Source organism: Macrosteles quadrilineatus, unplaced genomic scaffold, assembly GCF_028750875.1.
Source record: "Macrosteles quadrilineatus isolate MER2022 unplaced genomic scaffold, UCM_ALF_1.0 Scaffold_8__2_contigs__length_117827958, whole genome shotgun sequence".
In the NCBI taxonomy this organism is placed as follows: domain Eukaryota; kingdom Metazoa; phylum Arthropoda; class Insecta; order Hemiptera; family Cicadellidae; genus Macrosteles; species Macrosteles quadrilineatus.
In genome coordinates, this window is record NW_026542601.1 from 93,083,005 (window position 1) to 93,659,720 (window position 576,716).

The following is a 576,716-nucleotide window of genomic DNA, read 5'->3' on the forward strand; positions in this document are numbered from 1 at the left end:
CGTCTCAAAGATTATGGAAATACTCAAGCTGTACATAGCAGATCGATATAATCAAAATTTCTTGTAAATATCTTATCATTTTTCCAAAGCTGATCTTGTTTTTTTTAGTGTTTTCTACAAATAGCCTTATTCATAGCTGCATTAGTTTGTCCATAATTACGATTATAAATTCTTTAACAGTCTTCACTCTTGTGTTTAATAACGTTTTCCTCACACTACCATATGTTTCACATACGGCATAATATGTCAGATTACCACGACGGACACATGAATGTCTTTATGTATGTATTAACATTCACTCATGTTCCACATTCAGCCTCTGTATGTTTGCAGAACATTTCAACCAGTCGGTCATCCATGGATTACACTCAAGCTAGATGGATTAGTCCATTGAAAGTTTGCTCAACTTAGATAACCCATCTAACTTGAATGTGCGGCCAGACATTGATAATGTTAGGCTTCGATCGGCTCAAGTCCCACCTTCTAGTCTAAAGCCCTTATGGACTTGGTTAAGTTTCAAACTGTGATTATGTATGGTGAAGTTTTAGAGGAAGGGTCCAAATTTACACTCCACGGAAACAATGGCCTGGCTTGTTGTACTCAGGGTGGCTATAATACATTCAAAGTGTATGACGTAATGCAATAAACCCTCATTAATTTATTAGTGGTCTAGTCGTCCAGATTAAATAAATAAACTAATATTGTGTTTTGATAAATACAACCAAAACGTAATATTAAGAAAATGTGGACTTTTCCGGAACCATTTCTGTTTTCCTTGTATTTTTATATTTTACATCAAACAAATTTAATGACGTGTTTTTAATTTGTATTGCAGTTAACTAAATAATCACTGTAAACTGTGAACAAAACTATGTAGTTTACAATGGCAAATTTATACCTTCTTGCAGTATATTTCATTGCAATAGCTTAAAAATGTCACGATGCGAGTTTGAGCATTTTGTAACTATATGAGGAAGTTACATAGTATTTTTTAGGCTGCTGCTCAGTGCACTTTAAGAATATATTTTTTAGAGATAAATTAAATTGTTTTTGTTGCTGAGTAGTGCTAGTAAACATGCACAACTCTTTTTCTAGTTATCTAATAACATTCGAAGGTTCTCTAAGAGTTCAAGAAAACAACATTGCAAATACTTCATTTGGACTATTCAGTAACTCTAAATAAATGCGTGTTGTTTGAAGTGCAATTTAAAAATTAACAGCTGTTTCATTAAAAAGGATTATCCACATGGCCAAAGTGTAAACAAATCTGTGGAGGGATCTTTTAAAGGCTTCTGGGGCAGAGCCGTAAGGGAATTTACTTGGTTTTTCTTTTGATAACTCATCTACAGACCAAGACCTTTCTTTGGACACCTCTACCAAATTTCTACACCCAGTCGTTCTCTCTAATTAGTGGAGACAAAGTTTCCAATAAAATATTTAGATTCACCCATGTTAATCTTATGGAAGAAAACCCAACTTTGATGGAAGATTCAGCCCGAACTAATTAAGATTTCAAAAAAATAAAAACACTTTGCAACTAAAAATGATGGAGTAGTTCTGTTCACAAAAATCGGCTTAGCGTATTATATATATATAGATAGATTACCGACAACATTTAAATACTGTATAAACTAACAACAGCGAAGAAACATTCTATTAACTTGCACCCGGAAAACATTTCCTTCTGTCAAAGCAATTTAATTTATGTCGAAGTCAACTCGGTCGCTCCCCTCCAGAATATTTTCACATTAGTATTGAATATGGGAGCTAATGATTTGGCAAGGAGTTCGCATTTACAAATGACTCCCTCCCCCCTCCCCCCACCAGTCTTCAATTGGGAGCAATTTTCATATTAAAAGCAACCCATTCCCCTTCGGTTGTCAAACTTCCGCAAGATTGAGCCTTCTTGACTTCTGAACTGCGCTTCTACGTAGCGGGGGAATTAATGCATTGGAGAAATGGAGGAATGGGAGGGGAATATTGTATATTTTATCCTAATGTTCATATTCAAAGAGCTATATGTGTTTTATACTGTTGTTGTGGTTTTAACTTGTTCGATCCTATTATGGTGTGAACTATCATGTTAAGTTACATTTCCTAACCTAACCTAACCCAACCTGCATATGCATATATATTATATAGGTAGTTTCTGCTTAAATGTGTTTTTTTTTATTTTCATTTTGAGTTCAATATTATTAAGAGATCATCAAATCCCTACTAATTTCTCAATGTGAAAGTTAGGTCAGTTTAGGTTAATTTATGAAAGTTGTTTTACAATAAAACTATATTTATTGTCAGTTTGATTAAAAATTTAGGTTGTCGATGTAGTTCTAAAGTAATGTAAACCCTCACTAAACCAGAGTAATTGGCATCCGTTTTGTCCAGATGAATGAAAGTTCCGATAGAATGTGGTAAACTAAATATGAATGATTTGAGTGATGTACCGTGGTCATTTGGGTATTATAGGTATACAATGAAACACCCTTTACAGAAAAAAAACGTGTATAATGTTCATCAAAACCCCTTACACTACTGAAGCACTTAAGCTGTGCAACAGAACGGCGTATTTTACACAGTCGCAATGCTAACTTAGTTTTGTGAAATATACAAATAGCTCTTAAATGACTACCCACATTAGGCAAAGACTGTATTAACGGGGCACGAGCTACCGAATGTTACTGTGTCTATAAATTGTATATAACTTCTCAGAGAGTTGTTATGGTTCTTTAAAATAAACTATAATACTAAACCTTTAAAGACCTTTGTGGTCAACTAGGCATCCAAGTAATAAAGTCGAAAATTTTCGAATCCATATTAATTTTAAATCCGTAATAAATGTACAACGACCTTCAATAAAATAACTACTTTAAGTCGTCGAGACATCGCAGAATCCCACGCAGTTTAAAGTAAATCGAACAAACTGAATTTGTCTTTGCATTAAAATAGCCGCTAAAGACAATCAGATTCTTTCGGAAGAATGCTATTGTTTGGAACGCATCGCGTAACTCGGACGTTCGTCAGTGGTCGGGACTGGTATATAAAGTGGGATAGAACCGCAGTACTGCAAATATGCGTCGTTCTCGGCCAATGCGTGTGGGAAATGGGGAAATAACACGGGAATTACGTAACAACCAAAATTAAGACGAAACACATGAGCAACAATTATCAATTATCAATTATCAATTATTTAAGATGGGGACGACACTATGTGCGTATTTTAACCCAAATATGAGTGAAGGATGAGTGTAGGATGAGTGGCGCGATCTTGTAGTCTTGTTAGTGACTAAGGCCGACATGTTCCTTAGACAGCTGTTAATTAATGGCCCATACATCTAATGGCAACTAAGGGACCTACAGTTTATAATGCAATCCGAACCACATTTTTTCCTTGTAATTTTACGAATTGGTCTAGTTATTGGGATAGTACTGCGGATAGAAGTACTCACTAGTGCGGACGTTAATCCACACCAGGTAGCATCGCATCCACAGTGCATCCCTATAAATATCCACAATTCGCGACCTCCGCCTAGTAGTCGGACAGGACAACGCCACCCGTCCCAGTCTAACATTACTAAGATTTTGAGAGTAAGAATAGTGAGGCAGAATATCACACGCACAATTCGTCAAACCAACGTAAAGAGGGAAATGACGCACGTGATTTTTATTACGAATGACTAATGAGGAAAATGAGACCAAAAACATTACATCTCATATAAATAATGAGATCGAAATTGCTTCGAAGGTTACATAATAAATAATGAGAATGATGTCCAACTTTTCGGCAGTCAATTATTATGAGGATGATGATACACGATCATTTCGTCCATCATTAAAAATGAGGACAAATGGAACGTTCAGATACGCCATGTATGAGGAGGAAATCTCACATGAATAATTTTGCCTTACTTGAATAATGGTGTAACATAAAACAAACGCCAAATTGACAATGAGTATAAGCTTTTACGTGAAATTTTTATAATGAAGATCTAGCTGTGTTGGTGACTAAAATCAGCTGTTTTTTTCTTAGCCAGGTTTCCAAATTTCCAATAGGCAATTTTTACTAATTTCAAACCATAAAAAACAAAGCCAAGTTTCTCAGAATTGAACTGGTAACCTTTCGAGTGCTGTGTGAGCTTTATAACCATCCAGTTTTTATGAATACCTCAAAATAATATTAATAAAAAATATGATTAAGAAAATCGCTTTAATGCTTGGTACTACATCAAAATGTTGTATAACTTGTAGGTCTGGGCGTTAAAGAAGCCACCAAGTGTTCAACAGGCCAGCGTGTGTGGAGGGGGAAGCGTGAAGAGATGCTAACAGGGTCTACAATGTGTAGACGGTAAACAGATTTGTCAGATGATGATATTGAGGGAGGGAGAAGATGAAATATGAACACGCAAGCGAGTCCTGGCAGTCGTGGTGGGGGCGCACTCCACACAGCAACAGGTGTAACAGTCGTGTCTGGGCTAGAGGAAGTCAAAATGCTGTACATTTGTGTACAAATTATATATATATTGGGAAAAAACTGTATACATTGTGTACCCATTGGGTATAGACTGTGTAACTTGTTGAAACAATTTTAGTTTGGCTTATTGTGAAATTTTTTAATGCAATTCTTTAATCAAACATTATGCAAAAAAAATTTAAAGACGGTGAGTGTGTACAAAATATTATACAGGTTGGTTTTCACCTGTCGCACTAGTCAGCATCTGGGCTAATTGGAGACTTCTGAGTAGACATAAATAAATTATATATATATACTATCGTGTATAGTATAAATAACTAGTATAAATAAACTGTACTGTACATTAAATACCCTGTGTAACGTTGTGAATATTTTAAGTATATATTATACTTATGGTGTATACGATGAGTTATATGTAGTTGTATCTGCAAGTAGTTCATTTGTGGGAATGAACACAAAACCCAAAGCTGTGGTTACACTAGGTAACCTAGCATGTCATTGTTTGGATGATCACCAGTTCAAATATTGAAATAAACGTATATGAAATATTGAAAAGTTTCGTTGAATGAGATTTGGCGAATTCTTTACAAGGTGGTTTTGCTCCATTAATGTTGTAAAAAAAATTAAATGGATAAAAATTTTGAACCAATTATGCTACTTATGTTCAAAATTGGTTGAAGTCCATCGCCAAAGGCAGTTTAAATACACTAGACTATAAGACTCTGAGTATGAAGATGGCATTCACTAACTGCGTTGGTATATCTATTGATTATCAGTTAAATCTATAAAATCTCCCACTTTTTTACGGCACCTTTCTATAAATGAATCAATTTTAAATGTGTTATGTTAGGTTATGCCAAAATAGTTTATATTTTTTTCAGTAACGACATCATAGCAATGTTTACACCGTTATTTTATCGTCATTCGACTTATAGAAAATTATAAATTGGGGCAATATTCTGATAGGTATTCCAAGAGGCTTTCACACAGCTCAATTAACTATATACTATTCTTTAGCCTATAACTAATGTGTATACCAAATGTATAGAGAAATGTTTCCTAACCCTTAAAACCTCTTTAAAGGTACATCAATCCTCTTATCGACGTCATCGCATAGACTAACTCTATGGCAGTCTACTGTAATGTCCACACAGCTGTTTCAGTGTCAGTTCCGGTCTGTTATTATTCTCAAAGGCAGGATTATGAAGTGAGAGCAGAAAGCCCCTTGGGCCCTTCAGAGATCAAATTTGGCCGAACTCAAAGCTTCTTCACTCTCCGCAAATTGTCGAAAGAATTCCAGATGAGCCCGGAACACTCACTTTGTGCAAGATATTGGTAGAATAAAAACGCAAACACTTAGCCATGGGTTCTACGTTTATTTGTGCTCCCTTTTATGTCTTAAATGAAGGTTTTTGTTTTTCATAACAAACACGTGATGTGATATATTTTTGTATATAACTTAAAAAATGTTACTTCAATATTTGGATTGTAATTAGTACGAAAACAGTAAACGTACTTCATACCACGAAAATAGATTTTATAACTACTGATTCTTAGAACTCCTAGTCAATTTGAAAAAGAATCTAGTTCGTATGACATAAAATAGGGTATAAAATAGGGGAATAGGTAAATTTTTAAGTGTGGTAAAAACCTAAACCTGTGAAGGATATAAATGTTTAGTGGTTTCGTAAAACAAATAATTCTTTTTCAGCAAAAAGACAATTTTGAAATGTATAGAAGTAATATAAAATCATTTAGACACATAAGAAATTGAATATTTTTGTTTACAATCTGTCTCTACTCGATGTTTTTTATTTGTTTCCCATGTAAAATTGTTGGCTCTGTTTTTCCCAAATATCTTTAAGAGGATAAAAACAGGCAGATAGATCAACATCGACTAAAACAGAGAAAGTGTCATGTCTTTTATATCGTTGCAACCAGTGTCTGGTAAAAATTTACCCATCAGGAATGCAATCAATCAAAATACGTCTTCTGTCCTTTTACGTTTCTATTGATATCAGAAAAATAAGGAAAAACACATTTTACTCTCAATAAGATGTGTTTATTTTTTTGAAATTTAATTCCACCATTTATAGTTTTCTTTATACAAGATGTTTAAAGGACTAGGACACACACATCATATGGTATAAACTAGAGGCTATACAGTGGCTGTGCATTGCTGTTACAGTATCATGGTATATATCTCAGCCACCTCGGTATATCCTGAGTTTGACAGGATATTTATAGACCAGAGATACAAAACACACATCATATGCCTAGGTATAGACTAGAGGCTGTGCATTGCTGTTACAGTATCATGGTATATATCTCAGCCACCTCGGTATATCCTGAGTTTGACAGGATATTTATAGACCAGAGATACAAAACACACATCATATGCCTAGGTATAGACTAGAGGCTGTGCATTGCTGTTACAGTATCATGGTATATATCTCAGCCACCTCGGTATATCCTGAGTTTGACAGGATATTTATAGACCAGAGATACAAAACACACATCATATGCCTAGGTATAGACTAGAGGCTGTGCATTGCTGTTACAGTATCATGGTATATATCTCAGCCACCTCGGTATATCCTGAGTTTGCCAGGATATTTATATACCTGGGATACACACACATCATATGCCTAGTTATAGACTAGAGGCCACACAGAGGCTGTGTGCATTGCTGTTACAGTATCATGGTATATATCTCAGCCACCTCGGTATATCCTGAGTTTGCCAGGATATTTATAGACCTTCGATACAAAACACATCATATGCCTAGGTATAGACTAGAGGCTATACAATGGCTGTGCATTGCTGTTACAGTATCATGGTATATATCTCAGCCACCTCGGTATATCCTGAGTTTGCCAGGATATTTATAGACCTGGGATACAAAACACATATCATATGCCTAGGTATAGACTAGAGGCTATACAATGGCTGTGCATTGCTGTTACAGTATCATGGTATATATCTCAGCCACCTCGGTATATCCTGAGTTTGACAGGATATTTATATACCTGGGATACACACACATCATATGCCTAGTTATAGACTAGAGGCCACACAGAGGCTGTGTGCATTGCTGTTACAGTATCATGGTATATATCTCAGCCACCTCGGTATATCCTGAGTTTGACAGGATATTTATAGACTTGTAATACAAACACATCATATGCCTAGGTATAGACTAGAGGCTATACAGTGGCTGTGCATTGCTGTTACAGTATCATGGTATATATCTCAGCCACCTCGGTATATCCTGAGTTTGCCAGGATATTTATAGACCTTCGATACAAAACACATCATATGCCTAGGTATAGACTAGAGGCTATACAATGGCTGTGCATTGCTGTTACAGTATCATGGTATATATCTCAGCCACCTCGGTATATCCTGAGTTTGCCAGGATATTTATAGACCTGGGATACAAAACACATATCATATGCCTAGGTATAGACTAGAGGCTATACAATGGCTGTGCATTGCTGTTACAGTATCATGGTATATATCTCAGCCACCTCGGTATATCCTGAGTTTGCCAGGATATTTATAGACCTGGGATACAAAACACATATCATATGCCTAGGTATAGACTAGAGGCTATACAATGGCTGTGCATTGCTGTTACAGTATCATGGTATATATCTCAGCCACCTCGGTATATCCTGAGTTTGACAGGATATTTATATACCTGGGATACACACACATCATATGCCTAGTTATAGACTAGAGGCCACACAGAGGCTGTGCATTGCTGTTACAGTATCATGGTATATATCTCAGCCACCTCGGTATATCCTGAGTTTGACAGGATATTTATAGACTTGTAATACAAACACATCATATGCCTAGGTATAGACTAGAGGCTATACAGTGGCTGTGCATTGCTGTTACAGTATCATGGTATATATCTCAGCCACCTCGGTATATCCTGAGTTTGCCAGGATATTTATAGACCTGGGATACAAAACACATCATATGCCTAGGTATAGACTAGAGGCTATACAGTGGCTGTGCATTGCTGTTACAGTATCATGGTATATATCTCAGCCACCTCGGTATATCCTGAGTTTGACAGGATATTTATAGACTTGTAATACAAACACATCATATGCCTAGGTATAGACTAGAGGCTATACAGTGGCTGTGCATTGCTGTTACAGTATCATGGTATATATCTCAGCCACCTCGGTATATCCTGAGTTTGACAGGATATTTATAGACCTGGGATACAAAACACACATCGGTATGATATTGACTGTTCCACTCCCTATCCGAACATCCCCTTCTGCATTACCCAATATAACACCACACATCACTCAAACCCTCCCCCCTCCCCCCCACATACCCTCAATATTTGTCTCGGTTTATTGCTTGTACAACGTAAACACAAATTTTACCAGCGGACTTGCGTTCGCGAGGGAATATCATGTTTTGATGTTTTGGTAGGATTTTATTGAAGGGGTTATATACAGAGCCGGATTTTTACCACAATGCCATTTTTATTTCGGTTTTCTTAACAATTTCGTTTATAGTTGGATTAAATATTAAAGTAACCGTATTTGTTATATCGCTGCTCATTTTAATCCTAACGATCTATAATGTGGGGGAATCTTATCCAACAGGTTTATTTTTTTGTTTTTAATTGTTGTTACCTAACTCTGTAGATTAGAACATTCACGATCATAGCTTGCAAGTCATTGTTCTGCATGCAACGGAGGTTCGGGTACGTCTTTAATATTCATAGTTACGTCGACAAAATGCGAAGCACTTTATTATAATCGACAGATTGGCTAATGTAACTTTAAAACATATTGCCTTTCATTAGAATAATAAATGTAACACCAGTAGAACTTTGGCGAGTGGTTTTATTTATGCTTTTAATTTTAACAAGAACCTATACAAAACAGATACCTAGTGGTTTATCTTATTTTCTAAATTGTCTGTCTCTTGTTAGAACATAATCCCTCTTTGAGCTAAGTCCTGATGGCTTTCATAGTTCGTATGTTAATTATAATGTTAAACGTTTTTGTAAAAAAAATATTACAAATACAATTTTGCTGTATAGGATTTAAAATGTAATCATTAAGAAAAAATACGAAAAAAACTTTTTGCTCATGAATGTGTAATATCTTATACGATAATTCCATTAACTTTGGACCTTGGCAACAAACCCACTAAATTGATTCATATGTAACTTACAATATACAATATACGTTAAGTGGTTATTTAACAAAATAAAAAAAGATTATAGTGGTGTGTTGGTGCTGCTTTAGATATAGGTTTTTTTGTCTTGAAATACGTTTTCCATCCATTTATTTGGAGTTTTTTAACCACCCGGATAAAAAAAAACACACTTCTAATGTATATATTTCCAATCCATAAAATGTCATAATATTCATAATCATATCAACTTAATTAAATACAAAATGCATGCATACGAATATTATACTTTTATTTTACACATTCTCCCCCTTTACACGTTTCCATCCCTTATAAATCTCGCGGATCTCGTCCACCAATCACAACGCTGCGTCGTAAATAAAATTTCGGCTCGAAATGATATCTCGGATGGGGCGTAAAATAATGAGCCAGCTCATCCGAGTTCACCCAAAAATGGATTTTTCATCCCGAGAAACAAATGGCCCTCTCCCCCGGGTACGATGCCAAGTTATGGCCAGTTGTAGAAGTGGTCAGTTCAACATCTCCCTCCGATTCAATCCGACCTGTTCAATCATTCACAGCTCTTATTCCAAACGAAGCTGTTTATTTTCCAAATGCAAACACACTGTAAACTTGGCACACAGAATGTTTGCTGACTCGTCTTCAAATATTCATCTGCAAACGGACTTATTTATGAGGGAATAATAACCCCCTGCGAGGGGATCCCGTCTTGTCCGGCCATTAGGACATCTGGGGCATCGATTTTGGGAGGCTTTTCGGATTTTTGGGAGGGCAGTAAGAATGTTGTTTTTTTGGGGATCCATTACTGCAGTAGCCTATGTATGTTACCATTGCTAAACGTTAGCATTTGTTGTATATTATACAGTCTGTAGGCCTACTAATATCAAAATTCATATTTATAAAAAAAATATACTTTTCGTCAATATGTACTCTTTAGTGAATTTCCCATGTAGGGAATAAGCTATAACTGGTCTGATGGTAAGACCTAGACCCGGGACCGATTTATGATCTGTAACCTCAAGCCAATAGAGTTTTTTTTCGTTGGTGCACATAAAATAGCAATCCAATTAGCTAGGCTTCAATTAATTCTATGAGTGGGTATTACTCTGTAACTAGAATTTTGATATTTGTTGGGACGAGTCGATTAACACGAATAACAATTTCTTAGACCCTAGTGAAAATGTTTTATTACGCCTTAAATGTCGTTAAAGCGCTGAATTTCTTAGTAGCGGGGATTTCGTTTTCAACATAGGCTACTTATTATTTTTCAATTTTCACCTTTAAGGATTTTGTGGACTTGTGCGCTTAAAACACCCGAGTTCACTCCAACTCCAAAACTGAACATTACTCCATTACTAGAATTCCAACATTCGGAGAGACAAGTTAATCAAAACAATAGACAGGGAGAGAGGGGGAGGCTTAGTGTTTATCGTAGCTAGCAGAGTCCTTTGGGATTAGAACCCTCCAACTAACACAAGATATAAAGCAAGTCTAATCCGTATATAACAACATTAAATACGGCAGCAATTTGCCGCCTTGTGGCCCGGCCTCAGGCTCAGATAACTTTAATTGGTTTGGTTAGACCTGTTCCGCATCTGTCCTAAAGTCGTTTGCTTGATGCGTCAAAATCCTGCTTTCAAGACGATCCGAATTAAACGACGCTGCAGTATCGTCTTTCCGCGGAATTGGTTTGGTGAAAGGAAAGGTTTAGATTCTTGGATATTATATTTAGAATTTACAGTAGTGTATTTATTTAATGTGGTGGGCAATAATATTTCAAGGTTTTGTTTGTTTTATTATGTGCACAAACATTAATTTTCATGATAAGGAAACGCAACTGAAACATATTCTAACACAAATACAAACCTGATTAGTTAGATGCATGTTCGTCACTGATTATTATTGGCTGTTTCTTTAGCGATTCAACCCCTGATAATCAAGGATTAACGTTTCGATCTAAAGTGAAAGATACGATAGTACCTGATTATATATTGCCCCTCAAATAATCTCACTTCAAACCCAATTACAGCTGGTGACCGGTTAAAGAGAAAAGACTGTCAAAATCTACCATGGCTCTCTTTGAAGTAAGAAAAGTATCAATATAATTATTATTTATTATTAGGAGTGCAAAATATAGTAAGATTCGTTATTGAGTTTTTTTACTGATTAAGATAAATCGTTTTTAACAAGGACCATCTAGTTGAGATATATATCCTCTAAGTTCGATCCTGAAAAAAGATGGTTCGATACTGGGCCCAGCTGTCCCTGATCATTGGGCTTTCAATAAATGGTCCTGGCGAATGAAACTGCTGATCTTAGTCAGAAACAAAGCTACAAGGCTAAATAAAAAATAAAAAAAACTACAACTTTTCACTCCATTCTACACTCATCCTTCACTCATATTTGGGGTAATACGAACATAGGTGACGCCCCCATCTCAATGATAATACTATTAAATTATATACATAGTCCCGTTTTGAACCACCTCGAGCTTCGAGCTTTTCATTTTAGATCGAAAGATAGAAAACTGTACATGCCAGTTTAGGATCCCCTAAGCCCACGGTGTTTTCTAATTATTTCACGAAAGAACAAATAGACCAAGCGTTTTGTAGGAGGTTATTTGGACACATCTGTAAAAGAACATGTTGAATTCAAAAACCAAACCGTCACTAAGGCTATAAGAACTGTGGGAAACTTCTAACAGTACAGTGCAAGACTCCGACCAGAATGCCCGAGGTTCAAATCCCGCCAGTCAACTCTTCTTGGCCATTACAAAACCTAGATGAATGTCAGATCCGGACATAATCACTTTCTCATGTTTATACTTCAAGACGTTATGGTTCATAGCCATCACATCAAGAACAGCCGGGGGCCGAGCAGGTTGAGTTTGAGATATTGTTCTAGGCTCTCTTATTGCACGTCATTAATAAACCCGAGCCATTAACAGCTGACGTGTACGCCCGTGGAATATCACATCTTAATCGAGGTGAAGCCCCTACTTGAGACGTGCAATATGTAAGATGTATGTTGAAGATACAAGTTTAATATCGATTAGTTTCGGAGATTCGCATAATTTTCCATTTCCAGTCCATCATACTGTTTCCCCCAAAGAAATTGACGTTACAATACAGTTAATAATTATTTTTAACAATTTTACAATGCATCTTAAGAAAGAGTGAAGCAATCAGAAATTCATAAGTAACTAGTGCACCTGTTGCTCGAATTCAAGCAATTGCAAAGTATTACAGGCGTTATTTCAAGACGAACAACAGTCATAATTTCCGATGACTTAAAGAGTCGACTAAAAGATAATGTCATAGATAAAACATAGTCATCAATCACTCCACTCCAGTTATCAAAACTGAAAACGAACTGTCTTGTGTGTATCATGTGTTTACTACGAACAGCTGTAATTAAGATAAATTATTCGTCTGTTTAAGTAAACAAAATCCTTTCTTCATAAGTAATACATTGGAATTTTGATGGCCTGTGGGGCAAAGCCCGAGGACTTTTATTACAGGAATTGTTGAAAGGGGGCGTCTATACAAAAAATACTTTATTTTGACACGTCGTTTGCAACAATCCGTTCATTATTAACGGAGGAGTAGTGTTTCGTAGAAATCGCCTTTACGTATTATATATAAGGATTTAAAATTATTGTTTCTTAAATGTTATTACAGCATCCTGACTTCTGACTGACAGCTGACTGACAGAAGAAGGTTCCAGATTCCAAAACGCTGTGAACTTCTGTTTTACTATTGACAAGGAATGTCAAAAATACTGCAATCCGTAAAATCAATCTTCAGCATTGCCCAATCATAGCGCCGTCAAAATCGTTTCCAAACAGATATAGACCAAATGGAATGTCTCCGCGGTATTTTCAAAGGTCGAAGCCGTTACATTAAAAACCCCGATATGCGATAAACGGCACTCAACCCGAGAGCTTACATATTTCGGTCAGATGCCGTCACATTTCGATGAAGGAGCGTCGCTATCCGTACGATCTCGGCGGAAACATTTTTGCCGCGAATTCTGAAAATTCAATTAGATGGATCGGATTAAGTTCCGATCCGGGATTTATTTGCGCGGGTAAACAAAAAGGCCCGCCAAAGGAGTGTAGCGGTATGATATGTCGCGGTAAAAACGGCGCGACACGAACACGGACACAACAGCCCAAATTATGATTAGGGCGTTCCGCAGCTCTAACACGCTTCTTGCGCTGAATAAAAATTACTTCTGTAACACCTTTTTGCGCGCCATTTCTGAGATAATGAAGGACGTACATCGGAACATGTGTTTCTCCTTGTACCGCCATATATCGTGCTGGTATGCTGTGTCGGCGACGCGCTGTCTCGCAGCCCGACCAAGTGTTGACGACTGGTCAGGATTCATAAAATAAAAACACTTTAAAATAAAAGTCATAAATTTTTCGATAAAATTTTATACATCACGATAAGGCATATACATCACTATGAAGCTGAAATTCTTTCGACTCGAGCACTATTTAAAGACTGAGACGAAGCCCAGAACATTGTGTATACAGTATTGAAATAATTGTGACATCATAATTAAGTTTGCAAATCTTAGAAAACACACACAAAAACTACATCCTAATTACTCCATCAATCAAATAATATTATTTGATAAACAAAATTATAAGTTTTTTTTTCAATAAGACTAATTTCTTTTGAGGTTATAATTCCTCTGCAAATGGCTGGAGTTATTGACTCAGTCGGTAAAGACAAGGAAGTGATGTATCAGGTTTGAATACACCAGGTAAAACAAATACCAATGCCTTTGACTAAAAAAAAATGATTGGTATTGTTTAATCTCGTACTGTATTGGATCACTCAATTACAGGAACCCTGGTACCCTGGCTGTTGATTTGATAGATAGACCTACGTTCCACGCACAGGCATGAGGTCCATGTGATTGTGCAAAGTCGTGTTTAATAGAGGCTACCCACTTCTTTGTTTGAGGGGGGGGCCGAATATTTCAGGTAAAGTAGATTACACTACTTGTGAATATTGCATTACCAAGCTATGCTTGAGTGACGTCAATTAAGGAAAAGTTGGAATTTTGAGGCTTTTAAATCTAGGATTAGTGTGATAATAAAGACTGGAGCTCGAAGTTCAAGATAATAATACATATATTTAGAAAACTCAGTTTTAAAGGATTTTCTTTAAAACATATTTAAAACTATAAATAAACTATAAAACACTTTTTTAACTTTTATTTCCCAAAATTCACCCTGCGTAATATCTAAAGACGTAACAAGAATATTTTCCCAACTCGTTTATACAAACCCATACCATTCATATACGAGCAAAAGCCAGTAACCCAATGGAAAAGCCAATGGAAATAAATCTTTATGGAAGAGATATCGCCGGCCAACAATACTGCTCCAATATCGATAAAGCTGCGTCATTTTTCACAAATAAAAGAAGACGTTACGGTTATTGGTAAGAGAGATTTTTATTTTTGTCTCGGAGAAACGTTTATTGAAAACAAGAGATTGGGTTATCTGGGTCATGGGGGGGGGGTTTATAGCAGTCATATTTTTGACCCGAGCTCTTTTATAAGTAGGGGCCGAACCCGGGAAGCCAAATGTCACATAAAATCAAATAATAAGAGGCCGAAACCGTTCGAGCGATGTAATAACTTTATGATTGTCGGCTCAAGAAACTATTAGGGCGGTCGAGCGAGGGCAAATAAAAAATCGGATCGTTGAGAAATGGGCCAGCTCCAGAGAATGGGCGACATAACTCAGCGACGATGTTCTGAAATCGTCTCATATGAAAAGTAAAGAGTTCGTGTCATTGTAGTGAAGGCTATTGTACAGTTACAATGGAAGGCTGTTTATATGCTAATTATATTGACGCTGATTTGTAAGGGAAATAAATTAACAGAAGATGTAGTTTGTGTTAGTGTTGCCTTTGACTTGATACACTAATCATCTAATGTTAAGTGCACATTCCATTCCCATAAGGTTGTAAGTAGATTAATTAAAAAATCTCTTGGTTCAATCGAGTCCCAGATGCAAAACAGCGGGCTTTTCATGTATACCAAATTTGTAAATTGTCTACAAACATAAATAGAACCTTTAAATATTGATAATATTCTTATTTCCTTATAAACGAAGTATCACTTTTTCCAACTAAAGTGAAACCTAAATAACTAACCCATTTATAGAAACATCTTTTAATGGGAATATAATCAATACCTTTCCACTGATTATGATAGCCTCAGAGAAGTAAGGTGCTTAGATTAATTACTTGAGTAACCTTACTTCTGTGAATGACGTTTTGTACTATGAGGCTAGGCACGAGCATCGATGTAGGCACGAGCCTGGGATTGTTTTTCACATTACTTCAGGCTAGACCTAGGGGTTGCGGCATTATCACTTAGATAAAATCCATTGATGATTTGGTGGGATTTGAACCAGGGACCTCTTGGACCGAAGTCCCGCGCTCTACTAGACCAGCTCGCTCCCCAAAAATGTCTGTGTATGATAGCACAAACCTAAATACTAATTCTTAATTTGTCAACTAATTTAATTTGAATTATACTTGAACTAACCTATAAATATTACGTACGATAAACACTAGTGGAAATGAAACACTAATTTAGGTCGACTTAACAAGTGTTTCTGATTCCGAGATAAACTGGTGACGATTCTTTATCCCAGTTCAATTTCAAGAATCGTTAACACAATAATCAGAGGAACGGAGAAATACAGTTCAAGATTTATCTGACATCTGTTTCTGCAATTAACCAAGCCACAATTTAATGTGCTATTATTGCTTTCGAAATTTTACCAAGTATAGTGGCTCAGTCTTCTCTCTAAGAAACTATTAAAACTTAAAATTGTTTTATATTTTCGTTTTTTTAGATTGTAAAATTTGTATGGAAATAGCTCAAGACATCATATGGGGTTTTATTCGTTAAATATTTTTTATGAAAGGACAGTTTTTAATGACGTATAACATCCATATATATATATATTATAACCCAGATTTAACAACAAAGGTTCGTTTGTCTCTTACAGTAAACAAATCTTCAATAAATCAGTTATTTTATGTTTTCAATGCATACATTTATGTGATTTTTATGAGTGAATCCATTAGTTATCTGGATTCAATTTATAAATAAAAACTACTAATCATGCTGTAGTGTATTGTAATTTTCTCCTAAACATTTATAATATACCTGAATTCAATTGTTAACTAGTTTAATTTGTTTTTCCCTCCCTATAAACTTGTGCACACTATAAATATTGTATGTATTTAACTGTAGGATATTTTTCAGTAGGGGGTTGGATTTGTGTACGTCCACTTTGTTTAATAAATTCTAATATTTTCTATTTATTATTTATTTTAAGTTGTATTGCAGTTTGTGTATATAAAAAATGATTTGTTTGATCCTTTCCATAACCTAGAACTTCTAAATTTTCTTTGGCGTTTTTCTTGAAATACATATAATTCAACCCGTATAATGTTTAAAATTAATATTATTTTCAAAGTTAGTTTGCATGTTATTATAACAACAATAATTTTAAAAAAAATTAATATCCAAGAAAAATTTACGATTTGGAAACCTGTTAGTGATTTAATGCATAGAAAACTTAATACTTTATAAACATGTTTCAATTAAGCACTAACCATGAGTTGAAAAGTCAGCCCTTATTGCTTGAGGGTAGCAGCAACACCGTAACATGATCTGTCAATTACTCTACGTATCGACCTCCAAAACTGGGTTAAGTGGAAAATCAATCGATGCTTCTTAGGGTCGCCTCTACCCCTCGTCAGTCTTACGACCAGGGAGGAAACCGCCCTAGGGATGCGATATTTCCAAAAAATGTCTCAGTGTTCAAGGAAAACCTTTTACCACGCTGAAAACGCGAGGAACCAGTAGCTACAGGTACCAATATCTTAAATAAGTTAGTTAAAAATTATTTCCACAATTTGTTACCTGTTGGCTGTTTTCCCCGCTTTTGTATATAGTATGTACATTTTCAGCACATTTAATATTTCTGTAGTTTGGTTGTACTGTAATTTCATAGTCTTTGATTTGTGTGTAAACCCCAGTATTCAATCAAGGAAAACTTGAAACAAAGACATTTTAATTGTATTCCTTTAGTTTTATCTCCTTCTAAACCCGTTCAAGCATACAAGTCATCTTTAGGAGGTACGAACGTTGACTAAAGATACGCTGGTTAATTGGACTTGTGATTCCATTGCTGTGTTAAATTTGTAGTCTGTCTCAAATCATGCAATATAGTTAAAAATTATCTAATAGGTTTACATCCTCAAGTTTAAAGACTTAACGACACCACCACGTTTTAAAATAATGTCACTTCAAACTCGAATATTATTAAAGGTGGTTGGTGTATTCCTATTGCACTACTTTCCGAAAGCAGATACAGCTACTGTAGGATATTGGAAACTTATATACGTCTGTCTCGAGCAAAGATGTGTTGATACAATGCATCAGATATATATTGGACCAACTCGTCACCACAACCGCTTGTCTGTCAAGACTTTATATTATCTCAGGGTGCACCTCTCAAGTGCGAATACTGTCACTCGGGTTTTTGAACTTCAAGGTTTTAACACTTTATTCGTAAATGGAAACAATTGAAACAAAATAAATTATATCACAAAAGTAAGCCTCCCTGGTTTAAAGTGTATATGATCAAGTTTAATTTCGCTTTACTTTCATTATTTATGCCCAATTTGACTATAAGCGGCCATTTAGAGACATATAGAGAGATATTTTGAATAAGTCTGAATCACGCGAACTTACCTCATTGCGATTTCTGGTACTTTCCTGTTAAAGGGAACATTCATTATTATCGATGATTTATTTTCGATATATCGATATTTTTGTTTTACTTAACGATTGGTATTCCTTCCGTTTTAATATCTTCAAACGCATTTACATTATAAATTAAGAACTAACCTTGTTTAGGCAAAAATAATAGCCTATATATTGGATTAGGACATGAAACTATTCTAAACTAACCTAACATAACTAACCAAACTTGCTGTATAGGCTAAGTTACCGTTTCAAAATTCCGTTATATAACAGAAAAGACATATGTGGAATAGGCTATCAAACGGAATTTTGAAATGTTACGGCAAGTTTGGTTGGTTTGGTTAGTTTAAAACAGTTTCATTTCAATATATTTTTTTTAATTGTTTGTTGATACTGAACAATATTTATTTACTGTATCCTTATCGTAGTTGTCAGCTGATATATTTCAATTTGTGACTATCAATATATCGGATGGAAAACAAAAATATCGATATATCGGAAAGAAATCATCGATAATAATGAATGTTCCCTTTAACAGGAAAGTACCCGATTTCTTATGATGTTTCCAAATCATCTGTATCAGCCATGAACAGTTATTGCGAAATCAACAATCAAAAACACTTGGGACCAGTCTCAAAATATCAAAACAGATTTTACCGTGATCGAACCACCGACTTTCATATCGTTTGGTGAGTACAATAAGTTACTTTAATGACACAGCGACCTATTCACTGTTACATTAGTTTTATTTCATTACAGTCCAGTTTTCTTTTCCTATCAAAACGGTTTCCACATATGACTGCACATACTCATCAGTAATTGTTTTTCGCTGTTTCCTCGCTTTCAAGCATATCCACCCACGAAAGCACTTCCTTTGTCACAAACCATACGGTATCCATTGTCCGCACTTTCGGCTATCGCGACCAACGCTCCCGTTTCTCCAGGAAACGGTTGAAATGATCGCGTTGATGTTCGCGCGAGTATTTTTTCTTGTCCAATTAGCGCACGTACAACACAAGTGCATTAGCGCAATATGCGGTATAACTGCGGAAGTTGCGACACAAAGACTTTATAAGCGGTTAATTTTTGTAATGTATGCGCGGCCGGAAATTGTGACCTGTACGCAACGATGGATTCATGGACGCCTATTTCCTGCGAGGCGTTGCCACCTGTGCGCCGTTATTGTTTACATGTGAACTATACGGTGATGTGAAGCTTGGGGAGCGAGCTGGTGTAGTGGTCAGAGCGCGGGACTTCACTCCCTGAGGTACCGGGTTCGATCCCCGCCAAGTCACCAATGGATTTGATCTAAGTGATAATGCCGCAACCCCTAGGTCTAGGTGAAAAACAATACCAGGCTCGTGCCTAGCGTCCTAGGACAAAAAAATCGGTGATGTGAAGCTGGTAGTTGGTACTCGTCTCAATCATATTTGGTTAATAATTGGGAATGTAAGGTAGTTGAATAGTGGATAGCTAAGTGAAGCTACATGGCACTGCGTGCACTTTGTGTACTTTTTAAGCTGAATATGTGGTGAAGGGTGGGTGTAGAACGGATTGAGATGAACGGCGGATCCATCTTATCGACTAAGATTCGTTGTAAAAAATGATACACATACTGTTAAGAAGAAGTTATTAGACTGTGACTTTTCTTTGAAAAAGTCATGGTTTTTACCCCTTTTCAATGGACCAAAAAGAAGAGAAAATTCTTTTGTATAAAACCATATTATTTTCTTCCGAGTCCTCACCCCGTTTAAACTATAGGTCAAACAGTTATCAAATGTATATATATATTTCCACCAATAGTCATTAATTTTTTTCAACACAGCATTATACAAGCATCTTACAAAGAAGGGACCTAATACGGTTTAATAAAAAAATAATAAGAACTCTATTTAAAAGATTATGAAGGTAAAAAATTGTATATTTCGTACATAGGACCGAAAATGAGGTTTTGCCGGCTCGAGATAGTTTTTAAGTTCGAAACGTTTTTATGCAAAAATTATAAATAGTTGCTAGGTGACAATAATACATTTCTATTGCAATGCTATGGATACGATTGTGTATTTAACATGCTTTCATCTTTTAAGAAAGTGAGCGGTCAGCTGATTTTGCGGCCCTAGGGATGTAAAAACCTGCTCGGTCCCCAAATGACGATGACAGCTGGCATGGCCAGCAAAATGTAACTTTCAGCCACCAATTAATGTATGTAAAACAACTAAAAACATCATAGTTTGGTGAAAAATACGTTATGTAATTCTTTCCTTTAAAAGCGGTGCAGTATGTCAAAAAATATGAAAATATTATGCTTGTTAACGAACATTTTTATTTTGTGGTCTATAAAGAGCCATGAAAGACTATGTCCTAAAATTTAGCACAATTGTGGCTGTACAGGACATGCACAAAGTAATTAGAAATGTGTTGTCATACATAGTATAATATATTTATTCCATCATACCGGCAAAAAATGTTTTAAACCCTCGCCCATTCCCTAACTAGGTCGTCAGACTTGAAATTGGGGCCGAAAGAGTTTCGACGAAATCGACTATATCACACAACCATAACAATTCCACAGCATCAATCGTGCAGGTGCCATTAACTGAACTATAACACCCGAGGCTCTACATGACTAATGTTCTCCGCCCAGCTCATAACACCTGGGGTTTCATCACCCTGTAATGTTTTAATTACACAGATGACGGACGATAATCGAGATTTATAATGGCCAGAGCCCCGGAAGTGGAGATGTCAAAAGAGAATAAACAGCTGATATTATCAGCTCCGCTCGTTGCCCACGGCACACTTCCGTTGTAATCGCGAGGCCTAATTTGTTGTGGGTTTATTGCACTAATGTTTGTTGTAATTGGAGATCGCTGTGTTATTCTCACGTGCAACATCTGGGGTCATGCCTGCTTGGGGAGGTTAATTGACTGAGTTATGGAAATTGTTGGGTTTCTTCCTGGAGTTTATCAAACCTACAAGGGATGTTTCAACTTCTACTTGACTTGATTTACTGTTGGGTGAGGGGATCATTAAAATTTTAGAAATGAGGTAGTAGGTTGCAATATTTCCTGGTTTTCCAAGACGGCCTTTCATACTATTGTCCACGTCCTGGTGATGTCAAGAGCTCGCAAAGCACGACTGTCTTGAACTTCGACTGTATGTGTGTACAGTCTTGAACTTCGATAACACATCTTACATAGCTTTGCTGTTCAAAACTGGACCCAGCTGTCAACTGTCCTTAATCATTGAGCTTACGCATGATCCACAATATAGAGGCAACTGGTCTAAAGTCAGTTCAAAATATACAAAAGTCGTCTAATCTAAAGTTACTCCATTCCACATTCATCCTAAACTCATATTTGGTTTTCATTACGCTTATTTGCACCATATCTTAATTGGTACAGTGGCATGGGCATAGAATATGTTTTAGAACTATTCAGTATAATAGAACTATTTTTGTAACTTTTAATTTTAAGTTTACAATATGAATAATCATTGCTTGACTTGTAAAACTGGTGTGACTTGGGAATTATTTGGAAAGGCGTTCCTGGACGACTCTCTGAAGTTAAAACTTTTAAAACTATTTAAGTTTGTACCATCCATTGTAAAGACAAATTTACAAATCTTATTTATATACAATTTTTTGTTGTGATAAGCCAAAATTGTCAATGGGGAGAGGACGGAACCAGAAGAATATAGAAGCAAAACGCTATTGTTGAAAAATGAGAAAAATCACAGCTCCCGGTTGATTATAGTCATGGGGATTCAAAGTTTTAAAGGAGTATCTTTGTATTCACTGTTCTGTAATGAGCAAGTGAATTCTATGATAAAAAATGCATACAGCTAATAAATATCCTCCAATGTTCCGAGTCTAAATAAAATATACAAATATAATCAGGAATAAAAAGTGCAATATTAATTGTTAAGCAAACAGTTCAGCCACATTATACAGTTATAGTCAAACAATAAGCAGATAAGCCTTTTACATCTGCCACAGCCAGGGGCGCGTAGCAGGTGTAGAGGACTAGTTGTCGAACACCCTTACATCCTGCATTTGCTTACCGATTATAATAGCACCGTTGGACACACATTTAATAAATACATAATTAAGGTAATAATTTTGGAGTTTATTTAAGGAAAACTTTTTTAAATTGACTTAGGCCAAACAAATCGCAAAGATTCTTTAACATGTTTTAATAAGAATTATCAACAATACACAACAGAGAAAACACTTAAAAAGTTCGATACTGTTTTACTAATTTATACAGAATAATTAAAATTAAAACGTTTAATGTTGGATCAAGTTCGTTATTTATTTTTTAATATAGAAAATGTGCGTGGTTGACTGACGTATTAATTTATAGCAAAGCTTCAAATAATATCCGTGTTCAGAACAACCTTATAATTTTCCTCAACGACGGAAAATATATCGTAGTAGAAGCAACTTCTTTAATGCGGACTAGGTTTACATATTTAGCAAATCATATCAAATTTACCAACAAAATGAAAACTGAACATTTAAAATCGGACATGAAAACCCGATTCGAGAGTTTTATGCGAAACTGTGAGTGTAAGTGCTACACGTTTAAACCTGTGTATTTGCATGCTATAGGCCCACCTCTCTAAGTGACCGGCTCTTTGAGTCAGAGTTCAGTAAATATTTGAAGATATAGACCATGCAGACAGCTTCCCCTCGGAGAGATCTCGCGATAAATTTCAATATTGCCCCAGTTTAGGGCTGGTTTTGGTTAAATAAACATAACCTCCCCCTTACCTTGGCCGCAGTCGATTCATTTGATGAAAATGTGAGTCTCGAGATCTTTCGAGGGTAAAAACTATAAAGTGAGTGAGAGTTGTGTGGGTGAACTGTTGGTTGAAGGTTTATGTGTGGTTATTTTAGCTTAGTAAATTGTGATAAGCGTCATTGTGCAGTGGTTGCTGTTATACAGGGTGAATTTTAAATGAGTTCCCCCCCTACTTTTTTCTACATTTCTTATGATATCATCTCCGGACCACGTCAGATCATTGTTGAGTAGTAAGTACTTCATTTTGACTAGATATACATTTTTGGCCGCCATCTTGGATCCGCCATATTGGATACAAAGTTTTTTTTTCAAATGTAAAGGTAGGGTTGTGACCCAATATTTCAAACTAGAATTTTACGCTGATTACAATGCCGCAATTAGTTTTTAAAAATCTTGATTCGTTCTAAAGTTATGGGGACTTTTTATAACTTTATTTTTAGCCCATTTTAACATTGTGTATTAACAAACTAAGACCATAATCTCAAAATAGTGCTAGATAAAGATAAGTATACACCACCATTCATTGTCGACATATTTTCACTTGATTATGACGGATGTAGTTTTTTCAGCCGCCATCTTGGAACCGCCATTTTGAAATGTGATCAATTAATTTAAATATGAAGGTGGTGTTGTGACCCATCATTTTTAACTACTTTTTTATACTGGACTCAATGCTGCAATCCGTTTTTGGTTATCAAGCTTTTTTGATGAAATATTAAATTACTCTTATTTAAAATTTCAATATTTCAAAATCCAAAGATGCAAATGAAAAACGGATTGCGGCATTGAGTTCAGCATAAAAAAGTAACTCAAAATGATGGGTCACAACACCACCTTCATATTTAAATTAATTGGTCACATTTCAAAATGGCGGATCCAAGATGGCGGCTGAAAAAACTACATCCGTCATAAACAAGTGAAAATATGTCGGCAATGAATGGTGGTGTATACTTATCTTTATCTAGCACTATTTTGAGATTATGGTCTTAGTTTGTAAATGCACAATGTTAAAATGGGCTAAAAATAAAGTTATAAAAAGTCCTTATAACTTTAGAACGAATCAAGATTTTTAAAAACTAATTGCGGCATTGTAATCAGCGTAAAATTCTAATTTTAAATAATGGGTCACAACCCTACCTTTACATTTGAAAAAAAAAACTTTGTATCCAATATGGCGGATCCAAGATGGCGGCCAAAAATGTATACCCAGTCAAAATGATGTACTTACTACTAAACAATGATCTGACGTGGTCCGGAGATGATATCTTGAGAAATGTAGAAAAAAGTAGGGGGGGAACTCATTTAAAATTCACCCTGTATACTGTTTACACTTTGAAGATCAGATTTAGGGTATATTAGACTATCAAGGATATACCGATATATATTTTAGAATAGAATTTAAAATCATTAGTACATCCTGGACTCAAATTTTGAGGACACGAAATATTGGATTGGCTGGCACCGCACTCCGTACACTCTCCTGGTCATTCACAATATTTTTGGGGAAGTACAGTAGTAAAACATTATTTTCTAAGCAGTTTTTTTTTAAGTACAATATTGTATGACATGGGGCAGTGTATCTAAGTCGAATTATTTTTGGTTCAGTTCCTTTTAGACTCATGCTTCTCGAAGCAATGTGACACACCACTCCTACCCTGTACATGAAAAATCACTGGTTTCATTGACGTGGTATCTGGAGGGTAATAATGCCAAAGTTTAGGTCCTTCATTATTCACTAATTTTTCACCTGAAGAGTAATTTCCGAGGCTATGAGTTATCGGAGTTACGCCACACTCTTGATAATCAAAAAAATCACCTCCCTGATATCTCAAAAGTTGTAATGCAGTTCTTCTGGTAATACTTGAAAGGTTCTGGTTTCGAAGTTACGGGGTGCCTGTGTAACGCTGATGATCAAAACTGATTTTGGGTTTAGGAAATATAGTTTTCGATTAAGGTATTGTCGCCATAGATAATACCAATGTTATGCCTTGGTGAGTTTCCTCCATGAGTAGATACAGTAATATCACCGTGATATTACTAATATGATGAGTTTTCTAATATCACCGTGCTACCAATGTTATCGACCTAGTAGCTGGTGAGTTAAGTGGTAAGTGGTGGACGCTTGTGGCGATGCACTAGTATCTGGCGAGTTTTCTAATATCAGAGTTAGTTTGTCTGAGTTACACCGTGCTACTGATCACCAATGTTATCGACCTAGTAGCTGGTGAGCTGGTGAGTTAAGTGGTAAGTGGTGGACGCTTGTGGCGATGCACTAGTATCTGGTGAGTTTTCTAATATCAGAGTTAGTTTGTCTGAGTTACACCGTGCTACTGATCACCGATGTTATCGACCTAGTAGCTGGTGAGCTGGTGAGTTAAGTGGTAAGTGGTGGACGCTTGTGGCGATGCACTAATCACAGAGTATCACTGTTAATGTGTTTATTGTGTATGTTGGCTAAGCCGAGACCTCCAATGGCAAGCACGACTCTCCTCCCTTCCCCCTCTCATCTCCAGCTTCATATTTCAAGTGGACAACTGTCAAGTCCCACCATCATACCAGGTATTCATTACAGTTGACATTTTGAGAAGCAAATATTGTCTAATATCTTGAAAAAGTTCGTATTCAGTTTACAACCAAATTAATTATGTGTCGAGTAACACTATACACTTTTGATCACCGACTAAGTTGAGTACAGTAATCACAATAAAGTTAATTATAGTTTTACACTTGGGATTTTCATTTTGCAAAATTATTTGTTGATTTTTTAATGGGACGATATACTCTAGGTTCAAGCACGTCAATAATGACATCATAGTTTCATTACTTCTTTGGACTGCATTCTAATTCCTTGGTACTCTTGAATGCTGTTATTGAATTTCGTTGTTGTCAACATTAAATTGTTATTTATTTTATAAGCTATTTTTGCTCAAATCGAAATTGTACTTTTAAAATAGAATAATGGGAAAATATTAGGACAAAAGATGTCAGTAAATAAAACGCATTAAAGATTAATCTCACCATTAGTAAACGTGATTTCGGCCATTAATCTGAAAAATGTCTAACCATTCTTATATACAATCTTTTTCTCAAACGCAACTTCCCCTTGCTTACAATATGGTGAACAAGAAACCTATTCTTGAAACAATATGATACGATAACTTCTAAATGTCATCGACTAATTTGCTTTGCATTAGAGCAATGGGAAGCCGTTCAATCGGGTTCAAACTGGCACAAAGTCATTACGATGTACTGAAGAAAAACAGCATGTTTAGCAAGAACGGCGGAATGGAATGGCTTCATGCACTTGACAGGCTTCATGATGAATAAATGTGGCATGATAGTATACACGCCGTAGTTGATATGTAGATTGCATTTGCCCATTGACTGTTGATAGTGTAAATTATTTTAAACAAAACCACGTATCAATTACGTCCACTCTCAAAGCATAATTAAATAAAAGATAACATTGAACATTTGACTATAGATGGACACTGTACTGTTTCCATGATCAAGTCGTGGCCAGTTTCAAATTAACAGGAAACTAAATAGCCAACCGCAGGCTAATGTAAAATAACAAGTTTTCCTTACCTACTGTTTTGTCAGGCCAAACTGAAGTGGAAAAATTCTGTAAACCAGAGCACAGTTTATGTCCTATATCTGGCATAGTGTGGAAAGCTAAAAGGAGAAAATACACCTTCTATACTAGCACTCTTAGCTAATGTTTAGAATAGGTTTATAAGTGCAATATGGTTTATTTGATACCTTTTGAATAGTCTCCAACTAATATAAAAAAAAAAACATCTCTGGATTTTCCTTCAAACTTTATACCGTTGTAAAACAGTGAAAGAAACATAATATTTGTTTGTAACTTAGAAAACTCTCGTGTGTGTTAACATCCTTTAAAATAATTTTTTCAAAATGTTTTTTAAGATTAATCTACAAATCATTATCACTTTTTCCTTAACCAAACAGTGCATCGCTAGTTCTACTAGGACGCATGAATCGGTTCACATTGTGGATGAGTGATGACAGACAACTGATGACCTGGAGGCATCATAGCATCACGATGGCCGACATCATCATCAGTCTGATGCTAACATCATCATCAGGGGTCGACGAGTCAACATATAACCGTAGCACGAGCGAGATAATCTACAGATATTAGCACTCCCATTTCTCACTCTGAAATGTGCGATATTTCATAACAAGCACACCAGGTTCATAGAGAGTGTGGAGAAGGAGTTAAATACAGCAGTCAAGGAGGATGTTTTTGAGATTGTAAGTAGGGAATTGTAGGCTATACAATTCAATAATGGTGAATTTGGTTACGATAGCAAATAATAGAAGTAGGATAATTATTATTTACTTACTCAACCACAACTGTTTCAACATACAATCTTACATCTCAGTTGTGTAGGATTTGGGCCGTTCCCAGTAATATTGACGATTCGGCGAATCAGAGCGATTATAAATTAATGTTTAATTCCCACTGGGACCAGAATTTTTCACAAACTTAAACCACCGTTGAGTAAGGATTGGACCGTTCCCACTGGCATTATTGATGTTGTGATATATGCTCATATCTAAGTCGTTGGGGCTGCACTTTACTTTAGGTCCTACACACTCATTCGAATGAAAATATCGATTATTCGATTGTTTCATTCGATATATCGTTTGGTTAGTTAGGTTAGGTTAACCTTACCTAACTAACCAAACTATATATCGAATGAAACAATCGATATATCGATCGATATTTTCAATCGAATGAGTGTAGGACCTAAAGTAAAGTGCAGCCGTCGTTGGCTTAAAGTGATACGTCAAATATATATTAATTTTTACCTCATCACTGATCCAACATCTCAAACATCAACTCTCCAACTGATCATACAATTTTTCGCTAAAGCCATGTAGGGTTTCGACCGTTCCCACTGAAGTTGTCGATGTTGTGATATATGCTGATATCCGAGACGTCAGTTTATAGTGCATACGTCACACCCTGATCCTCTCCCTTGTGTCTTCATAACATCGAACCTCCATCCCATCCTTTCCATATGTCGAGATATACACGGCGGATCATCCCCCCCCCCCTCACCCCTCACCCGACACCCTCGTCTCTCTGGCACGTCAGGACGACGAGGAAGTGAAAAGTGTTTGTTCTTATAATCCAAAGACTGTTTGAGGTATTATTATTGATATTTTTAACTGTAAAGCTTACATTACAATTACAATAGAGTAGTATAAAATGATATGTAATTTTCTAATATAACTTTTTTTAAACGAGAGTTAGCCTTTGGGTTATTGTAATTACAATATCTCACGTCCCAATTAACCATAAAGGTTTGAAAAGCTACAGGAAAATAGAGTTTAATTAGTGGCACATATTGTTAGAGACTTGTTTTACTGTGTTATTGTATAGATTATTGTGGACACATTCTATTATGATTGGTAAAACATATATTCTCCACTTTTCGATGTTTCTAATCTAATCTTGTCTTCAGGTTAGAAGTACCTAAAACTTTAGAACACAATCACATCCTATGCTATACTACTAAATTACATAAAGATTCAGCACTACCTAATACAATTACAACCTACGGTATGCGTAAAACTGCAGTAGTTTCATAATAATAAAACTATACCACTGAACTGTTTAGCACCACAATAATAGCAATAATAACAGCGTACTTAACATTACCTCCGCCAAGTCTAGGAGACTATTCTGCCTAATGTGGCGGAGATAAGCAGTATTAACGTGGATATCGCGGTAAGGCTGTGTAGAAGTCCGATTAATTTCATTTTACGGCGTTTAATCCCAGAATCTGCGAGTTGGGAGCCTAGAGTCATCAGAAGGTAAGTACCTAATGTGGCTTAATGTATCCTGGGCTTATGCACAGGGCTGTGTGAATAATAATTGTTGCTTTATGAACCGTGTGGTAAATCAAGTGCATGTGTGCTTCAAGACAGAGATGGGAAGTAACTTTGCAATATAGTCAGGGACGTTCCTTGGCTTTTCAGTAATAGCTGAAATAAAACTATTATTTATCTCACCTTTTACTTTCTTGTCATGGACGTTACAACCACCAAACAGAAAGGCAGGATCAGCGTGATTTTACTCACTCGGTTTAACAGCCAATATGATGTTACAAAAACTATCGTATTTTTAATAATGTATAACGAAGATCACTGATCAGGTGGTTTGAGTCCTCAGTGTGAATCATTCTAGAAAATTAATACTTTAATAATTTCAATGAAATGGCGACCATACAAAGTACGTATTTTAAGTCAAGTAAATAGGATACGTCTATTATGTGAGAAGAATTATGTCTCTGTAGAGTCCCTGGATTAAAAATCATTCACTGAATAAATTTATTCTTTCTGTGTCCCGAGTTTATCCAAAATCAGGTGCATATATTGTGTATAGCATATTTTGTATATTGTGCGTGGTTGCATATTGTAACTGTCATGGCACTCAACGTTTTCTAAATACAGTTTAAAATTATAAGTTGACACTTTCTTTCCAAGAACATTAATTTAGTTCCATAAATTTCACAGGTTGTTTTTAAGTTCAATGGGATTGCATATTATATCTTTTTATCTATGTTTAACTATACTTTTTTAACTACTTGCTATCTCTGTCCATGGTGGTATTTTATAGAAACTCTCCTGAGTACATTGGTACAATTTCACACTTTTTTATAAAGGTTTCGAATTTGTAACAAAATAAACAATTTGAAGAGGCTTTAAAGTATGTTTTTGGCTAGGTAATCTGTTGCATTGAGGCTTCTCTGAATTGAATTATTAAAAATTTTCCCCGAATATAATCCATAGTATTATCCAATCCTGATAATTTTATAAATAGTTTTTTATTAAGGTAAGTAACTCTTGCTATAGTTTTATCTAGGCTGCTTATCACAAGCTATATTTATCTAGGCTAAATACGTAATAACAATTGTTGCACTTAACATCGAAAGGTTCAGGTATAATATTCAGACTAATAATTGTTAAAAACGTACCTTGTCAGACAATCCTTGACATGTTTGTAGTGTCGAAAATAAACTTGCTACATGTTTCGGTGGTTATTAAATTCCACCATCGTCAGGCACACAAAAGGATCCACTTCTTGAGGTGTCGTCAGAGTTGTTACATACATTTAACACAATCACAAAACACGAAACATTATTTATTTTCGACACTACAAAACATGTCAAGGATTGTCTGACAAGGTACGTTTTTAACCATTATTAGTCATATTACGCAATCCTGGGGCTATAAAAATGAATTATAATAATATTCAGGCTATGGGATTTCAAAGTGATGCAACTCATTTACTACTTACTCTTCCCATAAGTTTTATCAAGATTCCTCTAAACACGTTAAAACAATCTCGCAACCTCCCCCTTTTCCATTTTAGACAGTTTCAGAACCCAATTAAAATCCAATCAACCCCAAAATGTATCAGTTTGCAAACCTCAAAGCGAGATCACATTAAGAAATCACTTACCTACGCTTGGCGAGCTGAGCCGCGCAAGATTGCCACGTGTACAAAGCTATTACTCATTGGTGAGCGTCGAGCTGTGAGTAAGTCGTCAATAATCTGCTGAGTAATAAAGCTAAAACATACGCGTGATGATCGAATGCAAACTAACTGCTGGATTCGTTCTCGACATGGATAATATGATAACCGTGTAATGCTGTACCCTGGGGAGGTGATATTTGCAGCTGGCTTCCCTTCCTCTGGGGGTGAAATATTTAGCGCTCAAGTTGTGTAATGTAAATATTACAATGAATAAAAAAGGTTTTCTAAATCTAAAGGTTAGTTTCAGGTATCTATGGTAGTAGAGGTGATAAAGATCTTTATTGGACTTTAGTACTGACAATACACAATCTTAATAAATTTTGATACAATGTAAGCCTACATATTTAGACATTAAAATTTTGAAATATTAATAATTGATATTTTGAAATATAAAAAGTTTGCAATTTTAACTGACTTTTAGTCTTAAATTGCGTTCTCTTTAAATTGTACTTTTTGGGATATAACTTTATTAAATTTAATTAATTATTGTTCAGACAGTCAGTTTGACTACTCAAGAATATATTACAGTCATTCTCATTAAATACGCTTTTTCAATCAATGTTTATCGCTTCATTAGAAGTGAGAACAATTTTTTATCGTCAATACGTTTTAATCATCGGTTTAGGTACTTAATTATTCCTGTAAAAATCTGTTAAAACACCTTCATGCAACTGATGGTTAAAAGTCAAAGTTTTTTCTTGTGAGATTAAAATTACTTCATTCTAGTTTTAGATTGAATATTATTTTTAAAGGATTTCCCACCGTTTACTTATTTATCCTTTTTATATTTTTGAAGTTGTACCATTATATATAGTGTTAAAATATCTTTGTTTCACATTTAAAATCGTGTAAAGTTTCACGTTCACCAAAAATATAAATACGACATTAAAAATTTAATACTCTAAAAAGAGAAACTCAGTATCTGAAAGAATAGTCTGAAGACACTATTTGAAATCCAATAGGTAACTCCAGCAAAATTATGATCCCAAGAAACAGAGGTCAAAATACTACAACATCGATATAATATAGAGCATGAGGGTAACGTGGGACAGAGGGGGAGTGGAGGTAGCGTATATAACAGTTATAATACCATTACTGTAGAGGGGAGGCAGCACCATAATGCCCTAACATTGTTGTCCACATTACCTATATACTGGCCATTACACCAGAATATGGGGATATGACGGGCTCTAACACAGATCTGCTGGCGTTATAGTGGTGAACCTACACTATGAACTGCGGCTCTATAGAACATTATGGTTAATATTTGTGCTAATTTGGAATGAATAGCAGCCAAGTGTTATTTAATTTTTTATGTTGTAATATGAGAATATGTATAACGTGATTGATAATACATATACAAATTGGTTAAGAATAAAGTGAGAATGTGATATAGGTTGTTTCATACAAACTAAGAACTCTGGTTGTTACATATGGTAATATGTATGCGTGATATACAGGGTGATTGATATAAGTGTGCCAGCCGTGTTATTCTAAAACTATAAGAGATATAAAAAAAAAGTCAAATGGTAAGTGCCTTGGATTTTTTATTTTAAAAATTTTAGTCCAGCCAAAAAAATTGTTTTAGCCGCCATTTTCCCATTATGGCCGCCAACTTTGAATTTTTCTTACTGAACACTCTGTATTTTATGATGTATTCCGGTAGACAATGTAACTTTAAAACGATTTTATTCTTGTGATTTTTTTCATAAACCTAACCGTTTCAAAGATAATAATGTTTATAAAGTTTTAAAAATTCGGCATAAGAAAGAGTTTCGATAAAGGCCTAGCAAGCATGCCCCAGCTGTTTTATTCAAAAACTATTCAAAATTTCACAGCTTTAACCATTGTTATCTTTGAAACGGTTAGGCTTATGAAAAAAATCACAAGAATAAAATCGTTTTAAAATTACATTGTCTACCGGAATACATCATGAAATACAGGGTGTTCCATAAGAAAAATCTAAGTTGGCGGCCATATTGGAAAAATGGCAGCTAAAATAATTTTTTCGACTTGACTATAATTTAAAAAAAAAAATCCAAAGCACTTACCATTTAACTTTTTTTTATATCTCTTATGGTTTTCGAATAAAACGGCTGGCACACTTATATCAATCACCCTGTATAATATACTGGATGTGTATGCTGTCTAATCGAAAAAAAACTAGTTTATGGTAAACTGATTAGTGACTACGTAATAATAAACTGACCCAAGAGTAGGCTATATGGTAAACCAAAATTGTACACTAATTAAATTGTTTCATGTGTTCAATTTATTTGTTATATATCATTTCATGTTACCGGTTGAAAACCACGTAAGCTAAATATGTATACAGTAGTGATGACACAAAGGAATGGAAGGTCAAACCACCAAAACCGATTATAATTACAAAGACGAACTCTATAAGATTTTAAACTACTTGAAAAAAGTAATAGGGATGTTTGACATGTACCAATTTCACATTTATCAAATTTTAATCAAATGAGTACCCGTACTATTGATAAGTGCGTACTTTATGCACATAATATTCATGATTGGCGGATTGGATAGGCAACTAAGACTTAGTCGACCTGAGCTTTGGTCTTTGATCTTACAGTGGTCATTGCAGCAGACTATGTGTTTATTGGCACTTGATTGGAACAGGATCTCTCTCTCTCCCCCCCTCTCTCTCTCGCTCATTAATGTTTTTTGTCAATTCATTAGGAACTCCGCTGTTACGTAGTAATATTTTAATCAAGAACGTCATCAACATGGTTTATATAATTACCAGACCTATTTCACAAAGTTTAAGAGAAGAAGCTTCAATGTGTCATTTGCAAGGTCCCCAGTTAGAGTCACTGTTATAAGCATATTAAGTTTCTTACTAGTGTACCTGTTGCTCGAATTCGAGCAATTGCTAAGTATTACAGGAGTTATTTTAAAACTAATAACAGTCATAATTTCTGATGACTTTAAAATATTTAACTAAAGATTATGGAAATACTCAATAGGTCAACAACAGGTCGATATTATCAAAATTTCTTGTAAATATCTTATCATTTTTCAAAAGCTGATCTCGTTTTTTAGTGTTTTCTAAAAAAAAGCCTTACTCATAGCCGCATTGGTTGTCCATAATAACGATTATAAATTAAAAAAAATAAAAATTTCTATTTCTTCTCCTTGGTGGTGTTCTATGACTTTACAATGTTTCCATAGTTCGCAAATCGGCTCTTTCAGTGATTACTATAAGAAATGCAGCACAGTGTTAATTCAGTTTTCTTTTTAGTATATCAAATTATCCAGGCTCTCTTGCTTTTTTTCCATTGTAATATTTACACCAACCCAAATTCAAATGGTAAATATTTAATTTCAACCAAGTCAGTAATGTGTGTAGCAAACTGTTTAATTAGCAAACTTATTGACTGTTTACAATCAACATATGTTCCTCTTCTTACTTTTAATTTTTGACAACAGCTGGAGTTTCATTACAAATTTTGTTTCCCTTGTTAATCTTATGGAGAAATACGAAACTTTAAAGGGCCCCAGGGCCTCACTCTCTAATTATTTTCCTAAAAAGAAAGTTTCCTGCACAACTTCACGTTACGCACTTTCCAATGACACCAAAAACATGTCAATCGGTTCAGTAGTTTCGGAGGAGTAATTGTCACAAAAATCCTGCTTGCGTATTAAATAAGTACTAGAGGTCGTCCAGGGGCCTATTGCATAAAACTACAATTTTACAATTTTACAAGTTTACAGGCAAATTTCTGAAGAATTCTTCAGAAATTGTAATTACAGGTGTTGCATGAACTACAAGTTACAGACTTGTAACAACTACTCAAAAACCCAAATTTACAGGCATTTTTTAACAATTTTACAGGTGTGTAGACTTGTATTTACAATAAAATTATTACAATTTTACATTTACCTGTAGAAATGTAAGATTTTTTTACCTAGCTTCTTTGGCCTGTAAACCTTTGTTGCTATTGTACAAGTTATTCTTTTTAAGACAAAGATGTGGAATAGTGATGATTCTTCTGATCCACAACCTTCAAACTGAAACTTAAAACTAAACAACTATAATATTTTCATAATGTTATAGTAAAGTGATGATGACATAGTCAAATAAGAACTATAGCATTTATGATCCCTAAACAAATTAGTTAACTATTGATTAACATTAATTTAATAGACTAAACACTAACTATAGTTAGTGTGTTTAGTGTGTGTGTGTTAGTGTTTTAGTGTGAGCTTGTATGTTTTATTTATAAATAACCCTGCCGATCTAGCGAATTTCTATTTGTATGAATTGATTTTCAATTAGCCTAAATCTATTTAAATAACAGGTTTAACGAGTACGTAGGTTTGCTGCTACAAGGCAACTAATAGTGTATTTTCAGTAAAATATTAATAGCTTAGTATAAAACAAATTAATTTTCCAAGTTTGATCAAAATATATCAATAAACAAGCAAACTACAACAACTTACAACATTCTCCATAAGAATTACATGTGAATTAAAAAAATTAAAGTTTTTTTTATTTTCTCCGTTACCAATAACCGTACAAAAATACTTTGATTGACTAAACTATTTTTTTTAGCTCTTTAAAATAGAGAGAAATTGGGAAATGTTTTGTTTTGAGGGTCAAAAATTAGAAAACCATTTTTCCCCATAAAACCCCGTTCCCATGGTCCGATCATGCTGGTTCGCGAACTCGTACGAATAAACGTAGGTTTACACCTTTGTATCAAATTTCATCAAAATCAAATAATTTTTGCTCGAGTTATCGCGCTAACGGACACACACACACAAATATATATGAATTTGGTCGGATGGTGTTTTTGGCCTCAAATCGAAAAAGTAAATCGTTCCCGGGTCTAGGTCTTACCATAAGACCTACGGTAATAGCTTATTCCCTATATGGGAAATTCGAATGACGTATGTGTAATTTTATTGTAAAATTGTAATCAGCTGTTTACAATTTTTGTACTTGTTCTTACAAGTATACAAATTATTCTAGCAACACCTGTAACTGTTAAATTGTAATTACAGGGACCTGTAAACTGTAAATTTGTAAACTTGTACTTGTAGTTTTATGCAATAGGCCCCAGGGGTCGAAACTCGACCAAAAATTTGTAATGTACAGACTTCTCTATTTTCACCCCACACTGTAAATAAAACATGTGATTGGAGTTTCTTCAATTTGTTTTGATTTTCTGTTTATATTTCGTTGTTATTTCGTCACCAGCATGGAAACCCATAAAGCCCATGTTAATTTTTTTTCAAATTTCAAATTCATTTTTTGTTCTGCACACCTACAGAAAAATATCTTTCTAACAGTGTGCGTAGATTTTTCCTGCGATGCACACGAGCTGAGAAAAAAGATTTCAAAGAAACATGCTTGCCTATTAATATATAGATATATTTACTACTTCTTTTTTTTTGTAATATTCGGTTGGATTTTAAAACTTAACCGTTTCGACCAGAGACAACAGGATAGGCCTACTACTGAAAAGAGCGAATACTCTGATCGCCAATGGATATGTAAAAATACAACTGTAAGGCCACCTAAATATAGGTAATACAATATATATATATCACAAACTAGTAGCACATCCCATACATTCAAAAAACTCCTTCTACTATAATCTACTTAAAAAGTATCATGGACCTCTAAACTCTTAATTGAACTTCCAATGAACGCAAGAAGCTTACAACGGTGGCATGACTGTACAGTTTATTTCCCGCTTTTTTCACCCCCATAAAGCCCAAGGGCGCTTGTATATTGACCCCGGTCACTCGACATGAAAATACCGCCCCTATATCACTTCTTCTTAGATTTCTTTGTTTATGGAGATTGCTTCGGGGATTTGTGAATGCCACATATGCTATAAAACCAGCGCACTCATCCCGCCGAACTTGTACCGCTGTGATGACGAAACAAATATGTCGATAATATTGTATAATTTAGTTTTAGAAAGATTTTGATGGGTTTTCGCAAATACTTTTTTTGAAAATACATTAGAGTCAAGAGGTGCGAACTTAAAACAATATTTTGTAGGCTACGTATGATTAATGATTTTGCAAAATAGCCTTAAAGATTATGTAAGCTTACTGGCTATTTATTGAAAAAGTTCGGTAATTTTTATTCATATCCGTAAAGATTTCAATTAAAATATTCGTAACACTATTATTCTATTACTTATTCTATTAAAGTACTGTGTTTTTCGCTAGGTACACTTATATGATGTAAAATGTATCACTTCTAAGACATTACAGTATTTTTACGTAGGCCTACAAGTTTTGTAAATATATTTTATCTGATGAAATGTTTTTTTGTTTAACCGAAACAACAATAACTTGTGCTCGTAGCTGCAAACCGACATTCTCATTATCCAAACTAACTGTGAATCTTGGAGTAAAATTCCTTTAATTTTATCCCTGTATTAATAAAACAATCAATGATGTAACTAAAAATGTCTCTGATACTACAGGTATACTGCAACGGGAATATTGTTTGTCATAAAAGTAATAACAGTACCTTACCTCTTGAAAAAGTTACATACTTATTACTTTTAATAGAATTAATTGCAAAAAAATCTATTTGATTCCATACAAGTATGATACATAACAGTACCTTTTATCCTTTGTACCTACCTAATCATGTTAGAAACCCCAATTCTTTACAATCACACCACACCAAAAATCTTAATGTATCAATCACCCAGCAATAACCGGATGGTAATTAAGCTTGCTAATTACCTCGGAGCGGATGTCCTTTGAAAGCAGTTGGAGGATGTAATTTAGTAGCAATAAACAGGTGGACTGTACCAGTGTATTAGCAGATCAAAGTGCAAGGCATCCAGTACCGGAATGGTATGTCTATGGATCGACGAATCTATCAGGTGCTTGTCATACGTTTGATTACAATTCCTATTTAGATCACCAAATAAATATTTAGTGTAAACATTAGTCAAAGTTGGCATCTAACATTATTTACAACATGTTTGGTACATCACAGTTCTAAGTTTATTATGTTGTTGTCTGTACAAAAAAAAATATTGTTTGGATTATTGTTGTTTTTGGATGAATATTTTGCCATCGAATATCGTTGGACTATATTTATGATTGTAGGCTAAAGATGTTACGGTTAGGACGTTAAAGGTAATAGTTTCATCTTTGTATATTACTGTTTATAGTCTCTGTGGATCCTCTCGCCTGCCCGGAGGTCTATGCGGGACTGGTCCGGGACCTAAACCGTTGTTAAGACACCAGGAATACGATCATTTTTTCAGGATAAATATTTGTTTATCTCTCGTTGGACTATTGACGTACCGTACTATGAATAATCATTTATAAAAAGACCTCAATAGATAATTCACAATAGACCTAAGTTTGCCAAAAGACAGTTTACTGATTAATAAAAATAAACAGTCATATGTTTCAATTGTTTTGTTAAAAAAAAATAGTTTGGAGTTTGTTGATCGACGATAGAAATAAATAATATGGTTTTTATTTATAACATTTAATTTAAGAAATCTTGAATCACGTAGGTCTAATATAGCTTCTACGGATGGATTATACGGGTTTTATCTTATGAACCTGAAGGGGCTTACTTACTATCTCAATGCATAATGTCGTTATATTAGAATGTAATACTATAATGTAAAATAGTATGCATAATTCATCAAACCATTCCTAACTTTAAATGTTTGTCGTTTGTTTTCGAACGGTTGTAACTTATAAAGACACTCAGAAATAATCAACGAGAATTTCAACCGATTAATTCCTGTAATTACCTTTCGTTCCTCAATTTAAGCGAGGCAAAGTTTCCAGAACTATTTTGATTAAGGGACGCAACAAGGGACTTTTATATTACCCTCTTTTATATAAATCTTGCAAAGTTCGCCTCCCGTTTTGAATCCTTGATGGCCAAGTAATTAAGCCGCCATTGAACGAGTGAGCATTGAAATTTGCCAAAGTCTTGATTGAGACTGTCAGAGTCTGACTGTTTCTGTTATAATGGACCAAGTTTGCAGCCAACTTCTGCTGGCTCCCTTATTAAATCATTGTACAGAATTGCTTCTCTTCGGAGAGGAATGGGTTTGCAACTGGAGTTTTAAGATAAAAATCGGTTTGTCGATTATTTTATAAGTGTTTTTTTATTGCTTACTTAATTCTTGGGTGCAAAGAAGAAGCATATTGTAATTGTGCTTTAATCATCACTAAATATCTCTGATAATATACAGTACCACTTAATTTAGCATGAAACCAAGTCATTTTGAATCTCTTGTGGTCTAGTTATTTCATCGCCCTACCAAATCATTGACAGTTTCAGTTTTATGATGATATTTGTACGTTTTCATAGTTCTTCTTGGAAAATAGAACTTTTTATGGCTTTTTTCAAGGAGAGGTTTTCTCAATGTCAAAGGTGCATAGCCTTTACTTACTACCTACTGCCACTCTACGTAATATATTGCAGAGAAACAAAACCTATCGTACCATTTAAAATATAAATCGTGTTTTCCCTTCAATAAATTATCGATAAGTATTACAGTATACTGTTTGTTTCTAGATGAGTAGGCCTAGACTCTGCAGCACGAGGTAGCTCAAAACTGATGTGGGATGAAATTCATTCATAGCGAAATACCATAGGTTATGGACGAAATGGGATCATGGACTCAATGTTAAAAGTACTCGAACCACGGTTGAAAGTAATAAAGGCCTCACGTTAATGTTTGTGTTAATACAGTATATACAAGAAATACTTCAAACCTCTAAGATATGCCAATATCTTCAGAAACTAGATATAAATTAGGCTAGGATTATACTAGGACGCTAAGCGACCTAGTATTATCCTAGCCTTTTAGGTTAATAACTGTTTACATAAAGGCTAGGACATATCAGAAAACAGGATTACTGATTCTAGGACTGCCTGTATTCATTACCTGAGCTTTATAAACGCTGATCCCTAATATGATTCAGTCTCATTAACACTAATCAATTAGGTTCACAGGCAATAAATACAGCGATCTCCGAACACGAAAAAGTAACCACAATCCATCTTTACACATCTCAGCGAGTTCTTCACAAGCGTTACTGTGACTGAATGATTCATCTGTGAGGAGCGTGAGAATATTATCAACTGTATATCTCATCAAACACTGCCTTATGAAGCCAGGTGTTGTATAGAATTATGATGACTGCGGTGGTTATGGTGCGGAGATATCATCTCTAGAGTTCATTGGGATGCCGCAACAGCGACTACAGACCCGGCGTTTGTCATCTTCAGAATGTCACCGGCAGCTCACAGTTCGCTGTGATCATATCACTGCATTGATTACACAACGGCCACCAGAGTCGCTGCTAGAGCTGACAACTATAGTGTTGGTAATATGATTTGTATGTCTTCAGAATGTCACCAGCAGCTCACAGTCGCTGTGATCATATCACAGCATTGATTACATAACGGTCACCAGAGTCACTGCTAGAGCTGAACACTGTAGTGTTGGTAATATGATTTGTATGTCTTCAGAATGTCACCGACAGCTCACAGTCACTGTGATCATATCACCGCATTTGATTACACAACGGCCACCAGAGTCGCTGCTAGAGCTGACAACTATAGTGTTGGTAATATGATTTGTATGTCTTCAGAATGTCACCAGCAGCTCACAGTCGCTGTGATCATATCACAGCATTGATTACACAACGGTCACCAGAGTCACTGCTAGAGCTGAACACTGTAGTGTTGGTAATATGATTTGTATGTCTTCAGAATGTCACCGACAGCTCACAGTCACTGTGATCATATCACCGCATTTGATTACACAACGGCCACCAGAGTCGCTGCTAGAGCTGACAACTGTAGTGTTGGTAATATGATTTGTATGTCTTCAGAATGTCACCGGCAGCTCACAGTCGCTGTGATCATATCACCGCATTTGATTACACCATGGCCACCAGAGTCGCTGCTAGAGCTGACAACTGTAGTGTTGGTAATATGATTTGTATGTCTTCAGAATGTCACCGTTAGCTCTCAGACGCTGTGATCATATCACTGCATTGATTACACAACGGCCACCAGAGTCGCTGCTAGAGCTGACAACTGTAGTGTTGGTAATATGATTTGTATGTCTTCAGAATGTCACCGGCAGCTCACAGTCGCTGTGATCATATCACTGCTTTGATTACACAACGGCCACCAGAGTCACTGCTAGAGCAGACAACTGTAGTGTTGGTAATATGATTTGTATGTCTTCAGAATGTCACCGTTAGCTCTCAGACGCTGTGATCATATCACTGCATTGATTACACAACGGTCACCTGAGTCACTGCTAGAGCAGACAACTATAGTGTTGGCAATATGATTTGTATGTCTTCAGAATGTCACCGGCAGCTCACAGTCGCTGTGATCATATCACTGCTTTGATTACACAACGGCCACCAGAGTCGCTGCTGGACCTTACAACTGTAGTGTTGGTAATATGATTTGCATGTCTTCAGAATGTCACCGGCAGCTCACAGTCGCTGTGATCATATCACTGCATTGATTACATTACAGCTTTGACTAGTCAATGATTACAGTCACTAGATTCACTGATGGCTGAGTATTAAGATGGTTATGAGAGGAAATTTTTTTTGTAGTAGAAGTTTTGGAGACATTATTATATAGGCTACAGTACTTAATAACCTAACGGAAGGTCAGCTATGAACTACAACATCGATGGAAACAGTTATATAAAATTATAGTTGCCATTTTTTTTTTACTAAAAATAACTAAAAATTATTTATTTAAAACAAAAAGAATAACACATAGGTATTTTAGTCACATTTTAAAAATCTTTAACATAATAAACGTTATATAATATCCCTATCGTTCTAAATATGTTTAAAGATTAAAAAATACTAAAGTATTGTAAGTACTTAAATGCAACGGGCAAAATAATAAGTAACACAACCAATAACCAAATAACAATGGTTTAATAATTAGTTAAAAATTTTATCCGAATTATTTTTGGAATAATTAAATTTTTTCCTGGTTAATCAATTAAATACCCAATGACTTAACACACGTCTATACCAGAGTTCAAAGCAGGAAGCAGTGAGCGGAATGGTATGGACTTTTATTAGAACTCGCAAGGGAATCGAATTTGATACAACACTCGTTCATATACGGTTAACTTGGTAGAATAATTTTAAACTGGACTTTTCCCTTTAGGCAATAACATATGTTTAATTGTTTAAAATTTAATTAACTTATCTCCTTTTTGTAAGGATTCTGCATTTTACGTATGCAATTAAGGTACGATGTTGGTCTGTAATATTGTTTTAATACACTTACGCCTTGTATCCATACTACTTCAAATAATACTTTTTTTCGTTAAAGATTATAATTGTTTGACTGCCTAAGATCAGCTGGCTCTTTCACCAGGACCTCAATGATCAAGGACAGCTGGGTCCAGTTTCAAATCACACGAAAACTATGACTATTCAGGATCGAACTGCCAAACTTCAGAACACTTCAGAACTTTGGTTGTGTTGCTAGCCTAGAGGTTAGCGTCTCGGACTTCGGTGCGGGACGGACGGGTTCAATCCCCGGCACATCCACTAAACATTTATCTCGTAACTCTCTCGTGAAATACCACTGGCGTTGAAAGAAAGAAAAAAAACACCAGTTGACTTTTGATAAAAATCAACGGCTGCCTGTTTTGAGCTTTCAACCGCCTATTAAATTTCGCAGAGTGCTCTTGACCCGCTCAATCACTCTTGGCCATAATATTGCGCTATAGTGAATCATAATAATCAGTACCCTAATTTATTGAACTATTCCACTATAAAATGTAGGTCCCTTAGTCGCCATTAGCTGTATGGGCTATTTACAGCTGTGTCTAAGGAATGTCGGCCTTAACAAGACTGCAAAATCGCGCCACTCATCCTACATTCATCTCAATCCTTACTTGGCTTAAAATACCTACTTTGTGTGGTCACCATTTAATAAGAAAGTAAAGAAAGAAATACTCATGATAAATTAAACAAGGACTTCCATTAAGCCTAAAATATCAAGGCATGCGATTAGTTTCTAGCAAACGCACTTATAGTCAACATAGCCGAGATCGGATCACCACTGTTCTCTGCCATTTCGGACAAAGGCTGAATATAATATTCTCGGTTTGCATGCTGAATATGTATGCAAATAAGGCTCGTATTTCGCAGACAACTAATGCTCCAGGACCAACAATGGATGGCCAATTAAGGTGGCTTAATATCTGCACGATATGTACATGCGCGCGGTGGAGGGGGGGCTGTAGCTAGATCAGTGCCTTGATTGACTCCAGACTTTGATTTGTTACTGGCATATTGCAGCTTATCGCAGTGGATTTATTCTTGACTGTATGCAAACCGTCCCATATCTAGCGGACGTTGTTAGTGGACCTAGGCATAAAGTGTATTGTGACAACGGTCTGGTCAGCGAACAGCTGTGGAGGGTTTAGAAACTTCATGTATAGGTAGAAACGTTCATATGCAACATAAATACAAGCATTGTGAAAATGTAGTGTAGTATCTTGGTAGTATCGACTCAAGAAAACATTGGCCTTTGAAAACTGAATGGGTTTTTGGTGTCACCGTGCTTTATCAACCCGGTTCAAGACATATTGCAAATATCAAACGAAGAAAGTGTGATCCATGTGGAATTTATATTTTAGTTTCATAACATTTTAAAACATATATATAAAAGGCAAAGCCCTCACTGACTGACTCACTCACTCACTCACTCATCACTAATTCTCCCACTTCCCATTTACCTAGGAGGCTGAAATTTGGTACACTGATTCTTAAGGGATTAAATAGGAAAACTAAGTTGTTTTTATTCTGATCGGACTCTCGGGCTCCACCCCAGTGGCTCTGGAGTTTCCCATATTATCCTTATGAGTACTCATATTTAAATGGAATTAATGAATCTTAACAGCTGTTTCAATTAAACAAGTTGGTTCTGTTCTATGATGTTCAATAGCATAAAAGTTACAAGGATTACCAACATGGTGCAGTACTATTATTTTTTTTTTATTTATAACAACAGCTAATTTGCAACCAAAAGGTGAGTGAGAGTAGCGAATGAACTTCAACCTGGAGGCGAGTTGGTGTAGCGAACGAGCTCCAACCTAAAGGTGAGTGAGCGTAGCGAACGAACTTCAACCAGGACGTGAATGAGCCATGCGAATACTTATGAAGTTAAACGGGGCAAAGCCCGCGGGTACAGCTTGTATGCAACATAAATACAAGCATTGTGAACATGTAGCGTAGCATTTTTGCGAACGGTTTTTATAATTTGGTATGACTCAAGAAAACATTGGCCTTTAAAAGGTCAATGGATTTTTGGTCTCACCATACTTTATCAACCCGGTTCAAGACGTACTGCAAATGTTAAATGAAGAAAGTGTGATCCATGTGGAATTTATATTTTAATTTCATAACATTTAATTAATAAATATAAGTGATACTTAACAGTTCTGCACTCTCTAGTTGAGAAAAAGTGACTTCAAACGACCCCAGAAAATTCAAGCTTCCTACATAGTTCCTCAGTAACCCGATATTATAAGAGACGCAAAAGAGAAAAAAATTAAAGGAGATATTCAAGACAAAAACAGCCGAGGGCTCGGGGGAAGGCGGACAATGTTTTTCACTGATAATTAAACGGTATTCGACCCTTTTGTCCTCCGGCTACAGTGTATATTACTAATTAGCGACTACGACAACAAGCCAATAAGATAATTTTCATTAAAGCAGGTCCCCGGGATATAATGAAAGATGTTGCAAATCGCTCGGAAGAAATTGATCTCCGGCAATTACCGTAATTAGTGTTTTGAATTCCCGACTCTGTATCAGGAGCGGGGCGAGGTGAGAATTTGGAAACTATTTTGATTAAGAAAGAAAAAGGGAAACTTTCTTCGGCATTCCTTTTATGAAAATCTTCCTGAGTTCATCTCTCAATTTGTGATTTGGAACATATTCTAAGTGCCTTTTAATTTGTTTTAGGGAATAAGTGTATATGTTTTGCAAAATTGTGTTCTTGGATCTTGTTATTTTGGATGATATGGACTTTGGAGTTAATACATTTTAATTTGCAATAAAGAGTAAAATTTACCAATATGAATGAAGTTTTTGGTAGTTTCATTGTATGTAAAAAGCACCAATCGGAAACAAAAATCTCTTTAAATCATTATAACTATATGAGATGGCAACTCAGAAAACTTTCTCTAGATCAGCTTTTCCTAAAAGCATTTTTAGAAAATCAACAGGCCCAAGAAATTGGTGATGGGTTTATTTTTGAACCATTTAAATGCTATTGATTTTCTCTGCATCCAATAGCAACATTCTAAATACAGTACCAGGACAGAAATTATAATAAATACTCTCAGTTACGTACTAAAAATCAACAGGAATTTTGTAAGTATGCCTGATATTATTGCGCATTAATTGTATGCAGTTATATTGAAGTTGGTATAAAGTACTTGTAACGTAATTTTATGGCTTAGTGAAAGTATATAGGAAACAAACTTGTTTATTTACAGCCTTGTATATAGACGTAGGAAAGATTATGGCAAAATCCTTAAATATTTCATTAAATCCACATACGTATTCAAATGTTCAAATGCAAATGTTCAGTTTCGCTCCGTTCCCAGGATGAGTTAGTGTACTCCCAGGGCAATCTCTATAAACAAAAGATGTCCGAAGTCTGTGGAGGAGAGTGTTTTATGAGAACTGGCCGACGCGGTGTGAGTTTTATTGTGGGGTGAAAACTTGGCTGAAGTACTAAAGGAGATTTCATGGACAAACTCATACGACTCCTGCTCGCAAGATTCAACTGAAACTATAACATTTTGACTGTCAAACTATTATGAGTATTGACACAATAAAAATGCTTAGTCCCTGCATGTATTTTTTGTTCAGACATGTGAAAATTAAGTTAATTATCTATGATTATTGGTTGAAGCAACTCAAACTGTAATACGCTCTTTCTGTTCGATTGCAGATGCAATGTGATGGTAGTAATTTTATTTCTGGCTTTTAAAAATCATTCAAGATAAATACACGTAAATATGTCATCTTAGTACTAGAGTAAACCATGTAAATACTTAATGATGATGTACTATTCGTTATTTTAGGTGCTTGGCTGTGTTAGTTATTAGAGAGAATGACTTCTAACTGGCAAACCGAGATCTAATCCTACTAAATCACCAATCACTTATGGTTTGGACTCTACCGGTAGTTCCAAATATCAGAAAAGAAGATATATTTTTATTCTTTAGAATGACTATATCTGAATTAGAACCCTCCACCTAAAAAGAGGCATTCAGTAATCAGTTAATTATTTTGTGTTATAGTAAGTTTTTGTCAAAAACGAAGGAGAAAATGTTTAAGGATTTAAAGGATAAGTTTTAAATAACGTAATTAATTTGGAAGAATATATAAAATAACTGGTAAGCTAGACGAAGCCAATCAAACCACAGAGCAAGTAATCCTAGTCAATAGCTCATCAGTAGTGTCAATATGACGACATGGTCTGACAGCATAATATAGTGGCTGGGGATTGTTGTATTGCCATTGCTACAGTAGCATACTGCAGATCACTGTAGCTCACTATAGCTCACTGTAGACCAGTGGAGGTATGCAATACACAAATGACATTCTCTAGCAAGTAATACTACAATAATGGCATTATTATTATCTGTATCGAATCATTTCATAATTTAAAATTTGAATGATTTTGAATCCTAACACAAAGTGACTCGTGCTTTGCGACAAAATAATGATTAGGAAGAGGATAATATAGCGCTTTAAAGTTGTTATAACAAAACATGTTTACCAATAATATTGATTAGAAACGAAACTCATTACATGGCGTTTAAAATTATTTTCTTTTGAACTAAAACACAAGAGTAAAAAAGTAGAAAAGTAAATATAAATCAATTTAACATTGCTTCTTAATTGTTAACATAGAAATTAATTAATAGTTACTTTAAATAGGTTCATTGCGAAACTAAAGACACACGCGGGACTCATCCTGAAAGATGTTAAGAACATAATCCACCCTTGTGTGAAATCTCCTAGTAAATTCACTAGTTTTTACTTTTACTTGGAACAAACACACTCAGACACCACCTCATTAAATTATAGATTTTCCCCGGCATGCAGTACAATATACATTTTTCAGAACATGCTGCATAACACAGATTTTCCAGGACGTTCTGTTTAACAAAGGATTTCCAGAACCTTTTGTATAATTTAAATTTCCCATTACTTTATTAATTTCTATGACCTTCTGTATAAAATTTATTTTATATGACACTTTGTAGCATATATTGTCTATTACCTCCTGTATAACATAGATTTTATATGACCTCCTGCAAAACATAGATTTTCTAAGACCTCCTGTATAACATAGCTTTTCTAAGACCTGAAGGATAACATAGATTTTCTATGACCTCCTGTATGACATAGATTTTCTATGACCTCCTGTATAACATATAGATTTTCTATGACCTCCTGTATGACATGGATTTTCTATGACCTCCTGTATAACATAGATTTTCTATGACCTCCTGTATGACATAGATTTTCTATGACCTCCTGTATAGCATATAGATTTTCTATGACCTCCTGTATAACATAGATTTTCTATGACCTCCTGTATGACATAGATTTTCTATGACCTCCTGTATGACATAGATTTTCTATGACCTCCTGTATAACATATAGATTTTCTATGACCTCCTGTATAACATCGATTTTCTATGACCTCCTGTATGACATAGATTTTCTATGACCTCCTGTATAACATGGATTTTCTAAGACCTCCTGTACAACATAGATTTTCTATGACCTCCTGTATACCATAGATTTTTTAAGACCTCCTGTACAACATGGATTTTCTATGAACTCCTGTATAACATAGATTTTCTAAGACCTCCTGTACAACATAGATTTTCTAAGACAATATAGATCTTCCAGGACCTTCTGTTTTAAGTGGATTTTCTTATGACCTTCGGTATAATATAGATCTTCCAGGACCTTCTGTTTTAAGTGGATTTTCTTATGACCTTCAGTATAGTATTGATTTTCCAGGACCTTCTGTTTTAAATGGATTTTCTTATGACCTTCAGTATAATATTGATTTTCCAGGACCTTCTGTTTTAAGGGGATTTTCTTATGACCTTCGGTATAATATAGATCTTCCAGGACCTTCTGTTTTAAGTGGATTTTCTTATGACCTTCAGTATAATATTGATTTTCCAGGACCTTCTGTTTTAAGTGGATTTTCTTATGACCTTCAGTATAATATTGATTTTCCAGGACCTTCTGTATAGTATATATTTTACAGGACCTTCAGTATAATCGATTGCTACTACCTAAAGGAACATGTCGGCCTTAGTCACTAACAAGACTACAAGATCGCGCCACTCATCCTACACTCATCCTTCACTCATATTTGGGTTAAAATACTCACAGAGTGGCGTTCCCATCATAAAAATAATTGATAATTGATACCTTCTGTTTAATATAGATCTTCCAGGACCTTCTGTTTTAAGTGGATTTTCTTAAGACCTTCAGTATAATATTGATTTTCCAGGACCTTCTGTTTTAAGTGGATTTTCTTATGACCTTCAGTACAATATTGATTTTCCAGGACCTTCTGTTTTAAGGGGATTTTCTTATGACCTTCGGTATAATATAGATCTTCCAGGACCTTCTGTTTTAAGTGGATTTTCTTATGACCTTCAGTATAATATTGATTTTCCAGGACCTTCTGTTTTAAGTGGATTTTCTTATGACCTTCAGTATAATATTGATTTTCCAGGACCTTCTGTATAGTATATATTTTACAGGACCTTCAGTATAATCGATTGCTACTACCTAAAGGAACATGTCGGCCTTAGTCACTAACAAGACTACAAGATCGCGCCACTCATCCTACACTCATCCTTCACTCATATTTGGGTTAAAATACTCACAGAGTGGCGTTCCCATCATAAAAATAATTGATAATTGATACCTTCTGTTTAATATAGATCTTCCAGGACCTTCTGTTTTAAGTGGATTTTCTTAAGACCTTCAGTATAATATTGATTTTCCAGGACCTTCTGTTTTAAGTGGATTTTCTTATGACCTTCAGTACAATATTGATTTTCCGGGACCTTCTGAATACAGATTTTCCAGGACATGCTGTATAATCGCACCAGTCACTCAGTGAAGGGGGCGCAGGATGCTCATTTTGCACTCGGAACATGGACCGCAATCCTGGAGGATAATCGTCGTGTATCCGGAGCCGGACAAAGGCTCGGTCGTCAAATTGAGCGAACGGCGCGGATGATTGCAGGAGTGATTGACAGATAAGACCGGGAATTAAAAAAACTGAGATATTACTGAGATAATCAACCCTTTGTACCTCCCCCTGTGTGTCAAAACAAGAATGTTGATCTTTTCATGTCCCCTACCCTTCACCCCAGCACCAGCATCAGGACCACGGCGAGATGGACACGATTGTAGCTGTATTAGCATACTGGGCTTGATTTTTGTTTCATGATGATTACCGGGGTCTAATTTAGAGAATTTTCTTAAGCGTTATTTAATTGGATTCTCATGCAATTAATAGTTGTAACATTTCTCATTTATTTTAAAATTAGTTTCTAGTTGCAATAATACCTCCAACTGTCAGTTTTTGCTCAAAAACCTCTTACTTTATTTTTGTCTGGGCGCAATTAAGATTATTTTCTCCATTATTGCCAGATATAAACGGTTTCCTAAGCAATTTATTGAAATTTTTTCCTTTACTATGGAACCTACTTTAAGTTGCAATATGAAAAGTTTTAAGTCGCTTTGTTGTTAAAAAATAATAGAATACGATCAACAGTAAAAACGTGTTAGATAAATTTTTCCTCAAAATCAATATTTTCATAAAATGAACATATTCGATATAAACAAATGATATAGTATCAATGCTGATGAGATCGAACTAAGTCAAAATTTGAACTCCATTTTTAATTTGACCTGTTATTACTTTCCCTTGTTATACTGTAGTTGTGTGGTCACTTAAAGAAAATCCCTAGTTTAATTGTCTCACTGGCAGAGTGCGTGGAATGGTTTCTTCAAACACGAATACGTATAATTGAAAGAACAACCTTTCATAGTTTAAAGCATTATCTGAGCCTTATATTGTAGTAATGAAACGATAAACTAATAATTAAATCAGATGGTCATCGAAAGACAGGAAAATGTAACGTAAATATGTCAAAGGCCCTCCTTACCATTCATTCCTGGCGTTATTGTTTGCCACTTTATGCCCCTTGTTAAGTAAAGGTCCTTGTCACCCTTATCAACTATGCGGGCTTTCTACATAAAACAAATGAGAGTTTGATACTTTTCATTAACTCAATGATATCCAAGCCCCCCCCCCCCCACGTACATAACGTTCACTCCACCGTAAAATGTGGGAAATCTATCACAGCTGTATAGCTTTTTGTTCTATGATATTTGTTTAGTTCGTGGTAAGGGTTGGAATGTAAATGATAAGCTATAAATTCGTATCACAGTGCAAATTTTTGAGAAAGAAGGATATTAATTGTAGGTGAAAGATTCAACAGGTTACACATTATTTATAATTCTTAAGGATTTTATTTAATTGAACCCTACTCAATCTTGGTCATAAAAACAATAACTATTTGTTAAATCTAGTTTGATTTAACCTCTGTAGGGCCATCGACAACTTTATATCAGTTATCAATTCTCAACCATTAAGATAGGACGCCATTCAGGTATGTATTTTAACCCAAAAATATGAGTGAAGGATGAGTGTAGAGTGGAGTGAGATTATCTGTGTAGCTTTGTTACTGACTACGATCAGCTGTTTCATTAGTCAGAATGAATTTATTTAAAGCCCAATGATCAGGAACAGCTGGGTCCAGTTTCGAAGCATCAAAAAGCTACTGATTTTTCTCAGGATAGAACCGGTGACATTTAGATTGTAAGGCAAGCACCATAACCACTAAGCTACCTACCTAGCAATATATACAAACCAATGTGTAATATCCGTTTTTTTTTACAAAATAATTAATTACGTCTTTCGACACTTTTATTTATAATTTCCACGAAGGCTAAACTGTAAAAACTTCACATATGGTAAATATGTATACAAAAACCATGCTAAAATGACATCGACTTTGACCAGAACCCTCGGATGTGATGAGTCCCAATCGGAGGCTCATCTTGATTAAATCAAAGATAGCTAGTTTAATTGTAGTTAATATTTTAGTTGCAATTAAGGAAACGAGTGCTACAAACATTTACCGACTTGGTTACAGTGAAATATTTAAAATTTTAATTTGGATTGGCGTAAATATTACAATTGAAAAAAGCGATAAATGCTGGAAAATTTGATATAATAAAAAGAAAACTGAATTAACACTGTACGCCGATTTTCAAACTAGAAAAACGTAGGAAAGTCATACAACATTACCAAGTAGAAGAAATAGAAATAATGTTTAGAATTTATAATCGTTATTATGGACAACCTAATACGGCTATGAGTGGGACAAATTTGTAGAAAACCCCCAAAACATGATTAGCTTTAAAAAAATAAGATATTTATAAGAAATTTTGATTATATCGAACTGTAATGTACATCGTGAGTATTTCCATAATCATCAGAAATCATATTTTAAATCATATTATTTCATTTCATCATAATTTTAAAGTCATCGGAAATTATCACTGTTATTCGTTTTAAAATAACGTCTGTAATACTTCGCAATTGCTCGAATTCGAGCAACAGGTACACTTGTATACCTTAATTTATGAATTAAGCCCATACCTTTTCCTATTTCCAAAGAGTCCCAGGTCCTCAGTTTCGCTCACGATACAAACGTAAAGCTATTGTTTTCGTCAAAGTTAATCTCGCCCAATAATCGGGTCAGATGTTCGGATGTTCGGATTAACCGTGGGCTGCCAACGTCAGATAACTGACAATGCTCAATGCTTCCCGGCCAGGATCAGAAAGTAATCAAAGCCAGTGTCTTTATTGGTTAGCTATAGAGATCCTCGGCACCACGAGTATCATATACACTCCATACAATATATTCTTGGCTGGTGTTAAGTGTTTAAAGATGGTACAACTGTTTTTTAAGCATGTTTTTGAACATTGAATTAAAATTGGTGTTTGAAAAGAAATAATTTTTGGGCAAATTGAAAACTTAATACATACTGTGTACTTCTCATGCGGTTGACAAAATATTACAATAATTTAGATGATAATTTATTTTGATATTTTTTACATTTTGTATCAATAATCAAAGGCTTAATCAATGAGCACATTTTACACATTTAGGATACGGATAACGGAATTTACAATTATTAACACAGAAACTCTGTAAGACATTCACGACCGTGCCGCACCGGTTATAAGTTGCAGTAATATGAAATAAGAATAGGCTTCATGTTACCAAATCATCAAACGAAAAAAATATATGCTTATTATATGACTTTTTCCCTTGGTGGAAAATAAACCTTCGCAGCAACAGGCAGCGTCGTTAAGGGGAACAGTCAATAGTTTACTTTTACAACGATGACTCAAAGATGTAATTTATGCCAATAAACAAATAAATGCTGATGAAAATAATTTGTGGTTATATAATAACTCTGGTATTTTTTCCATTTACCCAGTCTTGTTATATCTTTAAGTTTCTCTCTTTTTTAAGTAGGATAACCCGCGATTCCATTGCAGTCCTCGGGACGCCAAGTCCAGCGTCATATTAGGAGGCCGCGCGGCGACTTGGCGGCAAAAACGCGCGCTGATCGATGATTTACTGCAATTCCGCGCCAAAAAGTTTGTCTCAGGCCACACCAGTTTTTACAAATCGAGCGCGCGAACATTGAGACTGAACGTGTCTTGTTTTATACTGTTTCCTCTCTTGGCTGGCGATATTTTATACGCCTCGGTTCCCTTGTCGTGTACAGTAACAATACAGCATCTTAGAGCAAGAATTTTTCCAGAGGTTTGCATACATTTCTATCGATATATTTGATGAATTGAATAGAATTGTCAACAGTTAATCTGGCAAGAGTACGTCTTCTTGTAAATACTTTAGGCGTACAGGTAAAGCCAAAAACAATATAAATGGTTGATAAGGTGGCATTAATGTTTTCTGGCCCTCCCAACATTTAGTCCAATTTTTACAATAATTTAACCAGTTTCTTGTGTTCTACAGCCACTTAAATACGCTATTGATGATCGCTACAGTCTGGATACATAAGGAATTACGTTATTGACATATTTATTGATTCTATCTATCAAACAGTTGATATATAGTCACAAGACTCGATTTTGGGAACGTGGAATTTAGAACAAGATTATTTTTTAAATCTTTAAATTGTCAATTGTGGACGATGTTGTTTTGAAGTTGAACACTGGATTATTATTAAGAAATTTTCTAATATTAATTTCTAAAAGAGAAGTTTTGCAACTTTTTATTACCTGGAATCCGGCCCCATCTTCAAGTGCAAAGAAACCTAGAACACAACAAGATTAGTAAATACACAAACCATACATTGCCTGGAAATAAAAGTAAATTTAAAAAACACAAAACATTAAAGAAAATGTGCGTTTGCCACTAAACGCTCGACCACAAACAATCACGCAATACGGAGCTCAATCTATAGCATATTGATTTGTTTAACCTTTAAAGAAACAGTATCATAAAATAATTGTATCATATTATACTGTAATCCCATGTTGGGGATGTTCGCCCACCAACAACCGAGCATTTCCGTATCTGATGGAATCTTGTCTGTTCGCGAGGAGATCTACATAAGACTTAGCAAGAAGCAAACACGACCTGGACGTGACAGTGAAGAAGCTTCTCCAAACCGAGCGACCGAGATTGCATAGAATGGCTAGGCGATAGCAATATGAACCGTCCGTCCGGTAAAATATACTTTTCATTGAATGCCGATTGTATTTGGATTTATGGTCGCTAAACACGGTAAGAACAAAATGGTGCGAACACGTGTTACGTGTTGAGGTGACGACACGACGCTCACGACACGCTTACAAGTGTCTGGGAGAAATATCGCCTCAGAGGTGTGATGGTGTGACACGGCTTCACTCTGCACTCTACAGTATAGCTGGCCAGGTGTGATGGTGTGACACGGCTTCACTCACCACTCTACACTCTATAGCTGGCCAGGTGTGATGGTGTGACACGGCTTCACTCTGCACTCTACACTCTATAGCTGGCCAGGTGTGATGGTGTGACACGGCTTCACTCTGCACTCTACACTCTATAGCTGGCCAGGTGTGATGGTGTGACACGGCTTCACTCTGCACTCTACACTCTATAGCTGGCCAGGTGTGATGGTGTGACACGGCTTCACTCTGCACTCTACACTCTATAGCTGGCCAGGTGTGATGGTGTGACACGGCTTCACTTTGCACTCTACACTCTATAGCTGGCCAGGTGTGATGGTGTGACACGGCTTCACTCTGCACTCTACACTCTATAGCTGGCCAGGTGTGATGGTGTGACACGGCTTCACTCTGCACTCTACACTCTATAGCTGGCCAGGTGTGATGGTGTGACACGGCTTCACTTTGCACTCTACACTCTATAGCTGGCCAGGTGTGATGGTGTGACACGGCTTCACTCTGCACTCTACACTCTATAGCTGGCCAGGTGTGATGGTGTGACACTGCTTCACTCTGCACTCTACACTCTATAGCTGGCCAGGTTTGATGGTGTGACACGGCTTCACTCTACACTCTACACTCTATAGCTCGCCAGGTGTGATGTACAAGTGATGCATCGTATGTTGCAGGGTTATAGTAGTACGTTTTCTGTGGTTGCAGTAGTTTAGAGGATGACGAATTAGCACAGTGGTTTCGTACTAGCGGATTTACCTACCTGCCGAATAAGGATGCATAATTGTTTTATGCTAGTTTTCTAGTGACTGCGTTTCTCAAGGTGCAAGGCTTAGTAAAACAACTGTACCTGACTCTTAAGTGAAGATGCACTGCCAAAACACGCAGCCGAGTTTGTCAGCTAGGAAAACCCCACCCCTGAAGACCAGGAGGACATGGATGGAGACATGTCACTTGCTCTTCAAAGGCAATATTTGAATGAAGCTAAGTAAGTTTTTAGGTGAAGGGATGAAGATCATGGGTAGTGAAGAAGATCATCATGGGTACCTGATTGGTTATAGTGTCTATCCAACAAATAGGAGGTGGACTGATCAATCCTGGAACATTTCTGTATCTATGTATCGAAACTGGACAAGGACCTTATCACGTGGCTTTGAAAAAGTAAAAAAAAGAATAAACCGCCGTTCTTTTTCAATAATTGAAATTACCGTCAATTTAGTTTTTTAATTGATTTATTGAGTTGTAATGTTTCAATCATAATTGTTCTTCATCATTCGCGTCATATCAATCGTACAAAACAGATATTTATTTATCTTAAATAATATTTGGAAGAGAATATATAAAAAAATCGTGAAATCATTAATTACAGTTTGATGTGGAATAATGATATTTAAAATTAACATTCTATGACATTTTTAGTGATTAAAGCTATGTATTTCTCTAAATGAAGATTGAAAATAGCTCAATTTGGTGGTTCACTAACACCACCACTATAGGTTGCCACACTAGAACCACAGTATACCACGGTTGAAGCATCGCTGTGGTTTTGGTTCAGCGGGTTTTGCAAGTTGACGTTCTCCCTATTATTTCGTTTTCCTATGAACAATCACAAATTTCTTTCATTCAAAATTAAATACACCAAATCTTCATTTAAACACATCTTTCATCCATAATCAGCTTACACCAACTGAAAGTACGTCGACTGTCTTAGTGGAAAGATTCAGTCAAATCAGGTCAGGTAAGGTCTACAATATACATCTCACAAGGTCATTCTCGTGTTATCCAAAAGCCAGTCCACTTACTCTATCAGAAGCGTTGGTGGGCTAGACCCGCTACTCCTTGATGCAGGTCAGCTAAGACCGTTGTCGTCCCTGGCCGTCTGCCATCCCTGACTTGTAGTCACCACAAATGCTGAATCATTGAAACGTAAACGGTGCTTATCGTGACCAGGGAGTTCACGACGCTAGTATAACTTGTCATCTTTGACTCCCAGCGAAGCTTCCTGTAACTTCCATTACTTCACATGCCGCTGCCTTCGTGATCGCCGCGACCGCACTCATATCATGGGAATGCAGAGTCGTGTGCGATACCGGTGGCAGTGGCAGATGGTGTATGAAACTGCATGAGAAATTACGTTCTATTGTGAATACGCCATGAGAAAGAGGTAGAGGTTGAAACATAGTTTGGGTATGAAGAACTTAAATTTTAATACCTCACCATGGCTTACCTACAGATGAGGAACTGTCATCATAGCCCAGTCTGTTAATGATATAAGTGCAGAGGGACCGTGATTATTTCTAATTTGTCTGGTATTAGTTCTACATTTCGTCATCCAAAAAGTCTATATGGGTAATGTGTTTGAAACTATCTTACGACCGTACTGGCTGAAGAATTATATTGTTAGTATTGATGACGCCGTTGATTTAATATAGAAATATGTACAACATTTGCTGAACATGAGATTATTTCTAAAATTCTAAGTAGCCTATATGTACAGTTATGTATGCATTCCTTATAATATTAGGTCTCCTGTAGTTATCGGAATTATTTCAAAGCCATTCAGTTACGGTTGAAATTACAAGGAATGAAGGAATTGTACTGCAGCATGTATCGAACGATTTACCGCGTCCTCCGCCTTAAGCAACCTTCAACGGCTGCAAATATGTATGAAATTCAAATTAACATTTTGTGATGCAGCGAGGCTCGGTGGTGACGGTGAATTAGTGACAATACCCGATTTATTCGCGCCGGTTTCTTCTAATCCCGCCAATTTCGGCTGAGTGACGCTTGCTCGCTGCGGAATCCGTATTCAGATGTCTTATGCGCGCCATTCATATCGTTATTAACGGCGGGAGCGGGGACAATGCAGCCGCCAACAGATGTGTTAACTTATTTCCAACAGAAGGATAATATACGGCCGAAACTGGCGAGGCGACAGTCACATTCCCAGACCGGTTCCTCAGTAGTCAATAATTGCCCTACTAATTTATATCTATTGGCTCATTAATAGTCTGCGCCGCCGCTGTGCACTCACTGCACTGCGCAGCCAATAACTGTGCACTGCGCAGCCAATGACTGTGCACTGCGCATCCAACAACTGTGCACTGCGCAGCCAATAACTGTGCACTGCGCAGCCAATAACTGTGCACTACGCAACGTTTCTGTATATTGCGAAAATAGTAACTGAGCAGCGAGTCTTTGGGCTTTGCGAATTTGTAGCTGCATCCTGTAGATCTCGAAGGTGAACACTAGATACTGCGCATATGTATAGGTAAAATCGTGTAATCGTCTCTATGTATATTGCACTCTTCATTATCGTAGTTTACTTTAATTTGGCTATACAGTACTGCGTGTAACTATAGTCCACTCCTGTCTTGAGCTAATAGCTATTCATATTGCAAGCTTTGTAGACGTAGCATGCATTATGCAGCCTGTAGTTGATAATTGCACATTCTGTACAAGAACTTACGCATTTGACAAGTATTATGACCTTTATCATAATATCATAACTACCAAATTCCAAAAAAAATAGTTATGGACTATGTTGATTCAACAATCATTTTATTTTTTTAATTGAATTGTTTTTTTACAGTGAAAATTAAATAACCATCCATAGTTTAAAGCTTTGGGAGAGCTTACGTATTTCGACCCGGTATTATTCAAAACACATTTATTGTCTTATTTTCAAAGAGTGCAACTGTATTCGTTAAATTATTCAACTTTAATCGGGTTTCAGAGACCACAAGTTTCACAACCAATTCCTAACCACGAATTATATCAAATTTATAAACTTTGGTCACAGATTGTCCGTTACCTCAGTTCCCAATTTGTGGCATCATGAATATGGAACTAATCTCCATTTGGGTGTAATACCTGGGAATTGTGAGGGAAATGTATGCCGCCACTACACGGGTGGTTGGCAACACTGATGATATCCATGCTAATTCCGATCAAACCCGCTTCTATGAGCGACCGAAGCCCAATTAATTTCCGCAAAGGACGTTATACAGAACATTGGTTCAGTTTAACCATCGGAGGTCTTTACTGTTGTATTACCACATACGGTTTACACCAAAAACTCGACTAACTATAACCTGGATAAGGAATTGTTTAATATGCACTTGTATTATGCACTTATACACTCGTACATCAGTGGATTGCATTGGATAATAGGTCAATTTTGTGGTTTAAATTGAAAACTCAGAGTTGGTTTTTTTATGGAAGAGTGTTGTTGTTTATTATAAGGGTAGTTCCTGCAGTTAAAATAGCAATGACGATTGTAATGTTGAATGTGGTATCAGTAGGTGGTAGGTTGATTTTACAGGGGTGTATGGCGGAAGTTAGGTGAGTTTTCAGGGAGTAGCAAACAATTGTTTAAAATATACCAATTTTTGTGTGAGGATCGTGAATCCGTTCATGAGAGGTAGTTGGGAGGACACAACATTACCTAACCTAACCTAATTAACCTTCTAGCCTAACCTAATATTCTAACATATTAACGTACTAACGTAACAGAGGAGCAACCTAACGCAAACTACTAGCCTAAAAGGAGAGGGAAAGATTTTCCACTACAGGGACGATCGGAAATATTTAAAGAACACAGAAGAGCTGCAGCAGGGATGACAATCGTGATATGTTTTGCAGGATTATTGACGTGCTGCATGGTGTACGGTTTTGTCTTACGCGAGCTACAGTACTGTACTTTCTTGAGAGGCTCTCCTCCCAGGAAGAGGTCTCTCGTCGTAGAACCCGCCATGGAAATCTCCTGCTTCACTTTTCAAAATTAAGGCTTGAGTTTGGAAGGAGTTCCTCATTCGGTCTCAAGTTGTATAGCGACCTACACCTCTAGTTTCAAAACATATGCATGTTCATTTTAGATTACATTTGTTCAACTTCTACACACTAGGGTCATAGGGTACGAGTTTTAAAGAATAATATGAGAGAACAGAATAGTGTTGATTGGATGAAACTCTTGCTTTTTAGTGAACAGGTTAAGCTGTTTGGTAAAACTATTTATATACATCTGGGTCCATTTTTGGATTTACAAAAAAAACAACTAACCTTTCTCAGGGTTGAACCGGTGATATTTTGATTATTACCAGGCGAGCACTATAACCACACAACTATCCACATCTAGGTTCTTCCTTCAGGTGAAAAATACACAGAATAAAAAAACACAGAATGAAAAATACTCGCCTCCTTAGATAATGGCTAAGTAATGATTTGAATTGTGTTGTTTATTTATTTACTCATATGGCACCTAAGTTATTTGTTTTTTGTTTTGATTTTTGTACAAAAGAAAGAATTTTATGAACATCAGTTATGCACAAAGAAACGCTGACTAAAGGTCGATTCACAAACATCAGTTACGGAACGTCATAGTCCAGTCACTTCAGGCACGTCACAGTTAACAAAAATATTCTTTAATGGTTTTTCTATTGCGCTATCTACACTTATCCGTTGCAGTCCCGTCAGTCGCTCTACCGGCATCCGTCAGTTAATTTCAGATTTCTTTCCACCGATACTTTTGGATTGTTCGGACGACTGATGGACCGGTTTAAGGTTAGAAAATGGTGTTATTGTTGTTTAAATGGTTGTGTTTATATTTTGAGTACTGTTTGTAACAATCAACAAGATGGACAATGAAAACTTGATAGAATATGGGTTTATAATTTATAATTTTTGACTGTAAATTACTGTGAATTTTAGAGACGGAAGACTGACTGAAACAAACTGACGGACTATTGACTGAGAAATTGCGGATGCAACTGAGACTGAACTGTTACTGGATTGTAACAGAACTGTGACTGAACTGATATGTGTGAATCGACCTTAATAAAGGCATTATTAATTATTATTTTTGTTCATCACGATATCAGAAAACATCACAACTCAGTCGGATGCTCCCCGATTATACCTGAAGCGTTTAAAGGCTGAATATATCAATAGTAATGCGCCAGTATGTATGCTGCTCGTCCCGAATGTCATTCCAAACCTTTCCACGGCGCTTCTGTTCAAACAATAAAATCCCAATAAAAATCGGAACCCGTTAAACCGACGTGTCTCCGTCGCTGTCTGAGTTTGACAATTCTCACCTCACCGTTAGAGGCGGGTTTGGCTTATACTTATGTTACACTTAGAAATGTAACGTGAGTTTTTTTAGGAACAAACAACAGTTTGATTTTTACAAAATATTAGTGTGAGCGTTACTTGTATATGGTTAATTACAGTCTATATTAAATTATATAATTATCGAATTTTGATTTTCAGGATATTTTTATCGTGTATTCATCTGACGAAAATACTAAATGTCTTTCCTTGAAGTAAATATTGTTCTAGGGAAAAATTATTTTCCAACTTAAAACTTGAACGCTTCAAAATGTCTTTGTCGAAGTAACAAACCATTAGAGGAAGTCATTCCGGTTCTAAATTACATCAAAAAATATTTTTAAAGGGTTGACAAACTTGTTTAACCAGTACAAATTCATCATAATTTTGTGGATATAACAGGTATCCACACAGCGGACAATAGGCTAGCAACACTTCTACATCAAGGTTCAACTAGTGTTAACACTAGTATAATTTAAAAAATAAATATAGGATTTTTATTATACATCTTATGTTAAATCGATACTGATTTTAGTAGCAGTCCTAGTGGTCAGTATAGTAGCCAGATGAACTAAAGATTTTGTCCCAGGATGAAATCGGCCTCCTTGATATACACAACTCAGCTTTCTTAGAAAAATATCTGTATCTAATGTCAGCAGCTGGTAATCGTTCTGCTCTAGTAAAATTTTAAGTTTTCGTGTGTAGGAAAAATGGTAAAAATTGATTTTAATATGTTTTTTATAAATAACTGAGCAGTCTCCCTTACAATCAAAACAAGTGCGCTCCTTTTATCGTACGATGATAGAAAATTAAAAAAAAATTAAATTGTAGGATCATATTTTACTAATGTTGAAAAGCATAAGCGAGCATTATGACCTCTCATTTCCACAAACGTACTTCACACATATCCCATACAAACCCATAGCGCGCCGTGAGCATATTTCCTTGCCAATTAACCGTTTTAATGACTAATGTCGCTGCTCGACCACTCTTCGCTCGTAAAGCCCGTGGATCGTGGGTCGGTATCGAGTTGCAGCCCGTGTACCATCGCGCATTAATGAGCAAACAAAACAAAATGGCCGTCAACCATTTCCAAATTATGGCTATGGTAATAGGCGGCGTGGAGAAAAAATCGAATAAAACAGTTTTACGCGTTCCCCAATAACGTAGAAATCGTCGGCCTTTTATTTAAATCGTGAAAATAAAAAGAGTCGATCGGGATCGATTCCCGGTTGTTTATGATTTTGTCGTGTTCATTTCTGTCCGCCCCGAGTTGATTTACACCTCGCTCTCCAAGATGGCGGTCTTATTAATTATGGAGAGGTGATCGGCTCAGTGTGTGTGCGTGTGTGTGTGTGGTGTGCATGTATATAACTCGGCGACTTTACTGAGCCCTCATATCTCTTGCCACCCCGGGAGTATTCCCGAACGTTTTATGTAAATGCAAATTTACTCGGAGATTTATTAATAACGAATTCCCTGTACGCTTCGACTCAAAACTGCGAACACGCTCGTGGAGATTTAAACGGACGTTAATTAATTATCTCACGCGTAAACCACGCGCGTTTGCAAGATTAAAAGTTCTCCGGATTGAGTTATGTGCGAGATTAAATAGCAGATATACGACGTGTAAATATATGCAATAATGTTCGGCGACTTTCGTATTTCATTCCCCCTCGTCGTCCTCATCTCATTATTTAGTTTGACTTTATGTGGGTGTTAAACGGTGGATATGTTTATATAAGGACGCATATCAAACCCGCTGAGTTGTAAATTTAAAAGATTAATTATCTAAATAAACGCGTTCAGATATGATTTGAAAGAATGTACAGCGAAATAATGATCATAACATTTGCAAGGTTAAATAGAAACCTTTTAACAAGACTTCAATTAATGTATAAGACATTTTTAACTACAGTATAGTGTTCTGAACAGTTAGGAGATTTAGTTTCACATGAAATGCTTAAAAAATGATCATTATGTTTAGCCAAGTTTTAACATAAAATCCTGTTTCAATCGAGCATTAAGCAGTATCATAAAAGGAAACCTTTATAAAAGATTTCAAGTAACGTATAAGGCATTTTTTAACTATAGTTTTGAGAACAGTTAGGAGATTTAGTTTCACATAAAATGCTTAAGAGACTGAACATTATATTTAGTCACGTTTTATTATAAAATCTTACAAAAAACCCTGTTTCAATCAAGTACAAATCGTCTTCAAATCGTAGAACTCGGTTTATTGAGCAAGAAAATTACAAAATCAGTAACGTTCTCAGACCAGGGTTTGTTGTGCGTTAATGACTAAATGAGTGAGTGGAGAAGTTATGGAGTGATCGAGTGATCAAAAATGAACAGATTAGTAAAGCGATCAAGTGGTTAAGTGATAAAGCAACAAATGAAATAAATTAGTACAATAGTTATTGAAACCAATTTTTTTGCATTCCATTTCTTAAAAAATTATGCCACAAAGAAAACAATTCTTTTAGCTAGCAAACGCTTGTACCTGCAATATACTAGAGAAGACACAGAGCAGCTCCACTATACGCAGTGGCTGCTACAGTGGCGCAGTCTAGGAGAGCATTACCGTACATCAACATGGCAATTAAACACTACTCGCACACGCTAATTTAAATACTTATAATGAGTAATGCTGCTTGTAAGGGTCATCATTGGCCCATTAAATGCAAGGTAATTAACGTCTGTAACCCACCTCTCCATGCTGCAGCCTCCCTCATGCTCACGTTAATTGCCTAATGATTCTTCCAGCCTAAGTAGTTATAAGTACCAACTTGTATCCAGAGCTATTGGAGCTGTTGGGTAAATATATGTGCTCGCTCTCTCGGTAGCTTCTGTTCAGATTTATTCGGGTAGTTAATACCTGGAATTTTATCGTGTGATGTAACAGGTTTCCAAGATAACCTAAAAAAGTATAGTTTCAAAATTATTTTTCTCGAGATTTTACATTACTGATTAATGTAACATTCGTTTCATGACGTTTCGGGGTTAAATCTCATCACGTATTCAGGTGGGAAGAAACGCAGAAGATAAGATTAGTAGATCCTGCACACAAACTGGGAACCATTATGGTTAAAATGAAGAAAGGTATTGAGTGGTAAAAAAGTATTACTTGTTAACAAGTTGTATTAAAAATTTGTCTTCAACACTGTTCATTTAACACACAATCATTACCAAAGTGATATTTCAATGCGAAGAGATCTTCTTCGTGCACTTGATACGACCTCCAGGCTCTTTACCCAATTTGTAATCAATCCTGGGCAATATTCTTCATACCCTTCATACTATCCTCCGTACTTTACTCAATTTATAATCGATGCAGAGCAATATTCTTCATACCCTTCATATTATCCTTAGTTCTTTACTCAATTTATAATCGATGCAGAGCAATATTCTTCATACCCTTCATATTATCCCCAGTTCTTCACTCAACGTACAATAAATGCAGAGCAATATTCTTCATACCCTTCATAGTATCCTCAGTTCTTTACTCAATTTATAATCGATTCAGAGCAATATTCTTCATACCCTTCATACTGTCCTCCGTTCATTACTCAATAATAATCGATGCTGAGCAATATTCCTCATACCCTTCATATTATCCCCAGTTCCTTACTCAATAATAATCGATGCTGAGCAATATTCTTCATACCCTTCATACTATCCCCAGCTCTTTACTCAATGTATAATCGATGCAAAGCAATATTCTTCATACCCTTCATACTGTCCTCCGTTCATTACTCGATAATAATCGATGCTGAGCAATATTCCTCATACCCTTCATATTATCCCCAGTTCCTTACTCAATAATAATCGATGCAGAGCAATATTCTTCATACCCTTCATATTATCCCCAGTTCCTTACTCAATAATAATCGATACAGAGCAATATTCTTCATACCCTTCATAGTATCCCTAGTTCTTTACTCAATGTATAATCGATGATGCTCAGTTTAATTTATTCCTTCGGTAAGAACTCCAGTACTTTCCCCAATTTACTGTCGATATATTGATAGTGTATTACCTCTAGTTCTTAGCCGGATTTGTAATCGATGCAGATCGATCTAATCCAGACAATCTTTCCCATGACCTTGTTATGCCTTTAAGTCCATTACCCAATGTACTCGTATAGTCTATGCGAAGCTATCGTCTTAATCTTCTCTTCCTGGCCTCCAATTCTTTGCCAAATATCGTCTAGAGCGATCATCTTCACAGCGATCGTGTTCATGACCTTGACATGACCTCCAGTTCCAGCAACTCCTGGTATTCCCTGGCCAATGTCCAGTAGCCGACATTGGATACTCCACAGCACAGCGCACCACACTGGTTTGTCGATGTACAGTTTTATTGGCCTTTTAACAAACTCTAGCCCATTAATTTGCCGTAGAATGGCTTGATAAACAACGGTGTGTCTGATTTACACAGTAGCCTATGTGGGAAGCTCTTTACGAGCAAACGCAGGTTTGACGTGCTTACACCTTGCTCTGAGTTATCGAGTTATTGTTGGACGACTATTGTCAAGTGAAGCATCACTTGGACGTTCGCCAAACTGTTCTACTGTAGCTATTGACAGCTGCGTTTATGATGATGTGTGATTTGGTTCCAGGAAAATACTGGGAGTGCATTGGGAGAAAAGAAGATTTACTTTTACGTCTTATGAAACATGGTATACGTTTATTTATTTTCGTATACAAATTGTGTGGTAGCCGTTATTCGTTTTACATAATTTATCTTTGTATTCTCTCTTAAATCAATTATGTAGGCCTCAATGATGTTGTCGATTCTACGTTTTTATTTTGAAGTTTCTATCTAGAAATTGTATTTATTTGTTCCACACTTCGGAGTTTTCCTTTTGTGCTTTCATTCCAAATTTAACGTCAATTTCTAATTGTCAGGGAATTATTACATTACACAAAACATCTTTCTTGCCCTGCACTCATCTACCACTTGCATTCGGGTCAAGAAACACGCCTTAGGTCATCTCATCATAATGATATCATGTAATAACATAACATAACATCCTTAATTAACAAACGTAATTAAGTTTATCACTTTATCCAATCATTATCTATGCTACACTTGTTGTTCACTTTATCCTATGATCTGTCTTGACTTGGTTACCTCCCAGGATCATAATCTCTAGTTATCTGCATTGGTTTATGTAGAATTTACCTGGCATTGGACTCGCACAACTAACTCCCATCAAATATAATAAATTATGTTAGCTTCCATTACATATGCTACACTTGTTCTCATTTCGTCATATGATTTGTCTTGACATGGCCACCTCCTAGAACCATAACTGTCCTAGTCTTAAAGAAGACCAACTTCAACTTTAATAACCATAACTGCCCTAGGGTCTTCAGACTAACTTTACCTTGAATTTCCTCGATCGGTCTAGCACAACTAACCCCTGTCAGTTAAGTAATTAACAAATATAATAAATTACATTTTCCTCCATTACCTATGCTACACTTGTTGTTCACTTTATCCTATGATCTGACTTGACATGGTCACCTCCCAGGATCATATCTATCTAGAGACCGGACTCGTTATCCATACAAGGTCCTTCTGCCCCGTTTTTCCCGACAATCTATCGCACGTGCGCATGAATGATTCAGTCCACTCATATCGTTGTATTGCACTTTTAATTATAGTAGTTGACCAAACACAGCTGGCTGGTCCGTGACACTATGTGGTCCGATGTGGCTGCCTTATCCGCTGTAACTGTGTATTGTCCGGTTGGTTTGGGAAGACAACATTTTCACCTCCGAGAAGGATAAGCTATATTGTGGATAGTTTTAACATTTATCGAGTAGAGTGTTATTTGGTCTTGGCAAGTTGATGATGAGATGAAGATAGAAGTGAGATGCAAAATGTGTTAAGGCAGCCGAGAGGTTATAGTCGCCTTTCAAATCTGACGGTTTCTGATTATCTCTGTCGTGGGGTTCATTATTGACTTATACCATTTTGTAATTGCGTAATTGTAAACAATTCAATCCAACAAAAGGTCGACGTTACATAGCAACAATAATTATAAAATTATTTCTTCCCTTACAAAAATAAAGAAAACCCTAAATAATGCCATTGGCGTAAACCGCATTCAAAAGAAGTAGCTATTTAATGTGTATTAGTATGAAATATGTGTATTTGTGTAAAGAAAAGTAGTAAGTAGTTGCTGTTGTACGTCGTGATAGAAGTAGTTTATCTATTGAAATATTTTCCTAAATTACACGGAAGTTTTAAATATGGATGTGTAGTTTAATCGTGCAAAAGAAGACGTACTGAAAATGTATTGTTCCTCTTGTACCTTTTCTGTTAATTTACCGTTTAGGATAAGTAATCATTTGTAAATTTACACTAAGTGTTATGGTTTAAGCACGGATCACAAGAACGTACATGTCTATGAGATTTTAGCAAATATTAATGAATCCAGGGATTTTTTTTCAAACCCCTACACGAGACTTACGTAATACTTCCACAACAAAACTATTTAACAGCACAAAATAATTTTAATATCCCTCCCATTCTGGGTGACAGGTGGACGTATAGTGCTTATTAGCAGGGACAGGGTCGGGCTAGGCTATAAATACTGCGGCATGTTTGAATATGGCCTAAAAACCGAAGCTGACAAGGTCCATTCCTCACGCTAGCGACAATACCTCTTTATCAAACCATCATTAAAGCCAGCCCAAATATCTGGATGAGTTTTTATAGCGGAGTTATCAGCGATCAGTAATGGGGAATATGACTGTACCTTCGGTCAACGTGGGAAGTGAGTGACTTGACGGATTTATACTGTTTTGGAAATGTGACGGAAACTCGTTTTTTACGGTCCATGGACGGAAACGCTAATTAGGATTGGGAACTTTGGAAGATAACTTGTAGCTTGGAGTTCATCTTCCTCAGGGGCTTCAGAAACGCAGGAGCGTATATTAACCACTACAACAATTATTTAATTTATTTGACTGCCATCTCGATCTTGTTAAATTAACACTTATCATTCTCTTATATTGATGCCCTTAAATATCAATTTTGGTGCGTCGTCATCGGTGTCATATAATCCGATACTAGTTATTTATCCAATCTAGTTCAATTATATTACTTTATATTTTGATTATTCGGAGTGCGGGTATTAAATTTGTGTTTGGTACCTGTTTCGACCATGAATTTAAATCCATTTTATAGAGAGTTGTAGCCGGTATTAGACTAAGAATACTCTCAGTAGGACAAAGATTATCCGAATCAGCTGGGACCGTACCAAATTTGGTTGGTTTCAGTTCTGATCTGTTGGATTTGACCGAGATTCAGGGTACTGTACTGAAAAACACATATGAACCGAGTTTGTACTATTGCGATCGCACAAAGCGTCTGCGAAGATTTCGCGATGGAAAAACTCACATTGTTGCCGCGATCGCGGATGATGATTATATGATTTTCCGTGACCGCAGGAGACGATGACGATTATGTCTACACGGTCGCATGAAAGGTTATGGATTTTTCCGCGATCACGGCTTTTACTTTCATTAATAACAATCACCAAATTTAACTTTTAATTTTTTTCTATAAGCGATTTGGATCGTTGGAGTCCTACTGTAGTTGAAATGAGCCAACGAAAGTGCTGTGACTACAATTTACCACTCGCCTACCTAGACAATCAATACTCTCACTTACAATTGCTAAAAATCTTCGAACCCCATTAAATACAAAGTACTGAGGAACGCCGGTCAACTCTAAGGAGGTGATTCCCCCAAAAGGCGGAATTTTTTAACAATCGCTCCGGAAAAACTGACATCGGCAGGTGAGCCGCAATGTGGGCACCTCGTTAAAATCATAAATAGCCGCTTTATTGTTATTACATAGCGCGCATAACTGAAATGTAGCCGCGCAAAAAGCCGTCACTAATCGCCCGCCGGCTACACAATATATAAGCGCGGTTTTGCCGGTTTTTGCACTTTCAAGCGACCGGCGGCACCTCCGCCGTTGTATTTCAAAACCGTCTTTATTAAAACACCGAGACCGGCAGCAACTGGATGAGTTATCGCGAACACGGATCAAGCCCGTGGCGTGTTTATGATTTTTTGATACGATGATTTAATGCAAGGAGTGAACGGGTTATTTACGAGTGAATCGCGAAGGTTGAATTGTTTCTTAAATGGATTTAATGAAGATAGTACACGCGAAACGTTTAAGTTTACTCATCCATGATCAAACGTTTCCAAGGATTAAATTGTATACATGAATTTGGACATTCATGTTTTAATACAAGCAATTGTGAAGTTTTCTGTTGTGGAAAAAGTTTGCAGGACAATGTGAATGTTTGTAAAGTGTACTTTTTTATATCATTATGCTGAAAACCTAACATTCGAGTTCTTCTCAATGTTTAAATGGCCGTAGACCATTGTTTTTGTGCAGTAATGCGTGAGAACGTCTATAAAAAGTTAATATATTGTTCCATTTATTGGTTTAAAATTTCTTGTCTTTAATTACGTAAGTTAAATATTGAAAAAAATCTTGTCTGTGTTATGTTCAGTATAGGTTGTCACTGACAGCAGGCACGAAGCACTAAGTTCCATAAATGCAAATAAAACCCCATCGCCAAATCAAAAATCTGTTGTAGCTATTGCAACACGACGTAGTTGCCATATAACAATCAAAGATTCAAAAAACCCGCCCATCTACCAGCAACCTACGCAGATACCAGTCTTTTTCAGCCTTCCGAGAACTTTTGTTTCCCATTGCATAAATAAATAATTGCCTCGCTAATCCTCATCTCGGAGTCGCTCCGTGTTCTAAATAGATTTCGCCGTCGACGCCGTCTGAAAGTAAATCGTATCACGGCCATATCGCGACGAGAAGAATGCAGTAATTAAAAATATATGCGCGGCCTAATGGGCCAGCCTAGTGATGAAGACGTTATTAACACTGGGACGTGCGATATAGGCTATAGTCAACGACAATTGAATTTCATGACAAACGGACGTCCAGAGTGTTAAAGCGGTCGATTAATGCTACCTTGTAGACATTATGCATTTCTCGATCTCGGCTTGTTTTTCTAAAGGCCTTATATGACTCTGGAACACAGGTGGTCCAGTAAGTTCCACTTGATCGTCGTCTTTATGGTAGAAAATGAATGAATGACTTACATTTATAGAGGGGCCGGCTTAAAAACCGCTTCGAAACGGGAGTGAGACGGTTGTCATTTCGAACACTTGGCGGAATATAAACGCGATCATACAACCGGCATATCTGATGGCTCGTCCTTCTGTTTTTGGAAAACGCGTTCGAGGAAAACAAAAAGTGTAACAGTAACGCAAACGTGGTCGCCTTATGCGGCGTTCTCGGAGACGCACTGGATGTGGCTGGGTATATTGTATGTGGTAATGTGTAATGTGGAACGTGTAAGCGTAGTGAGGTTGGTTCACTATTAACATTCACCATTACAAGATTTGATGATCAGGGGACAATAATAGGTTTTAAGTAAACCTGGCCCAACTTTGGAGGATTTGGAAGTAACCGACGGATGATGCATGTCTGTAAAAACTCTTTTAAAATGAAACTTACAAGGTTCAAAAACAAATTCTGCAGTTTGTTTAAATAAGAGACATGTATTTTGAAAAATGTCTCAAGAATCAAGATCTTGTGTAAAACTAAACTACAAGGTGTCAAAAACAAAAAGGAAAAATTAATTTCGACAAAATTGTGTTAGGGATATTGCAAAAGGTAAATTTCAAGTTGACGAAAACAAAAACAGATTTCAACCCTCTTCTATTTCAAACCTTTATCATCAATGCTTTTCCACCAACCGTTTACAATCCACACTCTACTACCCCCCCTTTACCATATAGGTACTCTCTTCTACGAGCCCTTTTTCACCTACTTTCTTCTACGAACCCTTTATAATCTCATCTCCTCTACCGACCCATTACCATCTACTTTCTTCTACTAACCTTTTATGATCTACTATCTTCTAACAAACCAACCATGTACTATCTTCTAACAATCCAACCATGTACTCTCTTCTACGATACGAATCCTTTACCGTCTACTATCTTCTACGTTCTACGTGCCCTTTACGATCTACTACCTTTATAATCTTTCTACCAGCCCTTTGACTTTTATCATTTACCTACAATAGCCCCTACTCTCTTCTACTAAACGTGGACTGTTTATCAAGAATCAAGAATGTATGTGCGAAAATGAATTTATCATCATTAACAAACACCTTGAGTTCTTTTCTAAAATTGAGACGAATTTTGCCTCTATTCTCTACCAACCTCCTTCTACCATCGTGGACGTCCATTCCTATCCCTTGGTCGTCCTATCCCACCCTCTGGCAGCGTAGGACGACTACGGCGCCTAGAGTCATTACCTACGACACGGCCCGGTCGTGATCCGCCACCGGGAAGAATAATGAAGATCACATCCGGACATGTACGTCCACGACTGCATAAGATCAATTAAAATAATTGCGAAGACAAAACGGCGTAATTAATTAAACGTGTGTGGCCAAGCAATATGGCGTCGTCGCTATTGGCTCTATATACAGGGTGATCCAAAAAGTGTTTGTAATTGTAATATTTACCAAATGAGATGGGGACGTACCTGGGGATGATTTGAAGTATATTAAGTGAAGGATAAAGTGTGATGAACCGTGTAGTGTATATCTGTTACTGACTAAGGCCAGCTGTTTCTTCACCCAGGAACATTTATTAAACCCCCCAATGATCACAGAGAGCTTGCTTGGTCCAATTTCGAACAATAAAAACGTAAACATCTTGTCTAGGTGTTACAATTGAACACTTGAGTCCAGGTGACGATGTAATGGTAACTGAAATCTTCCATATTTTCAAATGAAATATATTTCCATACCTCACGTCAACAATCCTATTGTAGTCTCTGGCAACTAGTTTCGAAACAACTGTTTGATTTTGTTCTTTTTTTTCATTTTGAAGCCTTTTTTCGTCATACGTAAAATTATATAAAACACAATGTCATCAATATACAAAACGCTGGTACAATGTTATATCGCTCTCAGAACCATTGCGTGGTTTAAGAATGCCCTCCTAGGTCCTCTAAGTCATTCTGGTCAATCTGAAAATCATATTATAAGTTTATATCAGATTTTCTCAACTAAATCATTTGAAAGTTACCTAAGGCAACTCTTGAAGAGTATTTAGTCCGGTGCGTGATGATTTCTTGAAGCAATCTTATAAGAAGAAAAGGTTTAGAGGCCTTATTTTTTCTGTACTATGGATCGTGTTTATCTGACGCGGTGTAAAACATTCAGCTAAAATCCCTCTTCGCTTGGAAAAGATGGAGGAGACAGGAGACCAGTTCAGTATTATCCATTTTCCTAAATTCATTTTTTCTAGGCAAAACAAAGCTTAGATGCCTGACGTAAAAGTAATACACAAGACTTTTTAAAGACAATCTGTGAGACATGCTGTTGTTTTCTTGTTTGTAAGGTACATTGTTTGTTAAATTATTGTTTGGAGAATACTTGTACATAATCATTCATTGAAGCCATGACCTATTTATCCTAAATGAGGAATATAAAAGACATTTTTGCAAACAATTATATCAAATACATGCCTATAAAATAAATTCGAACCGTCTACAAGCTGGCAAGGTACAACGTCCAATTTTAATAGTCTGTGAATTGAACCATGGCCCTCTTGTTAATCGTACGACTATCGTTTCTCAGATATTTCGCGTCTCGCGCATTTAAATGTTGTGTATATACATTATTAATGAGAGAAAAGATGTGTTTGCCCATAGCCAACTCTCCTTTCCCATGGGATGTTTCCGGTTGTGAGAATTGTTTACTATTACCATGGATGTAACACGTTCCCTTTTAAATGTTAACATGACCAAAAACATCGGTAGAAGACAGTTGTAAGATCACTGTCTCCCTGTCTTTGGAGTGCAGTTTATAGTTTTTACTATTTGTTTATTATAATTTAATCGACTTAAAGCCTATCGTAATTACTGTAAAAATAATCATCATTAAAACAATTGCTTGCATTTTAATAAAATCAAAAATACCAAGGCAGAATATGTTTTTCCTACAGTTACCTAACAATGTACATGTTCTCTCACTGATTTGAGAAAGAAAAGTGGCCAATTCGCTCATCAGTGTGACAATGTTAACATTGTCTCACTCCAGATTTGCAACGTAAAGGCACGAAATAGTGAGCGCGTAACATGCAGACAAGGTCATATGCGCGCGAAATACGTTGGCAGCATTGGCTGTAAATCAGCTGGTCAGCTGTTGTACTGTTGTATAATTAAATGTCATATTAAAAGTTCATTTCTGTGTAAAAATATGTTACGTTTCTTTACCAATTTATTTGTTTTATGGTATCTGTAGGAAAAATATAATGTGCAACTCGAGTGCAAAGTGCAATTGCCTCACTCGAGAAACCATTCTAATAAGTAGTAAGTATTTCTCTCGAGTGAGTCAATTGCTCACTTTGCTCACTAGTTGCACAAATAACTATTATCAATCCTCAAATAAGATAAAAACATTAACATTAGCTACAATTAAACAAAACCGATGTAAAATACACATTTTTTACTGTCAGATTTGCCTTGTGTGTGGTCCTGTGTGCATCAAGCAAACCACGAGGCGAGCCAAAGCAGTATAAGAATGATGAATTACGTTTACTGATACATTTTTAGTGGCAGCCCCAAGATTCGAACCCACGACATAACTACCTTTGTTTTATAGTCTACTTATCGACTGAACCATCCACTCAACTATTATCAACAGTGACTTAATACTACCTAATAGTGCAGGACGTTTAAAACATAATGGTTCAAAACCAAACAGGTGGTTTTCTGTTTTGATAAAAACAGCTGTTATCACCAACAATGGATAGATCAATCATGTTTATTAGTGTGTTTTAATTTTATCATGTTTTGTTTTGGCTACTTGATTGATTGTGACTTAAAACTTTTATTTATTCTTCGAAAGTTTTGTACAACAGTCACAATGTTTGGTTGCATCATTATTGTTGCTGTCATGTCAAATTGAATTTATTTTTGTCTATTAATTTAATGTTTGCCAATTGCTATTTGTTGTTTGCTTGTATGTTTGTTGATGTATCAAATTTATTTATATTAGCCTACTTTTGCTAATTTGTTAGTTGTTATTTAGCTTGTAGGTTTGTTATTGTTATTGTTACACATGTAGGGCCTACTTATTGCACATCCATTCAAAACTGTTTTCTTTCTTTTTTTGTTCTTTGTTCTTGTTAAATGTTAACATTATTAGCCATCCTGAGTTTTGTATTGTTTGATTTGTATAGTTGTAAAATGCAGATGGTGATTGAAATGAATAAATTATTTATGAAACACCCGTATGTCGCTTTATAGAAGTGAAAATCAATAGAGTATTCGGTAGAGTTTTTTTTCCTTTATAAAACGCAAATCATTCCGTTCAGGGTTTTTTGACTCCTTTAAATGCAAGTATGGTCTTTTTAGGTTATGATATAAATAAATTTCGTACACATTTTGTATAGGATATATACCACTTCCGTCGGAAATGATGAAAAAAAAATAACCATCCTAACGTTTTTACTAACAACTTTTTCCTAAAGTACCGATTTGTTAACTCAACACAAATTACCATAAATATGAGCTCAGAGGCAGGGAATGATCTGTCGCACGCAGCCTGCAGGCGATGTTATAGACCGGTGTTATGCTAAGCTTGCATTATTATTAAAAGTTGCGCAACAATTCCGATTATTGCATGATACATGAGTCAGCTGATCAAGTAAATACTTTGTTTCCTCAATATCAGCTGTTTTGCTGATTACTGAAGAAACGTATTTTTTATATAATCAGTTTGAAAACTATACAGTAGTATGTTTCATCTCCCCCCTCGACATGAGCTCAACATACCGTGTTATATTTTCCAGGTATGTAAAGTTTATTATCTATCTAAGTATATAATCACCTTCGAGGAATACAGAAAAGGCTACTTGTAAAAAAGTATATAATGTATTCAAATTAAGGTCACAGCCTACATGATAGTATAGTGGGCTAAGGCTGACAACTAGCCTATATCAACAATTTAAACATATGACAGAACAGGCTTACTTAAACAATTAGGGAGTTGACTTAATACATCAGAATATTTTATTACCATTGAAAATTAAAGTTTCAGTTCAGTAAAAAGTGTTATTAAAGATTGAAATGATTAAGTGCATATCCGTAATCAAATTACTGTTGTCATAATGAAACGTACACATTTTTGTTTTGTTCGCTTATACTTTCTTAGACTTTTGTTGTAGCACAGACAGAACAATTTCTGTTTAGCGTTACATGTACTGATTAACTCATATCGTATTGAAACTAGTAGTTTTATTCAATAAACCATCGCATTCAAGAATCCGTTGGAGGAATGAAAAATTAATAAAGTTATCTTAGTTGTTCTTCAATTTACATTGATACAGCTTATTTAAATACACCACAACAAACCCCCAATTTTAAGGTTAAACATTTGTTTTGTACTTATTTATTCCTGCCTCGACAGATCCCTCCTCCAACACCCACAGCGACGAGTTACATGTTCCGTCGCATTCATAAACACATCGGTCCGATTATCGGGGAAATATAATGAGCACTGCCTATCATGAGCAGCTCGGTAAATAACGACGGACAAAAACCCAAACTTGTTCTCGGTGACAAGGTAGTATTTTTGGTCGTGACACCCCCCTTCCCCTCCTCCTTTTCCCATCCTCTCATGCAAGACTCTGGATCTTCGAGCAACACAAATATTTCCCATCTAATTGGTCGAATGGTTGCCGGTCGGTATAATATAGATTTATAATGTGGTGACAAAAGTGTCTGCGCTGATTTGTAGCCTGGGTAGCAGCCGCTTCTGTGCGCCCACGGGTTGGTTTTGGAACACTCAAGGTCGCAGGCGCATGCAAAACTGCGCGGTGCGGACAGCACTACGCATGCGTGATGAGAATTGCACTAGGCATCTGTTGTGGACACAGTACTACGCATGCGTGATGAGGAATGCACTACGCATCTGTTGAGGACACAGTACTACGCATGCGTGATGAGGATTGCACTACGCATCTTTTGTGGACACAGCACTACGCATGCGTGATGAGGATTGCACTACGCATCTATTGTGGACACAGCACTACGCATGCGTGATGAGAATTGCACTACGCATCTTTTGTGGACACAGCACTACGCATGCGTGATGAGGATTGCACTACGCATCTTTTGTGGACACAGCACTACGCATGCGTGATGAGGATTGCACTACGCATCTGTTTTTGACACAGCACTACGCATGCGTGGTGTGGATTGCGCTGATCATGCTCTGAGGAGACTGAACTACGCATGCGTGATGAGGATTGCACTACGCATCTTTTGTGGACAAAGCACTACGCATGCGTGGTGTGGATTGCGCTGATCATGCTCTGAGGAGACTGAACTACGCATGTGCGATGAGGATTGCACTACGCATCTTTTGTGGTCATAGCACTACGCATGCGTGGTGTGGTTTGCGCTGATCATGAAAGGTGTAGATTGTTCTACAAATGCGTAATAGAGTTTGTTGTACTTATGTGGTGTTGGTTGCTACATATAACTTTACTATTTCTATTCCCATTAATCGAGCAGGGATGAGTGTTAAATGGGGCTTATACGTTCAATTGCATCGTTACCGTTTTTATTGCATGTACGTAAAAAGTACTATTTATAGGATCGAAATAACGATATCCTCTTTGTCAACTTAGGCTTAATAAAAATAGCCATTTATTGAGTGCATTTCTTGGGTCAATTCGTGGAATATATTGTGTCTATCAGCAAGTGACTATCAGCGAGAAATGTACAAACATTAACATTCCTTCTGAGCAGGAAAGTGCCCAGTCCGGACCTCGACGGTAAGATGAGTTATCCCAAAATGATCCTCGCGGATAGAACGAACTATTACAGCCTCAACTTGGAGATTATGAAGAGCTATTGCAGTCTGGTCCAAGTGTGAAGTCCGAATCTCGGAACAGGTTTTGGCTTGTTTCACATCCATTCGTTAAGTGGACAAAAACAGCGAAGACCAGACAGAGCGTGTGACTCACACACACCTGTGAGATGGAGAATGTAACGCGATATACGACCGATCTTACGCACTGATACATACGCGCAGACATACGCGGTTATACGCTGTCATAAACACACATACGCTATTAGCCTAAGTAGCCCTGCATAGTAGTGGACACGACTAAAGACGCTCATGCTTCCGCTGTAGCTTACAAGCAAAAATAGTCTCGTGGGGGACATGCTTCAAATAACCGCCCATACTATTCATCTCTTTAAAGTGTTTTATATAAATTACGGTTTTTTACATTAAGACACAGTTCCAAGTTAATTTTGGACGTAATGCACTTTGAACGTGAACAGTGCATCACTTTTTTTACTCAATCTCTTCAAAAGCCTTCGAAATATTTCAATGATGGCCTTCACAAAATGTCCATCTATTATTTTATTGCAAATTCTGTCGGTTACGTAGCGTTCCCACCTACACTACACCTGGGCGATGCAGGTGTTCCTACATGAAGTGTTATGATGTTTAGGTGGTCAGTATATTAAGGGATATGAGGGCATCCTGTCACCTGGTCACCTAGGTGGCGGACTTTGACCTGTGCCAGGAAGCGACTATGACACCGCGATCATATCCTCAAACCTTTTTTACATTTTTTACCAAAACCTTTAATGTGTTATACAGGCTCATATTGTATTAACTTCTCCCTTAAAAATCCCAGGAATTGTCACGTATAGAAATAAATAAAAATTAATAATCCTTCAAATTGAATACATCTGAATTTAGCACGAAAGTCTTTAGTACGTTTTCTTCGTTTGAAATGTTTTTCCTCATTCAAACATACTATTTAAATCTGTAAACATTTTCGTGCCACAGATAAAAGCTCTTAAGGTGAAATATAAATATTTTACTAAAAGTACTAAATTAAATATTGTTGAATTTCAATTGTTAAATATTTCAAAAGTGTCATTCATATCAAATCTTTATTTTGATAAATTGTGAAAAAATAGTGGACTTTCGATAAAGTATTTGTTTACTTTGAGAGTGATTGATTTAATGATTTACTTTGTACCTTGCTTTGAAGACAGCTCAAGAGTGAGGTGCAGCAAGACTCTTAGCAGTTAAATGTGTACATTACATAGCTGGGAACTCCTTCCATCGAATCAGATGTGCACCTTATGTCCTTTCTCTAATGCTAATCGAATTCTCGTTTCTTTTCTAGTATGGATAATTATGTTTACAATTAGCTGTAAGTAAACCTTAACAAATAGCTGGATTGCTGAATGGCTAAGTGTTTGTCTCGTAACATGAGATAACACTTTCAATCCTTAGGGAAGTCTGAAGTTTTTTAACGGTAAAAAAATTACCTATATTTTCTTTTTAACGTAGTAAAACAAAATTCACAAGAAGTATCACTCATCATTCATATATTTTTGGGGTAACATACGCATTAAATGTAACCCAATCTCATAATGATGATGTCACAGTGATTTCATATTGTTTTAAAGAAAGTGTGTTATCAAGGTAACAAAACTCGGTTTAATTCAAACTTTCGTGCCTAAAATAGGTCTTTGAGATATTTTTACCAACTTTTGTATTGACGTAGGATAAAAAGATTTAAAATATTTAGGAAAATGAGCGGGTTAACTCAAAATATGTTGTAAAATAAAAGAATAATTACGATATTTCAAACAAGAATGGTCCTCTCCATAAACTTGCTAAAGTGAACAGTTACAGAGTTACAAAAGGTTAAAATTGATATTTTTCAACAAAACTTTTCAAAGCTCTGAAATTTGTGGCTTAATAACTATGGATATTATTAGCGAATTTCCCATATAGGGTATAAGCTATTACCGTAGGTCTCATGGTAAGACCTAGACCCGGGACCGATTTACTTTTTCGTTTTGGGGTCCCCAGAGGGCAAAAACACCATCCGTTCAAATTCATATATATATATATATATTTATTTATTTATTTATATATATTTATATATGTGTCCGTTAGCGCGATAACTCGAGCAAAATTGATCCGATTTTGATGAAATTTTGTACAAACGTGTAAACCTACGTTTATTCGAACGAGTTCGCGAACCAGCATAATCGGACCATGGGATCAGGGGTTTATGGGGGGTTTTATGGGGTAAAAATGGGTTTTTCTCATTTTTGACCCTAAAAACTTTAAATTTCTAAATTTCTCTATAGATTGAAGAGCTTAAAAAAACAAATAATTCAGTATATTGAAGTGTTTTTGAATGTTCATTGACTACGGAGAAAATTAAAAAAATTGTAAATTTAAAATTCCTATGTTATTCTTATGGAGAATAAATAAACTGTTCTAGTTTGCTTGTTTATGGATATATTTTAATCAAATTTGGCAATTTGGTTTATTTCATACTAAGCTATCAATATTTCAATTGAAAAAAACACACCTCAACATCTTCCCCGTAGCAGCAAACCTAACTACTCACTAAAATTAATGTTATTTAAACAGGAAATAAATCTGAAAATTTATAGGGAATATTTTAGTAGAAATCAAGCCGGGTAAATGGAAATTCGCTTAGTATGCAGGTTTGCTGCGACGGGGGTATTTTTGGTTTACACTATGCGTTACCTTTTAAAGAAAACTAAGCGTCCAAAAGTATACACTGAGTATGTGTTCTAAAAAGACATAATTAGCCCCATACATAATCTAACTTTTAACATAGTTGGTTTTCGATTTGCCTCAATAAGTATGAATTGCGATAGAAAGGGAGATAAAATTAAAATTATATTTTAATAAAAAAACTCCCGTCATTACTGCCTCATTTAATTTAAATTCAAGTTAGGTTAGGTTAGATTAGTGATTTAATTTGATTTATGTATTTTGATTTGACTAACTATATAAACTAGTGTCCCTGTTGCTCGAATTCGAGCAATTGCTAAGTAAATATTTGTAGCAAACTGTTATAATACTATATTAGCAAACTTATTGACTGTTTAGGATTAACCTATGCTCTTCTTCTCACTTTTGATTTCTGACAACGGCTGGAGTTTCATAACAATTTTTGTTTCCAATGTTAATCTTATGGAGAAATAAGAAACTTTAAAGGGCTCCAGGGCCTCACTCTCTCATTATTTCCCAAAAAAGAAAGTTTCCTGCACAACTTCATGCTACGCTCTTTCCAATGACACCAAAAACATGACAATCGGTTCAGTAGTTTCGGAGGAGTAATTGTCACAAAAATCCTGCTTGCGTATTAAATAAGTATAGATATACATTAAACTAACCTAACGTAGCATACTTTTATTAAACCTGACAGCAGCTAACGATTTAGGTTCGCATTTCCTACCTACATTACATTTCGTAATCATCTGGCAAATCAGACCACAAAACTGCCAAAACAAAATCAATATTTGCAATGATTCTTGTCACTTTCTTGCTTGTTATACCAAGTAAAAGGTACGAGCGTTGCTAAGATACCACAAACAACAACTGACAACTCGATTAGCCTGTTAATAAATGATAGTCCCCACCGTTAGCGTGGAGGGGGGGTGGGGCACGGGAGCTAAGCACAGCGGGGGCCACTGCGGGGGCTCCCTTATCTACACTGCATTAGACAATTTGGCGGCAACGTGTTTATCACAGTTATCAAATTATCGTGTTAGTTAGCTCCGCCCAGCGCGCTCCTGGTGTTACCAACAAGTACAAGATTTGTAAACCTTAGCCAACCGTGTATGTTTGGGAGTTTTTGCACCTCAAGTTCTCTAACCACATAGTGCAGAGTAACGATTTTATAGTTAATCACGGATAAGGTGTGTAAGTTTGTTTTATCAGCATATAATGGAGATAATCACAAATCTATGTTGTGTAGGATTATTTCATATGCGGTCACTGGAGATTATAACTGGTACGATGGTGTGAAGAATTCTTACATTGTAGAAACTGTAGATTTTCACAAATGTGATGCTGTGAAGGATTTGTTTCATTGAAGTGACTGAAGATTATCACACATTTGATGTTGTGTAAGGTTGTTTTACCAAATAATGGAGATGATCACATAAGTGATGTAAATAATTGCCTCCCTTTACGATTTCTTCATTGTGGAGACGACAAATGTTATGTAGTGAAAGTGAAGGATTTTTTTCACTATGTGTGTAGACTAGCGATTAACACTAGTATGATGTTGTAAATAATTTGCTTCATTGTTGAGATTATATATTAAGACAAATGTTATGTTGTGAAGGATTTGTTTAGTTTTATTGTGGAGACGGGAGAATGGAAGTTATCGTAAGTGTGGAGTTGTGTGGGATATTTTATATGCATCTGTAAAAGCTACATCAGATTGTATGTAGTTGGTACTTCTTCATACAGACATAAATACTTGATAAAATAAGACAAAGGAACAATTTCTATTTCAAAGAAAAAGGAGCGCCGAATTAATCTAATTATCATTCAAAAAGTTAATTGATATTCATAATTAATTACCTTTTGACGAATTGTTATAAAAAAAGATTCTAAAATCTTTGACTGTGATACTGCATGAATACCGCATAACCGTTGATCCGCCATAAAATGTACCCAATTAAATCTCCTACCCTAACAACCCATTTGGTTATCGAGTTTTATTTTGGACAATCTCCACGAAACCCTCATAAATCGACGATTGATAAAACGAGCACAATGCCACCGGGTACGCTCCTAATTAATTTTGAACAGTAACAAATAAATCAAAGTTTAATGGGCTGGGTAACTGAAAATCTCAATAATCTGATTCAAAACTGGTTATGCTAAGAGGTCCCACTCTTATAATTACGTTGATATTATTGGCTGAGAGTCCGGGCCGGATATCATTAGGGGTTTATGGCTGTCTTATGACGACCGCGTCACCCTTGTCGATTTGAAAACACGTTTTCCACGGATGAAGAATTTTGAGTGGTTTTATCTCAAGTTTGTGGTTATGTTTTTGGTAGGACTTTTTGCCCCTTTAGTTCTGAGCCAAATGAAACCGTTAAGGTTGACTTGTGTTGACATTTTTGGACGTGTTTAGAGTGTAACGACGTGATACAAGGTTTAGTTTTGTTAGGAAAAGTGTACTCTTGCCAGATTTATTGCGCACCTAGGAACAATTAAACTCTATTACAAATTCTTAACATATAGTAATATATTTAGGAAGATTCATCATTACCTACTTTGTTTTCAGGCTACTTTGTACTGTTTTACAAGTATAGCAAAATGTTATATTTAACACAATAATTAATACAATTCCTTACCCTTTCAAAAAATTTAAAACATGATTTTATGACTCATGATTCACAAAGTAAATCCCACAAATACATCCCTGGAGACGCTATATTTTACAACTACTTTAAACACACTTAAAAACTCAATAGGTAAGTTTAGTCTATGCAATATGCTTAAAATTATTTCAAATTGGTTTCTTGACCTGGCCAATAAATTGTACGCGATAAAACTATAAATTAAACACATAATAAATAAAAATGGGCCCCAAAGCAGTACCCTGATGGATACCAACAGAAACAAAATTTTTAATTTTTGTAATAAACAATATGTAGTTTAAATTGTGAAGATGGAAATTCAAATCCAGGGTACAGTTTGACCCAGAGATCGCACGCTTTGGCGGGAAGGCGGTGACAACGTCAGGCGCCAGAGACGACAGGACGCGACGTCTCCAAGAAAGGAAGACTTCTCAGTCGCCATTGCAAATCAATCCGAATAATGAGCGGATAATAATAATGGTCATATGAATAGCCAGAGTCTCAGTCAGCGGTGCACGCGCGAGCAGCGAGCATGACACACGAGTGAGCTGTCCACTGTCCAGACGAAGGTCTTTGTCCAGAGGATATCAAGGAGGCAATGGCTGCTAGAGGCGCTCCAGATCTGCATCATATTTGGAAATGGTTTACCATCGTAAATTTGGAGGTTTAATAGCAAGTCTTTTATGTGTCTGAGCATGTTACCTTTTCTATACTCCGTTCAAACAGCCGTGGCACCTGACGGATTAGGACACCCCATGGAAACCCTTGGGGCCTCCTAATCCCCCAGGTGCCACGGCTGTTTGAACGGAGTATAATGAACAAACTGAAACGCTCAACTGAAAAGTCAATCTGTTTTACGCCCTCAAATCTTTGTGGATATGCCGGAGTACACTCTTACAAATCTCGGAGTAAAGTCAGAGACCCTAAACCTTTGGGCTGGAAAATCAACCAAACCGACACTCTCCTCCCCCTCCGACTTAGGCATGTTGGAGCCCACCTTCTCATGGTAATTGGTCCAAAGAATAAACAATATTTATCACAAGTTTTAGCCTATTTTTAGGACTATTAGGTAAGGTTTGACAAAATGTTAAGAGGCATACAAAGTCTGTAACAGCAACAGCATACAACAGGGTTAGTGTAGAGTAGGCGTAACTCTTAGATTAGTTTACACGTTCCTTTTACCCTCTTCCTGCATTCATATTTGAATTCAAATACGCCAAATTTCGTCTCCCTGATTGGCTATGGGGTACTTTATACTTTTCTTCATCTCTAAACAACAAATAATGGCAATTTTCATGGCATTAAGTTTCGGGATTGTATTCACAGTGCGTCTTTCCGTGAGTGACTGTGTTCTAGGATGGTTCTATGACGTTTGTCTTCTTGTGTTTTTATCAGATCCATAAAGCATCGTTCATTGTCCATTTCTTACATTAAGAGTTCCTGCAAATTGCACCATTGGTTCCGTTCATGATCGTGACGTTTCAGTATATGATCCACTGTGGCTGTTCCAGGATTTTGGTCCTCTTCAGCCTCTGAGTCTCCTCATCTCCAGGACGATTGTCTCGATGGCCGCCCAGAAGCCAGTGGGGCGCCGCCCTCGCCACCTAGGAGACTATTAGCCGCCCAGTTTGACCCCCGGCTGCCCCCAGACACCTTGGTCGTGCTGCTGCGCTGTTTATGTCCTCACACAACAATACCACGCTCTCGCCAGCAACTAACACAACCCTGGTCCAACTTATCATCAGCTCAGCTCTCTCCGCGCCAACAATGCAAACACTCTGCACGACGTAATGTTCAGTAGGAATACGGTTTTATACTAGTCACAAGCATCTACACACTCTCTTGTAGATTCATCATTTTAAAAGATCACTTAATACGACTTTGATATGTTGTCTTTTAGGTGGTCCTGCAACACCATTTCTTAATGTTTTGCCGAGTTTAATAAGGTAGACAGTTTTGTTGGCGACAGATTTCTCAATACACTCTCAGGCTGAATCACCTGTTTAATTTAAACGATTTTAAAGTCAGATTATTAAAAGGTGGTTAGAAGGTACTCCGCTCTTCTTTTATAAAGAAACAATGAAAATTGTCATTTTTCTCTCAGTTTTGACCAGAGGACGTTTTCCTTTAAAGGTAAATGGGGTGAAACTATAATACAGTCAAACAATAAGTACAGCTTGTTGTAAAGTGTAGGATTTTTCATGCCACATAAAATAGCATTGTATTAACCCAGTGAAGAAAAAATCAAAGATAGTAGCACAACCTTTGAGAGGATCGTTCAATGTTCTGTGAATAAATATTTGCTGCAGTTGGCTAAAGAGAAGATATGTCTATTTCATTATTGAATTATTAATGGCGAAGGTGGCTTAAATGAAAAATTTAGTTGCATGGTTGGATTAGTTTATAATATTTTATCTAGTTTCTCGTTACAACCTGACATTTCCGAAATAGTTCAAATTTCTAATACGTCCAATTTAATTATATGACCTACGAAAAAGATGGGTAAATCTATAACATCAAGAATGCAGTAGTACCTACGTAAAGATGTAAGCAATACTTGGCATTGTTGCACTATACATATAGCTAGCTGAATGACGTCATATGATGAAATAAGAAGATGATTGCACTGATCAGCTGTCAATCTTTGCCGCCATTGTGGCGCGGTCGTGCATATGCAAACTAGCTGAGGTCTATAAATGGAGGGAATAGCTGAGCGAGTAGATTGTTATTGGAACCTGTTACAATTCTCCAGTATTGTAATTTGCATTTTTAATTTGTATCACAAATAAAACGATCAATCTCTTATTGGTTAGGTTGATGACCGTCTTACATATTGAATTTGTTTGCAAAAATATAAATTATATAAAAAACATAACCGTAATTATTCTGCTGTGAAGTTGAGTGAGATGCTTTGATTAGCTTTGTTACTAATCAAAACCAGCTGTTCTTTAGCCAGGGCCGTTTTCTAAAGGACCAATGACCAAGAACAGCTGGTCTAGAATCAAGGAGTTTTCTACGACGAAGTGGAGTGACATGCCTTGTGTAGCTTTGTTAGTAACCAAAATCAGCTGTTTCTTTAGCCAGGACCGTTTACTGAAAGACTAGGCCTAATGATCAAGCTCAGCCATATAGGTCCAGGTGGAGTCTTAGGAATAAAAGTGTAACACAATGTATTTTTTTGGTAGCAAAAATCCGAGTTTCTCAGGGTTTTTTAACTTTTCAAGTTAATTCTCTCCTAAACCGATTCACCAAAATTTCTCACGCGACGTTGGCAGAAGCTGCCAGGAACTGCGGCTGGATTCGCTCCATCGCCGCCACGACAGCTACGAGCATCATGTAATGTAGATAAACATGGACATTGAACACCTTACACCCTCAGCTATAGTGCCAGGTAACTGACCAGGCCGGAAAACGTTGTATTTTGCTGAGAAAACCATGGAAGGCTGTTGATTTTTTTTGTGGGAGAAAATTTTGTTTATTCTACAGTATTTTCGATGGTATTAGGCCCCAACCGAGAGAGGATGATCCAAGGTGTAATATATTGTTTATGAGTTTATTTAGAATTTTTTTGGTTATGTCAGGCTTTAAGATGCTACTATCCTGAAACATTAAAATGTATTGATATTCAAGATGTTTCGAATCAAATCTTCAACACGTCCTTTATACAAAAAATCTTCTAAACAGTAGTTGTGGTCACCAAATAGTTCATATTAATCAAACTTAATAAGAGAGAATTTAATTACTGACACCGTCCGTAGCTACCACAAGTTATTGTTCTAAATTTAGAAACTATCGCTAACATAATAGCTTGGGGTGTTAGGTTTTCTGGTCTTAAATAGTTTTAAATATATATATATACAGAATACCTACATTGTTTGGATTAAGCTGTTATAGGGGTTTATAATAAATAAAAGGGAGGATAACTAAAACCACAAACACATTTTGGATACTAAATTGCACATTATTTTACTATAACATTTACAAATAACCTGCGTTCTACCAATATATGTAATAGATGTTCTTCTTCACTTCCATAAGTGGAGAACAAACTGGATATTCGTGATGGCGGGGGCAGCGGTCTTAATAAACTTTTATTGTTTTAATACCATTTACCTAAACACAACATTAAGAAAACGTGAAATACTTTCCCGTACCAAACGACAAAGGATACTTGAATTTTTTTATCTTACGAAGACTGCGAGAAGTATTCGTAAATTCCGCTTGACATTCAAAAGTCACTTGAAACGCCACCGCCATCAGATCGGCAATGCTTCATAGTCAAAATACGCGATCTGCATACGTCAGCGACAAACAAAGAAACAGGACTGGCATCCATCACGAGACAAAGCTAAACGAATCAAGTTATGAATCAAATTTTAGTGAAAGCCGCGCGGGTCCGATCTGAATAATATTCCGGAGCTCAAGCAGACGTAAATCTCTGAGATTTCATCAGACAGGATAAATCAACGTTTGCATAGTGACAACAGCTGATTGACAACTGGTGTAGTCTGCAGACGTCTTTCTCACTGAAACATTGCTGTAGAATATAGATGTGAAACATAGAGCTGGGTAGTTGAGTATAGTGATAGTCTCGAAGCTGGTTCGATCATGAGAAAAGTCTGTAGCATCTGGATGGTTGGACCCAGTTGTTTTTGATCGGCGGGCTTTTGATTAATGGTTTTGGCTAAAGACTCAACAGTCAGTAGTGTCTGTAGATATTTTGTTCAGTATCAAAGCTACACAAGTCTCACTATATACTACACTAGAATTCGGCTAGTTACCAGTAGAGGCAATATGGCAAAGAGACATCACTTCCGGCATTTTTTGGCCCATTTTTAGAGGGTATGGAGACGTTTATAGGGGCACTGGAGACGTTTTAGAGGCTATATGTTGGCATTTTTGCATTTTTTTACGAGAAAAATTGAGGATCATTTTTTGGCCACTAAAACCAAAAATCCTGATCTTTGCCTAAATATCCCTATATAATTGTCAAACCTTATTTCTTACTTATTCCCCATAAATATATTCGATATTAAGCTAAAAAAGCTATTTCTTATATTTATTGACCCTTACAAGTGTAAATGTAGAGTAGTGGTGAACCCAGAATATGACCCCACTTTCGGCGTTTTAGAGGCACTTTTAGGGCACTTTTTATAGGGGAAAAATGAGAAAAAAATGGAAGAGCTTTTTTTGGCCACTTTTTTTAAAGATCCAGCTCTCGACCTATACACCCCTATATAAATTTTCTACTTTTGTTAATACTAAAAATCACGTCTGGAATATGGCTCATTTTTTGGCCACTTTTTTAAAGACCTGGATCTCGTCCAATACAAGCCTATATAAATGTTCAAACTCTATTAAAATTTCAAATCCACATCCATTCCCATGTATATTTTCAAAATCATGTGAGGTTTGTGCGTGAACTCGGGCATGCTTATGGCTATGCGTAAACTATGCCTGACTCAAATGAATGACTGTGAGTGTAACCTAATGACCCCAATCAAAACCAATTGTCAACATTCTCTGCCTGTCTGGTGCCAGTCTGTCTGGGGCAGGTTTAGACAATTGCCAAATATGTTTGATTGATTGACCTCAATTATTCAATTGTTCAATTTCAGTTTGTTCAATTTCCATTGTTAAGTTCTAAATTAATTTAGACAATTTTGTGGTATATAAGGGGGGCATTCTATGGAATCATCACTAACTCTTCCACCTGGATCTTCTTGTTATGGTAAGTCTTTGACATCTAAGCTAGACTAATGTAATATGTTGTCGCGTGTCGGGTCATGGGATCAATTGGTGATGTAATTGATGCTTGTAGGCTACTCATACTCTGTATTTCTTTTAACTTAGGAGTGTAGCTAATTTCCCGAGTCCATTTTTAAACACTTAGCCGAATTGAGTCACTAAGGAACTTATAAAAATGTATATAAATCTATTTTTAAACACTTAGAGTATTTTGAACAGTCACTAAGGAACTTAAAATGTATATAAGTCTATTTTAAAAAACTTAGCCAAATTCACTCATGAGGGGGACTTTGAGTCAAAAGTTTGCACAAGTTATTATTTAAAAACTTAGCCAAACTTCACGCACTGGGGAACTTTGAGTCAAAATGTGTACAAGTTATTATTAAAAAACTTAGCCGAATTATACTCACTATATAATTTTGTCAAGTCCCTTTTAACATAGGTAACATAGTCTTCTCTATAACTAACACTCACTCTGTATATATGTAGACTCAGTATTCTGAATTGCTAAAAAGTATTTTTATTTAAGATTTTGGATTTAGTTTTGATTTAGAAAATTACAATTGCCAAATCTTATTGTATTAAATTGTTTTGAATATTAAAATTTAAAATTTTGATTTAAATTATTATTTCCCATTAATTGAAATTGTCTAAAATGTAATTTCCACCATATAGAACATGCTAACTTAGTTTTTTTAGTTACATGTCAACTGTGTGCTGCTTCTCTATCCAAAAAAGTAACTTATTTTGTTATTACTATTTTTAAGTGAGTCAAAAATATATACAAGTTATTTTTTAAAACTTAGCCAAATTCACTCACGGGGGAACTTTGAGTCAAAAGTTTGTACACGTTATTTTTTTAAAACTTAGCCAAATTTACTCACGGGGGGAACTTTGAGTCAAAAGTGTGCACAAGTTATTATTTAAAAACTTAGCCAAACTCACTCACGGGGGGACTTTGAGTCAAAAGTGTGCACAAGTTATTATTTAAAAACATAGCCAAATTTTATGCACCGGGGGACTTTGAGTCTAAAGTGTGTACAAGTTATTATTTAAAAACTTAGCTGAATTATACTATATAATTTTGTCAAGTCCCCTTTAAAATAGGTAACACTCACTCTGTATATATGTAGACTCAGCAATCTGAATTGCTAAAAAGTATTTTTTATTTAAGATTTTGGATTTAGTTTTGATTTAGAAAATTACAATTGCCAAATCTTATTGTATGAAATTGTTTTGAATATTAAAATATAAAATTCTAATTCAAATTATTATTTCTCATTAATTGAAATTGTCAAAATGTAATTTCTACTATATAGAAGATGCCAACCTATTTTTTAATTACATATATAAAAATGAAGACTACATGTCAACATTGTTTTGCATCGCTCTCCAAAAAAAGCAACCTGATTCGCCACTACAAGGTAATACATAAAATGAAGGTGAAACTGTGCAAAGTTTGTGATATAATCTGTGATAATAACATGGCTCTAAAATCTCATATATTACAAACTCATAAGACTTGTAATTTCTGTAAAAGAAATGTTGTTGGTCATTTTAAAAGACACGTAAATTCTTGTAACAAATGTCCATATACAATGATTAAATTTGTTGGTGAATCGATTAAAACTGAACTTAAAAGTACTCTTCAGTCTTGTCCTCTACCAATAAAATGGACTTTAGTAAGGAGAATCAAATTTTTAAAATATACAATAGATCAAAATGGAAAATTAGTTAATGAGAAAGAATGTATTGCAGATTTTAGAAGCCTTACTACCTTAACCATTGAGAAGAGAGATTTAAAGCCTCAAATTGAAAATGCCCTTTTAAAGATTAACACTTCCATACACAAATATCAAGCCGAAGGCAGTGGATGGATTTATGACCATACTAAATATTGGCAGTTGCACGTTTACAAGTATAAGCCCCTAACTCCAAAGTCATATATCCCCACACCAAAAAGTATTAAATTGACAAAAGCAGTTTTAAATATAAAGAATGTTGATAATAAATGCTTCCTTTGGTCAATTTTAGCAGCTTTACATCCAAGGAATGCTAAACATGCTGAAAGGGTATCGAAATATGCACCCTACGTAGGTAAGTTGAACATGACAAATATAAAATATCCCGTAAAAATATCTGACATAGATCAATTTGAAAGAAAGAATAATATAAGTGTTAATGTATTTGGAGTTGAAGACCAAAAATTTATATATCCATTAAGAAGAACCAAACTGAATAGTAACACTCATATAGATCTATTATTATTACAACAAGGTCGTAAATCACATTACTGTTTAATTCGTGATTTTAATAGGTTAATGCTACGGTCAACAAAAGATAACAGTAAAAAGCATTTTTGCAAGTTTTGTTTACAACATTTTTACACCAAAGATAAATTGGAGTGTCATATAACATATTGTAAAAACTTTGATGTCCAACGAGTGGAAATGTCTAAACAAGATACATTACAATTTAAAAATTATAAATATCAACTTAAAGCCCCATTTGTAATTTATGCTGATTTTGAGTGCTTTATAAACTCTAACAACCATACTCCATCTGGATTTGCATTTGTCGTAGTAAAAGATTCTAAGATTATTTCTGAAGAGTTATATAGTGGTGCAAATGTTATGGATGTGTTTTTTGAAAGATTATTTGAGACTTATGATTTTATTAAAAGTCAAATGGCGATATATATTCCCCTTGTAATGACTCCTGAGCAAGAGGCATCTTTCCAAAACTCAACACATTGTCATATTTGTGAAAAGCCTCTATATTTTGATAGGGTACGGGAACATTGTCATTCAAATGGCCAATACCGTGGAGCTGCCCACAATGATTGCAATTTAAACTATAAAGTAACAAAGAAAATACCAGTATTCTTTCATAACTTAAAAAATTACGATGGACATTTAATTATGCAACACTTGGGAAAGTTTAATCGTAAATTAAATTGCATAGCCAAGGATATGGAAAAGTACATTTCATTTTCAGTTGATGATTTAGTATTTTTGGATTCCTATAACTTTCTGCCCCTTCCATTATACAAATTAGCTTCAAATTTAAATACATTTAGATTCATAGACAATCCACTACTACAACGTAAAGGCGTATTTCCCTATGAATACATGACGGGACCAGATAAGTTTGCAGAGTCTCTACCTCCAATTGAAAAATTTTACAGTACTCTAACTAAAGAACATATCTCTCCCATTGAATATGAACATGCTAAAAATGTCTGGACCCATTTTAATATACATAATTTACAAGAATATCATGATTTATATCTTAAAACAGATGTATTGCTACTGGCTGATGTGTTTGAGACATTTAGAGACCTGTGTTTAAAGGATTACAAAATTGACCCCGTACATATGTATTCACTTCCAGGACTAACATGGGAAGCTTGTCTTAGAATGACTGGTATAAAATTACAATTATTTCAAGATATTGACATGCATTTGTTCATAGAAAGTGCAATCAGAGGAGGAGTCAGTATGATTTCTACACGTTACGCTAAAGCCAATAATAGATATATGGGCAAACATTATGATCCCAATCAAGAAAGTGTGTATTTAATATATTTAGATTGTAACTCGCTATACTCCACAGCTATGTGTGAGACACTACCCGTGGATGGATTTCGTTGGACGAATGAGATAGACTACAAAAACAATCAAAATGATGAGTTTGGATACATTTTAGAAGTTGATTTAAAATATGATAAAAGCTTACATGATTTACATAATGACTATCCATTAGCACCTGAGAAAATGAATGGCAAATTAATACCTAATTTAAATGACAAAACTAAATATATTTTACATTATAAAGCATTACAAAAATATGAAGAATTGGGTTTGATTGTTACAAAATACCATAGAATTTTAAAATTTAGACAGTCTAAATGGCTTGCGCCCTATATTAATTTTAATATTGAAAAACGCAAATGTGCTAAAAATGATTTTGAAAAAGACTTTTACAAATTGTTAAATAATAGTCTCTTTGGTCGAACAATTATGAACCAACGCAAGTTTCGTGATATATATCTCAAGGATGAGTCACTATTAACTAAATATGTCACTAATCCAAGGTTCGACTGTAGCAAAAAGTTCGATAACAATTTACATGCTATACATTTAAATAAATTAGTTGTAAAGTTTAATAAGCCGATATATTTAGGAATGACCATTTTAGATATCAGTAAAGTAATAATGTATGATTTCCACTATAATTATATGTCAAAATTTAAGAACAAAAGATTTCTTATGACAGATACAGATTCTTTAATGTATTCTATAGTTACAGAGGACTTTTACAAGGAAATAGAATGTGACTTGCACTTTTTTGATACCTCTGGATATAGTAAAGACCATTTCTTATACTCTGATAAAAATAAAAAAGTCACTGGCAAGTTTAAAGACGAATTAGATGGTCATATTATGTATGAATATTGTGGTTTAAGACCAAAGTTATATTCTTATATTCCTCTAAAATGGTTATATGAAGAAGACAAGCAAGCTTTAGAGGTCAAAAAAGCTAAAGGAGCTGATGGTGCTACAGTTAAACATCTCCTCAGACATCAACATTATTTAAACTGTCTTGCAACTGGGCAAGATTATCATGAGAATGTGACAAGAATTAAATCTACAAATCATCATCTTCAAACCTTAACTATGAATAAGAAAGTACTATCGTTTGACGATGACAAGAGGTTTATTCTGGAAGATGGCATCAATACTCTTGCGCTTGGTCATTATAAAATTGATCAAACATAAATCTATATTTGCCATTATTCTTTGACCTTTCTTTGTCTATTACAAAAAAGCCATATTTAGTTTTATCCCAACATTGATGACAGAGATTTCTAAATTGGTTAAATGAAAAGTCATTACCAACATGATTGTTATATACATGTTTTAAATTTAAATCATCTTGTTTAAATAATATTAGGAAATTTACATTATCACGTAAATGTTTATGTACTTTGCTGTAAGATTGACACAAGTAAAAACAGTTAATATTTTTATGTCGACCCATTGAAAAAAATTGTGTAATATTTTGACTATTTATGTCATCAAATACAACAACTGACTGTGATTTTACATCATTTGGTGTGATTTCACAGTCAGTAAACGTGTGTAATTTCACTTCGTCACACAAACTAAATATTTCAATTATTTTTTTATATTTTTCTTGTTCTAAAGATTTAGATATTAAATATAAGTTTGTAAATTTTAATCCTTCCTTTTTCACAATTAAATTGTAAATTACAACCGTCTTCCCACTTCCACTTGGACCACAAATAACACATCGAATATTGGTAGGAAATAGACCCAACTTCTTTGGTATATTTTCCTTAGTATGTACTATTTTAAATTTATGTTTTTGTTGAATAAAAGACATTTTTTATATAATAAAAATGGTGAAAAATGATAATAAGAAAACATGTAAAAAAGGCAAAGGTTTATTCTTAAAGCCTTACAGGGGTCGAGGGCTATTGAATACTCTTATAAATAATCTTCCATTTCCACTTCACATACCATCATATCGGTACTGTGGACCTGGAACGAATATACGTCAAAATTTAGCCAAAAATGTACCTCCAAAAAATAAGCTAGACTCTTATTGTAAAGAGCATGACATATTCTACATGAATAATCCCGATACCGCTGCTCGGAACAAAGCAGACATGAGATTAGCAGACTTAGCTTGGACTAGAGTAACGGCAAATGACGCAAATCTTGCTGAAAGAGCTGCAGCTTATGCGGTGACAAATTTGATGAAGGCAAAAGCAAAAATGGGAATGGGATTAAAATTTAATAAAAAAGATGGACAACTACCAGCTGTTAGAGGCCGCAAAAGACGTGCCTCACTTCCGGGGGGTGTACCTAAAAAACGAGCTAAAAAATCTAACACCAAAAGTAAAAGAGTGCGGAATAGTTAATTTAGACAGTTCATCTGGCACACATTGGACAGCATATCGAAAAAATAAAGATATTGTAATTTATTTTGACCCATTTGGAATCCAACCTCCAAAAGAAGTAATTAAATATTTTGAGGGACATAAAATATTCTATACAACCGATCAAATACAAGATTTAAATAGTTCTATTTGTGGAATTTTATGTTTATCATTCATAAAAAATTTTTGTTTATAAAAATGGATTCATTTACTATAACATTTTCGGGTACAGAGCCAGAGCTAAAGTCAGTGTTCTTTCCTCCCATAGAATTAAATGATGATTATGTAATTGGATTAGTAGATTTTCAAAGTTATAATTCTATATTTAATGTAAAAAAACCACTTAATACTTTAACATATTACAAAGTAGAGAAAAAAACATTACCAAAGGGAGAGATCTTAGTTGATGATTTAAACCAGTTATTAGATGGTAAACTTAAAGTTATAATACATAAGAATGGAGAAGCATTAATTAATACTAAAGTCAAACTTTTATTCAAAGGGCTTATTCCAAAATTAAATCAACTTAAAGGCAACAAATTAACCATTGAAGAAGGTGATGATGTTTTCTATTATGACCACAAAGCTCCAGTTACAATAGAAATTTCTGAAGGAACATATGAGGTGGTTGAGCTTGCAAAGGAAATTCAAAAGCAAATCCCAGACTTTTTCCTTACAGCTAATAATAAAACTATGAAAGCGACATTACTTTCTAGCCACGTGTTTGATTTTACAAAACCATGTTTAGGGTCTGTTTTATTGGGATTTAAAGGTGTTTCTACTCCTGGTGTTCAGTTTGAATCTACAAATAAAATAAACATTAATAATGTAAATGTGATTAGAGTAAAATGTAATATTGCAAACGGGTCCTATTTAAACGGAAACAAATCACACACCATACATAGCTTTTATCCAGAAGCTCCTCCTGGCTACAAAATTATTGAAGTTCCAAGAAATATTATATATTTTCCTGTAAATAAGAGAAGTTTAGATGTTGTCAGTATTACATTTGCCGATCAGCATGACAAGGCAATTGACTTTAATGGAGAAGAAACTACAATTACTTGTCATATAAAAAAGATATGAGAATTTATAAGAATTTATCTATAAGTGTACAAAATGCTAGGTTCCTACGATCAATAGGACTAAAGTTAAAATTTTCTATTAATAAAAATGGAAGATTTTCTAGACGTTACAGGGAAATCCCAATTCGACGATAGTGTGGTTAAAATTACAAATCACTCCTATGTTCCCCACAACACTTTAGCAATAAATAATTCCGATGAAATTCGAATATGTATTAATAATCAAGATTTGCTAACTCTCCCGTGTAGGAGTTATCTGTATATTAAGGGAGAAATTGAAAATCATGATAAAGGTCATTTTATAAATAATGCATTTGCATTCTTATTTGATGAAATTAGATATGAAGTCGCAGGTAAAGAAATAGACATTGTAAGAAACCCAGGAATTTCTAGTCTTATGAAAATATTGAGCTCTTACAATAAAACTACTAAATTGTCAAATGTGGCATTTGATTCTGACACGAATTTAAAAGAGTTCCATAAAAGTGGCAAGTTTAGTACTTGTTTGCCATTAGAACTGTTAATGGGTGTATTTGAGGATTTTAATAAGGTATTAGTAAATGTCAAACAAGAATTGGTGTTAAAAAGATCCAAAAATGATTTGAATTGTATATTAACAACCACTAGTGCTCCAGCCAGTGGTACCGCTGATGCAATTCCCAAAATTACACTTAACTCAATTCAATGGGTGATGCCACATGTAATACCATCAGATGGGGAGAAGTTACAATTACAAAAGATGTTACTGCAAAATAAAAATTTGCAAATTGCATTTAGAAGCTTAGAGTTGCATGAACTTCCATCATATCCCAATACTACAAGACATACATGGTCAGTAAAGACATCTTCAAGTTTGGAGAAGCCTAGGTATATTATATTTGGTTTCCAAACAGCTAGGGATAATAGTGCACGAAAAAGAACTGATGAATTTGATCACTGTAAGTTAAAAAATCTCAAAGTATTTCTAAACTCTGAATATTATCCTTATAGTGATTTAAATCTCGACTTTGAAAATGGAGATGTCTCTAAAGCTTATGAGATGTTTATGAGGTTTAGAGAGACTTACTATAATACTATCCCAGATCCTATGATTAGTAGGGCTGAGTTTATGAAGAAATATCCACTAATTGTAATAGACTGTTCTAGACAGAACGAAACAGTGAAGGAAGGAATTGTTGATATTAAATTAGAGATTGAAACTGCAGAAAATGTGCCAGCAAATACATCTGCATATTGTTTGATAATACATGATAAAGTGTTTGAGTACAATCCTTTGTCAAATGAGATAAATAAAATGTAAATAAAAGATGAAAAACATTCAACAAGAATTGGTTGACTCTGCAAATCAAATACGAGAGAAATATAGAGCTTTAAAACGTGGCAAGTTTCTAGAGGCTGAAGAGAGGTTCCAAACATTCCAACCTTTAATAGAGCCATTACAAGAATTAAAAAAAATCGCCAAAACAGAGAGGCCTCGAATGGAGATTCTCCCAATGACTCCATCTAGAATACCAATAATACCAAGATTACAACCATTACAACAATCTACTCCACAGAAATTAGATTTTGGTCTTTTAGCATCAGACTATTTAGGAAATTACCTCAGTAAAAGTAGTATGACAGACACTACATATGGTATTAGACGAGAAGCAAATAAATTTTTTATTGGAAATAAGGAAGTCGATATTGCCAATGATGATGTTACAATTGCAAATAAAACCTACAAGGGGACAAAAGGTTTGTGGCAATTGTTAACTTTAAAAGAACCTGAGGATTATACTCCGGCTGATTTGCAAAATTATAAAGAAATTTTGGAAGCTACAAATGGACATTTAAAGAGTTACAAAGATGGTGCACCAATTTCAAGTAATAGACATACTAAATATCTTAATATAATTAAACCTCTTTTTAAATCTGTTGGTGAAGGTTTGAGACAAGTGACTGGTAAGAAAATAGACTATATTTATTGGGATGATCCTAATGAGCTTGTAGATAGGTTAAGACTTCTTTGGCTAAGTCGCCAAGCCGGTAACTCAGGAGTGGATAATGAAATAGATTCCATTATTGAGGAATTGAGAGAAAGTGGAATTATTTATTAAATAAAAATATGTTTATAGATAAATTTTATCGTTTATATAATCCATATAATAAGCCTGCAGAACCCAGGGCTAGTAGTGAACCTACTTTAAATTTACAAGACGATAGTTGGAATGGTTTAAACCGTAAACTTGGTAATGTTAAAGATGGGGAGTTTGTAGATGATGTATCAACTTTGGGACAGACATTAACTAGAAAAGGTGATGTCTTCTTACAAGGTAAAACTAAATATGAGTTTTTAGAATCCAAGAATAAAAATTGGAATGCTAAAAAACGGAAAATTACTAATGTGGAAAAGGGTGAAAGTTTAGATGATGTGCCCACTTTACAACAGACTTTAATACGAACAGCTGGTGGTACATTTGTACAAGACAATAATAATTATGAATTTTTAGAATCAGAGAATGGTATTTGGAATGCTAAGAAACGGAAAATTACTAATGTAGAAAAGGGTGAAAGTTTAGATGATGTGCCCACTTTACAACAGACTTTAATACGAAAAGAGGATGGTAAATTTGTACAAGACGATAATAATTATGAATTTTTAGAATCAGAGAATGGTGTTTGGAATGCTAAGAAACAAAAACTTAGCAATTTGATGGAAGGTACAGATAGTAAAGATGCTGTGAATGTTTCACAAGTTCCAAAAATGGAAGTAGGCTATTGGAATTTTAATAATAAAAGGTTAGTACGTGTTAAACCTGCCATTGATGACACTGACTGTGTTATAAAAGAACAGACTATAACTTTTGATAAAAAAGAAAAATGTTGGGATGCCAAAAAACAATTTATAAGGAATCTACCAGAGGGAGAACATTCGGATGATATTTGTCTAATGTCACAAGCTATGCATTACGATGGATCAAAATTTGTATATGGAGAAAAAAATTTTAATTTGATGGAATATAATCCTGATTTATTAGTTGCTGACCCCACATCTTTGAGTGGATTTAAGTATATAGATAATAGACCATATATACCAGAAAACTATGTATTTAAAAGAATGGAAGATAATCTATTGATTGGGGCTAATGGTGATGTATTTAGAGTTACAGGAAAGGATGATGTTATAAAAAATGAATGAAATTGCATACAAACTTCATAAGCCTGCAAGAAAGAATTTCATTAGAAGGTCTTTTAAAGTATTGGGTATAAACGAAACCATACAAATAGATTTAATTGATATGCAAAACTATGCTAGAGAGAATTCTGGCAATAAATATATTTTAACTTTAATAGATACATTTTCTAAAAAAGCTTATGCTGCTCCACTAAAGAATAAGACAGGGTTGGTGGTTACAGAAGCCATTAAAACTATTCTACCAAAGGGGGTTAAAAACATTCAATCCGACAATGGAAAAGAATTTTTTAATCAATATTTTAGCAAACTAATGAAAAACTTAAATATTAATCACTATCACACATTTTCTACAACTAAGGCTGCAATTGTGGAGAGGTTTCAGAGAACTTTAAAGAATTGGTTATATAGGGAATTTAGTGCTCAGGGGAGTTATAAATGGTTGGATTTACTTCCAAAGTTAATTCGAAAATATAATAATAAGGTGCATAGATCTATAGGAATGAAGCCTAACCAAGTGAATATTAAGAATAGTAAATATGTGCATGAGAGGTTGACTTCTAAAGTAGTGCAAGTTAAGAAGCCAAGATATAAGGTGGGTGATAGCGTGAGAATTTCCAAGTATAAACATGTTTTTAGTAAAGGTTATACCCCAAATTGGACAGGTGAGCTATTTACAATAGCAGAAGTTAAGAATACAAAGCCTGTGACTTATATCTTGAAAGATGAAAATGGCAATATAATCAGGGGAGGCTTCTATACAGAGGAGTTGTTAAAGACCAAATATAAAGACATGTATTTAATAGAAAAGGTAATTAGGAGGAAGGGTGATTTATTGTATGTCAAATGGCTTGGGTTCCCAAGTAGTCAGAATTCATGGATTTCCACTAAGGATGTCCAAGGGAGCGCGCCGTGAGCTGGGAGCATGCCCGAGTTCACGCACAAACCTCACATGATTTTGAGAATATACATGGGAATGGATGTGGATTTGAAATTTTAATAGAGTTTGAACATTTATATAGGCTTGTATTGGACGAGAGCCGGGTCTTAAAAAAAGTGGCCAAAAAATGAGCCATATTCCAGACGTGATTTTTAGTATTAACAAAAGTAGAAAATTTATATAGGGGTGTATAGGTCGAGAGCTGGATCTTTAAAAAAAGTGGCCAAAAAAAGCTCTTCCATTTTTTTCTCATTTTTCCCCTATAAAAAGTGCCCTAAAAGTGCCTCTAAAACGCCGAAAGTGGGGTCATATTGTCCTATTATATCTACTGTTACCCCAATTTTAATTGACGATTATGATAATATAGCTGCACAACACTTGTAAAAACTAAAGGGTTCTCCGAATAAAATCGTTATGTACTATTTCTTTACATTTTCTGTACGCTCATCAGTTAACGGTTGTGGAGTGTCAATAAAAATAAACTTCGTAGTCTTATTCACATAGTATTACCTTACGATATAAACAACTCATGTAGTTTTGTAAACCAGCTACTAAGAGATCACGAATTGTGGATATTTATAGGCATGCACTGTGGATGCGATGCTCCCTGGTGTGGATTAACGTCCGCACGGGTGAGTAGCACGACTCTCCGCAGTACTATTCTGATAATTAGGCCAATTCCTATAAAGGCAACAATGTGGTTTGGATTCCACTATAAAATGTAGGTCCCTTAGATGCCATTGGCTGTATGGGCTATTAATTAACAACTGTGTCTAAGGAATATGTCGGCCTTAGTCACTAATAAGACTACAAGATCGCGCCACTCATCCTACACTCATCCCCATTCATACTTGGCTTAAAATACCTACTTTGTATGGTCGCCATTTCATTGAAAAGTATTACAAGTATTAAAGTTTTTTTACATCCTTGTAATTACCTAACCAACACTAACCCAACTCACAAATCAACAAACCTAACATCATTATTATTTGATTAGTATGTAACATTATTTGATGCTCATTACGAAGCAGATATCCGATGGAAAATGTTATTTCTATGAACCCGTGTAAATAAAGATGACACAGATTTAAACAGCAAAAACATACCACGAACTATAAGTAATGCCCTTATTATTGAACATTACTTTTGTTCAAATCAAATGAAGTACACAAAGTCATGTTTAACAGTATTGGTGCACCAGTGTTGCGTTTATATTTAATAACAGTTAATAAATAACAGTGTGTCAATTTATTTTAACACCTCCCTCCCAAGCTGGTTCTAACCACTACTTAGATACACATTGTATATATTTCGCATTGACTTTAAAATAAAATAGCAACAGATCAGCAGCCTTCCTTACTTGACAGTAATGAAGGTAATTAACGAAAAAGGCTGTACTTTAAGATGTTGATTCGATGGAATTCTCTTTCCAACGCCGTAAAGGAACTTGCTTTACGCTCTGACCTGACTCTTAATTTGCTGGTTTGCCTTATTCGCCATGAGCAACTTTTTGAATATTTATGATTAGAAAGTACTCGTATTGTTCTTTTGAGGAAGAGCACAAGGAGCATAAAAAACCTAGACTTTAGAAAAAATAACAATTGTAGGCTACTGTAACTATTGTAGGTAATTGAAAGAATGCACGTAAACGAACAAATTAAATCACTGATGGAAAAATAACTATTACAAAATTATTACACATAAGAGGGAACTAAAGTAGTTTATCGTTAACATGAAGATAAACCTAATTACAAAAACTAAGCCTCTAGCAAATTTAAAAAAAACAGACAACGACTGCCAAAAATAAATTACCGGATTAAGTAATTATAAGAGCAACCGATATTTGTACCGTGTTAAAAGAAACGACAAACATAAAAGAGAATCAAACTCAAATTTACCATGTGAAACAAAAATGCATGAGTAAAATACTGTTTTCTCTAAACTGAATGGAGCCTATTCAGAGTAGGCCTAATATGGATAAACCATCCTGTACAATGTATCCTCAAATTCAAACAAGCACAACTCTAGTGGCCGCTGTGTGAACTACGTTTGACACTGTCCACTGACTTGAGCCCTGTGCCCGTCACACAAATAAATCCTCCGATTTCTGCAATATTGTAGGGTTCATTTACTTACAATTTTTTAGATCTATCTTTTGAAATAAAATATATTACTGTTCATCATTTTGTTCACAAGAATCAGGAGCATAAAAATATATAATAATAAGGGCACTAACCTGGTACTGGAGAACTTGCAGCATTGAAATCCAAAGTTTTTATAAATAATTTTCACTTATTGAAGTTTTCTTTGTCCCCACTTCAACACACTTCACCAAGAAAAAGTTTAAATATAGCCAAACTAAAGGAAATAAAATCTAGTTTTCAAACACACAATGTTTCTGGTCTATCACTAAAATATTTACACACAAAAACTTACGTTGATCACTGACACAAAACACAACTAACCTACATTGCTGGTCTGACAGCTGAGTACATTGCAAATCCAATGCCACCTAAAACGTAAAGACAATCGTCGCCAAACATACAAAGTGGTACAGTACTATAAGAAAGCTTATGAATTATATTTTCAAATAGTTGAAACATTGTGCTGAAATTATTGAAATTATGCAAACGGTGAGCGTTTAGATGAAAGCTTACTCAATACTTTAATACTTTTATACTTTGCTTTGAAATGGCAACCATACGACGTCGTATTTCCGACTTTGGCAGTTCTCAAATGACGTAACTGCGCCAGAAAACCGACGTGTGACAGAGAGAGGGCTGCTAGAGGAGTAAAGTTGACGAGTTATCTCTACAGTCACATTAAGTAGACTAACCTTCCTCAACCTACACTCTACACGTTAGGCCCAAAGTTAAACAAACACAACTGTAGTGGCTGCTGTGTGAACCACGTGTGAGACACTGTCCACTGACTAGAGTAGTAAAGTTGTCAAATTATCTCTACAGTCACATTATGTGGACTAACCTTCCTCACTCTACACTCTACACGTTATCCCCAAAGTAAAACCAACACAACTGTAGTGATCGCTGTGTTTACCACGTGTGAGACACTGTCCACTGACTAGAGGAGTAAAGTTGACGAGTTATCTCTACAGTCACATTAAGTAGACTAACCTTCCTCAACCTACACTCTACACGTTAGGCCCAAAGTTAAACAAACACAACTGTAGTGGCTGCTGTGTGAACTACGTGTGAGACACTGTCCACTGACTAGAGTAGTAAAGTTGTTGAGTTATCTCCACAGTTACATTATGTGGACTGACCTTCCTCAACCTACACTCTACACGTTAGCCCCAAAGTTAAACAAACACAACTGTAGCTGGTCATTGTGTGAACCACGTGTGAGACACTGTCCACTGACTAGAGGAGTAAAGTTGTCAAATTATCTCTACAGTCACATTATGTGGACTAACCTTCCTCACTCTACACTCTACACGTTAGCCTCAAAGTCAAACAAACACAACTGTAGTGGTCGCTGTGTTGACCACGTGTGAGACACTGTCCACTGACTAGAGGAGTAAAGTTGACGAGTTATCTCTACAGTCACATTAAGTAGACTAACCTTCCTCAACCTACACTCTACACGTTAGGCCCAAAGTTAAACAAACACAACTGTAGTGGCTGCTGTGTGAACTACGTGTGAGACACTGTCCACTGACTAGAGGAGTAAAGTTGTCGGGTTATCTCTACAGTCACATTAAGTAGACTAACCTTCCTCAACCTACACTCTACACGTTAGCCTCAAAGTCAAACAAACACAACTGTAGTGGTCGCTGTGTTGACCACGTGTGAGACACTGTCCACTGACTAGAGGAGTAAAGTTGACGAGTTATCTCTACAGTCACATTAAGTAGACTAACCTTCCTCAACCTACACTCTACACGTTAGGCCCAAAGTTAAACAAACACAACTGTAGTGGCTGCTGTGTGAACTACGTGTGAGACACTGTCCACTGACTAGAGTAGTAAAGTTGTCGAGTTATCTCCACAGTTACATTATGTGGACTGACCTTCCTCACTCTACACTCTACACGTTAGCCCCAAAGTTAAACAAACACAACTGTAGCTGGTCACTTTGTGAACCACGTGTGAGACACTGTCCACTGACTAGAGGAGTAAAGTTGTCAAATTATCTCTACAGTCACATTATGTGGACTAACCTTCCTCACTCTACACTCTACACGTTAGCCCCAAAGTAAAACAAACACAACTGTAGTGGTCGCTGTGTGAACCACGTGTGAGACACTGTCCACTGACTAGAGGAGTAAAGTTGTCGAGTTATCTCTACAGTCACATTATGTGGACTAACCTTCCTCACTCTACACTCTACACGTTATCCCCAAAGTAAAACAAACACAACTGTAGTGACCGCTGTGTGAACCACGTGAGAGACACTGTCCACTGACTAGAGGAGTAAAGTTGTCGAGTTATCTCTACAGTCACATTATGTGGACTAACCTTCCTCACTCTACACTCTACACTCTACACGTTATCCCCAAAGTAAAACCAACACAACTGTAGTGATCGCTGTGTGAACCACGTGAGAGACACTGTCCACTGACTAGAGGAGTAAAGTTGTCGAGTTATCTCTACAGTCACATTATGTAGACTAACCTTCCTCACTCTACACTCTACACGTTAGCCTCAAAGTCAAACAAACACAACTGTAGTGGGCGCTGTGTGAACTACGTGTGAGACACTGTCCACTGACTAGAGTAGTAAAGTTAACGAGTTATCTCTACAGTCACATTATGTAGACTAACCTTCCTCACTCTACACTCTACACGTTAGCCTCAAAGTCAAACAAACACAACTGTAGTGGGCGCTGTGTGAACTACGTGTGAGACACTGTCCACTGACTAGAGTAGTAAAGTTGTCGAGTTATCTCTACAGTCACATTATGTGGACTAACCTTCCTCACTCTACACTCTACACGTTAGCCTCAAAGTCAAACAAACACAACTGTAGTGGGCGCTGTGTGAACTACGTGTGAGACACTGTCCACTGACTAGAGTAGTAAAGTTAACAAGTTATCTCTACAGTCACATTATGTGGACTAACCTTCCTCACTCTACACTCTGCACGTTAGCCCCTAAGTCAAATAAATACAACTTTAAACGTAAAGGTGACTGTGTGATAATCAAATATAAACTGCCTAATATATATTTGCATTAGGCTTTCTAATACTTTTTCTTTCTTTTTTTCAAAAATATATGAATTTATACTGTTTGCTAATCCAAGAGAACTATTTGTTGCACTATTATTTGATTTTTAGGTGGTATACATACGGTTTTTGTGATGATTATAATTGTAATTAATACCACTTTTTATAGGTAGATACTACTTATAGTGTTTTCTATCATTGACTTTCGATACTGCAACTACTAGGATATTTAGGTGTTCATGTATGCTAAGGCGTATAAAAGACTCTTTTATACGTCTTGCATGTATCCTACAGCAAAATAGATTTTTTTGAACTGTGGTTCACGGATGGGTTACGGATCGAATGCCCTTATGCTGGAAATGCCTTTTTTATCTAGCCTGCACTTCACATTAACACATAAACATAGGTCCATACATTTCGATAAACTTAGTGTTCTAAAATCAATGAAATACCTGAACTAAGTTTCCTTAATCAATGGCAAGTGTGTAAATGCAAGAAAAAGAATGGACTATGAATAGAACTGGTGGAAAGAACTAGTTTGTATATAGTTCATTAATGTTTTGTAGTATGGAATTATAAATATAATAAATCGTATTGGTTTTACTATCCAATTTTTTAATCCTTCATGTTTTTTTAAAATCATATTAGTTTTGTTCGATGCGTTATAGCATAGATAAAACATACTCCCTTAGGTTATAGCCTAAGTAATTTATTTTTTTATTTTAAATTTCATATTTAATTTAAATAATGATATGTAGTCTACTTAAGATACAAATATGAATGTTTCCTTTATTATTTTATTGAAAATAATCCTAATAATTGTTATTATTTATACTATTATAAATATTACTTTTACGCGGTAAATTACTAATTTCCAACTTTTATATAGTATTATATATCATTCCATTAATATTTCGAAACACTATTGATAAGGCAAACAATATTGCTGAAGTTTAAATCAGCTGATGTTTATATCAGATAATGATTTATTGTGAGTGGAATATTTTTGAACTTTTAATATTGAAATCCAAAATTTTAAAAATAAAGGACAAATTTATAAGGAAAGAAGGAGGACGAAGGTGAATGAAGTATATGAAAATGTTATGCGAACATTTGGTAAGATTGCCTATACAATTTATAAAATAATTCATTATATCCAAAATGACAGTTTCTATTACCTGATTGGAATTCACAATCCTTGATCAAATGAAGTAGTACAGTTGATTTTTTCCTAAAACGTTTGGCGGGTGTGTAACTATTTTATGCAAAGAACAAATTCTTCTCTTTCAAGTTCTCTTCCATTTGCAAAGCACGAGTACAGCAGCTAGTCATAAATACAACTTGACTTTACGTAACCTGGCTGCACTTTACTTTAGGTCCTACACTCATTCGAATGAAAATATCGATTATTCGATTGTTTCATTCGATATATCGTTTGGTTAGTTAGGTTAGGTTAACCTTACCTAACTAACCAAACGATATATCGAATGAAACAATCGGTTAATCGATATATTTATCGATATTTTCATTCGAATGAGTGTAGGACCTAAAGTAAAGTGCAGCCCGTAACCTTGTTTGTAGATATACAATTTGTTATGTCTTACTTACCAATCACATTTGTATCCGAATCTCAAATCTCGGGAGTTCAAATACCACACGTTCCTTCACAATCCCCTTGAAACATAAAAGGCTATGTAAACATCCGGAGGTCGAAAGAAACCCTTTAATTACTCGAAAAGACTTTGAAAATCAAGACTTTTACAACCCGGGGGAAAATGAAAAGGGTGTTCTTTAATAGCCAGGGAGGCAGTAATCAATTGAACCTTCACCCCAGGATTAGGGGCTGCGATAATATTTTAAGCATCTGCCTTTCAATTGAATTTTGTGTCAAAGTTTTAAAATATAATCAACACGGGGGTGCGGCCGAAGGGGAAGTGGCCACAATAGTCCTGCATGGTCTGACGCTCATATCTCAGGGAAAATGACTACGGGCTATGTAACATCCCCTGTCGACAATTAGGGTGAGTTATCCCCTTTGTGAGGAACAGGAGATCTGGACCTGGGGAGCTAATAGGAAGTTACTTGGGGATGAGGGAAATGTGTGGAAAATCAAAATCGTTTCCGTCGAGGCGAGTGTGGAAAGATCTGTCAACATTTCAATTCTTGTTATGCCTGACATGGCCGAGTATGGAGTATATAGAGTAACTGGACATCAGGATTTATAGAAAGAAAACGAGAATTGCATACATGGTTTTAATTATTCACAAAATAAAGTATGGCCAATTACATTGCAATAAAAACTGAGTTACAAAAACTTAAGATTTGAATCTAAACAAGTGAACATCTCTAAAAGGATAGAAAGTTTACAAATCTCAAAATTGAACAAGTGAGAGAGTGTTCGGAGAGAGTACTACTTACTAGATCGAAGTATGATGTGAGATTCATTTAGGAGGGTCCGTGGAATATAAATTCACAACCGTGAAAAGATACGTTTAATTCCGCGTTCAATCCATCGAAATGATATCGCAAAACTTAAAAGTTCGCGGCCGGAATTTTACCCCCTGGTTTGTGACGGCACGTTCGCCCAGGGGGTAAAATTACAGGGGGATAAAAATCCGCTACCCCCAACATGTACACACTGTGTATTGTGAAAACTATATAAAGTACGTACACAGTAAACATTTAGTCACTAAACTTAATAAGGAGTACAAAACATTCCCTAATTAACGTCGTTGATAATTCATTAATTATTATATTGATTTCATTAGTTATGTTGAAGTAAGTCTATCGAGTTCACTAGGTTTAGTGACTGAATTTACCTATGTTTACTATATTTATATCCCCCCTACCATTTTTTATAACCACGCTATTCAACAATATTACTATTTATTTATTTATCATGTTTAAATATTGTTTTCACTCCAACAACAACCGTAATTTAAACTTTTGACTTACGTATTCAACATTTCACCTGTTCGTTACTGCAGTCGAAGTAACAGTTTGTAGTACTAGGCGAGGGAGATTGGCCAAGCACATTATGATGTCCATATACAGCGCATGTTACTTCTGTGCACCATCTTATCTAACTAACAAGCCCAACTGACCGTCCCGTCTCCATAAACACTGCCTACTGTAGTATGACTCGGCTCAGCCCTCGCCTCTCGATATACTGCAGTATTTTGTGCTTATAATGACCATAAACATGTGTTAAATTGTTAAATCTAGTTTGTGAGAGGTGTAAATGTGGTTATTTGTTAGTTACGGTGTCGAATTAATTTTTTGTGTTTTTTAATGAATTTAGGAAAATGAGTGACCAATTTTCCGGATTTAGGTAGACCAACTAAAAGTGAGTTAAACTCTTAATTCCTTAGTATTACCCCATGGAGGTAGCAGTATTTCTGTATCTACCTACGTGAAGGGAACGGTCCAAATCCTGGTCTTGCTACTGTCTACAACGTAATGTCAACCATGTGTTAGATAGTATCACTAATTGATAGCATTCTAAAAAAAAGGGGGAGGTTTGGGATTTCAGGAGCCAAATAGTTGGGTATTTTTGTCACCTTTTATAGTATTGATCGAAGCACGTTCTCCATTACAAGGATAGTTATCCTTATGTAGAAGATGTATCTCTTTGTTTCCAAAAGTGGACTTACAGCTTAACTTAACGTACAAAACTTAGCTAAAACCTGTGGTGATTGGTGGGATTTGAACCCCGTACTCTAGACCAGACACGCTGCGCTCTTATCACTCAACCAGTCACGCCCTAATCACATTAGATCAACTTTGTAGGACATTATTTGTTACATCTACGTACTTTGGAGGCATTGGACTGTTGATCTTAAAACTTGTTTATTACAACTTTTTTTTTAACTTAATTCGATTTAACAAGAACTTTTAATCAAACTACTTGTACAACTCAATTAAATAAATAATATAAGGGTCTTAAACAATCAAACAAGCATTTTTTTCAGTAACAATTGAATGATTTTTTTTACAACAACTATTGTCATTAATCTTGATAAACTATTTATACCAAAATAACTAGTCTATAAGACAATTTATGAAAAAAAAATTAAACTATCTTTAAAACAGAATTTCCAATAACACAATTAGACAGTTTATTTCTTACAATGCTTTGGGTTTACAAACCCATCCCATTTTCACAACTCTCTTACAACTTGATAACGCACTTCTATTAATATTTGTTCTATTAATAAATCTTCACAAATATTAGACGCCAACATGTTATTAGACGTTTCATGATAAGTCGTACCTATACATTTATCGTACTTTTTTTATAAGTCAATATTATTTTGTCTACTACAAACGTAGTTTGGAATATTTTTTTTTTTTTTGACTTTATCCCATGCTATGTTAGTCCAGCGGTTTGTTTTCAGTGGACTGTTTGCGTTTCTCATCTGAACTAAATTCATAGTTCTGTGGATGGGTGACTAGTATTGCGAATTCTTGGATTTCAGTTTATTTCCTTGTTGATAGTTCTTAGTCATATATATACTTATTGTTTACTCAAGTTTATTTGTTCGACAGAACCAAATCAATCTTTTTACAGGCCAAACCAACACTCTGAACTGAAGCATTGACTAATAGAATGCTAATAGTCAATGACTGAAGCAGCATTTTGGTTGAACTGAACCAGCAGTGTTGGTCAAAAATTATAATTAATCGTGTTCTTTTGGAAGAGAAGTTTTATACAGTAATAAGTGTTTTAATACTTCAGGTAATTTCGTTTTAATTAACAATACAGAATCATATTTAGTGTGGCAGATTCAGTTCAAATTGCAAATGTTTCGGTTTAAGGTTAACCCAAAAATCGGTAATTTTCGATTACCGATATCTGTATACAACCAGTGTTTCCACTTTACACAACCGACGATTGGACGTTTCCTCAACCATTGCAAATGAGTTCATAAGTTTCCCAATTTGGTAACAAGTGACGGCTATATGTAATAACTAGCTGTACCCGCGGGCTTTGCCCCGTTTAACTTCATAAGTATTCGCATGGCTCAACTCAATCACGTCCTGGTTGAAGTTCGTTCGCTACGCTCACTCACCTTTAATTACGTTTATAGTGTCTTCTACTGTAATTTGTTTTCGCGCTTCTATTTAGTTATGCACTTAGCTTGAAAATATTTATAATATTGCATGGTAGGTTCCAACCAAACCTTAGTCTTTCTCAAATCATTTTTTACTAATAAACCCAAAGAAAGTTTCTCTATACGTCAACCAAATTCTTATAGCAATAGCAGTTACCCAAATTATCAAACCACCCCCAAAGTCATATCTTACAACCCCACCTTCGAGCACTACAAACAAACACATAGTAAAATCAAAATCTACATTTCACAGGTGATAGGCGATCGAGGGAGTATTTAAATAGTATAATGTATTTAGCCGTATGAATGGACCCCCCGCCACCGCTCGCGAGGTCGCCTCTGATTGGTCGGAGGTTCAACAAGCTCCGCCCCCCACGGGGGAGACTCCTCGCTTGGATGTAACGCTCAGTCAGTCCCTTGCACTCGTCAGGGTCACATCGCAGCTTTATGAATATTAATTTTTAATATTTAATTTTCCGATTCCACTGTGTTCATTATATCTCCCTCAGCGCACCGGAGGACTTAGTTCTGGAGGATCGTCTGTCGGTCGCTCCCTCACTTGTGCCGTGGACGTGGTAGCCAGTGATGAGCTGAAGCAAGATGTCACGCCGCAAGCAGGCCAGACCCATCAGGGTGTTCGAGTCGGAGGACGGGCTGGAGACGGAAGCACCACAAAACGGTAAGTCCGCGAAGTGTTGTGTCATGTGAAGTGTTGTGTATATAAGTGGTTGTGTATGATAAGGTGGAATTCGACGATAAATATACGGAGGGTGTAAAAATAGTTAAGTAACGCAAGTATGGTTTTTTACACCACTAAGCTGCGGTGTAGGCCTACAATGTAAAGTAGCAACCAACAACAAAACCGCTGTAAAAATCTACCGGTACATGTACAAATTGATGTGAAAATATAATTATTTTCAACCCCTACAACAGTTTTGCACCTCTCTCTGTATTTAGATTACATGTCCTATTTTGTACAGTACGTTACTGACTGCATTATAATATTTAAAAAGGTTTTAAAGGCCGAAGTAGAATATTCTATAATATTTAACTAATCAAACTCAATGACGTTGGTTACATTAATAATTACACTAATAATCGTCCAAATATTGCAATTTTAGTTTACGATTTAAATTCATTGTTAAAATATTAACAGTTTATTGAAATTTTCTCTCATAATAGCGTCTAAACATAGTACAGTATCACAATATTTACAATCACTAAATTTGTAAACAACTAACAAATAAATAACAAATATATTCTAGTTGATATATGTTATTAGTGACTCATTTAAATAAAAAGTTCAAGACAGTTGTAAGCGTATATTAAATTTCCAATTATATTTTATGTTGAAATATAAAAAAGAGTTTACTGGTTAGCGCGCGGCAATGGCAACTTTTGCCGGGAATATTCGCGAGAAACCCGGCTGTTGCTGGCAACCCGAACCGATATAAGTTACACTCTCGATTTACAAACATTAAAAATAATCTTTGGTAAAATCATAATTCTCCCTTAAGAATTCAATAGCGAGACGATTCTTTCATTGTTTATATACAAATAATTTTATTAGACTTGGCACTTCAATCATAAACGCGTAAACAATATATTTTTGTCGTGTTTATATGTATTTTTTTATAAATAGTAGATAATGGATTAAAATTACCTTCTGCATTTAATTTTAAATTCATATTTCACGCACATAATCTTAATAGCGTTGATCTACTCATGTTTGACATATAAAAGATATAAGAGGTAAAATTATTTTATAAAAAAATATTTTTTCGTGTATTACTTTACAGCTTAATAATTTTTTACGGATAGATTTATGGAATTTAAAAATTTTACACGCATGCTATGAATAAAATTATACTCTTTACACGGACACCATTAGAGCAAAAATTTTAACACCCAAGGAAATGTGATGTACAGGTACGTTCTAAAACAAAAATATGATAGTTAAGCGACTAGTAACACCTAAAATCCATGAACTTACAATAATATTTTTGCAAATAGGTTCAAATTTTCTTTATGCCTTAAAATGTAAAATTAACTAATAACCGTTTAAATCTTTGCTGGCATCCAAGTTTTCTTTTGATTTTGCCTGATCAAATAATCATCTAAAATTGTTGATTTATTGTATTCCCCACAAAAAGAAAAGTTTAATTTCTGGTTTTAATAATCTAAAATACAGTTCATTTCAACGAGTTGCCGACATAGTACAACTATAGGACACTTGTCGATTTGTCTACTATCGTAATTTAAATTGAGTCTCGTTGAATTTATTTAATTTTCCCTCGGTTGCATTTGACCAGTATTCCATTCCAAAAATTCGAATATTATAAGTCATAAGTCATTTATTCAACTAGATTTGCATATGTATATTATGTATGTATATTACGGTACAACTAAGTTTTTTATTGCTTATATTTTTTTTTTCAAAACTGCCAGCATGTGTCAAGAAATAAGACTTAACATACGATTTAGTGATTGATAAGTATATTGTTGCTCACCTGTGCATAATAATTTCATCTGACGTCATGCTACGGGCTAAATGCCTCAGCCAAGAATCCCTAGCATTGCTATTTTCCGAGAAGTTCAACCCTCAAATTTGGACAATGCAGGGTTGTTTTCTCTAATCCCTCTAGAAATATTTTATCCCTTGGAATGAGGTATTTTCTTGGAAATCAACACGGTCGAAACATAAATATAGTTGGTATCTGTGTGCAATATTTCCAAGATAGCATTGTACCTAGAATTTCATATTGGCAAAAGTAAACTAGTGCAAGTAACAATCTGCCATTTATGTTAAGAATTTGGACTATTTTTGCATTGGGTACGGAAGAAATCATGAAATATTAGTTTGATTTCAACCCCCAAAAAACGGGAGCAGAATTAATCAATTTGGGTTTATGTGATCTGAATTTTGGTAAGAACATCCTTATAACGAGGTTAATTTATTGCTATAGTGGATAGATAGGGCAATTGTGTTTAATATTTAACGTTGGGAAGTTTCATTCTAATTCACACCTTCAAAGTAACTACGGGTTAATTAATTTGTCTACAAAGGCATTGCTGAAAAGCTAGCATATACCTACCTATACACTATACTATTGTACACAGTACCCGTAAGAGCAGATACCGTTTTTAGCATCGAATTAGACGTGATCGTGGAACGAAAAAATTGGTCAATTGGTGATATATTAAATTTAAAATTATTAAAGTATGCATATCAGCTTTACTATGGGCAATGGTTGAACAGGCTATCCAGACAAAACGTTTTGTATCGTCTCAATTGTCAATTTCTGCTCGCGATCGCTTCTGTATTTATAGATTTACTCTCCAAGACAAAAGAACTATAAATAAGGTACATTAACTATTTGTGTCGCTGATAATACGCCGACACAACACTGGTACGCTATCATCGAGACGTTGTGTTTTATAGAATAATTATAAGTCGGCTTTAAATTAATTATAATGGTGGTGATGTTGATTAGAAATGGCCCATTTGTAGTCTGGCTTGGGGCCAATGGCGGTGAACTATCTGTTACCTGGGACTACAGGTACACAGGACTAGACGGAACTAGTGCGGTTACATGTTGTAAAGTAGGCCTTTACAAATTAGAACCCAATCGCCGTTTTTTTATATATATATTTAGCTTGTTATTGTATTATTAGGGAAGAAACGTTGTCATATTTTCTTAATAGTATACCAAGACCATTATTTGTCTTAAAGTAATATTCTATTTAATGCGACTAAAGGTATGTAGGGAAATAAATTGCCATTACAGACCGATTGTAAATTGAGTAATCTTAATGAATGACAGTTGAAATACATTAAATGTTATTTTGTATGGATGAATTTAATCGATTTATAGGTTACGGGTGTGCTGTATGACCTGTCATAAATATAAGTATTGATGATTAACAAATAATTAGTACACTAAAATTAAAATAACCACGTATAAAATCTAAGTTGTGTGCACGCGTATCAAAAAGAAAATTTCTAAACTTCTTGAACCAAAACATTTATTTCTGAAATCGCAAAATGTAAATTTACCATGAATGTATGAGGATCGACAGGGTGTTTAAAAAAAAAAACATTTCCATTACACAGTATACAGTTTAGCAACGTCATAATTTCCATGCTAAACTGAAGGTAGATAAATTGTGTACTTCAATAAAATGTTACTTGGATAATTTAGTGCAGTGTTACCAATAGTTAAAACAAAATTTCCCTCCTCGCCTCAGGTTGGTGTTATTTTGTCGCTGGCTCTAGCCGTTATCTATACTTTGTCTCTGACCCCAACTGCCTTGTCGCTTGTAGTGGCTTGTACTTCGCCTATCTCAGACACTACAAGATCACGGCCAACCATCTCCAGGGCTTGTCTTTATAGTCATAGTCCTTCCAGTGTATTGTTGTGTTTTATTTATTTTCTAAATATAATAAAGCAGTAAGTACTGTATTGCAGAAACAGCTTAAACATACGAATTTTAATAAAATAATCAATGAGTAGGGCGAATTCAAAGTTTAATTTATCAACGAATTACGGATGAAGTCATACTGTATTGTAACTAATAAAGACATACTAATAAATAATTAAAAAATTAGTAAAAGTGTCTAGGCATTGCATTTGATGTTTCTTCATGTTATTATTTGCTTTTATGGCAGTTGTTCCCATTAAATTATCAAATAAAATAATACAGCGTCGTAAATTGTAAAGTGGCCAAAATAAAATTTTACAGAATGAATTAGGAATTAGGCTATTACATTTCAGTAATGATTGTAATAAACAACGATTTATAATGTTATAAATTGTTCTATAATAACCTTTAATGTTTTGTTAGAACTTTGGTAATTACAAACTATTCTGATATTCGACATTTAAGTATTTAACTAAATTATTACTAATTCTTTTGATGTACATAAAATAGTGTTGCTGTTGAATCAGATTAAATAATATTTTTTCAACAGGCCTATGTAAAAGAGGAATGTGATACACCAACTAAAATTCCTAGCGCTTTTTTATCCCAGTTAATATATCTAATATCGGGTATCATTATCAACAGCAAAATGTTTTGAATTACTTAGTCCATATTCTACTTACCGTTTTACTCTTTTATGAATTAAACTGCTACCCGCGGCAAACGTTTTAATAAGTAGTTTCTACTTGTTCTTTCATAGCCGTATTAAATCCTAACCTATAATAGATGTCCCTATTATATATTTAGTACTTGACAATGATTTCATATTGATTTATCATTAGTTTGTCACATTGTCATCACACATTCTAAATTCTAGTAATCAAGGTTTTATCTAAAACTAAAAAAAATCTCTCCCTGTTTTATGTAAAAACTGACAGAGTTTTTAATTATTCAAGCTGTTTCAAATCGGTTTTTAAAGCTTTCGCAAAACAATTTAATTTTTATACGGCAGAACCCAAATTGTTTCAAGCTCAATATATATTCAGTATTGTAGTATGTAAAATATTAAGGAATATATATATATATATGCACTGATACAGTATTTCCACATAGTACGCCAGAAGCCCGCGAGGATGCGCGATCTTGTGCGTGCGCGCACACATCTGCCCGTCAACCTTTTTGTCTCTCATTTAAACATAGCCTCACATTAATTAATTTAACCTCAGCTCTCCTTTTGCCCTTTTCTTGTCACTGTTTTTGTTGGCTCGCCCTCGTTTATACGAATTACGTCTCGCGGAAGCGAAGGTTTAGTGAAATTTACGAGCCGTTCAAGTATAATAAAATGCGTCTGAGTCATAGATATTTGCATGTTTGGAATAATCGCCGAATATCCGTGTTCAGTATTTATTAATATCTTGAGATGTAAAAGAGGTGTTCTCTGTGGATTTTAACTTTGGTGAGGATTTAATGAATAACAATTTTCTCCGATTAGCGTAAGCCTGACCGGTCGAAATCCACCGTAACTTGTTTATGCATAATTTACAACCTAAAAGAAAGAGTAGGTGTGGATCTACGATTTTAAGAAGTATTTTATAGTATCTTAAAGTATTTTTTTTTTTAATATCACATAAAATTTCTGCTTTTATATACGGTATAGAAACTTTGTACCTACGCATTGATGGGTCTAGTTTGATATGTATTGTGTCTGTTAGCAAAATTCGTTTCTTATGATAATTATGTTGTTTCTGTGCATTTTTATGCAATTTAAAATTAAATTATTTTACAGTCACATTCAAACGTCTCTCTGTGATGTATACGAGTAGGATCGTATGAATTTTTACACCTAAAGAAAAGTCTTTGGTAATCATCCAGTAGGCCTAAATAGGGATTTTCTCAACTGGGAAAAATCCTTTTCAGCATTTTCTTAGATTTTTATTGATATAGGCCTAGTTTAGCTAAATGAAAATTTACTCCGCACGGTCTTCAAAATTATCTTCAAAATTTTAGTTTAACAATCACTATAAAAACCTTTACATCCTTCAAACATACGATCATTATTCTCCCACTACAGAAATCGTTTAAAATTAATTGCATCCACGAAAACTAGTGTCTTTCCTACATCACTTTGAGCTATGTTCCAAAAAGTACAATAAGTACCAATAAGGTAAAATAATCGCACTATAGTGCAATGTCCTTGAAATGAACATCATTGTTGACCTAACCGAGAAAGGCATGGAAGGTCGTATGACTATGACAAAGTTGTCAAACAGCTATTGTGCTGCTACTGCGACTGCCTTCTGTATCTGATCATTATTGATAAGCTTCTGATCAAAGATAAGATGCGTAAGCAACGTATTGTTGTTTACCTTACTCGTGACTTCAAAAATGTTAATAAGTTGCAGTATTTGCAGTAGACGCGGGTTTTTATTATGTTTGGCGTGGAATTTTTCTCAACTAAAAGACAGTGAGTTTTTGTATACAGTATCTATTTGAAACCAGTTTGTATTTAAAATATGTATTTAAGTAAGTACCCAACGAAATATATCTTCAGGAAAAATGCTGATAAAATAAAATAAATCAAAATAAAAAGATAAGAATATTCAACCGTACATATTCATTTTCGTGAAGACTTTTCATACATTTTCATGTCCTCTTATTATTCATTTTGTATGGCGACTAAATCAGACGTATATTCCGTTGAATTCGCCAATTAATCGATGCATTAAGACAGCTACACACAATTACGTTTTTAAAATGATTATGAATGCATGATGAATATTAGAATGAAGTCGAGCATGAGTACTGATTATCAACAGTTTCTTTTGCTGGGACCATTTATTAAAAGTTTAATTGAGGAACTTGGTATAGTTATCATAAAGCCCAGTATGAGAACGCGTACAGTATAACAGTATAGTATAACAGGCCTAAACCGACGACATGTTATTTATTAGACCAGCACTATAACCACTCAACTACCTTCTAGGCCAAACCAAACCATAAACCATTCAGCAATGTGTTTGTTTCATAATCCTTGTCAGCTTTGTAATAGTTTATTCTCAGTCAGCCGGTCCGTCAACAGTATATTAGAATTACACAATCAGCAAAGTCGTCATAGCCTATAGACGACAGACCTCCACGACTCTAGAATATAAAGCTGTGTTTGTACTACCAGTCAACCATGTATGAATATTGATCAGAATATTTTATTGTGATATTTACAACGCGTTATTTTCCATTCAAGGTTGCATTGGATTGCAAATGTGTATAAAATAGGTGTTTAAATGGTTATATAAGTTATGGTGTAGGTTGACTTGAAACTTTTTTCTTTCCAGATTTCTGTGGTGTATTCTAAACATTTAGATGTTTTAATGCGTTTCTGATAAATTATGTTTAAAATGGAAATGTTATCTTTCAGGTATTTTTAACTTTCAAAAGACAAATCTATAGACAAAGCGTTGCAATTTAAACTCCGTACAATGTACTGCATTTGAAATTAAGTTCTATGAAAAATCCACAAGAACAAAAGAAACACCTTTTGTTATACAAAATCAGTAAGGATTTGTTACTCATTTGATAAAACCTATGATAGGCGTGATGTTTTTTGATCGATTTTCTATTTTTTACGTGAATGCTTTTTGCTTTTCCCATAACAATATTTTCCTACTAATAATCAGAGTATATATTTCTAGTTCCTTCCAGACTAACGTTCAAACTGGGACCGACGTTCTCATCGGCATCCTACCCATTTGCAAATAAAAGTTTTCAGACGGTTAAAAACCGGATCGGAATTCGAACGATGGCATAATAAATATGATTAAGAACTCAATTAAAAGTGGGGCTATTAATTTGGAAACAATGGACGGACCACCAGGCGCGGTTTTTTGCAGTTCCAGCCTGACAAATTGTCATCCAGAGTTTGGGCGCCACGGCCCATGTGACCGGCAACAATAACTGCGCGGGATTGTCTCGATATTAACTGTCTTGTGTAATTTAGAAGACGGTTAGAAACCGGGAGTTATTTTAATCGAGTGGAATCAAAATTATTAGTGGTCAAAATCCGGTAGCTGTTCTGAAATCTTTCACAACTTGGTTCGGGATAGGTTAGCATAATGGTTTTTGTTTTCCTAATTTCCCAAAACTATTTTATTTCCGGTTCAAAGTACAGTGAATTTACTATCATAAGCTTACCCAACCTCATTCAATTACAATTTGAATTAGTAGGAGGAAGACGACTGATTTTGACTATCGGAGACTTTGATGTGTATTGTCAATGATATTGTATGGATATTTTTTATACTAATTAGTCAAACTGTGTATGTGCAGGATTTTTGTAAAGTTCAACTTGTATTGGCAAAGTACACTGTAAACTGGTTTGGAAAATGTAGTTGATCGAATCCGAGGTGTATTCCTTGTTGCAATATTTCCTTTGATTTTTGATCGGACTCGGAATTATGTTTGGTTAACTTCAGATGTAGATTCTGCATCATCCCAAATATTTATGAGTTGACATTAAAGCAAGCTAGTAGGTTAGTGATTCGTCAGTTTGCTACTTTGGTATCAATGCATGTTCATGAAGCTGTTCAATGTCTCTCAGAACTAAAAATGTTTCATTTACTCGGTCCAATCCTGAAACCAAGTTATTTTCCGGACTGTTGCTAATTAGCTCGGCAGAATGCAGTCCGACGTCCGGATAATTGATGGATGGATTGATTTGTCGATAGCACGCGCTCACACACGCACACACGCACGCACACAGTCACAGAACTACATCGAGTCTTCCAGTCTTCAATTAGACCAGAACTAGGTCGAAGTTCTCCGCACATGGAGTCTTCGAAGTCATACACGGATAGTAGCCAGTGAGGTTTCTTCTATAACCATTTCTGATCGAATGTTATCCTTAAACGCCAACCCGGTCGCATCAGCCGAGCCTTAACTGCTGAGTCAACGGTTATTGCTGACGGATCTGCTTAATCGCCAGCCCGGGAGGTCTCTGCAAATTAATTAATTATTTTTTCACACAAATCTCAGAGCAACTTGAGAATTGCCTTTCGTGATCAGTTTTTGTCGGCGCTGCTTCAAATGTAAAAAGCGTTCAAGAGGTTCTCGGAATCAATGGATAGCACCATTGTTTTATTTATTTACACTTGCAATGTTCAAATAAGGATTAACTAAAGCAATGATTTCTATTGAGAGAGCATCGGCAAACAACAAAGAAGTACGAGGTCTGTTAAAATACATTAATTAAATAGTTGTTGTTGGTCTTTTTCAGCGGAAGTCGTAAAGCAGATTTACAAAAAAATTTAAGAAAAGTTCTTCTGGAAATAGTTTATATACATCTCTTTATTGACACTTACGACGTTTCAATAATGATCGAAAGTGGTTAATTAAGTGACTGAGACTGGATAAACTAAAAAATCATTTGAAATTTATTTTGGTAACAGGTACCACAAGTTCCATTACTAAAAAAAATTTGTTAACAATTCGTCTTGCCAACAATCTCGAAATTACAACCCTTCTATTTAATCACCGTGCACGAAATATCGGTACTGGAGGTACTGGAATCTGAACAATTCCTTGAGGGATGCGGAGGTCATAATAGATCCCGGAATCAATTGCCACCGGAAGAAACCGTGTTCGGATTAAATTGGAGGTAAATTTTTGTTTAATTGGGCTGGGAAGCAAATGAGGGGGTGAAGGCACGCATGAATGCCCCAACCCCCACCCCTGTTGAACTACCCTCGCTTTTTAAACTGTTTAAGTAGGATGAGTCGATGCTCCCACCCATTCCACTATAAACAGATACAACTTTAAACTTCACTTAACCTCGGAAGGGATTAATTGTACACACCGAGTTTTCTTCTGGGTTTTCATTGATATTAGTATGTTTTATACTAGTTAAATAGCAAGAAACACTTATTATCAACACGTTTGCTTATTAATAAGTTCGATATTGAATACGTTGTTAGTGTGCTGGGCCATTTTCCAAATCAGTAAGACATAAAATTATTATTAATTTGATAGATAAACTTTTCCTTGTTTCAGTAAAATAACAAAGAGTCTGTTCGAAAACGAGAAAAGTCAAACTATGTATAACTTAATTGCAATAAGAGTCCTTGAGAAAGGAAAGTAATATTTTATATTACCAAATACTTTGAAGGATACAAAATATTTGTAAATTCCCAGTAGGCTACTATGTGAAGGAGTTGATTATAGTGGTTCCCATAAGATCGTCCCCATTTACCCATTAAATCCAGAATTGACTATGAAATCTGTTCGAACACTGTCGGTGGTCTTGGGAAAATCGATTGGACCCGCTTCAGTTATTTCCTTGCTCAGGATAATCCTCTATGAAGTGTTTATTTTTCCTGTCATGTAAAAATACATTTAGATTTATGTGTTCGGAGTGTTATATTGTAATCGTTTTTTTTTTTCATTGGTTCTTCAACTTTAAGATAATATAATAAACTAGCATAAAAATTGAAACAAGAATCAAGATCAGAACACGGTGACATTAGCTAAATAAAATTATAGAATGTTTAAATATCTTCTTGATCAGCATTTTCCGTGTTATTAAATGTACGTGTTATTAACATTGTAGAATGTTGAAAGAAATAATAATTCAAATCCAGTGATTCCGTATTAAGTATACCACAAAGAATAAATTCATATTTCAAATTAATTGAAATACAAATCATAGTACAGTAATAGAATAATGTGGGTACATTTTTAAGAAACACTACAAGAGATTCTACAAATTCCACCTAATATATATTAAATAGTATGGAAGACTAGCCAAAAGTGATCAAATCAATGCAAAAACCCCAATAACTCAACTTCTAAATCAATATAACTAATTCAATAGAAAAATATGATCAACATTGTATTCCTTCTTTCCAATATAATGTTTCCACCAAGAAAAATTTTGGATGGATACAGAATCATTTTAACAAATTAATTTCCTTGCATTTTCGTATGCAACTAAACAGTCTTATAGTCACATGGGAACGTTCAGAAGGCAATAAATCTCATGTGAATAAATAATTCAAAACATAGCACGGAGACGTGCCCAAGGCATTAAGCATGATTTAAAGTTATGGAAACACAGGCATTAAAGGCATTATGAAGAGAACGTTAACAATAAATGGCAAGCTTAATCAAAGAATGCGATTGTGTAAAGTAAATATTGCTGACAATGTGATAGGTAGTTAACTTATACACTATAGTATGTTCATAGCAGGAAGAACTTTGATGAGTTCCATTGACTTTAAATACGCAAGTAGACTCGTCGTCCTTTGTAAAATCTAAAAATAAAATCTCGTTTTGATTAGTATTGTATTGGTAACGCATGAATATGTCAATGATTACGTTCACCCATTCAATTACAAAAAAAAACTTCATTAAATCGGAGTGTTTATTTGGGGGGTGAATGTCAAGAAACTATTTTTTTTTCACATATTAAATACACTAACTGGATATATTATCAGGATTCCTGAGTCAAAACTACTGAGACAAAGTTAGGCTTCATAGGTTGTAGAAGGAACCTCCAAGAATACATTTTGTTCTCATAAAAATCACAGTTTCCAATGTTTAAATAGCTAAAGGTGAACAAATTAATTGAGTTTATGGTTTTTAATAATTGTGGGATGGGCGTTGTATCGTAATTTCCCTTCATATCCAATGCATACTAATTAAATACAACTCAACATTTCAATATATATAAAAAATGTCTCCTTTACTCCCACTTAACTAAATCAGGGTTAGCTAGGATTAATCCTTCCCTAATTTATACTTTATTTAGCATGAAGCATGTCCTAGCTACAACTCCCAAAATTAAAACTTTTTCCCCTAATGTTCAAGATCATGTTAAAGATGGTTATGCACTAATGTTCAAGATCATCAGTGCACAAACCAAACCAATAATGACAACTTGAGAAACTTGCAATTGAGTATTTTTGAACGATGACAACACTGTGTTCTTTTCTCTGAGATGCAATATTAATATAATTAAAAGCCTCATAAACACAAACATCTCTTTGACCTTCCGCTAAGAAATAAATCATCACAACTCCACAACACATCTTAGAGTTAACATTTCGGCGAACGCTTTTTATTGGCCCACGTGTTCGCGCCAGATGGATTCCGAGCGTTTTATGTTCGTTTATTTTACCAAATTTATAATCATCACCATTTTAGCCGCTAATGTTATTTTAGTTGAAGAAATCCCGAGTTTACTGCCCGCGGTTGGATTCTTTAGTTGGAATCGTTTAGGTTTTGTATAGCTTGCTACTATAGCTACATAAAGAAGCTGTATAAACTTCCCCAAACAACAGTTTATGTAGTATGTATCGTTAATGCTTATGCTTATTTAGTATAACGTAAAAGCACCAATGCTTAAATCCTTACTATATAGCTAACTTATTTATTTCTTGTCATGCTTTGGGAGACTGGACACTATTATGCTTTGGACTATTGGATGATCTTCCTTCAATGCTTGAAAAAAATATTTTTGGTTTATCTGTATGCCAATTCGTACCAATTTAGTAAATTATTTCCACACATAGAACCACTGTATCGCCAAACTTGTTTAATGTCAGCACTTTTATAAATGTACGTACTACATGTTTAAAAAATGATTGTTTGGTGCGTGTGCTGAGTATATTTAGCACTATGTTTGCCTGAAGTAAGTTATACAAATAGTTGTGCGTTTCGTTTTCATACCTCGACAAACACATTAATCTTTTTTACACATTTTCCTCTGTGTCTTAGTACCCCAGTTTCCCTCCATTTTCAACACGTAATCAACTGATCAGTTGCATTGTGGCAGTCTCCTTCTCATTTTACCATAGACAAAAAATGAGTCTATGATTTTACTCACCACGAACTTCACTTCCACACATTTCCCTCCATTTTCATCAGCGACATTAAGTCAGTCTCCACCAATCTGTCGACACTGTCGTTTCTACTCGGTATGTGGCTGCACAAGCTAAACCATTTTTTTTAAATTTCCCCCCATTTTTACATACTTTGTTTCCCTCCATTTTAACCACCCCGATCAGCTGGATGACAGTCTCCACTCAGCTGTTGACACTGTCTCGGTCTGTGACTGTACAATATTTACTACCGTCCTCCACTATAAAGATACTACCTCGCTTTAATTGGTCCTGCCTCGTGGTCGTTAGGATTTATTGAGCCCTCGTTCTCCGTCTAGGAATGTTTAGTTAATCGTGACATATATTATTGATACCTGTTGGTCCTGAGTCCTGTGTTGAAAGGTAAGTGTTTCCAGGGTAATTCCGTGGCCCACGCACAAGATACATTGTGCATTCGTGTTGTTCTGTCCGTTACAACTGGAAACTGGTTGAACCAATCAGATATAATGTTTCCTTGATTTCTATTTACGGTAGTTCTAATAGAATAACTGTATATGTTAAGTTGTTTTTTATTACAATGTTTAATTGGTTCTGGAATTAGGCTACGTTAGTTTATACCAAAGTATTAGAAAAACTCAATAAATTAAACAATTAACTACAAATTTGGATTTTTTAAATCCTAAATCGGGGACAATAGTTTGAGTTACTTTTTTCTTATTAATAATTGGTCTTGATGCGATCTAACCATACCATTTATTACATGATTGTCCAATGTTTAATAACACATAGGTCCAGAAATGATCTACTTCACAGTTAAACAAGAAATGTATAACCACTCAATCTGATAATTATTCAAATTATTTAAGTTTTGTGTCAGAAACCCTCGAACTCAAAACTCATATTGTAGAACATTCACAAATATAAATTATTTATGTGAAAAGTAATACTGTACATCTGTCGAACACCTTATTGACATCGGATCACAAATGTACCAGAAACCCTCCAACTCCCCTTGCAAATATTTGCTCGCGAGGGCCAAAACCAGGTAATTTGTCTACCCGAAATCGGGAATGTCTTGATCCATTCGGGGCTGGTGATAAAGGCCCTATAACTGTCAGGTTTATGTATAGGGGTCGACATTATGGGGCCCCGGCTGTCATAAGTCACCGGGACTGTCATATTAGCAGGGGTCAGTTCGCGAGCGCGTGCCGGCCATATGGGCCCCGGTGGCTGGGGGCTCCGCCTCACTGGCGCTGACCATCACATGTCGGGAACGTGTCCTGGGGAAGTGACAGTAAATTTTGTATGGCTTTTAGCGAGGGAAGTTCCCCAAAACTGTAAATGTGTGTGGTTAAAATTTCTACTTGAGAAATTGGTTTTAATGTTCTGATAGTTTTAACACCAAGTTTAAGTTAGGCTCTATACCTTTTGGTAACAAAACTAGGTAGTGTTATCACAAAGTTTGGTGATTAGTGGGATTTGAACCGAGCTCCATACGACAACGGTGCTATGCTCTAACATTACACCAGTTGCCTCGGTAAAGCCTCGGTTTCCTAGTGTCACTCTGAATTGATAATACGTCTGAGTAACTTGAACGTAAATAAACAGGCCCTTCGAAAATAGTCAACGCTCTCATTGGATTGCAGGAACAACTTGACGAAATTGATTCGCGTATTGGGTAAAATATCAAACAGCAAAAGTAAAACTCGTCTCTAGGGACTACAAAGCAGGACTTCGAAACATAACTGAAATAGTATTATTTGTGTGGATTTTATGTAAATGAACAAATAACGCATTTTCTTTACTAATCGAATTAAATGAAAGCCTGTTAGAATTCCAATCAATACGTTTAAGAATACTTTCTTGGAAAAGAGTTTGAAAAAAATATTAATTAACGAAGTACTTTATGAAAGATTAAGTTACTTTCCACTTTGAACCTCGTAAGTCTACCGCAGTTAATCGCTGGGGATTCTCCAGGTCCATTAGACCATGTCGATACCCTTGTTTGTTTTCTATAAGCGACTCAAGGTGCATGGAGAGGGTGGGAATCCTCGCATCAACAGTTTCGGTTTTTTCCTCGCTCGGCGGCTCGTGATATAATAACCTCCATTGTGACGGGATATTGCTCACCCTGTAGATACACTTTGACACCCCTTCCTCGACCGACGCTTAATAACCTCAAGTGACTCAATGTGTCGTGGTGAGGAATATATTTGGAGGATTTCATCGCACACTGCCACTCAACAAGGTACAGCAGTCGTTTTGACCTCTAGCATGTGGTGCTTAGTGGTCAGAGTTTTGATTGCAAAATGGTTGGATTTGAACCTTGAAATGTCCTCAAACACTTATGGTTTGACTTTTGAGCCGCTTAAGGGCTGATGAAGGAGTAATTGTTATTTTAGTAAACAAAAGGGATATGTCCAATTTAATTTTATACGTAGAATTCTTTTATATTCTACCATAGAATGTTTATGGGGGTATATTTCCCTATTTCCACAAACAATGGCTGACTTGTTAGCAATCAAAATTTCTAACAGAATAAGGACAGAGGCTAGCTTTAATTTCATTTTTTGTCATCAACTTTAGTGTCTTGTGTTTCCATTTTTCATAATAAAAAAACTCGAAAAATGCATAACCAATCAGGGATTGTATCCGAATTTCCAATGGAATATAGAAAGTTAGATGATGTCTAATTGCGTCCGTATGAGACGGTCTTGCTTTTTCATTTTATTTAATGACAATACGAATTTGAAGCACAGTTTTCCATAAGAAACAACTAATGATTACTGATATCGCGTTGTGGATTTTTTGCCTTTCCAATAGTTATTTTTGATAAACCATCTGATACAGAGTGGTAAACACTTCTATTTGTTTTGTTTGTTCCTGAAGAAGGCTAATGCCGAAATATAGAACTGTTTTTGTGAAAAGTGTGTAAATAGTTTATTTTTTATAACAATAGTTATTTGAGTAAGACTATGTCAAAAACGTTCTACCTTAATCAGCAGTTAACTCAACCATCTCGCAATATCATGTGAAACACTACTGCCCTTTCCAAAGTGTCGATTTCCACTGTTCCAATATCTTTCATTCCTTGTCTACCTGCAAGTCGCTCTCTGCCAAATAGCCGCTGACGATGGACACTGCCTATTGTCACAGTTTGTTATGATTTCGCCATTTATATTGTTTACCACTCGCCTGACACTCGTCACGACGCTACAAACACTCTTCGCTTCCGACCGCTATTTCTGTGCTACTTATCTCTTTTGTTTGGTGATTTTTTTCTGATTCTGTAAGTGTCACCGTCAAGTTTGTGCCAAGTTTCCAAAAGAGAATTTCCATTTTTGTAACTGGTATAGTTGGTGTTAGGTTAATGTGTGATCGTTGCCAGTGTAGTATTGTGTTTTCTATCAAAATGGGGAACTTTGAGATCAGTAGCTTTTGAATTAGATATGTAATACATCCTACCAAAAATATCTGGTAAGTTGGTACAATATCAAAGTTAATGTTTTCTATTGTCATGGATATGTTTGGAAATATGAAGCTATAATATAAATAAGAAGCTATAATATTTTCTACCAACCACTTCTATAATTCATCCAAAAAGTCAACCTACCCTAGGTATCAGTTTTTACAACAAATTTAACTTACAAGACATATGTGTCTGCCTCGGGATTTCTTATTTACCTCTTTACCAGCAAAAACGACGTGCCAGGAAGTCCGGTTATTAATATGAGTATGGTGGGAAAGGGGATGGTAACAGGTGCCAAAGCGGCTGCTTTGTTCCGCAATCAATTCTTCACGCCGCACTATAGTGTATCAATGACCGACGCCGACACTACGTCCATTCAGCGCATTACTTGGTTTAACGACCAACGACCACCAACGGCTCATCTGCTAAACGGGCACTCGTCTGGGCAGAGGTACAGTAACCTAACATAACCAAACCTAACCTAACTCAACCTAACCTAACCAAACCTATCCTAACCTAAATCAACCTAACATAACCTAACATGACCAAACCTATCCTAACCTAACTTAATCAAGCCTAACCTAACCTAACCGATTATTCCGTTTTTTCGTCCTATCTCCGGTGTTTTTCGGATCCAAAAAATTCCATATTCTTAATCTACACAATATTCCGCATATTTTGAGTACCCACATGACGTATTTTGAGTAAAAAATATTTTCCCCGTTTTCCCTTTTTTCGGTAATTTCCGGTCTTTTCCGAAAAATAAAAACGTCATTTTCGGATTCAGCGTTAAATTTAGGTCATTATGAAAAAAAAATTCACTTTTGCGACTAGTCACTACGTCGGAATAATTACCGTATGGGACACTTTTGGTAGAGGAAGAGTGGCTATTTAAACAGATGGACATGGAACTGATGGAGAAGTCTTCGTAGATGTTCAAGGGAACGGGAGCTGTTTGTGCATGACTCGTCAGATGCTGAGGTTCATGAAGACAAGACTGTTTGGGAAGAAGCTTATGAGAAGTGATGGAATAGTCTGGGATCAGGTTCAAGATTTTGTATTATTGAAGAAGCATATGGAAAGCAATGGGTAGATGGGAGCGTCTGAGTAGATTTTCGATGTGAAGTCGCGCAACTAGGAATAGTCTTTGCAGCAGACTCAGACACGGGATTGGGTTATGACAGCCTTTGGATTTGGTATTATTTTCCTTACCGAAATGCATCTGGGAAAAAGAGTGTTCAATCCCTTCTCCATGGTTCTACATCTACGAAGTTCGTTCCCTTGCCTCATCGATCTTCCGTACCCTCATCGATTTCGTTTCCTATACCTTCATATAAGTCCATAACAAGAATGTTTCTAACTCTGGATTATTCTTTCTGTAGTACAGCTCTTAGAGACAGAATGGCAAGAGGAAATGTATCATAGCCTAATTCAAACTTTAATTTAGAGTCTAATCGTACGCAAATTTACTTCAACCTAGCCAACTCACATCCGAAGACATCAAAGGCTATCTTACACACCAAAACAAACCTTGAATCCTCAAACACGTATGAAACCCCTCCCAAACTTCACATTTGGACAAGGTTTTCCCATTCAAACAAATGTTGGTTTACACAACCTCTACAGCTTGTTTGCTCATCCACTATTGGCTATGATCGCCAATAAACGTGTAGATTATGACGGTCCACAAACACAAACTGATGTTTGATCATGTTTGTTGATCACCTGCGCTCAAGTCGGATCAAAGCCGTGTAAACATCGATCTCTTTTTGACATTTCAACATACAACATACAAACACCTCTCATATAATATGAGTGGTGCTATTCTCGGGATGGCGCCGAGCCGTCAACATCTGATCAACATTGCTGATCTGCAAATGTTGATTTGTTGGCGCTTTTGTTTTTATCCATAACTGTATGGGTTGCCTTTAATATTCAACATTGTTTAATACTTTGAATAGAGATCTGTAGAGATAATTTTTTGTCATAACTGTTAGTAATTTTGATTTGTTTGTAAAAAATATTACTTTTGAGCATTGCACGTTACTATCTTAATTTTGTAAATTGATACACATTTCTTTAATAATTTTCCAAACTTGAATATAAACAGCAAATTTTGCTAAAATGTCTAAGAATACAAATTATAATGTGAAAACCACATTAACACTCATGCTCAGTCGCCAAGCATGTCTCACACAACTCTATCCACTCTTCACTTATCCTTCTCTTTCAAATGACCGCCTCCAGGGTCATCAGGGAAATTACGCTTCTGGTCTATCTATATAATACCATTAACCGCGTTCAACACCGAAGCCAGTTCCCGCCACATTCGGATATGAAACTCCCGCGCTCGCGGTAAGTCCACTATCAGCTGTTAATTGGTCGCAGGCCACCGGAGAAGCTCCTCATTATAATCCCGCCAGATTTTCCCGCCAGACATAAATCTGATACACAATGACGTTTCGCCGTTTTTATCCCTTTTATTGATAAGGTATAAAAATAAATCCGTGAAAGACGAATGCTCCGAAGGAATATTAATGAGTGAAAAACTCGGAATGTTAATTTATTCCGATTTCATATTCAAAGCCCTGATCTTTTATGTGTAAGGGTTATGGCCGACTTCATTAGGTTTAATTGAGTGTCGGGGTTATTTTCTATCGGTTTTACGTTTTATCGCTTACAACCTAGATGTAATCGATTTTAACGCGATTTCTCTCATAAAGACACCTCTGCACAACCTCACTTGTTAATCCACCAGACAAAGCCGTGTGCTCCCGCTATCTCCGCGTTCCGCCACCTCCGAACCCAAATCTGTCCCGCCACCTCCGAATTCTTGAGTGACCCTTATAATCCCGTCACTGCCTGCGTTGGTAGCTGTCATTGCATGCACGGCTGCAAAGCCCCGTGGATGGAAGATTTAATGAAAATTTAACCCGTGGGTTAGGTTAGGTTAGGTTTGGTTAGGTTAGGTTAGGACGGAAAGTCTTAACGCATATAGTAACCGAGGATTATAGGAGTCACTCTGAAATTCGGAGGTGGCGGGACGCGGAGATATTTATGATTGTCAAAAGATAATAGCTATGAACGGATGAACAGACAGATACAATTAAACGGAAGATTTTAGTTAAACACTCCTTTGAAGTCCGGCAACGCTTCGTGAGCTTCTCTCCGAACCGAAGAACAAAATAAAATAGACCTCGTTATTGCAATCTCTGATTGTTACTGAACTTTGAATCATTTGAATTCAGTCAGGTATTATTTTCTAACGTGTTGTGTTTCTTAAACAAGCTGCTTATTTTATATTGTAATACAAATATATGGATTGTTATTTTAAACGTTCCTTCTTGTTCACAAAGTGCTTAAACCGATAAGGAGTAGAACTTGTTCTACACTTGCTATGAGTAGTGTTACCGGTGCACTATACCATACTGATATTATTGGCATATTTTAGGTTCAAAGAGTAAAAGAAGCTCCGGTTACTGTATAATTTTATGAAAAAACGTTACATGTAAAATTCCAAGCCAATATTGATATTAAATTTTAAATGGTTTGAGCGTAGCGAGTTCACAAATTCTGAAACCTCTGCTGCAAAAGACTTGTTAAGCTTAGGATTCACTTCGGGATCCATTTTATTAGTCTTACGTGATCGTCAGTATTTTGAATTGCATTTTATAAAAATCCCTAATGTATCAGTTTCTTCGCAAGAAATTGATAAGAATAATGTAATATTGTACGAATTCAGTCAGGGATCGCAATGCCCCTGGGATTTTTTGGCTTTAATCAAAACATAAACTATAACTATTAGCATAACTATTTTTCCAATGTTTCGGCTCCCATTCAGCAAATGGTTTCGTATAGTTAGCGGAAACCAGCCCGGAATGGAAATGTTCCTTCAGAGCTACTCTTAAAGTGCAAGAACCCGTCTAACGCACGAGCATTCTGAGTCAATCAGTGGGAGACGATAAATCGTTATTAAAGTGCAACGATTGGCGACACTTTGCATAAAAGTGGCTCAGTTCGCACTCTGGAGCTATTGGAGAGATCATAGATGCTTGGTTCATAGTCGTGGTGAACAGAGCAAATACAGGGTGTCCCGTAACTCTCTGGACATATGTATATAGCGTTATTCCTTAGGTCAAGACAAACACATTTCACCATAGGAACATGGGTCTGTGGGGTCTAGTTTACCGACTGTCGGTATTTATGTGTTTTTTACAAAAACATTAATAACTCCTAAACGGTTTAAGATACAGCTTTGATAGTTTGCAAAATGTTTATCTCATTAAGACCTTTTATTGTTAGAAATTATACTAAAAAATCATTAACCGTTTCAAAATGGTGGCCATTTAAAATATTTGATGCCAAATTTCACGAAAACCGTTAACTTTACAAAAAAAGTGCAAGAGACAACAAAGTTTGTAAATTTTATGTAGTTTTCAATGATACCTTATTTGTTAAGATTGAAAAATAATAACAGAGAAACTAGTTGTTTTCGTAATGTATGACCACCTTTTTCCATTTAAACAATGCTAAACAACGTAAAAGGAGTATTAGCATTGTTTAAATGGAGAAAAGTGGTCAGGCATTTGGAAAAGAAGACATTTCTCTGTTATTATTTATCCAATCTTAACAAATACTACATAAAATTAACAAACATTTTTGTCACTTGCACTTTTTTTGTAAAGTTAACGGTTTTCGTGAAATTTGGCATCAAATATTTTAAATGGCCGCCATTTTGAAACGGTTAATGATTTTTTAGTATAATTTCTAACGATAAAAGGTCTTAATAAGATAAACATTTTTGCAAAATATCAAAGCTGTATCTTAAACCGTTTAGGAGTTACTAATGTTTTTGTAAAAAAAAAACACATAAATACCGACAGTCGGTAAACTAGACACCACAGACCCATGTTCCTATGGTGAAATGTGTTTGTCTTGACCTAAGGAATAACGCTATATACGTATGTCCAGAGAGTTACGGGACACCCTGTATACAGTGCACTAGTCTATTCTCCGATGTACTTTTCATTAGTTCATTTTTTTCAGATAGATTTGAGGGAATAGCACAGTTATACGAGATATAAACTGAATAATGCATACAAAATTTATCAAAATGGTTTCAAATTTATCAATCCTCAGTCAATATTATGAGTCTATTTATGTCAACGACATCTACCAATTCGTCACCCATATTCGCTATCTCGCAAAATATTTGCTAAAGTTTTTATCTTTTGGTACGCTCTTCGAATCTTTTATTTGTTCAGCTGATAATCCGATGAAAAATTCTAAGAATCAAGTGAATACATATTTACCAACTATTTTCCATTGTAGTTGGCAATGTGCTAGGTTTACTTTATGTTTATGATATTTTCCACACCAAAACTCTTTGACGTGACTCACGTTTAAATCCTCAGCTAAATTTACTCAGAGATCTTTATAAACCAATCCAACATCAAGGGACGACCACGTAAAGAATTCTCTAAGGATAAAGTCAGAAGAAATCCATCCATTTGCAAAATTCCCTTCGCTTCTTTATAAGCAACGGATGAGTAGAGTGGTTGTATGTTATATCTGCAATCTCAGCCGATTTTAACTCATAACCGCTGCGTTTGAAAGGCATTTTGACCACACACTCCCCTTCAACTCTTTCAGGTATAAACATATCGCGAATATCAAAGGAAATCCTGATGAAGGGTTAAAAGAGCATTTTCCGCACAAACATTTTACCTTAGACGCGTTCAGCCTTTAAGGAGTTTTATTCATTATTGATGTTTTTTTATATCGTTCATTGCAAAATGTGCAACGTGAATTAAAAGTTACCAGCCTTTAGACTAAGGGAAGCGTAACAAATACAGCGTTAAATATAAACAAAAAAATCTGATGAGAACACTAAGAGTTTTCGTAAAAAATTACATTACTTGTAATTTATTCAGAACGAACAGAGACTCGACAATGTCAACTATTGACGCAGTTTCAACGTGAAAAACATAACAATAATTAAATCAAATTAAATTATCCCTATTGAGAAACGTTAATAACCAATCGGTAATTGTAAAATCCCATTCTATTGTCTGTCAATCGCTTATTTCATCATCAATTATTAATCAATACCGCCTATTAGTGTCACAATTAGCTTCACCGACATATTTCCAATTAGTTTATAATTGTTCGCGATAGAGGGTATTTGAAGCATCTGCTCGGATTAGATATATTATTTACAGTTGGCAAAACATTAGGAAAGTTGGATGGATTATGATGGCGACCGGGCAAATCCTTGCTGCATCTGCTGGTTTTTGAACGGAGGGTTTTTAATCATTATTTATGGTAACAAACCGCGGTATGAACTCCCCGTCGTGCTTTTGTCACTGACATCTCACTCTCTCTCTCTCTCTCTCTCTCTCTCTCTCCACAGGTCACGCCTGGGGTTCTCACAATGCTATCACTTTGTCCTCACTTTATTATGTGTTTATCACCGAGATATATTAGAATCAGACACAAAGACTCCGCGTTACTCCTATTCAAATTTTAGATTTCTCCTTTTAATCGTGTTTTAGATTCATTTGTGACCCATCGCTGAGGAAAATGAAGTTCATAGTATGTATATATCATTGTACAAAAGGTAATTTTTCTCTTGAAGGAATTTCTATGGACCAGTTTTATTTGTGCAGTAATTGACACATATAGTAAATTTTTGTTTGTTGACAAGATTTATATTGACATAGGATGGTCGCTATTTGAAAAATTGGCCTCGATGGAAAGTGCCGTTTTCAGGGCGGCTTGGCTTCCGCATAGTGAAGATTTTAGTAGCCTAGTTTTCAAGTAAATGTTGAAGATTAATTTCCCTGAAGATGGACTATATATCAATCCGAAATGTCAGATTATGTTTATAGTACTGTGACACCTGCTGAGGTCTACAACTATAATAATCATAGTAGTTTTCTCAAATAATTTTCCACTTTTTCGTATCAGCCAAACCATTTTAGGCTATCAAATACTGCAAGAATATCAGCAAATCACAAGTGTGTTCCGATTTAAGCATTTACAGCTCTATACACCTCAGTCGAGCTTTGAAATACTCTAATTAATACAGGTTCTTGTGCGACCAAAACCTAAATTTTTCACACAAAAAGTTATAAAAAACCCAAATTCACTGCGGCGTACAAATCTGGAACCGCCTGTCATAATAATTTTCGTATCGGGCTCGAGTTGAGCGGCGTTTATCAATGTAAAGCCGGACGACACTGACCTAATCTGTTAGTGACATTTCCAAGTATAATCTGTGATGGGGACGCAGCATGCCGCTACAGGAATCTGTTGCGTAACTGTGTTGTTCGTGACACATGTTGTCCACCATCTGCCACTGGTTACTTCCTTGATGTACTTTTAGATCGTATTGAAATATTACTCATTATTCGTGGGATTTCGGAAGGTCTAGTGGTTAGAAAGTGTTAGGTGATGTGTTCGTAGTTTTCTTCGCTAGTGGTTTCACCTCAAGTTGGTTAAGTTCAATTTTAGGACTTTGGGGGTGTTTGAATTTATATTTTAAACAATCAAGCTTCCAAAAAGCGTATACTTCCCTACGATATATTATTGAATATGTATTATTCTCCACATGTACAGTAATAATGACAATCATGTGTATCACTTTAAAGTGTTTCGTGCGTCCCAAAAACACTTATTCAACCGATTCTTTCATATCGAAATGTCAAACCGGCTGGGGTGTTTGCGAAGCCTCTATTCCCACTTGCAGATTATATCTGCCGATTTATTCGTCCAAACGCTGCAGCGCGGCTAACCGTTTGAATTATTCATACATACAGACAGACATACCTGGGGACAAAATGCAACACCTGCGCTGCTCCCCGAGTGGTCGTATTGATTAGAAAGTGACCCATTTGCATTTTCCAGGTTATAATTTCCAATAATTATTGAATAAGTCTCGTTAGAGTGTGACACTTAACCAGTTGATTAGTTTACCTGATTGGCGCTATTCCAGACCCAAAGTTTTAAGTGTTCCACTATAATGTTTGATATCGGATGGAGGTCCTTCCAGCCTTTGGCAGACGACCAGCTGAGTACTCGGCCGACGTTGATGTATGCCGAGGATAAATTACCTTGCGCTCTAAACGCTGATTATTGTTATTTCGGTGTTTTGTGTTTTTCACCAGTATGATTGCATTTGTTAACACATTTATTTTGATTTCAGGTAAGGATTGATCGAGTCATCACTTTGATGAAGGTAAAACACATCCATCATACATTTTGGGTATTTTCAAGATAAGTACTATTGAAATGTGCCCATGTAAATGCAGGTTAATAAAGGTTTGGTTAGGTTCTGTTAGGTTTAGAGGAAGGTGGATTCTAGGTCCAGACATGTTAACCACACAACCTATTAAAGGCTACATGATTGCCAAGGATGCACTTGCCAGGTTGGTTGTGTTCCCTTATAAAATGTAAGTAAAATGATTAATTTCTGCCTATAGATCCGAATGATCGCCCTATAGTGTTACAACTCCCCATGCAGGCAATAAACTATGCAGTTTCCAAAATACCCCGGCTAATCTACGTGAAAACGCTCCCTTCAACACCAAACATATTTCCATTATAATAGCCACAATAGCTGCAGGGGCTGGAACTAGTAGCTAGGATTTTGAGAGCCGCGCTATGAGAATATAAATAAACACGTAGGGTCCTATTAGCCAAGGGCCAGGGGCCAGGGGCTGGGGTACGAGGGAAGCCATGTAGGGGCATGTATGCAAACAAGCCCGGGCCCCGCCTCTTACCTGACATAATGTCTCTTTGTGAGACTAATTGATAGACTGATCTACAAACATCGCCGATTCCAGAGCTAATAGAATTTATTCGCTCCTTCTTCCCTAGAGGGATGTCGGACGCTTTGTCGATGGTTGGGCAATAGTGGCGTACTATAGTTGGATTTTGTAGACTTGGAAGATGTCTAGAGGGTTGTCGGACGCTTTGTCGATGGTTGGCCAACAGTGGCGTACTATAGTTGCATTTTGTAGACTTGGAAGATGTCTAGAGGGTTGTCGGACGCTTTGTCGATGGTTGGCCAATAGTGGCGTACTATAGTTGCATTTTGTAGACTTGGAAGATGTCTAGAGGGATGTCGGAGCGCTTTGTCGATGGTTGGGCAATGGTGGCGTACTATAGTTGCATTTTGTAGACTTGGAAGATGTCTAGAGGGATGTCGGAGCGCTTTGTCGATGGTTGGGCAATGGTGGCGTACTATAGTTGCATTTTGTAGACTTGTAAGATGTCTAGAGGGTTGTCGGAGCGCTTTGTCGATGGTTGGCCAATAGTGGCGTACTATAATTGCATTTTGTAGACTTGGAAGATGTCTAGAGGGTTGTCGGAGCGCTTTGTCGATGGTTGGCCAATAGTGGCGTACTATAGTTGCATTTTGTAGACTTGGAAGATGTCTAGAGGGTTGTCGGAGCGCTTTGTCGATGGTTAGCCAATAATGGCGTACTATAGTTGCATTTTGTAGACTTGTAAGATGTCTAGAGGGTTGTCGGAGCGCTTTGTCGATGGTTGGGCAATAGTGGCGTACTATAGTTGCATTTTGTAGACTTGGAAGATGTCTAGAGGGATGTCGGAGCACTTTGTCGATGGTTGGGCAATAGTGGCGTACTACAGTTGCATTTTGTAGACTTGGAAGATGTCCAGAGGGATGTCGGTGCTTTAACGTTGGTTGGGCAATACTGGAGCACTAAAGTTGCATTCTGTAGACTTGTCAGATATCTAGTGGTTTGTCAAAACACTTTGACGATGGTGAGGTTATTGGCGTACTATAGTCGCATTCTGTAGACTTGGCAGTTGACTAGCTAAAGGGATGTTGGAGATCCTATAGTTGTATTATTTTAACTTAGCACATGCCTCAACGGCTTTCGGGGGGTTTTGACGACAATTGGGCAGTAGTGGCACTCAATAATTGCATTCTATAAACTTGGTAGATACCTAGAGGGTTGGCATGACACTTTGACGATAGTTAGGCAATTGTATCTTACTATAGTTCAACTCTTTAGACGTGACACCTACTTCGAGCGTCGTTCAAGTACATTAACAATAGTTAAGTACATGGTCATGTACATCACCGAGGCAAGATCCTGTATTGTACTTTATTTTAACTCGTAACGTTCGTGGATCCTTTACACTAACCACACTACTGACTACGATCAGCTGGTTTCTACTACACATGTGGGAGGGGCGGCTTCTGTTCTTCCTCAGTCACAGCTGTTGAATATGATCTACAAGCAGCTAATTATGACAGATGCGGCTCATATCGCGGCATCGCGCCAATGCTCCACAATGTTACTCCGCGCGCTCGCCCATATCACTTAACTAGTCTGTCAATGCTACCAACCTGTTTGGACAAATTAATTGAGTGCCAAACTTTTTATATTTGATTTTTTTATGAAAAATTGTTAAGCAAAGAGGCGTGATTAAACAAAATAATGTAGGGTTGTAAAGATCCATCCAACTAATACGATTTCACTTGATTTTACTTGTTTATTTACTTGATATGTTGTTACCAGAGGCTGAAGATGGGTTTTGATGTAAACTCGTTTTTTGTAAATTGTGTATCATTTTAATTTAGTGATGAGCAGCCAAAAAACCAAGAATAACATGTAATAATATCTTGAATCTATAATAAATCTACAACAAATGTGTTTGAACGTTCAGTAATTTAAACAAGTATGCAGCATTCTAAAAGTAATGTCAGAAAAATCAAATAGGCCTACATACTTAACTGTTGTAAATAAATAGATAATGTATGCCTTTTAAATCACAAACGTATACTTTACTAACTAAAATCATGTTTACCGAACTAAAAAATAAACGGTCCAAATCAACGTAATCCTAACCCAAACTCAACCATAAACATTTACAGCAATATTTACAACAAACGTTAAAATTACGAAGCAGTGTAAACCAAGAGTCCATCAACAACGGTGTAAAATCGCCAATACTTGTTGAAAACGTGTTTATTATCAAATATCACAACAGCCTTTGCAATCATCGTTGTTGTTTACAAATATGATCCATCCGACTGTCAATAGATGAGTGTTTTCAGTGGTGTTTGGCGCCGATGAATTTGTTTACCGCCGAATCTGTTCAGAGCCCGCCAATTGACGGGATTTTTCATCTCATCACCAGCTGCTAAACAAGATTGTTATAGTGTTAGCCTTCTGTTCCGGTGTTCACGTTCAGGGTTAGAAGTAGAGCGTTATGTTCGAAAAATAAGTCGCAATATTGTCGAAAATATTTTGGACGTTATATATTTACTGGTTTGAACCGCAGTATAGTTAGTAATCTTTATGATTGAGTTTGTGAAATTTGTATTTTTTAATTGCATGATCTGGATAACAGAGAGGTTATTGTGCTCGCGTGATCACTGGTTCGATCCTGATGTAAACAGTATTCTGAGTAGATATAAAACCAGAATATGACCCCACTTTCGGCGTTTTCGGACTCAGGACTTTTAAATTTTTTGGCGAAAAAACACCCCAAATAGGTATAATATGATGGTTTTACCCCATTTTTGGCGTTTTAGAGGCTATATGGGGGCACTTTTTTGGTAAAAAAATGTTATTAATACTGAAAAACATGTCTGGAAATGAAGAGCTTTTTTTGACCACTTTTTTTAAAGACCCGGCTCTCGGCATGTGAACTCGGGCGCACTCCCGACCCATAGGCATACTTCTGATCCCCAGCGATGACAAACTAAAAGTCTTATGAAAAAAATGTTAGAAACAAAAATTGCGGAACATCTAATCATCTATACTTCTTCCACTGAAAGTTTTTCTCTGACCGAAAAATAAAAAAAATCCTCGCTTACTTACTTTTTCATGTTTGCTTTGAGTAACCTTTTTATATTTTCCATAATTAATAATTATACACTAGCACAAATTAAATTATATTTATATTGTATTAAACAGTAGTTCATGTAGAATTTTAATATATAAATTTCATGTTATAAATATTTTTATTAGAAGCTAGACAAACATGTAAGTGATAGGAGGCGCATCACTTTGAACATCGTCATGCCTCCGACAGTGCCGTGCTGGCAACACCTGGAGTTTGAAACCATTGCTATTGCTGAAATTATATTATAACACATTTACATACAAAAGAAACTGGTAAATGGTTTTAATTGTTTAAACTTTTTATGCTGTATTATTATGTAGAAGGTCATGTAGTATGTAGGCTGGAATTTTAGCCGTTTTGTTGTATATCAAGCCTTTTTGAGATATAAATAAACAATAAAGCAGACCTTTATTTACTAATGCTGATATTATATTACAATGCATTGGCATACAAATGAAAACGGTTTGATTTATTTGTACTCATATAAAATAATATAATTCTTTTGAGTTATAGGGACGTCTGGTGATAAAATCACAAATTTAGAACATTTATAATGGACTTTTAAAATAATGGAATTAAGTATAGACTTATAACATTTTCATGATAACTGTTTGATTTATTTGTACTCATTTAAAATAATGTTAAAATAGTATTTGATTTTTATTGTTTTTTATCAAAAGTTGAAACCAATGTAGTGTGCCTAAATGTTTATTTACTGTTTTTTCTGTATCTCAAGCAAATAGATAGAATAGGACAAAGAGGTGTTTTTGGTGTTTTACCTATGAGAATAACATGGGGAGATTTTAAGCCACTTTTTAAAAATTGTGCTTACTCTCTATACATTTCTATGCAAATGTCCATCTCCAAAAATATTTCCAATCCCCATTAATGTCTGTATCATGTGAGATTTGCACCAGTTGGTTTGAAATATTTATAAATATAACGTGTTGCTGGAATCGCCTTAAATGGCAAGAAACATGTAGTCTTGGGACCTCTGGTAAAATATTGGAGTTTTCCTAGTATGGACTAAATATTTTTGAAAATTGAAAAAAATATGTTTTTTACTCAACTATTTTAGTGTCTTGAAACATGTATTACCGAGGAATCAGGCAAATATTTCGTGCCGAAATTATATTTTACCTTACGTGAGAACTTGGAATCATTATTTAAACTCAGTCCTACTCCACAGTATTATTGCAGGCTTGCTTCTCGTCCCAAGTGGTGAATTGTGTACAGTTTATGTGTGGTGCAAAGACTAGTTTCTCTTTTTAGTTGTGACCAGCTCATTTCTAAGATGCTTAATGGTATCCACTTTGCCTCTGAACATAAGTAAATTGTAATCTTCAGTTTAGGACTTAAAGTTAATGTCGGATGCGATGCCTCTTTAATCGGAAGTTTGGGTTGTGATGAGCTCAACCTCTATCACCAATATCAGCATAGATCCATTGAACTATTATGTGTTATTGTACTTTGTGCTGATTAATATGTGTTTGGTAAATTAGCATGGCACAACACACAATCCCACATCTTGCTAATCGTAGTTGGTAGTTTAACTTAGCAACGATAATAACAAATTATTATGTCATTGCATTATTATGTCATGTCGGGGGTCTATTTGGTGGTCAAAGTAGAAGTAGGGAGCATTGACTTTCTACAATCATGATGAGATATCCAGCCAGAGCCTCAGACTGTAATAAAAAAATAGATGAAAATGCAAACTCTAAAGGCCCTGACCATGTTGTATACTTCCAGGCTGGAACAACCTTTACGTGGAATATTGTATATAAATTGTTTGTATACATAAGACTCTTGTAGTGAATGTACTCTTTGATGAAAATACAAAATAAAGATGAAAACTACTTTATGCAAAGAAGAGAACGTAATTGTGAAGGGTAGCTACAAACAATTGCATTTTAGTGAGCAATGAAAGTTGCTATAATTATTGGGATTGTTTTGGGTAAGTTTATAGATATGCATTGTGTTTACAGGAATTAATCATAGTGGGGATGCCATTTACATCGAGACATATTGATTTAGTTAAAGTGATAAAACGAAGACCATGATAGTGGTGGATAAAGATTTTATTTGTTGAGCAATCGATATGAGAAGGAGTTTCTTGTTAAACAATAACCTGGAAAACCAATACAACATAATGCACTGTCATCCCTCATTGGTATTGTAACTTACAAGCTCTGTTGTTCTTTACTCATTTTCAAAAACATATAAATTATAAAATAAGCCATTTTGTTGTTTATTTTACTGTTATGTATTGTAAGTGTATATATTGAAATAAATGGTTAAATAAATGTAAGTTGAAAAATGAGCCTTATTTTGTCACTAGTTTATTTACATTGATTTTAATCACATTTTTGAACTAACAGATGATTAAATTATTAATTGCATAACATTTGAAACATAGAGATACAACATTTACATTATTAACTGGAAACTATAGATCTATATTATTGTATGAACATAATTTCTGTATTTTATATATGTAAAAGCAATGAGACCATGCTAAATTACAGGATTCAATAACAAAGGAAGCTGATATTGTGCTATATACCTGAGGGTGTAAATATAGAGGTGGGCATTTCCATAGAGACCTAATGACGAATTAGAATGTAAAAGTTCTATGGTAGAAATATCAAGTATGCAAGAGTGATCATCAGAGGTAACATGGTCATCAGGCAATTCATAGAGGTCAGTCAGGTTGAACTAGTATATTGCAGTGATTCATCCAATATAGAAACAATAGTTACAAATAACCAGAACCAATTACTGAATATTGTAGTTACCAGTTTTCCTATCCTACTGTTAAAATATGAACCTCATTTTAATATGAGTTAGTGAGTTCATGCCCGGAAACATGAATGTAATAATGGTTCTAAATGTATTTATCTTATTTTATGCTAGATTTCACTATGTGTGCTTACTCTATGGTAAAATTCTTTGAGATCATTTAATATTTAACACACTTAGATTAGTGAATAAATCATCAAAGTGCGATATAAATATGCTGGGTGAAACGTATTAAAACTTGCTTCCAGTTTATCTATTAAAGGATTGTCAAACGTCTCGGTTTTGCTAACTATGACCTGGTGTCCCGAAAAGGGCTCTTAAGACCATAAGATGACAATACATAAAGTTTGGACTATTGACTGTGATGTGAATTTATGCATACTTTGTCATAAAAATTTTACACTATAGTATTTTTACGAGTTCTGACTGTGACTGTGATGTGAATTTGTGTGTATTTCATTACATAAATTTCACACTTTTTTCACTCATTTCACACCACTATTATGATGTGTTGTGCCTGCATGAGTGTGTTGAGCCATGAATATCATAGACTACCAAGCTATAAGGACGTATGCTAGAACTGATCTAACCTCTGCCAAACCCTGAATACGAGCCTGGATGCACAGACTTTGGACCAAGGATCAATAATTGTAAATAGACAAACCTGTGTGATAGGATATAGAACACTGAAAAATACAAATGTTAGAAACTTTAGTCTTTTACTTATTTACCCTTACCACCCTCTGTTTTGGAGGAAACTGCCTTACAACCAACATTATGAAGATTGCATTAATACTCATGATCTTGGTCATTATAAAATTTATCAAACATAAATCTGTATTTGCCATTATTCATAAACCTTTCCTTGTCTATTATGAAAAAGCTATCCAACACTGGTGGTAAAGACTTTTATATTGATGAAATGAAAAGTCATTATTAATATGATTGTTAAATATAAGGTTTAAAATTTATATTGCCTTGTTTGGATAATATTAGAAAATGTACGTTATCGCATAAATGTTTGCGTACTTTCTAAGTAAAAGCAGTTAATATTTTTATGTTGACCCATTGAGAGAAATTGTATACTATTTGTACTATAAAAAGTCTATTCATGCATATCAGTACAGTAAAAGTTCTGTTACAATCCAGTCATAGGTCAGTCTCAATTGCATCCATAGTTTCTCAGTCAACCTGTCAGTCATTTGGTTACAGTCTGTTTTCTAACTCTTCATTAACCAATATTACATAACATTTTTTATTTAAAACACAATATTCTATAAAATTGTCATTGGCCAGTTGTTGTTGATTGTTATAAACAGTACTTGATATACAAACACATACGTTGTCATCAGTCAGGCGTCCAAACAATTAAAAAATATCGTTGAGAAGAAATCGGTTGTTGTATTTAACAACATAAAGGTCGATTCACAAACGGTATGTAATAGTTTAATCACGTCACAGTGTATACAACAACTGACTGTGACTGTGATGTGAATTTGATTAGTTGTGTGAAATGTGTGAAAATAGTGTGAAATTTTTGAAATTGCTTCCAGTTTATATGTTGTCATTAAGCAAGCGTTTAAAAATCCAACAATATCGTTGAGAAGAAACCAGCTGTTGTATTTGACGACATAAAAATCAATTCACACATAACACGTCACAGTTCAATCACATCAGTTACGACACAGTGTATACACCAACTGACTGTGACTGTGATGTGAATTTGTGTGTACTTTGTCACACAAATTTACAACAACTGAGTGTGACTGTAATGTGAATTTGTGTGTACTTCGTCACACAAATTTTACACAAATTTCACACATATTGCACACATTTCACACAAATATCATAATATTTGTGTGAAATGTGTGAAAAATGTGTGAAATTTGTGTAAAATTTGTGTGACGAAGTACACACAAATTCACATTACAGTCACACTCAGTTGTTGTAAATTTGTGTGACAAAGTACACACAAATTCACATCACAGTCACAGTCAGTTGGTGTATACACTGTGTCGTAACTGATGTGATTGAACTGTGACGTGTTATGTGTGAATTGATTTTTATGTCGTCAAATACAACAGCTGGTTTCTTCTCAACGATATTGTTGGATTTTTAAACGCTTGCTTAATGACAACATATAAACTGGAAGCAATTTCAAAAATTTCACACTATTTTCACACATTTCACACAACTAATCAAATTCACATCACAGTCACAGTCAGTTGTTGTATACACTGTGACGTGATTAAACTATTACATACCGTTTGTGAATCGACCTTTATGTTGTTAAATACAACAACCGATTTCTTCTCAACGATATTTTTTAATTGTTTGGACGCCTGACTGATGACAACGTATGTGTTTGTATATCAAGTACTGTTTATAACAATCAACAACAACTGGCCAATGACAATTTTATAGAATATTGTGTTTTAAATAAAAAATGTTATGTAATATTGGTTAATGAAGAGTTAGAAAACAGACTGTAACCAAATGACTGACAGGTTGACTGAGAAACTATGGATGCAATTGAGACTGACCTATGACTGGATTGTAACAGAACTTTTACTGTACTGATATGCATGAATAGACTTTTTATAGTACAAATAGTATACAATTTCTCTCAATGGGTCAACATAAAAATATTAACTGCTTTTACTTAGAAAGTACGCAAACATTTATGCGATAACGTACATTTTCTAATATTATCCAAACAAGGCAATATAAATTTTAAACCTTATATTTAACAATCATATTAATAATGACTTTTCATTTCATCAATATAAAAGTCTTTACCACCAGTGTTGGATAGCTTTTTCATAATAGACAAGGAAAGGTTTATGAATAATGGCAAATACAGATTTATGTTTGATAAATTTTATAATGACCAAGATCATGAGTATTAATGCAATCTTCATAATGTTGGTTGTAAGGCAGTTTCCTCCAAAACAGAGGGTGGTAAGGGTAAATAAGTAAAAGACTAAAGTTTCTAACATTTGTATTTTTCAGTGTTCTATATCCTATCACACAGGTTTGTCTATTTACAATTATTGATCCTTGGTCCAAAGTCTGTGCATCCAGGCTCGTATTCAGGGTTTGGCAGAGGTTAGATCAGTTCTAGCATACGTCCTTATAGCTTGGTAGTCTATGATATTCATGGCTCAACACACTCATGCAGGCACAACACATCATAATAGTGGTGTGAAATGAGTGAAAAAAGTGTGAAATTTATGTAATGAAATACACACAAATTCACATCACAGTCACAGTCAGAACTCGTAAAAATACTATAGTGTAAAATTTTTATGACAAAGTATGCATAAATTCACATCACAGTCAATAGTCCAAACTTTATGTATTGTCATCTTATGGTCTTAAGAGCCCTTTTCGGGACACCAGGTCATAGTTAGCAAAACCGAGACGTTTGACAATCCTTTAATAGATAAACTGGAAGCAAGTTTTAATACGTTTCACCCAGCATATTTATATCGCACTTTGATGATTTATTCACTAATCTAAGTGTGTTAAATATTAAATGATCTCAAAGAATTTTACCATAGAGTAAGCACACATAGTGAAATCTAGCATAAAATAAGATAAATACATTTAGAACCATTATTACATTCATGTTTCCGGGCATGAACTCACTAACTCATATTAAAATGAGGTTCATATTTTAACAGTAGGATAGGAAAACTGGTAACTACAATATTCAGTAATTGGTTCTGGTTATTTGTAACTATTGTTTCTATATTGGATGAATCACTGCAATATACTAGTTCAACCTGACTGACCTCTATGAATTGCCTGATGACCATGTTACCTCTGATGATCACTCTTGCATACTTGATATTTCTACCATAGAACTTTTACATTCTAATTCGTCATTAGGTCTCTATGGAAATGCCCACCTCTATATTTACACCCTCAGGTATATAGCACAATATCAGCTTCCTTTGTTATTGAATCCTGTAATTTAGCATGGTCTCATTGCTTTTACATATATAAAATACAGAAATTATGTTCATACAATAATATAGATCTATAGTTTCCAGTTAATAATGTAAATGTTGTATCTCTATGTTTCAAATGTTATGCAATTAATAATTTAATCATCTGTTAGTTCAAAAATGTGATTAAAATCAATGTAAATAAACTAGTGACAAAATAAGGCTCATTTTTCAACTTACATTTATTTAACCATTTATTTCAATATATACACTTACAATACATAACAGTAAAATAAACAACAAAATGGCTTATTTTATAATTTATATGTTTTTGAAAATGAGTAAAGAACAACAGAGCTTGTAAGTTACAATACCAATGAGGGATGACAGTGCATTATGTTGTATTGGTTTTCCAGGTTATTGTTTAACAAGAAACTCCTTCTCATATCGATTGCTCAACAAATAAAATCTTTATCCACCACTATCATGGTCTTCGTTTTATCACTTTAACTAAATCAATATGTCTCGATGTAAATGGCATCCCCACTATGATTAATTCCTGTAAACACAATGCATATCTATAAACTTACCCAAAACAATCCCAATAATTATAGCAACTTTCATTGCTCACTAAAATGCAATTGTTTGTAGCTACCCTTCACAATTACGTTCTCTTCTTTGCATAAAGTAGTTTTCATCTTTATTTTGTATTTTCATCAAAGAGTACATTCACTACAAGAGTCTTATGTATACAAACAATTTATATACAATATTCCACGTAAAGGTTGTTCCAGCCTGGAAGTATACAACATGGTCAGGGCCTTTAGAGTTTGCATTTTCATCTATTTTTTTATTACAGTCTGAGGCTCTGGCTGGATATCTCATCATGATTGTAGAAAGTCAATGCTCCCTACTTCTACTTTGACCACCAAATAGACCCCCGACATGACATAATAATGCAATGACATAATAATTTGTTATTATCGTTGCTAAGTTAAACTACCAACTACGATTAGCAAGATGTGGGATTGTGTGTTGTGCCATGCTAATTTACCAAACACATATTAATCAGCACAAAGTACAATAACACATAATAGTTCAATGGATCTATGCTGATATTGGTGATAGAGGTTGAGCTCATCACAACCCAAACTTCCGATTAAAGAGGCATCGCATCCGACATTAACTTTAAGTCCTAAACTGAAGATTACAATTTACTTATGTTCAGAGGCAAAGTGGATACCATTAAGCATCTTAGAAATGAGCTGGTCACAACTAAAAAGAGAAACTAGTCTTTGCACCACACATAAACTGTACACAATTCACCACTTGGGACGAGAAGCAAGCCTGCAATAATACTGTGGAGTAGGACTGAGTTTAAATAATGATTCCAAGTTCTCACGTAAGGTAAAATATAATTTCGGCACGAAATATTTGCCTGATTCCTCGGTAATACATGTTTCAAGACACTAAAATAGTTGAGTAAAAAACATATTTTTTTCAATTTTCAAAAATATTTAGTCCATACTAGGAAAACTCCAATATTTTACCAGAGGTCCCAAGACTACATGTTTCTTGCCATTTAAGGCGATTCCAGCAACACGTTATATTTATAAATATTTCAAACCAACTGGTGCAAATCTCACATGATACAGACATTAATGGGGATTGGAAATATTTTTGGAGATGGACATTTGCATAGAAATGTATAGAGAGTAAGCACAATTTTTAAAAAGTGGCTTAAAATCTCCCCATGTTATTCTCATAGGTAAAACACCAAAAACACCTCTTTGTCCTATTCTATCTATTTGCTTGAGATACAGAAAAAACAGTAAATAAACATTTAGGCACACTACATTGGTTTCAACTTTTGATAAAAAACAATAAAAATCAAATACTATTTTAACATTATTTTAAATGAGTACAAATAAATCAAACAGTTATCATGAAAATGTTATAAGTCTATACTTAATTCCATTATTTTAAAAGTCCATTATAAATGTTCTAAATTTGTGATTTTATCACCAGACGTCCCTATAACTCAAAAGAATTATATTATTTTATATGAGTACAAATAAATCAAACCGTTTTCATTTGTATGCCAATGCATTGTAATATAATATCAGCATTAGTAAATAAAGGTCTGCTTTATTGTTTATTTATATCTCAAAAAGGCTTGATATACAACAAAACGGCTAAAATTCCAGCCTACATACTACATGACCTTCTACATAATAATACAGCATAAAAAGTTTAAACAATTAAAACCATTTACCAGTTTCTTTTGTATGTAAATGTGTTATAATATAATTTCAGCAATAGCAATGGTTTCAAACTCCAGGTGTTGCCAGCACGGCACTGTCGGAGGCATGACGATGTTCAAAGTGATGCGCCTCCTATCACTTACATGTTTGTCTAGCTTCTAATAAAAATATTTATAACATGAAATTTATATATTAAAATTCTACATGAACTACTGTTTAATACAATATAAATATAATTTAATTTGTGCTAGTGTATAATTATTAATTATGGAAAATATAAAAAGGTTACTCAAAGCAAACATGAAAAAGTAAGTAAGCGAGGATTTTTTTTATTTTTCGGTCAGAGAAAAACTTTCAGTGGAAGAAGTATAGATGATTAGATGTTCCGCAATTTTTGTTTCTAACATTTTTTTCATAAGACTTTTAGTTTGTCATCGCTGGGGATCAGAAGTATGCCTATGGGTCGGGAGTGCGCCCGAGTTCACATGCCGAGAGCCGGGTCTTTAAAAAAAGTGGTCAAAAAAAGCTCTTCATTTCCAGACATGTTTTTCAGTATTAATAACATTTTTTTACCAAAAAAGTGCCCCCATATAGCCTCTAAAACGCCAAAAATGGGGTAAAACCATCATATTATACCTATTTGGGGTGTTTTTTCGCCAAAAAATTTAAAAGTCCTGAGTCCGAAAACGCCGAAAGTGGGGTCATATTCTGGTTTTATATCTACTATTCTGCATTGGTCTGAAATTGAACCCACCTGTTTTTTTTGTTTTTTTGTTTTTTTTTTAACATCGGGTTTTAATAAATGGTCATAGCTTATCAAATCAGTAACTAAGCTATACAACCTCACACTTTCTACTGACATTCTTCATTTTTGTCTCATTTTTCGGTAAAAATGTGCCTAGTTGGGTCTCCAACTATATACGAAACATAGGTTTTCTTTTAAGAAGAATGTGTAAACATTAATATGTATCCTATTAATTGTAAAGTCATGTAATAATTGAGAATGTTTCTCTTCTAATTGTCACAGATAAACCGCTTGTTTTCCAATTTTAAGAAATACTTTCACATTTCGTAGGCCACATAAAATACCAACAGTTTCACACTTGTGTTTCAGAATTGTGTGTGTGTTTTAACTTCCCTCTTATTTAACGAAAACCACAAGTTAACTATCTTGTAGACATTTAAACCTTTTAAACGTCCATTTAACTCGCACGATGACAACCGACATTGCAACAAGCGAGGAACAATGTTATGAAAAGTGGTGTCACTCAGGGCTCCAGTCAGGAGTTGGAAGCGCGCCAGCCAACAAAACATAAATAGTTCGAATTACTTTTGTCCCATATATTTAGAGCGGTAATTCTATAGGTTTGTATTCGCAGGGCCGTTTCCCACATAACTCGTCTGAAGCAGTGTCGTTCTGTGTTGGGTCTCCAAGTGGTCGACGGTGACGAGCCGCACGTTGCCTCACTAAATATAGCTATAGCTTCAAAATTGTATTCGTTGTGTCTGGGAAAGTATAAATCGGTTATGATCGTGGTTGGCACCCCTGGCTGGTGCGGTGCCAACTGTAGACTATAGACTACCAACTATTGCCTACCAACTATCGACTACTAACTGCTAAATTAACCTACTGTAGTGTGTTACGACTGACATAGCCGTCTCTAGTATATTATATACTATATTTCAATATAGATACTAGAGATGGCTATGCTGATATCCATCATTTAACATGAGCTGAGTGATTAATACGGCGGAAGGACTCTCGTTGCATTGTTAACGATTCTAAAGGATCGTTGATTTAAAATTTTGTGTAAAACTAGACTAAGTTCATCGCACTAAAGCTGGAAGTGAAATTTGACTTCAAGATAGAATGTAAGTATCGTACCGGTATAGCATTTCTTCTATTAGGCTAAGAATCTTATCTCTTAAACTCAGCTAAACCTAAATATTTTGTTATTCAATTTTTAATGCAAATCGAAGACATTATATTGATGAGTGCGTTTATAACACCGTTTTCTATTTTAAACATTAAATATTTTCCCTTGGGATTTTATACATTTTATACGCGTACCTTTTGTTGGCCGTGGTTTAAAAGTTGTTGAATACGACATAAATAAAAGTTTGACTCCAGTTAAATTATTAGGAAATTGAAACTAATCAGATGATATATATGATAATATATATGATATATATGATCCTTTTACAAAACTACTAAAATCAACCGTCATACCGTGTAAAAGTCAGAAAAACAGCATTACCGACATGTTTACTGAACTATGTTACCGACATTTTCAATCACCACCCACGGCGGACCAGACCATCTGGCATCTTGTTATGATTTTTCCAACACCCGGTAATATATGCTAATCTCATTTATGCTAATGGTAATATGATATAGCCGCCATAGGTGCGACAGAGACGAAGCGTCGAAGAGAGATGGAGATAGCTACCGGAACTCGCCACTCTCGAGTCTCCAACTCGACTTACCAGATTTATTAATTTAGCCTTTTTAATCGTCGCCTCGCCAGATAGCATCTGAACGCCCACTTGGTCTTCGAGTACGTTAATATTAGCAATTTTAATGCCACGCCGTATACCTGTTCTCACGTTCATTTTGCTGTCGTTTTATTCATATGTCGAGAGGATATGTTGGACGGTGAAAATCGCTAGATTCATTTTCCTGTCTTGTTAATAGTTGCGTATATGTTAACGCTCTAAGAGTGGAATTGTGTTGTGGTCTTTTGTGTTATCTCATAGTATAGGTGTATTATATTATTTTGCCTTATTGTTTTGCATACTGTACACTGTGCGCAGATTTCTTATCCTATTGTTAAATTTGAGGCCTCTTTGATGTGAAATATTTGTTGTGCTATTTTATGTTACCATGTTATTTAATTCTTGGGTTGATTCCGTTTTTCATAAGTTTCTTTGGATAGTTTGATTGATGTATGCTTTATGCCAATTACGCTTAAGTGCACTGATGTCAACTTACGTTTCTCTAAATTTTAAGGTGGTTAACATACATATAGTATATAGTTCTATATATTTTTGATAGTGTTACATATGTTATTAAGATTCACAGATGTTCAGAATTATTTATTATTATGTTTGTTTAATTCAATGTTGTTGTTTAGTTCAAGCTAACATTATGAAATGATTAAATTGAGTTTTATACAGTTCTTGTTAATAATTGTATTTAATAATTGGATTTATTATTATGTTTGTTTAATTCAATGTTGTTGTTTAGTTCAAGCTAACATTATGAAATGATTAAATTGAGTTTTATACAGTTCTTGTTAATAATTGTATTTAATAGATAGCTCAAAGAACACTCATGTAAGAGTTGTATCTTCCATGAAGTAATCGCCCCCATTCTAATTCAATTGCAAAATTGTATACATTTGTATTGTTTGCAACACATCCAGCTACATGACGAGAGCCGAGATGCATTTTACTGTTTGCACTTTACTCTAGTTACAATACAACACATCATGTTTGCAGCATCCCACCAAATTTACCGGACCTAAAACACCTTAGAATCGTTTTACTTAAAATTTACCAAAAGACAATGATTCAAGTATGATCTATAACCTGTAAGGTAGCATGTTATTATCCCACGGCCTCGTTGACTTGTACCGCATCACCACAGTTTTGACAGTTGTTGTATGGTGTACAGAGTAGACGAGTGTTTGTTGGTGTTTACAGACTGTAGGACTGTACAGTGTGCTGTCATCAGTTACAGTGTTTCAGGGTTCTGGCGCCATCATCGTCCGTCCGTCCGTCGCTCACACAAAACTTAAACACCAAACAATTTGTGGCAACACTATAGTCAATAGAGACGCTGAACAATATTTAAATTATGTTTTTGAACCAAACTACTGTGTAATGATACACAACGAATAAAATTACATTATTGATAACCTCTATTCTAATCTCTATCTGGTAATGCAATAATAACTGTTACTCTGCGTCTATTTTAGTAAAGATAGCTCTCCGTACTAGAAGTGTCTCACCGAAGTACGTACGTTTTTCCAGTAAGAGCTCCAAACCATTACGGTATTATACGTGACTGTTAGGAGTTGAACCCGGGTTCCTTGTCTCTAAGGCTCTAACCAATTGACCAGTCACGCCCCTCTGAGTACTCTGAGTCACGAAATGATTGTTTAACAGGATTTGAACCCGTTATACCAAGACAAATGTGGCAGACCTACACTGTAAACTACTAACCTCACTTCATAGCAAATTAAATGGTACCAATGTACCTACAATGCAAACTTACTGCTTCTCAGTCGAGTAAGGCATAATTATGATATCAAAAAGAAGAAAACACTTTTTTTAGGAAGACTAACAGTATTTATCAAAATAGTGCAGTATCATTACCAAAATGAGCCATCAAGGACATACAGGTGTGAATGTTGAGGGGTGGAAGTGTTAATATCGGTGGTGGGTGGAGGGGTAGGGGTACCGAAGCCCCCCGCGGGAAACCCCAGATGTGCGCCGTTATTTAATATTTCCCAGATTGCGTGGTGTCAACAAATATTGGATTATTCTGATGATTTCTGCGCAGCCCGCATCCCCCCCCGTGTCAAATTCCTTCAATTAAACGACGTTCCTCCCCTTGTATTTACTCTGTCCACGTTTTTCTTTTACCCTTCGTAATCGATCGCCGTTTTACAAGCTCAAGTTTTTACTTGTCGTTTAAGCTCTCGAGGAATTTCAATAGTTTTATGATGAATTATTTTGGCCATTTTTGCATTATTCTATGTATACTGTATTTATATATGTGTATAGTAAATTTACTTTTACTAGGAAAAGTATATTAAGTTTTTACATTATCAATACATTAATCATTTAAGACTGCATTACACACTAGGGTTCGTTTTTGAATCCGAATTGGAATACAGGGTGAGCGGAGAATGGAGTTAGATCAGTGTAGATTTTTATCGGCTAAGAGCACCTGTTTATTTAGCCAAAACCATTTATTTTATTTATTTTTTATTTAGGCCTACCATTTATTTATTTATTTAGTCTAAAGATCAAGAACAGATGTTTCGACTATCAAAAAGCTACTGACTTCTCAGAACCAGCGAACTTCTAATTATCTGATACAATATTGTATACCAATAATCGAACGCAGCCTATTTGAGTCAATTCATAAGGATTTACTCACGCATTGCTATGGTATAACGTGCACACGACATAGTACAACTACGTACAAATCTCTAATATGTAATACAATACATAACATATTGACAGTACAGGTTTGACCTTACAGACAGGACAGACGTCGCTCATTTCCGATTTCAGTTTCGGAGCCGGACTTTCACAGAAACGCCAAATTCGTCCGTGAGAAAACAAACGCTACCGCCATATATCATAAGGCCGGGCTCCCATAAACACATAAATCATGCCATTCCCAGAACCGAACATCGCGGCAAGCTACAAAGTCAGCCCGGGAATGTCCCTGGTATTTTTTACATGAGCAATCCATATTCTAAGGTAATTTACACATAAAGGCAGGGTTGTAAAACTTTCTAATGTCACTGTGATATAGAGTGCCTTTGGCATAGTTTCCCTTGTCGGAAAAGTTCTAAAGTAGTATGGAGATTTTATAAAACCCACCTTATGCTAAGATGTTATCAATTACAGTATGTAGAACTTTGATCAAACCATGTTTTAGTTAAAAATATAATGAGAACCGTCATTTCCGAATTCACTTAATTTGTTTTTGAATAGTGATCAAAATGAATAACAGTTTTAGAGAGTAACACAGTGGATAACCCTTAGCTGCTTACTATAAATTAGCCTCTTCAGTTTATAGTAAAGTTTTCAAATGATTTCACAACCAAACTACCTCTTTTGGCAAAAAAACCTATCAAATAAAAAAAAAATCTCCTAGTAGTAAATACTCAACAAAAACACTTCACTAATCTTTCGGAATTGTGTTTTAATCAACAATTGAAGAGTGTGTTTACTGGCTAGCAGTTTGAGGACATCGGCATTCATCCCCGTATCCCACGGCCGCTGTTACTGCAGGAACTCCTGTCTTCTGTACAGGGACTCCCAGGAACGGTTCGCACCTCGGGAACGGGGTGATCCTACAGGAAGGTGACCCTCGGCACCTGGGGAGTCTACAGTCGTCCTGGAGACCGTTCCTCTTGATACACTCACATCCACTAGCTGTCATCTGACTCGCGATGATCTTGTAGTTGTCGTCGTTGCCAGACTGTCAAAAATATGGATTTAAATAATAAATACCCCCGCCGCAGCAAACCTGCAGACTAAGCGAATTTCCATTTGCCTGATTGGATTTACACTAAAATATCTCCTTAAAAATATCACATTTATTCCCTATTTAAATAGAATCAGTTTAACACATAGTTAGGTTTGCTGCAACAGGGAGGGTGAAAGTGTTTTTTTATGAAAAATGTTAATAGTTAGTAAGAAATAAAAACATTTTCCAAATTTGGGCAAAACATGTTAATAAACAAGCAAACTACAACAGTTTACTTATTCTCCATAAGAATAACATGAGAATTTTAAATTTACAATTTTTTGGAATTTTCTCCGTAACCATTAGGCGCATTATAACGCTTCAATATACTAAATTATTTGTTTTTTTAAGCTCTACAAAATTGTTTGGAAAGAAATTGCAAAATTTTATGTTTTTTGGGGCAAAAATGGGAAAAACCCATTTTTACCCCATAAAAGCCCCCATAAACCCCCGTTCCCATGGTCCAATCATGCTGGTTCGCGAACTCGTTCGAATAAACGTAGGTTCACAGGTTTGTACCAAATTTCATTAAAATCGGATCATTTTTGCTCGAGTTATCGCGCTAACGGACACATATATATATATATATATAAATATATATATAAATATATATAAATATATATATATATATATATATGAATTTGAACGGATGGTGTTTTTGGCCTCTAGGGACCTCAAAACAAAAAAAAAATCGGTCCCGGGTCCAGGTCTTACCATGAGTACTACGGTAATAGCTTATTCCCTATATGGGAAATTCGCTAAAACTGTACTTTTATGTTTTTTTTTGTTTTTAGGATTACTAGCTTACATCTTTTGTAGGGCACGTAATGATTCCTGCTTTAAAAAAAATAATCGCGTTTGTAAGACACTTTGCAGTAAATTTGTTTGAACAATATGTTTATGGTACTTTTCATCGTTTCTGCTGTTACGGGACGTTGCAATATTAGCGTTTGTGTTATAATAATATTTTCTGTCAACAGATCTGCGTTATATGGTTGGGACTGAATTAACTGCAACTTGATAATCGGCCACACACCCGAAAATTCAACGTTAGAATTTGTGTCATACATTACTTAATTCGAACCTAAATTGTACGGCTGTAATGTAACCCGAATAATAGTTACTATTGTATTGATCCTGCGGTACAGAATTACGTAATGTTGTGATTACAATAAGAATGATCAGCTATTACGAGTGACCCCAAAAGAAGTTTTAGGAGGAGGATTTTCTTTTCATCCCTATATCTAAAAAATCTGCAATTAAAAAACTATAGTAACGGTATGTCAATTTAGAAGTAACTCCTATAATACGTTTATTTGATTAACACTCAGTACTCCTTCTACTTGCAGGCTGTGTCTTAAGTAAAATTGCAACCAATCTAAAACTGAAAATCAAATATAAATGTGTTTAGAAAGTTTCTAATACATTTTTAACCCCTACCCTACTGAGACCTGTACACTAATGTGGATTAGGCTTTATCGTTGATTTTAGAATAAGTATATACACTCTCATAAACACCAAGATAAGCAGGTATTTAATGTCCAATTGGTGTAATAAACTGGACAGCTGCCCGGGATTAATATTAATGAGTTGAAATTGTCGGGATTCCTTGAAGGTGTTGGGAAGGGCAGATGCTATCGGCTTTCAGTGTAAATTACTATTAACACCTGCGACAAACTCTACACTGAATATCATTTAATATTGTTCATAAATTACATGTAATCTGTTAATTTCTCATTGTTTAGTGACAATTTATGTTCACTTTGATTTAGACATCCCTTATTATTTACAGTATTCACTTGTTAAAACTAGGCTTGTAACTTTCTGAAGTTGTTATGTGGACTTGACCAACTCTTAGTTGGTCGTGTGGTACATTTAATATGTTGTAGGTAGTACAATTAATTACCTTATAAACTCCAAACCTGTAGGGTCCAGGGGTGTTTTCACAAGTGGTCGATGTGTCCCATTCTGGACAAACTGGACTGAAAGTAAAATTACAAAATTTAAAACTTATCAAACCTGTTGTTTTACTAAACTGACGCTATTAAACATTGTTTAATAAAAGATACTCGCGAGATCTTGCATATAAACATTTGTAAATCTAAAGCCAGCTAAGAATCAATCCCTAGAATAATTAGAACGACTTAACTCGATTTTTTCCCTAATAATTGGCGTTTATCTTAGCTGAAACGAATACACTATTATTGCATAATACAAAGGTGAGGTGAATTAGAGATATTCCTCGTCTTAGATAGATTATTTAACTAAACGACATCCAACATTCTCCATCCCCAATCCTTGGACTTTACTTGTACAGTTCCACCCCTTTTCCTTTTGGTTTTGACAGACGTTTTTGATACATCATTTTCAGTTACCCTGAAATTTCCTAACAGTTTTCCTAAAAAAACATCCCATCCATCTGTTTAACGTCCTGTAATTTCTTTAAATTCAACAGTGTCCAAAACGATTAATTTTTACTATACATTTCAGGCAATGTTCCTGGGTTCCTTTTGCCTTTTGACACGATCTCCCAGTCTCTTTACCATTTCTAGTCCTGAAGTTTCCTTCAGTTTTCATTACAATATCCTACCTACTTGTTTAGAGTTCATTTTCCTACTGGATACTGAAGAATTATTAAGTATCCTACCTGTTTACATGCTCGTCCACCAGTTTCTTCATCATCTGCAGAACACACCGGCGTTTCTGTGACATCATATGACACGCATCTTCGTCATGACCTTTCGGTATCTTCTGACACCACTTGGTTCTGTCCAGCTGATTGCAAATCTTCATGTCCTTGATGCCCGAAGGTTTGCCCTTGGTTTTTGCCGCTGGACTTTTAACACCCCCATCTTTGTTCGTTGCCCACTTGCTGTCGTCACACATTATGAATTTTCTTGGAAGTGTTGGGTGTGAATGTTGTGTTCTTGAATTTTAGTGATTTCTAAATGTTTTTACGTTGCCATAGTGTTGCAAAGTATTTAAAATTATGAATGTAGTCAATAAATCGTATTTGTTTAATACATTCCAAGTACCCAAGGCAAGGCCCCTGGGTTCATCGCAGTATGTCCTGTAGTATATTGTTTCAACTCGTCACGGATCCATGGCTATTCAGGGTATTCATAGCTGATATGTTATTTGCTGGGCGTTTCGCATGGGCTGCAGCCTTGGATTCGTTTTGTTTCTGCTCTTCATCATTCGATCCCACAACTGGTGTTTGTGTTTTTACATTTTTTTGGGGAATTTTGTGAGAAGAACTTTGAGCTTCTCTAAAGGAACCTATTGATTCAATTCTATATGGTACGTCAATGTCTATAAACTTTTATTTTGGGTTTTGTTTTTGTTTATGATTCCTTTTAAATTAGTTGTTTCAGATTCTTCACCAAAATCGGGGAAACGAATAATTTTTCTCTACGTTACGTTAATTTGTAGTTAACTTATTCATGTGTTTTTGTGCTGTTGATTCTTCTAAAACAATCAGGCAGGCTTCAACCATTCTTCAACTTTCAGATTTAAACTAAAACATAGTCCCATTATTATCTCTGAAGTAGTAACCTGTATATTCATTTCCCTGCAAAGCAATATTGATGTTTATGCCTCCTTTACAGTGTTATTCAGCGAATTTATTGACATTATATTATCAAAGTTTCTTTTTACAACCGAAACCGTTTGGACTCGATTGATTAAATTAACTAATGTCTAGTGATTAGGCCTATATTCTTTCTCCCTAGACAATATCTAACATCCCTGTATAGCCTTATTTTTTGTAGTATGATGATTCATCTTCTATAAATCAATTTCAAAATTCCAAATTAAAAATTCAGTTTCTCCATCCGAACTGGCGGACTTCAGTCTTGAATATTCCACGAACCTATCGTTATTTACCCCCAACAAAAGTTGTAACTTTCCCTTCGTGAAAGGGTAACACTTGTCCATGTCTAACGCCCATTCAAGAAGACCACCTACCACCCCCCCCCCCCCCCCGCCAATAGCGCCCTAGGTGCATCGCGGGGCGCCCTAGGTGCAAAAGACGCAAGGTGCTGTCTTTCCGGGATCTGTTTTTGTCCGACATTTTCCCCGAACGGTCACTATACTTACAAGGCCGCTCCGTGATTTACTAGGGTCTGTCTCTACGCGTTTATCTCGTGTTATTTTAGTATTTCGAGTCATTGTTAGTTTTACGCGGCGCGTTTTTGTCAGCGTAAATCAAACCAGTCGAATAGTTGGGTTTATGTTCGAGTTATAGTTTTGTCTTCCGCTCCAGGGACATTTACTGTGACAAAGTCTGTTGGAGGTTTCAAACTATTCTTGATGTTCATGATCCTGATTCTTTTAGTAGATCGTAGGGGAAATAGCCTTGAAATGCACTGGATATTTTTACATAAAACCAGTATGGGTTCATTTTTTATCTGTATGGTTAGATTCTTAATTTTCAGAAAACTGTGATGTTTTACTCGTAGATACAACGAAACATATAATCGAATTTACATATAAATCCTTTTGAGGGACACAGACTTCTGTTTGTGTACCGGTAGATGTTTGGTTATGAATGAAACACAACTATAAAAAAATAATACTTTTATGTTTAATTCCTGAAGGAAAATGGTTAGTATTAGTTTACTGTTCAGTTCACACAGATATTCAAAATTCTACGTAAACATCTAAATACATAAACTACCAATCGAACTTATAACTGAAGGAAATTAACGTAATCCAAAACACTTAATACCAGTTAAAACGTTATGTTTACACCACCCCTTCAACCCCAAAAGAATCTCAGCCAAATTTCGACTCTGTACACATTATAGGATCCAACAGGCAATAAATCATTTTTAAAAGACTTGGCGCTGAGTAAACGTGTACACAGGCGAGCAGATGAATAGAGACTTTGTCAACAGATATTAATATTTGAGGCGTCAGACGGTAACTCATCTCCAACACGATACAAATTACTGTTAAGCGCCAGTATGACGAATGTGACAGCTGCGCGGCGCTTGGACTACAGCCAATCAAGCTTCGCGGCGCTTTAACTCTCATTGTTGGTTAAAGCAGCACTTTACGCTTTTGAGGGTTAACCTGGTAGGGAGGCAACTTGGGGCAACTTTATTACACTATAAATTATTTTTAGATACAAAGTACTTGAAATTGTACTTAGGTCGGAAAGATTGTATACCTTTCATCCACCACAAAACATATTACATTGACTTTTGGCTGAATAATTAATAATATTGTTAAAAGAGCCTTAGAAAAGAATACTTTTATTCAATTGTAATAGGTTTTGTGAATAATTTTATCAAATATTTTTTCTGATAAAGTAACGTATTATAAATTAATTTTTCGTTATTTGCGCCTCATATGCGTTCTACTGATCTGTTATCGTCACTTCTATACGGAATATACTTATTTCCCACCGCACTACTTGCAGTTCCAGATGGTATAGCCACTAAGCCATCATATTTACTTCACGATTGGCTATTGAAGCCCAACACGACTCTTGACATAGACACTGGTTCTTTCTGCAGTTTTTCCCCGGTGAAAGTTCGCATCCCGTATTGTCTGTAATGAAAAGTATAATGAAGGGAAGTTGAGTGATGTGAAATATACCTCTGTGACTGACGACTCTCTCGACTATAGACCCGCCTCAGGTCAACTTCTGGTTGACTATGAAGTCTATTTTCTTAGACTTGTAATGAATCGTATTCAATTTTGTGCTATTCTTACATGTTTGAGAAAATTATTTTCACTTGTTTACTGGTTTGAAAAGTCGAATTGTCTTTTAATATTGAACTGGAAAGTAAATGTATATTACATCAATCTTAGAAAGACAGGATGAAAAAACTGTAAGAGAGTTTTTTCTTTATTTGTTATAATAAAATAATAAATTATATTTTCCTTATTCCTCAGGACACCCATTCATTTGCTATAAAGATCGAATTACATTTCGTAGTAAAAGATTACTTTCATTCACATTTTTTTCAGTTTTATTTATCTTGTGACAGAATAACATATTTTTCTTGGTCATAGTCGACTTCCAATTGCATAGTTTCTTCCTAGTTTCATCTAACCATACTATTTTTGTTTATACATTACGTCATTCACGTTATTATAGTTCTAAAACGGTCCAAACCTTCCAAAGATGTTGAGCTAGCATTATAATCAATGACACTAGCAATGTTAAGAGTCACATATTCCTCCAACTCTTCTCAACCTCAGCCTCAGCCATGTTGCCGATGTGAGAATTAGCAACAACCGGTTTTGGTGTGTGTTGAATAAGTATTGTGCAGTAGTGTGAGAACGTTAGCGGTCTACCTTTTAATGTATAAATAAGATCGATTGTTTTAATTGTGTTCTGTTTTCTTCGCCCTATGTAAATTGCTGTATATTTTAAATTAAAATTGTCACTATATTGTACTAAAATTTAAAGTTATATCATGCAAATTTTGCGTTAAGCGTGTTTTACAATTACCAGTTAATTAGTTTCTTGTTGTATACGTTCTATACTAAACACAGCTAGGCCTACCCTCCTAACTGCATGTGAATATAAATATACTATATGAATAGTATAAAGTAAACATAAATAAATTAATGATAAATAAATAAAATACTCGTTTACCCAAACACGGAAACAAAACAACGAACTCAGAACTTCCCGTCGGTTCTAACGTACAGATCGGATGATGTTCCTCTCGCAGATAGTGTTGATTGTTGAACATGTGTTGAAGTTATCAGTAGAGGGTCAACGGGGTCAGGGGTTGAACCCTTTAATCAAAACCACCCCACACAACCCTCTATGTACCGAAGGGTGTCCTATGTCTTCACTAGCCCCCGATATGACATATGAACCTATTAATTTCCAATTTCACAGTTAAGTAATTGCTTGTTTAACAATCAGAAAATGAATGGGGATGTGCGGGAGGTATGGTGATTTAAAGGGGTGTAATGGTAGAATTTTAGTCATGGGTTATTTAGCAATTATGGTATGAGGAATTACATTATCTATTGTTTGGTCTAAAAATAGGACGTTATTCTTTAGAAACCCTGGTGGGAATCCAAAACAACCTTAGAAATATTGGTGATTTCATGAACATTACATTTACGAACATTAACGTGTTAATTTATGTTGTATTATTTTAATATGCATATTAAATGTTACCTCGTTACGTGTTATTTTTATTTAAGTTCCCTAATTAATAGTAGTGTATTCAAGTAAGATTATTTACGTGGCTTTGTTGAGGGACTAAGTTTAGCCGTTTTAGCCAGTACCATATCAAAGCCTAATGATCAAGGGACAGCTATTTCCAACGAACCAACAAAAAACTACGGTACTCGATGATTTGCTGATGATTCTTTTAACATGGTGATCGTAGTCAAAAACAAAACTTCCAAATGCGTTTCAGTACATTCTACACTCATCATTTACTCATAGTTATGTTAAAATACGCACCGTTGTGGCCTGTCCTTTCTCAATGTATTGGTAAACTATATTCAGATTGTTTACAGCACACCAAACTTTAAATTTAATTCTTCTAATCACTTTACATTATGTAGACTATTATTAGAATCATTACAGATCAGAACCTTTTCACCATGACTGTTCATTTCAAGCTTCGTTTCAGGTACCGGGGTCATGACTCCGCCCCTCCAATACAATACAATACCACGTTCATTTCCATCGATTATGACAACATCGAAAAAGTATTTGATAAACGCAAAATCATTCTACATTTAGACACCCCGACTTTCCGCATGCAGCGTATCTCTCGTCATCCGCTGAGGGTGGTCTAGGTGGGCTAATAATCTTAAATCTGTAGGGTCGCGAGTCAGACAGACAGACAGACAGACAGACATCGCGTCGCGAAACGCTCATAATTTGCCACCCCATTACCTCCAGTCTGGGGATGTAAAAGATAAGGCGGGGAAAAAACAAGATGAATTGCCAAAGAAATATGCGCCACAGCAAATATTGCTTTCTGTAATTTAATTAAAGACGAAACATGAAATATTTCCTCTTGGGGCATGTTTTATTTGCCTGAAGGTTTCAACCCCTGTGTATTTTCAGGGGTAATAAATAGTAAACGATGCGTACAATTAATATTTTAACTTTATTAAGTGAAATAAGTAGGTAAAATAAATTAGCTTTATCACAATAAATTTGATGTCAATAAGCAATTAAATTTTTTCACTAATGACGTAATAGAAGTAAAAAACTAAACATGAAACATATCATTTGATCCCGATCAATAATATGCTGATAACCAAATACATTTTTACACCGATTACGTTATGTAAGTGATAAAATGTGTTTTATACTATTCGGTCCCAATTAATTTGACTGATAATTAGCTATTACATTTTTCCACCGATGACGGTTATAAATGGATCCATTCGGAATGCAAATCATAATTAACTTTGTTATAATCGGAAACTAATTTCACTAAACTCGCATATTTATCGTTCTAGCGTCGACCGCAATTAGATCTATGTGAAATGATTCCGATCTCGTGTATTTTATGTTACTCAGGCACATAAAATACATATTGTGAAAAATAATTTATTCCTGTTGTTATACAATGGATGACTTAATAAGAGCTATAAAGTTTTACGATTATTAGTTTAAAAACTATTGAAAGTCATTATAAATTAATTTATAATGTAACCTTTTTCAAAACTAGACGAAGAGGTGGACTTTTAAAATTTGTTTAGCAATGGAAACATTTTAGTAAACATTGATATATCTTGAATTATACATTACATTTTGTACTATTAGGTTAGTATAATTTTTGTAATAACACAAACTAGTTTGATTTATTATATTGTATTTGTACTTGTTATTTGTATTGTATTTCCTGTTTTTTACAAGTGCCTATACGTGTGCTACGAGTACCTAATTAAGTGATATTATTTTTTTGGGGTTTCTTAATTTAATAACTGTTTCTCTCGTATTTTGTGATATCATACACAAATATCGTTGTTACGATAGGTATCCAGATACACAATGTGAATAGAAACTTGGGCTTCAGTTTACAAAAACAGAACTGTACTAGAATAAATTACCAGCAAACACCAAAAACTGCTGATAATGAAAAGCTCACTTTTTCCAACAGTAAGACCTACTATTCTATGAAAAGTATTGCACCTATGAGTGTACATTATACAATATTAAAATAAAAACAATTATTTTTCTTACTAAATATTTTTAAAAATTCACTATATTTTTATCATTTAATCTTCTTAAACGTCATATTCTCTGTTGCAGGTAAGCTGAGTTCAAACCGAGCCCGAATCCTTGTACAGTATCGATGTTTGGTGTTGAATTCTCCAGGTAGGGGTTTTTGGTATTTATAGACATATCGAGCCATATGGCCAAACAAACGCATATATCTGTTTATTCCCAGAAAACTTTGGATTCCACTCCGAAGCGCCTTTAATGTTTCCAAAACGCTCTTTCAAACACACTCGCTGTGAAAATCTACTAATAAAAGACGTATTTAGATTGAAAGTCGTAATCTGTATTGATAATTTAGTTGTGAATTGATGATAAAACAGGTGTTAGAATTGGATCGTAATAAGAGTATTATTTGCAACCAGCGATCGAAATGAGTAAAGTGTTATCTAATACGGGCTTGGTTTTTATCTTTCACATGTTGTATATTTGTAGCGCATTAATTTATTTTGTATTGAGTAGTCATACGTCACAACAGTATACATTTAAATATTGGACTAATTCTGGACTAGTATATTTCGTTCGTATTATATTTTGTTAAGTTTTCTGTTCAATATTTATTTAAATATTTTGTTTATAGCTGTGTTGATTCTTTTCTTTGTTGCTATTTCTATAGTTTTATAATTTGTTTTATTATTACTTTCCTTATTTTGTCGTTGTAATTTCTCTACAACGGAAAGATAAAGTCAACTAAACTACTGTAGATTGCTGAATGGATATACTGTTATAATATCTCCTATATATGTTATATCTCTTAACCAGTAGGTAGGCAATCCCATCTTGAGAAAAGTTATTTTGTTATGTTCCCCCATCCCATCATATCGTTCAATTCTACACTCATGTTCCGGTTGTTGTCTCTCTGTTTAAGCGTAGTGATAAAAACTGTATATTAAATAATTATGTTTGTTTTTCCAAATTTGTTTTAAATTTCACACGGAAAATCCTATTAAAAATATTTCTCAAAGTAGCTACATTTGCCATAAGTGTTTCAACTGGTATTTCCGATCCTGTACATGACTGCACTTTCCCCCATTACCTTCAAGTCTGTATTTCGCCGTTTCCACATCCAAAGACAAACACCTCACGACCCACGAAGGAGGCGGGGGAACGATAGCCCATCGCTTCTCAGAACTCCGCTTTCGATGCGCACGAACGATACGGATAAACTAATTTGTGTAAATTAGCTCAGTGAAGTCGGATACCGATCTGGTAAGTCCTATTTACGATTTGAACACTTTTGACACTTCCCGTATACACTATGCATATCAAGTTATAGTTAATCGAGGGAGAGCTCTCATTGGCCGGCTAATTGTGCAACAATGGCTAAGGAAATTAAATATTCCGTCCAATATGCAGCCACCCTTATCCACTGCTTCCGTTAGGCTTTGAGCCGATGTCGTGTTCGCGTTAGTCTTATCTTCGACGTTACAAATTATCACGAGATAACGTCGGGGTAAGTAAGTAATTAATATGGTCCCTAGTTTTGGCTATTTGCATTTTTAAGTGATCGCTGTGTTGGGCAAACAAACTGGCGTAATTTGAATGTTTTGCCTTGACAGTTGAGATTTAGATATCCTGTGTTTACAGTAGTTGATTATCCTGTAGTTTTAGCGGGAGTTCTCCTATGATGAGTAGGTTCTCGCCTCATTTTTGTGGTTATGGGAAGGTGGAGCAAAGACAAAGGTATCTTCATTATCATTTAGCTGAGTGAATGGTGGTTTTATGGATTTTAACCACTTTAACTATACTGACAGAGTACTTTGCTCGTATGTTTGCTGTATGACAATAGTTTCGTAATAAATTATGTTCATCACAGAAAATCTTTGTTTTTTAAACTGGCCAGTACTTAAAATATACTATCTAAATTTCGAACAACTTTGATTAAGTTAGTGTTATAAATTTGTACATTTGTACAATTTTTCTTGAAGGTTTTTCTCAATATTTTCGAGAATTCTGTTGACAGTTTCATTCTTCTTCAAAGACAATAATAAATTAATCAGCACTTATTTTTTGTGTCCTTGACTTCATTGTAAGCCACCAAAACGTGCACTTTGTTAAACATGTAAATAACCATGGGTTTACCAAACGTAGCCCAAACCTTCGAAGTTCAACAAACAGCTCTTTATTCACACCCTGCACTTCATTTGCAGTAGAAAGTTGTTCACAGAAGGGATCATTTCTCTCATTTCTCACCGTGACACGAGTCAAAACAGAAACAATATTTTCCAACTCTCGTCATGCTCAAATGCGACCCTCCGAGGGAGAATTCCTCGACGGGGAGTCAAGGAAATAAATAATAGCGGATACTTAGAACCATCAATCGTGGCGAAAGTGGGGTTCATTAGTCATTAGTTCTCGTCCGTCAACGAAATCATAGGCAGGGTAAACAAAGTGCGCGGGCATATCTATTGATTTTGCCCCCACACCTGCCCAGCGTGCCCACTGCTGCCCCTAAATCACAAGTTGCTCGCCACTATTGTCCAGGTGGCTTTTGTGTTTTAAGATGTATTGTATGTTTTTTAAGTTGTAACATGAAGTTTTTAGTGGAATTCGAGGATTGTTTTAATCTTTTGTGAGGGGGGTTTCAGTTGTTAGGATGTTGTTAAAATGATTACAGCGCTTAAAAATTTGACAAACCTTGGAGAGTAGTTTGTTCCTGTCTTGACTGGTTACAAAAATACCTGTCCCTTTAACTTATTTTCGTAGCGATAATGTTTCGAAACTTTGAATTCAGAAAAAAATCTTACTGTTCCTTTCGTCATCGACGTTCTAGACTTCTAAATTTCATATTACTGTATCTCAGTCGAACATTAACATCATTTACCCTAATAGTCAACTATTTAACATTTATTTCGTTACCATATACAAATATTGAATATTTTACATCTGAGATTTTACTGGATATCTATTGTCTTGCATATGTGTCTTGGATATGTGTGGTCTACTATTGTCTTGTATACAAAGTAAACATCATAATGATGAAAATCTTTGTCCAAAAGGAACATCATAACGAGCCAATCTGAAATTGTGCCAGTGCTTACAAGTATATTTTCTGCATTAAATTATTTTGTTATTACGATAGTTAATGTGAGATGTAACTTAAAATATGCTGGTCCATTCTGTTCTATCAGTTAGGTGTGTTTAAAAACTCGGTACATTCGACAGAAATTAGTAATTCGCCGTGCTCAATCATGTATCAAATTAACGTCGATTTTCAGTTCAAACCTACAACCTAACACGGATGCAATGTATAGTATCGTAGTCAACGATTCCACAACTGTTTATTTAACACCTATAGGTGGCCTACATGGTGAACTATGATATTGCCATTATACTTGCAGAACTGTACACAATGGTAGCAATGTGTTGGTGAAACACTTTGTATCTCAAGCGCCCCGATCATGTGAGTATATTAACATAAATACATATTGAGACCTCCTCACTCTGGTTTGCTTTATGCCTGCTTCTGCCCATTCGCATTCAACACCGTTCGTATAATTCTGCCTGATTTTCATTGTTGCGATTTTCAAAGAGTCGACAACACGTGTTTTGATTTACGCATTTCTATTTTTGCATTCGATTTGAAACTTTTCTTTGGGTCTTGGAATTTCTCACATGGTTCGTTTTGAATCGATAAACAAATTGTGCTTTGATTCAAGTAAATCTCACAGTAAACTAACGCCTTATACTACTTACTTAGATACACAAGTAGACTTATTATTCTAGTGTTAAATGTAGAAACTTATTTTGCCCATAAGCATAACAAATCTTTCTTTGAGTACATGTAGAATCTATGGCCATACATGTATGCCCAATAACAATAAAATAAAAAAAAACACATACCAAAACACACAACGAAATTATGAACGTTACATTCCCGACTTGGACTTGTTAAGTGTTCGCAATCAACTCAATATACAAACAATAACCATTGTTTATCTGCAATAACATCATGACCCAACATTCCGCGCCTCATACATTCAGCATTCAGCATTCCGCGAGTGAATGTTCGACAGTAAATTGCATTCTGCCGTAATGAAACTGATTCTATATTTCAGCAGAACGTTTATAACGCCGCTAAAATTATATTACGTATACAACCGACAAAACGACATTCCTGTAATTGTTCCTGATATTAGTTTGACTGTTATTAACCTCGGATGAAGTTTATGAAACGTATTCACGATATATTGTGATTTCAGTATGTGTTTGTTAAAAGGGGGTGGGGATTATTTCAAAAAGAATACATTTATCACATTTCTTTTGTCATTAAAATAGGATAACTATACCAAATGGTTTGGACCGTTATTTTAAAAAATCGTAAAAAAATGTGAAAAGCGTGGATCTTATACAAAAAATGTGGATACATAAAAATATTGGTCTTTTGCCCCGGTGAGTGGGGTATAAATCCATGTTTATCCATGTTGTTGTTGTGTAAGTGATAGTGACATGACCTAACTATGCAAAACCCATCAATATATTAATGTAAAAAAATATTTGAAAATAAATAAATTTGTGTAACTTACTAAAATATCCCAAACCATAACCTTTAATTGTCCGATTATTACTCCAAACAAACAAACAACAAGTCAAGGAAACAATTTAACCAACTAGTTGAGTAACTAAGTAGCAACATCCGGTGTAACAAATCTACCAGTATAATACAACGTCTAATCAGGGTGTGCAAAAAGCGTGAAATTTGTTTGAGCAATAAACCCATAAACAAGATGTAAGTTCCCTCCCAGAGGGAAGGGTGTCAAAACGGAAACGTCATAATGTGATCTGGCTACGATAGCGCCCCTGGTGTTATATTTAATAACCAGCACGCTCGTATAATGTCTTGCGTGCAACAAACATTGTTGAAAACACCTGTAATTGAGTGGGGAGTGGTTATGTTTTGTGTAATTGGTTGAGTTGGTTGTAGTGGAATACTTATGACTTAGTGGCAGACATCATTCAATAAACTTGTAGGAAACATATGTAATTGAGTGAGGAGTGGTTATGTTTTGTGTAATTGGTTGAGTTGGTTGTAGTGGAATACTTATGACTTAGTGGCAGACATCATTCAATAAACTTGTAGGAAACATATGTAATTGTGTGAGGAGTGGTTGTGTTTTGTGTAATGGTCGAGTTGTGGTTGTAGTGGAATACTTATGACTTAGTGGTTGACGTCATCCAATACTTGTAGGGTAATTGGTTAATAAACTTAAGATTATAGTTGAATACTTATTACTATTGAGTATTCTCAATAAACTTAAATATATCTTTTACTTAATTGGCTAAATAAAGGGGACCACCAGTTGGTTATATTTCAATACTTTTGACTTTTGGTTTATCATCTGACCTAATTATGAAGGACCAATAATCGATAGCCTATTATTGATTGGTTGACTTGAATGTCTTAGTAATATTCTTGTGTATGAATTGATCGATTAATCTTATAGGTAATGCCTAAAATTTAGGGAGGATAAGTAGTAATGTATTCATCAGTAATCGGTTAGTTAATTTGTGGGTTGTAGGTTGGGTTGTAGTAGAATACGTATAGGCTAGCTAAGAGGTTTTTTAATTTGTTAAATTATATTATGCGTACCAACTAAGCCGATTAAAACCATAACCTTTTGTTCAACAGAACAACAAAAATAACAACTTAACAGACTTAAAACGGTGTAAGCTTTATAAAGCAGTCATAACAATTAGTTATATAAATACTGCATTACTTTAAGATATGAAATACAATTTCACATTGTAATTTTAACCGTCAACAACTACTATACACAGATGTAGTTTCAATGTCTATGGTATCCTAATTCAACTGACCTCATATCAACGGTTAAACATTCATTAATGGAACAATGACTTATCAATAACTAGTCAGCTTATTAATAATTAATGACTTCCGGTTTAATAATTAATACACGACGTTCATTTGAATTTGACATTGTAGTTCTATCAGCTTCGTCTACCTCTGAAACTTTGCTTCTCAACACTTTTCCCGTATTGTATTTTCATTGCGAGTTAATTGTCAAATGTTGCGTACACGGTCACATCATTTATTCTATTTGCGGTGTTGTCTATTCTCCAAATGGTTTTATATAATTATTTCATAATTTTCCGAACCAGTAATTTCTTAAATTTTTAAGTTTTCTTAAGTTGTAAAGTATAGTAGAAAGTTTTCTAAACTAAGGTAGATGCATAACATAATACAAACCGAAAAGCACGCATTAAGCATTACCATTACATTTTAAGCAAAATTTCAATATCCAAGAAGTTGTCATTAAATTTTAGGCATTCAATAAACAAGGAACAAGAATTTAATACCTATGACCTATCCCATGTCAAAAGCAACTCTAATTATCAAATGTAGAAGTCAAACATGATGCAACCTTTGATAAAACATGTGGAATAGATTTTAGGAACATTCAGAAATTGTTGCATTGAAAAATAAGAGTCGAGATAACTAATCTATAAAGGTAGATTTCCAAAATTACAATGATATTAATCCATGACATCATTCTAGAAATGCATAACAAATAGCAATACACTGTTGTACAAAATAATGCAAATAGGTCATATTACAATGCAAATACACCTTTTCACTTAACATTTTCAAAATGCATTTACAAATGTACCACTACTGATGACAAATATATAATTCACAACCAGTAAAAGTCAAAAAGCTCCATTTTCGCGTATGTAAAACAGCGCTCGGCCAGTGTGTGAATTATTCAATACATTCGCAATACAGTATTGACGTGAGAATACATGATTGCGTTTCGACGCTTCATTATTCATTATTCATACGGACACGGGACTACGGTCATTTTTATTTTTCAAAAGCGACAAGCGCGCCGGTGTTAACGTATCAGCATCAGAAGGGTTGCCACCCCTCCATCGCGATAAACCAAATTAACAATTCCTGATTCATCGCGTATGAAAAAGCCGGCGTGAGTTAAGCAAGGGCGGTTTGAGGGTGTTAGAGGGGTTGGGTGGTAACCAAAATATTTAACACTGATACTGTGTTTCCAGTAGCTTCCAATAACAATACTGTAGTAGTTTATACACCCATTCACACTACTATTGTTGAAATTATCTACAGTGTATAGCTAAAAGGTTTTGCTATAATGTAGTTATTGTTGAAGTTGTTTACTATCCTTCATCGAGCGAGTACTGAAGAGATTCAGAATACGAGAAAGAAATACATTTATCTGAAGCGGGTATTTATATGTTTAATTTTGGTTAGGTTTGAATGTGTTATCGTCGAAAATATGTTTTCCTCCTATTGTGAGTAGATTTATAATTTGTGCGTCACCTTTTTGCCATAATAACGGTGGATGTAAATACTTTGCAATTATTTTATTTATTTGACTTAAATAGCATAAGAGAATACAAATCATAGTCAACGAAACAACCTCCACACATAAACCGGCTAAACCCTTTAAATTAATTTTCTTTAGCTGACGCTATTATTCTAAAGTTAGTTAAGAGAACAATAAACAAAATTATTGAGCAACATCACAATGTCTATTCAACCTGGACATAAATCTTTAAGTTGTTTCCAGCATTCTAGCTCATAAAAAATTATAGTACCCTTATTCCCAATTCGTTCAAAGCCTTCACAACATAGTCAGCATTTTGCTGATCAAACTTTGGACTGCGTACACAAAAGAACCCGTTGATAAATCCACGAAGTATCTTTAATCTATGCACCTACCAAACTGACAAAGATCCAAATTGATGGCGGTTCCCATAAACCATGACATTACGTGCTCTAGGTGTCCGGTCACGGCAGCGTTATCTAAATAATAAACCCGAGTAAGGAGGGGAAGGGGGGAGGTTTATGTATCATGTAACACAACTTGCATGTAAATCTGTAGAAAGCAGCGCAATTAACATAGACCACAATGGTGGGTTTGATAAACGCAACGGAGAGATCAAGATGGCATGAACCGGACGCTACTCCGACCGCACGCGATTTGGTAGTCAGAAAACGTCGGCTTGAATTATGTTTATGGTGTTTTGCCCTGGTGAAACTGGACATAGACATATTTGCTATTTTCTCCGTTGATTTTACTAATAGATCTATAAAAGCAACGTACATTTAAGTGTGTTAAGTTTGCAAAATGTGGTCATGTTTCGTAAAAAAGTTCTAGCTTGAGAATAGTGAATAGTTTTTGTAGTTTAAACCGTGACCCAGCTGTCCATTTTTCCCAACTGCCGCTTTTTCATGGTCCGAACTTTTATGCGAAGATGTGTGCATAGTTTTGTTTGGAAGTTTACATAACTGGATATACTGTAATATCCCCTGTAACTCTCCTCACAACCTTTCACGGTTCCTCCTCAAATCTTCCTTTCGTCCTTCTCAGATCCTTCTCAAAGTAGAAAATGTCAATATTAATTTACGTGATATCGTGTTTGCAACAAACTCGTTTCTATTCTGTTTTGACATTTTTTACTCTTAAAATGTCGTTATTCACGTAAAGTTTTTTATAAGTGCATGCTCACAGCTCTTATAATCTTATCAATAACCGTCAGTTTACGAAGTACGGAATTTTACATACAAAATATGATTCCTACATTACCTCTTACACACTGATCATTCTACGTAATTGCACTACCGAAATAACCAACAAACGTTTTTAACCAGGTCAGACATGCCGGGCTGGCGCAGTATTGCTTAGTGAGCATTCTTCGAGTAGCGAGCATCGTGAGCATGTCAGTGAGCAACGCCCACGTGACTGTATGTGGGTCGCGAGTTTGAGCTGTTGTTAACACTAAAATGAAGGATTTCGGGGGGAACAATAGACAAAGCCCAACTGGACTACTATTCTCGTATGTTTGGAGTTGGACCACCACGGCCGGGCTGGTATCAACAACGACGCGATGCGCAATGCTCGAGTGAGCTGGAGAGTGAGACCAACCGTAGACAAATTAATGTCACGTGACAACTATAATTTCTGAGAAAAAATGTGTATTTTATATAACTGGGTAGTTGTTAGCTAATTGCCTTGGAATAGATAGTACTCCACTCCATTTCAGAAAGGTTTGTGAATAAGATCGACTGTTAATTTAAATAAAGTACCATGATCGTTTGAGATAAGTTTTTTTTTTTCAGTAGGAAAATACAGCTCGGGTTTGCACACATCTCACCTTAGATCCTCCGATGCCCCTTAGTCTCTTCTGCATCATTCTCATATATTTGTCTAATCCTCCTTATATCCTCCTCAAACCATCCTCCTGTCCACGTCATATCCTCCTTTAATCCTCCTCAGATCATCATCTTATTCTTAGATTTTCTCTCATACTCGCCGAGTTTTGCCTTACATCCTCCTTATACACTTCTTATGTCTTCTTCTCGTTTCATTTCGCTCCTCCTTTGATGCTCTTTTCTCCTTTCTCAGGTTTTCCTCAGATTATCCCATATTGTCTACAAATTCTTTTACATTCTCTTTAAATCTTCTGTTCACCCTCCTTAGATCCTTCTTAAACCAGCATAACATTATTCTTGCTGCTTATCATCCGGAAATATTCACAATCATTCTCTTTTCACAGCATCATCACCTCCTCCGTTACTTACATTCTTCTTCAATCTTCACTACAACATCGTTAGATCTTCACATCTTTTCCTTACATTCTCCTCCCATTCCTATTCACGCTGTCACTACCTTCCCCTACACTCCCCCAACATCCAACTCCGGCGTTTTACCACTCATAACCTTACATTCTTGTACATCCCACAACCCGGGTTACAGCTTCTATACCGAGATCGTCATTACGCCGTAAGACGTGTTGACGACTCCAAGAGTGCCAGGACTTGTCACATTTCATGCCCCCATAACAGAAAATACTCAAACAGATTTACGGGTCGCGACCAAACACCATATACCACTTTGTATCGGTCTTTACTGCCCTTTTAATATCTCCGAGTGGGTTTCGAGTATTTAGATAAGATGGTTATGAGAAATCCTCGCCGTATTTCATGAGCGAGGTCAGGGTCGTTTATTTGCTTATAAACCGGATAAGTATGTAGTACTTTGTGGCTTTTTATCGCGACTGACGTATGATCTAGTTGTTAATGTCGGTAAATAATGTGAGCTTTCAAAAGAACGTGTTAAGTATCAAAAATGTGTATAAGTAAATTTACATTGAAAATGTTTGCATGACCTTTGCTCTAGAGGTCGATAGGCCTGTAGTTTTAACAAACATGAGTTTTACCATTGACTATTGTTTTACTTACCTCAAAATAAGGCTTCCTAACGTAATTAATCTCAAAGGATTACAAAATGTTTGGTTTTGTGTTTTCAGCCATTTTCAAACATATTTCTAGAACGGTTTTGGCACTTATTTCGCTATTTCATTTTTGAGTTTGGCAAAGAGACACCAACGGGATACATCTAATTGGTTACATTGACATTTTTTAATAAAGGTTTTATATTATGAAGCATTCTCCAGTAAACAAAGTAATTTCCAGAACCATAATACGTAAGTAATTTGTACACCGTCTACTCGCCCCTAATCCAAACAAATAGTTAAAATAATTACTCAAAACTCAGAGCAAGTACACACATTTAACATCACTTCACAACGTATATGTGAAGTTGCTGTTCATACCAATCAAACTACCGTCCCATTTCCAGCATACGTCCGTTTTCAAAATGCTATCCGTGACCATGTGCCTACGGACGTGCTCGGGATGTCTAGGATGAGGTAGCACTGACATACTGACATCTGACGAACTGACAGCTGTTAAATAAACATGCGCAGTGCAACGCGGGTTTGTCGAGTATAGATACACTAACACCTGTTCATTGTTGTCTCTTTAAATATGGACTACATTGTTTCATGGTGGACTTTGCATTCGCATTACGGGTTAGATATAATATAAAATATTGATTTTGAAGTAATAAATCTAATGTTTTCTGATTGGACAGAATTGATTGTGTATTGTGTGTTAACGTAGAAATAAATTAGCAATCATTGAACATTTAACTAAAGAAGTTTTATTTTGTAAACAGTCTCAAAAATATCTACACAATTTTAGGTTAACATTTATGAACTACTATCGAAGCTATATATGCTTTTGATATATCGATAGGTAAATGTTAAAAAACACTAGTAAGTAAATGTACCAGACTATTTCATCAGATTAATTTTATTTAAGTGTCATCAATATATAAAACTCAACAAAATTACTATTCAAGATATTACGACAACAAACTGTATTAAACAATTTTAAAACTATAAAATTTATCAAAAAAAAATATTTAAATTGCATAGAAATTGATTTTAAGGCAAGGATTTTATAATCAAAAAGTAAGTATATTACTGATTTCCCTTTTATTATTACTCCCCATTGTCGCATATTTAATTAAAACAATAACTTTTTAGCCTCAGTAAAATATTTACCTTCCAAAGAAATTATTACCTTAAAAGTCGAAAAGTTCCACATATCAAGAAAAAAACATATATAAATTACATCGGTCGGTCGTTTGGCGAGAACGACCTGCTGTAGATCTTGATCAAGTTTTGATGGCCCGGAGCATCACGGTCAGTTGAAAACACCCTTGGGGCCATCATACAGCCCTCTAACATTATTATTTATATCCTCGGGGGCTGATTTGGAAATATGTGTACTCTATGTGCTACTGACGCCTCTTATTTGTAGAAAGGGACTGCGGTGGAAATCATATTTTATGACCTCTTCAACGAAACGGATTTGGGTTGGTGTTGGAGTTGACGTTTTGTGGGGGCGAATTTATATTTTTATTCTATTTTATTCTACTTTTTGTTAGCGGTGATTGTTTAAGCACTCGCCTTCTTGAATAAATTATTTAATCTTTTAACCCTTTCATTGTATATTGTGTAGGGTATGTCCTAACCCCTGGTTTTAAAGGCCTTTGGTTTAATAGCCCCTTTTAATTAATTGTTGTTAGTATTCAGTACCTATTCTCTAGTGTGGTGAGTAAGAACTTATTTTTATCATTGGTGTTTTTACGCTTTCTTTCCAGCTTCTGTCAAACTTATTTTGTGACTGTTTTAGCTTATGTCAGGTTCCGAACCACTAAGGCAAGATCACATAGCTGAAGCTAAAAAGGTTCTTCAATATTGAGACATTTCTCACCTATGTGAAACCTGTCATTTTTTCTATAATTAATCTAGATTATGTTGATCTTCTACCTTTGACCTTTAAGTCAAGAAATAACTAAAGTTTAAACCCCTTCCTTTAACTACTAACACTTTAGCCATGCTCCTGTAACTGCGATTTAAATCCGTATTGCAAACTCGCTTCGAACCGAATAATTTAATAGTACTGAATAAAACTAGTGGAAAGTTACATTACATGTACCTACACAATTTCCGATCAGAACAAACGATGCAAATGCTGCTAACACGTCGTTGTGTGGGTCGTGCCTCTGTTTAAAGACTGTTTAAATTTCAAATCGCAGGACAAATCTGAGTCGTGACAATTTGTGGATGCCGCATGACAATGTGTTCGTGCTTCTCGTGACTCGGGGGCTCAAAAATGCAACTTTTTGCTCTCTGAGAAGTGCTAATTACTGCAAAAACGGCTGAGAAGCTGGCCAGAGCTGTACTGGTATTGTACGAGAAGCTCAGGCTTTGTAGTCTAGGAGAGTTGTAACACTTTTTTAAAAATAATTAGCGAATTTTAGCTATCAATAATTAGTTCAATTTTATTACTGTAGGGATTTAAATGGCATAATGTTTTCGTTCAAAGTATATACAGTACAGTATACATATGTAATACTCAAAATGTTTATATTTTCATATGCCTAATTATATGTAAACTGCAATTATACAGCATAATCAATAACATAACATAATTGGTTTTAAAGTAAAAAAATGCAGATAAAGAAATCAACAACTCGTTAAAAAGAATTCACTTGAAAAAACATAAAAATTAGACTACATTACAGACTTTCCTGGGAAAACTAGTTTAAGGCTGCAATAAAAAAGTAAAAAAATATCCGTTTACAAGTCATGTTTACTATAATTAAAAACCGATTAAATACAAATATGAAATATTACTAATTAAAAACAATCAGGTCAAATCGGTGACTTTAATTTGTCGTTTAAATAGTTTATGAATTGCTATCAAATGTTTCAAAATACGTTTGAAAAAAGAAATAACTGGTGGGACAGTGATTTGCTAGCAAAGAAAAACTAGAAACACTCTTTAAAATGTTTAAACAGCTTTATAGTTTTATATTTTAATCCACAGTCGATCTAAATTACAGGAAATATTTTTTTACATTATTATTACATTATAAAATGTTAAAACTAGAGCTAAATCAACTTATTTCATTTTTCTCTCACACTTTCTTCCACCAATATTTCAGAATCAACTAAGTAGCCCCGAACTACCCCCGCGTGTCAAACTTACCCCTACAAACTCTCCTTTTCATTTACCCTATCAAAGGTGGCGGGTTGTAAACCAGGTAAAATACGACCTTGGGTAGGGGAGGGGAGGCCGTTATCATTTCATAACTCGGTATCACGCGGTTGGAAGGGTGGGGGGATGATTAACTAATGTGATCAGCTGATCAGCTGATGGTTTCCCTCCCTTCTAGTTATGACCACGGAGCCTGATATAGGTGGATATTACCTGTAGTGTATGAGTTCATTTCATCTGACATAGTACTATTATTTTTGTTTGTGTAGTAACGTCATTGGCATTTCAAGATTTTTAAAGGGAACGGTTCAAACCATGATCTTGTTACGGTACTTTTTTAGGTGAACCTTTGTTTAATTGATATTACAAATCAATTGGCAACCAATGCAGGCTCCTTTTACTTGGTTTGTTTTTGTTGGGCAATATTAAAAATGTGCAATAGAAGTTTGCGAATTTTTTAGCAAAATATGTTGACTATGTTTTACTCGTTGGAATCAAAGATTTTCAACATTCGTCATTTATTTCCACACTTACAGACATTTTTACTGTCAGGAATTTTCAATAAATATTATTATATCATCTGTATTCAATATATACTAAATACGAGAGGAAACTCAGTAGTCGTGAAAACTTTTTGGTAAAAGGGCGAATAAGTAACGAATCCATGAAAATTTAGTTAAAAGACATGCGCAGTGTGGTTAAGTATAAAATATTCGTTTTCTTTCAATAAATCTTTATTGATGAGAAAGTAAGAGTGACAGTGGGTTTTATTGAACTTAATCTTTCGAAAACTATTTACTTTAAACAGATCTTTTTTCAATTAGTTACAATTGCGTATAGTTTTCTTAAAAATCCTTAATCTTACAAATCGTTGATGTCCAATTTAGATGAATGGTAAACACAATCTGCGTACATTTCAACTTCTATTTTGACGAAAAACCACTCATAAATAATTCAAAGTTATTTTACACCTGCATTCATTAGTGTATCACTATGAAAGTATACACGTAAACAATAATACCCAATCAATCTAATCTCATTTACAGTACCGTGTGTAATTAATTATATACTTAATTATTTATCCAACAGTTTGTTTGTGGTCACAATAAATCTCATTAATTGCTAGTTTTATGCGATCAGCTGATTGCCTCGTCCTATTAACACTCAAATAATAAAAGTGTACAGTTTATGTACAATTACTTGTTCTGTTTATCCGCATCAGATTACAACGGACAGTGTTAGTTTTGACAAAACGCACTATGGTTTTAGCTAATGACTCGCGAGTTCTATAATAAACATCGTTAACACAGGAACATAAATAACGATTCGATTGGATAAAATTAATCACCTTATCAATTAATCGCTATTGATTTTGTCGTTGATTGTGTTGTGTTGGGTGAATTCTGATTTGAAATAATACACTGTGTTTGTGGGACATGGAAGACTAAAATTTAACATTTACGCATTGGGAAAGATAGTAATATATTCCTGAAATATTATAGTTTTCAGGATTGGAACGAAATTTACATAAAAAAAACTGACTAAATGTTGACCAAAAGAATTTGCAAACAATAATTTCCTAAGTCTGTTGGATTCATGCATTGGCTTTTAGGCCCCCCATACACGTAACAATCGGCCGGCCGGCGAGGGCCGGAAGGCCAGACTGAACAGTTTGGCCTGTGAAAGGAGGGTCCCCATACACGCAACGATTCGCCTGCCGGCCGGACTGAAATTTCTCCGCCTAGTGGCAAGTGTGCAGTCAGTTTTCGTACGGCAAAAACGTTTTGGTTAACTTGCTATAAGCTGGATCTTTTAAGTCCCTGTTGTGGTATGCCTTTGTTTTGACCCTCCACCGACATTCATGCTCTCTGTATTCTTCTATAAAGGCTAGCACATGCTGATTAGTCCACGTAGCCATATTAGTACAAAGACTGAACAGAAAATAAAGTTAAGTTATAGCAATGACCGTATTTGACCTTAAAAATGAACGTAAATAAAAAATAATGCTACTACTGTACTGTCGGCCTTCCGGCGGCCTGCCGGCGACCCCATACACGTAACGATCGGCCTGAAGGCGGGGGTTGGCCGGACGACGACTGATGGGAATCCCATCAGTCGTCGTCCGGCCAATTTGGTCGTCCGGCGGCCGGACGACGACCCCATACACGTAACGATCGGCCGGCCGGCGTGGACTGTTCAGGCCGGGCCGGCCGGCCGATCGTTACGTGTATGGGGGGCCTTAGTAACGATTCCAAAAACGCATCCATACATTAGTTTTGTTCACTGATAATTATTTAGAAAAACACTTACATACATTATTGCCAAAACCATATACAGTAGTTTATGTAATTGTGGTGAATCGCCACACTAAACTAAAAGAATTGCATTTTATTTAACCGAATCTATAGACAAAATAAGTTCACTGTATTCTTATATTTTCTTCATTCACCCACTAATACTTTAGAAGTATTAGTAGGTGAATACTAATACTTCTATTAGTGGTGAAGTAGTGTTAACAGCATCCCAAAATCAAATACGTTTCATAGTATTGTATAGAATATCTTTCAGAAATCTCTGTAACTAATTACCAAATCAGAGAAATTTCTCTTTTACCCTACTCCGAACGCTCTCAAAAGACAAATAATTTTCCAAGTCACAGGATTACTTGTATCTTCCTTAATTGGTGAAGTGTTCGCGGCCGGTCATGGGCAGACACAACAAGTATACCAACCTCTGGACTACCGCGGCGAACAGACATGTTTATTACACTTGTTTTTCTGCCGCCGATGTTGGTACTAATGGTTCCGCCATAATTATGATTATGGCAACAATGGGTCTTGCTAACAGCAAAAACTGGATAAATCGAGGCGTCCGCCGTGCGCCATCTTGGAATCTGGTTATTTTGCTCTCATTTGGGAATTGTTAACGTGGTTTGAGTTAAATGTGGAAAATGTCCTTTTATGAATGTAAGATCGAGTTTGACGTTTTTTTTTATGAGAACGAAGAACATTTAATTTATTAGTAACGGTTGAAACATTTATCATTTGATTGTGCCAATATGTTGCATGGGCTCCTATAATTCTTATGCAATTATCAAGCCTAACCACTGCGCCAAAATTATAGAGAATAATGTATATTTAATTTTAGCTCCAAACACAAGATCATGTTATTTTAAAGATCCAATAACATAGTACAAAATCAACTAACCAATCGTATGAACTCAACATTAACAAACAAGTGACTGAAAGGAATAACAACATAATTATAATCTAGTTTTGTGATGAATCGTACCCAAAGACAATTGTTTAATTAATTCCAACAAACCTTCTCTATTTCGGCCGCAATTTAGAAAGTCCAACACAGAGCTCTTTCCCAGCGTATCTTGATCTCTTCGTTAGCTGTTCCCGCCGAAGCGCAGAATTTCCCGCCGTAAATATTAAAATGGTGGTCAGAGTGCTAATTAACTACAATTTAATCCTCATATAATTACCAGAAGATTTAATTAAGAGGAATTGTAGCAATTTGTAAATGTGTAAGTGAACAATGGGAGGTCAACAATGAAAACCTGCATCCGCTGTGACTTACACACATGGTATTGAGGGTATTGAGTTATTGTGCAACCAAAGACAATTGGTTAGTCAGCTGACCGTCCATGGTTTGTCTCGAGTATGGGAGGTTCCCAAAGTATTACGTAGGTTTATAAATGGTTTAAATTTAAAAAATTGTCCAAGTCCATTTGCCTATAAATCGTACAGTAATGCTTGTCAATGGTTTTGTATGGTTTTCAACATTATCGGGTACATTATTTAGATATTTTAAACTGTCTGTATGTTTCGCTTCGCTCGCTCAGACGAGGTAAGCGGTAAGACAACGGTCATGAGGCACCGTTACAGCTGTAGCAATGAATTACCAAATCAGCGAGACAAAATGGCGGCGACACAGCTGATTGGTCAGTCCTTGTAACTAGAACAAAGATGTGATCGTTGGAGACTGCTCGATATCTGTTAGATTAGACAAAGTACAACGCGATACAATACAATGGTAACATACGTTGCAATCAAACATAGTATGTTCAGGTATTTTGCTATAGACTACATCTCCATAATATGTAAAATAGTATATGACCTGTTATTGCGTTTTTCTAAATTATATTTTTTGTTGCAGGTAAGCTGACTATTCTGATTGGAAAGAATATCGTGAATCGCACAGAACCTCTATTTTGGTAGGAATATAATAATAATTTTGACACGTTTACACAACTTACTGGTCAATAATCCTAAAGTAGATATCTCCTTTTATAGGAACTATTATAGTTGTATCGGTTTTTCGAATCGTACAACAACAAAGTTGACTGAGCCATTTTCAGAATGTGAAATTTGTTTCTCTTTTGTAGTTTTCGATACTTTTAGATTATACCAATAATTCTGTAGTTCCCAATAAGTTGACCTTTTAGTTTGGCTCCGGTGCATAAAACATCAGTGAGTAATTGACAGTAGCAAAACCTGTTGATAACGCAGTCAATTCAATAATTTTTATTCCTATATTATCTTCAACCATAAAATAAACAAAAGAGACGAAGATACACATTTTCCGAAACATATTTTTTAGAGTAGAAAAATTCTATCGTCTTGTATTCAAATAATCGAATAATCAAGTAACCCGTCAAACAATTTTTCAACAGGCTTTGTGAGCGTTTCCCTTAATAATCCATTTGTATGCATTATTCAGAAGAAATTATCGGATCGAGCAAAACGGGGGAGAAATATAAAGAAAGTATAAATGTCTACGAGCAAGGCGACCCTTGTTTTCATCATTCGGCTCGCATTATGCAAATTCTCGTTAAAAATACAATCGTCAGTTAAAAAGGTATTTTTTGCGAGAGGAAACGGTTTGCGGAAATGTAGCCGGGGCGGGGGTAAAAAATGGGATTACCTTCTTGAGCTGAGCGGCAGGCGGCTATATTAAGTAAATGGAGGGTCTTTGTCGTACCTTCAAGTGGGAGTGACAAGGAGAAAAGACAGGAGGACAAAGAGGACCGAACGACAATGCAATATTATTTTTCTGTCATAGCCACTGGCAGAGATCCTTCCTTTTGTCTAGGAAACGCCGCCATCTTTAAATATCCTTGGGAACAGCCTGTCCTTGGTGATAATTATCCTTGATGAATGTGTAAGGTATAGCCTTGAGACGGGTATTCGATGGCAAAACGTGGAACGATGCAAAGTTTTAGATAAAACTTAACAAGGAAATTAGTTATAGGATCTTTGTTTTTATTGTTACTACAAAAACTCTAGACTCAAGTTTGTACATATCACTGGTGTCAATTCACACAATAAAAGAAACTAGTTGCCTCACAATTTAAACATGTATTTTACTCAAAAGGTATGAGGAGCCATTTAATATGTTCAGAGAAAAGAATTTGGTGAAAGGTAGAGGAAATTCTATGCTTACAGTTCGATAACAGATACACACTTAACATACATTTTGCATAAACCATAATCACAAGTCCTTGTACACCAAAATGTAGCTAGTCAATACAACACAATTCCTTTTCACTCCAAGTAGCATTTTTGTGAGAAACTTATGAATCATATTGTTTACGATACAACTTATAACATTAATGCACAATGTTCACAATCACGCAGCCAGGTAAGCGCACAATAGGTGTTACAACGGAGCGCATCAATAGACAATGGTACAATATCTTGGTAGGCCATCCGACTCTGGAGAAACCGCATTAACCTTTACAGACCCGCTATCCATGCATTTCACCCCATCACAGCATGCTGCTGCTGCGGATCCCCTGCAGGCTTGGACAGTTTTCAAATAGTTTCCTACTCGTCCTTCACAATGTGGTTAGTGACAAGGATCGTGAAAAAGTATTCCTTCTTGTCCTATGGATTGGAAGTTGAATTAGCCATGAAGAATGACGTAATTTTCGGCCGAAACGTTAGAAATATCTGACTATAAGGTGTTCTTAGTACAGCGGCGGTAGTTATCTCAGGAATTGTCCATTGTCGAATCATCATTGTTCAAAGTAATTCACGATGAATTCATGTAAATAGCCCTTAAGTCACTTCCACCCTCTACACATCATCTCCTGATTCAATTGGATTTTCCCTGAGGATATATTGTTCAACCAAAACAATTTGTAGTTTTGTCTTTATTTTCTGTTCTTGTAAAAATAATGCAAATCACTATACTGTATGGTGAAACAAGTGAATCGACCATTCTAAAATCTTCAACCCACTCTAACCTTGCTGCAGTAACTCATCTAAATAACTAACGCACCTTATCCATTACCCGCCATTTTCCGCGCCGATAATTTATTCCCGCCATAACGCAGAATACTGCAATTCAGTTTCACAATGGTGGCAGCCCTGTCCCCGTATACCAATAAGTCCATACATTACATTGCAGTACGTCGTGCATTTTAATTGCGCTACACGAGCGGCCCCGAGTTATGTGAATATCTCAGGCTAATTACAATACGATTTATGTACGCGTCTCCAATAAACTATCAGTCGTAGGTAGGCGTTGATGGGGGACTTGGAAGAAAGTATTTTTATGGCGTCTGGCGATACGATAATTTCTTCTACGTGGGAGAGGCTCGTGTCAGGTGCAGGTCTATGTTCTTCTTCTTCGTGATGTTCCAATCCAGAGAGCTGAAACCCTACTGGACTGAGGCTGTTTTAGGACTTGGTCCTCTTCGAGACCTACACACGCTTGTGGACGAGTTGAAAGACCTACGGATAAAATACAATTATTGAGAATGGTACTTCCCCTCTGTGTGCCTTTGCCCAATTAAAAAGTTGCAGATGCATTCAAATTGATCTATCCAGTAGATTTTACTGTCAAGTTTAATCAAATTTTCATCTTTTGGAGACCTACACAATTGTTGTAATCTCAAGACAATAATGCAGATAAACGATTAAAGCTTTTTGACTATAGTCAGCTCAAATAGAATAGGCAGTTGATTAATACCAGCTGGCATATTAAAAAAAAAACCTTTACCCGCCAGTTCTATTAGCGTTGAGTATAGTGACGGTGGAATTTATGAAGATGCAATAAGGATTGACCCAGGATTTCACTGTCCTTTTAAGACGGCCAAACTTGCCTCTTTGCTGATTTTGATTCACAGACTATCGTACTAGATATGCGCTATCACGGACTTGTCTTTTTTATCATTCCATGCTAGCCCAAAAGATTTAAAATAATGGCTAATTCTGTAAAATGCGATCGCGAAACTAGTTTCTAAGTAAACATAAACCATCCGAAGTGTGCCCAAAACTTTCTCAATCGTTAATTACTAATCTGTCCTTGTTATCAGAACATTATAACATTGACGGCCAATCTTATAAACTGTCATCGTCCAACTACAAAGAAAAAATAAAGCATTTGAAATTCCCAAGGAAATTCCAACACAGCTAACCACCACAAGATTCATCAAGGCGCTATTTCCAACTGAGGACTCGAAAATCATAAATAACGTCACGCCTGAAGCCGTTATCTGCGCGGCTATTTTCGAACGATCCCGTTGGATTATCACATTAACCCCCGCATGAAGGATGTTTACCCAAAAGGACATTTCCATATGAATGGAGTAATTACTGGGGGTGGAAGGACCATTATCTTAGGCAGATATTTCTGTCCGGATTTATGTCGTGCAGCTGACGAGCGGATAGATCGCGTATTCAGATCTTCTGGATATCGCTGGGTGGTCTTCCTCCCCCACTTTGATAACACTGTAAGCCTCATTTCAGCACCCTTAGTATACACGTTATTTTTAAAGCACTTTTTCATTATGGCAGTCGTAGAAATAGTGTATTTGTTTGTTTAGCACTTAGCAGGGTTTCTAAAGTGTCATTTGTAAACGTTTTGTCTAGATTATATAAAGTTTTATTTTAAACTTAATCTACTTCCAAATTGTCGTTGCTGTAGTTATCTTTGATGTCGAAATTTGATTTTTACGAAGCTGGTTTTGCATTTGAGTGACTTTTCTACGGTCCCAAACATTTAAATTCGCGATAGAACCACTAAATAAAAAATATTCCTCTCTTCAAAACAATTAGCTTTTAACAATTTCACAACACTTAGGGAAAACTGCAACGAATTGAAGTAAAATCGACCACTTCCACGGCCAACATCCCCATCCGTAACAGCCCTCTCAAAGTGTGTCCTTACAAAAGGCGATACAGAAGTTTTATGATCGGGTGGAAAGCAGGGGCGGAACGGGTCCTTTGAAAGGACGAGATGTCCAGAAATTGGCCAGGGGAGACACAATTAAAGGAGGCTTAGGCATTGTGAAGTGTGAACAGCTGGACGTGTATGTAGAGCGCGCGTGTGTATGTGGGTGGACAGCTGACGACCTGCCACGTGGTCGCTATCTAAGCTATTTCGTTGGTCCTACTGAGCCGGATAGTATAGTCCATGGTCCTACTGGGCCGGATAGCATAGTTCATGGTCCTACTGGGCCGGATAGTATAGTCCATAGTCCTACTGAGCCGGATAGTATAGTCCATGGTCCTACTGAACCGGATAGTATAGTCCATGGTCCTTCTGAGCCGGATAGTATAGTCCATGGTCCTACTGAGCCGCATAGTATAGTCCATGGTCCTACTGGGCCGGATAGTATAGTCCATGGTCCTACTGAGCCGGATAGAATAGTCCATGGTCCTACTGGGCCGGATAGTATAGTCCATGGTCCTACTGGGCCGGATAGTATAGTCCATGGTCCTACTGGGCCGGATAGTATAGTTCATGGTCCTACTGGGCCGGATAGTATAGTCCATGGTCCTACTGAGCCGGATAGTATAGTCCATGGTCCTACTGAGCCGGATAGTATAGTCCATGGTCCTACTGAGCCGGATAGTATAGTTCATGGTCCTACTTGGCCGGGTAGTATAGTCCATGGTCCTACTAAGCCGGATAGTATAGTCCATGGTCCTACTGAGCGGACTGAGCCGGATAGTATAGTCCATGGTCCTTCTGAGCCGGATAGTATAGTCCATGGTCCTACTGAGCCGGATAACGTAGTTCATGATTCAACCGGGCCGGATACACTAGTCTATGTTCGAAGATCTACGGTCTTTGGTTTCACCGAACCTATAGTCCGAATGAATTGGATAGTACAGTTCATGATTCTACCGGGCCGGATCATCAAGTCTACGGTCCAATATTTTACTGGCTTAGTTCACTTGTACCGTTAAGTCTTCGCTCGGTTAGATAACCTCAAATTGCATTTGCAGTTTACACTCAGGGTGGAGGCACTCAGAGTTTCGCAAGGTCTGCAAATAACACATCATAACCAATGAGAGGAGTTGGAAACCGGTTCCCGCCCAGTTTATTCGGTGACGGCCGCATAAAATCGAAGTGTACTATAAATATGGCGATATAATGGGGCCAAGCCGTATAAGGCGTTATCTATTGTCCCCGGCGAGCATTCATCAGCGGTTCGGCAGGTTTTTATTTATTCCGTGGACATTTCGGCCATGGCGGTGTCAATTAGAAGTACACACAAAGGTTGCGGGCCGGTCGGACGGGTTCTGCCATCTTGCTGCTGTCAGCTGACTGGCGTGTCGAGTCGGAATCATATGTTCTCACCTCAGCTGTCAATCAGGTGACAGGCTTCATCGCGACACCTACCTACAAACGAGTGCACATTCTTACATCGACTGACCACCGGCCTTGTTTTTTGTAGCCGTCTGTGTCCATATAGTGCGGACTTTCAATTCGATTTGTCGCACTTTTGTGAGCTAGCTAGCTCGTTCCAATTTGTTCGATTGCAGAATAAGTAGATTCAATGTAAGTAGAGATATAGTGTATAAAGGCTGCCTACTAATTATTTATTCCGTATATCATTGAATCCTTAGTAATTCCTGTGCGTCAAACTAACGTCCACATCCGAAGAACTCAATTGAGCTCATTCCGAGCGGAACAAACTTATGAAAATCCCGATTTCACCGTTGTCAAAAGCCAAATAATAACATGCAGCTGAAAGGGCACGCGGGCGGAACATAAAGAGGTAATTCACGGCGGGAAGAATAGAATTGGAAGCGTTTCGGTCATTTCGGCCAGTTTGTTATTCCGGGTCAGAATAGTGGCTAATAGAAGTGGACGTTGGTCATTTCAGAGGGCCGGTGGCTCCGGACAATACGAGAGGCAGCTGAAGTCAAGACTGCGGGGGAGTTATAATCGCCCCTCGCCATTTTGGACCCCAAAGTGTGCGGAGACGCCCGTTCCACAATAACAGAGCACGTGGCCTAAGCTATAACCCTAATGAGAACAGGAGTGACTTTATCACGGTAGTGTTATCCCGAGTAAATAGAGATTACCGTCGGAGGGTCATCATTACACCGATAGATCTGGAAATCTGCCGTTTTGAAGTGCTTTCACCTACTCTTGTTCAACCAGAGGTTTTTAACCGTTTAGATCTCGTTAAAAATACATTTCCTAACGAAGTGTGCATGATCTTGGTTGTCAAGTAGACACAAAAAACGTAGTCACAAGTTGTCTGTGCAGCACGGAGTCAGTTGTCTAGTCTAGATGGACGGACCTTCCAAAAACTAACCAAACATGTTTCTTGCCTCAGCAACAGCTGATGTTATTGATTGTTTGTGGGTGGGCTGCTGAAGATAGGCTTGTACACTCTCATCCGAACTTGAAATAATGCTGCGGTAATGGATTCGTCGTCGGTAACTGAAAGCAGTGTAGAGCACGGTATTTTCATGGCCGCAAGCATAGACTAAGGATCTCCTTAGTCTATGATGCAAGTGAGCAATCGGTCAGACAATGCTCCTTCAGTTGTTCAGTTCTCGATAAACCAAGCACAAAGTCAATGTAACCCAAGTGTAGAAGCCCACGATGAGACCTCCCTTGCATTGTACAGTCTGTTGACGAGCCAAGAGCAAAGTCAAGGTAACCCGTGTGTAGACTGGTGTAGACGATGTACTCGAGTTGTCCAGTTCGGCTCGGCCCCCGCGACTCTTGGTTTATGACTTCTGACCACCGATATCTGTGAACAGGACTTGGACACGTCATAAACTCGGCTATCTGCGCGTCGACAACCTCTCCTACAAGTCGACCATAAACCCTCGACTCCATGACTCATCCTTCGAGATTCTCAAAGGAGGATAGGTTGGCCAAGCTAGACTTGTACGTGAATTTACACGACTCCTAACTCCGAGCTTATAGAAATACGTCCGTGACGTATAATATACGTAATATAAACTACGTCTATAATATATGTAACATAAAATACGTCTATGACGAGTACGAGAATTCATTGTGGAGTGGTTTTGTTTAACAGTAAAAATGCATGATTCCTTGTTTCGAAGTGCTTACGAACTAAATTTACTAGGTGTTTATTTGGACAATGTTTTGAAACTTCAATCATCATTATCAAATTTATGAAACTATAAAGTTTATTCTTCCTATTTTTTTATTGACATAATTAATAAATGAGATTGACATAAAGAAAGATATTTAGTCTTTCTTTCAAGAACATGATTCATTGTTATGTGTTTGTTGGCCTATAGTGTTTTAAGTTGAAGTTATGTCCACAACGTAAATGCAGCCTAGGGACATACATAATGAAAAATGTTCGTCTTCGAAATTGTGATTTCAATATTACTGTACTGGGTTATTTTAGTACACCAAATTTACGTCGCTCACAATTTGTTGTGAAATTCATTTAGGATAAATTATTATTCACCTAAAATTCAAATCTAACCTAACCAAACCTAAAAATGGCAAACAATAAAATTATTCCATCAATAACAAACAGTATTCACTCTCAGAACAGAGCGCTAAACATAGCAGAACGCCGAGGCCAGCCGGCATTTTGTCTGAGATATGAGTCCCCTCTCCCAACGGGATATGAAAGATTATTACTGGAGGCGGGGCATATCTGTGGGCGGAGTCATATGACGGCGGCTCAGCCAATCACAGCCCTTGTCATAAACCATATCGCGGTAGAGGGGGAACTATAAACCCGCTACAGCACTTGGCTTCTCTACGTATGCTACACTATTTATGAGACTAGAGATGGGCTTCTGAGTTAACTGCTTTTGTTTTTGTTAGCCTACAACGCGCTCGTTTACATGTGTTCTCTTCCATCTCTAGTTTGTGGTTTTCAGTGTAGCTTTGTTTTGTGGAAGTTTATGTTTTTTGTTTCTTTCGACAACGGGTTGTTTTTGTAGTTTTAAACGTTGTGGAGATTTTTAAATTTTATTTTTATTGATTTTTAACCCTCAATATTTTAGCCGGATTTCTTAAAAAGAGAAACACATTTTTAGTTTCAACCTTTTTTTATAATTAGTTTATGTTGTTAGAGTGTTGCACTCTAGCTTTGATTTTTTACTTTTAATTTTTTATTTTGTCAGTTTTTTGTTATTTTTTCGTAACTACGTAGTAGAGACGTATACTGTTTTTGTTTGGACTGCCTGGGAAGTCATCATTGGAACCATAACGGAGAATCACAAACGCTTTTGAGGGAGAATGGACTTATCTACATAAATTATTTTTCAAATGCTGGGAATTGAGCCCATGATCATTGAGTTTTGAAATAATTTAACATTGAATAGATACTTAAGCTTGTTTACTATGTCAGGTGATAATCTCAGAATGTAACCAAAGAGTTTTGTCCCTCGCCCAGTTTACGGACAGTCCAGTCCAGTCCAGTGCGTGTTCTCGGTAGCCAATAAAATACATTTATTTTCCCGCCAGCGCGCTCTGTTCTGATCGATCTTACTATTTATTGCGCAGTTGCGTCTTGCGTCACCGTTTGCTTTGGTTACGTTAATTGCTTTCGCAACAGTGTTTGTTTCGCTTGAATAAATTGTTATAAAACTGCCTCGTAAAATCTCATTACAGTTCCATGAGTCGTTTTATACAGGGTGAATAAAAAGTCAAGACCCCCCTCTCTAATATCTTTCTAAGTAAATATACAGAGATATCCTTTTGGTGGTCGAGCAGTCTTAGCATGTAGTTTCATTTTATCATTTTGAAATTTTTGAGTGTCCCCCCAAAAAGGGGGATTTGGGGGGCAACTCAAATATTTTAAATGTAAACCCCCTTCAAGTGACACTTCATTTTGAAGTGTTTACAAAAACTTAAAGAATGGTGAAAACCAGAGCTCGCTATCTCTTCTCTATCCAAAATGGCAGCCAATATTAACAATTTTACCATTGATTTTCCACAACATTTGACGGGCTACCATTTTGGATCTACTGTGTAATCTAGCTCTAGAGGTTATAGCACTCGCCTTAAACCCTGAATATTGGTTCGGCCCAAAGCAGAGTCGATTCTGCTAGTTCCAGATGCTGTTAGAAATTAGGGTACTGTATCAATAATTATAGTTTCCAAAAAAATCAATATTGGTTAATATTATGCACTGAATTTGAGCCACCCCCTTAGTAAAACTTAAAAATTCCAACCTCGTCAAAACACACAAATTAAAATACGTCCAGTAAAAACCAAAGCCTGTACGGATTACCAGTATGTTGCCTATTCATTTTACACAACAACAATGCAACAGACCTTCTTTACCTAACACAGTAAGAGTAAAGCTCTGATCACTTAATTAATTATTGTAATCGATGTACAGTATTACTAATTTCATAAATAGCAACACAACCGATACCGACCCCGATGTTCGTTTACCGCCAAATAAGTTGACTAATTGAACCAGTTGCCACGCTAACAATCACTAATTGAAGTAATTCGCTGAGTGACAGACTTGACGGTGATCAACAATGAAGATACGGGCGGTTAGCGAACTGACAGGTTAATGCTTGACACACCTGTTATGACACGCGACACGTGACCAAGTGTCATATGTCACGGAGCACGCGCGTGTCATACCTCACAGCTGACTGCGGCTCGGCCGGAAGTGGCAAATATGGCTTAAGGGCTCTCCACCCTCCTGGAATATCTATATTTGGGGTGAAATGTGCGCGGAGCTGCTTTTGGGTCTAGTTTTAATATTTCGTTTTGTGCCTTTAGGAAAGTAAATAAGCCGTTACATTGGTTGGTGACAGCATTGACTTGGAAGTTCGACGACATAGATATACTGTAGTTGTGACGCACTTAGGTTGTACAGTAGGGTGATAAAGTAATTGTAACAGTGTAGATAGGGATCAACAAGTGACTATTGTGTTAAACTGAGAACTGCGACACAATCGGCAGCGCTACAAAGCTGTGGAAACTGCGTAGGTAAACATATAGTTTTACAGGTAGTAAAACAAAGTTTTTACTTTAAGAACCCTTTTTAACTAAATTATTTATCACTCTGAATAACTGATAGATTTTTATGAAAATTTGAGATTAAACGTGTAAAAAATCCTTATTATTCCTTAAACATGGCAATGCCATAGGATTAGTTCTTGTTCCAAAACATCTACAAGCACCTATAAAACAAAGCGTAAAAAACAAACACAATTAAGCAGCAAATTGAATACGCAAATATTGAACTCACAGCAGAGAGAAAAAAAGCCTACAGCAAATTGTATCTAAAAAATTAAACATACACAAAACAAATGCCCAAAAACGAATGATCAATGCAATCAAACGAGTTGTACCAAGTTTTTAAATACCTGAACTTGTTTGAATAATAGCTCAACAAAGCACCTCTTGAAACTACATTAGGTTCAAAAATCACCTTAACTAATAAAACTCAGGTCTTAAAAAACTAATAATACAAGTCAATGTCAGCACTAAACGTACACCAACGTCAACTGAATTGAGCTTTCCCATCCGTCGAACTAAAATGGAATGAATTCTTTCAAAAAGCGAGCGGGGAAGCTGGTCGAGTCCTTTCAATATATTCGTTGTGACAGCCATTATGAAACAGAAAGCATAAATTAAACAAATTAATGGGTCCAAGATTTATGAGGCCTAGCTGCTTTGTCTCTACATCAAAGAGACGCCCGTCTGTATCTTGTAGACCTTTCATTTACATGAAATGCTATTTTAATTATTGCCAAACCGTGAAATTTCATTAGTGACAATAATGTTCAGAACAGCACAGACGTTGTAACTCTTTACGAGTGGTTTAAACATTCAATTTGTCTTTTGGTCTGATTTGGCTGAATATTTACCTTTAAAATATGTTTTGGCATTTGGCACTGTCATGGTACATGATAATGTTTAGGAATTATTTAACAGGACCAGTATACGATTACGAAATATTTGTTAAAAAAAAATCGGTGTTCCAATTTTCTGTTCTAAAGCGTGCATCAGGGATTTTTGCAATACTTATAGATTACTCTTGGATTCCCAACACTCAACTCACACTGAAGTATAGTTTAGGTGACCAGGATTTTAATTAATTTATGGAATTATAGGACTTCTATTAAAAAAAAAATCAAGCATAACCATTTTATACAATAGATGTAAATGGATTAAGCTAATGGATTTTAAGAAGAGAAAGAAAATTTTAATAATACATTACTTCCAATTTGTATATAACAAATTTTATTCCCAATCTTCTACTCGAATCGTAAACTCGCACATTACAATCTATCAACTATTAGCGCCAATATTCAAAGTTCACTTGGCGCCACTTTGTGAAATACTCCTAAGATTACAATTCAACATCGCGTCGCAGAGGCTGTAAACTAGAGGCACAAAGCGCACCGACAAGCGCCATTTTATGGCTAATTGTATTTTAATTCGACTCCATTCCCGATCAAAACCGTTCGGAATATTAATTAGAAAGTGGCCATTAGGCTGACTGCTTTATACCTGGAAATATCACGAACTAGCGCACCAATTAACTGCAGGGCTTGCGGGGAATAGTAAATATTGGTTCGTATGGAAGTAGGGTTAACCATATGTTGGCAATGATAAGATTAGAGCCGAGGGTTTATGTAGAAGCCTATCCAAAAGTAACCGTGCCTTAAAACTCTCCCCACTCCCAAAAACGTCGTACATATCGTTACAAAAATGGTACGGAAATTTTAAAATATTAAATTTTTCAGGTGTGAAATGGGTAAAAATTGAATCTAGCCTATGCCATGGACAACCTGAGAATGGCATCAATAAGTGCCGAAACTAGTTGTTAAAATGTAATTCAAGTTGATTTACCCAATTCTCAACATGTTTCGGTAATGTGGGGACTATAATACATGAATACACTTTATTTAAAAATAAAAATTTAACACTGTATTTAAAAATAAAAATTTAACCAAACAAAAGTTAACTTGGAATTGAACAAAACCAATATTTAATTATCAATAAAACTTAGTTTTCTATTTTTTTTATTTCATTATGACGGAAGATCAATTGATGTGTTATGAACCTTAAGCTACCATATTCAGATACTAACAGGTTCGGGTAAGCTGCTATGAACAATTAATTGTAGAGGTATCCTATATGTCATCGTGAGCCTTAGTGACGATGAAACTAATTTATGTTGCACACTATCATGCTCCAGCATAACTAACCCACTCTACGATGGAAATTAGGTAAAAACTTCAACAATTCCCTAACTATTGTTTTTAAATCGCCAATACAGTTTAGGAGTGAAAGGTGGGGAATGTCGACGTCCCTTACTCGGCGGCCACACATTAAATGGGACCAATTATAATTCCTTGTGGGTGTTACAATTAGCTGCAATAATTGCTTACAAGCGTGTGTGTGCGTGTAACGCTTAGTACACGCGTGTAAATCAACACAATCTGTTGATGTTATCAACGCTCAACGTCTACTCAACGACCCGAGACGGCTGTATAATTATGACTAATTAAAATTGTACCTTTGGAATCAGATAATTACAGTTTTAATTACGACATTGTATCCTTTTTTGGAAGGGTTTAACCTAGTTTGCAAGGCTATAGGATTGTCTTGGAGTGATGAAAAAAATACTAGAACCGTTTAAGGGCGTGGATCTGATACAAACCATGCAAAACGCACGCTGTTACGATGTGTACAATTGTGTTATTGTTGTGATGTTGTAAACTATCCATGTGTTTGGATCAGGCATTGGCATCGATAACTGCATACATTAAGATTGTTTCATCTGGTTGCAACTGTAACGCATTTTGATGCGTGCTTCATGTTGGTTACGTTTCGAGAAACTTTGTGTTTATCCCTTACTTTCTGGTACATTTAAAACTGATCTTAACTCGTTTCGTTTACTATTTCGTGTGGACATGGAAATTTGTACTGATAGATAGTCGTATAATTTAAATAGTTGAACACTGTTTACAGTAGTTAACAATTAAAAAGACCTCTGCATAAGGCAGAACCATGGATGATGAATGTAAGAGAGTACGTTTACATTAGTTTACCTAACCTGCCATGTTAAACTTCCCTATCCCAAGCGTGATGTATACAACTTCTTTACTTTTATCGAGTGATGTTAAGTTGAAAAAAACTCACTCTGTGAGGTAATGAAACCCATTTAAATAACATTGAGTGCTTAACTTTAAAAATATACCTCTATGGAGCCAATGACGTTCAACGTTCAACATGGTTCAACGCTAGAAATCAGCTGTGCGCTTGAATGTTATTGTTATGCTTTAAAGTATTTTCCTAACCTAGCTTTTGTTTGTAAAAGAACGTTACTGTTAGAAGATGAGTGAAATGGATAATGAAAAATATTGTACGTAAACCCATGTATATTGTCGGGTCAGGTAAAATCTTGTACGTTATACGTTACGCAAGAGCGTGATGTAAAAACGCTCTTACTACACTTGTAATGTAAATAGCTATTACAATATTCTACGGTTGCTTACATTGTTGTATATCATTGCCATTATCGATCCCATCGCATGTAACAGTTAAGCTACCGTCACGGTGGACCGCTGTATCAAGTTGAAGGACTAGATCAAATCCCAGCGTTCCCGCCACGACCGCCATGGTTATTCTTCGCCCAATAAAAACTCTCAGACGGTGTGATGTATATGCATGAGCAAAGGTGGGCGAGAGTATTGATTTCTGGCCCTCCTATAAAACTTTGAACAGGTTTCTGAATGAACACGCCGTAAAGACAGGGCTCCACTTACGGGCCAATTTACGAGTCTCCTAGGCTGCGACATTAGCTGCTATTTATGTGTCTGTCCGTCCCACCCATTAACTAATATCGGTCCGTATTGGCTTCGACGATCTCTAATATAAATACCCGGGATGTTCCGGCGTTATCGCGGGATTTAAGGGCCTCTGCGAATGTCGAAGCTCATCCGGTTTTGTTTTTGTTGCCAGGGAAAGGTTACGATTTCGGTTTCGGCGATCTCCCATTGGTTTGTCGCGAGTTTGGGATCGGCAGGGTGGAAGCAGTTTAAAATATAACCATTTTATTCTTAGATAAGAGCTAGTAATTAAGTTAACTTTTGATCGGTGCTAAAAAGCTTCAATTTTGTAGATAATTATAGCTATCAATGATGATTTATAAATTCGTCTGTTGTCTAAAACAAGTCCTGGATGTATATGAGTTTTGAGCTTATTAAGGTCGATATGGTAATAATATTCCAAGATTTGACAAAGCAAAGTACACACATTCTTAATGGGTTTCCTCGATTTTTTATCGCGTAGAACGATATAATCTGTTATGTACCTGCTCTGAAATATACCGTCCAAAAGGCTAGCACAAATATAAAGATTTCTTACCTAATATATTTCTATAAATTAAAACCATAAACTTCACAAGTAACGAGATAGAGTACCACAAACTCCTAAATCTTTTGATTGATGCTTCTAATCAAGTGTGAAAATATTTTACGCTCAATTCAGGATTATCTGTGCCTCCCTGCAAGTGCGATGATTTCGTACTTATAATATTTGGGATTGTCCAAGTCTCCACTCAATATTATTCCAGAATCGCACTCACTGCTCTAGCCCAACACCGAACCGTTACACCAGTAGCTTGGCCAGGTTCGTCGTCATAGACACTATATTGCCCTGCAGGTTCACATGTCCATTAGCATACCTGCGACAGTTATTATACCGACTCCATATTTCCTAACCAGTTCCTTGCTGGTGGCCACAAACATCCCTTGTAAGGGGTTCTCGCCAATCAGGTCGCGATCTAAAGGGAGGATCTTTTCAAAACACATGTTGACAAATCCAACAAACCTGTACAAGGCTTTATATCTAGTCGTTTTGTGATGTAAAATAATTTCACAACTAGAATTTTTATTTCTCCCACCTCCTTAAGGCCTTTGTTGAAAAAACTCGTTGGAGATTAAATCGTTGCAATATTGTCGGTAGTGGTATTTTGGATGATATTTTGAGTTGTTTATACAGGACGTCGACCATATGAACAAACTTTGTCGCGTTGTTCAGCATGTCAAAAGTAACCAAAAATGTAATACAAAATTTGTCCTATCTCATTCCGTTTTCGGTATATCTGTATGTATGCAAGTTTTACAAATGCATCCATTACTACTTAACTGTTTGAGTTACAGCATTGAAATTCTGTAAAAATGTTTATCTTAAATGTGACAAAGCTTGTTCATATGGTTGCAAGACACCCTGTATAAAGCAACGGGATTTGCCGTGAGATTAAAAATGTGTAATGATATAACCACTAAACGTTTTACTTACCAACGGTGATCATAAAACCAAGAAAAGTATTTGTGCATAGTGATGTCATGAACCGGGATTAACATTGAAGAATTTTTGTTTATGTTGGATGAATTCAATTTGCTGTCTTGAAGTCTCAAGTTAAAAACTAGCCAATCACCAGTAATCTTTAGCTACTTTGTCACCGCGGTCCTTTTTCAAAGCTCAAAGTGAGCAAACCACAACACTCCCAGAATTTATAACATCAAATCCGAAAATTCCAAGTATATTTTACCACCAAAAGCCGAAAGCGTTCTTTACCGTCAGATATCAGAACAGATTATAAACCTCTTTGAGGTTCCGAAACCTCGTTAAACCTTAGAGTAACTCGAGGCCATTAAAAACATATATACGCTGTTAACGGGCCCATAATAATCGACAATTCGGCGATAAAATCGGAGGTGTGGGAAATCGAGGAGGCCGTGAATGAATCCGATATTTTATGTACTCTTTGGGAATCTGATAATCGGCGACAAAAAGAAGGGTTAGTATAAACAATAACGAACAGCTGGCAGGTATCGGTAGATCGAGGTATCGAGTCGTAACATATCGATACTCATTGCTCCGCGGCTGGTCCGGAAGCCTCCACAAGGGGCGCTGTTTTACATTCGACGGTTTTTGTCACTTTATTGACGGGTGGGAAAATCTCCCTTTTTGAATAACCGAACATCAGAAGGCTGATTGGTGCCCGCTGATTGTCGAACCGTACCTAATTGTAGAGGCGGCAGTTGTCGCTGATGAATAAAAAGTGTACTGAGATATTGTGTAGGGTTTAAACTTTGAGTATTTATAGAGTCATTCCACCCACATTTTAAAATTTGTAACTTGTTTTAGAAAAAAATAACGAACTTGAATTGCGCTTACGACATAGTAAGTTAACAATCTGATGAATTCTGTGGTGTACACAAACTTGTTGATAAAACTGAACTAAAATGACTTGTTACTAAAACATGTGTATAGCTAATCTACTATCATAGAGGTAGAGAAAAGCTACAGAACTTATTTTTATATTAGCACTGGAAAAGTAAACTTGTTATATGAATGGGATTTTTGCTTATATGTATTTAAGGTCAACTGTATGAAAAGATACCAACTTTTTATTTTGATATTTAGACATCTTTACTTGATAAAATATATACATTTGAACCCCCCCTTGGAATTCTTCAAATTGTATATACCTCTGAATCAAGCCAAACCCACAATATTCCTGTAGACTCCGCAGGTGACAGTTGGGATGAGTGAGGCTTGAGAGTAGTTTGGGACATTATTTGATAGCCGAGACATAAATACAGCTAAGATAATGGTTGAACCTTGTTCTGGAGTGGATGTGACAAATTTATGGGCCGAGGTGCGGCGCCGGGGGTAGATCTGATCGTTCCTTGTCCATTTGCAGAGTTATGCTCTCATTAGGGGTGGCCTGTCTCAGCGTCAGTGTCCAGCTGTGTTTATGACTACAGTCGCTTTGTCTCAAGTAATTTGTATCTTTGCAACAATGACTGACGAGAGAGTGACCGGAGTCAGCTGATTTAGTTGAGGTAGGAGCAAATTTGTGTTTGTACTGTAGGAGTAATTTTTACCGTGGATCTATCCAGTTCTTTCAGGACCTTATACAGTATAATCAACAGTTTAGCTACTAGCCACTCAGTCAAGATTATTACGTTGCTAAAAGTGATTCGGGTTTGGCTGGATTTGTACCCGAACTTTTAGATAGAAGTTCCGTTCTAACAATAAGAACAGGAGTTCTCCAATACAGATATGTGATAACTAAATTTATTTAATAAAACCGATCTATATAAATAAAATGATTCGACTTAATGTTACGTTTGTATCTGTATAAACGTTATTAAGATGAAGAAGATGCGACGATTAAATATGCTTGCCCTTCTGTCATAAGTATACACGTTACATTACAGGAACATTCGTTTGAATGCATTTTTGTTGTAGAATTAGCTTTCAGCTGCAACACATTCACCCACACAAAACCTTCAATAATAAACAAGCCGAAATCTGTACCGTAAAAGGTTTCGTTTGAACACAAATTATCGGATTTCGCCGCCCCGAGCATCGGTGACAACGATAATGCGCCAAAGCGGGAAATATCGCACCTGTGCGCGAATATTTAGAGATTTGATTCGCTGCATTATTTGTGGAATGCAAAAGCCATTGCAAGCGTTGAGTATGCGACACCACTCGGTTCTCAAGTGGTGAAATTATGTGAATGATGAAAAACCACAAGTTGTTTGTATGGATGATTTTGTATAGTTAATGTACAATTTAGAACATTTTAACAGGATTTGATTTTCTGAAAAAATAACTGAGACAACGCTCTCTAGTCGGTCAGCCTTTAACTGTTGGAATCATTTTGTTAATGATGAAAAACCATATGGTTGTTTAAATGTTAAGTTTAACAATTTAACAGCTGATTTGCCTGCAACTTTATAGTAGCATAACCTTGCGATATTTTATAGTTTACATGATGATTGATAAAGTTCTACTAATATAAGGCAAGAGGTTTGCAAAGGTAACATTTTCTAACAGAATCAGAATTTCTTCAAAATCGAGTTCTGACAAACAAAATAGTTCGTTTAAAAGTTCACACGAGAAAAAGACCGATAGACGTTAGTGGGAGACGAAACGTATTCACTACACTTTGGGTACTATCAAAAGTTCGTGGGTGGCATTAAGTGGCTCTTATGGCTCCTGTGGACCTACATCACACACGGAAGGCGCAGATAGCAGACAATACACACGATTACAGTAAAGTAAGGCAGGAATGTATTTGCATAAAACACGAAGAGCGCGTAACGAACCGCTATCAGAGACACTCTTATCCAATTTATAACAGAAAATTAAAAGAAAAAACCCCGAGATGCATTAAATGGTACATGAAACAAACTCATAAATATGCATTTGTTCTCGACTTTATCGAGAGCCTGGACTTATTTATTTGAGGTGCGCGACTCGGAGCGCATGAGCAGAACAAGTGTTGCCGGTTAATTAACAAAGAGTCGGTATCGCTCGCGAATCGAGCAAATGCTGAACAAATCGAGACTCGACCTGAGACTGTCGTGGACGTTAAATGTATTATACAGTACTGTAGAGATGTATAGCTAGTTACACGCCAGATTGTGTATTATACAATACTGTGGAGATGTATAGCTTAGTTAAAAGTCTGTTGATGTCTTAAGTACTGTGGAGATTTTGTTACAAAGATGTAGCGTGTGTTGGTGTATTATACAGTACTGTGGAGATGTATAACTTAGGTACACATAAGTTTGTGTACTAAACAGTACTGCAGAGATGTATAGCTTAGTCACATGTCTGTTGGTGTCTTATACAGTACTGTGGAGATTTTGTTACATAGATTTAGCGTATGTTGGTATATTATACAGTATTGTAGAGATTTACTACGAAACGATTTTATTGTGAACATATAGCAGAATAAAATATAAAAGTTGCACTGCAATTAAGTGTTAAGTGCAAAGGGAAGAAAACCTCATTTGGTTATAATTAGGGCGTTTGAAAACTTAGTAAAATACACCCTAGACAATCGAAAAAACTGCCAGGATAGATAATATCTTAAGCTATTTATTTTCTCTTACCCCTCAGCCCAGAAAATATCCTGAAGTAAAAGCAATACAGGGATGGGCGAGTTATGTAAATATAAAAACTTACAAAACGTACCATGTTTGTAGAGTTAAACAAAACACTAAAAAAATTACAAAATTAACCACGAAAACCCATGATGATAAAACTCTGTTGCCATTTAAAATTCTAAATTTCCCAACTTTAAACAGTCTAACATAGCACATTGTCAATTTTTTAAGTCGTTGAATAAAACGTGAGCGATGCAATATAATATAAAACACCCCATATTATCCTTTCACACAGCAGTGGCTCACAGCGTACAGCAGCGCACGCAACTCTAATGCGAGGGCAAAAACAGTTTGGTGTGATCAATCATTATTAAGCGATGTCATTAGTTTTTGTCGAGTTGTTTGATCAATTGCTTTGTGCTCGAAATGATAGCACTTGGACGACCACAGCTCCAGCTCGTGTCATTTCAATTATTTCTTTTTCAGGGAAACGTTTTAGAAATGGCCATACTTTGTGCAATTGACACGCCTTACAGTTATTACTGTTGGAAATATTGAAAGTGTTAAGTAGATTTGTTTGTAAGTGATCGTATGGATTTTAGCTATAGGGGTTCTCTAATTTGGAAAAAGTGCTCCTAACTTGGATTTTATTCTAGATTGGCATACCTGAAGCCAATGCTCCTAGCTACCCGGTCAAGATTATTGCATTGCTAAAAGTGATTCGGGTTTGGCTGGATTTGTACCCGACCTTCAAGACAGTCCTGTTCTAACCGTAAGACCAGGAGTTTCCCAATACAGATATGTGATAAAAAAAGTTATGAAATAAAATGCAAATAAATCGAAAAATATTTATTCATCTTATTTTGTACGTAATAGATGGTATGACATGAGTTTTTGCTAAGTTATGTTTCCTTGTTGCAGGTAAGCTGACCATTCCAGTCGGAAAACAGTTCTTGAAGGTTACACAACACCTCTTCTTAGGTAGGGACATAATTATATCGTGATCGGTTTACTTATTGCACATACCATTGACTTTTAGATACGGTAGACATCCCATCTATGTGGATAATATGTATCAGTTGTCCTTTTATTTCTTCAAGTTCTATCAGTGAGTCAATTAAATTATGTTCAACGTAACATGGAAGTGAATTTTAACATGTATGAACTCTCCATAGCCAGAGTTCATATTTTAAAAACATTATACAGTATCCCTAAAGTAATGGTAACAAATTTGGTGTGTACAAAAAAATCTGTATTTGGCCGTAGCACATTCTGTAGCTTGCTCAATAACTCAACTGTGTTCGTTTCATTTGAACTATTCAGCTTTATCATGAAGAGAGGGGTGTATATTGTTTAAGTTAGTCAAAACTAAGATACTTAAATTAAACTAACTCTTCAGTAGTTCTCATTGAACTAACTGAAGGTGTATCTTAATTTATGGGTGCTAAAACAATCTATTACTATAAAAAAATAAACTTTCTCGTCCAAGCGAAACGCAAACGACCAAAGTCAGTTACTCGCAACTAACTAGACTTATAAACCCGTGGGTTTAGAAGTGCTGGACGCAGATATGCATCTTATTGAATATGCATACACACCTAGGGCCTTGTTGGGAGGTGAAATTAATTGTGGATGGAACTTTTACAGCCCTGAGAAAACAGTGTTATGGGTGACAATAGTAATGGCAGGGCCTCACGCTCTGTGTGTGTGTGTGTGTGTGTGTGTGTGTGTGTGTGTGGTTGTAGCGCGTGATGTCGTGAAATAAAGACATTATTGAGAGCCAGTCTGTAAATTTAATTAACGAATACTTGTGTTAAGATTGAATCTGTGACGTATGCATGTCGGTTGCGTGAGATAGCTTGGCTCGCTATATGTGGACGTTAGAATAGGAAACAGTTGTAATGTGAACTCAGGTAAACAATATTTGTCGTTGCAATTGTTTGTGTATGGTTAACAGAGTCTATATATTTGAAAAGATTTTTTTCGAAAAAAAATCTCCATTACTTGTTAACACGACTGTCGAACATTATTTGCTTATAACTTTTTCTTACAATCTTCACTACGAAGATCAGCAGCAACGTCAAACCATGTTCATACTAAGGTCGGTACTTTCATGTATGTCCCCAACATACAGATAGTAAGTAAACTAAAGTGAAATCAGAACCCTAAGCGAATTCCTATGTTCCTTTACCTCTAACATATTTCTCATTAAACAAGTTAAAAAGCGGTAACTCAATTTAATTACTTTTTTCACTAAAAAACTAGAATGTGAAAATAAATGCGATGGGGTGTCGAATATGGTTGGATGACCTGTTTTAGCTTTGCTACTTACTAGCTGTTTCTTTGGTCATGATCATTTTATGATCATTGGACAGCTGGGTGTTGTTTCGTACTACCAAAATGTTGTAGCTTAAACAAACACACTTTTAATGCTCAAAACTTCAAATATTTCCACACTTCACACAACGACCGTAACATATCCAAGGACACTTTTTGCCAAATAGAGCAGGTATCCGAACAAAGCTCGAACTTTCTCTTCAAATTTATCGGTTGTCAAAAGGTCTAAAAAAATGTCGCGTCCTTTGAACAGGCTTTGTGGAGGACAATCGATGAAACTGTATAACCGGGGAGAGGCGGAAAACAAGGCAAATAATAGCCTTTCAAAACTCGGTGTACTCTTCCAGTTCGGCTGAGATGTCCCCTAATGAGTGTTTGTCTAGGGCGAAGGCTTATTCTGCCTGTCTGACCGCCTCAAGGTAGCTGGTAGCGGGTATTGCGGGGACGCAGCGGCCTGGAAACTGCCTAAGCTCCTCCGGTGACAATATTTTGATGAGGCGACGACAGCAGATGCGGAAATTCAGGGACAATGTGTGGAACCCGACAAAGAAACCGACAATAGTGTTTGCTGAAGATTTCGATCGCTACTGGTTCAGATGGGATCTCAATTATGAGGATACTTTTTGGAAAGTGAATGACGGTTGTTTTGGTTAGCTTTGTAAAGACATTTTTGGGGGTTTGGCGAATTCTGCCAAAATTCCTGTCAGCTGCTTCTACAATCAAAACCCAATATTCACAGATTTGGACAAACTAATATATTTTTTAATAGTGTTGTTATTGATGTTGTTATTTATTGAAACCCAAACGTTGTTTTACACATCAAACTACATTGAATAAAAAAATCTAAATGTACAGTACACATAAATATAATAAAATTTAACGATAACTCATGCATGAAACACGTCTATTCATATCGTGAATATTATTAGTCTAATTTTGAAAAATATTATTGCTCAAGCAATATGTTAACCAAGCTACTTCAAAATTTCAACGTAAACATTAACACCCCTCAAAGAACTTATCACATTTATCCCATGGTGTCAAAGCCCGTATTGAATTGTAAAATGAAAAACGGGGGAGGTAAAATTTATGATGTCAGATTGGCAATCCTGGAAGACAAGGATTGGGAGGAGTTGGTAGCCCTGATCTCGCCGCAAATTGCTGATCTTTGACAATAAACGTGACGCCCCCTGCAATAAGCCTGTCCCCCTCACCCCCCCCCCCCCCACGGTGTAAAAGTAGCAACCAAATCATCCCGGTTAGTGCTGACAAGTCAAGTGTCCAGCAGTCCAGCAGACAATTGATCCAAGCCTCACTCTCACTCGAGGCAATGTATCAGCTGATTTGATGTACAGCTGTTTTGTAATGCAACAATAAGGGTTGGTAGTCTTCAGCAGTAAATTGTCTAGCACCAAAAAAGTGTGTCCATCATATATTTAGTAAGCTTATTAGGTAATCATAATTTCAAACAGTAGAAAAAATTCACTAGTAATTTACAATTAAATCCAAACATACTCAGTTTATTTAGTTGGGCTGACAGCAGATATTTACTGTCCTATTTTAGTGGAGTCATAACTAATGACACTTCTAAATGGTGAAATAATTTAAATAGCAGACAATTTAACTGATTATTGAAAATTTAAATAGTCACATAAAGAATTACTGAGCACCAATTTTTTTTATAGTAAGTATTTGTATTTATTTCCTATCGAGCGCTCAAATTTTGACCATCTGGTGTAAAAGTGGACATCTGCCTCCCCCTCCCAGTTTCAACCCACCCCCACATAGTGTCCAAAGCCACTTCTTACAAAACTGGGTATTAGTTGACCAGTAATGTGAATCGATAACTATACTACCATTTCGATAGTAGTCATAATATATCGATGGTAATATGTTGGTTCTCATACTATCATAGTAGTTGACAGGAGTTGATGCAATATGAATACAGCACTCATATTGCCAACTAATACTTTGAAGGCGCACTCGCAAAAGCCTAAAAGCGCTGCTCTTTCGTTCCTAATTCAATGAGTGTTTTTAAAACTATTTCACCAGTGGTTGTATTCTGTATTCTGTTGTGTTCTGAGTTTATTTATTCTGATACAAGGTGTGGATATTGTTTGTGTAATTGATTCTCATTTTGAGATCGTTTATGTTTTGTTTTCGATTTGAAGTTACTTATTTTTTACAATATCGAGCAGTAAATAGAGAAATATGTTTAAATGCATTTAAGTGTGATACATTAGAGGAGCAGTAATATTATTGATGAATAATTTATACATCTTATACATTTTATCATGCATTGAAAAAAAGCTAAATTCAGAACTTCTTTGTAACTTAACTTTGTCCACGTTACAACCCCTATGCTACGCTATAAAAATCTGACACCGCAAAACACCAATTGTCCCTGTAACATTTTATACGACAACCTCGCCTTCAACACTTTATTAATGACACTCTCAAACAAGAGTTTATGACACCCATCAATAGTCGACATTTTGGCCACGTTTATGGCACTTTTATGGGAGATGCCCTAATTGGGGAGTGTTTTGTATTATAATTACCAATAAAGTTATTTACAAGCAGTTTTACTGCAGTGTTTATGATATAGAGAATGTTGACGAATGAGTTTTCTCTTTATGTCCCAGTGTTGGTTTATAGTGAGGTTTGATTCCTCTGTATTTTTGGTGCCCACTTATTGGTTGAGAAAGGTGGGTTGTTGAAGTTTATACTAAAGTGTTACTGGAGGACTGAGATTTTAAAACGATTTAAAGAGGTAGTCATTTTTTACTTTATAAGTTTTCACACATTTTAACTGCACTTTATTTTGCCTTAAAATAGGCACTCTACTGTGTAAGCGTGGCAAAAATCGAATATAATCTATTACTGGAGCTATCTTTGCTTACTAATTTAACATCTATTGATAATTTCTATGTCGTTTTCTTACTCTTTCTTCTTCTTCTTCTACTTTACCCGCCTGATTGAGAAACATTTATAGTGATTATCTAACAATCATAGGGTCGTCAGTTTGATTGTAAGAAAAGTCAGTAGCTTATCGATGATTCAAAAGACTCAGCTGTCTTTGAAATGATCAAGGCTTAAAAAATCGTTCTGGCTACAGAAACAGTTTGGGTCTGTATCAAAGCTACAGAGGTAATCTCACTAATCTAATAATCCTACATTCGTATTTGGGTTAAAATACGCCTTAATGCGTTAATATCTTATAATAGTAGTATCAACACGCTTAACTCATTACATACAAAATTATTTCCTTTTCAGTTTACCGAATCACCAAGGTAAAACCAAACTCCCCTAGAAGCTTCTTCCCGAAATAGTGTAAAAGGGACACGTGGGACGAAACAGTAGAACTGACAAAAACTGTGAAATCGCTTTGATTGCGATGGCATATGGAAGCCTTCAGTTTCCCCTTTCTCGGTAAAACTGATTTACTTGTAAAAACAGAAGCGCGTGCACGGAAGGGGGGTCAAAGTGCCCCAAATGACGAGTATAAAACCGGGGGAGTTGATCTAGAATTTGAGATGGGCTGCATGCAGCACAGCCCCGAAAATAGGCGAAAGTTAATGGGCTGAGTTTAGGGTGTCTTTGGGGAAACGTTATTCCATTTAGTCGGCAAACTACTCTAAATGTACATCTGTCGGGGTTTGGCTGTGGCTTGCTTAGGGATGTACAGTACTTTATTGTGACGAATATTCTGTAGAGTTTTAAAATGATTATTTATATGCATCAGAAGCTGGAAAATGTGGAAAATCAGCTAAATTATTAGGTGGGCTAGGGATGGTACAGTATGAGTCATCTGAGTAGGCCGGTTGTAAAGAAATAGTTGATATTAGTAACAAAACTGCACAGGGTATCTCACTACACGTTCACACAAGCACGCTGGCACATTATAAGGAAATAGAAGTATTTAAAAGAGTAGATTAATTACAAGACTGACAGGAAATATCAGCTGACAGCTTCATCGATTTGTTTGATTAATGTTCGTAAAAATCAGCTTGTTTTATGTCTGATTGTTGAACGTTCGGATACGTGTTATTAACTGAGGTTGTGAAGAATTCATTACGTTCATCGTGAATCTCTTTATCTGCAGAGTCAATTGACATCACTTCTTTTAGTACGTAAGAATGTAATGTGTAGGTAATGATTTGACAGTGGACTAAAATATAATGACACAAATATGACAATTTTGTGTTAGATAACACAATGATATTTTTACGTTTCTGTAAAACTTTTGTGTTACTTAGATCATTTTGAAGTTTTGTACCCTCTCATGTAGCTGTGTTTATTTTCCAAGACAACAAAACTGCTGCAATTAATACACAATACGTTTCCTACTCCTCGAATACAACACTCAATACCCCAGAGGCAGCATTACTCACAGGTTATTTTAGAAAGCGGGTAAACAAACGTGGTTAAACTATGCACTATTCACTCGAGAATAATACTTCATTACTTAGTAAGCGGAGATAAATGATCGGACACTAAACGCATGAGTCACTGAAGGTATGTCCCCTTCAAAGGCTGCCTTTCCCCTGTCGATGGATTTATACTACCGCCATCCACCTCTATGGAGACACACGTGTGTGTGTGTGTGTGAGTGTGTGACGTCATAGTAGAAGTAACGACTACAGTAGCTAGGTTACATTGGGTCGTAAATACGCCTTCACTCGGGTGATTGGCAACAGACGGGCGCGGTCCGAGGAGATAATGGTGAGCAGGGAAATCGTCGACCTATAATGTTCTTACTGGTTTTTACAAAAGTTGCAAAATCGAAAATATTGTTTGGTATTGAAAAGTGTCGTGGTTTATTTAACGAATTGTAGTTGTATAAAATGGATTTAAGGTATTCTGCTTGGTGATTGTTAGATGATATTGATAGTCTTTTGATACGTGCTACTACTGAGTTAATTACAGCAATAGTATATTATATGCGAGGAACGTTTATTTAATTAAAATGTATTATGAGTTAAAAGATATGTATTCATCCTACAAGGTACAATAGTGCTTAACTGTTCTCAGATTTTTGTACTTAATGGCTGGAGGTTATACAATAAAAAGTAGTTTTCACCACACTATGATGTTTTTGGCTGTATTACATACGTTGATTGGTGGCTGAAAGTTACGTTTTGCTGGCCATGCCAGCTGTCATCGTAATTTGGGGACCGAGCAGGTTTTTACAGGCCGGGGCCGCAAAATCAGCTGTCCGCTAACTTAAAACATGAACTCATTTTAAATACACAATCAAAATCTATAGCATTGCAATAGAATTGTGTTAATGCACCGTTGCCTAGCAACTATTTATTTTTATTTTTTCTGATTCCTCAAATTATTTCCTTCACATAACCTTAGAGTTGTAGTTGTGTTGACTATCAGTGTGCATTATTATAGTGGTGAATAGTGGTAATAGGGTATAGTGTGGTGAAAAATAGCGTTCGTACCACGGACCGAAATGGTTTTACAGCTCTCAATCGATTTAAGTTCTCGACTTCGTCTCGAACTTAAAAACTATCTCGAGCCGGCAAAACCTAATTTTCGGCCCTAGGTACGAAATATACTATTTCAACTTATTTATCATTCGACAAAAGGTCTGGATTCTATATCAATTATGTTCTTAGTAAGGTTACAGTAATAATACTGATATTTTTTTGTTTCGTTAGGCGTAGAAGTTTTGTATGTACATAGCAGGATAATTCAATACAGGTAAATGCTCTTGTAAAAATACAAAAAGTACTGCAATGTCATCCTATTTCGGAAGTTCCATAGACGGACTTACTGTTTCGAATCTAAAAAAAAACATAAGTTGACATACAATTTGTATGGTTCAAAAGCCTGAATGTTTTTGATCATCTTCAATTTTATCAATCATTTTGCGTGTACAGAGCATGCCAAAAATACCTATGTATAACGCGCTTACAAAGTACAGTCCTGTCAAAATAAATGTTATCTACATAGATAGTTTCGCATACATACTTGGGAACTTGAATCACCCTGTACAACTCATAAATCCTGGAAACCGTCTTAAAATTCCAGTCCGGCCACCTAGAGAAAATATTGACTTTGTGACATATTTGCCGATCGAAACCGATAAGAGAAGATTGTTGGGGCAGAAGTTGAAGTTTAGACAGATATATTGGCTGCCCGCAATAACATAGACCGAGAGCAAACATTTATACAGTCTGGAATCATAAAGGGGCGCCGAAATTGTTTGTTGCTTACAAAAATGTTTTACAACAAAACGTCGTTTGAACGATATGTTTTACTTGAGCAAACATATGTTATTTATGTCAAATTATGTTTGAAAGCGTGAAGACAATACAGATTTTATTAGTGATTACCAGTTCAGAAACGACACGATTTAATGTAAATAATTTTATAGTATCATGAGTATAAACTTAAAGTGTAAGAGTGCTCAAATATTCAGTTATTTGAAGAATTTTGTGCTTCGACAAGCTTAAGGATGCATAGTTTTAATTTTTTAACATGGCCGTTCTATTTAACTACAAATGTGACGGAAATATTGGACATTCTGGGAAATTTCAACCAATGACTATTCAAAATACATTGAAGATCATGTTAAAAATTGAACATCATTAAAGTTTTTCACAATAAATACTGTAAATTTTTTACATGAACTACTTGTATTTTACTACTCTTGTCCCCAATCCACCGAATGTACACCTTCATCATATTAGAGTCATAAGCTTCATAAAATTGCAATCCAGCAAAATATTAACTTAGAAAAAAATCAGCTGTTATTGATGAAATCTGGTCTATCTTTAAGTTTAGCTCAGTCGGCGAATTTGCTATCTTCAAACAGCTGTTCTGGAAGATGAATATGCAACAGAACCTCTGCATCCCTTGTCGCTGAGGGTATACAGGGGCGAATCCGCTATTAGCGCTCAGGGTTGAAAGGACGCACGCGACTATGATATAGAAGCGGCCACAACGGTTCCAAATTTCTACAATCCCACCCTCACCCCCAGAATCCTAAAACCAAGATCTCCTATCCGTCTTCCCCCCTCGCTCATAAATATGTCCAAATCTGCCGAGTTTCTTCGCTTTTTGTGCAACGCGTCGTCGCCCTGACAATTAGCCGGTTTTAATGGATTCTATTTTGGACTCTCTTTTTGGACTTTGAGGAATTGAGATGTCAATGTGACGGGTTTGAATTGGTGTGATTTGATTGATTGGTAAACTGGTTTGTAATATTAAACTAGTTTGTGATTACAATAAGATGTTAATTAGAGTATCATTCAAACTCATACTCAGTATATGACTTTATTTCGACGAAGTTGTTGCTTGAAAGTTAATCGATCTACTCGAAATACCTAAACATGTAACTATTTTATGCCTGTTTGAAATCAAATTTTAGAGAATACCTCTTTAGTTTGATATGAGTTGGTAAAATATCGGAGCCTTAATATTTCCAAGACTTACTAAAGGATTACTGTCTCATCAGTTTATTATCAATTAAAATAATGCCCAACCAATCTTAAATTCGTTTTCAACTGCTGTTATCAAATATTCTATCAACAAAATTAACATTATTTTGATAAAGTATTTCACAACCTATCGCATCAACAGAAAAACCTAAACACATTCTTGATAAAATATTGATAAAATAATATGATTACCTTATCCAAACACAGTTGTTGGTATGACGAATAGTTTCGTTCCTTAAAACTTCATCGGGTAATTTTGTATGCAACCACATCATCAATGCATTAAAACATTTTGGAAGGCTATGTCAATAGATTCCTTAAAAACTCCCACACTCACAATGGTATGAAACTTGTCATGTTTATAAAATAGTTAAAATGAAATAAAAATTGATAAAACTGATTAAAACTGTACAGGCTGTCAAACACTGTCTCATCACTGCCACTGACTAATGAAAACTGGCTGATCATGATGTTTCTTCTTCTCTCCAGTGCCACCTGTATTTCAGTCTATTATGATCTTATTTTATACTTCTTTGATTTGTACCTTTTCAAAATATGTATCAAATATAATATTTAACTGGAAAGAAGTCTGATCATTTAAAATGTTACATGGGTTGAGTTTTTTATCTTGTAGTTGGTAAACTCTTCTTTAACATTTAACTTTACTCTTTGGTTGTACTTAAACTATTTCCATGTTCTGAAAAGAAGAAGCGAAGATAATAAGAAAAGAAGAAACGTCATGATTCAGTCAGTTTTATTTAGTCAGTGGCCAGCCTGTGCACTTTTAATCAGTTTTATCAATTATTATTTCATTTCAACTATTTTATCAACTTGATAAGTTTCAATTATTGTGATTGTGAATCTATGCCACAATGTTTAAACACATTGATGATGTGGTTGCATACCAAATAACCTGACGAAGTTCTAAAGAACGAAACTATTCGTCATACCAACAACTGTGGTTGGCTAAGATAATCATTTTATTTCATCCATTATATATTCCAACCAAGGGTCACAATGAATATAACTAAACACTAGAAACTCCCTTTGAATCATGACATCAATTTATCGATTACTCGCCGGTTCGATATCAATTGTAATCATATCGAAACCTCATTACCGTAGTACAAACAAGGGTGTTTGCGCTGTTGGGAGGTTTCCCAATTTTATAGTTGCCTCGTGTTACAATGTTAATCATCATGAAGCCATACAGACCGGAAGTCCGCCCTCTTCACAATAATTACTATGTTTCCGTCACATAGCTGGTGCATTGTTGGACTCGTCCTATTGATCCTGTTAGTCACTGATATCAAGTAACTGTGAAGGTTGGGTTACGAGCGTTGAGCTAGAAACACAAAAAGTCGAAAATAATTAGTTTATTTTTATATTTATTGTATTGTGGCTACGAGGGGTTCTGTATGTCCTAATAAAATAAAATAGTATAACAAAAGAAAATTAAGCTTTGAGCACACTATGAGAATCTCATTAACCTGAATTCTGTTTAAGTAAAAAAATATCTCATTTTATCTATATTGAATGGATTTCTAGTGCATTATCGACATTTAATGCTTACCCTAGTCTTAACGTCTACCTTAGCTATTATAGTTTAGGTTTCATTTTATGGCCTTTGTAATGGAGAGATGTATGACTTTTCTTCTAACTAATAAAAACGGAAAATCCAGAACAAAATGATTGTCAGCAATGCTAGGGATTAAAACCACACTGATTCACACTACCTATATTCTAGAGTTGCCCTTAGATAACTCAGCTTTAAAACACTGAAGATACGACCAAAAAACAAAACCATTGGACCATTGTTGTTGTTTACACATGGCAAAACGGCGGATCAAAGATGCGGTTTTGGGATATTTAACATTTCAATAACGCGTCCAAAGAGCGTTGAAGAGAGAAATTTCCAATTTTCCAGGCCGAGGGGCGCCAAAGCCTGACCGCGCCCTTTGGCAGCGGTGCGGAAGTGATTATCCTACTGTCCCCTCGCGACGTGTCCTGCGCTCAAAGGACCAACAGATCCTTAGCAATAGGGAAATAGGCTGTCGTTGAGGAATTGAAGCTGCTTTAGAATACTGTAGTTGGATTATGCAATTCCATGAGTAGCAACAGAATTTGTATTTAGTTTTCCTGTTTGCTTAGGAGTTAACCACAAATTTGAATATTTTTGCACAAGAGCTACGTTCCCTCAACTTGCATAGGAACATACGATGTTTAACTGAAAAAAGAATTGATGTTGTTTCAGAATGTTTTGTTAGAATGCAATTTATGCATCTGCAATACAAGGAGTCAAAAAAATTCAATATAAATTTTCAATTTTAATAACGAGTAATACCTTGTTTATTATTCAATACGTGACAAGGAAGTGTTGAGAAATATATGACAAATGTTAAAAGTGCTAGGTTAAAATATGTGTCTATACTAACCACATCATCAGATAGCAATACTGCAGTTCCTCATATCATTGCAATGACTATTTGTAATCGAAAAAAGAGACATGCCAGTTTATATAACTGTGTTACGTCATAGCATACGTCACAACAATGATAGAAATAATTCATAATTTTTGGGGGATTTAATACATTTATAATATACAATCATCTTGGGATATATACTTACGTACCTTGCTCGTAGTACACCTAAATTCTTTAGTGAGGCCATGAATGGAAGTATTCTGTCTGGCGGGCGATGATAGGCAGATTTGGGAACAAAACATCACTTCACGGCGATGAAGAGTAAAAACATGCACATTCAGAACCACTGAAGTGTTGCCCTAGTCGGACAGACAACCGAATCAAGCTTACTAAACGTGTGATGTAGCTCTAAAACATTTATTAATGCTCCTAAAATAGTCAATTCAATTGAAAATCTTGTATAAGAATATGTGGCAAGATGGTGTGAATTGAATTGAGTGTTCCTCACACTACTCAAGTATCTTTAAACAGTAAAAATCGTTGTGAGAAGCGAACACAATATTCATAATTATCAGATTAGAATATAAACTCATCCTAATTCTCTGAAACGTCCACAGACTAATAAAAGAACGGACACAAAATAAAACGTTTATCCGAAAATCCTTTCAGCGATGAAACTGAGCAGATGGAAGAGCAGAGGCGATTTATTTTACAACGCAGGACAAAGCACTGTCACGCGTGTGGGCCTCAGGAAGACGAGGAAGATAGCGAAATAACCAGACAGATTTGCTTGGCGAGATCCAAATGCCAAAGAATAGAGAGGGTTGATGACGGGCGCTGGGTGACGCGCCAAAAAGCTAAAACTGTGACGCTTCTTTCGACCGCGGCGCACCATTCATACCCGGCACCTGGTCTGGACCGAGGTAATAGAGTGTCTCGTCGCTCAGGATTGTCATGTGTCGAAGGAGGAATTGGAGTGTTGAAATGTCTTGTGTAGCATTTTTATCGACCAAGAGCTGTTTAATTATAGATCATTAATTACAAACCCAATGGTCAAGGACAGCTGAGTCCAGTTTCAAACCATCTAAAAGCTACTAACTTTTTTCAAGAAGATAATATAATTTAAGAGAAGAAGTAGAGTTTAATTTTCTACACCTACTCTCTTTACTCAATACCATATGTACATCATACGATAGTGTCAGTTTCATAAAGCAGACTACAGTACAGACAAAAAGTATGTACAAAAATAAATACAGTATACATAGACACGAGCCAATTGGGTATCTATATATTAATAGGCATACGTTTAATTAGGTACTTTTCAAATTTGTTTATGACAATGGCATTTTTTTCATTATGTGGAAGCAAAAGTGCAACCTTCTTCCGGTACCGGTGGGATTTTTATAAAAAAGATAGTTTCGACCATTTTCTCTCAGGGCTCTTCCTCTCGTATGTACGGTGCTGCGGATAGTCCAGGATACTTTACATGGCAATGAGAACTGTCCTAAAATTGTTTGGGCAATGACAGTAAATATGTTTGGATTTTAAAATGATATTTTTCTCTTGTATCATGATTTTGCCCATTGTTCATAGTGGACTTTTCTTCAAAGCTATGACTCCAGTATTGCTGACAGTGATTCAAGAATCGGTTTAAAAATCGAAACCATTATTGTAGGCTGTGCAAGCAAAGTAAGCATTCTTCTGGTTCTCTCGCCGCTAACAACAGATCAATCAAGAGCTGCGTGCGGGTGTTGGTGGGGGTGGCGTCTCTCCCCCCCTCTCTTTCTCTCGCGGCGTCGCGACCTAAAGCACTAATCATAACACTCATAACCATCTCGCGGACATGCGCCGCTGCGCCTCCACGTCCACTAACACCTTCGATTTGCGTCATCCCCTCTCTCTCCCCGCTTCTGCGGTTTCCGAGTTATGTTTGTATTTTTAGCCCGTGTCTGCGCTAATAGCTCGCTCTCTTAGACAATTAGCGTTGTTTCTCCATCTCTCCATCTCCACAGTCTTCATGGGCCATTACGATTGTGGGCTACTCTAGGAGTTTGTGTGGAGTGTCTGTGAATGTCTAGTATCGTCCCATGTTTTGAATGTGAAAATCGTATAGTGATAAAACGATTCATATAGATCATTTTCGGACGTACCTTTTGATCCACCGCGCAGGCAGACCGTGACGTCACGCAGGGGCGTTGATCACCGATGACTCGGATTTTTCAAATTTGAAATCAACTGGAGGAATAGGACCGGAAGCCGAGATCCGATCCGGATATGCACCATTGCTGCCGCATATTTCACAGTTTAGCGCGATCAGCGCCGCACGGCGGGCGCGGCCGAGCGTGGTGGGTGCATAAAGACGCCGACAACTTCCGTCAAATCATCCATAAAAATAAATAGCTTTACGGTGACAGATGACGGATCACAATCGGCCATTTTGATTCCGAACCAGTGAGCCACGACTGGAGAATTGCCGTAATGATGGAGGCGGGGTAAGAGAGGAACAAAGCGACGGCGTCTTGCGAAACTGCGGACGAAGCTCTCACGATCCTCCTTGCGCAAGGCGGCGTCACGGCGTGGCAATGCGGGGGCGGGGGTTATACATGGTCTACACACGCGGGATGATACGAAACAATAAAAGAGTTTCCCAAATAATGCGTGAGAGAAGTTAAACAAAGTTGTCAACCCTACAACGGATTGTTAAAATTAAATTAATGTTTTGCCAGTTCAACACTCGTTTCTATAAATTGGCGTGCCAGTATCTCCTAAAATACTTTTTCTCCGTCTAGATACATTTGTTGGTTTGAAAACCTCAAAAGATTAATACGAACGCTCCTGTAAGATGAAATGACGTGTTTGTTTTCTCCTCAGTAACCACACATTTCTAAGGCAGTTTAAGAGTTTACAGGTTGTAAAATTGAGTAACGAGTGTTTGTGCGCTAAATACACGGACCATCTGTCCCTGTTATGGTTCCAGCTCTCGTCAACAGCACGGCTATAAATACTGAGTCTACAGAATGTCAGGGATATATCCGATACGGCACTAGCTACTAGCTTTGTCTCACTAGTCCATTATTTTTAAGTCTAAATTTAGCGTTATGAATACTCCAGCTGAGCATAACACAAACTATATTCCGAATAGTAGGAAATATCCCGCCCCATATGTCTGGGGGTTGGCTCGGCTATTTCTGTTATTATGTTTGGGGCGCGGCTATTTTTCTTCTGGAGGTCGTATATTACTTCTCAAATGTGGAATACGGAAGGGCTTCTAGCAGTGGAACTTGAGACGAGAATCTATTAGCGGCGTATTTAGTCCCAAAGCATATCTTTGAGGGCCTCTGCTCGTGACATGAGATATGAGCGACGAACGGAAGCATTATGTTCAACTTAAATCAAGATGTTTATTACAATAATTTAAATGCTATTCTGTAAACATCGCCACATTTATAGTTAATACTCGTGTACACAAGTCTTTTCGAGATGTATATTGTGAAAGATGTTTTATACGTTAGTCTAATAACTCTGTTTGTTTTTCAGGAGATGGGCCGATAACGGACTCTGAAGAGGAGGCGACAAGTCCGAGAGACGACAACGTCTGTGACAATTGCAACGCCGAGTTTTCGAATGCCCAGGAGGCCGAAGACCACAGAAAGGAGTGTATACCTCCCAAAGATGTCGAGGTCCTAGACAGTCCCGGCTCCGGAGAGAACGATGAAATGCCTCTCTCCGGAGACGAGGAAGACGAAGAGAGTAGTCTTCCGGAGGAGGGTAAAAGGCAAGAAGAAGTTCGAAGGCAGAAACAAGATGCCGAGAATAACAACAGCGTTGAAGATGGAGAAACTGAAGGTGAAGGAGAAGACTTGCCACTGGGGTTCCCGTTCCAACTGCCAGCGGCCGCAGCAGCGGGCCATGTGACTCTAGAGGCTCTCCAGAACACTAAGGTTGCTGTGGCACAGTTCGCGGCGACGGCGATGGCCAACAACACTGACAACGCCGCCGCACTGCAGGAGTTAGCAGTGCTGCAGTCTACACTGTACACATTACAAACTCAGCAGATGATGCAGCTAAACCTGATACAACAGTTGCAGCAGCAGTTGCAGATCACGCGGCCCAAGGACGGAAGTCCCACTCCTCCCCTTCCTCTCACCATCACACCTCGACCATCCCACAGCCCTCTGCCACCCTCACTGCCCAAGCCCAGCAGAACCCCGACCCCGGTCAAGCAGGAGATCCCCATGGCCATAACCACACCGACCACTCAGTCCGTCCCGGCCTCCGCCCCTCAGGCCACAACGCCAACTTCTGCCCCCAAGCCTGTCACGGCGTCCCCTCCAATACACACGCCCTCTCTACCCCCGTGTTCCATTTCATCTAGTTTTGCATCTTCTATAATTACGAATCTCGATCCACCTCCTTCTCCGAGCGAACCTAACACGCTCGAGATGTTGCAGCGTAGGGCACAAGAGGTCCTAGATAATGCCAGTCAGGGTTTACTTGCAAACAATTTAGCTGACGAGCTAGCATTTAGAAAGAACGGGGGTAAAAGTATGTCACCATATGATTCCAAGACGGGGGGCAGGAACGAGCCGTTCTTCAAGCACCGATGCAGATACTGCGGGAAGGTGTTCGGCAGTGACTCCGCCCTCCAGATCCATATCAGATCGCACACAGGTGAGCGCCCTTTTAAGTGCAATGTTTGCGGTTCCCGGTTCACCACTAAGGGCAACCTTAAAGTACATTTCCAAAGGCACACATCCAAGTTCCCGCACATCAAAATGAATCCTAATCCGGTACCCGAGCATTTAGACAAGTATCACCCGCCTCTGCTAGCGCAAATGGGAGCTCATCAGAGTTTACCCCCCGGAGTTCCTGCACATCATCCACACAATTCTCAGCCACCGCATCACCACCAATTCCCCGGCAGCCCTCCCTTCCCTCCCACAGGGCTGCCGATGTTCCGACCCCAGCACGATCTCGTCATCCAACCGCACCACCAATCCCTCATCAAACCCGTCCTTCCCATCCCACTGTTCGGGCCACGCCAAGACTTGCACCAAGAAGCCCCGGAGAACTTGAGCAAACCGGTGTTATCAACACATTCCACCTCGCCTCCACCGTCCGAAAGTAGTGACCATTTCAAAAAGGAGATGTCGGATGACGATGGGCCTATTCCATTGACGATGTGCACTACAGAGACGACTGAAGAACCGGTGAAGAGCGATGAACGACTCACTCCCAAAACAGAAGCCGAGGGAGAAATGGAGCAAGAACAAGAAAGGTACTCGCCCATGGGCTACGACGAGTGCAGCTCGGACAGCAAGTACAGCCACGAGGACATGCTTGGGACCAGGGAGAGTCCAGAGGAGAAGCACGACGACAGCCTGCAAGACCAGCCGGAAAACCTCTCCAACAAAAGTACGTCTGTCATAGGACATTTTAGTTTTTCAACCGACCAACGCTTTCCTTCCTTCTCTTTTCCTAGTCTTACTCATTCTCCTCCCAGTAGCACATCATCCGGCCTTCACACACCTCTAGGTTTTAACTCAAATCCTGTTGATATCGATCCGTCCAAAGATCCAGCCCTTTATACTAGTCTCCTTCCCCGTCCCGGCAGCAACGACAATTCCTGGGAAAGCCTAATAGAAGTAACCAAAACCTCTGAAACTTCCAAACTTCAGCAATTGGTCGATAATATAGAGCACAAGCTAACTGACCCTAACCAATGTATTATTTGTCACCGCGTTCTTTCTTGTAAAAGCGCTTTACAGATGCATTACAGGACCCACACGGGAGAAAGGCCCTTTAGGTGTAAAATATGTGGAAGAGCCTTTACGACCAAAGGGAATCTGAAAACTCACATGGGTGTTCATAGGATAAAGCCTCCTATGAGAGTCCTCCACCAGTGTCCCGTATGTCATAAAAAGTTCACCAACGGGCTCGTTCTCCAACAGCACATTCGCTTACACACGGGCGAGCCCACGGATCTGACACCCGAGCAGATCCAGGCGGCCGAGATCAGAGAGTACCTCCCACCGTCCATGTTACCTCTGGACTCCCAACCATTCCTACCCCTCCCTCATCCTCCTGACGATCGGCGCGTCTGTGGCCCTCCAGTCAAAGACGAACCCCCGTCAGAATTCTCGGAGAAGGTCCAAACCAGTAGTTCTAGTCCCTTATTAGGTTCGCCCTCTTTCTCCACCTCACTAGCTGCCCTCGAAAATCAAGTCCGAACCATTACCACAGTAGCTTCTCAGTATAGTCAATCGCATGTAAACCAAAATGAGGAATTGTGCAATAACACTTCGTTCACCCCTATTACAGTGAACGGTGAAAAGTCTCCGCCGGGTTCGAGTCCTAGTGGGTCCGAGGGGCAACTGACACCATCCCCCCAGACCCATCTCCACTCCCATCTCCTACCCCGTCCGACCCAGCGACCGCCCAGTCCCGCGGCCTCGGAGTCAGGCAGCCTGGGCGCTCTGGACCTCACACCGAGAACTTCCACCGGAGTGTTCTCGGGGTTCGGCCTACTGCCTACCTCGGCGCTGTCTTCTCTCACCTCCTCAGTGTTAACGTCCACGGCGTTCAGCCCCATGGGACTGGCTGTGGGACCCGCAGGTAACTTGTCCCTCGCCCCTTGTGTGTTCATGTTGTCTGTCGTCCGTATATTACTACCAAATGTTGATTATTTCACTCCCAGTGCATGTATTCAAACTTCTCAACACTCCCCTCAGTTCAAGCTATGATAAGTGTAATCAGTTTTAAATATTCTTTTCTAAGGAAGGGAGAATAATCTGATTCACTCCAATTTTCATTGATCCATAAAATGAGTCTCAGCTTAAACAACCTGCATGAACATTTAAACAATACGTTTTCCTTTTCCATTTTAGATGCAAAGGCATTAAAAAAAGCTAATGTGAGACATATTTGAGTTATTTTAACCAGAAACGCAATTTCAAGTGTAGGCTTACCGTTTGATATCCCCAACTCAAAGTTGAAAGTAGAAATAATTTAACAGTACGGGCGAGGTTGAAGCGCTCCGAGCGACTCGAGATTGGCAGGTGTTCAGCAATGTACGCACTCGCACTTCCAATCTAATGATAATGCATTGACATTTTAATGCGAAGGCTATAGATAGAGAGACCCGTAAATAAACGTTGAGCGATCCGCCGTCGGATGCCAATAGAGGTTAGACCTAGATGCTCGCTTATTTTATTTTTGATTGCGTTGGCAAAGGGCAATCGCTCTAGCGATCGATTTGTGGGTAATCATGTGGGAAGCTTGAAACGTATTTTGAACATAAATTTTTGGCACATCCTTAACGATATTATCAAGTGTTTATTGTTGTTGGATTGACTGTTTAGGTTGAATTATCCTACTGGCACAGACTTACCTTACCTCAGAAAACATCACCGTGATAGTTTAGTTTTAAATTTAAACTATTACTATTTATTTAGTTTATACTTTATTTTCTCCCGAGTCTAATTGTTCGATACACAAATGACGCCGATATACAACTTGTATTCTACCATCTTTCTGTTTGTACAGTGAGGGGTAACACCACTTGCAACATTTGCTTCAAGACGTTCGCCTGCAACTCTGCGCTGGAGATCCACTACCGCAGTCACACGAAAGAACGCCCCTTCAAATGTACCATCTGCGACAGAGGCTTCTCGACCAAGGTAGGGCACCAACTAGTTAGGCTAACTGGACAACTGGTTAAATAATCAAATAGTCTTTGACAGAAGTGACAGTTAATACATAAGAAGTTCTATTTGCCTATAAAATCTACGCAGTTTTAAATCTAAGATTGTTGACCTTCTTTATTGTCATAACCACACTACTATCCCTGGGTATTCACCGAAATCGTTACCGCAGTATTCTTTCAAGGGCGTTCAAATTCCGTTGGCTTTTGCTAACCTCTTTAAATTAAGTCTTTGACTTTGAATAGAAAATATGATGCATATTCAAAGTAATGAAAACGAAACCACAACCTAACCTAACCCAACTTGAATTTAAAGAGTTTTACAGACCCTCTTTCCTCTTTTCTTCGCCATCTCTGCCCGCGTCATACGCGAGATGGTAGGAGGGGCCAGATACAATGGTACTATTTGTTTGGATGACATATGCAATAAGTGGCTCTCTGAAATTAGCGCATAGTTTGGCCCAAACCCAAACTATGACTGACTGGTCGTCCCTCCGCCTCAACTATTATTTTCCCTCTGACGGGTTTATTTAGAGATGGCAGCCTTCTTTTGTCTTCTCGGCTAAGATCGCACTACCACTTTTAATTGGTCCCATTTAATAACATTCGTGTGTTTATCACCGGACGTTTCTCAACAAACGACTACTTTCAACTTGTAAAATGAATTACACTAAATTCCACTTTGCGAGCATTCGGAGTTTGTTGTGTTTGTCTTTGTTGAAAAGTGTTCATCTTTTTACACGTCTAATTGGTTCAGGCTGTACAGAAGAAGTTTTTTTTCTTAGTCAATCAATTGGTTAGTTTACTATACAGGGTGATTCAAAAAGGACTTTACAACTTTTAAAATTCATATAAATCTTATTAAACAAGGTACAGAGCTGGTTTTGGTGTTGTTTTAAAGGAAAACACTTAAAGTTTTTTTACCTTAAACTAAAGATGTTCTATGTGACTTCCGTTGGATTTGGGGAAAATAATTATTTAGATACGAAAAATAGTGAAAACCGTTAAAAATTTGAGAGAAATTTACAAAATTTTGAAAGTAGCGCGTTTTTTTACGGCGAAGGAGTGCGACAAAACGCATAAATAGTGTCTTGTAGGAAATTTAATTCCGAACCTACGGTTTTGCCTCAAATCTTTTATAGCTCCTACCGTTTTCAAGCTATAGCCGTTTGAAAAAAAAAGTGTTTTGTCGTTTTCAGAGGTACGCCATTTTGGATTTTTTTTTGGGGGGGGGGGGTTAAAATTTGAAAATGCGACTTTTTGGGATTTTATGGATGGTTTGGGACCAAGAACTACAAGTGTGCGAAATTTCAACTCCCTAGCACATCTATAAGTGATTGTATCGCACTCCTTCACCGTCAAAAAATACCCTACTTTCAAAATGTTGTAAATTTCTCTCACATTTTTAACGGTTAATCAATAATCACACACAAATTTATATCGCTATTATTTCTTGTATGTGCTCCATAAATTGGACTCATTTTAATACTGTGCAAAATATTTTTCCGCTTTACAAACAATACCATTTATTATACACTTGGTGTAGTATATAATCAATGATCGCAACACCTATTACGTCATTGTCATTTTTAGCAGGCATAGGCATTATACAAACCATACCCAGTTAATACTGTGTGAAATTCAATGAAAACAACATTAAATCTCTTTCCAGCTTCACTGTTGAGACTAAACCTATTACTCTATTTGTTAAAAAAACATTTACCCTGAAACAAATTCATTAGCCATATGGATTACCCTAATTGGAATACTGTGCATTAACTAGTGTTGTTTTACCTCCCTATGAATTTCAAATTGATGTTTTATTTGTTACTGATTGAATTGTGCAAAGCTAAACCTTTTTGCTGTGATCATTCCCAGCATCATTCACTCGTCAACAGTTGTATTTTTACAATGAGTAAAAAAAACCATAAATTAACATTTATAAGTTAAACTTGGTTAATTGATTTTCTTTACTATTATTAGCTTAGATATTAGTCCTAATTAAATATTACTTTTACATTCTGTTGTTAAAATACAGTATGATGACTTTCTCTTAATAATACAGGTTCCTGAGTGGGTATGGAAAAATATTCTAAGATAGACTAACATACTTAGATATCAGACATTTTACAATCTTTTTTGTTAACTTCATACATACTCTTCACTGAACTAATTAATATAAGAAAGTATGCAAATATTGGCCACTCTGAATTGCCCAAATGCAAAATTTGCTTCACACACATTGAAAATATTAATAACAGGATGTATGGTTTATTTACCTCCTTAATTTGGCAATCAAAACAAAAAAGCAAAACGGATGATTGTTTTCCAATGGGTAAATATTGACCTTGGCCCCTCCCAAAATATTATTTGCTTTGCCAATGATAAACCCAACTTGTTTACAAAAAGCAAAGAAAATTGACCAAATATTAGTCCGAAAAAAAATTTATATGTTTAAAAATGTAAATAGATATCATTTAGATTAGGTTGCTATATTTTAAAACTTTTTTTCCCCCACACAAACTCGTTTCAATTGAGCAATTAATCAGTTGGCTGCGTGTACGCAGGGGAATATGAAGCAACACATGCTAACACACAAGATACGAGACATGCCTTCACATCTCTTTGAGCAAAAGAGCCCTACGGACGACACCAGCAACGCTAGTTCCGAGAGTAGAGACATCGGCTCTGTCAGAGCTCTTGAGGCTCCGCAGACTCCTACGCAACCTCCTGTGGGTCCCCCGCTGACCCCCACTGGGCCACCACCTCCCAAGGAGCCTAACCTGCAGCAACAATTGCAGCTGTATCAGTCTCCGCAGCATCATCAACATCAACACCATCAACAACATCAACAGCATCAACACCAACATCATCAACCTCCACCACCGCCGCAGCCTGTGAAGAGATCACCAGAAGAATCCATCCTACCTCTGCCTAAGAGACAGCCTAGTAAGTTTTAATTCAATAGAAATCAATATGCAAAACTTGATTAAGTAGCATGTTTTATGGTTTCAAAAAATTTTTTTAACGTTTTTTAAATGGTTTTGTATATGCGAGTTATTCATACATAAATAATCAAGCATGCAATTTAAAAATATGTTTCAGTGTCACTATATTTTTTTAAAGTTTGTTTGCCAATTTTGAATATTGTATTAATAAAACTTAAATTTGTTTAAAATCTAACTTTTGAAATTCACTGAAAACTTCAGTAAATTTTATAACCTATGCAATTCGCACAACCTTTACTAAAAAAGTGTCTATAATGTTTAACAAATTAAAACACCACCACAATTTCTATATAAAAAAACAGTTGTGTAATTTTTTTATTTTTCAAACAACTAATATAAGAAACTTAAATCAAATGGAATACTGAATCCAAATATACTGACACTAAAACCTTACTCACAGTCACAGAACTTTTCTAGCATTATTTTAACCGTCAAACTAGAAAAGCAATGCTCGATGGTTCCAGTGATTTGGCAATCCTGAACCAACCTAACCCAAATGTACCAAACGCGCGTAGAGCGCTTTACATTAATGTGTGCAGCTTTTAACCGCACGTTGGTGCGCGCGTGTGTGTTTTAGGCTTGCCAAAACACTTGTGCCATGTTTGCAATAAGAACTTCTCGTCGTCTTCGGCTCTGCAGATCCACATGAGAACGCACACTGGAGACAAACCCTTCCGCTGCACAATATGCCACAAGGCATTCACCACCAAGGGTAACCTCAAGGTAAACTAACCTTAAAATTGAGGTTAAGGATGTAACATAGAGCACAAGAACCTATAGTCTGTATGAAGAAACCTGTCTGGAGAGTCCAGCACCTTCATCTACCTGGGGACTGGCCTGATGGGCGTTAAACCATTGGCAAGTCACAGCTAGATAAAGGGTTAGGAGACAGGTTACATCTTACAGAGTTCAGGTTTTAGAGATTTTTTTTAGATGGCTTACCTGAGTGCTGAAAAGAAAACGCTAAAAAGTGAAATATTCTAAATTGTGTGTTTAAATGTTGATTTTCTGTATTTCTTGTATCAGATTGGACTCCTCCCCATTCAGGCAAGCCTGCTGTCCTAATAAATAACCATACAATTTTAATCTTACATGTTTTTGACTATATATTGGTACCTCATAGTTATTGATCAATAGTTTAAATTCTGTTCTGAGTCATGGAATTTTGGGTGTATCATTTAATACTCACAATAAATATTTAAAACATTTACATTAAAAAGATTAAAGATTAGGCCTAAAGAGAAATTATTTTTGGAATTTTTGCTAAACCACCCCTAGAGACATGTATACCAGTTGATTATAGTTATATTGAGCTGCATTGAACGATTGAACCCATACTTTGAGATTTCGAGGTCAAATATTCTTTACTAACCTCACAACAAAATTGTGTTATGAGTACATCTTGAAAGTAAAAATATGATATCTTAAAACCATCTTTTTAACACATTTTAACCATTCAGGAGTAGGATTTAAAAAGGTTCCAAATTGGATCCATAATACAAACAATCCAAGGACCTATAATAATAAGTTATTACCTGATCACAAATTGAGAATATTTAGGAATAGTCCAATGTTTGGGACAAAGGTTGTATAGTTAAACAGAGTAGGTGCAAGAAAGTGTTACAAAAAAGGAGTACTTCTTTCTAAATCAAAATATACTGCAATTTAACGTAGTTACAAAGAATTAATGTGTTACTTCTCTAGTAACCCAAACTCCCTCTTTGCATTGGGAAATTTTAATTTCTTGGAAAATTCCTGCGGTTTTTACCAAAATATTTAGTGATCAATTTCCAAAAATAAATTACAAATATGTTTCTGTTTCTATACATTACTATGTCCCACTTCACATCCTAGGACTCTAGGTTCTAGCCTAGAACTGTTTTACACATTATACTTCAGTCTAGTCCTTGAGGGTGGTGACATTAATAAATCACATAGATAAAATCCATTGTACATAGTATAAATTGCCGAGATTTGAACCCATGACATTGGGCTCTGAAGCCCCGCTCTCTACCACTAGACCAGCTCGCTCCTCTTATGTTTCTATACTAGAGAAGTCATTCATATGATGAGGGAGGTTTAAGGTTCCTGGATAACTTATTCACTTCAAACTGTTGCTCAAAAACATAACATCCTAGCATAACCAGAATTTTTACCAACCTATTTAAAATCTCTTTTAGTTTATTGCTTATTTCTTTAACGTTATAAAACCTTAAGTACTGAAGTACCTTGTAACTTGTCCTTCCGCTTTCAAATTAAATATTCTGAATAAGCTATAAGAGTATCCGTGGCGGAATATATCAGCCATTTATCACTAAAATAAATTTATACTTTTGCTAGTTGCAGCGAGCTGGCGTAGTGGTTAGAGCGCGGGACTTCAGTCCCTGAGGTCCCGGGTTCGATCCCCGCCAAGTCACCAATGGATTTTAAGTTGTTCTTGTGTGTTGTTGTTGTTGTGTAAGTGGTTCTAAGTGATAATGCTGCAACCCCTAGGTCTAGCCTGAAGTAATGTGAAAAACAATCCCAGGCTCGTGCCTAGCGTCCTAGGACTAAAAAAAAATTATCATCTTATTTTTTGACAATTTAGTGACTTCACTATTACCTGTTCACAAATAAACAAGCTGGGGAAATCCCTAGGATGGATATATGGCCTAGTTGAATTTTCATGTTAATAACAAGTAGTCATCATAGATAGTACTTTCTCATAAGCTTGCAAACATGAGAACAGAGGAAACCAATCATTATGTCAGGCACCTAGAGGTTTAGTTTCCTGTATAAGAAAACAAAAATGCTAATGAAAACTAAACTAATGAAAATATCACATTATTTACTCTTGTAATTATGTATAGGCATAGTTGTACAATATACTTCATGATACCTGTAATCTAACACATGTTATTGATGTAGGTACACATGGGTACCCATATGTGGACCAACGGTGCTTCACGACGCGGCCGCCGCATGTCCCTAGATTTGCCACCGCTGCCAATCACACCCAAGGATTCCGACTTTCTCCACCGCAGGCCGGATCTTTTCTATCCATACCTTCCAGCACCGTTCCTTAACGGGATGCAGCAAAAGGTAAAGTAAAATATTACTACTCTTAACGTGTGATGATGTGGAGTAGCTAGTATGAGTGTAAATGAAGATACCTGGGCCCTATATATCTTCCTCCAACCACTACCAAATCACGCACATTTCCTGTCGTAACCCAACTCTATTGCAAGGAATTAATCTAACTCATCAAAGTGCACAATATTACCTTAGCTGCCTATCACAGCCAGCTTTTATGTTCTTTAATATATCTAATTATAATATAATGAACAGAGAAATATATACAGTATATATATATATGGACTTATTCTAATTCGTGAAAAAGGTAACTAGATTTAGCAAATGTGAATTCTAAATTTGTGATATTGATTGCCAGACCACGACCATTCGAGAACCTAATGAATTACATAATTTAATTACTATTTACCCTAACCTACACCCTTCCCCAACCCCTACGAAAACTATCTAGACATATTCTTAATTTAAGTACTTATCCAGACTAAGAAGTGCTGTTGGCGGAGACGGAGACACTACTACGACTCTGGTAGATCGCCGCGCGCGCTTGCCGGACCGACTGTGCGCGCATCGTCGTCACGTGACTTGCCCTATTGTAGCGATTCGCTACAAACGTTCAAGGGATACAATAGTTTTTAATCGATTTTTCTTATTGATTGTCTCATGATTTTCATTACCAGTGTTACCCAAAACAGACAAAACATATACGGTACCCAGGGATATTGTTCTTTAGCAGTAAACTAATGAAAAAACTTCAATAAGAAGACTAAGCTTGAAAATAAGAGGCCAACTTCTGTTCCAAAACAAAATTCATTCCAAAAAGTCCCGATCATTTCCAACTCCTAGCAGAGCTTTCCTGAACCAAATCAAATCAAAAGATCCAGAGGTTTATATTTTTGTAAATAGTGAAGGGTGCACCTGACTGAAGTACTGAGATTTATTTTCTCCTATATTACTTGAGTGCAATTGATTTGTCAGTTACACAATTGTCATTAAGTTTAAATAATCCCGTCCTCTTTCTAACAATCCTAACGAATTATACTTGTACTAAGATCAACACCACAGACTACCGTTGTGGCATCTGCGTACTACAAGTGATAGACGTACTACAGGTCGGGAAACACTGTTAGACTATGACCAAAGTAAATGCAATATCTGCAGTATCTTTTGTTAACAATCATTCTTGTTTTCAGCTAAACGAGATCTCAGTCATCCAGAACGTAGGAAGCAACATGTCCAATGGTCTGTTGGGGTTTGGAGGCTACAGAGCTCTGGAGATGAAACCAGGGTCGCCAGGGTCTGAGAAGCAGCCTCTCGGTTCACCGCAGCATCGCAGCACACCTCCGTTGTGGGACCTGCATTACGACCGCAAGCCTCCGACAGCCCCCGACTCTCCCCCGGCCCACGTACCTCCACCACGAGGGGAGGGATTGGCCGCATGACCCTTCTACCCGACTTAACCTGCCTCCGAAGGAACCCCAGTGCGGTTGCAATGTTCCTATTTTGAAACTAGTCTTTATAGATAACCGAGCTCGGAGGGACAATATTGAGTGTTAAGTGTCGGGCATTTTATCGGTTTTAGTTCCCCGTTCGTTCACCTGTGATAATTTCCCCTGATTAGTTTTCCATTCCGAGGGGTCGGACAGTGGATGTATTTATTTAGTGATATTATTTATGACTTATTTGTACTATGTGTGTATAAAGAGAGATTTAAACTAGCGTCCGTATGCCCTTATGAATATATCGATAGATTAATTTTGTAAATAACAAAAGACAGTCATTGTTGGCCGACATTTTATTTGTAGAATAAGTAACTGTTTTTTATTATGTGTGGAATGTGTGTCTGTAATTATATTTATAAATTCAGTGTTGATATTTATTCTGGACAGCTACTTTCCAATTGTTACCCCGTGTTTGTCACTATTACTTTACATCTTCCCTGTTTTGTTGTGTACATAGGATTTTGTGTACGGCTGTAGACTGTTGTGTATCTATATATTAAACTCGCCTTCGGTTTGTCCGACTACTCTACATATTTATTCAGAAAGCTTCGTTTGGAGGCTGTTTTTGACGACAGAGTTTTAGGATTATGATCTCAAGTATTAAAGCATATCATTTTAACGCTGTTGATTTTTAAGTGACTAATCAAAAATACTAAACAGTGTAGTTTTCAGAACTCAGGAATTCATTATTTTCCTAACTCTACTTTTTCCTTTGAGCATTGCATTTTTTGTTATTATCGAGCTTAAAATTACTGTTCTCAATTAATTGTATACATTTTGTGTTTGAATCTTGTTAAGTACCGATATTTAATATTGTTTAATAGCTGTTCTCATAAAATTGTTTGTATTTAAAGTTTTCTGTTGAATTTTAAGTATTTGTTACGGTATTGTAAACGTCTAATTAAACAATCAGTTTTCTCAACTAATATTAAGTATTTTTACAATGTTCGACTGAAGTAGCGGATCAATATATATTTTTGCATTTGAATTTAGAGAGGATTTTGATTGCTCAAAATAAACAGTATAATCTACCATCCGTTTTACATTTACTTTTCAAATCTATTGCATTTAACTTCATAAGTAGTCTAACTTAACATAAGTTTACAACTGACCATTATTGTTGGTGCAACATTGTTTACAGTTTATAGTTTTATCTTATACTATTGTTTAACTGTCAGAAGTAATAGTTACAACGTGTCAAAATCCTCTACAGATTTTGTTTTCTAAAAAATCAAAAGAAAAATATCATAAGACACAGATTGTTTGAGTATTGTAAATTTGTTTAGTTCACACCAAACTTGTATATTTAAGGTGCAGTTATTTGTTTATACTCGTATGTGACACTGTACATGTTAGCATTTGTTATGGACTTGGGACTGTCGGCTTACGCAATATGCAACACAACAGAGTAGTTTTGCACAAACAAAAAATCAAGAGTTTTTATCAAGTTATACATAAGAACCTTATATGAAAAACTATTAAATATTTAAGTTATCACACACCACAACTGTTTGTTTATAATTCCTTTTTTCCTGTCTGGTAGTCAAGTAATCTATATTGACTTTCACTTACAATTCAACAATTTTACTTTCTCGCTAGTCGCTATACATAGTATATGAAGAAAGTATTGTCTTTGTCAACATTTTTAGTTTGTGTTTTGGGTCGAAATATCTGTTTTGGGTCCCACCAAACCCAAAATGTAGTTCCCAAATTTGCTGATACTGTTTATTTTCATCAGTATTCAACCATTTTTATGGCCATTGACTTAAGTATACCGAAGTAGACGTTCCATCTGTATAGACCAGCTGTAGCAAATATTTTATTCAAACAAACCTAGTTGAGTGAGCTACTCTCAGCCTAAAATTGTTTTTCCTCTAGTTTTGTAACTGATAGATGTGATATAAATAATGCTATACCTCACACTATAGTTCGGCCGCTTAGAAAGCGACCTCCTCCAGCATTGGTTTAGCATTAGCGCGCAGGTCGTTTTCTAAGCGGCCTAACTATAATATGTCTAGTTTGGAGTATTCATATTCAATAGAAATTCAGTTGCAGATTTCAAGGAGGCATAAACAGGACTGAAAAGAGGGTTGCAAATACCGGGATACAATTTATAAGAATGATAGTTACCATAACAGGCTTTTAGTGGCCAGGACATTTACTCAGATCAAGAGATTGTAGCTCCTTTTGCACATCCGTTGACGAAACTTGAAGACCTGAGAGGAAGACGCAGTCACACTTGCATCAGAATGGATCTTAGGGAATTGTGCGAAGTAGTATAGGTTTCATCTCTGAAAGAAGGGTCTCTTAAAACCATGTGTCCAGCATTTGTCAATCTTGTCACAAATCTGAGCAAATTATATGACAATACAAACAAGAACACATATTATCTCGTGCAGTTTTGAGATCCTGGATTTTCATAAGCAAGTATTCAACTTGCCTTTCATTTGGTAACTGGACTATTACTAAATTAATAAAACTTCTAACTTTCTTAAACGTTTTCATCGAGATATTTCTGTAAAACCTTTGTTTTCAATTAAAGTTTATGTTAAACCGAATTTCTTAGATTTTTCAGTGATTTAATCTTACCTAATTTATAATATTTAAATCAAATCCAAATCGGGCATTTTGCCAATTTTTTGTGTCCTTACTGTGTGTGTGTCCACAAAAACATTCACGTTTATGTGTAAACCTACGTTATGACAATAGGAAATATTATAAGAAGAAGCACAAATAACTCAATGAAACACACGTGTGAATATAAGAGTGGGTTAAAGAAAACAATGATCTCAACATATTATATAAATATTTTAATTATGTCTCGCACAAGCAATACACTTGACAGTATTAAAAAAACTCTCATTGCAAACAAACTTATTTACACTCTTATCTTAAACCTTGTTAAAAGTGTTATACTGTAAACTCCAAAACTAATTTTTTATGTACTTTATGTCATTGAGAAAATTTGATAAAATTGCTTTATTTTTTCCTTATAAATTGTATAAATGTGAGGATGAATGTTGCAGTTTCAAGGGTGACACTGTTATCTAAAAACAATATAGTATAACTTTTCAGAGCATTAGTTTCATTTATCATTAGTTTGGCAGAAATATTAAGTAGATTAAGTATAATCATTTTTGGTTCAAGTGAGCATCAGAGAATTAGAGGGAAATAATATGCCAGTACATTTTTTACTTCTTGGAAGTGTTGGGTATTTCAATAATCTAATAACACCAACATTGAATTGTGATACCAATTATTTAATGTAAAAGATTTGAATTAGTAAACAGTGATTCAGTTTCACTAGGTTAAAAATGTAGACACTTGACAATCATAACAAAATTGAAAAAATCTCTGAAACATTAATTTATAAAAGATTTTAATTCGAGCTCAAGTCTTGTGGTTAAAACAAATAAATAACAATGATGATGAGACATTGGATAACAAGATCCTACCGATCAAGGTTTATGCCTTTAACCCAAATGTATTTACACTTGTCAAAAATCAAACCGATTGTATTTTAACAGCTAGCCTTATCTAATAATACAATATACAAAACAAACCCGAGTATACGGAGCAATCACAATTGCGAGGACTAGTTTCGTTGGTTCAGTTGAGAGGAAAATTCAATGACAGTAGTTACACTTGGGGTGGCATTTGACTCCGTTCACTCCACATTTACAACCTGCCGAAGTGTCACCTTTGCCCTGAATAACAAACAATACATTTGATTAATTTATTATTTACAAAAATTCTAAGTAAAAGACATATGGAGCGAAAATAGCAAGACTATTACTAAGTAGCTAATTAATATAGAGACACAACTAAGGGTAGTTGATTGCAAATATGAGTGAAGAATGAGTGTCGAATAGAGAGTGAGTCAACAGTATAAATGTAAATATATTATTACAAGTGATATTAGACGTACATCTTTTTGTTTTTCGGGTAATTCAATAACACGTACGATGCTAATCAAGAAGTTATTCATTTAGTTATATGTTTATTTAACTAATATTTCTTTTAACCTGACACTTTGAATTCCGTCACTCTCTCAATTCAAATACAGACTTTTGAGATTGAACCATAATGAGTTATCATAATAATAAAAATTGCTGAACTTACCCCAGGACCCCACCGAGGGCCTCGAGTTACCCAGCAAATCTCTGTCTTACACATGGAGCACCTCAGCCAATCACAGCCCCACTTCTTCATCAGCACCACATGACACGTAGGACATGGCAATGCCTCACCTCGCTGTACCATCTCCTGAGAACCACAGACTAAACTGTAGTCTCAGACACACAATCTATCATATCTAGTCTTACACGTGCAGCACCTCAGCCAATCACAGTCCCACTTCTTCATCAGCACCACATGACACGTAGGACATGGCAATGCCTCACCTCGCTGTACCATCTCCTGAGGACCACAGACTGAACTGTAGTCTCAGACATACAATCTATCATATCTAGTCTTACACATGTAGCACCTCAGCCAATCACAGCCCCACTTCTTCATCAGCACCACATGACACGTAGGACATGGCAATGCCTCACCTCGCTGTACCATCTCCTGAGGACCACAGACTAAACTGTAGTCTCAGACACACAATCTATCATATCTAGTCTTACACATGGAGCACCTCAGCCAATCACAGCCGCACTTCTTCATCAGCACCACATGACACGTAGGACATGGCAATGCCTCACCTCGCTGTACCATCTCCTGAGGACCACAGACTAAACTGTAGTCTCAGACACACAATCTATCATATCTAGTCTTACACATGGAACACCTCAGCCAATCACAGCCGCACAGCCCTATGCTGTGTTATTTTCATCTACGCTTCATTCCATAATGAACATAATATAATAATTTGTTTAATTCACAAGCGCTTTTGGAAACTAGGTTTCTATCGTCAGGCTGTGTTTAAAACTTAAATTTAAGACGATGGAGACCTAGTTTCCGAAAGCGCTTGTGAATTTAACAAATTATTATATATTGGCCTTTTTTAACATTTAAATTTATTTATACATTTCATTATTAATTACCAATATCTACCATATAAGTTAACATCATTCCATATTTACCATGCATTACGGAGCACCTAAAAGCCAGGCCATGTATTTCAAATTGGTGTTTTCAGCAACGTTACTAGTCCTAAACATATTTGGTCCCAAGATATGCTTCCCATTTTTACTCTTTTTCTTACCCTTTCTTACTGCTATACTAATTTACTGTGCCAGAGTCAAAATCTAAATCGTGTTAAAACACCAATACGTTAAATGCATAAAGACAAAGTAAGTCAAGTTTTTTTTAGTGCCTTCACCAGTAACGCGAGGACAGTTGGCACAATCATCAAGACAATAAAAATTATGTTTCCAGTATTGTTAACAGCTCAATAGCCTAAAGCTGTATTAGAAAATAACAAACACTTATAGAGCAGAAATTTATTACATAAAATTATTTTTTGTAATTATATAGCAAAACAAATATATCAGAGCAAACAAAATTAACACACAATTCCAGCTCAGAAGTCGGAACACAATTTGAATTTACTAAAAAACTGTTTTATGTTTAGACATTGTCTGACAACGACAACTAATAGTATCATCTAATAAATAAATCATCTAATCATAATAAATCATCTAGGTTTCTATCTCAACAGAATAATTTCAGATTACTGGGTGATAACTAAAAATGAAACTAAAGCAGCTAACTACAGGTTAAAATTCATAAGAAAACCAGACATTTCTGATTTATTGTGCCAAGTAGATCTCGCTTAGGGTAATGTTTCATAGGACAAGTAGAACTCGCTTGGTTGGTGTTTGGCTGATTCCTTTCTCTATTGTTATATACAGTACTAGGGTACTAGGAATACCTCGAGCATTTCTCTAGTGCGGCGAGCATCAGCGTTAGTTTCAGCTTCTAGTTGAGCCTTCTCTTGATGCTGCTTACAGTCCATACCAGGATGAATAGCCTGTTGAGAATACCACTACATTAGAGAACTACAGAATACAATATACAAATAAGATTAATTTTAATTTGACTATACATGTATAGTTTCCAAGAGCGGATTCGCTAACTTTGAATGAACATCTTTTAACTACAAAAATTAAAGAGCCCGTAGAAGTATAGTAAACGCCGAATATCGAATACAAGGCAAAAAATTATCAGAGGTAATTTAAAAAATCCAAGTTTGGAAGTATAACAAACTCAAATTAGGATAATAATATTTTGATGGAGTTAAAAGGGGAAAACACAAGATAACCTTCCATTAGACAGGAACAAGTAGACAAATATTACATATTCTTAGCAATACTGAATGTAAGCCAATTAAAAAAGTGTATTTACAACATTTAAATAAAAACAAACAATAAATTTAAACTAGCCTATCTGTTAAATTATTATTCTTAGCTAATTGTTTAGTTCAAGTTTTAAGATAATGAAAGAATATCTGAGTTTTCAGCAGAAGTCGGCAGATCAACAATTGAATTGGTCGTTGTCAGGCTGATAAGTTGGCGTTTAAAGCATTACAATTTTACTTTTTTTCTGTCATTCCTTGAACTTCATTGGTCCGTTACGAACACCATACCCCTACCAGCCTTTACCACACTAGCGCTGTCAAGTAAGTACCGTAAACAATGTGATAAAGTGGATCTTTTCAATCATAAAAATTTAATGAAAAGTCTAGTTTAAAAACCGATTGTAGGTAAAGAAATTTAACAATTAAATAAAACCAATGTTTCTTTTTACCATCAACAGGTTAAAACCAACAGAATACAATGCCCTGGAAGCTGTATGATTTTGAGTTTTCTTCATATTTTAATACTTAGTTACTATGCTGAATTAAAAAATGTTATTGTTATACTGTGCGAAAAATTAGATTGTTTAATAATCCTCACATAGATTTATCAGAATGTACATTATTTATTAATCTGATGACTAGAAGGCGTTGTTGACGTGTCATCAAATATGCACCAGACAGGACAATCGGGGGGACGAGCATTCACCAGTGAAAACGTTATCAACAAACCTACCAAGGGGAGCGAGCAGGTATAGTTGTACAGCGTGGGACTTCAGTTCCTCAAGTACTGGGTTCAAATCCCACCAATCACTAATGCATTTTATCTAAGTGATAATGCCGCAACTCTCTATGCCAAACCTGAAGTAATGGCAAAACAGTTCTGGGCTAAAAAACAAAAAAATCCCTACCTGACAAGTAAGACAGTTGACTTGGTTGCAGACTGGGCATTGGAAGGTGTTGACATTGTCCTCAAATATACACCAGCCAGGACAATCAGGGGACTTGCAGTGAAATGCATTTCCAATTTTATTCTCAGCCTGTGCAACAGACTTGGCCAGATGTTGCTCGTAAACCTCAGGTGTTACGAGCTGAAAAGATAGAGGATACCAATGTTTAGAATGTTTAAAAAAAGTTTGATATAATTGAATCATTCAAATTTGTTAAAAAGTATAAACCTATTGGGGTGAAAATTTGGGGGAAGTCATGATTCTTTTAAGTGTCTGCGCCAGTCAAAAAACAGTATAAAAACATTTTCAAGGGAAATTGCTGTAGCCCATCAAATGTTCAAATGTTCCAGTGTGGGAACATTCACCAAGGTTGAAGGAAAATACAGGTTGCTTACAACTATATAGGTAGGTTCTTTGAAAAAGCAGAGTGGGAACGCTGTTTCCACACGTTCCTGACCCACTACACCACCGCAGACACATTAATTTTGGGCGGTCAGTAAACAAAATTGGCTGACATTTCACAACAATCTACTGTATGTGTGTGCAAGCGGCTATTTGCTATTGTATGCAACTGCATACTTTGGTGTACACAGTATACTTCTACGGCACTGGTCAATGCAATGGCAGTTGCCAGTTGCTCACCAGCATCTTATTAGTGTTGATCAGAGCAGAGGTCAGCGTGTGTGCCAGGTTTTGTTCACTCTTGTGGTTCACTATTAGAATTTGGACAATGATAAACAATTAGCTACCTGAAATCAGTTTGTATGCAACTAGCTTTTTTCAGTTTCAACAAAAATACCTTTATCGATATTCAACTGTCAATTTTACATTTTGCCAACATAGCTGGGTAATCCTCAAGGCTTATGCAAAAATTAAAACTAAGAGAATAGGTACCTTACTGTAGGTCTATAATTTATAATGTTTTTCTTTGATGCTACAATAAAAAATATATAATTAAGTTTATTTGTACAGGTCACACTACTTGAAAAATTACTACGTTTAAATGTCTAAATGATATTAACAAATGTATGCTATGATTTTTTCCAAACAAATTAAAATTAATTTTTTACAGTGTTAATTTTTTGCAACATTCATTAGACAAGCAGATATAAAATGCAAGTTCAACCCATGTTGAAAAATAAAATGTCACTGAAATTGTTAAAAATTATCTGTCAAGGGCGTCAAGATTTACTTATAGACAATAGACAATAGACAATTAATCTTTATTTACACACTCATTAAGAATAGTAGTAGCGTCAACTTAAAGTAGCGACTTAAATGTCATGTCATTCAGATAACTTTATCGAACAAGTTCTCAATCAAATAGAAGTGAAAGCCGAGATTGTGTGAGTGACACATATTGATAAGATATTAATCCTAAATGGAGAAGTCAGTTTGATCAGTCAAATGTGTGAACACAGAACCGTGAACAATTTTTGTTAAGATGCTGCCTTTGGTTATTCTCTTGAGTTCTTTAGTGTCTTCATGTGTGGCAAATTTCAGACCAATAACAGGTCCGACTTTTCCTGTAAATGAAAATGAGATTTTAGAGGACCCTCTATTTCTGACACCGCTACTCAAGAAAGGTAAATACAAAAAAGCTCAACAGCTTTCAAGAGTGGATCCGGACATTGGCAACATAACAAGCTATTCTGGGTTTTTCACTGTTAATGAAAATTGTGATTCCAATCTATTCTTCTGGTTCTTCCCTGCCCAGAAAGACACATGGGAAGAAGTGCCTTTGGTGCTCTGGCTCCAGGGGGGTCCTGGGAGTACTTCTATGTACGGACTGTTTGAAGAATTGGGTCCTTTCGAGTCCTATAAAGAAGGGTTGAGAAAACGTAAATATTCTTGGAACGTGGAGAACAATCTTCTGTTCATAGACCAACCGGTTGGGGTAGGTTACAGTTTCACAGGGAAGCACTGTTACCCTCACAACGAAACGGCTGTAGGAGCAGATCTCTATGAGGCGGTTGTTCAGTTTCATCAACTGTTCCCAAACTTCCAGAAGAACAAGTTTTTCATCACTGGAGAATCTTATGCTGGACATTATATTCCGGCTCTTGGCCATGCTATCCACAAAAACAATCCAACTGCCAAAGTAAAGGTAAACTTAACAACCATGATGATAGGAGACGGCTGGGTCGATCCGATATCTCAAGTCGACTATGGAAGTTATCTTTATCAACTTGGATTTATTGATGATGCTGAGAAAGGTATCTACAAAAACTATCAAGAACAGTTTGTGAAACAAGTAACAGCTAAAAAATGGGAAAAGGCATCAACTACATGTGATGCTTTTACTGGAGACCTCTACAATCGTTTTGTTGGTGATGATGTGAGTGTGTACAATTTCCTTCCGCAACCTTCTACGGAACAACAAAACTGGCAAACATTTATTCAGTCAAGTCAGGTTCGCAACGCACTTCACGTAGGAAAGCTAAAATTTCAATGGGGAAATCAAGTTTATAAAAGTTTGAAATACGATATTGTTCAATCGGTAAAACCATGGGTAGAAGAACTACTCGAGGTTTATCCAATTGTGTTTTACAATGGGGAAGTTGATATTATCTGTGCGTATCCCATGACAATAAACCTTCTGCGAAATTTGACATGGAGCGGAGAAGATCAATATCTGAATGCTACCAGGACACAGTGGTGCGTAGATCAGGTATGTAAGAATTTAAGGAACATTTTTTGTTTATTATAATTTTATAAAAGCTATTATCAATTAACATTTTTGGTTCCAGTTTACGCAAAAATGTTAATTAAATCTACATTATAGTTATGTTTTATTACAAAAAAAAGAGTGAAATACAAGTTGACCAGGAGCAATGAGGGCTGCTAATGGACGTCTAGCTAGATTTCTCATCCTTATGGAACAGCTGAAGAAAATTTTATTGTTAGTTCTGTATGGTGTACTGCAGAGGTTGTGTTTTGTTTAACATTTTTTTCTTTTTATTTCAGTCATTTAACCTCTTTTAACCAAATAATAAATTCTAATCATAAACGATAACTCACCCCCTAGTTATATAACTAACTAAACGGTAAAGCACAAATGAAGAAATTAACCCTAAAATAATAGAATTTATATGTGATCGACACTAGAGCCCAGTGTCACTGTACATGAACTGGACAAAAAAAAACAAGCTTCAAAATTTACAATGGGATAAAAAGTCTACTTGTGTTGGTTATTCTATGGCCCTGCTTGATCAAAAATTGATGTTTGTCACTCACTCATCTAGGAGCATGAGCTACTATAGTTACTATAGTTCGGCCGCTTGGATAGCGACCTGCACGCTAATGCTAACCAATGCTAGAGGAGGTTGCTATCTAAGCAGCCGAACTGTACAAGGGCTGTCACCACCTGTATGTGTTGTTGGTGAGAGCTGCTGGACACATGGTACCAGCTGATCACAACTACTGGGCCTATGTCTTGGTCAACTATTGATGTTTGTCACTTATCACTCATGTTATTGTAGGAGCTAGCAGGCTACTACAAGGGCAGTCACCACCTGTACGATGTGTTGGTGAGGGCTGCTGGACACATGGTACCAGCTGATCACAACTACTGGGCCTATGTCTTGGTCAACTATTGATGTTTGTCACTTATCACTCATGTTACTGTAGGAGAGCTAGCAGGCTACTACAAGGGCAGTCACCACCTGTACGATGTGTTAGTGAGGGCTGCTGGACACATGGTACCAGCTGACCAGAGCTACTGGGCCTATGTCTTGGTCAACTATTGATGTTTGTCACTTATCACTCATGTTACTGTAGGAGAGCTAGCAGGCTACTACAAGGGCAGTCACCACCTGTACGATGTGTTGGTGAGGGCTGCTGGACACATGGTACCAGCTGATCACAACTACTGGGTCTATGTCTTGGTCAACTATTGATGTTTGTCACTTATCACTCATGTTACTGTAGGAGAGCTAGCAGGCTACTACAAGGGCAGTCACCACCTGTACGATGTGTTAGTGAGGGCTGCTGGACACATGGTACCAGCTGATCACAACTACTGGGCCTGTCTTGGTCAACTATTGATGTTTGTCACTTATCACTCATGTTATTGTAGGAGCTAGCAGGCTACTACAAGGGCAGTCACCACCTGTACGATGTGTTGGTGAGGGCTGCTGGACACATGGTACCAGCTGACCAGAGCTACTGGGCCTATGTCTTGGTCAACTATTGATGTTTGTCACTTATCACTCATGTTATTGTAGGAGCTAGCAGGCTACTACAAGGGCAGTCACCACCTGTACGATGTGTTAGTGAGGGCTGCTGGACACATGGTACCAGCTGACCAGAGCTACTGGGCCTATGTCTTGGTCAACTATTGATGTTTGTCACTTATCACTCATGTTATTGTAGGAGCTAGCAGGCTACTACAAGGGCAGTCACCACCTGTACGATGTGTTGGTGAGGGTTGCTGGACACATGGTACCAGCTGATCACAACTACTGGGCCTGTCTTGGTCAACTATTGATGTTTGTCACTTATCACTCATGTTATTGTAGGAGCTAGCAGGCTACTACAAGGGCAGTCACCACCTGTACGATGTGTTGGTGAGGGCTGCTGGACACATGGTACCAGCTGATCACAACTACTGGGCCTACGTCTTGGTCAACTATTGATGTTTGTCACTTATCACTCATGTTATTGTAGGAGCTAGCAGGCTACTACAAGGGCAGTCACCACCTGTACGATGTGTTAGTGAGGGCTGCTGGACACATGGTACCAGCTGACCAGAGCTACTGGGCCTATGTCTTGGTCAACTATTGATGTTTGTCACTTATCACTCATGTTATTGTAGGAGCTAGCAGGCTACTACAAGGGCAGTCACCACCTGTACGATGTGTTGGTGAGGGTTGCTAGACACATGGTACCAGCTGATCACAACTACTGGGCCTGTCTTGGTCAACTATTGATGTTTGTCACTTATCACTCATGTTATTGTAGGAGCTAGCAGGCTACTACAAGGGCAGTCACCACCTGTACGATGTGTTAGTGAGGGCTGCTGGACACATGGTACCAGCTGACCAGAGCTACTGGGCCTATGTCTTGGTCAACTATTGATGTTTGTCACTTATCACTCATGTTACTGTAGGAGAGCTAGCAGGCTACTACAAGGGCAGTCACCACCTGTACGATGTGTTGGTGAGGGTTGCTGGACACATGGTACCAGCTGATCAGAGCTACTGGGCCTATGTCTTGGTCAACTATTGATGTTTTGTCACTTATCACTCATGTTATTGTAGGAGCTAGCAGGCTACTACAAGGGCAGTCACCACCTGTACGATGTGTTAGTGAGGGCTGCTGGACACATGGTACCAGCTGATCAGAGCTACTGGGCCTACGTCTTGGTCAACTCTGTCACTTCAGGAACACAAGATGACCCTCTTTATGCTCTGGCCTCCTGCGATTCAGAGCTCTAGAGGCTTTAGACATCTTCAAAAGAATAAGTCATATTTCCTTTGCAAAACTGTTGATCCGTCAATTTCAATTGTTTAAGTTGATTGTGATTCCAGAGACACAATCAGAATAATTTTGTTTCTGCAAATAGGTTATAGAACGTGCAATCAACATTTATATATTTTTTTATCATTTTTAGGCAATATACTATTTGACATTTTGGAAATAACTACCGGTATTACCTATTTCTGTAGCTCTAAAGGCCTTAGCTGTCAAATTTAGCTACGTTTTTAGGCACAAAATTAATACACAGGGGCTGGGTCTAAGCATTTCCTTAACTGCCAAATTCCGTGACTGCTCCGATAGCAGTTAGTCCACACCCCATAGTATCATAGACCTGCAGGAAATCCAACACCTTGAGCAATGCTCGGTCACCTTGTACTTGTATTTTAATCAAACATTGTCACCATTTATTTACATTACTACAACAGAAACAAATGACTTAAAACTTGTCACTGTCAGAAAATTAATATCAACTAAGGACAATGTTTTGACACTTGAGATTATAATCACCAAACAAAAATTCCCCTTTCTGGGGGTGTTGTTATTGGCAGTCACTGCCCTTCCACGGTCCCACTGCATACCAAAGCAACTGGACTTTGACTTTCTCTCGCCCCCCCCCCCCCACGATAGCCATCACACAATTTATGACCAAAGTAAGACAACATGTTTTTCAAAATATCTTTTAATATCACAATGATTATTACAGTGGCAAAGCTAGTAAATGTGAACATTATCAATTAAATAGTACATAACAGTATAACACTAATCTAATATTAACTTTAATATTAAGTGAATTTATTTTTGTACAGTAACCATCTTTGATAAGTCTTTCTGTGCAATATAATTATTACAAGCAGTAGGTTTTGGGTGATGAACTTGAGCATGGCTTAATCAATGAGGATAACTTTTATCAGTACGATTATATAATCTTTTACATTAGAATAATAGAATATAAAAAAAAAAAAACTGTTTGAAATGTTAAATATAACTCAATTATAAATTTGGTTATATTCATTACTAATTGTGTTTACATTCATTAAATCTTTCTCAAATTTACCAAGTATCTTCTTTACCAGGTGTCCCATATAAATGTATAAGGCAGTGTTGTATTTGAGAATTTTAACACACACACAAAATGTTCTCTTTAATTTACTGTTAAATACCTTACCACCATAATTTCACAAACTTTTTTAAAAATACACCAAAAACTATCACTGCAATTGAATTTGATTATCTTCAACATGTCTTAAGAGCGGAAACTACATATAATGAAAATATGATTCTAAAAGTATTTCACATTGTATATCTAATCTACATTTATGTTAGAATAGAAAGGGCTTATTGCCTGAGAATTAAGGAGACAAATGATTGGATGAGCAGGCTTACCTTTAGAAATGTAGGCATCCTACTTCACTACACTTCTGTGTTACTGTAGTGAAGTAGGATGCCTACATTTCTCAAGGTAAGCCTGCTTAGTGCTTATCCTATCCTTTGTGCTTAATATACATTTATTTATGTAACTCGAAAACTCATCAAAACCAAACCGTAACCGTTATGAAAAAATCTTACAAATATGCCACTTTACAAACTGCAGTTTGAATTATATTATAACAGCAGTATACAACAACAAAAATAGTAAACAACATTTAAATATTTCCACTCTCAAAACAATTTTCATCAAATCAAAAATTGTCAGGAATTAAGACTTGACTAGCAGTGTGATTCTTGTACATGTCTATATTTTTTTTAGCTACTATTGTTTCTTCCCACAATGAATCTAAGTTTTTTAACAATCTTTTTTGTCATATTGCAGCAAAAACTGTATTTTTCAATAGAGAGGAACCCCTCATATCCGACCTCGGCATAACCGACTCCTTGAAACATCCGACCTTTGGTTTCATTATAAGCTATATCCATAGAGGTGTGCAAGCAGCTATAGTTTCGAGCCTCGTCTAAAAGCATGAGAGATTGAATGCTCAAACGGAAATTTTACTATTGAGATTGCAGGACTTGTATATTAACATTGTGTAATCAGAAAATTCATGCTTTCACCGCAATTACGAATGATGATGATAAAGTTTCAGTGATCGCGAGAGACTACGATGGTATTTCTGTAACCATTAGAGGAGATGTTCAGTATTTTTCAGAAAAAGGAGATGATAATGTCTAATTGACTGCAGTAGATGTTTAGGATTTTGCCAAGATCGTGGAAGGCGACGATGATAACTAAACGGACACAGGAGATTTTCATGGTTTTGTCACAAGTGCGGAAGACTGATTTTTCCATGACCACAGGAATTTGCCCAGGGTTTTGCCACAATCTTGGAAGAAAAAAAATCCTTGACATATCCTGTGGTCATGAAAAAATCATTATCAACTTCCAAGATCTTGGCCAAATACTGAACGGAGTCAGGTTGAATACGGCTGGTGTTTCTACAGATAGATGAGTAGGTAGCCGTCAGCCTTGCGTCTACACAGTGAGCACATGTGGTCCAGTTCTATCAGCCGCAGACAGCAAGTCTCACAGTAAGCTCGGTGACCACAAGGAGTGAGAGCACAACACCTTGGCTCTGCCATGCAGATGATGCATGAGTCATCCTCCTCTACATCCGCCACCTGCAACCACAAATACACACAGATATACAGGGTGTCTCTCAAAGAGGTTTAAATGTTAGATTTTATATGACTCGCCCATTTACAAACAGTCTCAAAAATTTACTAAATTTTTTAAATAATAATTAAAAATTAAAAAAAAGTATTCTATGCACACTTGATTTTTTGTTGAGATTAAAAAAGACACCCCTCCAACTTCAGTTTCAATTAAACTGCACTTGAGAAGATTAGATTATGTTTTTATGGCACTAGAATACCCATCAATCAAATAGATGTTTAACAATACTAATACTTATTGTTTAAAATTAAGTCATTCTCAATCTTTGGTTTTATTGAAACTGCACATGAGAAGGTTAGCCTAATCTTTTTATAGTTCAACCAATGTTCTTAAATCAAACTGTATTGTTGTTGTACAATAATCGTTAAAACTGCTACAAAGTAAACAAATCGGGTATTAACTAAGGAAAGTAATTTTTATAGGAAGCGAATTGGTAACAATTTTTAACTGCCTACATTTTGTTTCTACAAATGTTAGTGTTAAAAATTGTATTTCTAATACCTTCTGCCTGGCCATCTGGACATCAAATCATATGTTGTATTTATATGTTAATAATCTATTTAACATTTCTTTCTTTACATTTTATCGTAAGACATACTACAGTACTTGCATCAATTCAGCTCAAAATTCTGAATGGTGAATTTCAGAACACGTTTCGACACATCTGTGTCATCATCAGCTGAGCACTAGTGATTTATATTCCACAAAATGGCTTCGACATAGTTCTTGAGTACACAAACCCCGAACTCAAAACATAGACATTTAATTAAAAAATAATAATACTGTTGTTACAAAAGCCCATACGGACAATGACACAGGCCTGCTGGGACGAGCATGCAGTCGCACTGCGGGTCGGGGGACAGACTGACTGCTGTTTCCTTATCCAGGTTTATCAGTGTTATCACAGAGGCAGTGCACAGCTGTTTCAATGAATGAAAAAATGAGAAAATTAAATATTGAGTTGGAGCTGAAATTTTGTTTTTCATTTAGAACAAACCTCATTTGCATCTTTATTTTTGTGATCTCTGTATATTTCGTACTCTACCAATTTTCTCCCTTTGTCTCGTACGTGAAAAACTTCTGATGATGTAGCTTATGATGACACAGATGTGACGAAACATGTCCTGAAATTGACCATTTAGAGTTTTGAGCCGAATTGACGTAAGTAATATATCTTACAATAATTATCTCCAGCTCAGGGGTTCAACAATGAATTTTAAAACATTTGATCAGTTTGTTCTCAATCATATTCTTTAAAACATCTATTTTATCTTTTATTTAAGTGAAATCTAATCAATGATTAATCAATCATTACTTACAGTTAGGAAGCTGAAATTTTTTTAGCATATTTTTAAAACCTACTTCAAAAATAGTGTGTAGCTCAAAACCATCGGTTTATAAATAGGCAAGTTATATACCTAAAATAAAGTGTTTAAACTTCTTCGTGGGACACCCTGTATAATTGACTTTTGGATAGGTAGGCTACTGAAGTAGGGATGAGCATCGTTAACTGACGATTTTGTAACACCAACGTTTTTACTCTGAAAACGTGTTTTCGGACAATGTTATTGGTATACATCGATGGTAGATGCCAATGTTACATCACTGGTTGGGCCATCTATGCTCTTCTGTATACAGTACTGAAGTATACATGAAAAATATATGGACCAGCTGTAGTCAATACATTATTGACAAAGAAGACACAGTAAAACCTCTATCGTATTATCTGTATATATATATATATAAACTTCATTTAAACGAAATTACTTTTTCTGTAGAATTTAATGCTATTACAACCATATACAAAATAAAAAAATTATCATTTTCAAATATGCTTAATCTTAATCTATTATTAGTAAAGTTCCACACACTATCTTTAGATTAATGCTGTATTTTTCCAAACACTTTAACAGACTTCCGAAAATCCTTAAACAATGATTGGATGCTATTTAAAACTTTTTGGTGAACTGATATTACTGTGAGATACAGTTGAATCCAATGAGTTCATAACAAATCTATTTACTGTTATCATTGGAGTTAGTAAAGATTTTATTTGTTGGAAAAATACAGAAAAGCAATTTAAAAAAGGAAGAATTTACCTTTGATCTGAAGAAATCTCACCGAGTCAACTCAAGAAACTTGGAAGAAACTTGTCAACTTTGGAAACTTAGAGTTGGAGAAAAATATAAGTAATTTTGATGTTACAGAGTAATCTTGTAAAATATGTGGACCAAACCATCCTTAAAAAATGAAGTCACAAGCTTAAGTTTTGAAGTGGTTTAAAAATGGTATGTCAATAGCTCACAGATATCACATTCAACAAAAAGCATTACAGATCATCCAATTCAATGCTTATTCATTGTCAAATTTTTATAGAGCAAAAATGTATAGTAAACATTTAAACATTATTTAGATCACTTACAGCCAGAACTAATATAATTTTTCTCTTTTAATTCATAGTGAAAACACAAAAAGACACCATCACTATTCACCATACTCACCGACCTTATATTAATGGTTTCTGAATCCTTTGAAAAGAATTACTTAACAGGAAACTAAATTTACTATGAAAATAAGTAATTCTTTTAAAAAGTTCACATGGTCAAGCTGTTTAGTGTTTATACTTTCGACTTTGTCAACCATCTAATATTTGTAGGCTCTTTTTAACCCGTTCACTGCACATGACGAGTAATTTCGACACTGCTAGCGATTACCAGTGGCGCACTACGCGTATACTCGTCAAAGCGCCGTTAACAAACTATTGTTCCAATGCGAGGTTAGCCACTGCCGTGAGACGTTGTTTCCCTAGCCACTTATTGAGGCAGTGTTATACTTTAATCTGGTATAATTTGTTTTCTGATCCGACAATTTTATCGGTGGTAGGGACATTTACAAATTTATTGTGAGGTTTAGGCTTGGATCTGTTGACATGCAATAAAATAACGATAATGAATGTACTATAGCATTGTGGAAGGAACCTAACCTCAAAATTGTGCATGATTGCTTTTTGGTAGTATTTTTTCATGGTGTATCCGGGTAATTCACCCCTGCTTTTTCCCTCCATTTGACAAATACTGAGGGTCGGCTAGCAGTATTGTTTAGTGCTCCTATCTGTTGGTTTCTTGTAAAACTACGTCCACAATGACTGGGGCACAGTATGTGCCTCTCATTTGGATGAAACTAAATTAAACTTTTTCGCACACTTTTCCAGGCAGCACATTAATGTTTGCACTATCGAGCGCTGCTAGCCATCGGGCAGCCATATTGAACGTATTAAAAAGTTTTGAATGTTCTAACAATTTGACAATTAACAGTTTCAAACTTGCAAAAAAATACTGTAGGTTACACTTAGGATTTATTTGAAACTAGAAAAGATCATGTGGGATCTTCAGCTAAAACTGCACACTGTGAACATTCGGAATAATAGAAAATATTCTTCTCAATTCTCAAGACATACAAAATAAGCCACTGTTTACGTATAATGAATTTCACACAAATAACATCATGATACGCATAAACAAGAGTCCAAAAATGTAATAAGAGTAACAACACTTGTCTGTCTCAACTTGCTTGGTTAGAAAGATGTTTAACATTTGGTTGTCTAGCAACACAAATTGTATACAACATTTTAATTTTATAAATAGGATGAAAAGTTACTACTTATTTTGGGAATCATGTAAATGAATACTAAAAAAGCAGTGGATGTTGGATGATACAAACTAAAATACACAACCAAATCTTACAGAGAACTATGTGCTTGAATATATCTTTAGAAAGTTGTGATTTGGAGAGAGGTCTCTATATAACAAAAATCTTAACACGTCAGGTTGATGGACAGATTCGAGAGGTGCTGAAAATGGCCAACAGGTCGAAGTAGCCTGGGGTAGCTATGCTATAGCCCCATCATATAAAAAAAAAACTTAAAAAATTGCTGTACAGTATAACGATTGGGTTTGCATTTGGCAATAATTTTTAATGGGTGTAACTAGCCTACTGGTTGGTGAGTCAAACTTAGGCGTAAGAGGGACATGTTTGATAACCTCCATATCACAAAAATCTGGTTTATACAGTTTTCCCTGAAAGGGGTTTGTAAATCTTCAATTAAAATGCTACTGGCGTAGACACAAATAAAACCAATGTATAGTAAAATTAAGTTCAATAAACACAGCAACTCACCGCCTTAATCTCCCGCTCCTGCAGTGTGCTGTCGCAAGCGTATTGATGGTCTCTGAACGGACACTTGACCTCGGCGTCGTCCGTGAACTGCACGGTGTGCGCAAGACAAGCACGACAGAACGAGTGCAGACAGTCACGCAGCACCACACCGTCACCCGCTGCGCACTCAGTGAGACACACCGTGCACTCAAACGCTTCCGAGCTGGGGATCAAGTCTGCATTCTCCAACACCATCAACTCTTGATAGTTCTTCGTCTTCTCTTCACCGGCAGCCTGAACACATAACATAGGTCAGAACTCAAGACAATATTCATTTCCACAACAAATCAATTTAGGTAATACATTTTTTATAGAATAGGCCTAGGCTTATATTTTTATAGAAGTTTGAAGTAAGAAATATATTTTCTACTGCTTAAAGATTTCTCTTTGGCCTGAAAATTGTTTATCCATACTGAATGCTGTACACTCAAAAGAAAAGTGAAACATGAAGAAGGATCGCGTTCTATTAATAATTAACACCAAATAAGCAGTTAAGTTATAATTTATTATTAATTTTTTTTTCAAAGTGTACACAACAATATAATTAATGTTAGGCCTAAATCTTTTAATATTTTAGTTAGCTGATTGAATTCCAAGAAATAGAGTCCTATGTCATCAAAGACATCCACTGAAGAAACTATAAACATAGACACATTTTATAAATTGGTTTAATTTCTGTAGCCTATGTATTAAAGGCGTTACTTAAATATAATCAGACATTTTGTTGAAGTCCGATTGTCCAAAAATTTCATTATCTGAACACCCTTCTACCCTCTGCCTCAATTGTTTCTGATAATCAAGGCTATTCTGTATCAGTAGGCTGCAAACACCCAACTGGTTTCACTTATCCGACCCACTTCACCTGATGAGTGTTGGGTTCCTCTAGCAGCCTCTGTTGTTCAGCACCAGTGGCCTGGTAGTCAGCTGGTCTATCAGAGCCACAAGCCATACAACCTGGTCTTGTCAGAGTGTTGATCAGGGTACACGCAGTACACTTCCAGCCTTACAACATACAACACAACAATCAGTAGATTGGAACAACAACAATTGAGACCCTTCAAATCTGTCCAGTGTTAGTGAAGCCTTGGTACAACGATAGTTCACACACCTGGTAATGACAGTAAATAGTCATAATAGATAAAAATTTTGCTTTTTAAACTAACTTGAAACAGACCAGATAGTGCTCTTGCCATTCTGTTTGCCATTTTGTGTTTGTGAAAATGTTCAATTTCCAGTTAGTTGATTTATCTCTAGTTGTTCATATAACTCCACCACCTTGCTTTATCTTTATCTATAAATACACTACAGAGGACCACCTGTTTAGTTTTTCTTTGCTCCATTTTTTCAAAACATGTTATATGCTATAGGACGTCATAAAGAAGATCTGATGTCCAAGTGTTTTGAGCAAATGGAAAACTACTATACTTACTATGTTTTCAACTGACAACCTCTTACACTACTGAGTTTACAAAACTAGTTAGCCCGACCATTTGTGGTTTCAAATAAAAAAAATACAAAGCCCAACCTGTAGCCTGACAGTCAACAACAGTAGTTGGAGTTGGTAATGGGTCTGGTCCTGTAGCTCCGTTTGCTTCTACCCCTACATCTTCTACTGCTTCCTCAGGTTGATTCACAGGGAAGACTACGAGAGCTTCTTCCACTACGTCAGGTACTTGCTCTGGTGGAGATTCTACTCTAGGCTCTGGACTGCTGCCTTTGCTATAGTTACAAAAACCATTCATCATATATCTCTGTATACAGAAAGATGACTGATAGCTAAAAACTATAAAAGAGAAGTGTGGTCCTAAGGATAGTTAAAAGTACAACCAGTGTTTTTTTCCTTTACATAAAATCGTTTACATAAAACCTTTAAATGCCAACTTATTTTTTTTTACATACAGTACATATTAATTTACTGATTTATTTCTTTGTCTCACAAGTTTGTATTTTTATTTTCAAGTCTCATTGTTTATTTTTTTATAACTATTATAAAATTATACTATTACTAGCCCTTCACAAACAAGAACTTTTGTTACACGTTCAATTAAAATTGCTCTGTTGAGTGACGGTAAGGAGGTTAAATCAATATGACGAATGATTTAATCCATCACACCTCTGGTCCAGATCCTTCACACCTTCGGTCCAAATTCAAAAAAATCGCTCTAACGATTTTGATTGAAATTTAGTATATTTTAGTCTTTTTAACCCTGTTGATGACAAAATGACACAACCCCCAACTCTGTGAAAATTATTCAACGCTGTTCAAAAGTTATTAAAAATATTGTGATTTTCCTTGTAGCCTACAATATCATAAAAATGTACAAGTTTACATGTGGTCTAAATTTAATGAAATTAGGTATGTCAGTGCTAATGTCGAATAAAGTATGTGTCAGTTTGGTAAAACGTTTTTTTACCTGGAGTGTTCCGTGACTTCACTCTCACACAGGCTGTAGTGGTCCTCCTCATCATTATAGTACCAGCCTCTGCCATTAGGTTGTGTTGGCGTAGTTCCTGCTGCTATAGCTATGGCTTCCTCTGGCTCTCTCTCTGCGACTAATTCTGCCGTCTTTGTCGTTTCTGACTCTAAAGATGTTGGACAAAATCATACATCAAACATTTGTGTATAGTAATGATACAATAGTCTGTAAATTAAGGTTTCCATTAAGCTTCAGTACAGCTTACACTCAAGAGAGCTAGTTCAAATCTGAAACCTGCGATTCTTTAAATTACGGACTACTATACTAGCCAGTCCTGACCACTATGTGACGATTAGTCTCGTATTATTTTCCGAACACGGAACAAGAAAGCTCAAACTGAATTTCCTGCAATTAAATTTCAGGAACAAAGTTTAACCATGAAGTTGCTGGTTTTACCCCAAAAAAAGTCGGAAGCTTTTTAATGGATTGTAACTGGGCCTGGAATTGACCTAATCAAAGTATTGTAATCATATAGTTGTATTTAATCATTTAGTCACATGTCAAATATTGTATACACATCAGTTGTTCCATTTCTTTGTATTTATAACTGTTGGTTTACTTTTCCCTAAGTTAACCTCTTACCATATATTTTCTATTTTAAATTCCAATAGGCCTACAGTTAATAGATTTTTTATTCGGCCATACTGCTAATTACACATTCCATAAACGCAAACCATGTACGGATGAGGCAGATCTCCGCACTAAGGTTTATCCGGACACTTATCACTGTTTAAAGTTACTTGAACCTGATCATTTTAACTGGTGTTTTATTAATCAGTGTGGAAATGGACGTCACAATATTGACTTAAATAAGCAGTACAGTTGAGGTTGAGCTCTCTATAATCCATGGTGGGTGTGTTTTTTCAGTAGGTTTAAAGAACCTATTATTATTTTTTGTGTCCTCCCTCACCCCGTTGTGAAACACAGTTGGCACAAACAAAGCAACTATTTGGTAATACAGTAATAATAACAGGTTTATTACCTGGAGCCACTAAGTAGAGGAAGACAGGACAGTGTTGTTGAGTCACGTTGTGTTGTTGAAGAGTCGATCGATCGTCGGTTGCCAACTGTTTGCCGAGTATCCATCTCTGTACAGCCGCAGGGATCTCAAACTGAGCTTCCACTTTAGCCTGTAACGTTGACAAAGACAAATTATATTAGGATCATTCAACAATAGGTTCTACATGGGAAATACTTAAATTCACTAACAGGTGTCTTAGGAAAATCTTTGAACCAACAAATGAAAATGGGGAATGGAGAGTCAAGCTGATAACGAATTGATTGCACGAAGGATTGCACAGCTTTATGAGCTGTGTAAAATTCAACTGAAAGGGTACAAGTGATTTGTTTAAAGCATCAGATGTGGTTGGTAATATTAGTAAGATTAAGCTTTGTGTTGCACAGCATCAACGGCATTTCTGATTCCCATTACCAGGGCTGTATCTAGCATTTTGGCGCCCCTAGGCCCAAATAATTTTCCGCCCCCTAGTCTGGTCACAGTTAGGCCTACTTTCCTTCAAGCCTTTATTAAAAACTATATCATGCCCATAGGCCTAAGTTAATTGCTTGAATACCACTCCTCGTCGGAATTTTATCATTGCAAGTTTTTTGAAGAATTGACTTGTTTCTTAACAAAATGCCGTCTTAAACAACTTTAGCAATTTTATGCTTTAAGTAAATGCTCAAGTTTGTGGGACTGAAACAAAAAAACTCAACCGACCGAGCATTCCTGCAAAAAACATGGCCATTGATTCCAATTTCAGGTCCAAAAACATTAACTCCATACAGTACGTGATACCATAGATTAATCAAACTCTTTTAGTAGATTTGTGGATTTGTCATCATTATGGATTAGCTGAAAACAATTCTTGTTATTTAAACCTAGTTTATCCAAAATAAAATGATCTAATCATAAACAATAGATCGTCTCCTGGTTATATTACAAGAAATTAAAACACACATAACTAACCCTAAAATAATAGAAACAAAATTATGTCAAAACTCTCAAAACTAATGTCCAGTGTCACCAACATGAACTAGACATGAAAAAACTTTTGAATTAACAATGTGATAAGAAGTCTACTTGAGTTATATTTAATCTATGGTCGTACTGTATCTAGGTTAAATTTCCAAAGCAAAACAGAACAATATTCCGGCCAACCATACCGATCCTTAGGTCTGAGGTAAAGGACAGCATTAATGGTGCTTTGGAGGGTATTGATTTTTTCTAAAACCTATTGCAAACTGAGATTAATATTTTTTCGTTGATTTTAAAGATACATTCATGGTTTTTTTTAATATTCAACACATCGTATGATATATTTTAACTTGATACTGCAGATTGATGTTAACTAATCAAAAGATTAGTTAATTTTTTTGTGAGGTGAGGGTGGTAACAGTGTCTAGAATGCATGCGCCCCATACACTCCGATCAGTAGCGCAGAGCCAGCATAGTGGCAGTGCAGTAGCGATGCGTACCGTCACAGAAGTATGTTTTCTGTGGTACCGCTCGGGCACTCGTCAACCCTACATCCTACCCGTATAACCAATGTTCGTTACCAATGTTGTAATGAAATTGATGCATAATTCTGAAAAATAGTTTAAATTCTCTAACAATTATTTCTTCCTATGAACTTAAGAATCAGAATGATTTATTAGCCAGAGTTTTTATCAATTATTTACTTTTATTTTTAGATATTCAAAAAAATTTCCTCTCGGCCGTGCGCCCTTTGGGAGCTCGCGCCCATAGGCCCGGGCCTATTGGGAAATCCGGCCCTGCCCATTACAATGATTCATTAACTTATTTTGGCATTCAAATTGGTGGACTAGCCAAGAACTCCATAATCAATTTCAACAAAGTACTGGAACTATAAAATTAACAGCAGCGCGCTCTATAAAACTCAAGATCTAAGAAGCAAAGGCATTATGTATGTTGTAGGTAACATTTGTTTCCCTGCAATTCTGTCACTAGCAGTGTACTAGCCAAGAACAGGACAGGTGAATTTATTTACTAATCTCAAAAAGGACTCAAAAAGTGTTTATTGTTTGTCTAGTCCACATAAATCTGTAACAATTTGGTCATTTTGATTAATACAACTGCCTAAAGTCGTAAAACAAGGTGTTTCAATATGTAGCCGGGGGCCGTTGGGTGGGGGTGATTGATGGGGGTTAATGGTATGGTATGGAGGAGGGAATTTGGGTAATCAGGAGGGAATAAACAGGGTAATGCTAATAGGTTAGGAATAGGTGTGTCTGGACCAAACTTAATTTAAGCGTGCTGAATCTGCTACCAATAAAATTAGGAAGATTGCTGGGGACCAGAGGGACGGAGACCTTTTACCCAGATCAGAACACTTGCCTAGCCAGCTTTGATTTGCACTAATTGAACTAACTATTTAAGTATTTACCTATCCTTCCAACTATGAACTGAACTTGGATAATCACTTACTAATATTGATGAGTGAGGGAAATAATATGTAAATTGAATACTGAACGGTTAATATGCATGAATTTGATGGATAATTGCTAAGCCATATTCTGGGAACATGTGGTTTAATATTTCATGTTTAAGAACGTTGGGTGCAGAAGGCACCCAACCTACTAAGTTGTGATTTCCTACATTTCAATGGTCGGGTGAGCCAGAAAGGCTCCCCGTTTGTTTCCTGACTTAGCCAACCATAATTTTAACTTATTCCTACATATTAATTACAAATAAACTTATCCATTTATGACGAGAGAGACGGTCGGAGTTATTTCAGGTTGTTTTCCGTGTCGAGGTTGGTTTAGCAAACAAGAGGAGAGGAGTCGACGTAGGTGGGGAAGTGGGGAGAGACGTTGATGCAATCGCGGCAGGCAACAACGGGAACATGCAGCCCGGCTTCGCGAAATGCACACACTATAAAAAATATAGCGTGCCGCTATGCGTCACAAATACCCATAATTTTACCTTGAGCTGAGCGACAGTCATTGAAGGAGACACCTGTACTGGGTATGGACCCTGGTGGGTTAGTCTGTCTTCCACGTAAACATCCACACTAAAACAAATGATTAAATTAAATACAAGACTATCAGCTAAACTTGTACCTTAATTTATTAACTATAAACAATAAAACACGTGAAGAGTAAAGTAACTAAAAGCATACTGTGATATGCAGGAAACCCCCTCACACTTCACAGGTTATCTTGCATATACACATGGGAGCGTAGCTTTAGTAAAACCCGGATCTTTAACCTTATATGAATTTAGCTAGGAGTTGGATGGCTGTCAAATGAGAGGACCAGATTAAATTCAAAGTACTAAACCTTTTTATTATCTCAAAGTAATTAACTATTCTATACAACAATAAAACCATTATTAACAACAAACCCACTAATGAATGGCTAACTGGAAAGGTCCTGGAGACAGCTAAAACTCTGAATATAATATCCCCCAAAAAATCGATCTACTGCCATGTAATTTATAATCAATAGAATATCAAACCCAAAAGAGTTTCTCTCATCTAAACCACAAAACACACCACTCCCTATTGAACTCAAAATCCCCTTTAAATAAAACTTTACCTTTGCAAAACTCCCGGCTAAAGGGCCTAACCCTAAAATAGAGCAACCAGTACTCACCCAACTCTTCTGGGCACCCTGCCCTGGCCGACTGACCCCTTTCTCAACCTCAGGTTGCCTATTTATTGAACCTCAATAGCTACTGAGTGCAAAGCTCTCAGTGTTAAAAAAACACCTCCAGCACGCTTCCGAGGTAGCCTGACCATAGGTCATCAACCTAGCTTGCCTAGGCTACCCTTCATTACAATACAAGTGATTTAATTTACCCTTACAGTAGAAGTCCTCATATTAGGCCTTAGATTTTTCAGTTATTTTTCAACAGTTCGTATATTGGGTCTAAATATAAAATGCATTCCCGATGTGACTCACAACAGTGACATTCTTGACCATTTCTCACAACTCATCTTATTGTGCTGTATTGTAGAAAATGTACTCAAAGGCCATTAATAGTTATTCTTTGATAAACTGTTCACACTACTGTTTTATTTTAGACCAGTAGGTCTTCATACCAACTCTTATTTCCAAAAAAAATCAGCAAAACAAAAAGTAGCATTGATATTAGTTTCAAATAGTTCAAAAAAAAAAAAAAAAAAAAACTCAAACCAAGCCAATATCTACAGAAATACGATTAGCAATTGTTATATTAGCAACAGAACATGTTCCACAAACTCATGAACAATCCCTTTGACCTCTAGGATTTCCAGTGTCATTCTTATAGCTTAGCAAAGACCGCACAACATGCTGCTTTTACCAAATTTTATTGTCGATACTCACGTTATGTTGTCAGTCTGTTTGTGCCGTGTAACGCAGCAGTTGATCTTGTGCCTGGCCAGCTGTTTGGCCAGTGTGGCCGCTCGCATGTGCTGACCACCAGCGATGGCCGTTTCTAGCTGACGCAGTAGTCTGTTGACGGCCAGTGTGTTCATCTTGTTGCCGGCTCCATGCTCCATCACCGAAGCTGATAACCAAAATATAAATCATTCCATTTTGATTTTAAGTAAAATTTTAAGTACAATAAAGTTCTCTTAGTTTAAACTATTGACTTTTGGATACTATAGTAGACATCCCATCTATATGGACCACCTGTAGTTAGTTTTTTCATACAAAAAGAACATAGTCCAATAAGAGCGCACTGTTGTCAAAACTTGATTGTCTTGTTTGATTTTTGGTAGGCCAACCATCATGTTTAACATAACATAAAAGATGCTATAGTTTATAAGTTCCTTTCAATTTTACTTGGTTGAAAGTTTTGATATTAGACAGAAATCAGTAATTGACATCAGTAGCACACACTGTTGATAGTCAACTTTGTCCATTTTTACTTTCTCTCCCTATACCATAAGTATATTAAGTATCGTTTTGGTCAAAAGTTTGTGTTTGAGTCTTGAGTAGATATATCCGTTTTGGGTCCCCCTGAGCCCTGGGTTTTTTTTTTTTTTTTTTGTCTGTGTGTCTGTCTGTATGAGTGGATGTGTACACAACTACAGACCACACCTGTGGTCTAATTTTGATGAAAATTGGTATGTAGGTAATAACCAATGGTATCTCCAGGCGTTTTATGAAATTTAGATTTTTCATGATGATTTTCTCATAAAAACCCATAAAATAACAGAAAAACTGTTACTCAAAAATGGCATAAAAGATTTTGATAAAAATTATGTTGTAGTCTTTTAAATTCTGAATAAAATGGTACAACTCCCATTGCTGTACAAATTACGGTTTGAAAGTCATTGTAACTTATGTTGTTTTCCCATTTAAAAACCCATAAAATAAAATAAAATCAGATTTAAAAAAAGCCAGTTTTGACTAAAATTATTATGTTATGCTCCTTATAATTCTAAACAAAATCGTGCAAACACCATTGCCGTGTAAAAATTACGGTTCACAAGCTATTGCAAAATTTGCGATTTTCCCTATAACGTATCATAGTTACTCTCACCGCTTACTTATGAAGAGGTTGTTGACAAGCTAATGGGAGAAAGTATGTGTCAGATTGGTGATACCGTTTATTATGTCAAATATCGCTTCAGCTTTTACATCGTCTAGTGATGTATACTTCTATCAATGGTCAAAGTTCTAACCTTAATAAGTGGACATTTTAGAAATGTATTTTTTAAATGAGTCTACACAAATCCATCAAAGAAGAAAAAATAATCATCATTTTAAAATCCTTTAATTTAATAAGGATTCCTAATATCAGAAAAATTCAATTCTTAATTCAAACCTCATGAATGACAAGTCTAGATATTTAAAGAATGTATACTTTTGAGTTAGTTTACAAAGCTACATCAAAGGGATACCGTACAAATCTTTATATTTTTTTAAGGCACCCTTAAGTTTAATGAAATTACATTAAAGAAATTCTAATTCAGTTTAAACAGTTCAAAGTTTATAATAATATATTTTAGGGAGTTTATTAATTGCTCACAATGCCCATTACCTAAAATTACCTTTGAAATCAGCCAGCCCCTTAGGCTTGGTAAGTTCTGCCGACAGCTGTGTAACTTCTGGACTGTCACTGGACGAACTGGATGACGAATCATCATCTAGCGCCCTTGGAACATTCACATAGACATGAAGCGGCTTCGCTTCATCGCCGGTCTTGGTCGCTTTGATGTTTGCAAAGTCCCTTGGCCTTATAAGTTTAAACGCCCCAATACCCACTTTTTTGGTTTCTTGTGTAGCTGTTGTCTCAACGCCTCCGTCTTTTAAGATGTGTTCCTCCACTGTAACTGGAACTGTTATTTCTCGCCGTGTTGACTTTGGTGTCGGAGGTTTTGCAGAGATTGTTGCAGCTGACTTGTTACTCTCCACTTTCCGAACAACACCACTAGTTTGTACAGAAGTCGAGATTTTGGGTGATTTGTAGTCTTTCATTTTTAATTCTTCAATGATTGTTTCTGATTTTATGAAATATGCTTCTGCCACATGTTTTCTTTCAGTTGGGAGGCCTGTGGCTTTAGAAGACAGAAAGGATGTTTGAGCTTTTGATTTTTTTATGGCACCTAATCGTGCAGCCTCATCTGAGCTACTGGGCGAGTTTGAAGATGATGTATTTGGAATATTATCATCCTCGTTTAAGATTGTTTCTGCTTTAGATTTTACTTTACTGTGCCCTGCTTCAGATTTGCTCTCCTTAAATTTTTTTGGTAAGGAGTTTTTCATTTCTTTCAATATTTCTTTTACTTTTAACCTTTCTTCTTCATTTGTCGCTAAAGAACCTTTAGATGCTATAGAGAATAATGCATCAATTTTAGCCTGATTAATCGACGAGCCTTCAGCAGAGATCTCTTTATCAGTGTCACCTTTACTGTCTGAATGAGATTTTCCAAAAAATGCCAACCTCGCTTTCCTAACTTCTTCTACACCAGTTTCCGTTTGGGCTCCAGATGCAGAAATTGTATTAGAGCTTGATGATGCGGTATCCAAAGAATTGTTCACTTTCTCAAGAGCAGGTGAATTTGCAGAAACTGGTGTTGTATTTGGTTTCACTGTAATCTGCTGCTCTACCAGCTTTCTTTTGGTTTCTTTGGTTGAAGAAATTTCATTTCTTGTTTTGAGATCAGTGGAATTTTTATTTTCAGGAACATCAGATGTCTTTGGCATATAACAGCTTCCATTTAAAAGTCCACTGACAGTTATGGGTTTCGCGATTGGTTGTTTTGCGACAGCACCATCAATTGGACTCTTATCTGCTTTAGTTGCCGGCTGGGATTTAGATTCAACTGGTTTACTACTGTTGATTGAGCTGCTGTTGGGTTTTGCATCAACTGAATTCTCTGTCTGTGATGATAAGCCTTTGATTGCAGATGTATTTTTGGACTCACCTTTGACCAGGTTGACGCCTATTGTAGTTCCCATGTTGGCGTTGGTTAGTTTGTCAATCACGTCTCTCCTCACCGCAGGCCTCCACATGTCACAGGCCTCACAAGTCACCCTCCATCGGGGGTTTTCAAGGGTACACCGAGGACAAGACCAAATGCTGTAGTTCTTAGAAGGTGGTTTTGTGACAGGGTCAGCCCTTCGAACCTTTACAGAATCATCAGTAGTGACTCCTTTTGAAGCAGATTTATCAGAAATTCCCTCAGTCTTTCCAACAACTATCGGAGGTTCTGTAACTGTTGGGGTCGGAGTTACTGATGATCTCTCACTAGCATTTATTGTTGAACTGGCAGAAGCTGTAACAGAGCTGAAAGATTCAGACATCTCTGCAATAGTTGGAATACTTGGGCTAGGTGAGTGATGTTTTCTTATTTTATTAGCTTCGTATAAAGCTTGAGTTTTAGACTTTTCCAAATCATCTACTATTTCCTCAATTACTACTCTAGGAGATACAGTTTCTGAGCTCCCTGCCGATCCCAGCTCATCTGAATGTTGATGCTTTAAATGCTTTCGCCTTTTAATTCCTGGAGATTCTAAATAGCTTTCTTTTGTTTCTACAACAGTAATTTGCTCTTTATATCCATTACAGTTTATAATACTCTCTGTAGTTACACCTTCTGAGATTTTTATACCTTCTCCTGATGATGAAAACCGCTTTTCAATACCTTCTTTGGAAAATATACTGGGACCATCTTTGGAGAAGAAAGCAGAGTGCATTGTGACTTTGGTGACGTTGCCTATGGCATTAAACAACGATATTAATTCTCGAGCCCCGCTCTTCTTAGGTGAGTCAGGATTTTTCTGTGCTCTATCTTCTTCAGACATTATATCCAAGTCATGTAAATCATTATCATGGTTTTCAACACAATCAGCTGAAGATGTGTAATACTTTGCATCTTGAGCAGCCAACATTGCTCTTTCCTTCTCTTGCTCTCTTTGTACAATTTCGGCTGCTTCCCTATCTAGCTCACTAATATTAGCCAACATCGATATCTGAGATTTTCTCTTTTCTTCTGGTTTATCAAACCTTGAAAAAATACTTGACAGTCTGTAGCTATTTGAATGGCTATTACTACTACTACTGACGCTGCTGCTATTGTTATTTTCACTGTTTATAGCATTTCGCCTAACAATGGCAACTTCAGGCATCCAATCTACAGCACTAGTTTTTTCTTTTCTTTTTTCAAGGCTTTTTTCTTTGTTCCCGGCATTTCTTTTATACCAAGGTCTTGGAGATACTGGAGTTGGCGTGGTCGGAGTGGCAGGTTTTGCTTCAGCAGACTGGACCTCTGTTTTGTTCGCCTTCAAAACTCCCCTCTCTAACTTGAGAGAATCATTACAAACTGTATGAGTCACCTTGTCATTCATCATGGGAGAAGCGGGTGGAGTAGCTAATAGTAAGCTTTTACGGTCAGCATGTGCTTGCAGTTTGTTTATGTTTTCAATTAGTCTTTGTTTTTCTTCGGGGCTTAGTTTTCCCTGAGACCCTGAATTGATTTCATCCTCTTGTCTTCTGATTATCAATGGTGGTGGAGGAGCATGTCTCTTCTTCCTGCCCAAACTCTGGGTGCCTACTACCTCATTACCGGCAGATTTGACCTCTTTGCTGTTATTTTCAACTGGAGGAGGAGGAGCTTTCCTTTTACCTCTGACATGAACAAACGCTCCAGACCTCCTATCCTTAGCAGAGTCACTCACAGTTCTTCTGTGACGTCTAACTACAATATCATTCGTAGGGAACGAGTTAGTTTTAGAGTTGATGTCTACATTTTCCTTATTCTGGTCTAGAGGTGAAGGAGATATCACTGAATCAGCCTTTTCATCGAGCGATACAGGAGGGGGAGGGGCTTTTCTTTTCTTTCTGCCTAAAGTTGAATTTTTGCCAGCGGACTGAACATTATTTAATTTGAGAGAATCTAGGGATTTATTAAGAAACAAATGCCTACTGTTCACATCATCAACACTTCTGTGCAACGTACCACTACCAAAGAGGTGATATTTTTTCTTCAGGGTCAGATTTTTATCAAGCTCCCTTATTCTGTCCCTCTGTCTCAACCTGTTTCGGTAAGTCTCGGTGTCAGGGCCAGGATTAATACACTTCTCCGGCGGATTTGCAGCTCCAAAAGGTCGATAAAACGACGGGTGTATGAAAGCAAAACTGTTTGCAGTAGCCGTACTAAACAGAGTGTCAACACTGCCGCAGCTTGTGCTATGGCCTCTGATCAGCTGGGGGGAAGGGGGTGCCGAGGGAGCAAACTCCGGGTCAAACTCATCACTCCGACTCTCTCTTCGGAACCAACGGAAGATGGAGAATATCGCACTGGTACTCCGTTCCCGCCTTGAACCTGGTGAACTTGCTGAAGATATAAAAGCGTGGGCAGAATCACTGTGAGAACGACCATGTTGGGAAAACTGTTGACGCCTTTGAGCGTACAAAGAATCGATCACGACTTCCTCAAAGGCGCACTCATTGTAGCTCTTCATTCTTTGAAGCGCTCCATTATTCTCAGTAAAGAGGCGGAGTCTCTTCTTCAGAGAGTCCTCCTGATCCTTGTCCTCAACCCTCAGTGTGGTGTTGTCAGTCACCTCAGTTGCAACCCCCGGCCCGACGGGCTCATCACTGTCTGAGGAAGGAGGCGTCGGGATTCTTCGCTTTTGCCTCACAGATGGCTTCGGGAGGTTTATCACAGACTGAAACCAACAACAGCAGATTCCGTCAAGTATTTTGTTTGCTCTTTGCAGGTGTGTTAGTTCAAGTCTCACGCACGGGCATGCATAAGCATTCAAATGCTTGATGGTAATAACACACTTTTCTTTGCCAAATCGGTGAGATGGTAGAAGCCACAATTAATTAAAAAGCACACAAAAATGGTATTGTTCATCACACTTCTTTATGAAGGTCCAAATCAAGTGGTGATATTTGTTCTTAGTAACCAAGCTTTCACAATCCTTCAAAACACTACTTTGGTCTTTCAAATTCGGAAAAGTTACACATTCCTCATTTTTTATATTGAATAGGAAAATCAATGCAACATTGTTAAAAAACTATTTGAAAAATACAAGTTAGCTTAATCAATGTTTAACTAGACTAGTTAGTAGTTATACAATGTTGGTTAGAGCTGATTATCTCAAAAGTGACGTAACTTAATCTGAAGCAAGGCTGCTTTAGCAAGGAAGCAGAGGAAAATGCAATCCAGCTATGGAGAAGGACTCTCTAGAAGAGTTCTCAATGATACTTTATACAATGAAGCAAGAAATATTTACCAATTTTAAAAGAATTGTTTATAAGAAAAGAAGTACTATTTAACACAATCCAATTAGATTAAATTTGTCACAGAAAATTGTAACGAACATTCTATGTAATGAAAGCACAAGAGCTTCTACAGGTCATCATAAAAAAACCTCATGAATCTTTGAGATAAATTTTTAAGATAGGTAATGTCAGCTGAATTATTTTCTTTACTAGTTTGATCGATATTTTATATTCCTTACAATGGTACAAAACCAAAATCTGTATTATTAAAAATCTATACATTATATAATTTATAAAGTACTTTTTTGTCGGTACACCACAACTCTCTTAAAACTGCATAAATTTGCATAAATTAGGTATCATTTTAAAGTTTTTTTTTAGAAATAAATTATAATTTAGCGTTTTTTTACACAGAATATGGAGATTCCCAGGTCCAATTAACTACCTACATATTGTTAAGAGAAAGTACAATAAAAATAAAAATATAGCTTAATAAATTGATGTGCCTAACAATTTTCAACCCCCCCCCCCCCCCCCACAAAGGATAATTTACTCCTGTGTGGGGGAGAGAGAAATATTATAATTTTGAAGATTTTTGAACAGATGAAAAAAAGGATTTTCTGACAGGTTGAAAGTTGTGATGGGGGACTGAGTGATTAGTGGCTTCCAACTGGACAAACGGTAGACCCCTCCCCAAAATATACCAAACTTACGAATCAAGTCCAATGGTTTGGAGTTTGGATAAAGAGGAAATTATATTGACTTAAATTGTTTATCTAAAAGCTCATCTAGCTGTTGCTTTTGGTCAAAAGTAAAACAACCAATTACACAGACTGGTGCGTAAATTTGCTTATTGAAGCTATTAAATCAGTATGAACATATTTTAATTCAATCGACAAATTAATCATAAAAGCAAAGCATACCAATTTTAAGCATACTGGAAAGCATATCAAATTAAATAAAAGTACAGTATATGGTTCAAGAATAAAACATGCACTGTTAAACTAAAACTCATGTTGGCTTGTATGAATTTTCAATAACATTAATTCTTCAAGCATTATGTGTTAGAACTTAGGAATCAAAAGTAATTACAAAGTACATTATTTGATCAAACAAAGGTTCATAAATAAATGTATCACAAAACAGTAATTAAATGTTCCAAATTACACTCAACTCAAATTAAAATAATCTACGAGTCAAAGCAAACTTGGACCATAAAACAAAAAAATATACAATTTCAAATTGTGAATGTTTAATGTGGTAAAATAGCACTTTCACTGAATAAAATGTTTAAACAATTTTTAAAATCTTGAACATTTAGTACAGACTATCACTCTTTAGGATGCTTTTGGTTTCAAACTTTGAATGCTTCAGACTCCTAAATAGGTTTAAAAAGCTGCAGAGACTTGCCACTTTAGCGACAGCCACGTAAACAAACAGGTTTCAGCATGTTTGGCTAGTGATGTTTTCAATTAAACTGGTTTTATTGCAGCGTTACTTTAATGTTTACTATACTCTGTAAATCTAATTTTGCCAAACTAATGTATGGTCAAACACACAATGGTTTTAACTTGTTTTTTAAACAAGTTGAACTGGTGTCAAAACAAGACTGGAGACTTAAAAATTATTTTTTAGTACTTAGAAGTAAATAGTCCAATTAGTTTTATTACAGGAAACCTTTTATCTATTTTCAACTGTGACATTTTGTTATACTTAATTGCAAAAAAATCATTACCTCATTGGTTCCCCGACTGACGGCAATATCTCGACACTTAGTGGGCGGGTTGACAATGCTTTTCTTCGGTTCATTTTGGTCCTTCTCAAAACCTGCATTAAAAAACCGATTAATTTATCAAGTTTCCTGTTGAAAATTTTAGTTATTAGTAAACAAAGACCACAAATAACATTTACAATAGGTGTGCAAGTATCTAATAGAGCCAAATAACACTTCTACAATGTTTAAACTTTTAAATTATTGTTAAGTACAGTTCAAATTCAGACCTTTTATTTTACTTGTAATGTAAGATCAAAATTTGTACTTTATTATATATCTGTGAAAAGGCTTTCACAAAGTTGTGTAGCTGAGTGGTTATTGTGGTCGCTAAACAATCTGCAGGTTGCCTATTCGTTCTTGATAAAAAGTAGAAACTTTTCTAAGCTAGAAACTAAACCCAGATATCTTTGATTGTTGGGCTTTTAATTAATATGTTTTACGCCAAACTACGTTGTTTTAATAACTTTCCATACATGAATTTAGTTTGGAAAACAGCTGTTTGCCGCTTCCTTAATCGAATGGGGTTTCATTTTGTACTACTGTACAGTAATGAATCTTACTTGACACCAGCTGATTATTATAATTGGCATTGAGGGGTCATAAACAATAAATAATCTCTTAGAAGTTATGAATACCTAGTGATTGTTGATCAATCTGAAGAAATATACAGGGTGTCCCGGAACTCTCTACCAATATTTTAGGGCATTGTTCCTGGGTAAGAAACATATCTAAATATCATATTTAAATTGTCCGGAAGTCCTTATTTACTCAGATAGCCTTAGAATACTTAGGAAAGCCTTAGATAGAACTTAGATAGATTGTAAATTTTTTTTATCTGACTAACTAAGGACTTCCGGACAATTTAAATATGATATTTAGATATGTTTCTTACCCAGGAACAATGCCCTAAAATATTGGTAGAGAGTTCCGGGACACCCTGTATAACAGATTTGTACCGTTTTTTATTGTTAGGTTAGTTGTTAGTAAGTAGTAGCCTATGGGAAAAAAATAGTGTATGTCACTCTTCCAAAATATGTTTACCGTCCTCAAATAGAAATCCCACTCCCATACTCGTACGGTAAACACCTATTTTCCAGACTAGTAACGTAATATACTATTTTGCGCACAACATTGTTTTAATGGACTTTCCATGCGGAAAAAAGCAGTTGTAAAAATACTATTCCTGGCTAAACAGCTTTTTTTTAAATCAGTAACAAAGTTACATAAGGCATTTAACTTATTTTACACAAATTTTCTATTCATATTTAGGATAATACGACTATGTTGCATCCCTAACTTAGTGATTAATGAGCAACTAAGTAGCTATTACAATAATTGAAAGCCTGATTATTGTCAACCTTATCTTTGCAAATGTTGATTTCTTTATCCACTGTAAATAATTAAGTCGATGATTTCATTTCAAAATAATAAAAGCGCAATAAGGTTGATGCACTTGACGTCTTAATTGGACAAAGAGGGTGAGCAAGATGATTCAGAAACAATTGACACCGTGATTAACACTTCAGACACAATTACCTTCATCGAAATGGCCTTGACTTCTTTCCTGACCTAACCTATGCGGATCCTTAGCAATAACTCTTACAATCATAAACCAAGAAAAATGGGTTTTACTCATTGTATCTAGTTTTTCTTGCACAGGTACAGGGAATTTAAAAAAAATTGAATTGAACCCCTTTGCTAAGTACAAAGTACTTCTTCTGATAAAAATGGATAGATTACTTTTGACAGTCAAAATTAATATGGATTATCTACAATAATAAATCTAGATTTCTTGAAGAGACATTGACCAGTTTCAGCTAGTTATGCTAAGTTTTCATAGTGAATCCTACTAATATTATAAGTGGGAAAGTTTGTATGGATGGATAGATGTTTGTTACAAGTAAACAAGAAAAATACTAAGCTGATAGGGTTTAAATTTGGTATGACGATAGCACACATTCCTGATTAACATATAGACATATTCTTATCTCAAAAGTCCTTTCGGGCTCCACCCCAGTGGCTCTGGAGTTTCCCGTGTTAACTTTATGAGTACCGGTATTCATATTTAAAAGGAATTTATTAAAGAATTTTGTAAGCTGTTTCAACTGCAGAAGTTGGTTCTATGATATCAAATAGCATTAAAAAGTTTTAAGGTTTACCACCAGGATGCAGCACTATTATTTTATTGCATTTATGACAACAGCTAATTTGAACCAACTAGTAACAAAAAGCTGTGGTACACAATTAGAACTTTACTTTTTTTCTATGGTTTAGGTGCAGTGGTAGAGCATTATGGCTATTGGTAGATGTGCTATACTTTATATAGCCTATTATATAAATTAAAAGAACCAAATTTTCTTAAACCGTGTCCTCTCCCATAACTGCAATAAGCATTTTATACATATGCCAACGCTGTACAAAGGACGGGTACTCTGCTAGTAATTTATAAGTGAGAATCTTTCTGGGAGCATAAGGTTTAATTTAAGGTAAATTTTAATACAAAAAAGAACCAAAATTGTTTTTCAACAGAAATATAAAAAAAATGACAATATTATTTCAGAGGTAACGGATGCTAAATTTTTGGGTTTGATTGTGGATTGCAGTTTTAATTAGATGGAATAAACATATTAACAAAGTTAAAGGCAGAATGAAATGAGAAATTTTTGTCCTAAGAAGATTATCTAAATTATGTGATTTAGCCACTTAAAAAGTAATATATTTTAGATTGATTCACTCACATTTTGTACATACTAACATTTGTGTATACGGAACAAAAACAAACAAAAACTTTAGAAAAATATTGAAACTCAAAAAGAAATGTATAAGAATCATGCTAGGTTTGAAGAACAAGGCTCATGTAAAGTAAAAGTTTTGTGAACTAGGTATTTTGTCAGTATATAATTTATATGAAAGTGTTATTTATGTGAAACAAAACATGACTAATACCAGTTTTCTGGGCCACAATCATTATAACACAAGGCACAAAAATAATTTGAAATTAGAAACACATAAATTAGATTGAAAAAAAAAACACATATATGGGCGCCAAATTCTTTAATATACAGCCAGAAAGCTTAAAAAGTGAGACTAACATTAAGAAATGCATTAACAATTTAAAGGCATTCATGATTGAGAACATTTGTTATTCAATTTATGAATTTTTAAATATTATAAATGGCGTTGGTAAGATTTAGATGTATATATTGTAAATAGGTAAATTTGAATGTACTTATTTGTATTTTATACTTTTATAAATAAGAATTAATATCATTCAATGTACATAATTATGAATAAAGAATATTTTATTTGAGGTTTTAAGAACAAAAACAATAATATTATACAGTAAATATTATACAGTACTGATTAAATCATAAGTTACACATGACATAAAAATAAATTGACAAAAAAGAAATCAACCAAAAATTCATTATCAAAGGATCAATATTGATTTGTAACTGAAATAGTAAACACACATGAAAAAAATATCTAAAAGGTTTACTCTCAGCAACATTTGTTTTTAGGATGATTTGAGAGACAAATTTGAAACTAATATAATAGTATTGTGTCTCTGTTATGATTATTTGTCATGATTATTGTCACAAATGTCATGATTATTATGTGATAGTTGACTTAAAAAGATATTCGTATTTGTTGATGGTATGTAACGTATCATTATGATAAACAAAGACTTACTATTATTACTATTATTTTATTACTGTATTATTTAGTGACATTTGACACTAATTTAAGGACAAAACAATAAGTAACAGACGAGATCAAGCAAAATAAACAAACAACAGTAATACCTGTACCATTTTTTTTTAGATTATTTGATAAACAGCACACATCACCACATAAATTTGAACAACTCATAATACAACTTAGAAATGAAAGTTTTATAAGACAAAGACTTACAAAACAAATTAAGAAGACAACATAATCTGGGTGCACCAAGTTTTGCTGTTCTCTTACCTACATAATTACTACTTTCCCTACACATATTTTACATACAAATAGTTTACCTGCATACTTTATATACATTGTTAACATGAGCCGGCTAAACCAAGTGCCACACTTGATCTAAACACCCTACACTCCAAACTTTGAACAACATATAAATAAAAGCTAACCAAGAGACTTATAAGACAAAGACTTACAAAACAAATTAAGAAGACAGCAAAGCACAACACTAGCCGCACCAAGTATCGTTACAGACAGACAGAGGGACACAGACGACAACGAACTGGCAGTTTCTGACACAAAGCGAGTGACGCTAATTTTAGTGTGGTTGACAGCGACGGTGGACAGTGACGTCACCAGAAATGACAGCCAATGCTCACACCTACTGCACTCATGCCTCGCTAGAAAACTGTTCACAACTCTGAAGTAGTTAGAGCATTATATCTTGAATTGTCTCTATTTCATTTATGCAATACCAAAACTTTGGCGCCATAATACTTTGGGACATTATTTTGATATTTGCCTGATAATGTTTCTACTAGTTCTTTTAAGTTAATTTAATTTCTAAATATCTGAATTTAATAAAAAATAATCAAAAACTCATGGGTTCAACCTTGACTTTTAGTAGTATATGTAGATCTCTCATCCCAAGACAAAATCTGAAGCCTGTTTGTATGTGTGGTTCATGTTGGTGACATTGAGCGCTAATGTCAATGAAATGTTTTTAATGAGGAGAGTCTTCCCAATATATCATAGCAGCCTAAAGATGAGTCCAATGTTCCATCTCTAGCTGAGGTACCTAAGTTCAGAACCTCCCCTGGATGTAAATGGTAGAGGGAATAATATGCCCTTTACATGAATCGTATGGAACTAACTTTGAATTTGTCTTCAGCTAATCCATTAGGATGATTAACCACGTTTAATATATGGTTCCACAAACAATAATCGACAAATAATATGTAACAAAAGTAAAAACTACAAAAATTGAATTAATAGTTAGCCGCCACATTTTTTTGTGTTGAGGTACAATTACGATGCATAGGTATCAAAAAATATTTCCAACGGGGGTACCTATTTAATTTTTTTTAAATATTTAAACTTCAAACTAACAGTACCAAGTTGACTCATCCCTGGCAAAGCCATAACAAAGACTTAACAACCATTGGAAATATTAGCCAAATGATGATTTACTGAGAAGTCAGACACCATTGTTGGCTTCAAATCCATAACATTTACTGTAGTCATTCTGTTGCCATGATTATTTACCTCAATGTTTATCATAGTTTGGCCATGATACCCAGCGGATTAGGAACCTTCTCGGAACCCAACTCACTCTCTCGACTCGCTCGCCAAGCTGGCTGTTGATAAACAGTCACCTACTGTCACATTCCCACAGATCTGTAATTTTTTTTTTTTATTTTAGGTAAAAAGAATTATTTGTTCTTTATATATTTGAGTTCTACATGAAATTCCAAAAAAAATGAGCCCAAACACGACGTGGTTACTTAATATCTACGATCTGAAAGTAGTACAAAGCTGATGCCGGTATACTGTAGATTTTTATACTGTATAACGGATGATTTATATTTTTCTGTGACTCGACCTTTAATCTTAACTTAAGACAAAAAAAATTCCAATATTTTTCACCTTTCGAGGATTTGAAATCAAAACTAATTTTAATTGTTAGTAACTGTTTATCAATGAGTGTGAGCGGAGGGTGAGTTGAGTTCGAAGAAGGTTCCTAATCCGCTGGGTATCATAGCCAAATGAACGGACTATACCTTATAAAATGTGGGTTCTTAAAAATTAAAAACCATGGCATGAGATTAACTTGTGGTGATCATTATCGAACTTTACTTAATAAAAGAGCAATATTGGTAGTATTTAGAACATGTTATTGTTGACATTTAATAAAATATTAATTATTATGACACATTTTAGTTGTTTCTTGACACCACATTATACAGAATATCCCATAATTAAAGTGCCTGACTCCGGGAAGTGGTTCCATGGCTCAAAATAAAGAAAAGAGAAAGAATGAAAATAAAAACACTTTGTTTAAGATATCCAGTACCTAATTTGTATTTTTGACACAAAAACTTATGTCTAATTTTTTTCAACTGTATTTTATGAAAAATGGAATTGGCCTATATGCTAAAATATGTAATGTTATGTTGCTGTGGATATGATAACTAACTTAGACAAACCATTTTTAGAGTATCCCAATAAATAATTTAAACACCGAAACTTGTACATACACAAGAACTCATAACACATACAACCAAATATAAGCTCAGAAATAATAGTACAGTAGAGTCCCGCAAACTCGGCGTAATGTGGACTGGAAGGGTGCCGAGTCTGTGAAATGCCGGGTTATCGGGAACTAGGGTTAAAAACAAGAACAATACCATTTTTAAGCTTATTAACTACCTCTTTTATTTATATTTTTATTGCAAGTTAGTATCAAGTCATCAGATATAGTACAAAAAACCATTTGTACGAGCTGAGAATGATTTGACTTGAGCTGGCTTGAGTCCATGTTTAACTCAGACTCAAAAAATCACTAATTTTCTGAGCCCGGTGATGGCCGAGTTATCCAGACTGCCGGGTTATCGAGTGCCGAGTTTGCGGGACTCTACTGTAATATTTACAAATACTGGCGATATTGTCTTAAATGCTTATGAACTGCCAAAGTAATGAATTATAACTATAACTAATGATAAATTAATGTAACATAATCAACATACATTTCCATAAAGACCTGGCGAAGCTCATTTTAGTCTAGGAGAAACTGAACCAAGAACCAGCTTTGGTGACAGAATGTCTAAAATTACACTATTACAGATAGCTAATGTCATGAAACACTACATTGAACAAGACTTGCGACAAGCTATTTGGCAATCAAATGGGGAATAAAACAGCCATAATGAAAACTAAATTGATCTAATGATAGACAGGGTATACACAACAGTGTTAAGTTTAATAACTGAACAAATGTCAAAATTATATAGTAACAGACCGTTCCTTTCAAAAAACATAAAAAATGGCAATGTGGCGTAAGGCGTAAACAAACTTGGATAAAATCAAATAAAAATAAACCTAAATTCAAGATGCTAAGCCATTGATGTTCTGTTTCATACAAAACAATCCTGGCATTCCACAAGAGAGAGTCTTAAAAGGGCAATCACTGACTACGATTCATTTTCAAAGATTAAACTAGGCGACATCGACAAAAAAGGCTATAATATAAAATCACAAACTATATTCATTATTTGTTAATAACCAACGGCCACTTTTGTCAGAGGTCTTGATATCGAGGTTCCGCTGTACCACTTAACAAATGTTGACTAAACTGAAATGTCTCATTTAATACATATTTTAATAATAATTAGGGACATAAGTCCCTAAAAAGTTCAAAATGTAAAACAACTTATTTAAATATTCAAACAAACTAAGAATCAAATTATTTATTTGTTAAGATGGAAATGCATTTACACCATATCTTTGTCTAAAAAAGTCTCTCTGTTTTCTTTGGTTGTTATCTAAATAGCCTATATGAAATCCAATGTTAGTCTGTCGTATGTTGGTCCTTTATGCGTAACTAAACGACCATCCGATTGTGATGAAACTTTAGGGAAGTAAAATAAGTACTATACAAAATGAACAGTTTTATTAGCCACATTGAGTAATATTTTATGGTTTTAGGGTTTCATTTCCCAGTTGTCAAAGCCAATATTGACAGTTGACACGAAAATCTTTGGTTTGGTTTTTGGTTTTCAAAAACTCTTAATTATAGATAACGTTAACTGGCTAAAAAGTAAACCAACTGTGTGTATTGAATATTGGCTTGGAAATATAGCGTAATCAACTATATTAAAGTAAACAAAAATCAGCTGTGTATGCCTTTCAATGCTATTCTTATCGAGAACATTTTATGTTATATTTCAATTTCGGTTGGAATTTGGGGAATTTCTCGATTTTTCCCACCGTCACAGGAAAGAGAACTTTAATTTGAGCCCTCTCCTGTCGTTCTACGACATCCCAGTCGCCCACAACTTTGACGCAAAGAACGAAATTAATAAATAGATTTTATACTACAAACTAAATATTCTAAATTAAGATCACCAAATATTGTATGTTTAAATTTATAAACTTTGTTAGCACTGGTTGATTTTCTTGATTTTATTTTACAACCGATTCATAACACCATAGGCTAAGTCAATGGATTGACTCATTTAATTCTTAATTGAACATGAGTTTCCCTCAAGTAAATTTGTCAATTTGGCAAAATAAACAAGTTAATGATCCCCTTTCTTCAATCATCTTTCTAAGGACACATCACTGTACTGCAAGCTTTACCAATAAAAATACCTTATTTGCAGTTGCATATTCCTAATATGCAAAAAGTTACCGCCAACTAAGGATTTACCGGTAATTCACACATTACAATTTAACATTATTTCTCTAAAAAATCAAGTATGTGTACTTTCAAGTAAACAAAAACCAATATTAAAACACTTAACAAACAGGGAGTGTAGTTATACAAGTAGACATATTTGTTGGTGTTAGGCAGTAAACAGAGCTAAAACAGCCTCAAGATGGTCGAGTTTGTTTACCCCTCCCCCACCGCAACGTTATGTTTGTTTATCAGGCCAAGAAGAGGCTACTGCTTCTGCTGGCCTACACAATTTGCTATTTCTACGATTAAAAAAAATTCTTGACCTCTGAAGCATTTACGAAGCACTAGTAATCCTTATCCACTTATCGAAAAATTGTAATAGCCAACCTAAGTGCGATTTACTACAAGAGGATGCAGCTGTAAGCATTTTAACTTAAATATCAGTGATGAATGAGTGTTGAATGGAGTGAGATGTCTTGTGTAGCTCTAACTAACTAAGATCAGCTGGTTCTGTTGCTAGGACCATTTATCAAAAGCCTGCTGATCAAGGACAGCTGGGACCAAGATCACGAAAAAGCTACTGAATTTTTATTAGAATCAAATTAGTCACTTTTTGATTACTAGGCAAGTTTGCTTTACTTAACATTATTTAAAATCCAACAGAAATAAATACTTTAAAGCCTAAAAAGTTAGGCTTCTCAAAGTAAAATATACATAAACAGTAAAAAAAAACAAATAAATTAATTGATTCTTTGGAACTATTTTTATTATGATATATTTTACAAACTACCTTTGCTTTGTCTGTACACTTTAATTTTGAGAGTTGATTCATGTTGAAGGTAATAATAAAATACTGTAATAATTCTTATACTCATTTGTAAAAGTTATAATGACCATAATTGTCATTGGGGTAATAACTATTGATGGTGTCTTAAGTAGGGTGCGATCTTAGACATTAACATGATCAGTGTTTAGACGGTTCTCAAAATATTTAAAAAGTTGTAGGCCTAAGTTAAAATTTAAAAAAAAGACTGAAGCAACAACAAAATATATATTTTCTCAATCATCTCATAAGGATAACAATTTATTAAACTAATTTAACGGTTTATAAATATACAGGTTTTCATTAAAATTTATATCTGACTCACTTATAATTTATTTGTACATGTGCAGTTAATCTGTCATAAGTTACATTTCATAAGTTTCATAAGTGTACTGTGTTTGTGACATAAGTTAGTGTACTTTTTATAAGATATAAAATAGGATTAACATATTTGCTCAGAAATTAAAAGCCATACAAGCAAATTTATCACTTTTTCGAAAGAGGATAAAACACTGATAGGTGGCAGTGAAGTTTCCATGTTGAAGAATTGGTCTATTTGTGTCGGCAGACTGGAGTCTATACTTAGAATCTCTCCTGCTTCGTTTAAGTTCTCAAGTGAGTCTTAGGGGCATTTGACTTCCAGACTAAAAACCTTCACATGTGAAGGAGAACAAAAATTCTCAACAACAGGTTTTGAAACAAGTAAAGAAAATCTTACTTGGCACAAATTTGATTGTATGTGACAAAGCTGTGTAATAAGAAATTATCAAAATAAAATGTCAGGTTGTCTACCATCTTCTCTACAAATCTGTTAATTTTCAGTAACATTTTGCCAATTATAATTATATGTACATGTTTGGACAATCTGTCATAATTTATATGATAGGGATTACTAGAGTTTAAAAAAAACAAGTTGATACCCTAAACATCATTGTTGTGAGAGATTATACAATTTTATCTGTCATGCTAAATAATTAATTTGTAAAAATAAAACCTAGTACTTCTGATGTCAAATGATGAAGAAATTAAACAAACTGTTTTTGTTCACGTTGTTCATGTGGTCCTGACAAAACTCTGTAATTAGAATGTCTTCAAATTTATAACAGCAATTTTTCAATAATTTCTGTGACTCCTTATTAAAATGAGTGACTTTGGCGACGTCAGTGATCGATAGATACCCTGACATTTTATATTTGTTGAAGCCTACAATTTAATTGTTTTACTTTAAAAAAATTGTTTTCTGGCTTTGAAGGTGTCCATCAGAATTATACAAACAAGCTTTACTGATAATGAGGCATAACTAAGACCTTCTTACCCAAAAACTGAATAAGAGATTAGTGTAAGAAGCCTTGAGTAGTTTTGACTAGGGGTATCCAACCTTTTTTAATCAAGGGCCGCATTGTAAATTTTTGGAGAATATACCGGAGCGTTAATATTTAAGTGCAGAAAGGTAGCCCCCTTCCAAATACCCTACAACAGGGACGTTTTCTAATTAAGAGCTCATACATGATTTTTGAAAGTTTCTTGCTAGTTTATTTGTTGCTTATATATAACTTGTTGACTACTAAAATTCTTAGCTTTTTGTACGAATAATGCTGTGACAAAGCAAAACAATTGACCTAGCCTACCTCACATTATCTTTTATGGGTATAGAAATTGTGTTTGTCATAACAAAAAGTTGGCTCATAACATTCAAATTTTTAAGAAAGTTAATAAAAATTAATTGAACAGTTTATTTACTATGATATTATAATCTTTCTGTAATGGGAGTTTTAAATTAGGGCTATAATTAAAACACAAGATGACAAACATCACCAAATCTTAAACAAACTTGCTTAGTAGCGATAAGAAAACTTGGCAATGTGTTAACAAGGAGTGTGAAGCTAAAATGGACATTTTTAGAGTGAATTTTGTATTTGCCACTTCAAGGTAAGCCCAACCAGGTTTAAAAATTGTTATCCTGATCTGGAAACTGAGAATTGTACTTGAATGTAATAATAATAATAATAATAATAATAATAATAATAATAATAATAATAATAATAATAATAATAATAATATCACTTTATTGTCATAAAACATTTCACATTTCCAGCAAAGCTGGTTAAACAGATGACATTGTCATTTTTTCTTAGCTAACAAAAATTAAAATTAAAACTAAGGATTAAAATTAAACTAGTCACTTTTTAAAAAAACAGTCATTTAAATACTCTTCTATTGTATAATATTTCTTTTTTATAAGGAATGTTTTTAATTCTTTCTTAAACTTTACAATGCTATTGATATTTTTAAAATGAGCAGGTAGACCGTTGTAAAGCCTCAGACTCATGTAGTACGGCGATCTTTCATACAGGCATAGCCGATGTCTTGGATACTGCAAATTATTTTTTGAACGTGTTTGGTATTGATGAATAAATTGATTGTCTATAAATAATTGTGCATTACTCTTGAAGTATACCAGAATTTTATAAATGTAAAGTGAAGGCATTGTTAACATTCCATATGTTTCAAAAAGCGGTTTACATGACATTTTTTTCGTGTAAATGATAAGATTCTTAAAAACTTCTTTTGTATCTTAAAAATGGTTGAGGCATATGATGTTGAGCCCCATAACTCAATACCATATTGCATAATGGAAAAAAATATGGCATAATAAACTATGACCTTTGTTTTAGAATCTATTATGTTTCTTAAAACATACATCTGGAAACAAGCTGTATGTAATTTTTTAGCTAATATTTCAATGTGATGTTTCCAAGTCAAATTTTTATCAATATTTAAGCCTAAAAATTTGGTTTGTTCAACAAAAGCTAAAATATCATTTTCATATGGTAATTCAAAAATTATGTTTTGCTTATTTTGTAGTGTTTGGAATTGCATAATATTGTTTTAGAATTATTAAGTTTTAAACCATTCGCCGCAAACCAGCTAGTTAAATCTACAATGGAACGATCAAGCTCTAATCTAAGAGTATGTACATCATTTGCTTTTACTATAGCTGTAGTGTCATCAGCATATAATATTAGGTTTGATGATACATTGTTAGGAACATCATTTATGAATATTAAAAATAACAAGGGACCTAAAATTGATCCTTGGGGTACACCACAATTGATGGTTTGCCATTTTGAAATGAAATGTTTACCATTTTTCTTAATGACAGTTCTCTGTTGCCTGTTTTAAAGTGGTAAGTATAATGTACCAGAGGTTACAATGATGACCAATAGCCATAACTCAATTTATTGAATGATTATAGCTGTCCTAGCATCAACTGCAGAGATAAGTGAGGCACTATTTTCGGCAGTTGGAGTCAACAGTGGGAGGTTGAGATTTCTCTGAGTCAAAACACAAACTAGCCACGAGTCGAGTGACTCACACCATCGACCATGTTAAAACATGCAAAATAACATTACTGTAGCAATTAAAAACTGGCAGCATCAAAATTTTACTATTTTACTACTAAATTTTAATGTATTTTTTTTAATTAATTTTTATTAAGTAGAGATTATAGTTGAATAAATACACTTTGGAAAAATATACTCCCATTTTCTAGAGTTGAGAAAAATCATTGTTAGCATATAAAATATCTAAATAAAAAAAATACCCTCCCTTATTGACAAAAAAATATTGAAATGTTATGCAATTTTAGTTATAGCTAAGCCATATAGCTAAGCCATATGATATTTAAACTTAAATAATGCTTAAATCCTTACTTTAAAAAAGTAAATTTGTATCAACGAAACTAAGGTAGCTTTTTATGACTACAAACATTCAATCTTACATCTTCTTACTGGAGGAATATGCGTACTTCTAGCTTAAATAAATTACTAATCCTTTGATAATATTTGCTCAATTATTGTGTTAAATAATAATTTACTAATATCACTTTTCATTTATTTATTTATCCATTCATCTATTATTCGTTTATTCATTCTTTCATTTATGCGTGTATTAATTTATTCACTTCCGATGCATCTGATCTAAGACAAAATAAAATCTAAATCTAAATAAATTCTTAGAAATATTGTACAATTACAATGAGATTTCATGTAAAATTAATTTTAAACACAATCTAAAACAGCTTTTTTACCAGTGGTCAAGTCTTCACAAGCTTTACAATAAAATATATCTAACTAAAGTGTATTAACTAAGAAAATTTTTACATGACAATTTTTACCACAGATATAACACAAGGTTTAAAAATAGTTTTCAGTGACCAATCCAGTCTGCGTCTCATTGAAAAGACACCAACATTCATGGGTAAAAAGTAGTTACCAGTAGCAGTAGGTTTACAAAATATAGAAAGTACAATTAGATTTAAAAGGAATTTGTCAACATTTTCAATAGAAAAAAACTACCATATTAATGAATGTTTATTGTAAAATACTTCTAAAATAAGTCAGCATTTTATTTTTAATTATAAAATGTAAGATTTACCAACAATGTATTTATCAAAATTTATTTATTTAGGCTACTATAATTTGACAATGTCCACTGTTTTATAGCCATGCTATCTAGAAACGTTATTGTGACAATAAAGTTTGATTTGATTTAATTTACATAAATATGCTTTTCGAACAGTAAAATTATTGTTACCAATTCAAATTACTGTGTTTGTCAGACGGTGTTGACCGTTGTGATCACAGTCTGGCTTCATGGCACAGAGCCAAAGCCGGCCTGCAGTCTCTGTTAATTTAGAACCGACAACTCAGGAAGTCCAACGTAATATTTATAAATCTCACCAATCAACCAATCGTCTCAAGTTTATGTTTCTGTATTTTACATCTCAGTTGGTTTCTCATGTCAAATCTTTCTATCTTTCCGGTTATACAGTATACCTCAGCTGATTGAAATGTTTCAGGATTTTAAAAAAATAAGAGGAGTGAAGGACAGTTGATGTTTTTGAGTATAAAAGTAAAAATCCAATGGTCTAGTGAAGCTAAAAATAGTCGCTAAATTACTAACTTTATATGTATGTGTAAGAGTGATTGTCGGTTAACAATTTTTACTATATATACAATTTACAATATATTACTAAGAATAATTATATTTTAATTAAGCTAAACTAAGAATTGAAAAAGTTAAAAGTAGTTTAAATTTGTGATTAGTACTTATTCAACAACAAATTCAAACAATGTTGGGTTTTTTCAACTACGAAAAAATCCTGGTAAAATGTCTACCTAAGATTCTATAGTCTATTGAGAAATGTTTTAATAGTTTGAATGTTATTTAATTGTTATCCATTTAGTAGAACGTGCTATGTATCAAACAGGACCAACAGAAGCACTATCAAAAAGTCTATTTGTTGAGGTATGTAAATCGTTCATGCATTTCTGTGTATTCATCCGAACCACAGAACTTCTCATCAAAGTAATTACTGTTTAATTGTGACAGTATAAACACAAACTCAGAAATGATCAAACTTAAATTAATTAATGGGATCAAGGACCCTCGTGAAACAAACATACCGACCTCTATCTTTGCCTGAGTCAAGGGCCACACCAAAAAATTTCAGAGGGGGGGACTTGCCGAAAGGGTCTGCAGGTTGTCAAAATTTGTGGGTCAGGCTGGGTACCAAGACATCGGTTCAAGCCATAAATCACTTTCGGACCAAGCAGGTCAGATAACTTTTTCTCTTGAGACAGGCTTATATTCACTTGCCTTTGCAGTAAGCGTCTGCAAAAATTGCGCTGTTGAAAATAGTCAAATTCACTGCGATTGCAGCAGACAAGGATGGTTTCAAACATTCTCAATCAAAGGAGACGATCACTATTGCGTCGGAACCTCAGGAGACACTCAAGATTTTACGACGACCTTGGGAGGTGTTGGTGATTCCTCTGTTACTACAGAAGATATTCAGGATTTTTCTATGGATACAGAATATGTTCACGATTCTGCAGAGGTTGAAGGAGAAGATCAAGATTTTGCTGAAACCACAGACAAGGTTTATCGAAACATTTACGATTTGTGACCGCAGAAAAAGTTTATGATATTATTACGACCGTAGCAGACGTTCCCAATTCCTGTGCCTTAACAGAAGACTTTTTTTGTGATCGATGAAGACGATTGTCTTATCAACAAAAGAGACAATCACGATTTCACTGGTGGTGCTGAAGATGCTCACGTTTTTGCCTTGCCGCGGGAGACATTCAAGACTCATAAATAGGAATTTCTTATAAACGTAATATCAATGAGCTCACAAAGGAAGGTACTTCAAATCTATCACTAGTTCCTTGTTCTTGACTTCCTCCATCACTATTCTGGCCAGTTTCTACCTCTATGTTTACAGTATTAATAAAAGGGAAAATCGACGCTGTTGCCAAGTAAGAATTGTGTTATGTGATTAAACTTTGATTATTTGTGGTTGATACCTTGACTGGAAAACAGGGTTTTGAATTGGTGGGTAATTATCCACTTTGTGGGTACCTATTTCAGTCATTGTGGGTATTTTTGTGGGTATTATATTTTAGTGGCTAATGGCTTATGATAAAAGCTAAAGCAAGCTTGAATTGATAAGTTAAACCAATGAATACAATAGTTATTTGTGCAACTAGTGAGCAAAGTGAGCAATTGCCTCACTCGAGAGAAATCCTTACTGGGAATGGTTTCTCGAGTGAGGCAATTGCACTTTGCACTCGAGTTGCACATTATATTTTTCCTACAGTTCCCATAAAACAAAAAAATTGGTAAAGAAACGTAACATATTTTTACACAGAAGTGAACTTTTAATATGACATTTAATGTGATGACAAATACAACAGCTGACCAGCTGATTTACGGCCAGTGCTGCCAACGTATTTCGCGCGCGTACGAACTTGTCTGCATGTTACGCGCTCACTATTTCGTGCCTTCACGTTGCAAATCTGAAGTGAGACAATGTTTACATTGTCTGTTGTCTCACTAATGAGCGAATTGGCCACTTTGCTTTCTCAAATCAGTGAGAGGACATGTACATTGTTAGGTAACTGTAGGAAAAATCTATACTCATTGGTTAAACTAAACTAAACATATCTTAGCAATGCAATATTGAAATATATCGTCTGTTGACAGATGCAGATGATTGTAGAAATCTGTTTACACTGACGATGGATTTTTGTGCCATTTTAAAACCATTTTATAAAAAGCCTACTTTAATGCTTCTTAATCTACAAAAATGTGATTAAAGACCACGATTCATTCTGCATAGTGGTGTAGCCAAAATGGTAGAGGGGAAATAAAGAACACAGACATAGCATTAAGATTTTATCTAGCCTTACTAAATTGCGGAAAGACCTCGTTTGAGATCTTAATTTACGAACAAGCAATGGCTTGACTGTGAAATCTCATCACTGATCTAAATCAGTTGCAATAGCAAAAAAAAAAAAAAAAAAAAAACAAATAATTGTTGGAAACACATCATCTTGTTGCTAGCTTGGCGCTGACTTCTACTTAGCAGTTGAACTTTCCTGTAACTGCACTATATGCCTCGCCGTCTGACAAAGATACAATCCCCTGCCAATACATTACAACTAAGAGACATTGGGTTTTGGAAATGTTTAGGGTTCGCCACAACATATCCAAGAGTCTTGAGACTTAAATGTGGTGCAAAAAAAGACATGTGTAAATTAACAATAATAGATTCAGCCAATTTGAGTGATGAAGAGAAAGGCAATTAAATCAAGAGACATAATTAATTTTCCCATGTCAGATCAAAACCTAAAATTGTGTTTAACTACTCCTGGTAACCACTTAATCAAGCATTACCGTAATAACCTTAATGAGTTAACTAAACATCATGGTTTAAGCTGGCATAAAATTATTAGGTAAAAAGATGTCAAATCATGTTAAGAGATTGCCTATTTCATTCTTCAGTTCAACTAACTTATTTAATTGCTCTAATAGATACCTTGTATACATTTTAATTAGGGCAACATGGTGTACAGTTATGTTTTAAAAATTAAAAAAAAATCTGTTACAGAGTTTAAATTTCTCAAGATTAATTTTGAAATAATATTTAACGAGGGGCATCAACTCAAAACACAACTCTACTGAAATAAGTCAGCAATAACTATTTCATTTATTTGATTTAGATCCATTTAAAAAATGTGATATAGGGCCTAGTGATGAAACAAAGAATGCCCATTAGGCTATGTAACATATCATATTGATGTTTTTGGTCCATAATCACTTCTTGAATATTTAAATGGTAAATGGTAAAATGGTAACATAAATTTATGTTAATCCCCTGCCAGTGTGTTTCGTGTTTTATTTATTTAAGTGTTAATGTCTTTGTGTGTTCTTAAAAACTGACGATCTGGCAAGAGTGACAACAAGAGCCTGATGATGTTATAACCATGAAACCAGTTGCTCACTACAACAAATTTAGGATCACAGACGGAATCAGGTAATTTTATGCCATTTTAATATGTAACATAGCCTGGGCGTAATGTAATACAAATGATGTAGCTTACCAGAAATATTAGGTATATGCTTCAATTTTGAACCAGGAATGATATTAGAGATAGGAACAAGCAGCCCATGCTTTGGTTGGCAAACAAAGAGAACTCTGCCTTTCCATGATCCATCAATCCCTCCAAACGGTAAAGCTTCATCCTAGAACAAAAGGTACCATAACTCATAGGGTGCAGTACCATACACTAAGTATTTTAGGCCTCCAAAATACAACTTAACAAAAGAACCACTCACTAACAGTACAGTGTTGGCCTAGCTCAACCCTGACTCGCGGGAAATAAATGTATGTTTTCTCCTTCAGATGTTTACTTACATCGGTAGAGCACCACTTATAGTGAAAATCCAGGGAATTCGTAATTGGCCATCGTTCAAAGCAAAGCATGTCAATACGAGCAAGTTACAAAAATTACACTAAATCATATTAATGTGCCTTAGAGACTAAAAAACTGAAGTTTTCTCCCTGTTTTTAATATGTAGATAAAAATAAATCGTTGCTTGTCAACAGGACCGTAACTAGGAAATTGTGAGACAGGCACCCGCCAAGGTCGCCGCTACATTAAGGGTGGAAAGTTGATCATTAAATATAGCCTACTGTAAGTGTTTTAACGAGGAACGGATGAGTCCTAAAATTTTACGAAATTTTTGAGAGGACATAGCCTATTCTTCGAAACACACACATAGTCAAAACGGGTTTTTAAAATACAGGAAAATAAAATGTGCTAGTTGTTGTCCTCGAGTTTATGTAGGAAAAACGGGGTGTACTTTCAAAACAGCAGCATCCGAGCATCATCCTAACCCAAAAAACGACAAACAAAAATCAACGTTTGCTCAACACCTGATAGATGAAAATCACGTCCTAAATAACCTTGACACTGGCTTGGAAATCCTTCACACCTGTACAAGAGGCAACAAATTAGATACCCTGGAAGAATTTGAGGAACTGATTTCAAACAATAAAATACAATAATATATTGGTTCGTACCCTCTATGCAATCACATGGTGTCTACTAAACCTGGTTTGAAAAATTCAAGGAGTTTTCCAGGAGAATTCAAGACAAATTCCTGAATTTTAAGGAGCTACTATCGGAACCCGTTTAACTAATCGCAACCCGCTAATAAATGAAAATGATTATTATTAGGCTATTATTATTATTAATAATAATGATTATTATTATTTGAAACAAAACATTTCCAAAGAATAATATTTTATACAACATAATAAAACAATATAACTGGTAGGTAAGGCGACACCAGTTATCATCTCCCGCGATTGTGGGAATATCAGTGAGCATATCTTGCAGTATCTTCAACACCAGCGACAAAACGTCACACCGTCAACGATCACGGCAACACCCGTATGCATATTTTGCGGTTTGGGCGACACCGATAACCGTCTCTCGCGATTGCGGCAATACCCGTAGGCATATCTTGCGGTTTCGGCAACACCGATAATCGTCTACCGCGATCGCGGCAATAGCCGTGAGGAAATCTCGCGGGTTCGGCGACACCGATAATCGTCAACCCGTGATCGCGGCAACACCCGTGGGCATATCTCGCACTTTCGGCGACACCGATAATCATCTCTCGCGATCGCGGCAATACTTGTGAGCATATCTTGCGGTTTCGGCAATACCGATAATCGTCTCCCGCGATCGCGGCAATACCCGTGAGCATATCTTGCGGTTTTAGCAACACCGATAATCGTTTCCCGCGATCGCGGCAACACCCGTAGGCATCTCACGTGGTTTCGGCGACACCGATAATCGTCTCTCGCGATCGCGGCAATATCCGTGAGCATATCTTGCGGTTTTGGCGACACCGATAATCGTCTCCCGCGATCACGGCAACGCCCGTAGGCATCTCACGTGGTTTCGGCGACACTGATAATCGTCTCTCGCGATCGCGGCAATACCCGCGTGAGCATATCTTGCGGTTTCGGCAACACCGATAATCGTTTCCCGCGATCGCGGCAACACCCGTAGGCATCTCACGTGGTTTCGTCGACACCGATAATCGTCTCTCGCAATCGTGGCAATACTCGTGAGCATATCTTGTGGTTTTAGCAACACCGATAATCGTTTCCCGCGATCGCGGCAACTCCCGTAGGCATATCTCGCACTTTCGGCGACACCGATAATCATCTCTCGCGATCGCGGCAATACTTGTGAGCATATCTTGCGGTTTCGGCAATACCGATAATCGTCTCCCGCGATCGCGGCAATACCCGTGAGCATATCTTGCGGTTTTAGCAACACCGATAATCGTTTCCCGCGATCGCGGCAACACCCGTAGGAATCTCACGTGGTTTCGGCGACACCGATAATCGTCACTCGCGATCGCGGCAATACCCGTGAGCATATCTTGCGGTTTCGGCAACACCGATAATCGTTTCCCGCGATCGTGGCAACAAAAGCGGTAGTGTTTCGGTTAGGCGACGATTCCGATGACTGGGCTACGGATTCCCGGAGGTTTGGGTGGATTCCTGGAGTTTTCCAGGACATTTCAAGGTAAGATAAAATTCCCGGAGGTTTCCCGGTTTTCCCGAATTTCCCGGAGAGTAGACACCATGAATCAGGGGCTATACTACACTACGGCCGTTTCGGAGATAACTCAAACTTGGTATAATCAACTCCCACACAAATTCAGCAGCCAATCCAATTTTTGAGAAAATTATAGAAATCAAACAGAAAAGAAATAATTTGAGAAGATAGGTTGGTACTCCGTGTTATCAGCTGTTCCAGTCATCATTGTAACTCCTGCAGTGACCAGGATTGAACAGTCGGTCGTCAGTTTTTAGCTGTGCACGTGCTTTAAGTGTTTTAGTATATTCATGTATCCATCCTATTTTTATGTGTTTAATATTTATTCAACCCCTGATGCAATGCAAATGAAGACTTTTTGTATTAAGTGTAACAAGACCATAGTTTAGTGTACCACTACGCACCTGACGATGGAGTTATCTCCGAAACGGCCGTAGTGCAGTATAGCCCCTGATTGCGTGGATGGTAAGAACCAAATATATTATTTTATTTTCACGCAATCTGCGACACTCAAGAATCTTATCTTACTTCTTACTAACATTATAAATATGAAAGTTTGTGTGCTTGTTAGTTTGAAGTTCAATCACGCATTAACTACCGCTGAACGGATTGAGCTGAAATTTGGTATGATGATAGCTTACGTTCCCGATTGACATATAGACATACTCTATCCCATTGTGACATGTTTTTGATTTATAACTAATTTGTGATATTGTGCAAATATTTGGTAGTGTACTTTTTTCTGTTGTTTAGGTGCAGTTGTAGACCATTATTATGGCTGTGGTAGATGTGTTATACCATAAATTAAAAGAACCAAATTTTCTCAAACCGTGGCCTCCCTCATTTCAAAAAGACAAAGCATGAGTATAACTGCAATGAGCATCTATACTTATTTAATACGCAAGCAGGATTTTTGTGACAATTACTCCTCCGAAACTACTGAACCGATTGACATGTTTTTGGTGTCATTGGAAAGAGCGTAACGTGAAGTTGTGCAGGAAACTTTCTTTTTAGGGAAATAATTAGAGGGTGAGGCCCTGGGGCCCTTTAAAGTTTCATATTTCTCCATAAGATTAACATGGGAAACAAACATTGTTTTGAAACTCCAGCTGTTGTCAGAAATTAAATATTACATTTGCTTTGACATTTAAATGTATACAACCAGAACTGTCAAATGCCTGAAGAATAACACATGTTGTTAATTGTAAACAGTCAATGTGTAAATTATCTATGTTGTATTAAAAATGTGTATAGTTTAGGATGTTGGTTTGTGTTTAATGATATAAGTTATTAATCATTGCATTTTTATTTTAAGGATTTGGCATGTAAGTATGCCTATGATAAATAACTCCATTTCAGAGTTCTGCCAGTTTTTGCCTAACTCTGTTCTGTAGAGTTAAAAGTAGCCTACACCCTACACCTACAAATTGGCTACATAACTTAGGTACGGTACATTATAAAATCTGACAGCCTTTTTACTTTGAGTTAAATTGTAAGCTTACCTTTTCCCGTCCATGGACAGTTTGATAGTTAAACATTAACCCTTTAAACTGGAATAGGATTGTTATGTAAATTGTGAGTATTTTTATCAGTTAATAATATTTTAGTTGACTCTTTTAAAGTCATCGGAAATTATGACTGTTATTAGTAATTAAACAAGTCATTTGTTTATTTGTAACTCCTCGACTCATGTACTTATTTGAAATTGCTCGATTTCGAGCAACATGTACACTAGTTTTATACTAATATGCCAACCCCGTACGAAGGACGGGTACTCTGCTAGTATAAAATAAATTACAATTCAAATCACACTTCATTTTCAATAGTATTTTAAATCATAGGAGGGAACCAAGACCAAGGGGGCCAAGTACAGCTGATAACGCCACCTACGACACAACAATGCAAGGATGAATCTTCTAGTCAGCTACTTGCTCAAGTGCGGAAATGTACGTTCCTCAACAGGCCTGTTTTTTTTTTTTTTTTTTATTATTATTACCCTTTTTGACTAGCCTATGTGTGTGTTTTATGTGATATTTATGTTTTGTGTTATAACGACACCTTATGGCTGAACGTCTTATGATGGCACAGTGATGCAGAAACGACCGTAACATTTGTTACACTACAGAAGCTGGTTGACAAAGGTAATATTTTGATATAGTTATTAAACCAAGCTCAGGGCGTGAAATATGGATTGCAATTTTATTTCTTTAAATATTTACGCATTTTATAGATTTAACTTACCAGCTCCAGACCAACTGTCCAATCCGGTCCGATTTCTGGAAGCTGACCAATCCATCGGACAACTCCAGGTTTAGGAAGTCCACTACCACTTCCTAACCACAATGTTCGTTCACCGACCAAAACTGGTGGACCCTGCCAGCCACTCATGCTTTTACAAACTGAAAAAATTGAAAACGTATAAATTTAAATTTCAGTACCTACTGTAAGTTATTTTAGGCCTTTTAATGTGTGAATTAAGTAGATAAGTCATAATCATTTAATTAAGCCTGATAAATATTATGGAACCATTAAGCCAATAAATAATTGATTAGGCCGAGACATAGTATAGATTTACGTTGTTTTAATGTTCCAGACCTAACCAGGGGCGAACTTACCTATGGGCGGACGGGACGAGGGCCCCCCCCCCTGCACAGTAGGCCCTAGTTTTTCTAATTTTTTAAGTTCAAAAATTAGGCACTTACCTAATGGTCTTTCTTGTTTTGCGTAGTTGAAAATTACAATCGTGGGAAACTGTTACGAATAGGCCTACCGAAAGTTGCCGCAATCGCAAGAAATCATGACAGCCGTTGCCGCGATCACGGGAAACCATCACGAATTTTGCCGTGATTGAAATATGATCCTAGATAATGGCCGCGATCGCAAATAATTTTCACCAGTATTGAGATAATGGTGGATGTAGCCGCAATCGTGTAAGATACTTACAACGTTACTGCAACTCTGGCGTTGCCACGCTCACGGGGAATTGTCAGGGACTACTCCGAGATCCCAAAAAATAGTCAAAGGATTTGAACAAATCACTGGAGACGATCGCGACAAACCCTGGATGTGAAATCATCAAAGATGTTGTCCCTAACTTATTGCCTAGAAGTTTTTTTGCTTGCATTTTTGAAATTAGTAATTTGAAGTGTTTTTCTCAGGATTTTAATTTTTACCAAAACGGTCTGCCGGCGACATTTAAACTAACAAATCGATACATTATAACCTAAACTTTAACTTACCTAATCTAACCTACCTTCAAAGGACTTAATGCAGTCACCAATTCACATAAATCAAGACCTACCGCCCTTACATGCTTTTTCTGACATCAACAGGAGAGAGATCCTTACATTCTAGAGGTTTGGTTTGGTTAGATTATGTTAGAATAGCGCCATTTTATTATGTAATTTCCAAACGGCGAAATATAAATCATTAATAAGAATAAAATACTGGTAAAAATAATACATTTTTTTAAATGTGTTAACTATTGGTCTTAGAAAGTGAAAAGTGTAACTTAATCACGTGATTTCCATATTGCAGAATCAGTGTTAGCTAATAAAGTTGTCACTTCCTTTTGCTGATTTGCTTGGCTATGATTGAAAACAATCAGCGGTTGGCTTACTTAACCCATGGGCGTAGTTCATCCCACTTGTAAATGTCATCCATCCTACATTGTTTATTAAATTGTAAGTAGGCCTAATGTTGTATTTTATTACCGTAGGGCGATATCTTGAGAAATATTCATCAGCGGTGAAAAAAAATGGTATATTTAGATTCAGGAGGTAAAAAAACTAAGTATAAAGTAAGATATCAAAATTGAAAATTCGTTTGGAGGCACCTATAATACGGAATAAATAACTTACCGGCATGAAAAGCAAAATCTTTGACAAAAAGTAAAAGTTACCGATGGGATTCGAACCAGGGACCTCTTGCATAATGTATCAGCCAAGCACTCTATCCACTAGACCACAAACACCGATGGCTTTAAGTTTACATCGTATCGTTGTGGTAATGGCGTTCCGGGCCCCCACAACCCGGTGACGTCACTGCCGGACGCCTAATCCAAGTCCGGTTACCGGACGCGTATCCTCTGTGTAACTAATATATATAACTTACAAAAATAGATAAGGGAAAAGTTTAAATGTTTTTTTTTTTTTTTTGTCTTTTGAACCTAAATAACTTAGACCTATAAAATTGAGGTTTTGTAAGCAAATCAAATACTTAGGCCTAGCCTATTTAGGTCTAGACTTAAAACCGGTAACTTAAGTTAAATACCTAATCCACAGAAAGGATGTATTTTAAAATTATTTGGCCTGGCCTGATACCATAGATTAGAATGAGTGTAGAGCCTATTGATTCTGAAATTTCATGTAAAATGATTTAAACCTCAGGGAAAAGTGTACAACTTAAATAATAGTAACTATACCTACTAATCTAGATCCTGAATATTACTTGAGCTCCGAAGTTTATAGTCCCAAAATTGTAGAAGTTATTTTTAACTCATTGCAGTCTGATAAAAATTGTTTTACAATACTTACCGACTAAAATGTCAAATATACTTAGTTTTTAAAAATAATATAGCAATATTTAATGATAAGAGAATAACTCTAGCTTACCATGCAATTTAAAACATTATAAAACACTATAGTAATTAGTCACTTTTAGGTATTGTAGTAATTTTGTCTTTTGTCTTCTTCTTGTCTCACTTCACTTGCCAATTTTGCCCAGATTCAAAGAAACACGCACAGCTGAGAGCCAGGCGCGAACCAAGGTTGTTTGTACTTTTTTTTATTATAATGGTCACAGTTCACAGTAAATGTGGCCGTGTTGATACATGAGACGATGAGACTAAAATGGACCATTGGTTATAAACACTGTGAGTAGTCAATGGGTATATAGCACTATAAAGCTTTTATCTTGGGAATCGTAATCGTGGACATTACTCGCGTAGCTTTTTCTTTGACCGATGTCTTATGGTTTCCCATAACATATGATATAATTTATAATTTAATTACGTTGTAAAAAGTGTACTCAAAATTATTTTATAATAATATTTTGTTTAGTAGTACCATAGACTAACCAACGTATGTTTTATCTATGGTAGCACTTGTTGAGTTTGACTACTCCAGTTGTTTTGTAAGGTGGGTAAGGTACTACAGTAGTGTATTTATTTTATTTTATTTTATTTATAACTTAAGTTTATATTTACATAATTTAAAGCATCAATTCAACCAGATTCCCCCCCCTTTAAAAATTAAGCTAAATTTCTTCATACTTCCATCTCAGGTTATGTAAAAAAAAAATTAACTAAAGCAAATGGGGCTTCATTACGTACTAAATGGTACTACTGTACTGTAATGATTAACAAAATACCGTCTACCGTCCACCTTGCAACTTTGAAACTGCCAACTTGCACTTGCGCCACTTGCTATATTATGTGCTCGTTGCTTGCTTGTGTCCAGTAGCGTATCCATATCCTTTCTAAGAAGCTTTGAAGCTATTATAGTCCAGGAGCAAACTGCACATATCCAGCTTCCGTGGGATTTTTTGTGAAGGGAATGTGTGACTATGTGGAATCTCTTTATTATATGTCACATAATGGTGTAGTACCGGGTGTTTACCCTCAAATTGCGGGGTTTGGTTTTTATGACGTCTTAAATCCAAGATGGCCGCCATGTGTGACATCTATTCATTAAATTGATAATTACTCTTTCCAGAGTAAAATAATCGAATTTTAATTTATACCATTGAATTCAGCTCAAAAAATCAAACAATTTGGTGTTTTGAATCATTGCTCTATGACCATTGGTTACCGAGATATTGAAGGCGGAAAACACAGAACATTGTCCCCAAGCAAGACCCACTACCCCCATGTTATCCTTATGGGGAAAAAATAAAATTGTATATCTAGCTTATTACTCAGCATATCTTAATGATAATTGGCATATGGCTTCATTTAGTAGAGATCTACTTGATTATGGCCTAAAATCCCCCATTTTTACATTCCCGTTGCAGCAAACCTGCATACTCACTTCCCATGGTATTCTTAAGGTCAATATTTTTGCATACTTGTCCATGAACATACTTTGAGAAATGATGATGTGTGGCTCCATTTTAATTATTTATTGAAGCATTTGCAATTCGTTGAGTATACAGGTCTGCTGTTACGGGCGTATTGTAGCAATAAAAAAATCTCACAAATGATAGGTATAAAATAAAGTAAAATAGACTATAGTTCTGGGTCATATGTAATTTCTTGTGATTTTGTATTAAGCAATTGTATGATTGGTGGTGATAGATAGGTAATGACATATAGAATCGTGTACTACCGGGTGTTTTGTCTGAAAGTGTGGCCTAGCGGCCACGGCGGGCCAAAAACACTATTTTTGGCCCGCCGTCTTGGATCCACCATATTGGATATTAATACAAATTTTTAAATATAATGCTGGTGTTGTGACTCATTATTATAAACTAGATGTTTACGCTAATTTCAATTCCGAAAACCGTTTGTAAATATCGTTTTTCGTTTCGAAGATATATTGAAATGAAAACTCCCCCCATATATTTCTTACGGGCGTTTCGTACTTTGATTATTTTTCAGATTATTTTTCTCATATATCCAGTTCTTATTATCGCTTGTAATTCGTTCTAGTCTTGAAGTATTCTGTGATGTAAGAGCTTTTATTTAAGCTATCGATCATTAAAATTGGATGAGTGAGAGTTGAGCTATGAACCACAACACAATATTAAATTTAACTTTTTCCAAATCAGTTTTTATTAAAAGATTTACATATCGGGTTGCTAATACGTCAAAGGGTTCATTCTAGCCTCAAATTACTCAGTAAATGTTTGGTTAAAAATTTTATTAATCACTTAATGAAATCTGACTAATTGAAAATTAATCATTGACCTTTATTTAACATTAATGATTATATTTATTTTGAAATTTGTCTTTGGTTAAAGCAATTAAAGACATACAGGGCTGGTCATCAGGGTTACAACATTTGTTTGGTGTAAGTACAAAGTAAATTATGTGTGATGAGGCATATAAGACATATAAGGCATATAAGAGGTTCCACGTCTGAAAATTGTAACACTGATGACCTTACGAAACGTCCGTAAGAAATATATAAAGGAGAGTTTTTATTTGAATATCTCTTCCAAACGAAAAAAGATATTTAAAAACATACTTCAGCATTGAAATCAGCGTGAAAATCTAGTTCATAATGATGTGTCACAACACTTCTAGCATTGCATAAAAAAAGTTATTAATATCCAATATGGCGGATCCAAGATGGCGGCCGAAAACATCAGCTTGGCCACACTTTCAGACATGTCATTACCTATCTATTGCCAACAATCATACAATTGCTTAATTCAAAATCCTACAAAATTACATATGCCTAACAACTATAGTCTAAATTTATTTTATTTTCTACCTATTTTATACCTGTGATTTGTTTATAGATACAATACCCCCGTAGCAGCAGACCTGTATACTCAACGAATTGCAAGTGCTTTAATTAAAATGGGGCCACACATTAACATCTCTCAACACGAAAGGTTCATAAACAAGCATGCAAAAATTTTCCATAAGAATAAAATAACATGGGAAGTGAGTATGCAGGTTTGCTGCCACGCAAATGTAAAAATGGGGGATTTTAGGCCATAATAAAGTAGATCTCTTCTAAATGAAGCCACATACCAATTATTATTAAGATATGCTGAGTAATAAGTTAGATATACAATTTTATTTTTTCCCCATAAGGATAACATGGGGGTAGGGGGGTCTTGCTTGGGGACAATGTTCTGTGTTTTCCGCATTCAATATCTCGGTAACCAATGGTCATAGAGCAATGATTCAAAACACCAAATTGTTTGATTTTTTGAGCTGAATTCAATGGTATAAATTAAAATTCGATTTTCTTACTCTGGCAAGAGTTATTATTAATTTAATCAATAGATGTCACACATGGCGGCCATCTTGGATTTAAGACGTCATAAAAACCAAACCCCGCAATTTGAGGGTAAACACCCGGTACTACACCATTATGTGACATATAATAAAGAGATTCCACATAGTCACACATTCCCTTCACAAAAAATCCCACGGAATACAGTTTGCCCCCCGACTATTAACCAGAACCACTAAAATGGACAAGGAATGGAACTTGAAAGTGTGAACTCATGAAATCGTGACGTCGAGCATACGTCGTGGAACGTCCTTTGAGACTTGCGGGAACTCGACCCCGTTCGCGTCCGTCTTTCTCGTTTTCTCTCGTTCTTGTGTGGTGTCCCGGTGTCCGAGACGAGAAACGAGAGAAGGAGAAGAGAAGACTAACTGAAGTACTGTACAGAACAGAAGGAAGAACAAGATGGCCGGTAATTCTTTCAACTTCAACCAACGACTGTCGTCATCGTGTTGATCATTGAAAATAGCTTTAACAAATATTATGTTGACTCTTTAATTCATCTATTAGCCAATTAATTGAGGTATGATCATCGCTTTTATATAAATACAGAGGTTCAAGTAAGATTTAAGAGATATTTATCCATATTTTGTAGTTTTGTTTGGTTCTTGATGAGAACATCCGGGGTGGTGACTTGCGGCGTCCGATTATTTAACTGGTATTATTTCTGTTTACACAAGACAAACTTATGATGATGCTTGCATATATAATAAGTTATTCTATGTAGGTTTGTAGCATGATGTGGTAAGTAGAAACAAGGCCTAAGTTTTAAATACATTTTCTGTCCTAGGCCTTCAACATTTTCCAGACCTTGGGAGTAGGCCAGAATTGGATAAAGCCTTGGTTTCAGTTCATTGGGCAAATCGTCAAGGGGCACAAATATTTGTATTGACTTTTGATTTAGTATTTCTGAACTGGGTAGACTTCCTTTCATATCTTATCTGTTGTCAAAAACAACCGAATGAAAATAGGCTATTAAAGATTTTTTGTTCGATTGTTCCGTTCGATATATCGTTTGGTTAGGTTAACCCTGCAACACTCGTGCGGGTGACAGTTGTCGCTTTTGTTTAGGGCACAGCTCAGCCGCTGGGTGGGGGGGAGAGGCGTGACCTTCAGTAGCTTTTCGTTACAAACAAAAGATCCTACTAAGTTATGTGTGCGTGTGCGTTCGCGCGTCGAACCGGTTGGTGGCCCGTGTTATATCGCTCAATAGTCGACTGGGTAAAAAGTGTCCCCCGCGCGAGTGCAACCGTCATGAGTGTACCGAAGCGCCCGCGATTGTGCGATGACTCATTTATTTTGGACATGTTGATGAAAGATAGGCCTAGTTCTGATGAAGATATAGGCTAAGGTAAACATACCAAATACCGAACGGTTAAGGTTAGGTTATGAATTAATCTGTAAAATATATTTATAGGTATAAAGTAAGCTTTATTTGTTGTTATTAAAATGATTGCTTATATTTCCAGATTTAATTTTCAGCGTTTGAAGTCAATAATAATAATATTTATTACCAGAAATTGTGTTTTTTTCAACCAATACCAAAGATTTTGAAACTGCCTAATACCGAATTCGAATTTCCTAATACCGAATTTGTGCCGCCTAATACCGAACGGCAATTCCGCCGGCGCCCAGGAAGCCCAAAAACGTATTGAAAGCAATTTTTATTCTCATTTAATTCTTAAATTATATCTCATACAAGATTTAGCAAATAAAAAATAACAAGAGTTGAGTTAAAACATGGTTGTGAAGGGGATGATCTCATTACATCAGCTGGTATTGGTTAGACATTCTCTGGAATGTGAGTCATGTAAGTGGAGATGGGGTGAGTTGACCTCTGGTATGTTTTTTGCATATTTCAATATAAACAAGGACAGAATGATGTCATGGTTATATAATGTAGGAATGTAGAGGGGCTAATCATATGGCAGTTCAGATGGTATTTTGGGATTGGCATTCCCAAGAATCTGAGTCATAAGGGGTGATGAGGGTGTGTTGGCTCTGGTTTGTTATTTTGATAAATAACATTTAATAAGTAAGAAAGCTACTACGTTTTTGTTAATTTTGAAAATATATAGGCTAACTATTATGATTGTAATAATTTCCGATTTTACTTAGCTGTTTACAGTTACCCTAAGTTAATAATTTGTAAATATAACAGAAAAAAAACATAACATTCTCGGAAGTTTGGAACTGCTTCAGTAGGCCTAATACACTACTTTCTGATAAGAATAACATTCCAAAGTATTAAATATTTGCGAATTTTGAAAATAGATATAATTATAAAGGGTAATAATTACCGATTGTTAGCTGTTTACAGTTCATAATGTGTATATATAACACTAAAAACGTAAGGTTCGGCGGTTCGGAACTGCTTCAGTAGGCCTATGAAAACCATTTATCTCCTAATAAAATTGTTTCAAAGTATACATTTTCGTAATTTTTGGAAAATTTATAATTTTAACTTGTTATAATTATGTATTTTATAGCCATTTACAATTAGTTTATAACTAAAATTATCCTACGAAAAACGTAACAACGCTCGGTAGTTTAAAACTAGCCTACTTCAGTGGGCCTAAAAAGACCATTTTCTGCTAAAAATATTCTTTTAAAGTACTCTTCTTTTATAAAATTTGGCAAATATATGATTTTATTTATGACTTATATGGTTTATATAGGTATTTGCAATTAATAATAAGTCAAAATCAGTAAATATATCATGAAAAACGTAACGATCCGAAATTAGGAAGTACCGCTGCCTAATTCCGAACATGCGTTCGGAACTTAGGCTTAGTGTACATTTCGCCATCCTAATTCCGAACGGCTAGAAAATTAATTTTAAAATAGTTTCTGGGTCTTTATTATGGCTTAAAATGACAGAAAAATATTTAAATTTGCATATTAACAACTGTACTTTATTACAAATTGGCCGGTATAGTTATTTAAAGCCTAAGAATCTCAACCACTTTCCTAAGGAAACTGACAAGGGATTTTAGAAATTTGCAAAAACTGTGTACAGCATTACCAATCACGGCTTACTGGATCTAGTGGCCAATGACGATCTACAAACCCATTTGTCTGCAGACAGATTAAAAGCCAACGAATGCTTTAATCTTAAGTAGGTGTTGATCAGATGAAGCATATGCTTATTATTTGAGACAAAACCCGGCGCGTTCGGTATTTGGCAGGTGTTCGGTATTTGGTATGTTTACCTTAATTGAAAATGCCAATTAAGAGGACCAGATAGAGGTAAAAAACAATGTGTTGGACATTGAAGAACATTGTGGACAGACATTGTGGAGTGGACAATACATTCTCCTGTAATGTATATAGTTTAGCGTACGTTTTTTCCTATTTTTTTTATTTTGCTAACATTATTAAGTTAAGTTAAGTTTATACTGGACCAAAAAAAAAATGAATGTTATTCATAAATACGGTAATCTTAAGTAGGCTAGGTAGTCACTTAATAGGTTTTGAGACATTACTATAAAACAAATATTTTTACATCCCATATGGGGGACAACTGTCACCCGCGTGAGTATCCATGTTATGAGATATGGCGCGAGTAGTGCAGGGTTAACCTAACCTAACTAATAAAATGAAATAATCAATATATCAATCGATAACTTATTTACATTTGATTGTTTTGACAACAGATAAACTTAACTTATGGAAAACCCTTAATTTGTCTAGGTACCCTCTGACAGGGCCGGTTTAACCCATACGCCAACTAGGTACCGGTACGTGGTCGCATATTTTTTTTTTTTTCAGAAGACAAAATTGGAAACGACTTTACTGACAAGTTAACAACTTAATTTTTTTTTTTTTTTTTTCGATCAGAGTTCAAGTATCCAAAGCACCACACCAAAGGCATTTATTCTGTTTGTACCAACAGCACTTGCAAAATGTGTATACTTGTACAGCACATCAACTCAAGGACTCAAGGCATTGATTTGCAGTTTCGATTTGTAGTGAGCTGACGCTCGGTAGCGTACAGCGCGGCGCCTGAGTTTATAGTTCTATGGTTTCATTTCATGACTCATGCTCGAGATAAGTGCGCAGCGCCACTTTGTCACAATAAGAAACTTCCCCCTCCCTTCTTCCCCTGATCAACACTCCTAGAGCACAGCAGTACGTTGTATTGCTCTCTGAGTTGTATCCGTTACTGTTTTTCATTGTAATAGGCTTTGTAAAAACTTATATCGTAGGTATCCAAGTTATCCTGTAAAAATTGATTTTGCATTTATAAATTAATTATTATCTTAGGGTTTTGCTAAAGTGTGATGAGTAAAAGTGTAAAAATGTTAAATTTCTGTGAATAATAAAAAGTAGTTGACATTTTTCACCACACTTTACCCCACCTAACTTATACCACAGAAAACATACTACTGTATGGTTTTGTGCCTATACCCTATTACCACTATTCACCGCAATAATAATGCACACTGATACCTTTTACCTACCTTTTACCTTCGATGTCTTCACCACAATCCGTAGATCGGGGAATCGTCATAGTTCTTCCGTCTGGACGGGATTTTTCTGTATATTCACGAAGTGAGCTGGCGTATGTGTGTGTAAGAATGTTCCTCTATGTACTCGTTTATGTTGTAATATGGTCTATTGGTGAGGTATTTTTTTAAGTGTTGGACAAATGTTTTATTGTTGTGTAGATGTTTAAATTGTTGTGGTAGCAAGTTGTAGAATTTTGAGCCAGTGTATTGTGGTGTATTGCTGAATTTAGAGAGTCTATGTTGGGGTAGATCTATGTTTGCTTTGTGTCTTGTATTATGTGTATGGAGTTCTTGTCTGCGGACAGGTGTTAAGTTTATGGAATAAATGATGGTTTCAAGGATATACAGTGATGTGATGGTAAGGATGTTGAGTCGGATGAAGTGTGGTTTGCAGTGTTCATTTGGGTCCAACCTCAAGATTGTTCTTACGGTCTTTTTCTGTAGAATTAATATTCTTTCGAGGTTTTTGGCAGATGTAGAACCCCATGCGGCAATGCCATATCTCAAGTGTGAAGCGAAGATGGAGTGGTAGGCTATCATTGTAGTGTCCAGATCGGTGGTGTTGCAGATTCTACGGAGTACAAAGAGTGCAGTAGACAGTTTTTTACTAAGGTAATCTATATGGATCTGCCAGCTTAGGTTTTCGTCAATGTAGATACCCAGGAATTTAGTTGAGTCAACCGTGGGAATGCTCAGTCCGGACCAATCGTCTGTTCTTTTATTGTTATTGTTTATTCGGAAGTTGATGTGTACTGTTTTGTTCTTGTTGATAATGAGGTTTATATCTTCACAGGCTGTTGTTGCTTGATCCATTGTTGATTTTATTAAGTTAATGTTGGATGCTTGACGATTTGTTGGAACAACAATAGTGGTGTCATCGGCAAAAAGTATGCATTTTTGGTCGTTGTCAAAACTGGAGGGGAGGCTATTGATGTAAATGATGAAGAGGAGGGGACCCAATATGGAACCTTGGGGAATTCCTCTTGATGTATTTCTAAGTGATGATTTGGTGGTGTAAATGGTGTTATGGTGTTGACTTTCAATTTCTACATATTGGTATCTATCTGTCAGATAACTGTCGATCCATTCCAGTGCTTTGCCTTGGATATTCATGCTGATTAATTTGGTTCTGAGGATATCCCAATCAAGAGTGTCGAAGGCTTTCTGTAGATCAAGGAAGATTCCAGAGGCATTTTTTCTTTCTTCCCAAATATCGGTGATATGAGTGACTAGTTTTGAGATTGCGGTAGTGGTGCTGAGGTTCTTCCTGAAGCCATGTTGGCATACGGAGAGGAGGTTGTTGGAGTCCAGGTGTGTGATAATTTGATTATATATTGCTCTCTCTAGGAGTTTGGAGATAACGGGCAGGTTAGAAATGGGCCTGTAATTGTTTGGGTCTCTAGCTTCACCTTTCTTATATATCGGATGAATTTTAGCAATTTTGAGTTTTTTGGGAATTTTAGCCTGTAATATTGACTCATTTATTATGTATCTAATTGGATTCCTTAATTCTTCCTGGCAAAATTTCAACATTTTCCCTGTTATTGTGTCAAAGCCTGATGAGTTGTTTGCCTTTAGGCTCTTGAAGAGATTGTCTAGTTCTTTTTCAGTAATGGGTTGAAAGGAATGCAATGCTGGTATCTCGTTAGTTTGGTCCGGTATTTGAGTTATATCCGAGGTTCTATGCAGGTTTGGAGTGGAGAGGGCAAATTGTTTGTTAAAAATATTACAGATGTGGTAGTGATCGGAAATGGTTTCATTGTTTATATGTAGGGTAATGTTGCTTTTTCTTGCAGTTGTTTTATTTCGTTCTGAATTGATGATATTCCAGATTTCTTTGCTCTTATTATCAGCTTTACGTATTCTGTTTTGATTGTGCATTTTCCTGTTATTTATGATATCACGATCATATGCCGCCTTGTGCTGTAGAAATTTTATTTTATCCTGGATCAGACCAGTGAGTTGGTACCCATCCTGCGCCTCTTGTAGCTTGTCTCTTAGGTTGTAGGTGTGCTCATTCCAAAATACTGTAGGCCTATTTGTTGTTGACATCTTCTTTAGTGTCTTAGGCATGGTTTCATCAATAATGAGTTGAAAAGTTGATAAAAAGTTGTTGTAGATGTTGTCTATTGTTGTCTCTCCTGTCATACTGCTCCAATCAATCTTGTGCAACTTACTTTTTAGTCTATTTAAGTTTTGAGTTGAAAAACTTCGTATGGATTTATATGTAGCACCAGAATATTCCAGTTTACTATTGATTTCACAGGTTAGGAGGTGATGGTCTGATATCGGGTTGCTGTATGCGTTTACCTTGATGTCCGCTCTTTGGATGTTTGTGTAGCATCCGTCAATGCTAGTGACTGTAGTAGGCGTGACTCGTGTGGCTTCTAGGGGATAGGCATAGCATCCATGTTGAAGTAATAGGTCATTCAGTTCTTTTATGTGTGGGTCGTCAGCTCTCAGAATATTAAAATTTGTATCACCTAAGATGACAATTTTGCTTTTGGTTTTACTATAAGAATGCAGAAAATTTTCAAGTTTGCTGAGGAAGCTATCAGTGCTTGAGGCAGGGGATCTGTAAGTACCTAGTAGGATAATATTGTTCTTTTTTATTTTAATTTTGACTGCTATTGTTTCGAATTCCAATTCAGTTGGTCGGTGGAAACCCAGCTCGAATAAGTTTAAGTCTTCTATTTCAGTCTTCAGGTTATTCTTTCTGAATAGCGCTATACCCCCCCACATATATTGAGTTCGACAGAAGCTAGCACACAAAGTATATCCTCTAATATTTACAACAGTTATTTCTTCAGCTTTCAGCCCATGCTCCGATATAATTAGGAGATCAGGTGTATGCGTATGGAGCTCAACCAATAGACGGTCAATTTTGTTTAGGAGACCTCTTTGTATATTTAAATGCAATATTTTGATATTGTCTGTTTGTCTGAGTCTATTTTGGCTTTCTATTGTAGTAGGGTGATGGTGGGGTAGTGGACTATTAGTTTTATCTATTGATGTGGCTATGTTGGGTTCAGTTGAGGCGCTGCTACACCGTTTGGGTGGAGGTTTCGGTCTTGATGTTGGACAAGTATGTTAAGAATTTTTTCCGTTAATATTTTTGTGCCGTTTTTGTTCAGGTGACAGCCGTCCCAGTCCAAATGTGTTTTATCAATGGCTTTGGTATTATCCATGAATTTCCATCCATGAATTTCAATTTTTGATAGTCAACTCTAACTTTAAGGTTATGTGAAGAAATAATCTGAGGAATCGGCAAAAATAATAATAAATAGTTGAGGCAGTGGTGACAATAAAACAATTCTATTGCAATGCTATGGATACAGATTGAGTATTTAATATGCATTCGTGTTTTAAGAAAGTAAGCGGGCAGCTGATTTTGCGGCCCTAGGGATGTAAAAACCTGCTCGGTCCCCAAATATGACGATGACAGCTGGTGCTGGCATGACCAGCAAATCGTAACTTTCAGCCACCAATTAACGTATGTAAAAACAGCTAAAAACATCATAGTGTGTTGAAAAAGTATTTTATTGCGAGTATTCTTCTAACCTAAACTTATAAAAAAGTTCTTCCCAAAAATTTCACAAATAGGGTTAAGTTATGTTCCTATTGGGTGGGGTGGGGGGGAATTCTAGGTGGCGCTGATTCGGGTGTTCGCTTAACTCTGAAAAATTCCTAGAACCAGCCCTGCCCTCTGAACTTTCTGGATTTGTCTTTTGAGCCTTAATAAACCATTCCTACTATCTTAATAAACACTTTAACATGTTGACTGCGGCCTACTGCTATAGCAGTAGCGCGGCACTGGCACTGCGGCATATCAGTAGTGAGCTTGCCCGCCAAATATTGCGTCTGTCTGAGCCCAGCACTCGGCCGGCGACAATGTGATTGTTGCCAGGCTGTAGCTTAGAATACGAGCTTTATTTTAGTGTAGGTTGGTACTAAACATACCCGTAAAATCCCGTCTGGCAATGCTTTAGTCCCGTTTTGGGGATTTTCTCTATTCGAGCCATATTACAACGACTCTGGTTAGGTATTGATCTAGGCAGAGCTGCTCCCTTTGGGTGTTTCAGTGAACTACGTTCACTCTCGGGGTAACGCAGAACAATCACCACTTATCTTTTGTAATACATCTTCCTGAGATAGCCTATTTCAATGCTAATAGCGATCGCTGATTCTGTAGTGCGCTGGGGCTCCGCCCGCAGTTTAGGGAGCGCCAAAGTAAAGGTTTTCAGCAGTCAACATGTTAAATACCTTTAAACAATTTTTAAGATGTGAAGAACATCACACATTTAAGTTTACTTTTAAAACGTTCAGCCCGACGGAAATTAGTTGTCAGTTTTTGAACTTACCATAGCTTCGACATGCGCCACTGGTGGGGCACGGCCAACTTTCCAAAACTCCGACGTGTGCCACCGGTGGCACACTGTTTCCATTTGATTTGATGCTTTTTAGAAGTGCGTTCGGAGCTTTTCTGAGTTATATAAACTGTGTATTCGTAGTTTAGGTTTATAAAAACACATTGTGGCCACCTGTGGCGCACGTTTAATTTTTTTTTACCAAACCATACTTTGAAAAATAGTCCCGTTTTTTTAGAACTTTCATACACTTACATTTTTACCTTATATTATAGGCCCACCTAACTTAATGTTTAATAGGGTAAATAAATAACAAATTAATTTAATGAGAACACGAGAACAAGTTTTATTGAATACAAAAATGCTTCAGTATTGTCAAAATTGTGTAAAAATGTAAAATATTGTTTCCTAATGTAGACTAGTTATTATAAAAAGATTGCTTGTTTATTGTTATGAGTTACAATAAGAAAAGAAAAATGCCATGAATGTAACATCCCTAATAATTGATTTACATAATTTGGAACACGTTAAGTCCATGTCTTTAGTCCTTAGTGGTTTCTTATTAAAACATTCTATACACATAAATGGGTTTCCTTCGCATTCATTGCAGAAAGTTACTACTCTTTTTGCTAGCTTCCTAGCTGTTTCGGTACCTTTTTCTTTTGCCATGTCCTTATAGCAAAAAACGCATCTTTTCCTATTTTTTCTGATAGGTCCCTCCAGCTTGGTCAACTCGTGCTTACGTTTCCTAGAGTTTGCCCGTCCAGCTCCTGGTGTCCCCACGTCTGAAGTCGTTTCCTCTTCTTCAGCAGACTCAGGAGTCAGCAGTTGCTCAATGATCTTCTCTCTGAACCACAGCATGTCTTTTTTCTTGCTACCAAACTGGTTAGATCACAAAGGCATTAACAACACTTGTGCCAAGTAGTATCTCCAAGGCTACCTTTTTGTACCAAGCAAGGGATTTTCGTAAGGGAGTGTAGTAGGACGCCATCTGGTCTGAGAAGTCAACCCCCTTTTTTGCCTGATTGTAGGCTAAGACTGACGTTGGTTTCATGATAATCTCTCCTTTTTTATTTCGCTTAGTTGACTTGACAAGAGTGTCTGTATCTTCGGGTCTCGTGGAAATCATCATGACCACTCTCTTATCCCTCCACTCCAGAGGTGTTTTCTTTGGCAATCATTTCCCCTTTAGATAACTTCTCATTCACGACGACCTTGGGGTTTTCTTTTCGGTCCACACGGAGTGTGCCGCACAGGTAGGTTTTGTTCTGTAGCAGCAAACTGGCAAGTTTTACAGAATTGTAAAAATTATCGGCATACAAGGTACGGCCAGCTTTCAATTCATTTTCCATCAGTTTCATTACCACTTTATCAGCATGGCCCTCATTGGCAAGAATATCAGACTTTCCAGCATATACTTTAATTTTGAAGGTGTAACCGTTTGTCGAGCACAGTTTGTACAGCTTCACACCATACTTATGTGATTTTCCTGGCAAATATTGCCTGAATATGAGCCTTCCTCGCCACGGAACCATTGATTCGTCAATAACAAGATTTTCATCTGGTACGAGGAGTTCCCTGAACTTCATGTTCAGTAGGGTACAGTAACCAAGTTTTTTATTTTGGCTAGCCGAGGCTCACTTGAATCGGGCGCTTCGTTGTTGTGGAAGTGAAGGCATTTCATTAGACAATCAAACCGATCTCTGGTCATGGTTTTTTTTATAACCTGGTTTCCATACATAGGATTTTTAGACCAATACATTTTACGTTGCGGCATTGGACAAATGCCCATAATCATTAAAATACCAAGAAGTTTTTTGATTTCGTCTGTTGTGCAGTCCACCCATTTTTTCATAGGTGATCGCTTTTTGGGACGTTTTTTACTCAAATGCTGGTGAGCATACCTATTGGTTTCAGTAACAATGAGGTTCAATACTTCGTCATCAATGAACTGAGAAAATAGTTTGAAAGGTTCATCAGTTTGACAATCACGTGTTAACCCTGATTCTGCAGTGAATGGGTATTGCCTACAAGATTGTTTGAACTCAGTCCATTCAAGAAAATTTCGCACAAAATCACCGGTGGTACACTTCGGGCTGAACGTGCTAAGGAGCATTTTTTGCTTCATAGTGTAAACCCGGCTTAAGTTAGGCTATATACTATATCAAAATTCTTGCTGGGAACCTAAAATGAAGCATAATGGGGCATCTCAGAAATGTAAAATGTAATCCCAGAAAACTAAAAACTGCTTCCATTTTGTACTGTGTTGAGATTAGGGACTTCTGGTCTTCGCCAATATTTTTTTTTAACTAATGGCCTTCTTAATGAGGTGTCACTTGATGGGGCTTTATGTTAAAACTTTTGACCTGCCTTCAAATAACCCATTTTGGGAGCCCAGGAGAAATTGTCATACTACCAAAAAGTATATTTTAGTTTCTTTTACGGTAATACTGAGTTTAGTTTTCCTGGTAGAACCCATAGAAATGTTAATAGGAGATGTCGATGTATATTATTACATGGGGTCTCTCAGGGTAATGATAATTAAAATGGCTGCCATTCTGTAATGGGTTGAGATAGAGACCTCTAGTTTTCACCGATATATATTTTTTTTAAACTAATGATCTTTAAAATGAGGTGTCACTTGATCGGGCTTCACATTTAAAATTTTTGAGCTGACAAAAATAGGCCCAACCCGTTTTGTGGTTTCAGAGGAAATTAAGATACCAACAAAAAATTTCGCTTTTATGCTATATAGAGGTGTGCAGAGTTTGGTTTTCCTCTGGTGTAACCCATTATAAAGTTGATAGGGGGATCACCAGACTTTTTATTAACCCTGTATAAGAAGATAACAAAGCAATAACTTAGACCTATGTGGAAGGTACCAGGTCAAGTTCACATATTTTTTAAGTTTGCTTTAAGACAAAAAACTTCTAACTAGTCAACCTATAATAACTTAGCTAAACTAGGCCTACTTAGGCTTGTATTTACTTTTATTTTATAACCACTTGTTTTCCTTAGCTACATCATAACAATCATGAATGAGATGGACCCAGGATCCAATCTGAACGCAGACTTAGTGTCCAAAACTATCAATTTTCATGGCCAGTTACTGCAGAAAACGTGGGAAGCAGAACATGGCGAGGGTAATCTACAAAAGCTTGGCATCACCAATCTCGATTTTGCCATTTACTCTCAACGTCAAAAACATCTTAGGTTGGTATAAGTTTAGTCTGTGTCTTGTTTAGCTAGCTAGTTGGATTTTCTCTAATCAATTTTTTTATATTACTTAGTAAATCTTGTGCAAACCTGATACTGTAGGCCTGCCTATTTAGTTTAGACTTTTAATTGATCAAAGTTCATCGCAGCCTTCTACTTTCCTTAATCGCTCAGATGTTATTTTTATCAAAGTTCTTTGTTGAAACACCAAGAGATTATATTTTAATTTGTTTTAATTCTTGTCAAAAACATTTTTATAAAATGACTTAGCACTAAGATTAAGCTCATGAATGACAGGGACTAACCATGATAAATGTATAGTGAATTAATATTTCTTATAACTTTCCACAGTTTTCAAGATCGCGGCAAGCGTTTAAAGCTTCATCAGTTTATTTCAAAGCAAGCGAATGTTTTGTTTGACTCTTCGCTTGTGGAGAAGGAGGAGCCAAAATCCAAAACTGTGGAACCTGGTCTTTACGCTGTATTGCCACCGTTTGAAAACTTTCTCAACTTGGATAAAACGAGCAGAGCCCAGCACTTCTTACAAGTAGGTCATAAGGAGTTTGTGTGGATTTTAAATACATTTTTTGGTAGTGGATCACATCATTTAACCACGGCATCAGTTTATAGCAGTGGTATTAATTAGGATGATCAATGTAACTTAGTTTTATGAGAGTTATTGTGTCATTTATAAATTTTATTTTTATTTTTAAAGAAAGCAAAATCAATCAAAAGTTGGTTTTTTACTCTCTCCCCAGGCTACACTAACGGAAAAAGTATTGTTTTATCAAAATTTTCTAATTTGAGTTTTGGGTGGAATAACAGGCTGGACCCAAAAAAGTAGTTAAAAAGTAGATTAAAATGATTACATTGAGCCTCAACGATCCTTATGAGCCCAGTACCGTTACTATTAATAATAGTATACGCTTCAGTGATTTATGTGTGTGTGTTTCTATCTGTTTGTTTGTCTGTATGTGTGGATGTGTACTTACAAAGCTACAGACCACACCTGTTTGATGAAACAGATTTTTATGAAATTTGGTACGCGAGTACTAGCCTAATCCATAGTAACTTATCTCCAGGTGTTTTTCAATTTTTTAAAAATTTACATTTCAATGGTGATTTTCCTATAAAAACCCATAAAATAACACATGAAATTTTCTGTTTTTTGTTCTGAAATGTTCTTCCATTTCAAAGAGCTAAAATGACAAATAATTTAGTATAGCCTATGGAGTGCTTTTGTGCAGTTATTGCTTATGGAGAAAATCAAATAAATTTAAAATTCCCATGTTATTCTTATGGAGAATTTATTAAACTGTTAGGCGATAGTTTGCTTGTTTATGGATATATTTTGATTAAACTTGGCAAATTTAATTATTTCATACTAAACTATTTATTATATATATATATATAATAAATAGATATAATATATATATATAAGTAATATATATATTTCACTAAATACAATTTATTACCCTCCCTGTAGCAGCAAACCTAGGTAGTTGTTAAACCTAATGTTATTTAAATAGATTTAATTTAAAATCCAAAACTGGTAAATGGAAAATCGCCTAGTCTGCAGGTTTGCTATGGCAGGGGTATTTGTTTAGTAATAGTTAACTTGATAGTTGTTAGTGGAAGTAGTTTCTTGGATTATATCATCTTTAGACTTAAAAGGGTCAATGTAAATTTTAGGACTTATAGCTTACTAGTTGTGTTTTTGCAGTGTCTAGGTGTAGGAGAAGTAGTTATTGGTCAAATAACAAGCAAAACCAATGCCGGGCTGTTCCTTAAGATCCTGTGTCTTGATGGTGACAATGCACGAAACATCACTGAGCTTGGCATTAAGGTGAGAATTTGCAACAGAATGTTTATTAAATGTAGGCTAATATTATTTTAGTCATGATTTTCAGTAGAATAGCTCTGGAAGAGTTGGAAATCTTAATCACAACTAAATATGGACAGGCCTGACCTGGCATCGCAGGGTTTTATGGGATAAAAATTTTGTTTTCCCATTTTTAACCCCCGAAACATAAAATGTTGCAATTTCTTTTTGACCATTTTTGTAGAGCTTAAACAAACAAATAATTTAGTATATTGAAGCGTTGTTATGCGCTCATTGGTTAAGGAGAATATTCAAAAATACTGTAAGTTAAAATACTTATGTTATTTTTAAAGTATTTTTTATATTTAACTGCAGCTCACTTGTGTACTTTATAATACTTTTTATTTTGTATTCAAGAGGGGGTCGGACAGAGATTCTTGACTGCATAAAACATGGAGCGCATTTAATTTTGATTGAAACACGGATAGACCAGAAAACGAGGAATTATTCCTTTAACTCATTTCTAAAATTTCCCAAGGATAAGAAAAAAAAACATAAATAAATAATTCTTTACTGTCACATAACGTTTTGAATCATAGCATAGCTAAAAAACAGATGATATTGTCAAAATTAAAAACTAACCTAAAATATAAAATAACAAGCTGTTATACCCGTGCTTTGCAACGGGAAGAAAATGTGACATAGAGAGCTATTAAAGTGGTGCTGATGTGCGTTTAAAAATACAGCAACTATATGATTTAGTTTTTACTTTGCATAGTAAACAATCTTTTTGCGTAGTAAATTATGTAATGGTGGATATTTGCAGGTGATAAACACTTTTGTTGACACAAGGTAATGAAGTAGTCGGTTCTATATAATTCAGACCAGCTGGTTTTACAGCCTATGCATAAGGGAACATTCTTGGAATTATTTTTTTTAAATATGAAAAACTAATTTTTAATGTTAACATTTCATTGAAAGTTTGAAACCAGCTATTAGTTAAACCAAATTATATTGTACTGAAACAATATGGAGTGAGGTAATTTCAACAGTTATATTAAACGTAAACCTTAACCCTCTTTTAACTGTGCAGTATGAAAATTTAATAGTTGAGTTTTATGTTGATTAAGTTTTAGTCCATTAACTTCAAACCAGCTTGCCAATTAAAATAAAGTTTGATTAATTTGATGCTCCAATTAGGCTGTAACAAACTATACGTTGGTTTTCTTAGAGAATATTTAATGCAGATTCTAAAAAAAGCCTACGTGTTGAGAAAAATGAGATTTTATTAAGCAATATAAAGAAATCTGGGAAATCTAAAAACGGCTGTTGCTGGAAGTAGAAGTGGGATATAACTAACTAAATTGAGTATTTTTATTGTGCGCACAATAATTCTTAAAACCAAACACCCTGTATAGATAAGTAAACTGTTGTAGTTTGCTTGTTTATGAACATGTTTTAATCAAATTTGAGAAAGACCAAAGAACGTTCTTAATTTGAGTATTGTTTATTCAAACACTTAAGCTTTAAACTTCTCTCATTTCTTAGAACTATTCAATAGAAAAATTGGTTAATTGAAAACAAGGGTTTTAATGTATGACATTGATTCGAAGTCCAGCATAATTGTATCCTCAATTTTCTAGGTTGTCCTTAAACTAAATACACGTCCCTGTATTATCTTGACTAAAAATAGATTCTTCATTCACAAGAATTTATACAATTTTAATGTTTTACAGGGGTTTTGTCCAACATCCAATTTGATTTCGGCCGTGGACAAGAAAGGTGTGCCTCGTAGCTTCTTGATGAATGACCTTGTTGCTTGCGAGGTTTTGGAAGTGATTCCAGATATGGAGAAGATTGTGTGTGGCATGAAGGGAGTTCAAGTTACAGAAGAGCAAAAGGCTCGTCTCGGTCTTTTCCATTCTGACGATTTTCCCGAGGCTTACAAGTAAGCTCATATGAATAACCTTGACTTGTCTTAGGGCGCTTTGCATGCTCGGCAACACGTTTTACAGAACAACTTTAACCTGTTGTTTTTGATAAAATCACTTTTATTGTTCTTTGTGGAAATACCAAGTGGAAAGCAACCTTAGTGTTTATTTTCACACTTAAATATCATACCTTAGTGAATTTTCGTTTATTTAAATTTTATATCTTCTAAGTATACGGTATGTTATGTGCTACCAGCAAGCACTCTTTTACTTGACTAACACTTAAACTTTGGGTCATATTTCATTTCAGAATATTCTTTAAATCATACTAATCTGTATGAAAAATAGGAACAATGCATTTTTTAGCTATAAAATAGGCTTTAACCTTTTGGGGTTTTAGAACAATTCTTTAGCCAAATTAAAAGTGTTGTAGGCGAAAACCGGATTCAAACAAATGCAAAAACTCAAAGGCCTACACCTCACAAACATCTGAAATTCATGTTGTACATTTTATATGAAGCATGCTGAGGAAATAAATACAGATTGCTGAGTTTTTAGTACAGCTCGTGTGTGCTATACCAAGCTAAATTTCCACAGAAATGACTTGTGTTTATATGATCAATGAAAGCCTAACTATTTGATTGGTTTGATAACTATTTTTATCAGATAAATAGTGGTACCATTGCATCAATTAACTTCATTAGTGTAAATTATGGGTATCACATTAAAGAGCTTCACTATTGAAATTTGTCAACAATATCTACTGCTAATCATTCTTTTAAATTGTTACTTGTTTGAGAAATAAAAAATAAAATAAAATCTTAGTTTTTATAGGTCATAGAGGGTTTTATTTGACTAGTGTCAATTAAATCATTACTAGCTTAATAACTCTGTTTATGTTTACATTTCAACAATCCATTAGGCATACACCTTAACATTTATTGCATTTTAAAATGAAAACAATAATAATGTGATTCAAAAGGTCAAAAGGACTTAAAAGGCAATCTAGTACCCTGTGTGTTTTTTCTATGTGATGTCTCACTCACTTTGTAAGCACATTTTACTGTTACGTAAGCACACTTTGTTGTCGACAGGTAAGATTGTGTTTTTTAGGTTGTTGTGTGAAGCAAACAATTTTATTTGTACTTTCTTGTTTAGCCAATTCACCAAGTTAAAATGTATTACTGGAGACCATAGATTGATAACTGTGGATAATTTTAATGCGGAATGGTTCACGATAATGTTGCCGAGATGATTGTATGGTATTAAGAAAACGATATGTATTTGGAGTACTACCTAAGCATTGTTTGAAAATAAGGCGTACACGTAATGCCTTTTAGAAGAGCCGACTTTGTTTCACATGTTAGCTGGAACCGAGATATCAAGAAAGGTAATGTAGTTAGTAGGCTAACTATACTAAATTGCATTTTCAGCTAAACTATGGTGTGGTGGATTCTATTTCTGTCTGATGAGTTGTCATTGGTTTAAACAAGTTTGTCATTGATTGTTTGGATTTTTTAAATGCTGAATGTTTTTGCTGAACGCAACAAACAATCTCTGTACTGATATGTACTGTATACAAAGGAAGAAAAAGATGTGGTAAACGAGTTGGCAACTAATTGAAGTTGAATTGATGAGATAGATTCACTGAAGTCGAAGAATATGGCAATGAAAACTGTGGCACAAGTGTTTATAATAGTTGCAGATGTGTTGGAAAGCAAATAGATTGACACGAGCAATGATGAAAATGAACAATGTTATTACAGCTGATAGATAAAACTGAAATGAATAATGTAAGAAAAATTTAGCCAGCAAAAACATTCAGCATTTGAAGACAATTAATTTTTATATACCATTTTAAAATGTTGTTTACTGTTCAAATGAATTGTTTTGGTATTCTCTTTTAAGTGCCTTTTAAGTTTACAACAGATTTTTACTCTTACTTGAGTGTCAACTTTAAATTAACTCATAAATGCAGTGTTTAACCATGTTTGAGTTACCAGATGTTTGACGTCAACTATGTGTTCGGTAGTGTTTGGCGGCCTTTGCAAAGGTTTCATGTGTTTTGTTTAAAAATGACACATGAGTAAGGTAGAACTTCTTGACATGTGACAGTTATGTGCGCACGCGATAGTTTCTTCCCATAATTTTAGTGGGTAGGAGAAGAATCTTTAAACAATATTCCCAATTGTTGAGTTGATAGAAATATTTAATTTGCTGATTGCTAAATTTAAAAATTAAAATTCGTTTTATGATAATAATATCTAGGTCAGAGTATAACTGAGGTCAGAGTAAGCAGGGTGTACAGCTGTGACCTAGAAACCGGTAATCTTACATGATTTTTTATGACTAGAGAAAAGTCTGTGAATTGATTGTAAATTTCGTACATGAGGCTAGGAAATTTTAGATTTTGAGCAATTGTTTCAATCACCATTAAGATACGCCAACAATTGTCTCTATTCCTCCTTTTGCATTGTTTTGTCAAGTAGTAAAGGTAAAAACAAGAAATATCGAATCTCAAAATTGAAACACAAAACTTGTTTACTTGCCTTATTAAGATTACAAAAAATACTGGTAGTGAAACAATGTTTGTTAATTGTTATGCAATCAAAACTGAAATAAATTAGACTTCTGACTCTGATTTAATAACATGAATAATACATCTTTGGCAAATACACCTTAAATATAAAAAAAAAATTATATTATTTACTGGCATAAACTGAATATTTTATTGATCATCGCCGATCGAATCCTTAAACTGGAACTTTTTTTTAGTTTTGAACTGGAACTTTTTTCAGAGTTTTGGTGGTTTTGAGATTTGGGTTTGACATAATCACTAGAATCAAGAAAGAAAATTGTGATCACTGTATTACTGTGACTGGCACACAGAAGTCGCTGGGATCGTAAGAAATTATCACAGAAATTGTTTAATCGCAGTTTGTATCATAACGGATGTTGCCGCAATCGTGAGAGATCATCATTGATTTTGAATGGTCACTGGAGATAATTATGGATTTTGCCATGACCTCTGATCAAATGTTTTATGATGAATTTTGCTGCGATCGGGAGACGTGGAATGGTTCATAAGTTTTATATTTGTGGGACAATTGACACCCTGGTATGGGTGTATAGAACTAGGGACCAAACCAGTCAATATTCATGACATTTGGTACTAAGTAACTAGGCCTAACTTCATTTGCTTATTACAAATTTCTTTGAATGTCCCTTCATTTCACTGTTAAAATAACAGGATATCAAAACCTTAAAAAATTAAATGTATCTTTATTTTACAATGACAATTACTTTATTCGTCACATAACATTACAAACCTGAGAATAGCTTGTATAACAAATTACTCGTCAAATCAAGTTTAGTTAAAAAAAGGAAAAAATTCAATTTATGTACAAAATTATATTTCATCAAATCATCAGGCTGGTTCAAAAACGTCTTATCAAAAAGATCTGTTTTATTGATTTGGTTAATATCTGTTCAGCTTATCTTTCAATAATTATAAATAGTGCAAATTGATAAAGAAACATTTTTATCATACTTTAAAACCAAGTATTATAATTTGTAGGCTCTAAGAGAAATTTCAATAAAATGACAATTGCATGCAATATTTGTTCTGCTACAAATTTTGATTGGTTCTATTACTATTTTCATTTTTTTATTGCAGCAATTTTTTCAAGATAACCTCTGCAACTTTTTTATTTGACCTGACTACTAAATTATGATGAGATTCCATAGGAGTAAAATGCTATATTCGTTTGTGTTAGTTCAAATAAAACACAAGGTCAAGAAAAATAGCTTTCCTTTCTGTGGATAAATAAGCCAATTAATTTGTATTTTAATACCCGTAAGATAAATATTTCTCTAGTCGGTAGGTATGATTTAAGGTGAGACATGTGCGAGCTGTTAAAATCCCATTATACCAACAAGTTTAGACTACAAACAACTTAAAGAAATTCACAGTTAAATCTATATCTGGATGGATCCTATCTTTTTAAGTTTTAGATAAGCTATCTTATCAACATTAATTTCAGTTACATGACATTTTCTGCATTACAGTCTGTTGACAAAATTAAGGCGGTTTAAGGTGAAGGTGTCCTGGGTTCCCCCACTACTTTTTTAGCTTAATGTAAATTTTTCATTATGCCTCCAATAATTTCTAGCTGATCAGCTTTTGCCTGACTTTTTGAAAGGGTGAGGTGGCCTGATGGAATTGCTTTCCCTCAAACCGCCTAAATTTTGTAGACGGAATATAGTGCATACTGAAACATCTGAACATATGTTACAGTAGTACTAACTACCACACCGTATCTTTTATTTGGACTAAACATGTTAAAATATCAGTGCAATATACCAGTTATTAGTTAAACTCATACTGATTCTGAAGAGGTACATTGTCTGGACGTACTTTTGTTTTTATTATATTGTGTGTTTCATTTGGTCACACCACAAAGTGTAACATTTCTTACAGGTTTGGTGATAAGATTTTTGGTTAAAGTTTGTGGTTGTTAAATTAATTGTACTTTCAGGAGTTAGCTAAAACTTCATGTTTCCAACTATTAATTATTCCCTTGACACATTGATGGTTTTGATTATGAGGCAATAAAATGTGGGTTGAAAAAACTGTGATGGAAATAATTTTTAGGACTCCAAAGCCTAGACGAGATATTTGTTGGATAATGAAACATGGAAGAAGATGATTTTATTTCACTACAGAAAAAAATAATACACACAAGGATTTTTAGGATTCATAAAAGTTGTGTCTTAAGTCGGATTAAGTACATGATTCTTTAAGTGTCTATGAAGCAGAAGTTTTTTAAAAAACTTTATCGGAAGTTGAAAAAAAAATCAAAGAGAAGATATTGTACCTTATAAAACAAGTTTGAGACTAGTAAAGCCCAATTTTGGCTTTAAGGAAGATACTTGAGAAGGAATAAAGCTAACAACATCATATTTTGGATTTCTTTTAAATGCAGAATTCAAGAATGTTAATGAAATCATTTACCTCACAATGTTTAAAAGAAAACAGGAGATGTCCTAATTTGTGAGATGGATGTTAAAAAAAATTGCGAGAATCTTGAATATCATGGTAAATAATACTGAATTCCAACCAATAATATTCAGATTAGACTAGTAATATTTAAGGTACGCCAAAGGTATGTTTTTTTTTTTTTTTTTCAAAACTAATAAACGTTTCTTAATTCTAGATTAAACTGCTTCCTCTGAACTTGTAATTTTTAAGAGGTTAAATTGATCCAAACCATAAAATGTTTAGTGAATGAAACTTTATAATGCCTGTTAGGTGAACTGTTGTTTAGCATTTATTTGTGTTGTCAATTTAGGGACAGCAGATAAAATGATTTTGAATGTCATTGTTTAAAAAAAGTTTGGAAATAGTCTGTCTAAAGAGGAGAAAGCAGTTTATAGACAAGAGTATGTAAAAATGATTAATTTAGTTGTGGTGTTGTTTTGAGTAGGTGCTTAATTGATTTGGCTGTTCACTGTTCAGGTTACCTCAGGAAGGCAAGAGTGAGCCGTTTGAAGAGATGTTAGAGAAGACAGTTGGATTTCACAACCCCAGCAATGTCAGCTGTCTGGCCAGTGTTATGGGATTGGGGAATCTTCACCACACCAATATTCTAGCCCTCAAGTAAGTTTTTGCTCATTTTACGTTAAATGCACAAACAATATTTTTTTTTATTCCGTTACTTCTCCACGAGGTTAGGTTAGCTGGTAAGTCATTAAGGGACTAGGCTTGTATTGGTTGTGTGTTTAGTTTCCAAGCCACAATACTATTCTGTGGTTGTACAATCTCTGTTTGAAAGAAGAAAATATTGTCCTTAAATTCTGAACAAAACGGTCCAACTCCCATTGCTGTACAAGCAAATTACAGTACGGTTTAAAATTTATTGTAACTTTCCCCATATATACCCAAAAAATAACGGAAAATCGGATTTAAAAAAAATTATTTTGAATACAATTTTTTATGGTTCTTATTTTAAACAAAATAGTGCAACCTCCCATTGCTGTAAAAATTACGGTTCTAAAGTAATTTCAACCTTTGTGATTTTTCTTATAAAATATCATAGTTTGACAAGCTAATGGGAGAAAGTATGTGTTAGATTGCTGATACTGTTTATTTTTACTAATGGTGGCGGAAAATGTCTTCAATAACATGCTAGATTTAAAAAATCTTCTAATTTTTACACTAGTGAGGATTAATACATTTTTAGTTTTAACAAAAGCATGTTCTCAAAGTGTTCTAGTAAGAAGTGTACTTCCCTTTTTAATATATAGTAAAGTGTAATTTTTTAATATATGAGTAGTGATGTGGGTCGGGTAAATACCCAGTGGGTAGGTAAATATAAATTAGGTATTTACCCGGGTTTTTACCCCAGGCCCGGGTAAATACCCAAAAACTGGGTATTTATAATTTTTATTAAAGTTAGAGAAGATTTAGATGTTGTTTTGCAATTATTACCCTGTAAGGATAGTAAAATGATGATAAAATGTGTTAAACAAAATTTCATATGGTCACTACTAGCATTTTACTTATGGGTATAATCGCCATAAATACCCAGGTCTGAGCATAAAGCATTATCGGCATAATACCCTGGTCGCATGGTTGCACTAGTCCTGACTCCTTATGATTTTGTAATTTCTATGATAGATAAATGAATTTATTTTATTGGAAGTAAAGAAAAATAATTTGTAAAGTAATAATTATTATTTAGAAAGAATGACAGGAAGATTTAACCTAGTAGTGGCCTATGTGTAAACAACTTATGAAAATAATTAAAATTCAATCTGTAGGATATGGCAGGATTTAATAATATTTTTGTTCTAGATCTTTTGTTGGTATCAATGGTATCAAAATAAAAAAAAACTAATTTCATAAACTTGTGATACAAAACATTTGAATCTATAGCACAATAAATCTTTCAAAATTATATTAAGTTAGACCAAAAAACAGGAGTTACATTTTTTTAGTAGGTTTATCCAAATATATTTTTGTTTCCAACTAAGCGGTAACACAGAAAAGTTTAATTACTATTAGTATTCTGCCATTCTGCCTATGTCAATCAGGCTTAGGTCTGTCTAGCCTTCCAAGCCATTTATACAATAGAAATTTTAACTATCATAATTAAATAACAGTAAAAGTAGGTTTAGGTTCACTATTTCTCTGATGAGGTGTTGTCTTGATTTCATTTCATAGGGAGTGTTTAGTTTCTAGCATTCTCAATCAAAGGTAGCATCACAGGCTTGTTTTATTACTGCACACCTGCACACCCAGCCTGTTTATGTTATGGTTATAAATTTATAAAATGATAAAAATTGAAATAGCCACAGCCTTTTTTAATATCCTATTTTTTATTATGTTAAATTTAACTGATGTTACTCGATTTAAGACACGAAACCCCATGCTTATTAAGAAACTTTATGTATTATTTACAAAAAAAGTGTAAATCATTAAATAAAAGGTACTATCAAAGCTTCAAGTTACTGTAAAAGGTGTTATAGGCTATCCTAATTTATCATGTAGTGATAACAATAACATATTTAGGGGTAAATATAAACGAATTTAAATTGATTTCATAAATACCCAAAATACCCGGGTATTTATGGATTTTGGGTATTTACCCGGGTAAATACCCAGGGTATTTACCCCGAGTTTTAAATACCCAGGTATTTTACATCACTATATATGAGACTTATTATATTTGTCTTCACAGAGGACGTTTTCCCGAGACGGAGTATGCGACAGAGCTGCGTAACGTACAGGCAGCCAAGTGGGCGTTCCGTAGTGTCGCTGATGGCATAGAACACTTCAAGTCTGGTCGCATGACTGAGGCGTTCCAGTGTCTTAACAAGGCCTTGAGCATTGACGCCAACAACATAGAAGGCTTGGTCGCACGTGGAGCTTTGTAAGTGAATAGTGTTATCCTAGTTAGACATCCCATCTATATGGAGCAGATGCAGAAAATGTGATCAAAGTATGCTATTGTGTTTTTTCTTTTAGTTTTTATTACAGTAAAACCCCAATCAACCTAAATAAAGTTTGGAGGTCATTTCGGTTGCTTAATCAGTGGTTGGAATGCAAAGGCTAGTTTAGCAAGATCCACAAAGTTTACTTTTTATGTGCTTTTTTCATTACTGTCATCTTAAAATCTACAACTGTAAACAAAATGAAATAATCTTTTTTGAAAATAATCCTTTTTGTTGTTTTCTGAACCTTATTTCTATTATAGTATATCTATATCATTGTCTGCTCCATTACATTCTGTTGGAAATGCCGAACCAACGGTTAGTAATGGTGCGGGTAGCGCCACGTCAGACAATTCAAATTTCTTAGCTGATTTTCCAACTGTTTTGAATTTCATTATAATTTTGGGGTGACAGCGAGCGGTTTAAAGGAGTTTGAATGTACAGTAGATCCCCTCTTAACCATCCCTAACGGGACCCGATCTAGATTGGATAATTCAAAAGGTCAGTTAAAAGGGGCAATTCCTAAAAACTAAAAAAATAAGTGCTATTCATTTGGAATGATCTAATTACTATTCTTTCTTAAGTATTGTCAATTGAAAAGTCAGAAATAAACCCAAAGCACGTCAAAGTTATATTTTCAGTGAAATAAATTAAATAGTCGGAGGCAAGAGTCAGTAAAAATTATGTCTTTAATGCTACCTTTAGAAGGCTTTCCAAATCCATCGTAATACAGTACAGAACCTACTGTCGAACTAAGAGATTCAAGCAACCGTTTCTTTGCGAGACAGGATGTTTATTAATAGCCTGTAACATCCTGTAGAGTTTAGAGTATTGTTCCCATCTCCAAGCAAGGGAGCGGGAATGCCAAGTCAAAAAAACTCTCAAAACTAGGTCGGTTAAAAAAAACTGTAATATTTTTATCACTTAATTTCTTTATAGAGATTTCTAAAAAAAAAAAAAAAAAAAAAATACAATAGTGTTGTTGATACGAGCAAGGGCGGATAATCCAATTCAGTTAATGTGATGTCGGTTAAGAGGAGGTCATTATTGTACTTTGATGACACATGAAATATGCTGCAGTTCGCAGTAAGTTGTCCTTTCAGATGCTTAACAAGCCAGAAAATGCAGCGTTGCCTTAATATTCTTTGTGAATACATCCCTCTGACATGGTATCGTATATTATTTTTCCAGATATGCCAATGGTGGAAGTTTTAAGAAAGCAATCGACGATTTTGAGATTGCCTTGAAATTGAACCCTACTCACGTGAACGCAAGGAAATACATGGGAGAGACACTAGTGGCTTATGGAAGGAAGTAAGTACAAAAATAATCTAGGGATGTTTCGAATCCAAATCTCGAATCCACCGAATCCTAAGAAAAGATTCGGATTCAAGACTCAATTAACGAGATTCGAGAATATTTTTTTTTTATAGAATTATAAGTAGCATGTAAGCATGTACTGTGACGGTTCCTATTCCATTCTTGCTTTTTTAATCACCATAAGCACATTTTAGCGAATTTCCCTATAGGGAAGTAGCTATTACCGTAGGTGGCACGGTAAGACCTAGACCCGGGACCGATTTACTTTTTCATTTTGGTGTCCCCAGAGGCCAAAAACACCATTCGTTCAAATTTTTATATATGTATATATATATATATATAGACTTATATATATATATATATATATATATATACGTCCGTGAACGCGATAACTTGAGTAATTTTTGTCCGATTTTGATGAAATTTGGTTTAAAGGTGTAAAGCGGGATAAACTTGAATGAGTTCGCGAACCAGCACGATCGGACCATGGGAACGGGGCTTTACGGGGGGTTTTATGGGGTAAAAATTGGTTTTTCTCACTTTTGACCCTCAAAACACAAAATTTCCCGATTTCTCTTTAGACCTTTTTAAAGAGCTTAAAAAAACAAATAATTTAGTATATAAAAGTATTTTTGTTTGATTATTAGTAACGGAGAAAATTAAAAAAAATTGTAAATTTAAAATTCCCATGTTATTCTTATGGAGAATATTGTCAAATGTTGTAGTTTGCTTGTTTATGGATATATTTTGATCAAACTTGGCAAATTTATTTATTTTGTACTAAGCTCAAGAATCAAGAATCAAGATCTTTATTGTCATTGACCTTTTACAAGGAATAGACATAGTCAACAATAAATAAAAACTAAAGCTATAAAATACAGTGGGTTCTAAATTAAAAATTAATATTAACATCAGAAACTAAGTACTCTGTTATACAGTAAAATGGATTTTGGATGAGCCACTCAAACATTTTAGACTTAAACCTATTAAAAGGAACCTGTTTTGCTGTCAGACCTAATTTATTAAAAAACCGTATGCAATTTATTTTATGGCAGTTATCTGTTTTGGCCAATCTATGTGCAGGGATATCTAGATTGGATTTGCCTCTTGTATTGTAAGAGTGTATACTCTCTCTACAAGTGAATTGATGAAGATTGGCTTTAGTGTAGAGGAGTATGTGAAAAATATACAAATTTACAACGGTCATAATTTTAAGGTCTATAAAAAGAAGTCGACAGCTATCCACAGGGCCAGCCCCACAAATTGTTCGTATGACTTTTTTTTGTAATAAAAGAATTTCATGGGTGTGGGGGGAGTGTCCCCATAGTATAATCCCGTAAGAAATATGAGATTGAAAAAAACCAAAATAAGTAATCCGAAGGTATTCATTACTAACAAAATCTCTGAGTTTCCAAATTAGATAATTTACTCTGGAAATTTTTTTACAAGTGATTTCTATGTGCTCTTGCCAATTTAATTTTGAACCAATTTGGAAGCCTAATAATTTTACAGATTTTAATTCATTGTCAAGTGGGGATAGACTCAAAAGAATTTTCTGTGTTTTTTCTTGATTACATGTCAATTTATTTGAAGAAAACCAATTTAGTGCTGATGTTATTGATTCATTAGTAATTAAATCAAGCTCATGGATATCAAATAGCTAGCTCATAGCTATCAATATTTTACTCAAAAACACACTTTATTAGTTTCCTTGTAGCAGCAAACCTAGGTACTCGTTAAACCTAATGTTATTAAAATATATTTAACTGAAAATCAATTCAGACAAATGGAAATTCGCTTAGTCGGCAGGTTTGCTGCGGCGGGGGTATTTAATTATTTTTGGGACTCAAGATTTGATTTTTTTAGGATTCAGATTTGAGATTCGAAATTTGAAATTCCTGGATTCGGCCATCACTAAAATCTATATATTAATAGGAAAGCATGTTTCTTTAAAACCTTTTTTCTCAGCTCGTGTGCATCGCAGGGGAAATCTACGCATACTGTTGGAAAGATATTTTCCTGTAGATGTGCAGAATGCCTTTATAAGTTAAAATAGGCTCAAAAATAAGCACAGAAAATGAATTTAAAATTTTGAAAAAATTTACATGGATCTTATGGGTTGCCATGCTGGTAACGAAATAACAACAAAATATAAACAGAAAATAAAAACGAATGGAAGAAACACCAATAGCATGTTTTATTCAAAGTGTGGTGTAAAAATAGAGAAGTCTCTACATTGCATATTTTTGGTCGAGTTTCGACCACTGGACGGCCTCTAGTAATCATTAAAATAAAATATTTCACATGAAAGGCTTCTAGGTAAGGTTTTTCTGGCTCGAGATTATATTTCAATTTATCTATCTAAAATGTTTTTTTTTTTTTTTTTTACACTGTGATAACTAAACAAATTCTGCAATAATTGCATCTTTGATTTTAGCAGCATTTATTTGGAAATAATTTTTTAAATACTCGTAACATAGGATTTTATGGCCTATGTTTTAAACTAACTTTTCATTTATATTTTTGATTTTTTGGACGTTACACCTGGCCTTACTAGAGACTTAACTTTAGAAAACCAACCATTCGACCTCTTGTTACAGCAATCTGTCGAAACAATAGCAGGGTGTCCATCCAACTGGGAATTGTAGGGCCTATGTAAATTTTGATGACTGGGAAAAAAATCTTTGCATTGTACATGAATTTTACAAAGAACCAAGAAATTTAAATGTTTTAAATAATAGCCGATTTTTCTCGTTCCACGTAGTTTAAAATCACCATCGTGAGAAACTAACACGAATATCAGACGTTACCGCAATCACAAGAAATGATCATGGCCATTTCTGCGATCCCAGGAAATCATCACGGATTCTCTCGCAATTGAAAGATAATCCCAGATGTGGCTGAGATCACAAAAAATAGTCAATGGAATTGTCCTTGATTCAAATTTTGATGGAATGATAAACACTATGGGCAAGTTTTTTCCTGGAAATTTTGAACTTTTAACCTGGAAAAACTGGAATTGTCCTTGAATTTTATTTTGATGGGATGCTGAACACCCTGAATAGTAAAAATTGTCAAGGGGCAGAATAAATCAGTCTTTAGATTAATGTTTGCTACAATTAAACTTTTCACATAAAATTTATTTTTCATTAACAGAAAGTTTTAAATAATTTGCCAAATCTTAACTATAATACCTCAATTCTTCTATAATGTGCATGAAGATAGTTCTTTGACAACTTAAGAGAACAAGTGGGACACTTTGGGAAAAAAGGTGTTTAAGGAAAGTAAATATGGGCAATGGGAGAGACAACAGGGGAAATTTAAGACCTGCATGAAGCTCCAGACATCGTAGCTGAACATTGAGGACATTGATTGAACATTGATGTAATCAGAAGAACTTTTGGGGTTTTGAAAAAGCAAGTGAATGGTGAAAACCCAGAAGAAAAAGACCTCTCCCAAAAAAAAGATCAATATGAGAGTTAGTGAAGACATGGAGGCAAGATTGAGGCCAAATACACCTCTGGTATGAATAACCATAAGTAAGTAAATAATTCTTTGTCTGTCTTTTCACAGTTACGAAGACTCAGGTCAGACAGAGGAAGCTCTGAAGTTGTACGAGAGGTGTTTGGAGATTGTGCCTTACCACGAGGAAGCACAAAACTCCATTGAGTACATCCGAGTGAAGATGGCCAACGGTTCAACCTCGCTGACAGATGGACTCGTACCTTCATTGACCTCTAAGACTCAGGGGGTCAAGGACACCTTGAAACAGCTGCTGGGCAACGAGACTGCCACCAAGGAGGAAGGGACTAGCTCTGCTAAGAAGAAGAAGAAGGAGAAAAAGTATGTTAAAATTATCAGCAATAGAAAAGCCTACCAGAAAATGGGTCTAAACTTTTTTTAAAGTTAGTCCAACAAATGTACAACATGCAAGGCAACCGTTTAAAACAAAAATACTCACTGTTGAATGTGCTCTCAGAGTGTGCTACCGAAAAAATTATATTTTCTCCCTAAGCTTTTAATACTATCTTTTGGATTGGAACTAGACATCCCATTTAGTTTTTAAAATAAAAAGTAACATAGTTTAAATCAAAACCAGAACAAAAACTCTATAACTGAAAAGAAGTTGAAAGTTCCTACAAATTCTATGTTTCTTGTGTTTATATTTTTTTCTACTGTTTTTGTGAATAGGGTAAGCCGATTATTTAGGCAAGGTTAGTGAATGTTAAATAGTCTTTCTGAGTCAAGGTGCTTAAACCAAGTATAACTGTTCTGAACCTTCATGGTAGTTCATAATTTGTTATAGTTTTGAATAAAGTATGTTCGAAGAACCATTCATTAACTTTTTAATATTTTGAAGGCATCCAACAACTGAAATTCTAAGGTGTATGAATCACCCATCTACATGTTTGCAAACGTTAATATTTATTTTTAGATCAAAAAAACACAAACGCCACTCATCATCCAGTAGCAGTTCGTCTTCTGGAAGCTCAAGTTCCTCTTCTTCATCATCATCCTCCTCTGATACCAGTTCTGCATCTTCTAATGATTTCCACGGCAAGAAAAAGCATAAGAGGTAGTCAACAACATACTTATTAATAAAAGTTGTATCTTATTTATGTTTAAATGGGTGTACTAATTCGATAAGAGTTTTTCCTTACATATTTTCAGACTACTTTTTATCCAGTTTCAAAGAGTTGTTTAGCCTCCGGATTTCTGTATTGTAAATGGTTTACCATACCAGCATACAGTAATCCTTTGTTGCTGTTTTGGCAACTAGTTTCGGTTCTTCTGAACCATCATCAGGCCTCAATGTGTCAAGTAATCACTTCATTTGAAGGTTGTTCAATAAATATAACATTTTTGTGTCTCGTATATGTTTTATTTATCGACCTCTGTTAACAACCTTCAAAAGAAAGGATCACCTGACACCTTGAGGCCTGATGATGATTCAGAAGAACCCAAACTAGTTGCCAAAACAGAAGTTTAAAAAATGGCATTTTATTGTTTCAAACGTACTTGACCTTAAAAACAAAAAACCATTGACTGCAAAAAATGGTACGATGAGAACCATGTGTTGCCATACATAGATTAAACAGGTAGTACAATAGCTGCTATAGTTTTTACCAAACTTATACGTAATTAAATAGATTGTGTTGTTTGCTTTTTCTGACCTATGAAGAATTTTTGTAGTTGATAATTTCATTTCGCTCATCATGAGCAAAATTTTAAAAGCTTGAGTAGAAATTTAGCAAATGTATTCATGATTACAGCAGGAAGAGTGAGCCAAAGGAGAAATCACTGTCACCACTAAGCAAAAGGATGGCAATTATGGACTCTTCTGCTACATCCGAAACTGATGGTGAGATTATTTTCTACTTTTATTTCAAATATTGAGAGTATTTTTTTTAATGTACTAAGATCAAGTAAACACTTTACATGCAGCATGTTTGTTACTTTGACAGTTTTGGGTAGACAAAATACCGAAATACTGAGTGCTGGCTAAAAAAAGCTATGGCTAATAAAAATGGGTTTGGCTATTTCAAGAATCAATACCTGCACTTTATGTGGATTTCACTTATTATTTATTGGTGGTACGTTAAAAATCTGGCATTAAATCTTAATCACTTTAAGTTGTTTATTTAATCCACTTTGTATTTTCAGGACAAAGAGGATCTCATTACAACCCTCCTGCCTTGCCATATTCTTTCTCAGGTGAGTTGAATAATTGTTTGTCTTTCCGTTATTTTTATTTGCATTTGCAATGAACAATCTGTACTGGTGTTATCCCTTAAGACAGGCCTATATTAAAATTGATAAATCTGTGTAATCACTGCACAAATTTACCTTCAAAACACACAGCCTGAGAAATATTCCTGTCAGTTTTAAAAATATCTACATTAACTTACTTACTTGCACTTTTTCCAGGGTGTCCACCGACCTGGGAAAACAAGGATAGTCGGGAATAGTGTGTGAATTTTGTATTTTACCGGAAATGTTCAATTTGCTGTGATTGTTCATGAAGATGACGTTTCCGTGACCGCGGGAGACGATAATGATGTGAAAATGGCCGCTTGATTTGTTGTGATTTTTCCGCGATCGCGCATGACGACAATGGCGTTTCCGAGACAGCGGGAGATTACGATGACGTTTCTGTGATAGCGGGAGACGATGATGATGATGTCCATACTCCAAATGGCCATGGGATTTTTTAGTGGTTTTGCTGCGATCACGCATGTCAACGATGGCGTATCCGTGACCGCGGGAGACGATGATGAGGTTTATGTGACAACGGGAAACAATGACCGCAGGAAATAATTAGAATTAAGCTACGAACGAGGAAGATGATAACTTTTCTGTGATCGCGGGAGACAATTATAATGTTTCCGTTACCGCTGAACAATATCAAGATTTTGTCACGACCACGGAAGACATTGGTGATGTTTCCGTTACTGAGGGAGTTATTCAGGATTTTGCAGTTATCATGGGAAACGATGATGGTGTCTCACAAATATAACCTTGAGTTTGGGCTGGACCGAAAATTTCAAAATGGTACTCACTTCTAGAAAGTTTTATTTTATATTTTTTGTAATATCTTCACACTTACCTTTAACGTGGTATTAATATATCGTGATTAGAAGGGTTTAAAACTTCAATTGGCTATGTGAAATTTCTGCATCAATTATTTCTGTAGGCCACTTCAAAAACAACCCATAACTCCAAAATTACATACTTTTTGAAAGTAGGCTAAATAAAGACAGTAGTAATCCTTACAGAAACTAAGGTTCAATAAAAATTATCAGTATTAAGAATCTATTTTTCAGGTGTCCGTACGGAGATTCCATAAATTTTGTTATCGACATATCACAATTTTTAAGAAGTTATTGATAAATTGCAGGTTTAAGGATTTATTTTTAATTTTCGGATTACTTCACTAATATATAAAAATTGCATACTTGTGTCTGGCAATATTACAGTAATCATAAATTTTGTTTCTTTAACTAAGAATGCTTTTTCCTATAACTTGAATAGCGAACTGTGTTAGCGCTAAAACAGGATTGCGGGAGCTGGTGCAAAAACGCAAAAACCTCGCTAACGTTGGAAAGTTTAGTATAAAAAGTACGACCTGAACTACCTGGAAGTACTCATGAATTTTTTTCTGGTTGGTCTGGTGGACACCCTGTTATCTTTTTTAGTGCTCTCAACATTTTAAATAAAATAGCCATCTTTACCAGATTTTTTTTATTCTTGTAGTGCTATTGATTGTTATAGTATTAATCTGAGTTAAATTATGTATTCCTATTTTGTTGGACGGATTATAAAATAAAAGAAATACTGTTTTTATTAGCTGATCCAGCAGCTGCTGCTATGGTTTACGCCTCTTCTGGGAAGACGGACAAAGAGTCGGAATATGAACAACGAGTTTGTAAATTCCTGGAACAGACAAAAGGTGATTCTGACTACGAGGAGAAAGTACGCAAGTTCCTTGATGAAACTGCAAAATGGTGAGCTACTTATAAAATGTGGGTCTTGTGAGGGTTGTGCATCTTTGTTCAAAAATTCACCTACCCATCAAGTATAATCATTTTGTTAGATGGAGCATGATATTCCTAAGTAGTATTACAGTAGAACCTCTCTAAAAATGTAATATCTGTTCCTACTCTTGAGTATTGATCTATTTTTTTCTTAATAGGCCTAAACAATTAATGGTACATATAAAGACTAAAATATCTCAACTTGGGTTCGTGGTTTGTTTTCAGGAAAAAAGAACGCAAAGCCATAGAAGAAAAGGCTAAAAAGAAGCGCAAGAAAGAGAAGAAAGCAAGGAGCAAGAGTGAGTAATTTAGTCATGTCAATCTTATGGTTCAAGTAAGATCATTCTTTAAGTCAAACAAAAAAATACAAGTTTTGGGAATAAAACAAGTAGTCTACATTTAATAAAAGGTTATGACAGGAATTCACCCTTTATCCAGGAATACAATGCTAAAATTGATGATTATAATATATCCATATTATTTTTTCCAGTTGTTATGAACACTTTTCTAATTTTTGATTAACTGCATTCGAGTCTGATGGAGTACTAATAGAATTCACTGCCACCAAAACATTTTATTTTGCAAGATCTTCACCACACCGGTGTTTGGTCTCTGATTCTTCAAAACTACTGCTGTTACAACGCAGCAGAAAATGTGTTATCAGTTTCAGAATCACTTGATTTAATATATTAAAAAGGTTCAAATACCTGCTATCAAGCAATCCATTTAATTGCAGTTGCTGCTTGATAGCAGGTATTTAAACCTTTTTAATATTATTTGGCAATCCGGAGGCTACATCCACAATGATTTAATATAGTCGTGCAGTCTTGTAATCATGATTATAAGAAAAAATCTCTTCTGGAAAATAAGTGTATCCCTTATCCAAATCAACAATACTAATAACCCACTTGTTATTAGAATTAGGCTAGTTATAAGTAGCACTTTGGCACATTAAATTTACAACTCTTGAAATACTTAATTTCAGGCAAGAAGAAGAAGCGTGATGAACGTAAAAAGAAGAAAATGATGAAAGAAATAGAAGAGAAGAAATTACGTGATGCCTTGCGAAAACAAAGGCGAAGAAGCAACTTAGAAGATGATGATGAATTCCTGTATGGTGAAAAAGATTTAAGGTAATAACAACCACAAACTTTCTTTTATGAAAAAAGTTAAAATATTGTTACCCTTGGGCCTTCTTAAATGTTTTAAATTATTCAGTAACTAAGTTAAAATTTGAAAGGATTTAGTTGTTTAATATTTAAGATAGTCTGTTTGTCATTAACTGGAATTTGTTATTGTTTTAGGTTAAGTCTACCTGACTTGGAAGATTTACAAAGCAAGCTCAGTTATTACGTCAAAGTTGAGAAAGGAAATTCATCAAAAAAGTGAGTATCATAAATGTAGAAAAATTGATAAATATTATGAGCTTTCTCTTTCTCGTTGTGGCAAAATATTTACCTCAATTATTAACCCAATCGTAGGAAATAATTAGAGTTGACATGATCGTTGTAGATGATCACAGATATCCGTCATTGATGTTGCAACGATCACGGGAATCATCGCGGACTTTGTCGCGATCACGGCAATCATCACGTATGTTGCCATGATCGCAAGAAATCATCACAGGGTTGCCGCAATCGCTGAAAGTTATCACGGATATTGTCATGCAGGATATCAACACAAATTTTGCCTTGACCGAAAAATAAGATTATTGATTGATAAGATGATTGATATTGCTGTGATTGCAATAAATTATCTTGGAACTACACCAAAGGGGTTTTAAATGTACCTGCAGGGTGTAAATAAACAAAAGCTGTGCTTATTTGGGCGCCAAGTTTTGCCCTGGAAATTTTGAACCTGGAAACCCTGGAATTGTCCTTGAATTATATTTTGATGGAACGCTGGATACCCTGAAATAGCTATTATTAATTTAGCGGGAATACCGATAAAAAGAGTCGAAAGTGTTACCAACCGGATGTATCAGGCTAATTGTTCAAGTTGTCAGAATACTTATTCAATATTAAACAAACTTTTAGACCTATGCTCGTTTGGTGAGGTTTTACAGTAACAGAATGCGTGCATGCACCATAACTAGTGATGAGTCAGTTTATTATGTCAATTTCACCAGTTTTAGCAAAAATAAACTGAAACCGAAAATAAGTGGAAATAGTCAGTTTTTGTTTATCAGTTGCAAGCAATAATTCCACTGCGACAATAATGAAGTCTCTGTGATCACAGGAGGTGCTCTCAATTTCACCAAGATCAAGAGATTTCGGGATGATGTTTTCGAGATTGAGGGAGATGCTCTCGATTTTGTCACTTTTGTGGGTGTTAATTACGATAGTTCCATGATCATGCAGGTTTATTGTCTTGATGACATTAGACTATAATAAATGCACAATACACCAACTTTATGATTGCTAAAGGTAATACTGTTTTTCTACTGGAAAACCAAACTTAAAATATGTATTAAAACATTACATAGCTAACTGACATATCACTGGTCCTACTCCTAATAGCTTAACTTGAAGAGGAAACCACCATTATATGTCATTTAATTCACGAAATGTAGGCTACCATTGTTTCAATATCACTGTTCTCTCCCCAGGAAAGAGAAGAGCAGCAGTGTAGAGAAGCTAGTTGCAGCTGCTCAAGCTAAGAAAGCAGCTTCTCCCAAAGGGGTCCTACTATTGGAAGAGGAACTGAGGGAAGAGGCTAGGCAGAGGAAACTGGGTTAGAATCCTATCTAATTTACTTATTACAATCATTATAAAATAGTTGCTTAAGTTACCCAACTGCTCTCGAACACCAAACAAGGTGAAACCTGTTCAGAAACTATTTAAACAGGAAAATACTTATTTTTCCCAAATTATAGTATATTTTTTGTGTTTATAATTCACTATGAGCTAAGGTTGAGTTGGTACTATTTTGTCATGTTTTCCTATGTTTTCATCATAAACTCTTCAAATATGTATTTGTTGTAAAATTTAGGTAGAACTAGCTGTGTACCCGTTCTACGCACGGGGATCTTATAGTAATCAGTTGAAACCTTCTTATATAAAGAACAGCAGTTGGTTTGCATATTTTCAGATATGCTGGCCAAACTATTTATTATACATTTAACTTCATTTTATGTCGTTATAGTAATCAGTTGAAACCTTCTTATATAAAGAACAGCAGTTGGTTTGCATATTTTCAGATATGCTGGCCAAACTATTTATTATACATTTAACTTCATTTTATGTCGTTTGTTGTTGTTCCGGATCGGTATGACAATCAATAAAAGGATAAATTACCTGTGTCCGCTGGTCGATCCTAATGTATCCTATTACAGGAGATGCATTTCGGCGAAATTAAATCGCCATCATCAGTCCTAATATAAGGTCTTGAGCTTCCCCATTAGGTGCGTCTTGGAGTTTTTGAAACACATACACAAACTGTACACTTATACACATGACGAATAAAACATAAATACACAGTAGGCCTACTTTTATTTTTACTATGGACAAGTAGACGCGCGTCGGTCGTGTGCCGAGTCTCGACTGAAAACGCTCATTTAAAAAATGTAAGTTTCCCAGCAATATACAACACTGATTCAAGGTCTATTTCCCGGTTATCAAAACTCAAGAACAATTTTATACACAAATAATCTCTATTTTCATTTACTGTTACCCTACATATTATTGCACTTGCGATTAATTAAATCCGTTATGTAAGGAAAAACGTTTTTAATCTTAATTGGTTTGGATTTGCTTTCAAAACGTGATCGGAAATGGTTGCGGTATTTGTAAACAACATTCAATGTAAACATATCAGTGACAGCTAGAAGAAATAATCTTGATTTGAACAGCTGTTCATTATTTCATAGAAGAATATGTGCTAAACATTGGGAAAAACTTTACAAAAATCGCACAAAATTGGGTTTTTAAACGTCCGTCATGTTATTTACAAAGTGGTGACGCCATATTTTAATGGCTAAAGACAATCTCGCCAATCCAGTGAATACATTAAAATGATTTGGAACTTGATAGGTAATCTCGTTTTTCAGGAGTAGGCCGCGTAAAATGGCTCTTGGGTCGTAACAGACTGGAAGACAGACAGAAATTTAGATGAGACTTGTTTCGGTTTCTCTAATGTATAAAACGTAAAAATAACCTAAAAGTTTATGATTCTAAGCAATGTACAGACAAAACTCTAATTTTATTTATATAGACTACTCGATTATTTCTATTTGATGCTTCATTCTTAAGTTAGGGGACCAAGCCCAGGACTGAAATTAAAAACTCTTACAAATCATGGTATCAAATACACACTACAAGTCAAAAGCACTACAATATATAAACATCTGTTGGGCAGATCCATTTATTGTTAAATAACACTTCTCACCTATTCCTAACATTGCCAATCACCTAATTTTTACAATTTTACTCCATTTTATTGCACTGGCTATAAGTATTAAATTTTTTCCCAAGATTTTGATCTAGAATTATGTGATTAAAATGAAACCTAGTTATATAAAACTTCTTGTTTTAACAGAGAAGAAGAAACTTGACATATTTGAAGACTCCCCCCCTCAAATAAGACCTCCTGAAGCTAAAAATGTTCCGTTACCATCTGGGGCCCCTCCACCTTCGAGCAAGTTCAAGATGCAGATTGGCTCAGCTCAAAATCGGTAAGGTTCTATTACTTTGTCAAAAAATGTTTTTTTTTTGGCATGTGGCAAAGTTGGTCTTGGTAAACTAAGGGATAGCTCTAAACCTTGTCCGAATACAAAATTGATGGAATCTCTGTGTTTTCTTTATCTCTTTCTAGATGTACGTGAATTGAATAGTATAACTTGCAACACATATTTTAGTAAATATAGCATTTATAGGTAGACATTAGTTATGCCAACTGTCAACAGCCAACTGAGAAGAATTCAACCAGAAATTTGCTTAGTCTGAAGATATTCTTCAGTGGGGTTTAGGTCTAAAGAAACTATTTAAGGGCCTGTTGGGATTTTTTTATATAATTTATTATTTGAGCTTTTTAAAGTTTTTCTCAATTTTTTTATATTCTAGCCTATAAAAATAGTTTTCCCCAGAATAAAAATTATTTATCAACAGTTAAAAAAACAACTATTGTATCACATTTTTAGTCAGACCTGCGAAATAATTCCTTCCAGGGTTTTCACTTATAAAAGAACACAAACGAGAAAAACGAAACAAACTTTTTATAAACTCACTAATAAAAGCCCATCTCCTGCAAAGTCATTTAAAATAAAAGCACCCTCCTGCTAGCATAATGAAGTAATACATTTGCATTTTTAGGCTTACATGTTGAAATAGTTATGCTTCATCATTCATTTTGTCATTAACATTCACAAAACACACAAGTAGAAACATTAGTATGGTGTAAACATTAATTCCTAATCTTTACACTGAAGACTGAAGAAACGAGGCGATAAAACTGAGGAGAAAGATACTTGGGATGAAGTGGGAGAAAAGAGGTTCATTTACATGAGCGAGACAATCACACCAAGCAAAGAGAAAGAGACCAAAACACTTCCAGATAAGAAAAAAGAGGTTGAAGAACAGTTGGCTAAGGCTCCGATGATCCTGGATAAGTTGGGAGGGTAAGAAGTGTTTCTTGCATTTGCTACACTTTTATTTATGTTACGCTAAATTAATTTGATAGAATATGTTGACAAGAAATAAATAATCACGATATTACTGCCCCGATAACATTGTGATAAATACACATAACACCAAATTCATGATTACTTAATTTAATACTGTTTGTATCAATATAAACTAGGGATGGACGAGATTGGATTTTTAGTTCGAGACGAGACGAGATTTTTTATTTCTCATAAAATTTCGAGACGAGATTTCTCTTCTCATACACAACGGGAAATGCACGTTCAAAATTTTTACCTGATTTTGTAACATTGTTAGATGACTGTTTAAATACTAAAATAATGATAATAGGCAAGAATATTTACAATCTTTCATTAAATAACATCAGCATAACATTTTTTTATTAATCACGCCTAACTTATTAAAAATGCCTACGATTAGGAAACATGGTGATATCAGTTAGGATAGAGTTCAACTTATCCTAAAATAAAATAAATCATAAAATAAAAGCAATATTAATTTGTATAAAATAGTTACTTGTTTTGACTTTTTTATAGTAATAAAACATTCCTCACACTGCTTACACTTAACAAAACTTCTCAAATGTTATTAAAGTAATATTATTAAAATAATGAAAGTAATATTTACATTAAAAGAATTAAAGTAATATTTACATTAAAAGAATTAATTAAATAAGAACGCCTTCGAAAAGGAAACGCAACTACAACACGCTCCTGTATTGCGGGTATTGCATTGACTTTCTGCAGGCGTTTTTAATTTTTTTTTGTTTTTTTTTTAATTCTCGTCTCGATAAAAATCTCGGCCAAAAAGTAATCTCGTCTCGTGTAACGAGATTGAAAATTTCCCAAAATTTCGAGACTTGACCATCCCTAATATAAACATACAACATGAATGAACATTAAATTTCATTTAGAAAAGAAGATTTGATTTGTGACCAATTCATTTGTTACATTGTGGCATTACGTCAATATCGCATAAAAGCTCGGCTCTATAAAAAATCTCAGCCTCGCACACCTGTATCCTTTACTTAATGTGATAGAAAATGTTGGCAATAATCTGTCATATAGCCTGTATATTGATGAGTTTCACCTATACAAAAATTTCACGACTTTCTTTCTGATTGTCAACTGTTAAAATAACTAAATAGCTAAATTATGACAAGTTGTCAATGAAACTTAATATAAAAAGTTGATCCAATAAACTCAATTATTCAATTATCAATCTTTGAGATGGGGACGCCACCTAGTTAAATTTAAAGTTTCACAATTTTAGGGCCTGTCGACTGGCTTTACTACATGCAAGAAGAAAATAAATATTCTATGTTTCCAAGCAATATGTATCATTCATTCCCCGCCTCTTAAGTATAAAACCTCACACTTTAGCACTATTAGTTACATCATCATAAATACCTAAATCTATTATTGGAATTAGTACAGTTTAACATAAAAATTATATTTTATAAGGCCTATAATAGTAATTGGTGTATAGTAAAATAATTATATAATAGTGCTTCTTTTCTTTGAAAATAAATTGTTATTATTTTTTTGGCCGACCCAATCTTGGGCTGAAAGATTGGTGGACCCGCAGACCCCTAATTAGATTAGATTTTTACACTGTCAATACGCTACAGTGCCTTAATTATATCAATTAAGTATGATGTAAAATATTTCTAATGCCACAGATTCCGTATAAATCCATTGGCTGCTGAGAAAAAATTAGACGACATCACACCACAGAAACGTAAGCTGCGGCCCAGAGTAAGTGAAAGTGACTCTTCAGATTCAGAGGGAGCGGCCAAGAAGAAAGAAAGGGCTGCCAGGAGTCCGGGATCTTCAAGGTAGACTAAAAGTGAAAGGCTACTGTTTGCAATTTTAAGGCATTCTATGTTAAAAGTATCAAACCGTGAATTTTATTTTTTTTCCCACAAAAAGTTAAAGGCATAGTAAAAAAGCAATAGGCCTATTAGTTGTTTTGTAAATGATATATTGAGTCAAAGCAGAGATAAATTGTTCAGTGCATTTATATGATTCATAAAATAAGAAGTCATAAATTATTTATTTATGATAAATCATAAATAATGGTTATGATTAAGCTTAAAGGATTTTTGTGAGGTTAGCAGGCTTACATAAATTAAAATTAATCTTTTTTTCACAGAAAATTAACACTCTAAACCATAGGCAAAATTCTTAAGTTGAAAATGCTGAATAAATCTAATTGTTGTGTATAGTGCAACATTTAGTGTTTATTTTGCTAGAGTATATTACCACAGCAAAACATTACTGAAAAGTCATACTCATAGTTTTTCCTATTTTTAACTGCGGGTAAGATCTAACAACTAATCATAGTGTTACGGGAATGGGAACCATCTATTGTGGGATTGAATTATTAATAACTTAATTAAGTTTGTTCCTTAGATTTCCTTCTGCTTAACATTAATTGAATCCTGAAAACATCCAAATTAAAAAAAAGGAGATTTATCAAAGAAATGTTTATTACAATTAATCCAGCCAAATGATGATGTGGATTCAAGTGTAATCCAAACCCTAACACTAATATCATAACTTGATCAATTTAATCAATTTGACTTCCTCAGGTCTCGCAGCAGGTCTCGATCACACAAGAAGTACTCGAGTGATTCACCTCCGCCTAAGAAGTATTCAAGCAGTTCATCCCGCAGTCCCTCCTATCGCAAGGACCGCAGCCGCAGCAAGTCTGGGTCTTACCGCAGTGATCGTGAACGTCGTCGTTATCGCAGCAGTGAAAGCGGCTCGTATCGTAGCAGGTGAGTTGTTGACAAAAAAATGGTATTTAAAAGAGGTTAGCGGCCACTATTTTCTTGCATTTACCCGTTCACAAGGGGCACAGTGGCCAGTGTGTAGTATGTATCCAGCAAAGCAAGGGGTGAGCCGGTTATCTTGTACCAATTGTAGCCAGTAGGCCTACCAATTGTATTAGTGAAATTGATACATGGGAGAGTTATGACTGGCTACTCAACATCATATCATGTGCACATTGAACAAAACATGGGTTCGATCCAAATAAAGGGACATGGGACTTTGTGTTCAATGTGAACAGGTAAATACAAGGTTAAAACCTCTTTAGAATAGAAATACTAAAATAATTGGAGTACTAATGCAAAGCCTTTTTTGTGAGGGTTGTAAATTAAAGTTCCTATACGCCTTTGATTTGCTCTACGAAATTAGCTACACCACAAACTCTTGAAATATTCAAATTAGTGGCAACAATTTCAAAATTCAGTTGTGAAATTATTTAGTCTAAGAAAATAAATATAGGATGGAGAGGACACAGCTAACTCACCTGATGAAAGGTTGCAGATGAGTCAAAGAACACATAAAATCACACACATTAGGTGAGTTTCATCAGGTGAGTTAGCTGTGTCCTCTCCATCCTATATTTATTTATTTAATCCAAGCTAAATGCTTTTTCCTAAAAACATTAGTCTAAGAAAGTATTTGTCAGCCGTTATTCCAACCAAATAAATTATTTTTAGATCTTACTCCAGATCCCGCAGTCGTTCACGTTCCATGGACTATCATCGACGGTCACGCAGCCGCTCAGACGACCGTCACCGCTACCACAAGTATCCTGGTCGCTATCCTCGCAACCGAGGTACTTACTACAGACCTCGCTTCCAGACTGGTTTCAAGACTAGACCTGGAGGATTCTTCCCTCGGGGCAGGTGAATAGTGCTTTTGGAATTGTTTAGTGATGTTTATAGCAGACAAGGTTTTACAAGCTTTACTTAATCTTTTTGGGCAACAACTTGTGTCTTGGTATCAGTATTTTAAGCATCAATTTAAATTTGGGTGTAAACAAATTAGTTATTGTTTATCACCATCACTGTGTGTTTTTGGCTTTGTTGGTGTTCTTGTATCTTGTTTTCCACCAGGATTCTCATTATCGAAAAACCATAATTTACAAGTAGAAGCACTCAAATGTTAACAAGATGGGTTTAATCGCCTAAAATGCAATTATTTACAAACAAATTTATATTAACTCAACGGTATTGTCATTACCCTTATGCATTCACAATTAATTTACAATTACAATAAGTTATGGCCGATGGGGTTTTTGTTTTCATCATTGATTTATATGTTAATTTTGTAAGAAAACCGTGAGCAGAATCTTGTCATTAAAAGAACATGATCACTTTTCTAATCTTTGAGATATTATGTTCTAGTAATCAGTACAAAACACAGTACAAACTGCTGTAATGTCATGTCAGTTTTGTTCCCAGGGGCGGCCCGTGGAGACCTGGTGGTCGACCTTTCATCCCTCGGATGCGGGGTAGAGGACGACCGAGGTTTTTCCATAACAACTTCAAACCTCGTGACGATCGCTACCGTCGCTATGAGAGAGACATGTCACGGTCCGATGACGACGACGGCAGTCCGATGCGTAAAGTGGATGCTGCCAAGGAGCGGATTGATAGAATGTTGAGCGAAGACAAGCGCCACACAGGACCGTTGAGCGAAGGAGAGGAAAGGGACGATGATTACATCGACAGGAAGGATTATGATAGAGAGAGGCCAAGACAGTCGACAAGTCCGGATATGGATAGGAAGAAGGAAGGAATCAAGGAGGAAAGGAAGAGTGGGGGAAAACCGAACCCTTGGTGAAATAGAGACTACAGTACATTGACAGCTTCTCATTAGATAAGTTTATTTTGTTAATTCAGTCAAAATATTGTATATATTTTATATGCATGTGCTTCTTATGTTTTAATTGAAGATTGTGCTACACTAAGATGGTCAAATAGTGTAAATTTAGATTTGATTAGCGTTACCTGTGCTAGCTGTTTAGGACCACTGTTTATAAATAAATTCACTTTGGTGTAATCTTTGTTATTTGTGGTACCTGTAAATTTCTGTTGTGCTCCGATGTAGTCATAAAAATTTGATTGTTCTGCTGAGTTACGTTTGAAAACAGACTATTTATCTGCCCTACATCTATAATAGTCAAGACTGAGATACTCATTTGAAAAACTTAAACCCCGTGGCCACTGAAAATTAAGTTTTCTAGCTTCATCAATAATGCTCCTCCATTCTTCTCAATCACCTGCGTCGTAGACCCAGTCTGGCAATGTCTTTCATTAGCCTACTTTGACTTCTAAATGGTTGTCTATCAACTCAATTTCTATAAAATTATTTTTAAAACAAGTTTGTTTTTCTATAATACATAAATGAGAACAAGTTGAGTGCATTTGAAATGTTATGGAAACAAAGTAAGATATTTTTACAAATGGGCCGATTCTCAATACTTAACCGTGTGTTTAGAACTTTGGTTTTAATATCCAGCATAGTCCAAATTCAATAAACATTTCAATCACGTGTTCATTCTCAATTTCAATAACAACACCACATCTACTCACTCATTGTTGTAGTGGAAAAGAACTACAATAATTCAATTTTGGATTATGGATGTCATTAATGTGAAATTGCCAAATTTCTGTTGAATATAAACAACTGTTGATACTCAAATCTCTTCTTCTTTATTTGTCAATGACATACACATACATTTTACATTAAATAGCGTAAAAATGCTTAAGGCTACTTACAAATTATAATATACTGAACGATTGTTTATTTTGTGGAGAATGGCTGAGGCAATACCAGGTAAGGTTGGGTCCACAAGGTTTGGAATGGAATTGTGAAATGGAAGGCAAAGGAGACAATGATAGCAAGTGAGGGGAAACAGAATTGAGGATTCTACCAATATCAAACAATAAATCGACTCTGCCATAAACTCATAATCTTGAGAAATTTGATGTGTATATTGGTTGAATAATGTATTATAAGTTAAGTACATAAGGTCGTACTTCATGTGGGGAAGTACTTCATTAGATTAGAAGACAAGTGATGGAAACCTTTGCATGTTACCGCTTACTCGAGGTAGGCATAACGTTGAAAACACATATTTTCTCTCTAATTTTAGGTTAAATTCTTAAGAGTGCACTTTAATAGTATTAATTAGTATTAGTATAGTAGTTATAATAGTATAATAGTAGAGGAGAACCAGTAGGATGATAGTTATCCGTTTTTAGCGAATTTCCCTATAGGGAAGTAGCTATTACCGTAGGTGGCACGGTAAGACCTAGACCCGGGACCGATTTACTTTTTCATCTTGATGTCTCCAGAGGCCAAAAACACCATTCGTTCAAATTTTTATATATGTATATATATATATATATATATAGACTTATATATATATAGACTTATATATATATATATATATATAGACTTATATATATATATACGTCCGTGAACGCGATAACTTGAGTAATTTTTGTCCGATTTTGATGAACTTTGGTTTAAAGGTGTAAAGCGGAATAAACTTGAATGAGTTCGCGAACCAGCACGATCGGACCATGGGAACGGGGCTTTACGGGGGGGTTTTATGGGGTAAAAATTGGTTTATCTCACTTTTGACCCTCAAAACACAAAATTTCCCAATTTCTCTTTAGACCTTTTTAAAGAGCTTAAACAAACAATTAATTTAGTAGACCTATATAAAAGTATTTTTGTTCGGTTAATAGTAACGGAGAAAATTAAAAAAAAAATTTAATTTAAAATTCCCATGTTTTCTTATGGAGATTGTCAAATGTTGTAGTTTGCTTGTTTATGGATATATTTTGTATTTTGATCAAATTCATTTATTTTGTAGCCTACTAAGCTATCAATATTTTACAAAAAAAACACACTTTATTAGTTTTCTTGTAGCAGCAAACCTAGGTACTCGTTAAACCTAATGTTATTAAAATATATTTAATTGAAAATAAATTAAGACAAATGGAAATTCGCTTAGTTGGCAGGTTTGCTGCGGCGGGGGTATTTATATTATCAGCAAGTTTGGTTGGTTAGGTTAGGTTATGACAGTTTAATTTTATAATTAAAAATTTTTAAATTAATTTTATAGTTAAAAAGTTAATTTTTTAACTAAAATATTAAGAAATAAGATATTTATTTTCCCATTTTTTTAACATTAAATTGTTTACAACATCACTAATTACACTACTAGCCATGGCATGACCTATAATATACTAAGGATGAGAAACATACTTTAAAAAGAATAAATGATAAGCTATATAAAACAAAATTTGATTTTCAAGTTAATTACAGTAGCCATATATCTACATGTTCAAACTAAATTATATTAATTTTGGGAAAATTGCATGGCATGACCTATAATATACTAAGGATGAGAAACATACTTAAAAAAGAATAAATGATAAGCTATATAAAACAAAATTTGATTTTCAAGTTAATTACAGTAGCCATATATCTACATGTTCAAACTAAATTATATTAATTTTGGGAAAATATTATAAAATAAATTTAAGGATTTTCTTCAATCGACTTGAGGGGCTCTCCCACAATCCCCCACTCTTTCGCAGAAAAGGTTCTCATCAGTTTCTGGATGGGGAAAATGCGACGCCAGTAATAACTTAGTGTCAGTCAATTAATTAATGATACCATCCAAGAAAATGTCAACATTAGATAATATGTAATAAAAGTAAGACCAGGGTTGGGAATGCTCCCTTACCCTTACATAAAAAACTAAAATACCCAAAATTGAACCATCCAAGTATTGCTGCATTTTAATAAAAACCAAAAGTAGTCATGGGATTAATGCTCAAGAAGTATCAAGTGTGTCTTCCATTCCAAACAATGTTGTTTTAAAATACATTCATAACACAAACGTCTTCAACAAGTTAAAGAAAGGCAAACTCTAAAATTAATTCAAGGACATCAATAAACTTGTTTACTAACCTAATAACTAAATAACTCTTAATTTTAAATATATTATTTTCTAAAAAGTTTAAGAACAATTACATGAGATGAGAACTTAGTTTTTTTTTTCACTGGACCCACAGCATACCCTGGTAGTTAGCCTTTTATTTAATAAATAAGTGATCCTGATTAAGAAAAATCTGATCTTAGAAACAAATCTAAATAAAGCATCTAACTCCATTAATTACATTCAATCGCTTTTATCACTAATCTTTAACTTCCATTCAGATCAAAGTGCAGCATTTGTCCATGTCTCAATAATGATAATATTTTATGAGATAATATTATGATATTGAGTGTTTATTTAGGTACCAAAAACAAAACATTCTGTTTCCAGTTTCCACTATCATTCCCTTATCAATTTCCTGTTATGGAAAGATAAAGCTTGCTCCATGAAGATAACTATTGTACTTGAATGTATCCAGCAAAACTAGTTTCATTTTGATCTGTGGTAATAAACAAATTCATTGTTTGTCAACCTATATGTTCTGTTTCAAGTGCTGTTATCTATCTTAATTGCTTATATGATTAATGAGAGATAAATGAACACACCTAAGCAAACAATTGGGAGTGATGAGTGAGCACAGACGAGTCATGACCATGACAATGTTTTTATCACAGTGTACTGCAGATAGTTCCAGTGCTGCTTTTACTAACCTTAGAACTGCACCAACGCAGCAAGTGAGTAAATCTAAATAGTTAAAAAAATCCTCAATTCCATTTAACTAGAAGTTTATTTACCATACCATGGGCAATTCAGTCACTCATTGCTCATCGTGCAATACATCTGACAAAGAAGTAAAAATCAAATGCACTAACCACTTAAAAAATACATGCAACAAAGCATTTCATGAGAGGTGCATAACGAGCAAATTGGCACACCGCTCTTACCACAACTTCAGCAAGGAAAATTGGTTCAATCAGGGTTGGTTGTGTGACGAATGTTTGCTTAAACAATACAACATTGAAACAGATATACCAGGCCAGGCAAACGTTTTGGGACTTTCTATATCTAAGTTACTTAAGGACAATGGAGAAATAAAGCTTCAACTTGATATTCTCCAGTATACAGTGGATGAGTTAAAAGAAGCTATGAAACACAAGAATTAATTTAACACAGGTAGTGTTGTGTACAGTAATGGAACTGAACATGGATAGGTATTATGTACTAGAGCCGTCTGAGAAGCTGAATAGTCTGGACTTTGACTGTGTTACACTAACTTGAGGTTATTAATAATATTTTAATGTAAAATAAAGTTATAATTATAATTTTGAATTGCTTTTTATTTTCACTTCTTTAGTTAATTCTTCACAAATTCTAGGTTATTAAAAACCTAATTCTTGTGTTTTTCTAAAGTTAGTTTTTCTATAATTTCTAACAATTAACTAAGTTAATGGTTTTGGTTTACTTCTTTTTGGTTTTTGTTACAGAAAAGTACATACCCTGGCTTTGCTTTTAACTTTTAACTCAATAAAATAAATTTTGTGAACATCTAGGAAAAAGTGATATCACAGCTTATTGTTTTAGAAATTATAACAAAGTAAAAGAAAAGAACTTTACCATCTAACATAATGATATTCAAAACGAAATAAAATATATTAGGCTTACACAGGGTGGAAAAAAGTCCTGTGACGGTTAAATATTTCAAAAAGTACCTAATAAAGATAGAGCTTTAAAACTTGGTACACAGTTACTGGGCATTAGAATCATTATAACACATTATTAAGTTGATATGCACATCAAATTAAAGGCTTTTACTAGTAGAGTTCAATGCCGCAAATTTAAAATCAAACAAACTACCGAGTAAAAAATGGCAGTCGTTCAAACATTTCTTAAATCTGCCATTTTGAATCTTTGAACGAATGCAATTTTTTACTCAATTGTTATTTTGAGCTCAAATTTGAGGCAATGTATTCTACTAATCCCAATGCAATTCTACCAAACCCTTTAACTTGATGAGCTTATTAACCTATGCACACAGTTTTGATTTTCTTCCGACTTCCTATTAACATGTGTCCAACAATTGCCTAGGCATTTGACAGTGATCTAGAGTACTACTGGCAAAAGACAAGACAGCACTACTGGCCTACACAGTTTACACGGCGTCAATTGTTGTGACAACTGGGTTTCAAGGGGTGGGGGGCCTCGCTGGGCGCAGCTCTTGTCCTCAGTCTACTCACGGAGACAACTGAATTTCGGGGCAATTGTTACGGCAGTTGGCAAGGCAATTAGGCCAAAGTGTTTACACAAAGCCAATAATTTCATGCCAGTCAGTTGCCTTCCGACAATTGTCTCACCAAATAGCATCGTGTAATCCGGCTTAAGAGCTTGATAAGTTAATTCTCGACTTTATCTTTGAATTAATTTTGGTACATGGCATTAAAAGAGATGAAAATACATTTTACATTAAAGTCTTCCCCTTTTGTTTGGACAGCCATTATGGCATATGACACACATATTGTAATTTTGGCCAATGCTGCTTGAACAAACAAGCCATACACTTTTTATTTAGAGACGTTGGGTACAAACAGATACCAAAGCATCTTCTCTTACACTCCTTTCTCACTACATGATATTTTCTGTCCAGTTATAAGCCGTACAATTTGATTCCATGTCCAAAACAATTCTTTCTTTCACACTAAAAAGTTACGACACTGAAAATGGTGAACTGATACACATAGTCACAATACACATAAACAGTATATGATTGACAATTAAGGGCTGACGAGCTCACGTCCGAATAAACACCGAATAGTGTGCAAGGCCTCATGCCTCACTAACGCACGGCCTGGGTGCGACAACTGTCTGGTTCAAAGTCAGTAGACAGCTGCAAGACGGTACCGTTCTTCTCAGTCGCCAGAACCGTGTAGTGTGCAAGCTCTCGTCCCTACATGCCTCACTGATGCATGTAAGGTTAGATCAACCAAGGTTTAGGTTAACTAAATCAATGAATTATTATGTTAAATTAGGTGTAAAACTTTTTAACAAGTTACCATTGACTTTTTAGAAGATGCCTCCTCAGTAAGCATTTCATAATAGATTGTATGACTGGTTTGAATTGAATCCATTTTATACAACGGATGAATTTTGAAATTGACTCTTCAGACCTAGCTTAATTTTTTATTTCAAACATTCCATGATTTTTCTGTGATGTGTATCTAAATTAAAGGCTGCAAATTAATCCATGTAAATCATTAATTATGTTACGATGTCTATTGCAAATTTTGTAATTTTGCTGAATGACAAATAAGTGTCTTATTCTTATTAGTCCAGAAGACTTGAGTACAGCAGACTACCTCTGGATCAGATTTGATTGTCCACATATGGATTAGTTTCGGAGCAGTATTGTTTGGTTCTTAAAATTGTTAAGATCCAAAGCCCTCTCTCTAGTCATCAAATGATAAAGTGGATTGAGGATAACACATAAAATCTATATCTTTTTACAGAAAAGCAAAGGGGAAAATAACCGTCAGCTTCTATTTACAACGTTTATTTTAACAAATCATTACATTAAGCCTAAGACTATTCATACAATACAAAGCTTACAATTATTTCAAACGTTAATATACATTTTACAAATATCTTAGTTATTGTATAAGAAATAATAATTCACCTTAAATCCAGACTTCAATCAAAATATATTTTAAATTCCACATTTTAATCAAAATATATTTAAAAGTGTAAAGACGCAAGAAAATAGTTGTTGAGTCAAGCTATCACAGACGAGCCGAAGTCTTTGAAGCCTTATCTCAGACTACAACGACATTTTACGACCTTCAATTGATATTTCCACTGCTCGCCTAGCTTTGCTGAGTCTTTTAGTATCAATGAAGTTCTTCAAGTGTTTCTCAAACCTGTTAGCTTGTTTCTTTGAAGTCTGAAAAAACAATTAATATTTAATAAAAATACAATAGGCTAGTTAAATTGTAAATATTCTAATTTACAGTCCAGGAGTAATTATTTCCTTATGAGACGAAATTGGGTGGTGCATTTTTAATCTGCTGGCAATACCATCTCATTGAAATTTTAACCCATTGGGGAAGGAATTAATCCGCTACCTGCAGCACCCTCTGGCGGCAATTAATTTTACCGAATTTGTAGACTTTTACTCTAACTGCTATAGAAAGAAAACCTTAGGTAATAAATTAATAATTCTTTCACCATTTTGTTCACAGTAAAATTGTCTACAGAAAAGTGTTAATTGGATAGTCAAAGTTCTAAACTAAAAAAATATATATATATAAAGATTATAAAAATAAAAATTTTCAGAACAATATTTTGAAAGTAAACTTGATATACAAATTCCAAGATTAATCCAGACACCAAATAACACTACTATTATAAAGGTCGATCGATTCCCTACGTAGAAAAATCAAAAGTTGTGTACTTTTATAAGTAATAACATTTAAAAAAAATTGTTTGTTTACCTTACCGCAGCTGATTTTTGGTGATATGTGGTTTCCATGGCAACACAAAATTGTTTGTTATTCGCTAAAATAAATGAGTAAATACGCAAATCAAGAAGCAAGATATTTATAAACATTATAATAGTAAGAAGAAGCAAAAAGGGCGAAAAATAATAATAACTAAATAAAAAATGGCGCTGCCTAGCGGTGACACGAGCGGCTCTCGTAAGTCGGCCTCCGGGCCTGCAGCGGCCGTACGAGTAACGCTCGTAAGTCGGCGACAATGGGTTAACCTGTCATTTGAAATTCTCTGGTAATGTAATTTTTAAGTGTTCAAGCCAGAAAAATATTAATTTGTGTCATCTTCCAATTCCTTTAGATAAAAATCTGTGGCTTTCCAGCGACTTTAAGCCATAAAGAAATAGGTATCTGTAATGTGTCATATTACCTGCAAAACAGGAATAATTGCCTGAAACTACAAGTTGATCACTCAGTACATTATGAAAGTGTATGAACGCAATATATTTTCTTTCTATTGTTGATACTAATTTAGATAGATGTATACAAATAGACTAAAATATAGATTTAACTATTTACTTCAATTTACTTAAATATTGCCTTTGAACATTTACTATTGATAAAACTAGACGTTCCATCCCAAAGTTTTTACCAGTTTTTAAAATATCTAAATCTTCGCAGTTAATGTGAGCCACCAAAAGATTGTGCTGATCTAAAATACTAATATATACAGAATACAAGAACTTTTTCACCAAGTTAAACTGATGGAACGACTTATTGTAAGCTATAGCAACTGTATGACCCATCAACAATGTCAGCAACAAAAATAAGGTGGAAAATAGAATTGTAAGCACTAGCGCATTCTGTGACTGGCTCACACAACTATGTTCTTTTCTAGGGATGGACGGGATTGAATTTTTAGTTCGGGACGGGACGGGATTTTTATTTCCTTCCCGATTTTCGGGACGGGACGGGACGGGATTTTTTTCTGTACATAAAAAGAAAGTACTGTATTGCAGTTACCAAAAAAGACAAACGAAATCAATTTTTACCATTTGTGGCACTGATCTATAAAAACCAAAAAATGGGTAACAATTTTACAGGTACCTATAGAAACTTGTGACTCGCGGGTCACGGGGTTATCGTCGGTATGACTCCACGGTCACGGCGCGATCGTCAGCATGACTCGCGGTCACGGCTCGATCGTCAGCATGACTCCGCCATCACGGCATGATCGTCAGTATGACTCCGCGGTCACAGCGCGATCGTCGTTAGGACTCCGCGGTCACGGCGCGATCGTCGGTATGACTCGCGGTCACGGCGTGACCGTCGGTAGGACTCCGCGGTCACGTCGTGATCGTCGGTATGACTCGCCATCACGGCATGATCGTCAGTATGACTCCGCGGTAACGGCGCGATCGTCGGTAGGACTCCGCGGTCACGGCGCGATCGTCGGTATGACTCGCGGTCACGGCGTGATTGTCGGTATGACTCCGCGGTCACAGCCCGATCGTCGTTATGACTCGCGGTCACGGTGCGATCGTCGGTCCAATAATCGTGGCCACGGCGCGATCGTCGTTATGACTCCGCGGTCACGGCGTAATCGTCGAAATGACTTCGCCTCCTGCGTTCGCAGACCTATCGCTAGCAATAACGGCGTTATCGGCACTCGCGAAGCGGAAAAATTGCCGACGATCGGACCAAATCCCGTCCCGAAAAATTCCCGAGTCAAATGTAATCCCGTCCCGATAATCGGGAATATTTTTTTCCCGAAAAATTCCCGAAATTTTGGGACCCGTCCATCCCTACAATACAAAATTGGCAACAGCTGATCCATATAGATGGGATGTCTACTTCGGCATCCAATAGTCAATGCCAATTCCACAAAATTGTTGGCATGTGATCATTTTGAATATAGGCCTACTACTAAAAGAGAACCAAACATGCAGTCCGTTCTGTTACAGAACACATAGTTAGAAATGTAATTAGTTTGTCAGATCGCAAACCAACTCTTGTATTTAAGTTAAGTACACAACAACTGAGCAAGTTGCCCTCTATAGTTTACTTACTTTGCTCATGTCTACATCACTCTTCCACTTGGGCCTGACGACGTAATCCTTGTTGGAAGGGATTGGAACTCTGGCTCTTCCAACCCAACCTTTGTCTCCAGGGCGTAAAATACTGCAACAAAAATATGCATAAAACAAACTTGTTGTCTTTCAATTTACATTTTGATTACTTGTCAAAAAATTGAGATGAAAAGAACAGCATTGGTAGAACTCAACAACAAATTTAAAATATCTACTTTTATCTGAGTAGCCTACTTCATAACTTCTTGATTAGCATTTAAAATATATGTGGGTGCAAATTAACGGATTGAAATACATCTTCAACATAATTAATTTACACCTCTACTATAATTTACAAGATAGTAGGCCTATATAAATTATATGTTTAAGATCTTACATTGACTCTTGAATTTGACGAGTCATCACAGCCTTAAACTCAACTAACACTAACTGTTTTTCTTTTTTACTTAGAAACTCAAGTTAAATGTTTCATCCTCCCACTGACTAGTATGACTGGTTGAAATTGAATGTCAATGGAACAAATTGTGTGTATTCATGTTTTTTATTATAGTATAAGTGTAAGTACACCGAGTAGTGTTTAGAAGACATTTCTTTTGACCTACAAGGACATTCAAAAACCCCATTGAGTAAACAGCAGATAATACTCACGTTCCCTCGCCAGTGATGGCCTTGTTGAGGTCCTTCTTGGTGGGGGAAGGTTCGTCTACAGAGCCTCGTCGTTTCTCCGGCATCTGTTCCAGATCTCGCTGATGTCTCTCTTCTCTACTCATCGCTGCACAACATCATACAAGGTCACAAACAAGATAATACAGGGTGTTTACAAACACAAATAAACTGTTTTCTGGGGACTGCCGTGGACCTTCTGAGTCATTTCAGGGGATACTTTATGTGTAATGTGTAATAATAAAGGGTGCCGCAGGGCCACATGGATTTGATTTGAGTAGTATAAGTTGGTGGGAATGGAGTGTCAAAGTGAGGGATCTATTGTTTTGTAGGTTAGAACTAGTTTAAACTCTAACTAAACTAAACTTAAACTAGTGTGGAGCATTGCTTTTTTGCTGTTGAAAGAGATTGGGGATACTCGGGAAATGGAGACAACATGTCTAGGCTACTTCAGGCCAGATAAGGCTCATAGGCCTGTTGGAGGTAAGTTATGGTCTAATGATGGCAGCGCAATAGTGGTGAGTCAAAAACGAAAGTGACATATTGGAAAAGCGAGTTTAGCAGAAATAAACAACGTAACGATCACAACGAAATTGTAACGGTCTTCCGGGATCGCAGCAACACCCGCAATCACCCACTACAGTTAGTTGTGATTATTTACTTGATACAACAGCCATCTAAACGCCATTAATGAGTGGGAACCTCGATTGTAGGCTATTGGTGATGATGATTTAAAAATTTAAGTTTCCCAGTCTTTTACAACACTGATTTAAGGTATTTTTCCCGGTTACCAAAACTCAAGTAGATCACCCACTGCAGTTGTGATTATTTACTTGATTCCAAAAGTCATCGAAATGCCCTTTAAAGAGTGGAGTCCTCGATTAGGCTATTGGTGACGATGATTTAAAAATGTAAGCTTCCCAGTCTTATACAACACTGATTTAAGGTATTTTTCCCGGTAATCAAAACTCGAGTATGATTTAATAGCCATAGAATCTCCAGGTTCCTGACCTAGATGATGGTTATTTTAATTTACAGCTTTAAACATTATTGTACTTGGGATCAATTAAATCCATTATGTAAGTCAAAAAGTCAATTGAGGTATCTTTCTGGATTCAATGAATGGTTTTCGACCAGTCCGGATAACAGTTTTTCCAGTAAACCGACGTCCCCAAAAACTTGTTAAAACGGACCATTTAAATGCATACTGTATACAGTATTTGACTTAAATTTAGGAGAGCATTGTATTTACACGTAATCACTGGTTTCAAATCTTTCCCACGAGAACAGTCGTTTCAATACCACCCACTTCCTGCCGATCTAATCCGGTTATTCTGATGTGCTGATAAAAATTGTCCGGTTAAAGAGATGTCATTTCCATCAAGTGTAGTTCGGTTAAACCGATGTCCAGTTAAAAGGTGTCCGGATAAGAGGGAGTCTACTGTAATAGCCAACTACAAGCTAACAAACTACATTGTAGACATTGGTTTGCAATATGAAACTAATAACTTAAATCTGACAAAACAAAAATCTACATTTTGAGAAAGAAATTCTGTGAGGTAAAAATTCATTGAAAGTTTCAAGACAATTTATGAAACTCCAGGACAATTTAAGAAACTCCAGGGCATTCAAAATTCCGAGATACATGGAACTCTGAAGTAGCATTCTACTGCATAAACATTTTATACAAATCAGGTCCAACCAGCAATAAATTATAAATTAAAATTCACGAAATGTGAAATTTCTCCATGACCAATTCTAAATCTAGGCACCAAATCTCATAGGATGACATTGGAAAGAGGACAAAATAGTAACACATTAATTAGGCCTACCTTTAAAGTCTGTAGATAGGTTGAAGATAGGTCTGACCCATTCATTGATCAACCGTCCAGCCAAGTCTTTGTTCTCCTTAGTCTCTTTGGGGTGTTTGTACAGATACATTACAGCTTTACCAATCCCAGAGTGTTTCAACGTTGACTGGTCTACTCGTGGGAACTGGGAAATATACACAATTAGCAACAACAACCAATTTAAATAACAAAAGTTTTCGAAGAATTAGATTATTTATTTAAATGTAATAAAAACCTCATAATCACAGACTAAGAGGGAAAATATATAATTTGGTTCACTTTGCACTAAATTGGTCGGGCTCTCTAGCCTCGTCATTGTAGTAAACAATTTATTTCTGGCTTTCTCCAAACTGGGCGCATTTGGAAGAATGATAAGATGAGGCAGCTTACTTTGGTACTGAGAATTTGCTCCTGGAGAACACGAACATTAGGCTTACTTTACTGATAAAATAGTTAAAAGTACGTATGAAACACACACAGGAAAACACATTGAGCTTTGCGTTATTGGAAACTATTATAGTTGTAGGCCAGAAAAAATTGATTGCTATGTAACATGCTTTCAGCTAGTTTTTTCTCTATCAGTAAAGTAATCCTGTCGTTCATCCTACTCAACAAAAAATCCCAAAAATCTGGCCGAAAGCCATCTTTACTAAATAATTTCTTAGGCTCTAGGTCTTAGGTTTAATGTGTTAGCCTAGTTAAGTTTTTTCACCTGAGGACAAGATCAGATTCAAGATTCCGAAACGTTGTATATCGTTTATTTTACCACTGTGATGGAAAATGTCTGCAATAAACCTTTGAAAAATTCTTGGGTGTTGATTTGTTGATATAAAAATGATCAGAAGATAAGTCTACAGCCTAATAATGAAATAGGACCTAGCGTATATTTTTTAGAAAATTTAAAGTAGAGATAAAGAAGTAATCTGTCTTACACAAAGTTTTTGTTGATTTTGGGGAAGTTTCTAAATTTACTAAATGTATATTGTATAACTAATTTATGATACACAAAGTTTGAAAAACAGCTGTAAGAAATTTCTCTTTACACTGTTACAGACCCATATGATTGTTTCACTCAATGACTCAGCAGTCATTGTATATTTGAGTCACTGACTCACCTCCTTCAGCAATCGCAGAACACTATCCCTAATTCTCAGCGAAGGCAGACTCCTGTCTGGCATAGGAGCAAGCCAATCTGTCAGCACGCTCAGCACATTGTGCTCGATGAAGGCCAGCTGAAGATCGTGCTTCTTCAGTTGACTCATTACCTGTGGCAAGCCAAACATTAGGAAGACAAAATCTCTTCAACTCATACCTTCTATAATTGAAAATGCTGTTAGTGACAGTAAAAAATCTACAGGGTGGTAAAAAAGTCCCTGGACAGTTGAATATTTAAAAAAATAATGCAGATAGAGCTATAATACTTGGTACAAAGTTACAGGGCATAAAACTCTATTTTAACACATATTCAGTGATCCAATAACCCTTCAGGGGGACGGCCCACAAGGAGTCAGAAGAAAATCTTAAACGGAAGCATAGGTCAATATGCACATCAAATTAAAGGTCTTTTTTTGTAGAATACAATGCCGCAAACCGCACTTCAAAAGGTTGATCCTGCGCAAAATGGCAGATGTTCAAAGATTTCTTGAATCCGCCATTTTGAATCTTTGAACGACTGCCATTTTTTACTCAGGCATTCTTTTGAGCTTGAATTTACGGCATCGTAATCTACTAGTGAAGACCTTTAATTTGATGTGCATATCGACCTATGCTTACGTTAACAATTTTCTTCCGATTCTTAGGGCTGTGCCCCTGAGGAGTAAGCGTATAATAGCAATGTAAATTAAATGAATCTTTGAACAACTGTCATTTTGCGCAGGATCAACCTTTTGAAGTGCGGTTTGCGCCATTGTATTCTACAAAAAAAGACCTTTAATTTGATGTGCATATTGACCTATGCTTCCGTTTAAGATTTTCTTCCGACTCCTTGTGGGCCGTCCCCCTGAAGGGTTATTGGATCACTGAATATGTGTTAAAATAGAGTTTTATGCCCTGTAACTTTGTACCAAGTATTATAGCTCTATCTGCATTATTTTTTTAAATATTCAACTGTCCAGGGACTTTTTTACCACCCTGTATATTTGGGTATAGTATATGGTATGTGTTTCTGTGACCAAATTGGACCATTCAGGTAAGCCTGCTATCCTCACAGAAATCTAAGGTGAGGTTGTGGCAGACTGAGAAACTAATGCAGCAATATCATCGGTTTGTCCTTCCACTACAAATATATCAGTACACTTCATTGCTTAAAGTTGATTTTTGGTCATTTAAGAGGATATTGGTGACATTTTCTGTCTCGATTAGTAAAAGTGTTTACGGTACAGGATGTTTTGTAGTTTGAGGTTGATTTTGACTGCTAATTTGGGTTCTTTCTCACCTGAGGATGGGATCGGATCCGGAAGCATCATTAAAATTTGGTGTGATGTTTAAATTATCATTACAGTTAGTTCTTGCACTATATCGGTTCAACTTTGCTTCGATATTCTTTGCTTGATTGATTTGGCTCAATGTTTTCAAGTGGTTGATTCACCCAAAACATGATATTTTACATTTGTACAAGTGTGAGTATTAAAAATATAAATTTTCAAATTACTTAAAATGATCTCATAACATTTTAATATTCTTCTAAAAATAAGTATTAGGATACTATTATTATTTGGACGTTTCCAACGTTTCTTGTGTTTAAAACTACACAACGTTTCTGGAGGAATTCCACAAGAAAAGTTGGTAACGTCCAAATAATAATAGTTAGAACCAACGTCACAATGCATTTTAAACCCCTGCAAAAATAGCCTAAGTGTTACGGTCTAACAGATCTAGTGAGATAAGCCACTTACCTTGGGCAACATTGCGATTTTGTTGATTGCTGGCTTTCCTAATTGATTCAACTTGCGGTCCTCCTGTAATGCAAGCATTTGATTTAAAAAAAATTTACTAGCAAGTTTGAAAAAATATACTAGAGACCAAATTTAGTTTTAAAACCATTCTATAGTAATCATAAAATACAGGGAAAAAATTATCATCCACACACGGCTGACTTTCAAGGAATTAGAATGATACAATTAAATTCAAGTTGGGAGTCATTTAAATAAACATCAACATTGAAACACAACCTAAAAACAAAGACGGTTTACCTCAGCAGCATTTTTCATGTCCGATAATAATTGAGCGATGATGTCATCATTATCATTAATGAGGTCAATGTCTTTCCTTTTCCTGCGTTTTGAGCTTTCCTCCTTCTTCTTCAAAAGCATCAACTCAAAGTCAGAAGCGCCAGCGTCCCTACGAATAGAAGCAAAACTATGACAATGACAAACTTCACACACAACTTACCTCAAACACTGTTTGAGTAAATTAAACATTATAGATCATGGGATTAAACGGTAATGGACATTGTCACAAGTATTACTTATGTTTGGCTGTTGCACAATCATGTAAGTAAAAGAGATTCAATGGTATAAAGTAAAGAATGAAACTGTTTTCAAAATGTAGAATCTTTTCACAATATAAAGTCCTGGTAAAGTTTTGAATCATCGTGTTATTCAATTTTTTTACACGCCAAAAACCAACTAGGCCTATTTCAATTTTTATTCATATATATCATAGCAATTTGGACGTGGTTATTAAGTGAGCAACACCTTTTCAGTGTCCCGTTTAAAATATCCATCAATAAAAAGCCATGCAAGTCCAGCAAGCATAGCACCCAATTAACTGGCAGTCTTGATTCCTGTTTTACGTTTTATGTCCCCAGAAGCCAAAAATGCAATCTGTTCGTGATCCTTCTTCCTCAGAGGGGCAAGGAGTCAGAAGAAAATCTTAAATTTAAGCATATGTTGATATACACATAAAATTAAAGGTCTTTGTTCGTAAAATACAATGCCACAAACACAAACTCAAACCGACAACCGAGACAAAATTGACAGCTGTCCAAAGATTAATTTATTATTATTTTTCAATGCTATAATACGCTACCTCCTCAGGGGGGCGCTCGCAAGAAGTCAGTAGAAAATAATAAAACTAAGCATAGGTCGATATGCACATAAATTGTTTAGTCAGGATTGCTGCAGCAGGGGTGTTAACTATGACCATTCAACTTAAACATGTTTGACAGCCCAGACTAACCTGTTGCTAGGCCTGTCATTATCCGAGTCCTCGTCAGATATGTTAGGCAACACGGCTGCCTCTCTGCCTTCCCCGCCTTCTGCCCCTTCCCCTTCTTCTGGTGGCTTCTCTTCTCCCTCTTCTTCCTTCTCACTTCCTCTCCCCTCTTCCTGTACACCTTCGTCTTCTGAGTCCGATCCAATCTTTCGTTTCGCTTTCTGTAAAACAGTGATGATATAATGGCTGTTGAATGATATTATGAATAACATACGTCTTCAACACTTTTCCATATTTTAACTTGTTCTGTCAACATTTACAAATATGCATAAAAGATGTTACTAAATAAATATGCATAAAAGAAGTTACTAATATGAAGTTTGACCAATCACTCTGATCATCGTCAGGCCCTGATTGAAGACTCACGAGATTAAAATAATATTATTAAGTCACTTAAAAAATAACCAAGTATTACCACAGGTATATTTTAAATACTTTTACCCTGGTGTTTTTTTTTTACAAATTAAAAACGAGTTCAAAATGTTTTGTTTTAAAAAAGCTTACTTTGTTCTCTAGATTTGAAACACATAATATTTTCAAATAGACTACATAAGTTACGAGTAGAAAATCACAAGCTGATTCCAATAATCAGCCAACCTGCAAGATCTTTTGTATTTCCATAACTATGTTACTATACCAAACTACTGCACCTTTGGAGTATCCTCTTCACCCTCGGAGTCAGAAAGTACAGCTCGCTTTCTCTTCTCTCCTCCGTCGTCCTCATCTTCCGACTCAGACAATACGGCTGACTTCTTCTTCTTTCCTTTGGTAGCCACCCGAGCTTCGTCATCTGACTCGTCTTCCATACTTCTTTTGTTTGGCTTTCGATTCTCTATAGAAAGGATCATGAGAGATGTCAATGCTCTACACAAATGGAAAAAAGCACTTGGTACAGTAGATACTCGTTAATTTAGCATGTTGACGACAGTGCCAAATAATGTAAAATATTGGATTACATACGTCTTTTCTGTAACAGCAGTTATTGCGAGGATAGCAAAAATACAGCTAAAGTAGAACTAAAAATCCATCCAGATCAGGCTATATTTCCGACCCACTTCAACCGATTGCTTGCAATATTTTTTGAACAACCCCATCCCTGCCAAACTTGCCTGGAAAGGTTCCAAGCCTTTAAATACTCAGTATAAACAACTGAACTAGTTAATGTATGGTCGGATGCTTCCCTCCTTGCTTTCGAAAATAAGTGCATATTTTTAATGCCAGCAACTTTTGACATACAGCACAACACAAAAAGTGTCTGTTTTGAGAGAAATACTGCAGTGCATGTAAAGATACAAAAAAAATATGGAAATTGTAAATTACATCGGCCTATTGCGTTTTTTATATATATATATATTTTTTTAATACTTACGGTCTACTTTATTAGACAAATAGCAATGATGTACTGTTTATATTTCTTAAGAAGTGATATAGTATTCTTTTTAAAAGAGGAATAGGCTAGATGTTTTGTTTTAATACAGTAGATTTAGCATAAAATAAATGAAAAAAATTAATTACCTTTCAAATCATTCTTGTTTTCATCTTCTGATTCACTGTCTACAACTGATCGGCGTTCTTCAATTACCTCTGTTTGTACAAACAACACAAAAAGAACACATTAAGAATATGAAGAACAAGGTTATGATAGGTATAGAATGATTCCATCCTAAATACGGCAGATAAAATAGTGTTGTACAAAATACCTACAGTAAACCTCACTAACTCGATTGTCAAGCAATGCAGAACTTTGACATTTTTAATGGGTACATTTTAATAAATGTACATGGGAACATTTTTAATAAATAAAATACCAAAACGGACTAATTATTATTGCATATAAATTTATTACATAGCCTACATGAGTATTTTTAAATACTGAGTAAACGATTTCTGAAGAATGTTGGAATATTCAACAATTAAAACTTGAAAAGTCAAACACAATTATTTAGTAAGACAAAGCCAGCAAGATGTGTCAGCTGCTGACTGTCGAGAGTTGGCGAGGTTTTACTGTAGTTCCATCAATCCCAATGTTTAAACTCTACAAGCTGCAGTTTCACTAGTCTACCATATGGGCCTCAAAAACAATCATATATCAGGGTGTCTACCAGATTTCTCAAATGGAATTCCCGACTTTTTCCCGACTTTTCATTACCATTTTTATATAAATCCCGACCAAAAACTGGGTCCGTTCTCCATGTTACTACACCTTTTTCCGTCTCGCGATCACTCGCGACACAGCAAAATCACTGACGATCGAAACAAATCACATGCCGAGAAAATCCCGTATTAAATGTAGGGGTGTGTGAAGCAGCAAAACATTTCAATTCAAAGCAACTATTCGATTTAAAAAAATGTTGATGTAACTCGATTCGAAGCAACATGGAATTTTTCTATTCATACTTGTCAGTGGAGTACAATATCTGTTTTCAATCATACATTAGAAGAACCAGTATTTCTGGAAATATCAGTGAGCTTCTTGCCTATTTCATAATTTTTACTTGCAGCATCATGTTGTTAAGCATGTTACCTATTTTATTTTATTGATTATAAATAAAGATATGTTTGGGTGTAAACAAATTAAAACCTTTGTAAGATTTAAATACTGAATCTTTCAATTGGTTTACATTGATAAAATAAGAGGATAGAATCAGAACTACAAGGTATACATAACTTCTTGTATGGCAATAACCGGTATGGCGAAGCAATGTCTCAGTGTATGCCATGTACTTGGATGGCAATAACATGAATGGCGAAGCAATGTCTCAGTGTATGCCATGTACTTGGATGGCAATAACCTGTATGGCTAAGCAATGTCTCAGTGTATGCCATGTACGTGGATGGCAATAACCTGTATGACTAAGCAATGTCTCAGTGTATGCCATGTACTTGGATGGCAATAACCTGTATGGCTAAGCAATGTCTTCTCAGTGTATGAAATGTACGTGGATGGCAATAACCTGTATGGCTAAGCAATGTCTCAGTGTATGCCATGTACGTGGATGGCAATAACCTGTATGGCTAAGCAATGTCTCAGTGTATGCCATGTACTTGGATGGCAATAACCTGTATGGCTAAGCAATGTCTCAGTGTATGCCATGTACTTGGATGGCAATAACCTGTATGGCTAAGCAATGTCTCAGTGTATGCCATGTACGTGGATGGCAATAACCTGTATGACTAAGTAATGTCTCAGTGTATGCCATGTACTTGGATGGCAATAACCTGTATGGCTAAGCAATGTCTTCTCAGTGTATGAAATGTACGTGGATGGCAATAACCTGTATGGCTAAGCAATGTCTCAGTGTATGCCATGTACGTGGATGGCAATAACCTGTATGGCTAAGCAATGTCTCAGTGTATGCCATGTACTTGGATGGTAATAACTTGTATGGCTAAGCAATGTCTCAGTGTATGCCATGTACGTGGATGGCAATAACGTATGGCTAAGCAATGTCTCAGTGTATGCCATGTACGTGGATGGCAATAACTTGTATGGCTAAGCAATGTCTCAGTGTATGCCATGTACTTGGATGGTAATAACTTGTATGGCTAAGCAATGTCTCAGTGTATGCCATGTACGTGGATGGCAATAACTTGTATGGCTAAGCAATGTCTCAGTGTATGCCATGTACTTGGATGGTAATAACTTGTATGGCTAAGCAATGTTTCAGTGTATGCCATGTACTTGGAGGGTAATAACTTGTATGGCTAAGCAATGTCTCAGTGAATAACTTATATAATTAATGTCAATCATTTGAATAATGTCAATAAGTTATATGGATACTGATAGTCAAAGTAACACTATCAATGTAACAGTCAACTACGTATATGGATACTGATTCAATAACGTATGGACACTGATTCAAAAAGGTATTTGGATAATGATTCAATAACGTATATGGATACTGATTCAAAAACGTATTTGGATACTGATTCAATAACGTATATAGATACTGACTCAAAAATGTATGGATACTGATTCAAAAACGTATTTGGATACTGACTCAATAACACATGGATACTGATTCAAAAACGTATATTTATACTGAATCAAAAACGTATATGGATACTGATTCAATAAAGTATGGATACTGATTCAAAAACTTATTTGGATACTGATTCAATAACGTATATGGATACTGAATGCCCATGATTCAAATTGTTATTTTGATCATCACTGAATCAAATTGGAATTCCGATGCATTTTCGATTCATCCCACACCCCTTCAATGTAATCCCGTCCCAATGATCAGGAATATAAGATCCAGAATTTGTTTTAAAGTTTTGGGACCCGTTCATCCCTAATTTTGAAAGGTTAGATTATTCCCGACTTTCGGCCGAAATTCATGACTTTTTCACGACTTTTCCCGACCTTTCAAAATCCCCGACTTTTTCCCGAATTTCCCGGAATTCCCGACTGGTAGACACCCTGTATATATATTAAAACGTGACAGGGTTTGCTTTATTTCATGATTCTGAATCAACCACCTAACAGATTTTCATGATTTTTGTGTTGAAAAAAAGATAATTTTGAGAACTAGGGAATGTCGAAGCCATTATTTTAGTTTAGGGTTTCAGTTTTTCACAAATTAGGTTTTAATTTTTTTAAAGTTTAGCAGTCGACGCTAACATTCTACTCTAGCTTTTGTTATAAAACCATTTGCCTAGCGTAACAGCTGTATTGTAAACATTCAGCGTTTTCGACATAAATTCAGCATTTGGATGAAAATGAAATTACATACGCAGGGTTGACTTATTTATACTATGTGTAATGCTATAATCATTCATACGTTCATTTATTCGTTAAGAGGATGAGAGATTATTTAAATATAGGCTACATAATAAAATACTAGGCCTAGATGTTCTAATTTTTTTTTTTTTTTGCAGTCTTTAAAATCTTTAGGTTTTTTAGTGCAATATAATGTGTTTTAACTAACAGCTGGTTGAATATAAAAATATTCTATAACTATGAGGTTAGTTTATTTACTCTGTGATTTTGTCATTGATTATAGGAAATAAGTAAGATTCTATAACCATTGATGTATACGATTCACTTCAAAAGAAAGCTTATGGAAATTATTTTACTACTAAACTTTTTGAAAAAAGTTTGGGCAAATAACAATGACCACATGTTTTAATTCATGGACCACTCAATTCCCGTACGTCTAGGATGGGCAAACAGCTTGTGTTAATTAAAAAAAATAAGGATAGTAGGCTATAGCAATTTAAATCAATAGGGTTTAGCCTACTTCAAATTTTGAACTAACCAATCTCTGTACTGTTTTTGCTTACAAAATCTAAAAAAAATTTAAGTTTTCTTTTTACTAATCCCAGCTTGCAATTCAGTATTTTTAATTAAGTAAAAGTTAACTTACCTTCATCGCTTCTTGCTCGAGAATCTGAACGAGATCTACTACCAGATCTGGATCTTGATCGGGAACGGGATCTGGCTCTGGACACCGATCTTGATCTTGAACCTGACTTAGCTCTGGATCCAGATCTTGACCTTAATTTATCCCTTGATCCTGATCGTGATCTAGCTCTTGAACCGGAACGTGACCTGGAACCTGATTTAGCTCGTGATCCTGATCTTGATCGAGACTTAGCTCTTGATCCTGACCGTGATCTGGATCCAGATTTTGCTCGTGATCCTGATCTTGATCTTGAACCAGATTTTGCTCTTGGAGATCTTGATCTTGACCTGGATTTTACCCGTGAACCAGATCGTGATCTAGAACCAGATCTAGATCTAGAACCAGATTTTGCTCGTGAGCCTGATCTAGATCTAGAACCAGATTTTGCTCGTGAGCCTGATCGAGATCTTGAGCCAGATTTTGCTCGTGAGCCTGATCGAGATCTTGAACCTGATTTAGCTCGTGAACCTGAACGAGATCTTGAACCTGATTTTGCTCGAGAACCTGACCGAGATCTTGAACCTGATTTGACTCGTGAACCAGACCGAGATCTTGAACCTGATTTAGCTCTAGATGCCGATCTCAAGCCAGCAGGTGAACCTGATCTAGATCTTGAACCAGATTTTGCTCGTGAGCCTGATCGAGATCTTGAACCTGATTTAGCTCGTGAACCTGAACGAGATCTAGAACCTGATTTAGCTCTAGACCCAGATCGAGATCTTGAGTCTGATTTTGCGCGAGATACAGATCTAGATCGTGAACCAGACCTGGCTCTTGATTGTGGCCTTGATCTTGCTGGTGAAACGGATCGAGAACGAGATCCTGATTTAGCTCTGGATACAGATCGAGAACGTGATCTTGACTTTGAACGTTCTTTATCCTTTGAATTCCTCTTCACTGGAGATACAGATCTCTCTCTGGACTTTGAACGTGATTGACGAGACGTAACACTTGATGATCTTGAAGAGTGTCTTGAACCTGCGTTTGACTGTGAATGTGCTGGAGATGGGGATCTTGGACCAGAAGGAGAGCGAGACTTGGACTTCGATGCCTGGGAACCACCATATGACCCAGAATTCGACCTGGATCTATTTGCTGCTGGGGATGCGGAGCCTGATTTGTTTGAAGCACGAGATCTTCTGGACGATGTTGAAACCACAGACTGTCTATCATCATCACTTGCTTCTCCTTGATCTTCTTGTGTTGGACTCATCGGTGTATCTAAATCAGAAAAAAAAAACAAATCTAAAAAGTATGCCTAACTTATTGTTGAAATCAAATCTTTTAGAATATAACACTGACATCACACTTTTGGGCTAAATAAAAGTTACTTTGCATATAATTTTTCCATAAATCTTCGTATTATCTTGGTAGGTTAATCAAAGATAAAAAAAATATATTATACAACCATATGTGTGTGTGTAGCCTACCTGTTTGGATACAGAATTATTAGCCTATAGAGCATGTTTTTAGCACCATAGTAATGGTATTAATGTCCACCCATTTATTGCACAATTGTAGGGTTTCATTAAAATGTAACTTATCTTAGAAACTTAAAAAAACAATGTAAAGTATACTGTTTAATATATCATTTTGTTTGGGAAATTATGGGCTTCAATGTAATACCTATATAAAACATTACAAAAAAATGTTTCTACAATTTTACAAGTGTGGGGTTTAACATTTCTCAAAAATTATAAAATAAATGAAAAAAATTTATGTTTGCGCTCAATAAATGTTTATAATTTATAAGTCTACAAATATTTTAAAATAGGCTAGCCACTTTGTCCTAAATTTTACAAGGATTACGAAAATATAATAATGTAGGCCTAAGGAAGTAAATTTGCAAATAAACAAGTTATGGGTGGAAAACAGATTTCGTACCTACATTTAGCGTTGCCGGTACCTAGCTAAGAATGCATAGCCTAACCATAGCTAGGAGTCTGGCCGATGATTTACATCAATATCACTACCTGCTTCTTCAGGATCATCAACCAGCCCTTCAAAATCTTCTTATAATGCTACAATATTTTCGGAACTAAAATGAAAAGCGTCTAGAAACAGACATCAGGAGAAAGCTAAGAATCTGCCAAAATTAACGATACCAATCTCGATCCAGTTCAATCTGATTCAGTCAGACCCAGGGTCTTCGCCGTAAACGATGTTTGTGTATCGCAAAAGTGACGCATAACACCACGGCGGGTGTGTTGTGCGTTGATTACGCGACGCTTAACACTCGGAGCGTTAAGAAACTGTAAGTACCTGTTATTTGGATTAAGGTGGTAAAAATACTACCCAGGTACATGATATTGATACTGTGATGTCCGTTAGACAGGGTGTCTACTACATTCTGGATAAAAAATTCATGGACAATTCCCGTACATTTAAGGACACTTTGACGTAACCTTTGTCGGTGTCATTAGGCCTACCGAATAATTTTCCTGATTTGTCAAACTGTATTAATCTTGTTATTCACTGTAGTTGTACCAGAGAGAAAAGTAAATAATAATAGACAAGAGTTAAAAATTACAAAATAGAAATTTATTGAAAGTAAACAAACATAAGCCTACCTATACTTTAGGTAAAGCTTTTATAGTGTAACAGAGAAACGCAATCATTGACAAATATCTCCATCAGTCACGTAAAATTCATAACATAGCTTATCCGATCCAGGCCGATTAATTTGGCATGATTCGCCCTGGCACAACGTTAGGTTCTCGACTACTTTTGAAAAAAAAATCTTTAATGCATATTGTTACTCAATTCTTAGTACAAAATCAAGGAATGGTAAGCGGCTATTAATAAGCAATAAGCACAGAGTAGGATTATTGTATTTTCATTTTCAAAGTTAATATCGACACATAGCAATCATTAGTTGTTTATCTTAGGCTCAATTACATTTTCTTAATATATTTTACAGCTCTTTCAAGAATCAAAATACCCAGGCCTAGACCTAATTATTTAGGAGGGCCTATAAACTGAGTAACAAACAATGAGGTTATAATAGCAGCAAAGTCCCTATCATCATTCTAGTTCATAAGATTTAGATTGCTTAAAGCATACAACTTCAATAAATAAATAGGCTATATGGGAAACAAAAAACATTGAAACCTGAATAGCCAACAATATAAGACAAAGATACAGAAAATGCAATGACATAATTTGAAACCAAGCAGGCCTACATAGTGATAAAACATTAATGCAAACAACAATGCTTGTGGTTTTGTCAATTGAAAGATAAAATGTCCATAAAAAAGGGGTTAACTTACAAAATAAGACTGTAGATTATTTACATATTTAATATGAAACCATAAACAGTTTTATGGCACTAGGCACTGGCCGAGGCAAATTGAATCTTCAAGCCGAAAGTACAAGTAATAAGTGAAATTTAACAGCCATTATAAAGCTATTATTTTCACGATAAAATAGGTTTGGGATCTAATAATAATTACCCTAGTAATAAAAAAAGAAGTTGTAAAGGAATAAAAGTGATACAACTTTTATGAGCTAGCTGCTGAGTCAACAGTTCTTGGAAGTACTTGACTTTGATTGTCGAGATAAAATATTAATGAGTTTAAGATTGTTAATGGGATTTTTATTGCATAATTACTCTAGTAATAAATTATGAAAATGTAAACAAACATCTCATAAACCTTTTATGTGCTCCTAACCAACTAGCGATCAATAAAATTATGGCCCATTAAAAATTTAAGGACATGGTCTGGCATTTAAGGACAATTCCCGTACATTTCATGGCCAGTAAAAATTTAAGTACAATTCCCGGTTTTCCCGGATTTCCCGGTTGGTAGACACCCTGGTTAGAGAGTGTCCTCTGTTATCGGTAATGTGGTTCGCGGCCATATTTTTCTGGAAAACGGCCAGCAATGGATTTTTTAAGGCGCGCACACTACTAATTGCAGAGTTATTGCCAGGTTCACACAAGTTATAATGATGCACTGAGCCATTTATTAAGATAGGTGTATAATAAGTTACATGTATAATATATATATATGTATATTGTTACTAATCATTTGTTACTGTTCACTATTTTTGTTACTGTAACTATTTAGGCCTACATACTAGGCCTAGGCCTATTTATTTCTGTCATCTCAAGTTGTGAATGTTTTTTTTCCTTGTAAAGTGGCTAAGTTATGCTGTTGGAAAATAGGCTAGCCTAAATAACTTAAATAAGTAAGGGTTGGTAATCAAAATAAACCATTACTACTCGACATAATGTTACAATATGTTACTTTATCTGTGAACAAAAGGAAATTCTGACAGTAACCTAAAACTAGCCTTGACTACATTTTCTACATTGGTCCTACCTTCAATGGAATTCATTTTGCAGCTTCCGTAAATGTGATGGAATAATTAACTTTCAGGCAGGCTCTTAAAAGAAGATTCTTGGTGTTACAAGTGAATAACAATATCTACTGAAAATAGATACAGATCAAGTAATAAGTAATCTTGACTTGAGCCTTCGCCTAAGCTAAGCTAAAAGCTTTCAATTTCAACTTTCTTTGATTCAACAGTAGAACAGTCTCAAAGAGCAGAGAAAAGAAAACCCGAAAACGAAACACCGTGCCACGGCCACTGAGCTAACGGCCCACGGGCACCATTACCTACCATTGATTGGCTATTTGGCTGACTGACTGGCTGGGCTGACATGACCAGATAAAGCCGATTCCAATTAGGACTGGATTGGATTGGGATTGAGTACGGATTTTTTGAGCGGAGCGAGCGAAGCGAGCGAAGCTCTTATACGTCGACTCTTGTGCATTTCGTAATACGCAAACTCCTCCTAGACGGCTGAATCAATCGTTTTGAAATTTTGCATGGTGATAAAGACCATATTGGTGAGTGCCAACATCTATATGGCGTTAAAATAGTCTCTCAGGAATCCGCCCCACTGGGTCTCAAAGTTTCAATGTAATCCTTATGGAAGCAGTATTTGACACATAAACAAAGACATATGATCAGCTGTTGACTTTTGAATGCAGTAAATAAGGAAATAGCTGATAGCATTATTCCACAGATATTAGGACAAAACGGTATGGATAATACATATAATCAAATGACGACACTAGCTTGGGTCCGTGACGTAGGAAGTGGTGCAGGAAGTAGTAAAGGTAGCAGTATGGAGTGTGGAAACTGTTTATGACGATTAGATTAAGGTATCTGCAATCCTAAAATGCTATCATGGGAAGGGATGAAAACAGGTCCGTGACGTGGGAAGTGGTGAAGGAAGTAGTAAAGGCAAGCAGTCCGTACTGTGGGAACTGTTTGTGACGATTAGATTGAGACATCTGCAATCCTAAAATGCTTTTGGAATGGAAGGAAACAGGTCCGTGACGTGGGAAGTGGTGAAGGAAGTAGTAAAGGCGAGCTGTTCGGGACGTGGGAACTGTTTATGAACATAAGATTAAGGTATTTGCAATCCTATGATGCTATGGGAGGGGAGGGAAACAGGTACGTGACGTAGGAATTGGTGAAGTAAGTAGTCGAGGCGAGCTATCCGGAGTGTGGGAACTGTTTATGACGATTAGATTAAGGTATCTGCAATCCAAAAATTCTATGGGAAGGGAGAAAAGCAGGTCCGCGATGTAGGAAGTGGTGAAGGAAGTAGTCAAGGCGAGCTGTCCGCAGTTTGGGAACAGTTTATGACGATTAGATTAAGGTATCTGCAATCCTATGATGCTATGGGAAGGGAGGGAAACATGTCCGTGACGTAGGAAGTGGTGAAGGAAGTAGTCAAGGCAAGCAGTCCGGACTGTGGAAACTGTTTGTGACGATTAGATTACGGTATCTGCAATCCTAAAATGCTATGGGAAGGGAGGAAAACAGGTCTGCGACGTAGGAAGTGGTGAAGGAAGTAGTCAAGGCAAGCAGTCCGGACTGTGGGAACTGTTTATGACGATTAGATTAAGGTATCTGCAATCCTAAAATGCTATGGGAAGAGAGGGAAACAGGTTCACGACGTAGGAAGAGGTGAAGGAAGTAGTAAGGTGAGCAGTATGGAATGTGGGAACTGGAAACCATTTGTATCTGCAAAGCTGAAATGCCATGAGAAGGGATGGAAGCATGCCCACGACATAGGAAATGGAGAAAGAAGTAGTAAAGGGTAGCAGTGCGGAGTGTGGGGAATGTTTGTGGCAATTAGATTAACGTATCTAAAATACTAAAATGATATGGGAAGAGACTGTAGACTTTTTAGGTTAAAATGATTACGAAGCACGAATCGATACATATTTTAGATACATGCAATCGTTTACTATTCAAATTTACAACTGAGTTGACAACAGCTGATGTTTACTCCATAGAGGCTAAAAACTATTTTTACTCCCTAGAGAGTAAAAATGCTACTTTAGACCTGCAACGTATAGACGACTGTTTTTATTGCAGTATGACAAAAACAATATAACATGAACTCGCTCGACTCCGCTCAATTTTGTGGATGCCTCTGCGAACGCCACCTAGTATTTAATATTTATTGCAAACGGCGATACACCAATACAAAAGTAATTAAAAATACGATTGATCCAAACCAAACTACTGAAAAAAATTAGAACTGTGCTCATGGTGGAAGGAAAAAACATAGGTGTGCTATTGGGTTGGGGCCTTGGCTATTCCCACATATTCTCTGACGTCACTCGGATTGCAAACAATAAAAAGATCACCTGATTGTAACTGTCAAATTAGTATGTATTTGTTTTGATTTGATCGTTTTTGTTTTCATAAGAATAAATACCCCCGCCGCAGCAAACCTGCCGACTAAGCGAATTTCCATTTGTCTGAATTGATTTTCAGTTAAATATATTTTAATAACATTAGGTTTAACGAGTACCTAGGTTTGCTGCTACAGGGAAACGAATAAAGTGTGTTTTTGAGTAAAATATTGATAGCTTAGTACAAAATAAATAAATTTGCCAAGTTTCATCAAAATATATCCATAAACAAGCAAATTACAACATTTGACAATATTCTCCATAAGAATAACATGGGAATTTTAAATTTACAATTTTTTTAATTTTCTCCGTTACTAATAATCAAACAAAAATTCTTTTATATACTAAATTATTTGTTTTTTTAAGCTCTTTAAAAAGGTCCAAAGAGAAATCGGGAAATTTTGTGTTTTGAGGGTCAAAAGTGAGAAAAACCAATTTTTACCCCATAAAATCCCCTGTAAAGCCCCGTTCCCATTGTCCGATCGTGCTAGTTCGCGAACTCATTCAAGTTTATCCCGCTTTACACCTTTAAACCAAATTTCATCAAAATCGGACAAAAATTACTCAAGTTATCGCGTTCACGGACGTATATATATATATATAAGTCTATATATATATATATACATATATAAAAATTTGAACGAATGGTGTTTTTGGCCTCTGGGGACATCAAAATGAAAAAGTAAATTGGTCCCGAGTCTAGGTCTTACCATGCCACCTACGGTAATAGCTACTTCCCTATAGGGAAATTCGCTAAAACAAAAAAACAAATCAAAACAAATACATATACTAATTTGACAGTTACAATCAGGTGATCTTTTGTTTGCAATCCGTGTGACGACAGAATATATGGGAGCATAGATAAAACCATAGACTGATAAAACCATAGACTAACCTTTAACCTTTGGCAAGGCAAAACAACACAAGTAGACTTCTCATCCCATTGTAAATTTTGAAGCTCGTTTTTCATGTCTAATTCATGTACGCCACACTGGGCGCTAGTGTCGACGAAATTTTGTTTATATTATTTTAGGGTTAATTTCTTGATTTGTGCTTTACTGTTTGGTTAAATAACTAGGGGACAATTTATTGTTTATGATTAGATCGTATTATTTGGTTAAACGAGGTTTTAAATGACTGTATTAACGGGAAACAAATTGTAAACAAAACACGACCTCTAACATAAACCGTACAGAACTAACAATAAAATTGTCTTCAGCTGTTCCATTAGGATGAGAAATCTAATAACTCCCTGGTTAGTCTATCAATGGTGGGAGTTAAAGGCTACGGAGTTAAAGGCGGCCGTGGTACGGAATGGGCACACGGAAGGGACTAAGGCTAAAGGTGTAGTGACGTCATATCTCTAGTGGCTAATGTCTTCTCTTGAGGCAACACGATTACCGTAACGAAACGACGTGATTTCAGCGGCGTTCGTGGCTTAGTTGGTAGCGATTTGGGTTGGTGTTCAGGAGGTCCCGGGTTCGAAATCCGCTGGCAGCACTAACATTTTGTCAACAATTTTTTCATATCAGCAAGTTTGGTTGGTTAGGTTAGGTTATGACAGTTTAATTTTATAATACTAAATTTTAAAATTAATTATAAGTAATCATTAATTTATTATAATTTTATCTTATATAGTTTTTTTTAATATCAGCAAGTCTGGTTGGTTAGGTTATGTTATGACAGTTTTATTTTAAAATTAAAAATTTATTTTATAATTTTAAAACAATATTTTATAATTAAAAAGTTAATTTTATAACTAAAAATAAATAAATAATTTAAATTTTTTCAACTTAGCAGTTCTAGCGGCGAACGCTGAAACTACAAGTTATGTTAGCCTTAGTCCCTCCCGTGTGCCCCACCGGCCGTGGTACCGGTCTCTGATTCCGAATCCAGTACGAATCTAGTCTCTCAGCTCGGTCTCGGTCTCAGTCTCACTCTCACTCAAGTTTGTTGTTTGTTTGTTTGTTTTGTCGTTTTGTCTAGTCTGTCAAGTCAAAAACAAAACATAAGACGGACGACAAGAATGTAATAAGCATGTCCATTTATTTGTCTAGGGTTTACTAATTTAATTCAAGATATATAATTTACACTGGAAGAAATTTTTTTCATTAATATATTTTAGATTTAGTTTTTTATAGCCGATATTGATATTATCTTAGTTTAACTTACACCGGTAACTTAAATCTATATAACAATGAAGAGGTCATGTACTTCGGAAGGAGAAGAGAATGTTGAGAAAAAGTCAAAGGAGTAAGTATAAATACTTTATAAGCTATTTACAATGTACATAGACTTAGACTTAGTTGTTGTCAAAGGAGCCGAAGCCCCCAGACGGCCACCCGGTCTATTACATGACCCGGGACCCATGGTGCCAGCCGGAGCTTGCGCACCGACCTTGACAACACCATAGGTGGATGGCTTAAGGCCATCAGGCTCACTGGCTGCCAAAGCAACCCTTCGGAAAGAGGGTTGCCCCTCAATCCTAACCAGGGATACCGGTTACTTGGTCTCACGTACCCTCCAAATGGGTTCCCCCAGGGCTGAAACCCCGACGGACCATAATGGAGTCCATGGACGCAACACAGTGCAAGCGACACTCGGGACCAATCTAATCCCTGACAGGCCAAAACCCGCCATCAAAGCCAAGAGAAAGGGGACTCCCCTATTTCCACCACTACCCGATCGAGGCCATCCCATTCACTGGGAAACCAGGGGTAACCAGGGCGATAGATCCCCAGGTACCCCTAGCGGGCTTGATCCCAGCACCAGATCTACCTACTTCATTTGCCCATCTGACCCAACATCACTGCCGGGCCATCAGGGTTTCCCAAACGGAGGCAGGTATAGAAGTGGGACCCACCCGGATGAACCTATCCACCAAAGGTGGCGACACCTTTAACTCAATTGAGGTTCCATGGAGAACCCCCCACACTCTCGGGAACCATACTTACCCACCGGTCTCAGAGACAGGGGTAAGCTAATGGAGTGTGACCACCAACCGTTACCCTCACACAGCAGAAAGTTCTGTTCCCATAGAGTGTCCCCGTGAGATTACGGACCACTCGCCCATTTTCACCTTCCAGGAAAAGGTACTTCCAAAGTCGAGGATTTGCCACATACAATGTCGGTCGCATACAACAAACCGGTCGAAGCCCAAAGAACCACAGCCACAGGCAGATTAGAGATTGATGGCACACTACCACCTCTCTGAGAGCTGAACACCCCACCATCCTGGATGGAGGAATATCACTGGGTACTCTCCCCGTAGGGGCTGGCTTGTCCACGTTACAATGTACAGTAAGTTATCTGCATGTCAAAACAAATTGAAACTTATGAACATGGCTCTGAGTTAGGGATGAGCATCGATAGGTAACCATTGATGGCCATCTCGCTCATTAAATGATGGATTCTTTGAATGAGTTATATGTCCCTGTTTGGATGTACCGGCTGCCTAATGGAATATAACACAGTCTCACTGTCACTACTCCTTCCACGGCTTTACAATAAGTTTAAACTAGGCATAACCATTTTGACACCATGATAGGCACTACCCCGGCCTTGACTATTCAAATATCGTTAATTGTGTTAATTTAACTTAGTTTAGTAGAAAACTGTATTAAATGGAGAAACCGTTGGGATAAATAAATAAATATCTTGTAAAACGGGGAACTGCAAGTGCGCATAAGGATCATCTGTCTACTGGGCGGACGAGTGTGTTGACAACCTCTAGCTGGACATCTGGTGGTTTGATATCGATCAGCCGATAATCAAAAATAGTTAATAATGTCGTAAGTTTTAATATATTCACTATCAGATCAATGTAATTAAATATTAGAATAGGTAACTTACGGTATATATTAAAATACGTAGCTGCCTATTTTATGCTAGTGTTTTGTCTAACTTATTTGCATTGAATTAGTTAAAAATTCAATTAAATTTGTATGCTTTATGCATACAAAAACATATGTCAAGCACATTCGTTTCTTATCAGTAAGTGAATTGTGGATATAGTAAGTTATGTCCGTACCATCAACCGGGTATAGCCAACACCCTATTACGTGAAGGGAAAATGTCAAAACTGGCCACACTGTAAGTTAACTTACTACTCCAACTGTTGAGTGTCAAATATAAAAGCTGAAAATACGAGAAACATTTTGTTTAGGCCTACATTCATTTAGCTTAACAAAATATTTTTTATCTAGATTCTGAATTGAACATTTTTGTTTATTAACAGCATGTGCCCGTTCTATGTACCCTGAAAATACAATGATACCCTGAGTACTGGGAATCTTGATGTCAGTTGAAACCTTAAGTACTATAGTCTTCGCCACCCTAACTTGAGGCAGCCCAAACTGACCTGCAGGACAATTAACAGCTGGTCCTGCACCACTATTTTACAATCCTATTAGCGACGCTTCCGTGGACGCCCTGGTTCAATATTAATATTAATAAAATTATAATCTGATATAGTAATTTATTCATTTACATTAATAACATAGGCCTAAATTTAGCAATTATTTCTGTTTTCGTCCCATCTGAAACGGATAATTTTTATGGGTTTTGAGCTAGGCCTATTAAATAAAATACATACAACATTAGTATAAACCGTAAACATTGTCCAGTTTAGATAGAACAAATCAGAAATGTTTATTAGGTAAATCAACCTATTAGGAAACATCGGTACTTTGGTATTATCCAGACCACCCTTATTTATACAGCGCGCCGCGGTGGTTATGTTAGGTTGGGTTCTCATAAATGGGAAGAACATACTTTAATTGACTTATCCAAATTTGACATTATTACAATTAGCGGCCTTTGAGTTCTGCCTCCCAGAAGGCAGCGATGTTGGCGAGCATTAAGTTGAATGCGTCGCCGCCTCTACTGCCACACCAGTGACAGGTGATGCACGCGCTCCAGTCAAAACCTAACCTTGGCCTACTTGGAGGGGATTTGGCGAGCTTAAGGATGACTAATATGGAAGTGTTTGATTCATAATGAAACGAGAAAAGTCCTACAAACATATATTTATGATAACCCAAACTAACATAACCGCCGCAGTGCGCTGTATAGGCCTAAGGGTGGCCTTCGGATAATACCAAAGTACCAAAACATCTTAGAAGCATAGGGAGGTCACAGAGAGACCAATGTAGGTTCTGCAAAAACGAGGAGGAAACCTCTGAACACTTATGGTTGGACTGTCCGGAGGTGTCCCAAAAATGGGTGGAAATCTCTAGAACGGAACCTATAGGGATGAGGAAATTTGGCCTCTCACAGCTCCTAGGCTATGCTAAAAGCCTAGGACTGTCAGACTGAGTTAAGGGTTGCTACAATAGGTCAACAGGAAGGGGGAAATTATCCCAACCCCCACAAAAAAAAGTGCAGTCTTCTCAGTGGAAACTCTCAATACCGCCGCGGCAAAAAAAAGCAAGCCAATTTCGAAGCAAAATCAAAGTTATTGACTATTTTTTTTTCACTGTAATTGAGAAGTTTATCATGAGTATGCACCTGAGGGACAAAACATTGCTAAAGAGTACTACTTAGATGTTCTACGCCACATGCGCAATGCAGTGCGTCGCAAGCATCCCGATTTGTTGGCCACAAATTCTTGGTGGCTTCATCAGGACAATGCTCCAGTGCATTCTTCCATTTTTTTTTTACCAAAACTTGGCATTCCTGTGCTATGCCAGCACAGGAGCTGTGGTACTCACCGGATATGGCAACCTGTGACTTCTGGCTGTTCCCTACCTTAGAGTTCCAGGCTTGTTTCCAAAAGTGGCAGGATCGTTGGATTAAGTGTGTGAAGTCCCAAGGGGACTATTTTGAGAGGAGATCAGATTTTAAAATACATTGATCAATAAATTACCTATGCTTTACCTGAACAAGGTCGGATACTTTTTAATCAGACGCCAATGAAAACAAATCTTTTAACACTGTTGTAATAAGATTTACTTTACTACTTAGGCCTATTTATCGGGTCTGTAGACCCCTCACTTATTTTACTTTCTAATATTTCTCCTTTGTAGTCATACACAAAATATCCAGTGAACAGCTTCTTCTCAAGTACTAGAGGTAACCATATTCGGTCGCTGGCCCACATCTTTGTGTAAGGGATTTTTTCCAAATCAAACCACTGAGGGCGCATTTCTGAAACAAAATATGTTTGATACTAAGGTAATGATTTAATAGTTAACGCTTAGATATAATTAATATAGACAAGGCCATTACAGTAATACGACATACAGATAAAGAGAGAGAATACAGATTTTATGTGTCGAGAAAAGAGTTCAAATTGAAGCAAATACATCATCGAGTTTAAATCAAAATCAAGGATAGCCTATAAGTTTCTTCAAAAGAAGCAAGAATACCCAGCGCAATGTATCTATTGTATTATAAACCGTCCTATCCAAGAAGCACATGTCCAGCAAAAAATTCAATATGTAACTTATGCAAAAAGATTGGTCTCTCTTCGAAGGTCTGCAGATCTAAAGAAGCACACCTTGAGTGCTAGTTTGCTGCTCTAGGAACCACCTGCAGATTATATTTTTTTGAATAATTAATGGTGATTTTTACATTTGGGAACCTCAAGTCTAAACAAAAAGTACCGGGTTTAAGTATTGGTGTTTCCATGTTGTCTACGGCACCGTGATAATTTCTTCAATATTCGGGGAAATTTGCCAAAAAATCTGTGATCAAATTTTATGTGCACAGTATTAATCTAAACATGCGTTTAATTCTTAATTCATTTGCTTTTTCATTTTAAAAATTGTTGTGAATGGGACGAATATGGTGGTCCAAATAGGTTTGGCACCACAAAAGCACACAAATGAAAACCTCTGCTACATTTTTTCAACATCCATTATTCATGTTCACAGTACAACAACTAAACTAATTAACCAACACAAACAAAACCCCGTACATAAAGAATACGTAGTAAAAAGTGCTGAGTGGAACATCAAAAACTTGGTTCAAACCAAGCATACCATATCAATCATATCATATCATACCAAGCATATCATTTGATAGTTGCGCATGCCCCATTCGAGCCATTCCCGCTTACAGCAAACAATCAACTTGGCAATTCTGGCCGCTTGCAGCGTAGCTTACTGCTACTGCGCCGACTACCTGCTAGGCGCGACTGTGTACGTACCCATAACAACGCGTGTTTTAATTCTACATCACAGTAAGAGAGTAAGCAGCCTGCTAGGCAACCAGCTACCTGTTCTGCTCCACTGTGTATTTAACCTTACCATACTTTTTATTTACAATCCAAACATTTGATAATTATTGAGGATTAGAGAAAATAGTATTCTCCACCTTTTCCAAATTATTTTCATATGATAGTAGGCCACAATACTGTATTCTTTTTCATATTTAAACTTGACTTAATACTTAATTTTTGTTCAACACCATTACTAAAGGCGAACTTGTCTCCAAACAATTTGATTTAAAACCAAAAATCTAGGTTTTCAATTAGATCCTTGAACAGATTGGACAGTTCTTGCCTCCAAAATAATCATAAACTAAGTACAGTACCTATTGTTCTATGCTTTTAAAGCTTATTTTAGACCAATAAAATTTATGATTTTGCATCTCGTTTTACGCAAACAAACTGGTAGTTAATGAATTGATGAATTAAATAATAAAATGTTTATTTTCCACTGTATAATCTACAACATGAATAAAATACATACTTTTAATACATGAAAAATTACAAAATATAAACTACAACTAAAATAAAACAGAACCTCTCCGTATTACCTTATTTGATTTATTTTTAGAAAATCAGCAGACATAGGCAATTGCTGCCTGTGCGTCTGCTGGGTTGCTATTAAAAATTAAGTAAACCAAAATCATAATTGACTTATTTCAAAGTTAAAATAAACTGTTGCATAAAATATTAGTTTAGGGAAAATATTAGAAAATAAAATACTAATATATAATAAACCAAAAAAAATTTTAATCAGGTGGGGACTAAAATATTCCTGCTGGCTCAGGATGGAGGGGACTGGGTGGGGGTCAAACGTGCCAGTAGTCAGCTGCAATATTCATAATAACGTCGGCCGCATTCATACCAATCCTGAAGATAAATTCTTTTACTCTTAATTTGAAAACATTAAGAGAAGGTGATTCAAAAAGCTTATCATTACTAAAATGAGTAGCCTACATATTATTTCGATAGAGTATATTAGAAAAGAAAGTGTTAGTTTTAGAGAAAGTATAATTTATCTGAAGTTAAAAATGCCTACTCGTGAGGAGTAATGGTGAGTAATTCTTTGAAATAATTAGTATGATTTTTAAAGATGTTTATTAATAGGCGTTTAATGAATAGCTGTCGAATAGTGAGAATGGACGATTCCTAAAGCAGAGGCAGACAATACTAAAGCTAATTAACAGCAGTGGACCAGTGAAAAGGTCATATTGTTTTGTTGAATAGATTAATAATTCAGAAAACAAGCAAAATATAATATGTTTTAAAATTTATTTTAATCCAAATAGTTCAGAAGATTATACTTGATGTGTGAAATTTATACCAAATTGTTTATAGGTATATTTAAAATGTTCTCAATAAACACAATATCTTTCTTCATAGGCCTATGTCAATAAATAACATTCAGTAAGTTACCTTCGGTTTCTACAATATCACCAGTATAGTTTTCGCAAAGGAAGACATAATCTAGATGCATTTCCTTCTTTTCAAGCCAAGAAAAATCAAGGGTTGCAATACTATGTAGATCATTTTCTGTACACGTCAATCCACTTTCTTCTTTTAACTCCCTGTAAAATTAAGTTCCTGGTTATTGGTTTATACGTTTTGATGCCAGCTAGGTACATAATACACCTAAATACATTTCTTAAATAATAAGCCTATTGAAAAAAGAAAAATAGCTTACCTAATGGCAGCAGCTTTGATTCCCTCATGTTTTTCTATCTTCCCCCCAAAGCAGTTCCACTTCCCAGCACCTCTCCCTCTTTTTTTGTATCCCAACAAAACTTGAGACTGTGTTTTCACTACAACTAACGAGTGATTGATATAATAACCATCTTTCCTGTCCATTTTAACTAGTCGTTGAATAACCCTTTGTATTCGATCCTACTATAAAAAGTGAGCAATTTATTTAAAAAAAAATACCATTAATTGGAAATATTTTTGCCCAACTCAATACCGGTATTAAGTAAAACCAGAAAGTCTCATCTAGTTTTGTTACAAACATTAGATTTATCATGACATCTTATCACATTCTTATCAGTGTAAATGTAACCTACATTGAGTCGGAATATGTTGGTATAATTTGGAAGATGATAGTAGGTATGTTTTTCATTTATTTAATTATTGTCTTCATCTTTTTTGTAAACAAGTAAATTACCAACAATATTGTTTCAGGGAAGAAGAGATTTCAGAAGACCAATCTAGTTCATCATCTAACCAATTGAAAAGTAAGTATTGTAAATTTGATATGTCGTGTTTAGTATCTTGACTAGTTAAGTTATTATGCAGAGTTTCGCACATGTGAATCAATAGTAGTAAAGTCCTCAACCACAAAAAGCCGTATCGGTAGTCGTTAAATAAACTAAATAAAACTAACATTTCTTTTTACGTTCAACAAGTTTTGGCCTAGCTTACTCATCTTAAGAATATGTCATTTTATTTTATTTTAAACTTACATTTTAGCAGACTTTGGTTTTAAAGATAATATACGTTCAATCCCCGGTGTATATTCAAAAAAGATTAAAACTAAATAGATTTTTTTGATTAAAATTGTGATACATACTAGGTACCCCAAATATCTTGTTTGAAATATTATTCACAGTAAGATCTATTTATTGCTCTATTTATTGTCTAGTAATTATTTTGGGTCAAAATCCGTTACAAGCCCACCACTATATTTTCCCAATAAACACTTGAATAACGAATTGTTAGGAAGTTAAGAAGAGTTCAGAATTGTAGGTGTTAAATAATAAAGAAGACACACTTCAGAGTAGGGCTTTAATTACACACAATATAAATTAAAGGAAAAATCACACATAGTTGAAACTCATGTAATAATACCTATTGAAGTGGACAAAAAGCCGCAATGTCTGAGTATTTTTTCAAAAACATTACCTTCTTGAGGAAGCCGTTTCAGCCACATGAACTCACATAAATAGCTGTCTACCATTTTCGATGGTTTCTGAAACGACGACTAAAACTAACTGGACTTAGCTACGCCCCACATTCTCTTAACTGTGTTGCTATGTGCACCACTGTCCAGATCTATGAAGTTCTCGCTGTGGTTGATAGTTTAGTGGTTGTAATTTTTGTTTGCATTTCTAATTCCATTGTATGATCGCCATTGATTGGACACGACAAGTGTCCCAGGAGCAATGCTGTCTATTATGATCGGCATTAGTGAAGCAGCTGATATGTTCTCCACAGCGTACAGGAAACATTCCTTTGTTTTGCGGCAAATGTCGCCAAAGACCCACTGTTGTTTGGGAACCCTACCAACATTTTATTTACGCTTAGCAAATACTGATTTGTCTATTTCTACTGTTAGACCGGGACCTCCTATTACAATGGGATTGGCTAATAACTTTGCTGCACTTACCTCTCGCAAATAGTTGTTCCAATCGACCACAGTGTTGTGGTTGATGCCCAGTTCGCGTTCGAAAAAATCTTGAGTAGGTAGTGAGTTTGTGGCTCAAAACCCAACCATGAATTTTCAAACCAAGTGTTACATCGTAGTTGAACATCTTGTCGGCACACATTTTTTTCCACAACGCCACCTTTCACGACTGTCAGTTACACTAAGTGTCATTTCATGTCCGTTATCGCATTGTTTTTCTTTTATTGCAATATTAGCGTTTTGAAACAAAGAAACACACCTAAAATTACACTTACACAGTTCGTACAGTTTAAATATATTGCAGGGCAAATCTATCTTACAAACACAGAGCACTGTGGCATGATTAAGTAATACAAAGACAGTGATTCATTACCTCGGGCCGCTGCTGGCGACGCTAAAGCGAACTGTTCTCTCCCAGACAGATGAGATAAGATCGACAACAATGCCATCGTAAATACCTGGAAATGATTCCACTCTACTAAAAAAGTACTCTGTCATTGAAAAACAATGTATTAACAAGTTTTGGAGTTGTGAGCACGTAACAGATTTTGACCTTATTTTGATCTTTATAGATGTGTTGGATGGAGGAGGAGAAAATGTCGACTCCAAACCAAGCTCAAATGATGAGGAAGGTATGTTTCAATCTACATTTTAAAATATATTTTTGTCAGTAGTTAAATAAAATCTCAATTTAAATTTTTATTCTATTAGTACAGTACAGTAGACTCCCTCTTATCTGGACTCCTCGGGACCGAGGCCAGTCCGGATAACGGGTTTTCCGGTTAAGCCGACGTCCCCAAAACTCGTTAAAACGGACTGTTTACTGTGATATTCGACTTAAATTTACGAGAGCATTGTATTTAGACACGTGATTACTGATGGTCTCAAATCTTTCCCACGAGAACAGTTGTTTCAGTACTGCCCACTTCCTGCCGATCTAGTCCGGTTGAACCAATGTGCTGATACAAATTGTCCGGTTAAAGAGTTGTCATTTCCGCCGTGTGTAGTCCGGTTAAACCGATGTCCGGTTAAAAGGTGTCCGGATAAGAGGGAGTCTACTGTATTTAATTAACTATTTTTTGCCAAATGCAAATTTATTACATACATGTTAAAATCTTCTTTAACATGGACATATTTAAGGTCTATGTGACACAATATTACAGATCTTAAAACTTATTTTCCTACCTGACAAAGCGGGCTTCCAGCACTGATTACAGACGGTTTCTAATTGCTGCATTTACTTACTTTTGCCGCATTCCAGTATTCTAACCAAACAACACAAAACAGCGTGCTTTTATTATGCACGTAATCTGTGTACGCTTGGAAATAGGTTGGCAACACTTAAAGATAATACGACTACAATAAGCTGTTGCAGTGTTTCCCATTTCGTTCAACGCTTGAATTTATCCTAACCTAAAACGTGTTGTTTAGTGTTTGAAAGACTAATTATTTCTATGCCTTATAATGATTGTAGGAAGAATATAATCTATAACACGAGTAAAGATTGCCTTTGCTACACTCGAGAAACTTTCCACACTCGCCTATGGCTTATGCGTAAACATTTCTCTTGTGTGCAGCAAAGTGCCACTTCGCCCACTAGTTACACAAATAACTATTCCTAACAAATGTCTACACCTAACTAAATTGATTGTAATTTGCAATTACATTTTAACATGTGTTGGGAATGTATTTGCAACCATTCAAACAAACTTCTCTTTAAGATTTATTCCATTCAGTTGGCCTAGTATTGATATAAATGACTTGGTATATTTGACTCTCAATATTCCATTTTATATTGTAAAAGTTTAGTTCAATAGTTAGTGTTCATGTAAAAGTAATTTTCTTAGAACACTGTACTCAATAAGTTAATTTCTTTACATATTTGTCTGACAATACTTTTATCTCAGTCAGGTCTATGAAAATATTTCTTTTTTATATTTGGGATTGACTGTGTTTAGAAAAGACAAAGACTGATACAGCACCAACCAATGAAGGAATTTCTGAAGGAATTTCTGAAGACCAAGCCAAGCCTACCAGTTCTGAAAACACAACATCGACCACTGTCCCAGGTATGTATACCAACTGGGGTTTATTTATACATATATAGATTTTTTTCTTTTGTCCCACCTTCATATCCCAACATTCTAGGCTCTAGCCTGGGATCATTTTTCATATTATTTCAGTCTAGGCCTCCTAGACGTTGTGGGGCCACTTAGATAAAATCCATTGGTGATTGGCGGGATATGAACCCAGGACCTTGGTAAGTTAACATTCTGTGCTCTAACCACTAGAGCAGCTCTCTCCCCTAACTAACTGGATCGCGGAGTAGCTGAATGGATACAGTGGATCACCTCTTAATCAGAAAAGAGCCAGCTTAATCTCTTCACTTACTTTGATGTTTTAGTCTTCATCTTGGATAGACACTATTGGATATATTACATTAAGATGTCAAATACATTATTAAAACCAATATTTAAATGCAACTCTAACAAATTTGCTACATGGTGATTTGAGAATATGTAGTTATTGTCATTGTCAAGGCATAAAAAAACTTCAAGCAAGTATATTGGCTTTTTCATTTCGGCTTTGTAAAGGGATTTAATATTTCAGAGGAAGGGTTTAAAACTATGACACAAAAAGCCTGCAATGAAAGCCTAAATATTTACATTGTAAATGTGTTTTATTTCAGATAATACAACAAATGAAGAAGACTGTGTTGAAGTTAAGGAAGAAGAAAAATCAGGTAAGTAAAAATTAGTTAAAAATGCTAATGAACTGGCTGAATAGCTAAGTGGTTATAGTGCAAGTCAAACACTCAAAAGATTGCTAGATGAATCCTGAGAAAATTTAGTAGCTATTTGGTGGTTTCAACCTGAATCCACCCGTCCCTGACCATTGGACTTTACACAAATGATACTGGCTTACGAAGCAGCTGATCTTAGTCAGCTACACCGATCACCTATCTCTATTCTACACTCACCCTTCACTCATATTTGGGTTAAAATATGTTGTGACTTTGAATTAGAGTTCATAATAAGCACACATTTGAAGAAACTCTTTTATTGAAAATTGTTATGATTAACTATAATAAAGTAAAATGTAAACATTGAAAAACAATTATCATCTGTCTTGACCTTATTTGAATTATTAACTAAATCATATGAAGTCAAGATAGACTAAAAGATATGACAGTCTTCCCCACTAATTAAGAACAATCGTTTTCAATCAAATCTGGTAGTCTCTAAATCTTGAGGGCATGTGACGCTTACGCTGTGGTCTGGCGTTGGTATTATCAGCTTGCTCACGATGTGGTATGACATTCTCAGCTTGAGCTCTTTCTGCTGGAGATTGTTCTTCTGGTTGCCTTGGTTTTGGAGCTGCAACTGGATCTGGATTCCTATGTATTTCTGGTCGTCTTGGAATTCTGGGAACATCAAACAACTGCGTTGGTCCGAATGTAACATTTTTCGTTTTTGGACTCTGTACCAGCGTTGGGCGTAGTTGATTGATGTGCCTCTTCAGGATTCTATCAGATGAGTCGAGAACTACGAGATAGTGTCTTTTCCCAAGCCTCTTCTTTACTTGACCAAACTGCCATATGTTTTTATTATTGATGAAAAGTTTGACCTGTACCCTCTCTCCCACATATAGTGAACGTGCAGGTGAAGACTGTGTAGTTGAAGGTTGAGGTTTGTACGGGAAAATGGCATTTAGTCTTATCCTTATTTTTCTGTGCAGGTAGAGTTCCGCCGGGGACTGACCACAAGCTAGCGGTGTTGCTCTGTACCTTTGTAAAATATTTTGAATTTTGGTTTGGATTGGAGTTTGGTCAGTTGAGACTGCTTTCAGGCGATTCTTTAGAGTTTGGATTGATCTCTCGGCTAAACCGTTTGTTGCCGGATGCCCTGGAGCGATGAATTTCTGGAAAATACCATTTGTTTTGCAGTAATTTTGAAAAATATCACTTTTGAAAATGGTAGCATTATCTGAAACGAGTACCTGAGGATATCCATGACATGAGAAAATTCCTTCTAAAAGATTAATTGTGTTCGCACTAGTAGGTGAGTCTTTGATGATTTTCACCTCCGCCCATTTAGATTTTGCATCAACACACATGAGAAAATATGTATTATCAAGCGGTCCTGCATAGTCGATATGAACCCTTTCCCAATTCTCTTGTGGTGTATCCCAGGGATGTACTGGAACTTTGGGAGGGCTGTGACGTGTGAGAGCACATTTTTCACATCCTTTGACAATACGTTCTATTTCTTTGTCGATACTGGGCCAGTAGACGTAGCGGCGGGCCAGCTGTTTCATTTTTGTTGTACCTAGGTGGGTATAATGAAGTTCATTTAAGATTGATGGTCGTAAGCTTCTTGGAATAATTACACGATCTTGGCGAAATAAAATCCCGTCAACCAATGTATATTCTGTTTCATCAGACTTGTTTTTTAGATTTTTTACAATTCTTGATAAGTCTGGATCCTTTTCTGTTTCACTCCTTATTGTTGAAGCGGTTATGTGTTCATCTGACATCTCGAAAATCATTTGTTCGTATACTTGGTTGACTTCATTGGCAATGATTTCATCAACAGTCGAATTTACTTGCTGAAGTGGAGCTCTTGAGAGGCAGTCAACATTTTCATTTTCCTTGCCAGGTTTGAATTTTAATGTGTAGTTGAACCCGGATAAGTAAGATGCATATCGGAGTAAACGTCCTGATGTCATTTGAGGGAGTGCTTTGTTGTGCTGAAAAATCCGTGAAATTGGTGCATTGTCAGTTACTAGTGTGAAGTGAGTCCCAAAAAGGTAATAGTAGAAATGTGACACGCCAAAAATAATAGCGAGGCTTTCACGGTCTAATTGACTGTAATTTCTTTCAGAAACTGTAAGAGAACGAGAAGCATATGCAATGGGCTTTTCTTCTCCTTCTGTGACATGACTAAGCACGGCTGCAAGTCCTGTAGGGCTGGCGTCTGTAGTTAGTACTAGAGGGAGAGCCGGATCGAAAGGTACGAGAACTCGATCACTGCAGAGCTCTGATTTGATTTGTAAAAATGCTGCTTCACAGGATGAATTCCATTCCCATTTCATATTTTTCTGTAACAGACGTCGCAGAGGATATGTGATAGTTGAAGCATCAGGGATGAAACGTGAGTAGTACGACACAAGTCCGAGTAGACGTTTGACCTCTTCAGTATTGGACGGGCGAGGCATCTGTTGGACTGCTTGAATTTTCGTTGGAGATTTACTAATTTTGTTGAACTCTACGACTCGTCCTAAATACTCAATTTTTTCTTGAAAAAATGAGCATTTGTTTCTGTTGACATGTAAATTGTAATCAGAGAGTCTCTGTAGACAGGCTTGTAAATTTTCACTGCATTCTTCAATGGTCGAACCATGCACAATAATGTCATCAAAATATGCTTCTGTCTTACGTAACCCCTTTAAGATCTGAGAGAGTATGCGGTTGAATTCTGATGGTGCAGTTTTGATGCCAAAACTGAGTCTATGTACTCTATAAGTACCTCTGTGAGTCGTCATTGTCTGTATCATGCTAGATTCTTCATCCACCTGGAGATGTAAATAGGCTTTGTAGAGGTCAAGTTTGCAAAAGTATTTTGAATTGCGCAAACTGTCAATAACATCATCAATACGCCTTATAGGATGATTTGCTTGAATTAGACGCTCGTTGACACCGCATTTGTAATCGACGCAGAGGCGGACACCACCGTCTGGTTTAGGAATGACAACCAGTGGCGATCCCCAATCGCTGGCCTCCACGGGTGAAATGATCCCTTCATTTTCCAGTGTGTCCAATTCCTTGTTCACTCGGTCGGTTAAAGCATGTGGGACATTTCGTTCCTTAACAAAAATAGGTTTTGCACCATTTCGAAGCTGTAATGACACTTTGAAGTCTGGAACGCATCCAATTTTCTCTTCAAAAATGTTGGAAAAAGACTGAAAAATTTCTTCAGGAGACTGGATTCTTTTGATTTGGGAAATTTGAGTGCTTTGATTTGTGTCTTCATTCAATTTGTTCAGTTCGATTCCTAGGGCTCTTATCCATTGACGTCCCAAGAGTGCTTCGTGTCCTGTTGGAACAATGAATGAAATGAAATGAAATGAAAAAATATCTTTATTCATATGGTATACAGTCGCATACATTGAATGGCGTCACTAGGCTTAAAACTAAATAAAACTAATCTACAATTCATTGAAACCATAAAGTGTTTTATCAGTTAAGAAATGTTTAAGTTTTTTTTTAAATTTGGAAATATTATCAATATTCCTCACCTCAGCTGGGAGTTTGTCCAAAAACCTTTTCCCTGCACAGGTGGTTTTTTTGTTAAAGAGCTCCAAGTTATGGACACTGACAGCAATTTCGTTTCTGTTCCGGGTAAAATAATTATGATAATCACCAAGTTTAGGGACCAAATTAGCATTAGAAAGTTTTTTTGTGTGTAAAATTGTATGAAAAACATAAATACTATACACAGTCATTATTCCCAATTTTGAAAAATATTGACGAGCGGAAGTATCCCATTCTAAATTTAACATAATTCTGATTGCACTTTTTTGAAGAGTAAGAATTCTATCCAGGTTTTGCTTAGAGGTACAGCCATAAATACTTATGCCAAAAGATATTGATGAATCGATAAAAGCAAAATAAAGAATCTTTAAGGTTTCTATTGAGCAAAATTTTGACATTCTATTAATAGCATGGATACCAGAAGTAATTTTGTTGACTACCTGGTCAACATGCTTATTCCATGTAAGATTTTTGTCTACAATTAATCCTAAAAACCTTGTTGTGGTGATTTCTTCCAATTTATTATTTTGAAATTGAATTACAGGCTGTACAATTTGTTTTCTTTTTCCTGTTGTAAAAACCATAAAATTACTTTTGCTTAAATTTAACAAGAGCTGATGAGAATTTAAAAAAGTATTTAGCATATTTAAAGTATCAGAACAATGATTTTCTAAATTTGATAAAGATGAATTGCTGATTTTAAAAGTAACATCATCAGCATACAGGCAGATATTACTACTGTGTAAACTAGTTGAAAATGGAATTGACAGATCCCTAATATAAATGAGAAATAAGATCGGTCCCAAAATAGACCCTTGGGGTACCCCATGGTGAATCTCTGTAAGAGGAGAAGATCTTGAGATTAACCTGTTATTTGTCAAATTTTTAATTTCAACGTATTGATATCTGTTAGAAATATATGATCTAAACCATTCAAACGAAATGCCATCAATGCCCAAACTTCTGATTTTATCTAAAAGAATTGTATGTGACACACTGTCAAAAGCCTTACTTAAGTCTAAAAATATGCCAACTGTTGTTTCACCTTTGTCAAGAGAGTTTATTACTGATTCTATAAAATCTATTGCTGCAGTTGTAACTGATCTTCCTGATCTGAAGCCATGCTGATTATTATCATGTAAAGAATACGTTTCCAGATAGTTCGTCAGTTGTATGTAAACTGCTTTCTCATATATTTTTGAAATGGTAGGTGGAGTTCCTCTTTGACGCAACGTCCACAGTAAGTAACATTTATTTTCACTTTCCCTTCAGGTTTGATAATATTACCTGAGTAAGTTCTGAAAGCAATGTTAGTTGTTTCCAATGGAATGTCCAATTTGAGTTTGTCGAAATCATTTTTAGCTAGAAGTGAGAATTTTGCTCCTGTGTCTACTTCGAATTGTTGTGGTTTACCATTGAGATTAACTGTGATCATGTATTTGTCTGAATCGTTATTTACTTCAAACAGATCTAGTAACTTTGGGCTTGAATTGACATTAGTTACTTTATTTAGTCCGTAATCAGAAAATTTCGATGTAGACTCTGTAGGAGAACAGCACTGGATGTAGTTGGCTACACTGGGAGAATTGATTTTCTTCTGTTCTGCGATAAGGGTCGAAATGCACACTTTAGATATGTGTCCTTGCTTGTTACATTTGTTGCACTTGAGCTTAGATTTGTCGGTGCGGCACTCGGATGCTTGGTGATTGTCTTTTCCACACCTGAAGCAAAGATTACCAATTCCAAGAGATTTCAGATCTGGACGTTTTCGAGAGCGTGAGGAGTGACCCTGTTGCTGTCTGGAAGGTCGATTACCGGTTTGGAATTGAGATTTCCTTGCTTTATGTGAAACTTTATTCACATCGTCACATATATTGAAATTTGCATTACTTGAATGTGAACGTTTAGACAATTCCCTGGATTCAATTTTTGATGCTTCGAGGGCGATTGCTCTGGTAAGGATTCCTTCAAAAGTAGTTTCAGTTGACTGTAGAATTTGTTCTCGTAGCCAGTCATCTCGCAAACCTCGAATAAACTGGGCTCTCAGGAAAACTTCGGCAATTGAAACTGTCTGGTCACATGAACACTTGACAGAAAATTCACACTCAGCAATATCACGTTGTAGGGAAGCCACGAATTCTGTTATTGATTGGTGTTCTTTTTGAAATACATTTAGAAAATAGTGTTGAGATACTACAACGTTCTTCTTAGGAATCAATAACTGCTTGAATGCTGTGATAAGCTCATCATAGTTGAGACTTTTCAATTGTTTCTCGGGGCCTAGAAAAGAATTAAGATTGTTATAATGATCACTGCCGATAGAGATGCACAGTAGCTGTCCAATCTTAGTTGAGTCTGTTAGGCCTTTCATGGTGTAATAGTTTTCAAAACGTTCTAGGTAACATGTAAATTTTTCTTTCTTTGGATCATAGTTTTCAAAAGGAGCCACATTTGAGTAGTTGACCCGAGGTATCTCAGTCTGTTGATCATTCTGTTTTAAGACAGTTTCTAATACTTCTTTAATAAACTTGTTCTGGTTTTCTTGCTGTTGTCTTTGTTGTTCTTGAAAGATAGTAAGGAATTGATTGAACTGATCTGCATTCATTTTGAATACAAAATAATTTGAACACAAATTCTGAAAAATTTAGTAATCTTACATGTAATAATTCTGTTTTTCCTTCGTCGCCAAATAATTGTTGTGACTTTGAATTAGAGTTCATAATAAGCACACATTTGAAGAAACTCTTTTATTGAAAATTGTTATGATTAACTATAATAAAGTAAAATGTAAACATTGAAAAACAATTATCATCTGTCTTGACCTTATTTGAATTATTAACTAAATCATATGAAGTCAAGATAGACTAAAAGATATGACAAAATACGTCTCTGTCTTAAGTAATAATGATGAAATAATTGCATTTCAAATTACTTTAATTAGCATCAGTTTAAACGCCAGGGCTTGCAGTAACCTTTTGAGAGCAACATAATGTAAACCAAGCATATTGTAAATTCCTTGCACTCTCTGCAGCCACAAACTTTGTCGTTTAATAAGAATTTGAAAGTTCTTGTTAATTTTTCAACTGTTTTTGTGTAATAGGTGAGAAGACCTTGCCTCAGAGATGGCAGTTGGCTCCGACCACTACCAGACAGAGATTGAACTATCTTCTGACTACGTCCAAACTGAGTGACTGTGTGGTGCAGGTTGGCAAACCTGAGGCTCAACAGGTGAGTGCCACAATACATAGGCCTAATAGTAAAAGTTTAAATAAGCAGTTACAGTACAATATAAGTAGGCTAATTATCCAAACGCCAACTACCCGAATTGCTCATGGAAAGACTTTTAAGTAAACGGTATCATCAATCTGAAACGTACTTTCTCCCATTAGCTTGTATAAACCTTTATCATGGACAAGCGGTGGGAGTAACTATGATATTTTATGAAAAAATAATCACAAAAGTTGCAAATAGTAAACTTTTCATTGTAATTTTTACATCAATAAGGGCTGCACCCTTTTGTTTAGAGTAAACAGTAAAACTTACTAAATTTGAATAGAAATCGGTCAAACGGTTTTTTTATCTTTTTTCTTCTGTTATTTTATGGAGAAATCACATAAGCTGCAATAACTTTTTTACTATAATTTTTACAGCAATGGGGATTGTACTATTTTTTGGGGGTTATAAGGGCTATGAAATACTAATACGTAATAATTTATCTTAACTACTATTAAAAATATAATTTTCTTCCTTCCCAAACAAAGAAAAATGTGTGCAATGTCAACTGAAGTAAGAAAAGTTTGGCTAATTAGTGTGAAATGTTGGCCGATCCCATCAGTTTTGGGTCCACTGCTGTCCCTTACTCTGGATTTCAATTTCATACAAATTCACATTTCTTACCATAAAATGAAATTTTGTTCAGATATTCAACCAAATTTGTTTCAGGATTTTAAACTGCACTCAGTTATCCTTGCAATGTCCAGTCCAGAGTTTGAAGACCTCCTCAGTGAATCTCTAAACATCAGTCTACCAGATGTAGAGCCAGACGTATTCAGGCAAATTTTAGAGTAAGTCACTCAATCTCAAATGTAAAAGATTAAAAGTATTATCAATTTTAATATTTTAGCCTGCTCAAGTCATAACTATTTAACACTAATACCGGAACCCTACCTAGGCTGACGTTAACCGAAACCCCCGGTCTGTGAGACCCTATTTGAAAAATAATGGACCCCGCTTAGAAACACACAAACCGAAAACCTTGGCCTGTGAGACCCCGCTTTAAAATACACTAACGCTGGGCTTCTGATACGGAAATGTTATAAACAGACAACCTGTCAAGCTCACGGCACCCATGCTAAATGAACAAACAATATATTAATAGGCAGGAAAGGAAAAGGGGGGAAGGTATTAGGGGAATGGAATCTCCCAAGTAAACAGCGTTGCCAACATGGGTTTGTGAAAATTCCCTTGGGCCTGTCAGACCGGGGTTTCAGTATTAGTGTTAAAATGTATTGAAACTTGTTGCTATGATTTTTTAATTGCAATAGGCCTAAACATTGTGTCACGCTCAGATCATTAATTAGAGCGGGACTTGTCATACCGATAAGGTAAAAGTTTAGATTCCTATATTAATTGCTCAAAACTCAATAGTATATTTCATAACAAGAGTAGAAAGTGAGTCATTGAATATTCGAGACTATGTAAAATTCATTTGAATTCAAAGGGCATATCAGTAGGTACATCGTTAAAATATGTGGCAAGAGAACTTTTCCCTCAAATTTCCATTTAAAATTGTCGCATCTATCACATTTCTCATCAGTTTCTAAAGTTTCATCACAATCGGTTAGCCGGTTTGGTAACTCGTAATGAACAAACAAACGACAAACATAAATTGGATTTGATATATACCGGTATAGATACATTTATTGATGAACTGATAGATTTATACGTAGTGTATTGTATTGACACTATTCGTTTATTGTGTACAGATTGATTAAGGATAATGTTCATATCAGCTGATTGCCTCTTATTATTTTCTTACAAATTTTGTTTATTTTTATTGCAGCCTATTTTGGCTCCGTGGACGGTAGGCGTATACATCTGCCGATTATTACAACATCTATTGTTATAGTTTATTATATTTAATAATAATAATAATCTTTATTGTCATTCAGCAACATAAAATTACAATAGACAACGTCAGAAATCAGGACACAAATATGACATCATGCTTAAATCTATATCACCTTAAGAAGCATTGAACATTTTGTTGCATAAACTGTACATACAGGCCTAATATTTAAATTTAAAATTCTAAGATTGAATGCTCTAACACAAATTTATAAAAAACTTAAGTAAATAATGCTTCAAAACTAAACAATTTTGTAAATATTCAGAAAATTTGCAAAAAGATTTTTGGTCATGCAGGCTGCCTCCTAGTGGCCAATAGTGTTAAGAGGTCAGAGTAATTATTTGTGTTTAAAAAATCGTCTATAGAAAAAAAGGCTTTGCTAATTAGCCATCTTGATAATGTTGATTTGAAAAGGTTTATGTTATCAATTTCTCTAAATGGAATGGGCAGTTTATTGAAAAGTTGTAATTGTAAATATTTATGGCTTTTTGTGAATTTTGAAAGTCTAACTGGTGGGATGTACAGGTTGTTTGATTGTCTAGTTGAGTGGTTATGTATTGAGTGACATTTAGTAAAATTTGTAATGTTTTGTTTAACATAGACTAAATTATTAAAAATATAAATACTTGGAATTGTCATTATATTATTATTTATAAAGAAAGGTTTGCAGTTGACTTTATTTGGTATATCAAACATGATCCTCAGGGCTTTTCTTTGCCAAGTAAACACCCTGCTGGCCCCACAGCTATTTCCCCAGAGAATATTTCCATATAATAAGTGTGTATGAAATAAACTATGGTAAACAGAAAGAAGTGTGTGATTAGATACACAGTTTTTTAGTTTTTGCAATAAAAAACAAACTCGTGACAACTTAGATATTACATTGTTGGTATGTTCTTCCCATGTTAATTTTTTATCTAAGAAAATACCTAGCAATTTAACAAAATCTGGATTTTCAATTTGGTTTCTACGTAGTGTAAAACATATTTTCTCTGTCTTATCACTATTAATTTCAAGAAAATTACTCTTAAACCAATTATTACCAATATCGATCATGTTATCAATTCCACGGATTGCTGTGTTAAGATTGTCAGAAGGCCAAATAAACGATGTGTCGTCTGCATATAGAACTGTTTTACAAGGCATAGCATTTGGCAAATCATTAATATATAATATAAACAATACTGGCCCAAGTACTGACCCCTGTGGCACCCCAGCAAGAACCTCTTTAAAAGCTGATGTTTGTTTACCGGAAGCTACATATTGTTGTCTGCCACAAAGGTAGGTTTAAAAAAAAATTAGTTCCTGGTGTTTTATACCATAAAAATCCAATTTCTGCAAAAGTATGGTGTGCAGAACTGAGTCAAAGGCCCTGCTGAGATCCACAAAGGCCAGACTCAGATAGTTGCCAGATTCAAATGTATCCAGAATATCTGACACTATGGATTCAACGGCTAAAGTTGTGGAGTATCCGGGTCGAAAGCCAAATTGATTGCTATTCAGAATTTTGTTATTTGATAAAAAATCAAAAAGCTGTATTTTAACACAATTTTCAATTATTTTTGAAAAAACTGGAACCATTGAAATGGGACGATAATTGGAAACAGAAGATATATCTCCTTTCTTGAAAATTGGCACTGTTTTGCATATTTTCAGACAACTTGGAAATGTGGAATTTAATAAGGCAATATTAACTAAGTAAGTTAAGGGTTCTAGAATGTATGGAGCTATATATTTGACAATTTTGTTAGAAAAGCCATAAAAATCTTCAGAGTTAGAGGAACTAAGTGATCTTATAACTTTTAAAATTTCAATTGATGTTACCGGCTTCCAGGAAAAATTGGTATTAGAAACATTTTCCTTATCTAAAAAGTTGTAAAAATTTAACCCACTTCCCCCTCCATTAGAGAACTTGTCTAAAATTTGTTTTCCTACATCAATGTAATAGTCATTAAATTCGTCAGCTGTAATTGGTGGATCCGACTTTTCACTTTTAAAAAATAAACCACTTTCTGACTTAACAACTTTCCATGCAGCCTTACATTTGTTTTGTGAACTATTAATAAATTCCTCATTATATTCTATCTTAGCGGTTTTAATTCTAGTTTTATATTTGTTTTTGTAAGATGATAGACATTTTTTTAGGATGTCATTGTTTTGATAAGCTGGTATTTTAGTCAAATCCTTGAGGAGTAACAGAGTATCCTTCATTTTCTTAAGTGACTCATCAAACCACAGGTTATTTTTTGAACTAACTTTGTAGTCCCTTCTTACTCTCTTAGATAGTCTAGGACAGTGATAGTTGTAACAATTCTGAATACAGTCAATGAAACATTTAAAAGCAACATTAACATCAGCAATCTGAAAAACCGGCTCCCAATTGATGACACTTAAACTATACAAAAACATATTAATCCTTTCTTTTGTTAACAATCTAAAATAAACTTCTTTGACTATATCAGGCACATATAAACAAACTACTTGAAAATGCAAAATGTAAAATAGGGTGATCAGATATTTGTTCTTTCAAAACTTTACACTGAAATAAGTTTGGCTCAATGTTAGTTGCAATATTGTCAATACATTTGTTCCCTTTGGTTGGGTATTTAAAGATGTAATATAAATTGAACGATTTTAAGACATTGACAAGCATTTTTGTGGGATTATCATTCTTTAAAAAATCAACATTAAAATCTGCTCCTAAAATTAATTTACAAGATGGTTTTTTTTGTAAAACAAATGTTAAAAGGCTCTCTAATTGATTAAAAAATAAATTACAATCAGAATCGGGGGTTCTGTACAGAGATATCAAAGTTACATTGAAATCATTAATGTAAGTACGTGATGCTTCTAATGAGCCAGTGTGAACAAGGTGTGAAATATCTATCCTATCATATGAAATATTTGTACTTAAAATGATTGAAGAGCCTCCATGGGGATCACCCTCTCTGCAAAAGGAATCTGCGAGAGTATAACCTTGGGGAATATACAGCCTAATTTCATCTCTAAGAAGCCAATGTTCATTCAATAATGCAATGTTGCAATGGGATTCCTCTAATACTAAAGCCAATTCACTTAACTTATTCCTTAAAGATTGTACATTTACATGAATTAAATTTAAATTAAATTTATTGGAGCTACATCTGGGATTATTTGTGACAGGGCCTAATGCAGTGGAGGATCCCCTATTAGAGTATCTCCTAAAAAATGAGAGTTTACATTTTCTAAAACACTAGCACTGGTTTCACTTTCATTAACACTTTCGGTACACAGTGACACAGAAGGTTGTTGAGGGGCTGTTGATGATGAAGTATCGGCTGCCTCTGATTTGACAACATTAATCATCGTAAAAACGGTCTTTTAATCAATTATATCTTTAACCGCTGTACAGGAATGTTTTTCTAGAGAAGAATAAAAATAAAAATAAAGAAAAAAATAATATTTTGAACAAACGTTTTGCATATGTCAACTATTTAGAACATTTTATAAATTACAGATGTAAAAAAGACATATATTTTTTTATAATTTTGCTGTCTGTAGGCCTATACATATAGGCCGTCCGGGAAGGGTTAAAGTAATGAACATAAAAAATATGATCTTCCATTTAGAAACACCCTGTATAAATGTGAACCCATGACAGTTACACATTACAGATACATCTACCTGGACTATGTGAACCTGTGGAATGTAGAGAAGACACAAGCCTTGTACAGAGCCTCAGTCAAGTTCAAGCTACCTCACCTATGTGAGAAGGCTGTGGAGTATATGATGGCAAAGATGAGTCTAGATAGTATCTGGCCTATACTGGAGGCTGCCATAGCAACACAGGACCAGATACTGACGGATGAGTGTAACAAGGTAGGTCCCATCTTCACATCTCAGGACTGTTTTACAAATTACTTCAGGCTAGGGCTAGAGGGTTGTGGCATTATCACTGAGATAAAATTGCTGATTGGCAAGATTTGAACCCGGGACATCGAGTATTAAAGTTCGGCGACCTACCACTAGATCAGCTCTACCGTAGAGTCGCTTCTACTGTTGCTATTCCTTGAGTTGGTATTGAAGGAAAGAGTTCCCTAGCTTATGATTACATAAAGGAAGAAGGATTCACGTAGTTTCAGGAAGTTTAACCCACAATTAATGAAGTATTTGGCTGATAAGGCTATCTTCTGAAGTATTTTTGTATACATTCCTTCTTCCTTAATGTATTGCTTGGGTTTAAAAATCTCCTTCGATATTTGCTTATGATTTGAGACACTTTTAGCACATCTCAGCTCTATCACAATTTTTTTCCGTGTCAGCTCTACCGCTGAGGATACCTTATTGCAGTATGGGCAGAACGTCTGGTATTGTAAATTATATAAATAAATACCAATATGACGAGGCTCTCACCAGACAACCTAGACTGTAGCGATGACACTGGTCGGTTAAACCTACAAATGAAGATTATTTAGGCCTTTACTGTAAGTGAAATTTGTAAATAAGTTGATTTTTTATAAGAACCATGTGGCCCCATTAGTATATGGTCATATATAGTTACTGTTCTAATTCTAATCCAAGAATATTAATCACACGTCTTGTTTCAACAAACTCTTATTTCAAAACTAAACCAATGTTTACAAAAACATGTTTACAAAAATCATTTGACAACAAAACATGTTCAAACACCAATAAATCATGTCACAAAAAGAACAGACTTAATACAACATCCCGCCTCAAAATGCCTTAATACAACAGTTACCTATAAAACAAGAAATATGCCTATTACCACTTGTAATAATTATTTATTCACCCTTATACTGTTGACTCACAAGAATACATATAGGCCTAAAAGATGATAAGTGGTGATGGATTTTGATTGGACACACCAATCATCAATAGACCTAATAGGTGAATGACAAGATTCTCAAGGGTATCCCTACTTATGTACTTGTTTTTTAGGTAATTTAGTAAAACATATGATGCTGATCGTAAAGTTACCTACATATGGTTTCAATTGAAAGATGTATGATTAAATTAAATTAAAATAATTGTATATTCAAATAAAGCAATTAAGATGAAACCATGAAACCTAATAAATATTTGTTAAAATTAACTGAGTGATTATGCTATGCAAATACTTCGGCATTGTTTCAATTATCAACTTCTTTTTCAATGTTGTATTATGATGCAACAGATACTTCTTATTCCTGTGTATTTTTCCACAGTTTTTCAAGAAGAACATAACAAATCTGCTGAAGCACCCCAAGTTCCCCACTGTAGACAGTTCTGTGGTGTCTAGTCTGGTAGCAGACAACGGCCTGGGTGTAGAGGAGGCTGATCTAGTCTTGGGGGTGAGTCGCAGGGTCCACATGAAGTCCGGGAATGGCATTTTATTTTTTGAACCTATTTAAATTTATTTTTGTATCATGTAAATTTCTAGTTTATCCCTTATTGATCAGAAAGACTAATTTTGGATAATCTTAATCAGTTAGGTGACTAGATGTACTGCCTGCAGTGCAGTATCTTACAAAGATAAATTGTACATTATTTTTCCAGCGTAGAAACTCTACAGTAGGCTACCGTTGTTTGTACAGCAACACTAGTATAGTAGTAACTGTAGTGCATAACAGTAATAGTACTGGCCAAAAACTTATTTTTCACAAACAGTTTTGTTTATTTTGGTGGTGCATGGTGGTGATACCTTGTGAGTAGTTTCAAATCTGATATAATTCCAAACAGCAATGCTCCACCACATAGTCATCGTAAGCCTATATTTAAGAAATTGTCTGTGATGCCCTTAACCTGTATTTATATCTTTCAATGTCTGTTATATGTTAAAAACAACTGTGATATTTTACTTTGTAATAAGGATGTGCACAAGTATGCCACAAGGAATTGTAATAATTTAAGAATAGATCAGTGCCTTTATGCCACCACTCAAGGTAGCTTCAAATATACCGCTACCAAATTGTACAACAAGTTACCAGTTAAAGTTAAAAAGTTACCATTAAATGTTTTAAAGTAGCTATCAAGAAAATTCTACTAAAAAACTGTTTTTATAAAATAGAAGATTATTTTGCCTCAACCTTAGATTAGTTTTAAGTTGTACTATATTGTTGACGCAGCCTATACACTATTGTACTTTTCAATATACAATTTGTGTCTATGGAATAAAGATGATTTGATTCCAAGCTGTTGGGAAGTAGCTGCAATGGCCAACTTAATACACAGAGAAAGGCAGCCAGTTTCACTGGAGTCGTGAGTGTCAGAGACAGTTAATGTTTAAACAATTCCACGTTTTTAATGTCAATGACAAAACTTACTCACCAAAAGTTGAGGAAAAAACCTACACTGTCTAACGACTGTAGGTTTTTTTTCATGGTTTTATTTTTTATTCTGAATGAGTCTTTTGCACGAGTTTTTAAGATTCAATGGAATGCATATTTACGTACAAACCCAATCACCAAAACACAGTTAAAAGGTTTATGCAGCCCTTACCTATGAATTTTGATATTCATACTATTCTCAGAGGATGTATGATTTCTTTACCTTACACAGTTTGATACTTATAAACAATCGCCATAATTGTACTGATACTTTTGTAATTTAACTTTGTGTTCAAATGAGTTTAATATTGTTCTAGGTCTTGAGGTGGGCACACCAGAAGTGTTTAGATATGGAAGTGGTTCCTAATCAAGAGAATAAACGCAGCATGTTGTTGCCCGGAACTATCAGTAAACTGCGGTTCCTGTCTCTGTCAAAGGAATTTTTTGTGAGGTAATGTGAAAAATATTACGCTTTACAATTTAATCGATTATTTATATTTGATATACTTATTGAAATATATAGAGTAATATTTCATATTCAATTATTCATCAGTTATTTTACCAATTGGAATATGAACGTTACTGGCTTACTGACGTCATGCAAATATAAAAACGAAGGATGAGTGTAGAGTGGAGTGAGATGCCTTGTGTATCTGACTAAGACTAGCTAGCTGTATGTTTAGCCAAGACCACTATTCAGGAAACAGCCCTATGATCAAGGACATCTGGGTGCAGTTTTAAAAGTCACTTCCATTATTTACTTAGTGATCAACTCATGGTCTCTAAAATTGAAGGAGTTTTTTTTCTATTTTTATTCATGAACTAGAGTTATTTCATAACATGTTCAAGGCAAAAGCTCATTGAATAATCACTGATTTTTATATATTTTAAATGGTTATGACACCTTGTATATCTAGTTTCCATCTTTTGCAAACCACTACAACAAACCATGTTCATATTCAAGAACTGTAGGTAATTTAAAATATATAGGGTGATTACCGAGAAACGCATGTTTTTCAAATATCGAGTATTCAGGCAATTCAGAGAAAAAGTTATATTTACGAGTGTAAAAACAAGGTACACAACATGCAATTTTAAAATAAAATTACTTAAAATTTAGTGTTTAAAAATTAAATCTCTAAGATGGTCACCTTCTGCTTGGTATGGAATTCCTTCTTCGAACATTCCCTACAAGAGTTATCACACGTTTTGGTGATGTCACTTGGCCTTCTCGCTCACCGGATCCTGCAATTCCCGATTTCTTTCATTGGTTTTTTTATCTAGAGTTTACATAAGCAAACCACAAACAATACAGGAACTTAAAGAAGCTATTCGCCAGGAAATCAACGCCATTCATAGAGACATGTTAGCAAAATCCGTAGCACGTTTTAAGGAACACCTTCAACACTGTATCAAAGCAGAAGGCGAATGATTACCTTATATATGTAATTTTTAAACACTAAATTGTAAGTAATTTTATTCTTAAATTGCATATTGTGTACACTGTTTTTCCACTCATAAATATATTTTTTGCTTTGAATTGCCTGAATACTAGTTATTTAAAAAACATGCGTTTCTCGGTAATCACCCTATATAACAAACATCAACTGAACCATGCGTACAATTTACTAATTTTGTGGAAAAAACTTATATTACTTCATTCATTCATCCTTTGCAAACCATCTTTGTACCAATTATGCTGAACATTTAAACTAATTTTTGTAACAAGTTATCCAACCCTGTGATTCATCTGTTTTATATATTTTACAGTCAAGTAGCCTATAGCAAGTCCAAAGGAGATGAGAGTGTCTTGACCATGGACGAGAGTTATGCCATCCTCATGAACATGGTGGTCCCAGGCTCCTACCCGATGCCGGAGGGCTTCAGTATCTCTACCAAGCAGCGCACTATGGTGGAGTTGAAGCGGCTGATTCGCCGGTTGTTCAACCCTCTCGGTACATACCAGGCAGTTACACCTCAGAGTCCCAGGCTAGACAAACTAACTGTCCTGCCCGGTCCCGCACTAACTGCTCCCTTCGGCTGCAAAAACTTTGCCTTAGACCTCCTCGTCAGCAAGGATATAACTCTCTACGGTATCCAAGTTCCTACGTTTTTCCCTGGTATGATGGGGGCTGCACCCAAACTCTATGAAGAGACTTACATTGTTTCGATCCAAAATGCTTCGAAACCCAACAAACCTATGGTCGGTTCAATCAACTACAGTGGGAAAGTCGCCTACAACTCTTTTGTCGATCTGCATTTCAAGGAGTCAGTCAAGCTTGAGAAGAATAACACGTATACAGTGATTGTATACACAAACAACACCTACTATTTGAACCAGAAGATGTGTACGGTCGAGGAATCGTTCGGAATCAAGTTTTCACTGAAAGACAGCGTATCTTTATTTGGAAAGCCAGGCAAGCATGATTTTGCATTTATTTCACAACTCATTTATTCTGTGTAGACAATTTTTGTTTCCTATAGGCTGAATCGTGATGTTAAGATAAGTGTTGTTTTTGGCTAGTTTTCATTTTTATTTGTTATTATTTTCTTTAAGATATTTTTAGTTTTTATACAATGACTTGTGTCATTGAAGTATAATCAGTAGCAGTAAACTTTCTCTTTAGTACCGGTAATTAGTTTGATGCAACCACACCTTGTTTAAATTACCCTTAAGCTGGTATTTATTCCAAAGACTACTATCCTTAACATTATTCTTTGTGAGAGCAGATTTTTAGCGAATTTCGCTACAGGGAATTAGCTATTACGGTAGGTGGACCTAGGCCCGGGACCGATTGACTTTCTCATTTTGATGTCTCCAGAGGCCAAAAACACCATTCGTTCAAATTTATATATATATATATGCGCGTCCATGATAACTTGAGTCATTTTGATGAAATTTGGTTTAAAGGTGTAAGGCAGGATAAACTTGAATGAGTTCGCGAACCAGCATTGATCGGACCATGGGAACGGGGTTTAACGGGGGTTTTGTGGAGTAAAAATTGGTTTTTCTCATTTTTGACCCTCACAACACAAACTTGTCGAATATCTCTCTAGGCCTTTTTAAAGAGCTTAAAAATATAATATATGATTAATCTTTATTCACTATGTTTACTACTGTATCAATTAAACACTGCATTTAATTTTATAAAGAATTTTTTCACCTTTCCTGTAACAATTATGATCCATTTTAGCCATGTTTTAGCTATAGTTATGTTAAAACAACAATATGTTCTGTTTAATCAGAACTATTCAATAGTCCGAAATACCCCAGGTCCCGATTAGTTCGGATTAAAGAGGTTCTACCGTATTCCCTTTATGGGTAATTTGATAAAAAATGCATCAATTTGTCTCCTAAAGGCTCTAAACTTAGGTAATCTTTTGAGGAATTATTGCAACAATCCGTTTTCCACTATAACAATTTTAACCAGAATATTTAGTTTCAAGCTTGATTTGTAAGAATTCCCAATGATTTGCTAGATTGAACAATAATGATTGTATATAGGCCTAGAGCTATGTAATATGTTTAGATCCTAACATATCAGATTATGTATTCATGCTGTGTTGTTTTTTAGCATAAAAAGTAAAACCATTTTTGATCATTGTAGTTCTTTTTGCCCTCAGTAATGAACTTATATAATGTATTCTCTTAGATTTATATTATCATAGTTGTAAGTAATAATAAGTAAAAGATTAAAACAAACAAAAACTTAAGTAATTCCATTATTTTATCATTTCAGTACCTGGAGACCGAGCTTTGCTTGGATTGAATTAAGCATTAAATTTATTAGAATTTAGCTAAATTAAAGATATTTATTATAAACGGTAATCAATGTGAAAAAATTTTAGATGATACAAAGAAAACATTTTACACCTTAATAAATACATTGATTGCAATAAAAAATTACCTGTATCAGCTGTTTTTGTTATCTGCAGAACAAAAAGGTATTGATTATAACAACATGGGCACTTTCTCGAGGGCTGTGGAGTAGAAACTGGATCTTTCCCAGCTTTGAGCCCAACTCCAATCGATTTCTCGTAGCCCCTTACTAACACCCCTCACTAACAAAAATAAATCAATAAAAATTCTTGGACGAAAATAAAAGTTTGTTCCTACACACGCTTGTTTTAGAGTAGGACCATAGATAAAACATACTCCCTTAGTAGATTTCTCATCCTTATGGAACAGCTGAAGACAATTTATTGTTAGTTCATGTACGGTTTATGTAGAGGTCGTGTTTTGTTTACAATTTGTTTCCCATTATTACAGCCATTTAAAACCTCGTTTAACCAAATAATACGATCTAATCATAAACAATAACTTGTCCCCTAGTTATATAACCAAACAGTAAAGCAGAAATCAAGAAATTAACCCTAAAATAATTGAAACAAGGTTTCATCGACACTAGCGCCTTTGTGTCACGTACATGAACTAGACACGAAAAACGTGCTTCAAAATTTACAATGGGATGAGAAGTCTACTTGTGTTGGTTAGTCTATGGTAGGACCTATAGGATAGGATTCCCTTCCTAAGTAACAACTAATGTACTATGGTTTTTTTCACTTAACATATCAATACTAGTAGTTCTCCAAGTGTATTTTATCAACTAAATGTATCTTAAAATATCAAATATCTAGGAGCGAGCTGGTAAAGTGTGGGTTTCAGTCCCTCAGGCCCCAGGTACAAACTCCGCCAATCAACAATTTAACAACTGGTATGTGATAATACTGGAAACAATCCTAGCCAGATGTAACCCATTTAAAACAGTTCTAAGCTAGAGCCTAGCATCCTAGGAGTAGGGATGAGCATTGATAGAAACATCGATGTTTTTCTTTCAATGTTCAATGTCTTTAAATCGATGATAGATTACAGATTTTTTGTTACATCGATGTTACTGGCCAAGTATTGAAATATCGATGATTCTATGACAGATTAATTAGCTGTCGTAGTACAGAGAGCAGACGAAAAACTGCTAAAACATTGATTGACATTAAAAAAAGTAGATTCACCCTCCTAGTCTGTGTAGACTAAAATAGTAAACAACAAAATGCCTTAAACTATGATCTAGTAGAAATACAAACTGAGAAGAGAACTGGACTGGAGGAAGCAGTAGCACAGGCAAGCAACTCTGCCAGAAAATCGACACCCTGTAAAATAATGATATATTCTATATATAAGTTCAAAGGGGTACTCTCTTATAGCGGCTCGGTTTCCCTCTTTTCTCTTGAGGGAACACCATTACCGCAACGATACAAAGCGAAGCCATCGGTATTCGTGGCGTAGTGGTTAGCATTCTTGACTGATGTCCATGAGGTATCCCGCTGAAGACATTAACTTTTTGTCAAAGATTTTGCTTAGAATGCCATTACTTCTTAACTGTACATCTTTTGTTAGACTTTAAAGCATTAAAGCATTTATAATTTTATTTTATGATTAGAAAACCTTCTTTCGATTTTTATCTTGTATCTTTTTTGTATTACAGTATCAGCAAGTTTGGTTGGTTAGGTTTAATTCTTTACAATTTAAAAATTAATTTTTCTTAAATCAACGTGAGGGGCTCTCCCACAATCCCCCACTCCTTTGCAGAAGAGGATCTCATCGGTTCCTGACCAGGAAACTGAGACGCTAGTGTCACTCATGCATTGATGGTCCAATCGAAACTGGACCTAGCCCAACTGTTCCTGATCATTCTTTGCCTATTGGGTCTGATGATGATTGGAGTGTTCAATCGAAATCGATTAGTGGAGTAATACAGTAGGTAAGTAGCCTATATACCAATGCTTAATGTGAAAACTTTGCGTGCATTACTTCAATTTGAGACCTCAATCATGAAAATCGGTCAGGTATAAGAGCTAAACGATCTCGGCAAAGAGAAACCAAATTTAACTCCTATAAGAAATACATGGTGAGCAAATTTCGTTTACGTATAAGCCGAGTGGGACTATAGATAAATATATGCCGATACTTGATGGCAAATCTGTGCTTGCAGACCTTCAATTTGAGACCTCAATCATGAAAATCGGTCGGGTAAAGGTAGAAGAGCCAAACGAACTCCGAGTGAGACTATAGATATGCCGATGCTTGATGGCAAATCTGTGCGTGCATACCTTCAATTCGAGACCTCAAGTGCCTCAATCATGAAAATCGGTCGGAAGAGCCAAACGAACTCGGAAAAGAAAATCCAAATTTAACTCCCATTAGAAATACATGGGGAGCAAATTTCGTTTACGTATATGTCGAGTGGGATTATAGATACATTTATGCCGATGCTTGATGACAAATCTGTGCGTGCAGACTTTAATTTGAGACCTCAATCAAGAAAATTGGTTGGGTAGAAGAGCCAAACGAACTCGGAAAAGAAAAACCAATTTTTTTAAATATATAAGATTTGCTATAAGGTGTGTTGACCAGGAAGTCATATAACAAGGTTAATTCAAAATAGCATAACCTTATAGATTTATGAGTATGTTTATTGGTTTAATGTTTTATCTATGGTTTAATCTAAATACTCCCTTGGTATAACAGACCTGACCTAATATCTATTGGAGATGTCTGTGAAGAAAATCAAACAAGTATTTGGACGATAATCTGCTCATTATTCGTTTCATGGTAATTTTTTAAGAAATTAAAATGTTTAAGTACCATAATACACATGTTTAAGAGTACGTCAAAAGTCTAATCGTGGACTTCATTTTGTCCTGTTGGTAGCAGTGACTAAAGTTCCATTACTTGCCGACAGAGCTCAGCTCGGTAAGAAGCCATTTTGAAATACCGCCGTCGGCCGTAGTCGTAGTCGTAGTCGTCTTGGTTTGGTTCTTGGTTTCGTCGGTCGTGTTGTCGGGTTTGTTTATTGACGGTTGTGTCGGATTAAAATGCAAATCGCGTATATTGTCGGTGGTGCTGAATTAAAATTTGTGATTATTTCGTGTCTTGTAGTGAAATTTTGATATTTGTTAATATTTTGACCTGAGTGTCCAGTTTTTTGTGATGAAAATTGTGAAAAGGTTTTGTGTTTACAAGTCACATAACCTTCAGTGTTGTGCGTTGCTTTGAATCTAAAATTCTAAGTAGCGTAAATTTAAGTGACAAAGTGAAATTTATTAAGTTTTGCCATGGGATTTCATGCTGTACGCCACCTCCTATGCTTGACTGTTTTTGTCAGTGCATCACAAGGTTTATCATCGCAGCACAGTTCATCCAGAGTCTCGGATAGGGATAGTTTGCCTCATCATGGTAGATGTGAACCTATTACAATTCCTTTCTGTTTGGATATTAAGTACAATGAAACAATAATGCCTAACCTACTGAACCATCAAAAGCAAGAAGATGCTGGTCTAGAAGTTCATCAGTTTTTTCCTCTTGTCAAAGTTAAATGTAGTCATGATCTTCAGTTTTTCCTTTGTTCAATGTATGCTCCAGTCTGCACCATATTAGACAGAGCTATCCCTCCTTGTAGATCATTGTGTTTGTCTGCTAGAAATGGGTGTGAAGAGTTGATGAATAAGTTTGGATTTCCGTGGCCGGACGATCTTGATTGTGCTAAGTTTCCTGAAGCTGGAGGTCCTGACATTTGTGTCGGAGAAAATAACACTGCTGGAGCCAACAGTGGTAACACTAGGACCAGTATTGGGCAAACAGCTCATTCTGGAATGGGATTTCCAAGTTCAGGGTATGCCCGTCCTGGCTATGGTTCTAGAATGCCCAATGATCATAGTATAGGCTTACCAAACTACCCTCACATACCTGAAGGCGCAAGAGACTTCGGCTTTGCTTGTCCTGTTCAATTCAAAGTTCCTAAAGGCATGGATTATTCACTTAAAGTTGGAGACAAAATCGAAAAAGACTGTGGGGCACCTTGTGATGGTATGTTTTTTACTGAAGAACAAAGAAGATTTGCAAGGATATGGGTTGGAGTTTGGTCAGTTCTATGTTGTGCATCTTGTCTTTTCACTGTTTTAACATTTATGATTGATACAGATAGATTTCGTTATCCTGAGCGACCTATAATATTTTTGTCAGTGTGTTATCTCGCTGTTTCCATTGCTTACGTTATCGGTTTTGGTTCAGGAGATACGATAGCCTGTCAGAAACCTTTTCCCCCACCCGTTCATATACCTCATCTTCACATGGTTTCTTTAATAACTCAAGGAACAAAACACGAACTTTGCACAATTGTTTTTATGGTGTTGTACTTTTTTGGAATGGCATCTTCGATTTGGTGGGTAGTGTTGACTCTGACTTGGTTTTTGGCTGCTGGATTAAAATGGGGACATGAAGCTATTGAAGCCAACTCTCAGTACTTTCATCTTGCAGCATGGGCTGTTCCGGCTGTCAAAACTATAACCATCCTTGCAATGGGAAAAGTTGAAGGTAAGTTCCAGCAACAATTTTTTAGCCTATTTAAATAGTTAGCCTAAGCTAAATTAAAAGACTTATGGCAGGGGTGGGACTTCTTTAATTTCTTTTACTGATATATAGGCCTAGCTGTTGAACTTAAATATACCTTTAATAGGCCTAGTTTGTAACAGTTGGCCTAAAAGAAGATTTCCTATCATTTTGTCTTGGTTGAAAGGTTGGTGAATTCAACAGAATTTGTTAATTTACATCAGTAGACTCTGTTGGTGACTCAATTAAACGTCTAATTTAGGCATCCACTTTGATTCAAATACTGGCTAAACTTTTCCATTGAGGTGGGATGTCTGATTCATATTCTACCCGAAGGTACCTAGTTACTTAAAGGCCTAATTAATGTTTTTACCGTGGTGCCAAGCAGGTCCGCTTTAGTAAAGGGCACAAGAGGTTTTAGGTTTGTTACTTACTCCTTTCTTCATCTTTTACCCAAAATACAGGGGTAGATTGCGTCTCAACAGAAAATAAAAATTTACTTTTACACGCACAGAAGAATAAAATAGGACTTGCACAACGTGAACAAACAGTTCACAATATTATATATAGGCCTAGGCCCTACATATATACTTGGACGTTAGAAATTACATCCAGGGATGATAGGAAGATAGCTAGCTACCTACCGTATGTTTGCAATTTAATTGTCGGTCATGGACTCTGATGTGGTATAGTTGGCTTGTTGGAGCCGCAAGGAGAAATTTTCCGTAAGGAAGGGGCGAAGGGGGGTGGAAATATCTCTCCCTCTCAGGCCCATAAGTTAGCGCATCACATGCTAACAGTGGGTCTGGGTCCAAGTGAGTTTTTAAAAGTAGGCCTACTATGTTGGTAAAGTGAGCTTAGAGAGGCTATGTTCCGAATGAAACAGTTGTTATTCACCTGAGTTAACTACCTTGTATTTAATTCTAAACTAGGGCGTAAATACACACCAAAAAATCTTTCACGGCACCGGTACCACTAATGTGGTAATTTAGAATTTCTAAAAAAATAGTTGGTCGAGTACGATTTTAGTTTTATTTGTTGACTTTGAGAAGGGCTTCTTGGCATGTTAAAGACCTGGGTTTCTATTATCTTCATGCTCCACATAAAAATTATTGGTCTTTCATTTTTTACAGTGTTTGAGTTTCCAAAAAGAAATTGAAGTCTGGATGAGGCAAATGTATTTTTATTTCCCACCAATGAAATGTAGACCTATTTTTTTATTTTAAATGTATTAAATTATATTTATTTATTTTAGGGCAATTTGTAATAGAAAAGTGTACATTTTGTAAAAACATCTTAATATAACAATAATTAACAAGTTATTTGTATCGGACAATGTTTGGCACACATAAAGACTTGAACCGTGTTCAATGCCTATATGCCTAGCCTATCGCCATAGAGGTGTATAGTCAATGCTATCGCCTATCAATAGGTTGGCTTTCGGAAAGGACAGTCTACAGTTGAACAAACCCACAGACTAGTAGCATCTAGTAGACATCATTAAAAATTCATTTGAAACAAAAAAATACTGTTCTGCTGCATTTCTGGATGTACAACAGGCATTCGATAAAGTCTGGCACACTGGACTTCTGGATAAACTTAAATCCTTGCTCCCCATTCTTATTACAGTTTGTTAAAATCTTACTTAATTGCACGATTCTTCCAGATTAAATTTCAAGACATTTTAACCGACTTGAAGCCTATTCAATCTGAAGTACCCCAAGGCAGTGTCCTTGGACCTGTATTATATTTACTATATACCTCCGACATCCCTGTGGGCCAAAATATTACGGTTGCTACGTTTGCAGGTCATGATACTGCATTTCTCTCCATTCACAAAAATCCTCAAGATGCTTCAAATCAATTGCAAGTTAGACATTAAATGATTTTGAATTGTGGCTAAAAAAGTGGAGAATTAAAGTTAATGAAACAAAATCTTTACATATTACATTCACGCTGAGACAAGAAAACTGCCTTCCAGTTACTTTGAATAACATAGCGTTGACAGAAGTGGACAGCGTTAAGTATTTAGGATTCCACATGGACAAAAGATTAACCTGGAAAACACAAATTTGATGTAAAAGACGACAAATGGACTTGAACGTTCGTAAACTCAACTGGCTTCTAGGCAAAAAATCAAAGCTTTTGTTGGACAATAAACTCACACTTTACAAAGTTATGATCAAACCTATTTGGACGTACAGGATACAGCTTTGGGGAACGACAAGTAAATCCAACTTAGCAATTATTCTAAGATTTCAGTCAAAGGCGCTACGAAGAATAGTTGATGCCCCATGGTTTGTCTTGAATCAAACAATCCATGAAGATTTCAAAATACCTACAGTAATTGAAGAAATAACAAGAATTGGCAAGAAATATCAAGAAAAACTCGAAACCCACCCGAATAATATCTAGCCGTTAACTTGCTGGACAATAGTGATTTTCCAAACAGACTGAAAATTTTGAAAGTTCTTGAACTCCCTTACCGATTTGTATAGTTTTAGTTACATGAAATGACTACCTATTTAATTTTGCAAGATCTTTCACTGGAGAGATTCTTGGTCAAGTCACTTATTTATATTATCCCTTTTACTAATTGTTCACAGTACTGAACAGATTGTAAAATAAAATGAAGTTAAAAAAAAGTCTGGAGGTAAATGTATTTATTTCCCAACAATGAAATGTATTTACTGAAATGTATTAAATTATCTAGCCTATATAATTAATACGCTACATGAAACTTTGTCGGTTGAACTCCTCCGCCATTTCTTAACCGATTTTATCCATTGACATCTCATTGGAAAGGGCGTGTCGCGTAGATTTGCAAACTGGCCTTACATTTTTGAAAAAGCCCCTTGGGCTCTGCCCCAGTGGCTGTTAAAAGTTCCCATGTTATCCTTATGAAGAACACAATTGTTTACATTTTGATCAGCTGTATAATTTAATTGCTGTTTTATTTTTCAATTCAAAGTCTTTTAAACTCATCGGAAATTATGATGACTTTTATTTGTTTTTAAATAACTACTTTACTTCTTGGCAATTGCTCGATTTCGAGCAACGTGTTTCCTAGTATTTATTTATTTTAGGACAATTTGTAATAGAAAAGTGTACATTTTTCAAAAACATTAACATAACAATTTAACAAGTTATTTGTATTGGACAATTTTTGGAACACATAAAGACTTGAACCGCGTTCAATCCCTACCATATCCCTAAAGCCTCTATCGCCATTGACTATTGGATTGTCAAAGGAACAATCTGTTATTTGTTACAATAAAAAAACTGTAGGATTACATAAAGCTATTTCGAGTTTATTTACTCTTCGCTGTAATTTAATGCTAAAATCCTTTGTTGGTCCGATTTTTGGCCCCAAATAAAAAGTCAACGTGTTTCTCGATAACTTGTTCAATGCGGTAAAAATACTTAAATAGTAAAAATATGCCAGGTATATTTTATTACACCTTGCTACTAATAATTTTAGATGCGCTTACTTCTAATCCCAATCTAACAAGGCCTGTGTGGTTGTGTAATTTCATCCTAGACCCACCAATAATAACACGTCTGACCTGCTAGAACACCTGTCTGCTAGTTCTAGAACCTGTTTTGGTTTTTGTTCAGTTTTTCGGAGATCCTTCATCCCCCACTAAACCAAATAGGAACCCTTGTTAGTCAAACAATAGTTTGTTATCTGTGTTTTTCTGCTTCTCGAGGCTCCAATTTTGTGGCCTGCTTTGTTGTGTCTCTGAATCCATCAGAATCTAAATACAGTATAGAATAAATATAAACCGGTAATTAGGCATCTGCTGCGACCAAAAGCAGAGGTTTTGTTGTGAATATTACAACATTACCAATGAATACACAAACTATAGTTTGTGTATTCATTGACACTACTCAGGTAAAACTATTCAATTTTAAAATAAGACGTATCTTCGCCATCATTGAGTTTTATTAGAATGGGACGCAAGGAACCAAACAAATATGAATAGCATGAACGTGGTAAATAAGTGAGATACTAGTAGCTTTATAAAATGTATACTGTTTTAGCGAATTTCCCATATAGGGAATGAGCTTATTACCGTAGTACTCATGGTATGACCTGGACCCAGGACTGATTTACTTTTCTGTCCATAAAGTAACGGAAAGCACAATTTTCTCAAAAATGGCCCGAACGATTTTTATAAAAAATTAGTACTTATGTTGTAGCCCTTTAAATTCTGAACAAAATGGCACGACTCCCATTTTTGTTAAAAAATACGGTTCAAGAGTTATTGTAAACTATTATTTTCCCATAAAACCCCATATAATAAAAAAATTGGATTTTAGAAAAAAACCAGTTTTGATTTAGCCTAACTTAGAAGGCTATGTTATGGTCCAACAGTGTTGAGTTTTTTTTTCCTTAATGGAGATTTTCTCAAAAAACCCCCATAAAATAACGGAAAAATTGGATTTTCTCGAAAATGGCCCGAACTATTTTGATTAAAATTTAGTATGTTGTAGCCTTTTAAATTCCCTTTAAACAAAATGGTACTCCCATTTCTGTTAGAATTACGGTTTAAAAGTTATTGTAAGTTATGTTATTTTCCAATAAGAAAACCATAAAATAATAAAAACAATCGGATTTTTGGAGAAAAACTAGTTTGGATCGAAATTAATATGTGGTCCTTATAATTATAAAAAAATAAGTTAGTATAACATTGCTGTAACAATAAATTATGGCTCAAAAGTTGTTGCAACTTTTGTGATTTTTAACTATAAATATCATACTCTCGCCGCTTACCCATGATTGTTGACAAGCTTATGGGAGAAAGTATGTGTCAGAATGCTGATACCGTTTATTTTTTTAAGTTTAATGAATTTTTCACCTACTTACTTTTACTGTAACCTGCAACTTACGTTTTAATTTTGGGTTTGTATGGTTAGTTGTCATTTAGAGATTTGTGTGTTTGGAAGAAGAAAGATAAGGACGCAACCACTAGTTTTATACTGTAGGCCCTAGTTATAAAATAATTATTGGCTTGGTGATTGGTGTGCTAGCTTAAATAAGGGTCGACAATTAATTAAAAGAGGAAAACAAATTAAGTACACATTTTCGGTAGATGCCTAAGTTTTTATTTAAAAAAAGATTATGCAGTAAGGGCGGGATGTCCAATTCGAGCCTTATTAATGGTTATGTGTTTTTATCCTTCGTAATGGATTGGTTTCCCGTAGAGCGCCCCTGTTGCGCGGCCGATGGGGTATTGTAACCCTGAATATCAAGGCCACACTGAAACCAATATTTTAAAACTACAGGTTTGGCTTCAGTTTGAATCTCCCCTTCCTAAGAAACACGATCCTCTGGCGTACGCTCATAATTTGAAATCCGCGTTATTATCAATTTGAAAGCCTTTTAGATATGATATTTAAGTATTTTGTCTCCCCATTGTTGACATTTTTGTTTTAATGGACGGCTTTCTTACTTTAACAACTTTGTTCATTTAAAGTATGATCTTGTTTGTTGTAGGGTTTAACCCACGAATACTAGAAAAATACCGGTATGGATCATAAACATAAACAAATGACGTTTTTGGCCCTAAAATAAACATTATTTTAACATTGCTTAAATGGAACTGCCAAAACATATGTTCAATGCTATTAGTATAGGATTCGGGCCAACAACGTCATTTGTTTATGTTTATGATACATAACCGGCATTTTTCTAATAATCGTGGTTTAACCTATGTTTAACACGTAGTTTAACATGTAAAGTTGGCCTACGATATTTGATTACAACGTTTGTATCCAATGTCTAATGTTTCCGATAATTTCAATTAGTGTAAGTATCTTCGAAGCAGAGGTAGCTCTCCTTGCCCAGGAGGATATCCTTTCTTGTTTTGGATAAATACATCTACAGCTTGTGTCCACGTCTCAATGTCACGCTGTAAACGTAAAGATGAAACCCTTAGTGTGGAAATTATTGGCGTGTTGTGTGTTTTAGTATGTACAATATGATGGAATCTGTCTCCTGACTTCGTCTACCAGGGGCTAGTCAGGTCCAAATATTATTGGTAAGTCGGAGAGGCACCTCCTATAGAGTCCTCCTATTTGGTAGACGGAGATTTAGGATACGGGTTCCATCATACAGACTTTAGTTGGAACCTTTAGGGTTTCCGCGCGCAGACTAATTGACCGATAAAGATGTTTGTGACTTCATTTGGACGTTCAGTTTTGAAAATGTTCCGGAATGTCGCGCTGTCTAGCTAACGGCTGGGCCGTGGCTTGTTGAACGGCAGAGGCAGAGGAGACTGGAGGCAGGGAGGCAGAGCGGCTGGGCACACATGTTATCCAGGAATAGGCCGGGCTACAGCCATCTGCCCGCTGCCGCACTGTCATGGTGATTTACAAGGAGCCATTAGGCGGTCTATCTACCTGCCTCAGCCTCGCCGGCTAAATCATCTACTAAACGGCTCAACGCCGACATTTTTCTACTATGAGTGAGAATTTCCTGAATCCTGAGTTGAGACTTACAGTCTAAGCAAGTCGTGCAAGTTACTTTATTCTCTCGAGACGCTGTCTGATTTGTTTTGACTTTTGTAGGCAGAATTCTTTCTGCATACACCCCTTTATATGATGTAGGTGGTTTTGTACTTCCAGATATGTACAGCATCATGGGCAAAAAGAATTTTTTGTCTCGTATCAGTCTAGTGAGATGAAATAAAACATATTTTTTAAATCAGGCCCTTGGAAGAGCAGAATTTCCTGATTAGGCGACTCGAGCATTACATTTGCTCAGATAAATGATAATCTGCATAAAGATGTTTTACTGTTACAAAACAAAAATAGACGAAAATGGATATACCCTAACATTACACACGCATAAGCAATCTTAGAAAAAATTTAAGCCTTTTGTGGAGAAAAACCAATACAAACCTTTTAATCGTTGACTCGCCGAAAATGGCATGATAAACAGAAAATGTACCGACTACTTGTGTATTCATAATGGAAAGTAAAGTTATTCTGTTTTCAAACATTTTGTTACCAAGCTTTTTTAGTTTTAGCAATACGAATATTCGCCTAAGGTGTTTGGCTATTCTATGGCAATAAGTCGCACAGGAATAAGCATTTCCACATCACGTAAATGAAGCGTACCTCACAAAATCACCAGTGTAATGTAAATGAACATTTACAGAAGATAAAATTTCCCCAAGTAACAACCAGTTTGATATTTCATCCTAAATAGACTCCCCTTGTATATTTTCCTACTCGTTTCAGTAATCTCAATCTCACGGTATTCGTAACATCTCCATAGCGAGATGACTTTCATCCAGCGCCGGCTGCGAACCAGCAACCAACACGCCTTAACTGAAAATCGATGGGACGAGGGTGCTTAATTGGTAATGCGGGGACTGCGCTTCTCTGTTCTCTTACAGCCAACTTTTATGTGGCAATGAGCATCCTGTCGCGGGCCAAACACACTTGTGTCACCAGTTAGTAACACTGGACGAGCGCTAGCCAACTTGTGTGACAATTAGTACTGGATCCTAACAGTAGGCCTCTGCCATGGTTTCAACATCTACGGGACAAAGTAACCTAGGCCTACCACTGGACGTACTTCATATTTGTAGATAATTACTGATGATTATCACCAAATTGGGCATGCTTCTAAAACCATTCTAGTTTTTAGAGCCTAATCTACGTCGTCAACAACTAACTTTTAGTACACGTTGCAGTAGATTTTTTTACGGGGAAGTGAATTGTAGATGTCGTTGGGAATTTATACTCCGTTAAAACAGCCGTGGCACCTGAGGGATTAGGAGGCCCCAAGGGTTTCTATGGGTTCTCCTAATCCGTCAGGTGCCACGGCTGTTTGAACGGAGTATAGATTAAGTAGCAAGTTTCAGCCACACTGTTATCCAGATTTAAAACATAACCACCCTATCGCCCGAGACAACCCGATAACACATAAGAACGAGTAGGCCTATAAAGTTCCTTTACACAAATTTCACATTCTTCATAGAACGAGTCTAAAAAGAATGTATTAGATGATACTGCATGCTGTAATTTAGCTACTTCAATCTCATTGTAGTGCAATCTAGAGACGTTCCTGCGATAAGCACTAGAGATCTATACTTTACTCGTCTGTAGCGACAACCATACTATCTGCTGCTGCTCCTTATACGACGATTGCTTTATCAATTCCAAATCCAGACTTGTACCTTCTACTCTTGAATTATACTCCCACCGACTTCTATTTAGGCTAACCATAAAATAGTGAACTCCCAATCTTCTCCGCACCCAATCGTCTCGGCCGGTTTCTTATCCGAACTGCCAGCCTAATGAAGAGTGATTTAGCGTTGAGTTTGTAGCTGATATGGAACCGTTACTTCTTGTATCTGTGAAATGTTCAACTGTTACAAGGCTGTAACGAGTACACGAGTTCTGGCTGTGTGTAATTGTTACTAGACTTTTATTTTATTATCCCGTACGACCCCATAACATGTCAATAGTCATTTTTGTAATGGAGGAAGTATTTTTTCGTCAAAGAGTTTGAGTTTCGGGTGAAAATATTAGTTTTGGGTTTCCCTGAACTCCAAAAGTTTTTTTTCGAAGTGATATGTGTGTATGTGGATGTGTACAGAACGACAGGCTCACAGGCTTCACCTGCGGTCCGATTTTGATAGCATTTGGTAGTGGGTAGTGGGTACTAATACATCCGGTATCTCCAAAAATGTTTTCAATTTTTTATTTTTTATAATTTTTAATGGCGTTCTGCACAAAAACGGCTCTAACGATTTTAATTTAAGTTAAGTAGCCTATGCCATTCCTTTAAATCCTGAAAAAAATGACACAGCCTCCAACGCTGTAGAAATAATGGTTTAAAAGTTATTGCAGTATTTGTGATATTCTCAATAACAACTCGTAGTTACCCCCTACGCTTACACAATATATTTTTTTTGTCAAGCTAATGGGAAAAAGCATGTAAGTTTGCTGATACGTTTATTTAGCTTATGGATATTCTAAATTTACGAGAAAGGTTTATAGACTTTGGCAGATTGTGGAGGTTATTCAGCATTTAGTGGTGATTGAAAATTCCCAAATCACAGTACCCGTGTACCGCCTTCCGTCTAGTTACGCCATTTCAGGATGATTTCACTTATAATGAACGTCGGATTGCTGGACCTCCCTCGGGTAATGGGCAAGCTGTAGCGCTTCTGCCAATTCGGTGGCTAGTTTTGTCTGTAGGTCCAAACCGGTGATTTGCTCGACGAGTTTCATTTATTAGTTCCGAGCAGCCATTCTCGGTTTATTAGATCCTTAACTATATTTGATTTTGTAATGAGGTGCAAGCAATCCCTTGGTGTAATTTTGTGTTAGATACGAAGTTGTTGGAAGTGGTGAATATTTTGTATTTTTCATTCGGTGTTGACTGATTTGTTTTGTATGCCACTTGAATAAACGTAGATTGGCTAGAGACATCACCTTCATTACTGACTTGTTTGGTAATTTAAGTGTCTTATTTAACTCTGGATAGAGGAAGTCTCAGTAATGATAGCATATCTAGCATTTAAGTGATACAATCAAATTTTATGTAAATGGTTTTAAGGCCATTAACCAAATAAAATTATAGGCATATGCCACATCAAAATGAAGCTCAGAGTGTGTAAATTTGCCGAAAAGTATTGGTATGAACCCCAATACTCTTAGGGCTCTGCCCCAGATGCCGATTTCCAAAGGGCTACGCTTTATTCGATTAACTAAGCGAACAACAGCTGGTAAATGCCATAATTGACATTAGTTGTTTGTTTACATTTTTGTTTACTTAAATTATTATTTTATGCTCTTAAAAGAGGTGCGGTAAATGAACACTGTGCTATTTCTAGCTGTTTGATACAAGTGAGTGCTTAAGGGTATTTAAAAGACGATGCATATGAGATGAACAATACATGTGTGTTAGTCGTCCAAGAGGCTGTCACCGATCTGTAACAGGACTTCATGCAAGAGGGCGACAAGTTTAGGTCCAACCGTATGCGCCTAACTCGGGACACTTCAGGACGTAGGTATGATGGTCCCGCTGTTTTTAACGTTCCTTCTGTTGATAATTTCTCGAACTTGGGCCCTTTAAATGAAATATAAAATCAAAATGGATTTAATTAATGGTGGCTGCTATGTACACCCGTGAATGCGCGGGTAGAACATCTTGTGTTAAATTACCACCTTTCTTTAAAGGGTGTTTAGTTGTTGTCTAAGGTTGCAGTTAAAACCCCGGTTGCATTTATCAGAGGAAATGAAACAGAGATTGTTATTCAAACGCTTTTTGGGAAAGCGGTCCAAACCCATGTTTTGTTGATGTGCCCAGATCGACCACCCTGCTGTAGCATCGAAGTGCGATACGCTAACCTATAGGCTAGCAACACACCCTCTGCTTCTAGGCAACCTCAAAACACGTATTTATGATGCAAAAATTAGAAACTTGCAAATATTTGATTTGGAACAATTTAGGATCCGATTTCAAACGAACTGTGTTTTTTAGTGTTGATTGAGGAAATGTTTACCTGTAACCTTTATGATTTTAGTTTACCCTATTGAGAATTTCGAGACTTCCTTGACAAGGATGTCTCTATGAACAGAGGGAGGTAATCATTAAATTCCTATTTTATTTGTCCAAAATTTATCTCGCAGGCCTTTTCACACCGGCGTACTGGACGTACCGGTACTGTACGTTTGGTACGTTTTTTTTTTCAACAAATCCCTGCCCATGTTATCATATGAGCTCGTTCACACCGCGCGTACAGAACGTACACGATGGTTTTGTGTGAATCGCTCGGAGAGCGATTTTTCTAAAACGTACGTGGCGTACAGCTCGTGACATCTAAGCTGGCACTTGGCCTATCGCTACTAGAACCTATTCCAAAAACATTATGTCCCGTCATGCGGGTTGCATCAACTGTCCTCGCGACCTATATGAAGGCGCTCGAGTATAATGCAAGGGGAGTCCACCCCGTGAGGCAGCGGAAATGTTTGCAGTCCGGTCTTTTCCCTACCTCCACCCTCCTCCCGCCTACACTGCCCGCGCTAGGCCAAGTGCCAGCTTAGGTGTCACGAGCTGTACATGGGCTCGCATGCGCAGTGAACACTTCAAAACCACGTGCTCAGCCAGTGATACTTGTCTGACTGCAAACGAACAAGTGTACGTTTTGGAAGTTTCTGTGCGGTGTGAAAGGACCACGTACAAAACGTACTGTTCGTACTGTACGTACAGTACGCCCAGTACGCCGGTGTGAAAAGGCCTTAGTAGGCTATCCAGAATGTTTGGACACATAGCAATAGTCCATCGTTAAACCAAGCTAGACAATATTGCAGTAAAAAATCACCCATGAAAAACGACGCCACAGCAAAACAGTAAACCACCACAGTGGCTGCTAACGACAATAATATCCGCGGTCCACATTAGCGTGTAATGGACATTTTAATGATATACTGAGGCTGAAACGGCGAAACGCTCCACCAAATGCGTAATTAAGAGCTTAATTTGCTAATTTTATACGAGTGAATCCCGTCGGACGAGCGCTGGGGATCGTCCAGCAAATTAAATAAAACCGAATGACAAATGAAACGCTCCTTGTCCCACGCGTTTTTAACCCTTTATGAGATTTATACGACCCTTTTCATTCTTCGGCGTCCACTCATCTTGTTACGTGCTTGTAATTTGAGTTAATAGTTTTAATTATTGTCGAGGTTGGGTGTTAGTCAATTTTAATAAATTAAAAGGGTAATTTAATTACGTAGGAATGTGGTAATTGGTTGAAAAGGGTCTAAACTCGTTGTAATCATGTCGTAAAGTAATTAAAAGGGTAGTTAGAGGTTACACAAAAATGTAGTTTGTGGTTATGCAAATATTTATAGGTTGGGGTGAGTGAAACTCTATCTCAATGTTGGTTTAGTACTGAAGTCTTAAAATATCGTCTAAGTTGATTTTAGTTTGACTAGTAATAGAAATACGTGATATTTCAATCCCATGTTAACGTTTGCGTCAGAGAAGGTTGTAGCCTATTCTCCAATTAATTGTGCTGCTATCAATTAATTGCAGATTGATAAACTCACACTTTTGATATTTAAGTTTAATTAGGCCTAGTTGTTTGTAGTTAAAGTGTATTCTATTTAAATAAATAAATAGCTAAAACTAGTACGTTCACATGGGTTGTTTGACATGGAAAAAGTTGAAGTGCTAAAGTCAAGAATAGACTCCTTCGCGCCAACAACTCTGGTTGGAACGTAGAAAGGAAGTGTTTGTTCCCGTGACGGAACAGTGATTTTTCCGGAACAATTCTCAGGTGGAACTGGAACGTTTAACCGTGACCTGATTTGGATTAGCACAGTTGCTTAAGCCGTGACTATCTTGCAAATTTGTTACCCTTTAAAATGTAGACCGTTAATTAATCATAAATGGAGGACGATTTTCCGGATGGTGTGGGATAACGAGATCTTAACATGCGATGCGCCCGGATATAAAATAAATTAATGTGTGTTTGAGTTTCTCGCTGTGTGGGGTGGACTTTTTAATTAATTTTATACATCGCACTGTATTGCCATTTGTTATTGGCATCTTTTGCAATAAATCGATATTTTAAAAATACATTTTTAATTAATCCTAAAAAAAATGAGGTGGGAATTTTGAATTTACAGTATATCATGGTTTGGAATTAGGTAGGTTAGTGTTAATGCCATCATTTAGGCGTCAAGTTTATAAGGGTTTAAATGAAGTGGAATATCTTAATGACGCCATGTGGAATCAGAGGGATTTGTTTATGACGTTATGTGGGATGAAGTGAAGTTAGTTTGTTTCTGAAGAAATTTACACGGAACTAAGTAGGGCTTGTGTGTGACGTCGTGTGGGACTAAACTGAGTTTGTTTATGACGTTAAGTGGTTTATATGCACAGTGATCGTTAACGTCACGTTTCATGAAGCTGAGTTTATTCATGTCGCTATGTGGGATAAAGTGGTGTGGTTGTGACGTCATGTGGATCAACGTAGAGTTTATGACGTCATGTGGGATGACGCTACAGTACCACGTGGGACACGACACTGGAACTGGAGGTGTACAGCTGGACGATGTTACGAGTGAGACACAGACACTCCTTTGACAACAAAAACACGAGTCGGGTCCAGAATGTGGCGAGACCGGTCAGATAAAGTCATTCCCGCCAACGACCCGAGCCCGGGGAGTGTCGGTGTCGGGACGGACATAAAAATTGTGATTTATCAATCCTGTTGAGGACCTTTGATACGCATAGATGCTTGGCTCGAACCTCCCACCTTGGTGTGGCTTCGTGGCGGTAGATGAAACCATCAAAACTTTGTTTCTGAGCCAGTACTTCATACAATTATCTAATTGGTCAAAACACTTAAAGAATCTAACTCGGTGGTTAAGACAATTTACAATATAAAGCGGTGGAAAGTTCCCTCCGTCGTCACCTTCGACTATCGAGAAATTGATGAACTGTACGTGGATTTCAGTATTGCCACCCAAAGTTATCACAAGCCCTATAAAGAAATATCGGCAAGCAGTTATTTTTAAACCACAATGTTTCACACCCAAATTTGTAACTATACATCACTGGTCATGGGGTTTAGCCTAAGTAAAAAAAAGTGGAGTAGCCAGTCTAACATGTGGCTTTACCTATAGTCGTAATCATCGATGGTCGTAACTAGTTGTTTACAGTGCGATTTCGGTTGTACTGTAGCATTTTTGCCCTCTACAGTGTTATTTCTATAACAAGATGCAACTTTGTAATATTATTTATTTTGTTTCAGGTGTGTATTGGGGTTAACTCAGATCTGTGTCATTGGTTGTAAGTACAGTAAAAACCTAGTAGTAGCCTATTCAATAGTTTTTAAAACTTGTTCACTTTTACCAATGCCCTAGGGCCCTTACAGACTATCGAAAAGTCATTGTGATTAGGACGGACGAAAGATCAAATCGCAATCTTAATTACGTGACTTGTAACATAAATGCGCAGGGATGGAACAACGAGAAAGTTCCCCACTGTTATGAAGGTAAGGTCCCTGGAAACACTACCTTCCGGGCCTACGATCTTCGACCGAAAAGTTTACCCCATTCATGATAACTTGTGATGACTTGAGTTTTTGCACTACCTATACGGAATTATCGTGTTACACCCCATTTAATGCAACTAAGTCTACAAAACCGATGCTAAGAATCAGATAACTATTAAAAGTTTATAGAGAGCTTTGTGACAAATCACGCCGCAATATCTGATCCCGCGTTAAGACGATAGTCCGCTTAATTGGCGGGAACGCGGAAGGTGCGAGATAGCAAGGTATGCTAAACAGTTGCTAACGCAGGTATGCTAACTCGCGGTATGCCGGGGAACGTTGATTGCTGCAGCACTGTGAGGCTCATACAGCACTGCTGAGTGCTGCTGCTACGACTGCGCAGTGCGCGCCGTTAACGAAGGTTGTGTAAAAACAACGCAGGCGCAGACAGTTCTTGTCCCCGCAGCGCCGCTCTGCTAAGTGAAAAAGCTCAAATTAATGACGCTACCGTCCATCGCGAAATAATTGCAGGCTCAAGTTTGATTTAAATGGACGTTTTATAGTTGTAGTTGTTTCATTAAATGTCCACCGGGTTTAATAGTAAAGAAGACCAATTAGAGGAGTCTTATCCTCCAAGTTTGAGTGTTGAAGGTACTATCTATTCGAGGAAGTGTGCATTGGTCATCGAATACATTAACACTATTTTGATGGGAAAACAACTTTGAAATATTTTCATCTAAATATAACTAGGTGATTAGTGAGATGCCTTGTTAGCTTTGTTAATGATTCGACTGTTTCTTTAGCCAGGGTCATTAGCAAAAGTTAATCGTAATTGTAAATACGAACACTATAACCACTCGGCTATTATGTCAACGTGTGAAGAGTGTGTTGCCCAACAAGGCTTTATGGAGTCAGCGTTTATATTTCGCCTGAAATTCAATCCACCAAAGAGTCTTATGTTATTAACGCGCAGAGGCAACAAGTTTACATTTTTCCATGCTTATGAGGTCATAAATATTAAAATCACTTCTGTATTTCTAATGACTTTCCATTAGCAACTGTCAAGGGACTTGAAATGTTGTCGGGCGACTTCCTTTTAATCCCTACAATTTACAATGGAAGTTTTATTTGCATTATTAAAATATTTACATGGATACTACTGTTGTTACAAGTTTTGTGTAAAAATGGTTCGCTTATCTAAGACTGAAAGTTTATGAATGAATTACTAACGCTTTTCGTTGCTATAGAAAACTCCTTGGAAAGACCGGGTCACAATATATTGATTTGGCCGGATAAACCGATGTGCTCATAAATTCCATGTTAAAGTGTTCTGATCAACATCGAAAACTTAGTCACGAGTTATAAGTTGTGCCTTCTTTGGCTCAATCGACAGTTTAAACCATTATCTGCTTGAAATCCAGCCGGATTAAGACAGGCTACTGGAAGATTATCCACTTGCTTCATGCAGGCTAAACAATTGTAAGATTCGTCAATTTATTCGTGATATAAGCAGGTGATCAGTTGGCATAGGAGACCATACTGTTTGTGGGACAGCGCAGCTGCATGTCAGTGTCCAGACGTCGTGACCGTGCCTGCCTTGCCTGCGTCAGCTCATATAGTGCCCAGTTTACTACACATTGTGTGTAGATCCTGATAAACTGGACGTCCAAGACTACTTACACCTCCTTACACTGTATCTAGCCTTGCTGGCTACCGTGTGTGGCGACAAAGGTCGTGCCTACGTGCAGCTGGTTAATCTCAAAATGTCATCGGTTTGAAATGTGCGGTTTTCTCGTGATCCTGTGCCAACAGTGTAGGGTTAAGAAATACTGCTGAAAATTACTGCACTTGTTTTTCTTACATACCTAGAATCCTTTCTCTAGGTCACTCATATACAAGTTTTCTCGTCAAAAAACCCTCTTGTTCTTGCAGACTATTTTGCCGTGTCAAGATTTCCTCCATAACTACTTACGTCCTCCTTTAACATTAGTCTTCTTAAAGCGCACCTTAATTTATGAATAATATATTAACTAACTACCATGAACTTATAGATTTGCATCATACATCGAAACAGGCCACTTTCCTTAACTTGTGGTGTACATTAATTGAGTTATTGGGGATGGCAGCATAACGTTAAATTTCTTATTTAACGTAACCCTTATTTAACACTCCGTATTAAGCTATCTTCTAATCTTACAGAACTCCGTACATCAAGACGAGATACAATATTATGTAATGAACTTGTTAAATTTGAAGCTCCAAATAATAGATTAAGTTGGAACACTCCCCCACTTCTTCAGCTCAAAACCCAAACACCAGCGGGGGCTTACGAGTCTTTCACAAAACTTTCGGACAAAAATTTATAACCAGCTAACACTCAGTGTTTTGGGGCTTTGTGGGAATGATATACAACCTGGCCACGTCCAGTGTTTCATAGAAGGGTCGCCCAGTCCCTTGTCAGCTTTGACAGACAACCAATCTACTCTCGTCTTTCGTCTGTTCTCTTTCCGTTGACTGAACCAAACTAGCGAATCACTTTGTACAATATGAGGAAGAGCAAGCTTTGTTTTCTCAGCGAGTACCATTTAAATGCTATTTATTGTGTGTTTTCCTTCCTCGTTGTGTTCAAAGAATATGTTGGTTTATCATATAATCTATAGGCCTATTATAGATGTTTTATGGACATTATTTTCTGTTCCAAAGTCAAAAGAGATACTGTAACCTATTGTTGTTTAACCGATTTGTGGTTAAAAATATCAACGCATTTAAAACCATAAATAATATAGATATCTTTATTATCTGAAATCTACAGAAAAAGCCAAATGTCTACCGTTGCTTCTAAAATTTGTTCTCAAACAGGTTCTCAGTAAAATCAATTTAATCAATTCTAGGCCCAGTGTAAGTAACATTGGCTCGGTATACATTTTGGTTTTGTTCCAGCACGAACAATAGTCATTTTCCCTTTTTTATGGTGATTACAATGGAAAATTCAACATTTTACTAGGGTGTGAATCCATCTTTACTATCTGAAATCTACAGAAAAAGCCAAGTATCTATACTGTTGCTTCTAAAACTTGTTCTCAAACAGGTTCTCAGTAAAATCAATTTAATCAATTCTAGGCCCAGTGTAAGTAACATTGGCTCGGTATACATTTGGTTTTGTTCCAGCACGAACAATAGTCATTTTCCCTTTTTTATGGTGATTACAATGGAAAATTCAACATTTTATTAGGGTGTGAATCCATAAACAAGAATTCTAACGATTACTTTATCTTCGAGTAACAGGAGTGTAGCATAAACCATGTTCTGTTTAAGTAAATAGGAGGCCAATAGAAGTAAAATAATGATTGTATAGTCCTACAGTATGTTTTTTAATCGCAAGTATTTTTATGGTAATTCAAATAAAATCTCATTAAAGTTTTGCAGTACATATTGCATTTGTACACAAATACGCCGCCCTATGGTACCTAACACTGTGTTTTTATCGTACCTCCTTTGTCACCATGGTTGCCATATCCTTTTGAGTGTACGAGTATTTCCATATAGACAAAAGGAATGCAATTTAAATTTATCAGCTTATTCAATTCAATCAACATTATTTTTTCCAAAGCAGGCCACAGTCGGGCTAAATACGGATGTTCACTTTGTACATCCTTGTACAGATTTGATGCCACAAGAACACTCTGAGATTAACAGCGTTTAGTATGTACGACGTCGTAGCTGGACACAATGACCGTGTTTGTTCATTCCCGCCGTTCTGTCCGGTTTTGGAGGCAAACGCTAGATTCTCGGACCAGTAACAGAACTAGATCTACTCTCTGAAGCGACTGATTCTGTTATTGGACGTAGAGGATTCGCGGCATGTCGCGCAGTGGGTTAAGGTATAATAGAATTGGAACGATCGGGTTTACCGTTTGACACAACTGCGTTGACCTAGCTATACAACTTCCGTTTACAGCTTTAAGGCCCGTTTTGCCAGAAGCGTCTGGTGCGTCTGACGCTCAGCGATGATCGCTAGAGCGATAATCGCTCAGCGTCTATCGCACGGGCCTATTTTGCCAGAAGCGTCTGTTCCTTGCGATTATTTGATCAGTAAGTGGTTTACTTTTGTGAAAAAAAGGAGTGTTTTTGAAAATTTTGAAAACTGTAAAAAGCAAATAATAAAGTATTTGTTAGCTGAGGAATTAGACGATGATGAGATATTAGAAATGTTGTGCAAACCTAGGGAAGAAGTGCATACTATGTTTTTAAAGAGGCCTGAAGAGGGATATTTTAAAGTAATATTTGAAAATCAACTAACAACTGACTTAACAGTCGTGTGCTGAAATGGCTTCAATCAGTTTTTCATCTTCTTCACTATTGTATCCCCACTTTGTTTGTGACATGTCACTAAACTTGAAAACACAACTTATTTAGGAAACAAAAGTTAAGTCAACAACTAAACACGTGCTCATTCCAGTAATAATCGCTAGCGACTGCGTCTCCGTCTGCTCCAGGAGCAGTGGTCTGCGTCAGACGCTAGCGTCTCAGTTAAAGACGCTGGTGGCTGTAGCGATAGACGCTTCTGGCAAAATAGACTAAGGCGGGGCCACACTTGTCATACACTCTTCCGATCCTACTACGATCCGATTTGCGGGATTCCAGAAGGATCGGTGCGGGATCGGAGAGGGTGAACACACCTGTCATACACGCTTCCGACCCTTGCCCGATTTCCTCCACCGGTCGATTACTTGCCAGTATTTGTATTTTTAACTACGTGCAGCAGAAGGTGGTAAACATGTTAAAAAACTTTGGACTTCGGGATTCAGCCAAGATGGCGGTTTGTCTAGATGAAGAGGAAGAAAGTCAGACATCTCTGAAGGGCAGTGGAAAACGAAGAATTTGGGTTCATTCTGTATGGAAAGAAAGTTAGGTGGTTTACTTAAGTGCCCATCTTATATATTAAGCACATTGGATTTTCTCTCTCGAGTTCGTTTGGCTCTTCTACCCGTCCGATTTTCATGATCGAGGTCTCAAATTGAAGGTATGCGCGCACAGATTTCACATCAAACATCGGCATATATTTATCTTAAACCATTATTCTTAAATCTTAAGAATAAAGGTGATTTTTAAAAAACAACCCATCCTGCATCCGACAAACGAATAGACTGCAGTGTCGGTGCGTGATCGGAACCAAAATCGGAGTAGGATCGGAGTATGACATGACGCGTGTCGGAGAGGTGTGAACACCCGCGTTCAATGTTATGTACCATTCCCCTCTCCGACAGTCGTACCGCAGTATGATCGGAGTCGGATCGGAAGGGTGTATGACAAGTGTGTCCCCGCCTTTATCCTAAGGCCGGGGCCACACGACGCGGATCATCCGCGCGGACGGACCACGCGGATGATCCGCGTGGTCCGACAACACATTGAATCAAATGAGAGTGGCCACACGGGGCGATCCTAAGCCGCCTGGGCGGATTGTCCGCGCCATGTCGCGGATTGTCCGCGCGATCATAAGCCGCGTTGGAGGGGATGACACACGTAGTCTTATGAGAGTGGCCACACGATACGGATTGTCCGCGCGGTTGGAGCTCATTTTCAAGCTTTTATAGTGTTTTTTTTTTTGTTTTGTGCTTGTGCATTTCGGTTTATAGGTGTAAAATGTTCGATACAGACAAATCAATAGAACTTGTTAAAGATAATGTGGGATTTCTCATGTTGTACATTTCTCTTGAGTATATCTTCCTTAGTTATATGCGGTCAAAGCAATTGAAGTAGCTCGTCAAACGATGCTATCTACATGCGATAGTAACAAAAAAAAGACTCCGAACTATGGTTTCGCATGTGCTCGTAAAAGGTTTGGAACACAAATGGTTTATCGGTTATGAAATGATGGACCCAATGATTTTGGTTTGCCTTAGGCTCTAGCTCACCACACGCTTCTAATTCACAAACTAATATACGTGTTTCTTCCATCCTTCCATGACTACAACGAGAACGAGTGAATTAAACCATGTTAGAATCTCAGTACGTAGGCTGGGAAACCTCAACCGGAAGCGGTTCATCCGCTCCGTGTGGCCGGGACATCGTCGCGCGGCTTATGATCGTACGATCATAAGCCGCGCGGACGATCCGCTACGTGTGGCCCCGGCCTAAAACAATGCAAAGCAGTGGGCAGCGATAGACGCGGAGCGATAGACGCTGAGCGTCAGACGCACGAGACGCTTCTGGCAAAACGGGCCTTTAAAGTTGTAGACCAGACGTATTCCTTGTGACTATTGCATTTTACTCTCCTCTGGCGTTGTACCGTAGACAAACGCAGATGTTGAATTTTCTTTTGATTAACCACTGTACTGAGACAGCGACGTAGTTTGTATACGTGTTTTATCAGGATATGAATGGAGGATGAGTGTAGAATGGTGTAAGGTGACATGTGTGGCTTTGATTTTGATTAAGTCCAGCCGTGTCTTTAGTACGGATGATACTAAAAGCCCAATAATCTGGGACAGGCTGTGAGTCAGTTTTACACTACAAAAACTAGCCTACTGTTTTTCTCAGATTCAGCACCTTAGTTGGATGAGTACTAAATAAAACTACTTAGACGAATATAGTTCGTTATTTACATCCACAGGTTGTACGCTAAAGCAGCACATTATCATACTTTGTGCGTTTTTACGTCTAGTTAAACTTGAGATTAAAATACTCAACATTATAGTATAATTCGTGTTACTGATTGTGTTCCAACTAGAAAAACTTCTCATAGTAATACATTCTTTGCTTCAGAAGCGCACAAGTACATTTATTTGCATTTTCGTAAACTCAATTTTGAGAACAAGCGAACCCCGCAGAAGCAACAGTACAGCCAGGACTGTGGATTGCGTTACGCCCCGCAGCTCGGGTTATTTATTCATCCCATGGGCTCGGGGCTGGTGACAAAGGCCCAGTCAGCCTATTCATCCCGCCCTCTGTGGATGTTTTCTTGGCACCGAGTCTTTGTTGGGTTTCCTGCGCCGTGTGAAAGCGTGTCACTCTTTATGGGCTTGTCAAAAACCCCTCCTCCCCGAGCCCCAATACCATCTTTGTCCCGGGATAATGCCCGGAGGATCGCGGCCAATTAGTATTTTGTGTCAACGTTCGCAGGTTACGCGAAGAACGGCGGCGGTATCAAACAGATTACAGACCTATTGCGCTTTTATAGTGTTTTCAAAATTAGACATCTGTGTCTTTGTTCTGTTTGGTGTTGGTTCGGGTTTGTAAAGGAAGGGGCATAGTTTGAAGGGATTTCATGAGTCATGACTACAGTAGTTGTAAACGATCACAGTCTTAAGAACTACAATGGGATTTTCAGCCATTGAAATTTCATCATCGCTGGATTTTATGATGATTCGACTCTTTAAGTTGCAAATACCGTGAAAAGAACAACCAGTGCACCTATGATGTAGTTAAAAGTAGTTTTCGTTGTACTTAGTTTGTTCTGACAAATTATAAAGTATTCGCAATAACCCTCAGAAGGGTCTTTAAGACACGTAGTCTATTATTCACAGACTATTGAAGGACGATAAAAATCTTCAACAACGAGAACACCTATGCAGTTTTCCCACAAGCTCTCGCCTGATGTACGATTGAGTTTTCGTGCACTATGAATCATAAGGTTACAGCAGAGAGCACAGCTGGGCGGTGTCTGGAATGTAGACTACAAGACTACACTGCTTGTCACACGATCACGATATGTAGATGTGTCTGGCTACATGGTACAGCTACTCAGCTACATGGTACAGATGCTCTATGTAGAATATCGAACTGGAGACATTCATAGATTGTTGATTTGCTTACGTACGGTTATGAATCGACACAAGGATTGGGGTTGCAATTTTAACACTCTAGTTTTGTTAAAAACTGTTCTTTTTACGAGCACCCCTGAGTATTTTTTTCGTGGGACGTCCTTTACAACATATTTTAACCGAAAATTAATTTCTAAAAGAATCAAACATTCCTCGTCATGGTAATATGATACGATCAGGTGCTGGTCATTTTCAAGGGAATACACCAAATATGTTTTCACAGAGCCAAACACAGGAAACATGAGTCATCTACAGCACAGCAACCTGCAGATTTAATGCTGTTAACTTGCTACATTTTGAAGATTCTTTTTAGATAGGAAAGCACCTTGAAGATGTATGAAGCAAAGTTATAGATGTCCTCTGAAAATAAACACAGGAATCAGAATCATTCGATCCTATTTAGCGTTCGTTGTAAGGAAATTCCATATTAGTAAAGCGGCAATTCAACTATTCATGAAATTATTGTTATGCTGAAAATACTATATCCACCTAAATGATATATCCAAGGCCTCGGCGAGACAAAATTGGCAACGCCGCAGTTGGCAATTCTGAAAACAGCTGTTGCAAAAATTTCAAATGGAACATAATGTGAGCAATTTATGTTAACAAGTTTGTTATTCCTTGGTTATTACCATGGCAATAGCCATCCCGGTGCGACGTTGCTATCCAACGCCTTGTATCTGGTAGCTATGACAAAACTCAATACTTTTCTTCGCAGTACTTGTGTTATAAGAACAGAATCTTGGCTGTTTCTACGCTTGGAAGAGTCTCTTGGGTCCGAGTGGAGCGGCTTGGAGGAGCGAAGGAGCGCCACGCGCACAGATGCACATATGGCCGAAGGTCGACGGCGGCCATTTTGGGCGAGACAGAGCCGGGCAGCGCGCCGTGGTTACCGCTGATTTATGCACGAGAGTCTACACAATGCATTCCTACAGTATCCAGTCGATGGAACCAGAGAAGTAGCTCCGAGGGACGTCACTGAAATCGAAAGGAGCTTGAGATTCTGTTGTAGCGTTTTTATAATTTTCTATTGTCAAATATTCTTTTTTTAACTCTCAATATTTACATTTAATGCTTTGAAATAATAAGCCATACTCGTTATGATCCATTAATTGTCTTTATAAAGGCTGATATTATGAGTTTGGAAACAGCTGTTTTAATCTCCAGGTTTCAATTCAAGGTAGTTGCCAAACCAAACTATATGCTGGGTTCAGTGCGCGCTAATGGACTGTCTGCCATTATCCGGCCCGACGAACCATAACTGACCACATCCTATGTGTTGTTTGCCACTGGAGCCGCAAACTATTGTGTTGAAATTGTAGTTATAAGGATACCAAATGTGGTCTGCTCTGTATATGCGCTGATTGATCATAGGCTTTTATCCGGCCCGAATGACCATTAATGGTCTTATCCTATGTGCGCTGCTGTCTTGGAGCTGGTTAATTTACCATTTACCATTTACCAAACTTGGTAAATGGTCAGTGGATGCAAATTGTTCGTCTATCTTTTAACCAGCCTCGCCAAAGCCTATGATTGATAAGGTCCTATGATTTGTGTACTACTTTAACAAAACAGAATGGCTACAGTGTGTCTATAGTTGTGGTAGGTAGTTGGTGAAGAAAATTATATGTAATTTATGTGATTACTGCAATGCTGATTGTAGTTCGTAAGAGGCCACATTATGTGACGGTGTGCTCAATGTGGGTTATTGACCGTCTGCATATATATATTGTGGTCGTACAATACCTAACCAATTACTTCTCAAATTGTGTTATTCGCTACTTTAGTCGGAAAGTCATCTGGGTCTCTACTGTGTGATGATGTTAGTACAAGGTGTCATATGTGACGATGTGCTCAATGTGCGTCTGCCATTATCCTAAACTAGCCACATCCTGTGCTGTGTGCTACTGTGCTGATGCTGAGGTAGTTGTTACAGACTGGACCTGGACGTGATGTGGTCAACAGTGAGGAACACCTACGGTTGTGGTTACTGTAAATGGGACTATAGAAAACACCCTTGCTTGATCAGGCTCTTGTTTTTGCTTGGTAATTGTCTATTCATGGGGGATCCCGTAGTTTACTAAGTCTACGTTGTACATTATGTGGAAACTAATACAGACCAGGAACACATTAACAATGCGTATGAACGATTTCATATTCTACAGGGCACATGCAATTCAGACTTCTTTTTTGATTCGTTTCAGTCCAAGTTTACTAAACTACCTACTTAAAAGAAGCAACTTGCTACCAATGTGTACGTGTTAAAACGCCGTATTTTAAGTTAATTACCTATGTTCACTCGCTCTAGCTTAAATATAATCTGTAACTTCAAGTCTTTCTTTTATTCAACATTCAACAGTTTATCCAACTGCGCACAACCGGCTAGGGCTATTCTCACAAGTGACTCTCGGCATTAACGTCATTAACAGCGTCATCCATCACACGGTCCAGCCAGACGTTACCTCGGTTTACGACCCAAGTAACAGACAGTAAAACACTCTGGCTGGCGTTTTAATTGCCTCCGTTTGATTACAACGTCGCGAGAAAATGAACTTGTTGAGTTTTTCTCAGGTCGAGGAAATGTTGCTCTCAAAATGTTCCTCGTGATTTGGAAAATGCTTTTCAATGAAGTCATTGGAGGTTTTGATTTTTAATTAGGCCTATTTCCTCATTTGAATGATGTTTACAAAATTGATAGCGGTTTGGGTGACTTGACCTGTGACGTCACCGCAATGTCAAAATACAGTGCGAGCAATGCATCGAAATCCACCTTTCCTAAAAGAATGCGCCTCTATCATGTGCACGATCAGGAATTGCTCCTTACGCTGCAAAAATAATGCGACGCCAGGGCACTGCTACGAAAGAATGTGCACAGCTTAAATTTGCTTTGAGTTATGCCTTTAGGAGCAATGTCTGGATCTCGCCAAAACCGAGTAACTAGGGACAACAAGCCAACTTCAACACAGGTTAAGGTTGTCAATGGTTTGAGAGCAATGTCTGGATCTCGCCAAAACCGAGTAACTAGGGACAACAAGCCAACTTCAACACAGGTTAAGGTTGTCAGCGGTTTGACGGACCGGCTCGGCCTCGGGCGACGTCGTATTCAATCAACGACCAGTCGAGTAGCTTTTTTGCCATCGGCCGTGATCAGTCCGGCTGCATTCTAGATTCGGTTTCTAGACCACTCCGCCGTTGTGGAGCTCTAGTATATACAGGTGCCGAGCGACCTTGATATTGTATAGTTTGGTATATTCAGCGAGCAATCTTGATTTAGATCGCGGGACTTCGGTCCCCAGTTCAGGTCCTAAGTTCAAATCCCACCAATCACCAATGGATTTTCCAAGTGACAATGCCGCGACCACCTCTCGACCTAACCTGGAGTGATGTGGACAATTCCGGGCTAGAACCTACAGGATAAAATAAATCTTGATTCTATGCATGATTTCCTAATGTCTTGGCTCCTATGTTTTTTTTCTGTTGCATTCACAGTAGAAGCACTTATTTTACAACATATGCCAGATTGAGAATTAATCCGCCTGTATTCCCACCTGTATGCAATTTACACAGGGTGTTTTTTTTTTATGCAAGTAGAATTATAAGTACTAAGAGACACTCTTCATACGAGTTTCATGGACAAAACAAGTCCAAAATAATATGTTTTTTTACTTCATTGATATTTTAAACCTTTTTTCGAACCACCTTTTTTAATTGCCTATCTACTTATACAATTCAATTATTTGTTGGTCTAGAGTTGTTCTTCGGTTTAATCGGATATGAACTAACGTAGTTATGCCTCCCATATCAGAATTCGCGGAAAACAATCTTTCGACGACCGTTTGGCGTTCAATAATGTATAAACACTTTTTAGAAACGGCCATTAAATTATTTAAGATAACCCACTATTAAGGGCAAAGTCTAAATCGATTTCGTGGTAAACAATCTTTCTATATCTTTGCGTTCAATGTATACTAGAACACTTTTTTCGAGGGGCCAACAAACTCTTTCAGATACAATGGGGTCATTCGCGTTCAATTACTCGGAATATGACGTATATTTCACGATAAGTCTTTTTTAGCTATCAACAATAATGTGGCACACAATTAATGGTTGATTGATGTGTTTTGTAATTAACTGATTATGGATGTAATTAGCAATGCGATGGTCCCATTTGTAACTGGCTTGATAGCGAGTGAAAGTCGCCTCGTTACTAACCACCTTGTTATTGGTATTCTCAATAATTTCTCTTTCCAATTAATTGGTAGTAATTGAGCGGAGCGAGCGAAGCTCTTATACGTCGACTTTTATGCATTTCGTAATACGCAAACTCCTCCTAGACGGCTGAATCAATCGTTTTCAAATTTTGAATGGTGATAAAGATCATATCGGTGAGTGCCAACATCTATATGGCGTTAAAAATAACTCTCAGGAATCCGCCCCACTGGGTCTCAAAGTTTCAATGTAATCCTTATGGAAGCAGTATTTGACACATAAACAAAGACATATGATCAGCTGTTGACTTTTGAATGCAGTAGATAAAGAAATAGCTGATAGCATTATTCCACAGATATTAGAACAGAAACGGTATCCTATCCTATACTCTAATATGAGAAATGTTTGCTTGTATGTATGTATGCTTGCTTGCACAAAGATCTCGAAATCGGCTCCGACGATTTTCTTCAAATGTTGTAAATAGTTTATTTCTGGCCTAAAAACAAGTTTACTGCGGTTAGAACTGCCAACAAAAATCTAATTACGTAGAAAAATGAAACTGAAAATCACATTTTTTTAATATTAGTCTTATGGGTTGCTAGGTAACCATGTTGGCTGAATTAAATAACAAGAAAAAGTAAACAAAAGACTTGAAGTTGTAGCATGTGTTCATAATAAGCCAACTACCCACAGTATACTAGCAAATTACAAATACAGTACAAAAGGAAAAACATCCCTTGTTAATATTTAGCAAAGATTATACTGAAGATTACTCGATACATTGTAGTCAAGGGTAGCAGTGCGAAGTCTGGGATCTGTTGATGACGATTAGATTAAGGTATCTGCAATCCTAAAATGCTATGGGAAGGGAAGGAAACAGGTCCGTGACGTAGGAAGTGGTGAAGGAAGTAGTAAAGGCAATCATAAAATGCTATGGGAATAGAGGGAAACAGCTCCGTGACGTAGAAAGTGATGAAGGAAGTAGTAAAGGCGAGCAGTCCGGAGTGTGGGGACTGTTTATGACGATAAGATTAGGGTATCTGCAATCCTAAAATCCTATGGGAAGGGAGGGAAACAGGTCCGCGACGTAGGGAGTTGTGAAGGAAGCAGTCAAGGCGAGCTTTCCGGAGTGTGGGAACTGTTTATGACGATTAGATTAAGGGTATGGGCAATCCTAAAATACTATGGGAAGGGAGGGAAACAGGTCCGTGACGTAGGAAGTGGTGAAGGAAGTAGTCAAGGCGAGTAGTCCGGAGTGTGGGAACTGTTTATGACGATTAGATTAAGGTATCTGCAATCGTAAAATGCTATGGGAAGGAAGGAAAACAGGTCCGCGACGTAGGAAGTGGTGAAGGAAGCAGTCAAGGCGAGCTTTCCGGAGTGTGGGAACTGTTTATGACGATTAGAGTAAGGGTATGGGCAATCCTAAAATACTATGGGAAGGGAGGGAAACAGGTCCGTGACGTAGGAAGTGGTGAAGGAAGTAGTCAAGGCGAGCTGTCCGGAGTGTGGGAACTGTTTATGACGATTAGATAAGGGTATGGGCAATCCTAAAATGCCCTGGGAAGGGAGGGAAACAGGTCCGTGACGTAGGAAGTGGTGAAGGAAGTAGTCAAGGCGAGTAGTCTGGAGTGTGGGAACTGTTTATGACGATTAGATTAAGGTATCTGCAATCCTAAAATGCTATGGGAAGGGAGAAAAACAGGTCCGCGACGTAGGAAGTGGTAAAGGAAGTAGTCAAGACGAGCTGTCCTGAGTGTGGGAACTGTTTATGACGATTAGATTAAGGTATTTGCAATCCAAAAATAACTAATATAATGGTTTTAAATACTTTCAGTCACCAGTTCAAAATAGTCATCAGGCGGGCCAGTTTTGAGTGAAGGTGACTGAAGGTATTTAAAACCATTATATTAGTTATTATAACCAGTTCAGGGGCAATCCCACATCTTATGATGTCGAAATTAGAAAAAAAAAATTCATCTTAAAATGCTATGGGAAGGGAGGGAAACAGGTCCGCGACGTAGGAAGTGGTGAAGGAAGTAGTCAAGGCGAGTAGTCCGGAGTGTAGGAACTGTTTATGACAATTAGATTAAGGTATTTGCAATCCTAAAATGCTATGGGAAGGGAGGGAAACAGGTCCGCGACGTAGTAAGTGTTGAAGGAAGTAGTCAAGGCGAGTAGTCCGGAGTGTAGGAACTGTTTATGACGATTAGATTAAGGTATCTGCAATCTTTAAATGCAATGGGAAGGGAGGGAAACAGGTTTGCAACGTAGGAAGTGGTGAAGGAAGTAGTAAAGGCGAGTAGTATGGAGCGTGGGAACTGTTTATGACGATTAGATTAAGGTGTCTGCAATTCTGAAATGCTATGGGAACGGAGGGAAACAGGTCAATGACGTAGGAAATGGTGTAGGACGTAGTAAAGGCGAGCCGTGTGGAGTTTGGGAATGGATTTATGTATCTCCAATACTAAGACTGCTTTCAGAGTGAACTAATGATTTTCTCCGAGCAAAGCTCGGTCCCCAGGTACTTAATCATAATATAATCAAATGACGACACTAGCTTGAGGTCAGTGACGTAGGAAGTGCTAAAGTATTTACTAAAGGTGAGCAGTCTGGAGTGTGGAAAATGTTTATGACGATTAGATTTAGGTATCTGCATTCCAAAAATTATAAGGGAAGGAAGGAAAACGGGTCCGCGACGTAGGAAGTGATGAAGGAAGTAGTCAAGGCGAGCTGTCCGGAGTGTGGGAACTGCTTATGACCATTATATTAAGGTATTTGCAATCCTATGATGCTATGGGAAGGGAGGGAAACAGGTCCATGACGTAGGAAGTGGTGAAGGAAGTAGTAAAGGCGAGCAGTCCGGAGTGTGGGAACTGTTTATGACGATTAGATTAAGGTATCTGCAATCATGAAATGCTATGGGAAGGGAGGAAAACGGGTCTGCAACGTAGGAAGTGATGAAGGAAGTAGTAAAGGCGAGCAGTCCGGAGTGTGGGAACTGTTTATGACGATTAGATTAAGGTATCTGCAATCATAAAATGCTATGGAAAGGGAGGGAAACAGGTCCGTGGCGTAAGAAGTGGCGAAGCAAGTAGTAAAGGCGAGCAGTCTGGAGTGTGGGAACTGTTTATGACGATTATATTAAGGTATTTGCAATCCTATGATACTATAGGAAGGGAGGGAAACAGGTCCGCGACGTAGGAAGTGGTGAAGGAAAGGAAGTTGTAAAGGCGAGCAGTCCGGAGTGTGGGAACTGTTTATAACGGTTAGATTAAGGTATCTGCAATCATAAAATGCTATGGGAAGGGAGGAACACAGGTCCTCGACGTAGGAAGTTATGAAGGAAGTAGTAAAGGCGAGCAGTCCGGAGTGTGGAAACTGTTTATGACGATTAGATTAAGGTATGTGCAATCATAAAATGCTGTGGAAAGGGAGGAAAACAGGTCCACAATGTAGGAAGTGGTGAAGGAAGTAGTCAAGACAAGCTAACTGGAGTGTGGGAACTGTTTATGAAGATCAAGGTATCTGCAATCCTAAAATGCTATGGGAAGGGAGGTAAACAGGTCCGTGACGTAGGAAGTGATGAAGGAAGTAGTATAGGCGAGCTGTCCGGAGTGTGGGAACTGCTTATGACCATTATATTAAGGTATTTGTAATCCTATGATGCTATTGGAAGGGAGGGAAACAGGTCCGTGACGTAGAAAGTGGTGAAGGAAGTAGTAAAGGCGAGCAGTCCGGAGTGTGGGAACTGTTTATGACGATTAGATTAAGGTATCTACAATCATAAAATGCTATGGGAAGGGAGGTAAACATGTCCATGACGTAGGAAGTGGTGAAGGAAGTAGTAAATGCGATCAGTCTGGAGTTTGGGATCTGTTTATGACGATAAGATTAAGGGATCTACAATCCTAAAATGCTATGGGAAGGGTGAGATAAGGTCCGAGACGTATGAAGTGGTGAGGTGAAGGCAGTAGACAAGGTGAGCTGTCCGGAGTGTGGGATCTGTTTATGACGATTAGGTTAAGTTATCTACAATCTTAAAATTCTATGAGAAGAGAGGGAAACAGGTCCTCGACGTAAGAAGAGGTGAAGGAAGTAGTAAGGTGAGCAGTGTGGAGTGTGGGAACTGGAAACCGTTTGTAGCAGTTAGATTAATGTATCTGCAATGCTGAAATGCTATGAGAAGGGATGGAAGCATCCCCACGACATAGAAAATGGCGAAAGAAGTAGTATAGGCTAGCAGTGCGGAGTGTGGGGAATGTTTGTGGCAATTAGATTAACGTAAAATACTAAATTGCTATGGAAAGTGATGAAAACAGGTCCACGATGTAGGAAATGGCTTAGAAAGTAGTAAAGTATGAGCATAGTGTGAAAACCGTCTGTGGCAGTTAGATTGATGTATCTTTGATCCAAAAATGCTATGAGAAGGGAAGGAAACAAGTCTATGACGTAGGAAATGGTGAAGGAAGTAGTAAGGCTTGCAGTGCAGAGTGTGGGAACTGTCTTTGGCAATTACAAATATGTATCTGCAATCTTAAAATGCTATGGGAAGAGAGGGAAATAGGTCCACGACGTAGGGGGTGGTGAAGGAAGTAGTAAAGGTGAGCGTGTTGAGTGTGGGAATGGATTAATGTATCTGCAATGCTAAAACGCTATGGGAAGAGACTGTAGACTGTAGGGTAAAATGATTACGAAGCATGAATCGATACATATTTCGATACATGCAATCGTTTACAATAGAAATTTACAACTGAGTTGACAACAGGTGATTTTTACTCCATAGAGGATAAAAACTATTTTTACTTCCTAAAGAGTAAAAATGCACCTTAGACCCGCAACGCATGCATTAAAAACGACTGGTATTACTGCAGTATGACCAAAACAATATAATATAAACCCTTGATGACTCCGCTCAATTTTGTGGATGCCTCTACGAACGCCACCTAGTTATTTACCTGATTTAATTATGTTGGTGGTTTTCATTTGATGGATGTATATGCCTAACACTGAAGTGCAATTGATAACGTACCGGTATAGAAATTCTAGTATCTCATATAGACGTTTCATTTTGGCGTTGAATCTGTACGAACAATCGGCCACATACAGATTGGCCAATGGTTTAAGGGTCGTTTCTAACATAGGTACAGATTGACCAAAGGTCCTAATGAGTAGGGGCAAAAAATGGGGGCGGAGCTTACAGCATTGATGTCCCGTGGGGGAGGAGCTTGTCTATTCAAGTCAAGTGTTTGTTGACGTTTTCTAATCTTACCTGTCACAGAGGTGGCCAAGCTCAAGAGATGAATTTTACTTTTTAAAACACTAAGTTTTATGTAAACTGTTAAGTAAACAAATAAGGTTTTTAAATTCAACTTTTGCATAAACAACACAGTGCGGTATTCTAATACAAATAATAAGCTGTAAAATATAACTAATTGCTTATTAACTCACTATCAATTTCTTTTCAAGTACACAAAGTACATTTTTTGGGTAGGTCGAGTTGGTTACGAAATTGTTAGTTTGTTTTACCTAGTTATAGCAATAGGGATAATGTTATCATTTAAAAGTCCTGAAGTGGTTTTTAAGATTCAAAGCATAAGCATTCTCGTTTTTATGTGTATACCCGTTGTTTGAAAATTACCTTGAATATCTGTCTTAGTATTTCGCACACGATGTTCATTATTTTTAAGTTCACAAAATCAATCTAGCAATATTCATTATAGGAGTAGCATTTTAACAAAAGTTCAAAAAAAGAAAGAGATATTCTATTGGAAGTGAAATAACCTGAATAAAATGTTCTACTACCACAGAGTATAAAAATCTACTCACTTACCGTATTCAACATTTATGTAAACCAAAAATTAAAATTCTAAACTTCAAAATATTTTTAACATTTTGCCTTAAAATCCTGAAATAAATAACAATTTGTTATTAATATTCAGTCAGATACATTTTCAGTTGCCGCTAAAAGAAAATAATAAATCCAAATTGGAGGTACTGTATTATTCCGTTTGGATGATATCCCGTGAAAGCATACATATAACCTCGTCATATTAGCTTTTAAAACTGCATAGTTTGTGCTGAATTCTGTTGTCAATCGTCTGAACTTGTTCAAGTTTACAATGAAATTTTGTTTACATCAAAACATATGTCCATAGTACAATTTTGTTTACATCCATCCTAAAATTGGGTTATCTGTAAGTCGGTGATGTTTAAGTTAAATCAAGAAAATGTTGTATTATCTTTACTACAGTATTATATAAAAATCTAATGGTGTCTGTCTGTATGTGTGTTACTAATAGGTGCAAAAACTACTGAACCAACTGGGCTTAAATTTTACAAAATTATAGCTACCACAACAAGGAACATTATTGGACTATTCTAGTAGGCTTTTGCCCCTTTGGCTTTAAACGTTCTGAGGTGAACATTTTAAAAGGACAGTAAATATTGATTGGTCTCAATGGCTGCGATGAGAACACTAACAATGTTTGTTTACATTTGCTTTGACATTTAAATGTAAACAAGAAGAACTGCTAAACTGCATATTTCACAATTTCAGACAGCTGATACAAAGAAATTAAATATAATAGTTTCCATAATTATGAGGTAGGTTTATTTTAATCTAACCTTTTATAATGGATTATTTATTATAAAACTATGTCAATGATTATAGAAAAAAAAGATTCTATAACCGTTGCTGTATCAACTCCGGCTCTGCTTTGGATTTTTTAAAGCGTCTCAAGTTATGAAAATAATGTTGTTGATATGTTTTCATGGAAACAGTATGAAAATTACAATGTATAGATGTTTTGTATGATTTTGGAGGCAACGTTAAATAAATTCAAACTGCTTAACTTGTGTTAGATTAACTTAACATAACGTGCACATCACATTGTTTTTTATATGTATATTTAGGTAAATTAAGTTATTGTGTTTTGCTAAACCTATGCTTAAATTAAACTAAAGAATATTATCATCAATAACTAAATTGTACGTCGTTGATTTTTGTTCTAAAATCTGTTGTATATGTGTAACTATATTTAATTATCAAATGGTAATACAAAATACTCTTTTTTATCTTAACATAGCTTTCAGTTCACATTTACTTTATTTGATACATTTATTATTTGTGTTTTGCCACACCACTGATTAAATTAAACCAAGGAAAATATTATAAAACTAAGCATTACACAGTGTTCTTTTGTTTCTAAAATCAATGAAATATCTGTTACTATGTTAACTTAATGGTAAGTGTGAAAATGTAAAGGCAGTGGACGATGGAACTGATTGAAAGAACTGGTTTGTACTGTATATTAAGTTGTTTGTTGATATTTTTTATAGAGTAGAATCAGACATGCAATGAAACATATACTGTATTTGCTATTATATTTTTTAGTCCTTGATGCTTTGATAATCATATTAGTTTTGTCTGCTGTCTTTAATGCTGAATTATTTGTTTAAAATTTGTTATAGTACCTATAGATATAGTTTCTTTAATATTTCAAAAGACTGTATTGATAAGGCACAGCAATATTTCTTAAGTTTATAACAGCTGACTTAGTTTTGCTAATGATTTATTGTGAGTGAAGAAACAGAAGATGGATTTGTGATCTAAATATATAAAAGGCAAAGCCCTCTCTGACACACTCACTCACTCATCACTAATTCTCCCACTTCCCATTTACCTAGGGGGCTGAAATTTGGTACATTGATTCTTTAGGTATTAAATAGGAAAACTAAGCTGCTTTTATTCTGATCGGACTCTCGGGCTCCGCCCCAGTGGCTCTGGAGTTTCCCATGTTAACCTTATGAGTTCTCATATTTAAATGGAATTAATGAATCTTAACAGCTGGTGCAACTAAACAATTTGGTTCTGTTCTATGATGTTCAATAGCATTTAAGTTACAAGGATTACCAACAGAGCGCAGCACTATTATTTCTTTTACATTTATGACAACAGCTAATTTTCAACCAAAAGGTGAGTGAGCGTAGCGAACGAACTTCAACCTAGAGGCGAGTTAGCGTAGCGAACAAGCTAACCTGAAGTCAAGTGAGCGCAGCGAACGAGCTCCAACCCAAAATTGAGTGAGCGTAGCGAACGAACTTCAAGCAGAACGTGATTGAGCCATGGGAACGAGCTCACTTATAAAGTTAAATGGGGCAAAGCCCGCGGGTACAGCTAGTTTGATATAAAGAAGAGTGAAATTAAAAAAAAGTGTTAATTTAATTGAATAGGTAATTAGTATTTTTGCAACTTCAAAATTGATATTTAAAATGTCAATAGTAAATTAAAAGATATTTAATTAAGGGAGATGAAGGTAAATCATGCATGTCAAAGTTGTATTCAAAGATTTTGTCAGGTTTTCTCATATCAGCCTACACAAGATTTAAAATTAATCGAAAACAAAATGGTGCTATCCGCTACTTAGCAGTTTTAAAAGTTATAACTTTAACTTTTCTTTTAAGGCCATAAAAGTTGAACTTTGTCTCTAAAAGCGTTTGCGGATGTGTAACTATTATATACAACAGATGTAAAGATTAAAATTAAAATGTTTCTATTTTGTGTCCTCTTCCCGTTGCAAAGCACGGGTACAACAGATAGTTTTTTGTTATAAAATGTAAAGAAGAAAATGGTTTACGTTAGATTTTATCGTTTTCATTGTATGTGTCATTAGTATTATTAATCTTTCTGACGTTTTCTTGAAGAGATGGCGCACGCAATGAAAATAATAGAGATATGATGAGACATCATGTTTTTACCCTTAAAATCTACAATATATCGTAGTACTAATATTGTGAAATTTTGTGAGTTTGTTCGTTTGTTTGATATCCAATCACGCATTAACTACTGGTCGGATCGGGTTGAAATTTGGTATGAAGATAGCTCACATTCCCGGTTAAAATATCTAGACATATTGTTATCCCAAAAACCATTTCGGGCTTTGCCCCAATGGCTCAATAGTTTCCCATGTTAACCTTATGAGTATTTATATTTAAAATGAATTAAAAAGTTTTGTCAGCTTTTTCAACTACACAAGTTGGTTCTACGATATTCAATAGCATTAAAGAGACCACCTCTGTATATGGTAAGATTAGAAAACGTCAACAAACAGTTTACTTGAATAGACTAGCTCCTCCCCCACACACATCGCTGCTGTAAGCTCCGCCCCCATTTTTTGCCCCTGCTCATTAGGACCTTTGGTCAATCTGTATGTTAGAAACGACCCTTAAACCATTGGCCAATCTGTACGCGCGCAATCAATAAGCCTACCGATCAGATTAGTTACGATAGTTAGTTATGTTTTCATATTCGTTGGTTAGTTTCCTGATAGGTTTGTTGTGAAGTGTGTGAACTACCTGCGTTATGACCACGTTGTTGTCATGCGACTATGATATCGCTGTCATTCTTTGTATTATATCTTGCCCTGAGGAATAAATCTCACTTTGTTATAATCATGGGTCCACCGTAGATTTTGTTACCATTAATTTTATGTCAATAATACTGCGTATTACGCATAAATATTTATATAAAATTGCATTTTTAGCGTTATTTAAATTGTATGTAATTATTTAAATTTATTGCTATTACGAAAGAAATTTGTATTTATTTCCAAATTGCAAGACCAAGTAAGAGTATTGTACTAGGTGAATCCCGTCGAAATCGACGGTTACTCTTGAGGTTTTAGGTAAATTCAGCTAACCGTGATGGATAGAGTGAAGTTATTAAAATCTTAGGGAGAATAAACATAATTATGAGTAAGACGATAGTGGACCTTAAAAACGTGGTTGATGAATTCGTTGAATTCAATATTTTCTGTCCTTTCATCGGCTTTAGGTTGCCCAAAAGGCTTTTTAGGAGCCTTACAATTATTTCTTGTTCATGAATTTGGTTCATGTTAAGGCCTCTTTCACTATATGGGGAAAGGAGTTCATATAATTGGTCTGTCATATGACGGAAACAGTCAATATTACTAAAATCACTGGTTCTATCTGCTTTGGGAAAATCATTCAGATCGTGTTTTGATTGTATAAGGAATCAACATCTTTGGTCATAAAAATACAGAATTTTATCAGCTGGAGGCATATTACATCTTTTTTTCTTTTTTTTGTATTTGATAAAAATATCTGATTCTCCAGAAAGCAGTAACATTCTTACTTCGATCCAAGCAATTTTAATTCCTTCTCTTAACATTACCGAAATGGCGTTTCCACACTAACGGTATTTTGGGGTCCATTTGGAGGATTTGAACTCACGTTTCGCCAGTCCAGTTCATTGCCTCGCCATTAAGCTGCTCACTTTGGGTGATGCAAATGATAACCTCTGTGTAGAAGCGCCGGTCATGGCTGTAAAACTGTATGATGATTACCCTCTAGTGCTGAGGAGAGATAGCCCGGGAACATGGAGTCAGATTTTCGGACTAAGTCTTTATATTTTTTGAGTGGGTTGCCTTTTTCAAATTTTGCCGAAGTGTGGGTCGGTACAGTAGGGTGCAAGAAGAATGAACTGATATATTTTAAGTAGCGCCACCGGAGCACGAAAAAGAGTTTTTCCATCATCAATGTATTAATTGTACAGAACCAACTTTTAAAACTGTAGGCTATCCTTAAGTATGATAAATCGATTTGAAGAATGTTTAATCTATGATATAATTAATCGGTCGATAATCCTGTAGGTTCAACTGGGGTAGTTAGCATTAATGTCTGTTAGGTAAATGTATGTTAATGAATGATATTTTTGCAATGCACCACACTGTAGTCTGGTCTCTGGTCATGACCAGCACCTGTGTAGCGATTGATTTTACATTACATCCACACTGCGCCGCGCTGCTGTGATACCCTCATCTACATTTTATTGGGAAGATCTGCACTCATAGGAATATAATATAAAACTAGATTGTCTGTGGTACTTCGGAGATTAGTTTATGCGTTGTAATTCTTTGGTTAGGCATGAAATATATTTTTAGGGTTTACAATATTTAGAATTAGATACAGTGCCATTAGATTTGTTTACTTTATTAAAGGGTCTAAACCCTGGTAAGTTTTTTAACGTTGACATTTTCTTAGATATCATCATTTGATAGCCCAATGAAAAATAGTACCGGTATCTTCCAGAATCGTCCACGCTGGTAAACGAACCAGCTACCTCCAGATTTTGAGACGCGGACTATAAACCACACGATTACTCTCATTATTTTAATTTTGTGATATTTATTGTTGATTTTGCTTGTAAACGGAAAAAATCGGTTACACTCTAAATCAATCGAGAGTGGCCTATAACGACATCATTCTCGAACTTAATTTGCATTGTTTACTATACAGTAATACAATGTATGCTACACTGTTTTAATGTTTGAGGATTAATACGTTCCTGATAGTTTTATTTCTTATGTTACATCTATTAATGGTAGTTATTTGTTTTGATAACGTAGTGGTATAAATCCTTTATATTTTACATTCTTAGAAATTTGAAGGAGAGGATATTAAGTTAATTGATAGAAAGACTGATAGATAGTCAATTGCAGTATACCCACAACCATTGACTATTGGAGTTGCTGTAATAGTCAAAGCTACAACTTAGATGAATGTGTTAAAAAAAACAACAGATTCTGGAGTTAAAGATTAATTAACAAAAATTGTTATACAGGGCGTTTCTGTACATCGTAAAACTAATTATAATTAACAGTAGGGTAGAAATACTAGTAATTTTGAATAAATAGTTATTACCTTTATAACAGGTTTATATCATCACGTGTATCTTTTTTTTAAACATACACATTGCACTTGCCTGTATGTTCATAGTTTTGTTTTATGTTTACTATTTAACTGCAATGAAAACAGATCAATTCGATAAATTAGGAATTTTCGACAACAGCTGGTACTAATTTTCCTCAGTTGAAACTTTACAGCATGTTATTATCAAGGAGGGCATCACGTGTTGGTATTATGGCAGGCAGTTATATTGCCTGTTGTAAGGGATCCTTGTGTGAAGTGAGGCTGGAATAAAAACTTCCTTGTTATGCATTTAAAACGCCTGTTTTGGCCACCAACCCACACATACTAGGCTGTCCTCCTGCTAGAAGTGACGTAGGTAAATAAATAAATACATAAACGTGTTTAGGGTATCATAAGATATTAATATTTAAAGTATTTATATTATTGTCGAGGTTCATTTTGTCGTTAGCAATGGTCCTTTGATTATCTCGTATAATCACTGTGTTTGTTTGGATTCATACAAAAGTTTACAAGGTATAAACGTATGGAAGGATCCAAAATAACTGGAAACTACTTTCATGGTGTTATTCATTTTAGTTTTTACCATAAGTTATGGACGAATTCGTTGAGATGTTAACATTAACAACAGCTTCCGTTTTGATTTTATAATAAAGGTTACATGATTGCGAAAAACATGTAATTATCCCTATTAAATAAATGATTGTATGTTTTTATATGGTTTTAAATTTAGTCGATGATTATGATTCATTAACAATATCAATATGGTTCAGAGTTCAGGCACACAATAGAAAACTGCTTTGATTTGATTTGTATATCTAAAGTTACAACGTGCGACGGCCGACAATTGAACGAAATCTCCAAATAGAGGCTAACATTGAACACTTTATTCGTTTTGGTTTTATTTTGTATAACAGGACTGTTTGTTAATGTACTATCAAAGAATATATACTGTACATAATGATTCTAAACTATAACACATTTTGTAAAATCTACCAAACTACTGAATAATAAATCGTAACCTATGTGTGATAGGATTGTTGAAAAATCATAACGATAACTTAACTCATCGACGAAATCTTCATAGGTAGGTTTTTAACAGGACTTATTTTAAAGCACCGGTCGTATAAGAAAACAAATAATGTACAGTGTTTAAACTTCAGTAGTTCCTGTGTACAGCATGCAGCAATGTGGACCACAGTTTAATCTGCGACCCATGTAGAACATTAATTTACATCCCTGGTCAGAATTGGCCGGATAGCGCTGTGTTCTCATGAGTCCACAACCATTCCTGGCTTTTAAATACTTAAGTTATTTTTATAAATTATATTATTATGTTGCGGTATGCATACACCAAGTACAATTATTTGGTGCACGAATTCCTCTCATTAGAGACTACTTTGTTCTATTTTCAATCATTCGATTAAACTTGATTTGAATGCTTGTTGTGTATACGTAGATGATTTCATACTTCTTTGTTGAAAAATTGGAATTAAAACACTATAATAATAGTTATATCGTTTAACTTTTAATAACGGAGGGTGTTCTTCAAGACAGTGGAAGTTCCCGTTCCTCAACTTAAAACCCAGCCTTTGTAGTTTTATAGATATGTGAGGCGTAGAGGGTATTATAGGTTCAACCGATGCACGACATTCTCACAGTTAAAACAACCATTTACCATTTGCGATTAGCTGGACACGAACTCGGGCTTCTAGGACGAAAGGTCCTCAGTCTACCTACTACACTGGGTTATAGTTACACCACCAAATACATACCAAACATAGTTGATGGAGTTATGCAGCATAAACATGAAACAACACTGAAGCATGTTGCAATTTATGAAACAGCCGTTGTAATTTCTCTGAGAGAGTTAATTATAATGAAGCGTGTAAGGAATCCCGCCATGTGCCTTGGACATAACATAACACATTCCTTGTGTCCAGAACCTAGTGAGGGTGTAAAAACTACAGATTACTGCTCGAGATGGTAGTCAGATAGAAGTGGTGTGACGGCTTTGAGCAAAATAAGTTTAGAGAGAATTTTGATTATGGTTGAGCTTAGTTGGACTTTAAGGGTGGTAACCTTAGATAAACGGGTAGCTGAGTGGTCAGTACTCGCCTCAAATCTGAGGTTCGCTGGTTCGATTCCACGCGCGATCGTCTCTGGAATCGGAGGTCATTTGTGATTGGGCAACCAACTCATGATGCTATACTAAGAAAATGTCGATGATAGATTGTAACACAACCAGAGTCTGGAATATTACTGAAAAAAATGTAAAATATACCCATGGCATGGATAAACACCAAATAAAATACCCTCGTCGCAGCAAACCTGCAGACTAAGCGAATTTCCATTTACCTGGCTGGATTTCTACTAAACTACTCCCTAAGAATTGTCAGATCTATTTCCTATTGAATTAACATTAATTTTAGTGAGTACCTAGGTTTGCTGCTACAGGGATGATATTGAGATGTGTTTTTTATTGCAATGTCGATAGCTTAGTACAGTATTTAAAAACAAAATTTCCAAATTTGGTTCAAATATATCCCTAAACAAGCAAACTACAACAGTTTATTTGTTCTCCATAAGAATAACATGGGAATTTTAAATTCAATTTTTTTTTTATTATCTTCGTTACCGTTGGGCATAACAACGCTTCAATATACAAAATTATTTATTTTTTAAAGCTCTACAAAATGGTTTGGAGATCAATTATGAAATTTTGAGTTTTTAGGATCAAGAATGGGAAAAATCGATTTTTACCCCACAAAACTCCCCATACACCCCCGTTCCCATAGTCCAACCATGCTGGTTCGCGATTTCGTTCGAATAAACGTAGGTTTACACGTTTGAACAAAACTTCATAAAAATCGTATGAATTTGAGCGGATAGTGTTTTAGCCTCTGTGGACCTCAAAACGGAAAAGTAAATTGTTCCCGGGTCTAGGACTTATCACGAGACCTGCGGTAATAGCTTATTCCTATAAAGGAAATTCGCTAAAAGGAAGTGAAATTCTTGTTTTGTTTTCATTATTATTACTTTCATTACTTTGGGACAGAGACACAGTGCTGCATGTTTCACCTGGTATCAGCCTAGAATAGCGTGAGATAATCTTTTTGTACTATAGCTTTGTTGATCTCAAGTTTATCTGAAAACCCACGATAGGACGTTAATTTGTATCTCTAACCAAGTAGCATTAGTATTTTATAAGTCAAAATACTCAAAACATTCCTCAGAACTGTAACGTTTCCCCCTACTTTGGTGAGTTCTGAACCAATACGTTCGTAAGACCACATTAGGGTGTCCAAAAAAGGTGGATACATATTTTACCTAGTGATTCCTTGGGTCAACATAAAGAGAAAATCAAGAATAACATTTTTGCCAAAATCGCTTTGTTAACCAGATATCCACCATTTTGTATTTTTACATAAACATTTTTATCTTTTAATATTTTCAACCGATCTTTATGAAACTTGGTATGTATGTTGTAGAAAAGACCCGTGTTAAAAAAAGGTCATCTCGATTCAATCTAAAATTTCAAAATGGCGGCCATTTAAAAATATTTAAACTTAAATTACTCGAAAATGGCTGGTTTTATGAAAAAAAGTCAAGAACTTTTATTTAGCATTGAACACCCTGTATAAGACAGTTTCTTTTGGGATTACGACAGGAAAATATAGTAAGACACATCAACCTGTGTGTCTTTGCAACTTGCTAAGATCAGCTATTGTCTTTATGCAGGATTGTTTATAAAAATACCAAATGATCAAAGTACTGTATTTGTATTTAATACCAAGATAGTATGTGTATTTTACAGTGAGCGCTTATTTAACCATCTTTGACGGATGACAATTAATTTTACAAAACTTTGCGTCCACTGTCACAGAACCAACAGGAGTCGGACCGATGTCCCTATCGTTATCGATAAGAGTAGAATGAGTAACATTACCTGTAAGTGGGCTTTGTTTGACACTGACTACTGGTTCCTTAGCAAGGACTGTGTATGACTTAGTTGACCGTTTGTATTTGTATTTATTGAAAACTTCCGTTAGCGCACTGCTCATTTTCAATCAGGGTTCAATTTTTGAAACATCCTCTCCCATGTAAGCGATGAATCGTTCGCAAGATCGTATTGGTCCATAAGTCTACCGCACCGTGTTGTCAGCCACGTGATGACCGCGGTCACTGCCACGGCCAAGACCTCGACCGCACTTTTATCGGAATGTACCAAGAGTGGCTGGAATCCTCGACGTATCACGCCGCCAGATTGAGCTGTTCGCCGCCGTCTATCGGGACAAGCGCCCACGGAATGTCTTCCTATCTTAACTGCATTTCTGACTGCGTTGTCGTTTTTACCTCGGATTTCGTCTCCCGATTTTATTGGACTGTATTTTTTGTCCCAAGTTGTAAGATGTGCATTAACGTTTTTAGTGGGCGTGTTTTTGGACTGGAGGGGGTTGGAGCTACTGACAGTTCTTTCATTGATTTCAAGCATCGCAGTGTATAAAACTACACATCCTTCCTTGTATTGGAACATTGTACATGTGTCTTATTGCTAGTATATTTCCTTGAAGTAAAGTGTTGTATTAACTTAATAGTGCAATTGTGTATCTTGGGTGGGCCGGTACTTCTAGGTGACGAATGAGGCCTACTCATACCGTGAAATACATTCATGTACTTACCTACAAATGTTGCAATTACTTTATAACTAATTGGTTACGGTATGAAATATAAATGGTCAACATGACTCTTTATGAGTGGCCCTGGCTACGGTAGCTGCAGTTCTTAGTCAGTAACAAAGCTACAGGTACTTTATCTCATTTATTCTACACCCATCCTTCTCTCATATTTGGGTTAAAACACCGAACTAGGTAGCGTCCCCGTCTCAATTGGTAACACTGGTACGTAATGATCAGGAGAAATTTAAAGCATTACTAACAAGACACCATCCTACCACTACCATACATTTTATTTCATCACTCTACTACATTGTTTTCCTCTATACTGCATTGTTGATTAGCCTAGTTGATGAACGATGGACTGGACGTTTACACACTCGTTGCTCCAGTTTGCAGTACCGTTCTCAGTTGCCCGCTCACTTCAACCACAATCCCGGCCCACTTCACATCCCATCATACACAGTACAGTAATTGCAGAGTAGCTTTTGACTACAGATAGGAATCTCTCTCATGATAAACTGGACATTGGACAATCTGAAGCCTTTGAGAACTTTTCAGCGTAGAATAGCGTGACTGAACCTTCGCGTGACGTAAAACACGGGTTTTCAATGTAAAATCATTTAAATTGTAAATTTGATGGGAAAGTAACCACCAAGTTATACTTTTCTTAGAGTGTAAGTAAAAATGATTATGGAAGTTTCATGCTGTGAGCTGGAAAGAATATTCATTTAAAGGACACGATGGTATTGTGGGTATGGGAGCGTTTCATAAACTCCAAATTTCACAAACTCCAACGCTTAAAATATTAAATGAACAGCGCGTTTCATAATGTCCAAATTTCATAAGCTCCAAAACTATAACATTCAAATAATCTGTTTCACAATGTCCAAGTTTCACAAACTCCAACGTTTAAATATTAAATAAACAGAGCGGTTCATAACCTCCAAATTTCATAAGCTCCAAATCTATAACATTCAAATAATCACTGTTTCACAATGTCCAAGTTTCACAAACTCCAACGTTTAGATACCAAATAAACAGAGCGGTTCATAATGTCCAAATTTCATAACCTCCAACGGTACAGTCTGGGCCAGAAGTCTCTCTAGTGGTTGCCACAGTCAGATAGCAGGCACAACAATCAGGGTGTTTTTTTTAAAAACTTGCATCTTTATTTATGTAAAAACCGCAATAGATAGAAATATGCAGTTTGCGGGAATTATCTATTGACGTAGGGGGACCAATTGTTTTGAATTCAACGTTACATTCACATTCCCCCCCTTTCCCCCCTGCCACCAACTTATTTTTTTTAAATAGCAAGGTACCCCTTGTGACATATCAAATAAAAGAGCATAAAAAAAGAAAATGTTTGATGAAAAAAAATTGAAAATCGGTTCATAAATTTGTGAGATATTCCCCCCCTCACCCCCCCGGAACTTAATTTTTTTTAATAGCAAAGTACCCCTTGTGACATATCAAATGAAAGAGCATGAAAAAAGAAAAATTTTGGTGAAATTTATTTTCATATGATATGTCACAAGGGCGGGTACCTTGCTATTAAAAAACAAGTTATGGGTAGGGGAAAAGGGGGGTGATTATCTCACAAATGCATGAGCCGATTTTAAATTTTTTTTCACCAAAAATTTTCTTTTTTCATGCTCTTTCATTTGATATGTCACAAGGGGTACTTTGCTATTAAAAAAAATTAAGTTCCGGGGGGGTGAGGGGGGGAATATCTCACAAATTTATGAACCGATTTTCAATTTTTTTTCATCAAACATTTTCTTTTTTTATGCTCTTTTATTTTATATGTCACAAGGGGTACCTTGCTATTTAAAAAAAATAAGTTGGGGGCAGGGGGGAAAGGGGGGGAATGTGAATGTAACGTTGAATTCAAAACAATTGGTCCCCCTACGTCAATAGATGATTCCCGCAAACTGCATATTTCTATCTATTGCGGTTTTTACATAAATAAAGATGCAAGTTTTTAAAAAAACACCCTGTATAGTCGCGCCGCTACAACAGTAGAACGTGTTGTAGCGCCTACATACCGAACCACGGCAACCTCTGCAGCGACTTCTGGCAGAGGCTGTACCGTTGGAGCTTATGAAACTTGGAGATTATGAACCGCTCTGTTTATTTGATAATTAAACGTTGGAGTTTGTGAAATTTGGACATTGTGAATCGGTGATTATTTGAAAGTTATAGTTTTGTATTTAGCTTGTTGCTTTTGGGGGCTTTATACAAGATTTCTAAATTGGTATCTATTGAGGTGTAGATCTAACCCCCAAAAGCAACAAGCTAAATACAATATAACATTTCCATATATATATAACGCTACCAAAACTGACCCATCCCTCATACTAAATGACAAAAAAAAAACTTCGCCGCCAACATCATGTTTGATTCATTAATTAATATTATAAATAAATAATATAGTACAATATTATCAAACACCTGCTTACCAACAAATACATAACTCTATGGAGTGATAAGACCAGGCTGCTAGAACCAAAAGTCATCACATCCCAACCTCGGAGGTTATGTTTGATAAAGATCATGGCCATGCATCTACGTTGTTTTAATATATGTCTTTGTAAATATTTATATGTGTTCAATGTTTGTACAAATTATTGAGCGGAGCGAGCGAAGCTCTTATACGTAGACTCTTATGCATTTCGTAATACGCAAACTCCTCCTAGACGGCTGAATCAATAGTTTTCAAATTTTGCATGGTGATAAAGACCATATCGGTGAGTGCCAACATCTATATGGCGTTAAAAAAGTCTCTCAGGAATCCGCCCCACTGGGTCTCAAAGTTTCAATGTAATCCTTATGGAAGCAGTATTTGACACATAAACAAAGACATATGATCAGCTGTTGACATTTGAATGCAGTAGATAAAGAAATAGCTGATAGCATCATTCCACAGATATTAGAACAGAAACGGTATGGATCATAAATATAATAAAATGACGACACTAGCTTGAGATCCGTGACGTAGGAAGTGGTGAAGGAAGTAGTAAGGTGAGCAGTCTAAAGTGTGAAAACTGTTTATGACGATTAGATTTAGGTATCTGCATTCCTAAAATTCTATGGGAAGGGAGGAAAACGGGTCCGCGACGTAGGAAAAGGTGAAGAAAGTAGTCAAGGCGAGTTGTCTGGAGTGTGGGAACTGTTTATGACGATTAGATTAAGGTATCTGCATTCCTAAAATTCTATGGGAAGGGAGGAAAACGGGTCCGTGACGTAGGAAAAGGTGAAGAAAGTAGTCTAGGCGAGTTGTCCGGAGTGTGGGAACTGTTTATGACGATTAGATTAAGGTATCTGCAATCCTAAAATGCTATTGCAAGGGAAGGAAACAGGTCCGCGACGTAGGAAGTGACGAAGGAAGTAGTAAAGGCAAGCAGTCCGGACTGTGGGAACTGTTTGTGACGATTAGATTTAGGTATCTGCATTCCTAAAATTCTATGGGAAGGGAGGAAAACGGGTCAGCGACGTAGGAAAAGGTGAAGAAAGTAGTCAAGGCGAGCTGTCCGGAGTTTGGAAACGACGATTAGAATAAGGTATCTACAATCATTAAATGCTATGGGAAGGGAGGAAAACAGGTCCGCGATGTAGGAAGTGGTGAATGAAGTAGTCAAGGTGAGCTGTCCGGAGTGTGGGAACTGTTAATGACGATTAGATTAAGGGATCTGCATTCCTAAAATGCTATGGGAAGGGAGGGAAACAAGTCCGAGACGTAGGAAGTTGTGAAGGAAGTAGTAAGGTGAGCAGTGTGGAGTATGGGGAATGTTTGTGACAATTAGATTAACGTATATAAAATACTAAAATGCTATGGAAAGTTATGAAAACAGGTCCACGATGTAGGAAGTGGCTTAGGAAGTAGTTAAGTATGAGCATAGGGTGAGAACCGTCTGTGGCAGTTAGATTAATGTATCTTTAATCCTAAAATGCTATGAAAAGGGAAGGAAACAGGCCCCACGACGTAGGAAATGGTGAAGGAAGTAATAAAGGCTTGCAGTTCAGAGTGTGGGAACTGTCTTTGGCAATTACATTAATGTATCTGCAATCCTAAAATGCTATGGGAAGAGAGGGAGACAGGTCCACGACGTAGGGGGTGGTGAAGGAAGTAGTAAAGGTGAGCAGTTTTGAGTGTGGGAATGGATTAATGTATCTGCAATGCTAAAATGCTATGGGAAGAGACTGTAGACTGTAGGATAAAATGATAACGAAGCACGAATCGATACATATTTCTATTCATGCAATCGTTTAAAATATAAATTTACAACTGAGTTGACAACAGCTGATTTTTACTCCATAGAGGCTAAAAACGGTTTTTACTCCCTAAAGAGTAAAAATGCTACTTTAGACCCGCAACGCATGCATTAAAAACGACTGTTTTTACTGCAGTATGACGAAAACAATATAATATGAACCCTTGATGACTCCGCTCAATTTTGTGGATGCCTCTGCGAACGCCACCTAGTACTATATCGACAATGTCTCAAGTAAGAGATGGCAAACAAAAAGTTTAGCAAGCCTATGAGACAAAGGACTGACGATAACGTTTCGACGTAGAAACCTAGGTCTCCACTATAATAAAATTGGATCGTAAGGTAAGCCTTAGATTTAATCATAAGCTTTTATGAATGAGTGGTTTATTCAACTACTGTACTGTTTGGCCATTTCTAATGGAAATTTGTCTACGACTGATCCTTAATCAATGAGATGTCTACTTGGCTATCGTCTATGTAGGAACCAGAAGGTCCAGATATTCTCGGTGTCGGTCACTGTATTTATTCTGCAGTGCGAGTGAGAGCGTCAGAGTTCTGCAGCTTCACGCCATACATCACTATCAGTAGCGCTGTAGCCGTGTTTGCATACAGATTAGTAGATATGATAGGCGACGTGTTTGCCGTGTTCGTGTTGCCAGTTGACGCCGGCCTAGTGTTTATTGCACGGAGAAGTAATTGAAATGTGGTTTGATTGGTGTTGCTGTTCCAATAGGCTGGATAATGATCGCTTTCATAAAGGTGTGCGATGATTTAACACGATGATCATTAAGTTTATTTATTGTAACATATTAAGACTTGATTTAGTTTAGTTTCTCATTTTTAATTATGAACCAGTCTCGAATGTCCATTAGTAATTGTTACTTGGTATTGTTTAATATATAACCTTTTCCTTGTGCTATATAACACTCATGACTCGTAAAATGTAGAAGGAAACAATTTTCACATATTTTAATCCAATGAAAGCCCTTTTGAAGCATCGATTAATGTAGTTCTTGTTATTTCTAAAGCAAACATGAGTACTTTAGCTCGGGTCGAGTAGGCTAAATAAGCTATGTTGCCGACTTTATAAATATCGTCCACTGATATTGCGTTGGAAAGCAGTCCCGACAAAGTATCTTTGTATAGTCATACAAACTATATTTATTATATGTTTGTATGTTTATCATCGTGCTGAATTGTATATTTTAACATAGATTAAAGGATTAGTTGTCTACAACTTTAATCTATGATCCATCTATGGAATAAGGATCATATCCATCTAGTTCCTTTAAGTAACTACCATCCTTTACCACCTTAATCGATATTTAAAAAAAACATTTTGTATGTACAAATATTTTAGTACATTAGTTTAGGGGTTTTATTGTTGCGCTGGCGTAATAACACGCGTGCAAAATATCTCAAACAGCCGATAATTAGGACTAATTCAAGTAGCAGTACAGGGGGGGGGGGATTAATTTTTCAACTACTGTTCATAAAATTGTGTGGTATTATCACAAATACAAATCATCTCATTGGTCGAAACTTTTTTGACTCTAACATTTTGCTGGAACTCGTGTCGAAATGACTCTTTTATGCCTCAGTGATGGGACCCGCTGAAAAAAACATAAGTTAACTGTAATCGTCATAAACCTCGATAGATGATCAATATTCAACTTTATTCCCCTAAGGTTTCTCACTGTATAATCTATTCGCTCTCCTACATCACCTCTATCAGCTAGGCGCCGCGCTGTTGTAAAGGCGGTGCAGTATTAATGTTCCAATCTAGACACATAATTGAGTTTGTTCAGTTACCGACCGTGTTATAAATATTGAGAGACCATCAGAGGTCGAGGCACCGTAGTTCTAATCTGGTAATTGCATCTGCCAAAGTTACGGTCTATCTAGGCGAAACACCGTCATGTGTGTTTATGTTATGAGCTTCAAGTTCCATCGCTTAAATGAGTACGAAAATTTCTATTGTCATGAATATGTATTTTGAGAGGAATGAGTTAGTTTGTGCGTTAATGCAATTTATTGGAATATAGTTGTAAAAGGCCACTGGTTCGATTCTAAGATGTATTCTGGACAACAAACAATAGGGCGTTATAAGACAAGTGGTTTACGTTATATGTTAAATTCAGAAGATTGGACTGTTCCCTTCGAAAAACGCGTTTAATATGCTGAAAGCGTAGATAGATACTAGTAAGCATACATTAAATTATTTTTGACCATGAACTGCATGAATGTATTTCTTATAACATTTTGAATGTTGTTCATTTCTAGGAGTTTTAAGTCTCAATACAGTACACAAATATTTCAACTGTCCAGTGCTCAATCAAACCTTTTATCGCTGTTTATTCGGTTGGATTGTAGTTTATTACTGCATTGAGTAAAAAAGAGTGGAAAGTTAATAACTGTATTTTAAATCTTTTGTGTTTAAAGTACAACTACATCACCATTGTGAATAGTTGTAACTGTTGTGTAATTGCTGGGGTTCGAAAATTTCAGAGCCTTGGAGAATATCTGCTTTGAATAAGTAAGCTTAACCTATGATGTCAATAAACTTAATTCTATTTGACCTGGAATACCAGGTTTGCCAAATCATCTCAGACGGAGATAAATTATAATCGACATTACAGTATGCATGTAGCAATCAATTTATGATCTGAATTTAAAAAAAGTGGCTAAAAGTGGCCATACCTGATATCAAACATACATATTAATTACTTAGTTAATTACCCTAATAATGTATCATCAGGATGGGATGGTGGATGCGAAACGATACATCTGTAGTCGTATCGAGGTCGTAAGTATCGATAGCGTCTGTTTGATATATTAGACAAAGACTCCGCCCAATCATTATCGATAGTCGGAGAACAAGAGAAACAGAAGCTTGTATTGTAGTCACGTGTTCTCAATGTGCATGCATTCCTCAGCATCTACAAGCTATGTGCTATAAGACTGCCACTGGTCCATAAACAACAGTGGGGCATTCAAGTACTGATACCGATCTATGCATCGACTATATCGTTTACATTGTTTGATACCTCACCTAATTTCTCAACGAACATGTTAAAAATAGTGAGAAAATACGTTTTGTTGTCAGGAAATGTAGTGCAAAAGTTTTCAGGCTTAAGGTCGATTCACACACATCAGTTAGGCTGGTTTTATGCACCGCGACAGTCGCGAGTCGCGAGTCGTGCCACGTCTTGCGGCTGACCAAAATGTCACGCGACAGCGATACTTTTTTGTCGCGTTAACTCACATCCGGTGGTGGGGGAATTAAAGAAACCAGTCTGTTCTCAATCCAATGTTGTGTGTTGTGTTTGTGATGTGGAAGTGATTATTAAGTTGTTTAAATATACTGTAGACCCTGAAATGTTGTACACGTTAATGTCAAAACCCCAGTTATTTAAACAACACATACAATTTACAGTTAGAATTGGGTCAACCCTCTTAAAAATGTCATTACATAATATAATGATGTAATTTATATTACAAATAAAGAGTAAAGAACTTATTTATATGCTAATTATTAACGTTAATCAATATAAATATATGGAGAATATACCACGTGGAGTATGAAAAATACTACTGTCGCGCCGCGACTGTCGCGGTGCATAAACGTGCCCATTTGATCCAATAGAACTTGAACCGCGCGCGACACATTTTTTGAAGCTGCGATTCTAAAACCTGTCGCGGGTATTTAGAGATCTCCGAGTCGCTCGCGCGGCAGTTTGTCGCTGTCGCGGTGCATAAATGCTCCCTTAAAGGTCGATTCACACACATCAGTTACGGCACGTCACAGTAAAGTCACTTCAGGCACGTCACAGTTAACAAAAATATTCTTTAATGGATTTTCTATTGCGCTATCTACACTTATCCGTTGCAGTCCCGTCAGTCGCTCTACCGGCATCCGTCAGTCAATTTCAGATTTCTTTCCAACGATACTTTTTGATTGTTCGGACGCCTGACGGAACTGTTTGAGGTTAGAAAATAGTGTTATTGTTATTTAAATGGTTGCGTTTGTATTTTGAGTACTGTTTGTAACAATCAACAAGATGGACGATGATAATTTGATAGAATATAGGTTTATAAATTTAAAATTTGGACTATAAATTACTGTGAATTTTAGAGACGGAAGACTGACTGAAACCAACTGACGGACAATTGACTGAGAAATTGCGGATGCAACTGTGACTGGACTGTAACTGGACTGCAACTGGACTGTAACGGAACTGTGACAGGACTGATGTGTGTGAATCGACCTTTAAGGTACGTTTTGCCTGAAGCGACAGGTGCGACGGTCGCGCAGCGACCGTCGCTGAGCGGCAGTCGCGGGACACTGATCAAAGGGGTTTTGCATAGTCCTGTTTTGCTTGGAGCTACTGTCGCTAGAGCCGCGAGCTGCAGTCGCTGGGTACTGCTCCAAGACCAGTCAGGAGCGACAGTCGCTTAGCGACAGTTACATTTCTGATTGTTTTTATAGTCTACACCATTATGGCAAGTTCGGGAACCTTTTATTTTCGCTATATGGCGTCGGCCAACGGCTGTGATTAAGTTAAATTTTTAGTAGATTATTTAGATTGTCGACTTAAAAGACTCTAATTAAATTTTCGTTTAGGTGATTCAAACAAATATTGCTCTGTATAAATGGTTATCGATCAAATTGGTTTAAAAGTCAGGCGTGTCATATTTAAATATATAGAATGCCAATTATTAAAGTGATGTGGTTATTCAAATATTAATGGAGTATATCATGTAATTGGTATTTTATTCATTTACAATACAATCAATAAAATACAATTTTCACTCTGTGAGGAGGTTGTTTATAACACTGATTTCCAATTCAAGTTATGCTTGTGTACTGCAATTTACGGAGAAATTGAGTAATTTTATTACATTTTGGCTTGTGACATGGCAGTTTTGGAATGTTTCTTATAACAAATAACTAGGCCTACAAGGAATACTTCATTTGTTAAGTTTTACCTGTTTTACTAAGTGAATTTATCGATTTTATTTAGTGACTTTAAACTTAGTGCGCACTTTTGAGGTTAGGTGCACTGACGGTACCACGTCTCGTGACGCCAAAGAAGTTGTCGCTCCAAGCAAAACAGTCTACCACCCCGCGACTGCCGCTCGGCGACAGTCGCTTAGCGACCGTCGCACCTGTCGCTTCAGGCAAAACGTACCTTTAGGCTGGTTTTATGCACCGCGACAGTCGCGAGTCGCGAGTCGCGCCACGTCTTGCGGCTGACCAAAATGTCACGCGACAGCGACACTTTTTTGTCGCGTAAACTCACATCCGGTGGTGGGGGAATTAAAGAAATCAGTCTGTTTTCAATCCAATGTTGTGTGTTGTGTTTGTGATGTAGAAGTGATTATTAAGTTGTTTAAATATAGACCCTGTAGTGTTGTACACGATAATGACAAAACCCCAGTTATTTAAACAACACATACAATTTACAGTTGGAATTGGGTCAACCCTCTTAAAAATGTCATTCCATAATACAATGATGTAATTTATAGTACAAATAAAGGGTAAAGAACTCATTTATATATTAATTATTAACATTAATCAATATAAATATATAGAGAATAAACCACGTGGAGTATAAAAAATGCTACTGTCGCGCCGCGACTGTCGCGGTGCATAAACGTGCCCATTGGATCCAATAGAACTTGAACCGCGCGCGACACATTTTTTGAAGCTGCAATTCTAAAACCTGTCGCGGGTATTTAGAGTCGCTCCGCGGCAGTTTGTCGCTGTCGCGGTGCATAAATGCTCCCATTTAACTCAATAGAACTTGAGTCGCGCCGCGACACGCGACACGCGACTGTCGCGGTGCATAAAACCAGCCTTACGGCTTGTTGCAGTCCAGTCACTTCAGGCACGTCACAGTTAACAAAAATATTCTTTAATGAATTTTCTATAGCGCTATCTACACTTATCCGTTGTAGTCCCGTCAGTCACTCTGCTAGCATCCGTCAGTCAATTTCAGATTTCTTTTCAACGATATTTTTTAATTGTTCGGACGCCTGACGGAACTGTTTGAGGTTAGAAAAAAGTGTTATTGTTATTTAAATGGTTGTGTTTACATTTTGAGAACTGTTTGTAACAATCAACAAGATAGACAATGATAATTTGATAGAATATATGTTTATAACTTAACAATTTTCACTGTAAATTACTGTAAATTTTAGAGACGGAAGACTGACTGAAACTAACTGACGGACAATTGACTGAGAAATTGCAGATGCAACTGAGACTGGACTGTAACTGAGAAATTGCAGATGCAACTGAGACTGGACTGTAACTGGACTGTCGGAACTGTGCCTGAACTGATATGTGTGAATCGACCTTTAGTTTTCTAGTTCCGGATTGAACATTTAGAAAGTATATACTTTCCTTTTTTAATAATATGCATGCAGTTGTCAATAGTGTTTTATTAACTTTTTGCCAGGGAACAGTCTAAAACCCTGACTTACTGTTGAACTTTTTTTGCATTGATGGGAAATCTAATGAACTACGTGCAAAATTGACCGTTTTCAGAATCAAACCAGAAACCTTTGGCTTAAAAAGCACTAAACCAACCGGCTACATTGTCTGTCAATATACTATTGGAAAAATGTAAAATTTATAATTAGTACGAACTCTCGTAACGATGTTCTCGTGTCAACACTTTTTTCGTGAGCACTTTTCGTTTGAAATCCCTTTTCCCCAACAAATCGTGGTTCGATTCTCTCCTTGAAGACACAATACAACCAAGACCTTGCACCGCCCTTGTACAGATTACCCTATCCAATGACTGCGTGGGACGCGCCTAGTTATCTTCTCTCGTCTTCAAAAACGCCGAAATGCCTCCACGTCGTGCGTTGCCCGTGTGATTAGTTTTACACTCACTTTTTACCGATTGAGTATGCTTGGTTCAAGGGCTGTGAGTGATTTTTGATCGCCACACGCTTTCACTGGAACATCGAGATTATTGATTATAGATTGTTTGGGTGACTTGTAGCATTTGACGGTTTGTACTGTCGTGATTCAGCAGATTATTTTGTATTCGAGATGGTTGCAGATTTTAAATTTATTTTTAAATTGTCAAGAGTATTACAATAAAATCATTACAAACTTACGCAACACTATATCAAAAGCGGAGAAAGGTTGCGAAACTATTTTAGAGTATTATACCAGTAGATCATCAGACTTGAATCACAGACAATGGAATAAACATTAAAGTATTATATTGTCTGTGCTTGAATTACTTGCTTAGTGAAAAGATTTGTTCGTTCTCCTGCCTTTAACTCAAACGCTGTTAATGTATGAGAATGTAATTTTACTTTCCAATTTATAAACTTTAGCATTAACTTGAATTGCTCGCCTAACTTGAGATGACATCCTTATCAATGCTTTGTAACTTACTCCTGCTGTAACAACACATGTTTGATTGATGTGAGAAAAACAAAAATAAATAAACGTAAAAATGCTTATAATGATCTCACACAGTTGTCATTGTGCATCTTTTCCATTTTCGGAGTCCTTGTCGGTACCTTTATGCAGTTTCCCTCAGGCTTAACAGTTTTCACCCCTAACCGACGTAACTCAACCCCACACCCCCGCGCAATGTGACATCCCCACAGACACGTCTGCCGGAAGTGGCTGAGCTGAGACAACAGCTGACACGTCCATGTACCGGAAGTGGTCCAATCAGCTGTTTGGCAGTCACTCAGCTTCTCGCAGTGTTTGCTGTGAGAAGCCGCTGCTGTGATTGTATTTACACTTGCCCAGCCTAACACATAACACATGCTGGTGTGTTTGTAAACTGTAGCGTCGCTAATGGTGGATTGGGCAACTCGTTGCAACACTTCTTTGATTTGGCGCTTTAAATGTAACGGTGGGGTTGTTGATTTACAATAGGATTTTGTGAACGTTGAAATTATTTGGGTGGAAGCTTTGACTAGTGGTAGAAATGCTGCTCCATATACGGGTAGGGATGTCTACTTCAGTATCTTCAATAACAAACCATGTCCATGTCGACTATGGAAGTTTGGAGTTTTTATTGTAGTAGTATATGTTGGTGACCTAAGCTATATGGCATAGGCCTTTACTACGTAGCTAGGGCCTATATAGGCTATAGAGAGACTATATAGGTCTATTGCCTATACGTCTGTTGTAGATTACAGAACACTCAGAAGAAACAGGTGAAATTTCCTTAGACTCTGTTGCCGATTCTTTGATAGCAGCAATATCTGCTCTACTCCTTTTAGAGAGATTTGGGTTAGAATTGCCTGATTTTTAGAGCCATCAATTTATTAATTTTTAGAATAGGTCTTTACCACTTAGAGAAAGTAATGTAATAAAAAATCTATTATTTGTTCGAATTCAAAAGCTTTCACTACTACAACGTGTAACAAATTGTAAGTTGTTTTAAGGACTAAGTAAGTGATTTATTTTTGCAAATACGAAACTTCTATCTCTTATTTTAACAGAATTGAGGACATTATGTGCGATATACATTCTAGTTTCCATACACTGTGTTTGAAAGCCTATAAACTTTAACAATTCTTAAGATTCTTCCCATTTCATTAGGCCTACAACAGTTGCAGTCTCGTACTCCATCTTTTTTTACTCTATAATTACAAACTAAAAAGTATAAATTAGTTTCACATGACGCATCACCTTATATTTCATCAAATTACAAAGGTTTTGCACTTAAGTTTAATTTATGACAACAAATTTGAAATAGTAATTATTACCAACCAACTTCCTTTGTATCCGTCTGTATAATGCGTGTGATTTATTTCTCCAACACCTGATGCAGGCTACAAGGTGGTGGTGAAAGTGCGAAGGAGAAGGAAAGTCTGTGTTAATTATTGGCTGATCATGACACGAGTGTTGTAATAACACGTTTGACCTTATGATCACCGCACCAGCTGTACACGAACCAACACGCGGCGACACGTGACGTGTTCTCGTGCCACGCCCTCCGCGCACCGCGCACTGCCGGCAAATATGGTAATCAATGAATATTCCATATGAGTAAGTTAGGTCATTGTCACTAGACGTGAGTGTAGAATGAAGCGAGATGCCTTGTGTTGTGTAGCTTTGCTGACTAAAAAAACAGTTGTTTCATTAGCAAGGGTTGTTTATTAAAAAGCCCGTTCAAGGACAGTTTGGTCCGGTTTCGAACCATAAAAACTACTAACTTTTCTCACAATCTAACTGGCGTCCTGTTGATTATCAGGCTAGCACTTCAACCACTTAGATAAAGGATAGATAATTATATTGCAGAACTAGTGCTCAAAGTTTAAATACCGCTTATGATATTCAGACAGAATATAGATCGAGCTGGAATTATGGATGATATACAAACTAAACGTTTAACGAACCTCTTAATACTTACGGAAATATGTCAAGGGAAATAGGTTGTGCCACGAATGCAATATGTGAAACCGGCTAGGAACTTAACGCTTGGATGACTTCTTCCTGATGTTCACCAACTAATACATTATGCCTTACAACTACGGTGTAGTTTAATCAACGATTAAATACTGCCACGAGTCAGTTGTATTCACATTTGAATCAAATAACGGAATTCTTAATTCTTCACTATCGAAGGAGTAAAGTTACAATGTCTTTCTCGATTCATCCCGTAGAATCGCCAGCCGAGTCCCCCAACTCCTGCACATCTGCAGAAGAGATACTACCCTAGTCGTAGTGAGTGACATTACTGTAATTGCTGGACAGATCACTCTACACCCGCTGGTTTGTTGCTCTACTGCTGTTAAGATTAATGTTAAAGAACAGTTCAGCAGCGACCAACAGCTGGTTTACGACTGCAGTGTTGTGCCACTAGGTCGTGCTTTCTGAGAAATACCACTCTTGACACTGACCACTCGGAGCGCAGGATACTGGAGGACCATGTATGAATTTTCTTTGGGGAGTATTTTCATTAGTGGCATAGTTCCATCGGATACGCAACAATAAAATGAGAGCGTGGACTAACACATTTGGCATACATGTTAACGATCTTATTTCAGGAAACACCTACGAATAACATCACCATTGCGTGACACTAAAAGATAATAATGAAGAGGCGGAAGTGGTGATAAGAAAGGAAGCTGTTGCTGGGTCGTTAACTTTGATAACGAGTAAATGACAGCAAAGATATTGAATGTAACTCGCGATATCGTTAGCAGTTCCCCCGTCGTAAATCAATGCTACTGTGTTAAGAGGTAGAAGCTGATAAATTACTCTTCTCTAGTCATTCTCGCATTGCTGGTTTATTGGGCTACAATCTGCCAATGTTTTATATTGATTGTGACTCACAATCTGGGACTCTCGTGATATCGTTAGCAGTTCCCCCGTCGTAAATCAATGCTACTGTGTTAAGAGGTAGAAGCTGATAAATTACTCTTTAGTCATTCCCTCATTGCTGGATTATTGGGCTGCAATCTGCCAATGTTTTATATTGATTGTGACTCACAATCTGTGACTCTCGTGATATCGTTAGCAGTTCCCCCGTCGTAAATCAATGCTACTGTGTCTAAGAGGTAGAATCTGATAAATTACTCTTCTCTAGTCATTCCCACATTACTGTGTTCGTATATTGTGGAGAATATGTACGCAGAGTGAGTTTAGAATGTAGGGAATGACCTATGTTTTATCATATTCCTTGGGCATATGTTTGTTTCAATACAATGTTGTCACACTGGGTTTGTTGTCTTAACAGTGCACTATTCTAAAATGTGCTTTCTTGTAGTAATTACTTTATTTGTCACTCTCCAGCCTAACAACGTTTGTCCCATTACAGAACACGAGTCTCTACATAGTTTTCACGCTTCTGCAGTGGTTGTGATCTCTCAGTGGGATGTAGGTCAGATAGTCAGGGTAGTTGGGTAGTTCGTGAAATGTCTAACTCGACCACTGTTGATCGGATTACCTACTGCACGATGTACTCTTTACGTAACTTGACCACGGCATTATGGAACAATCCAGAGAACTATTTGTTCAACAAGATTTGGAAACTTTGTTTGGGCGAAATCCTGAATTTATTTAATGCATGGTTGACTTGTGGGTACGTGAGATAGCCATCATGCATGACTTTAACCTGTATATTGTTTAACATCTTAACACCCATACTGTAAACTTTGACTATTAAGTCATGTAAATTGTCACAACTGCGTTTCTCCATAGAAAATAAATTAGAGATTATTGTGTGCTGATTTTTACTTACATTAGGAAATCCAGTATAAAGTTCTAAATTTAAAGAATAGTGTAGGTATTCTGGCAACCGCTAGAGAAGTGGTTGAAGATGAAGAATCTCATGTATAAGGAAATATTTAATTGATTGTGGGAAACTATACCTTGTATCAAAAACAATTTTGCTTCAAAATGGTACAATGCACGATAATTTTAACATTTCCCTTAATTTCGTATACTTTCGATTGACTTTTTCTGCCTGGCACCTCTGCACACACCAGAGATGAAGTCATAATCCCCTGTAGGCGGGTGGAAGCAGTAAATTGGCTCGATAAGCAGCCCGGCTACAGCAACAGCCGGTAATGTATACAAGGGTATATTGCTCTCTCGACCACCGTAGTGTTTATATCTTGGCACACCTCCAAGACTGCAGTCCACAGCTCACAACACGGTGGCCGATACTGACACAGAGTACAGGGTGTCCCAGAAACTACTTTACAGCTTTGTCAGTTTGTAACTTAAATAGGCTCTCGTCTGACATTTGACTTTTGGAAACTGAAGTAGTGGACATCTATTTGGACCATCCCCAGCTGTAGGAATACCAAATTATATTTTCTCCACTATGATAGTTCATATGACATAAAAGATGCTATCGTTTAAAATAAGTCGTTCCCTTTCAGTTCGGCTTGGTAGAAAAGTTGGTGTGTACTAAAGAAACCACCGAAACCGTGGCCACCTTGAAGGGTTTTGTGATAGTTTATAGAAACATCAAATAGGCTACAGTGTCAACCTTAGAGTTTGGTTGTTATATTAACCTGTGGATACTAGAGTAAAGATCCCATCTATTTGGACCAGCTACGGTCACATTTTCGTTTAAATGTAACATTTTTAATAACCTCAATCACTTTCGATAGTGTGATACATTTTTGGGACGTAAAAGGTGCTATAGTTGAAAGCGAGTTTTTCCTTTCAGTTTAACGAGATTGAAAGGCTAACGCAGCCGAAATAGGCACTGTAATTGAAAGCAGACGCTCACCAACGTCGCTCATTTTCATTTGAATTCCTGCTTAAAATATTTAACTATGAATGTGTCTATTGATTCCCCTTCATTGTTATAATATTTAACATAGAATTGGGGATTTGACTTATTTTCTAACTATTGCATTCGTTATGTGTAGTCGTAATATATAGGCCTATTACCAAAGATATTGAATTTGTTTCAGGGATTTCAATTTTAACTAAGGATATGTATTTTCACCAAAAATCGCATAAACTACCAACACAACAGGCAGCGATCTAGCATTGTGCCAAACATTGACGACAATATTGTTAGTGACAAATACGATCGGTTTGGCGACCTTCCAAACTAGCCGAGGCTTGACAGTTGGCGAGCTAAAGCCAACAAACCCAACAAAGCACTGTCCACTTACACTTTACCTCTGCCACTCTGCAGTTCAAAGTCCGCACAGTTTTAGCTCAGTTTGCTAACTCTGCCATCTCGAGTGCTTTGAACAGACTGCCAAGAAGATAATTATTGGGGTTTATGTTACTATGTGTAATTCATTTGTTCTGGACGATTACTACCTGCCATGCGTCTCATGAGATCAAAAGATGAAAGTGGATTCGAGATCGTCCGAGTCTTAACATGTTGACCGTCTCATCATTTGTTGGGATGAAACAAAAAGTGTGTGTGGTTTGATACATTGTCGGTTTGGTATACAGTAAAGCACCGGTTATCCGAATTCTATGATTCAAGAGGTAAAAGGGCTTCCGAATGCGTTCGGCATACGTCCCGATTCGTGGAAAATCGGCTTATCACCACTTAAAAATTGCCTTGTAGCTAAAAACAGATCTGATAAATGTTTTGGTGGTATTTACACGCTATTCTTGCAATAACGGTCATAGTAATTCGGAATTTTTGTAATTTAGCAATGCCCAAAATGAGCTGTAATTTTACTATACCGTACTTTTAAACTGTCCTTGCACGCTGTTTAGTAGGCATTAAGATGTTAAATTTAATTATACTGTAGTTTAATGTTGATTCATATTTCTGTGTGTGTTTTTATGCCTGTGGTATTTTTAAAAGTTTTTAAAAGGTACAGTCCATAACCTCTACTATTTTACGCCGACCAGGTCGCCCATTTGTTAGACTGTTTCGTTAATTAATTATAACCCAATGATAATGACATCTGGACCCAGAAACCTGCTTGGGAGTATTTGGGGGGAAATACTAAGTAAACAAAATGAATTATTAACAACTAGGGTTCTACAGCTATTTTAAGTCATATTCATATAGTTTTAATCATGCATATTCATCATAGTTATGCAAAATATGCACAATGTCGTGACTAAAACGCTATTAGTTAAGAGCTGTATTTACTACAACATAAGCTTAAGCTATCCTGTTGACCGTCTTTAAGCACTGTGCAATTAGAGCAACTTAAAAGTTGCAGGTAAATCGGCTATTATGCAAACAACTCGACTCTGTTACACCACGTCCATGCAGCCGTCCACGTTAACCGTTTACGATTAACGTTAACGCCGGATTAATCCATTAACGGTTAATGGCTCCGGTCCTTGTACCTTGATACCCCGCTGCGGTGAAGTGTCCACCGGCCTGACGCGGCGTTTCGCTTAGTTTAATGAGCCAAATAATGGACTACAGCACGCGAACCTGGTTTGGAAATTTGGAACCTGCTTTTTACCGGATTTTTGGGCCGGCGTAAAAGTACCGTTTTGTAACGTTTTAAAAGTGGATGCTGTGAAGTCGAATAATTAGACCAGATGACTAAACTGTTTCTGGACTGGACGTTTGCAGTTGTTCATAGGATTACTTGGGGAATTATATTTGTGTTTTATACACAATCGGAATGTTTACTAAGAGAATGGTCCTTACCCCGGACTTGTTGGTCCATCTCGACATTTTAATTGGGTTGCATCATTAATTAGTAGCCTAGTGACAAATTATATTTTGGTCAAGAAATGATGACTGGGACGGGTGGCGTCGTCCTGTAATCCAGCTACTGGGAGGTCACGAATTGTGGATATTTATAGGCATGCACTGTGGATGCGATGCTCCCTGGTGAGGATTAACGTCCGCACTAGTGAGTACTACAACTATCCGCAGTACTATCCTGATAATTAGACCAATTCGTTAATTACAAGGAAAAATGTGGTTCGGATTCCACTATAAAACTGTAGGTCCCTTAGTTGCCATTAGCAGTATGGGCTATTAATTAACAGCTGTGTCTAAGGAATATGTCGGCCTTAATCACTAACAAGACTACAAGAGATCGCGCCACTCATCCTACACTCATCCTTCACTCATATTTGGGTTAAAATACGCACATAGTAGCGTCCCCATCTTAAATAATTGATTGATTGATTGATTGATCCCTCTCAGAATCGAATTACCGCCTTAAGATTTGAAGACTAGAAATATAACCAATCCTTGAGAATTTACAGTTTTCCATAACTTATTACGCAGAGTTTTATTTCTTAAAAAGCAGTTCCTTTCACCTTTTTTCAAGATTCCCGATGTTGTAAAAATTCAGTCTGACAGTTACGTAAAATACCTGCAATAATATTTTTAACAAAAAAACTCAACTTAGCAACAATGAACTTAATACAAACTGTAAAAAATAACACCTTGATGATGAGATAACTTCAACCATGAGATTAATTCTTGTGTAAAACACAAGGTTACATTTTATAGTTACAATGACCTTTTAGGTACGTAAAAATTGTAATAACGAATATCGTCGCGTGCCACACCACTTTACTGATCACGATTAAGCCAGATCTTTCATGTAGATAGTATTTTCAATAAAAAACACTAAATGGTAACACAATGATGTTAAGTTACTTTTACTCACCATGAAAGTTCGTAGGACCTGGAATAGATGCTTGTTGTTAATTTAATCATGCCATGGTATAAAATAGTTTTCACATTTACAAAGTTTTCGCTTGTTTAAGTGTAGGAATTTTGTACGGTTTAAAGTAAACAAAATAATTATGAATTATGTTTGTGAATCCTGCCACCATAGGGTGGGGTGGGGGCGGCTTTGGTCTTTAGAAAATGCAGACATTTTAAAAGTTAAGATTTTTTTCCTTAAACACGTCATCTATTAAACTTCTAAAATACTCATCCACGCTTGAGCAGCCATCCTGTGTTCATCAGACTTATTTTTAAGTACATCCCTCATTATTTGATTTTTGTATCTTCTTAAGACTGAACAGAATGACCTGTTTCTTGCTTAGAGTGCTGTACCTCGGTGAGGTTTTTATTTTGTGATTTTTCAGTTGTTGCTGGCTTTGTGTATCAATCTAATTATGTTTTTGACACTTTCTCACCTGAGGACCAGATTCTAGGAACGTTTTGAAAACTTTGTGCATAGAAAGTCCGCAATTATCCATCAAATAACATCTACTTCTGTTTGTTCCAACTACAGTATATTGACGTCTACATGTATTGTTGCAGGTGATATACTGACGGGAGTGTGCTACGTTGGTCTGTGGAACGTAGAAACTCTCCGCAGCTTCGTGTTAGCCCCTCTGCTGGTCTATCTCGCCCTAGGGACAGTGTTTCTACTGGCAGGCTTCGTCTCTCTGTTCCGCATCCGTACAGTCATGAAACACGATGGCACCAAGACTGACAAGCTAGAGAAGCTCATGATTCGCATCGGAGTGTTCTCCGTTCTCTATACGGTAAGTGTTTGGATAAATTACCTGTTCTTTTAAAATAAGTGTCTGTGGGCAAAGATTTTTAAACTAAGCACTCTCTATGATTGGCTCTTTTAAGGCATGTCGCACACTGAGTCCTCTCAGTTCAGTCGGTTCCGCAAGTTTCGAAAACTATGTATTCAAATGTAGAGCCGCACACTGGGTCCGTTCCGTCAGTTCAGTTCAGTCCGCTCCGTCCGTCTCAGCCACTTTTTGGTTAGCGAGCGATTTGGACGGACAAGACGGAAGAACTGGAGGCGGCATGCATGTGCAGAGTACATCAGCCAGTGTTATTCAACTGAATTTGGGTGGTCTGACACATATTTGTAGTAGGCCTACTTTGATTTTTTAATTAAAGATGAGTTCCAATGAACGACTTATTTCTGTTGTACAAACGTATCCATTGTTGTACGACCTGTCACACAAGGATTACTACAATGTTACAATGACGGAGGTGATCATCCTCTTCTGCAGCTAGTGCCAATGCTATATCAGCAATTTATTTGTCACTACTGCTGGAACTCATAATCGCACTAACGGAAACCCCGGCACAAATTTATAATTTACTTGCGAACAATGACAGCGTCTTTTGTCCACTGGCGTTTGGCGCTCAAAAACAACCGAACTGACGCAGTGTGTGGGAAAACTGCCTGAACTAAGCTGACTGACCTGAGCAGAGCTGAGCCGCGACTGGTATGTTTTCTGTGACTGAACTGAGCGGACCCAGTGTGCGACGTGCCTAATATGTTCCTATACAAATTTGCTACACCTGGTCCATGTAGAAAGGGGTCTCTTATGTATCCAAAAGTAGGATAATATCCCCTGATATCTGTGAATAATGCCATACAATTTTACTATTTGGTGAAGCTCACCATAGTTTTGATAAGTATGGTATTATTATAGGATTTTATTTAGAAGTACAGTGACTTTTACCTGTTGGGATTAAAGCTAAGAACTAAGTTTATACAGAAGAATTGTTTATTATGTCCAAGAAACCTGGATCTGCAGTCAAATTCATTTTTTTATAAAGTCCAGGATCTTTACAACATTGATAGATTTAAATTTTTTTTTAACATTTAACCTACTTAAACACGATTTTGGTATGATTACTTATCCAAACTCTTCAAGTTTCATTCCATTTCTAAGTGTTTAAGTTCCTTCTATTTGCTAAATAGGTGCAATATAAGTCTCAGCAAAACAATGTTTTGAAAAACTAAAGCGCTGGTCTAAAACATTCATGATGAGTTATGACTCATAGGGATACATCTCTATTTTTTCTTTAAGTCTTCCAAATGTATTTCCTTTTTATGGTTTAGTGAAGAAAACCGTCATATCCCTGGCAAACATTTGTAATAGAACAATGCAAATTTAATCCTAGGGCTTAATAATCCTATAGGTACTACCGTATATATGGGAAATCAAGTGTTTTGAAGAGTTCTCACATCCCCATTTAAACCCATATTGGACCTAAAAAGGATGAATATTTTTCATTGTGTATTGTGTATTTTCATACCGACACCTTGTCTCTAAGTAAATGGTTACTAGACTTGCATCATAAAAATCAAATTTGGAAACGTTTTGCATTGCACCCCCAACAAAAGCCATATTTGACATTGGAAAGGGTGAAGATTTGAAGCATATTGGTATTTAATACCAAACCACATCAGTAGGTTAAATGGCTAGACCCAAGTAAAATACAATATAATGTGTGTTTTCCAGGTACCCGCACTCATCGTGGTAGCCTGTCTGTTCTACGAGCAAGGCTACTTCGACCACTGGATGGTGACTTGGCACATGGACATGTGTTCTCGCCACAACTCCTACAGCATCCCCTGTCCTCTGAACCGCGAGGTCGGCAGAAAGCCAGACTTTGAAGTTTTCATGATCAAATACCTCATGTGCCTCATCGTAGGCATCACATCTTCCTTCTGGATCTGGAGTGGGAAGACGTTCAACAGCTGGAAGGAGTTCTTCCACAGGGTGCGAGGACGTCGAGTGGAGGCGTACGTATAATGTACATATGCGAAACTTGTATATTTGTAACTATGATTTAATGTAAGAATGACCCGATATTTGTATATTTTGCGAGTCTTGTTCAAAGAAAACTTTATGAATGAGGATGATTTTGAGGGAGTGTAAAGTAGCTTATTTAAACAATCTAAATTTGTACTTTAATTTCAACGGATTTGAAATTAAATCAAAACTAAAATTCCTGTGTTCCTAGTTGTAGCTAACCTAATTCAGAACACATGGATCTAGGTGTTATTTTTGATTTGTTTCCAGTTTCAATTAAAACTCCTTAAATTATCTAGAAATTAATCTTTAGGATTGTTGCAGAAGGGGTAGTTTATGAGTTATTTTAATAACGTTTAAAATTTATGTTTACTAGGTAACTATGCTCCCTTAGTATTGGAAGTAATTAATGAATTAAATGGGTGTAAAAAGTGTAAATGTCTTTTGTAAATCTTTCTCCATGATGACATATGTTAGTTTTCTTTGATCAAGACTCAACAGTGCAACTATTTATCATTGCTTGAGCATTGAATTGATTCAATATCTTTTACCACCTGAAATATTTTACATGTTACAGTACCATATTATTTGAGTAGTAACATTTTTGTATTTGGTCCTAATAATAACATCAAAATATTAACAAAAAAATACTATAAAGTTTTTTTACAAAAAAATATTTAACTACTTAGCTTTGTCTGTACAATGCAATTAATCGATTCAAATTTATGTTTTGACTATTAAAAAGAAATAGCATAAATACATAATATGTAGGGTTAAAATTTATATATTTTGAATATAGGACTTATCATTGAAACGTGTGTTAATCTAGCAATATTATTTAGAAATGTTGCTAAATAAACATCCCATTGAATAGCGGTAAAATATGTTGAATCAAACATTGTAATATAAAAATCAAAATGCAGCTCAAACAAATATTTAGTTAGTGTTGTTTTTAAGTTGTACACATTTTTACTAGTCCAACGTTTTGTGTTTGTAATTTAGTTTTGAGGTTCGATATAATGACACCAATTGATGACACAATATTTAAAAATATTGACAAAACTGTTATTGTATATTGTTTATTGTAATTTTGTAAGTTGTTATTGCGATTTTTGCATTTATCCTTGTTGTTACAAGTAGTATGAATAGAGTAGATGTATTATAAGTAGAGGTTTAAGCCTCATAATCACCTCTTGGTTAAAATAAATAATTTATTTGCAAAATGGAATACGCTTTTATTTATAAAGTTTTGTTTTCAACATTTGACACACCATAACAAGTTTGTTGTTATACAATTTGTTGTGTTGTTAACTTCTCTTTAATTTTTCAAACTTGCTGTCTTCAATGTTTTGCTGTCCTTCGCTGTTTATTCTATGTCTCATAAATGTTATCTGTCTCAGTGTTTTTGTTTCAAATATTTATACAATTTGTTGAACTACTGTCAATTTCTGCGGTGCTAAAAAGTTCCATTTTGTAATGATCAACTTAAAAGTATATTTTGGCTTTGAATCTTGTATTTAAATTATTCAAATATGTATTTTTCATTCTGCTTGTTTGTTTACTACCTTACGCTAAGATTAAAGTAAAGTTTGTAAACCTTGCTTTGCCATTCCTAATGGAAAGTAATTATTAAAATAAGACCATCACATTTTTTACTTTTGCTAAGAACTTTTCATTTTAAAAATGAATACTGTAATAAATATATTATTGGGAGATGCATTCAACTTTATGTCATTGTAAAATAGTTGAATTTAGACCAGCTTTTGATATTTCGTCATCATATCATTTTTCTACTAGATTTATTTAAAAAAAACCGTTTGAACTTGAAAGAATGTAACTCTTATCCCTCTACACTATGTGTACTCTTCCCCGAACACGAGTTTTCACATTTATGTAGACAGCTTTTACTAATTATTCAATAGAATTAAATACTGGCAACATAGTATTAGAACTTGGCCATCATTGTGGTTTAAAATTCTAACCAGTTATAAATAAAACAGTACATTTTTAAAGTTGACCATTGATTTTTTAAATGGCTCTTTTGGTTGATCTGTATTGTTTCTTTTTATACAATTAGTGCTGGTAACATAAAAATGTTTTGCTTTAACTACTTGTAGGGATAATATTTCTATTTTTGAAATCAAATAACTTAATAGATGATCCAACAATTGCTTGTATAATATCAACAAATACATCACAGATGACAATTTTTTTAAAGAAAATTGTTATGCACAATAAACACACATCAATGTAGCCTCCAATTATCAATTTGACCAGGCACAAAACATATCCCTTGTAACATTGTATCATATCTGTTTTTTTTTTCTCTCAGAGGAGCCAAAATTCTTTTTGTTCACCCTGCTAGAAAAAAAATAAAGTTCAACTCTGGGGTTCTTGCATGTTATGTTTTTCTGCCAATCATCCTGTTCGAAAACTATTTATGGCTTGCAACACCGATCAATATTTTAAAGAATATAAAAATATTGTCCACACTATCGAACACAGGGGTATCTTCCATTGGAGAGTCGTGTTAATTCGTTTTTATATTGTTGCCTTTCTGAATAAAACATGGAAATAAATAAAATTCATTGACCGTGATTTCTAACATGGAAACTATATCATTAGCAAGTTTCATTCAACATAACTGCACTCAAGGTGTTAATATTAAAAAATAAAACCAGGTACAGATGTTATATCAATAATTTAATCACCCTCAGGTATATGACAATGTTGTTAGACAACTGTATTAACTCTATTCATGCCTGTTATAAACTACAATGATGACGAGGGAATGGAGGAGAGTAGAGGAAGGATTATGGAAGGAGAGAGAGAGGGAGAGAGAGAGAGAGAGAGAGAGAGAGAGAGAGAGAGAGGTCATTGCACTTATGGAGAATATGTTTCTACCGCCTACAGATTTACTCTCTTTGTCTCTCTCGTTTGGTTCCTCCATTTCTCTCTCACACAAGTCGTTCTTCATCTTAATATCTACGACTCCCTCGGATAGATATGTTAGCTATTAACTCTCTAGACAGAATCATCTTGATTTACACCTGTGTAAATTCTATGCAGGAATTAATGGTAATAGCCTCCCTGTGAAATGTAATAGTGATAGTCAATATCATACTTTATTGACGATAGGGTTCTTATTTGCTACCATTACACGAATTTTCGCCAATCCCTAAACCTTGCTCTAAGATTTTTTAGTAAACTTATTCTGCTAGTAAACTTATTATTGAATAGTAAAAATTTACTACTGTAGGAATTCATTATTATTTAGTTCAATGCTATGTCAATTTGATATTGATTGGCAATTGGAAGATTTGTGATTTCGTTTTTGCAAAAACAAAATGTATTTGATGCTTTAAAATTCATTCATGAATGAATGCAATTTACACAATTTGTCTAGGTACTAAAAAAAGTTTGTTCATTACATATCTTTTGTCTTGTTGATCGAATATGTTCAATATATATTTTAGTATATGTATATAAGACTGATTTCTTATTGTATGTACATTGTTTATTTTTATCAGAAACATCACTTTTGAAATTCACTTATTTTTTAAGACGTTAGTTTATCTAAATGTCACACAGAAATTCGATTTTACTCGAAATAAACGACCAAACTATATTTATAAGATGTTTATATTGTAAAAATTATTTTACAACTAAGATATCGAAAAGCTATATCAAAATGGACGTACAATATTACATTTGGAATTTTTAGTTATATATTTGTATTGTATTTTTTTGTATATTTGTACATTCTGCTGGTACAGTCGTTTTCATATGACTGTTTAGTTTAGTTAATTTGTTAGATCCCGTTTGTAAGTTACCTTACTTACGAGCTGAGTCTTGTTCAGCCCAAAGTAAATAAACGATCTTTGTACAGTTTGAGGTTTTTCTTTTTAACTGCCTGAATTTCCCCACCATTTTTATGTTTTTTAAATTCTTACTAGTTAACTATATCCCTGTTTTTTTTCTTTTTTTTATGTTCAGTCGTAATAGTAACTATTGTGGATTAATAGTTTTATAATTGTACTACTTTTGATAATGATAACTACTGTATTGGATGATAACTGTCGTCATCTAATTAATTTCAAATATTTTAAAAATTATATCAATTTAAACGTCATGTTTTCCATGTTTCTGTAGGTAAACATGTTAGGTCTATTATTACTATAATGTGGGATATAAATAAACTAAAATAGCACCCATCAAAAATATAAAGCAAAGAATTATAATAGCTGGTTCATTTTAGTAAGTTGTATATATACAGTTGAAAGAATAAACTATTGCAATCTACTACGTTTTTACAAAGAGTATTCTTTGAAAAAATACGCAAACAAAACAGCTGTAATTACATTTTTAAGAAGATCTAGTGGAACACCCTTGATGTATTTTTAAAAAGTAATAAATAGATTTATGTGAAATATTCATTAAAATACAAATTTAATATTAATATCCCTCTGGGGTACTTTCCTGTTAAAGGGAACATTCATTATTATCGATTATTTTCTCTCGATATATCGATATTAACAAATTGAAACATATCAGCTGACAACTACGATAAATATTGTTCAGTATCAACAAACAATAATGAAATGAAACTGTTCTAAAAAAATAACCTAACATAACTAACCAAACTTGCTGTGTAACATTCCATGTTTAACTTGCCTTTTCTGTTATCAAAAGGAATTTTTAAATAGTACAACAAGTTTGGTTAGTTATGTTAGGTTAGCTTAGAACAGTTTCATTTCTTAATCCAATAGACTATTTTAGCCTAAACAATATCAGTTGTCAATATGTAATGGATCGGTAAACAAAAATATCGATATATCGAGAAAAAAATAATCGATAATAATGAATGTTCCCTTTAACAGGAAAGTACCAACTCTGGCATTATGTTTCAAATAGGCAACACAGGCCAAGTAAACCCACTAAAACATCCATCACATTAAACATGAAGGGTGATAATTGTACTGGCAATACTCATGTTAATAATTATATAATTGAATCCTATATCGGTGAATTTGACTTGCATTGGCATCCAAGGGTAGTCTTGCGGTTGACTGGGGTCTGTATGTAATCTCTGAGATATTGAATTACACATGATTACTACAGGGACTGCGATTGTGAATATAGTGAATAGCACCATGGATTACGCATACCTCAAATAGATTTATCCCATAGAGCATACAATATTCATTTATCCATGTGGATCACCTGAACACAATTTAAGATATGAATTTGTCCAGTTAAAGCTTACTATTTGCTTATTGGTTGGTACTCGACCAACTTAAAAACTGATTTCAACCAATATACAAATCTATTAGTAAGCTTTTGTTAAGCATTTTGTTTTACAACCTTGAGTATAACACGAATTGTAAAATATATCTTGAAATAAGAGGGAAACATTTTAAGACATCAGCGTACTCAAACGCAACTGGACTTTAAACACTCATCAAAATAGTATCAGATTTTACCTTTAGGATATGGGGTCTACTTACTTGTAATAATAAAAGTCATTTCTTGCACCAACCAATAGTATTTCTGGTTTACAATTTTAACTAAGGGTGACAATTTCTGTATCAAGCACTAAAATACTCGCAGCATAAAAGTGTTAACCTTATGCCTTATGACACAGAAAACGTACTAATAGTAGTACGTTTTCTGTGCTTATGAGCATAATACAAATAACGGCGAAGGAAGTACTGAAAAAGACGAAATTGGATTGTCTTTTTATGTAGGTCAATGATATTCTCTACCATATAACATCATTCTGTGGGATATTGTGTTGAATATAAAGCATCTGGGATGAATACTTATTTTAAGTTGCAGATACGTATATTCCAGATGGTCCTCCATAGTCCATAGTAGTATAGGTCAGGGCGTTTGGTAAACAATTTAATTTTAAAAATCACTGTACAGTATGCTTATTTTCTCATTTAGAAAAAAACTTATAACTATTTACCTAATAATTTAGTTGCGGTCACAAAAACAGTAGTTATTCATCAAGTGCTCATTACAAGGAGTGCGATTTATTTATAAAATCTTTGCTATACTGTACTTACATTCAGAAATTAAAATGATCCATAACAGAATAGATTGACTCGTTATTTTATACGAACATAGTTTTTGCCTGTGTAATAATGAACTATATTTTTCCTCGTACTGCCATTATGATTTTCTACTTAGCTTTTGACGGATATCTAAGCAAGTTTATCACATTTTTATACTTTGTTACCCAAACAAATTAAATCCAATTTGTCTCCTCAGTCTAATATCAAATATGCGACAACGTAAGAATAAACAAGTAAAGTCAGCAGCCTACAGCATGTTCCTGGCGACATGGATCACAATGGCGTGATTGTGTAGGCTTTGTGGACAGACGGTATTGTGTCATTGTTGTGTATTGTGCGAAGTTAAATTGTTGCGTCAAACATCAGCCTCAACTCCCAGCTATTGTTGAGGACAATTAGTAGATGTACCTTAACCAATTGTATCGTTTGGGGTTTAGTTTAAAGAAATTTTTGATTCTGAGAATGTTCTCCTTGCTTGCGGAACCTTGCCCTTTGTTTTCTAGATAGTTGGATTTGCATTGCAGCTTTAGTGGGGTCCGAACCACCGGAGCTAAAAGCCATGGGTGATTGACGTGGTTTGAAATCGGAACTCTAGGCAGAATATCTGTGATTTGACCACTAAAGCACTAGACCATTACTACGTTTCGACTGTCTTATAAAGACTGTTTATTTACAAAAAGAATTAAATTAGTCAACGCTAGTATCTTACGGGCACTGGGGGACGAGCTGGTCTAGTGGAAGAGCGCAGGACTTCGGTCCCTGAGTAATGTCCGAAGTTATGTGAAAACAAACCCGGGCTAGAAGCTAGAACGATTGCAGTAAACAAAATGTTGCCCATTCTGTTTCGATTTAATTGACAGTTGACGTGGATTACGGAAAACTGCATTTAAAAAAGCACATCTAACGTTGGCTTCAATTAGAATCTATTAACTGTAAACAATGACAACAACTTTATCGTGGAAATAGAATATTGAGTCACCGTATAGCATCCAATAGTTGAAGACTACAGAGTTTCGTGATTATTTGGAGATGATGGTACAAAGACGCCCAATTTTCTCATATGAGATCACAGTTGTGGTCGACCTTGGTTGCTATCGAGGATCTCGATTACTCTTGTTATACTCGTGTTTACTTTTCCTCAGCTCTAATATGTAATCTATCAATCTATCATCGCCGCTAATGGTAGACTCGTCATTACATCCGAGTGTCCTTGGAGGGAAATGAACCTCGCTCGTCTAATGAAGAGACATCGGCCAATCTTGGACGACGCTAGTACAGGATGTTTCAAAGACTTTACATCGTAGAAAGTAGCTATCTGTCTTACTTTGCCAATGAGAATGTTAAGGAAAATCATCAGATGATTATTCTTACTCTTGATTAGTCTTCTTTGCTATTAGAGTTTTCTGTTTTTCTACATCATTGGTCTTCTCTTCCAGCTTCCTTTTGAAAGAAAACAGTACAAAATCTGTTGTTGGTTGTTACATACAATTCAACATCGACCTTGTGTTCAGTAGCAATAAATTGATTGATAGCCTAATGACGAATTTCCTTAGGGTCCGGAGTCTTTAAAAGCAGGACAGTACAGCTTTCAGGCGGGGACACACTTGTCATGCACCCTTCCGATCCGACTCCGATCATACTGTGGTACGACTGTCGGAGAGGGGAATGGTACTTAACATTGAACGCGGCTGTTTACACCTCTCCGACACGCGTCACGTCATACTCCGATCCTACTCCGATTTTGACTCCGATCACGCACCGACACTGCAGTCTATTCGTTTGTCGGATGCAGAATGGGTTGTTTCTTAAAAATCACCTTTATTCTTAAGATTTAAGAATAATGGTTTAAGTTAAATATATGCCGATGCTTGATGTGAAATCTGTGCGTGCATACCTTCAATTTGAGACCTCGATCATGAAAATCGGACGGGTAGAAGAGCCAATCGACCTCGAGAGAGAAAATCCAATGTGCTTAATATAAAAGATGGACTCTTAAGTAAACCACCTAACTTTCTTTCCATACAGAATGAACCCAAATTCTTCGTTTTCCACTGCCCTTCAGAGATGTCTGACTTTCTTCCTCTTCATCTAGACAAACCGCCATCATGGCTGAATCTCTAAGTCCTAAGTTTTTGAACATGTTAACCACCTTCTGCACGTAGTTTACAAATCAGACTGGCAAGTGTTGATTGACCGGTGGAGAAAATCTGAGATGGGTCGGAATCGTGTATGACATGTGTGTTCACCCCCTCCGATCCCGCACCGATCCTTCTGGAATCCCGCAAATCGGATCGTAGTAGGATCGGAAGAGTGTATGACAAGTGTGTCCCCACCTTTCCTCAAACGATCCTCAGACAGCTGTCCAGCAGTAAGCAAACGTTTCATTACAATGTTGTTTTGTAATTAAATCATTCATTTTTTGTTTTAGTTAATTAAGTCTTATATGCAGACACAATTTTTGGTGCCCTGATATTAAGTAACTTGTGCCAAATGTTTTTCTGGCACTTGGTAAATATTTCACCTTATTCGTCTTTGTCACTTAAAATTTAATGTGAACCTTTAGTGCTCCTTACAAACATTCGGTAACACTCTCTATCACTTTACGAATATTCCTCAGATATAAAACCTCTCAATTTCTTTTCAACCTTTTGGTTATTTCCACAGAAACTACAATCTCCATAAGCAACATTATTATAGTACTACAATCACCGGCTTATCCTTTTCTATTGATGATAGAAAATAAATGATTCTTTTCTAACCTATTCAGAAGTGGTTTACATGAAAATAATTTGTTGTAAACATTTGATCCGCATTACCAGTTAAAGCAATGATTTACCTAATTAAGCTAGAGGATAGAAACCCTCAATTATTTTGGCACACTTTGATAACAAACCTATAACCGTAGGTTAAATGGTTAAACTTTCAAAACGACATCTCATAATCTTCTATATATATAAAAGGCAAAGCCCTCACTGACTGACTGACTGACTGACTCACTCACTCATCACTAATTCTCCCACTTCCCACTTACCTAGGAGGCTGAAATTTGGTACACTGATTCTTTAGGCATTAAATAGGAAAACTAAGTGGTTTTTATTCTGATCGGACTCTCGGGCTCCGCCCCAGTGGCTCTGGAGTTTCCCATGTTAACCTAATGAGTACTCATATTTAAATGGAATTAATGAATCATAACAGCTGTTTCAATTAAACAAGTTGGTTCTGTCATAGATAAAACATACTCCCTTAGGTTCTGTTCTATGATGTTCAATAGCATTAAAGTTACCAGGATTACCAACAGAGTGGAGCACTATTATTTTTTTAATTTATGACAACAGCTAATTTGCAACCAAAAGGTGAGTGAGCGTAGCGAACGAACTTCAACCCGGAGGCGAGTTAGCGTAGCGAACGAGCTAACCTGAAGGCAAGTGAGCGCAGCGAACGAGCTCCAACCGTAAAGGTGAGTGAGCGTAGCGAACGAACTTCAACCAGGACGTGTGAGCGAAGCGAACGAACTTCAACCAGGACGTGATTGAGCCATGCGAACGAGCTCAAATATGAAGCTAAACGGGGCAAAGCCCGCGGGTACAGCTAGTGGTAGATAACTTATTCAAACTCTGTACTCTCCATTATGAGCTACAACATTGACTTTCTGAAGGTAAGGAAGCTGGAATGTCTGTAAACGAACAGATTACTTTCCTAATTGAAATTCTTTGTGATTGAATTTTAAAGCGCCTGCCAATTATTGGGAGTTCTCGCAATCTAAAATATTGGCTTGGTAAAAAATGACGGCATTTCTCTGTTATGATCGAGTTGTATTATTACTGTTGAAAAATATAAAAACGTTCAGTTTCACATTTTATTTTGGAGGTCAAATGTAGTATCTTGTCGAATGGATGTTCATTTCCGTACCTCAAAATTCTGGGAAATAAAAAAGGGTCGTGATTTTCAACAATAAAATAGGGCCAGTGAAATAGGCAGCCACAAAATTGTAGCGGTAATAAACTAACGAAAACCCGTAATACTGTCTGAAAAATCTGTTTTACAACAAAGGAAAATGTTGAAGAAAAGTTTAAATAATGCATGAGGATTGTGCCGCTAAATGAAGCTGACTTGTAACAGTAATGTGTCAGCTTACATTATTGATCAACACAGAGGCAGAACCTTGCGTTGCGACTTGGGCTCAATTATTCATCCCTTTCGTGACCCTTTGTTTTGTTAATCTTTTATCTATTGGGGCTCGTTTAGTGGTAATTCTTTGTCGAACGTCCTGTCAACATAAGTTGGGGAAATCAACAGTAAACAGTTGTCATTCAACTGTTTTGTTTCACATTCTAGGACGCTAGGCAGTATGGAACTGTTTTACAAATTATACTTGTACTTGCATTATATATGTACTTCAGGCTAGGCCCAGGGAGTTGTAAAATAGCTATTTACATTACAAGTGTAGTAAGAGCGTTTTTACATCACGCAGGTGAATGTTGTGCAACGAGCGGAAGCGAGTTGCATAATTCACTTAAGTAATGTAAACACGATCTTGCGTAACGTGTAACGTACAAGATTTTACCTGACCCGACAATATACATGGGTTTACGTACAATATTTTTCATTATCCATTTCACTCATCTTCTAACAGTAACGTTCTTTTACAAACAAAAGCTAGGTTAGGAAAATACTTTAAAGAATAACAATAACATTCAAGTGCACAGCTGATTTCTAGCATTGAACGTCGTTGGCTCCATAGAGGTATATTTTTTAAGTTAAGCACTCAATGTTATTTAAATGGGTTTCTTTACATCACCGAGTGAGTTTTTGATACTTTACATCACTCGAGAAGTAAGGAAGTTGTATACATCACGCTTGGGATAGGGAAGTTTAACATGGCGGGTTAGGTAAACAAATAAACGCAATTGGTAATTTGAGGAATTTGAACCCGTTACCTCCGGGACCGAAGCCCCACGCTTTGTCACTCGACCAGCTCGCTTCTCGTCATTTTCAACATTTATTTCTGTATCAATGTATCACGATAATTCTATATGAGGAAACCTACCTAAAACTCAACGAAAGAAATCGTGCGGACATTAAAAAAGAAAACTGTATGATTCATAAGCATTTCAAACATATAACGTCACTGGTCCGAAAATAAGTATGTTTGTAATAATATTTAAATTGAGCTTCCAAACAACGTCAAATACTGATGTTATGGTTATTAGTTTATTATATTCGAACGAGTGACGTCACTTCTTTATAATCAATACAATATGTTCTAATATCCGTGGATAGAACCAAAAGGATTGAATGGCAACAAGACACACTAGAAAACAAACAAAAAATTAACTAACCCCAATAATTTTCTTCAGTCTCGGTATAAAAAACATAGCTTGAGTCCCCAAGAGGATGTTCCACGACCACTCGAGTCTATTGTTGACGTCTAGACAACCATAGTTGCCTCCGCCCACGCACTCGAGGTCTGTTTGGGGTTTAATGAGTCAGAAAGCGTAGGCCTAGGCATCATTAACCAAACTCTTCACTTGCAAGTGTACATACTGGGTTATATTTTATTTCTCGTGAAAAATCTATGCTGTTGTTCAAGACTAGTGTCAAATAGACGTGTTTCTCGTACTTAGGAATATCTCGGAGGTACTTTCCTGTTAAAGGGAACATTCATTATTATCGATGTTTTTTTTCGATATATCGATATTTTTGTTTACCGATTCATTACATATTGACAACTGATCTTGTTTAGGCTAAAATAGTCTATTATATGGATTAAGAAATGAAACTGTTCTAAGCTAACCTAACATAACCAACTTAACTTGCTGTACTATTTAAACATTCCTTTTGATAACAGGAAAGGCAAGTTAAACATGGAATATTACACAGCAAGTTTGGTTAGTTATGTTAGGTTATTTTGTTTAGAACAGTTTCATTTCATTATTGTTTGTTGATACTGAACAATATTTATCGTAGTTGTCAGCTGATAGGCCTACGTTTCAATTTGTTAATATCAATATATCGAGAAAAAAATCATCGATAATAATGAATGTCCCTTTAACAGGAAAGTACCATCTAGGACAACGTTGGTGTACAGTGTACGTTGGTGTACGTTGGTGGCAATCGTTTCACAAATTTGTCTCAAAGCCGAGAATCCAAATCGTAAAATCCCATGTAAAAAATTTTAAACCTTTAAGTTGAAAAACTTATTAGATTTCTAATATTCCGAACAAGCCCTTCTTTTATCACCGCCTAGGAACAATGCCCAATATTTTTGCCCGCTACTTCTAGAGTGCAAGAAGCGGTTTTCGTCAATAAGTCCGACAATGGAGCTAGCGGCCTCTTTGATGGCTTGTACAATCTCCCACCTCTGGACCATGGAGGCATTGTACAAGGTGTATGGTTATCTTCGGTCATGGACTTCTTTGGCGGACCGCTGGCAATCGAGATTACATGGATGAAAAACCCGGTAGCCCGGGGAGTTAGTGGGAGACTGTTCACCAGTAGCAGTCAAAAATCTATGATGAAGTTAACCATTGTTTTTAGGTGTGTATTGCTGAATATGCATAATAGTGAAGTAAAATGCCTTCTGTTACTGACAAGATTAGCTGTTTGTTTAGTCAGACTAACAGGGAAAAGCCCATCTGAAAATACACGACATTTGAGGTTACTTTTGAACGTCGAAAATGATCTTTGGGTTGTTGTATTGAAACCCCTCGAATCAGTTTGAAACTTTTAGTCGGAACGTAGGTGTCTTGGGTAAAACAAACTATTGACTCAACTAGTTGTAAACCACACCGACTTTATAAATAAAATGTATAAACAATGTTTGGGAGGATTATTACGGACTCTTCGAGCAAGATGTCAGAAAATGTAATGTCGTACATATATTTTTACACCGGTCACACATATGGTTATAGGCCGTGCCGTATCAACCCTGCAACTTGGTGAAGTTACAATATTGACGACGTGCCAAGTTTGATAAATTGACTGTCAGTACAGATTTTGGATGTCATTGTAAGTACAAAGAAAATAAGGATACGAGGATAACACGCAAAGGTCGTTCATGACGAATGGATCTTCATAGTTTGTCAGTAGTTTCGTTAAAAAATAAAGGGCCCATCTTGTACTTGGTGAATTTAGAGTCTGGATATTTACAAATACATATTTATAAAAACCAGCTGGTACAACAATATGTTAATGTAAATAAATAGTTAATTATTCGTTCATTGTTTACAAATAGTTTATTTAGAGGTATATAAATAATCTACAAAAAAAAAAACTAATACTGAAGTGAGTCTAGAATTTGATCATTGAAGGAACCTGGGCTGGGGCACAATGGATAATACTGGCTACACAACACAATACATTCTTGGCACAATACACAATACACTATACACAAGACGCAATCACTTGTATTGTGACCACTTGGCTATCTCCACTAAGGTGCTAAGTTGGGTGTTTGCCATAGTTCAGATTTGCTGCTCAAGTTTTAGGCCAGTCACAGTAAAACGTTAAGAAAAGTATTATAGTCTAATTCTTCAAATTTTTCACTGCCTTTTCAACGAGTTTCCTTGTCTACACAGTAGTTTACTACAGAATCAACTTCTGTAGTTAGCTTCGGTAGTAACTAAACGCTCCCTCCATTTTAATCGTTTGGCCAATGACCAGAAGATATTAAAATACCACTACGCCTACCTAGCGCTAGTTTATAGCAATACCTAACACCACAGTTTAACGCTGGCTTATCCTCTGACAATAAGTTTCGAAATTGATTTTAGGTGGTTAGTATAACTCATACCTTGTCCCTGATGGAATTTTAATTCGAGCGAGACATTGTAAACATTGCGTTGAAGATTTTATAGTTTTTGTTCAAATTTGGGATCGTATTTTCATTATAATAACTTATTTATTTATTGTATTGCAATATACATTTTTGGTGGAGATATTTTTATAGCTCTTTTATATAATTTCCTTTTCAATATACATTTAAGCCGAATAAATGTCGGATCATTAATCTGCTTAGCGAAATAAGGTAAACCAAAATAAAATAAATATGTTTGGAAATGTTTAAAAATAAACTACTTTGGGATTAAAAAACTTCTTTCTCACCTTATGGATTTTTCATCCTTCTGGGTCAGCTTTGCGTGTAGATTCAAAGGTTTATGTACAGGTTGTTGTTTGCTATTTTATCTCACAATAGTCACAATTTCACCAATTTAAATTATAACTAAATTATATACATTGTAAACCATTGCTGGTTCTTTAGCACTGCCAAATATTCAAGTCTAACCTAAAATAGTAGAGAAACATTTCAAAGTGCACAAAAACGAAACTTACACGAAACACGGATTGAAACTGACTTTGGTTTTGACAATAAGTTATTGGAGTTCTTGAAAGCACGACTTACCACAATTACATAAACATAAACTATGCGTGATAAAGTTTAAAAGTAGGCAAAATTCACGAAAGCATTTTCGTAATTGCGCTGTTGAGTTAACTAGGTTATGTAATTGCTAATTCTCTGTAATTAAATAGTTAAAATCCTATCCTCTGAAAGATGGCTTAACTTGGGCTTAACTCACTTATAACTGCCTAATGTCCACAGCAATCCTTTGAAAGACCTCCTAATGGGCTGCTGGACTATCTTGACTTTTTGACAGCTGGTTTATACACATCTGCTTTTTGGATCACAACACTAAACACGCAACCAGCTGAGACTACGATCGCTGTCTTGTACTCTGGTGAAGAATACTCAGCTTAAAAGTAAGTTATAGGGTATTATCTTTTACTATTAATACAACTATACATTCCATCCCCATGTTATGTTTGTACTGTAGCATAGACAAAAGTCTATGACTGTAGCCAGTTTTTTAACCAAAATCGTCGTAGTTGATGTGAGCCACCGACAGATTGTGCTGATCTAAATTAGTCAATAATTGTATTATCTTTGCTCTTATAATACAAAGAAGAATAAAGTAACCTACGTTATGTAAAGATTGTCGGTTATATGAAAACACACCTTATTTTAATAAGGTAATAAATTGAAAGAATAACAAAAAAATAAGTACAGCTGAGGTATTTTTAACATTTGGGATTTATATGTATAGGGCTCCCAATATGCTAGCAATAAAAAATGCATACTTTGCGTACTTCTTAAAGTTTAATATAAAAATAAATTAACTGTTGACTCCAAAAATGTAAGTCAACCACTCAAAACCATTAATGCTAATAATCTTTACCACGTCGTTAAAATTCTCAAAACTACGCAATGAAAATAAAATCGTAGCCCAAGCTGATTTATGCTTCTATCCATAGTCCATGGTCCAAGGTGTTTTCTTCGAATACTTACTTACCTTAGTCTTCTTTCGTCATGTTCAATCAATCAATCAATCAATCATTGAGATGGGGACGCCACCTAGTATTTTAACCCAAATATGAGTGAAGGATGAGTGTAGAATGGTGTGTACCTGTGTAGCTTTGTTACTGTCTAGATCAGCTGCTTCATTAGTCAGGATCATTCATTTAAAGCCCAATGATCAGGAACAGCTGGGTCCAGTTTCGAACCATCAAAAAGCTATGTTCAGTGGGTGATAAGACAACAGGGAATGTTCTAGGATTTTGTACTCTTCAATTGTTCCAAAAATTAACAACACGTCTTATGTTGCTTCTGAAAACCCCCGAATCACTCCATTTTCATCTCCACGTCAGCTCAGATTCCCATCATTATCACAGCCTGTAGTAGGCCTACCGCCCGCCACGATGGTATACACCACACATAAACCAACCTGCTGATCTGCACGGCCGTGCATCTAGTGGTAATTATCATTTAATTATGGCTGTCGGTGTCTTACAACTGCCTTGTTGGCCGTGTAATTCGTAGGTTGGCTGCATTGGTTAATGCGTCTACAGTTGGCAGTACTGTAGTTATTGAGGCGGGAAAGTGATTACGTTATGTCGGTAATAACTGTTGATCGTAAAAATACGGTGGTAAGTACATATATTGGTTTCGATTAAAAAATAACAAAGGAATTGCTGAAGATGCAACATATTTTCCTTTGGATCTTTGTTCACTCCTAAAACAACTTTTTACACACTATACACTAAAAAAACGCTGATGTTTTCGATAATAAACGTTTTCCATGCTCTCGATTTTGCTTTACGAACTTAATTTCTCTTCATTATAAGGGGGCTAACTAAATTACCTCTACGAAATTAATACATTCTCGGACAAAAAGACACATTTACAACTTATACTAAAACGGAAATATTTTCAATTGTACTACCTTAGCGATAACATGTTGCATAACGTTAATTGTAAAAAATATAAAAATCGAACTAACGTATATTAGTAATAGAGTATACATTTCCAGGCTAAATACTTTTTTAAACAAATGTTATAACATCATAAGCACTTGACTAGATTATCTGTTGGCTTGCTTGCAGCTGAATGAATATAATATCAATATGCGCAGAGAGATGGATTAAATTGAAGTAAAATGGTGTTTACAGACCCCGAATCTCAAGGGGCTCCTGTAATATTTTGATGAATAAATTCCCAACAGACATCCTTTTATAGCTCGGGGAGATTGGATGATATTAGAAAACAGCCCCATCTATCAGACAATATTAAAATATTATAATATTTGTAATGGTTTAGGGTTATATTTATCGCATTTATTTTAACATATTTGATTAAATTATTTACAAATTTAAATGCTTGAAAGAAATATATAATTGTTTTTAAATGTGAAAGAATGTGTTTGTATATTCAGAGTATTTTAAAAAAATGAAATAAAAATAACCACAATTTTTAAACGAATGAAAAAAGTCAATTTCACATTGAATTGAAATGTTTATTTTAAACTTGGTTTTAAAACAATCTGTATCTGATGTAAATACCGTACGTTATATGATTGTTGGATATGAACTGTTGGATAGTATCACCCGTATCCAAAAACAATTAAAAATATGTTTACGTTAGCCTATTTCTTGTGATTAGTTTAGAAGGAAACATCTTATTTTGTGATTCACCCAGTATCTTATTTATTATTCTCCTATTTCACCTAGTCACTGTTGCCGTTTATTGCAAATTATATTAGCAGAGGTTTCTATTCAAAATCTTTAAAAGGGGATATTGGCAGTTTTTATACTATGGAATTGTGTAACGAAAAAATACAATCTCGACGTTGAACAAAAATGTTTTCTTTATATCTTTATCATCATAAAATATCATATCTACTACAACTTAAATCCCAAAATAGACTACATTTTACTGATTTATTTGTTTAACCATAATACAACATATTATATGGCATGTATATTGTTTTAATATGCGTATATAATCATATATTGTATATTTTCTTTTTATTAGTTAAATAGTACATGCATAGACTATATTGAAACAATTATATTAATAAGTTTGAATCCTGCGATAAATGTTCTCTCTCAGCCCAAGACCTGAGTTAGAGGATGAAAACAATTCGGATTAATTAAAACCATTTAGAACGTAAATTCCAATTATAACATCCTGACCATTCATTCTCGTCTGAATTTATATCGGAAATGCTCAATATTATATGCTGGCGAAAATACATTGTCTGTAAATTTGTCACCACGGAAAGTAAATGTCGCAATACTTTTTAACTTACAAAAAATCTGAATTTTTCTAATTATTCTGTAATTTTTTTGTATGCAGTTATTTGTATTTACCAACCTACCGAAGAAATCACTTAGATTCCTCTAAATGAGTTATCTGTTTTAAATTAGTGAGAAGAAAAGTATGTAGAATTTAATGATTTTTACAAATTTAGTTATTAAATTCCAAAAATACGCTTTACTTAAAATTTGTCAAAATAATGCTACGTAGGCAATTCAAACCACCACTAGTTAAGTAATATTCACGAATGCTACAGCTTAGAATGTATTTAAATAATATATTCATCATCAGTTTAATAATTAGAATTCCCTTTCCAATTATCATCCGTTTCGGATTGTAATTTGTTGAGTGTTTCAACAAAACACCAAAATTACTTCAATTAACTGGCTCTGTGTATTGATTTAAGTAAAATCCATTTTATAGAGTTCATTCATAATCATGAATACAAGACAGGTATTTCAACAGCAGCAACAAATGCCATTAAAATAAGCGGTTACATTAAGTTTGTTATTATTGATTTAATACGTTTAATTTTTAATACGAGTAGTTGAGTGATTTAATAAAATAATCCCTTTACAAACACATCATTTCTGCAAATGTATTAATTTATAACGAGCTGGTGGCCCGTCCTACGAACGGGAATGGAGTTGTCAATAAAAACGGAATAATTCAGAACATCTAGTTTATGAACATCTATTATTATAGAGATAAATTCTGGCAGTTTTCATGGGGAAGATCACATTAGAAACAAATGTCCTGTGACCAACTAATTCTTCGATCCGAATACAGACCTAAAATATAGCGATATGCGTTTTAAATCCGACAATTTTACCATAATACAACATTTGTGTCGATTTGAAAATCTTGAAGTGAGATTGGCGACTGAATCACACTGGTTTTGAGTAGAGTAGCTACATTACACCTCGAATTGCATATACTACTTACGTACTTGCCATACCTTATCTTACCTCCGTGACCACTGACACCTTATGAGGATTCTGGCCTCCCATTCTCTGTTATCTCCTGCCTCTTCTAATTTAGATCCCAGTCTGAGGATGTTTCATAACTTAGTATTTCCCGTCTATCTTGTGGTACTCCTTGGAATATACTTTTAAAAGTTTATGTATCTCGTCTCCTCCACGCATAGCCTGCCCATCCAAGCCTTTTACTTCTGGAAAGTACCCCTATATCTGGGTGTTTACACATTTCTCTTAGCTCTCTGTTTTTTTTTTTTTATCTCGACCTCCGTTATCTTGAACTGGTCTGTATATTTTCTATACTCTATTCTCTAACCCAGCATTAAGGTTTTTCGGTTCTTTGGTCAGTAACCAAGTTTCTGAATCATACAGTACAACGGGGATAGTTATTGTATGGTATGAGTTGACTTTGGTTTCTACTGCGCCCTGCAGCTTATTGGACAGTTTTATAGAGACCTATTACGCCGATTGATGTTTTTATTACTAACCAAAATTGTTGTATGCCGATATACTCACATTCAAACATACAGAAAAAGAGGGAAGCCAGTTATATCTTAAACGATTAAACGCTGAAAAATTATTTCCCAAATATGAGTTGAAATTGCCATGGCATGAACCAAATACTTACACATTTTGCATGTACGACAATACTTGATTAAACTCTAGTGTTTGATAGTTCAAAATAACATATTTCCTGATAACGCAGATCCTTCACGGTAAGGAAAAAACTATATTTTAAAGTGAAATGGTACAAACACCAACGAACAATATTTTTGTAAACAAACAACTTGTAACAAAACTGAAACCCTAAACAAAAATTATGGCTTCAACATTCCCTAGTTTTCAAAACGATCTTTCTTTCAACACAAAAATCATGAAAATCCGTCAAGTGGTTGATTCAGAATGGTGAAATAAAAAAACCCTGTCACGTTTTAATATAATAGATTTTGTTATGTGAAACGTATATTAAAAATTAACTAATCATATAATAGACCAACATATCTGGAATATACATGAGATAATGTGTTCTAAAATGGGGAAAAAATCCTTTTATGGAGCTGACTCAACGTCTAAATCCCCACAGAATCATAGAACACATTCATCTACGATCAATTTGTTACTAGTTTGATCAATATATGCGAAAATGTAATTTATTCTGTCCACCAGTTTAGGACTACCTGAACATTGACTTTGTGCAATATTTCATTCAGTGTATCTAAAAAAGATTGATATTATTGATTGCCATGTGTTTTGATGTAGCTATCGTAGTTTATGGGTAGAATAGCACCGGCTACAACGGTCCACCTACGGATGTCATAAACTTGGGTTCAGCACAACAACCTACAGAGGTAAACTGTATGGAATACAACTCTCGCAATTTTACTGATTTTATCAGGTTAGCTGTAATCTGCCTTATTGTATGTGTTACATACATAAAATTCTCCATTTATTTTTACAATTCCAGTTGGGTTTATTAGATTAAAATGTTATACAAAAAAGCACCTAAGACGAAGAGAATAGCCTTTGAAATAAATTTAAGAAAAAGGTTTTTAGTTAATAATATTATTTTTAGGGTAAGTTAGATAAAATAACAGTATAATTGACTGTGTATCTTGATAAGGGAGAAATACCCCCGCCGCAGCAAACCTGCCGACTAAGCGAATTTCCATTTGTCTGAATTAAATATATTTTAATAACATTAGGTTTAACGAGTACCTAGGTTTGCTGCTACAAGGAAACTAATAAAGTGTGTTTTTTTAGTAAAATATTGATAGCTTAGTATAAAATAAATAAATTTGCCAAGTTTGATCAAAATATATCCATAAACAAGCAAACTACAACATTTGACAATATTCTCCATAAGAATAACATGGGAATTTTAAATTTACAATTTTTTAAATTTTCTCCGTTACTAATAACCGAACAAAAATACTTTTATATACTAAATTATTTGTTTTTTTAAGCTCTTTAAAAAGGTCTAAAGAGAAGTTGGGAAATTTTGTGTTTTGAGGGTCAAAAGTGAGAAAAATCAATTTTTACCCCATAAAACCCCCCGTAAAGCCCCGTTCCCATGGTCCGATCATGCTGGTTCGCGAACTCATTCAAGTTTATCCCGCTTTACACCTTTAAACCAAATTTCATCAAAATCGGACAAAAATTACTCAAGTTATCGCGTTCACGGACGTATATATATATATATATATAAGTAGATATATTCATGTCACTTCTGGGCCAAAAAAGGAGCCACTCAAAAATTAAATGAATTTTCCTATTTTTTTATACAATATGCTATATTTTTTACCCTTTTAGGTCAATTTCTAACATTTTCATAATTTTCTAGAATAAGTATACAATTTTGATGAAATTTTCATGAATATGTCTATATTTTCCATAAAATTTACTACAAAACAAAATGTTTTTAAAAACAAGTAAAATTTTAAAATTTTTTATACAAATATTCTAAATATTTTATTTAAATTATTGTTTTTGTAAATAATATTTTTCCTATTTGAGTTATTCAAAATTTATTAAAAGTATTGAATTTCTCAGAAAATTCTAATGATATTTGATGTATTACAAGTCCATATTTTATTTTAAATAATTTTAAACTTAAACATGAAATGTTATCAAAAATGATAATCTTAAGATAAGAAGATAAGTATTGATTTAAATTAAAAATAAATGTCACCAATGAAAAGCTTGTTAAAAATTAGTGCTATTTCATATATTATACATTTCTGTATGATTAAATATAATGTAAAAATCAACAAAAACAAATTGTGTTGTAAATATAATCTTATTGAAGGAATATTAGTCTATGGCCTAATTTGTTTGGTCGATCTTTTTATGAAAATAAGTGATTGAATAAAATAAAAACCAGTTGAATGTTAGAAAATTGCAGTGTGGATTAAAATAATTATTTTGATTTATCTAAACTAATCGAAAAGTATTTTATAATTAATTCTTAAAATGTATAATCAATGGTTAAATAGTTAGCTAATGAAACTAGCCGATTGAACAAAAAAAGTGTCAAGTTAGCAAAAATCTCGTCATTAGCTATCATAATGGGTGTGGCTCTGTCGACTGGCTGATTTTCTATGTATATTCTCATTTTGTTTTATGAAGAAATATTTAAAATAAGAGTTTATTGATGGTAAAAGTTTATTATTTATTGATTGAAGATGAAGTATAAAGAAGATTAACTATGAAAATTGTGAAACTATCGTGTTGTGAAGTGAAATGTGTTTGAAGTGTTCATCACCATATTTGGATTGTTCAAGTGTTTTAATATTTTAATAAGTAAAAGTGATTTATTGAACTATTTATAGACTATTTTTATTGTTTGCAATCATAACTTGTTTATAAAACAATCAGAATTTTCAAGGTCAAGTGATTGCTGCTTTGTTTGATAGTTTTTTGCCAAACCATATGACATTCAAGGACAGTGTGCTTCTAAAGCACGCTTTGATAAATCTGAATTGTACAGTAAATATTTTGTGTAGAAAAATTTAAGTGACTGTGCTGTTTTATTTGACAGTTTTTTTTGCCAAACCAAATGATGTTCAACGAAAGCGTGCATTGAATGCACGCTTTGATAAATCTGAAATGTTTAGTAAATATTATTTGTTTATGTTTGTGTGAGTTATTTTGAATTCCTATTCAGTAATTTAACTGTTAATATCGAATGTTTCAACTTATTATTCGATTGTTAGTATCGAATGAAATTATTTGAAATATATTGTATGTTATAACTTGAGTGTTTTTAAACCAATCTTAACCAAATTTGAAACATACACTCATTGAATATTAAAGAATGTTTTTGACTTATGTTAAGGGTAGTTTCATCCCTTATTTTGTATTTTATTTATAAAAATGTAAAAAATTATTGAATAATTCTAAAATTTAAAAATTATGAAAAATTATGTTTAAAATCAATGTTTTTAGTAAAACTTTCCAATTTAGGGTGAACTACCCTTACACTAAAAACCGTAATAACTTTTTTGTTTTTTAAGATATTTACATGAAATTTGGTATGATATATCTATAAGGTAAGTACAAATTTATTAAATAATAACATTTAAAATATTCATTTCTTGTGACCTTGAAAATAAAAAATTTTTATTTATTAATATTTTTTTATGAAACAAATTTTAAATTAACAATAGTAGTCTCATTATTCATAAAATATAATAATATTTTGAAAAATATGTCAAAAAGTAGTAAATAAATGGTGGTTTTATAATAATTTTATTTGATTTCAGTTATATCATTTTTAATCACATTATACTCTAATAATCTTTCAGACACAACAACCACATAGCAATTAGTTTTACTAGCAACAGTTATATCATAATCAAAATCCATATTTATAAAAATATCATTCTTTGAACCAGAAATATTAACAGGAGTTTTTGTTGTATCAATCACATACAATGGTCTATTTTCAATGAATTCTGTTGGATCATAATACATTTCACTATTGTTATAATAAACCTTTTTATAATCTTGATACATTTGATATACAATTCTAAATTTTCCATTATTTATATCTAGATTCATTAATTCATCAGGATAATAGTGACCATTTAATTTTACTCTAATATTTTTAATATACATACTATCAAATTTTGAAGTGTCATATAATTGATCATTAGTTCTACCTTTTTGAAAACTAATTATTATAAATTTTGGATTATAGATGTTTCGATAAATATTTGTTATATCAAAACTAACTGTTTTTCCAGTTATTGTCTTTTGTTAAAGATAAACAAACATTGCCAATGATTAAAGTGAAATAGTATTTTTTCTTTTTTAGTTATTTCATTAATATATTGAATTTTACTTGTAGTTTTATACTCAATTATTGGAACTCTAATGAAAAAGTCATCAATAATTACTTTTCCAACACCTGGTAATGTAGTATCATCAAAAGTTCCATCAACTTTTTTAGTTTTCCATCTAAAAATAGCATCATTATCTTCAGATCTAACAAAACATATATTGAATCCTCCTTTGTATATTGGAACATTAACATTTTCAAAGAAACCTAATCCAAAATGTGATAGATTACCCACAGCTTCAAATGTTTTTTTGAAATCTGATTGAAATCCATTACAAATGTTGGATACTGCTTCTGTTTTTGAATAAGTAACAGTACCTTTTATTGTACTCAATTGTCCAGGATATTCAATTTCCTCAATTAATTTATTATGTTTTCTAATTTCAATTTTTGAAAATAAGAATGGTATAAAATTATTAATCAACTTTACATTATCTGTAGCACTATAGTCTTTATCATCAGATTTTTTTAATGATCCTGAAATATAAAATTGAAACTTAGATGAACAAAATCCATCACCAAAATCAATATTAAATTCAGTTTTTTTGTTTGGTTCATTCAAATGTAGTTTAGATAAAGGATAAAAATTTTTATATTCAGCTCTTTCAATTTCATAAGTATTAGCCATTTATTAAGGAAAAATTTATGAAAAAATATGGAAAGAAAAAGGTTTTTTAAAACAAGTAAAATTTTATTAATTTTGAATTTTAATCAACTGAAATCTATTTAATCAACTGAAAAATGTTTAATCAACAGTATCATAATCATTTTTATCTTTAAAATATTGAATTTCTTTAACATTATCAACAATAAATTTAGCAGATAAGTTTTGGTTTTCAATAAGTAATTCCCAATCCAACATATATTTGTATTCTTCAATAAAGTTTTGAGATAATGTTTGGTATTTACAAATCAAATCAATATGATCTTTTAACTGATAATTTATGTATTCAGTAATAATCTTTTCATTCAAAATTTGATATTTAGCAATTTTTTCCCAATTCAATTTATTTTGAAACAATCTAATCATCTCATCATTCAATTCATATTTTTCTGAAATAATATCCCAATCTTCATTGGTTAATAGAAATTGGTTTCTGATAATGAAATAATCAAATGAATTATATAGAGCCATTTATTAGGAGGAAATTTTTGTAAAACTACTTTTCTTTGAATTACATATACAACATTTTGCTTTAACCATATTTTTATTTTTTAATTTTATTGTTTGAATGTCTTTAGAATTGGTTTTTTGTTTACATTTAAGACAGTAAATAAACTCCATTTATATAGTAAAAATTATTGATCTTCTTGGTTTTCTGTATTAAGTTTATCTTCTAATATTTGTGCTAATCCAGCAGTTACTAATCTTATTTTTTCAGCAAGTTTATCTTCAAGTTGTTTTTCTAAATCTTCAACATACATTTTTAGATTAAATAATGAATTAACCAATTCATTTAAATCCTGTTTAGTTTTTGAATGATCATTACCAACCTTAATAATAGAATTTAAAACTTCATTTAACTCAGATTTTATGACAACATCATAGTCGTTAATGCTTGGTTTTACATTAACAATCCTTCTAGAATTAATACTTAAATAATTTTTGGATAGACTAATAGCATTAACCAAATTATTAGTTTTCTTAATATGGTTTTTTAAATCCTTATTAATATCATTAAAAATGGAATTTAATTTTGAATTAATATAATCATTTTTTACTTCAATTAAATCTTTTTTCTGTCTACCAAATAGATCAAATATATTTAATGAATCCATATTTATTAAGAATTAATTTATTGATTATGTTATCAAATCTTGTATTTTTATTCAACTCATTTAATACAAAAACACACAAATGACCACATATAGGTGGATCATTATAATTTTGAATTTTTGAATCATTAAAAAATATATTGTCTTTTCCTAAATATTTAACAATTTCCTTAAAAGGTTTATTAACAATTTTTCCATAAGAATCAAAGTAATATTTAATTTTATCTTTTTTATAATAACATATCCAATGAGTTCCATTACCAGAAAAAGAATCTAAATTGACTACACCACATTCAAATTTATTAACAGTTTTTGGAAGCATATCTCTCATAAAAACACCTCTAAAATTCTTAATATTTTGACATAATTTTTCTAAATCAGCTAAAGTCAATGGGTTGAAATTTTTTTCTTAACATATTTTAATGTTTTTTCATCTAATCCAGATCCTTTTACATTAGCTAATTCTTGATCTAACCAATTTATAAATTCTCTAAATTTTGGAATAACATTGTCTTTTACTACTTTAGCTCCTCTTCTAACTTTTGGTGTTAAACTATTTATGCCAGGAATATAATCAGCAACATTTAATATTTCATTTAATAAACCACCATCTTTTATTTGTTTAAGTTGATTATAAGAAAATTCAAGTCTTAATCCAGTATTTAATTTTGTATGTTTTTCTAATTTATTCAATTGTCTTTTAGTTAATAATAATACATCATTACCATTTTTAAATTGATCTATTTCAAATTGTATAGTCAAATTTTTATTTTTCTTAAAAGCAGATTTAATTTTAGATTTTTGATAATCAGTTAAATTTACCTTAACTTTCTCCATTTATATAGGTTAATATTTTAATCCTATTTCTAATCCCATTCCAAATTTTCTTTTTAACCACATAGCACCTGATGTTGGTAAAGCAACTAATCTTTCACCTATATCATGATCACTAGATGTTGCTATATCCCATGCTTTATCTTGTAATATTTTATCAGCAATATCATTTCTAGATTCTGTATCTTTATGATCTCTATGAAATATGTCATGTTCTTTAGCAGCTTTATCTAAATCATTTATTCCAGGATCACCTCTTTTTAATCTTTTTTGTAGCTTAGTTCCAGGTCCTAGATATTGAAAACCAGGTACATGCAATTCAAATGGTAAATTATTTATAAAATCATTTAATAATCCTGAACCTATAATTGGTGATGTTATAGTTGGTAATATTTTTTTTAAATATTTTATACCATCAGGTTTTTCAATTAATTCATCTAATTTGTTTGAAATAAAATCGTTAATAGCCCTTTTTTCATTGATAAAGTTATTATTTCCAGCTTTTTCTTGAGCATATATATAATTGATTATACTTTCCAATTTGTTTAAATCATCAATATATCTGTATTCAATTTTATTTTCTGTATATTTTCTAATACCAGATCCTTCAATATTTCCTTTAGAATCCCAAATAAATTTAATCAAATTCATATATTTATTACCTTTACTTGATTTTGGTTTTCTAGTACTTGGATCATTATTTTTATAAATTGAATCTGTTTCCCATAAAATTTTTGAGTAATTATTTAAATCATCTTGACTATATAAATTATCATCTGGTTTGTCTTTATATGTCAATAATCTCCATAAACCTTGAGTGCCAGTATATGTTTTACCATTAACAAGTAAATCATCATTATCAATTACTGTTATTTTATCACCAATCATAAATGATTTTTTATGTTTATCCCAATACAAACCAAATTTATCATCTTTTGCTCTAGGTAAATATTTTTGTGCAATTGGACCAATGATTTTATTTAATATTTGAGGTGAAACAATATTTGGATCTATAAATGTTGATTCTTCTTCAATAATTTGTTCTCTTATTGGTCTAAATGGAGTACTTGAAGGTAACATAAATTCTTCTTCAGATTGTGGTATTGACATATTAGCAAATTGATTAACAATAGGTACTAAATCCATTAAATTTTTATTTTCATTTAAAACATCACCAATTTTATTTTCTACTTTACCAATTGCAGATGTTATTGGTTCATATGCTTTTTGTTTAATTTGCTCATAATTTTCATCAATTTTAATTTGATTTTTAAATTCTTTTATTAATTTTTTTTTCAATTTCATCTAACTTCTTAGCCTTGTCGACAGTTATGTTATCCATTTATTAAAAGAAAAAATATGTTAACATAAACATAAATGATGTTAACATAAACATAAACCATGTTAACATAAACATAAACTATGTCGATTAAGCACAATCAATACTATACTAATGATTAATATAAATAAAACAAAAATAATAAGTAAATCTAAAAATAAACACAAACACATCATTTTTTATTTTCTGTAAATTTAATAAAAAAAATAAACACTAAAGATAAGGCAAATATTATTATAACAAATATTTTATCAACAATTAAATCAAGCATACACCACATTTATTTAGAAGAAAATTTTATATTAGAAAACTTATTCATATATTTTCCTTCATTTGTTTTTAATATCAAATTCATAGTTAAAAATCCATAATTTTCTTTCCAACAATCATTACAAATATCCTTAAATTCATTAAATGACATATCAGAACCTACAAAATGATCAAAAATTTGTTTTACATAATGATTATTTTGCTTAAAAATACATAACATATTTAAATTATTCCTTATTAATTTAATGTCAACTTTTGAATAACATTGTGAAAGATAAATACATGATATGTTTTTATGTCTACCCATTACAAAATACTCTTTTATTTTATCTTGATTTTCTAAAATACAATCATCAAAAACAATTAATGAATTTGGTTTACAATCATTTAATGAAATTATATCTTCACATGAACCAAAGAAATTTGCAACTTTTTTGTTAATGTTCATTTCAATATTTTTAAATCTATGTTGTAGTTTTATATATGCAGGCTGCTCTAATGATTTACTAAAAATATATAAATTTGTGTATGGTATCAATCTTTTATAGATAAAATTTAATAGTAATGTTGTTTTACCAGAACCACTTGATCCTATTATTAACAATCTAATTGGTTGATTATTCTTGATTTTTTCATCATATGTATCAAATTTTATCTTATTTTTTTCCTTTAAAAATTTTTCCATTTAAATAAGATGAAATTATTTAAAATTATAGGCAATTCTTCAAAGATTGAACTAAGATTAGAACATCCAATTCATTTAGATGGAAATTATAGTATTGGTCTTTGTGGATTTTATTCAGATAATTTTATATTAAATGTACCAAATGATTATAAAAATATATATGGTTTTAGTATTATTGATCAAAACAAAACAATTGATCAATATTTTAATATAAAGAAAGGATATTACACCTTAGAAGACATAAAAAAATTATTTACAAAAAGTTTAACAGAATTTAAAAATAAATATGATAAATTTAATGAAAATGAATTTTTATTAGAAAACAATGGTCCTTTTATTGTAATAAAATCACCTGTTAAAATTATAGTCACAGCTTTCATAATTGATCTATTAGGGTTAAAAGATGAAATGATTGAACCAAATGTATTAATAAAAGGAATAAAATTACCAAAATTAAGACCTTTTGATGTTATTGAAATCCATTGTAATTTAGTTGAACCTAGCATTGAAAATCATAAAGATCATTTACATTTACATAGAGAATCTGAAATTTTATATTCTTTCTTTCCAAATATTGAATATGGTTTAAAGATTAGTGAAAAGCCAAATGAAATTAATTATGTTCCTTTAAAAAATATAAATAAAATTCAAAATATTAAAATTACTATTCAAGATAATGAAGGAAATTTATTGAATAATGAAAATGTAAGATCGATTGTGTATTTAAAATTAAAAAAAGAATCTTCTATATAAAATTAGATTTAAATGATTAAAAATATAAGTTTATAAAGGTTTAATTATCAAATAAACTATTGAATTTATGGAATTTATTAAGATGTAAGTCACTAAAATTGCAACCAGTTTAATTGATTAAAAAAACAAGTTTGTAAAGGTTTATTTAAGGTTTAATTATCAAATAAATTATTAAATTTATGGAATTTATTAAATATTTGACGCGTCGCAAAAATCGCGACGCGTTAATAAATGATTAAAAATGACTTTATAAAGGTTTAATTATTAAATAAACTATTAAAAAACATGAAATTTATTAGAATTATTAAAGTTTTTTTATACCATAAAAATCTTAGAGTAGATTAATTGGTTAAAAAAACAAGTTTGTAAAGGTTTATTTAAGGTTTAATTATCAAATAAATTATTAAATTTATGGAATTTATTAAATATTTGACGCGTCGCAAAAATCGCGACGCGTTAATAAATGATTAAAAATGAGTTTATAAAGGTTTAATTATTAAATAAACTATTAAAAAATATGAAATTTATCAAAATTATTAAAGTTTTTTATATCATAAAAATCTTGAAGTAGATTAATTGATTAAAAAAACAAGTTTGTAAAGGTTTATTTAAGGTTTAATTATCAAATAAATTATTAAATTTATGGAATTTATTAAATATTTGACGCATCGCAAAAATCGCGACGCGTTAATAAATGATTAAAAATGAGTTTATAAAGGTTTAATTATTAAATAAACTATTAAAAAATATGAAATTTATCAAAATTATTAACTTTTTTATATCATAAAAATCTTGAAGTAGATTAATTGATTAAAAAAACAAGTTTGTAAAGGTTTATTTAAGGTTTAATTATCAAATAAATTATTAAATTTATGGAATTTATTAAATATTTGACGCGTCGCAAAAATCGCGACGCGTTAATAAATGATTAAAAATGAGTTTATAAAGGTTTAATTATTAAATAAACTATTAAAAAACATGAAATTTATTAGAATTATTAAAGTTTTTTTATACCATAAAAATCTTAGAGTAGATTAATTGATTAAAAAAACAAGTTTGTAAAGGTTTATTTAAGGTTTAATTATTAAATAAACTAATAGATTTTATAGAATTTATTAAGAAATAATCAAGTCACTAATATTGTGACTTGTTTAAATAATTAAAAATATAAGTTTATAAAAGTTTTAAAACTAAATAATATAGAGTTTGAAGAAATAAATTATAAAAATGATAAATGTAAATTATATAGTTCTATTAAAAATGATATAAAACAACTTAATAAAAGAGAAAGAATTTAATAAATTGGAAAAAAGTAATATACCTATAAATTGTAATAATTCAACTATAAATATTACATATTAATTATATTTTGATCATTTTCTTTAAAACTATCTTTAACATATTTTAAAACTATATGTAAAAATGGCATAATACAAAAATTAAATGTTAAGTGATAAACATAATATTGGTTGTACTTAAAAAGATAAACTAAATGTTTATTTGATATTTTTGTTTTATATAAATATAATTTTTGATCATTTTTACTATTTATTAATTCTTTTGGTATAATTATTATTTCCATTTATTAAAAATATTTTTTAATAAATTCTTTAATTTTAGTTCTATATGGTTTTAAATTTTTATCTTCTTTATTCTGATATATATTATAATTTTTATATCTAAATAAAAATATTTTACCATAAGTCATATTTGGATATAAATTTATTATTTGGTTATCATTTATATTTAAAACTTCTTTTGGTATAATTAATGCATGTGGTTGATCGCTCATTTAGTAATATTTTTATGTCCCCAAGGTAATGTATCTACTCTATTTTCACATACAAATCTTTTATTATCTTTATTACTTAAAGCTAATTTGTTAATTCTCACTGTGTATAATTCATGTTTAAAACTTCTAATACATGTCATCTCTCTATATTGTTCCACATCATCAAACAAACATTTCTTAAAATCATTCATATTAATTGACTTATTTACAACACTTTTCTTGATTCCTTTACATTTAACTGGATTTTTCTTATCAAACTCATAACTGTATAGCTTTGATCTTAATCCACAATATTCTTCTAAAATTTCACCATTTAATTCATCTTTAAATTTTCCAATTACTTTTTTATTCTTTTCATTAAAACATTCATGATCTTTCTTATAATCACTTGTATCAAAATCATTTATATTTTCTTTAATAATTTTATAAGGATCTTTCTTTAATTCCACAAAGTAACTATCAGTGTCCATATATAATAGTTTTATATTTGGATCAAATTTCTTCAATTTTTCATAATAAAATTCATACATCAATAGCTTTGATAATTCTAAAACTGAAAATCCTATATAAATTGGTTTATCAAATTTTACTTTTTCTTTAATCATGTGAGAAGCAATACAATCGGTATCAAATAGCTTAAATGTTTTAAAGTTTGGTTTTTTAGCTAGTTTTAATGAATATTCTTCATTACCTAATTTTATATCACATCTATTTCTAACATTTTCCATTGTCTTACCAAATACGGAATTATTCATTAATTTGAAGAAGTCTTTTTCAAAATCTGACTTTGATTGAGCTCTTAATTTTGTATTCAATTGAATATATTTTTTCATATAATTGTCTTGATCAAATGCAATCACTCTATTGACTCTTTTTAATTTTAATCCTTTTTTTAAGTAATATTTTAAGTTTCTTGAATGAACCACATAGTCTTTTTTATTAAATAATGTAGTACAAAGCTTATTATTATAATGTTCAGGAGCTAATGGTAAATCCTTGTGATTATCATGTAATTCCTTTGGATATTCTAAATCAACATCTAAAATATAACCATAATCAGCATTTTCATCTAATTCTAATATAGTTTCTTTCCATTCATCAGTTGTATATACATTTGGATTCATCCATTTAATATCTTTATATGGTAGTTTTTGACTTAAGGCCCATCCATATAAATTATTAGCATCTACATATAACATATAATTGTCTGGTTTTGTCTTATCATATTTTTTTGTATATTTATTATTAGCTTTACAATATCTAGTGACACATTGAGAAATTCCACCTCTAATTCCTTTTTCAATCATTAGATACATATTATAATCACTAATCAATTCTAATTCTATTTTTGTTAATTTTAACATAGAGTCCCATGCTAATGATGGTGATGTTAAATAATGTGCAGGATCTAATTGATAGTTCTTTAAACAAACTGATCTAAAATTTTCAAATATATCAGCTAATAGCATCACATCTTGAATATTGTATAAATCAGAATAATTTCCTAATGTTTTAACTTTTAATTTATTCCAAACTTTTAGATAGTATTTATAATCATCATCACTAATATTTTCATCAGTTAAAGAACTATAAAACTGTGCTTTATCTAATATTTTATCATAATTTAATTTTTCAATATCATCTATAAACTCATAAGGAAATATACCTTTAGAAGATAATATTTCAAATGTTTCATCATCTTTTTCAATTATATCAATGTTTTTTATAAATTTAGTCAAGTGTTTAAATTCTTTCAGATTTTTAGCTAACTTATCAATTGATGAGGCCATAAATCTAAACGTATCTACAAATGAGAATTTTACAAATTTTCTAGGTTTATCATCTTCAAATTCATAACCATATCCTGAATTTACTGAATAATTTATATATTTTTCATCAGTATTTGCTATTAAATCAATTTTACCATATTTTTTAGCTAATTCTTTGATAAACAAATGTGTATCATAGTTTGAACTATTATGACAAAACACAGGTATATTTTGTGGAAATTTTAGATTTAAATTACAACTTGAATGTGCTGCACCTCTAAATTTTCCTGTTAAATGACAGTGATCTCTTACCTTTCGTCTTGTGTCATTATCAAAACCACTAGTTTCACAAATATGACAAACACTTGCTTTATGATATTCAATTTCTTCATTTTTAGTTAAACTCATAGGCTTTTTGTTTTTCGAATTATATTTTTTAGCTATATACTTTGAAATCTCATCTAAGTATTCAAATAATTTATTTGGTACATTTTTAATTTCTTCATCTGTTTTTGCTCTATAACAAATTGGTTTATATATTTTATTAGTCACTCTAGAAACTAAATAAATTGTGAATCCATAAGGTATATGTTTCTGAATTTTATTTGTATATGAGTTGTTTGGATTATTTTCACAAGTATTAATCTTTTTCAGAATGCTTTCAAAATCCATATAAATTACAAAAGGATGTTCAAGTTTTTTACAATAATTTTCAAATTTAACAGTTTCACCAGGAAATGGCAAAATTGGTCGACAAGGTTCAAGAGATTTACAAATTATTAAATGTTCACTTAAATCTTTGTTTTTGTAAAAATGTGTTAAACATCTTCTACAAATGAATTTCTTATGTCTGTTACTTTTTGTTAATTGAGTAGAAATAAATTTACTTAAATCTGTTATCAAAACATAATGTGAATTATTATCATTTTTTATATACAATAGATCAATATCTAATCTCGCATTGTAATTTTCAGATATTTGTAATGGAACAATCTTTTTATCTTCATCAAATCTGTATACATTAATTGACATGGATGGATAATTATATTTAGAATCAAATGATCTTTTTTCAAATAATTTTATATCTTTTAAACTCATTGGATAATCAAATTCTTTAAAAATTTCATCATTCAAGTAATTTTTATATTGTTTTACTCTATGTGGATGATCAAACTTTTTATCTTCATATTTATCAATAGCACATCTAATTGCATAAATAAAACAATATTCATCTTTATTTTTGAAATTTATACAACACTTTTTATTTTTTATTTCAATTGGTAATTCAACATATGAACCACCATTTAATGAATTATGTTTACTTATTTTTAAATTTAAATCTAAACATCTTTTTAATGACCAACCAGATCCTTTTGATGGTTGATTTAAATTTTCTCTTAATATTAATTTTTTAAATTGATCATCAATAAATTCATCAGTGTTTAATATATCTGAACTTCTTAAAGGATAATACATTTGGGTTTTTTGACTATCACCATTTACTAATTGTCTTTCATATTCACAAGATAATGATAACTGACCTCTTTTATTTTTAAATTCTTGTTTTTCAATCAATTTTTTAATTTCATTTCTTTGTGATTCTAAATATTCAGATATATCTAAATCATCATTTGAATTTGTTAAATAATACTCTTGAAAATAACCTTTTAATGATGACACTTCCTGAATATTTATTACATTTTCCTTTAGAATTGGTTTATTTTTTAAATGATCAGTTAATAATCCAATCAATTCTTTTCTAGTTTTATCTTTTATTTTAATACCATTTTTAATTGATAGATTTTGAATAAATTGTAATGATCTATATTTTAGATTATTAGGATTTTGTTTGATATTATTTAATCTTTTAATTAGTTCATCTCTATTTAAATTGTCAACATTTCTAACAGATAATATGTTAGCAATTTCTTTTAATTTTTCACTGTTAAATAGTGAATAATTTGTTGGATCATATGACTTCTTTAATTCTTTTAATTGATCTAAATTTTCGTTTTGATAATCAACTATTTTATTTTGTTTACACCAAAGTTTTAAGTTATTAACTTCAGTTTCATATTTAGTTTTATTTTCAAAATGTTTCTTTGAATTATAATGTCTATTATAATTTTTAGATAATATATTCTTATTACAATAAGGGCATAATATATTTTTATTTGTACGCTCCATTTATTAGAAGAAAAATGTGCACGATTTATTAAGAATAATTTTATTTGAAAAAATTATTGTTGTAAAATATAAATATTAAGATAAATATTTATGTGTTAATTTAAAAATTATAAAGTATTTTAAATAAAACTTAAACTTTTTTTAAACCAGTAATTTTTTTAAATAATACTTTCAAAAATTAATATTATTTTTATGAATTTTCTAATTTATTTATGTTTTTATTATGAATTTTAGTTTGTAAATGTTTTTGAAGATAACTAAGCCATTTTAAATCTCTACCACATTCACAATGGGTTGTGACTCTCATCATTTTTCTAACACATTCAATACAAATTGCAAATTTTTTATCTTTACTATAATAATGTTTATGAAAATTTTCCATATCTTTTGTTTCCTTACAATTCAAACATACTTTTTCACTTTTTTCTTCTACTATAATATTATCATATAACTTTTTTCTATAAATTAAATCACATTCTTTACAATATGAAAGTAATCCATCTTTATATTTTTTATTCTTATAAAAATTATTAATATTTTTTAATTGTTTACACTTTGAACATTCCTTCTCCATTTATATAGTATAAAATTTTACAAATTAGTTTTCTTCAATTCGTAATCATAAAAACTACCAAGTATATCTTCATCATTCAAGTCTTTAATACTATATGTAACAGGATTTGTATTATTAATTCTGGAAACAACAAATATTTCTCTTGACCAATTGTTTTTATATTTATTTGAAAAAGTTGATTTTTTGTTTCCTATTCTAACTCTATCATTTATTTTAAATTTAGATTTTGTAATTATTTTTGGTGGGATATATTTAAAAACTGTATTTAATAAATCATTTTCATTTTCTTTATTTACCTCAATTGGTTTCATTTTAATTGTTGAATGATATGAATTATTATATTCTTTAACTATTTCTTTAAGAATATCAATCCATCTAAAATTTTTATTAATTTCAAATAAAACTTTCATTTTTTCATTTTGAGTCCTATTATATCTTTCAATAATACTTGATTTTTCTTCATTTTCTGTATGATACATTTTAATATTATATTTCTTTAAAATTTCATTAAATTCTTTATTTACAAATTTTAATCCTTTGTCTGTATGTAATAAGTTTGGTGGTTTATGGCCAATTTTTATTGAATCTTTAATTATTTGTTCAAATGCTATAGATACATGTTTTCCATCTTTTTTCTTCAATGGTTTTGACCAAACATATTTAGAAAATGTATCAATAACATTCAACATGTATTTATAACCATCATTTTCTTTTTCATAATTTTTCATAATGATTAAATCAGCTGCCCATAAATCATCAATACCTAATGTAACTATTTTTCTTTTTCGAAATTTTTTTCTTATTAGAGCATGAATTTCTTTAGCTTCAATTATTTGATCTTTTTTATTTAATTCTTTTTTTATTATTGGTTAAATTTCCTTTTTAATTATTTTACTTTTATTTGTTTTACAAATTGAACATTTAGTAGCAATTCTAAACAAACCATTCTTCATTTCAACAATTTCTGGATTAATATTTTTAGTTTTCTTCTTACATTTATGACACTGAATAAGTTCTTCCATTTAGATATAAACATTTTATATATAAATGGATATATGTTATAGATGTCGTAATTTTAATAACTTTACAATTATTAAAAATTATATAGGATGTAATATATGTAAAAAAACTATTTCTGAAAAAAAGATTAATAAACGAAAGAATAAGAACAAACATCTTATAAATATTTTAAGAGAATTTAATCATTTTCAACCATATCGCACACAACAATTAATCAATGAAATCTATACATTATGTATTTTAGACAATAGTTTTGAAATAACACCTAAAAATATAAAATTATTCTTAAAACAAAGAAATTATACAAACTGGATATTTTACTATCAATTCTTAAACAAAATATTCAATATTGATTTTGAATTAAATTTTGAAGATAAAAGAAATATTACAGTAATTTTTAATGCATATTTCAGTTTTACAAAAAGAAATATATCATTTAAAAAACTATTACCAATGATTTTTAAACTTTTAGAATTGAATTTTTATATAAAACCAGAATTTGATGATATTTTTTTAAAATTCTTAAAACATCTATCAACTTTAAATGATCCATGCATAATAAATTAACATAATGGTTTTTCTGATAACATAAGTGATACATCAGATATTATTTAAAAAAATAGAATTTTAAATATCACACAACAGTTCTAACAAACTGTTGTGTGATATTTAAAATTCTTTTCATATATTTCAATTATTAACTGTTTAAAATTTCTATAATTATTTTTTGTTATAAATGGATCTATTAGAAGAGATTAATAATATTGGAGAATGTAAATTCAAAGAATATAAACCAATAAAAAGTTTAGAATTGAATACAAAATATAAAATAGAAAAATTTGAAAAAGTTAAAGATAAATATGGACCAACAATTATTGTTGAATTAGAAAAATGTAAAGTTCATTTACCTCATAGATTTATTAATATATTTGATGAAAAAACAATTAAAGAATTAAATAAAAAAGATTTAAACTTAATTATTACTGAAATTAAAACATTCAAAGATAAAGAAACTGTTTTAGTTAAATTTGTATAAAAACTACTCATTAAATTTTAAAATTTTACTTGTTTTTAAAAACATTTTGTTTTGTAGTAAATTTTATGGAAAATATAGACATATTCATGAAAATTTCATCAAAATTGTATACTTTTTCTAGAAAAATATGAAAATGTTAGAAATTGACCTAAAAGGGTAAAAAATATAGCATATTGTATAAAAAAATAGGAAAATTCATTTAATTTTTGAGTGGCTCCTTTTTTGGCCCAGAAGTGACATGAATATATCTACTTATATATATATATACATATATAAAAATTTGAACGAATGGTGTTTTTGGCCTCTGGGGACATCAAAATGAAAAAGTAAATCGGTCCCGGGTCTAGGTCTCACCGTGCTACCTACGGTAATAGCTACTTCCCTATAGGGAAATTCGCTAATAAGAAGTAAATGTAAAACACACATTTGCACGATTGATGTGTTTGTAAAGGGATTATTTTATTAAATCACACAACTACTCGTTTTAAATATTAAACGTATTAAATAGATTTTAGCAAACTTTCTGCAACCGCTTATTTTAAGAAATAAGAACTGTTATTACAGGATTTCGAGCCGTCATCAAAAACTTTGTTGTACTATGACTAAACCAAACAGAATGTAATTATTAAGTGATTAAAATATGAAATATTTCAAAATAATTGTTTACATGATATTTCCACTGCAAATTACCTCTTCATATATGCTAACGGTTAAAACAGATATATCAGTTAAATAAAAGCAATTAATTATAATAAACCAACACAACATTATGATTTCATTAGTTTAACTACTTCAATGCTTACAATACCAGCAGGCTGTGCAGTAATTGACACAGAATTAATAAAACAATTTGAAGGTTTCTGTTCCTAATATAATATACACGTCGAGGGCTTTATTTAAAGAACATGAAAGAGGTTCTTTACAAGGGAAGTTTAATAAATCTCTCTTTAATATTTATGCTCAAACAAGACGAAAAAATTCACAAAAGACTTAAGTATTCAAAAAAGCTTTCAACGCTGATCGCACAGCATTATTGGTTTCGTCTGTCCTGTTTTTACTTTGAGAGAAGTGCATTAGGACTCTAATGGTTTAGTAATGCGATTTTGAAATGCACATCTCTTACGTTCTATAAAATATCTCTTGATCATTTAACGACGTATCTCTTTTTTTAATTCATTAATCGTTCAATTAGAAATGTTTATTAGTATCCACTTTATAAATTAATAAAAATTATCTGTATTTTGTAGTGCGTACAAAAAAAATAAACTATATAGTAGTTATGTGAAATTTGTCTACAGAAAGATCGCTTTTCTATATATTTTTTCAAATAAAATAGTTTGTTAATAATGTGTGATGTTTAAAATTTAACATCAGTTACCAGTATTAAATTAATTCCATTACATTCTAGTTCGTTAAATGAAGTCAAACAGAGAAAATTCCAGAGTTTTAATTCAAATTCGGAGAGAGCGCTGTAATACTGTTCTATAATAAATAGGCACTATATTTGAATCATTTTCAATTTCTTATCTGTTTGTAACATTGTTGATCTGTTTATATTTTGTATTTTTCGAACATGCAAACTGCCACAAACACTGGACAGTGTGGAAACATAGTTTCGAGGTAATAAGTTAAACCGATGTTTTTATTATTAGAAAAAAATATTCTTTTAATATCTTCTGGACACAAGGGGTTTTCTACATCGTGTTATAGAAGATAATCCGAATTTACACTCAGTCTGAACTATACCCAAAGCTATTTCCTCATAAAAGAAATCACCAGAACTAATAACAATATTTTCCGTAAAAAACAATCCTTGTACTCTAAGGTAAGCAGGTTTAAAAGATGCGGTGATTTAGCCTCTGGTTGACAACCTAGAATTTCCCAGATCACCCTTTGTATCGGCGGCTGAAGCTTATATATTGGCTGATTTGAATAAAGATTAGCCCGCCTCGGATAACTTTTACTCTGAAAGCCAGCACTCTCTTTGCATATTTGACTTTCATTAAATGAAGAGACTTTCACAAATGAGATTCATTAGTTCATGTATTTATTGGTTTTACATTGAAACCATTTAACATCTGTTTTGAGCTGTTAATACTGATTTAATTCTCATTTAGGACATTCTTAGTTGCAGTTGAAAACTGTATTGCTGTTTAGTGTTTCTTTCCACATAAAAATATAGGGTGACTCACGAAGAGGTTTCTATTTTTTATTTACTGTACCAGATGCATCAAATACGCTACAAATTTTGAATTATACAGCTACAGTCTACATCAAATGCACGTGAGGAAAAAGCACCCACGAGTCCCAATCGGTTCTGACCAATCATAAAAAAATAAAACATTAAATGGATGATGACTTTTCCAATCAATTAAAAAAGGGCCTGGGACCGATTAACTTTTTAATTTTTATGCCCCCATAGGCCAAAAACACCATTCTTTCAAATATATTTTACTTAAATATTTATTGTAACTGTGGGGTTTCAAATTTGTGCCAATTTCAAAACTTGTATAGTCATAAAAAACAACCTCTCCGTACATCCTATGTATGCTATAATTTTTCCTTGAACTTCTTGAATATAATAACTTAGATAGGCCTACATCAACCAACAAATGGTATTTGACCATTTATAATCATGTAATGGACTCTCTTAGCTTCAAATAACAACTACAAAAGTCGTTTAAACTTCGGAACATGTTCTTAACAACCAGGTCTAACACAAAATTTGCAGGAAAAAGAAATTGTCTGATTGGAGGTTTTGTGATTGCTGATTGGCTCAGCTGATTGATCGTTAGTGATGTTGTCAGCTGATTTGAACATATTCTTGACAAAGTACAAAGACTTCATATCATTCAATTGCAGATACTCCGTTAGGATTTAAAATGCGTTTTAAAACTAATTGTTACAAATTATACTTAGTCCGATACCGTAAACTGTTTCACAACGACATGCATACCTTTTTGTATTAAAAATTAGTATTAAAACTAAACGGAATTAATAACAATTGGCATAACAGTTAAAAATAAATGCTAAATAAGTAACTTAACTTCTATATCATTATCTCTATGAGTTTCTGTTTTTACAGTAAAAACAGAACAACGAGCATCGTTTGTTTACTTGTTGCGTAATTCCATTCCCTAACTTTTCAATGAAGCAACCGAACTTTAAAGTTTGCGTGAATAAATAAGTTCTGCCTTTATCGTGCGAAAACAGATGGCTAAACGCTGTTTTGGCATTTATTTTAACACATTAAAAATACAAGAGCAAACTTATTCATTATGAAACTAATGTTACTGTACACCCATTTTGTATCTTGCAAAGACATTTTTTATAAGGTTGTTCTGTTTTTATAAACGTCATGCTTCATAGGATAAAATGTCAGACAGATAATATGTTAATTTTAATTAATTTCAATGATAAAATGCCTTAATAGTTTCTTATTAATTTCAGTTAACATTTTTCATTCTAGCTTATTCAATAATATTTTTCACATAGGAATGATTGATGATAAAAGAAAATACATGGACACCATATGGTTGATAAACATAACCTCTTTCATCCGACAAGATTTGGTTGGAAACATAATCTACATATCTATGTTTATTGGTTTTAGATATGTCCGTAGTTCTAAAAGTGTAAATAAAAGATCGTTGTGAAACCAAAGAACGATGAAACGGTTTATCATCATTTCACATAAAATGTCAGTAACTGTTTAGCAGGAAATATTTTCTTCTATATCTAAAAGACAGACTATAGTGCCAATTAAGGCTTTAGGTTTATTTGAAAGTATTACTATCAAAGCATAAGGATAAAATACAATTCACGAAATTTCACATAATAAGGCAATGCATTCATCGTTTACCAATAAAATTTAGTAGTGGTATGCAAAACTTAATAAGGAGTGCTGTTTGAACAGATCATGTGGAGGTTTTAAGCACGTTTACAAATCAGAAGAACTTCACAAGGGTTGGTAAGTAGGCGGAATACTACTTTTTATATACCTATATAAGTAGATCATTTAAAGAGAAGGATTAGTAACACTTTTTTCAATTGAATAACCTCCCCGATTTCTGGAACAATGTTGATGCTTTTCATCATTATACTACTTAAAAATAATAAAACACACATCGAGATAGTGTGTGTCAATATTTTTAAAAGCCAGCACTTGTTTAAGCTGGCCAAAGTACCAAAACAGTGTTAGGGTTTGACTGTATAATTTTCAATTAAGATTCAATTCTGCAGTCTCCCTCCGAAATTCTATTTACTTCCCTCATTTCTCTGACGAAGAGTGATCCACAAACAGTGGCAGGTCCCTTCCCCTACAACTGCAGGGCTTTGTTTTGAATGTCTGCAGCAAACGTCTTGGACAGGGTTTGTTTAGGGATTCGGCTACACTGCTTGCAACATTACAGTAAATTAAATTACAAGTTACACACTCGTAATTGTAGTATAGCTTTCTTTGGTCACAGCTTTTGAAAATGAGGAATAGTAGAACGGAGTAAAAAATGAGACGGAATTAATAGTGTCTCGGTTTTTATTTTGAGGAACGTATCCTCTATTTTGAAATAGCAGAGGTCCAAGTTAATTTAATTTGTTATCTACTTATTTTCCTAATATATAGATATGATTATGTTATACAGTATATACAAGAAACCCCATAAAAAGGCATTTACAGTGAAAACAACAATCTACAGTAGGCTAATTAAGTGTGGTTTTGAAATTTTATAGTAAAGATTATAATAACGACAAGAAGAGAATATTTTAAAGAATATTTAAAATCAATATTGCTCTTTGGTTTTGAGTTATGACACGCATTATGTGTAGTTTTAGGATAACATCACTTACATGTTTTTTTTTCCTTAAACACAATTTTGATCCCATATTAAAAATAGTAAAAAATCACCTTCGAATTGTCCACTATTCTTATCAAATAACTTGTGACTTAACTAGCAAAAGAAGATTGATAAAAAACTAAATTGTAAAAATCTTCTTTAGTTGGTACAAACACTGAAACGAGATTTTAGTTTAAACATTATAAAGTCGAGGTAAAAGTTCTTGATAACATCACAAACTTATTAATGTTAGCAAACTGACTTTATTTTCTTATCTTGAGAAAGTTTAAAATGTTATGGTTATTACGTAGTGTTCAGAGACAAAGTTTGTCGAAGGGCAGACGTAACTTTTTCTATTTCGATCGAGTCATCCCTCCTTTAATTATTTTACGAAAACTTCTGTGTTGTTTAATTTATGCAAAAGGTTTAGTTTGTTCATACTCTGCTGTTTTTCACTCAAATCGAGTAACTACCGTTCATAAAATTATCCAACACTGAGAAAACTTTTATTCCGACTACTATATTAAAAAAATAGTAAATGTTATACTTATTTTGTTAAACGTAATTTACATTGACTATGTATGAAATTCAGATGTATTTACAAAGGTCAACTTAATAAAATTAAATGCAATTCGTACACGGTGTGTTGGTATTACTGCATTCACTGCGAAAATGTTTGTGGCAATACTATGATGTGTGTAAAAACCTATTTAGCTTGTTCGAAACAGGACCCATTGATCAATGGGCTTGTAATATACAGTCTATTTAAAAGAAACAGATGATATTCAATATTGGCTTTGAGTGATATTAGTCAGTAACGAATCCACACAAGGCATCACATTTCATTCTATAGTCTAGGCTCATCTTCCAATCTTATTCAGCGAGGCCGTTGTCCCTGTTTTAATGGAATAATATGTATAATTCAACTTCAAAACATAGACATTTTAAATTGTAAAACTACCTTAATTTAAAAGTCAACGGCCATCGTACGAGTTTACCATAGTATTCTACGTTTGAAATTAATTTATGGTTATGGCGAGTGAACTAACTACTTTACAGTAGATTATACTACTTACAGAAACACAATTTTAGAGAAGATACAGAAATCTGTTACGTCTAAAATACACTCACAACATCCGTAGAGTACAAAGGTGTATGGATCTTAGAGGTATCATAGGGAGGCATTAGGATAGGTACAACAGGGGGGGGGGGGAGATAAGCCCACCTTCAGAATTATCCCTGGGGGTCAGATGAAGCCGTACAAACACACGTAAGGAGGGTTAACATTGGGGACGGGGTAAAGAGGGTTAACTGAGGTGAGGACAAGGGCAGCAGATAGACAAGATAAAGCTGACATAACGATGATTAATTTTGTTTAAGACATTTTGCTTCATAATATAATACGATATGATTTTTGTTTAATCTTCGTGATTAGCTTATAAAACATTAAATTGATTCTAAATGCTTAATGTGACATTAAATATTATGCTTGGTACATTAAAAAACCAGTCGCAAACATTAGTTTTCGGGCTTGAAAATAAAAATTAACTAACTTTTTTGCAAGCAATATTAATGCGTGTAAACATTTATGTGTATAACGTTGTGTGTTGTAGGCATTGCCTTACAACCTAAGGTCGTCGGTTCGTTCCTGAGAAATGTTAGCACTTACGACGGTTCAAAACTTGGGTCAGCTACCCAGATAATTTGGTTAATGTATTATAATATAAAAAATCAACGGTTATACAAGACATCACACACTCTTGTATTATAATATTGGGTCGTTATTGGGTTCTTTATGGGAGCCCAGTTGGGTGTCTATTTATTATTTATATATTTGGCTGAAGATAGTTGATAGCTGGTTAGTAAAAATGTGGCTAAAGTGACCACGAAACAGTAAATCTGGAAAAAGAATACATTTACTAAAACATTATACACATGCGTCATGGCTCCACATAACACACGTGATAAAAATATGTAAACACCTTGCATCAGCTAGAACTACTAAAAAAATTAACACAGAATATATTTAATTAATTGTTAAGTAGATCAGCAGTTACATTAATGTAAGGATTTGTAGTTCAGATGAATTTTTACTGTAATGTTTTTTTAGAGGTAAACACGAAAATAAGAATTTGAAGAATAAAGTTTTGCTCGTGGACCAAGATAGCATTTACCACAATACAGGAAGCCTGTCTGTATTTCTATCATAACAACCCCTGGGGATGTATTGATGGGGACTCCAACTCACAGAGAATACAGAGTTTTCATATATATCCGTATGATTTGCTTGGTTTTTGAGAATTGTCTTAGGAAGATCTATGGATTCATGTTCTAAGAAAGTAAGCGCCGGGCAGCTGATTTTGCAGCCCTAGGGTTGTAAAAACCTGCTCGGTCCCCAAATGACGGTGACAGATGGCATGGCCAGCAAAATGTAACTTTCAGCCACCAATTAACGTATGTAAAAAAGCTAAAAACATCATTGTGTGGTGAAAAAATATTTCCCGTCATACTGCAGCAAAAACAGCCGTTTTTAATTCATGCAGTGCGGGTTTAAAGTAGCATTTTTACTCTCTAGGGAGTAAAAATAATTTTTAGTCTCTAGGGAGTAAATATAATTTTTAGTCTCTAGGGAGTAAAAATCAGTTGTAAACAGTGCTGTAAATCTCGATTGAGGTAATCGTATAGATCGAAATTATTTATCGATTGAGTTATTAGGTAAGGTTTTAGCCTATTGTCGTCGATTGATCGACATATCGATGGTATATTGTACTGTAACACAATCGTAATGGACGAAACTATTGAATCACTTATTAAACAGCTGCTTATTTTCATTGGAAGAATTGGAAAAAAGCTGGAAGTCATTTTGAGAGGTTATCTTTACATAAAAATTATTTCGTTTTCCTGCAATTGATTGTTAATTAATGATTGAATATGACGAAAAATATAGTTCAACACACGGGCAAAAAGTCAATTTTTAACCCTCGATCATAAAACTAGACCTCGGTTCAAAAATAGTCACTTTAGGCCCTAGTGATGAAATATACTATCGTTGTGTTACCCACCTCCACCTCACCATAACTTTGAAACTACTACAGCCAACAGCTGATCAGCTGATGTATACGTTGAGCTAAAAAAATGAACGGACTATAGTGTAACGAAACTAAATTTCAATAAATTTTGTGGTCTTATTGAATTGAATACAAGTTTTTTTTATGTATATTGGACTATCATTATTAAGTAGACCTTCGATATGTTACAATATTATTACAGAAATTAAATGGCTTTAACTGGGTGGATTAAAATTAAAACCAAATTTGTTTTATATAACAAATGAGTGCTTATATTTTTTGTGTGTGAATGTTTGGTTCGCATTACCATCGAAGAGTAAACTTGGTGTTTTCTAATAAACCAGATAAACATCGACTGTTATTTTATACGTGACAATCGACAGAGAGATTATTAACATGAAGCTTGGTGTTGTATAATCTAGGCCTCAGGCGTTAGTCATTAATTATGTACTATCTGACTCTGCCTCTGTAATAATGGTTAATCATAATATAGACCTACACACACCATACACGACGCTTTGAAAACCATACCTGCTTTAACACTTCATTATTTTATCCCATATTTAACCTAGCATTTTGACAACTTTAAGTAATCAAGTCTAGTTTGACGTGAGTATCGTGTCCAGTAACGTTTTAAGTTATAAACACTTGATTATTTAATAACGTAAAATTATTACTACACAAATAACCGATGATTGGAATTGGAATCGGAATCATTCGTAGTAATTTACATGTAAAATATGAATTGTTCAATTTGGAAATCCAATCATTCCTAAATTAAATTATTTTTTTTCTAATTTACTTTTAATTAACAAATTAAGCTTAGACTGCGTTAACAATATTGTCAATAGTCACAACGTTATTCTATACTCATATTGATTACATATTACATTTTAATGGTCATTCAATGATTAGATAAGCTTAGTATTGTTGTCTATACTTTTCACTCTTTCATAACAGTTCTTAGTTTCACCACTTTAAACAGATTTTAAAAGTTAATTTACAATATGGTACACATTAATCCATCGGGTTTCTTCGTGTTTTTGAGACTTTACTTTATAGTTTATCAAGTTTGTTTAGCCGGTAAATCCATTTCCAACTCAGATTTTTCTTATCTTGCCCGGGAGCCAACATTCGTAGACAAAACTCTGTTCATAAAGGAAATTCTTGAAGACCGAGGTAACAAAATAGTCTTAACAGCCCCGCGAGGTTTTGGTAAGTCATCGAATTTGCAAATGTTGAAAGCGTTTTTCCAAATAGAAGTGGACAAAAATGGGAACAAAGTGACGTCGATGAAAGATGGAAGTAAACCAATCAGAGACACGCCAAATTATAAACTCTTTCAGCAAAAGAAAATCATCAAACACAGAGATGCAATGGATAATCATTTTGGTAAATACAGTTGAACCTCTATAAGACGAATTTCAAGGGGTACGGGAAATATTCGTACAATAGAGGTATTCTTAATAAAGAGGGTCGTTTTATCGAGGTTTAATGCTGCTGTTATTCTTCTTATAGAGGTTTCTCCTTGCTCCAAGGTTTTTCCAAACAATGATTGAGGAAGGAGGAGGGATGGGTGGGGGTTTCATGTTGAGACAAGCTTCTGTTTGTTTTGAAAACTACGTACTATGGAGGTTAAGATTATGATAAATTCGTCTTATAGAGGTCACGTTCGTCTTGTAGAGGTTTTGTGCTAAGAATATTCGTTGTATAGAGGTTAATCAGTCCTAGCCCATGTCACAAACAAATTCGTCTTATGGAGGTTTTTAACTTAATTACTACGTTGTATAGAGGTGTTTTTAGCATTGACCTATATGAAAGTGTCAAGGGGATTTAAAAAAATTCGTCTTATCGAGGAATTCGTTTTAACGAGGTTCGTACAAACGAGGTTCAACTGTATCCTGTTATACAATTAGATTTCAAACACGTTGTTGGCTTTACAAGCTTCAACGAAAGTCAAGATTTCATCAAGGAAGTTCTCCACGAAGCAATATCAGAACATTCTTATTTGAAGAGCAGTGAAAAACTCTTTGACGATGAAAAAGAATTTATTAGACTGTGGTCCTCTGAAGAGTACAAACTTGAAGACATTGGGACTCTGATACCGGGACTGGAGAAGCTATCCAAGTACCTCTTCAAGCACTTTGATAGAACTAGAGTGATTGTCCTGATAGATCACTATGACTCACCTATCTTCTACTGTGTGACTCATCCCGGGGTGGCTCAAGACGCGTTCAACTACGTCATCAACGTAGTCCAAGCGTTCTTCCACATTCCCAAGGACGATTTCTACGTAGACACGTTCATTCTCACAGGAGTTTCACAAGTGGAAGAGCCTCATGTGTCGAACGCGAGAGTCATCGAGAGGTATGAATTTCTGAACCAACACAGATTTGTTCCTTTCTTCGGTTTTGTTGACAGTGAAGTTTTTGATCTTGTCGGACGGTACGCCATAGAGGTAGATGATGAGTTGTTGGAATCAGTTCACAAACATTACGGTGGCTATGAGAGCTTGAATAATGTGACAGTTCACAACCCTTGGGCTCTTCTCAACTACTTAGATCGACAGAAGTTTGAACACATTTGGGCCAGAAGAAGTAGAATTCCAAACCTACAAATGCTTCTGAAGATTCCGGACGTGCATCAAAAGTTGGAGAGGATGTTGAAAGGCCTTCCAACCGTCATGGAGCTGAAGAAAGTATTTTCCTTTGAAAACTTTAAAGTCCTTCGAGATCTTGTGAACGAACCGGATGGAAAACGGCACTTGATGTACTCAACTCTTTTATTTTCTTTGCTGTTTGAAAGAGGCTTCTTATCTTATGATCCTTCAGTAGTTTCTGCTGTAAGTGACGCTCGGAGATACGTGATTCCTAATGAAGAGGTGAAAAAGCATGTATGGGAAACTTTGGACGAGTGACTCTCTGTTGCACCGTTGCACTGATTTACTGTATTATTATTTTTAATACTGCACAACTATGATGAATTGAACTTACGTACTGTGAACAATATTCGGTGTATTGCGTATCACAGTTGTCGATTGTGCACATCTACACACCTAAATAATTTTAACACTTACTGTTTAGTGAAACACTTGCTGTTTGAAATGTGCAAAATGGTACAAAAAACTACTATATTCTAGTGAAAACATATTCGAACAAATAGTACAACGTTTCAGAGAATGAAATAATTTACAACAACAAACATTATATTCCTGTGAATATGTGAAACATTTACGTGAGAACTTTACTGTAAACTTACAACTACAGCACGAGGAAACGTCGAGTTGTAAACATTATCAGATATTGTTGTGATGAGATAAGATTAACTTGGACTCTTACTTTTGTGAATAAGTGAATACAAATAACGTACCATAATCTCGAGATAAAGTGGTTTGAGCTATTTTTAAGGTTGGTTTAGCCACATAGTACGTTTGCACGAGAATATCTTTTGACAAATACAATTAATTATTCCAAACATACGTATGATCAGAGTATTCCTACGTTGCCAGAGTATAATTAATTGATGCTCTTGTTAAGGTTTAAATCGAATCACTTAAGCTTTTTTAGTGCATACAATTTTTAATATTGAAAGCGAAGTAGTGTAAATTATATGGTAAATATATTAAGAAATAATCCATATAACATATTATTTTAATTAATCAATTATGTGTGTACATTTTTACAAATTTACAATTTGTTGATAAACGAAACAGAACTTAGTCCGCTAAAGTAATATATATTTGTGTAGGGTAGATATGTATACAAATAAATTATAATTTAGGCGCGGTGCATACCGGTAATCTTAATATTAATCTTTATCTTAATGTCGCATAATCTTGTATATCTTGTATCTTTAATAGCTTAAAGCGTGGCTTAAAACCTCTACATCTAAACGGAAACAGCATTCATTTGTTATGGTCTATAATGATCATATTACACCTATCATATACTCATAAAAATCTTCTTTATTTTAAGCTAAACCATATTTAAAAAAAAATTTATAGTATCCGACAGAAAATGTAATCTAGGCTAATGTAGGTTCTAAAATATATTGTAAACATAGAGATAAAAATACTTACTGAGTTTAAACAAATAATTATTTTATTGTGTTTCTAGTTGAATAAACTGCACGATAGCATTGTATTTATAAAAACTAGAGGTCATCCAGTGGTCGAAACTCGACCATAAAAGATATGACAGTTGTATTTTTTAGCTAGAAGCGGTTGATGTAAAGGTTCATCTTCAAAGATATTCCACCACAGCTTAACCACTTCTAGCTAAAAAATCCAATTGCACTGTACAGACTTCTCTATTTTTCACCCCACACTGTAAATAAAACATGTGATTGGAATTTGTTTTGATTTTCTGTTTATATTTTGTTGTTATTTCGTCACCAGCATAGCAACCCATAAAGCCCATGTTAATTTTTTGTTAATTTCAAATTCATTTTTTGTGCTTATCTTTGAGCCTATTTTAATTTATAAAGGGATTCTGCACACCTACAGGAAAATAACTTTCTAACAGTATGCGTAGATTTTCCCTAAGATGTACACGAGCTGAGAAAAAAGGTTTTAAAGAAACATGCTTGCCTATTAATATATAGATAGATAGATAATAAACATTGTGTCCATGTGTTACCATAGAGACCTATCAATATTTACATCCCCAAGCACATCTTTGAAACTGGTAAATCCTGAGTGGTAGGACTATAGGTTAATATAAAACAGCAATAAGCCTAAAGTATGTTTAGGTAGTAATAATAAAAAAACATGTAAATTAAAATTTTTAAAATACCATTTTGCTCAAGTATAAAATTGTATTAAAGACTACTCAGGTCAAAACTAAAACCAAGAAAATTAAAACTCAACTACGTAAAATTCAAGTAATTTGGTTCTGTAAAACTTTCATAAAAGAGAGACATACTCTTCACTCGCACAGTTATTTAAACTAGGTAACCTGTTGCTCGAAACCGAGCAAAACTGCAGGCTGTAATGAAAGAATAACCAGTAAAAAATAAACAGCAAAACTTAATCAAAGAGTCACTCTAAAGTAATTTCTGAATGATTAAATAAATATGAAAAATATAATGTTGTAAAAAGATTATAAAAGTACCTAGTATACAATATTTAAATATAGATCCACTCTCGTAATGCTTTGGCTATCCTATCTCTTACGTACTGTAGGTGGGTGCCCTCTATGAGAACGTAGATGTCAACCACACACTGTAGTGAGCTTTTAGACTTTTTGTAGCAAGCTAAATTGCTCTTAAAATTCATTTCCATTCAGCTCCTGAGCTGTTGAATTCAACATAATAAATAGGTTACATATATATTTATTATATTAAATCTCTCTCTTTCACCAACCAGTACGATACGTACTATAGTATTGTTAAATTATTTGTACTACCTACATGTTCTGTTTTTAGGCGTGTTTAAGTTAGGGGCACCAACGAAAGTCTCCGGTTGGGAACATAAGAGGGTAAGCAAGTGGATCTAACGACGGATCTTGAACGGATTCGAATTTAACATTATTAGTTTTTTGAAAAGACCTAAGATTTATTTGGCCAGGCTTTGCTCTCTTTCAGCTTTAAAAATAGCTGCGACATTTATTTAAGTAGCATAAGTAAGCACATGAATCTCACAGTACTCATCGGACCTCTCGTCCCTTCTAAAAATCCTCTAAAATTCTGCCATAATTTTCAAAGATTAGGCAAATAGGTTGGCAATGTGACCCTATTCCCGCATATTTTTCCCTGGCATTCCCGAGGGTGGCTACGGGGGTGTTTCCGGATGACTGGAAGGAAGCCATTGTCATCCCTCTGGCCAAAGTTGGTGCTCCCTCTTCTTTGGCCGATCTTCGCCCCATCTCTGTGTTACCCGCCCTCTCCAAGGTCTTGGAGACTATTGTTGTCTCTCAGTTGGTTGAGTTCCTGGAGTTGGAGTCAATAATTCCAGCAACACAATCTGGCTTTCGTAGGGGGTACAGTACTTCAACTGCTCTGTTACTGCTTTGTGATGATGTCATAAAAGCTAGAGCTGAAAAGAGGTGTACTTCTCTGGCAATGCTGGATTTTTCACAAGCCTTCGACTCTATTGATCACGATCTACTGTTGGCCATGATGTATCACTACAGATTTGACCAGCAGGTAGTGTCGTGGTTTCACTCCTACTTGAACGGAAGATGCCAAAAGACCAAAGTTGGATCTGAGATCTCCGCCCCCATGCAAAAGTCCAAAGGAGTCCCACAGGGCAGTTGTCTTGGACCTGTCCTGTTTACTTTGTTTGCCGCATCTATGGGAAGAGATTTGCGTCATTGTCGGTTGTATTCATACGCTGATGATGCTCAGCTGGCTTTTCAGCATGACGCTGACCCAGCAAATCAGGCAGTCTCTGATTTCAATTCTGATTTGGATTCTGTCTTTGCATGGTCTATGTCCCATGGCATCAAGCTGAACAGAGACAAATGTTCATTGGTGACTTTTTCTGTCAGCAGGGTTGTTCGGTCCGAGCCCCTGTCTGGTGTATGCCTTGGCGGAATTCCGCTCAAAGAGTGTAAAGCTCCCAAGCTTCTTGGGCTTCATTTCGATCCTGAGCTCTCCTTTTCTGATCATGTGAGTTACGCATGCCAGAGAGCAATAGGTCGTCTGAGAATGCTGTACAGGCATCGTGACTTGTTCCCCAAACCCACCAAATTTCGGCTTGTGCAGGCACTTGTACTGTCTGTGTTTGATTACTGTCTTCCTGTGTATGGTAATGTTATATCACTGGGAGACATGAGTCGGATGCAGAGGGTGCAAAACATGTGCGTCAGGTACGTCTGCGATCTGCGAAAATTTGATCGAATTTCATCAGACCTTACATCTCTTGGCTTATTGCCTATGGCTGACCTGTGCCTTTTACGCACTTCCTGCATCATCCGGAGGGTAATGTCAGAGGAGAGACCTCAGTACCTGAAGGTAAGACTGAGAGCTCGCTCTGAGATGCGATCCCGATGCACACGGCAGGATGACATGCTGGAGATGCCCCGTGTGCGCTGTGAGTCCGACTGTTGTGGGTTTTCTTATTTTGCCCCTAAACTCTGGAATAAATTGTCATTCAGGACTGAGCCAGGGGTGTTGGACAGTGAAAAGTCATTTAAAAAATATATAACAAATGGTTTGAAGAATGGTAAAATAATTAGGAATAGAGAACATATTTTAATTTTTAATTAGCCTAACTTAAGATTTGAGAGTTGCTTTTGTTTTATATTATTTATTTATGTTGACGTGAGTTGTTTTGAAAAACATATGTTGTATATGAAAAACGCTCAAGAATAAAGACGATTTTCATTTCATTTCATTTCATTTCATTTCATTCATTTTTGTTTGAATTGTGTTTCAAGCGCTGTTGGGTTCCACTGCCAACGTCGTACTCAACTATACATCTGTGCGGGTTCACGATGACCTTCTAAAGGTATTAGATTATTTACTCGGAGATAACACGTGTCATGGATCTTTCAATTGTAGATCCCCTGTGTGATCCTCTCATCTAAATGAGCTTCAGAGCTGACCATGGCAAAGGTGAAATTGAATTGACGAATTTTAGATCTAAGCCTCGCAGCCCTGTTTTCAGATTGGGAGTTTCCAATAACTTCCTGAAAGGATAGTGAATTCCGCAGATGAGGCAAACGGGTCTTTCATCATTTATGGTAACAATGAGTGAAAAGTGAACTGCTTCAGTCTTTCCTTTGCTTAAAATGTAAGCCACCACAATGTAAAAATTTAACGTTCATTTTTCTGAGGAGATGTATCCATGATGTATCACCACGATGGTACTGCCACTCTGTAACCTTCAAATGTTCCATTGGTAGGTTGATGCAAGCGGTAACGTCCGCGTTCCCTCCAGCCACTCACAGTTCTTCATCTTACTGGTGGCTTATTTTAAATTGAGATACAAATACGTAAGTTAACCAAACAACAGAAAACACTACAACGGAATTTTGATATACATTGTAAATTACGTGATACGGTAATGCAACGGGTAGGTAACTGCACTAAGAATAATCACTTTCAAACATTCACTTGTTCATCACACCGAACTTTAACCAAAACTACATGGTAATTCAGTAAAATAAGAAGCAAGTTAAATTAATTCAAATATTACGTACAATGTGTTATTAAGTTTTGCTAGGAAACTATTTTATGAACCAGACTTATTTAACAGGCTTTGCTCTGGAAGTTTTAAGTCCTGCAGTCTGTGGTTAACCTTAAAAACTATTTCAAACTACGTCCATACGTTATTTGTAAACAAAGGGAAATGAGTTTGATCTAATGTCAACAGATAGCGCCTCCTTCCAAACTTAGCCCTTAAGTGTACTTAAGTGCCGCCCTTTCTTAATATTCTGAGACGTATTTGCACATCTACGTGAAAATAACTTTAATTTCACACCTCAAACGTTAAAATTCGTCGAACCGTTATTGAGTTATGACTGTGAAAAGAAACCTGCTTGCGTATTAATATATAGATCCTGAAAACACCACTCATATAAAAATATTTCATATGGGAATACAATAACAGTACAGTATTTAAGTTTTCAACATGTGTACATTGAATTTAAATGTACCATAAACTAAATTTACTTTGAAAAGGCTGTAAGATTTTAAGTAAGTCTAACCAACGCATAATGATGGCATAACATTTCTAACTGCGAGTTCGCCCCTTGGCACTTCAACCCTTATATTTCCATAATAATCAAAGTCAACACATTCCCCTCTGACTGTTATAATTACCTTCATTAACACTTGGCTGTCGCTATGTTAACCACTGCAGTTTATAATTATTTGCTGTTTTATGTTGTGATCTATTCAGTTGTTTCATGGTATACGGTACTGTTAATACAATTTTAAATCTCCTTGGTTTAAGCCTTGTCGAGTGTAGAAACATTGTAAATAAAAATCTAATTTTATTTATAAGAGTATTCCTAATTTATCTTTGTAAATAATTGAACTTTTAATAATGATTTACACTCTGTAATACATTATGGTTGTGGTTTGAGGTTTCGCAAACAACCCGGAAGGGATCGTCGTCAACTGGGCGATATCAATCCGATTTGGCTCCCTTTAAGGCTGATTTTCAAGTAAATCTTGGGTAGCCCTTTCATCGGAGAAGAGATGAATATGATTTTATAGTCGGTTTAGTAATGGAAAATGGGATAAGGAGCTGAATGCTCGTTATCCTGTTCTATTGAATTTTGATATTCATTCCTACACTATTACATTTCTCAGTCAAATCATCAGTGCTATCAGTTCCGCTGATAATAATATTCCTAAAAGATTGCTTCCCATAAAGTTTGCTTCTCGTTGATACCCAGCTTCTCCAATTTTAGCCTTTTATTTTATGAATAAACTGATGATTATTCCTTAATAATTTTCGGATGAAGTTTTAAAGATCCTATTTCACAGAGGAAGCTGAATAAATTATTTAGTAACGTCGTTGTTGATATAGTTATGTGTGATTGTTATTTTGAAAATAACATTTTCGGTGAAAGAGACAAAAAACGTCAATCAAGCAAATTAATTAACCATCATTGTGATGGGGACTACTTCTGAGATTCTTAGTGGAAATGCAGACTGAAAAAACCCTTAAATGTCGGCTAAAGTTTTGACTGTTCTAAAATAAATTGGCCTTCCAAAGTTAATACAGGCAGACATGTTTATGAGTGGTTGGAAATATCAAATAAACCAAGTTTTATCGCATGTTCCTAAACTTGTTTTTAATTTCCAACTTATCAGCGTTATTAAATCCTAATTATATCATATTACTGTACATCACCAACTCGTATTCCATTGGTCAGCCTTAGTATATTCTTCAATGTTATGATTTAAGGAGGGCAGTACAAGGAACACAAGTTATAGATTACATTTTGGTGAGCACGATAACACTATTTGCATAAAAATGTTGACGTATCCGGTGAGAAGGACCAAAACTGGACTTCGACCACCTTCGGGCGTCTCCGTCGGTGTAGCCGGGGGCGGAGTGGGCCGTACAATGCCGAACTTTATACATCACGATGTTGTTAGCCACTCGTTTCTGAGTGGGGCCGAGCCCACGCGGGGGAATCCATATTTAAATTGTCCTTCCGTCAAACTTGTGTCATCAGCCTAAATGGCATGAGGGATTACACTCTGTGACAATATCACAGCCTGTGAAAATACACTTGGATAATTTTAAGTCATGACAAATGTGGTTTGGGATGTGACAGATATCGTTGGGATGAATTAGTAAGCACAATTTTATTAGTGATTTTCCTGGATTCTACACATTAGCTTCTATGAACCATTTCGGTCCTACTTTTAAAATTAAATTCCATTTATTCACTGCCAGATTTTTTTATAATAAGTTTGATGGGTTAGGTTAGTTTGAATGGTTTCATTTTTTAATTGATATATTCATAGACTAGGCTAACTGTCAAAAATATCGTAATCGCGATAGAAAAAAGTATTGTTGGTGAATTAACGGAAAAGTACCAAATCTTCCCCTCTTTTAACCTTTCCAATGTTTTAAAACCGATGTATGTAAAATTATTCAAACCTTACAAAACGTTATTCAAAGGCTATCACAATAAGATAACCAAACGTTCACCCATAGTACTATTGTCTATGCAAGCATAATTCAACTAAAACTGCTAGAAGCCGTATTTGATCTGTGCCGCAACAATGAATTCGATCAAGAATAACGAATCGATGTATATACTCAACAGGTAGAAATTATACATCGATGGAATAACCACACTTGAGCTTAAGGTTGATCAGTATATAGCGTATACAACACTGGAGATCACATTCTCAGTGTGTCATGATGAACAATCATACAACGTACGCGTGTTTGAGTCAGTGTGTAAAATAGGTTAACCTAAATCCTTATAAGATGTAACTAGTTTAATGAATAATCCCTGAGACTATGATAAAAAAATCTATAAAATACTCAGGGATAAGAAATACCATCAATTTATAATGGTATGTATTTATTTCTGCTCATTAATTTTAAAATGTAAATCATACGATTTTATTCTGCTAAAATATTGAAAAACCTAGTTTACTTATCCTTGAAAGTTTTAAAATGAATGCAAAGCTCTTTGCCAACAAACTTTGCTGAAGCTGAGGAGCATGTAAATATGTACCGAACACGGAATAGGATTCTCCTTAAAACTCCTCTTAAACAAACTAGGTTTATACTGTCTTGCAAATATAAGTTCAAAGTGGTTTTGGTATTATAGGCTTGGACTTGCCCATGGAAAAAATATATTTCTCGTTACTTTACATGGAGTGAATTGAAGATGTTTTTCTACACCGATTGTCGTATTTTTAACACTACACATTACTTTAGAAAGATCGATTTGGTTAAAATATATATTTTAATTATATATTTTTATACTACATGTTCCTTTTCACGTGTTATGTGCTTCAGCTCTGTCCTATATCTTTACCCCATATCCTACGTTCTATGTTCTATGGTATATTGCTACTCTATACTTAAAGTTCTATACTCTACTTATTCTTAGTATTTATTTACACCGTTTAAAGTTTAACTTTTTTGTAAGGGAACGAAATCCCTGATTTTGTAAAACAATGACCAATGGTGATTAGATGTCATCGTTTATAGTTCGTTCACAAATAAATGGTTTCTGAATCCAGAATCGACGCAGATTATAACCAAACGGCAAAACACAATTCGTACAAATATACCTAAAAAAAATTAGTCGACTTCATCGCAGGCTAAATATGTTAGGTTTATACTCAATGATATAACCATCATGAAATTCATATAGATTGAGGATCAGCGTCTGTCTGCACTATTCAAAGTCAATTTCTATACCTTATACCTCAATAACTCAATAACTCGTTTATTAAACCAAAGTAACAAATACAAATTTGCATTAGTCATGTCAAACAAAATATATCTTTACGTCTAAAATTAAAATAAAACAATTGTGCTTTAATCAACTAGATTTACGAGTGACAATCTTCTTCAAACTTAATTAAAATTAAACCCATCAGTGACACATTCACGGACACTGTAGCAACTTTTGGCCAAGAGTAACATTTTTACTTGCCTTTTGAAGCGGACCAAGTCCGGCTTATATTCCATCTTTTATTTGCCTAAATGTTACAAACGAATCCTTTGTGTAATACTACTCATTCGGAATGCAAATGAAGTTGATTGCCAAAGTGTTAGTCGTGTAACGAACTGGTTGAAGAAAGGATTTAGCGCCACTCATATAGGGGATGATCCACCCTGACGTCCCTATTAAGCTGTACAAGCAGCCGAACTGAGCTGTCAGGGGAGAGAGGTATTATCTGTTGAATAATCGCCACCAAAGAGTGAGGGAGAAAGTGCAGTGATCTGATAGATTTATATGCAACGATTATGAAAGTAAAAGTTTAGATTGTCTATCAATGTCAAAGATTTTCCTTGGAAATTCTTTATATTTTGATAAAGTTTTGTTACAGTTTTGATATAGTTTTGCAAGTACAAGAGAAATCGGTAAGTAAAACACTTTGTTTGTTTGCTGGTTAGCGGAGTCGTAAAAGGGGTCGCCTCCGTAATAGTGACAAAGTCCCGACTTGATTTTGAGAAAATCCATTAGCTTTTTGATTGTTCGAAATTTGACTAACAGTCATTGCCTATTGAGATTTATTTAAATATTGCAGATTTTTTCGTTGTTTTGTAGCTTTACAACAATACAATATCGAACAATTACATACAAAATTGTATAAGAAACCGATAAAAGATTGCTACGAAGGAAATCGACGCAATCTTTTAAATTGACGGTTGACTCAGATTGATTCAAGAATTAAGGGAAAAAATAAGACGGATAGCTCGCTCAACAGACAATAAAAAAGATAAATGTACTAGTCACGTGGACAGACATATCCAAACATGGAGGAAATTGGCTGAGAACAGAGCAATTCACTTAGATAATTGAGCTGTGAAGTTCAGCTGTGTATGCGTAGTATGGAGTTCGTATGGATTTAAAGTTTCCAACAAGTCCATACTAACCTCATCCATAAGGTGAATTTGATTTAATCCAGCCATTGGACTCTTAGGGTAATAGCTTTTATTTGATAAATAGGTATGAACGAGAGCTCGTCCCGTGGCCGAAAACTTGACCAAAAATATGTATTGTGAAAAATTCTCTATTTTCACACCCCACGCTGTAAATAAAACTGTGATTGGAATTTCTTCCATTTGTTTTGATTTTCTGTTTGTATTTTGTTATTATTTCGTCACCAACCCATAAGACCCAGGTAAATTTTTTAAATTTTAAATCCATTTTTGTGCTTTTTTATTCCATTTTAATTTATAAATGGATTATACACATCTATAGGATCTTTCATTTGGTACCAACCGCGTGTAATTCGGTCCAGAAGTATGGCCAGGCTAGCTGTCATAAATTTTGCAAAAGCTTTTTAGTACCTATATAAGATTATTTTCTTTTGCCCCACTTTCACATGCTGATAATACAATATCTAACTCGGACCATTTTACACATTACTTCGACTTACTACTGTTAATGGTTGGCAGGTTTTGTATTTGGGACCTGTACAGAATATTAACGCATAAACACTAGACAATCTATATACGCTACATGAAACTTTGTCGGTTGAACTCCTCCGCCATTTCTTAACCGATTTTATCCATTGACGTCTCATTGGAAAGAGCGTGTTGCGTAGATTTTCAAACTGACCTTACATTTTTGAAAAAGTCCCTTCATGTTAAACCACTGGAGTGATTCAAATTATTTATTGAAAATGACATCAACAAAAGCAAACAAAGAAGAACAACAAACTGGTTTTTACACAAAAGATATGGTGTAGGGATGCCTATTCTGACACATAGATAATGTTATTCTGAGTTTGTTTAAATACCGGTATTGCAAAAAGTTGTTTTACATTTGAGCTTTTTAGGGACTTATGTCCCTACAAGCCACTAGTATAAGTATAAAATGCTTATTGCAGTTATGGGTGAGGACATGGTTTAAGAAAGTTTGGTTATTTTGCTCTACCACTGCCCCTGAACCATAGAAAAAAGTAGAGGTCTCATTGTGTAATGCATGTGTAAAATGCAAAAAATAATAGGACTGCACCCTATAGGTGCCTTAAAACCTGTTAATGCTATTTAATATCATAGAACTAACTTGTGCAGTCGAAACAGCTGACAAAATTCTTTAATTCCTTTTGGATATATTTTTATCAAATTTGGCAAATTGATTTATTCTATACTAATTTTCCTAAAATCACACTTCGTAACCCTCCCTGTAGCAGCATAACCTAGATACTCGTTAAACCTAATGTTATTGAATTAGATTTAATTGAAAATAGGCTGCAGGTGTGCTGCGGCGGGGGTATTATGGAATTGTAATTGATGTAGAAAGAAGACTTTGTGGTAGTACATGATTAACTCTAAGTTATATAAGATACTAAAAAAATCAATTCCGGCGGTCCCAATTAGTAGCGTCGGTCGCTTAAAAATTTGACTGGCGCTACTGCAACCAGCACTACTATTCGTATTCGCTAGCAGCTATACCCGTGCCTTGCTACGGGGTCAGTATGCAAAAGAGTTAATACTGGTTCTTTGAAAATGCCAAATGGTTTCACTCCCTAACATTTATTGTAGAAACGAAATTGAACTGTATTAGCCTACTTAACTTGATAATAGTAATAGGTCTAGTACTTTTTTGTTAACTCATACTGTGAATACTTATTTAGGCTACCTAGGAAACAAAACCAATGATATATTTTAAGGTATAATAAAAGAACCTGTTTAATGGTTTGGACTGTAAACGAAAAGCTATCACAATAGTTCCAAACCTGTCAATAGTGTAGTTTCTAACATATTTTAGGGAAATGACAATCAGGCAAATAGAAATTCGCTTAGTCTATAGGTTTGCTGCAGCAGGGATATTAAATTACAGTTTACACAAAAATAAATCTAAAACATAATTCTCATAAAACTCAGGATAAGGGCCTAGTTTGATACGGCAATGATTGTAGAATCTTAATTATATCCTATATCTATGAATAATTTCTTTTTACAATGAAATATTCACTATAAAATATTATTACAGCATATCACAAATATTAGAACAGACTCAGTATAATTGAGTATAAACATAAAAAATTATGTAACTGGAAGAATCCTATTATAATGAAATGACATTAACATATGGTTTGACAGCTCCATTTTAGTACCTAATGTAAAATAATGTTTACATTCAGGCTAGTGACGTCTTTATTTTAAATATGATCCCTACCCTCTCTGTTCTAATATTCATGCAGTATTTAAATAAATGTTTGAACCAGCTGTGTGGAATTGTGAAACCAAAATTCATTTGACAGGTTAGTTCTGCTTGTTTACATTTTCAAACTTTGTAGGTTTGTTCTTTGTTACCATGGATACCATCAATCAATATTTACTTTTAAATCTCTCACCTCAAATTGTTGAAAGCCCACGGGGCGGAGCCCTAGGACAATATCAAAGCGGGACTAGTTCTATATGTATCCTCAGAGCTGTAGCTTCATTTGTGTGCAATTTGAGACCAGTCGGTTCAGTAGTTTTTGAGATTATCTCATACAAACACACAGACACCACCTCTTCTTTATAATAGTATAGATTGCTGTTATTTATTTTTCAATTCAAAGTCTTTTAAACTCATCGAAAATTATGATGACTTTTATTTGTTTTTTTTTTTAAATAACTACTTTACTTCTTTGCAATTGCTCGATTTCGAGCAACGTGTTTACTAGTAAAAATTACTAAAGAAAGAAAGTTCCCACTCTTGCAACCGCCAAAACATTAGTATTGAGCAAGTGGTTTACTGATACGTTTCGTAGTGTGATCGCAGACCAACTGTATGCGATCACACAAGCTCAGATTACAAGTTCAAAGCTGCCTGATCCTCAATTTGTGTCACAGGATTACAGCTGAAGAGAAACTGTTGAGATTTAATACAGTCGATCGCCCCAAACAGACTTTGTTGAATGCTTTTGTGAGGAACAATGAGTGTGATTATTTAAAATACAACCCAGTGAGCTTTGAGGTTAAGTGGAGAATACGATATTTAAACATGTAAAATTTTAAAATAACTTTCAATCTGCTAACGTCTGTTTTTATACTATTTATTTTAATAACGTTTTATATTCTTTTTAGTTGAACTTTGTTTTAGGCTTCCTCCTTACTTAGAAGTAAAGTGAATTGACACATAGGCCTATTATGTATCTACTCTACAGTATAACTTATTTATTTAACGGTTTCATCAATCTGAATGAAAGAATGGACACAGTTAATCAGAGTTTCGTTATTGTTAAGTAAATTAATATGCTTCATATTATGAGTGATTGTACATTACGATAGTTATGAAATATTATGTATCTTTACGACATAGTGTTAATATGATTTAGAAACTTTTGTTGTTGATATAGTTTTAAAAATATATATATTTTTTAATTTTTAGCACAAATCCTCTCGTGATACATTTAAACTTTTCTTTTTACAAAGAGAATAAAATCACATTGTATTAAAAATCACAATGGCATTGGATACTTTTAGTTTATCATCCATTAATTATAAAATCCGAAGATTTATTTTTGTGTGTGAGTCATGTTGGAGATGTTTCAGTTTGCTATATCAAGTAAATGTTTTTTTTAGGTTTTATCAGAGCACAAAAAATAGCTTACAAATTTTGTTGTATTCTAGTAAAATATGGAAAAATTTAGTTATTTACCAACCCATATTGGTCTGTTGGTTGTAAACAATCAGGAAACAACTAAGCTCCCTCTCCATAATGACGGAACACTAACCACCAATTTGTCTTCAGATAATTCATAAGGATGATACAATTATAAGGGAGTATTTTAAATCCATAGTTTCAGTTATGCAAGCACAATGCTTTTCTATTATATTAAGGTAAATGTGCAGTGTATGTGTGTGTGTTGCTCATTGGCTATTATACCAAAGGACATGTAAAAGTTAAAATTAAATCATTTGATTTTGTAAATGGCTGATATATTGGGGTGACAAGTCTATAAGGGTGCTTGTAAGCTTAATCTATTATACAACTTAAAATATTACAATTTTACATTCTTCCACAGAAATCAACCTAGTAATCCACCCCATAATTTAAATTATCCTAATTTAACTATATCGCCAGGAATTTATATAATAATACTATCTGAGAACCAAACTTTCCATTTCATCCTCAACCACAGTTCTAATGTATATTGTGTAGCGTATAGCGTAAAATAGCGTAGTTTACCCCAGTCTCCCTATAACGTACCAGCGTAGCCCACCCTGTGACGAGTGAGGGACTAATAAGCTGTTTGTATTCACTTAGTGTCGGACGAGGGTCGCTGACGCAGCATCCCTGGACCCCTTGTTTAGGTCCGAGAGCAATACTTTACAGGACATTTGGGCGCTAAAAACAAACTCTTCCCTCCAGTTTTTATCGGACATGGCTATAAAAGCAGGGGGAAATAGATTTTCCCAGCAAAACAGAATTATGTCCCCTTGATCAACCAAAAACAGATTGGCTCGGTATAATAGGCGTATACATAGAGTTTGAAGTTAATTTATTGTTGATGAGTTTGTGTTTTCTAAAGAATCATTGAAGATAACTGTAGTAAACTAGATAATTGCAAAGATTCAAGAGCTGCAATCTGTGCCCACCGTCCTCAGTGGGAGAGGAATGAAGAACGAAACAATATTAGTAAACAAACTGGGTAGCCAAGGGGAGGAAATACTAGCAGAATAATTTATTCAGACTATTTAGAGCCAGATGAACCGGCTGTGTGTATATAGTACATATATAGTACAGTATGTATCGCCTTGATACTTGCAAATTGAAAACATGCAAACAAAATAGCTGAAACCAACATGTAATTAAATAAAGCTTTAAGTCTACGGCCGGTGAAGAGAACGTTCAATATGTGCTGGCTATTATATTAGGTTCAATGAGTGTTCATACATATGATCGTTTGATAAAGAAATAATGCAGAATGTTCATGAAAGTGTTACCGAAACCGAGACGCAAATTTGTTTAAACCATAGTGATTATAAGATTTTCTTGTAGATTGGTGACGTTGAGGCAAGGAAACAACTAGTTATTATATCTCTTAATTACAATACTGGGAAAATCTAAAAAAAATTACACACTTTATTTTAATGTAACGCTCATGACAATTATAACTAGTGAGAGTCTTCTTGCCTAGAAGTAGTAGTCAAATAAATCCAGATTTTCTATAATCCACTTCAATATGATATCGTGAAAATAACGTACTGTATACATATCGTAAAGCCAATATAGGTGGAAACATGATGACTTCCTTTGTCATAAATGTCATGTTTGATGATAAAAATTCACGTCTTTGTTTCCGTTTTATAACAACCTGTTGTATCCGAGAGATGGTGAAACATAAATCTGCCAATGTTACAGTGATCGGTCCATTGAACTGTAATGGTCTGTTAGATTTTTGTCAATACACCCTGGTTAAAAATAGTGTAGAGTTGTACGTATATGCGAAGTAAAGCACAAACATTAAAAATGTTCGATCATTCATTAAATCCACAGTTAAATACGTTACGGTAACGACTTTTAAGTATTTCAATTGGCATTTAAGAGTAAAAATGCTGTTTTAGTAATAAAGTAATCGTAGACAACTAACTGCAGCTTGGCATGTCGCTATGCCACTGACATGATATCCTTGTGTATTGTGTGTAATTATTTTTAAACTGTTTTTGACAAGTCTAATTTATTACAAGCTTAAGGACGTATGGGTCCTGATTCGAACGACAGAAACCTTAACTATTTTTCATGGGATCGAATCGACGACCTTCTGCTTACTAGGCGAGCAATATTACAGTGGTTCAAATATCAAATACCCACTAAACATTTAAAAATGTGTAGGTATTTGGTTCATAAATTCAGAACTTATTGCTTCATGCAAAAAAATACCCCCGCTGCAGCAAACCTGCCGACTAAGCGAATTTCCATTTGTCTGAATTGATTTTCAGTTAAATATATTTTAATAACATTAGGTTTAGCGAGTACCTAGGTTTGCTGCTACAAGGAAACTAATAAAGTGTGTTTTTGAGTAAAATATTGATAGCTTAGTACAAAATAAATAAATTTGCCAAGTTTGATCAAAATATATTCATAAACAAGCAAACTACAACATTTGACAATATTCTCCATAAGAATAACATGGGAATTTTAAATTTACAATTTTTTAAATGTTCTCCATTACTAATAATCGAACAAAAATACTTTTATATACTAAATTATTTTTTTTTTAAGCTCTTTAAAAAGGTCTAAAGAGAAATTGGGAAATTTTGTGTTTTGAGGGTCAAAAGTGAGAAAAACCAATTTTTACCCCATAAAACCCCCCGTAATGCCCCGTTCCCATGGTCCGATCGTGCTGGTTCGCGAACTCATTCAAGTTTATCCCGCTTTACACCTTTAAACCAAATTTCATCAAAATCGGACAAAAATTACTCAAGTTATCGCGTTCACGGACGTATATATATATATATACGTCTATATATATATATATAAGTCTATATATATATATATATATATATATATATATACATATATAAAAATTTGAACGAATAGTGTTTTTGGCCTCTGGGGACATCAAAATGAAAAAGTAAATCGGTCCCGGGTCTAGGTCTTACCCATCGACATATAAAACTAACTGGATCGGCTGCTAGGCTCCGCGACCCGAGCCAACGACCGGGGTTGCGTTTTAGATTTTGCAGGCGTCATGTGGGATTAAGCGTCTCGCTGCGCCACATCTTAGCATTGTCGCGGCCAGGACGATGCACTTTATCCAGCCCTTTACTCTCTACTAAAACGATTCAAGGCATTTTAATAATCAATTTTCATGAACTTTTTTACCAGTAATAAAAGTGTAAAAATAACCCTGTAAATAACCGAGTTTTTTTAGTTATTAATTACAACAATTAATAAATATTAACTGACGGCGGATATTTCACACTGAGGTTCCTTAACAAATATAATTTAAATTCCGATTTTAATTTTTTTATGATGGAATCTATATAAATCTATATAGATTAGATACAAATAAGTTATCGTTGGTGTTGCACCTTATTACAGCCGTATTCAATTTAATTGATGTCTTAACTGTATAAGTCTTGCTTTTTCTGTCTGGATTCCAAAATGTTCGTTTATGCTACGACAATGATAACTCATTTTAGTAAAACATTTGTTCAGCAAACCATCATGAATCGTTACGATTTACGTTGTTCATGTATCAATAGTTCGTGGCCTATTTTGGTAATCTATAATAGTACTTCATTTCATATTGTAAGCCGTCATTTTGACAGCATTTCGGGTCATCTTCGGTCTAAGCAAATATAAATTGTTATGATAAAATTTTATGATTTTGAGAAAGATTTCAAATACTAATTTTATATGTACTTGTTATGCTTGAAGCGTTGCAAATCCCTTAATTAAGTTCTGTATTTTTGTGTGTATGTCTGTTGCTAACGCATTAGTGTCCTTTTTCTCAATGTCACGAAAAAAAGGTAATGAAAATGTCAACCCGAATAAAGTGTTAAATGGTGAGGTTGAGGCAATATTTTAAATACTTTTAGCCATTGTGGAACTAACTTTCAACTATAGACTTACCTTAGGGATATGCCTCATAGATCTAGGCCTATAAAGCTCTTTTTAGTTTAATCATTGGATTTAACATATGGACCAACACGAGCCGCGTGACATTTAATTGCGAAGCATTTGTTTTGGCTTGAAACTGTCAGATACTGTAATTGCGAAGGTTTATTAGGTAATAGTTTTGCCAGCATAATCTGAAAATATGCAAACCAACTGCTGTTCTTAATATAAGAAGGTTTCAACTGACTACTATAAGAGCCCCGTGCGTAGAACGGGCACACCGCTGGTAAAAGTAATAAAATATTACAATTAAGAAACCTTTACGACTTTGTTCTTTCTTCACTTACTAACTTACTCTAACGAAACCAATTAGGTTTCAATGTTACAATACAAAATAGTTTATGTTAAAATGGGTTTTATCAGTTTCTCGTAAAATACCAAATATTCTGGGGTAAGGTATTAGTAAGAACGAGGTTAGATTGTATAAGAACATTTTATTTAGGAAACTTTGTAAAACAAAGAAACATATTTAGCCTAAACATTGCTAAAAAGAATAAGCTTATTTAATTTCTGCCGCATACCAAGCTTTGACAGAGAAGCTTCTGCTGTTTTACGCTTAGAAATGCTGTGGCATATAATTTTGTTAAACATAATACCAATTAATTTGATTAATTTCATGTCATGGCTTTCCTCGCCAAATTCATTATTACCTTTATGATTAAGAAAAACGTTACCAGCAAAGGTTCTACATGCTAAGAAAATAGTTTTTGAGGGAGGTTATTGTAACACGCACGTGCGCCCAAGGTCAAGTGTCGAAGACACGGTTTCGCGCGCTATATCCCACATGCTGCCTTCAATTTGCCCATGCGGCAACCCCGATACACTCCTGTATTGGCTCGGAAAGTTTTACACGACCCTTACGGCCTGCGCGCAATCCAGTTAGTTTTATATGTCGATGGTCTTACCGTGCCACCTACGGTAATAGCTACTTCCCTATAGGGAAATTCGCTAAAAACAAGCAAATATTATTAAAAACCAAAACAATCCTCCATTTAATCTACAGTGTTGTTAAAATAGTATTCTACTAAAATTATGCCCAAGATTTAATGTAAGAGCATGTATGTTCCATGCCTACGAAATGCATTACAATTTACAACGAAATATGTGGCTAACCAAATACCAGGGATAGCCAACATTCCTAAACATGTTTTACATAGAATGGTATTCCAAATCGTTGCTTATATTAACCAAGCCAATGCAAACCCTTGTATAAGGGTACTACGACTATTGGCAAACCATCTTTCCATACGGGTTTATGTTTAAAGATACAATTTACAATTTATAAACTATACAAATTTTAGGTTATGACATTTTGAATTTTTTTTTAAATTTAACTAAGCCATTTAAAATATGTGAGATTTTCTATAGTGGTCTAAATTTGATAGCAAAAACCAGCTTTTTATTAATTACCCTCCATGTTTCTTCACTTTGAAGATGTGCTTATTGTAGCACGAAACAGCTGTCATGTTTGACGACTATACAGGATCATTTTAGGCAAGGTAAAAAAAAACCATATTCTGCTAATGAATAAATTGTTATTTAATTATTGTCTTCAAATTAAGCGATGGTTGCTTTGAAAATAAATAATTTAATATGAGCAAATTATTAAAATATTGATTCTTCTTGTAAAATTAATGTCGTTTTTTATATTAATAGAATAATGCAGTTGCTGTGACTGGGATACACATGATAAACTGTTGGGACATAATGATGATTTATGTTTCGTTTGGATATATATTAAGACCCAGACCCACCTTTTAAGGGTTTCAAATTAGGGGTCACAATTATATACTCTCGACAATTTTTCAATGTAAAGATATATCGTCGAAAAATACGTTATGAAATTATTCATTTAAACTTAATTAAATAGTCCCTCACTTTTATAATACTAATATATTATATAATAATTTATTAGTTTCCTTTATTTCATTCATATTTAAATTATTCCAAATAAGTCAATCAAAATTCATTAACCAATGTTTAGGTTTACAATTTATCATTATTAGTTTAATTTACAATTCATTTCGATATTACAAATTATCATATGTTATTATATTATATCACATTGAATCTAAAAAGAATATTTCATTATTACAATTGGCAACATTGTAAATGCAAGCAGTTTAACTACTCTAAAAATGTTTAACAATTAAACTATTTACAAACAACATCTGAGACTTTTGTTACTGTGATGAAGATCAACAAATGAAGACAGAATGAACTGAGAGAAGATGTAGGAAGAAAGTGTCAAACTAAATTCAAGAAAATCATTATAACATTATTGTATTCCATTTCAAGAAGAATTAAGAAAAAACAGTAAGTGATTCCTTTCATATATACAAACCAAAATACAGTCCACTTGTTCAAATTCTATAACTATTTTTCTTAAATCTATTTTAGTCACTAAATTAATTCTTGTTTCAATCAATTATCATAATTTCATGACTATACTATGTCATATTTTAAAATACCACTATTTATAGACATGCACAGTCATACTAGATGATTCAGTTTCTCAACAGGTTTCAACCTTATCTACGACCAAGGTAATATCACCTTTATAGTCTCTAGCCTTTCATAGAAGTACAGGTTTTTCATCATCATTACAGGCAGACTGTCCCTTGTCGCATGTGAACTGGAATGCATCTATGAAAGGTTTTTACAAAACCCCTTCCTAAACGGTGTTTGGGATTTCCTGCGAAATAATGCGTAATATTTTTTATGTTTAAAGGAAAATTACTTAAATATAATAGTCAAAATTGTTCCCAATTTTTAAAATAGAAAGCGCAACAGCCATTGGTAGGATAACAGAAGTAATTACACAAATTTGTATTTTTAGAATAATATTAAGGAATATTTTGCTACGAATACTTTGCTAATGCAGTACTTTCCTAGTAACTATTTTGTAACAAGAGTTCAGTACGTTACACGTCCAGTTACAGCTATCAACCTAGAGTTATGTGTGCTCGTAAACATTCTTTGGTCGAAATAGTCATTAGAAACATTTATGGCTACTGCACATACAATTAGTTATGTTTGAACACCCAAGTACATAGCTTCACTATTGGAGCAATATTCATATACTTACAGTATGTTAACAGTATTTTTGTATATAATTGGAATTCATTATTCGTCACTTTAAGACTTGGACGAACACGAAAATATTTTTCACCACACTGATGTTTTTAGCCGTTAAACAAATCTTAATTGGAGGCTGAAAGTTACGTATTTCTGTCCATGCCAGCTGTTAACGTCATTACTGTATGGGGACCGAGTAGGTTTTTACATCCCTAGGGCCGAAAATCGCCTGATCGCTTTTTACTCAAAACATTGGTGTAGGCTATATATTAAATACACATGCAGTATCCAAATTATGCATTACAATAGACTTGTTGTTTTTATTGTCACCGCTGCCCAGCAGCTATTTATTATTTTTGTTGATTCCTCTAAATATTTCTTCACATAACCTTAAAGTTAAAGTTGTGTGCATTTATAGTATATATATATATATTTTTATTTTGTACCTAGGTACGAAATATACTATTTAGACTGAATATGCATGCGTTAAACGAACTGAGATAACCGGTTGGCTCAGAAAAGATCAGCTGTTTATTTAGCCAAGACCTATTAAAAGCCCAACGCTCAAGAACAGCTGGACCCACAATCAAAAAGCTTCTGACTTTTCTCAGGCGAACAAGGCGAACACTATAACCATTCATCTTTATTTTAGTTTTCTAGTCACTGAAATAAGTTCCAAGATGGCTATAAGTATTACGTTTTATCACGATCCTCTTTCTCTGCAAGTTATGTCCCATTGTTGTAGAGCGGGAGGCATTATTCTCGAAGCGGATCTTATTTTCGGCAATGACCACTGTCAGATGATACAGATAGACCGTTCCCTGGTAAAAGTCGGTCAAAGAAATGAGATGAATTGAGCAACACCGAACTAGATTGGGAATGTTTGAATTAATAGAGTTAATGTAACTGGGATAAATTAGTGTTTATTTGTGATAGAATCCCGCCCCTGCGTAATTATAATAACGAAAAATTCAAGAATAGCCAATATTAAAGACAATTTCAAAGACTCGTATAAGCAATTTTTTGTTTGAACAATTTTGAATTTTACTTGGAAATTTAAATTATTAAAACAACAGTGTGTAATAAAATCTATCTATACACTTAATACAATAATGGTTTTCTCAGCATCATCACTTTTTCAGCCATCCTACTAAACCGATGTTTACGATTAAAGTGTCATTTTAAAGGGGGGGGATCCAGCGGTGCGACGAGTGACAATTAAAAAGGTAAATTTCCTCAGGCCCTCGCCCCCTGCGTTTAATTTATTTCTAGAGATCACTTTTAAATTACTAAGTGAACTAATAAAGCATAGGTTTTCTCTTGTCTGGATAAGAAACAGTTATTTTTTACAATAAAGATAAAAAAAATGAGTGAATAGTTTAATTAATACGCACTATTTTAGTTATAATAAACTAAATTATCATTAGGATGAAATATCTAAGTAATTATTAATAAATACGTTTTAGTCAGGCCCTGTCGATGGGATAGTTCTTCTCGTAGTTTGACTTATTCGATCAAAAAAATTAACTATTGATTTAAAATAGGTACTGCAATACTTATACTTCTCGACCTTAAAAGTATAATTGAATTCAAGTAAAAATCAAATTAAAGTACTATAATCTTTGTATGATTAAAAGTAAATTCTGAGATTTTTATTAGGTTGGGTTGTATATTCTAACATGCTTAATACTGGATACTTTTAACCTTGGTTTGACTCCGAACTAGGATTCAATAAAATAATTAGAACATCAAAAAAGTTTTTTAATATGTTTCTGTAAAAAAAAAACAAAAAGAAATCATAAAACGGATAGCGGAGAGCAGAGTATTAAAAGTGAAATTTTCTGATTTAGCTGTAGAGATAATATTTAATAATGATTTGAGAAGGGGGAGGGAAGCGTGGATACACTTCTTATGGGATTATATATGGGAGGTTGATTAGTGTGAGCATTCGTGCAAATATGATAGGGGGATGAATTGTAGCCTAAAGGGTGGAATTGGTTAAAAGAGGGATCAAAACGTTTTACATAAATATACTCTAGCATTACTTCTCAAAAAAATAAATTTAGCGTTAAAAAGAGAAAATATATCTCTAAACTAAATAAAATGTAAATATGTTGTGTTGCGACAGTCAGTCAACCCTCTGATTTTTAAATCTTTACAATTTTTTGCCTCATAACAATTCTGAACAGTAAACGTTTATGGCTTGAAGGATATGAGGGCTAAGAGGAAAATGGGTGTAATATTGACGATTGGTAGCTTTTGAAAATACAATTCCAGAAGCTATGCAAGGGTAAAAGAATATCGATGGAGAATTGTAATAACCCAGTATGTAAAGGAATTGTAAAAGGAATCATGTTTGGTAGCAGTATAAATCAGGAACTGATAATAAAAAGTAGATAGTAGAAGATAGAAAGGTAGCAAGAATAATGGCTGGAAGCCCATCATGACATGTGGAAGATAGGAAAAAAGAGAACATCATGTAAGACTGAAGAGGGAGAAAATCTTTGAGGAGACAAAAAAATTATTTACGATTTGAGTTACCATCTAGTGAGATTCTTCCTCTGTATCACTAAATGCGTTTTGGAAGCGGTTGAAATTTCCAAAAAAAGAATCAAGATATTGGTTAAAAAAACTATGTTTGTGTAATAACATTATTCACATGAAGTAGATATTTGTTTGATTTGTCGATCAGCTGTTTAGTTTCAAATGAATTAATAATGTCAAAGATTTGTGATTTAAATACATAAATGTCATAAATACATAAATAGTAAAGTTTTCTAAATCATGGTTACTTATTCTCCACTAAATTTTACTATTCCCAGCATTAAAATAAAGTAGTAAGATCCATTGTGGGTAAACTTTAAGGTACACAATCCTTGATTGAAATGTAGTAGGTATACATTTAAGGGTGATAATACACAGCAATTATTATGTAGTAGACTTTGACTATTTTCAAGTAACAAACATATGTTTCTGTAAATAAAAATTATCTCCCAGGTTATCCTCATGGAGAAATGCGAAACTTTAAAGAGCTCCAGGGCCTCGATCTCTCATTATTTCCCTAAAAAGAAAGTTTCCTGCTTCTCAATCCAATAACAAAGAAATAAATCTTTTCCTCACCTTTCACATTCAACTCAAAATACATCGATAGGTCTATTTCATTCTGAGAATGTATAACATAAACATCATAAATATGTCAATTGACCCGTGGATGTCATATTGTAGCACACATCACACAACTCATTCTGTCGTCACATGGTGATATATCTCGACAACATGCTGTATATGTACCTAGCGGGACAGCAATGTACATTGACAATGTACATCGCCTTGTGTGGAGGTTGTTAGCCTCTGTCTTTGATATAGACATAATGTCACTCAGTGCGGGTATAGGGTAGAAATACCTCGGGGAAAACGCGTTATAACGGTTAAATTACAATGTACAACTAGCAGAGTACCCGTCCTTCGTACAGGGTTGGCGTATGAGTATAACATGAATATTGCAGTTAGGGCCCTATTACACTAGGTCACCAGGTGACGCTACCGGTGAAGTCACCGGTGACGTCACCGGTAGCGTCACCTGGTGACCTAGTGTAATAGGGGGTGACGTCACCTGGTGAACTAGTGTAATAGGGCCTTATACTCGTGCTTTGCGTTTGCAATGGGAAAATAACACCCAACACCCGAAATTATCTTTATGTAAGGTTGTACACGGTTTAAGAAAATGCGGTAAACTTGTTTTATATTTAGGTAGGTCAGGTAAGCACTAACTTAAATCCTTCAATTTGGAACTATTTTTGATGTGACATTTTATTGGGATTATACAGGGTGAGTTTTAATTGTCCCCCCCTTTTTTCTACATTTTTTCAAATATCAATCCCAGACCACTTCCACACATCGTTGGGTAGTAAGAACTTCATTTTGCCAAGGTGGTCATTTCCGGCCGCCATCTTGGATCCGCCATATTGGATGCGAAATATTTTTTTCAAAAGTAAAGGTGGGGTTGTGACCCATTATTTAGAATTAGATTTTTACCCTGATTACAATGCCACAAATCGTTTAAAAAATTCTTGATCCATTCCAAAGTTATGAGGGTTTTTATAACTTTATTTTTAGCCCATTTTATCATTGTACATTTACAAACTAAGACCATAATCTCAAAATAGTGCTAGATAAAGATAAGTATACACCACCAGTCATTGTTGACCTATTTTCACTTGGTTATGACGGATGTAATTTTTTCGGCCGCCATCTTGGATCCGCCATTTTGAAATGTGATAAATTACTTTAAATATGAAGGGGGTGTTGTGACCCATCATTTCGAATTACTTTTTTAAGCTGAACTTAATTCCACGATCCGTTTTTTCATTTTCATATTTTGATTTTGAAATATTGGCGGTTTTAACAAAAACATTGCAATATTTCATGAATAAAACGTGATAACCAAAAATGGATTGCAGCATTGAGTTTGGCTTCCTGATTACAATGCCACAAATCGTTTAAAAAATTCTTGATCCATTCCAAAGTTATGAGGGTTTTTATAACTTTATTTTTAGCCCATTTTATCATTGTGCATTTACAAACTAAGACCATAATCTCAAAATAGTGCTAGATAAAGATAAGTATACACCACCAGTCATTGTTGACCTATTTTCACTTGGTTATGACGGATGTAATTTTTTCGGCCGCCATCTTGGATCCGCCATTTTGAAATGTGATAAATTACTTTAAATATGAAGGGGGTGTTGTGACCCATCATTTCGAATTACTTTTTTAAGCTGAACTTAATTCCACGATCCGTTTTTTCATTTTCATATTTTGATTTTGAAATATTGGCGGTTTTAACAAAAACATTGCAATATTTCATGAATAAAACGTGATAACCAAAAATGGATTGCGGCATTGAGTTTGGCTTCCTGATTACAATGCCACAAATCGTTTAAAAAATTCTTGATCCATTCCAAAGTTATGAGGGTTTTTATAACTTTATTTTTAGCCCATTTTATCATTGTGCATTTACAAACTAAGACCATAATCTCAAAATAGTGCTAGATAAAGATAAGTATACACCACCAGTCATTGTTGACCTATTTTCACTTGGTTATGACGGATGTAATTTTTTCGGCCGCCATCTTGGATCCGCCATTTTGAAATGTGATAAATTACTTTAAATATGAAGGGGGTGTTGTGACCCATCATTTCGAATTACTTTTTTAAGCTGAACTTAATTCCACGATCCGTTTTTTTCATTTTCATATTTTGATTTTGAAATATTGGCGGTTTTAACAAAAACATTGCAATATTTCATGAATAAAACGTGATAACCAAAAATGGATTGCGGCATTGAGTTTGGCTTAAAAAATTAATTCGAAATGATGGGCCACAACACCCCCTTCATCTTAAAGGTAAAAGAGTCAACTTAAAGATAATGTAATTAATCACTCGACTCCAGTTATCGAAACAGAAAACGAACTCACTCTGAAAACGAACGCTCTTGTATCATGTTTTTACTATAAATAGCTTCAATTAATACAAATTATTCGTCTGTTTAAGTAAACAAAATCTTTTCTTCATAAGAAATACATTGGGATTTTGATAGCCTGTGGGGCAAAGCCCGAGGACTTTTGTTACAGGAATTGGTGAAAGGGGGAGTCCACACAAAATATACTTCATTTTGACACGTCGTTTGTAAAAACCCGTTCATTATTAACGGAGGAGTAGTGTTTCGTAGAAATCGCCTTCACGTATTGCATATAAGGATAATCTATGTACTTATTAGTATTAAACAAAATACTTCAAAATGGTAAAGGGGTAAAGAAGACATTATGTAAATAAGTCTTAAAATTAAAGCTTAAGCCTCTAAAACTTAAACAATCTCTCGAATCAGCTGTTCAGTAATTGTCTAATGGATAATCAAGCAGATACCATCAGCAGTGCTGCAGCGCTATCTGTGCTGATGGGACAAGCGATTGTGCTGAGGAATGAACCAGCGGAGGAATAAATACAACCAGACAATGGAGCAGCATAACGATCATCGGCTCTTTAGCCTTTGTCGGCCTCGTGATATTATCCTAACTCAAAGACGTTTTTCATTTTTGTAATCTTGCGAGCAATTGTGGTTCTGAAGCCCTAACAATGGAGAAAAGGGAAATTATTGTAGGCTTTGGACTGCTGTTTAGAGTGTGTGGTTACCAGGGTTTATATGTTTTATGGTTAAGCCAGCAGTCAAAGGTCATTCAAGTTGTAACATTGCTAATATTCATCACCTACCATTAATGTAACATTTTATATCAACAAACCCAATCCTGAATACAAGAAAATAGTTCACACAGTGACACTAAAATACTTAAAAACATACAAAATATTTCTTCGTTGACTTGTTTTAACTCTGGAATATTTTCCTTAGGAGATATAATTAAGAAGACATATATTGATTGCAACCATGATTATTTGTGTGTATAATCACAGAAAATAGACCATTAATTGGTTCTATAGTCTGTGGTATGATATAATTTGCACTAACCACGATGTTTTTTATATTTTAGGAAAACTGATAAGAGTAATCTACGATTTCACCAACATAGCCTATTCCCTACATGAATGGTTATATCCTAAATAGAACATTTTTGCAAATTCTAGGTTTTTAATACTCATATCGATTATATTAATCCCTATGGTTAGGTCATTACCCTTTAACGGAATAATTACCTAAGCGGATATAGTAATACCGTATCATTGTAAAGTAAGTAAAGAATCAAGCAAAGGTGAATTCAGTTTGTTATAAGGTTTAACTTTATAAAGAAAAACGATTTTATTTTCATGTTTCTATAATAAATAATTGCCAACGACGCTAGTGATGTTGCTTGCAAGATGACATGTGTTCTCGAAGTTTCATGTTCATCAAAGTTTGGATGTTTGTTTTGGGGAGGGTGATCAATATCTCTCAACATACTGTAGTTGCTCTAAAAACTTAAACCAGCAATAAAAACTTTTGGTTATGCCAAACTAAAACTTTAACTTTTAACTAAAAAGGATTTTTATGTTTTACATTTTCTTTTCAAAATTCAAAGTCATTAGAAAACTAAAAACCGAACAACAACGTACTATAAGTACATAGTACATTCTACGAGAAGGAAATGCACCAATGTGTATGAAGGAAAAAAATGTTACGTAGGTTAGATATGTCTCCCTCGGTATTCAAAATCTATGGTTTTACATAAAACAGTACATTTCATTACTATCGACGAGAGTTTTTTTTAAATTAATGCCAAGCAGAGGGTGGAAAATAACCGTTAGTACTATATCAACAAGTCATGAAGCGAACTTAAAAAATCTTCAGACTTTTCAAGAAATATAGTAATAAAATTAATAATTCTTTTATTACTTAAGTCATATGAAATATTATTACAGTGGGCCTATGGTATCCAAAATCCAACACTATACATAAAATAATGAAGTTTTAAAGCAGGTATGTTTTCAAAGCGTTGTGTATGTTGTGTGTAGGCCAATATTATGATTTAACCATTATTACAGAGGCAGAGCCAGATAATACATGATAATACATAATAACTAACGCCTGAGGCCTAGATTATTCAAAACCAAGCTTCATGTTAATAATCTCTCTGTTGATTATCACGTATAAAATAACAGAGGGTTTACTTTTATGTCCCTGTCGCAGTATGAACATTTTAAAGAGAAGTAGAACTTACCAGACTCTCATAGTATTGAAATTCAAAATCTTTATTAACTCGTAACCTTTTTTTGTGGTACAATGTACATAGATAGGACTTTTTTCAACATTCAGTATAATAAAAGTAATAACAATTTAAACTTAAAAAAATTAACATTAATACAAGTAAAATAATTTTATCCTGCTGCAATTTTCTTAAACTAACCTAAACTACATGAAGAAATGCCAATCTGGTCTGTAGGCTTATTAGGACAGTATATAGCCTATTGTCCTGCATATGATTTAGGCGGTACAGCGATTTTTTAAAATTAATTATTTAAGGCCTTATTTAGAAACTTTATTAATGAATGAACTTCTGTTCTATTTGAGTAGAAAGTTGGATACAGAACATATAGAATTAGAATAGATGAGATAACTATTTTTATATCCATAGTCAATATTAACTGAAACTATTTTTTTTTTAAATCGAAATCATAGTTGAGAATCTAAAGGGGAAATGTCTGCGTTATAGTTATCTTGATTACAATTAAATGATTTTTTTAAAGTGTTTTATAAAATGTTCGATGCAACATTGAATTGGTGTCATAATGTCCACACAAAAATATATCTATTACTTATTTAATACGCAAGCAGGTTTTTTGTGACAATTACTCCTCCTAAACTACTGAACCGATTAACATGTTTTTGGTGTCATTGGAAAGAGCCTAGCATGAAGTTGTACAGGAAACTTTCTTTTAGGGAAATAATTAGAGAGTGAGACCCTGGGGTCCTTTAAAGTTTCGTATTTCTCCATAAGATTAACATGGGAGACAAAAATTGTTATGAAACTCCAGCTGTTGTCAGAAGTTAAAAGTGAGAAGAAGAACATATGTTAATTCTTAACATTCAATCAGTTTGCTAATACAGTTTGCTACAAACATTTACTGACTTGGTTGAAATTAAATATTTACTATTTGAATTTGGGTTAGTGTAAATATTACAATGGAAAAAAGCGAGAGAGCCTGGATAAATTGATATATTCTGTTATGTACATCTTGAGTATTACCATAATCTTTTGGTCGAATCTTTTAAAGTCATCAGAAATTATGACCGTTATTCCTTTAAAAATAACGCCTCTGATACTTAACAATTAGCAACAGGGACACTAGTTTATAATAACACTAATGAATATGAATTGGTATGTTACCTAATATAAAGTGTGTCTTACACAAAATACTCGTTAAAATACTTTTGATCGTTATGTAAAAGGAAAATTGTTACTGCAAATCATTTACCAGTAAACTAAATAAAAAGTGTTCTAAAGAAGAACAATATTATTACAGCTTTAAACAAATAATTGGCTGAGCGACTGACATAACATGAAATGTTGAAACAATAAACGTTCCGTTGAATGACGCTTGTAACTTCAAGAAGACGTAAAACACATGATGTTACCGGTTCGATGATAACTTTACAATCATTCTTCTGATTTAATTCACATTATAATATGTTTTTTTCTTTTCGATAAAGTTACTCAAGCTTTTGACAAGTCAATGCTCAAACTTAAATGAAGTAATTTCTGAATTAAGTTTAAAGCTTTATCTTCACCTGTAAATATTCTTTAATTTATTGTAATTCTAACTATGTGAAAAAAGATTTCTAATAGTTTAGTTGCGCCTGAAAGTAAATTCTGGAAACAAGCATAAAAGGGTTTTAAGAAAAGAAACCATGGTTAAAATAATCATATAAAATACCTATCGATAAAAATTGGCACGTCTTTTAACTGTACTTTAGAAGCAGAACATTGGATTTTTTTAATTGAGCTAAAGTACAGGTCTAAGCTAAAAGTAAGGGCTCTGAGACATTTATAGACAAAAACTTAAAGTGAGGATAGGAAAAATTTAGAGTAAAAAAGTGAACCAGCATAATTTACACAGGTAAAACCTAGTGATGAGAAACTAATCATGATGAAAAGAGTAAAATAAAGTTTATAACTAGTAAAATCTATATACATGACAACACCTAAAGTCATTTATGAAACTAATTACATATCTGATCATATCTCACTCAAGCCACTAGTGTCACTAACAAATTACAGTTTTTATGGAATCCGAAAACACATTTTTACAATAATACAAAATACAACTGTTATATTACAAACACTTAAGATTTTCATTCACGTTCTATAATTACCTACACTATTCCTTGTAAACATTCAGTGCGAACGGCACTTCAAACCTTTTAGATCACTTTAAAGTGTACAACAAAAACTGCTTAATCTCTTCATTAGGGATTACATACCTCCTAGCATCACTGACCTCGGAAATCACCGAAGAATCGAAAGCCAAAAAACCTTCCTGGAAGAAGAAAGTGTAGAAGAGGGTAGTATACCACAAATGCGCTTTCCCTTCAGGATAGTTAACTATATCCCGAAGGACTTTTAGGTTTTCCGCAGACAAACTTCTCTTCAGCTCCATCACAGTCGGAAGACCTTTCAACATCCTCTCCAATTTTTGGTTGACATCAGGAATCATTAGAAGACCTTTTAGATTTGGTATTCCAATACATTTAGTCCACCCGTGTTCAATTTCCTTATTTTCTAAATACTTTAGAACAGACCAAGGATTACTAATCGTCAGGTTACTCAAACTCTCATACCCACCGTAGTGATGCTTGACCAACTCAAACTTGTCGTTGTCAACTTCAACGTTCAACCTTCCTAAAAGATCGAACACCTCATCATCAGTAAACCCGTAGAACGGAGTGAAAGGATGTGGTTTTAAAAACTCATACCGCTTGATGAATCTCGCATTCGACACATGAGGCTCTTCCACTTGTGAAACTCCTGTCAGAATGAACGTGTCTACGTAGAAATCGTCCTTGGGAATGTGGAAGAACGCTTGGACTACGTTGATGACGTAGTTGAACGCGTCTTGAGCCACTCCGGGATGAGTCACACAGTAGAAGATAGGTGAGTCATAGTGATCTATCAGGACAATCACTCTAGTTCTGTCAAAGTGCTTGAAGAGGTACTTGGATAGCTTCTCCAGTCCCGGTATCAGAGTTCCCATGTCTTCAAGTTTGTACTCATCAGAGGACCACAGTCTAATAAATTCTCTTTCCTCATCATAAAGTTTGTTGCTGTCTTTCAAATAAGAGTGTTTTGAAATAGCTTCGTGCAAAACATCTCTGAAACGATCCTGAGTTTCGTTGAAGTGATTAAATCCGACTGCACTCTTAAAATCTAAATGCACAACTGGGTATTTACCAAAATGTTCATTCATGATGTCTTTATGGTCCATGATCTTGGTGTCCTTGAACAGTTTGTAGTTAGGAGTGTCTTTCACTGGGTTAGTCATGTCTCTTATCCAAGTTAGTCTATCTCCAACATAGTTTGCTTCTATTTCAAAGAACGCTTTCAACATTTGCAGAATTGATGTTTTACCGAACCCATGCGGAGCTGTAAACACAATTTTATGTCCTCGATCTTGAAGAACTTCTTTGATAAACAACGTCTTGTCCACATAAGAAGATTCCTTCACAAGTACACTAAAACCGTTATGATCCGTAGAAGAATTAACTGACAGCACCACTGGAAGGTTTGAATATTGAATAATAACTAAGGTTACAGCAAACAGTAAATTCTTCATGTTTAATTCTTGGAAATGTCAGTCAATTTGAGTGATGAAACAGAAACAGAGAGCACAGAATGCAGAATAAACAATCTTATCTAATCTGTTGAATCTAGTATTATATAATTGCTAAATAATGTTTGTATTTATTTGGCGTTTATGGCTAAATTAGTTATACCCAAATTAATATTTGCAATAATTATCTGTATTATTACCAACGACTTTGGTTGGTATGGTAATGTTATTGGATACATTTTAAAGATAGTAACTTTTTTTATTTTTTGCTAAACACGTATTACATAAGTTTTCAAGTCATTTTCTTGCAAAGTGTAAATTTGTATTAGTGAAACAATTTCTTGATTTTTATTGTGACATTTTTCCTAGTTTAACCTTAAACTAACTGATTTATACTATCTGATGTGTACACCCTATATTTTCTTCGAAATTCATTGTAACTTGGTGCAAACATCATATAAATTAAACATGGAGGAAACCCTGTAAAACAACTAATTTACTCGTTTATGGATCCGTAGTTATTTCATGGACGGGTACAAAATAATTTCCATTTTATTTTATAGTTAAATAAAAATATTTTTTGAAGAACACTGGATTGGTAAAATTGATTTCGGGCCAGGGAGATCACAAAATTCCTCAACAACAAACAAGAAATCGTAAATCAAACGCTCTACTCTGTAATAACTTTGAAGCGCTTGTTTGATTAAATACCTAAATCACTGTTAAAACAACGTGTTATTAACAATGAATCCCATTATTACCTATTATTGCCCGAAGGCTGGATCGGCTATGCATAATTAACGAGTCCAAAACTACACCTAAATTATACGCGATTCTGCGTGGTTGTCAATATATTCGACTTGGTAGATAGTATTTTATCATTTAAAATACTTCCTCTATTGCAATTTGATTTTAGAAGCGTCAATACAGTATTTTCATTGAATTAAACTTACAAAATTGTTATCTTGGATATATATATTTTTAATTAAAACGGAAACCGTTGTTTTAATCCTTACACTAGTTCAAGTTTTTGGTTAGGTTATATATATACGCTGATGCTTACATCCTTGATTGAAATCTGTTTTAACGTATATTTCCTTATTTCCTTATCACTTGCAGCGAATGAACGTAAATTATTTTGAAATAAATATTGCCTAACTTTGAGTTATAATAGACTGCAAGAAAGTTTGGAGTGACGTATAACACACTGTTAAACTTGTACCATCGATCATTGCTAACTTGTAACTAACTGGTACAGCCTTAGTTACATAGTTACTGAACTTACATTACTGTTAAGAACGGTTTGTTATGCCAAGGTTTATAACAGCGTTTATAACCAACTAGCAGAGTACCCGTCCTTCGTACTGGGTTGGCATATAAGTTTAAAATGCTTATTGCAGTTTTACTTATGTTTTGTGTTTACAATGGAAGAGGACACGGTTTGAGAAAATTTGGTTCTTTTACTTTACGGAAGCTATAGTATGGTATAACACATACAGGGTGTTTGTGAACTCTCTCGAAAAAATTCACAGGATTATTCCTTGGGTTAATACATGAATATTTTACATTATAAACATGGGTCGCCGGAGCCTCGTTTTCCGTCTGTCTGTCTGTATGTGATTTTTATAAATAACTTTATAACTCGAGTTGGAATCAAGGTACAAACTTTAAATTTGACACACTTGTGTATTTTAACGTGTTACACAAACATGAAAAATTTCATTTCGTTGACTTTAGCCATTTCAAAATGGCGGCCATCTAAAATCTTTGACCTCAAATTACATGAAAACCACTAGAGTTAAAAAATACCCCCGCCGCAGCAAACCTGCAGACTAAGCGAATTTCCATTTGACTGTTTTGATTTACACTGAAATTTCTAGTTAAAAATATATAACAGTTATTCCCGATTTAAATAGAATTAGTTTAACAAGTACTTAGGTTTGCTGCAACAGGGAGGGTAAAAGTGTTTTTTATGTAAAATGTTAATAGTTAGTATGAAATAAAAACATTTTCCAAATTTGGGCAAAATATGTTTATAAACAAGCAAACTACAACAGTTTACTTATTCTCCATAAGAATAACATGGGAATTTTAAATTTACAATTTTTTGGAATTTTCTCCGTAACCATTAGGCGCATTATAACGCTTCAATATACTAAATTATTTGTTTTTTTAAGCTCTACAAAATAGTTTCGAAAGAAATTGCAAAATTTTATGTTTTTTGGGTCAAAAATAAGAAAAACCCATTTTTACCCCATAAAAGCCCCCATAAACCCCCGTTCCCATGGTCCGATCATGCTGGTTCGCGAACTCGTTAGAATAAACGTAGGTTTACACGTTTGTACCAAATTTCATCAAAATCGGATCATTTTTGCTCGAGTTATCGCGCTAACGGACATATATATATATATAAATATATATATATATATATATATATATATATGAATTTGAACGGATGGTGTTTTTGACCTCTAGGGACCTCAAAACGAAAAAAAAATTGGTCCCGGGTCCAGGTCTTACCGTGAGTACTACGGTAATAGCTTATTCCCTATATGGGAAATTCGCTAAAAAAAAAACACAAGAATAAAACAATAACAATTAAAAGCCAGTAAAGAAATTATTAATTATTTTAAAAATGTATAACTCAGCTGTTTGTTGTCCGATCTTTAAAATCTAGGTGTCATTTGATTTGGCATAAAATTTCCTAAATTTTTTTATTCTAGTGTTTTTTTGTAACCCTAGTGGTTTTCATGTAATTTGAGGTCATTGATTTTAGATGGCCGCCATTTTGAAACGGCTATAGTCAACGAAATGAAATTTTGCTTGTTTGTGTAACACGTCAAAATACACAATTGTGTCAAATTTAAAGTTTGTACCTTGATTCAAACTCGAGTTATAAGGTTATTTATAAAAAAAACACATACAGACAGACAGACGGAAAACGAGGCTCCAGCGACCCATGTTTATAATGTAAAATATTCATGTATTAACCCAAGGAATAATCCTGTGAATTTTTTCGAGAGAGTTCACAAACACCCTGTATATCATAACCACAATGTTCTACCACTACTAACACCTAAACTAAAAAAAGTAAACTATGGAAGAGCCACTGGGGCGGAGCCCGAAAGGATTTTTGATATAAGAATATGTCTATATGTTAATCAGGAATGTGAGCTATCGTCGTACCAAATTTCAGCCCAATCCGACAAGTAGTTAAAGCGTGATTGAACTTGAAACAAACAAACAAACAAACAAACACACAAACACACAAACTTTCACATTTATAATATTAGTAAGATTAGATGTTATCTAATTAGTACAATTATTTTCCTTCGTTTGTTTACCTCATAAAACTGATTATATTTTTATGCAGGAGGTTTGTTTAGTATGTATTACGCAATTACCTTTGACCGTTGAAGTAGACATACATACCTTCTGTCCAGTTGTAGCAAGTTGATCAACTCAACGAGAAAAAAGCTATATATAAGAGCTATTATACAGGGTGATTTGTACTCAGTGTGACAAAATTTTTTTGGTGTAAGTACAAAGTAAATGAAGTGTGATGATGCATATCAAATGTTCCAAGTCTCAAAATTAGCTTCCCAAAAAATTATTTTATGTTTTTCAAAAATAACCATGTTTTTAAACTTAATACAGCGATTTCTCAATTCCCTGTAAATGGATATGAGTAGATAATGTAATTTTCGTGTTCTACATTAAATTTTGAACAAGAATAATAGAAAATAACGTAGGATCAGTTGTAAAAACTCCATTGTAAATAGATTCAAAGATAAAAATTAAGATGTTTGATAAAAATTTTAAAAACAGTGGTCTATTGCATTTTTCACACCCTGTATACAAGAAAGTGTCGGAATATGTTAAAAACTGCGCCATTTTATAAGCTTTCCAACGATATGCTACACTATTGAGGTTTATGTCTGCTTATGTACGCTTTAATGGTTTGAAGACTACAAAGCATGGTGTCTTTAACATTTAAAACATAGAAAGTTGGCATGTATTAAGCAAAAGTTGTATTTTTGATTCAGCTTGAACAGTAAAAACAGTAAAAAAGTTCCCTGTTTTCTAGTATTCAAACCACTAAAACAAACAAAAAAATAACTAAACCTCAATAGTGTAGCATATGGTTGGAAAGCTTATAAAATGGCGCAGTTTTTAACATATTCCGACACTTTCTTGTATACAGGGTGTGAAAAATGCAATAGACCATTGTTTTTAAGATTTTTATCAAATATCCTAATTTTTATCTTTGAATCTATTTACAATGGAGTTTTTACAACTGATCCTCCGTTATTTTCCATTATTCTTGTTCAAAATTTAATGTAGAACACGAAAATGACATTATCTACTCAAATCCATATACAGGTAATTGAGAAATCACTGTATTAAGTTTAAAAGCATGGTTATTTTTGAAAAACATAAAATAATTTTTTTGAACGCTAATTTTGAGACTTGGAACATTTGATATGCATCATCACACTTCATTTACTTTGTACTTACACTAAAAAAATTTTGTCACACTGAGTACAAATCACCCTGTATATAGCTTTGTTACTATGGTGTGAAGTAACAAAAATATTCTTGTCCTAGCTCAAGTTTTTTTTATCTTAAATACATTTCTTTTGCAATTAGACGTGATCAAAAAGTTGTTGCGGGAGAAAGATTACTTAATCAGCAGCAAAACTCAGTTAAGGTTGCTCAATTAACTTGCTACAACTCGAAATGAGAATGGCATGTCTACAAGGGTAGTATATAAAGAAAAGAAGAAGAAAGGTAAAGAAGAAGGGTAGAATAAAGCTTACTAAATAGTTTCGGTTGTAATTCGTATGGATATGGATGAATTCTCGCCTGTTTCGAATCATCCGACCCGAATCTGTAATTATCAGCATATATAGATTAAAAATTGCATAAATGTAAGTTTATTTTACGAATGTAATTTGCTTTTAATGAGTAAAGCTAAAAACATACAAACAAAATTGATTAGTTTTAATTTACATTGAAAACTACTAGTTGTACGTGTTTAACTATCTTTTAAATATTCTATGCCAGTTAATAAATGTAAAGTTTATAAAATGTCTTGTTCATGTAGATTATAAAAAGAACAGCTTCCAAGAGATTTCTTCAGTTGGGTAAACAAAAACATCGTTTCTATTCATGAGAATGTAAGTTTAACTTTTACACGACATCCCTTGAGCTGGGCAGGTTGTAAGTGTAAACTCCACGCTTAGAAAAACTCTTTGAAAAGGAATAACCATTGTTTTTCATTATGTTTAATAATCTTGAAATGTTATGTAGATTTTGTTTTACTAAACTTAATAAGAACACTTTGCAGAGGAGTTTTAACTACAAGTATATCCCTTAAGGAGAATTTAATATTTCTTATAGGTTTTAAGCAGAGCTGTTGTATAAAATAGGATTTTGCTAAGAAAAATCAAAGAACAATTTATTAAACATAATACAATTTGTTTGAACACAGAATATTGATGATTTTAATAAATCTATTATCATTTGTGTAATTTTAATGTTTTAATTTACTTTATATTGAATAACTAGCTCAGTCAATGAATGCAATAAAACACACTTTTTCGCATCTAAATGGAACTAAGTGGAAAGCTGGATTATTTATTTGCGATAGAACCACATGAGAGGTGTATTTCCCAAAAGTCCCCACTTCTACCCCTTGAGCTTTTCCCCCAACCCCCTCCAAACCTAGAAATTGAAGTGTTTTACTTAATTGATCATAATTCGAATGCTATGGCTATCAAGCTGCAATTTTTTTTGTTTTATGTCTGGTTAGTTTTCCTACAACTTTTGTATTTATAATATTTTTCTAAAACCAATACTTGGGGAGAAATAAAATTTAAACTTCGTTAAAAGCACAAAACAGATGACTGAAGAGTAACGGCAACCATTCAGCAATGTTAACTCGAAAAAGAAAGTATGATAATATAGTAGTACTGTATAACGATATTTTGATAATACATTCATTGTACTTACATAATTAATTATGTAGTATGTAGTATGAAAAAAATCTCAGTTTAAAACATCAAATTTAATAATGCGACTCTTTGCATTAGAATGAAATACTTTTATTTAACTCAAAAGAGATTACTGGTAAAAGACGAAAAACAGTTGCTCATACACATTAGCAATAAACAAAACATTATTTACCTCATGCTTCAGTTTGCAAGTAAATATAATGCGCTTATATGAGGCTGCAATCAATTTATTCATTCCTATTGTTTGCGCTGCATACAATCAACGCCAGGTTATCAACATTGCCTCTGCTATACAATAGACCTTAGGCGTTAGTCATTAATTATGCATTGTTTCTGGATTGTATTGTAATTAATAACAGATATTCTAGCAGATAGTACTTGTTAATAACCTTGTTGAAATCGCTTTAGTATTATCATGCTGAGTTTTATCCGGTAGGCCTACATTGTTGATTTTTGTTCAACTTAAGCAAAAACTGTTCTCAATGCATCGCAGAGCTTATGCAGCTAGTTATTCCCAAGTAAAAGAAACAGCTGGAATCGAGATAATCAGCTGTACAGAACAAAAATTTTGATTCATAAATAGTATCATAGACTAATCGTATGTCTTATCTATGATAGTATTGTATAACAACTTGTTTGCGTTTATCGTCGTGTGAAATTGTACGGTTATATTTCATTATGTATTTTTCACTGTAATATAAACATTTTATCGATGTTTATTGTTGGAATTTATTTATAATCTTGTTCCTCATTGCCTTCTTGGTACTAAGTTAGAAGCAGCTGTCATGTGTTAATTATATGCCATGTGATTGCTATGTTTATTAATTTGTTGTAAATAAACATCACTTCCATTATGGACTTTAGAAACCATACTGTGTAGTCATTTTTACTCCTATTATTATAAAGGAAAATCAATTATAAACAAGTGGTTATGGGCCCAGTTTCACTTTTATTGTAAAATATTCTCTGTGGCCTATTTTGAACTGTTGAATTTTTTAGGGAAGTGTTTAAGAAATACTATAGTAAATTTCATTGAATGAACACTTATTAATTACTATGATGGGAGACAAAGTTGTATACTCCACATCAGCCCCTGGAATTTCTAAGTTGAAAGGGTCAGCCAACTATGCCAGTTGGAAATTTGATATGAAGATGGCTCTAAAGTATGAGGGATTGTGGAATTGCATTGAACCACGAAGGACTACTACAGAGACGACACCGGTAACTGTGGATCCAGACAAAGATGAGAGGGCACTTGCCAAGATTGCCATGCACCTGGAGGCAGCTCCAAAACTACATATCAGGACGGCTATATCAGCGAAGGAAGCGTGGGACATTTTAGCAATGCAGTATGAAGTCAAGAGCACAAACAGGAGAATATTCCTGCTGGACCAGCTTTTAGATTTGAAGTTGGAAGTATGCAACAGCATGAGTGAGTATATTTCTAAATTTCTTGACCTCAATGCTCAACTCGCTGACATAGAGAAACCCGTGGATGATGAAATGAAGGCGTGTCTACTTCTAAGAGGTTTGCCTGAGTCTTACAGGGCATTTAGGATGGCAGTCGAGAGTACAGATAAAGTAGAATATAGTAAAGTACTAGAAAAATTAAATAGCATGGCTGAAAAGGATACCACTGAGTCCTCTGTAGTATTTTCAACTTAGCTCAAACATTAGTAATAGGTCAATTTCCAAAATTGGTAAGTCAGATGGTCAAAATAAAAATAAAAATGTAAGTTGGATAACTGATCTGAATCTTAGCTTAGTCTTAGCTGGTACTTAGACTCGTGTTGTTCTGACAATCTTTCTAAAAGTAAAGAAAGTTTTCAAACGTTTAACTCGAATGAGGGAGTTAAAGAGGTCACTGTCGCTAATAATACCAAAATTTACTCTGCGGGTTCTGGGAAAGTTTCTGTGAATCTTAAAAACTTTGGTGAGAGAGTGATATCGAATGTGACGTATGTACCAGATTTATCTACAAATTTGCTATCTGTGAGCAAAATAGCTAGTAAAGGGCAAGTTTTAGTTTTTGATGACAAAGGGTGTTATATTTACATAAAAGATGGGTTTTCAGTAAGATGTGAAATTTGTGGAACTGGAACAAATGTAAACGGACTGTATCGGTTGGATACAGAGAGTAAATGCAACATTCATCCAAATGATGGAAATTTAGCTATGTCTACTCAAGTTGACCAGTCAGTTAGTGTGGACCTTCACAATTTATGGCACAGAAGGTTGGGTCACTTGAATCATATTAGCATGGGTATTTTGAAAAAGGGGATGGCTTTGGGTGTTGATTTTCCTAGTCAGAGGCCAGAATCGTGCATTCCCTGTGTGGAGGGGAAACACTCTAGAGAATCTTTCCTAACCACTCCAAGTAAGAGAGCTGAGGCAAAACTAGAGTTAATCCATATGGATGTCTGTGGGCCTATGAATGTTCATTCTCTTCAAGGTAATCGCTTCATGCTAATATTTATTGATGACTTCACCAGAATGACCTTTGGTTATTTCTTGAAATCAAAGGATGAAGTAGTTGATTGTTTTCTTAAGTTTAAGACTTTAGTTGAAAATCAGACCAACCAGACTATACAAACTATTAGGTCAGGTGAAGGCGGGGATTACATGAATGCGAGACTAGAAGAAGTGTGTAATAGATTTGGAATAAGGCACCAGGTTACTACTCGATATAGTCCTGAGCAGAATGGGGTAGCAGAGCGTGCAAATAGAATTATTATTGAAAAGGCTAGAAGCATGCTAAGTGACTCAAATTTGAGCAAGGATTACTGGCAGTATGCTGTGGAGGCAGCTATTTATCTTAAGAACCGAAGTCCTACAAAAGCTGTTTTTGAAGTCACTCCACAGGAGAAATGGACTGGATCGAAAGTGGACCTCCGTCACCTTAGAGTTTTCGGGTGCATAGGCTATGTGCATGTACCTAAGGAGAGAATGACCAAATTGGACTATAAGAGTGTTCCTCACATTTTTGTAGGTTACAGTGAGGATGTCAAAGGTTACAAATTGGTCGATCCTAAGTCTCCCCGTAGATTGATTTATTCTAGAGATGTAAAGTTTTTTGAAAACTTATTTTATAATGGGCGTGAAGAAAATAATGGTGATGAAACTATACAACCAGTCGAGACCATAGTAAGCATCCAGACCGCCAAACTCGATGAACCCTGCAGGAATCCTGAGGCAGAAGAGGAGAGCTTCATTCTTGATAATATCGACATTGAGCAAGATGGTGACGATGTTGGAACTGGAGGATCCGCTGAAGGGGATTCGGGAAATGATGAGGAAGTTGTTGAAATCAATGTTGGGAGTAGGTACCCTCTAAGAGTAAGAAAACCTAAAATGTTTCCTGATTTTGTTACCTACATGGTTACCTGTGAGGATCTAGAGCCAAGTAGTTATCAAGAGGCAATAGAAGATCCGAATAAGAATTTGTGGAAGCATGCTGTGGAGGAGCAAGCTGATGAAGAACCTCTACATGGTTTTGTTGATGCCAGTCATGGAAACTACTTCGATGGGAAAAGTTGTACGGGACATGTTTTTAAACTGAGTGAAGGACCTGTGTCTTGGGAAGTAAGAAACAGAGATGCATGCCTGATTCCTCAACAGAAAAAGTTTGTAGCAATGGTTCAGAAACATTTTGAGCATGTAAATTTGTATTGTGACAACATGCCAGCAATGAAGATTTTGCAGAAGAGAACCGTAAATACCAAGACCAAACATATAATTCGTAAACAGTTATTTGTCAGAGACATAATCAAGAGAAAACAAGCCGTGCTGAATTACGTTCCAACTTCCAGCATGGTAGCGGACATTTTGACAAAATCACTTGGCAACATCAAGCATGATGGTTTCTTGACCGACCTTGGTCTTACCCCAATGAAGGATCAAGATTAAGGAGGGGTGATGGAATTTATTTATAATCTTGTTCCTCATTGCCTTCTTGGTACTAAGTTAGAAGCAGCTGTCATGTGTTAATTATATGCCATGTGATTGCTATGTTTATTAATTTGTTGTAAATAAACATCACTTCCATTATGGACTTTAGAAACCATACTGTGTAGTCATTTTTACTCCTATTATTATAAAGGAAAATCAATTATAAACAAGTTTTATAAACACTAATTACATATTTCATGTTGAGTAAATTTATATTAAACATCTCAAAGTGATGTCGGAGTAATAACTCTTGAATTTAATTTTCCTCAAACGAAAACAGTTATTATTTCATTTTAAAAACCAACATAGAATCCTTAAAAAAAACTTAATTATAACAAACGAATGTGAATTTTGCATTTCTAGCGTTTTGAGCTGAAATAATAATGCGGCTTGATGAAGCATGGGTGAAACATTACAAATTAATAACCAATGATGAAAGATTAATGGACCAAAAGTGTTTTTTTTCAATTCTTGTACTTTTTTCCTAATTAAATCTGAGCCCGTGACCTAAGATTTCAATTAGGCTGTAGTGAGAAATTATGTAACTTTAAAGTCTTACTATATACAATAAACAGGGCATCCTTTACTTAGGATACCCCCAAATACGTTGTATAAATAATTTTTAATCACTTATCGAAACAAAACATGAAAACACAAGCTGTTGAATTTAATAATTTAAACTAATGCAAATAGTTTAAATTGTGCCTTTCTTAATAATTCACAGATAGTGCTGAAGTGAACGACTAATTTTTGTTGTCCAATTTTGCAACCAAGCCAAAGGTAAGGGACAGCTTGTTAAGTATGCACCTTTTGTCATATTCATTTATCAAAGAATCAGAAATCAAAGGAGAAATCGGACTTATGACAGTAGCGCAGGTCTCTACGAGTGACTCATTCAACAACTATGCTCTTTTTGAATAAAATAGTAGCAGTTAGTCCGTATGGAGGGATGTCTAATTCAGGTATCGAAAATCAATAGCATTACTATTCATTAGTTTTAAGGGAACGTCACACACCTTGGTAAGTATTTAAAGCTGGATTTATTTGTGCTTTTAGGAATTTTTATTTATTCAAAGACTCTTTTTTCTCCGGTATTTGCTCAATGGAAAGATAGATTCTTCATGCTCAATGATCTCATACTAAGACACGCACGCACGCACACAAGCACACAGAGGCAGGTCAAGTTACAGGCGAACAGTGATATATTCATGCTATAAATCTGATCTATCTCTAGGGAAGCATTGGCTTGAGAAGGTCAGCGAGGAAACGCGATAGCTAGGTAAGGATGCAAACATGTCTACAGTTAATGCATTTAACTACTCAAGTCGTATAAACACTGGTTACTAATCTACTAAGGGAATCACCAAGTTACCAAACACCAGCTGGCTCGCAATCACTGTAGGAAATAGTAAAAACAGACTTTTTAAATAGTACAGCTCTTTAACACAGTTAAATCCAATTACTGTAAGATTTGCGCCTTAAAAATATAGAAGACTTATATAATAACAAATTACAATATTAAATAACAAATAACAGCCACAAATAATGATAAATAAAAATGATATAAATAAACTATGACAAATAATAATAAAATAACAAATAACGATAACAAAAAATATAAAAAATAAAAACTAAAAATATCAACAACAATAAGATGTAACAATTACAAATAGCGGAAGAATAGCGATCTTTAGTTGTAAAATAGGGCTATGCAATCCGGTTGCACCTCTTCAGACTATTTTACAACTAAAGATCTTGATGTATCAGCCATTTGTTGCGATCTTTTTGAACTTAAGTGTCATTTGATAGGAAAATATACGTTAAATTTAAGTGCACTAACATTTAAAAAATAAAATTAGCAACTCTTTGTAGCTTAAACTATACACATTTAAATGACATAAAATGCATGTTGTAACAATAAAAATAGTACATGATGTTAGTTTTTTCCTAAATAGTATATTGCTACTTAAATCGGTTTCCAAATTGCATAAAGACATCTTTAATAGTTTTAGAGATACACATTTAAAATTTTTTTTAATTCTTACTAATGAGGCAATTTTGTATAACATTTTATATTTAATTTTCGTTTTATTTTCACCCATAAAACCATTTCCCGGAGTTTGGTTGTTAACATAACGGATACTCTGTATGGGCCCTGCTTCAGCAAATGAAACATCATAGTATGAAAATTTAGGATCATCAAAAGGTTTTCTTTTTTGCATGATTATGTTGATCCCCACCAATGCTTATTGTTACGTAAATGCTCAAAGAACAGTTTGAAATAATTTACCCCACACGTTTTTCTATAGCTTTTAAAGCAATTCAAGTTCATTATTTATTTGTTTTGAAACCACGGGTGACTTACATCCCCTTTCTTCGCAGTTCTATTCCCCCGGGCCATATCATCTCGTATATTTCAACAATAATCACCCTCATAACTTGGCTCCCTCAAAGCGATGGTGTCGCCACCCTTTTATATTTGCACCACATAAAGTATTGTCTTTGTCTCTATTGTTAGGGAGGCCAGGCATAAATAACTGCAAAAAGTTGGATTGATCTTTGAATATTAATGTTGAGTATAAAATATTTTTGAGAAATTCCCAGTCTATAAAGTATAATTGTATAATTGTAATGGGGTTGTATAATTGTATTGAAATGACCAATTTATCGTTAATACTTAATACTTTAAGCCAAGTATGAATGGAGATGAGTGTAGAATGAGTGGCGCGATCTTGTAGTCTTGTTAGTGACTAAGGCCGACATATTCCTTAGACACAGCTGTTAATTAATAGCCCATATAGCTAATGGCAACTAAGGGACCTACAGTTTATAATGGAATCCGAACCACATTTTCGCCTTGGTATATACGAATAGTCTAATTATCAGGATAGTACTGTGGATAGTCGTAGTACTCACTCGTGCGGAAGTTAATCCACACCAGAGAGTATCGCATCCACAGTGCATGCCTATAAATATCCACAATTCGTGACCTCCTAGTAGCTGGATTACAGGACGACGCCACCCGTCCCAGTCAATATTTAATTACAAATGTTTAAAGGTCTTGATGTTCAGGTTACCAATAAACGCTTTTGAGAATGCGAGGAATTTCATACATCAGGTTACCATATTTTGGTGTGAGTTAAACCTGGCCACCCTCCTGGACAGGGTGTGAATTTGGATAGGGGGAACTGTTATCACATTAAAATAATAGTTTTTACACAAAATAATTTGGCCACATATCTCATTATCTCATTATCATTATCTCATTATGTGATAATGTATCACATTATAATTTCTTCTTTTTGAACTCCCCTTCTTTTTTTTCTTGTATTATCTTACATTTAAATTTATGAATATATTAATTCATCAACGGATATTCATATTTAAAATTTAATATTACCTGTTAAAAACAAACTAAAGTTATTTTATTTCAGTAATTATTTAGCATGTGGGACAATTTATTGTCCAACGAGCCCTTTTCAGGACACCGCTACATTTGTATCAAAACAAGGAACCGTCCTGAAATACCTATGGTTCACGAATATAGACCTAAAAATAGTATATAGTAGTTCGCTTAGGTACTTTGAGATAACAATGTGCTTGTAAAATTGGAAGTGAAATATTGATATAAGGTAGACGATGTACAGACCGTGTGATAAACGAACAATGGAACACCATTAAGAAATCGAGTATTGTCTGGAAGTGAAACATGGTGTAGTGAGTGGAAGAATAGTAAAGAACCACAATAGCCATGGACATTCTGTCTGTATTGAGTGGGTTGGTACAACTGATTTAATAATGCCCACTGACTTACGCAAACCAATACTGTAAATTCTCGTGTGTTGATATTTGGTATTAAGATGAACAATAATAACAGGGGATATTTATGATATTTATGCATGCATTTTTTTTCAGAGAGCGTCTGACGATGTCATAGGGTATGAAGATTTCATCCATGCCTAGTGGGGTATCTATGACACTGACCAACCGATGGAAACTTCAGGTGATGAACTTCAGAAATTATTGCTTTTGTGGATTAATATTGAAGACAATTTTAAAATGTTTTGCATCCGTAAAACTTCTCTTCGTGAATGGAGTGGTGGTAAGCCATTAGGAATACGCACAGTTAGATGGCAGAGTGGAAGTCATGGATGGAAAACTGTTTATTTAAACTGTAGACACAGAGGCCTCCTACTTTACTCAGCAAAACATTAGGAGGATTTTCAAGGGATTTTCATCGATATAGTTATATATCGATGGTCAAGGGTAGGATCAATGATGGATGAGTGTAGCATTGCATCTAGGACTGATAAACCAGACATTGCTGGATTGAGACCAACCACGTACAATCTCTTATCACTAAGGGCATCAATAGTTTGATGTTACTTATTGTAGCGTCGATTCTCTTGAAATCACATCATAGATCAGTAGTACCAGGCAGTTGAAGTTAAGAAATGATAAGTAATTGTAGGATTGTGTGAAATGTTGTGTAGATGATGCAAGTTGGTTGCAGCATCGAGAGGAAGCAGGGGAGGATGTGTTGGTCCCAAGGCCGCAACAACGAGTGGAGGATGGAGCATGGAGGATACATACACTGTGGTTAAGAAGTTACCTCACCACGCCCAGTCTAGCGATGCGACCTCGTCGACTGCGACCATCCGATTGTTGTGAGTAAACAATCGGTTATTAGGCTTACAACTATTAGGTGACGACTTTCACTTTCATATGGATGATATTTCTCAAAGATTTTTTTATAGCATCTTAAGGTAATGAATGTTGTTTAAAACAAACTTGGTATTTTCATACAGTACTTTCGGTTGATCTTAGCTGGTAATAAAATTATAATCTTGTTCAATGTACCTTAAATTCATTTTAAACTCAGCAATTCAATCCGTCTATCTGAACACAATTATTAACAACAACAACAAAATGTTTAACGATTGCATAGCTAAAGACAGTTAAAACACAGAAAATTATCTCAACTCATATGATTAATAACCATAAGCCTCCTGCGAGCTAGTAGTTTTCTTAAGCTAATAACCAAACTAAAATAGTAGAACTTTTGTGAAGTGTAACGAAAATCCGCAATCCCTAACGTGCCTGTGTGCTAATGGCTAGATATACATTTCATTACTTTCTAAATAAACTGTAATTAATAATTACCATTACCCTTTAGGCATCAACGCCCCAGTTAAGTAATTTGAGTGCAGAATGAGGTAAAATCTGTGTAGATTTATTACTAAGATCATCTGTTTCTCTAGTAGTTTCTACATAGTAGTTAATTTACATTTTAACACGTTGCCTAACATCCGTCATGAGGTGCTTTGTTGATGGTAGTGAATGTGTTAAAATCCCAATGATGAGGGACATCTGAGCCCAGTTTTAAACCATCAGAAAACTAAAGACTAAACAGAATTGAACCAGTTACTTTCTCATTGGCAAGTGGACACTACAAATCCTGAGACATCCAGATTGATTGGAAGAAATCTTCAATCTCAACGGACGATAACAGTCCTCAAATTCATTTCTCACTGTCCTCAAATCAGAATTGACTTCTCAACACTTGTATGAAGAATGAAAGTCATTACTGACGGAATAGCAACGCGAAATTCGAGTTAGATGTGCTTGTATATCTTTAAACGACACTGGAAAAGACGAGACTTCGAGACACGAAGTTCGCATAGCGACATTCCGGCATAGCAATGAAGTGGTTACTCTTCGCGGCGAACATAAAAGTCGAGTGGCCTTGGATTTGGGATAAAATACGACGCTCTTCTGCCGACCAGAACGATTTATTTATATCTTCATCTATTGTGCAGCACAGCAAATGCTAATGGTTCAAATATCAGGATACTTTTAATACTTTTTGATGAAATGGCGACCATACAAAGTAGGTAAGCCAAGTATGAATGGAGATGAGTGTAGGATGAGTGGCACGATCTTGTAGTCTTGTTAGTAGGGCTGACATATTCCTTAGACACAGCTGTTAATTAATAGCCCATACAGCTAATGGCAACTAAGGGACCTACAGTTTATAGTGGAATCCGAACCACATTTTTGCCTTGGTATATACGGATTGGTCTAATTATCAGGATAATTAGTTTGGTCTAATTAAACTAGAATGACGTCAGTAGAGCCAACCATTACATCTTCCTCTTTAAAGGTTGAGTTTCTGGGGAGTTTTTGCCGTCTTGATCTGGTTGTTATGTTAGCTGAAGATTTCTCAGGTGTGTATGGAGAAACCGTTGAAAAGTTAAGTAGAACCGACCATTACACATAAACTTAAGCACATAAGCTTATTACATTTTTTGTTTTATAAAAAGACAAATAGTAGTTGATTTTGCATCCTTCAATTCTTAGAAAGTAAAGGCATTGACCTTCCTTCTGATACAAATTAGACCAAGAGAACAGGATAATGACAGGGATTAATTCACCGTCGAATTGTCTGAGATAATTCATACTCTTTATTTTTTGTTTCAGCTCCCCTTGTTCTTCTTTTTGCAGGCACCGCCGGGCTACACGAAACACTACAACTACAACCATTCTCCTTTGGAAAGTAGTGTAACTTTTGACACTGTTTCTTTTTTTTTTGTGAGCATACAGTAAATGGGTAAGAACATTAGTAGGCTACCTACCAAGTATATATCTAATAAATTGACAACATTGTTTGGAATTATTTTGAGTTGAGTAACAATTAAACTGTTATTATGCGTAATTAGTTTCCCGAGTCGCTAGTTTTGCTGAAGTAGCGGTTTAGCAAAAATGGTTCTTAAGATTATAAGAAATAAGTTAAATGTCATTGTAGATTTTATATAGTAGGTTTGAAGAAATCACATTGGGCATTATATCATTAATAAATATTAGCAGTAAATACTTAACATAAGTGAATTACATTTAACAGATTACTCATAAATTTGTTTATGCAAACTTTGTTGAGTGTAAAATATTAGTATGTTTGTATTTTTTAATATTTTTTTATTTGCTATAATGGGCTACAATTATGCGCTAAAACATAAATAGTTGTTGTAAATGAAATTACAAAAATTACAAAATTACCTCCGCATTTTCGAGGATATTTCCCAAAACATTTTAAATAAATCTTCCCAGCAAAATTTGTCCGGAAATTGTCCGGAAAATTGGCGAGAATCGCGACCTGATTGAAATCAAATGATCGGAAATGACGGAAGGCAGAAGGTTCATTGGATCAGGAACGTAATATCAGGAGAGGTTCTGTTAAGGTCAGATCTGTTAGTTGTGTTCGTATCATTTCACACTGATGGTGTGGATGATATTCTTATGTAGTTACATAGATGAAAAACCAAATGGTATTATATGGTAATGGAAATAATATGGTATTATATTTTGGTATGGTATATTTTGGTAATGGTATCATATTTTCCTACAGTTACTATAACAAATATAAATAATTAGTCTTTCAGGCACTGTACAACACGTTTTTAGGTTAGGTCAAACCTTTGACTATTAATACAAACATTGAACGAAATGGGAAACGCTGCACCGCTGATCTTAATCGTAATATCTTTAAGTGTTGCCATTTGATTTTCAAGCGTACACGTATTACGTGCCTAATAAAAGCACACTGTTTTGTGTTGTTTGGTCAGAGGTGTGTGGCAAAAAAGGCCACTATGTCAGGTGACTGTAGGGAAAATGAATAGAAGCGCCTAAAGCAGGTGAAACCTCGTTGAATAAAATAAACCCGAAAAAGTGTGAAAAATTACATTACAGGCTTATATTACATTACATCCTTTTAGGTTCTAAGTGTGGATTTTAAAGAACGCCTCATCAACAAACAATAAATACAATTCTATATACTTCTTGTTAAATAAAAGTAAAGAAGAAACAATTAAAGATATATCTAAGGATATAAGTTGATCATTACTAATATACAAACAAAAATAAAACTAATTAAAAAAACTTCTCACTATAAGGAAATTGTAGGGGAAATAACAGTGAAACAAAATGACTGATAAAACGATACAAATTGCTCCTAACCTGAATTTCCTGTGTTGGATTAACTTTCGCCCCTCGTAGGTTTTGCAGCCCTCAAGCTTATATCCCGCTCAGTCATTTCCGTTCGATTGCAGTCTGGAAACGATTTGCCACAATTTGCTCTCAAACGATTTGTAAAATAATTCCTCCGATACCACGAAACATAAAAAGTTGGCCAATAAACAATGAGCGATACATAAATCTTAACAACAGAAACGCTCTTAATCTGCTGCAAGTAGTTTCTCTTTAGGACGTGTATTACAACTCATTTTATTGCTGTGCAGTTTTATTTTGTTTCACTTATGTACCAAGAAATTATAGTTGATATAACTTAAACAATTAAATAGTATTGTAAAAAAAGTTTAAGATTTGATTATTCATCCCGATCCATAAATAATTTTCTGTTTTATTTTTACTTATCGAATACCACGTATAAATAAAAATAAACGGTATCAGCATTCTGACACATACTTTCTCCCATAAGTTTGTCAACAACCTTTATCATGTGTAAGCGGAGAGTAAATATACGGAAATGGGATTTGTACAATTTTCTTCAGAATTTAAAGGTAAATACACCTAAACAAGGTAACATATTAAGGTAACATACTAAATTGTTATCAAAATCGTTCGGGCCAATTTTGGGGAAATCTGATTTTCCGTTATTTTATGGAGTTTTTATGGGAAAATAACATAATAATTTACAATAACTTTTGAATCGTAATTTTTACAGAAATGGGATTTGTACCATTTTGTTCAGAATATAAAGGCCTATAACATACTAAATTTTTATCAAAATCGTTCGGGCCATTTTTGGAAAAATCCTATTTTTCCGTTATTTTATGGGGTTTTATGGGAAAATCCCCATTAAAAATAAAAATTTATAAAAAGTGAAAAAAACTATCAAAATTGTAAGGACCATAACATACTATGTTAAATCAAAACCGGATCTTTGTCTAAAACCCTATTTTTCGTTATTTTATGGGGTTTTTATCGGAAAATAACATAATTTACCATAACTTTTGAACCGTAATTTTTACAGAAATGGGATTTGTACCATTTTGTTCAGAATTTAAAGGGCTACAACATACTAAATTTTTATCAAAATCGTTCTGGCCATTTTTTAGAAAATCCTATTTTTCCGGTTTTTATGGGTTTTTATGGGAAAATCCCCATTAAAAATCAAAATTTCAAAAAAATGAAAAAAGCGCCTGGAGATACCACGGATTAGATCCTACATACAAAATTTCATCGAATTCGGACCACAGGTGTAGTCTCTAGCTCTGTACACATCCAGACACACAGACACACAGACACACACACAGACACAGACACAACGAATATATCCACTCAAAACTCAAACTCGAAAATTTTGACGAAAACAATACTTTCTCCATATACTATGGTATAGGGGGAGAAAGTAAAAGTGAACAAAATAAATAAAACAACATCCAAATCCATTTGTAGATGGCACGTATGCATTGGTTTATATTAAGTACATAAATCCCTCAACAATATATCTAAGTTCCTCGAGAGGGATCTGCAATACAGAAAGTCATTTTATGTGATAATAGTCCTACAACGCTATAATTCAAAGTAATACGATATTCCAATCTTTTCAGAGTGTTTTAATATTACTTCCTGCAGATATTATGTTTCAAAAGCACGTCTTATGTTTGAAGTGGCAAGGAGTATTTCTACATTACCGCTATATATTTGATTCTAAAACACGAAAAACACCTACCCTTAGTGTCGTCGCAGAGGTAGCAAAGTGTTATTTCTTGTAGATGTATTATATTTATTTAAGAAGTTTATATATTTTTTATACATTATCAATCAACAACTCTGGTGTAGAGAATTTTATGACTTTATTTTGTCTTCAGCATAAAAAATACCTAACACATATGATATAACATAACACATAACATACGTTGATCAATGATACATTTAGGAACAATTTTAATAAGGCATCTCTTTCTTCTAAAAATATATTATTTAATCTTGGTTTATAGGTGGGTAGAAGTTTTATTAGCAAAGGCAGAATAGTAAATGTTCTAGAATAGCGTGGAAAGTAAAGGAGTGGATTTATGGAAAGTAGCAGTAACAAACACTATCACATAATGATGTCCATTCTATAGGTTACATCAGACTTTTTGTTCTCAATCAATTTACCAATCGCACGAGTTATTGTTTGTGCAAAATATTTTTAACGTTTTAATTGCTTACCCAAACCGATTTACTCACCCTCCACACTCAACATCGCTGTAATTTCGTTGTTTTATAAAAAAATTGTTGATGAGTTCAAGATTTTAAGAATTAAAGTTAAATAATTTGTAATCGGTTTCTTTTGCATCTAAATTCAAACTACTTCCAGGATGTAGTTGTAACAACAAAAACCAACATTGCATGTATTCAGTATTTCAATCCAAGAGTTTCACTAAAATAATCACAGGTTCTGTGGCAATGTTCGTGTCATTAATAGACGAATTAGCCAGTGAGATAGAGACATTAATGCATCCTGTTATAGTCCCAGAGCATCATGCATGGTGCATCAGTGTAAATGCAATGCAGCCAGTTTGCTACGACCATCTGCATTAACCGATTTACTATCGTTTACATTGCAATTTAAACATTTTATAAGAAATAATTTACATGTTTTATCTAATCACCTCTTTCAATTGCTTATGTTATTATGAACAAGAACAATAAAACCTCTTCAATGCCATCAGATACGAATACTGGGCAATATGCCAAATGGACTTGTAGTGCAACCTTATAGAGACGTTGCAGTGTATTTAAGTAAATCAATTATGACAGCGACAACAGTTGTATGTTTATTTTAAGCTTAATATGAATGCAGGGATATGGAATGGGGTGGATACGCTGTTTCTTAATTTCTTTAGTCGGTGATATTACCAAAGCACTAATGACCAAGGACAGCCTAGTGCAGTTTAAAACTATCGAAAAACTAGGTCTATTAAATGGTCTCAGTACCTTTTCCGTGACTTTTACATGATTTATAGCATCAGATGCCTACTTTAAAGCGAATGCGAGTGAAAATGAACTGGAAGGAAACGTTTTAACATCTAAGATTACCTGTTTCTTACTTTTTTCAGGACCGTTCGTTAAAATACCAATGACATATGTGTTTTCAGCCTTGGACTTTGGTATATAGCCGCGTTCAGTTATTTACTAGAACGAAGCTACTACTTTATATAAATACAATGAATATACCAATGACATATGTGTTTTCAGCCTTGGACTTTGGTATATAGCCGCGTTCAGTTATTTACTAGAACGAAGCGACTAATTTATATAAATACAATGAATCTATTAAAAATGACAAAATTGAATTGAACTACCATTGATTCTGTTGGTTGACTCATTCGATATATACAACACAAACGACAAACGAGAACAGAATCATATTTACAGAGTAATTTGACTCTGATTACTTCTCTTCTCTAGATGAAAGCTACAGTGATAACCTTGTTTCCGGTGTCACCTGTCTCTGCTATCTCTATTTCCGGCGTCGATGTGGCGGTTTCCATGGTAACCAATGAGAACTCGTTCTTCACTCAACTCATTCACACTTCTTTGCACCTCTTCACGCAGGTTTCTTATTTAGGACGCTCACGTCTTAAAAGCTACTTTATATTCTTTTACCGTGTCCATACCTGTAATGTTTTTCATTTTTTAAGAGTTGTAAAAATTAGTCCCCTCTTCTGCAAAATTAATGAAAGAATATAAAAGAGACTATTATATTGATATACTAAAAAGGAGTTATATTTCGGAATTCGGATGGTAATTAACTTCTATTTTTCCACTATACGTGTATATGCGGATGCGTAATCAAAGCTTAACACTCAATAAAAGTAATAAACTTGGTTGTTAATTTAATTTAGGGTCTATTGGCTACACATACAAAAACCTATTCATGTAAACTATATACTTCTGTGAGATCATACTGTTTGAAACGTTATCTATTTACATAACATTTATACTAGTCGTTGACTAAGTGTATACCGGTACAACTCAACCTACACGGCTGTTTTAGATATTCGAACCTACAGACATAGATCAAACGTACTCCTCAAGGGACTCCTATGTTTTTAGGAACCCAAGAGGATTAAATTTTAAAATTTGCCTTGTTTAAATAAAATATAGTTAGTTTAGTTAATTTGACAATTTATCTCCTGTCATTTGACTACATTTTGTTTTGCGAATAACTTACAAAAAATAACTAGCCAATATGATTTTTTCACAAAATATATAAAATAACGGTAAAAACGCATGATTCAGCTAACAGCATCTGAACAGATATATTGTCTCAGTAAGTAACCACTTAAAACCATTCTAATGGACTGCTACCCCAATATTTGCTGATGACTCATAACAGGACCATATTACCCCACTGATCTCCCCTTGGCAATCACAGGAAGATACAACTCTAGAGGGGGGAAGGGATGTGTCGGGGGGGGGGGGTAGCTAAAGTGGACTTGAAGTGTCTCTGGTTTTAATTGTGTCACTAAACAGACATAATTAAATTTCCGACACTTAAAATAACACTTAAGTAATTTATTTTCATGATATACGACATATCTGTATCGAAAATTTTGTATTACGGGTATATACCAATAGGTGGGGACACAACTAGGGGTATATCAACCCAAAAATCAGTGAAGAATGAATGTAGAATGGGGTAAGTATAGTTTTGATACTGACTAAAACCAACTCGTTCCTCGATGATTAATTTATTTTAAGCTCAATACTCAAGGACAGCTGGATAAGTTTCGGATCATAAAAATATACTTCCGTCTTCTCGCAGGATCAAATTCTGATTACAAAGCATGAACTATACCACCCAGCTACAGCTACGAAACTGTGTAGCTGGTTATAAGAAAGATTGTAATTAATTTTATCGAAGCAACTTCAATATGTTTTCGTGAAAGATGTTAACGTCATTGAAGTAGAAATCTACGATATCTTATTTTAGGATTTACTAAAGATGACTTTCTGCAAAGCATCCAAAACATCTACCAGTATCGTCGCCAGTTCAACTACGTGATAATTTCGGAAGAGATGGATTTGACAATAAACCATATATAGATAATATATATCAATATGCGGCATCTCAATCTTGGATTTCCACTGATTACCTGTTTACATGGTAGTGTTTATAATATAGTATTTGATCTGAAGTATTCGTGGTATTCGTACTGTCGATTAAAATCTTTTCACATGAAATACTCGTATTTATACTCACGGAGATTGGCCAAACAATACAGAAGATTGGTTCAAAGGATAAGAAATATACTTGTTATATTTTCAGCTCAAGATATCTTGATATAGAAGCCATATGGTCACCGGCTGTAAGATGTATGTAAAGGTTATGACCTCAGTGCCCTGACTCGCACACGCACACGAACACGAACACACAACAAGGAAACTTACACGGATGTTACTGTATAGATATGTTGTAGAGGGGGGGGGGAATATATGATAAAATATAAAACAGTAACAATTGTACAACAGTGAGAAATCAGAAATAACTAATGCACCTGTTGCTCGGATTCGAGCAATCGCAAAGTATTATGATCTCATCTTCAGGAAAGGAACTTAAAATAGTTATGAATTGTTCTTATGATTGTTTGCATTCTTTCAGCTTAAAATAATATATATGCTAAATCAAAGTTAAAGATGCAAAAAAGTAAAAATGCTTTATGATAAACCAGTGAGCAATAAATAAAACAATATTTTTACTGTGCTATTTTTAATTCAGAGTTAGCACGTCTCAAACAGTTTGTTTTATTATTTTCATGATTAATAAGGTATTGAAAGTACTAAGTTTCTTACTTAATTGTACCTGAAAAGCTTCGATTACAACCTAGCTAGCTATAGAAACCCTAAAGCTGTCAAAGGCATTTAACAGTAACCTGATTGGGTTAAAACTTACAAAACTCATCAAGATAAACCTGTTTAGCATTGCTTTGAGGATGAAGTTCCTTTAAGCAGTGTTAAAGTGAAGCCTTGGATTGCGTGGACTTGGATGAAGTCTGGTGTAAGATACAGTACTGGTTTGGGGTCACAAACAATAATATAGAGTTGAGTTTCTCAAGAACCAACTGGATTACCACATACAGGTATTCAAACCATTTATGGTGCATCTTTTTTTAATGAATCTAGAGTTGAAAGTGCAAACCGGTCCATAAAAATAAATGAACAAAGATAACAAGTTTTACATTGGAAACCATTTTCACGGTTCTCGTGACTTTCAATGAATTACTTACTTGATTGAGTGACTCACATTGTGTACAAAAAAATCCATTTCTCCCTTAGTTTTTTAAACTCTATTACGTAAAATATGCATTGGTGAATTATTATTTGACCTTGCTGTTAGGCATGGTAATAAAGTGAATATAAGGAAAAAGGGGAAATTTGTATTAAAGCTGCACACTTAGTCGATGGTTAGATTTAAGTATTTGTCTTCCAAAAAATTTACATGGGAATTGAATGTCCACAGTACATTTATGTAGTATCTAAAAATCACTTATTTGAAGCACACTACATCAATTACTCAGGTTCAGTTAACAGAGCAAAGTTGTTAGCTTTTGATCACCCTCCTCAAAACAAACAACCAACATTGATGAACATGAGAAACTTTATGAACAACATGCCATCTTGTAAGCTACGTCATCAAAATGTTGGCCAATTAGACAGAAATTTGACAGCATTCGACATCCGCACTTATTCGATAGTTCAATACAAATACTGTACATACATTATTACTGGTTATAACTAATCTTACAATTTCAGCATGGGAAATGGAAAGCTCACTAGCAATAGTCAAAGATCAATCCAAACCATCCAAAGACGTTGGCGATAGTTGTGTGAGGGTGTTGCATATGTATGCTCAATAAACCTTATGACTTGGGAACATCTCCAACATATGCGGGTAAACGCCAACATGCCATTGAATGCCTACCTTCAACACACTATCCAGTTTCCAATTTGAAAGCCTAATTCCCTGACAAGTTAGGTATATCGAGCGTATCCTGAGGAGGGGCGGAATAAATGCGCGGATCCAAACCCGTATTTTGGCGCTCCGAGCCATGGGGACATTTTAATAACCGAAATTATGGCCGGACATAAATCCATAGACCAATGAATGGGAAGGACGATGATCGCAGGTTATCCTGGATGGTTGAGATGGTTTATGGATGGGATGGTTGGTCTTTGTGAGGTAGCTACTGTGTATAATCTTTGACTATAGATAGAACTAGACTTCCCACTTCATCTATATCAACCAACATTTGATTTATCTACAAAAATCAATGATGTAGGATGGGTCTGTAATACATTTTACGCCATACTACACTGTTTTAACGAACTTCCCACGCAAGTATTTAGTCCAGAAAACAGGTGTTTGCCGCCAGCTTAATCAAATGGGGTTTCATTGCGTACTACTGTTATGCAATGAGTTTTACCGGACACCAATCAGCTGATTATACTGTTTTTGCGAGGCAATGAGTGTTTATAAACAAAAACATAACCTCTCTTAGAGGTTATGACTAGTGATTTTTAGTCCTTTAGTTGGTGGTAATATATAAGGATTTGTAGGGATTTAGTAGTATGGCGTAAACTATCGTACGTAACTCGTCCAAAATGTGTTTACCGGACTCGTATGGTAATCCCGTACTCGACTTCGTCTCGCACAGGAACGACCACACTCGTCCGGTAAACACTTATTTTCAGGACTAGTAACGTAATATACTATTACGGTTTATTTCGATCGAAGCACTTAAATGAATGTTTTGTTACCACTTCATTATGTGAAGGTGAAATAAATTGTTATTTTATAAGTTTCCTCACCATCTAGACCCTGCCACAACCTGCTTCTGACACTAACTGACCCGAACTGACCGTTCGACCGTATACAACTTTTGTCCGGTAGAAAAGCCAATTTCCAAACTTCTAATAGCAATTTAAACCCCTAGCTTGGGACAAGTTCCCATTTAAACTTACGTAAAAGAAATGTGTTATATAATGCAGTGACTGTACATTGTAAATAAATTAAAAATAGTTGTAGCTAATGTTTTGTTGATTTAATGATTTAGTAATGCTAGGTTTGGAATGGCATTTTCTTAAAAAAGGACTTACCTATATAATTAATAACTTATTGCTAAAACCAAATACATCCAATGCGATACACATTGGATATTTTATAAAACCAAATAGTCCAGTCATTGAGCAGAGGAGGTTCAACAAAATTGTTTCAAAAGGTTTTTAGGCGGATTTAATTACTTTTATACCTCCACACAACACAAAAAGTCAAATATGGATGGATGGATTTAGCTTTGTAATTATATCTAATGTCCCTATACCGTTAGAATGTTTTAGGTATTAAAAACCAACCCGGGCATCTTTGTTATTATTTTATATGGTTGGTAAATGGTTTATTCGTAATCACTTTTCAAGGCTTTATGCAGAATATGTTATTCTTTATTTTGTCATTTAAAACAACGTTTTCGTAAGTAACATTACTAAGCTGTCTTTCTCCGCCAAATGTCATTAAATTTATTTTGTAATTACCATAGCAAACATTTGCGTGGAAAATTATTCACATGAAACAACAAAATGACATAACCTACAAAATCTCAGAATCATAATTAATGAACCCTCAATTCGGATAGTTCGTTTTCCAATGAATTTCCCCAAATTCTTCTGTATTGAAGCATGTTTCCTGTGCGTTTACTGTGCAAACGTAAATTAATTCACCTTCTGTAAACTCAAAACTCAGAAATCTAACAATCAACCCTGGATATTTTGGGACGTTTCTTCTCGATTTAACTCCCTTATTTTTCCCTTTGTGGAGGTACGTTTCCCTATCTTGTCAGCAGCTATCCCATCCGGTGTCCCTACAGTCGCGCCCCCCTCTCCCAGTATGACTTCCTGCTTCCCCAACAATAAGGGAGGGATCCTGTCTCTCGGGGGTTATTCACATAGTTTATTGTCGCTTTCCAAGTTGTCAACTCCTATATACAAACATCTCGTGTGCCCAAACTTTTACTCGTATTTCTTTTAAACGTAATACACGTAATTCTTTCAAAACGCTTAGTATACAGGGTAAAAATGTAGGGATGTATGTAAAATATATTGGTTTAAAATTTAATATGACATTCCTAGGTATGCGGACAATCTTTGTGCTTAATTTGGGTTGTGTCGGTTTATTCATGACAGCCGGACAGTCAGACACCATCTCAATTTTGGTTATTTTACAAAACTATAATTGAGAGTTATCAGAATACTCAATGACACTAATCAATCAACACAAAGCTAACGACAATGAAGAAACTACAAACTTATTTACTGGTTCAACCAAACCAATTAACTTGGAAAAAGGTATCAAAAAAATCCCACTAGGCCTACAATTCTTTAACTACTTTTGCATCCCTTCTGTATACCTCTATAATCCACAAGTTAAAGCAGTTAGGTGAGTGTTGTGGCATGCAGGCTGATATGAAGCTTAGATCCAGACTTCCGACAAGCTTAATGGACGAGGAACACGACAGCCCCACGTGGCGATCTACTGTCTGATACCTGTTTGGTTGGCCATTTCACAGCTTTTATCACATTATCCATCGATTAAAATGGATGTAAATATGACGTAATAACATTTTTTACCATACTACACTCAAGTCCTTCATTCATCTTAATGAAAAATTAAATAGATCTGATCCACATAGATGGGATATCTACTTCAGTAGAAGTAAAGATCCTTAAAATCAGAATGGAGCACCTATATACAATGCTTATTACCCAAACCTAGTCAATATTCCTGATATTAGAGATGCCCTCCAGACCCAGTGCCCGAGCCACGTCCCTTGTGTTCTAGTTGTGCCAGATGACAGAGCTGGTCCCACACGTATCGTCGTAGGAATGTGATGGGTGGCGCCGATATCGTAATTGAACCTTAGCTCATCTAACACACTGCCCTCACTTGGATACATTTTCATCTTTAGAGCAGATTTCCCTTTAATCTAAAAAAATTTGGACAGTTCTGAGAAATACTTCATGAAATGGTCGTGGCGTTTCACCAGATGATGAGGTAGCTGGGGCCGTTCTAAAACTTTGTCCTCGTCAGCCATTTGACTCTACTTATTTTAAATTAAACTAATATACTTGCAAAGGGATTGCTACTATTGTCTTTCGTAAAATTAAGTATTTAGATGGACATCGCATTTAGATGGGCTAACTGTCTAAAAATGGGGTTTAAACAATAGTTTTTTTTTACATAATTGAAGCTATGTTAACAATAGGTTGTCCTTTCAATTTGACATCGTGTATTAAATTCTAAAAGTTGATGTATTCAACGGAAATTAGTAACAGGACAATTACACTGGCTATGATCAACCACTTTGTTATTAAAAAAACCTTTTAACTAGTATGGGGATAAAATATATAGATCCAATCATAGTCAAAGCTTCTACATAACTTTTCCAAGTAAAGGGCGTTCTTTCGCTGCTCTTGGTTGGAGATCACCGGTTGTTGTCTTGATGGACACGGTCGCTCGATAGCCGAGTCAAGGCCACAGGGGCAGACCCCGGACCGCGGTGACGGCGCGTCGTGGCTAGTTAGCAGTGATACCATCTCCTCGTTAGCCGTCCAGGCCCCGGGCCTTCCATAGACATAGAGCTCTCCCAGCTGGCGAGCAAACATCACAACAGACGGTTTTGGATAATACAATCACAATCACAGAAGCAAAGAAAATAAATTTGATTCTGTCTAGGAAACACCTTTATCGATCCACCGTAGAAGCAATCAATAAGAGATATATTTTCATACTTTACTAGCTGGCCCGACAGACAACGTCCTGTCCTAATGTGGTTTTATGTCAATGTTCGTTCATTTCCAAGATGAGCTCGTTCGCATGGCTCAATCACGTCCTGGTTGAAGTTCGTTCGATACGCTCACTCACCTTTAGGTTGGAGCTCGTTCGCTACGCTAACTCGCCTCCGGGTTGAAGTTCATTCGCTACGCTCACTCACCTATTGGTTGCAAATTAGCTGTTGTCATAAATTAAGAAAAATATAGAGCTGCACCCTGTTGGTAAACCTATTACCTTTTTAATGCTATTGAACATCACAGAATCAAATTGTTTAGTTGAACCAGCTGTTAAGATTCATTAATTCCATTTAAATATGAGTACTCATAAGGTTAACATGGGAAACTCCAGAGTCACTGGGGTGGAGCCCGAGAGACCGATCAGAATAAAAACAGTTTAGTTTTCCTATTTAATGCCTAAACAATCAGTGTACCAAATTTCAGCCTCCTAGGTAAATGGGAAGCAAGAGAATTAGTGATGAGTGAGTGAGTGAGTCAGTCAGTCAGTGAGGGCTTTGCCTTTTATATATAAAGATTATATATATATATAGATTACAAGTATACGCTACTATATACTAAAGCAACTACCACTGACAAGAGGTTTCCAGACGTCCACAGACACTTCAGCTCACAGTCGAGACGGGAAACGGACTTTCGGCCTGCGCTGCCCCTGACTCGGCCTGGGCTGCCCCTATTATGTGGTGTAAAGGGTAGGTTTCTCGGGAGTAGGTACCTGACCTGAGCTTGCGCTTTACCCACTAAATCCCAGGAATCTCCCGGAAATACCTGTGGGGTGGTGGACAGGGTCGTCGACACAGGAAACAGGGCAAATAGCATTGGAGCCAACCTTCTAGGAAATACATTACTATTGTATTAGAATACTGCTGTAATCTTTGGCATTAACGACTCAGAAAGTGATGGTGTCTACGGGTGGTGGATATCCGCCCCAAATAAACCTATTTTTGTTTCATAATTGTAGATTCAAAAATACGCAAATTCTTACTACTGTACATATAATAAATCTTTTATGCTTCTTTTAATACTGTATATGATAGTGGTTTTTAGTACTGTATTATGACAAATTTAAATGTAAAATACTTGCAGTTATTTGAACTTGAATTCATTATTTCTTAGGCCGCGAACGCTAAATATGTAACAGATGTTCGTGTACAGTAGTTAAACAATAAAAAATAGTGCATTTCATCACTAGAGGGTACCTATTTAACAGTACTGTATTACGAAACATTTATATGTAAAATGCTTGTAGTAATTTGAACTTGAATTCTTTATTTCGTTGGCCGCGAACACTAAATATAAAAGTAACAGATGTTTGTGTAAGGTAGTAAAACAATACAAAATAGTGCATTTCATCACTAGAAGGTGTCTATTTAACTTTACTGTATTACGAAACCTTTAAATGCAAAATACTTGTTGTAATTTTAACTTGAATTCTTTATTTCGTTGGCTGCGTACGCTAAATTTTGGCCGTAAAAGTTTAATTTTGATACTTACTTGTTCTGTGTTATTTCACCTAATATCAACAGTACATTTAATTCCATCCAACATAATTTTTGTTGGAAATGCACAATGTTGAATTGTGTGTTCCAATTATTAAATTGCAAATTACATTAATTAATTGTTGAATGAAATGCATAGGGGCATTTAATTCCATCCAACTGAATTTTCTGATTTTGTATATAACAAACTGTAAATTTTTTTTATTGATTGTAAATATCTACATCACTAGAAGCCTTTTTGTAGTAATTGATCATTTAAACACTGCAGTTACAAGTTTAATTTTAATATTTTGTTGTACCAATACACCAGACTGTTAATTAATATATAGGATTATATTTTAAACGCATTTTTATAACATACTTGTCTCTTGTTACATTGGTTTAGTTTTTAATTTCGTATTTTATACTTAGTGTTTATCTGGTTTTTACATAACAAATTGTTATTTACTTTCACTTTGTATTTGCTTGTAAATAGGACACTACCAGAAGTTTTTTTAGGTAAACATTATTTTAAACACTGCAGTTTTTGTTTACCTTACACCAGACTGTAATTTAATTAAAGTAGGCCTATCATTATTTTTATACTACGTCTCTTGTTTAAATTATCTGAATGAATGTACTACGAATGTACATTCAGCTGTTAAACTACAATTCACACTTTAAACTGAAACAAGAGGTTCTACCCGTGAATTCACGGGTGAACAGAAACCACGATTAAATTAATTTAATCAACTTTGACTTTATATTTCATTTAAAGGGCCCAAGTTCGAGAAATTTTCATGTGAAAGGATGTTAAAGGCAGTGGAACCTTCAAACCTTACGTCCTAAGGTTGGCCGAGGTTGTACCTGAACACGCAGCTCTCTTTCACGACATCTTTAATACTTTTCAATGAAATTGCGATCGGTTAAAGATCGGTGACAACCTCTTGGAACGAACAACATACATGGTTTGTTAATCTCATAGTCATCATGGTTCGAACACCTTTAGTTACTCACTTGTAACAAACAGCTATAAATAGCTTCACTGTCCATTCACCGCGACTCTTTTAAGAACGTAAAAGTAAATAATAAAATAAGTAAACAAAAATGTAAACAAACAAACTATATTGTCGATTGCATTGGCCAGCTGTTGTTCGCTAAATTAATCAAATAATAACTTCCAAAACATGCAAGGCGTGGCCTTTTGAAAATCAGCCTGTGGGGCAGAGCCCTTAGGGAGTTCGTCCATATCAATACTTTTCGGCAAAATCTACACACTCTAAGCTTCATTTTGATATGCCATATGCCTATATTTTTATTTGGTTAATGGCCTTAACCGTTTACATAAAAATTGATTGTATCACTGTAATAATATAATATACTGTTGTATGGATAATATTTTTGTACTATTGAGTGGATGGATTCTTGTAAACAAGCCTTGAAATCATATTAAGTGAGACTAATTCGTCAACGTTTGTGATTTATGAAAGCTATAGTGACAATAGACGGATGGTGGCCCCACCTTCTGCAGTAGCCTATCTATAAAAGCTATAATGTATATACAAAACTATAATATCTATAACTAATATTATGATGGTCAATTTATACATATCCACTGTTTTTGTATCTTGAACTGAGGTGACACATATGTCGTCAAATCGTCGTTAAAATTGGTTAAAAACTGTTTAAATATACAACTTTTAGCACGGTGTTTGTAACTAAACTAGCCCAAACTTAGATTTAAATCCATCTAATACCTGCTCTTGCTCTGGAGTGCTCTGGGGCTCAGGTCCTTCTTGGAAGTACCGTACCTAATCCTATTCATAGTTTTTGGCCAGCTTGCTGTGTCAAACACCCCATATCACCCCTCCCCTACTTCCCTCTTACCCACAAAATCTTTTCAATTTACCTATAGGGAATCTTTTGGGGACAGCAGACTCAGAGCTACCCACGTTCCCTATTGTTTGTTGCGGAGGGTAAGTTTCTCATAATCACCCCAGGCCGAAAGTCCTACACTCAGTCGAGACGTTCCATGTAGATAATTATTCAACAGTAATGAGTGGCGTGTAAGCGGCCGAATGAAACATTAAATCAGTCAGGAGGAGTTGTAGCTGCAAATTATTAGTTCTCCACGGGGTGTGGACTATCAGTTACCTCTCGTAGGATATTTATAGTTATAGAGTTGTATTATCATAGTAATCACCAAGCTAATGGCTCATGAGAACCCAAGTAATTCGAGTACGATGAGTATGTCTGTTTGTTGAGATTTACATTAGGTTTTAGTGGGGGATTCGTAATTTCTGTTGTAATTACTCAAGAGTGATGTAGTATATATGAAAACCACTGTTCAACTTTGATTGATATCATGGAGTAAGATATCTTTAGTTCTTAAAATAATTAATTAATCTTAATTTCATATAACAATTTCCATACGTAAAGATGTAGGCCTATTCATAAAAAACCCCAGATTTCAGTTTTTTTGTGCGTCTTTGAAGGTGTATGCACCACATAGTTACAACTTTTTCAAATTAATAGTGGATCTTCCCACAAGAGCCTATCCTAACGGAAATATTGTGAATGTCAATGTGTATGGGTACTATGTAATTTTAAAATACCATGTTCATTCATCAAACTAGTTCAATGGGCACCATAAATGATTGGCTAGTTGTTTACAAGCTAACTTATAAGGTCTAGGGAAAATTATCTGGTAGATATTAGGCTATGAATACACTTATCGAGTCTCCATTTTATTCGTGTTTCCGCTATAACAATATTTTGTCTTCAAAAGCAATATTTAGACGGGACTCAGTAGTCCGGTAATATTACCTGATACCGAACGTACCGGATTAGCGAATGTCTACCAACAACTCTCACTCAAGTTGATATTGACCACAGCTGTACGTGGCAAACATAATGTAAGTGTAATTCGACTATAATAACCCGCTTGGAGGTAGCGGTGTTGCCAACATGTTATCTGTAATGGAAATTAACGCAGGAAACTAACGGTTTACGATGTTGGTGAGAACATGCCGATTATATGCTTATGATAGTTGCATGATTCCAGTGTCTTTACTTTGTGTTTTTGTTTCAAACATAGCAAATATCTTACATAATTATTAGACAAAGTGTTACAGCCGTATCTACTTCAACATTTTGATTACGTATTCGCCTATAGATACCGAGG

General features: G+C 35.2%; 9 protein-coding genes across 19 annotated transcripts; 5 read left to right on the forward strand and 4 right to left on the reverse strand.

Annotated features, from left to right (window-relative positions):
- Window positions 1-109,122: 109,122 nt before the first annotated feature.
- LOC129000018 (sal-like protein 3) lies at window positions 109,123-227,415 on the forward strand. Of its 4 annotated transcripts, XM_054426864.1 has the most exons (8): window positions 109,123-109,371; window positions 214,180-216,057; window positions 216,964-217,257; window positions 218,188-218,321; window positions 220,912-221,293; window positions 221,930-222,075; window positions 224,260-224,433; window positions 225,615-227,415. In XM_054426864.1, the coding sequence occupies exons 1-8, from the start codon at window positions 109,293-109,295 to the stop codon at window positions 225,861-225,863; spliced, it is 3,336 nt and encodes a 1,111-aa protein (XP_054282839.1). In that variant the 5' UTR covers window positions 109,123-109,292; the 3' UTR covers window positions 225,864-227,415. The 4 variants fall into 4 exon arrangements, with proteins under 4 accessions (XP_054282839.1, XP_054282837.1, XP_054282838.1 ...); XM_054426862.1 differs by having other exon boundaries at window positions 214,180-217,257; XM_054426863.1 differs by having other exon boundaries at window positions 214,180-217,257; window positions 220,924-221,293.
- Window positions 152,289-155,556, reverse strand: LOC129000020 (uncharacterized). The gene is made up of 3 exons (XM_054426866.1): window positions 155,283-155,556; window positions 154,542-154,617; window positions 152,289-152,587 (listed from the first exon to the last, which is right to left on the reverse strand). The coding sequence occupies exons 1-3, from the start codon at window positions 155,519-155,521 to the stop codon at window positions 152,333-152,335; spliced, it is 570 nt and encodes a 189-aa protein (XP_054282841.1). The 5' UTR covers window positions 155,522-155,556; the 3' UTR covers window positions 152,289-152,332.
- A 1,327-nt stretch (window positions 227,416-228,742) lies between the features above and the next one.
- Window positions 228,743-286,353, reverse strand: LOC128999235 (uncharacterized). 2 transcript variants are annotated; one of them, XM_054425634.1, is made up of 16 exons: window positions 286,271-286,353; window positions 283,899-284,056; window positions 279,117-279,258; window positions 261,446-261,537; window positions 255,026-259,148; window positions 253,350-253,533; window positions 251,965-252,052; window positions 249,001-249,148; window positions 247,956-248,124; window positions 247,067-247,260; window positions 246,404-246,543; window positions 245,503-245,775; window positions 233,139-233,318; window positions 231,805-231,903; window positions 230,046-230,189; window positions 228,743-229,630 (listed from the first exon to the last, which is right to left on the reverse strand). In XM_054425634.1, the coding sequence occupies exons 2-16, from the start codon at window positions 284,043-284,045 to the stop codon at window positions 229,550-229,552; spliced, it is 6,204 nt and encodes a 2,067-aa protein (XP_054281609.1). In that variant the 5' UTR covers window positions 284,046-284,056; window positions 286,271-286,353; the 3' UTR covers window positions 228,743-229,549. The 2 variants fall into 2 exon arrangements, with proteins under 2 accessions (XP_054281609.1, XP_054281608.1); XM_054425633.1 differs by lacking the exons at window positions 228,743-229,630; window positions 230,046-230,189; window positions 231,805-231,903; window positions 233,139-233,318 and adding an exon at window positions 239,256-241,271.
- Window positions 286,354-290,023: 3,670 nt separating this feature from the next.
- On the forward strand, window positions 290,024-332,819 carry LOC128999443 (tetratricopeptide repeat protein 14 homolog). Of its 7 annotated transcripts, none has more exons than XM_054425967.1 (23): window positions 290,024-290,147; window positions 301,521-301,715; window positions 302,070-302,265; window positions 303,442-303,564; window positions 305,277-305,488; window positions 310,990-311,130; window positions 313,214-313,405; window positions 314,658-314,780; window positions 318,360-318,629; window positions 319,222-319,362; window positions 320,060-320,148; window positions 320,451-320,501; window positions 322,135-322,291; window positions 322,547-322,620; window positions 323,307-323,454; window positions 323,626-323,706; window positions 324,930-325,054; window positions 326,858-326,993; window positions 327,747-327,935; window positions 329,642-329,797; window positions 330,554-330,742; window positions 331,472-331,660; window positions 332,207-332,819. In XM_054425967.1, exons 2-23 carry the CDS (start codon window positions 301,537-301,539, stop codon window positions 332,598-332,600), a joined length of 3,555 nt encoding a protein of 1,184 aa, XP_054281942.1. In that variant the 5' UTR covers window positions 290,024-290,147; window positions 301,521-301,536; the 3' UTR covers window positions 332,601-332,819. The 7 variants fall into 7 exon arrangements, with proteins under 7 accessions (XP_054281942.1, XP_054281943.1, XP_054281944.1 ...); XM_054425968.1 differs by having other exon boundaries at window positions 332,219-332,819; XM_054425969.1 differs by having other exon boundaries at window positions 331,484-331,660.
- Window positions 332,820-339,259: 6,440 nt separating this feature from the next.
- On the reverse strand, window positions 339,260-358,941 carry LOC129001453 (IWS1-like protein). Its single transcript, XM_054428742.1, has 12 exons — window positions 358,751-358,941; window positions 354,387-355,646; window positions 350,530-350,598; window positions 349,665-349,846; window positions 348,979-349,175; window positions 347,991-348,138; window positions 347,694-347,756; window positions 345,915-346,064; window positions 344,782-344,944; window positions 342,935-343,058; window positions 342,266-342,377; window positions 339,260-339,649 (listed from the first exon to the last, which is right to left on the reverse strand). Exons 1-12 carry the CDS (start codon window positions 358,764-358,766, stop codon window positions 339,527-339,529), a joined length of 2,607 nt encoding a protein of 868 aa, XP_054284717.1. The 5' UTR covers window positions 358,767-358,941; the 3' UTR covers window positions 339,260-339,526.
- Window positions 358,942-363,174: 4,233 nt separating this feature from the next.
- LOC129000577 (BTB/POZ domain-containing protein 3-like) lies at window positions 363,175-389,459 on the forward strand. The gene is made up of 10 exons (XM_054427538.1): window positions 363,175-363,403; window positions 370,536-370,588; window positions 372,330-372,389; window positions 373,716-373,826; window positions 374,447-374,500; window positions 381,171-381,298; window positions 382,013-382,134; window positions 386,852-387,056; window positions 388,406-388,531; window positions 389,373-389,459. Exons 1-10 carry the CDS (start codon window positions 363,348-363,350, stop codon window positions 389,457-389,459), a joined length of 1,002 nt encoding a protein of 333 aa, XP_054283513.1. The 5' UTR covers window positions 363,175-363,347.
- A 369-nt stretch (window positions 389,460-389,828) lies between these two features.
- On the forward strand, window positions 389,829-393,105 carry LOC129000193 (uncharacterized). The gene is made up of 2 exons (XM_054427142.1): window positions 389,829-389,957; window positions 391,277-393,105. The coding sequence occupies exons 1-2, from the start codon at window positions 389,857-389,859 to the stop codon at window positions 391,968-391,970; spliced, it is 795 nt and encodes a 264-aa protein (XP_054283117.1). The 5' UTR covers window positions 389,829-389,856; the 3' UTR covers window positions 391,971-393,105.
- A 3,215-nt stretch (window positions 393,106-396,320) lies between these two features.
- LOC129000095 (frizzled-2-like) lies at window positions 396,321-466,469 on the forward strand. The gene is made up of 3 exons (XM_054426986.1): window positions 396,321-397,877; window positions 460,321-460,547; window positions 462,282-466,469. The coding sequence occupies exons 1-3, from the start codon at window positions 396,620-396,622 to the stop codon at window positions 462,573-462,575; spliced, it is 1,779 nt and encodes a 592-aa protein (XP_054282961.1). The 5' UTR covers window positions 396,321-396,619; the 3' UTR covers window positions 462,576-466,469.
- Window positions 466,470-541,308: 74,839 nt separating this feature from the next.
- On the reverse strand, window positions 541,309-543,209 carry LOC129000947 (uncharacterized). The gene has a single exon (XM_054428042.1). The coding sequence runs from the start codon at window positions 543,181-543,183 to the stop codon at window positions 541,780-541,782; it is 1,404 nt and encodes a 467-aa protein (XP_054284017.1). The 5' UTR covers window positions 543,184-543,209; the 3' UTR covers window positions 541,309-541,779.
- Window positions 543,210-576,716: the final 33,507 nt, after the last annotated feature.

Excerpts from the sequence above, each read along its gene's own strand:
- LOC129000020 (XM_054426866.1), bottom strand. The coding sequence starts at position 155,521 with ATGTGTGACGACAGCAAGTGGGCAACGAACAAAGATGGGGGTGTTAAA. Across the intron at positions 154,618-155,282 it reads GTGGACGAGCATGTAAACAG|TCCAGTTTGTCCAGAATGGG; the intron begins GTAGGATACTTA and ends TTTTACTTTCAG. Across the intron at positions 152,588-154,541 it reads ACAGGTTTGGAGTTTATAAG|TCTGGCAACGACGACAACTA; the intron begins GTAATTAATTGT and ends TATTTTTGACAG.
- LOC128999235 (XM_054425634.1), bottom strand. The coding sequence starts at position 284,045 with ATGAGTGGCTGGCAGGGTCCACCAGTTTTGGTCGGTGAACGAACATTG. Across the intron at positions 279,259-283,898 it reads GGACAGTTGGTCTGGAGCTG|GATGAAGCTTTACCGTTTGG; the intron begins GTAAGTTAAATC and ends CTTTTGTTCTAG. Across the intron at positions 252,053-253,349 it reads AAACAGACTGACAACATAAC|TGTGGATGTTTACGTGGAAG; the intron begins GTGAGTATCGAC and ends CATTTGTTTTAG.
- LOC129001453 (XM_054428742.1), bottom strand. Across the intron at positions 350,599-354,386 it reads TCGAGCAAGAAGCGATGAAG|AGGTAATTGAAGAACGCCGA; the intron begins GTAAGTTAACTT and ends TTGTACAAACAG. Across the intron at positions 349,176-349,664 it reads GTGAAGAGGATACTCCAAAG|AAAGCGAAACGAAAGATTGG; the intron begins GTGCAGTAGTTT and ends ACTGTTTTACAG.
- LOC128999443 (XM_054425967.1), top strand. The coding sequence starts at position 301,537 with ATGAATGAGATGGACCCAGGATCCAATCTGAACGCAGACTTAGTGTCC. Across the intron at positions 320,149-320,450 it reads TGCTACATCCGAAACTGATG|GACAAAGAGGATCTCATTAC; the intron begins GTGAGATTATTT and ends TTGTATTTTCAG. Across the intron at positions 329,798-330,553 it reads AGGAGTCCGGGATCTTCAAG|GTCTCGCAGCAGGTCTCGAT; the intron begins GTAGACTAAAAG and ends TGACTTCCTCAG.
- LOC129000193 (XM_054427142.1), top strand. The coding sequence starts at position 389,857 with ATGGAAGTGGTTCCTAATCAAGAGAATAAACGCAGCATGTTGTTGCCC. Across the intron at positions 389,958-391,276 it reads TCAAAGGAATTTTTTGTGAG|TCAAGTAGCCTATAGCAAGT; the intron begins GTAATGTGAAAA and ends TATATTTTACAG.
- LOC129000095 (XM_054426986.1), top strand. The coding sequence starts at position 396,620 with ATGGGATTTCATGCTGTACGCCACCTCCTATGCTTGACTGTTTTTGTC. Across the intron at positions 397,878-460,320 it reads TGCAATGGGAAAAGTTGAAG|GTGATATACTGACGGGAGTG; the intron begins GTAAGTTCCAGC and ends GTATTGTTGCAG. Across the intron at positions 460,548-462,281 it reads TGTTCTCCGTTCTCTATACG|GTACCCGCACTCATCGTGGT; the intron begins GTAAGTGTTTGG and ends TGTGTTTTCCAG.
- LOC129000947 (XM_054428042.1), bottom strand. The coding sequence starts at position 543,183 with ATGAAGAATTTACTGTTTGCTGTAACCTTAGTTATTATTCAATATTCA.
- LOC129000018 (XM_054426862.1), top strand. The coding sequence starts at position 109,293 with ATGTCACGCCGCAAGCAGGCCAGACCCATCAGGGTGTTCGAGTCGGAG. Across the intron at positions 109,372-214,179 it reads GACGGAAGCACCACAAAACG|GAGATGGGCCGATAACGGAC; the intron begins GTAAGTCCGCGA and ends TTTGTTTTTCAG. Across the intron at positions 221,294-221,929 it reads TCTGCCTAAGAGACAGCCTA|GCTTGCCAAAACACTTGTGC; the intron begins GTAAGTTTTAAT and ends TGTGTGTTTTAG.
- LOC129000577 (XM_054427538.1), top strand. The coding sequence starts at position 363,348 with ATGAAGAGGTCATGTACTTCGGAAGGAGAAGAGAATGTTGAGAAAAAG. Across the intron at positions 374,501-381,170 it reads TAAGGAAGAAGAAAAATCAG|GTGAGAAGACCTTGCCTCAG; the intron begins GTAAGTAAAAAT and ends TTTGTGTAATAG. Across the intron at positions 382,135-386,851 it reads GTATTCAGGCAAATTTTAGA|ATACATCTACCTGGACTATG; the intron begins GTAAGTCACTCA and ends TACACATTACAG.